Source organism: Felis catus, chromosome D1 (genome assembly GCF_018350175.1).
Source record: "Felis catus isolate Fca126 chromosome D1, F.catus_Fca126_mat1.0, whole genome shotgun sequence".
Lineage (NCBI taxonomy): Eukaryota > Metazoa > Chordata > Mammalia > Carnivora > Felidae > Felis > Felis catus.
Genome location: NC_058377.1, coordinates 87259199 through 87835914, shown reverse-complemented (window position 1 = coordinate 87835914; position 576716 = coordinate 87259199). Strand labels below are relative to the sequence as shown.

General features: G+C 41.8%; 5 protein-coding genes, 4 long non-coding RNA genes and 1 pseudogene across 28 annotated transcripts; 7 read left to right on the top strand and 3 right to left on the bottom strand.

The window, feature by feature from the left end:
* Window positions 1-5160: 5160 nt before the first annotated feature.
* LOC109492084 lies at window positions 5161-17717 on the bottom strand. 2 transcript variants are annotated; one of them, XR_002145807.3, is made up of 3 exons: window positions 16223-17717; window positions 10128-10285; window positions 5161-6559 (listed from the first exon to the last, which is right to left on the bottom strand). It is a non-coding gene; the product is annotated as an uncharacterized LOC109492084 (long non-coding RNA). The 2 variants fall into 2 exon arrangements; XR_006586496.1 differs by lacking the exon at window positions 16223-17717 and adding an exon at window positions 11567-13979.
* Window positions 17718-19399: 1682 nt separating this feature from the next.
* Window positions 19400-28802, top strand: LOC109492083. 3 transcript variants are annotated; one of them, XR_006586495.1, is made up of 4 exons: window positions 19400-19459; window positions 20502-21298; window positions 24607-24804; window positions 25469-28802. It is a non-coding gene; the product is annotated as an uncharacterized LOC109492083 (long non-coding RNA). The 3 variants fall into 3 exon arrangements; XR_002736306.2 differs by lacking the exons at window positions 19400-19459; window positions 20502-21298 and adding an exon at window positions 22069-23042 and having other exon boundaries at window positions 24604-24804; XR_002145805.3 differs by lacking the exons at window positions 19400-19459; window positions 20502-21298 and adding an exon at window positions 22077-23042.
* Window positions 28803-43062: 14260 nt separating this feature from the next.
* Window positions 43063-53779, top strand: LOC123380560. The gene is made up of 4 exons (XR_006586493.1): window positions 43063-45131; window positions 50399-50490; window positions 50622-51665; window positions 53654-53779. It is a non-coding gene; the product is annotated as an uncharacterized LOC123380560 (long non-coding RNA).
* Window positions 53780-57164: 3385 nt separating this feature from the next.
* On the top strand, window positions 57165-89456 carry FBXO3 (F-box protein 3). Its single transcript, XM_003993151.5, has 11 exons — window positions 57165-57305; window positions 61773-61862; window positions 63726-63889; window positions 73329-73443; window positions 75194-75398; window positions 76513-76558; window positions 79376-79460; window positions 80299-80421; window positions 81961-82076; window positions 82823-83013; window positions 88258-89456. The coding sequence occupies exons 1-11, from the start codon at window positions 57202-57204 to the stop codon at window positions 88429-88431; spliced, it is 1413 nt and encodes a 470-aa protein (XP_003993200.1). The 5' UTR covers window positions 57165-57201; the 3' UTR covers window positions 88432-89456.
* Window positions 89457-92579: 3123 nt separating this feature from the next.
* Window positions 92580-113729, top strand: CD59 (CD59 molecule (CD59 blood group)). 2 transcript variants are annotated; one of them, XM_003993150.6, is made up of 5 exons: window positions 92580-92776; window positions 95867-96034; window positions 103617-103698; window positions 105463-105567; window positions 112209-113729. In XM_003993150.6, exons 3-5 carry the CDS (start codon window positions 103626-103628, stop codon window positions 112409-112411), a joined length of 381 nt encoding a protein of 126 aa, XP_003993199.2. In that variant the 5' UTR covers window positions 92580-92776; window positions 95867-96034; window positions 103617-103625; the 3' UTR covers window positions 112412-113729. The 2 variants fall into 2 exon arrangements, with proteins under 2 accessions (XP_003993199.2, XP_006937248.1); XM_006937186.3 differs by lacking the exon at window positions 95867-96034 and having other exon boundaries at window positions 92597-92776.
* Window positions 113730-125269: 11540 nt separating this feature from the next.
* Window positions 125270-127311, top strand: CD1H11orf91 (chromosome D1 C11orf91 homolog). Its single transcript, XM_003993149.5, has 2 exons — window positions 125270-125814; window positions 127055-127311. Exons 1-2 carry the CDS (start codon window positions 125349-125351, stop codon window positions 127138-127140), a joined length of 552 nt encoding a protein of 183 aa, XP_003993198.1. The 5' UTR covers window positions 125270-125348; the 3' UTR covers window positions 127141-127311.
* A 14762-nt stretch (window positions 127312-142073) lies between these two features.
* KIAA1549L (KIAA1549 like) lies at window positions 142074-409059 on the bottom strand. 6 transcript variants are annotated; one of them, XM_023239688.2, is made up of 21 exons: window positions 408805-409059; window positions 258473-260995; window positions 256945-257547; window positions 254799-254914; window positions 251459-251678; window positions 250506-250639; window positions 242897-243059; window positions 241292-241351; window positions 234731-234882; window positions 229267-229438; window positions 219243-219406; window positions 212201-212391; window positions 204699-204826; window positions 199302-199480; window positions 193057-193274; window positions 186323-186452; window positions 165954-166304; window positions 154788-154885; window positions 152215-152363; window positions 150664-150815; window positions 142074-145293 (listed from the first exon to the last, which is right to left on the bottom strand). In XM_023239688.2, exons 1-21 carry the CDS (start codon window positions 409049-409051, stop codon window positions 145012-145014), a joined length of 6432 nt encoding a protein of 2143 aa, XP_023095456.2. In that variant the 5' UTR covers window positions 409052-409059; the 3' UTR covers window positions 142074-145011. The 6 variants fall into 6 exon arrangements, with proteins under 6 accessions (XP_023095456.2, XP_019667805.3, XP_019667804.3 ...); XM_019812246.3 differs by having other exon boundaries at window positions 204699-204823; XM_019812245.3 differs by having other exon boundaries at window positions 256945-257544.
* Window positions 204749-207684, top strand: LOC109492081. The gene is made up of 3 exons (XR_002736305.2): window positions 204749-204855; window positions 206936-207056; window positions 207535-207684. It is a non-coding gene; the product is annotated as an uncharacterized LOC109492081 (long non-coding RNA).
* LOC123380506 lies at window positions 353919-360464 on the top strand (annotated as a pseudogene).
* A 19832-nt stretch (window positions 409060-428891) lies between the features above and the next one.
* HIPK3 (homeodomain interacting protein kinase 3) lies at window positions 428892-522449 on the bottom strand. 11 transcript variants are annotated; one of them, XM_023239680.2, is made up of 17 exons: window positions 521929-522449; window positions 491466-492564; window positions 453825-453948; window positions 446562-446681; window positions 445847-445933; window positions 445155-445339; window positions 443328-443487; window positions 442815-442938; window positions 438454-438575; window positions 438073-438200; window positions 437820-437981; window positions 437601-437663; window positions 437019-437315; window positions 436591-436731; window positions 434403-434650; window positions 433728-433855; window positions 428892-432878 (listed from the first exon to the last, which is right to left on the bottom strand). In XM_023239680.2, the coding sequence occupies exons 2-17, from the start codon at window positions 492560-492562 to the stop codon at window positions 432402-432404; spliced, it is 3663 nt and encodes a 1220-aa protein (XP_023095448.1). In that variant the 5' UTR covers window positions 492563-492564; window positions 521929-522449; the 3' UTR covers window positions 428892-432401. The 11 variants fall into 11 exon arrangements, with proteins under 11 accessions (XP_023095448.1, XP_019667800.1, XP_044895056.1 ...); XM_019812241.3 differs by lacking the exon at window positions 521929-522449 and adding an exon at window positions 521147-521351; XM_045039121.1 differs by lacking the exon at window positions 521929-522449 and adding an exon at window positions 517152-517255.
* Between the last annotated feature and the right edge of the window lie 54267 nt (window positions 522450-576716).

Here is a 576716-nt window from a genome sequence, read left to right as displayed (position 1 = left end):
ATACACACTGAAATGTTTGAGAGTAGAGGGTCATGATACATGTAACTTAATCTCAAATGATTGAGAAAAATAGGTGTGTGTGTATGGGGGGGCGGGGTGTGAATAAATGATAAAGCAAAGGGGGTAAAATGTTAACAGGCAAATCTAGATAAAAGATATACAAGTATAGTATTTTTATTCTTGCAACTTTTATATAAGTTTGATACTATTTACAAATAGTGTTTTTAAAACTCAGGAATTTAACCTTTATTTGTTTTGGACTTTGGGTTCAACTAGGAGACAAATAGGAGAGAGAAAAAATATAGGTTAAAAGTCAGTGATACACTACTATCCATTTGTCACAATTTTAATGTACTTGTGATCTTAGAAGCAAAGGTCATGTGTCTCAAGCAAGCAATCCCCCCCCACACACACACACACACATCATGTGAACGATGTGCTTAGGAGGATTCACTTAGTGCCACTTTTTGAAGCAGGTTATTTCTTAACCTTATAAAATGAGCTGACTGCAAATTCTGCATTTCCTTTGTAATTAGGATCAAGATTTAATCATCTGGCTCTGAAATGTGTGTATTATAGGACTAGGAATCTGAGCTATAATGTTTTGTACATAGATCTAAGCAAGGAGTTAAAACAAGTTTCAAAGCAGTAAGGTCACTTCCGTTCTCTACCAGTGGCTACGCATTAATTCTCCCATAAAATCATCATTTCTCTGAGTTAATAGAATCTTTGAAGCTAAATCAAGTCAATTTCCATTGTCACATTGTGAAGCTTTTGAACTGCACTCACTGAATTATCCTATTTGATGGCTACCTTGAAGATGGCTTTGTGGTGATCCTAAGAAAACCCCCAGCAGCAGCTTCTGTGTGCCCAGCCTTTCCGCCCCACCCCATTTATTCTCATTACTTAATGGCAACTTAAGGCAAATGCCCACCTCCTTAGATATACGGTAGGTAAAATAGATACTGAGGCAACGTAATGTGATAGAAAGCACACTGGAATGGAAATTAAGAGTCTGATTTTGCCTCAAAGTAAGGGTACATCTTTAAGTAGACCTCAGTTTCCTCATCTGCACAAGGAGGAACTTATTGTAGACGATCTCCAGGAAGTTGCTCCTCTAAATGTGATTTACAGACTGTTAAGGATGGACATCGGGATTAAGGATTTGTAATAGCCAGTCTCCAAAATGCCCCCCAATGATTCTTGCGTTTGTAATCTCTTTCCATATCAAGTAGGGCTAAACTGCCTAGCCAATAGGATATTGCAGAAGTGACAGTGTGACTCCTGAGGTTAGGTCACAAAACACTTTGTGGCTTCCACCATGCAGTCTCTTGGATCACTTGCTGTGGAGAAAACCAGGTGCCATGACATGAAGATGTTCCCACAGCTGCACAGGAAGGTCCATGTGGCAAAAGACTGAATATTTTCGATTTACATTTGGGAACAAGTCAAGGATGTCCTACTACCAAACGTCTATTCAACACTGTACTGGAGCTTTTAACTAATGATATAAGGTAAGAGAAAAGAAATAGAAGGGATATGCATCAGAAAAGAAGCAAAACTGTCTTTCATACACAAAATGGTTATGTAGGAGTCTCCAGAAAAAAAGAAAAAGAAAAGGAAGAAGGAGAAGGAGAAGAGGAAGAAAAAACCAACTAGAACTAGTAAGTTTAGCAAGGTACATAATATAAAATTTAGTTGTATTTACATATACTAGCAAAGAGCAATGAGAAATTGAAAAAATTTTTAAATGCCATTTAAAATAGTGTAATAATATTAAATACTTAGGGATTGATTTAACAAAATGACGAAAACCTATACTCTGAAAACTGCAAAATACTGCTGAGAATAAGTAAGGGAGACATTAGAAAAATATAGAGCAGGGGCGCCTGGGTAGCTCAGTCAGTTAAGTGGCTGACTTTAGCTCAGGTCATGATCTCACAGTTTGTGAGTTCGAGCCCTGCGTCAGGCTCTGTGCTGACAACTCAGAACCTAGAGCCTGCTTCGGATTTGGTGTCTCCTTCCCTCTCTGTCCCTCCCTGCTCGCACTCTGTCTCTCTCTCTCTCTCTCTCTTAAAAATAAATAAACATTAAAAAAAAATGAAGAGCAAAACCATGTTCATGGATCTGAAGATTTAATACTGTTAAGATGTCAGTTCTCCCCAAATTGATCTATACATTCAACACAATCTACAGGAAGCTTTTTAGAGGATAGAAATTCCAAAGTAATTCTAAAATTTGCATAAAATGCAAAGAATCTAAATGGAAAAACAATTCTGAAAAAAAAAAAAAAACTTGGGGACTCACCTACTACCTAATCAAGACAGTGTGATATTGGTGTAAGGATAGACAATGGAATAAAGTAGATAGTCCAGAAATAAACACACATATATGGTCAATTGATTTTTGACAAAATGCTAAGGTGATTCAATAGGGTAATTTTAACGGTGTTGTAATAATTGGAAATCTATACAGAGAGAGAGAGAGAGATGTCTTGATCCTTCATGCTATACAAACTCAAAATCAATCATAGACCAAATGTAACCCATAAAAACATACAACTTCTAAAGACAATATAAGAGAAAATGTTGCCATCTTGGGGTAGGCAACAATTTCTTAGGTACAAAATAAACAGCATAAATTGTAAAATAAAAAATTGATAAGGGGCACCTGGATGGTTCAGTCGATTAAGCGTCTGACTCTTCATTTCAGTCCAGGTCATGATCTCACAGTTTGTGGGTTCAAGATCTGCAGTGTAGGGCTCTGTGCTGACAGCACAGAGCCTTCTTGGGATCCTCTGTCTCCCTCTCTCTCTGCTCCTCCCCCACGAGCTCTCTCTATCTCTCTGTCTCTCAAAAATAAATTTTTTTTTTAGATTTTTTTTTTGTTTGTTTATTTTTGACAGAGAGAGAGACAGAGACAGAGCATGAGAGGGGGGAGGGGCAGAGAGAGAGGGAGACACAGAATCCAAAGCAGGATCCAGGCTCTGAGCTGTCAGCACAGAGCCCCACGTGGGGCTCGAACTCACAGACCGCGAGATCATGACCTGAGCAGGAGTCCCACACTCAACTGACTGAGCCACCCAGGCGCCCCTCAAAAATATTTTTTTAATTGATAAAATGAACTTTGTAAACATTTTAGCATTTTGCTCTTCAAAAATACCATTAAGAGAATGAAAAGGTGGGGCGCCTGGGTAGCTCATTTGGTTAAGCATCCGACTTTGGCTGAGGTCATGATCTCCCAGATGGTTCAAGCCCCACATCAGGCTCTATGCTGACAGCTCAGAGCCTGGAACTAGCTTCATATTCTATGTCTCCCTCTCTCTCTCTCTGCCCCTTCCTGGTTCGTGCTCTCTCTCTCTCTCTCTCTCTCTCTCTCTCTCTCTCTCTCCCTCAAAAATAAATAAGCATTAAAAAATAAAATGAAGGGGCGCCTGAGTGCCTCAGTCGGTTGAGCATCCGACTTCGGCTCAGGTCATGATCTCACAGTTCGTGGGTTCGAGCCCCGTGTTGGGCTCCGTGCTGACAGCTCAGAGCCTGGAGCCTGTTTCAGATTCTGTGTCTCCCTCTCTCTCTGCCCCTCTCCCATTCGTGCTCTGTCTCTCTCGCTCTCTCTGTCAATAATAAATAAACACTAAAAAAATTTTTTTTTAATAAATAAATAAATAAAATGAAAAGGCAAGGTACAAACTGGGAGAAAATACTTATAAGACATGTATCTGATAAAGGACTTGTATCCTGAATATATAAAGAATTCTTACCACTCAAAAATACAGGACAACTCAACTAAAATGGGAAAAAGATTTGAATAGACACTAGCTAAAGAAGATATATAATGGGAGACAACTCAGCAATAAGTAGTTACTGATATATGCAGTGTAAATGGATCTCAAAAGCATTGCTTTATTTATTTTTTCAAAAACATTGCTTTAAGTGAGAGAAGCCAAACACAACATATTGATAAATTTTTATCCATTCATTATTCCTTTCTGACTGTCTGATGTACTTCTATAGCAGAAACAAGATATATTTAAAATTATTTCTTACAATTATAAAATTGGAATAATTCCCACATACCTACATCACAGGATTTGTTGTAAAAATAAAACAGAACAGTACCTGTCACATAGTAAATGCTATGTAAATGGTCACAATTATTATTTACATGTTCATATTCTAAGAACTAATTATTGGATTAACAAAAAGTCAAAATGTTCAATTTGCCAAATTTATCTTAAAAGAGTGTGATTTTTGTTTGTTTTTAAAAAAAAAATTTTTTTTAATGTTTATTTTTGAGAGAGAGAGAGAGAGAGCACAAGCAAAGGAGGGGCAGAGAGAGAGGGAGACACAGAATCCAAAGCAGGCTGTTAGCACAGAGTCCAATGCAGGGCTCTAACTCACAAGCCATGAGATCATGAGCCGAGTGGAAGTCAGAGGCTCAACCGACGGAGCCACCCAGGCACCCCTTAAAGGAGTGTGATTTTTGTAGCAAATGTGGAGTCAAGATATCTGGGAACTGTCAATCCTACTATTAGTAATAAGTAGTCAAATGAGATAGCAGAATCAGGGAACTGGGGACATGGAAGGAAAGACTTTTCTAGATGGATGAAAGGAAATCCAGAGAAAGAAAACCACAATGGCAAACCAGAAATCATGACCCATAGCTCACAGTCCCTGTCCGGGGTTCTTTTCCAGAATGCTATGCCATGGATAAAAAGGCTTTTTTTTTTTAAGTGCTTCAGAAAAGCCAAACACTTTACACACAAGAGGTAGTGTGAGCACTATATTTGGGCAAATAAAGTCCAAAACTGCTTATCATTTCCCCTGATGGAAATGACAACTGGCAAAAGCCAGATGCCTTGTGATCTGAAAGGTAATGGGACCCGGCTCACTAGATCTCCTGTTATTTCTGATGGAATCCTCCCAGCTATTACACCTTGGAAAAATATTAACGTGTTCAGCCAACAAAGACAAATTCAGAAGAAGCAGCAGCAAGTTCTGCTATACGTTGTACTGCCACCTGATATTCAAATGCGCTCTTCTGAGCTGTGTCTAATGTCAGCATCATTTTTTTAAAGAGACATATCAGTTTCAGTGAAGGTTTTTATTTCACGTTCCCCATTCTTCACTGCCTGGACTAGGGAAAGGAAAAAAAAAAGGATTACCAGCTACATTACTTTTTAATTTAATGCCCTTGAGTCAGGGCAATAGCAACAGCAACGAGGCATGATAGAGATTTCAGGGAGGACGGCAAATGGAGAACAGTTGTTAGTACAGCATCTTCCATGAATATTGGTCGCAGCGGCTGTCTCGGCCATCATTCTCTCAAGGTAATGCCTTGCTTCCCATTGTCATTGTATCTCAGAATCAAATTATTTGAATTCCAGACACATCGACAGCACACTGAAGGGCCCCTGCCAATTTTTGCAGCTCGCTTGGAAAAGAGCATCATGAAGCATTACTCATTTATACGACTCCCAGGCTCCTGTTGTAAATTCCGTGCGCAGGACTGCCTCCAGGTGCGGCCCTTCAGCTTAGCTCTCTAATCCTGTAACCCTTTACCACCAACTCCCTCCCGTAAACGTGTGCGAAAAAATCCCCAGGCCAGGTCTTCTCCCTCTTTGAGCTTCTGTTCCTGCAGATGGGAGTCCGGGCTGCCAGGGCTGGCCTGGACACAGAAGCCAGCTCTGTCACCTCAGTCAGGCCTGGGGGTGAGAGCCCCGAATCACAGCACACTGAACCGTCCCCCACAGCCGCCTTGCCTACATTTTCATACAGAGAAAGTCTGGCTAAAATGAACAACTGTCCTACAATGGTGAAGCAGCCGATGACGGCTCATCTCTTGTTGGAAGATGAGGAAGCCATTAGCAAGGGTGTTTTTGAAGATCTTCTTGTGTGTGTGACTTAGGAAAAATCTTACACCATAAATTTAAAGGAATATAATGTGTATCATTCTAAATCTTGTACATGTTTCATATATGCATGTAGGTATGCATATATACATGCATATTTAGCTCGAAGAAAATACACCAAAATTAAGTGATCATTTTAATTTTTTTCCTCTCCATATTTTCCTTAATTTTCTAAAACAAACAGGTATTGCTTTTATGTTCAGGAAAACAAATGGTGTTTATAGAGGAAATTTTGATCAAGGGTGTTTTTTTAAACAAAAGGACTATTTCCAAAAGGTTCACTACCCAGTCCGCCCATAAGCCTCCTACATAGGAGAGCGGCCACAAGGGGGCTCTCTAAGCACAAATCTGGGGTTCTAGTTAAGCTGTGCCGCAGGACCAACAGTGGCCATATTAGTCCAGTCAGATTCTCTCTCCGAATTGACCCATACAGGAAAAAATAGCAAAAGCAGAAGAGAAAGAGGAAGGAGAGAGGGAAAGGATGGCTTACTTGCCTAGCGGAAGTGTGGTCTGCTGAAAAGGCAATCAAGAACTTGGTAGGTGGAGCTGCCTTAGGCCCTGGACTAGTTTTGCATTCCAGCGTTCTGCCATGGAGACTCACAATTTCTGTCTTCCCATGAGATCTTGGTCGTCAGTCTTCCTGGGTATCTGGGAAACAGGCTCATGGTCAAGAATCCTGTTTTCCTAAGTACCTTGGGTTATCCTTATAACAATCTACGTGGGAGCCAGATTATATTTTGATTCTTTTAATCTCACAAAACAGGAATCTCAGGCTACCAAAACCGTGACACCAGGCAAATGTGTTTCACAGGTCATTTTACTCCTTATTCCTTATTCCTTATTAAGTACACTCTCCAAAGCAGGGCCACCACCAGCTCATACAGCATTTTACACAAATTTGAAAAAGCTACCCCTTCTTCAAGTTAAGAAAAGTTATATTAAGGGGCGCCTGATTGGCTTAGTCAGTAGAACATGCGACCCTCGCAACTCTTTTTTTTTTTTTTAAGTTTATTTACTTATTTTTGTGAGAGAGAGTGAGAGAGAGAATCCGAGCAGGCTCCACACTGTCATCGAGGAGCCTGATGCAAGGCTCTATCTCAAGAATAGTGAGATCATGACCTGAGCCAAAACGAAGAGTTGGCTGTTGAGGTGGCCAACTGAGCCACCTGGGCACCCCAAGCAAGTGACTCTTGATCTCAGGGTTGTGAGTTCGAGTCCCATGTTGGGGGTAGAGTTTACTTTTTCTTTTAAAAAAATTTTTTTTTAATGTTTATTTTATTTTTGACAGAGAGAGACAGAGCATGAGCAGGGGAGGGGCAGAGAGAGAGGGGGACACAGAATCTGAAACAGGCTCCAGGCTCTGAGCTGTCAGCACAGAGCCTGATGCAGGGCTCGAACTCACAGACCGCAAGATCATGACCTGAGCCAAAGTCGGACACAACCAACTGAGCCACCCAGGCACCCCTAGAGTTTACTTTTTCTAAAAAAGTTATATATTAATTGCTTCTCAACAATAACAATTACTAAAGAAAAAGTTACTCTATATAAATTATACAAGTAAATGATTCACCTTAAAATAATAAAAAACTCAAATGTTTATAATACTAGAAGCGTAAAGTCATTTGGGTCCAATAATTTGTCATAAAATAGACATCTTTCCTTGGTAGAAATAATTGTTCTAGACAGTTTCAATGATTTCTTTTTGTATAGCTCATATTTTATAGAAATGATCGTCAGATTGGTAGTTTTTCTTACTGCATTGTGAACTTTACATTGGTTCTAACATACTTAATTTTGAGATGCCACATTATTCACCGATATTGATATTTGGCAAAATTAATTGTACCTTGAAAATTTCACTTATTTGGAAATGGATCAAGTAAGTTATTGCCACAAAACATTGCAATAGTTTACTGGGAGGTAGTAGTTTTTTTTTTTCATGTGTATTTATTTATTTTGAGAGAGAGAGCACGAGCGGGCAGGGGCAGAGAGAGAAGAGAGAGAGAATCCTAGGCAGATTCCACGCTCAGTACAGAGCCTATAGCAGGGCTTGATCTCATGACCCTGAGATCATGACCTGAGCCAAAATAAAGAGTCGGACACTCAACTGACTGAGCCACCCAGAAGCCCCAAAGAGACTGTGTTAAAAGCACAATTTTATTTTATTTATTTTCTTTTTTCTTTTTTTTATTAAAAAATTTTAATTTGGGGCGCCTGGGTGGCACAGTCGGTTAAGCGTCCGACTTCAGCCAGGTCACGATCTCGCGGTCCGTGAGTTCGAGCCCCGCGTCAGGCTCTGGGCTGATGGCTCGGAGCCTGGAGCCTGTTTCCGATTCTGTGTCTCCCTCTCTCTGCCCCTCCCCCGTTCATGCTCTGTCTCTCTCTGTCCCAAAAATAAATAAACGTTGAAAAAAAAAATTTTTTTTTTAAATTTTAATTTAAATCCAAGTTTAGTTAACATACAGTGTAATAATGTTTTCAGGAATAGAATCTAGTGATTCATCTCTTACATATAACACCCAGTGCTCATCCCAACAAGTGTCCTCCTTAATGCCCATCACCCATTTAGCCCATCCCCCCACCAAACCCCCTGCCAGCAACCCTCAGTTTGTTTTCTGTATTTAAGAGTCTCTTATGGTTTGTCTCCCTCTCTGTTTTTATCTTATTTTTGCTTCCCTTCCCCTGTGTTGATGTGTTTTGTTTCTTATGAGTAAAATCATATGATATTTGTCTTTCTCTGACTTATTTCGTTTAGCATAATACACTCTAGTTCCATCCACATTGTTGCAAATGGCAAGATGTCATTCTTTTTGATCGCCGAGTAATACTCCATTGTGTATATATACCACATCTTCTTTATCCATTCATCAGTCAATGGACATTTGGGCTCTTTCCATACTTTGGCTATTGTCAGTAGTGCTTCTATAAATGTTGGAGTGCATGTGCCCCTTTGAATCAGCATTTTTGTATCCTTTGGATAAATACCTAGTAGTACAACTGCTGAGTCATAGGGCAGTTCTATTTTTAATTTTTTGAGGAACCTCCACACTGTTTTCTAGAGTGACTGCACCAGTTTGCATTCTAGAAGGACAGTTTTAGATTGCTAGTTCTTCATATGTTGATGAGGAATGTCTAAAATTCCTTAATATGTTCATCAGTCAATTTTAGTTGTACATGTTCACCCAGCTTTGGTACTTCATATTGATAGTAATTCTTCAAATCATATACGATATATAGAACCTTGCTGCTCTAAACACCCAAGATCAGGGCAATAGGAGCTTGTCGGAAATGCAGAATCTCAGGTCTTACCCCAAAATTACTGAATCAGAATTTGTATGTTCATAAGATCCCCGGGTGCTCTGTATGCACATAAAAATTTGAGAAGTACTAATCTAGCATCCTGAAAAAAAATGACATTCTTCAGCAGTACACGCCTTTCTTTTTAATGTTATTGTTACCAATATAGGAAAAAAAAGAGGGGCACCTGGGTGGCTCAGTCAGTTAAGCGTCCAACTTTGGGTCAGGTCATTATCTCACGGTTTGTGGGTTCAAGCCCCACGTCAGGCTCTGTGCTGACAGCTCAGAGCCTGGAGCCTGCTTCGGATTCGGTGTCTCCTTCTCTCTCTGCCCCTCCCCCGTTCACGTTCTGTCTCTCCCTCTCTCTCAAAAATAAGTAAACATAAAAAAATTAAAAAGAAAAAAAAAGATTTTGGACTATAGGTGGATTGATTATGGAAATAACATTTGAAATGAATCTTCCTCCCTTCTCTGATATTTTTACATTGGAGAAGTTGGGGTCATTGTGAAGAAACTGCCATCTATTTAATATCAATATCTTTCTGTAATTATCATAATTTAACTTTTCTTGAATTTCCTCTTAGCTTATTATCTGCTTTCAAGGGATTGATATTCATTGACTTTGGGTTCCTGGCTAATTTTGCTTATGTAATAAGTAGTTCCCGTTATCCCCAGGGGGATGTGTTCCAAGACCTTCCAGTGGATGCCTGAAGCCACGACAATACTGAACCCTGTATACACTATGTTTTTTCCTTACATACATACTTAAAATAAAGTTTAATTGATTAATTAGGCACAATTAAGAGATTAATAACAATAACTAACAATAAAATAGAATGATTGTAACGATATTCTATACTAAAAGTTATGTGACTGGTCTCTCTCTCTCTCAATATCTTACTGAATTAACTGTACTTACCCTTCCTTTTGTGATAATATGAGGTGATAAATGCCTAGTGATGAGATGAAGTGAGGTGAATGACGTAGGCGTTGTGATGCAGTGTGAAGCTACTGTTGACCTCATGATGAGTTGGAAGGAGGGTCATATGCTTCCAGATCACAGCTGACTGTAGGGAACTGAAACACAGAAAGTAAAACCAAGGATAAGGAGGGATTACTGTAACATTAATTTGATCTTCACTCTAAATTAGTCCTGAGTAAAGCATCTTAAAGAGGATATTTTCAAAAGTACATTTCTGATTTGTATTTTTAGAATCTACGCTTTTATGCATATCATCAATACACACTGCATATTCCCCCTAATTAAGTTTTAGTAGCAAGATGGTGTCTACTCAATTTCCCCATCTCCTTTTCAACAATGATTTTAAGTTTTATGTTCCATAAATGCATTTTCAATATACTCCAACATTTGGTTGAAGCAGAAAGAGTAATTATATGATATCGTGGATGATATAAAAAATCCAGTGCTGTCAAAATAAATTTTTGCTGCATCATTCAATACCAAATGTAACGAAGATGCAGAACAAACAATATACAATGCCCTAGAAAATACTGAGGATCTTCTGTAGGAGCCATTATGTTCTCTCTGCATACTTGCGGCATTGCTATATCCAATTTCTCTTTGGAATCAGGCTTTATAAATAGTCTTTGGAAAATACGTATATGCTTTCTTTTGTTTTGTCATCTACTGGATAACCCCTTTGTCCAAATATTCGTATATTTACTTTTTGGAAATCCACAAATCTAGCAATATTATCTGTTCTACACGGCTTTTACCAGTTGTACCTAAAATAATCAAGTAATATTTGCATTTCATACCTTTTTCAAAAGTAACATATTCATTGCATCTACAATAATTTTAATAGTTTGGTTTTATGTTTCCTGCCCTAAAAAACATGTAACATTATTTGCTTTTTAAAAAATGTTTATTTATTTTTGAGAGAGAGCGCAAGCAGGGGAAGGGCAGAGAGAGAGGGGGAGGCAGAGAATCCCAAGCAGGCTCCGCACGGACAAGGCAGAGCCTGACCTGGGGCTCACACTCATGAACCATGTGATCATGACCTGAGCTGAAATCAAGAATCAGACCCTTAACCAACTGAGCCACACAGGTGCCCCACGTTATTTGTTAATCAATGTGCCATTGTGTTACGAAATTTTGTATCATTTCTGCCAAAGAAAGACAATTCTCATCAAAGTACTTGTAGTTTCCTGGATGATCTCTCTAGATGTTGCCTTACCAAAAGTATGTGCTCCCAGTATGGCTTCTCATTTGAATAGTATCTTTGCCTGCATCTCTCTCAATATAATATCCCTCAAACCATATTTCAACTTTGAATTCTTAGCACTATTGTTGAAATGCATTTTATCTTCCGTTTATTAGTTATATGGGATATGTACCTACCAATCCTTGTGCACACTTTCATTACTCAGTTGATATTTTTTTCCATCTCTGAAGAATTGTAATACAAATAAAACACGGAAATCACTGAGGTAGAATAATATGGAGTTTTTGATCATTAGTTAGAATTTATAAGTACATAATTTCCGAAAACTTCCTACCAGTGCTAATTTGTTAAATTTGACAAAATCTAATGAAAACTTGATGAAATTTAATGTAAATAAATTTAATGAAAAATTAAATTCCGTATGTAAGATAGACAAATTGTAACTACATTATTGTTAATATTCAAAGTTTTAAAATACTCAAATTACATAGCCATGTACCTGGATAGGCAATATCCAGTTTAATGTTTTCTTTTTCTCTTCCATTTTTCTTCAAAACTAACCAGTTAAGCTTGGCATAAATACCGATAGTAAATTCACATCCTAATCCATCAGTCTTTGTCCCCCCTCCCCCCAGTCCATCTTTTCCCAAAATGTATTCAATGATCTAAACTATTCTTTGTGATTTTCTTCTGTTTTCTGATTCTGAAATTAATTTTTAAAACTCTTTCATAGTATCTGAGCAAAAAATCAATAATGAGTTTTATTTTAGAACTTACATGTATATAACATACAAAATACACGGCTATCAAGCTGCTAAATACTATCAAGTGAATATTCTTACTAACAGGATATCCATAACAATAAGCAATTGCTATTATGTAATTACCAGATCGTTAAATAGTAATCTCTATCTTACGTGTATATCATTTATTTTGTAGATTATTTGAGCATGTGTATCTTGATGGTGATTCATATAGTTGTGAAAGTCCTCGTAGATTTACGTTGGGAACTCAGCAATGCCTTTTGAGTACAGCAAATAAAACAGCAGATGATGTGATACAAGGTGAAACGTTAAATTAGCTGGTGCACTAATATCAATGGGATTTGTCTTTAAATACTCACCTATCAGCCTATCAATTAGAAAAGCAGTTTCTTGTTTAGAAGCAGAAATATTTTTAGATGACATTAGATCTGTTGTTGGTTTTGATTACTGACTCATTTTTCCTTTGTGCGTGGAAGCTGAACAAAATACATTAACCCTCTTCAAACAAGACACTTGACTGCCATCTGCCGGCAAATTGTAATAAACATACAAGTCACCCATCTTTGCGATAAGCAATATTAATAAACGCACTAAATTTTGCAGAATAATAAAGACATCTGATGTGAATGGAGCCCTCTGGACGAGGAGTGTGGTGCCCAACCGTAATAATCCTGGGTGGCTACTCCGAACCCAACTCTACCTAGATTTTGTTCTCTTTGCTTTCAAACTTCTGCCAAAGGAGGAAAATTCCAATTGTAAAAACATTCTTGGGGCCCAATCTGGTGTCGCTCATTCATATTGCTGGTGGAAAAACGCAGGAGGGGGATACAACCTACAATTCAACTTCTATAGAAAGGCCCCTCACTCCAGCAAGTCAGACAAGGAGTTCAGGATTTCCATCACTAGTCCCAGGACAGAGGGCAGAGTTGTACTTGGTCTCCTCACGACTAAGACCACTGGCGCTACAGGGGGGTGAAGGGTGGGGGGTGGGAGTGAGGGAGGGGCTGGGCCCAGGCAAAACATCAAAGGGGAAAGCGTCTCCCTAAAATTAGGGATGGGCCAGCAGATTCCGTGAACAAAAGAACTTTAAGTGGGGGTTGAGGATGGTGAGGGAGCTTTACGAGTCTTCAGTGCAGTTAAGAGCATCTTGCTAGAAAAGGGTAACTGGACCTCTGGTGTGCTTTGCTTAGAAACAATGGTCATAAATCCATTAATATTTTCTATTCACAGAAGACAAATTGTTAAATGACAAGGTGGAAAGAAACTCCCATTACACAATCCTATGTTCCTAAAGTAAAATACCGAGTGAGTCTATGTTCTTTGCTGCTCAAACAGAAAAACTAAATATTACCAATAACAAATATAGGGCAGAAAGTAGCCCCAGTACCTGGCTCATAATGAGCATTTATTTGTTGAATGAGAAAAGTTCTACTCCAAAGTTACTCCCAAACAAGTCAAGTAAGTGCAGAGCATGCAGAATTGGGGAAAGTGGGGAAGGATTTCAGGAGGAGGTGTTAACTGAGTTAGGTCTTAGCAAGGAGGCAGAACGTTAGCTTAGTGGGCAGAGAAGGAAAGCAAGGACATTCCAGGTAGAGATAAGAGTCACAGCAAGACCCAAAAGCAGAGGAGAAGCAGGAACATCCAGGAGGGAATGTCAGGAGAGCACGGTGACAGTGTCTAGTGAAGAAGCAGGGTCTGACAGGGACCACTGGACCTGGTGACCTTTGGGGGTGGGCATGAAAGCCAGATTGCAAGGGAGGATAATGAGTGAGTAGGAGAGGAGGGAGGGGAGGGAGTAGAGGAGGAAGTTAAGTAGGCTACCCTCTCTTTTGTTAACTTTTTATTGTACAAATATATATATATACACACACACACGTATATAATTTATAATTATATAAATTATATATATATATATATATATATATATATATATATATATATATATATATATATAAAATCCCCCCAGCATTTAGGGGGACCTCAGCCTCCAGGGCTTCCCTGCAGTTTTGCACTCACTAGTGGGTGCCACTGGAGGGCGAAGACTGCAGAACTCAGTTGGTCCAAAGATAGAACCTACCATCCACATTGAGATAACAAGAGCAGAACGTGGCCAGCCGACATATGTTGCCAAACCTCCTTTCCAAGACCCACACTGACTTCTTCTTCCAGGGGTCCATGTTTCCCCACAGAGATAGGATTCGGTAAGGATATATTTGACTTCATTAAAAAGTCCCTGAACTCTGGCCTCCTGTTGGCCCTCATCTGGCCTGAGAACCTCTCTCCTGGGTGTTCTATGGCTAGGACCGACTCATAGATAAGGCTGGGCACACCTGGGGCTCCAATCCACAAAGAGAGAGAAAACCCTGGATAGAAAGTGGATATAAGGAGCCATCTGCAACAAAATCAAAGCCAGGCTCTCGACAGTGGGAACTGCAGGACAAACCTGGAGAGGGAAGGCCAGATTGGGAGCGGACCCTGGTGGCCACAGATTCGCCTTTTCTTTGGGTCCCAACCACTCACTGGTTTTCCTGCCACTGACATTCTGACTGCACCAGGGCACTGCCCAGCCTTACTATTCTCTTAATTCCTTGGAAAGCATCTGAGACAAGACTGGAAAGTTCTAACAGGGGCTTCACAAATGCTAGAGTAAAATAAAAACTTGGGTTTTAACATGAGCAACATGGGTTAGAAATAAGACTGCGAAGTTACAGAGACCACAGAATCCAGAGGGGAAGTGAAACTCACTTCAAGATCACTAGAATCCACATGAAGTTTCTGATGCCTTAGATCCAAAAGTGAAAAAAGAAACCCAGCAGAGAAACAGCAGGATGCCGTGGTTAAGGGACCAGACCCAGGAGCCAGGTGGCCTGGGTTCATGCTCCAGCTCCAACAGTTGTGTGACCTTTGGCAAAGATCTAATCCCTGGCAGCCTCAGTTTCCCCGTCTTAAAAACAAAGGTGATACCAGTGCTTACAGCATAGAGTTTGTATGGGGATTAATTAATCTACGTAAAGCATTTATGACAGTCTTTGTCTCACAGCAGGTGTTAAGTAAGCTTGGAATTTTGTTAGGGTGATTTTGGACATGCTCAATGTGACTAAGGGAAGAAAAGAAATGGAGCCCACCAGGGAGATAGGCAAGGAGGCAGGCAAGAGATGGGGAGGCAGAAATGAGACACAGGAGACGGCAGCTACCAGGAAGGATGGAGGAATGAGAGAAAAAGGAAATATAGGGTGGGATGGGGGTGGGGTAGAGGAAACATTCAGGTAAGAAAGACTTGAGATGGGAAACCCAGCAAGAGACCCACACTTTCCAGAGCCTGGCTGTCCACTGGACTCCCCATCCCTCCCACTGGGTAAGAAATCCTGGGACTAAGGGATGTGCTCCCCCACCCTGTGTCTCCCCACCCCACCCCACTTTGGCCGCTTAAGACCCTGGAATTCCCTGTCCAAACTGCAGGAACCCCACTGCCAGGCTCTGGGCTCTTCTAGCCACATCGACCCCGGCCCTCCGTACAGACTGCCCCCAGGTAAGCACACCCCTAGGCTCACAGGTGGCCAAGGGGCAGCTATTTACAAGAGGGTGTGGACAGAGAGCTCTAACGCTGGGGCTGAGGTGACCGTAGATGTGGTTGGGGGGGCCCTCACGATGCCGTATGGGACTGGGGGCGGGGCGTCCCTGAGGAAGGGAGGGGTCTCCCATTACCGGGAGAATGCCCCTTCCCCTTCCTTTGAGGTCTGATAACCTTCGCGCTGACGAAGAGCTGATTCTCCTTCCCCGTCAGTGTTCAAGTCAGACCCGTCCTGAATCTCCCCAGTTAACCCAGTGGCGCCCCAAAACAGGGCCGGGGTCTGTGGTAGACTCGGGAAGCTAAGGGAAACGACAGCGGGGAAACCAGAATCCAGGTAACCTGCTTTCCAGGGCGCAGTTTCCCGCTGGGGCTCGGATTTGCGCGCAGGTGTCCGCGGGCCCGGGCGTCAAGGCCGCCCCCGGTGGAGGCGCCGGGCCCCCGCTGCGGCACCCACCCCACCCCCGGCGCACAAGGCCAGGCTGCCCCCTCCCACCTCATAAAACTCCCAGCTTCGGCCTTTCAGGCGGTGAGCCGAGCCTTTCTGCGAGGACGCCGCGGAGGTAACGCAGCCCGGCTGTTACACCGGTGGGCGACTTTAAGCGCCCGGCTCTTGGGGGGTCGGGGTGGGGGGAGCCCCTGGCCGCGGCCCTAGCGCTGCAGGCTCCCGCCAGCGTGGCGCTGCAGGGGTCCGGGAGGCGCCGGCGCCCGGCGTCCAGGACCGCGGTTCCCCGGGCGGCACTGGGCGGACCGCAGCGCCGGGACGAGCCGAGACGGCGCTGGGTCTCCGAGCGCCGCCGGCGCCACCTGCTGGCCGGCGCCAATCCCTTGGTCCGGGAGAAGTGGGGAAACAGACCGGGACCGGAGGGCGCAGGGCTTTCAGCGACGCGGAAGCCTAGCTTGACATCTGAAAGGGCCCCGGCAGAGGGGTGATGATATCAAACAGTGCCTGGGAGCGGGGACTCAAGCCCGGGGAGAAGCTCATCCAATTTCCCTCTCTTTGCCGCCCGGGGGTTGGTGGGCGGGCGGCTCTCGTACTGCTTTCTAGGCACCTCTCCGGGACCTGGCGGGATCCCAGGGGCGGGGTTGGCCTGGCGGCTGTTTGGGGATCCTCCAACCACAGGGGAGCGCGCCAGATCCAGCGAGCCCCGCTGCGCAGCAGGGTAATTGCCCTTCCAGATCGAACTACTCGGAGAGGGAGTAGTTCTCTGCAACAGGCAGCGTTGGGACCCGCCAAACCCCACCCCCTGCTCCAACCTGAGCCGGAGAACCTAGAAAGAGGCTTTCGGAGCTCTAGGTGCTGCAGGGTGCCCAGGAGCAGGTATCCACTGAGGGGGGGCGGGGGGCCTCACTCCCTCTTTCTGCCAGAGAGGGGCCTCAGTGTTGAGGTTGTAGCTGGTCTCTGAGCAATAGTTATTAATACTGTTATATAGCAGCTCCACTTTACTGAGCACTTACTGTTAGCAAAGCTCAGTGTTAAGCCCTTACCAAACACGGACACTAATTTTCTCACTGAACCCTTGAAATATCCCTGTAAGATTTATTCTGGGACGTTGAGGGTTTTTTATTATATATATAATATTTATATATAATATTACTTATTATAATATACATATATATAATATATATAATATATATATGTGTATATATACTATATATATACCATATATATGTATATTTCATTGGTATTTCATAATGTGTGTGGAAACCCCCTGCTTAGAGCTCAGCTTCCCGTTGTCCCACTCAGGGAGGCAGCAGGCAGCAGGGTAGAGCCGAGAGAACTTTGGAGCAAAGAGACCTAGTTAGTCCCTCTGAGACCAAGTTTCAACACCTATCAAATGTGGTTGGTGAGTGTGGCTCCAATCTGAATTGGGGAGCTATTTTTATTTTAATTTTATTTCTTTATTTTGAGGGAGAGAGAGAGAGAACGCACAAGCAGGGGAGGGGCAAAGAGAGAGGGGGAGAGAGAGAGAATCTCAACCAGGCTCCTCACTGTCAACGCAGAGCCTGATGCGGTGCTGGAACTCAATAACTGTGAGATCATGAACTGAAATCAAGAGTCCCTTGCTGAACTGACTGAGCCACCCAGGCTCCCCGGGGAGTTTTGTTTTTTGTTTTGTTTTTGTTTTTTGTTTTGTTTTGTTTTGTTTTTAATTTCCTTAAGAGTTTGGGTCCTGGTGCCAAGAACGCTCTGGTTAGTGTTTCCTGTCCTTCATCCTCTGGGCTGGACATGGGTACAGCCTCTGTCATCTTGCACGTCCTACTTACTAAACATAGGGCTAACCTACATCCCCTTCTTCCTTTGGCCTTTCCCCCAAACGAAATTATATCAGTTTGGGACCAATCAGGAGAAAGAAGCCACACGGTAATCTGAGCAGAGGATGTTTAATGTAAAGAATCACTGACGATTAGAGGGGATTAGAGTAACAGAAGATTGGCTAGTAAGAAGTAAAGGGAACTCTGAAATGAAAAAATGCAGAGCAGATAGAGGGAGGAGCCACCACCTCTGGGGTTGAGATAGAATGCCCAAGGGCGTCCCCTCTCCCCCACTCCGCCACTGCCCAGGCATGGCGGTGGCTCACTGGATGGCAGAGAAATTGCTGGGGCGCCAGGAGAAGCTGTTCATGGGGAGGTGTCTCGCTGGAGGCACTCTTCTATTGAACTGCGTTAAGCGGGTGCCAAGGGAAGCTGCAGGCCATTCCGCACTTCAGGAGCTTGGAATTAGAGATCCTCCGAGTGCCAGCGTAGGAAGCTCCTGCTGGAGAAACCATGCACACCCCAGGAGCCAGGCACCAGAAGAATATATATATATATTCTATGGCAGGCTAATAGAGCTGGAATATTTGGAGTCGGCTGGGGAAGCGAAGTCGTCTCAGGAGAAAAGTGACTGGGAAACAGGATGCTGCAGCAGACGCTGCCTCCCTTTTGGGAGCGGAAGCCCCGGAGCTGCCTACTGGCCTCTTAGTTACAGACTGGTCTCTTGGCTTAGTCCCGGATGAGACATACCCAGGGACCGGTGGTGTTTGAAGCGTTCAGGAAGATTGGAAGCTGGGAGGAAGAAGATGCTTATATTTATCTTTTTTTACCTGTGCCTGCAAACCTCTAAGTGTGTGAGCAGCAGCCTCAGGTGACCATCCCCAAATGAGGGGCTATTGCAAGCTATTTTCATGATTTTTTTTTTCTCCTGCAAGCATCAGAATAAACCTAGGAGGGACGCGGTGTTATACAGCGGGGGAACCAAAGCGTTAGTTGGAAGTACCTTGCCCAAGGTCGCCCAGCCTTCTGAGGTACAGCTGGCAAGTGATCCTGGCCTCGGGCTCCCACTCAGGCTGTGCACGGGGACCGGCTGGCTCTGAGTTCCAGCTGCACCCAGCCCAGCTGCACCCCTTCTCCTGCACAGGGCACACGCTGCCTCACTTCCCCTGCCCTGACAAGGACAGTGATGAGGGGAAACATTAGCTGACCATGGCAGAGACTGCAACAAATTATCATTTCTCTCCCCCCCCCCCTTTTTTTAATGCTTATTTATTTTTGAGAGAGAGAGAGAGGGCGCACACCAGCAGATGCACGTGAGCTGGGGAGGGGCAGAGAGAGAGGGAGACTGAGGATCTGAAGCCAGCTCCACGCTGACAGCAGAGAGCCCGTGTGGGTCTCGAACTCAGGAACCATGAGATCAAAGTCAGACCTGAGCTAAAGTCGGAGGCTTAACGGACTGAGCTACCCAGGCACCCTGGTAGGTAACTTCTCTATTGTAGTTGTTTAAAAATAGTTTTCTTTAAATGATGACTTATATCAAATAGAGAACAAACAAATAAAAAGTTGAATTTAACGAATGTTGACATTTTGAAATACTGGTGTCAGAATTCTTTCTCTCATAAATAAAGCATTACAGATACAGCTACAGCTAGGTCTATTCTTAAGAACTATATCTGCTCTTAAGAGGAAACCACTTTAATGGAGTTGGTGACTGACTCCCATGTACTTTTCTATAGACATGTGAAGCCAAGAGAAATATATCACATGGCTTTCTGTGTTTTAATTTTCACAAGGGACATCATACTGTTCATATCCCCTTCAGAGGTTGTTCTTTTAAGTTTATTTATTGAAAGAGAGAAAATGAGCAGGGGAGGGGCGCAGAGAGAGAGAGGGAGGGAGAGAGATTCCCAGGAAGGCTCCGCACTATTAGTGCAGAGCCCAAAGGAGGGTCTCGAACTCATGAACCAGAAAATCATGATCTGAGCCAAAATCAAGAGTTGGACACGTAACCAACTGAACCACCCAGATGCCCCTTCAGATTTCTTCTTAATGAGCCCTAGAGTCCTTTACTTGTCTGGATACCTATTCCCAAAGTTTTGCGAAGACGGGCATGAGGGAAGGGTACGCTAAATGACAGAGTTGGTGACTTAATGCAGCAAAAAAAAAAAAAATCTTTTTCCATGATTTTTGCCCCCAAGTGCATTTTTTTGGTGTGTATGAAATTGTTCTTTTTAAAATAAATTTTATTTAAATCCAAGTGAGTTAACATATAGTATAATAGTGGTTTCAGGAGTAGAATTTAGTGTTGCATCACTTGCGTGTAACACCCAGTGCTCATCCCAACAAGAGCCTCCTTAATGCCCATCACCCATTTAGCCCATCCCCCACTCAACACCTCTCCGGCAGCCCTCAGTTTGTGCTCTGTATTTAAGAGTCTCTTATGGTTTGCCTCCCCAACTGCATTTTGAATGGCAGACACCTAGGATCAAACTCTCATTGTCCGTGTCTTTTGTCCACAGTCCAGGTGGATTTTGTGGGCTATGCTGTGCACCTGAGAACAGCCTAGAAGGAACAATCTCATTCTTTTATCAAGAAGGAACACGCCCCAAGAAGAGAAGTTTCTTGCTCAAAGTCACAGATCAGTCAATGGAAAAAGAGGAACCCTCATCCAATCACTTATTAATTAATTTAACAAATATTTAGAGTGTCAACTGTGTGCCAGGAACACAGCTACCTGGAAAACCCCAGGGAATCAAAAGAAGGACATTCCTATCTTTTCGCACCGCTATTCTAGTGGACAGAAACACGTAATAGACTAAAAGGATAAATCACTTAATATTAGAAGGGGTAAGTGTGAAGGAAAAAAGAAAAAGCAGGCCTGGACGTGGAGGGGACAGGTTGCAGAATTCAATAATATGCTCAAGGTAGGCCTTGCTGAGATGATGAGATCTGAACAAAGACTAAAAGAAGTGAGGGAGAGAGTAGAATATTCCAGGCAGAAGGGGCTCCAGAGCAAAGGCCCTAAGACAGGAGTTTGCTGGCAAGTTGTAGGGACAGCAAAGAGACCATTGTGGCTGGAGTAGAATACCTGAGGGATTGAGGGACTAGGAGGAGAAGGGGCCAAAATGTCAACGAGGGGCCAGAGTGTGTAGACCCTTGTAGGCCATGATGAAGACTTCAGGTTTTTTTATTTTGTCTTGTCTTGTAGGCTCCATACCCAGCATTGTAGCCCAATGTGGGGCTTGAACCCATTACCCTGAGATCAAGACCTGAGCTAAGATCAAGAGTTGGATGCTTAATCAACAAAGCCACCCAGGTACCTTGTAGATTTCCGTTTTTATTCTGAATGAAATGAAGAATCCTTATAGAGTTTAAATAGAGCAGTGACTTGTTCTCACTTAGGCTTTATGGCAGGTTTGTTGAGGAGAGACCACAGTAGGGTAAAGCACAAGCTGGAGGTACTTGGGAGGCTGATGTAGCAATTTAGGCCAGACATGAGGTACTCATCCTGTGGATGAGTAAAGGAATGGTAAGAAGTGAGTGGGTACTGAGCCATCATATCTACTGTTCCCTTTGACTTGTGTGCTCTTCCTTGTATATCTGTTTTCTCATCTTCTTAAGGTCTCTGCTCAGAGAGCACTTGTTTAGAGAGGACTCCCTTGACCAACCTGTATAAAATATCAATATCCTGCCTATATATACCCTTCATTCCATCCTTACACTGGTTTTTCTCCATAGTGTTTATCACATTGGGCGTATCTCTCTTCCCCCTTGCTATCTCCCTCCCCTGACCAGAGTAAAAGCTCTGTGATAGTAAAGACTTTGTCTACTTTGTTCACTGTTGTATTCCCAGTACTCAGAATAGTACCTGACCTGTAGTAGCAGCTCAAAAGTAATATGTTAAATGATGAAGTGAATGAATGGATCTCATTTCCTGTATTAGTTATCTACTGCTGTGTAACAAATGGCCCCCAGACCCAGGAGCTTACAATAACATTGATTATCTCACACAGTTTCTGAGAGCCAAAAGCTGAGAGCAGCCTAGGGAGTCATTCTGGCTCAGAGCGCCTCATGAGGCTGCAGTCAAGCGGTGCTGCAGTCATCTGGAGGCTTGACTGGGGCTGGAGGATTTGCTTCCAAGATGGATCACTCACAGAATGGATCACTCACAGAATGTGGCTTTTGGCAGAAGGCCTCATTTCCTTGCCTCATGGGTTGTCTGAGTGTCCTTACTTTGTCCAGAGCAAGTTATGAGATGAGATGAGGGAGCGAGCAAGAAGAGAGAGAAGGGAGCCCCAACGGCTTTTGTAACCCAACTTCGAAAGTGACACGCCATCACTTCTGCCATATTCTCCAGTCACACAGACCAACCTTGAGACAGTGTGGAAGGAAACTACACAGAGGCATAGATACCAGAAGGCGGTGATTGTGGGGGCCATCTTGGAGGCTAACATAACACTCCTTTTTAATCAAGACCTTTCTCCTCCCACCTCCAGCCAATCACCTGTAGCCTGCTGGTAGTAAACTGGTGACCCACAGCTATATCCAGGGCACGTGTGTTTTTTTGTTTGTTTGTTTCTAAAACCATTACCATGTTTTAGGTTATTAGAGGTAACATTAAAAAAAAGGGAAGGGCAGGGGCGCCATGGTAAAGGTGGGGTGGTGAAGGCCTGTTGCTGGATGACAGTTGGGCGGTTGGAATGAGAAGGCCATGGAGAATCTGAGACAGTTGGAAGGCAGTCCTGCCCGGGGCAGAGGGATGTGGGAGACAGAGGCAAGGGAAAAATTTCAGAGGTGGGAAGAAAGAATAAAGAATAGTTCCCTGCAGAGAGAGAGGGAAATCAGGGTAGGATATGATCTGAGAGAGAGTTTCATCTGCCTTCACTGTACTTGAGGCAGAGAGAGGCACCATGAGGACAGGGTTCTGCCTTCTGGGAGCTCACGGCCCCATGAAGGAGGCAGGCACACTCGCAAGAAACTAGGCTGCAAGGCTGAGTGAAAGGAATTTGCCAATAAAGCTGCAAAATCAGGTCACTGGATGCCAGAGGAGGGGGTTGAAAGTAAGTCTGGGACTCTCTGATCCTGAGATGAAGGCGGGCCATCCGGAGGGGGTGTCCCGCAAGCTCAGAGGTGGGGGGGGTAGGATGGGACTGAGATGCAAAGCTTTGTGAGTAAATGAATCAGGGAAAGGGGGCATTGATCAAGGAGGAATGAGACATCCAGGACCCAGCCGAGACCACCTGGAGAACTGGACACAGAACGGCAGAGGGGTTTAAGCAAGGGGTCTGGAGCCAGACAGCTTGGATTTGAATACTGATTCTGCCCCTGGTTGGTTGGGTCTTCTTGGGTCTCTGTTGTCTTCTCTGTCGTCTATTAAATGGGTACCTACGGTGAAAGCTACGTGTACTGGTGAAGTTACATAGTAAGGGTTCAGTCGATGGTAGGCAGCCCTAAGGTGGTGTAAAATCACTGAAGTTCTGGGGGTAGAAGGCTTTAAGGAGAATTGGGTCAGGACCCCAACAAGGAACATCTATTGAGCACCTGCGTGTGTTATTGCATTAATTTTCATGCAGCAACATTTGAGGAACCGTTAATCAGCTCAAGTTGACAGATGAGGAAATAGGCTCATAGGTAGGAAGTGAGTGGCACAGGGTCACAGAGCAAGACAGATGTGGAGAGGAGATGTGAAAGCATGTCTATGCAGCCCTACAGCCCACGTGCCCACATTGCCCTTCAGGAGCCCCCAGGAGAGCAAGGAGATTGAAGATGTTGGAGGAGCTGCTGAGCATGAGGGGAGGGAGCAAGGTGTGTGGGGCTGCAGCCTGGTGGCATGAGAGGGTCATGTAGCACTGAGCAGGGACATAGGACTTGTCTTCAGGTTAGGAGGTACAGAAGAGGCTATGGGGTGTCACTGATGGAGAAAGGCCCCTCAGGGTGTGGGAAGGGCTGAAATCAGGGTCACAGCTGACGGAGCTTAGTTTTGGAAAAAGGAAGAGAGGGAGTTGATTGACCAGAAGAGTCAAAGGTGGTGCCGTGCTTGCTCTGTGGGGGGGACAGGCAGATCAGCCCTGAGACATTGGTGAGCTGGTAGGACACACCCAACTGGAACCCTCAGCGTTTAGGCAAGGGCTCAGCAGGGCGGGGAGGGGGGAGGCCTGTGGGGAGAGAAAGCCAGCTGGGTGTCAGAGCAGCCTGCAGTCTGTCCATCTACATCCCCATCTGCGTAGGCTTTTTACAGATTGTTAGAATTTACTGGAAGGTCAAGATTTAACAAAACAACACATTCTGTCTTCACCCAGGCAGCTCACCTGTCAGGGGGGCCAACGGGGGGATGATGCTGTAATTGGTGAAGTGCAGGGTACTGTGGGCACCTCGGCAGAGGCCGCAGTGCTGACATGAGTTCTCAGTTAAGAGCCTAAGGAAGGGCGTGGGGAGGGGTGACGTAGGTGAGAGGCTGTAGATTGGGGCATCAGCTTCAGCAAATGTTGGAGGAGAGACAACACATCGCAGAAACCGAAGTTCACCGCCGCTGGAGTATGTGGGTGTGGGGAGAAGCTTAAGGGCCCGGCAGCACCTTGCACTTTATTTTAATGAGGTTAATGGGGCCATTAATGTCTTGAGCAGGGACAGCCATGATGAAATTTATCTTGAAAGCTGCCTCTACTTCCTCTGTGGGATGTGAATTGAGCGCACGCATGAGTGAAGGCAGGAAACCAGGAGACTGTGGTGGTCTTGCAGGGGACAGATGACCCGGCCGTGTCAGGAAACAGAGCGGCACGCTGAAGCAGTCATCCAGGGAAGGACCCAGGAGTCTCAGCAATTGTGAGGACCATGTCTTACCCCTCAGCATGAGGGTCATGTTGCGGGGAGGGATGGGGTTTGTGCGAGGGGCAGGGGTAGCCGGGAGAGTTCAGTTTTGAAGCTGGGTTTTGATGCACATGTGGGACATCTGTGTGGTCATGTCCAGCAGGAGCCACAGTTGGGGAGCGGTGCTTTACAAGGGCTCTGGAAAGGAGGTGATGGCTGGGGAGCTGTCAGCACTAAAATGAAGCCCCAAGTCTGGGGTACAGTGTGTGGGAATAGGAAGATGGTTCAGCCTGGGAGAAATGAGGTCAAGGTTTGGCTTTGTTTTTGAAGATGGACGAGATGTGAGCTAATTTAGACCTGGGTGGGAAGGAGCCAGTTGAGCAGGGGTGGTGGATCCCCAAAGAAGGGAGGGAACAGGAATGGACAGGTGTTGCTGAGAAGTTCAGAGTAGAGTGTCGAGTGCCAGGATCCACCCTGGGCAGGAGAGGGCAAGGGGCAGGGGCCGAAGGTCTGAGGGAAAGGGAGACAGGTTGATACGGCTGTTCTAAAGGCCAGGAGCGAGAATTGAGCAGAGACACTTGGGAGGAAGCCCCAGTAGGCACCGAGGGCTGCACTGGGGTTGGAGACCAACACTCCACCTGGGCAGGAGAGGGTGATCTTTGACCGATTTTGTCCACAGGACCCTGCGGCTTAGGCGCAGAGGAGGAAATGGACAGGAAACTGAGGTTTGGCTGGCCCCACACAAAGGACAGGCCACAGCCTCCACCCCGAATTCCAAAGGCATGGACAGAGAAGTATATGCTGCAGAAATGATAGTGCAGCCAGCAGACGTCTACGCCTGGGGCTGAGAGGTTTGGGCAGCCCTTGCATGGGGGTGTAAGGAGTCTCCTGGGAGAGACTTCTTCCCCCTGAGGGGCAACAAAGCCAGGTTCTGACCACTGGTCCTTCAACTAAAAGAGCAGGAAGCTACCTAGAGGATCCCCACAGGGCAGCAGCCAAGCTCAGCAAGAGAGGTGTTGTTTGTAAGGACATCTGAGATGCTCATGTCCAGGAGGAGGAGATGCTCATGTCCAGGTGCTTGGCTCAGCTTTCGCCCCCCAGCCGGTGCTGCCTGGGGGCTGCTCAGTCAATACCTGTGACCACAAACCGCCCTTCACACACCAGTCATACCCCTGAGCAATACCCACCCCATCCAGGGCTCCTTCCAGACGGGGAACACTTGCCCACAGAGCACATCACTTCAGGCACACAACCTCGTGGAAGGGGGTGCTTTGATACCGGTTTTGTGAATGAGAAAAGAGCAGATCGGAGAAGTTGAGTGATTTTTTTTTCCCCTAAGATCGCCCAGCTTGTGTGTGATGGAATCCGATCACAGCACATCCTTTTGTCTTTTGACATCCAGCTGATGTTCCATGGTTGTTCCCTTCCCTGGGCCTATCTGGCAAGTGGCAACCCGCCCCCTGGTCAAGGTCACCTCCTAGCTGACTCCTGCCTACTGGAACATAGCTGGGGGCAGCTGAGGAAAGCCTCCCCACCCTGATGATGGAGCGTATGATCTTTAACCTCAAGTAGGCATGGCTGGGGGTGCTGTCTAGCCCACTCTTCTGAATGATTATTTCATACCTTCTTCTCTGACCTCACACCTTCTGGGAGCAGCCAAGGCCTTGGCGTGCTCCCTGGTTGACAGTGGGAGACTGAGGCAGGGGCTCTGCTCCAGAACCGTGGCTCCCTCCCACCCTGAGTAAGCGAAGGGCTGGGCCTTTACCTGCACTGCCCCCTCCTCTGCCCTGTCCAGAGATCCACAAAACAAGCAGATTCCCCACGGTTTGGCAATAGCTACTATTGACCCCAATTAACATTTAATATGCTCTCGGGAGAGAAGGTGTTTTTGAATAGAGGTTCCATTAATACTGCATTTTTCTCCGAATGTTCAGGGATGTGGGAACCATGACGGAACCAGTCTGTCTGTGTCCTCACAGGGGAGAAAATCTGGAACTGTATAGGCAGGCTCTCGCCTGACTGCGTCTCACCTGGGAGGGCTGAGCTGACACGTGGGGAGATTCACTAACCCTAACCCCAGCATCTCCCAGAACACACTGGGCCTCACGTACCACCTCTGCCTGAAGAGCACCAGGAACCAAGGAGAAATGTGTCTTTGGGGCAAGATAACCTCTCAGAGCCTCAGGGCTCTGGCCCAACTCTGTCACGGGTCACAGAGCAGAGAGAGTCTGACTAGGCTCTAGTCTGCCCCTGCCCCAGGGCCACGGTATCTTTGGTTCACAAGCCTCTTTGAGCCAGTAATTACTTAGGGAGCTTTAAGAAACATATTGCAAAAAAAATTATTTAAAAGCATTCCGTTTCTAATCATAATTCTAGCTTTGTAACTGTCTAAATGGCTGCTGGAAACAGGCATTTCCTTCTTGGGCTGGAAGTTGAGGTGACCTTCTTTAGTGGCCAATACTGTCTTTTAAAACCACAAATCTCAGAGTTGACTCTGGCAGGTTGCGTGTCTACAGACACCTGGCCATGCAGATGATATGACTCCCAAAGAGGAGTCCCTTATGGGTAAGACACAACAGCAATCACAACTGAAGAAGTGGCAGAAGTCCATAAAGTCCCCTCAGTGGAGGCGTCAGTTCAAATGGCTGGAGTTGGCATTCTTCTAACAGGGAGACTAGGCTGGGGGTTTTGCTGGAAGTGGACCTGTCAGATTTCCTGGCTCCCGTAGGCTCGGTGGCCCCAGGCCACACAGGCGGGTTGGCAGGAAGGTTCTAGTGCAGGAGCTGGTAGGCCTGGGTGGGGGTGGGTAGAGAGGCAGAGATGTGCAGAAGGACTATGCCCTGAATTGTGTTTCTGAGAGCTAGGAAATAGTACCCAGGTTAGAGTGGGCACCCTCTGCAGAGTCATTGTTGAAGGTGCCAGGAAGAAAGGCCTAGAAGGAGCAGGGGGAGAGCCACGCCTCGGCACCAAGACTTCCCTGTTAGGTCCCAGGCCCTGGCAGCTTGACCTCCTGCCCTGTTCCTGTGAGCCTGATTTCCTGCCTCTTAGTTTCAGTCTCTTAGTTCTAGTCTTGGGGGGATCCTTGCACTGGCCCGTGGCCACTCCTCATCACTCCGTTCCCGGAAGCCTCTCTCTCGGGCTTCCCCAGCACCACCCCCAGGCTGCTTCCCCAGAGCCCCAGAGCTCTCTGGATGCTGTGAGCACTGTGCAGGAGGAGGGGGGATAGGGAGCACCCCCTGCAGACTCCCGGCCCCCTCCCACAAAGCGTCATTCTGGCCGCCTGGCCTGGAGTTTCCATAATGATGGTAACGAATTTAAGATTCCAAGCCGAAGTTCCACTCTTTCAAGTGGTTCAAATATGGCAATGATGGGGAAGAGGAATGTGGGGACGGAGTCTCAAGGTGAATGGGGTGGGCGTGGGGGTGGCAGGCAGGCCTGAGGTCCATTTTCTCTCTGAAATTTCTTCTATACCCTTTCGTTGCTCCCCATACCTCCAATGCCCCACCTTCCCTCCCTCTCAGCTGCTACACTGCTTCCCATTTAAGCCAGAAAACAGAGAACTACCCCGATTTTATCAGTAGCCAGCAATTCCACTTAAACACTGGACCCTACCCTACTTCCTGGTCAAGGACATCCCTCCTGGAATTGACCTCCATCCACCTGCACCATTAGTTGTTCCCTCTGTGGGGGATCATTTTCAAGCAAATAAAATCATGCTGGGAGAGTCAACATTTCAAAATCGACTCTATTAAGGTATTATAATTTGGAGATAAAATGCACCCACTGTTAAGTGTGAAGTTACGTGAATTTTGACAAATATATATACCCGTGTAACCACCGCCACCACCGTCAAGATCTAGAAGATTGCTATCAGCACGCCCCAAAAAGTATCCCCTTGCTGAGCACTATCCCCTTGTAGGGACACAGTACAATTTGTTCATGTGTTTGCCTGTTGATGTGCAATTGGGCTGTTTCCACTTTTTAGCTATTATGAATAAAAAGTGCAGTGAACATTCACGTGTAAGTCTTTGCATGGAAACATGTTGTCACTTCTCTTGAGTAAATATCAAGTGAAATAGCCTGGCCATATGATAATGTATATTTAGTTTTATTAGAAACTTCTAAACTGTTTTCTGCAATGGTTGTACCATTTGACATTCCCAAAGCAGTCCATGAAAGTTCCAGATGCTACACTTAGTACTGCCGGGGAGGAGGGCGGGGGTTCCCCAAAATTTAGCCACTCGTGTGTTTGTGTGTGTGTGTGTGTATGTGTGTGTGTAGAGGTATGTCCATTTTGTTTGCAATGTGCTTTTCTCTGACAATTACTGATGTGGAGCACCTTTTCATGTAACTGCTGGCTATTCACACATCTTTTGTGAAGGGTATGCTCACTTGCCTACTGTATTAGCCTTCTACATATCACCACAAATATGTCAGATAAAACTAGAAAAATAAAGCACATTTATTGTCTCACAGTTTCCGTGGGTCAGGTACAGCTGAGCTGAGTCTTCTGTTCCGGTCTTACGGGCTGCAGGGAAGGTGTTGGGCAGTGCTGGGGTCCCACCCCCGGCCCAGGTCTCCTTCCAAGCACACGTGTTTGTTGGCAGAATTCATTTCCCTGCAGCTATAGAACTCATGGTGCTTTGCTTCAAGGCCAGCAGGAAAAATTTGCTGCTGCCTCTCGAACCTCACTTAAAGATTCACCTGATTAGCTCAGACCCACCCAGGATAATCTATCTCCCTTTTTAAATTTTAAATTTTTGTTTTTGAAAGACAGAGAAGAGAGAGAGGAATGAATGGGGGAGGGGCAGAGAGAATCTCTCCTTTGATTAGCTTTAATACATCTGTCAAAATGCCTTCATATAATATAACTTAATCATGGGAGTGACATCCATAATATTCACAGATCCCACTCATACTCAAGGAGAGATAATTATACAAGGGCATGGGTCGGTCATTGGGGTCATCATAGAATCCTTACCACCCCATTTTTAATTGGTTTGTCTCCTTTTTGAGTTATGGGAGTACTTTATAAATTTGGGGTATGAGTCTTATGTAGATATGTATATTGTAAATATTTTCTCCTAGCCCCTAAGTTTGCCTTCCCATTTTCTTTTTTCTTTTTTTTTTTTTTTTAATTTTTTTTTTTAACGTTTATTTATTTTTGGGACAGAGAGACACAGAGCATGAACGGGGGAGGGGCAGAGAGAGAGGGAGACACAGAATCGGAAACAGGCTCCAGGCTCGGAGCCATCAGCCCAGAGCCTGACGTGGGGCTCAAACTCACGGACCGCGAGATCGTGACCTGGCTGAAGTCGGAGGCTTAACCGACTGCGCCACTCAGGCGCCCCTGCCTTCTCATTTTCTTAGTGTTTTTGGTAGAACAGGAATTTTTAATTTTGATGAAGTCCAACTGTCAACTTTTACAGTTCATGCTTTTTATCCCTCCACAAGGAATCTTTGCTTTCCCAAAAGTTGCAGTATTTTAAAAGTTGCAGTTCCTATGTTTTAGAACCTTGATGGCTTTAACCCTTACATTTAGTTCTGTGACTCCTCATGAGTCAACTTTTGTGTATGATGTGAGTTGAGAGTTGAGATTCGCTTACTTTTCCAAGAAGATACACCATTTTGCCAGCAGTATCTGCTGAAAACACCATTTCCCCCATTAAATTACTTTAATTTTATTTTAATGGTATTTTAGCTGAAAATCAATTTTGTGTGTGTATTACATGTATGATATGTATGTATTATATATACAATATAATTCTAGATGATTCTATTGATTTCTCTTTCTATACTTAAATGTACAGTAATCTCTTTGATTACTATGTATTTACAGTAAGTCCTAAAATTGGGCAGATTATGTCCCTCAGCTTTGTTCTTTTCCACAATTTTTTTGGCTATTCTATGACCTTTGAATTTGTAAGTTTCGGCTTGTCAACTTCTAAAAAAAAAAACAAAACAAAATAAAAATAAGCCTGCTAGGATTTTGATAGGGATTGTATCAAATGTGTAACTCAACTTGGGGAGAAATGCCATCTAACAATATTGAGCCTCCCATCCATAAACCTGGTATTTATCTCCATTTATATTCTTTCCGCATTTTTAGAGTTTTCCATGTACATGTTTTCCATATAATCAATTAAAGATTTCCCTGAGTATATATCATATTGTAGGTGCTATTATAAATGGTATTTTTACATGTTCATTGCTGGTGTATAGAAGTTGAATTGATTTTTGTATATTGACCCTGTATGTTTTGACTTAGCTAAATTCACTTAATAATGTAGCTGATTTTTTATGTTTCCTTAGGATTCTCTATATACATGATCATCTGCAAAAAAAGTTTTGGTCCTTCCTCTCCAGTCTGTATGCCTCTTTGCACTAGCTGAGCTCTCTAGCACAATGTTAGATAAAGTTGGAGACGCCAGACGTCTTCACCTTGTTTCCATTACTATGGAGGAGAGCCAGCCTTTCCTGAGGATTATTCAACAGTTGCCAAGTCTCAGCCATAAGTTCTTAATCATTTCCCCTCAGTGAGGCATGCACATGCATATAAAATTTTGTATAAGTTTCATTGGGTTGACCCCCCACCCTTGGAGGCCATATGTGTATTTATTTGATTCCACAGACCCATTTAATAAATCTTATAATAAGAGGAAGATAAAAGATTTTTAGCTGTTTGCAAGAGAAATGGAAAAGGAAGGAGATCCCTCAACAGCTGAAACTCTTTTTTTTTTTTCATTTAAATCCAGGTTCGTTAACATATGGTGTAGTAATGATTTCAGGAATAGAATTTAGTGACTCATCACAACACCCAGTGCTCATCCCAACAAGTACCCTTCTTAATGCCATCGCCTATTTAACCCATCTCCCACCCCGATACCCCTCCAGCAACTCTCAGTTTGTTCTCTGTATTTAAGAGTCTCTTATGGTTTGTCTCCCTCTCTGTTTTTTTCTTTTTTAATGTTTATTTTTGAGAGAGAGAGAGCACGAGCAGGGGAGGGAGACACAGAAACTGAAGTAGGGTCCAGGCTCTGAGCTGTCAGCACAGAGCCCAATGACGGGCTCAAGCCCACAAACCATGAGATCATGACCCCAACTGAAGTCTCGTGCTTAACCGACTGAGCCACCCAGGTGCCCCAACTCCCTCTCTGATTTTATATTATTTTTGCTTCCCTTATCATCTGTTCATCTGTTTTGTTTCTTACATTCCACATATGAGTGAAATCATATATTTGTCTTTCTCTGACTGATTTCATTTAGCATGATACACTCTAGTTCCATCCACATCATTGCAAATGGCAAGATTTCGTTCTTTTTGATCACTGAGTAATGTTCCCTTGTATGTAAGTAATGGTGTGTGTGTGTGTGTGTGTGTGTGTGTGTGTATATGTGTGTGTATATATATACATATGTATATATACATATATATATCATACATATATACATACATATATCACCTCTTTTAAACATTTTTTTAATGTTTTATTTTTTGGGAGAGAGAGAGACAGTGCGAGCAGGGAAGGGGCAGAGAGAGAGGGAGACAAAGAATCTGAAAGAGGCTCCAGGCTCTGAACTGTTGGCACAGAGCCTGACACGGGGTTCGAACTCACGGATGGTGAGATCATGACCTGAACCGAAGTTGGATGCTTAACCGACTGAGCCACCCAGGCGCCCCTATACCACATCTTCTTTATCCATTCATCAGTCAATAGACCTTTGGGCTCTTTCCAAACTTTGGCTATTGTCGAAAATGTTATAAACATTGGGGTGCATGTGCCCCTTCGAAACAGCATACCTGTATCCTTTGGATAAATACCTATTAGTGCAATTTGGGGGTTGTAGGGTAGTTCTATCTTTAATTCTTTGGGGAACCTCCATACTGTTTACCAGAGTGGCTGCACCAGCTGGCATTCCCACCAACAATGCAAAAGAGATCCTCTTTCTCCACATCCTCGCCAACATCTGTTGTTGCCTGAGTTGTTAATTTTATCCATTCTGACAGGTGTGAGGTGGTATCTCACTGTGGTTTTGATTTGCATTTCCCTGATGATGAGTGATGTTGAGCATTTTTTCATGTGTCTGTTAGCCATCTGGATGTCTTCTTTGGCAAGGTCAACCACTGAGACTTCTCGCCAAACCCCTCGACTGCCGGCTAGCGCAGGCAGATGCCCGTACCCATTTCTATGAAGATGGCAGCAATGGGCCCCAAGCCAAGTGGAAGACACGTATAATTTGGAAGACCAGGGGACCAAATCTTCCTTAAGGAAGGAGTAAGCAATGATGCCATCTTGAGAAGGTGATTTTTTCAACAGCTGCCAAATCTCCCTAATTAATAGAACAGTAGACACCAAAGGGAAATAATCTGGAATCTATGAATGCACAACTGATTGTTTACAGCATTCCAGAGTTTCCAAAGATGTCGGCATCAGTAAAGCCTTAAACCTATATAATTATTAAAACCCTTATTGGAATAAGGAACTATTTAATAGTTTTGGTGTTCCTGTCTCATACTGCTGTCCAGTCACAACATGAGGAAACAGCTTACCCTCTGGGCACTTCTTTAGAAAAAGGGACACCCTGCACTGGATTGGCTGAACAGTGCAGATGGGGTCATCCTGGGTAGCAGTTTCCTTAGGAAATGCTTTACTTTGGAAGGCTCCAGTGAACAGTGAAAGGGATGATGTCCTGAAAGGTTTGTATTGCTTTGCAAATAGAAGATAGCATTATTTGATTTCTCTTCTCCCCCCTCCCCACCACCTCCAACCCCATATAAAAACATGGATGGCTGAGAAGCAAAATGGTACCTACCTATCCCTAAGGAGGCCAAATTGAACGAGGTCTCTTCCCAAAACACCCAGCATCAGGAAAGATGGAGTGTGTACCTATGTGGTGACGAGATGTCATGGAAGAAGGACAAGGGGGCATATCACCAGTGCCATACGGTATAAATACAAAATAGGGTTTACTGGCGAGAAATCTGACAAGCAGAGAAGTGCAATGTACATGATTCCTCAACAGCCCAGAATCCCCAAGAGAGGTAGGCCAGGCTGGGCAGAACTGGGCTGGATACATCATGGAAAACCATGGTAAAGAGGGGCCCTCCTATCATAAAGCTCTAAAGATGTACAAGGATGGGGTGGAAGGTTAATGCTGGACTTCTACAGATTTCTCAAGGTGGAGTTTTTGGGGATCCCCAAGAATATCCTGACTAAAAGAGAAAGAGTAGGGGAGACAGGGGTCCCCTCACCCTGAACACCACTGTCCTACTCCCCTGGGGTGATGGAAGTTCTGACACTGCCGTAACTGTCTGAAAAGCCCCTAGACATGAACCCCTGCTACTCTCCAAATGACTCTCTGTTTACTCTGTATCTTCTCTGCCATCCCTGTTCTTGGCCACAACCCACCACTGAGGGCATTCTTCTTCCAAAAGTCCCATCTTGTCTAAGTTCTGAGGGCCTGGAAAAGGATGATACTAAGGGAACCCCTGTGTCCATCTTAAAGCCTCTATCCATCCAGCCCCCTGTGGCATCTTTCTGAGGCTCAGCTCACCTGTGACCCTCTTGGGCTCAAACAGTTTCATCCATGTTTCTAGATTGAAATCTAGAACATTTCATGAAAAGCCTTGGTTCCTTGGTTCCTCTATCTGGACGTTGCTGTCTCCGTGAGCTGTGCCTCCGTCCTGTTTTATAGCGTCAACTCCCACTGGTCTGCAGGCCTCCCCTTTGCCTCACTCATACTGGGCTCATTTGGCCCCAGCAATGCCCATCATTTGTCCTGGACCTCTGGTTTGAAATGTGGCCCCTACCATCCATGGGTCACTGACATCCAGCCAGTCCTCTACTCGTGCCTCACCTGCAGAAAGTCCTCCTTGACGGTAGCTGCCCTCACTCCCTCTCTCTCAATCCCCTGGTTTCTGGGAGCACGTAAGCTTTGAACCTCAGCCCACACAGAGTTGGGGTTACTCTCCAGTTGATTTCTATAGCTCTGTCCTAAATGCTTCCATCAACAGGAGCTCCTTGAACCAGGGACCACACAGCCCTGAGATCACAAAGGAGGGAAAGAGCATTCCTTAGTGCCCCCCCGCCCCCCCCTGCCTTGCCCATGCCTCACCAAAACATGGAGGACTATGTGCTGCAGAGGAAACAGAACAGGCAGAATGTCAGAACACTGGGTTCTGTCCTCCAACGAGCCTTAAGGCTATTGTTTCTATCTTTGGGCTTCAGTTTCTACAGCTGTGAAACGGAACTGTGGGGCTGGGCTAAGTGATTCCTAAAAGCCTTTGCAGTTTTCAGGATTCAGTGTTCTCCATTCCTGGGTGTCAACTCTCTTTGCATATCAGAATCACTGGAGAAACTGAAAGATTATCAACACCTGTGCCCCTCTCCCAGGCATATAAGACGCAACTGGCTTGAGATGGAGCCCAGGCCCCCAGGATTTTATAAAAGTTCATCAGATGATTCTAATGTGCAGACACGATTGGGAACCCGAGATCCTGAGTTTGGCTGGGGAGCCAGCTGATTAGAAGGACATGGTTAATCCTCGGAGCTATGGTCTCGTGCTGCCCCCTGGTGTCCAGATTTCTCACTACAGACAGATTTCCACAGCATCTAAGTTTTTGAACCTGGGGGCAGGAAAAATGTGACTCAGGAGGAGAACAGTAAGAGGAGAGGAGAAAAAGACCTAGAGGTCTCCATGACCCAGAGGTACACAGATTCACAGGCATTTCCCTCCCCGCTTTTCCCTACGACAAAGTGCCCCCAGAGACTGAATCCTGGAGACAGTCATATCTGCATTATCGTGAAACCTGTCCCTCTAGGTCCAGGGGCTGGGTGTAAGGGGATTCAGAAGGAGAAAAGTTCAAGGAGTTCCTGAGACAGCAACGCCAAGCAGGAGACTTGAGATGATAAGAGATTATATGTAGGAGGCAGGCTTGATGTTAGCTCTATCGTTATTTACTGGTAACTGTAACTTCAGGCAAGCCTTGGTGATGACTGCCCACCTCACAGCACTATTCTGAACACCAACGTGCTCACGGACAAAGTATTCTGTCAAGATCCCTGGAATTTTAATAGACTCCACACTGTCCAAAGTCCAGGCCCGTTTGATGTGAGGTAGGGCTTCCCAAACCTGGTTTGGGAAAAAACTGGGTAAGTGTTCTTTCTTTCGTTCTTTCTTTCTTTCTACCTATCTATTTTGAGAGAGAGAGAGAGAGAAAACAAGCCAGGGAGGGGCAGAGAGATAGGAAGAGAAAGAGAATCCCAAGCAGGCTCCAAGCTGTCAGCACAGAGCCCAACGTGTAGTTTAAATTCACAAACTACGAGATCATGACCTGAGCTGAAACCAAGAGTTTGACCCTTAACCGACTGAGCCACCCAGGCACCCAAGTTTTCTTTTCCTTTCTTTTCGTTTTTCTTTTTTTTTTTTTTTACCATAAAATAAAAGCATTTGCAAGTATTACTTTATCATCACAATGCAATCTACATTTTATTTACAAGACCAAGAAGTTTTAAAATCTGGTAGTCTTGAAGCCTACAGGTTAATAAGGCTCAGGGGAAGTGGAAGCAAAGGGGTGGGCTGAACAACTCCCCATTTTGTGACAGCCCACAGGACCACACAGGGGTGGGTATGTTGCTACGGATGAGACCAGGCTGGGCATGTATATGAAAGCCCTGGGGGTCTTCTCATCAGCAGCAGGCCCCAGATGGGGGGGAGGCTACGCGTCAACATGTGGATGACCTCACATGTGGGCCAAGCTCCTTCTCCCCTCTGGTGCCTTCCAGCACCAACCCCTGCACCTAGTACATTCCAATCCATGCTTCAGCTCTCACCTCAAACCTCACCTTCTTAGGGCAGACTTCCTTCACACCCCCAAGTCAAACGCCCCAGTTTTCAGTGTTCTCAAAGCATGCTTTATTTTTCCTTCAAGGATCACGATTTTAGTTCATTTTAAGACGAGCTGTTTGGGGTCAGTATGTTCCCAATGAGTGTGAAATTTTCACAGAGGGACTGAGAACCCAGCACAGCACCTGGCCCATCACAAGGAGCTCAGTACGTTATTGAATGAACGAATGAATCCCATCCTGAAAACCAACACTCTTTTCTCATTGTCATCCCCAATTTTCCTCTCATTAATTCAGGTCAAGGGAATTCATTTCAACGTGGTCAGCATAGCCACTTTTTACTTACATTAAAAAGAAATCATTGGGGCACCTGGGTGGCTCAGTCGGTTAAGAAGCCGACTTCGGCTCAGGTCATGATCTCGCGGTCCGTGAGTTCAAGCCCCTCGTCGGGCTCTGTGCTGACAGCTCAGAGCCTGGAGCCTGTTTCAGATTCTGTGTCTCCCTCTCTCTGACCCACCCCCATTCGTGCTCTGTCTCTCTCTGTCTCAAAAATAAATAAACGTTAAAAAAATAAAAAAAGAAATCATTGATTTATTAGGCTAAATTAATAACAGATTATTCATACATTAGATATAGTAACAAAATTAATGCCTCAGCATGCCGTTGATCTCCACCTTTTTCTAGAAACACTTGAGTCTAACATCCTTCTTCTTGCTGCCCATGTGCCCATTTGCTGTTCAGCTTTGTTTCTAAGAGAAAATAGAGGCACTTGGGTGGCTCAGTCGGTCAAGGGTCAGACTCTTGATTTCAGCTCAAATCACGATCTCATGGTTCATGGGATCGAGCCCTGCAGTGGGCTCTGTGCTGACAGCTCAGGAGCCTGCTTCGGATTCTCTGTCTCCTTCTCTCTCTGCTCCTCCCTGACTCACACACGCATGCTCTCTCTCTTTCTCAAAATAAAAAATAAAATAAACAACAAAAAAGAGAAAATATATGCATATACCCCACCACTTCAATTACAGTGCCAAAGTAGCACTACAAAATGATCTCTAGTCAATGTAGAGGCCAAGGGCAGCAATTAACCTCATACCATCCAATGCCTGGCCATAGGCATTCCTGGTCAGGATCACAGGTAAGAATTGTGCTCATCTGCTTTCCACAGGTAGGATAACTATCGGGACCATGCTGCTCAAAATATGGTCCCAAGACCAGCAATACTGGCATCACCTCAGAGCTTGTCAGAAATGCAGAGTCTCAGGGGCGCCTGGGTGGCTCAGTTGGTTAAGCATCTGACTTCGGCTCAGGTCATGATCTCGCGGTTCACCAGTTCAAGCCCGCGTGGGGCTCTGTGCTGATAGCTCAGAGCCTGGAGCCTGCTTCGGATTCTGTGTCTCGCTTTCACTGCCCCTCCTCTGCTCATATACTCTGTCTCTCCCTCTCGCTCTCTCTCAAAAATAAACATTTAAAAAAAAATTTTTTTAAAGAAATGCAGAATCTGTTTTCTCCCCAAACCGAAGAATAGGATATGTGTTTTAATAAGCTACCCTGATAATACACTCACATAAAAGTTTGAGAACGGCTCTTGTTGGCTGCAGGATTACCAAACTTCAAAGTTCATGGATCCTCTGAATAACACTGAGTACTCGCAGATCTGGGTGTCGAAACCCTTTCTCCCACAATTCTTCAAGAAATTAAATCTTAACTAAATCTGAAGAGGTTAAAAAAAATTGTCAATAATTTTCCAAGCTATTTTGACCAACAAAAGCGTACTGCTTACAAATCTTGCATTGGCCTTATTCTTCTGATGACACTCACTTCGCTTTATCTGCTTCGTGTTTACATCGCCTCGGCAAAGAGACACTGGGTCGGTCAGTGTCCCTGAGCTGTGGCCATGTTTAGAGGCTCATTCCTAGAAAAATCAATTAACTATCTATTGCAATTTAACTTTCACAGCAAAAAATACCTCTAAGCCTTGATGTGTCTGGCTAACACATGACAGGAAGCTGTGGGAAACTAGATAGAGGATAAGGATGGGTAAGCACGAACATACTCTCCAGGTCCACGAAAATGAGTATTCATTCCTTACATGGCCAGTCAGCTCACAAGAGATTCTCATGTGATGAGAGCTGCTGGCTGGAATCAGCCCACTTTTGACGTTCTGATTCCTTCCTCCACAAGAAGCCATGTGAATTTTTTAAAAACATTTTTATTATTGTTTTAATGTTTATTTATTTTTGAGAGAGAGAGCAGGAGGGAGACAGAGGATCCAAAGTGGGCTCTGCTCAGACAACAGAGAGCCCGATGCAGGGCTCGAACTCATGAACCATGAGATCATAACCGGAGCAGAAGTTGGACACTTAACCGACTGAGACACCCAGGCACCACACCTGCCCCCCCTCTCCCCCCCCTCCCGCCCCCTGCCCCGGCCATGTGAATTTTTTATGGTTGTTGTTAATGGTTTCCTCTTCTAGAGAAAAAGATAAATAACTAAACTTTTCTTTTAATTAACAGTTTCAGGAGCACCTGGCTGGCTCAGCTGGTAGAGCATGCAACTCTTGATCTCAGGGTTGTAGGTTCGAGCCCCATGTTGGGTGTAGAGATTTCTTAAAAAAAAGAAAATATTTTAAAAACAAACAACCACCACCACAAAACATTTTCAGATGAGCTTAGGTGTCAAAAGCCAGGTTTCTGAAGATCTGACCACTACTAAAGAAGGTGAAAAAGAGGGGCGCCTGGGTGGCGCAGTCGGTTAAGCGTCCGACTTCAGCCAGGTCACGATCTTGCGGTCCGTGAGTTCGAGCCCCGCGTCAGGCTCTGGGCTGATGGCTCAGAGCCTGGAGCCTGTTTCCGATTCTGTGTCTCCCTCTCTCTCTGCCCCTCCCCCGTTCATGCTCTGTCTCTCTCTGTCCCAAAAATAAATAAAAACGTTGGAAAAAAAAAAAAGAAAGAAGGTGAAAAAGACTTTGTAGACGGATCCTGGAATGTAGACTTATAGGCAGAACATGAAGGCTACCCTTTCATACCCAGTCAAGCTAATTGTCCTCTGAACACCAAACAAGGCTCTACGGTTGGCAGAACTCTTTAAAGCATAAAAATCGAGTTTGACTATCATATTCGTTCAGATGATACTAAGACATTTGAATGACTTCTCTGAGATCACGGGAACATCTTGTTCCTATCAAAGCAACAATTAGCATCTGGGTCTTCCGATTTGGAATCGAGTGCTATTACCATCTATACCAGCCTGCTTGTGAAACATAATGTCTCTCTTTATGGCACAAGAAGAGCAATGACAACAAAACAGAAAACTAAAACCACCTAAGGGCAGGGACTGTCTGCTTATCGCTTTACCCAGGATCTCATAACATCACGTATTCACTAGTACTCAGTAAGTATTTGGTGAACAATTTGCAACAGATTATAATGTAATAAATATTTCCGAGTGACCTACAATTAACTAGGCAGCATAGAGGCAAATTTACATTTTCCCTTCATTTTGCACTACTCTTACCGCCACCATTAGTGTTATTATTAGCGTTGTATGCAGTTAATACATAAGGTAAAGACATAAAAATACGGAGGATCACCATTTTCTCTCACTTGGAAGAGAAGAAAAGAAGGGTGTCATGGACGCCTGGGTGGCTTAGTTGATTAAGCGACTGACTTCAGCTCGGGGGTCATGATCTCCGGGGTTGTGAGTTTGAGTCCTGAGCTCTATGTTGACAGCTCGGAGTCTGGAGCCTGCCTCAGATTCTTGGCTCCTTCTCTCTTTGCCCCTCCCCCGTTTGCGCTCTCTCTCTCTCTCTCTCTCTCTCTCTCTCTCTCTCTCAAAAATAAATAAACATTAAAAAACTTAAAAAAAAAAAAAAGAAAGAAAGGTGGCAGAAATGGGTGAATAGTATTTCTTGGAACCTGTAGAAAGAAGGGTTACCTTAGACATAACTTGAAAATTGGCAAGGTCCAGAATTTATACATAATTGTCTTTTTTCACCAAACATATTTTCAGAGGGAATGCTATCCTTGAATTTTGCCCCAGTTTATGCAATTCCCAGAGAAATGTCACTATCACAGGCAAAAAGCAAAGGGACACAGTCCATGAATACTTTGATGGCTAGCTTTTCAGTCTTCGCCAGGAGCTCATGCTTTGTAGTTCCTTTTCTCCCCCCTCCCTCTTTGCATTGGACAATGTAGAAATATGTAAACATAGGAATCAATGATTTAGAAGACATAAAAAAAGAATAGCAATTATGTCTAAGGATCTGTGCTAAAGCTACCTGATCAACATCCTTCAAAAATAGCCTCTTTGGGAGAGGATGGTCTTTCATTGTAGCTCAGGCCTGTCCTAGAGAAGAAATCTAGAAAAAAACTCCTACCATGTAAACTGCTTGATTTCTCGTGATATTTCATTTTTACCATTGAAGCCTTCTACCTGCTAAAACCCTAAGTGAAAGAGTGTGTAATACAGAGTGAGACAGAACTCCAGGGCAATTGTGGCCCCGCCCCCTACTGCTGGTTCAGTGGCCCCTGGCCGGTGGCCAACGGTACCTAAAGGCCAGCAATTATCATCACCACTGCTATTATCTCCATGTTACCATTGTGGTTGGTGTTCCAAGCCTCCTGCTCCATTTTTGAGGATTTTCCCAGTATCCACGTGGGTCCTCATGGATCACCCATACCGATTGCTTCTCCTGAGGTGTGGACAAAGTCACTTCTGAACTTCTGCCCTCCAGCACTGAACTTTATCTAGATGATAAAGTAGCTGCTTGGTCTTCTCGCTTCTAGTCAGATTACCAAGAATGATTTTCAAAATTTTCTCCTGAAAAAAAAAAAAATCAATACAAATACAACGCTAATAAATGCTGCAACTAACAATACAATAATACAATATTAATAAATCGACACGGATGTTGGAGGTAAGGTCAAGAGACAGACATGGAGGGAGACAATGAGTGTTCCCAAGTGTGGGATACCGAATAGGGCTGCACTGATATTGACTCCAGTAGGGACCTAAAAGCGAGCCAAACTGGCGCCTGCGTGGCTCAGTCAGTTGAGCGTCCAACTTTGGCTCAGGTCATGCTCTCACAGTTTGTGGGTTCGATCCCTGCACCGGCCTCTGTGCTGACAGCTGGGAGTCTGGAGCCTGTTTTGGATTCTGTGTCTCCCTCTCTCTCTCTGCTCCTCCCCTGCTCGCATTCTGTCCCTCCTTGTCGCTTAAAATAATAAAACGTTAAAAAAAATTTTTTTTAACCAGCAAAACCAACCTTTTCAGAGGAACATTCCTCACTGAGTCTTTTTTTTTTTAAAGTGTATTTACTTATTTTGAAAGAGAAAGGGAGAGCACGAGCAGGGGTGGGGCAGAGAGAGAAGGAGGGAGAGAGAATCCCAAGAAGGCTCTGAGCTATCTGCACAGAGCCCAACCGGACCAACCCAAGATCATGACCTGAGCAGAAGTGAAGAGTCAGACACTTAACCGATTGAGCCACCCAGGCACTCCCCTCCACCTTTTTTTAAAAAAGTTTATTTACTTATTTGGAGAGAGAGAGAGACTCAGTTACTGAGTCTAAGATTGTGGACCATTTTGAGATAATCTTTGAAAGTTATTGACCCTCTTTGGAGACTTTGGAGACACTTCTCCAAAGAAGACATCCAGATGGCCAACCGACACATGAAAAAATGCTCAACATCACTCATCATCAGGGAAATACAAACCAAAACCACAATGAGATACCACCTCACATCTGTCAGAATGGCTAACATTAACAACTCAGGCAACAACAGATATTGGCCAGGATGCAAAGAAAGAGGATCTCTTTTGCATTGTTGGTGGCAATGCAAGCTGGTGCAGCCACTCTGGAAAACAGTATGGAGGTTCCTCAAAAAATTTAAAATAGAACTACCCTACGACCCAGCAACTGCACTACTAGGCATTTATCCACGGGATACAGGTGTGCTGTTCCGAAGGGACACATGCACCCCCATGTTTATAGCAGCACCATCAACAATAGCCAAAGTATGGAAAGAGCCCAAATGTCCATCAATGGATGAATGGATAAAGAAAATGTGGTGTATATATACAATGGAGTATTACTCGGCAATCAAAAAGAATGAAATCTTGCCATTTGCAACTATGTGGATGGAACTAGAGGGTATTATGTTAAGCAAAATTAGTCAGAGAAAGACAAATATCATATGACTTCACTCATATGAGGACTTTAAGACACAGAACAGATGAACATAAGGGAAGGGAAGCAAAAATAATAATAATAAAAAAACAGGGAAGGGGACAAAACATAGGAGACTCTTAAATATAGAGACCAAACAGAGGGTTACTGGAGGGGTTATGGGGGGGGGGATGGGCTAAATGGGTAAGGGGCATTAAGGAATCTATTCCTGAAATCAGTGTTGCCCTATATGCTAACTAATTTGGATGTAAATTAAAAAAATAAAATAAAATAAAAAGATTTTAAGAACTTGGAAATATTAAAAAAAAAAAAGAAGTCACCTACAGGAGTCACTATCAGGGACATTCAAGGTCACAAGATCACACATAACAATTATACAAAGAACAGATCACTATTATTACCACTATTATTAGCTTCATAAGTTCTGGTCTCTACAAAATTCAGGAAATTTGCAGCCCTCTCTTGAGAGAAAGAGAGAGAGAGAGAGAGAGAGAAGTCAGGGAGTCAATCTCAGACCTAGCCCTGGTTCCTGCTGGTGCTGTCTCTGTAATTTTCTAGAGCCATTCCAGGTTTTCCCATTGACCCGGAAGTCTGGGAAGGAGGGGAGGTTTGCAGAGGAGGAGTGAAATCCACACCAGGTTTTTCTATCAGTCCATCTGCCTGGCCGCAGGTCTGACCGCCCCCTCAGTCTGTCCCCTCCAACCTCACTGTGTTTCTATCCTCTGCTTCACTAACCACCTCCTTTTTTTTCTAGCAATAAGCAGCCTCACTACTGGGGTTTTGCCTCTGTAGTCAATCTATCTCTCTTTTAAATGGCACGCTTGCTTTTGAGCTTCAGGGACTGGCAGAGTCCCTGCTACCCTCCACTTCCCTCCCAAACCTCAGAGCACACCCCATGCAGTCTAGATTTTTAAACTGAGGCCACCTCACCCACTCCTGGGTTTGCAGACACCTGAGGCCCCGGTGCCTAGTCTTCAGCTCTTCCTAAGACCCGGCACAACCCCTAAGAAGCAATATTTCCCACCCCGAAGGTGGCCCCGCTTGAAATGACCACTTCCAAAAATTAGAGACAAAGTGTGCCTTTGTGGTCAGAATAGTCATGCAAGAGGACAAGGATCCACACGTCACTGGGGCCAGTCACAAGTACAAATATGGTTCCCAGGACACCTAGGAGCAGTGGAGGCAGGACCTCCTCCCCGCCCCTCAGCTCATAACAGCGCACGTGTCTAAGCTGGGCACAGCTGGCCTGGCCACTGCAGTGGGAGATTGGCGGTGCTGCGCTCTCCCTAAGGGACGTGCAGGAGGCCAATGACAGCACAGTTTCTTGCCTGGAGAAATGGCCTTGTTAGAAAAGAGGCACCCCTAGACTCCAGCCTGTCCTTCCTCTGAGCTAACTCAGACCTGCTGAACCAGGGCCCCAATAAGCAATAAAGGCAGAGGACATGAACCTTCAGGTCAACCTGGTTGGTTCCTACTTAATTAAAGTGTTGCCTTTCTTACCTCTAAGGACTTAAGAGCACAAGCAGCATTGTGTCAATCCTTGTAACCCCCTCAGTGCTGAGGAAGTAAAACACCAGACTTGCCATTCATCGGACTGGGGTAACAGACACAGGCAAAGACAGCTACAAAGTTCACAGCAAACATTACTTCTCCCAGGGACACACTGCAGCTGAAAAGTACCACAGGACCCCCTTCTAAGAGTGACTACCGCTTTCTTGCTCTCAGAAGACTTGTCTTCTAAAATCAGACTGTCAGTAACGTCGCTATTTGAAATTATTTCCATAAGAATGAAATATCCCAGTCTTGCCTGAAGGAACTAAGACACTCCGAAGCAGAGAAGCAAACTTGACATAGAACCCAGGTGCAGAGGTTCAGATAAAGGTGTCTGGACACAAGAATCTACATTGACCTTAACTCAGTGGTTTCTGAGGAAATAGGACCTTGTGCCCATTTCACAGTCCAGACCTGGTGATGAGCCTTTTACACTCACCCTGCATTGCCTAAAGTGCATTGAAACACTACTTCATTTGAATTTCACCCAGATTCCATTCTTCCCCCAAACTCTACAATAACTCTACTTTTCCCTATTTGGAGAAGGTCCAGAGTAACTCTACTGTGTGGTTTTTCTCATTGCAATGAACCAATAAACCTGACTTTGTCAGACTACAGGTTTATCCCTGGTGGTCCTAGCCTGACCGGGCCGTGACGGTAGCAAGTACAGAAACTTACGGACAATGGGAGACACTTCTGAAGAACCACTGAGCAGTCGCTGTGGACTGTAAAACAGACGAAGATATTGTGTAATTATCCAGAGGTAGGCAGTTTTCATTATACTGAGTGGCAGCATATTATCTCTCAAGCATTATCCAACTGTTTTCTCAAGACAATTATGTGAGAAAATGATGACTTTGTTTTTAAAGTGCACAGTTCAGTGGTTTTTAGTATAGTTACAGAATTGTATAATTATAATTCTTTTGCAAGCGTAAGAAAGTATAAGTCCAAAATACTTTCATCACCCCCAAAGAAACCTACTTGTAAGCAATTGGTCTCCACTCCCTCCCTCCCCACATTGTCTGGCAATCACTAATCTGCTTTCTGCCTCCGTGGAAGCAATGGCCTATAGTGGACATTGTAGTATGTGGTCTTTTGTGATTGGCATCTTTCACTTAGCATATTGTTTTCAAGGTTCATCCACCTTACAGAACAGTCCTTCATTTCATTTTTTTTTTCTTTTTCTCTTTTCTTTCTCTCTCTCTTTTTTTTTCTTGCTAAGTAATATTCCATTGTATGGATGTGCCACATTTTATTATCCAACAGTTGATGGAAGTTTAGGTTGTTTCTACCTTTTGGCTATTATGTATAAAGCCACTATGAACATCCAGGTGTAAGTTTTCGTGTGAACATAGATTTTCAATTCTCTTGGGTATATACTTAGGAGTGGAATCGCTGGGTCACACCGAGATGATAACTCCATATTTAACTTTTGGAGGAATTGCCAAACTGTTTGAGAGGTCTTACAATGGAAGTTGGATCCACTTTTTTTGTTTTTTGTTTTTTCTCCTGCAGTGAACTCTTGCTACTATGTCATATAAACCAGTGATTATCTGCTTGGTCCTTAACACTATTTTAATTTGGACAGATTTATTCTAGTTAAGCCTTAAGTGTCAACACGTGTTTTGGTTAAATAATTTCTTTCATCACAAAAAAGTGACTAACAATTTTACATTCCCACTAGCAATATATGGGGTTTTCAATTTCTTCATATATTCATCAACACTTGTGATTATCTATCTTTTTGATCATAGGCATCCTAGTGGATGGAAAGTGATATTATGTTTTGGGTTTTTTTAAGTCATCTCTACATCCAATGTGGGATTTGAACTCACAATCCTGAAATCAAGAGTTGCATGATCTTCCAAATGAGCCAGATACCCCATGACATTGTTTTTGATTTGCATTTTCCTAATGCCTAATGATGTTAAACACCTTTTAATGTGCTAATTGGCCACTTATATATCTTCTTTGGAAAAATGTCTATTTACGTATTTTACTCAGTTTTTACTTGGGCTGTCTTTTTATTATTGACTAAGTGATAGATACATAGATGATAGATAGATAGATAGATAGATAATATATTTTGCAAATACTTTCTCCCATTATATGGGTTGTCTTTTCACTGTCTGGATAGAATCCATTAAAACACAAAAGCTTTTAATTTTGATGAACTCCAATTTATCTATGTTTTCTTTTGTTGCCCATGTGTTTGATTTCATCTCTGAGAATCCATTGCCAAAGTCATGATGATTTACCTGTACATTTTCTTCTAAAAGTTTTATGGTTTTAGCTCTAATATTTAAGTCATTGACCCATTCGGAATTAATTTTTATATAGGGTGTGAAGTAAGGATCCAACTTTTTTTTTTTTTTTGCATTTTTTTGCATCCGTCCCAGCACTGTTTGTTGAAAATATTATTATTTCTTCATTGAACTGTCTTAACATCCTTGTCAAAACTCAATTGAATTAAATGTATGAGTTTATTTCCAGACTCCCAGTTTTATTCCACTGATCTATATGATTCTCTTGCTAATACTGCACTTTCTTTTTTGCTGTAACTTTCTAGTAAATTTTGAAATCAGGGTATGGGAGTCCTCCAACTTTATTCTCCTTTTTCAAGATTGTGTTGGTATTCTGGATCCCTTTCATTTCATACAAATTTTAGGATCATCCTGCCAATTGCTCCAAAAAAACACTATCCAGGCTTTTGACAGAAATTGAATTGAATCTGTAGATCAGCTTGGGAAATGTTGTCATCTTAACAATAAATCTTCCAATTCATGAATATGGCATGCCTTTCCATTTATAACATCTTTAAAAATATCTATCAATGATGTTTTATAGTTTTCAGGGTACCTATCATGCCCTACTTCTGTTAAATTTATTCCTAAGTGTTTTTATTATTTTTTGATCCTCTTTAAATGGAACTATTTTGTTATTTTTCACTTTTTGGGTTGTCCATCGCCAATGCATAGGAATACAGTAGATTTTTGTATATTGCCGTATCCCACCACTTCACTGAACTTGTTTATTAGCTCTAATTTTGGGGTGTTTGGATTCCTTAGGATTTTCTCTATATAAGAGCACATCATGTGCAAATATAGTTTTGCTTCTTCTTCTCCAATCCAGATGTCTTTTACTCCTTTTCTTGTTTAATTTCCCTGACTGGAATCTCCACTGTAATATTGAATAGCAGTGATAAGAGTAGTTATCTTTGTCTTGTTCCTGATCCTAGAGATGAAAACTTCCAGTCATTCACTGTTAAGTGTGATTTTAGCTGTGGGATTTTCATTGATGCCCCAGTCTAGTGGTTCAAATGTTAATCTTATCCAGAAACACACTGAACAGACACATTCAGAATAATAACCAAATGTCCGGGCACTTCATGGTCTAGTCAAGTTGATACATACAATTAACCAGCACACCAGTTGTCGCTGTAACGAAACAATACAAATGTATAAATAAAAAGGAACAAACTAATCATCTCCTTTCATTCTTTCCCCTCACTCACCTTTTCCACAATATTCCCCTCTCCATCCCCAAAGAAACTTTATATGTATATGTATATGTATATGTATATGTATATCTATATCTATATCTATATCTATATCTATATCTATATCTATCTTTCCGCACCTTTCTCTATGCTTTAACAAACACTCATCACACACACACACACACACACACACACACACACACACACGTTAACATTCTTTCCCTCCCAAAAGGAATAATACTAAATTCAGAAGTTTGCATTTTGAAAATACTCATAATAACAAGGACAATAAAAAGTTTCTGGAAATACCTTTCTGGAAAAAGAAGTTCTGCATACCTCATTCTTCCTATTACATACTTAGTAAATAAGATGCTATAACTGAGTCACGGAACATCCAACAGATACATTTCTAAAAATTTTAAATTAATGAAAAGATTTTCATATGGTTTTACAGACTCTCCTTTCCTTGAACACACATAGATCCATGCCACATATCCTTTCAATAGGATAAAGTAGATTTGGAATTTATCTTTGCATACTAACATCATTAGCTAATTACAGAAAAGAAATAAGACATTTAATTTCTATGAAGTTCATTTTCTGCCATAATTATTAATAATATAAGGCGGGATCTAAAAATAGTCTACCCGAATCAAAAGAATCCTGCTCTAAAAGAAAACACACAATTAAAAATGATAAGACTGTATAGTTAATAGTCCCGTAGATGTCTAGAACTGATTAGGCATGGAAAAAAAATACTAGTGCCTTGAAAAACAATCCCCTATACCTAAATTTCACTTTCTCTCTACAAGCATTTTACTTGGCAAAATCCTACCCATTGCAAGATGCTCAATTCAGCTGTCACATTCTGTGGGATGCTTTTCCTTCACTGACCCGCCCACCACTAAATTAGTCATTTCCACATTTGTGCTTTCACGGCACTCTACTGACTCTGACATTATCCCAGTTAATCCTACTGTGAGTGTTGGTTGGGTTTGAGTTTGTCTTTTCTCCCAACCGTCAGCAAAATGTGGGAAGGTTCCATGTGGTCCCTGCTCCTTTGAGCACACATGAATACACACACATACACAAATGCAGACTTACACACACAGAAAGCAAGACAGGGAACTTATTTGTCAATTCTATTTTCTATTTTCTGTCCCCTATTCTTTCCATTGTCTTTCCCTTAATTTATATATATCTGGCATCCCCTAAGTGTATTTGTTCTTTTAGAACTTGAGCAGAATGTTTGATATGTCTTTTGGCTTCCTTGTTTAATACAGAAAATGTTTAAGGTTTTAAATTTGCTTCTTGGTAAAGTTTTTGCAGAAAAATAAAACACTTTTTTTTGTAAGCCATTCTGACTGGTATTACTGTCAAACAATTCCATAATATCATTGTTCATTTCTTCTTTGACCAAAGAGGTTTTTAGACAACACTTTTATTTATTTGCTTTTTGAGGTCAGGCTTTTGAGATGATTATTCATTTGTGATTTTACCGTATTTGGGTCAGAGAATGTGGTCTGTACTACTTCCATGCCTAGAACTCAATGTTTTATCTGTAGCCTATTTTGAGAGCCATTTAGAAATAGGGGACAAGCTAAAAAAAAGTTTGCAAATTTGACCCAGCAGTTCCACACCTAAAATTTGTTCTATGAATGTGACTGAAACAATTCACAAAAATGAATGTACATGGGTATTTATCACACTGTTGTTTATGGTGATAAAATTGGAAATTTTCTAAATATCACACAATAGGAGACTGATTACCTAAAATATGGATGTATTCCTATTAAGGAACACACATGCAGTCATCAATAATGATGATGTAGTTGAGTATTTGCTAAGAAGGAAAAGAGTTTACAAATTCTTTAAAAAGTACCAGTTATACAACAATATAAGCATAACCTTTTAAAAATATTTATACATTTCTTTTTAAGTTGTATTAGCATTTTGTTTATTTTTATTCTCTCTCTGATTTTAGTTTATTTAATTATTTTATTTTTAAAGTAAGCTTCACGCTCAGCGCACAGCCCAATGTGGGGCTTGAATTCACGATCCTGAGATCAAGACCTGGGCTAAGATCAAGAATTGGACTCTTAATCGATTGAGCCACCCATGTGCCCCAATTTTTTTTTCAGCTTTATTGAGCTATAATTGACAAATAGAATTGTAATATATTTAAAGTGCCCAACATGACAATTTGATGTACATATACATTGTGAAAAGATTCTCACAATCAAGTTCATTAACACATCTGTCACCTCACATATTTGTCTTTTTGTGGGGGCTGAGACCACTTAAGTGGGGGCCGTCTTAGTAAACTCCAAGTATATAATGCAGAATTATCAGTTATAGTTATCATGTTATACATTGGATCCTCAGACCCATTCATTTTATAATTGAAAGTTTGTACTCTTTTGCCAAGCTCTTCCCATCCCCCCCCCCCCCCCCCCCCCATCCCCAGGCAGCCACTATTCTACTCTGGTTCTATGAATTTAGCTTTTTTTTTTTTTTTTTTTTTTTTAAAGATTCCACATGCGAGCGATACCATGCAGTACTTGTTTTTCTCTGTCTGGATTATTTCATTTAGCACAATTCCCTCAAGGCTGATCCATGTCTGGTATGTATTTATACTAAAAAATTATTCATTCTTTACCTGAAATAAATTATAATTACATAAATTACCTACCTGTTTCTTTAATTATATTTCCTTGGTGATTTGGCCCTGCCTAATGTTTTCTTGTTTTGCAGAATTTGCTTACAAAAGTCCTTGCATGAAAGAGAGAAAGAAAGAAAGAAAGAAAGAAAGAAAGAAAGAAAGAAAGAGGCCTTGCATTTGCAATCTGTTTCATTTACATTGCAACAGTTTCTATAGTGGTCACACCCAACTTGTTTTGTTCTTTTGTCCAATGAACATTTATTAAAAAGAAAACATGCTCAACAATTACATTGTGAGCTAGTATCCTGATTGTACTGGCTGTCACTAACTGGCTCAATTTCAGAAGCTTGGGGCTATCAGACAGTTGAGGACTCAGTGCAAGATGGGACTGACAGGTGGCAGTCATTCAAAAAGAAAAGTCACTTCCTTTCAGTGACATTCTCTTTTCCCAGAACAGGCTAGGTTCAGGCTTGGCCACAGAAGGAAGTCCTTGTAGGCTTAGCTGACAAGAAAATCTCGTTTCCAAAGTCTCCAATCTGCTGTGAGACTGAACACTGATGATACCTGTAATTCCGTGGGTCTGAAGGGGATAGGAATTTCCAGGACGAGGTTCGCTTTCCTGTATGACCGGATTGCTGTCAAGGCTTCTTGCCTTAGAAGGTGGTCCCTTTTCAAATGTGGATGCTTAGCCTGTATATAAAGGCTGTAGTCAAATTCCTAGGTACGAAGAGCCTTATTTCCAAAATAGGCCAACCAGAGGTTAGACCTCCATTGCTATCAGTAGCTGGTAGCTGCACCGGAAGCCCCCAAGGGGTCCCGTGAATAACGGAAGCATTTCTTCTCTTATTTTTCTCTTTTACAGCTTTATTGAGGCACAACTGGTACACAAAAATTGCATGCATTTAATGTATATGTTTTGATGAGTTTGGATATATACACACACTCCTGTGATACCGTCCCCACAATCAAGGTAGCAAACATATCTATACAGCCTTCAAAAGTTTCCAAGCCCATCCGTTTGTGGTCAGCTTCTCCAAGATGGGACACAACAGAATGCACGCAGTATGTGCAGGGCTGTGCCATCAGTATATTGGCATGTTCGGCCCCAAGCAGCAGATCTCAGTACTCTTGCTGGGGTAAGTCAAATGAAAGAGTGATGGGAGGGACCTGAAAGAGTGATGGGAGGGACCAGGGTTACTGGGCAGTATGAAGAGTTGAGAGAGGGCACCACAAGGAGTGTTCTTCACAGAGAAACACAGCTGCTGCTAAAACCCCAGCTGGTGGACATTAAATAGCCCTACTTTCTCTTTTCTCCCCTCTTCCCCAGTCTCCTACCAATGCCTCCCAATGGCTGAACCCAACCAGAAGCCAGATGACAAGGGAGCCCAGGTGAAGAAGTTCATAGAGATCAGCCTCCAGGGACATAGAACAGAGCTTAGGTCAGAGGCTGATTTTTCCCTTCTTCCTGGGGAATATCCTCCCGCCACCAAAAAAAATTAAAAATTAAAAAAAATAAAATAATTAAAAAAAAAGCACTAGCCCATCTAAGCCTGCCCACCAAGTGCATACTGGTTCAGCCTCTCTTATAATGTCTGTCAGGCACTACAGGAACAACAGTGGATAAACTGACCTGGTTAAGCCTCAAAAGGTCACAGTAAGACTCAAATTCTAGTGGCTACTAGTGGCTTCCCCAGCCCCACAAGCTATTAAATTGGTGGATGGTATTATTTGGCACCCTGGCCCATACTGTGTGAGAATACTGCATTTTCTTCGCCCCTGATAGGAGACATTGTTTCAATGATGCACTCTGGGCAAGCTTTGCGATTACAAACCATTCTTGGTCGCACCTTCAGTGTTCACTAGTTTAGAGTCCAGTATTGGGGACACTTTAAATGTATCCAGTCTGCAGGGTTCAGTCACCATGCATCCAGAAGGTTCCTATCAAGTACACAGGCTGCAGGAAAACAAGAAGCATGTACCAGACAAAACAAAAGACATTTATTGAGCAAATTCAGGAACATTTAAAGTCTCACCTAAGGGAGGAGGAAGGGTGACCAGTCCCAGAACAAATTTATATGACTTCTGGAATTGTGCCTTTAAATCTCTTACAACCATTCCACACTTCGCATTAGCCATCGGTTTGTGTTTTCGCTCCAGAGGAGCAGAGAAATCCATTCCAGATTTTTGCATCAACGCATCAGGCAGGTTGCCTTTCTGAGCTGCAGTGGCGGCCTCTCATTTCCACACGTATCTGTAATTTTAACCTTCTCCCTGCTTTCAGCCGTAAAGCATAAGCATATTCCTGAATTTTTCTGGGCTCTGCAGAGGCAGGCCTCCTTTTGACCAATCACCAGCTGTCTTTTGGCCCAAGGTTTTTCTTTCGGGTGACGCACTTGTTTGGGGCAGTAGGGGTCTGGCAGTTCCAACCCGGTCCTCCCGCCTCGTCATCCCCTATACTCCCAGATGCCCAGGCTGCCTCACCACAACTAAGAGCGCTGACCCCACAGGTGGCGGGGTCCACTCCCGGGCCTTCCCTGCTACCTGACAAGACCCCCTGAGAATCACCTGAGAATGTTTTCTGCCCCAGGAGGCCATTCCCAAAAACACTTAGCAAGGGACAAAGTGGAGTGTGACCTTCATGCAGCCGTCTTTCAAGGGCCCAAGACACACACACCCCCAATGCCAGGCAGCATAAATGCAAAATGTTGGGGGGAGGGGTACAAGCAGAGAGGGAGGAGAGAGCACAGGATCCCTCTCCCTGTCTCAGCTCTCAGCTTTCATTATCCCACTGAGAGGTACATGAGGCTGGGCAAAGGAGGACTAGACACATCCCAGAAAGTGTTCGATAGAGAGCTAATAGAGACCCTAAACTATGGTGTTTTATATATGGGGGGCAGGGTACGGGTAAGGCCCCGTTTACCAGGAGCCTCTAGAACTCAGTATCTGGTGACTGCGGTCCTGCCTCTCAGCAAACTCACATCTGCTGAGGCAGCTAGTTGCTAAACCATGACAATAAGGGACTATATGGATTGTCCCCCAAACAGGAGGGGGTGTATCTCTCACCTTCTGAAGAGTACTGGCATCAAAGCTGGAACAGCACTGTGCTCATCTTAATTCCTTACAGGCCAGAGCCCAGACCCTGGCCCGTGATAAGATATGAATGAACATCTGAGGGACTTGCTGGAATAGCGGATGGGAACCTGGAAGCTGATGATACTACAACGTAATTATCTCCAGGTAAGGCGTTGTGCTCTAAAAACCATACACCATAGGCCAAAGTGACACTGGGGTTCTCAAGAGAACACGTAAGCATATTTATTTCTCAAGCATCATCACTCCCTGAGAAAGCAGAGAAACCTTTTTTAAAGCTTCCACATATGAACTCTTTTTTCAGAACCTTGTGCTTTCTGTGATTTACCACAGGAATATTAATGGCAAGCAAATACTATTTTAGTGAAATCCTTCTGTGCCCTTTAAAGAATAGCATCCAAAACAATTAGCAGACTTGGAAGAACTGTTTCTCCCACCCAGGCACACAGGCTCTGGAGTCCTCGCTCTCAATCTTAGTCCAGGGGACCCAAATAGTCAAGTCCTGCCTCCCTATTCCTACCCCTTCTCCAGCCATTATTGTAGGTATTTGGGAGGGAGGTGGTAACAGGAAGCCACAGCCCAGGAACAGGCTCTCCTGGCCTTGCGCACCTCCACTACTCCCCCAACCTCCTCTACTGACTTCATACCATGTCGGGGAGGAAATTGGGGCCCGGGTTGAAACCACCTCCCCAGAAGGCATAGGCTGTTGGACAAGAGGGCCGGCAACCTGATGGCGGTCTCCAAGATGCGACAGTGGCACAGCTCTGCAGCCTGAGATAGAGGGTCTAGGGGAGATAGCAGGAGTTCTGAACCCCACCACCTGGGAGAAGCTGGTCCTCCACCTGAGCGCCCCTTCTGACCTTCTGGGGGAAAAATAATCATTTAAAAAAGACATGAAAACATGTATTTAGCTGTACATTTTTTCCTTGCCTTTCGCTCCAACAGCACTGTGGGAATCCAGTTTTTACTTAAAATTTTGCTGTTTTGTTCACTATAGATTTTTGCATTCATTTTTTTTTAAATACTGCATTAAAATATGACTTATTTTGATTATTGAGGTTTTGGGGGTTTTTTGGCACTCCCTTAAATTTTGTCTCCCAGGTGAGTACCTGTCTCATCTCACCTTAATCCCGACCATGGTAGTAAGGTAACATCATACTTCTGGTCTTCTCATTTGGTCATAACTGGAGCAAGTCCAAAGGAAAGAAAAGGAAAATACAATAGGGTAGCAGAAGCAAATGCATTGCACTTAAAACTCCCCATCCCAGCTTTTGGACTTAAAACAAGTTAAATTGCTTATCCGAGGGAGAAATAGAGACAAGCATGAATTAGAATGAAATCAAAATAAGCATGTACCTGTATCTACACTTAGGTATGGTTCCATGGCAAATAGCAATGATTGCTCTGTCTTCATCTGCTCAACCTAAATTTAAACTTTCTACTTGTTGAATGTCATGCTAGGCCCTGGAGTCACAAGGATGAAAAAGACTGAGAGCTTACAGTCTGGTAAGAGAGACAAATAGGGAACAGCCGGCCTGAATCCGACTCTCGAAATGCCCTAAATATGTGCATAAATAGTTTGGAAGTGCAGAGAGGTGAGCAGAGTTTCCTTTGTGTTAGTTTTTGTGTTTTCTTCCTAGGTGAGGGTCTCATTTGTATCAGTGGGATTTTAATGTATGGAGGTGAGTGACAACATGGCAAGGCCAATGCCACTGAAAGATTTTTACTACATTTCACTGGAGAAGGGGGCATACCACATCATGTAGGGCCACAGTGGAAGCATCTGGTTTACTCGGGATGCAGAAGCAGGAGCAAGGGGAAAGGTTAGCCCAGGGACTTCATTGGGGTTTCCAGGAAAGGCAGGGCAGGGAAGAGTAAGCAGCTTAGGACCGGCTAGTCTGAACAATACATGGTGGGCCTGGGCTCTAGTTGCCTGGTACCTGGCCCTCGGATGATTTAGGGCAGGGGAAATATTGGCTTGGTGTGTGAGAGTTAGGTAAAGGAGGGGTTGGCTTGCATATGAGAGGAGGCATGCTCCCAACCAAGTTATTTGCTCCCTGTAAGAACTAGCTAGCTAGCCCTAGGAGGACAGTCTGTCCTCTGACAGCAAGATTTTTAGGATCAAAACATCATAACATACAGAAAATTCAAAAACATGATTAATACACTGTGGATGGGGGAGAGGAGTTATAAATATTAGAAAATTCATAAATATAAAACATTAATGGTGTGGTGAATTGAGGAAATGGAGTGGTTTGGGTTGGATGGTGGACTTATTTCTACTTTTCCATATAGCTAGGAGGAAACCTTCTCCAGGATATGGAAGAGTTTGGAAAACTTAGTAATGGATGTATGCATAGGCTTCGGAAATTAACATTTACTGACAATCTAGTCAGGCACTTAACACAAACAAAACTTCATTTCCATCCATAAACCACTTTAGGGGAGGGATAGATTTTAGAGATGAGTCCAGAAGCTCACAGAATTTAGGCATGGTTAGCTAGTCCACCAGCTCAATTCTAGTAAAGTAAATGACAGATTCGTGATCCCCAGGTCTCACTGGACTCCTCGAAGTCCCTTACACCATACTGCCTTTGGAAAAGCAAGGGAAAAGAAGGATTCAGGTAAGTGTATATTCACTTCTCCCACCAGCACTTTTGTACCACCATGGCGAAGCTAACAATGGGCAACCGCCATGCCTCAGTTACGCCCACTAGCGGTTTTGGCTCATCCCTTCACACCCAGGATACTTAACATTGCTGAGATTAAACCTTGGTGGGGGGGGGGGGGGGGGGGATCCATTTAGTACACACTTTGCATTGCCCTAATAGGCTGAATAACCCTGACGACCAAATTAAGTGAAAGCGTCTGACCTTTAGATCCAGTACCTGTGCACCTTTAACTTGGGGAGGTGGTTAAAATAATGCCCTCAACAATCATTTCCCCAATTCGGGAGGAGCCTGGCACCTCTGGCTAATTTCCCAACTCTGCACCTACTGAATGGACAAGGCTCAGAGCCGCCCTGTTGTGTGCTAGGGACACGCGGGGCGAGAAAGGCTGACCGGAAAAACGAAGTTTCTAGGTTGGAAGACTAAGAGGAGCGAAGGATTTGGGGGTCAAGGGCGGAGAGGACTTAGGGTGAGATTTGGGGCCTGTCTCCGAGGATACCGGGTGTAAAATTTCACACACGGGGGCGGGAGGGCTAGAGAGAGCCAGGCAGACAAAAGTCTTTGGGAACAAAGGCTGAAAGGGGTCCGGGGTGGGCAAGTTTAGGGACTGGAGTGGGAGGAGAGAGTGCGGGAGATGTCACGGGGAATAGAAGAACAGCCTGCAGAGCTCGCGCACCGTTGCGGAGCCGGGATCCGCGAAGCAGCGGGTCCTACTGCACTGGCCAGGGGCCCACGGGGCGGGGGTGGAGCCTTACCGGGAGCCGCCCCTTCGATCCGCCCTGTGGGCGGGGCTGTCCTGGCGGTTACATAACAAACCTGTACCAGCGGCTGGGGAGCGGCTCGGGCGGTGGCGGCGGGGGGCGGGGTCTGGGCGGGGCCGGGGCGGGGCCAGGCCTGCACCGGGCCAGGCAAGATGGCGGCGATGGAGACCCAGTCGGCACCGCTGACCCTAGAATCGCTGCCGACCGATCCCCTGCTCCTCATCTTATCCTTCTTGGACTACCGGGACCTAATCAAGTAATGGGACGACGCGCATGGCAGGGGTGGGGTCACGGGGCGGGGGAAGGCAGTGAGGCAGGAGGGACAGAGGCCCGGCTAGCCGACCGGACCTGGACTCCCGCGTCAGCCAGAAGGTGACGCCAGGGCAGCCCTGATCCTGCAGAGCCACCCCAGGGCCTGGGCGAGACGGGGGTGGAAAGGGCCCCGCCTTTAGATCTTCCTCCCGTCCAGGGCCCAGGCCTGAGGAGCGACGAGAGTCCTCTCTCCCAGGCCTCGGCGAGGCCCAGTTGTAAGATCGGGGAGGTATTGCTCCCCCTTGCTGCCCCACCAACCCCAGTGCCCAGTACCCGCCGCCCGCCCCGCTGGTTTCGGCCCGATCTGGCCCAGCCCTGGATGCTTTGGAAAAGCCCCTGTCCAGGCCAAGTGCTCTTTTCTGCTTGGACCAGGGCCTGCGGACTGGGACGCAGTAGTGGGCAGGTGGGGCGCCGGAGGGAAGGAGCCAGGCGACCCTCTGACCCGCCCCCAGGTGCGACTTCCGTGGTACCATAATATCTAGCAGGGCTCACTTTCGGACATCTATGCTTGATAATTGTTTTGCTGCCAGCTTTCCTCCTCACGGTTGCATGTTGGATTTTGTGTTTTGGTAGTGACTTCCGGTGGTGCGATACAGGTGACCGTCTTCTCCCCTGTACGCTTTGGGTTTCCCACATTACCAGCATCCGTTCCAAAAATAAACACCGGTTGCTGGTAAGGGTGGTTAAGTGCCCAGTTCCTTCTGCGCTCGGGACTGTCAGGGATGGTGGAAGAAATGGCGTTGTTTACACCCTTGACAGCTGGTGGCATGGCTCTGTCTTTCTTGTGCCACCATATATATTTGCAGAGGAGGCAAAATCGCCCTCTTAAGGATGGGTAGGCAAGATTCGTTTTGTTTTGTTTTGATTTGTTGTTTTGTATTACCAACTGGATTCTAACCATTTGATTATTGCGCCCTGTGTTATCAGAAATTCTTTTAGAAATACAGCATTCTTGGATTTATTAATAATAATTGTTGGCTTGCCTAGCTATGTGGCGAGAGAGGGATAACTCCAGTTTCTGGCTGCTATCTATATTAGTGCCTGTAACTTTGTTTTTCAAGAAAATAAATTTTTCTCTACCCAGGCTGGTACTTAAAGCAGAGAAATAACGTTTGTCTTTTCTTTGGAAAAGGCTGTTCCAGGAGCAAACTGTTGTCATCTGCAATATTTTGTTGCTATATAGCCTCTTAGAAATCTAAGACACACACACACACACACACACACACACACACACACACACACACACATTGCTGCCAGAGTGATTTTTCTAAGACAGATCTGGCTGTCATTCTCCTTAACCTATGATACTTCTTGTTTATTTACAGACTATAACCTAAACTTCTGGGAGCATTTATGGTCCTTATCAATTTGGCACAGACCACTCTAGCCAAATCAGACCTCTGCCAGCATACTGCACACTTGTTGTTTTTTTGTTCAGTGGCTTAAGCTCTTGACCCTGCCTGGAAGCCTTGCTTGCCTTTTCTCAACCTGGCAAGATGGAATTTCTTTAAGACCCTCTCTCCTGATTCCTCTACCTTCTTCTTTCTTTTGCAGAGTTTATTTGCCATACCAGATAGATTGTGTGCTTTTTTTTTTTAATTTAAATTTTATTTTCTTTAGAAAGAGGGAACGAGTTGGGGGAGGGCCAGAGGGGAAGAAAGAAAGAATCTCAAGCAGGCTCCATGCTCAGCATAGATCTAGCCTGTCGTGGGGCTCGATCCCACAACCCTGGGATCATGAGCATGACCTGAGCCGAAATCAAGAGTTGGACCCTCAACCCACTGAGCCCCCCAGGCACCCCTAGATTTGTGCACTTCTTAAAAGTAAAGACTGTCTTGGGGTGCCTGGGGAGCTCAGTCAGTTAAGCATCTGATTCTTGATTTCCACACAGGTCATGATCTCACAGCCGTGAGTTCCAGTGGAGTTTGAGCCCAGGGTCAGGCTCTATGCTGACAGCTCCAAGCCCGCTTGGGATCCTCTCTACCCCTCCCTCATGTTCTCTCTCTCTCTCTCTCTCTCTCTCTCTCTCACTCTCACTGTCTCTCCTTAAAATAAATAAACATTTTTAAAATTCTCAAAAGGTAAAGACTGTTTGTTTATCTTAGTATTCTTCATTTATTCAGTAGATTCTTTTTCAGTGTCTGCTGTGTGCCAGCCAGTTAAATGTTGGGGATATAACAGTGAACAAGACAGAGAGGCCTCTCTTACGAAGTTTTACAGTTGTGTGGGCAAGATGGGAAAACAAAGCGCATAATTACAAGAGATGCTGTTTGCTATGAAGGAAATAAACCAGTTCCTCTGTAAAGGAATGGGAGGGAGGGATGATCAGTTCACATTGCAAGGAGTTGTCGTATATGAAGGATGGCATAGAGCAGTCCTGGCAGAGGGAACAGTGTGTTCAGAAGCTGATTGGACAATAACATAGCCTGTTGGAGGTGCTAGAATGGTGTTGTGGGAGTTAGGGAGTGACTCACAGGCAGAATGGCTTGAGAAGAGACTGGTGAGATCATGCAGGACCCTGTGAGCCAAGATGAGGGGATCCGATTTTATTTTAAATGCTTTAGAGAAGAACCTTTTTGTTCTATTCAGGCCCTCAGTGGATTAGATGATGCCCACCCACATTGTCCACCATTTCAAATGCTAATCCTTTCCAGAACATCTACACACACACACACACACAGAAATGTTTAACCAGCTATCTGGGTATCTATCCCTTGGCGCAGGCAAGTTGACACATAAAGTTAACTGTCACAAACATCACATTTTATTTTCAAAAAAGTTTCCAGTGTACTACAACTTCTTTCCTGCACTGTACAGCCCCACTTTGCCAAGTGTCTTGCCTATTGCTGAGCTCCAAAGTTTTAGATACATATTTACTGAACTGGATGGTGTTGGATTGGGGTAGTCTGTTGGGATCATTGTGTAATATTAGCTGCACGATGTGGATCTCTTCCCGATGATTTATTGTGTACTATTCATTCTTAACCCTCACTGTGTGTCAGAATTATATGTGACACTTTTTTTTAAGTTTATTTATTTTGAGAGAGAGAGAGAGAGAGAGTACAAGCAGGGGAGGGGCAGAGAGATAGGGAGAGCGAGAATCCCAAGCAGGCTCCGATGCGGGCTTGATCTCACGTACTGTGAGATGATGAGCTGAGCCTAGATCAAGAGTCTGATGTTCAATGGACTAAGCCACCCAGGGGCCCCAACATGTGACACTTTTTAAACATACACATGCTTGAGATACAGATCTTACCCCAAGCCAACAGAGTCAGAATGTCTAGAACAGTATTTCTCATCCTTCACGTACATCAAAATCACCTTCGGTGCTTATTCCAGAGATTCTTTTATGTTGTTTACCTGTGGGGACAGTAGAGAGAGAAGGATCAAGAAAAGAAGGAATGAACTCCAAATTGGCAAAACTGGACGGATTCCTATGTTTGCAAATATTAGTTTGGGCACCTCCTGAGCTTGGAAGAAAAGGATCAGGATGATGTTTGTGTAAAATCTGAAAATTGAACAAAGGCTATTATATTATTTACCATCAGTTGTTTCTCACATGCCCCAGTCATGGCTTTGACAAGCCCCATGTAATTTAAGATTCCCTTAATTGATTACCTATTGCACAGCTGAGATCTTTGAATATCGGCTTTTCTACAACCTGTGATTCATCTTCTGAAAGGACCGAAATCCATTTTCCTAATCCTAGGTTCATTCTTTTTGCAAATTAATTAAGTAGGGTAGGCTTTGTAGGACTGGAGCACTATTGTATTAGAAGTCTCTATATAATAAGAAAATTATTTTATCTCTAATATTCCATGTTTTTGAGCAGCTGATACTAACTTGGATCACTATGGATACTGAATCAGAACTATAATGATTCTGACGTATTTTAGAGATGGGCTTTCCAATAGTTGCTAAAATTGGTTTTGGCTGCAATATTTCTTTCCTTTAAGAAAAAATTGGAACAAAAAAGACAAAAGGCTTATGTATTTAATATCAAATGTCTTGCAGATCTTAACATTTCTTTTTTGTTTACATCTGAATAACATTTCTTCCTGTATGTAGAAGTACTGTCCCAATAATAAGTGCATGAAAACTCTTTGATTTGAAATTAACAACTCCAAAAGTTTATGTTTTATAGACTTTCATACGAAAACTATAGTTGTAGAGGTTTGGGGGGTTTATTTGTGAACTCAAATAGTTAAGATTTCACCACTCACAAGGTAATTATAGTAGCTAACATGCTGAACAGGTTTTAGAAAATACTGTTTTGCAATTATAAGGGTGGAAAGTGGGAAATAAGAAACGTAAAAGGAATAAAATAAAACAACACTGAGTATTTTTATCTTTATTTCTAAACTGTTTTCTTATTTTCTTTCATACTAACCTTGAATCTGGTTACTGCCAGTTGTTGCTATGTCAGTCGAAGGCTTAGCCAGCTATCAAGTCATGATCCGCTGTGGAGAAGACATTGCAAAAAATACTGGCTGATATCTGAGTGAGTATTCAGGAAATATGTATTTCTGAAATCTGTCCCTTGGCTTCTGTAACACTAGTCTGTCCGGATCCTCCTCTCTAACCCTTCTCTCTTTATCTCCTTTGATTGTTCTCCTTGTGCCTCCCAGTAAATGCTGGTGTTCTCTAAGTTTCTGTCCTTGGGCCACTGCTCTTCTCCCTCTATGAATTCTGCATGCATGTTGCCGTTTATAGTGGCTGCCTGTGTGCTCCTGACTCCCAAACCTGAATGTCCATCCCTGACATCCCCACGGAGATCACAACCGCCTGCTGGACCTTTTCCACTGGACGACCCACAAGGGTTTTCTGAGTTCAGTAAATGTTAATAAACCTGACAGAATGAAAGTGTAGTTGACAGAAGGTGGCGTTGGGAAAGACAAAAGAAAAGGTAGGGTTGTCAATATCTATTTCTTAGATTGAGGGAATCAAGTCCTGGCAAGTTGGCAAAGCAAGAAGTAAAGGTCTAAGTATATTATTTAAAGCTGCAAGTTACTCAGTAGAACTAAAAATAATAGGCTATCAAACCCTGGGAGGAGGAAGAATGGGGAAGAGGAAATTTTAAGTATTGTCTGAACTGATCTTTTTCTTTGGGGTATCAGTAGATAGATACAAAATCGATAGATCAAGACTAGAGGCATAAATGTTTAGACTTATAACTTCCAGAAATAACGAAAGTTTCCTTTGAAGGGTTGGACTTAGAAGAGGAGACTAGTTTTTCATAAGTTCGTTGGTACTGTATGGTTTTGATAATATGTATGTACATTATTTTCCTTCCAACCCCTGTCTCCCCCCACCCCCCAAACAACACCTGAATCGTTGTTTTCACCATCCCTAAACCCGATTCTCCTGCATTCCTCATCTTCATGGTGGTACCATCCACCTGGGCCTTCCAAACCAGAAACAGGCATCATCCTAGATCTCCTCTCTTTCTGTTTCTACATTCATTCAATTACCAAGCGCTTTCTGATTTTAGCCTCTCTATATTTCTTGAATCTTTTTTCTCATTTCATCTAGCTACCCGTTTTAGGTCAGTTCATCATCTCTTACCAGAACTCCTCACAACCCTCCTGACTCATCTCTTGTACCTCAGGTTTACACACCCCCCAAACCACAACCACAATTCTCTCTTGCAGCTCCCCTGTTAAAACCCTTCAGTAGCTCTCCGTTCCCTACAGGATAAGGTCCAACCTCGTTAGCATGATACCAGAAGGCCCTTTGTGGCTGCCTTATCCTGTGCCACTTCTGACTCTTAAGTTTACGCTTCATTCTTTCCCCCTGATTAGAATATACATTATTTGAGGGCAGAAAATAAGCCTCATTTTTAATGTCCTCCATGGCTGAGTAGACACTCAATAAATGTATGTGGAATTGTACCAAATGAGAGATTGAATCATGTGATTACTTTGAATGCTACATGATTTTCTGGGTAACCCGGTGTAGGTAAATCGTATTAGTATCGTTATGTCATTAAATTCTAAATGTTTTCTAAAGTAAAACAACTACATAATATGCTTTAAAACTTTATAATTGTGATGTTTTAAGGAGTAAGTTGAAATTCATACCTTATATACTATTCACAATGTGTTTCATTAAGGACATAGGGGAAAACTTAGGGGAAAGAATAAGTAGAAATAAGACAATAAGTGACTCATAATCCCACCCTGCCAGCAATAACTCCTGTAGAATTTTTTGATGTATGTATCACTTTTGCTATCTAGTCTTCATTTGTAGCTAAAATAAGTGAAAAGGAAGGGAGAGGTAAGCACAAATTCCCAATAAAGTATGTTGGTAAGTGTTTGATTTCATTTCAAAAGATTTTTAATCTCATTTTTTAAAATCTGTTTAGGGAAGAGAAAACACAGAAGAATCAGTGTTGGAAATCTCTCTTCATAGATACTTACTCTGATGTAGGAAGATACATTGACCATTATGCTGCTATTAAAAAGGCCTGGGATGATCTCAAGAAATATTTGGAGCCCAGATGTCCTCGGATGGTTTTGTCTCTGAAAGGTACTGGGAATGCAGGGTCTCCCTTCTTCATCTAGTAACTGTAGTATAAATAGGTTAAATAACTTTGGTTTTCTTATCATCTATGCTACTCTGTAATTCACCAACATTATCTGCAATTCACCATTCATATTTGGCCAAGAAAATAGGAAGCCTATATTACTAAAAGGACTCTTGCTTTACTGCTTGTCCCATTTTTGAGTGCCTGGGGACCCATGTGATTATTTATTAGAAGGGAAAGCTGAACTCCTTGTATCCTTATGTTTTATAATAAACTCACTAATAGGAAGATTGCTTGAGGATAACTATTATGATTTCTTTCAAAGGATTTGTTTTTTAATTGAAAAACTGCCTGCTGTATCAACCCTCTTTCTTATTTTTAGTGCAAGTAAATTGTTGTTTGATAGTCTAATGATTTAGAAAGATCAAGTATTAAAGACCTGGGTGTTTAAGGGTGTGAGAGGAGCATACTAAAATAAGGAAACCTTTCATCCCTATTTTGACATTTACAGAACAGTTAAAACTAAGATTTGAACTGAGGTCTATTTGACCCCAGAATTTGTGCTCTTTCTATTATTGTCCAACTCTGGGAAGAGATATTAACAAGCTCTTTCCCATTCATTTGATTTGCTAATTTATGCCCAGGAAAGTATATAAATAGGTTGCAGATATATTGCTACTTACCTGCTTTAGTCTCCAAGTTTTTTCAGATTTCTCCACTAAAAGGAATATAAAACATGTTTTGGCTTTGCTGGGCTGAGCTGAGCTGTAATTGGAATCAGTTCTTCTCACATGTATTCCTTTTGAACTAAGGTCTCTTTAGAAATAGCCTTCCTTTGGGGCGCCTGGGTGGCACAGTCGGTTAAGCGTCCAACTTCAGCCAGGTCACGATCTCGCGGTCCGGGAGTTCGAGCCCCGCGTCAGGCTCTGGGCTGATGGCTCAGAGCCTGGAGCCTGTTTCAGATTCTGTGTCTCCCTCTCTCTCTGGCCCTCCCCCGTTCATGCTCTGTCTCTCTCTGTCCCAAAAATAAATAAACGTTGAAAAAAAGAAAAACAAAAAAAAGAAGTAGCCTTCCTTTTACATTCCGTATTTCCACTGTAACTTCCCATGCAAACATGAATCTCGTACAAACCATGATTGTATGACCAGGTACTTCAAACTGAGTTGCTAGGAGCTAGAGGAAAGATTGATTTGGCAGGGGGAGTAGAGCTTTGAAGGAAAGTATCCTTGATTAATATCTTCAGTGGCTTTTTGGTCTTGGAAGAAAAGAACAATATGACCAATATCTACTTGGTGTGTGGGGTTAAATAATTTCAAGAGGAAGGTCATTCCGAAAATAGGTATTTCAGAATATAAGTAAAATAGGTAAGGGTTTGTAATAGCTATTATTTTGTATTAAACACAAATCAAGGCACTAAGCTAATTGTTTTATATTATTCCATTTAATGTACCCAAATCTTATGAGATAGATAATTATTATATAGGTGAACTACCTAAGATATAAAAAGCCAAGTAAGTTGTTTGCTGTCACAAAACAAAAGGCCGCAGAGCCAGGATTTGAATATATAGAGCTGACCCCAGAGCTATGGTCTCAATAACTGATGGGAGAGAGGACCTATCCTATTTTGTCCAGAGTGTCTTAGGACTCTTAGAGAGCAAGTCCAATACTAGCATGTTCGGAACATGAGAATATAAGCATGGTTCTCCTTTTAGTCACAGAGCTACCAAGAAACGAAGAAACTAAAGATGTAGAGCAGCTTCTTTTTTTGTTTTTCTTTTTTTTTTCTTCCTTTTTTTGGGGGGTTGGGAGGACTCCCATTTGGCATTCCCAGGTTCGCTGCTCACTGTTCTATACCTAATGGTTAGAGGTGAGGTTGTCAGAGACTTCCTTGATAGCCCCTGTTTCACTCCCAGGTGCCCGTTGTCTGGGGGTTTTGCCCTGAGGAATGGGGTAAAAGCTGTTTGATATCTGGAATGCTGGGGATTCTAGGGGTGCCAGGCCTATGAGTTGTAGGACTGAATCAGGAACTAGCTACTCACCTCAGCGGCGACAGTCCCTGACTCAATCTCAAGGTTATGGAGATGGCAGATAGAAAGGAAACTTGGAAAGCAAATAGGCATCGGGCTTGGGGAAAGTTTTACAGAGTACCTTGAAATTATGGTATATTAATATATCTTGTACCAATCTATCTAATGGTATATAACATGTGTCTTCAGATTCCGTATTTACCTTACATGTGGGCTTAGAACTTCAGATTTAAAAGGGGCCTTTGAGACCATTTAGACCAGAGGTTGACAAACTTTTTCTTTAAATGACCAGATAGTAAATATTTTAGTCTTTGAGAGATAGATGGTCTCTGTGACAACTATTCAACTCTACTGTTATTGTGGGGAAGCAGCCATAGATAATACATAGACAAAGGGGCGAGGCAGTGTTCCAAGAAAACTTCATTTACAGAAACAGGCTGCAGGCTGGGATTTGGGCTGCAGGTTGTAATTTGTCAGTCCCCGATTTATACCAGTTCCCTTGTTTTACAGGTGCAGGGACAGGCTCAGAGAGTTTAGGTGATTTACACAAGGTCCCATAACTAGTAAGTGACAGAGGTAGAATTTCAGTGGAGGTTTCTTGGCTCCCGGTAACCTTTTCCCTGCTTTTTCACACAAGTGGTCTAAGGAGCAACGGAAGTACATGAACATTTATTGAGTGCCAGGAAAGCACCATATTAAACACAGGAAGCTTATTTAATCCTCACTATAATTCTCTCAGGCAGGTAGTATTATTCCCCATTTGGCAGATGAAATGGATTAAAGAGGTGAAATTACTTGCCAGAGATCACACAGCTCGTGGGTGGTAGAGCTGAGATTTGAACCTGGTCTGGTTGTGGCCCAAATTCTACTATAGGAAGATGTCCCTCTCAACCTTGATTTTACTATATTGTAAACATGTATTTCCTTATATTTCTCTCTTGTTGTCATTGTCTTACTTTTTTCCGTCCAGCTATCTCTTCTTCAAGAAATTCTTATTTTCTTAAGGTTATATGTTAAATGTCCAACATGTAGCACTAACTATACCAATATTAGTTTCCTTCCTCTCAATTTCTGGTTCAGGCAACTATTCATGTTTTCTTCTGTACTAAACTTTTTTTTTTTTAAATAAACTTTTTATTTTGGAATAATTGTAGATTGCAGTAAGTTGCAAAGCTAGTACAGAGAGTTCTTGTACACACTTCACCCAGTTTCAGTTTCCCCTAGTGTATCTGCCTACGGGACATTTGTCAAAACTAAAGTCTTCATTGGTATGTAACTATGAACTAAATTCCAGGTTTCATTCGGATTTCACCACAGTTTCCATTAATATGGAATTTGATTCTGGAATTCAATCCAGAATACCACATTGCCTCTAATTGTCATGTCTCCGTAGTGTCTTCTGGTCTGTGGCAATTTCTCTGTCTTTCCTTGTCTTTCATGATCTTGATAGTCTGAAGGAGTATTGGTCAGGTATTTTGTAGAATGTTTCTCAAAACAGCTTTGTCTGAAGAATTACTTATGATTAGATTGGGGTAATGGGTGTTTAGAAAGATTATCATCCACACGCCATCACTGGTAATGTTAACTAACATACAGAAATGCGTGTGGATCATAAGTGTACAACTTGATAAATTATCACAACATAGACATGACCATTGTAACACCCTCCAGGTCAAGAAGTAGAATGATTTTCTGTACCTAGAGCCCCGCCCCCACCCCATCTTTCTCAGAGGTAATTGCTATCATGATTGCTAGCGCCACTGAATAGTTTTCTCTTTTTGAACTTTATATAAATTGCATGATTAAGTCTATATTTTATGTGAATTATTTCTATTTTGTCTGTGAGATTCAACTGTGTTGTAACAGTAGCTTATTCATTTTTGTTGCACTATAGTCTGCCATTACATGGGTAGGCTCTAATTTATAGATTCATTCTACTGTCGATGGATATTGGGTTATTTCTAGTTCGGGGCTATTATAAATAATGTTACAGATAATTTTTGGTGTACATATGAGCATATTTCTATCAAGTAAATATCGAGGATTGAGTTTCCTGGCTTGTGGAGTATGCTTATGTTAAACTTTAGAAGATACTATTAATTTTCCAAAGTGGTTCTAAAACTTTACAGTCCTACCAACACTTTAACATTGTCATTCTTTTTTTTTTTTTTTTTTGCCTTTCTAGTGGGTATGTAGTGGTGATTTTAATTTACATTTCCCTAAGGATATTGAATAATGACACTTTTACTTCTAGCTTTCCAGTCTTCACGTCATTCATTTCTTTTTCCTGTTTTACTGCACTGGCTAAGGCCTTCGGTGTGATGTTGGATAGAAATGCTGAGAGTGAGCATCCTTATCTTTCTGATCACAGAGGGAAAGCTTTCAACATTTCTCCTTTAAAGATGATGTTTGCTGTAGGTTTTTTGTAGCTATTCTTTATCACATTGAAGAAAGTCTCTTCTGATCCTAGTTTGTGGAGAGATTTTTTTTTTTTTTACTTTTGTCTTTGTGTTTTATTTTTTATTTTAAAGTTTATTTGTTTTTGAGGGGTGCATGGGTGGCTCAGTTGGTTAAGTGTCTGACTTTAGCTCAGGTCATGATCTCACGGTTTGTGAGTTCAAGCCCCACAACGGGCTCTGTGCTGACAGCTCAGAGCCTGGAGCCTTCTTGGGATTCTGTGTCTCCCTCTCTCTCTGTCCCTCCCCCACTCTCACTCTGTCTCTCTCTCCCTCTCAAAAATAAATAAACTTAAAAAAATATTTTTTAAATGTTTATTTATTTTTGAGAGAAAGAGAGAGGGAGACAGAGAATCCCAAGCAGACTCCACACTGTCAGTGTAGATCCTGATGTGGGGCTTGAACTCACAAATCTTGAGATCATGACTTGAACCAAAATGAAGGGTCAGATGCTTAACCAAATGAGCCACCTAGGCGCCCCTATTTTTGTCTTCCTGCTTAAAAATTTTTTTTAATGTTTATTCATTTTTGAGAGAGAGGACAGACAGACAGACAGAGGATGAGCGGGGGAGAGGCAGAGAGAGAGACACGCACAGAATACCAAGCTGGCTCCAGGCTCTGAGCTCTCAGCACAGAGCCCCATGTGGGGCTTGAACCCATGAACTGTGAGATCATTATCTGAGCCAAAGGCAGCTGCTTAACCAACCCAGGCCCCCCTGTCTTTGTGTGGATACTTGAGTTTTTGTCAAATGACTTTCCAGCCTTCTGATTATCACATGATTTTCCTACTTCATTCTGTTAATATGCTGAATTGCATTCATTGATTTTCTGAATATTAAACCAACTTTGTATTTCTGGAATAAACATACTTTGGCTATAATATCCTTTTCATATGTTGGATTTGATTTGCTAGTATTTGATTGGGGTTTTACATCCATGTTCATGAGAGACTTTGGCCTGTAATTTTTCCTTCTTGCAATGTTCTTGTCAGGTTTTGGTATCAAGATGATGCTGGCCTTATAAAAGGCCAGCCAAGTTGGAAAGTGTTGCTTCTTTGTCTGTTCTCTGGAAAAGTTTATATAAGCTTGGTAGTCTGTCTTGCTTAAATTGTTAGTGGAATGCACCAGCGAAGCCACTCAGTCCTGGAGTTTTCACTGTGGGAAGGTTTTAAGTTACAGATGCAATTTCTTTATTAGATAGAGTACTATTCAGATTTTCTATTTATTCTTATGTCAGTTTTGAGTATATTTCTAGGAAATTGTCCACTTCATTTACATGTTCTAATTTACTGCTGTAAAGTTTTTTATAATATCCTTTTACCTGTATGATGCTTGCTGTTGTATCTGTAGTGATTTCACCTTTCTGTTTCTGATATTATTTGTGCTTTTTCTGTTATTCTTGATCAGAGTTAACCTTAATAGTTTTTTCGAAGAACTGACTTTAGCCTTTGTCAATCCTCTCTATATTCATTTTCTATTATTTCATTAATTTCTCTGATTTCTTTCTGAGTTTACTGTGGCTTTTTCCTTTACCTGAGGTGATTAGATCATAAATTTTTAGGCTTTCTTGTTTTCTTCAGATGCATTTGCTACAGATTTCCCTTTAAGCATGGCTTTAGCTTCATCTCATAAGTTTTAATATGTTGTATTTTAATTTACGTGAGATTCAAAATATTTTCTGATTTCTTTTGATTTCTTCTTTGAGCCACAGATTATATAGAAAAGTATTGCTTGATTTCCAAATATTTGAGTTTTTTTTTTTTTTAAGTAATCTTCTTAATATAATTTATATTTTAATTCCTCTGGATCAGAGAATATACTCTGAATTCAGTCATTTGAAATTTGTTGTGCTTTGTTCTCTGGTCCAGCATATACTCTGTCTTGGTAAATGTTCCATGGACTCTTGAAAAGAATGTATATTTTGCGATTGTTGGATTCAGTACTGTATATATAATTAGGCAAAAATTGTTAATTTTGTTTAAATCTTTTGCACTCTTACTGATTTTATTTCCTTTTTTCTTTTTGTCTACTTGTTCTATTAGTTACTGAGAGGGGTATGTTAAAATTTCTCAGTGTGGTAGGCAGAATTCTGAGAGAGCTCCAAAGATTCACCCCTGCTGTACATGCCTGGTATGATAATGGCCTCCCTTTGAGTGTGAGTGGTGCTGGAGATAATTGATTTCAGTCCTGTTTTTTAGGTAATATGTGACAAAGGTGAATGGGCTTTGCAGATTTAATTAAGGTCCCAAATTAGTCAAATTTGAGTTAATTGTTAATCAAAATTAAAATTATCCGGAGCAGGCCTTACCTAAACAGGTGAGCCCTTAAAAGGAACCGGGCCCTTCCAGAAGGCAGAGAGATTTGAAGCATGGGTATTTCGTATTGGCTTTGAATAAGTAAACCAGCATGTTGTGATGAGGGCCATGTGATAGGGAATGGCAGGTGGCTTCTGGGAGCTGAGGGCCACAGTGCTGCAACTGCAAGGAAATGAATTCTGACCATAACCAGTGAAGTTGGAAGAGGACTTCAAGCATAAGATGCATAACCTAAGATGCATAGCAGCCGGAGTTGACACAGTGATTTCAGCCAGTGGGACCTGTGCGGAGGATCCAATTCAGTCATGCCCAGACTTCTTACCTACAGAAATTGTGGGATAGTAAATGAATGCGGTTTCAGCTGCTAATAGCACAGCAATAGAAAACTAATAACTGTGGTTGTGGATATATCTTTTTTCAATTTTAGTTCTGTTATTTTAAAAAATACATTTTGAAGCTGTGTTATTAGTTACACAAAATTAGCATTATAATATTTGTGTAGTCAATTTAACCTTTTTGCCATTACAAAAAGCCTTCTGTTACTTCTGATAATGCTGTGTGCCTGAAAGTCTATTTTGTGTGATTTTGGTAGAGCTATTTTAACTTTCTTTTCTGTATCTACATCTCTAAGATGTTTCTCTTGTATATGATTGTGTTTTGTTTTGTTTCTGTCACTCTTTTATTTATTAGATTATTTAGTTTATTTATATTTAATGTAATTATTACTGTATTTGGATTTAAGTATATGCCATGTTCCTAATTGTTTTTTATTTGTGCTCCTGAACAGATGTTCCTTTTTTTCTATTCTTCTTAATTATGTTTTATGCTGTATCTCCTTTTCTTATATAACTTTTTTAGCAATTACCCTAGAGATTAAAGTATGCACCTCTGATTTAACTAAAATCTACTGTAAATTAGTATTTTTACCACTTCCTGGACAATACAAGAACCTTGGACTACTTTAACTCCAATTATCTCCCTCCTGCCTCTTGTGTTACAGTTTTTGTGATTTTAATTTTGAACATATTTTCTCTCCCTGGAAAGATTATTATTATTATTTTATATATTCAGTTCAATTTCATTTTAGACTTACCTCCATATCTACCTTTTCTCATTGCTCTTCATTTCTTCCTGCATCTTCATGCTTTCATTTGGGATCATTTTTCTTCTACCGGAAGAATTCCTTTTAGTGTTTTGTTTTAATTTTTAAAAATTTCTGTTTATTTTCATATTTTTTTTTTTTTTTTGAGAGAGAGAGCCCCGGAGCATGAATGGGGGAGGGGCAGAGAGAGAGGGAGGCACAGCTCTATGCTGAGCTATCAGCTGCAGGGCTCAAACTCATGAACTGACCAATTGTAAGATCGTGACCTGAGCCAAAGTCAGATGCCCAACTGACTGAGCCACCCAGGCACCCCATTTTTAGTAATTTTTTAAAGGAGAGACCCCTACTCCTGAATTTTTCAGATTGTTTTTCATCTAAAAATGTATTTCTTTCACCTACATTTTTGAAATATATATATTCAGTGGGTATAGAATTTTAGTCAACAGTTATTTTTTTCAGCACTTTGAAGATACCATTCTTCTGGCTTCTATTGTTTCTGTTGAGAATGTAGCTGTCAGTCTGGTTGTTATACCTTTGAAGGGGACTGTCTGACTTTCCCCCTTTGGCTGCCTTTTAAGATTTCTCTTTGTCTCTGATTTTCAGCAGTTTCCCAATAATGAGTCTAGATATGATTTTCTTTATAACTGTTCTCCACTGGCTGAAGTGCTTCTTGAATCTGTGGTTTGGTGTTTTCATCGATTTTGGAAAATTCTCTCAGTGTTGCTGCCAAAAGCCTTGCTCAGCTTCTCAGCCACATGTTTGCTTTTAGACTTGGCACTAGCCTCTAAGACAAGGTTGCTCCAAAGGCCCTGCTGAGCTCTCAGTTTCCCTGTTCTTCTGACCCTCCTCTCCCCCGTCCTCACTGTCTTTGAGGTTCTGCAAAAGCCCTGAAACCACTTTTCGGTTGCATTTTCCTGGTTCTCAGCAAGAAGTTTGCTCCAACAGCCTGGTGAGCCATTGCTGGAAGTGAATCCCTTCTCTTGGTATTGGTAATCACTTCCGGCTTTTTGAAGCTGGAATATATGGCAAGCTTACAAACATGCAAAATTGGGTTTAAGTTAATGGCTTCCCCACAGCATGAACTTATACCCACCTATGCCCTATATTTCTCATTGAGAGACTATGTTAAGACTCTTGAACAACATCAGTTTGGAGAACTGGAGAGGCTTTTTTTAGTAGAGAAGCGTGAGTGTGTTAGATTAAGAAAAATGAGATATATCCTAAAGTTTGCAGCATAATGCAAAAAACATTACTGCGGATTCCCCTGCTGCCTACCTTTCCATATTTTACGGAGTGCCAGTGTTTTCCCTGTTGAGGGGAAACTGAGGAGTTTCTTTCTCAGTGCTTCAAATGTCAGAGTCAATCCAAAGTGATATATTGTTGTTCTGAATTTTCCATCTAATTTCCCTGTATTTCAGCAGTACAATTTGGACAGAATTCGCTTGCTCTACGATTGTCCCACTGGCTAGCAGAAGGTTGTATTTGTCCTTAGATATAAGGATTATTGTTTCTTCATAATTTGCTTTTTTATGTATTTGCAGAGGGCGCTCGAGAGGAAGACCTAGATGCAGTGGAAGCTCAGATTGGTTGCAAGCTTCCTGATGATTATCGATGTTCATATCGTATCCACAATGGGCAGAAGTTAGTGGTTCCTGGGTAAGATGTTTGCCATTTGGATTATTTTTAATGACACAAATGATTTCCCAGAATGAAAATAAAAACAATTTGTACTTGCTCTTGACAGATTAAAGGTGTACAGGAATTCCCTCTTCTTCTTTGTAAGAATCCAAAAGACAAAATCTCGGGACCCCTGGGTGGCTCAGTCAGTTAAGCATCCGACTTTGGTTCAGGTCATGATCTCACAATTCGTGGGTTCAAGCCCCAAGTCCAGGTCTGTGCTGACAGCTCAGAGCCCAGAGCTTGCTTCAGATTCTGTGTCTCGCTCACAGACCCAAAAATAAATAAACCTTAAAAAAAAATCTTAAAAAAAAAAACCCTATATCTTGAATTTGATTTTACTAAAGTAAATATGTCTCATGCAAGCAATATTTCTATCAGTGCATCTTTATGCTTCTAAAACAAAGTCTGATTGGGGTTGGGGTGGGTACTGTAGTACATAGGGTGGATGTGTGTGTGTGGGTATATTTTAATTAAAACTGTTCAGAACCCTTAAAGTCTCTGTCCCAGGTAAATTGTTTTGAAGAGCTTGATATAAATTCTGAGTACCATATATATAAAACGCAATAATTTGTTCAGAGCTACATACACCGAAGAAAGTATAGTTTTGTCCTATTCAGGCATAGCCTATAATTAAACGGCCTATTTTTAAGAGGAAGTATTCATTATGGAACCTTTGGCAAAAGCAGGCCATGTAGTAGTAGCTGTCGAATTCATTCACAGTATTAAAAACTATATACTTTGGGTCTAATCTTTTTGTTCTTTTGTGAAAATTAAGCTATTTCAGAGACGTTGCATTTAATGAAATGCTCCTAAGAGTTTAGGGAGAACTTTACATTGTTCTTAGTGGAAGGTGATGTGTCTTTGTGTGTGAAGAATCATATGAGACTCTGTTACCATTTAGATCAGGGTTGAGTGAGTACAGGGTGATCATACTGAGATTACAAGGTAGTATTCAGAAATCAAATATTGGGCAATTAGGACTAAATAAGTGTGAAGTACTGACTGGTTTTTTCCTAGTCTTTTTTCCCTACTGAACCGAAACTTGACAAAAATTTAAAAATTGTCATAATTTAAGAGCAAATAGGAGAGAACTTTAATAAAAGAGTTTCCCAGAATTGACATGACAAACAGGTCATAATTTCTAGACAGGGATTTATATCTATCCTCAGTGCAAATAGTGAAACTTAGGATAGGAATCCTATCATCAAGGATTCCTTCCATCAAGGTTCTATCAAGGACCAATACCTATGTTCTCATGTATATGCAGTGAGATCAGTTTAGACCCCATGCATCCAAAGTTTATGAAAATTTGGACAAGGCTTAGGTTGGTTTCCACTGATATTGTCTGGTAGTTTAGGTTGTAGTAAGATAAAACTATCAGAATTTACACCTTCAAACATTAAAATAGTCATACACGCATATATAGCAAAACACTAGCAAATCAGTATATTATGGCAAGATGGTCTTGAAAGCAATAAAATGATTTTTCTTTTAAAAAGGTCTTTAAGACATTTTAGACGCTTAAGCTTTTAATTTAGATCAGAATCTTTCCACTCAAGTGTTTGAATGTAAAGAAATTGTGGTGTTTTTGGTGTTCCTGCTCTAGAATGGACATATTCATCAGTTCTAATAAAGCTGTTGATGTAAACATCGTTCATCAAAAGGATGAAGCACAGCTGTTTGTTTGGCACTGCAATTGATTACATTTTTGAGTCTCTGTTCTTAGGTTGTTGGGAAGTATGGCGCTGTCCAATCACTATCGTTCTGAGGATTTGTTAGACGTCGATACGGCTGCTGGAGGCTTCCAGCAGAGACAGGGACTGAAATACTGTCTCCCTTTAACTTTTTGCATACATACTGGTTTGAGTCAGTACATAGCAGTGGAAGCTGCCGAGGGCCGAAACAAAAATGAAGTTTTCTACCAATGTCCAGTAAGTAGAGAGTGTTTTTAAATATGGCTGTAAGATGTGTTCTGATAAGTGTATAAATGTGTGCCTTAGGACTGTAGAATGGCATAGAGCATTATACAACTTAATTATAGACCCATCTAATTAGAGGGCTAATATCTGGCCGTAATATTCTGACATAATGAAATGCCAGAAGACATTGGATAATCAATGCAAACCACTGTGCACAGAGGGAGGGCTGTGATATGTGTTAAGGTAATTCAAATTTAAGGAAAACGAATGAGATTTTGTTGAAGTAATTGTAATATACATTTCCAACTTAAAAAATTTAGCTTTTGAACATCAATCGATTCAAGTTCTGAGTGCAATAGAAACTTTTTAAACACTTCATTAGATAGCTTGAGTTCTTGAAAAATAATGACTTTTTTGGGGAGGCTTTTGTTATCATTTTAGTATAAACACAGACAGTGTGGTGTTTGGTTTCATTCTTACTTCTTCAGTTCTTTGTAATTTTGTAGTTGTAGATCTTCTGGCTTCATTTTTGCCAAGATGTGAACTTTTAACTTAAAAGAAGAATTTAAAGTAGAAAATCATAGGTATCTCAGAGACGTGACTCCATATAACATTTAAAATATTTAAAGAGCTTTCATAGCTTTTATTTCTTCCTAAGCATTTTCATGTCTTTTATCTCATTTTTGACTTGCTACCTCTGTAAGGTTGTAGGATGATGGCTTGGTCTCTCCATTTACTGAGAGAAGTGACCAGTCTAGAATTGTTCAGGTCTCTTGACTCTGAATCCAGAGCCCCGTCTTAATAGGCTGTATATCTTCTTACCTTAACTTCTTAACTTAAAGGATAATTTTTTTAGTTCACTGTAACAGTAATAGCAGTACATAAGTGGTTTAACTGTTATTGAGAAGTGCCTGGCACTCTTTTAAGGACTTTCTAGAAAGGGCCTAAATATAGAAATCCTAATAAGAGCAGGACTGAAAAGTGTAAGGAGTGTCCGAGTGTTGGTTAGAGCACTTGTTATTTTTATCAATTTTGTCTTGTCTCCAGGGAAAGATGCAGGTAACAAACAATGAGAAATTAAGTAAAATATATTTTTCTCGATTATAATATTCTTTTTCTTGCCTAGGACCAAATGGCTCGGAATCCAGCTGCTATTGACATGTTTATCATAGGTAGGACAAAAAACAGTCTTCCTTTTCCTTTCTTCTTCCTTGTCAAAAAAATGAAGTTGGTAAAAACTTTTCCAATTACTTGATCAGCTGACAGTTTACACTTGTCCTTCTTACTGCTTGCTGGTTTAGAAAGTACTGCATCTGGGCTCTCATTCGAGTAGCCCTTGTACTTTGAATTTCTTTTCTATTTGGGAAAAAGCCATGCCCTGTATAATCTTGTACTCCTGGGACTCTGCTGTAGAACAGTGAAATGAATAGAATTACTATGAGTATGTGTGTATGTATACACGCATGCACTTTCCATCAATCATATTAATACATAATTAGAGATATCGATAGATAAAACAACTTTATACCTATGAAGTCTGTGGGGCCAATTACAGTAAAATACTGGTGAGTCACACTAGAGATCTCCCAACAGCAGTCTTCAGAAACCAATGTAAACTCTGCTCGATGAACTCCTTGGCACAACTAGTTTTTCTTGGCCTTCAAAGGTATTTCTCACAGGATTTTGAGAACAATACAGTTTGTATGCAGTTGCGGCTCACCTCTTTGCTATTCATCCAATCTTGTTTTGCTTAGATTTTCCTCCCTTAAGAGATGCTTCCTGACTATCCACTCTGCTTTTTAAAGGCACATATTACACATCCCCATATATTAATAGTAAAGGGGCCTTGGAGGCTAAGGTGTCTGCATTTAATTATATCTCCTAATTGGAACCTCGAACAACAGAGTATTAGTCTCCATTTGTTCCACACTGTGACACATTACGGATTTGTGGTATATGCTTCACAGTATCAAGAAACTCTCACCCCTACGTGGTAAGTTACAAAAAAACTATTTAACTTAGCCTCTAGCTTTTAGCTCCCCCTGATTCCTGTAGTCTGTTGTTTCCAAGTTAAGTGCCCTCTGGGGAGTATGCCCCTTCTCACTGCCCTCTTTGGCATCTTTGCATAGCACATACCTTCAGAGGTGATCACCATGGCTCTAGAACAGTGGTGCTACTAATTTATAAACTAAAGACTTCCTGAACTCTAAGGTAAGCTACCAGCTGAGCTCTGTGAGTTTCTTATTCTTAGTTTGGTGCTGGTCTGACATGGTGTGGAAGGCCCCACCGCTACAGCAGAGTACTAAGGTCTGATGAATAGTATTCTAGTAGCTGGGATTTCTCCTGGAATAAGAGAGCAGCAAAGCAAAAGATTTGAGATGCAGTGAGGGAGGAGAGATGGGGTGAGAAGTTAGTGCTGGGAGGAGAGATAAGAAAGTGGCTTCCTTTAAGCTGCCTTGATAAAACCCCAGTGTTATCAAAGAGACGCCAAGATATAGGCTTACTTTAAAAAGTAAACTACCTTGGAATATATAAATTATATCTTGATTCAACTAAGTTTGACTTTCTTGGAATTTTTGGTAAAACACAAGATGGAATCTCTTGGTGTTTGGTAAATTATTAACTGATATTTAAGAAAACTAGAAGCTGTTCAGATAAGTTGAGTAATGAAGACTACCTAGGAAATTTTGTCCTTATTTTAAAGAACACACTTGGGTGTGTATTGTAATAAATTCAGATATATTAAAATACAACACCAATTTCTTTTTTAGGTAAACCATGAACAATTTGTGGTTTTCTCACCGTAACATTTTATTCCATGAATTATACAAAATGATGTTTTAAACTTTACAGGGAAATTACTAGTTCTAAAAACAAAATTGTAACTTCTTTGAATTTTAATGACATTATTCATGTGGCTCCTTAATATCTTGTTCAGAGTGGATAGGTGGTGGGTGATCATTTGAATACAATAACATTCAATAAATAAAGGGTCAGAATAGGTCATTCATTAGTAGACACTGAGAAAAGAGCCTACTATTGTGGTTTCCCTTCTCTCGGTTGATGCCCTTAAAATTTTAAAGCTAGACGCAAGACCCAAGCTTAAATTGTATCTTCTATTATTCTCTGAATAGTAGAATAGTAAGTAAATGCTATAAATTTAGCTCTAGTGTTCAGCATGGCAGAGTGTAAGAACTGGGTTACTAGAAACAAGATTACAGAGAAATACAGAAAAACATTGATTGAGGGACTAATATTGCCAGGCACTGAGTTGTATTAATAATAGATAATGGGGGTCTGAGAAAGTTATGTTATATTACCTAGAAGGGGCAAACATAATTCATGTAAATACTTGTCATTGATCCACTCAGTAGATCACGGATGTGTAGTCCGGTCTGGACAAGAAAATGGAGGTCGTTGAATATGGAGGACTGTAATGCATTTGAATCTGTAGAGGTGCAACTAGACTACTTTGGGATTGGTCTGATGCCCAGAACTCCACAGTGCCCTACCCTTGTTAGATGCCCGGACTGAGCCTGGCTTCTGCCAGAATTTCGTGCATGAGTCAGGACGTACCTGGGCCAAGGGTATACCCTGATCATCTGAGGATAGGTGCTGATATTTTTCCTGTAGTTTCTTCTAAACATAGCTGTATCTCTTTTGTTCCATATGTTCTAGAAATTGTAGACAGAAGAAGGCTTTTTATTCTTGTACCAGCACAAAATAAAGTTTAAAAATTTATTATTGAATTATAAGCATAAAAATAGTTTGCAGGTAGATGGAAGATTCCCTAGCAGGGTAGTTGAGAATGAGATGAGAATTGAGAATGGAAATTGATCTGTGAACGGTAAGTAGAAGTGTATCTGTGTTTCTAGTTTTGACCTCATATCTTAAGCATAGAGAAATTACCATTGTTTACTTGTTTCCTGTACAGATTTTGCAAAAATTATTTGTCCTTTTCTTCCTCCCCACCCCTTCCTGGTTTATAGGTGCTACTTTTACTGACTGGTTTACTTCTTATGTCAACAATGTTGTATCGGGTGGCTTCCCTATCATCAGAGACCAGATTTTCAGGTATTTCACTCAAGACTTTTTGAATAAAAATATTTGTAAATCAGGAAAAAACATTAGTTACAGATCTTGAGATGAAGTTTGGAAGAAGGTTAATAATAGAACCTCTCGTTTTCTTAAATGCCACTACTTTATTCTCACTTTAAAGCCACATTCAGACACTTGGAGAGGCAACATTTTTCTTCTCTTGAAGGATCAAGAGAAAAAACTGATTTTGATTTAGAAGTTAGGGCTTTGTAGTATAGTTTCTTTTTATACATAGTTTCCTTTGGGGTGGGGGAAGCTGTTTGCCAGTTAATGGATTTATTTTGAATAGGAAGTCAGTAACTACTAACTCCTGGCAAATACTATTTATTGTCTCTAAATGAACCCTCCAGGTGTGACAGATAGTAGTAGAGGTAATATTGGTTCACAGTAGCCTGGTTGGCAGAAATGACCAATTAGTTAGAAATTAGAGGTCTCTAGAATAACTTGCTAACACATTTTATTGTCAGAGCCACTGTTGATAGGACTTTCAGGTGTCCCAAAAGTTTCCTGGCTCTGAAAACTGAGATAAACTCTTTTCAGTTTCCAGTTTAATCAGTGAATCATTACTGGAACCACTGCTTATTGAGCCTTGGCTGCTGTCCTTACAGATCTAAAGTCTTCAAGGTTTTCTAGTTCATAATTTATAGTTTTCTTCTAAGCTTAAAGGGACTATACCTTTACGTTCCCAAATATGGTTTGAATTTTTGATCCTAAAATGAAGTAAAAGCCATTTCACACTGTATCTTGAGATCTTTCATCTTAGAGACTTGAAGTTAGTTGATTAAAAAATGTTTAATGTTTTAAAATTATCTAGATATGTTCATGATCCAGAGTGTGTAGCAACAACTGGGGACATTACAGTGTCAGTTTCCACGTCGTTTCTGCCAGAACTCAGCTCTGTACATCCACCCCACTACTTCTTCACATACCGAATCAGGTGAGAACTGTAAATGGGGTCGCCTTTCAGTTAATGGTGGTCTATATCCTGTGGTTGTGTTGTTCTCTCCCCTTTGACATGATACATGAAACGCATTTTGAAAGACAGCTTCTTGCTGAGGTGTGGAGGAACATGGATAACAAAATTTTTTATAAGCTAGTGTCCGTAAGGGACTTGAGTTTCCAGTAACCTCCAAGTTACTTAAGTTATTTCTTGCAGATATACTGTGTTTAAAGAATTGTGCCAGGTTCCTTGAGGTGGACACTAAGTTGTAATCATCATGAAAGCTCTCTGTGAGAGTTGTAATGCATTCCAGAAGCTATCAAATTGCCCAGGATGAAACCGTGCATTTTAAATTTCAGTTAGCTTGCCTATATTCAGTTAAAAATCAAATATTTATTAGGTGCTGCCTAGTATCAGACACGGTGTTAAGCACTGGATTTGGTTAAATAAAAAACAAATATTAAATTCGCTTTAATTAGAAGTACTCTGTGCTGTGACATAAAGATAGCTCATTGCTCTAAGGGATTAAGGATACTTTGTTTTTAGATTTATTTTTATATTTATTTTTTATGATGTGTTATATATATATTTTAAAAGTACATATACATGCATATATACACACTGGAAATATTTTTGCTACCATATACTAACCAGGGAGCATCATAGGATTTTGGTATTATATGCAGCCTTTGATATATCCAGTTACATATGTGCAGATGTTTGTGTTTTGGATTTTTTTTTTAAGTGTATTTATTTTTGAGAGAGAGCCTGCAAGTGTGAGCAAGAGAGGGGCAGAGAGAGAGGAGAGAGAATCCCAAGCAGGCTCCGCGCTGTCAGCACAGAGCCCAATGTGGGGCTCAATCTCAAGGACTATGCGATCGTGACCTGAGCTGAAATCAAAAGTTGGATGCTTAACTGACTGAGCCACCCAGGCGCCCTGATGTTTGTTATTTTAATTGTTTAATTCAAATCCTGCCTCGGCTTGAAACATGCTTAAAATTATAATACCGACACTTGCTTATAGGGTACTCAAAATAAGGGACAGCAGATTCCTAGAGAAAAGGGGGAAATAATAGTATTGGGAAACAGTCAAGGTGTAATCCTAGTAACTGACTAGTGACATTTTGCTTTGAGCTTTCTAGAAGCAAAAGGGAAACGTCCTGTGAAAAAGAAACAGAAATTTTTCATTGCACTGAATTCTAGTAAACATTTCTTACATTCATCTTTACTTGAACAGCAAAAGATTATTATCACCCAGTGTGTTTATAAATTTTTATGTTGCCCTTTCTATTGTTGATTCTTACGGAAAGTCAAGTGAGCAAATTGAGTGAAAGCATTTCTGTGGGAGAGTCAAGCTAATCAAGCCATTATCTTTGAGAATTTATAGAAATAGATGGTTAACACAGACGTTGGGTTGGGTTTCTTAATTTCCTGTGGGAACTTTTTCATAGTCTTAGTCCAAATATTATAGCTCTTAAACAAAAGAAACAAAATCAGGCCAGATTTGTGTCTCTACCACCCCATTCCCTTCTCTAGGATTGAAATGTCAAAGGATGCACTTCCTGAGAAGGCTTGTCAGTTGGACAGTCGCTATTGGAGAATAACGAATGCTAAAGGTGATGTAGAAGAAGTTCAAGGACCTGGAGTAGTTGGTATGTAACTCAAGATTTGGGTTTACATATCAGTTGCCTCTAAGACATTTTGGAGAGCATCTATGTTGCATACAGCTTGGAAAATGCATGATGCAGTCAGTGGATAAGACTGATCTTTTAATAGCTGTGTTTACAATGTGAAAGATATCATAGATTTTGGGCTTTCTTTGACTCCAATATTTGCTTCATAAATATAGTGTGTAAAGATCATTATTCTATTAGATTAGTACCTTAAACATGAACTTTTCTAAAATTATAGCAAGCAATTATTCAGGGATTGATTTTCCGTTCTGTAGATCACCCAAGTTCTTTATTTGCTTCTTAAGTTCTTTATTTTTTTTTTTTTTCAGTGGGATAATTATTTGTTATCATATTCTGTGGTTACTGGGCATAGAGCAGAAGGAGAAAATAAATTTCATATTGGTCATCTCTTTGAAATTTGGGGGAAATGTTAAAATCAGCTCAGGTTTTTATTTGTGGATTTCAACCATCTTTAGCTCTGATTGTCATTGACATTCAGCTTTTTAAAAGGTTATGATTATCTTAAGTTTCTGAACCCTAATACCATCACTGTTAACATTTTGCTGTGTTTCCTTTTAGTTGTTTTTTTTTTTTCTAATCGTGCATTTACTTTAACATAGTTTGCATAATCCCACAGAGGGCATTATCTTACTTGCTGTGATGAAGAACTGAATTATAAAATTCAAGGTATAAACCTTGGTTTCTTATTACTGTCTTCTCTGCAGGTGAATTTCCAATCATCAGCCCAGGTCGGGTATATGAATACACAAGTTGTACCACATTTTCTACAACATCAGGATATATGGAAGGATATTATACCTTCCATTTTCTTTACTTTAAAGACAAGATCTTTAATGTTGCTATTCCCCGATTCCATATGGCTTGTCCAACATTCAGGGTGTCTATAGCCCGATTGGTGAGTTAAATTTTCCTCTGGGACTGATTTATGTGACTTTGTAGAATTAACTCCACAGAGGGATTTTGTTGATTAGCCAGACAAATGGTTTACAAATGGTGTTCCCAGAGAACCCTAGAGATTCTGAGGAAATATCATGGGGGGGCCATGTGAATATGTAGGGGTGGTGGATAATAAGTAAGCTAGACTGCATACACTTCAATCAGAGTAACTCTACTGTTAGCTGTTTTTTTGTTTTGTTTTTTGTTTTTCATAGACGTCACTTTTTTTGAGCAGTTTTAGATTCATAGAAAATTGAGCAGAAGGTACAGAAATTTCCCAGATACCCCCTGCCCCCATGCATGCACAGACTTCCCCATTATCAGTAGCTCCCACCAGAGTGGTATTTTTGTTAACAGTTGATGAACCTACATTAGCATATCAAAATCACCCAAAATCCATAGTCTACATTCGGGTTCACTCTTGGTGTTAGATATTCTGTGGGTTTGGACAAATGTATAATGACACGTATCCACCATCATAGTATCATGTAAAATAGTTACTGGTTTTAAAGGTTCAGTCTCTTTTCCACTGTTTCCAAAAACAATTCTGTGGCCTAATGAGAAACACCACACTAGACCAGTTAGAACAGGCTTTATTTTATTTCATTAAGATTAGGAAAACAATCTCTTGCAGTGTTTTTGCTAAAAATCCCAATTTTGTAAAGTAATACAAATATCCTATAGAGAGACTACTAAAAGTACAAGTCTACCCATTAAACCCTCTTTGTAGTCGTCTCTCTTTGGGATCGTTTCCTAAATCAACTAGGTATAATTTTAAAATCTCATCTTTAGGATTACCTTATGATTGTGGCAGTACCCCAATCTTATGGATTATAAAAGTTTATGGATTAAAGAGAATTTTGAGGCTCCAGCTATATAATAGGAATAAAATAAAACATGACTTGTATACCCAGAATGTAACTGAGTCATAGGCGTTGAATGTTCAGAGAGGGCCCTCCGGCTCCTGGGATGACCCTGATGGGCGAGTCCAAGATAAGTGTGGGAAGATGGACGTGATATTAATCAGGCCTAGAGCTGACACATTCCCCGTTTGGAAAGAGAAGGATAATGTGGAGACTGTAGGCCATTACGCTTGCATGTCTGGTGAAAAGGATCTACAGTCTGGGTTTGGAAGTGAAGTTTAGCTTCCCTCCCAGTGGAAGAATGCTTTCTACTGTATATTTCCAGCACCAGGAATTTGTTACTTCCTATAACATTCTCCTGTTTTTGACCAGTCCAGTTTCTGTATGAGATTGGTATCACCTGTGAATGTTTGATACAGCTCATTAGTGAAGCCATCTGGCACTAGAGTTCTCTTGGTGGGAAAGTTTGAAATAGGAATTTAATTTCTATAATGTATTTTCTATTGCTTCTTGTTTCACTCTTGGTAATTTGTGTCTTTCAAGGAATTTGTCCATTTTGTCTAAATGTTGAACTTACTGGCATAAAATTATTTACAATATTCCCTTGATATCCTTTTAATGGCCGCAAGAACTGTAGTCATATGCCCTTTTTTGCTCTTAATATTGGTAATTTATATCTTTTGTTGATCAGTTCACCTAAGGGGTTATCCCTTTTACTAGTCATTTGAAAGAATAACTTTGGGTTTCACTGGTTTTCTCTATTGTTTGCGCATTTTCTATTTCATTGATTTCTGCAGTTATATTTATTTATCTCCTCCTACCACTTTGGGGTTCGTTTGTTTTTTTACCAGCTTCTTAAGGTAGAAGTTTAGATTATTGACTTTAGGCCTTTCTTTTCGCTAAAGCACTGTTTTGGCTGTGTTTCACAAATTTCAATATTTTGTTTTCAGTAACATTTAGTTCGAAATATTCTCAAATTTCCCTTGTAATTTAATTTTGGTCTGTAACTTTTCTAAAAATGTGTTGATTTTCAAACATTTGGAGGTTTTCCAGTTAACTCTTGTTTAATAATTTCTAATTTTGTTATGGTTAGAGAACTCACTGTGTGTAGTTTCAACCCTTTTAAATGTTTTATGTCCCAGCATTATGGTCTATTTTGGTAACTAATCCCTGTGTATTTGAAAAGAATGTATATTCTGCTGTTCGTGGGCATATTATACTATAAATGATAGTTTAGATTGGTTGACTGTTTTTCAAATCTTCTATATTTTAACTGATTTTTTTTTGTCCTTGTTCTCTGAAAGATGATTGTTGAAATCTCCAACCACAATTAGTTTCGTCCATTTCTCTTTCTAATTCTATCAGATATGCTTCATGTATTTTGAAGCTCTATAATTATATGCAAATATGCTTGGGATTCTTATGTTTTTTTAATGAAGTGCTTTCTTTTATTATTATGAAATCTCTCTCTCTGTCTCTCATAATATTTCTTGTCCTAAAGTTGCTAATATTCCAGACGTAAAGTGTAAAGAATGTTGAGGTTTGTTTGGGCAGGCAGTTAAGTTACTGTGGGGTCAGCTTGCTCCTGTTGAGACTTGTTTTTAATGTTTGTTAGGGTGGGGTATAAAGTAGTCTTTAATTTAGGAGAGTAGTTCTCAAACTTTTCGGTCTCGTGGCTCCCTTAAACTTTTAAAAATTATTGAGGACTTCAAAGAACTCTTGTTTATATGGGTTATATCAATATTTATCATGTTAGAAATGAAAACTGAGAAGTTTTATAATATTTACATACTCTTTTTTTAAAGTTTACAATTTTTAAATTTATAATTTTAAATTATAATAATAAACTCATTACATGTTCAACCCTCTTAACCATGTTCTTACTTATTTAGAGTTTTAATTTCCTCCCAACCACAAATAAGCATATAAAATTTTGACATGCCTTGTGGAAAATGGTTCTCTCTCTCAAGGATGAGAAATCAATAAAAGAAATGAGAATTCTGGACTTACTTCTAATCAACATGAAAGAGGCAGTGGGGATTGTATTTGTATTGTGTTGTACTTGTATTGTACCTTCCCTGTGGAAATACTCGTTTTCTTGATATGGAAATGGAATTGTTCTCCTTTTTTGTGCCCTGACCATATGATAATTATTGTACTTAATACTTGGCTTTTGCTTTATACTTTGAATGTCACTATAAAATATACTTTTGGTTGATCTTGAGCCTTTTCTTGCTCTAGGTGGGTTTGTTGTTTGCTTTTGGACACTTGAGAGGTTCCCGCCGCTTATTTATTTCCGTCTTACCCCTGTGCACCTCTTTCCATCCGCTGCTTCTGTGTGTACGCTTTTATCAGAGACCATCAGCAATCTCCCTCTTTAGCCGCGTCGATTTCCTTAACAGTTTTTTCTGTTCTCTTCTTCATTAAGATGACTAATGATCATGCTACCTGAATTTAATGTTTTAGAATTTCCTAAGCCTTCCCCGTCGCCCCTTTGGAACCTTCTACTGAATTTTAAAGTCTTCATTCCCTAGATTGAGAAAATAAAAAAATAAAAATAATGGAATATCATGTCATATTTATGTATATTTTCTCTGATTGTTGTTAATGTTGTTGTTATTAGTGTTATAATAAATCCTAAGTGACAATCCTTTGACAGCTCCTAAAGAACAATTTCTTTCTCCCACATTAATTAATTTGCTTGCTCAACAAATATTATTGAGTACCTACTAGGTGCTGGGGGAAATGCAGTGAACAACACAGCCAAAATCTGCCTTCGGGGATGTAATGTACAGCACGGTGACCATAGTTAATGCTGTATTGCCTATTTGAAAGTTGCTAAGAGAATAAATCTTAAAAGTTCTCATCACAAGAAGACATTCTGTAACTATGTATGGTGACGGATGTTAACTAGACTTACTGTGGTGATCATTTTGTAATATATACAAATAATCAACTCATTATGTTGTACACCTGCAACTCATGTAATGTTGTATGTCAATTATACCTCAATAAAAAAAAAAAAAGAAAGTTGAGGAAATTAAAAACAAAACAAAAAAACCTCTGCCTTGGAATTTACATTCTAGCTGGAAGAGACAAGGGTAGCAAATAAACACTATCTAGTTATACCAAGTAGTAAAAAGTGCTCTGGAGAAAAATCAGAGTAAAGGATATAAGGAGTGTCTGTTGGGTTGTTCTCATATAAAGATATGTTGGGGAATGCCTCGGTGACATTTGATTTGAGACTTGAAAGAAGTAGAGGGAGCCAGGTGGATTTATGTGGGAGAATGGTGTTCCAAACAAAAGAACAGCAAGTGCAAAGGCCCTGAAGCACTCATGTTACATAAACATAATACTAATGCTTGGTATGTTTGAAGAATTGCAAGAAGGCCGATGTAGCTGGAGTGCAGTGACTGGGGGAGAGTGGTCAGAGATGAGATCAGAGGGGTAGTGAGTGCTGGATATGAAATGCCATAAAGGCCTCGGGGGAAGGGCTTTTGCTGACATCACATCCCACGTTTCCCAGTACTTCCTACATCACCACCTAGGTGCTCCCTGCTGTTCAGAACTCTGTCCCATATAGCAACTCCTCACATTGAGTCTTCAAATGTATGAAAGAGAAAAACTGACAGCAGAGTAAATCAAGACCTGATTAGAGACACTATTTAAGCAGAATTGAAGTTTCCATGAGATGATCAGATATTGCGTGTTCAACCTCACTATTGCCCTATTCAGAGAGCCTTCAATGAGTTAATTTCAAAGTAGAGGCTACCCATGGTGGTTGAATTGAATCGATGTGTCTTTATAGTAGGAGCTCCATAGAAATCTAGTAAACCTCGTGACAGTACACAAAAGTTACCAGTAGAGGTCATACCTTATTAATATTTTTGCATCCTCTTTTCTACAAGCATATAGATTAATAAAGAATTGTTACTTAATCCACTGAAATAAATTCAGTAAAATTTTATCTTGGGTTGTTAGGAGTGGTCTGTTGGCTACCTTGTACAAATTATCAACTGCCAGGTAAAAAATAAATACTGTATTAATGAAATATATCTACCATTAAAACCACATTGAGCATTCTAAAACGTGTGTGTGTGTATATATATATATATATATATATGTATAGATACATATATATATTCTTGCATCAGCATACATATATGTATCTATACATATATAGATTCTTGCATCAGCATATGCATTATGAAAATACATTGTTCAAGTCTAGAAATTCATATATGGCATGTCCAGTTGTTTATAGATAAGTGAGAACTTACATAAAATAAGTATAAAACACTGATGGAAGTTCTTATCAAAAGATTGTCTTCTCTTTCAAGGAAATGGGTCCTGACGAATATGAAGAGATGGAAGAGGAAGAAGAAGAGGAGGAGGAGGAAGACGATGACGATTCGGCAGATATGGACGAATCTGATGAAGATGACGAGGAAGAGAGACGAAGGAGAGTCTTTGATGTTCCCATTCGCAGGCGCCGCTGCTCTCGCCTTTTCTAGCAAGGATCTGCAGGCGGGAAGCGCTGGCATGAATGCAGTTTGTTAAGTAGATTTCTCAATAATGTAAATAACTAAACTGTTCTCAGCACATAGCAGGAAAACTAGCATGAAATGTTGTTCCAGGCCCTGGGTTCTCTGCGACACTGCATTAGGAATTGGATTGTTTTGGTTTGTTTTGTGTTTCTGAGGTAGAGGAGGAAATGGGAATCATTTTTTTTTCCTTCTTTTTTTCCCCCTCTTTTAGAAGTCCATGGGTGAATAGTTCTCTAGCTAAAGAACAGACATTGCTTTGCTTTAAAAGATTTTATACTTCTACGGATAGGGAAATGGGAGGGAACTGTTTTGAATAAGGATTTTTAAATGTAGCAGAAATACCTACACAGGGATAGAGAGAAACTATGTGACTGAATGATTCTGTGAAAAGACTTATTGCAGTTGTGAATTATTTAGAAATGAACAGAATTTGTAATTAGGCTAATCCATTTAGTGATTCCTATATATTTTGTACTCCCGGGGAACTAATTGACCTAATAGTTTGAATGCTAGTTGTTTGTCCTTTCTTAGACAATCTGTCCTTGAATTTAAAGTTTTCATCACTACAACCTCGAACTTAAAGTCTTTATCACTATGACCTTGGCCTTGCATTCAGTCTTCAACTCTACCAACCTTGAGTTTAATTTAAAACCTTCAACATGACAACCTTGAATTTAATTTAAAGTCGTTAGTGCAATGACCTTTTTTCATATTGTTCACAGATGCATCGTTTTCGAAATGTGTGTAAAACTATGTGTTGTGTGGTTTATTAACAGAAGAATCTTCACGATGTCTCATGTAGTCTAAATCTGTAAATACTGCTTCTGTTTTGTTTCTCCTTTATACACTTGACTGTCTAACTTTGTGATAAGTGACATGAATTTTATGTTAAGTATAAACATGAATTTTTTTGTAATTATACAATTAAGAGTTTGGAATGACATCCTCCAAGTGGCAAAAACTCACATTTTAAAAACGAATTTTGGTTCTGATCCTGTATTTTGCGTAATTGCCTATTTTCCATAAACTAATATTAATCATCCTTTGCACCTTTCCATCTTAAGATGGGAAATGAAATTGAAATTCATTGTCCTGTTGCCAGAGGCCCATTCAAAGTCATTTCCTGGCTTTGACTATACCCTGTCATATGCTCTACTTTCTGTTTTCTGCAAGAATAGTTCTTTTGTAGGGAAAACTGTAGGAAGAGGGAAGTATATGCCGGGTTAAGCAGCTGCCCCCAGGGACTATGAAGACCCTTTCATATTGTCTCGTGTCAAAATGTTCTGAAATGGAGTAAGTAGTTTTTCCTGCTTATTTTTTAATTTTATCATCAGTCTACCAAATCCTTCTATTATGCCTATCTCTCCCTTTTTTTTTTTTAATTTTTTTTTCAACATTTATTTATTTTTGGGACAGAGAGAGACAGAGCATGAACGGGGGAGGGGCAGAGAGAGAGGGAGACACAGAATCTGAAACAGGCTCCAGGCTCTGAGCCATCAGCCCAGAGCCCGACGCGGGGCTCGAACTCACGGACCGCGAGATGGTGACCTGGCTGAAGTCGGACGCTTAACCGACTGCGCCACCCAGGCGCCCCCCTATCTCTCCCTTAAAAAAAAAAAAAAAAAGCCAACCTACTGAGCTTTAAAAAGAGAAAGTTTCCCAGTAAAGCAATAATTTAAAACTAGTTAATGTGGAAAGTTAAAGCTGGTCCCAGCATCCCTTGCCATTTTTGCTTCTTTGTCTTTTCTGGCTGACCTCTCCTCTCTATTCACAGAATACTCAGGATGCCCCACATCTCCCCTGCAACCCCATTCAATTCTTGCTTCTCAGAATACTTCAGGCTTATTTATCCTCTCATTTAAATTCACTTTCTCTTAGCATGTTGAATGAATGCCCTCTCATTCATACCAAGGTATGATTGATTGGTTGACAACATGCTCAAGTGTTGTATTTCATTGGCAAGAATGTGCATTCACACATAAAAGGGATCTAATGGTTGGCCAGCCTAAGCTTTTGTAGAGCGAAGCCCAGGTATAGTGAAGGCGGAGGTCCCTTGAGACCACTATCTACCTTTCACTCATTTGCCTAAAGCTTGATGTATCAGTTAGGATGAGACAGATACCTAAATGAACAGCAGTAAATAGTTTAGGGGTTATTTTTCTCTTGTGAAAAGTCAGGGGTGACGAGTTGAGGACTGACACAGCGGCCCAGTGGTGTCATCATTTGCAGATTCCTTCCAGGTTTCTGTTCTGCCATCCTTTGCACAAGGCTTTAATCATAAAGGTCACCTTGTGGTTGCAAGATGGCAGCTGCAGTCCTATTATAACCCAGGAAGGATGATGAGAAAAGGGACCAATTAAATGGAAAGTAAAGTCAAACATAAGGCTGGAGAGGTAAGCCAACCAGGTTTCCAACCGTCCTGTGAACAGGTAGAAAAGTGGGGGAGGGGGGTACACGTAAGGACAGTGATGCAGAAATTAACACGGGCAGCATGGAGACCTGGTGTGAAGGACTTGTAATACTCCAAGTAAGACATGCTACCAGCTTGAATTAGAGCATTAGCAGTGGGAGTGGACTGAAAAGACAAAAACGATATCTACATGATTATGTAGGAGTTGGTGATTAGATGTGAAAGAGTGGAAGAAATCAAAGTTGATTCCCAGGTTTCTGGCTTCATTTATGAAAAACAAAGTTTGCAGGAAATGCAGTTGGACACTGGAGATGAAATTTGGACACATTTTGAATTCAAGAAGCCTGTAGGACACACTAGTTCCAGCAGTCAGGTATGAATATGAAAACTGAGGGAGAGTGGTCAGGAATGGAGAATATAGATTTGCAAATTACCTGCAAATGCACATCCCCAAGGTAGAACCAAGCAGATGCAGTGTTCTCACCCAAGGAGCACAGAGCAGTGGTTCTCAGTCCAACCTGGCAACACCAGATTTATGAGAGGTAGTGGAAAAGGCTCAAGACTGAAAGGATGGGGCACCTGGATGGCTCAATGGGTAAAGTTTCTGACTCTTGATTTCTGCTCAGGTCATCATGTCACAGTTTGTGAGACTGAGCCCTGCATTGGGCCCTGTGTGACAGCGAAGAGCCTGCTTGGGATTCTCTCTCCCTGCCTCTCCCCCACTCATTCTCTCTCTCTCTCTCTCTCTCAAAATAAATAAATAAATGTTTTTTTAAAAAAAGCCTGAAAGATCAAGAAACTGGAAGCAAAACCAGGAGAGGGTGGCATCTCAGAATCCAAGAGTTACAAGGAGGCAATAGCTAATAGGATGCCTATGAGATAATGCATGTGAAAGAGTTTAGTAAACAAGGAAATACATGTATTTGCTGTCTTTTTTTAAGTTATTTATTTTGAAAGAGAGTGCAAGTGGGGGAGGGGCAGAGAAAGAGACACAGAGAGAGATTCAGAATCTGAAGCAGGCTCCAGGTTCAGAGCTGTCAGCACAGAGCTGGACCAGGGCCCAAACTCACGAACCGCGAAATCATAACCCTAGCTGATGTCAGACGCTTAACTGACTGAGCCACTCAGGCGCCCCTGTATTTGCTGTTTTCAGCAGACACATTTTAAATATCAAAGCAAGTCTTGGTTTGAGACTCCCATTTCTAGAGAGGAAAACCAAGATTTGGGCACCACCAACTGAAACTCATTCCCTGACATCCAAAAGCCATCAGGATCGTGGTAGAAAGCCCATGTCATAATCAGTTATATGATTTCCCTACTTAAATGGTATCTCATGCATTTACGAAAAAAAAGGAGACTCAGGCTGCAGCAGGGTTGGAGAACCTGACAGCCAGGCCAAGTGGGGGCTTGGCATGGGCACAATAAAGTTTTTTGAAACATTTTTTTTTTTTTTTTAACGAACGGAAAATCTGAAGTCATGGACTTTTCATATATTTGTTTCCTAAAACAAATCAGAGGAGGACATAAACTTTCCGTTTCTGGGGTTTTAAAGATCTTAATCTATTCGTGGCCACGGTCTTTTTTCTGAATCTGGGCGGGTAGCCTGAGTCACCCTGCGCGCAGTGGCTGCCCCGTTGCCTGGCCAGGGCTGGTTGCGCGGCCGTCGCTCAGGTGGTCTGGGTGCGCGCGGTGAGCTCCAAGGGTCTACAGATCGCTCTAGGACCTGGGTGACCTTGGGCTCCCAGACTGCGGCGCGCGAGTGCCAGACCTAGCGGCCGCGGGGGTAGGGCCAGCGGGAGGGGGCGGAGCTTCCGGGCTTTCAGCGACCCAGGCTGAAAAGACCTGCGGGGCCAGAGCACACGGGCCGCGCGGCGCTGGAACAGACACCCTGGTTGCTGGCAGGTAAGGCCGGAGGCTGGGCTGGGCTGGGTCCGAGCCGCACCCGGAACCTGAGGCCGCAGTGAGCTAGATTCGGTGCGTGCCCTCACCTGCGGCGGGATCGGGGCGGGCGGAGACCCCAGGAGGAGTGGCGACTCTCGGCATCCTCCCCCAGGCCCTTCTGCCCGCGGCCCGAGGCTTCCCGGCACTGGAGGCCCCTGGTGGCCTGCCTGGGGCTGCCCAGGAGAGCCCTGCACAACTCCTCCCTCCTAACAAAAAGAAGAGAAGGGGGGAGGAGTGGGCGCCGTTTCTGAAACACCCCAAATCCTGCGCGCTGTGCCCTCCGTTGCCTAGGGAATATCTTCCTGGAACCCCGACCACCTGCCCTCGCCTCGCTCTGAAGGGGAGCTCTTGCACCTTAGGGAAGAGAAATCATGCCTCGAAAGGAGGTTAAACCCGCTCCGTGCCAGGTGGTAACAGACCTTCTCTAGCTGTACAAATTTGGAATTGGAAAAAGGGCGGGACCGAAACGTAGACATTTTGTTTTGAGGGGGCTACCCCCTTCCTGGAGTCTGGCAGCGGACTTGCAAAGCAATGTTAAATCGAGGTTTGTGTTGTTATTTAACGAGAAGCAGGTTCTCCATGGATCCTGGAAATGCGCCGCGTCACATATGCCATCTCTCGTCTAGCTAACTAACACACGTGGGCGGCGGCCGGGCAATGGAAATGGCTTCTGGAAGCTAGCCTGGAACGCACCCACAATGAGAGGAGCTGGAGTTAGTGACTCACCTTGGCAGAGACTTCTGAGATCAGGTTTCCTGCTTCTGTCCTGGGCAGGCCCGGGTTGTGAAATAGTGCGTTCATCTTGCACCTTGTGAAGGCGCTAGCCCAGAGACTTTCTCACGCTTTCCTTTTGACGGTGCTTTTCCTACTCTCTGTAACCGGCTGTGGCCATGGTACCTCCTGTTGTGACCAGCTGATGCCTTTTTTTTTTTTTTTTAATTTTTTTTTTCAACTTTTTTTAATTTATTTTTGGGACAGAGAGAGACAGAGCATGAACGGGGGAGGGGCAGAGAGAGAGGGAGACACAGAATCAGAAACAGGCTCCAGGCTCTGAGCCATCAGCCCAGAGCCCGACGCGGGGCTCGAACTCACGGAGCGCGAGATGGTGACCTGGCTGAAGTCGGACGCTTAACCGACTGCGCCACCCAGGCGCCCCAGATGCCTTTTTTTTTTTAAATGTTATTTATTTTGAGAGCGAGAGAGCACGCGCATGAGCAGAGACGGGGCAGAGAGAAAGGGAGAGAGAGAACCCCTGGCAGGCTTAGCCAGGAGCCGATCTGGGACTCAGTCCACATGAGATCATGACCTGAGCCAAAATCAAATGCTTACCCACTGAGTCACCCAAGCACCCACCAGCTGGTGCTTTTAAAAATCATGTTCTTACTTGGTGGTGACTTTCTTCAAGAGGTTAAGGGGCCCCAGTGGAGACCTGGCTGCCCACCTCTCTCAACTGCAATACTTCTACTTAATTCTAAACAAATCAGCCCGTACATTTTACAGATTTAGAGACATAGCCTACATAGGGCCCCTGCCAAGATTAGCTTGTGATAATAAACAATTTGTGAAATGGAGGTAAAGACTTCAAACGTAGGAGACTTAACCCAGAGATGACTCTGTGTTCAGTTCTCAGGAAAACACATCTTTTCTACCACTTTTGCCCTACCTTACCTAGCTTAATCTGTCTCTTGGTGACCATGGCTCTGGAATCCACCTGGAATCAGGTAGAGTTTGAAGCTTGATGTGCATGAATAGAAATGGTGAATTCACAACCACCAAGTTCATGTGTCACGGTGTAGCGGTCAAGGGCCTGGGCAGCACACCCGGGTTCGAATCTTGGCTCTGCTGTTTACTGGCTGGGTAATCTTGAGCGAGCTGTTTAACCTCACATTATTATCAGTAAAATAATAGGCCTTACTTCATAGGGTGTTAAAAGGACTGAGGTAATTCGTGGAAATCAGTTTGGCACCTGTTTGTGAGGCACAACTGGTGGCTATTAGTATTTTGGGTGTCCCCACAGTAATTGTTCCTGTTCCCCATAAGGGTGTTTTACGCCCACTTCTCCAAGGAAGATACATACAGCTCAGAATGTTCATTGTTAGGGGTGTTCACATTTTTCAAAATGTGGTTATTTATGGGGCACCTGGGTGGCTCAGTCGGCTAAGGATCTGACATCAGCTCAGGTCATGATCTCACGGTTCCTGAGTTGGAGCCCCGAACAGGCTCTCTGCTGATAGCTTGGAGCCCGCTTTGGATTCTCTCTCTCCCATTCTCTCTGCCCCTCCCCTGCTCATATTCTCTCTCTTTCTCCCTCAAAAATAAACATTAAGAAAAAAAATTTTTTAATGTGGTTATTTACTCTGGCGGTAGATTTGTAACCCCAAGGAAGATAAAGACTTGCCTCACAGAGAACCAAAAATGCCTACAACTTGTCACTTCTGTATTTTTAAAGCAGAAACAGGAAACCTTTTGCTGAACCTTGATATAAGGAAAACAGCCCATTATTACTGAGCGATTTGGAAAATCAAAGCCCAAAGAAAGTGGGTTTTACAATGGGGAGAGCAGCTGTGTAATGGAATTCACCTTGACAGCTGCAGGTACAAGCTCCTGAAAAGAAGCAAATTAAAAATTCTGGGTCAGCTCTTAAACTTCGGCCAGAATGCCAAAAAACAAAACCAAGCCCAGAGGTGCTTGAGGTTTTCCTCAAGGGGAATATGTACTTTTTATCTAAGCGCTGTATCTTTGTGAAATATCTTCACTAAGCCATTGGCTATGCATGTATAACCTCAAAGGGCAGGGCCATGAGTTGGCTCTCTAACAAGAGGCCCTCTTCGGAGACCTCTAACTCTTGCAGGCCTGGAACAAATGGCAGAGAAGGCCCTTGTAGGGAAAGCTGCAGATTTATGTGGTTTAGAGAGTTTTGGGGGGGTTGTCCCTGGCAGTGGGACCTCCCAGGTGGCTGGGAGGGGCTGTTCATTATGATGGCGGCTTTCTGTTTGTCTCTACCTTCTGATGTAATTACTTCTGTGAACTGAGTAACTGATTTTTGTCTAGGTGTGTCTGTATACGTGGCTGCAACAGGCACTGTATGTGTCCCAAGGTGATAAGGAGGCAAAGCTCCAAGCCTCTGACACTAAGCCACTTGTGAGTTACCAGCCCCTGGTGAATGGAAGCAGGACCCACCCAGTGTGGCTCTGCAACTAACGTGTTGCCTCGGGACAGGTAACTTCATTCCCTGGGGTTCCAATAGTTTTCTAGAAAATGAGAACCCTAGATTTCATTTTTGAGGACACTTCTGGCCTTAAAGTTCATCAGCCTCTGAGGTGCCACACTCCCAGGAGCAGAAACTAAACCGATGGGTATCTGTGAATCTCTTGGAACCAGCATCGATATAAAAGTCTCTTCTCTGGTGGCCTCAGCTTAATAATTTACCTCAGAAGCTGAATTCACGAGAAGTCTCCTCTCCAGAGAGTTTAACTGTGGGTAAAAGCTCAGAGCTGAGTTTAAATGCTGCTTTAACTATTTACCAGTTCTGGGGTTGGTGCATCCGTTTTCTATTGCTGCTGAAACAGATCATCACAAGTTTAGGGGCTTAACACAACACAGATTAATTAAATCTGTGGTTCCGTATGTCAGAAGTCTTGCTGTGGGCATCACCAGGTTCATGTCAATGTGTTGGTAGTATTGTGTTCCTTTCTGGAGGCTCTGTGGGAAAAGCCATTCCTTGCTCATTCAGGTTATTGGCACAATAGAGTCCATTTGGTTAGAGGACTGAGGTCCCGTTTCCTGGTCAAGTGTCAGTTGAGGACTATTCTGGAGGCCACCTGTACGCCTCATCTGTGACCCCCCCACCCTGCTTCATCCGTTCACAAAATCAGCAGTAGTAAGAGAGCTCCATCCTCCTCCTTGAATCTCTTGCCTCTTCTTCTTCCTCTTTTTTTTTTTTTAAGATTTTATTTTTAAGTAGTCTGTAACGTGGGGCTCAAACTTACAACACTGATATCAAGAGTCACATGCTCTACCAGCTGTCAATGAGGCTCCCCCACTTGCTTCATTTTCTTTTCTTTTTTTTTAATATTTATTTTTGAGGTGGGGGGAGAGAGAGAAGGAATGAGTGGGGGAAGGGCAGAAAGAAAGAGAGACAGAAGATCCAAAGAGAGCCCGATGTGGGGCTCGAACTCCCAAACCCTGATATCAGGACCTGAGCTGAAGTTGGACACTTAACCAACTGAGCCACCCAGGCGTCCCGCTTCTGTTTTCACATCTCTGACAGATCCTACTGCCTTCCTGTCCTCTTCAATGTAATTGCCCACATGATTATGGATAATCCAGAACAGGCTGTAACCTTAATCTCATCTACAAAGTCACTTGCCATCTAAGGTTGCCAGTATTCACAGGTACCGGGAATTAGGACGCCGACACCTTTGGGGAAGAGAGGTGCTATTTATTCTGCCTACCACAGTTGCCTAAATTCATTCCCCTCCTTGATCCAGTTTCCTCTTTTGATAAATGGAGGCAGATTAAATTTACTTTACAACATTGTGTGAGGATTAAATACAGTTAATGCATTCAGTGACATTGGACCCAGTGTAATCACACAGGCCCTTAAAAGGAGAAGAAGCCTTTAATTATTTAATTAGAACTAACAGCTTCTCTCACAACACTGTTGGGAGAGACGCTTCCAGCCCTATCTAAACTAGCCTCACCCTTGTCCCTGGTCACCCTCTAACCCAGTGGTTTTCAGTGTGTTCCTGGTTAGAAATGCAAATTCTTGTCCCCCACACCCCAGACCCAAGACCCAGAACCTCTAGAGATGGGTCTCTGCATCTGTGCTTAATGGCCTTACAGGTGACTCTTATGCCACTTGTGTTTCAGAACCGGTGCTGTTTCCTTATTTTGTTTTCTTTCTAGTCTTTAGCACTAGGTGATGTCTACCTCCACTAGATTATAAAGTTCTAGGCGGGGCCTTGCCTGGTTCACTGGTCACTAACACAGCGCCTAACACAGTACCTGCTCACAGGGGGCTCATAAATAATTGTTGTGGGATGAATGGGGTGTAGGTGTTGAGAGTGAACCTACTTAACGGCAGTAAATATGCCCACTCACCAGTGAATTCCTTTCATTTGCTTAAGCTGTGTCATTAAATAGTGATGTGTTTAAATGCTTCATGTTCAAGTTCTATGGATTGTTTAGATAGTTATTTGGAAGGACTGGTTGGAGTTTCTGGATGGACAGAACATCCCTTTGTTTTCCTTTTACAATAATGGAATATGGGGGGGGGGGGTGGAATGTGGGCTCACACTATCCATAAATTTGCTACCTAAAGCATTTTCAGGAACTTGATCAGGGATGTCTGTATTTGTAAATCACCTTGCAACGTTTCAGCTTCCTCTTCCATCTCAGGTGGATGCAAATGAATAAATAATTATCAGGTTGGTTTTATTGTAAAATGAATCTTTTGTACTTCTGAGAACTTTGGCTTTAACCCCTTGCTGCCTTCTGCAGGAACCTTTTCTGCAATGTCTGTGATCCTTGATCTCTGCTCTCTGCTTGAACATTGTCAAGTGATGAGAAGTTTTTTTACATTTTACCAAGGGAATTGCTTTCCAGATGTGCTGATACTCTGCACATTGCCTCACACACAGCAGGAAGGTAGGAGGGATGGGGTGGAGGCAAATAGTTGTTCCTTAGGAAGTCCTGATGCTGCCTTTGGAAATTACACAGGATAACCTCTCCCTCCCTTTCTCAGTGACCCTCAGCATATCTGAAGACAGTAATTGTCTCTGACTATATTTTTTCAAATAGAAGAGTCCTGGTTTCTTCCTTCAACTATTTCTCCTGGGTTCTACACCTGTTTATTTTACTATCCTGATCAACGGGAAAGAATTCAGAAATTGGCCACTAGGAAGTAAAAATACTATTTCCAGGTCAGGTCTGCTGAGCCCAAGACAGAGTAACTCCAGGATTGCATGTACATTTGTCTGCTTGTTTGTTCCTTAAACTGCTACTTTTTAGTCCATATTAAGCTTTAAAACCCTCACATATTAATCTTATATTTTTTTCATTGTATAGAATAATCATTACCCCTTCACAAATGAGGAACACGTCAGTTCTCATTTGACCGCTTTAAGGTTCTATGAATCAGCAGCAAAGTGGGATTAGAATATAGCTCTCTCTTGCAGGACTGCAAGAGAATCACCCAAGCCTCGTATTTTACCAATACAGAGTGTGACTAAAATAATTGTCACCAGATAGACATAGGAGAGGATATGTACACAAAACATTTTTTTTTACCTCAAGCCAATTTTGAAAAGTGGTATATATTTTTATACCTAATCAGGTTGAGTAGTAGAAAAAAAACTTAAGCTGCAAGTAAAATGATTTGTAAGTACATTAACATATCCTGCTATCACGTTCAGAACTCTTTCTATAAAAATGTTTATTGTTAAGAAAATATATTTAAGCATGAACAAGCTGCTCATAATTCTACTGTTCTATCAACCACATGTTCCAAAACTGTTCAGGAAAGTTGATATAGTATTCCAAGCGTCACTTTCAACAAAAAGTAATAAGATTATAGCTATTTTTAAACTGGCTTTTTCCTTAATACATTGTGAACAGCCTTCCCTGTTTGTCCCTCTTCATGGCTATGCAGTTCCCCACCGTAGAACTGTATCCTAATTTACTCATAGCCGTGTATGTTGCCAAATGTTTACTGTTTTAGACAGTGCTTATCTGTCTTCTAGTGTTTACTTATTCCTGCAGATGAAAAGCCTATATGGAGCACCCCTGAAGGAATCAGCTTCAGAGTCACCCAGGAAAACCTGTCCATACTTCCTAAGACTGGCTTCAAGTGTGTATTACAACTCCAAAATGGTATTTTCCAGGAGGCTTACCCATCTTTAGTCTTTGGACTTTATTCAGAATGACTTTAGTCTGTTTCCAATAATTAAATCCACGGTTTAAATTTTTCTTTTAATTTTTTAATTTGTTTTTTTATTTTTGAGAGAGAGAAAGACACACACACACACACACACACACACACACACACACACACACAGAGCATGAGTAGGGGAGAGGCAGGGAGAGAGGAAGACACAGAATCTGAAGCAGGCTCCAGGCTCTGAGTTGTCAGCACAGAGCTTGACACGGGGCAGGGCTCAAATCCTGGAACCATGAGATTGTGACCTGAGCTGAAGTTGGACGCTTAACCGACTGAGCCACCCAGGTGCCCCTTAAATCCACTGTTTAAATGAGTTAATGTGCTTAGCAAAGAAGAGTGTTGGGGCCCTCTGGGTGCATTTTGTATGGAAGTGTTTGGCTTGGGTGGAGTGGGAAAGTCATGGCAGAGCATCTGATGTACACTTAACTTATGGGCATCATTTTAAAGTTTAAAGCAGGGGCGCCTGGGTGGCTCAGTAGGTTAAGTGTCTGACTTCAGCTCAGGTCACGATCTCGCGGTCCGTGAGTTCGAGCCCCGCGTCGGGCTCTGGGCTAATGGCTCAGAGCCTGGAGCCTGCTTCCGATTCTGTGTCTCCCTCTCTTTCTGCCCCTCCCCCGTTCATGCTCTGTCTCTCTCTGTCCCAAAAATACATAAACGTTAAAAAATAAATAAATAAATAAAGTTTAAAGCAGAGGGTGTTTTAGACTAGGGGGTAAGAGTTGGAAATTACGAGGTTCAGTTTGTTTTTGTTTTAATTCTGAAGAAAGATTTGCCAAAAGATGGGTGATATTATGTGACCACCAAAAGGGAAACATTTGTTATGGGTGGATTTTCCCAATATCTCTGATAATAAAAGTAATACCTGGTCCATTATAGAATAGCTGGGGAAAGTATGGCAAAAAGTAAAGGAAGAGAAATAAGAAATCATAAATAATCCGTCTTAGCATTAACTACTGTCAACATGTTGGGGGCATTTATAAAACAGCTTTAAAGCCATCAGGTATTTTCTTTCCTCCCTCTCCTGCCATGACAACGTTTTGCCCTTGGAAATTGACATTTTAGTAGTGGTTAATGAAGACTTGGTCTCATTTCGATTTGAACAGCTTAACCTTGGCATCAGCACACTGGCCACTTCTTCCTCTGCCGTCTTTGCCCTCCCCTCCCACAGCCATGTCACGGAAGCGGCCACAGTGACTACCAGCCAGCAAAGTGATGTGTTGAAACCAAGCCTTGACACTCTCCATCCAACCCCAAAATCTGGGGGCTGCCTTAACGTCTGGTGCCCTCGATGCCCCCGGCTCATCCATTCCAGGGCGTTTGTCTGGCTTCCTCACCTAATGCTACCTTCTGTCTACCCTCCACACCCCTCCCTCCCATCACCCCCTCCCTCCCCAGTTCCTTCCTCCTGGTAACCTCACAACTCTTCAGTAATACTATAGTGGCGACTGCTTTCGGAGTGCCTTCTTGAGTGCCGGGTGTTGTACCATGCAGTATGTGTACTTATCCCCATGCTAATGAGTGGAGAGTGGAGTTCAGAGGTTGAGTTCACAGCACGTAGGTGGCAGAGCCAGACCTGTTCAAGGCCTTGTTCAGACTCTCCAGACCAGACAGGAAAGCCTGTCCCTTAAGCAGCTCATTGTTTCTTCCCTGCTTTTGTTAAGAGATGAGCGTTTCTTAGGAGGCAGGTTCTTTCCGATGCACTTCATCAGGGGACACCTCTGTGTATGGCCCCGTTTGTCATGCTGCTGTCACCATTCCAGGGGAAGCCTGGAAGTTCCTGCCAGCCTGACACCTTCCCAGTTCCTGACCCTGGCCTGGAGCTCCCTCCCTCCTCCTCCTCCAGGGGGGTCACCTGACGTGGCAGCCGTTCTTATTTTGTAGCCCCTGCCCTGCTGTGGGGAACCTCAGATTAATACCTTCCTCTCCTTGTTCTTCACAGACCTGAGCCCTGTCTAACTTGAACGTGTCAGTTATCCTTTCTGCCCAGAAACTGGTGAACGTGAGAAGCCAGGCGGGGAGCTGGCAGTGTGCCCAGGCCCAGGTCACTCACTAGCAAGGGGAGAGTAGATGGGGTTCTCACTCCTCTGGCTCCAGGCAGAGGGCATTGCAGGGCAGTCAGGATGCCAGCAGGAGGGGCTGACGCCTCTTCCTCTTCGCTTAGAGTACGGAGGCCTCAGGGCCCCCACCTCTCAGGGGGAGGGGCCAGGAAGAAAGATCCGAGTACTCAGGTACTCAGAACAGGAGGTGTAGACATGCCTGTCTGAGTTAGGGCAAGAAGTCGGTGTGCATCCACACATCCACCACTTGTGTGTGCCTGGCTGTGTCAAGCACATACTCATTTACCTTGTTTTACCTCCATAAATCCTCGCGGTGTTGGATCGCACCTCTGTACCCGCCACTTGTTGTAGATGAAGTGAATAAGGCCTGGTTGCAGCCGCATAACCTGCCCTACATCCAGATCTCTGCCACTCCGACATCTGAGCTCTAACCTCTGCCCTTGGGCACCTCCAATCTTCACTGTATGGGGTTGCTGTGGGTAGCTAACCCCCAGGCGGCTCAGCATGGAGGGTGGTGGCCATTAGTAGGTTGTTGCAGATTTTGAAGAGGCCAGAAGGAAGTAGAGGTTATTCAACTTGTAAAGAAAGGCCAGGCCCTGTTTGGTTTTCTTCCTAGTTCCCCACACATCAGGAAAGCAACGTGTCTCTTTGATCCAGGCATGACTTACTCAGTGTTTCCTTTGAGCAATGCCAGAATCTGTTCTTTCTGGTTCTCAACCCTCCCCTGACCATCTTCAGCCCATTCCTGAGCAGAGGATGACCTTCAGAGGTGTGGAGATGATGTTCCTAACTTAAAGAGGGGTGGGGGCTCACCTACCAAGAGACCCTGGGCCTGTCAGGCAGAAGTCCTGACCTGTGGGGCTGAGGGGCCTAGATTGTGGGGCATCTTGGTTTAGAGGCACTGTTGCCTCCTTGTTTCAGGAGGGGGTCGGGAAGGTAGGGGTGGGATTGGGAGACTTCTTAGAGCTGACTTATACTTACTCAGTTAGAAATCTCTCTGTGCTTTGCCTTCCTTATCGGGTGAAAAGGGTTTGAGCTATCTCAACCCTTCCGTCTCCTCCCCTGATGCTCACTGTACCCACGTAGGCATTACTGTAGTGGGACTGGTTGTCAAAGTCACTCAGACCCCTCTTTACCTCCCCAGAGGGGAGGAGGTGAACAAGGTGGTGTCTCCATCACACTTGCTAAGGTGGGGAGCTTCTCTGCATGCTAACCTTTGCCTCCTGTTCTGCCGCAGGAGGCACCGGCATCTGGAGGGCACCAGTGTCACCTGTCTGGCCTGACACACTTAGCGGCATGGCCTGGAAAGGTGACCCTTGCTAGGCCCCGGCCCAGCCAGCAGCTTCGGGTGGGGCCAGCAGAGTGGGAATTGTAGTTGCTGAATTAAGTATTTTTCTCGTATTCCCGTTTGACTAAACACTTATGGGGAAGAGAGTGCTATCCCCACTGCATGATCGTGACGACTGTGGCTTGGAGTGGACGTTTATTCACGGCCACTGTAGGTGAGAGCTGGGGTTGGGGCCTGGGCACTGCTGACTCTCGGCCAGGTGCACTTTGACTCCCACAGCCACCCTTCTCCCAGGACTGGCAGCGTTTCTTTAGTAACCTGAGGTTTGGGGGCAAGAGGAGGGACCAGGAGAGCACCTTGGTTCACGGCACCCCAGACCATTTCTAGACCATTTCTCGATCTGCTAACTCCTTCCCCATGCTACCTGAAGGCTCCAGGCCCTCCAGCTGTTGGTCTCTGAGATAACCAGCACCCATTTGTTGGTTTGTGACCACCCGTTGTGTCCCTTCCATGCAGAGTCTGTGGATGATCACGATGGGAAGCCAAGGATTCATCCTGCTGGTGCTCCTGCTCATCCTGGCCGTCCTCTGCCATTCAGGTGAGCGGTCCCCGGGGACATGGATCTGAACCATGAGGTCATGCGCTCACTTTTTCTTCAACCTCAGCAAGACTAACCCAATGCTTAGCATGTGGGTACGTGGATATTTGCACACTGAATGAACATGGTAGCTATGAATATTTCTGCCCAACAGAATTTCCAAAGGTGAACTTTGGTTCCACTGTTTAAAGGTTTGTCAAGAAGCCACATGAAGGGGCGCGTGGGTGACGCGGTTGGGCATCTGACTCTGATTGCCGCTCAGGTCAGGACCTCATGGTTCGCGGGTTTGAGCCCTGTGTCGGGCTCCGCGCTGGGAGCGGGGAGTCTACTTGGGATTCTCTGTCTCCCCCCTCTCTCTGCCCCTCCCCTGCTCACTGCTTTCTCTCTTCCTCTCTCAAAAATAAATAAATAAACATTAAAAAAAAGAGAAGAAGAAGAAACCAAATGAACTCTGGCTCTAGCCAGGAGAAGAGTCAGTCCTAGGAACAACCTTTCAAACGGCCGTCTCCAGGATCCGAGCCAGAATTCACCCTCCCTCTTACATTCGCCCCTCTCATGCGTGTGTACACGCATCCGGAACAGGAGGGGACTGCAGAAACATTGCGTCTCTGTCCCTTCCGATTGTGGCTCCCCTCCCACACAGGAGCAACCAACGCCCTCAGGAAGGAAGAGGCAGAGTGGGCTAACCACCCCCCCACCACCACCTTCACCCTATGGGGGGGCGCCTGGTTCCAGGCATCTGTCTCGTCATCTGCAAAGTGGTAGGAGGGAGTTATTTGGACCGACCTTTCAAAGGTTAATCTGGAACCTTCACAGATGGAGAGTCGTCTGCTAGGTGGGATTTCACACCAGGGAAGGCGAACATGGCCATTTAAGATGCTCTAGAGAGCTTGGCTCCTATATGCTCAGATAGTGAGGAGCCACTTTCTTCTGGCCTTCTGGAAAATTCCCTCCCCCCTGGGGATGGATATATGCTTTGGCCTTAGAACTGCAAGTTAGCTCTTGGGTTCTAAAACCCACACTTGGTCTGGGTTTCACCATGACATTCTTCTATGAGATTTTACATATTTCATTTTCAAAAATGTCCTTTCACACAGACAGATACTGCCACATAACTGATTATCGATCTATGAGAATGTGATCAGAGAGTATTCGTTGCCTGGAAGGCATTTATAGAATTCTGTTAGTTTATTCTCTTGATAGTTACCTTTTAATACATCGCTGCAAATTAATCACTTTTTAAAAATCACTTCTAGGGGCGCCTGGGTGGCGCAGTCGGTTAAGCGTCCGACTTCAGCCAGGTCACCATCTCACGGTCCGTGAGTTCGAGCCCCGCGTCGGGCTCTGGGCTGATGGCTCAGAGCCTGGAGCCTGTTTCTGATTCTGTGTCTCCCTCTCTCTCTGCCCCTCCCCCGTTCATGCTCTGTCTCTCTCTGTCCCAAAAATAAATAAAAACGTTGAAAAAAAAATTAAAAAAAAAAATCACTTCTAGTTGAGGGTAAGAGGAAGCTTCTCATTTGCACAGTTCTAGGGACTTTGACACATGGAAATTCTTTTTGTACTTGTATCAGGGTCCAAAAATTGCTGCTGGGACTGCAGTTTGAGGTTGGAAAAATAGATCTGCTACGGATCTGTGTGGGAATGGAAGCGCACTGTGAGCTGCGAGCCCCCGTCCCATCGAGCGCAGATGGTGGGCCTCCTTCCGCCGGGACGGCAAGTTAGTGCTGCTCTAACAAGTCCTGACGGGTTTCTTTCTGATTCTAGGTCATAGCCTGACATGCTACAGCTGTGTGCCACCAGTGAGTGGTAACTGCACTAAGACCTCCGTTTGTTCATCGAATTTTGACTCGTGTCTCTACATTGAAGCCGGTAAGAGCCTGCCCCTTCCCTGCCTCCTAACTGTACGGGGATGAGGAGGGCCTGGGAAAAAATGAGCGCCACATTCATTCTCATCAGGCTTGTATTCAACAAGCAGTAACTGTCATCTAAGAGAGAAAAATAAAAACACCCTTCAAGGTTATTCTCTTCTTCTATACTCTACCACAAAGCCTTTCCAGAGTCAGCCACAAAGAATACTGAACATATCAGGTGAACTCCTAAAAGGCTCGGGAGACCCACAGGTTCAGAAAAACCCAATAGAAAGGAGAAGAAGATTAATTTGCCTAGAAAGAAGAAATCCTTCAATAAGTAAGGACAAATCAGAATTATCCTGTCTGACTGGAGTATCTGATAATTTTGATATAAATTCCTGGAATGTGGCTAAAATTCCAAGCCCTACAATGCAAGGTTCTTGATTGTGTAGGACAGGTCCTCTACCTCGATAGAGAGGCCCATAATAATTCATTGTTAATGTAGAAAGCACAATAAGGCCCCTGGAGAGAACATGGCCACTCACTCCACAAATATTTGAACACAGTTATGTATGAGCACATGCATCAAGTTAACCTTGATCATCTGTGTCTCTTCAACCACATCTCTCCCACCTCCCTCCACAAAAAGTGTCATTTCCAAATAAGAGAATAGAGGCAATATTTTTTTTGTATTTAATTTTATTTTTTATTTTTTTAAATTTGTATCCAAATTAGTTAGCATATAGTGAAACAATGATTTCAGGAGTAGATTCCTTAATTCCCCTTACCCATTTAGCCCATCCCCCCTCCCACAACCCCTCCAGTAACCCTCAGTTTGTTCTCCATATTTATGAGTCTCTTCTGTTTTGTCCCCCTCTCTGCTTTTATATTATTTTTGTTTCCCTTTCCTTATGTTAATCTGTTTTGTCTCTTAAAGTCTTCATATGAGTGAAGTCATGATTTTTGTCTTTGACTAATTTCACTTAGCATAATACCCTCCAGTTCCATCCACATAGTTGCAAATGGCAAGATTTCATTCTTTTTGATTGCCGAGTAATACTCCATTATGTACATATATATATATATATATATATATATATATACACACACACACCACATTTTCTTTATCCATTCATCCATTGATGGACAGTTGGGCTCTTCCCATACTTTGGCTATTGTTGATAGTGCTGCTATAAACTTGGGGGTGCATGTGTCCCTTCAAAACAGCACACCTGTATCCCGTGGATAAATGCCTAGTAGTGCAATTGCTGGGTCGTAGGGTAGTTCTATTTTTAGTTTTTTGAGGAACCTCCATACTGTTTTCCAGAGTGGCTGCACCAGCTTGCATTGCCACCAACAATGCAAAAGGGTTCCTCTTTCTCTGCATCCTTGCCAACATCTGTTGTTGCCTGAGTTGTTAATGTAAGCCATTCTGACAGGTGTAAGGTGATATCTCCTTATGGTTTTGATTTGTGTTTCCCTGATGATGAGTGATGTTGAGCATTTTTTCATGTGTCGGTTGGCCATCTGGATGTCTTCTTTGGAGAAGTGTCTATTCATGTCTTTTGCCCATTTCTTCAGTGGATTATTTGTTTTTTGGGTGTTGAGTTTGAGAAGTTCTTTAAAGATTTTGGATACTAACAGAATAAAGGCAATATTATGTGTAGAGTAAGAATTAGATTAGCAGTTAGGAACGCCCATCTCCCATCTCTGTCCTGCCTCCATCCAGTAAGTTCCTTCTGCCTGTGTTTTTTCATTTATGAAATGTAATATGTGTATTGGATGGTAGAGGTGAAGAGAAGAGGGAAGGAGGGAAGTAGAGCCAAATCTTTTTTCCAGCTCTCAAATCCCATTGTTTCTGATTGTTAAACTTTTATTGAAAAATTTTCCAACTTTACTGAACAATAATTGATAGAGAAAAATTGTGTATGCTTGAGGTACACAGTGTAATGATTTGATATTTGTATGCATTGTGAAATGATTACCACAGTGATCTAAGTAACACATCCAGCACCTCACACAGTTGCCTTTTTTGTGTGTGATGAGAACACTAAGATCTATCCTCTTAGCAAATTTCAAGCATACAATACAATATTAGTAACTATTCTCACCGTGCTATACGTGAGACATCCAAAACTTATCTATCTTATAATGAATTGTTCCACTTTTAAAAGTGGTTTGTGTAGGGGCATCTGGGTGGTTCAGTGAGTTAAACATCCGACTCTTGACTTCAGCTTAGGTCATGATCTCACTGTTTGTGAGTTCGAGCCCCACATCCGGCTCTGCTCTGACAGCATGGAGCCTGCTTGGGATTCTGTCTCCTCTCTCTGCCCCTCCCCCTCTTGCTCTCTCTCTCTGTCTGTCTCTCTCTCAAAATAAATAAAAATAAACTTTGGGGAAGAAAAAGTGGTTCATATAAATAACAAGACCCACCTATTAATAGTGGCCAAAATCCAAAATGCTGACAACACCAAATGCTGACAAGGGTTCAGAGCAAAAGGAACTGTCATTCGCTGCTCGTGGGAATGCAAAATTGCGGCTTGGCAGTTTCTTAAATAAGCTAAATATGCTCTCACTGTGTGATTCAGCACTCACTGAATATATACCCAAAGGGGTTAAAAACTTCTGTCCACACAAAAACCTGCACACAGATGTTTCTAGCAGCTTTATTCATGGTTGCCAAGATTTGGAAACAACCAGATGCCCTTCAGTAAGTGAATGGGTAAATGAACTGTGCATTGTAGTACATCCAGACAATGGACTAAAAAGAAATGAGCTATCAAGCCATGAAAAGACATGAAGGAAAATTAAATCCCTATTACTGAGGGAAACAAGCCAATACGAAAAGGCTACGTAATGTATCATTCCATGGTAGGACATTTTGGAAAAGGCAAAAGGAGACCATAAAGAGGTCATTGGTTGCCAGGGGTTAGCAGGAAGGAGGGAGGGGTGAAAAGGTGGAGCACAGGATTTTAGGGCAACAAAACTACTCTGTGTGATACTATATTGGTGGACATGTGCCACGTGTATGTCAAATTGCATGCAACACCCAGAGCAAACCAAAACGTAAATGATGGATTTTGGATGGTAATGATAAATCCATGTGGGTTCCTCAGTTGTAACAAGTGTACCACTGGGGGGGGGGGCGGTGGGGGAGATGCTGATAAAGGGGAGGTTCTTTAGGGTGGGCACAGAGGTGTCAGGGGGCTGAGAACTCTACATCTGCTCAATTTTGCTGTGAATCTAAAGGTCCTCTAAAGAATAAAATCTATTTTTTAAAAAGGGATAACATGAATCTTAAATATTTTTCTTCTTATGTACAGAAGTCCCCAAATTCGGCCAGACATGTAATAGCAGTTCTTGAACTAGAGCTGTTTTGACCTTGCGGTAAGACAGATACTAACAGAGCACCTAAATCCCCCTGCAGCTCGGATTGACGTCTCCTGGGAGAGGCAGGGCACACTGTCAAAAACATGAGTCGAAGGTCAGGTACTCATTGGAGAGATCATTCAACTACTCTAGCCACATTTTCCCCAACTAGAAAGTGGGCATACTTCTCTTCTGGGGTCAGGGGGGCAGTTTGAAGAGAAAACGCACATGATGGTGCTGTACAGAGTGAGTCTAGAAGAGAAGTGGGCGTTGAGTGTGAATTCAGCTGATACTTCCTGGCTTCCTGGCCATGTCCCGGCATTACGAACCACGTGCTTAGACTCTGGCAGAAGCCTCGTGACTGCGCCAAGCCATCATTGCCCTTATGACCTTCTGAACAAGGGGCACACTTAGAGGTGCCGAGGACAATTAGGGACTGTTGCTTGGTGATGTTAGATGCAAACTAAATCTTCAAAGAGAGCCGGGATGATGCGTCAAGCAGAGAGAGAACCTCAAACATTCCAGTGACTCTGATATAATCCGCTTTATTTGGGTGGTTCTGACGGAGGCTTTGGTGAGCTCACCACATCAGAGGTTGTTATGCAAATAAGATCATTCATTGAAGTAGAGGGGCGCCTGGGTGGTTCAGTTGGTTAAGCATCCGACCTCAGCTCAGGTCGTGATCTCACAGTTCATGAGTTTGAGCCTGGTGTCAGGCTCCGTGTTGAAAGGCTCCGAGCCTGGAGCCTGCTTCAGATTCTGTCTCCCTCTCTCTCCCTGCCCCTCCCCCGCTCGTGCTCTGTCTCTCTTTCCTTCAAAAATAAACATTAAAAAAAAAATTAAAAAGATCATTGAAGCAGATGCTTGGCTCACTGCAGGACACATAGTAAATGATTAATTGGTAGCAATTATTAATAAATTGCTATCTGCTCTCTCCAGGCTGTTAGGTTCCCCTAATTAAAATTCTGGTAGCTTTAGTGTTTTTCCAGTTCCACTGCCTGGTTAGTATTATGGAAAGCAGTAACTTGCCCTATTCTACAGCATCCTCTATTGGAGGCATCTTCTTAAATACCGATGACCAAGAAAAGTCACTAGAACACTCTGGCCTCTGCCACTTGACCAAACTTCATTAAAATTCAGTCCAAACACACATTCCCTCTGAGGGGGAGGTGGGACAGTTACATTTGCAATTATGAATGTAGTTTTGAGGGCGTCTGGGTGGCTGAGTCAGTTAAATGTCCGACTCTTGATTTCGGCTCAGGTCATGATCTCAAGGTCGTGAGATCAAGCCCCAAGTTGGGCTCTGTGCTGATGGTGCGGAGCCTGCATGGGATTCTCTCTCTCTCCCTCTCTCCCTGACCCTCCCCTGCTTCTGTGCACCTGTTCTCTCTTTCTCTCTCAAAATAAATAAAACTTTTTTAAAAATGTAGTTTTGTTCCCAGCCATGAATGAAATTTAGTTACAAGCCTTTAATAAGGAAATAGGTATCTGCATTTTTTTTTTTTCTTTTTTCCCAGCACAGAAGATAAGAAAGGGATTCCAGGGCAAGGCCCATACCTCCTATGTCTGTATATCCCCAGTTTGTAGCACACAGTCTTGGCACATAGACAGTTATTTCAGAGAGGAAAAGTCTACCATAATTCCTCTCAACTAACACATTGTTTTTCCCTTCATTTTTCTGAATATTAAAAAAAACCATGGGATAGTTGGCATATATGCTTTTGGCTTTTATTTTTCTATGTGTGCAAAGATTGGGACCATAGTGGCATGTTTTCTTGGAAACTCTTCCTATATTACTGAATAGTCTAATGATTTTTAAATGAAGTTTAAAATATTTTAAAAAGTTATCCAATGACTTAAAAAAAAAAAAATCTCGGTCCATAAGCGATATATAAATGAAGGATAGTCTTCTGGGAAGGTAACACTGTTAAATTCCTTGGGGATTTTTCCAGAAAAAAATTAATGCATTTACCTCCACACATATACTTTATTTACACAGATGGCTCTCATTCTACATACTGTCCTGCATCCATTCTATTGAGATATAATTCACATACAATTTAAAATAATACATTGGGGCGCCTGGGTGGCGCAGTCGGTTAAGCGTCCGACTTCAGCCAGGTCACGATCTCGCGGTCCGTGAGTTCGAGCCCCGCGTCAGGCTCCGGGCTGATGGCTCAGAGCCTGGAACCTGTTTCCGATTCTGTGTCTCCCTCTCTCTCTCTGCCCCTCCCCCGTTCGTGCTCTGTCTCTCTCTGTCCCAAAAATAAATAAACGTTGAAAAAAAAAATTTAAAACAATACAATGCAGTGACTTTTAGTGTATTCACAAGGTTGCACGTCTGTCATCACTAACTCCAGAATATTTTTATCCCGAAAAGAAAATCCTTACCCATTAAGTAGCCACTTCCCATTCCTCCCTGCCACATAACCCAGAAGTTACTAATCCACCTACTGTCCCCATGGATTTGCCTGTTCTGGACATTTCATATAAACGGAATTCTACAGTATTTGTGGCCTTTGTGACTGGCTTCTTTCACCAAACGTAATGTGTTTAAGGTTCACCCGTGTTATCACACGTCATCAATACTTCCATTCATTTTTATGGCTGAATAATATTCCAGTGTATGGATAGACCACATTTTGTTTATCTATTCACCAATTAATGGACATGTGGGTTTCCACTGCTTAGGGATTTTTTTTAAATGTTTATTTATTTTTGAGAGAGACAAAGTACGAGCAGGGAAGGGGCAGAGAGAGAGGGAGACACAGAATCTGAAGCAGGCTCCAGGCTCTGAGCTGTCAGCACAGAGCCCGACGTGGGGCTTGAACCCACAAACCGTGAGATCATGACCTGAGCTGGAGTCGGATGCTTAACCCACTGAGCCACCCAGGCGCCCCCTGCAGTAACCATTCTTGAGGATCTCTCCTAATCTTTTTCACAAGGAATTTCATAGAGCAAATTCTAGAAGTAAGGTTGTTGAATCAATGGGAGTATGTGTTTAAAAATCTTAGCCAACCCCTAAAACCTCAGCACGATCCCCTGTGGGCTCCCACCACACACAGCTGTGCGGGTTCTCACGAGACTTTGGTTTTAGGGAAAAGTTCCTTTTCGAGCCGCATCATCAGTCGCTCAATCGTTCCCCTTTATAGCCCGACTAGGATACGTATTCTTGCCCGGATGTCTCTACTTCCCTTCGGAGCTAGGTTCTAAGAAGTAGGATCAGGAGTTCGAAGGCAGGCACAGAACATTGCCCACTTGCTCACCCTTGTGTGTGTGTCTCCCCCACAGAGCCCAAATCCTATTACTACCAGTGCTGGAAGTTGGCGGACTGCAGTTTCGAGCGCATCTCAGCTTCCTTGGGGCTTCAGAAGCTCCAGTACCGCTGCTGCCAGCAGGACCTGTGTAACAGGAGCTTTGGCACCACTGTCTCCGGGAAGATGGCTCTGCTGGTGACCCCGCTGCTGGCAGCAGCCTGGAACCTTTGTCTCTAACTCAACACTGGGAGGCCCTTCTCCTAAACTTTCTGTTTCTGTATATTCCTTGTTTCCTCTGCTGCTGCATTCCCAAGGCTATTTTCACCTGGATCCTATTGGGAAGGATTAAAACTAGCTTGAGCCGCTTGGTAAAAAGAGAGACTCAGCGCCTTTGAAGACGGGTCGTGTTGGCAGCAAAGACCCGTCGGAGGGACGAAACTGAAGAGGGAGGCGCGGGCGATTTGAGCTAGGTCACGTGCTTGTTGCGAGACCAGCTTTGCGGTGGCCGCTGGAGTACATTAGACTCTGCATGTCTCCGTTCTTTCCCGTCTCATTCCTTGAATGTAGTTAAAGAGTATCATGAGTGCTTTTGGGGGCAGACCGGGGCAGGGGGTTCTTTTCAGCAGTCTCTCGGGGAATGCTTTCATCCTCTCCCTTTACGGGCCCTGTGCTGCCACGCAGGCACAAAGAACCTTCCACGTGTGGGCTGTCAGGGGCAGTGAAATTCCTAATGCAGAGCAATTGGAATGACCTTGGTCTTCGCAACTAGCAGGTGTCTGGCAAGGAAGAAGGTAAGCCCTCCACATGGCGGGGCACAGAAACCCCAGGTCTTCCGAGATCTGAGTTTTCCTCTGTCCCTAGATTGTGTATGGGCTACTCTGTCTTCCCTAGAAAAACTTAATAGGACATATTAATGATATGTTAAAACTACCCCTCCCACTTTTTTATTGGAATGGTGGGATATCTTGGCTGTGTCACACATAGTTAAAAGTCTGGACATTTGGACATCCTGTGTTAAAAATGACTTGCGGTATTAAGTGTGCTTGTTTTGCATAGTACTGGTAGCAAGTCTCTTCATACGTGTACTTATACTGTATGAACACAATGGGAAGAGCCTCTGAGTTGCAGGTGGGGACCTCCAAGTGTCCTCACGAACGGCAGCAACAGCAAGGGTGTGATTTGCCTGCCAACTTCCGGCCTGTTGACTCCTAGCTGACTTAGCACAGATGGCGTAAAATGCATGTGTAAGGGTTATTAACATAATCACAATTGTTGAGGCTTTGGGAAACTCTTCTGGTTTCCTGAAAAGTGATCCACCTTTTCAGGAGGGCAACGTTTTGCCTTTTTCTAGTGGGTGATGGTGAATAATTCTTAAGGTCCGGTAGACTTAAGGACATTTGTGTTCTTACAATCTTGATTGTACTTAGCAGCATAGCCTGATTTTTGCAGATGTTGCTAGGCTTCCATGATTAACATTTTTTTAAGACCCCTTGATTATGTAATCTCAACAAACCGGGAGGCATGCCCTTCCAAAAATAAAATTTAATCAAATGCACGAGCGTGGTTATTGGCCCGGAAGGAAAACAACATGCGGGACGCCCAGTGGTAGCAACTGAAAGAGAAGAGGGTGACCAGTGTCAGCTGTCTCGTGTTGATGCCCTTACTTGAACAGAGACGACTAGGACCTTCCTCAACAAAACCTAGCATTGCCTTGGTGGTCTGGGTTACTTACTGGCTCCGTGTTTTTCCTTACAGCGTCTTTAATTCCCTTGTCCAAGACAAAATACTACGTGTACCTCTTTCCTCACTAGGATCTTTCCCGCCCAAAGAAGTACTGAAGTGCGCACAGCTGCTGGCTGAGCAAAAAACAGTTCCTTTCACACAGGCCTTTAGGAAACAGAACCAATTTTGACTCACTTACGTAGAAAATTAATCTAGGGGAACTTCTGAGGGAGAATTCAGCCAGACTACAAAAAGCCAGGATTTGGGCAGTTCCAAAATGTTCTCTCTAAAGATTCAGATTCTAAGGTGTGACTGTCTGACTGCTGTCTTGGGTCACGTGCCCACTTTGGGGCCAGAGTGCGTCGAGAAAGGGATAATTGCCTAAAGCAGACTCTGAGTGCTGCTAAATAGGGAGATGGGGAGAGGGCTCCTGGGAGTTGAAATGACCAAGGGTCATAATAAACGGCCTTAGGCTTTGGGGTTTTTTTCTGCAAAAAGTTCCGACTCACACCATGGACTGGAGCATTGGGCGTCTTGACCCAAAGGCAATAGGCCAGATGAGTGGAGAGTCAATAGCCTTTGCATGGTTTTTATAGCAATTTCCATACTGGGTTTAATATTGGGGGGTGATAACCCCATTGGATCCTCTCCCTTGGGGAGTGAGCTATGGATGCAAGATACACCCATTGCGTAGATAGTGGAACTCCTAGTATATCCCAAAGGACACTAACCCATTGTCCAACGTCATCCTGAAAGGACTGAGCCTCAAGATATGAGTATATTCCCCTTGGGTCCTATGAGTATATTCCCCTTGGGCCCCATGACTTAACATGTAGGGTGTGTCCTGATAAGATAAGAGCCTGCCTCACCCACATTTTTGGACTTGGAACTCCCTGAGCATGAACCATGCTTTATATGTTTGAGTCCTCTGGGGCCAGATGATTCATCTTGCACATTGTAAGTTCCTCATCAGTGTTCAACATCTGCTAGTTTACATTGGGTTTGTTTTCCTTGCAAACAGTCTGAACTAATGCTAACATTTCTAAGAGATTCTTGTGCTGAGAAGGCACAGCACTGGCTGGAAGCAGTACTTACCTGATATCCCCTCTAATGAGGGGAACTTGATGGTGCGGGGTTCTGTGCTCTGTTTTACATGTATTTTTTTCTGTACTATCATCATCTCACTGATTAAGAAGAAAACTACGTTTGAAGAAATTTGAATTGCTGACTGTCACCAAGGTTAATATATCGTCAAGTCTAGGGTTCACACTCAGCTGCCCAGTCGGCCACTGTGCTGCCTTATGTCCTTTGCACCTGCCTTTAATGCATGCCAATTTGACTTTGGGCCAAACCTGGAGGAGATCTGGGTGCTTTTTTGCTTTGAAGAAATTGATTCCTGCCTCTTTTTAGAAATAAAAACATTAAGTACAGTTGTTTTTTCACTGAAAGTTTAGGTTATCCAACCGGGTGAGCTTTATAGAACCCACTTAGGACTTTTAGGAAACATGATATAATTTCAAAACACTGTGTTTGCCACAGTCTTTCCAAGACCCACTGCCTCTCATCATTATTTCATTTCAGGATAACAGCAGTTGAGTGCATGGATTTGGTAGTTGGGGGCCCGGGTTCAGATCCTGTCTCTTCCACTAATTGGCTATGTCTCTGGACAAGTTTTCTGGCCCTCTCTGAACTCCGGCTTCCTGCACCTACCTCCAAAAAAAAATTGTGTGAGGCTTGTGGTCTCACATTTGCAAAGTGGCAGATAGGAAGTGGGCTGTAATAAAGACGCAGGTTACACGGAGTCCAGGTTGTTAAAACTAAAGGGATTGGAGAATCGACAGTGAAACACATTGTATTCACTCCACTGACTTTGTAGAAATTGACCAGAGATCTCCTATTCATATTGCCTATTATGGGATTGTTCACCACAAGATTTTTACTTGGGCTAAAGCTTCCTGTTTATATATACATTATTTTGGAGATGGGTGCCTGCAAGGCTCTGTCGTAAGGATGTCTGTCTGTCCTCCTTTTCACCAGCAGTCATGTAGGGCCACAGCCTCTGGGAGGCAAAGTGGTGAGACACCACACACCCTGCAGGGGGCAAGGGCACTGAACTGGGAAACAAGTCCTACCTGTGGAGTGAGGACCTTCATTTCCGTGATGGGCTTCCCGAAGGGTGCTTCTCTCTCCAGCCTCACTATTGTTGGCTCCATGCAAACCAGCCGACCACACCGTGTCACTCCTATATACAATCCGTGCCCACGCTGGCTCAGTTAACACCACCCCGTCTGGCTGTCAGTTTTATAGAAATCAGGCAAAACCTTGATGCTGATAAGATGGAGGCCTTAAGGGAATGTAAACAGCGTTGTTTACCTTCTCATGTGTTTTCGTGACATGGTGTTATGGCCAGAACTGAACTTAGTGTTTCAGTTCATAAACTCTCCTGATGTAGACAAAATGGGGCCTGACCCTGAATGTTAAACCCTGGAGTATACTGGTCCCAACTTGAGGGCTTACCGTGTGCCAGGCACTATTCCAAACACTATAAATGTAGGGCTCCACTTAATTTTTCTCAGTAATCATGAATAGTATTTATCATCTATACCCAAATCCATCAGAGTGCTTACAAATTACAGTTTCCTGTCCATTTCTGCCCTTGGATTCAGTCAGGTCTAATCATACTGTAACTCCTCCTGCCCTTTCCTGGTGCTTGAATGAGTGAGAAAGGTTGTGTTCTTTGCAACCAAATATCTCTAACCAAGACATCTAGTGAAAAGGGTTAACTGACAGTTGCTAACTAAACCACCCTCCTTCCGGAGCTATGGGAAGCAGTTAAAAGAACACTCAAGATTGGGATGGAAATAACGTGTATATGATATGAATAATGTAGCTTTGAGAATATTTTTTTAAGATTTGGGTTTATAATGAAATCCCACGCCAGCAATCCTTTACTTAAATGCAATACACTTGCAGCAAGGTAAAGTGCCAGGCCCCGTACGTGTCCATGCCTCAGAGGCTTTGGGCATGCTACGTCACCACCCTGAGACTCTGCGTCAGCCTCACGGCTGTAACCGTGACACCCATCTTAACGGACATTTGACTTTCAGCCTCTTGGCCTCTGTTCCCCCCACCTCTGGCAACAAGAGCATACTCCCCTTTTGAGGAACTCCCCCCACCCTTTAAGTGCGGTATCGGCCGAACCGTTAACGAAGGTGGCCTACCCTCCTCCAGCCGAGAAAGTTGGGCATGTTCTTCCCCAGAATTTAAGTCTTCGGTGGAGTTCTGCACGGACTGGGGGAAAAAAAATGGTTTTGGTTGAAGGTGTGAGCCTCTCAGGAAGCCTGCAAGTAACAGACAACCCAACTCAGAGTAGCTTATCAGACAAAGTCTGATTTTCTCGCATAAATACTCCGCAGGTAAGCACAGCCTCTGGCATTGGTTCAACTGCTCCACAATGTCTGGGCTGGTGTGTCTGTTGGTGATAGTCTTGGTCTTTCCCTCCTGATCACAAAGGGACTGCAGAAGTTCCAGCATTGCAAGTTTTAAGGCAGAAATCGATGAAGGGAAAGCTTCAGTTTTCATCCCTCTTCTCAGGAAAGTACAATCTTTCCCAGAAATTCCCAGCTATCCTCTGGTCATATCTTCTGACCGCAACTGTGTCCCATGGCCACCCCTACCTTAAAGGGGGACTGGCAAAGCTAGTATTTAATTTTTCCAACCTCTGTAAGGGGAAGGTGGCAAGGGTAAAAGGATAAGGGAGTAGTCATTAAGAATAGCCAGCCAATGAGGCGCCTGGGTGGCTCAGTCGGTTGAGCGGCCGGCTTCGGCTCAGGTCATGATCTCACAGTTCGTGGGTTCCAGCCCCACGTCGGGCTCTGTGCTGACAGCTCGGAGCCTGGAGCCTGTTCCAGATTCTGTGTCTCCTTCTCTCTTTGCCCCTCCCCTGTTCATGCTCTGTCTCTGTCTCAAGAATAAATAAACATTAAAAAAAAAAAAAAGAAAGAAAGAAAAAATAGCCAGCCAACCAACAGCTGGCTACCACCCCCGGGACGAAACTGAACAGGTTATTGACTCCTTCCTGCTACCTGGATCCTGAAGCTACTCCGGTTTTTGTACCTCCTCCACCTAACTCTTAAGCTTTCACACCCATGAGCTGTCTCCTAGCCCTCTGTGTAAATTCTCAGTATCAATTTCTGTTGCTTGTGCCCAGAAAATTCTGACAGATGTATACACTGTGAGTGTTGCTGTCCAGGTAACAGGAGAACGCACAACCGTAAGCCGTCAGGAGGTGTTCGCTGCAATTATTTTTACCCAAAGGCCGTACAGCTGGCTGATGCCGGTGGATCTTCCGAGGCCTGTTCGCTCCATTGCGCTCGACTGCCTCTCAGCCTTACGTTTATTAAAGGATTTGCTGTCCCTGCCGGTACAGAGGAACACCCACTGAGGGAAATGAGAATAAGGACTGAACTGTACTTCTCAGAAACTTTTATAAATGGAGGGTGTTGTGAAGTGTGAACGTCCCCTGGATCTGGTCCCCTAGATCCAGACCAACACAATGGTTAATTCAGATGAGTGATCAAGAAAAAGGCTGTTCCCAGAATAGCTGGGCACAAACAACTTCCAAGTAGAGCCAGCCCCCTGCCGGGAAGAGGACAGGAGGCTAAGTGCCCAGCTGTGGGCCTGCCCTGAGGGCTGGGGGGCCTGTAGGGGGGCCGTGGAGCTCATCCACCTGTTAGGAATGCCAGCTCTGACGCTAACCAGTCATAGGACCTCGGGCAAGTTGCTTCACTTCACGTGCCTCAGTTTTCTCATCTGGAAAATTCGGATAATAACACCCCAGACCAGGGTTGTTAGGAAGATTAGTGGAGTTAAGACAAGTGCATGGCACAGGTAGGTAGCCTCTCTTCACGTGTTTACTATCACTGTCCTCAGCACTACAGCAGGGAAGCAGTTTCCAGGGTATAGGGCTTGCTAAATTATCTGGAGTGGGTTTGGTCTTCTAGAAGTGACACCCCCGCCCCCTTCCCCACTCCATTTTCCTAGTCAACTCACCAGGGCTTCATGGTGGACTAAGGAATCCACCTAAGACTGTATAATCATCACAGTCACACTTTATTGAGCACCCACTGTGTGTCCCAGGTACTGCTTGTACATATTTTCATCAACTACATCAACCCTGTGAAGTAGATATTGTCTTCATTTTATAGAAGATAGAAGTTCAGAGAGGCGATGTGATTTTCCCCCAGTCGCAGACTCCTGGGTTCAAACGTGCATTCAGGCTACTATAACAAAATGCCACAGACTTGGTGGCTTAAGCAACAAACATTTATTTCTCACAGACCTGGAGGCTGGGAAGTACAAGAGCAAGTCTCTGGCATATCTTGTGTCTGGTGAAAACCCCTTCCTGGCTCACAGGCATCCATCATCTGGCTGTTTCCTCACATGGTGGAAAGGGCAAAGGAGCTCTCTGACCTCTCTTTTCTTCTTCTTCTTCTATTAATGTTTATTTATGAGAGGGAGAGACAGAGCGTGAGTGGGGGAGGGGCAGAGAGGGAGACGTAGAATCCAAAGCAGGCTCCAGGCTCTGAGTTGTCAGCACAGAGCCCAATGCGGGGCTGGAACTCAGGAACCCTGAGATCATGACTGTTAGGATGTCCTTGGAACCACAGTAGAGGGGACAGCCATCTTGCCAGTGCAACCCAAGGAAAAGCCCCTAGTAGCTGCCAGAACGAATTGGAGGTCAACCAATCACCGAGCCACAGCACAACCTGATGCGAAAAAGGCCCACCCGGACCTAAACCTGGAACCGCTGCAGCTTAAAAACCCCACCCCACCACACCTGGGTGTGACTTCCCTGTCTCCTCTCTCTCTTTCTCTCTCCCTGAGTCATGGAACCTCACCCGAGACCTTAGTTCCCAAATAAAGCCTTTGCTAAAATTTTTTAGCCTCTGACTCCTATCTTTACCCTGCCTTACGCCTGACCCTAACAATGACCTGAGCAGAAGTCGGATGCTTAACTGAGCCACCCAGGCCCCCTGAGCTCTCTTTACTAAGGGCACTAATCCCATTTACGAGGGCTCCACCTCCTGACCTAATCACCTCCCAAAGGCCCCACCTCCTAATGGCCTCATATTGGGGGTTAGGATTTTAACATATAAATTTGGTGGTGGGGGGGCGACCACAAACATTCACTCCACAACGTCTCTGTTGTATTCCAAACCACAAGCACTACATGGCCCTAAAAGCCATCTGGAGCCAAGGCAGACATGGCAAATCACGATGTGCCCTTCACGAGCCTGGGAACCTGGGGAGGCTCTGATCACCAGCAGCGTGTCTAGATGCAGAGCTGAGGTGCTGAGCTGTCTTACTCCTCCGGCAGGCCAGGGCTGAGGAAATGAGGCAAACAGTAACCCGCGTAGTCTCGGCAGCTCCTGGCTGAAGAGGGCTTTGGCGATGGGAAACCATAACCCCCGACTAAGGGGCGGCAGCCTGGGTTAGAGAGTTTAAATCGGAGTGTTGGGAGGAACCCTCACCCCACTGTGCCATGTATGTGTTGTTTTTTTTTTTTAAGTTTAAGAGAGAGAGAGAGATGGAGGGAGCAGGGGAGGGACAGAGAGAGAGGGAGACACAGAATCCAAAGCAGGCTCCAGGTTCTGAGCGGTCAGCACAGAGCCCGATGTGGGACTCGAACTCACGAACCGTGAGGTCATGCCCTGAGCCGAAACCAAGAGCCTTAACGGACTGAGCCACCCAGGCGTCCTGTGTCACATGTCTCAAGGGTGACACTCGTGTGCCTCCTTCTCCTGCCCTTTTGGGAAGAAGAGAGTGGAAGAAGAACTGCCCTTTTGGGTGAGTTTGGAGAACGGACCAGGTCTGTCTTTGGCCTGCTCTTCGCTGTGCCAGTAAAGGCTCTTTCCCTGCGGACAAGGCCCTTTCCCACAGGGCCTTGCGCCGGGTAGGTGAGCTCAGCTGAGGGATGTAGTTCTAGTAATCCCACCTGGCTTCCAGACCTCACGCCATGTCCTCCAACAGACCTTTAGCAGCAAAGAGGAACCCGTGTGAGCATCTCTCTCACTGGTTCCAAGTGCAGGCAGGGAGCTTGGGTCTTAGCAATTGAATCCCTCAGGGGTACCTGGGCTGCTCAGTCAGTTAAGCATCTGATTCTTGATTTCCGCTCAGGTCATGATCTTACATTTCATGAATTCGAGCCCCACATCAGGCTCCACACTGCCAGCACAGAGCCTCCTTAGGACTCTTTCTCCCTCTTTCTATGCCCCTTCCCCTCTCACTCTCAATGTCTCTCTCTCTCTCTCTCTCAAAAAATAAACAAATCCAAAAAGAAAGAAAGAAAGAAAGAAAGAAAGAAAGAAAGAAAGAGATGGAATCCCTCAAGCCCCAACAGGATGGTACTTAATGGAGAATTTGAAAGGCAAGACAGGTGACACTAGAGCTTTAGAGCCCAGGGAGGGGAATGTTCTGTTTAAAATAGATGAGGTAACTAGGGGTATCTAGGGGCACCTGGGTGACTCAGTTAAGCATCTGACTTCAGCTCGGGTCAGGATCTCACAGTTCCTGGGTTTGAGCCCCATGCCGGGTTCTGTGCTGACAGCTCAAAGCCTGGAGCCTGCTTCAGATTGTGTCTCCCTCTCTCTCTGCCCCTCCCCTGCTCGCTCTCTCTCAAAAATAAACATAAAAAAAATTTTTTTAGGGGCGCCTGGGTGGCGCAGTCGGTTAAGCGTCCGACTTCATCCAGGTCACGATCTCACGGTCCGGGAGTTCGAGCCCCGCGTCGGGCTCTGGGCTGATGGCTCAGAGCCTGGGGCCTGTTTCCGATTCTGTGTCTCCCTCTCTCTCTGCCCCTCCCCCGTTCATGCTCTGTCTCTCTCTGTCCCCAAAATAAATAAAAAACGTTGGAAAAAAAATTTAAAAAAAAATTTTTTTTAAATAAACGTAAACCTGTTCTGTCTTTTCATCACCAACTTGACTTTCCCAGATGTTTGCAGGAATAATTTTTGGGGTTTTGCCGTAACTACTGAGGTTTGTTTTTACCCCATATAGACTTCGCAGGGATTTATCTCCGTGTTTGTTCACTGTGGCACCTGAGTTTTCTTGTTGTGTGGTTGTTAGAGGAAACCGCCTTTCTTTTAACCTACCATTTGTAATGTTATGATTGTCTTATAATTAAGCCACCCAGTATAAAATCTGTTTAGATTACCGTGGAGTTAAAATTTGTAAGCTTTTTCTCTTTGAATGGATACATAGGAGTAAAAATGTGATTGCATTGCATCATTTAAAGAACATAATGCAAAATCTAAGGATCTTCAACATAGAATAAAAGAGTTAACATTACTGAACATGTTCTATGGCAGAGTACTTAGATTGTGTCATTTAATCTTACCAATTCAAGGAGTAGGTATTGATGAGGTTTTAGGGGTGATAGAGGGGCTCATGGGGTCCAGAGCCAAGGACATCTTTGGTGCAAAAAACATGATTTTATTAAACCACAAGGACAGGAACCATGGGCAGAAAGAGTTGCCCAGGGACATGAGGAGAGACTGGTTATATACTATGGGGTTGGGGGAGGTAAAATCCAGGGGAAGTTTCCAGTGAGATTTTCATAGGTTAAAGAAGACTCCCAAGATAGTGGAGGCCTAGCTATTGTCAAACTAAGGTGGTTTTCCCTCTAGCAAAGCATTAGCATTAAGACCATAGGGAGTTCCTGGAGAAACATTTTACTCGGCCAGCCTCAAGTATTTGTCAATGGGCTGCAGGTTATAAGGTAATTTAGTTCTATCTGCCATTTCCTTCTGCCTTTGTCCCCGACATCAATAGGAGGGGTGATGGAGATTTAGGTTCTGCAGGATTATGACCTCTATCAGTTAACAATTTGTTTTCCCCCTTTCCTTTGTTTTTGGGCAGCCAGGAGTGCCCGAGAAATATCACACATATTCCACCTGGGGGTGGGGGTCAGGGGAGGGGGTGTGGCGGTGTTTGTGGCCGTCAGCTTGCCTTAATGCTCCTTCATCTGGTACCATTATTATTCCCATTACACAGATAAAAAACTGAGGTTCAGAAAAGTTCATCCACACAGCTGAGTACACAGTAGGTCCAGGGCTTGGTCCCAGGTCTGAGTCCAAAACTCTGGTTCTCACCACTACTATGGTTCTGTAGAGGTGGGGGGGGGGGGCGGAGGAAGTTTCCTCTATTCTCTTAGGTTCAGTAGTTGGATCGTGTGAATTAAACTGGGAAAAAACAGATTAACAGAAAAGATTTATTATGCATGCACATGGGGCCTCACAGAAAAGATGTGAAAACCCAGAGAAACATTTAGGCTTGAGAGCTTATAAGCCATTTTAACAAAGGGTGACAAATTGTGGACAAGAGACAAGACAAAGGAAAAGGGGATTGGGCTTCTAGAAGTCATAAATTGTAGGGAGGTAGATATATGGGGGAAGTTTATCAAAGATAAGGGTTGTGTAGTAGGATTTGTTTATGCAGGCTCTTGTCCGTGCCATCTCCAGTGATAAGAATCCTCTCTTCTTCCTGATATGGGAAAGGGGAGGAGGATACCTTCACAAAGGGAAATTTACATTACCTTCACAAAGGGAAATTTACACCCTGCTTTTAGGCAGAAAGGGAGAGTACAGAGCTTCCCCTGTGTCTGCTGTTCCTCAATTGCCTTCAGTTCACAGTAATCCTTATGCCAAAGTGGCATGTTTTAGGGTGCTATATTCTGGTCCCCTTCAGTTCCCCAAACACATAACACTGTTTCAAAAGTTCTCAAGTAGTTATTAAGTCTATTATATGGTCAATATTATAAGGCTGGATTCTTGCCCTTAAGGAGTTTACACTAAGTATAGGAAGGCAAAACTTCTCAGCTTCAGATGGGTCCCTCAGTGGGGACAGCTGCTCCTTACACTTGGACAGTTTCTAAGCTTACACGTGCTTCACACGTACCATTCTGTCTTCTGTCGGATTGCCACAAGCAAGTGAGGCAGCCTGGTTCTCTTATTTCTGTTTTACAGAAAACTGTCTTAGAAGTCAGGCAACTTACCCAAGATCTCCAGCCTGGACATCTGTCTCCACTGTTGTGCTACACACACACACACCACACACACACACACACACCTATATACAGCATCTGTATATAGCCATTTTTGCTAATGGAGCTGGTACTGACTAGCCAATTTAAACTGGCCCCTACATACCAATAATCATTAGGTACCAATAATCATTAGGTGGAGGCTTTGAAAGAAATTTATCCCCCCTCCCTGCCCCCAGTCTGTGGCTAATACAAGTTACTCATGTATGTAAATGAGCTGGACAAGTCCCTTGGACAGTACAGGTCACTTTTTTTTTAAATTATCTTTTTTAAATGTTTATTTATTTTTGAGAGAGGGAGACAGAGGGTGAATGGGGGAGGGGCAGAGAAAGAGGGAGACACAGAATCCGAAGCAGGCTCCTGGCTCTGAACTGTCAGCACAGAGCCTGACACGGACTCGAACTCAAGAACCGTGAGATAATGACCTGAGCTGAAGTCAGGCACTTAACCCACTTAGCCACACAGGCACCCCTACAGGTCACTCTTAAAGAGAGTGAGCTATTTGAGGTGGGATTTCCTGTGGGCAGTTTGCTTCCTGTTAGCGCCTGGTAATGTGTCTGGAAAAGAACTAAATTAAACTGCATTTCATTGAAGACCTTCTACTGCCGCTCTATTACAAGTCCATACCAGAGTCCCCTTTTCCAGAATCTTCCACAACCCTGGGAAGTTTGGCAGAAACATTGGTTGGTTTTAACAGCCATTCCCAGTCACCCATCTTCTCCTTTGCCTCCCGTAGGATAGATGTCAACTCATTTCCCCAGATACTTTGCAGAGAGGGTGGTAAGGGAAGTCTGCTGTCGCAGCGGGCAGGTTTCTAAGAAATATTATTTTTCCCTATGAAAGGAGAAGACTGAAAAATGTATTCTCTTGCAGTTCTGGCCAGCTCCCTGCTTCCTGTTTTTGTCTGAGTTTCTGATGACATGTGAGATGAGAGCTGGAGCCAGGGCCGCAATAGCGGCAAAGCCAGGTTTGCGGAACGTAGGGGCAGTGGGAAGAGTCGAGGGGCGGGACCGGAGCGGGCGAAAAAATTGGCTGGCGTCTGATGGCAGCGGGGCACAGCGGAAACCCGGGGGCGGTAGGGCGGCGGATTAAGGCGCGCCTGCTGGTCACCGCTGCTAGTCAACCCACTCGGGCTCCAGGGGTGAGGCCAGTCCTCAGTGGGCGGGGCACGTTCTGGGGCGTGGCCAGCCGGCCCGCAGAACCCCGCCTGTTCGGGGGCGGGGCTGGTCGAAGGGGTGGGGCCGCGCTCCGCCGGGGCGTGGCCTGTGGAATCTCAGAACCTGACGACTCGGGGTTGGGGCGCGTGTCTCCAGGCGCGGGGTTCCTCCCACGCAGCCTCCCATTCAAAAGATGCCGAAGGGGCGGCGAGGCGGCCAGAGCCCCACCATGAGCCAGCGGCCTGCTCCGCCCCTCTACTTCCCGTCCCTCTACGATCGCGGCGTCTCCTCGTCTCCGCTCAGCGACTTCAACATCTGGAAGAAGCTTTTTGTGCCGCTGAAGTCTGGCGGGGCGGCGCCGGGGGGACGGTCCCTCCCTCAGGCGCCCCTGCCGCCGCCACCCGGCCTGGGGCCCCCCGGCGAGCGCCCCTGGCCCCCGCCCTGGCCTTCCGGCCTGGCCTCCATACCCTACGAGCCTCTGCGCTTCTTCTACTCGCCACCGCCAGGGCCCGAGGTGGCTGCCTCGCCCCTTGCTCCCTGCCCCACGACTCCCCGGCTCGCCTCCGCCTCCCACCCCGAGGAGTTATGCGAGCTGGAGATCCGGATTAAGGAGCTGGAGCTACTCACCATCACTGGGGACGGCTTCGACTCCCAGCGCTGTGCGTGACCTCCTTGGCCGGCCTTGACTCGCTCCCCCCCTTGGCTCCATGCCCCCCAAATCCCCTCCCCGGCAATGTGGCCACCGGCTAAGACTTCAGTCCAGATCCCAGATCGGCAATCCCCGCCCCCAGCACCCAGATTCACTCCTCCTGGATTTCAACCGACGCCCTCCCTCATCACTGTCAGGATTTCGTGAACACTCTTGTCCCAAACTTCACCCTCCCTCCGTCCTGAGCCCTTTTGGTAATCTGGACTCTCAGCCTGCAAACCTCCATCCACCACCACCCCATCCTGCACTTGATACCTCCTGCACCATAATTGTCCCGTCCCCTGTGGTAGTAATACTACCATCACCCGCCACACACAAACCCCTTCCTTTAGAGACCTGAGCTTTAGTGTTTACCTCCAACTGCGGTCCTCCATGTGAGGAGGGGGAAGCGAATAGCAGTTGGAGTGTCTGTAAGTAGAGGTGGGAATTGTGCAAGACCCAGAAAGCCCAAGGACAGTTCACTGAGGGCCTCTGGGGCCCTCCACTTCTTAATGCTGGAAGGTAACCTCCCTGTGAACCCTAGCCCTGGCTCTGGTAGCCCTCTCGCCGGGGTTTTGGACTCTAGATGTTAGATCTAAAGTCTTAGGGCTCTGGACGAGGGCAGACCAGGTGTGCTCTGATGTGGGCAGGATTCCTCTAGCATGCAAGCTGACTGGTTGTTCTCCTTGAAGGGTAAAGTTAAATTTGATTCTACTTGACACGAGACATCTCACACTGTAGAATATTCACTAGCCATAGACTGTTCTGCAGACTTTCTATCACCTGTTCCGGCTAAGGCTTGCACTTCAACACTGGAGGAGGGAAGATTGTTCTAGAAGGACTATCCCCGCTATTATAAACAACCACACAGGTTAAGTTGGCTCCCCTGCCACACACGGAAGGGGAGTATGAAATAACCTAAATGTTTAGGTTAATGTGGCCATGAGAATGGTCCCCAACTCATCAGGCACCCTGTAAGGTCCTCTTCCCCAAAGGCACGGAAAAAATCCCTAGAAAACAGGCTGAGTCTTGGACCTCTTTACTACATTTTCTCCACTTAAACATGTTTTGGCTGTTAGGGGTTTTTTCCTACCCATGTTGGGTTCTGGGCTCATGCAGGGAGCACACAATTGCGTCCCAGAAGCTTACTTTGGAAGTGTTAGAAGAGCCCTTATCTTTACTACAGCCATGTTTGTTTTGCTCTCCTGCAGATAAATTCTTGAAGGCACTGAAAGATGAAAAGTTACAAGGACTGAAGACAAGGCAGCCTGGAAAGAAGTCAGCCTCTCTCTCCTGAGGATCTGCCCCCCAGAGCCAGGGCAGCTGCCTCCTTAGGTGTTAGCGCTTAGATAATGTGTCCCATTTGTTGTCGTGTCAAAGATCATTATTTTCTGTTCTGTATTTACTGCTGTTCTCCTTGCTCCCAGCATGTACTCCATATACAGTGCCCGCTTGTGTGGTAAATCTCTTGGTTTGTCTGCTCTCTGTGCTGCTGCTGGGGGAGCTCTCTCACAGGGTCTGGAAGCTGCTGCCCAGCTGGCATTCAGGGGATGCCCCCCAACACCTCCAAGTGGAGGGAATTGGGAAAAGCCAAGGGCAATATATATTTGGTTGTGGTGCCCCTACTTAGAAAGGCTCTTTGAGGACTGGAACAGATAGTTGGCTTTCAAACAGCTTTAGTCCTGGGAAGAGTTTTGTTGGATAGCTTTTGGACCACAAAACTCTTTGATGATCTGATCAAAGCCATGGTCCTTCCTAGAAATTCACGTGCTTATTATGTACCAGGTACCCTCCTAGACTCTTGGGATTGGGAGTTGGGGGGACACAGACAATAAATATCATAATATGGTATCACAGATAACCTGCTAAGGGGGAAACAAAAATAGTAGGGCAAGGTTGGTCAGGAGGGTCGGAAGAAAACAGGGTGGCATTTCAAATAAGGTTTCTAGAAGAGGTAACATTTAAATAAGGTGTGAAGGAAGTTGAGGGTGATAGCCATGTGGCACGTGGGGGAATGTTCCAGGCACAAGGGCCAGTGCAAAGGCTGAGGCTGGGGGCATACTGGGATGTTTTAGGGTCAGCAAAGAGCCCAGATGGCTGGAGCGGGAGGACTGAAGGGAGCATGTAGGGTTGAGTGCAGAGGGTCCTTCCACATGGGACTTTGCAGCCATGGCAATGACTCTGGGTTTTACTCCCAGTGGAGGATGTAGTAGTCAGAGGTTTTTCAGCCAAGTGATAGTGTCTGACTTGTGCTTGTAAGAGTAGACTAAGAAGCAGGGAAAGCAGGAAGAAGGCTGTCATAATAATCCAACTAAGAAGTGATGGTGCAGCACAGTGTGGCCCCGCCCCACCTGTCCTTTCCCCCCTGCTGGGGCAGAGGTGTCTATGGCTTGTGGCACCACCCGTGAGGCCAGGTGCTGTCTTTATGGCAAGGAGGAGCGAGAGCTCAGCGACACAAGCCCACAAATAAAGAATATTTTAGGAAACAAGTCTTCATCGAGTGTAACATTTTGATGCTTGGCATCTGGATTTCCTTGTGCCCTCACTATGCCTGCAGCCACTGTGGAACATGGCCAAATATTTGTGACGTTTGGGCTTTGCGCAAAGAAAGGCATCTTAGAATCAAGTGAAGGAAGTGTCGAGGAGGGGGCGTGGCCAGCTCTTGACCAATAGCCCTGAGCCTGAGATTCACTCTTGGACTTGGCAACAAGGATTTAGTGTTGGTGGTCTTGTCAAGAACAGTTTCCGTTGAGTGATAGGGGTTTAACGCCCGACTCGAGTTGGTTTAAGAGAGAAGCGGGGGAGATGAATTGGAGACCATGGGTAGAGGGCACTCTTCCGAGGTCGTTAGCTGCCATGGAGAGCAGAGAACTAGAGCAGAAACTGGCAGGGCAAGCGGAGTGGAGAAGGCTTGCTTTATAAAGACGGGAGAAGTGACTGCCTGTGGTCGGGAGGGGGAAAAGTGATGATGGAGGAGACGAGGAATTGCTGGAATTGTGCCTGGAGTGGACAGATAGGTGGGACCTATTTCTTTTTAAAAAAAATTTTTTTTTCAACGTTTTATTTTTTTTTATTTTTGGGACAGAGAGAAACAGAGCATGAACGGGGGAGGGGCAGAGAGAGGGAGACACAGAATCGGAAACAGGCTCCAGGCTCTGAGCCATCAGCCCAGAGCCCGACGCGGGGCTCGAACTCACGGACCGCGAGATGGTGACCTGGCTGAAGTCGGACGCTTAACCGACTGCGCCACCCAGGCGCCCCAGGTGGGACCTATTTCTGTACGTGGAGCAGAGATGGTTCATCGGGAATCACACCAGGTCCCGTCTGTGGTGTGAGGATGCAGATGCGGGGAGATGGGGAAATGGCTGGTAGGAGCCAGGAAGTTGCATACACAGGCCCAAATGTTCCAGCAGCCCGAGTGTCTGAGGACGCAAATGCGCATGCCTGCAAGGCCCAGCTGGGAGCCGTGGAAGAGCGTGCAGGGAGCCCCGTGGAGACAAGCCAGCCGCGGTGCGTGCCGGGCAGCCGATCCCGAGTTCCAGCGGCGTGTTGCCCAGGCAAGAGCGGAGCACCATGTCAGGTGAAAGTTCCTGGCTTCTAAATCTTAGCAGCGAATTCAAATGGATGGAAAACGCAGTTGCGGCCGAATAAAGGCTGGTGTGTCCCGCAGTTTGTAACCTCTGATCCGGTAGGAGTCCTCTTAACCCTGGGCAGGGATTCCAGGCCCTACTCCCCTCCCCGTGAAGAAGGCAGATTTCTATTGCCCCAAGCCGGTTGTTGCTGGAGAAGCTCCCTTGTTCACCCTGGAAAAATTCAGGCTGGCAAAGCCAGTGAGAAGGGCCGGAGAATTTTAATGAGAGGGTGGGGAAAACCAAGGGCAATGTATCTAGTGGGGGCCTGTTTCCCATCCCCTCCCCCATCCCAGTAGTTCTCGCCCCCTGAGGACCCCTAACCACTCACCTCCTTCCCCACCACGCTCATAAGATTGGCCACCTATTTGTTAATTGCATACCATGTGCCAAGCACAGAGAGACAATTGACATGAACAATTCAATCCTCACCATCGCCTTGTGGAGTAGGCACGACACTTGGCGTGCTTTATAAGTGAGGGAAGAGAGGCTCCTCCAGAATAAAATGGAATGGAAGAGACCGCTCGCCAAAGAAGAGGATATTGGCAGATGAAAAGGACAGGAGTCCTGATTGAGAGGACAGCATATGCAAGGAATAATAGACGAAGGCGGTGGCGTGCTGGAGCCACCTTGAAAAGCTTGTGAGAGCCGATTGTTAAAATTCAGGAATTTTGTAAGCTGGTTGTTAAAGACATCCGTTATTAAAAAGTAAACTGCATCAGGGCACCTGGGTGGCTCAGGCGGTTAAGCGTCCAGCTCTTGATTTCCAGTCAGGTCATGATCTCATGGTTCGTGAGATCGAGCCCCGTGTTGGGCTCTATGCTGACAGTGCGGAGCCTGCTTGGGATTCTGTCTCTCGCAAAATAAAGAAATGAACATTAAAAAAATTAAACTGTTTCAACTCACAAACTATATTTACAACTAAGTTTAATAGAGATTCAAAATCCATCACTTCCTAATTATTTTGCTACATTTTACAACTAGCTATGTTCTTCAGGTTATGTCTATTTGCACCACTATAGTTGGTGGAAATACTATATAACGGTGTAATAATGTGCATTACTTCCTGATAATGTCATGTTGGTATTTTGATATTGGCCATCATAAGAGTTTTTACACTGTGGAAACTGGTGAATGTACAAATCAGGTTTGTTCCTATCCATCTCCACTCCCCCAAAGTGTTGGTTGTTGAACATTTACTAGCACACCACCAGATAAGAAACAGAAGTACCACTTTGTTCATAACTGAGCTAAATAGAGAGAAAGCTGCTCTGAAGCATTTGAAGTTGGGCTGAAGGTATAAACGAGGCTTCCTTCTTCCTCTGGCCTGATTGGCCCACTCCGTTGTAAACATGACAGAGGCAGGAAAGAAGCTCCTGGTCAGGCCTGGCCACAAAGGCTGTACCCTGAAATAAATAGGCTTTCATGGAGCACAAATGTGCTGACATAAGATCTAGTAAGCCTACCCTCTGGTAACATGGGGCCCAAGGAATGTTCTGGACTCTGGTCAATCAGATTAGTGACTTCTACTTTCTGGTAATTAGGGTACAGGGAATCTAGAGGTAAAATACCCTGCAGGTGGGGGACTGAAGTCCCTCCTCTCCAGTGGTAACTGTTTTGAGCAAGATAGAACATGGAACTTTATTGAACATGAAACCAGCTATTTATGCCACACCCCCTTCATCACAGATCTGTTAGTCCTGAGGGAAATACAAAATTCAAGTGTAATGGGAAAACCTCCCACTTCTTTATGCAAGTGATTTGTTCCCCACTCTACGGCCAAAGGAGTCAGGCAGGATCTGGGCCCGCAGGAGCCAGACTTCTAGGAAGAGAAGGAAGAGAGAGCCTATCACCCCTTTAACGCTTTCTCGGGAAGCAAACATGGGTGCCTCCTGGCACACCCGCCTTTTCAACAGTGTCTTGATTTTGTCGCCAACCAGATGTGTGGCCTTGAGAAAGTCACCCAATCCCTCTGAACCTGTTTCCTCATCTGTAAAATGGACACGTTGCTCTCACAGGATGGTTGGTGGGGGTCAAGAAATAAGGTGACAGATGTGAAGCTGCCCCCAGTTGGGAGGAAGGTGAGTCTTTTTTCTTGAGAGGGCCGACCACATTTCTTCCAGGCAGCACCCCATCGCCCACAGCGGACAAGTCAAGGGCTCAGCCTCTCTGCAGGTGGGTCCTCTGAGGGAGGGCTGTGGCCACCCACCACCCGGCGCCTTCACCTTCCACACCAGGGAGTCAGCTCACACAGAAGGTGCGTGCGCAGCGCCTGGAGGAAACAGAACTAGAGGGGAACCCGAAAAATGAATCCCTAAGCTGAGAATCCACCTATCTCAGGGTTTCTTTTGGTTGTGGGGTAGGGGGTGTGGGGGGAACAGAGTGGCTCTAACTAGCTTAAGTAACAAGAGGGGCTGACGGAGGTTCTCTGGTTGCAAGCAATAGAAACTAACATGAGAGAAATGTTAAGAAAGGAGGCATCCAGGTCTCTAGAAGGGAAGGAACGCGGTGCTGCCAATGGAGGGCTGCACTGCAGCTTTCGATCCTCAGAGAGGAAATGTGGTTGGGGCTCCACCCCGGCTCCAAGTCCATCTCTGTCCATGTTGGGGAGGGAGGGGTGGCCAGGCTCCTGTGACGGCAGCCCCCTCACCTCAAGCACTCAGAGTGGGGGGGGGACAAGCTGCGTTCAAAGACACCAGTTGTCCCTCATGGGCCTCATGTTGATTGGTGCGGGGGGGGGGGGGGGTGGGTGGGGGGGTGGGGGGTGGGGAGGGCCTCTTATCTCTTTCTCCGCATTCCTGCCTCGCCCTCCTTGTAAAGTAACTCCTCGGTGACTCACACAGCCACACTGGGCTTCCTATTCGCAACCCACAGCAAACGGTTTCCTACTCCCAGTTCCTAGGAGTTATGTCACAAGCTGGGGGAGAGGGGAGCCAGAGCAGCGAAGGTCACACAGTCAGCAGGGTCCGGAAGGAGGATTCCTCTGGAGGGAGGAATCAGTCAGTATCAGCGATTCCATCCGTCCATTCACAGATTCACCGAGGATTATTAACCTCATCTCAGAGTTGATCTGAACGCAACTGGTTCTGTAACTCTGAACACTGCATGTAAATTAAGCCTGCATTCATTTTACTCCTTTGTTCATTTATTCATCCAAGCATTCTTTCAATGAAGCAGGTTCTTCACTTTCTCTGAGCCTCTTTTCTCATCTGGAAAACGTGCGTGATAATACCCCCTGCTTGGGGTTGTTTCAAATGAAGTGAGATAACATGTGTAAAGTGCTCAGCTCACGACTTGACACCACCATTTTGCTTGGTAGGGTTTGCTGGGCACATTTTGCACCCGGGTTTCTGGTCCTTAACACAAAACCCTCCTGTTTCTCTCATGGTGGGACCCACTAGGTGGCAGCCCGAACTTAGAAGTGGGAGGGAAAAGACCCCCGCCCCCACCCCCCTTTGCTTTCTAGTCCTCTCCCATCCAGAGCTGACATGTATCAGCTTGTTCATTAGTATACAGGAAAAAATCTAGTTTCGAAACCTGTGAGGAGGAGGAGACATGCGGCCATTCACTGCAAAAATAAACACAGGTGCAGGCGGGGGGGGGGGGGGCCTTTTGAGCCGCTGCAGGCGGCTGCCTGCTGAGAGGCACATTTTACTCACATGGGATGGGGGTGGGAGGTGGGGGGGGATCTCTTTTCAGAACCAGTTGCAAGGTGAAAAGTCCGGTTCACATGAATAAAAGAAGCTAGACTGAAAACTCATTAACACTTACTGTCTGTGTTGGTCTGCCGGGGCTGCTATACCCAAATTCCGCAGACGGTGGGGCTTAAGCAAGAGATGTTTACTTCTCACAGTTCTGTAGGCTGGGAAGCCCAAGCCCAAGGTGCAGGCCAGTTCTTGTTCCTGGTGAGAGCTCTCATCCTGGCTTGCAGTTGGCTGCCTTCTTGCTGTGTCCTTACATGGCAGAGAGAGTTCTGGTGTCTCCTCCCCTTCTTATAAGCACACTGATCCTATCTTGGGGACCCCACCCTCATGATCTCATCCAAATATAATTACCTCCCAAAGTCTCCCTCTCCATATACCAGCACATCGGGGATTAACATACAGGTTTGGGGCGACGGGGGTGGGGGTGGGGTGGCACAAGTCAGTCTGTAGCATCATCTACAGTGTATTCCTAGTTATTCCTCCCTCCTGTCATTTATCTACCTAGTTCCTATTAGTCATATATATATATATATATATACACCATCCAACCATTAATGGATGACAATAATAAATAAATAGGCAGATAGACAACAGTCCCTAAGTAAGTACATATCTCTCTCTCTACTTACATATAAATAAACAAATATAAATATATATAAATACAGATATTTATCTCTTGGCTGTTGTCTATCTATTATCTGTTATTATTGTTATCCATGAATGGATGGATGGTCTAGACCTATGCTGTCTAATAGAACTTTCTGCAATGATAGAAATGTTCTGAGTCTGTGCTGTTTAATATAGAAGACATTAGCCACGTGTGGCTGTTGAGACTTGACATGTGGCTAATGCAATCGAGGAACTGGCTTTTACATTTTATTTCATTCTAATTATTATATTTCTGTATATCTTATTTTTTATTATTTTATTTTAGAGAGAGAGAGAGAACGAGCCGGGGAGAGGGGTAGAAGGAGAGAGAGAATCTTAAGCAGGCTCCATGCTCAGTGCTGAGTCCAATGAGGGGCTCGATCCGATGACCCTGGGATCATGACCTGACCTGAAATCAAGAGTCGGACATTCAACCAACTGAGCCACCCAGGTGCCCCATTATATTTCAGTTTAAATAGCCACATGGGTTACTGGCTACTGTGTTGGACAGCTCAGATCTAGACAGAGGTATATAAATAAATAATAATCCATCATGCTTGTAGGGTGTCATGCAGGTATAAGCCAGGCACTTTCTCCTTTCAGCTCTGTAGTCACGTCATAAACTAGATCTTCTCTTCATTTCACAGATAAGGCTCAAAGAGGGGACATGACTTGTCCAAAGTAACTAGAATGAGGTAAAAGTGAGGTTCAAATCCAGGTCTGGATGATTGCAAGTCCTAAAATGGGGATCCCTATACCCATGTGGTAACAATGGTCATGGCATAGATTCAGAGCTACAGTAAAACCTTTAAAAAAGATTTTAGTGTCCTCTTACTCCATATGTAGCTTAAAATGAAGACAATTCCCTCACTTCCACCCCATGGCGACTACATTACTTTTTTTGCCCTAAATATCAAATGATATTTTAACAGTCTCCGTCTTCCCCCCAACCTCCCATTCATTTCCCTCCCCCTCATTTTGAGTACCTGCCTTGCTGAAGCCCTAATTCTGCTTACTCTTTGGCCAGGTAAGCCAACATCATGAATACAAGGTATGAGGTTTATCCTGTATTGATTGCAGGGTACAGAGCCAGATAATTTCCCCACTAAATTCTCTTCCAACTCAGTGAGTCTGGGATTGTATAATTAAAACAAACAAACAAACAAAATACATCCTTTCATCACACGGCGATTTCTAATATTCTGAGAATTTGTAAATGCTTGTTAAAATCTTTTTCTTATGGGGAATGGAGAAATTAATTTTAAGTGACAGAAAAGACAAGATGTGAGCAGAATCACCTCTAACACCTTGGAAAGAAAATGATCACTAAGACAACGTGCTTTATTTCAAATGCAAATTTTGCCAAGAAAAAAACAAACACAATTTCAACTAAGCTCGACAGACAAATGCAGCAAAGAAATGGTATCCTTGCAAAGCTCTACCTGATTCGCCTAGATTTGCTCCATCGAGCACTGTATTTCAGAGGCTGAATAAAAACCAAAACCCATTCATTAATAACCCAGTGCATTCTGAATGGCACTTTATTGATATGAACAATGTAAAATGAAAGTATTCGGCGTACTGTGGTTTCATTTGTAAAATATGCGGTTCCTGAAATTTTCATTTGGATTGCATAGTACAGTCCCCAAATTGGTTATTCCTTTTCTTACAATTTGGGTGCCTGATTTCATTTGACCCCTCTGAAATTTGGGTTTGTAACATTTGTTGATTCTTGGAAGATGGCAATTTGCTCTATGTCCCCAAGGAGATATTGTGGGCATCCTCCTCGCTGGTTAAACATCACTGGTAAGGAAAACTGTGTAACATCATTAGAAGATGCAACTGTAGACTCTGTCCTTTCTAAACCTAAATGTTTCCAGAAGGAAGGGGACTTTGGTTTTCATTTGGATGCATTTGTTTTTTATTTCATCTACCTCTTATGAGCTGGAAAATGCACTGAATGAAAGGTGGTCCTTCACATGTTGGGCTCTGTGTCTCAAGGATCAATCTTTCTTGATCATAAGCTCTGCGAGGGGCAGCGCTGTGTCCTGTTCACTGTTGAATCCTCATCACTTAGCGTGGAGTCTGCTGCAGAGTAGGTACTTAGGAAATGTTTGCTCAGCCAATGAAGAGCTGGCTGGATGGCTATGTGGAAGGTTCTATCAGTGCTTCCTGTATAGTTCCAATGAGATGAAAGATTAATGATCCATAGGATAAAACCGTGCCCATAATGCATGGTCCTGGCAGAAAGGCAGCCCTGGAGCCTTTCTTCAGCCCTCATTTCTGCTCAGTTGTGGCATCTGATTTCTGGTCCTAGTCTTTGGTTCTCTTACCTGGGCCCATTCTAAGGAATTGGTCCCCCAAACACTGAAGGCTAGTATGGGACCTACCAGTTTTGGTGACAAAATCTTAAGGAGAAGTAAACTCTTAGTTTCCAAAGCACCTGGATATTAATATATGAAGCAATTCATACAATTTGGCAGCTCTGTGTTTTCACAGTCTTAAGACTTTCCAGGCCCTTTCTTTTGACATTACCAAATTTAATCTAGAAAATGGGTCTTCTCCAGGAGGATGCAAATAGCTTTTGACTTTGCCATCACAAATCCTAGCAGCATAAGGTGAAGCATGAGTAATCTAATCCAACATCTGGCTTACTTGTAGACTCTGTGCCCCAAATCCAACTGTTTCCAAATATCCTGTGGGCAAGACATCTATCTGGGTGGTAGCCTGATTTTTCATTAGGTTGTGTTGGTGTCACTAGAGATATGGCCTCAAGAGGTGTGGCCTCCACAGGCCCTTTGGGTCTCCCAAAGGCTGTAGCTACCAACTGTGATGGAGTTGGCACCAGGGGCAAATGCAAACTCTTTTATATGTTCAGTGAAAGTCCATCAGAGTCCAGAGCAAGCTCATATAGCCCATTTAGAGACCAGGTAACCTGGAGGGCCTTTACCTTCAAGAGTTTGCTAGAATTCTTTGGTTTGGAGGAGGGGTTGGTGGTGAAACTGTTAGGCTAATAAAACTTTATTTCAGTTCTAAGGAGTCAGATGGACTCTCTTTAAATATGAGTTATATGTTTATGTGAAAACAGGAACACTGCAAGGTTAAAATGAAGCGCCCAACTGTGCAAACCAGTATTTTGCCACAACCACACCTCCAAGACATCATAGAGAGACTCCAAGCAATTATGTTTCCTGCTAACCGTCTGTGTACATTTTACAGGTAATTGACCGTTGACCACTCCCTCACTAATGTTTCCATTATGTGGTTCCACACCCTTCCTTAGGTGCATTCTTTCCAGCTTCCAGTGGCCAGCAGAGCTCATGAATTGGATGCATGACAGTGACTCACAGAAGTCTAGAGATCATCCTTTGGAATAAGTTTGCTCTCCTTTTTCTGATGGGACTGCAGTAGGGAAAGGCTGGGATTGCCATGTGTCTTTTCCAGCTCCCTGCGTCTGTGTCTGCCATTCCTGGGATGAATGGCACTTCCTTATATTTGATCATTTCATTTGTCCTGAAGGTTCAGAGCAGCCAGGGTCCAGGAGGGAAGAAAAAGAAAATGGAGGCATAGGGAACCCCTCCATTCCTGGGCTCACTGGCCCTATTCTCCGCAATGGTGAGTGAGCACCATAAAATTTTGTGGAGGCTCCAGGTTTAGTCCCTATCACCGCAGCAAGACAGTGGCTTTGGGAGTGTTTTTTGTGCATATGTGAGCCCTCTTTACAGAGGGGCAGAGAGAGGAGTAAAAGTTGCTTCTTCAGTCTCTAAGTACTTCTGAGTACTTGCAGAGAGCTTCAGACTAGGCTCCAGTGAGAAACAACATGCAGTTACTGTCCAAGCTGAGTCTGAATGGAGCCACAAAAGCCCCTGGGTTGTGGCTCTCCATGAGGACATAGGGACTCCTCCAAAACACTCAGAGCTGGTTTTCATTTGTCTATTTTTGTTACAGGAGATAGTTTTACTTACCTATAGTCTAAGTCTCCTTGGCCTCAAGGCTACTTCTTACTCAATATTCTGTTTTCTTAGACCTTTGCTCTGAATACAGCCCATCATGGTCTCTGAGGCTTGACCATTGCGTTTCAGCATCTGTTGCTAATAGACTCTGTGTTGGTATTTCCTACAGAGAGAATCCAGTTGGCTTGGCCCCATGTGCTGAGCTACATTTCTTGTGGCTGGTCAGCCTATGAATTTGTGGCTCCTGGGTCAGAAGGGTCTCCTGTTCAATCAGCTTACATCAGAGGGCATGGCATTGATACAACACACAAATAGGGCTGAACGTAAGGCAGACATCATGATTGCTGGGACTAGCAAAGGCAGGGAAAGGTAGGTGGTCTTGGAAGTTTGTGTCCCATACTAATGTCATCCTGGACTTCTTGGGAGCCACTGACCTGGATGGGACTTCTTTATGCTCCGAGAAGGGCATATGACAAGACATTGGCTTATTCTGCCCTGGGTGCCCTGGGAAGTCATTGGCTCCAAGGTCACAGTCATGGATGTGTTGACTGGATGGCCAGGGGTGAGTTCTTTTTGGCCAAGGAGCTCATGCCTCAGGCTGGGATGGCTTCTGAGACCACAATGGGTGCTCTTGTCCGATAACTCACTGTGCAGTTGGATTGTGAAGGGGACTCCATCTCACCATATAGAGGAAATAGAATGAGAAAGTAGGCAGGTTTGGGGGAATGAAAGCTTATGCCTTTTATTTTAAAATAAAAAATTCTACCAGCATATGAACACTCTGTTCCTGCACAGGCCAAAGATGTACGAAGTTAATCAGAAAGCAAAGCATGAAGTGACAACAGCTAGAGTCCAAGTTCCTGTTCAGTACTTATCTTTGCCTCATGTGTATCTAATGTGGTTGGTGGGAATCGCCAGCCTAGGTTTTCCACCCTGAGTGAAAGCACAAGTACAAGTGCTTGTATCGCCTCTGAAATGTAAACAGTGACAACAGCAACAGCAAAATACAGCTCCACATGAGGCTGGCTTTTGTGGGCAGTTTCAGAGTTGGGAACATTTTCATTTTTTTAATTTTATAGAATATATATTATTTTATTTTATAGAATATGTGACCAATTAGTTCAGTAGATAGAAGGAGCTAAAATATTTCACCACACAAGACAGAATTATGAAGCTAATACTTTAGTAAGAATGCCTTCAAATATACTTCTCAAATCATTTTCAGATACAATATGCCATATGCTCCTCACAAACATCATGGGAGGTAGGATGTGTTATACTTACTGTTTCAAAAAAAATTTTTTTATGTTTATTTATTTTTGAAAAAGAGGGAGACACAGTATGGGTCGGGCAGGGGCAGAGAAGGGGAGACACAGAATCAGAAGCAGGCCCCAGGCTCTGAGCTGTCAGCACAGAGCCCGATGCGGGGCTCGAACCCACGAACCGCAAGATCATGACCTGAGCCGAAGTCGGACACTTAACCGACTGAGCCACCCAGGCGCCCCATTATACTCAATTTATAGATAAGGAGTCAGCAAATGGTTTAAAGTGAGTTGTCTAAGGCCTTGACTATTCATGGCTTCTTCAAGATTTCCAGACCAATGAATGATATATTCTGATTCTGTTTGGTACAAACCTTCTCTCAGTTAGTATGTGGGTGGGGTGAATTTAAATATAAGCAAGAGATGGGGGAAATAAGGTGAGGTCACGGTTAATTTATGTAATATACATTGATAGCCTCCCTCCATAATTTATAAAAGTCTGGCCAAGGTCAGAGAATGAAAATAATCAATTTCTAGATTTCATTATGTAATGGCTTTCACTAAAGTATGGGTTTGACATATGGAGACAAATTCTGCCACCTTACAAATGTCCTTGTTTTTGAAACCTGCATAGTCAAAGCAACTTAACATTGTCTAAAAGGGTTTGTTTCTGGCACTATTCTATTTCCTAAATTTTCCTTCCAGAAGCCCCCTACATTTTAGTACTTACCACAGGCTAGGACTCTAATCTGTAACCATTCACCTTGCGAAATCAAGAGACCTTTCAATTCTCAGGACACCAACTTATTATCTTTGGAAGGGCAGAGCCACAATAATATCAATTTCACTTGACACTAATTTTGCTTCAAAAGACTCTATAAAGAGACTCATCAATTTCCTCATCCATGCAGGTGTGTGGTGGTGAGCTACATTTAATGGCACCTGAGCTAAGATCATGCAATTCAATTTACAAGTATTTATTATCTGCTGAGCAAGATGTGGTGCTACCTGGGGCTTGACCACAAATCATTCTTAGACCCAGAAGTCGTATCAGTAGCACTGCTGCTGGGATGGCATGTGGTTGGGGCAAGGCCGGCCAGTCCACCAGGGTTTCAAATGCATGCATTTCCACCTGATGCGCAAGTCAAGGGGGACAGTCCTCTCTGTGGCAGTTTCCACAGGGATCACTCACTTGCTGTCTGGAGTGCTGATCAATTCCAGTGCCGAGGAGGTTCCTTTTGAAGGTTCTGCCCACCCACGCTCCTCCTCTGGTCTGGGAACTAGCCCCCAACAAAGGCTCTTACTGAAAGAGTCAGTCCAGGAGGCCATACTTGTCTTACAGGATTCTACCTCCTTGGTTATAGCTGATTGGATAGGCACAGGACCCAAGGGTGGCTCCTCCACAGGCCGATGGACTGGACCTCTCAGAGTCTCAATATTTGGGAAGAGATGGTACCAGAAAGGGGTGGGTACAGGAAAGAAAAGGTGGTGCAAAGTGGGTCCTGGGATGGATTCTCGGCTGTGTACACAGTAAAGAGAAAACAGAGAATGCTAGAAGGCCAAGGGAAGCAAGAGAACTGAGCAAATACACAGAATATACAGAGAGAAACAGAGATGAAAGCACATATAGAGAGAAGACGTGAGAGAAAGCAAGAGTGAGGATGGCTGTCCCCAGCCTTTCCCATGTGGGAGCTGTGTTTTGTTTCTATGAAATGGCCCTGTGTTCTCTCGGTCAACCCCCACACTTTTGAGCAAGTGTGAATTGTCCCTGCAAAGGTCTTTGACTAGAATACCTTCAAGGTGGGACTATAGGGGAGAATTTACTTTCTAAAGCATGGATCTGAGTCAGTTACTGCTCTAAGCTGGATCACTATATTTCCCTAAGAGTGTTTAGCTGTATTTTGTAAGCAAAGTCCAAACTATTTTCTGGTGTGTGGTAGAAGGAACAGATCAAGTTTAAATTATTTTCTCAAACTTTAAAAATAATATCTGTTATTTTACTCATTAAACATTGAATGTGTAGAAAAAGGTGGCTTAGGTAGAAAAAAGAAGCTTATTTACCTATAATCGATATTTAAGTCTTTTGATCCATTTTCTCTAATTTCCGTCTCTTCTAATTTCTGTTAGAAGAATTTTCTTTTCTTTCTTTCTTCTTTTGGTCAGGTATTTAAATTCCTGTCTTTCTCCATCTGTACTCTGATATATATTTTTCCTATCCGTTCTTCCATCAAGATTATTCAGAAATTACATGTTCTACTGCTGAATTCTTAAATTAAGTGCACAACATAACTTCCAGGACCAGAGAACTGATGCTTATATAATCCACTCTGTCTCAGTCAGCCCAGGCTGCCATAACAAAGTACGACAGACTGAGTGGCTTTTAAACAACAGAAATTTATTTCTCACACTTTTGGAGGCTGGAAGTCCAAGATCAGGGTGCCAGCAGGATCAGGGTCTGGTGAGAACCCTCTTCAGAGTTGCAAGACCGTTGACTTCTTAGTGTATCCTCACATTGCAAAAAAGAAGGCAAGAGGGCTCTCTGAGATCCCTTTTACAAGGGCACTAATCCCATTCATGAGGACTCCACCTTTATGACCTATTCAACCCCAAGGCCCCCACCTCCTAATAGCATCACATCGGGATTAGGATTTCAACATATGAAGGCGGGGGTGGGGTGTGGGGTGGGGGTTGAGACACATTAAGTCCATAGCACAATAGCACACCCTGAAAGAGGAAACTTGCTGTGGCATAGGTAACCACTGCCATCCCAGATCATAGGTACCAGGGCACACAATAGGCTTTCATGTTCTTGCACCATGGGACTGCCTCTCCTAATGCATAGCATAGAATCTGCTACCTCATAATGACAAGCTGTCATGGCCTCACCGCCTGCTTGTTTGGATACATGGCACTGAGAGAGGACTGCTCCCCTGCAGTCTTGAACAGCAGTTGAGAACACTGTTTCCTCAATGGCACTCTCTGGAAAAAGCCCAAATGCATTTCCTTTCATGAAGGCAGAAAACTCACATCAAAACAAGTTCCAAAAAGTGTTTATTATGCCACAAATGCATCGTCCTCTATACACTTTATCTGAAGTCCTTTACATATCCAATCATCTTTTTTTTCTTCACAAGAACATAGGGCGTCCCTCACATGACCCTTGTCTACTTTTTAAACTTCCTAGCACAGTTCAAGAAACGCATCACAGACAAGCGTGCAGGCAGCATGGTGAAATGGAAAGCAAGTTGAATCATGAATCAGCAGGCTTGGGGTGGAATCCTCCAGGAGGTCACTCCACTTTTCTGGACTTCTGATTCCTTCTCCGAGATTGCCAAGGTCCTCTGTGGCTTCTCCAACTGTCTGGAGGGTCATGAGGAACATAGAGCCCCTGGGCTGTCACGGGACTCTATTTTTGCCTCCATGAGGCACTTCTGCCTTTCCTCAGAGGCAGCTGTCCAGGCGTCTGTCCCCTCCATGACACCAGGAGACTCTTCAGAGAAGGGACCACATATTAATCACAGAAAATCTAGCAATGGCAGCTGTCTCCCCATTGGTGGAAAAAAACATGAACAGATTGATTTCTTTTCAACTTAAGGTTTTCCTTCCATATACTTTTCTTAAACCTGTGGTGTCTAGTTGATCAGAGTGTCTGATTTAGCACGCTACATTTTTAGTCGTCTCAGTTGATGAACTCAATATTTCATGGGGTTCTGCAAAGACTGCAATGATTTGTTTCTCCATCCTCTTAGCAAGCTGGGGCCACGCCACTGCAGACTGTAGGCTCATTCTCTGTAAGTCACTGGAACATCCAAAGCTCAGACATTGTCTTTGAAGCATATATTTTAATTACACTAAGGTCTTGAAACTTCATTGTCACATACAGGATTTCCAGGCATTTACCAAGTAGACAAAGTACTGGGTTGATATCATTGCACTGATGAAATATTAATATTATTGATAAGGCGGGACAATGTGGCTGACTTTATCAGACTCATACCATTTGCATGAAAAGGCTGAGTTTCTTTGGCTCTTTGTTCATTCAAGTGCATTGAATACCGATTTGGATAGACTTAGGCATTGTGTTAATCTGTCAATAAAATCTTGCACCATCCACAGTGTTTTGCAAGCTGATTTAGGTTTTGGACTACAACAACTGGCCATTGGTAGAAATATACCATATATACACATGGAAATTACAAAAATACATTTTATTTATAGCTGATTTTTTTTTTTTAAGTAACAAAAAACTAACACTATGAAAGATCAACCAGCATACCAAAAGGACACTACCTAATATCATCTGAACAAGAGACTTGTCTGGGGATACCATGACACATCATCTCCGGAACTTTCCAGAAAGGGCAATTTGCCATTGGGAAATAAAAACAGCTTCTTTGAAAAGTCTGTGCTTTGACAGTTTGAATCTCCCATTCTAATCAGTTCCACTCCTACTCTTCTCTCAACTTTTAAATTTCTACCTTCTCTCAGTAAAGACCAAAGAAACTCATGAGGGAAATGGAAAGATGGGCTCAAGAAGGCATGGACACAGCTGAAGCTAGATGGGTCATGGGTGAAGGCAGGACAGGACCTTGTTCTCCAACAGACACCAGGTAAGCCCCAGCAGAGTTGGTGAGGGAACCAGAGTGTTCCCTCTCCTGGGCTACCTGAAGTTTTACTTTTGCACTGACAGTCAGCAGCTGGTGCCTCAGGGCTGTGAGGCAGTGTCCACCCAGAGCTCTAGAAGCTGACTCACCATGCCAGGGAATGTCATTTACCACATCACGGTCACAAGGTCAGCAGCCCTGTCCTTTCAGCAAATGTCCTCCTGCATCCATTAACTACAGGGGCGTGGAGGGAGGGAACTGGCAAACTCCATACACTTAAAAAAAAATGTTATTTACATTTAAATGTAAGTCAACAGATTTTCTACATTCAGAAGCTCCTATAAACAGAGGCTGCAGCCTGGGGAGACCGAGGAGTCCACTCTTTCTGCTTCAAACAGGCATCAATTGCTACTTCCTTCTGTATCGCTCAGCAGCACATGCTGGACATCGCTGTTGAAGAGACAGAGGTTTTCCTGTCAAAGTCCATGTATCCATCATCTCAAAAAAGAGAGAAGCTTGTTCTCAGGCCACCTTCATTGCAAGGCAAAGAAAAGCCTCCACAAATGACTGTTTTTCTTTTGTAGGATCTTAAAAGCTCTTAGCACCAGTTCTCTCTCAGTGAGATCCCAATGTGCGGGGTGCTCAAGTTCCAAAACAACAACACCTCTTCAGAAACTTGTCAGCACGAATCCGCCATTCCCTCTCATCTGCTCTCTTTCTCAGCCTTTGTTTAGTTAATGGAAGGACAGAAGAGTCAGGACTATTTATAGGTACAGTCATCGACAGTCCTGATTTTGATCCACTTCATCTGAATATGAACCTTTGAAAGAAAAGGACTGAAGTTTCTTGGCTGGAGTCAGTGCCTCCTTTACGGACCGGAGGTGATTTTAACAATTACAGTCATGGCTGAATGAGAGAGAGTACAGTCTGGTGCTTAATCAGATGCCTGCATTGCCTTTAACACAGAAACAGAGTTAACATGCAGAACTCACCGAAGACAGAGCAATGTTCTCCCCCTTCTGGTGATTTATTAAAATGTGGCATTGGATAGGGATCTGCAGATTAGTTAGTGTCTCTTGTGACTAAGGCTCCAAAGGGAAATACACCCACAGTTCAAACATTTAACTTCACAGATTATCAAACATATGGTCCCACACAGGGACTTCTTGACATACAATCAGTTGAATAAGCCAAGAATCAAGTTGTTCAAGAGTCTCCTCTGTTGCCCAGAAGCCCCACTGTTCACCTGTTCAGAGACTGAGGGTGAGAAAGACTCACACATGGTCTATGCCTCAAGTCCCAACACGTTAGGCTGAGAAAGCAGAAGACGGCTTCCTCAGAGTCTGGAAGTCCCACGGGGCTAAGGCGTTAGACCTGGAACTCAAACATGTCTGTCTGTTTCTTGGCCAGCTTGGCCACCTCTTCCCGGATGGCCTTCACGAGGGCCGCCGTGGAGATGTTGGTCAGGGGTGTGTCAGACGGGTCGTTCTCGGTGAGGCTCTGCTGCGAGGCCGCCGCGGATGGCACCGGGCCCTGCTCCAGGCTGGGGTGCATGCCTGCTGGCTGGCTGTACTGGCGAGGGAGCCTGGAGGGAGAGTTTTGCTGATAACGTGACCGGGGGTAAGCCTCGATGTACCCTGGGAGGGGGACCTGCAGAGGGTGTCGGGAGAGAAGAGAAGGGCCCGGGATTAGGAAGGGGTTCAAGTCACAGGACACGCTTGATACTGGACGCAGGAGGGGACTGAAGGCAACGAAAGAGATCCAGAAGAAAATGGGAGACCACCGTGCACATAAAAAACCTGGAGTCTGTTTGTTTAGAAAATAGGTAATTTGGACTCGCTGGATATGCTGGTTGGATGAATTAAGTAGGTGTTTTGAAGGTTGCTATAAACAGCTGGAACATGCCCGAGTCTCCACCTGAATCTATCTGCCTACCTTTTTAACATAAGCACAATCCAGCAAACAGAAGTACTGTTCTTTATGGACCTCAAAGGACTCAGGGATTTATTCCCAACGATAACTGCTAACACTGAAGGAGTCCTGTGCTTAGGGCTTTCCACACATTATCTCACTTAATTCTCAAAGCAACAACCTAGGAGGTAGATATTGTTATCCTTGTTTTTCAGAAGAGGACACTGAAGGAAAGAGTGTCACGGTCTCAGCTGACCTGGTTAACAAGCCACTCAGACATGCTTTGAGCAGGTCTGTCTGATGCCAAGGGCTGGGAGTTAATCACCGTACTGTCTCGGATCTGGGATATGATCTTGGTTTCTTGAAAAATTTCTTCTTTTCATTAAAAGTGGAAGACACAGGGGTGCCTGGGCGGCTCAGTCAGTTAAGCGTCCGACTTCGGCGCAGGTCATGATCTCGCGGTCTGTGAGTTCGAGCCCCGCGTCAGGCTCTGTGCTGACTGCTCAGAGCCTGGAGCCTGTTTCAGATTCTGTGTCTCCCTCTCTCTGTGACCCTCCCCTGTTCATGCTCCGTCTCTCTCTGTCTCAAAAATAAAATAAACGTTAAAAATAAAAATAAAAAAAAGTGGAAGACACATACTTCTGTGCTTCAATATACGGACATATCTAGTAATAAGGACAAGTCAATGATCTGCAATTCAGGATCAACTTTCCCACAGAAACAGTGCCACACATGGGGATGCTGTTCAAGGGCAACCCACAAAAGGCCTTTATATCCCATAATGCTAGTTGGAAGCCTGTGGGATGAATGCCTGTGGACAACGTAGGCAAAGGGTGCTGTGGGAAATGGACACGTGTGGGGAGTCAGGCGGCTTTCGGGGAGCAGCAGCTTAGCTGTGTCTGGAAGATGAATAGGCCCTTGCCAGGAAAACAAGTTGGGAGGGGCTTCCGAGCAGAGGAAAAGCAAAGGCAAAGGTTGGGTGTGCACGGGGATGCAGGGATGCTTTGGGAGTTCCGTCTGACCAGAGAGGATGTACAGCGTATGGAAGGAGCTCAGGAAAGACAGACGGGCAGGGCCAGATCAGAAAGCCACCAAGTGCCAGGTTACAGAGTCTAGTTTTCTATGGCACACTTCTGAGGAATACAGCATGTTTCCATTCTTTACAGAGATACTTGTCTGGGCTCTGGTGAGGATGGAGTAGGATGGGTTGAGTGAAGAGTCAGAAATTTTGGATGGGTGAATATTTAGCAGGAAAGTGGCCTCCTTCTACTCCCCGCCTGAGATGTTCTGACAAGCCCTCCTGGGAAGGCAGCTTTCTGAGATGGATGCCTGACACCTGGCCAGGGAGCCACCAGTGCGCATCAGGTAGAGGAGGGGCCTGTATTCTAGAAAGGACACTCTGGAGGTAGACCCACTGGAGGTCAAGAGGAGAGATGTGAGCCTACGTCAATGGCCTAGGTGAGGGCCTATGGGGACCGGAGTGAGGGAAGAAGTAATAGGATGGATGTCCCAAAGTTTGGGGCTTTAATTTCCCAAGACCTGATAAGAAAGACAAAGTGGCAAATGGGTACTAATGGTGGGTGAGGGCTGTGCATATTTCCCTTACACCTTAGAGGAAAACCAGAGTTGAGCTGTCCATGTCCTTGGGCCACAAGCACTAGGAATGTGCAGGAGGTGACTGGAGGGAAGCAGATCCAAAGCCAGGATAGAGGACTTGCCCATCACGTCTCAGCACAAACGTTCGTTCTTCCAGGACACCTTTCCCTGCCCTATGTTAGCCAAGGGCTCCCTGTAAGGTGCTTCCGTGCAGTTTCTCTAGAGTAACAGCCATCACCCAAGATGCCAACACCTGTCTCAGGCCACCAATTTCGTCAAGGCAAAACTGTATCTTGCTTGCTTATCACTGTGTACCAGTGCCCAGAATTATGCATGGTACACAGCAGGGAGTCTCATAGAACTTGGGGTTCTGGGGAACACAGTTGGAAAGTCACTGGAGGATGACCCGCTGGTGCCATATGTTTGTGAGAGAAGCTGTCATATCTCCTTTCTCTGCATTTCAAATTTAGCTGGAGCTTAGAGTGAGCATCCAACTCTTGAGATCCCTCAGTTCTATAGCATCAAGCATCTTGGTACCAATGGCTGGGACAGGCAAGGGATACCTGACTCCACTGGAGTGCCCTCAGGGTAATATCCAGAAGCAGAGAAGACGAAGAGATGAGAAGCTCTTCCTCTCTTACAGTAGATTCAGGCTGGAGACATCACATCTTGCTGGCCAAAATTCAGGACTGGCAAAAACCGCCCCTTTCCTAGGCAGTGCCCATGGCAGGCATCACCTGTTGATCACAGCACATCCCTCCCAATCCTTCTCCATCCAGCTCCAAGGATGAAACCTATTTGTCAAGCCAGGTTGAGGTGATTTTATCTGAGCTTGCTCCTGAAGTCTGGAGACCTGGGATCGGGAAGGTCAGACACCCAAATGATGGTGGGACCTTTCTCCTTCTCAGATGGATGTGGAAGCGGACACCATCCCTGTCCTAATTTCTCAAGCCGACAAGCTCAGTCTCTCTGAGCTTCCTGCACTTTCTTTCACATGTGAGAAATCACCTGTCCTCCTCCCCAGTGTGGTTCCTGCATGGACACAACCTCCCTGCTTAACTGCAGGTGGTAACTGGGCCCCAGCAAAGACCCATTTAGGTTGTGGTGATCACATTCCTCTTAAAAACAACTAATAAAAAACTAACTCTCCCTAGCACTGAGAGGATGGGCCCAGAATGATCAGATCATCCCATTAGGAAGGTTAGATTTTGATTTGCTGGGTTCCTGTTCCTTCATCTTTAAGGCAATATGAACCCAAAGGCATCTGGAAGTCACCATTAGCCCAGCTAAGCTATCATCTGTGTCTTGAGAGCAAGAGGTTTTGGAAAACACTTCTGTTGACTCCTCCAGAGTACCCACTGGAACTTTCCATGCAGAGGGTGAACCGACAAAGCTGTAGATTTACTGTTTAATTAGCACAAGTTAAGTATCATCTACTTTCTGAAAAGCACACATTATGTTTAGACTGTAAGTGGAATTATGGAGTCAAGTAAGCTCTGAATTGATCAACTCATACCCAGTGATTTTAGCTATTTAAAACAGCTGAGCACGACAAAGGGAGGAAAAAAAAGCCCACAAACAACCAAAACAGAGGCCATAAAGTCTCACATTAAGATTTGTAGACTTGGGGCACCTGGGTGGTTCAGGTGGTTAAGCATCCGACTTCAGCTCAGTTCATGATCTCACGGTTCGTGAGTTCAAGCCCTGTTTTGGGCTCTGTGCTGACAGCTCAGAGCCTGGAGCCTGCTTTGGATTCTGTGTCTCCTTCTCTCTCTGCCCCTCCCCAACTCTCTCACTCTCTCTCTCAAATAAACATTAAAAAAAAAAAAAAAGATTTGTAGACTTAACAATAGGGAATCCTTACAAGTTACTCTTAAAGCTTATTTACTCCAATTTGACAAATAATTCTAATGAGCTCAGACATGCCCCATTTGCAGAAAATAGCCCATTAGGAAAAGCATATTTAAGGTGAGTATATCTGTGGAAGTGGGGACACTGACAGCAATATAAGCTCTGGTTGGGAGCAAGGTCAAAGAAAGAAAAATCATATTGAATGTTGTAATAACTCCAAAAATTATAGTATTTTGGAGATGTCTGATGTAGGGGCGATAATCCTACCATCAGAGCTCATCTTACAAATGTCATTTTAGTATAGTAAGGCATCCTAATGATGCTGAATCATTTGTTAAAGACAAATTAAATTACATTCCTCTTTTAAAGGAGGGGAGGGGAGATATAATTCATTCCAGAATTTTTTAATGCAAGATAGCATGCATTTTTAAATATTTTGAAAATTAAAGGGATAAGCTTTGATCATCAGGAAAATTAATATATGTAGGATAGTTTTACCCCAATGATGTTGTTTAGACGTGGCATCACTACCCTAAGAATAGACACCAATGCTGAGGCCGAGTTGAACCTGTAGGGGTAGAAGGTATGAACCTCAGGGTTTTAGACAGAGAGAAAAGATGACCCAGGCCTTGGGCTAGATGTTTGATAGATCTAGGATATATTTCAAATGTTGAGACCAAACCCTAAAATGACACTCATCCCCAGGTGGCCCTCAAGTTAAGTCTGGGAGACAGCCTGCCTTTCTTATCCATGATGGATGACAACACAGAGGGATTAGGGCAACCCACACCAGAGGCCAGCATTGTGCTGTTTTCATTTGCTTGATTTTCTCACTTAGCAGCCCTTGACAGGTGACTCCGAGACAGGTCTGGGTGTGACTATCCAGGTTCATCTGGCTGTTGCCCTCTTTGGTCTAGGCCGGGCCAGGTCCACTGTGCCATATGCTCCTACTTATGATAGAGCATGGAACCAGGGGGGTCACAACAACACAACCCTTTGCTGGAAGTCAGGCAGAATGCCTTAGGATCTATGTGCAAAGTAATTCAATCTTGAGTTTCTAAAACTATATCTTCTGATACTCCATCTAAAATTTTTACAGAATTTTAAAACTAAAAGGAACAAATTTAATAAAGGCTTTGGAGCCAAACCAATGCAGGTTTGAATTTTGGCCTTAGCACCTTATGAAAGCTGTGTGGCTTTATTATTATTATTATTATTATTGTTTTAAAGCTGTGTGGCTTTAGACAGTCATGTCACCTGACTAGGCCTCAGTTTCTTCATTTGCAAAATGGGACACATCATGGAAATAATAATACCTACCAGATAGGATTGTTGTGAAGAATAAGATAATATAAATAAAACATCTAACATGATGTCTGGCACATAGAAAATACTCAAAAAATGATAGTTACAATAAAAATTTATTTGACTAAGAACGCCCTGCTAGAATGAGGTGGAATCCAGACCGGAAGGTGGGTCTCAAGTTTTCTCTCAAAAGACATCCCACTGGACTACACTGTCTCCACTAAAATGCTTGATGTCAGCCACCTGGTTGGTGTGAAGGGGGCTGAGATAACAAAACGCTGTCTCAACCTCTCATCTGTTTTCTCCCTAAAATGTGTCCAGCAGGTAAGGCTGTGAGGGAATCAGCGAGGCTCTCACCGAATCGGCCCACTGGCTTGGGAGCTCATTCTCTCCTGCATAGGACATCCAGGCCTGGTTTCTGTAGGACGAGGGAGGCGTTGGGATGAAATAGCCGGTGAAGCCAGGTCTGTTGGCAGCTGGGATGGCGAACACTGCCGGCACCGTATTACCTGGCATGGAGGAGATGGATGGGGAGGATTAGGCCAGCATCCCACCTACTGGGCTGACATTTGCACAAAGCTGGGGGAAGCTGGCAAACGGCGAACTCTGGCATGGGGGGAGGGGAAAATGAGGTGTGGAGCAGACCTCTACCTGCAGCCCTAGCCTTGCCCACCTGCCCAGTCATCTGCTATGACTCAGACCTGGTTTTCTAGAGAAATGATGGCCCAACTCCCCTCGCTGAACCCTCCCCAACTCCCCCATCCCCATCCCAACACCCCTGACCTACTGGCAAGAAGAAGGGACACCTTAGTGTCCAGATACGTTTCTCCAGGGAGAATGGGTGTTTTAAAAAAAATCCCAGAAAAGGAACCAAAAGGAATGGATTCCACTGATGGAATTTCCGGACACGGTGAGGTCTTTAGTTAAGTGTTGACGATTAAGTGTTCGCAGTTTTAGTCTAAAAGGTATGCTTTGAATAGACTAAAAAAGCAATCAGGGCATGAAAAAACCTTGGCGTTAATTTCAGCATTGTTTCTAATAGCAAAAGACTGGAAACAACCAATATGTCCCTCATTAGGGGAAAGGTTAAACTGGCATGTCATATCATTCAATACCATGTGGCAGTTTAAACAAATCAACTAGACCAACATGCACGTCCCCATCCTGAAAACAATGCTGAGTCAAGAAAACAAATGCAGAAGGAAATGTATGGTTTGATATCACTCGTATACACGTAAAATAACAAAAGCATTTAATATGCACTATTGGATATGCACACATATGTAGCAAAAAGCACCCTCAATTTAAGAACTGGGATTACGGGGCGCCTGGGTGGCGCAGTCGGTTAAGCGTCCGACTTCAGCCAGGTCACGATCTCGCGGTCCGTGAGTTCGAGCCCCGCGTCAGGCTCTGGGCTGATGGCTCGGAGCCTGGAGCCTGTTTCCGATTCTGTGTCTCCCTCTCTCTCTGCCCCTCCCCCGTTCATGCTCTGTCTCTCTCTGTCCCAAAAATAAAAAAAATAAACGTTGAAAAAAAAAAAGTATTTAAGAACTGGGATTACGTCTGGGAAGACAGGGAATGAGATAGAGCTGGAGGGTTCTGTCTGCAATGCTTTAAAGATACATAATAATTTAAAAAGAAACCCTGAAGTCTGGCAAATGTTAGCATATACCCTTACTGTAACATACCTTAATATTTTGTCATATTTCAGATTTTTTAAAGAAATAGAACAGTAGCTCTTCCAACCAGAGCTACTCAAGTCAGACACACAGTTGCCTGGATTGCTAAGGATGACAGGGAGCAGATGGCTTGTGTGGATTTGGGGGGTGCGGGCGTGCAAAGAGCACGGTACCGGGTGGGGCTGGGGTACAGCACTGGCCTTTTTCAGCCGTTTCTCCTCTTGCCCACCTGAGTAATTTAAAGCCGACTGGTCCAACTGCGCCACGGACACGGGGCCTCTGGACACCTGCGCGAAGGAGGGGCTGTCGTGCAGCTGGGCCGGTTCGGGCCCTGCGGACTCGGCCATCCTGGTCTTGCTGCCCACGTCCGAGGTGGACCTGGGGGGTGCAGAGGGGCTGCGTTAGCCGCTCCCGCCCAAGGCGAGGTTCCCACCACTTGCACCTCTGGGGGTCGCCTCAGGGGACCTTGGCGGTCTCCAAGCCCCACGAGGGTGGGGGTCCTCAGGCCTGGATTTGCCGCCCCCCCCCTCCCCTGAATAACAAAGAAGGCCAAGCGCGTCCGGAGTTGGAGCAGCGGTTGTGGTGGCCCGAACTTAAGTCATTTTTAGATATTCAAGGTCAGTGCTCCCCCGAGGGTGGCTCTTGTGTCTCTGGGGAGTAGCACACTTAATTTCCACATAAAAATAAGCCAGGCAATTAGCGCTGGGTATTAGCTGGGGATGGTCGACCTGGGAGGGGATGACATCATCAGCAGCCAATGAGAAGGCTCTGTCTGGAGTGCCTGGTCGCTCCCCCTCCAGACACCAGGGCTGGTGACCTGCAAGGGCCAGAGGACCACAGTTCCCTGCTGCTGGTGGTAGCAAGAAGCCCAAGGCTCTGAGAAGCTTGGACTGCTCCCGGAAGCAGGAGCCTAGCACTTCCTAGGCGTTACGAATGACAGAACACTTTTTGTCCCCCCATCCCACAGGCGAGCAGAGAATCCGGCCCATTAAACACATCATATTTCCACTTAGTGCTCAGAATGCCAGTGAGAAGAGGGCTGCCTGGGCTCCACGGGTGCCAGCTTCTCCCCTCTAATAAAGGGTGCGTTAGCCAGTCTCTAACCTCCCCTTCACAGAGGGATTTCAGGCTCCTAAAATTAAAATGGAAGGAGGCAAAGACAGCCACAGCAGGTGGCAGGCTGCCAGCTCTGAGCAGCCAAGTGTCTGTCACTGTAATAGCAGAACAGAGCCACAGCACCGCAGCCGGACCAGGAGGCGGGGGTCTGGGTTCTAGCTACCTCTCCTCACTGAGCCTCAGTTTCCTGGTCTGTGAAACAAAAGGGGTGGATGACCCCCTCTCCGAGGCTCCTCTGTGGTCTAATCGTCTGGGTCTATATAGAAAGCAGTGACCTGCTGATATTTGGCAAGATGGTAGACAGTGTGGAAGGGCAGGGGAAGAGACTGGTGGGTAAGAAATAAGAAACAGATACTGGCCTTCGGCAAATGGGCCACAAATGACTGATGTGAAGTTCCTGGCATTCAGAACCATCAGGAGGAATTGAGGCTTCCCAGTATTGCCCAGGGAGGGTTAAACACAGAGGCTGTGATGATTTGACTCTACATCAGGGTGGCTGCTGGAGGCTCAGTAATGTGGGGTCTCCCTTCCTTTCTTGATCCCTCCGTCTTTCTCTTAGTTGATCTCTCCCACAGCCCTGGCTTCCCAGATACTATTCCAGGCATCTGCTACTAGTTTAGAAAACCCTTCCGAGGAAAACTCCCGTGTTCTGCCCCATACACTTAGCCCCCTTGGAGGAATCCTAGCATCTCTGCGATCAGTTAGGCCGTCTCCCTCATTTTACAGTAAGGAAACAGGGGCCAGAGGGTTGAGGCAACTTGCCCAGGGTTTTATACAGGGTTAGGATAGAACCCTGGTGCGCTGCTTCCCAACCCACTCTGAGCTCGACTGGAGTCAAGGCCTGGTGTCTACACACAGCCTGGCATTCTAAACTGCGGGAAATGAGGGCAGGGACATTTTTGAGGAAAAACTCATTTTTCTTCACCATTTTCACAACGTTCAGACCTGTGGTCCACAGATAGGGTGTGGCTAGCATGTTGGGGGAGGCTAGGGTAGGAGGGCCAGGGCAGGGGATCATACCTATCCCAGGGCATAGTTGTTTCTTTAACCCTGGACCTGATGCCTATTCCAGCATCTCCCAGCACTCATAGATTTTGTGTTTCTTGCCTATCTTTATTTAAAACATGTGCTTTTTATAAGATCACAAAGACAGTATCTTTATCATAACTGAGTTATATCTTTATATCTGAGTTAATACGTTTATACATATCTGAGTTCATGTGCTCTCAGCCTCCCATCTTGGAAGTCATGAGTTAGGCTGGGTGCCCAGACATGCTGCTCCCTGGCCTCTTAGCCACCACCCCTAAACAACAAAGGGACCTCCGGGGACACACACACGTGCCAGGAGGGGCCCAGACTGGAGGCAACCATTGGAGTGGCCCGAGCTGGAATAATTTTTAGATGTTGAAGATAAGGGTATGGGGCTTCTATGGTATGGGTTGGTTGACCTTGAGTTTCTTCAGTTGTGGGTTCTAAAGCACTTCCCATGTCAAATGATAAGAAAGTTGGTGAACCCTCTCTGTGCTCCCACTTCCTTCATGGTACTTGGAGCACCCCAGGCACGAGGTTGTCTGTACAGGTGATTGCGCCCTCAGTGAGACGGCCATGAAGGAGATGTGTCAGGTCAGGGTACACGGGAACAAATCTCCAAACATTCCAAGCAAAGCAAAGAAAGGAATGTGTTACCGCCTGAGAGAAGCAACAGCCACAGGGCCAGTCCGGGGAGGTACAGGTGGAGGGGGAGAGCCCATGACCATTTCAGGAAGCTGGGAAAACCTGTATGCCTGTGAAATAGACGAGCAGTAGAGGAAGAGCTGTTAAAATGCAGTGTCCATCAACACACAGGTTCTTCTTACTGAAAAGGAAAGCAGACTCCCAGGTCAGGTTTTCCTGCCTTCCTCAAAATCTCCCCTAATCTTCCTGATGTTCCCCAGTCCCCTCTTCCATCTCATCTCCAGCCAGGCTCCCCTTTGCTTGGGCCATTGTAGTCACGGAGTCCTTCGATTGATCTTAGAATAAGCCAAGTTCTTTCCTGCCTCCAGCTTTTGTATGTGCTGCTTCTTCCCCCTGGGACGCTTTTCTCCTAATCCTTCCCGTGGTTCCTTCCTTCATCTCATTCAGCCAGCCCCATGTTCCCCTAGAGCCCCATTTACTCTCTCTCCATATTGTGCTTTATTTTTTGCCATAGCGATTGTCACCCTGTGGTATTATATCATTGCTTGTTTAGGTATTTCCTGCCACCAGCTGGACTGTAATGTGGGAAGGGCTTTGCTGTCAGCTATATCCTCATGCCTGCAACAGTGCCTGGTAGATCATGTATGATCGATAAATAAATGAATAAATGAATGAATGAAGGAATGAATGAATCACTGATTGCATTTTACTTTGTCACTCATGGAAAGCAGATTTAGTTGGGGGGGAAGGGGTGGCTTTAGAATCAGGAAGTATGGGTGGAGGTCCTAGTTTGCTGACAAATAGACTGTATGTCCCTAAGCAAGTTGGGTGACCTCTCTGGGCCTTGCTGTCCTCTTCCAAAGTGGGGGCAAGGATGCCTTGCTCAGAGGGCTGCTAAGAAGATCAGGCAAGTCGGTGTATGTTTAAGTATTTCACAATCTATAAAGCACTATTCAAAGATAAAGGATTGGAACTGTCACGAAAGCGAAGACTTTAATCAACACGTGAGGGGATAAAATGAAAACAGTCAGAGGATAGACAGGATCAGAGAGCCAGGCCACAGCCTCCTTTAGCGAGAGAAAATCTAGAAATGCTCTCTGGCAAGACAAAGCTTAACTTGTGCTTCTCATTCATCTTTTTCTTTAGGTATCATGCCTGCTAGATCTCTTGAGGAGCAAGCTGACAAGACTTTAAGCCCGAAGGCTTCAGGACAAAAAGCAGCAGCAGAGGGAATCCATAAATAGGGTTCTTTGAACTGAATGAGGTCTTCTTCCCAGCGTTATGGCAGACTACGTACTTGTAAGGGCCTAGATCCTAGATGAAACATGCTTCTTGATGCACTGTGGGAATTGCAAGATGTAAGGGAAAGCTCAAGGACCCTACCCACTACCTGTATCCCTGCCCCGGCACACACCTCAGCCAACTAAAACAAAACCATGTGCTGAAACCAGAGGTAGAAATAGTGTGTAGTAAGCAAATATGAAAGGTGGGGGGTGTTGCCTGGAAGACAAGTGCATGCTGGCAAATGATTAAGAGAGCAAGCTTCGGGACAGGGCAAGGGGATGGGACAGGTGGAACTGAGACACTCACAATCAACCTGGACGGAGCTGACATTGGTCCCTTCCTCAGAGGGAGGCTGGTAGCATTCAGGCAGGAGCAATTCTAAGTCCTGTTTGGAGGAGATTTCCCTAAACCAGGTTCTCAGGATCAGCATAGATTAAGATGAGCAAATAATAGCTCATCATCAAAGACCAGAAAACATAGGTGAGAGTCAGGAGAAAAACAAACAAACAACATATTTAGATCTTTAAGGACTTAAGAGTTAAACATTTCCAGATACAAAACAGAAAACAGAAAGGTAAAAAATGTAAAAAAAAAAAAAAAAAAAAAAAAAAAAAAGACCAGACAGAGAAACTATCAGGAATGATCTGGCAGATTTGAGAAAGAACAATTAGAACTTTTAGGAGTGAACTGTAATTACTGAAAGAAAACACTCAACATAGGGGAATTAAGTAATCGATGTGCCACAGATGAAGAGAAAATTAATAAACTAGAAAACGGAATTGAGGAAATTACTAAGAATGAAGCACAAAGACATAAGGAGATAGGATATATAAAACAGAAGTAAAAAAAAAAAAATACGGAGGACAGAGTAAGAAGGTCTAAAAGTCCCAAAGTCCCAGAGAGGAAGAGAGGCAATATTCAAAGAAGCAATGACTAAGAATTTTCCAGAATTGATAAAATCAGTAGATTAATAAGTTCAGGAAGTACGATGATCCCAAGCAGGATAAATAAAACACATGTAGATACATTGTAATGAAATTGTAGAGTACCAGAGACATAGAGAACATCTTTAAAGCAGCCAGAGAGAAAAGGCATATTATCTACAATATGGGGACTTCTCAATGTCACCCAAAAGACCATGGAATGAATGCAAAGTGCTCAAAGAAACTGTCAGCCTTGGAGTGTAATAGCAATACTAATTTTCTAGGACAAGAATGAAAGAAAACATTTGCCCAGGTTTAGAGGTCCTGGCTGAGTCAATATGGAAAGCTACATTACCGTGTTGCATTTCCTATTTTTTTTTTTTTAAGTATCAATAAACTATGTATGCTAAGGTAGGATTCCGGGAACCAAAATCTGAAGCTCTACTAGATCCTAAGCTAGGATGGGGTTCAGCAACCATGCTACCCCTACCTTACAAAGCAAAATGCTTTGCACAGAATAGTGCTAAATAAGTATTTGCTCAATGAATGTTGAGTGAACCAAACCCAGGAGACCAAATTCTCATCTTGATTCAGCCATCCACTTTCTGTAGACAGTCTCTCTGCACCTCATTTTTGTTGATGTTTTTCATTTTCCTTGTGAAATAAGGCATTGGAGTAACTCACAGGCTTCCAAACAAACTCTTCTATAGCCGTGAAATAGCTTTGACACAACTTGAATACATAACTAGATCAAAGCAGGGCTTCTCTGGTTGAAGTTGGGGAGAGGGGCGGTGCCCTGGTGAATTTGGCCTTTCACTTACCTGCATGATGATAACCTGGGACCTCCCTGAACTCTAAGGTTTTGCAGAGAGTTTGAAAATCATTGTGTTGGGACATCCTTCCAGCTTATACTCCATTATTATCAAGAAACCATCAAGTAAGAACATGCCTTTCCTAAAATAGAGAAAGGGGTTTTGAGCCCCTCTTCTCTCTTCTGGCCTCTCACAATACTCAGTAGAGAGACAGACAACTTATTTTTATCCCTGGTTCCTGGAAGGCTTATTCTTTGCTCAACATAGTTTTCCAGCCAAGAGAAAGCCCTTCTATGCCTGTGTCTGTCCTGTAGCCAAAGAATTGATTAAATTCTTTATTTAATCCATGGTAAATTGATTTACCAAAGAATTGATTAAAAATTCTGAACTTTTGATAAGTACCAAGGGAATTGTCTTCTTCAGAAGATTTTGCCAGTTACAAGCAAGACTGAGCAGGAGATCACACAGTCTCCTTTGGGCTGTATCTACAGGGCCCTGGGGTAGCCACAGGGGCCACATAAAAAGCAGAACTTGTGCCCTGTGCTTGGGGGCTGAGAGAATCCCCACCCACAGTGTCTTCCTACCTCCCCCCTCCCCCCTGTGCAGGTTACCCATAGTTCTAAGCCCTCCTGGCTTCACATTCTGATTTCTCTTGCTATGTATCTGGAACCTTGACTTCCTGATGACTGCTTTGTGATTAGGATTTTACTGGAAGCTATTCCTCAAAACTGTTGCCTGATTTCAAGTTTCCAGTTCCATGACAGTGGCCATAATGTGCCCAGACTGGCACCATCTTTTGGGATCCCTGCCTCTGGCTAGAAAGGAGATCCAAGACTCAGAATTGAAGGTAGTTTTTGTAAACAGGTCTGAGGTCTCTGAGGTGGAAGGAGCCTGGGAGTAACTAGAGTAGGCTGGCCAGTCTTTGGGCTCAGAAGTTTGGTTGCAAAAGTAGAAGGGGAAAAGGGGACTACATAGTCTACTCAAAGGTTCAGTTGTAATGTTCTTGGGTGGGAGGTGATGGGGTTGGGTCAAGGCCATCCTCTCTAGTAACCCCAGTAGAGAGTGAACCCAGGTGAAACCCACTGGGTGCTGGTCCCTTCTTGTGCAGGTGCACCCATCCAGAAGGAGGAAGGTGATCAGGATCAACCTCAAGGGTAGCACTATAGGCATGATAGGTCCAAGAGGGCAGCTTGTGCCTACAGGAACAGGTCAGGGGTCTCAGGCTTTGCATGGGTGGTGGAAGGAGGATTGACAGGTCAAAGTCAACCCACCCTCATTGGAGGCCAGCCCCAGGTCAGAATGGATGCATGAGTCTTTCCATACCTGCTAACCACGCTGGGTTGCACTGAATGGTGTCCCTTCGAATATATTCTGCTGATGCTGACAATACCACTTCCAGGCTAAACAGGTGTCTACCTAAGTCTACATGTGGCTGTAACTTCTTATCCTGGTGGAGGAGGTAAAATCTTCCAGAAGGATAGTTCCTATTTAGTTGAAAACAGAGGACTTGGTAATTGAAGACTAACCCTGTAGTAAAAACCCAGTGCCTATCTTGATCTGTTAGTTTACCAGGAACTACTGATAGAGCAATATCTAAGGCTTCCAAGGCCTCTGGAATCATAAAAGGTTTGAACTGGAAAGAGAGCAGGAGACATTGAGACCATATACTTTACCTTAACCAAGGAGGATACTAAAGGCCAGAGAGGTAAACTGACTTGTCCAAAAACACACAGCCAGTTAAGGGCACTGTCTTGCAATTCTGAGCTAAGGGTATCGTGGTACAGAGGGGATGGGTTTGAAACCAGACAAAACTGGGGTTGAATCCTGGCTTGATCCTTACCAGCTGCTTGATCTCAAGCAACTTACCTTGCCTGTGCCTGCTTTCTCACTAGTGATGGAGGTTAACAGTATTATACCCCCATTTCAAAGGCTGTTTGAAAAACTCATTTTATATGCTAATGTAACATCTGGCACACATTGGGTCCTCTATAGTAATACTCTCTTCCTTTGAGACAGGATAATATTTTGATACAATAACTGTAGTAATCAAGACTTTTTTCACCTCACAATTCCTGAAGTCCAGGGCCCTTCCCCTGACCCAAGCAACAAGGGCATCCTACCTTCCTGCCCCAGGGAAGGAAGGTGATGGCCATGAAGAAGGCGTGAGAGCCAGTCCTCATTGGAGTTTTGATGGTCAAAACTATTGAATTGCAAAAGTTTAGGATTTTATTTTATTTTTTTAATTTAAATTTTATTTTATTATTTTAAAAGTAATCTCTATACCCAACATGGGGGTCTAACTCATGACCCCAAGATCAAGAGTTATATGCTCAACCAATTGAACCAGTCAGGTGCCCCCCTAAGAGTTTAGGATTTTAAATATCAAAAACTTAAGCTCTAAAGCACTCAAGACCTAAAGTTGATGCCAAAAGAAGAGATTTGGAAGAAGTGAGGTATGTTTAGATTACTGCCCCTACGTGAGGTAAACACCCTTGGGTTAAGAAAGGGAAGGAGTGGGAGGCAAGCCAGAGAGCTTAGATGCTGATGGGTCTGGACAGGGGGCTCTATGTTCTGCCTCACTCTGGGGGGAGACAGGGGGGAAAAGGATAATATGAGGAAGATGCTAGAAAGGGTGAAAGGATAGATGTGTGTGTGTGTGTGTGTGTGTGTGTGTGTGTGTGTGTGTGTCAGAGGGGGAGAGAGACAGAGACACCAGGGGAGAGACAAAGAGGGGGAATGAGTATACTGAAGCATGGAAGGAAGGCGGGGGGGAGTCTGGAAGGAGCTTACAAGCAAGAGGACCAGGATACAGCTGTGCTCTACCTGGACCAATACCTGGAGACTAGATGGAATCAAGGACTTCTCAGGGATGCCAGCCAGAGGAGTTAGATGAGGACAAACTGGAACCAGATTCTTCCCACCCCCTCGCCATGCTTTGCATCATGTAGGCCCCCTCAATAGCTTAACCCAGGAGGGGAGAAGGAGACCCTGAACTGAAATTGAGCTTTTGGCACATGGAGAAGATAAGCGAAAAATCAAAGTACATGTCTCGCACCCCTGAGTTTTGTGGGCTAAGTATTCTCTAGACTTCATCTCTTACCTCCCTTTCTCCCTTCCCCTGGAGCCTTTGCTGGATGTTGGGTACTCAGATGGTTTTCAAGGAGGCTTTCTCAGGGTAGTCCAGAGGCAAAGATCCCCAATGCCAAGGCTAGCCTAGGTATAACAGTGTGACCTGCCTTCAAGGACTCCCAAGAGTTGGACAATGCCCCATCAACAGAGCCCGGATGGACCCTCTCCCTGTGGTCCAACTGCCTCAAACCGCCAGTGACTTTTGAGCAATGAGAGGTGGAAGGAGCCCAATAAAAACATTGAATTTCTGACCCACCTGGCCAGATGGGAGCTCAGAACAGATTCAAATCAGGTTTACAGAAATATAAGAAACATAATCATCTCTTGAACCCAAATGTTGTGGTGGATGTAAACTTATACCTGACATGTCTGCCTATCTCATCAACAAAGGTTTTTGTTTTGTTTTTGAGGGGAGAGGAGGAAAAAAAGCTGTAAGATTCTCATTTTCATTTTAATAGAGTTGTCTCCTTCATAAGCGGCAATGATAGTGTTGGACAAAACCCTCTCACACTGGGCCAGCTTCCCTATGAGAGGATCACACTCTGAAGTTCTGGAGATTTGAGTCTCCTCGGGGTCTGCAGGACATCCCTGGGCTCACTGGGCCAAAGGGAGGAAAACATGTGGTCTTTGAAGTCAGCTCTAGGTTCTCACTTTGTGTCTGCCCTTGATAGCTGTGTGACCTTGGGCTTGTTTCTTTACTTCTCCGAGCCTCAGTTTCCTCACCGGGTACACGTGGATAATAATAACACTGACTTCACAGGATGCTTGTTAGATGAGAAGAGGTGATATCTACACAGCACTTAGCTTTGTGTCCAGTATATGCAACGAGAGCTCAACAGATGGCAGCTGTTGACGTTGTTATAATTATTACCGTTCATTGCTCTGGAAAGCCTCTAGTGGGGAGGATGTTTTAACCCTGCTGCCTTTCTCCAGATCCCTTACTCTGACACCCACAGGAAGGCTTTAGGATGTTTTCATTCCACTTGGTGCAGACCCATTAGGGCTGCTGGCAAAACTGGATGGGACATTAGGTGTCAAGTCCAATCTCTTCACAGATTCAAGGGGTGAAATATGTTCAGGACTGCGGTGCAGGAGTCCCAAGCTGCCAGCAGTAACCTTTTCCATGATATAAATGACATCAGGCTGGCCCAGCACATTGAAAACCACCAGCTTCCAATTATCCTCCGGCCGAGCTCCCAGTGCTTCCTTTTGGGGAAGCTGAAAAGTAATCATAGTTATCATTCTAAATTGCCACCTTTTCTATTGATTTCCACATTATCATAGCACAAGGGGGCTCGGCAAGAACTTGGGTTGAGACTCATTATTTCTACTGTGTATTGTTAGTGATTTTCTCCTCTCATGAAAATAGGGACCATGTGTGTTGGCAAAAAAAAAAAAAAAAAAAAAAAAAAGAAAGAAAGAAAAAAAAAGGCGGAAGCCTTAATAACAAAAGAACTGCCTTTCATATTGTTTCGGTTTGATGGCCCGTCTGTCTGCTGTGTTCTCCGTTCTTTTCCAGTTTTCGGTGGCCTGATTTTTCAAGAGTATAATGCTGATGTTTTTGCCCTTCTTGGCACAACTGCCAACCCCAAATTATAACAAACAGAACGATCTAGGTCTTCATTTGATGGTTTTGTTAAATTGAGGCATCATGGATGTGGATTCCGTCAGCAGTTGGAAGACTCATCCTGGTTGTTTTTTCTCTCTGAAACCAGACCTCTTTATGGATCCCTGGAAGCTGGCCTCCAACCCAGAGCCAGATTCTCCAGCTGTTCTTGAGAATCATCTTTAACCAGAAGTGGGGCTTCTCTGGGACCCTCGGGTGGGGCATCGGAGCATGCTTTTAAAGGAATTTAACAGAGCAGGAGGAGGAATAGGAGTAGTGTCAGCACAGTCAGGAAAAGGGATATAACTAGTGGAATTCTGTGAAAAGGACAGGATATTTTTATTATAATGACTACCATCTCTCAGGCAATTTGAGGTGCTAGGCATCATCTGAAAGCCCTCTGACAAACATCAGCAAACAAGCAGTGGGTGCTCACCAGGTGCAGGACCGTGCCAAGCATTTTACATGAATGATTACTTCATCCTCACCGTGGCCCTCTCATCACCACTATTTCATGGCTGAGGCATCTGAGGCTCAGAGCTGTAGCCCCAGGCTAAGGTCATTTAGCTGGTGTGTGCCATTCTACTCTGGACTGAGGGAAAATCCAGGCACGGGGTCTGTGTACGGAGATCAAGAAGGATGAACCAACAAAACTGAGGTCAGTGTGAATCAATACAGAACAGAGACAGGTGATTTTCCCAGGGGACAGACACTGAAGCGCTGCTTATAAATGTGGTGAGATCAGGGTGTTTTCTCAATCTCAGTGAGAAAAATCTCTTCTTTCCCCCATAAGGGTGGGTACCAATTTAGTGGACAATCAGAAAGTTCTAATTGTGCAAACAGTAACATGATGGCCAAAGGGAAGTATTTTATTTATTTTTTTTTAATGTTTACTTATTTTTGAGAAAGAGAGAGAGACAGAATGTGGGTGTGGGAAGGCAGAGAGAGAAAGAGAGGGAGACATGGAATCCAAAGCAGGCTTCAGGCTCTAAGCTCTCAGCACAGAGCCCAACACCAGGCTCGTATCCACGGACTGCGAGATCATGACCTGAGCCAAAGTTGGACACTTGACCAACTGAGCCACCCAGGTACCCCCAAAGGGAAGTGTTTTAAAGTTGATGGATTTGTAAGGCTCAGTGAGAATTATTCTGACTCTTTCTGGAAAAAAAGGATGTTTGGACTTCAACTGAGGAGAGCATGTGGCTCCAGAGTTGTTGACACACTTCCGGAAGGCAGAACTATTCAAACATACCCAGCAAACCTCCCTGATGGCGGAGGCTAAGTCATATTCTTAAGATCTGGGCATTGCCCCAAAGTCTTCTATTTCAGCTTAAAAATTATTTGAAGAATTTTGCATCGTATTCTACCCATATCTCAGAAAATGGGATGTAAAAAAGATGGCTGGTGGGGCGCCTGGGTGGCGCAGTCGGTTGAGCGTCCGACTTCAGCCAGGTCACGATCTCGCGGTCCGGGAGTTCGAGCCCCGCGTCGGGCTCTGGGCTGATGGCTCAGAGCCTGGAGCCTGTTTCCGATTCTGTGTCTCCCTCTCTCTCTGCCCCTCCCCCGTTCATGCTCTGTCTCTCTCTGTCCCAAAAATAAATAAACGTTGAAAAAAAAAAAAAAGATGGCTGGTGTTTACTTATGTCCTTTATTGCCTGTACTCTCCAGATTTGTGTATCAGAGACTGAGAAGGCGGCTCCAATAATAACCAGCTCTCCTGACAATGTCTTACTTTCCTTAGACTGACTTTTACCTAACGAAAGACCACACTGACCAGCAAATGGAAGTATTCTGGCCTCTGTGGTCACCCAGCTTCTCACTGCAGGTTTGTAAGTTCGAATCCTTAATAACAAATCAGTTATTGTGAGTGTAATCGGCGTTTGAGTCAAATTCCCAGGGGCTGGTCACCGTGAAGTGAATAGAAACAGAAATTCTGCACTTCCCAACCTAAGGACAAAGCCTTGCAGTGATGATAGCCCCAAGCAAACACAGCCGCCCCACCCCAGATCTTCAGTCTGTCCTGTTCAACTCAGCCAACAGGAAAGGTAAGGCTAGACACAGACATTCAAGGACAGAAGGTATGAGGAGCAGTGTCAAGGGGAGACATCTCAGTGACTTGGAGGAGAGGAGAAATCTGGAGCAAAGGAGAACAATAAAGAAATTCACACTAGCGTGCAGGCTATGTAGTTATGTAGTGTAACAGCAATTTATTAAGTGCCTGTGTGGTGTGGACGGTGGAGGGTAGGGGTGTGAAATCATCACAAGGCTCCACAGGCCCACAGATTTCCCAAATAGTCTACTGCAAATGAAAGAGGCAATGCAACATAGCACAAGGGAGAACAGCATGCCGGTTAAGCACATGGGCTCTGGAGCCGGACACAGCTGGCTTTGGGTCCCAGCTGTGCCCCTTCCTGTCTGTGTGACTTGAGCAAGTGTGTAACCTCAGTTTCCTCATCTGTAAAATAGGGACAAAACAAGTACCCACCTCAGTGGCTTGTTGTAGTAAGGACTAAATAAATGAGCTAACATACATACGATTAATACCTAATGACTAAAACACTCAAAAAATGTTGGCTTTTGTTATGTAATTACATATCACAATGACAATTTATAAAGCTCTATTAATGAGTAACCCTTGGGGATGGGTCATGAACTATTACAAGGATGGAATCTGTACATGCACATTGCATTGTTTATTATGGTCTGTGGCTTATCCATCTTTTAAAAAAGATATCTGTAGATGCTTTGGTAATGAATGAGACACATCCTAATTAAAATTGTTGTTTAAATTATGGAAGCTTTTAGTCACTGGGTGCTTTCTCAGATATGGAAGTGCAGTTACCACTAAATGAAATAATCACGAGTGACACCGTTGCAGCATCTGTGCCTGGCATTCTTATAAGTGCCTCAGATATATCATCTCGCTTAATCTTTACAACAACCCTAGGAAGTTGGTTATCTTGTTCATTTCAGCGGTAGAGAATTTAAATGATGTCTCCAAGGCTAGTGAGTGGCAGGGCAGGGATTCGGAGTCAAACCACCTGCGCCCTGAGCCTCTGCTCTGAACCACCAGGCACATGGCCCCTAACATGCAGCTTTGCAATGTGTTCTGACATTTCCTCACACTTGGAAATGCAGGAAACCACCAGTGCATGAAGAATGAGGTCAACCCTTTACAGGAGGGACAGTAGAAAAGGAAATTCATTCTAAAATGTACTATGGTTTGATGTAAGGGCTGTCTGTGTGCTTGTGCCCACAGGCTTAGGCTTGGATCATGGGTGGAGGACGGGATGAGGGTCCAGAAAAGTATGTCTCAAAATCCCAAGGTGATTTACCACTAGAAGCTCCCACTCTGAGACCCCTGTCATAACACCCTGGGCAGAGCTGACCCGATGGCGGCAGGTGGATGGGACGTCGGACTTACCGGTCGAGGCAGACTGTACTGGTACATTTCTGGGCGATAGGTGGGTACCCACTGCACCCCTGCCCTGGGCCGCGTCATGGTCCCTGGAGCACTGGTCACAACCTCCGAGTAGGGCAGGTGCTGTGCTGAGCCGTAAGCCTCCTGGTGCCGGCTCTGGCCCGCGTGGCCTGCAGATGCCAGGCTGAAGGCCTCCTCCAGTAGCATGTGCATCTGCTGCCTGACCTCATCGATGGAGGGCTGGGAGCTCAGTGTGGAGGTCTCCGAGTGACCTTTCATCTGCCTTGATCGGGCATAGCCCCGGGGCTCATTCACTCTGTCGATGTTGGTTTCCTCTATGATCTCAGGCTCAGTCTGTGGGATCAAACACACGCCCGTGGATTTGTTAATGAACTGTCCTTCCCATTAATGTTGTCTGTACTTACTCTAAAATGTTCAGCTTGGACATGTGATATTAGGTGAAGTGTTCATTTATGTTATCTCCTAGCTGCCCATCTGGAACTCACGCACAGGGTGGGTCACCTAGCATTATGTTAGTAAGGTCACACTCCAGCTATCCATGCATACCTCACTTTCCCATAGCTCGAGCAATGCAGCAGGCTTTGCTAACTGGCATAAGGATGATGAGAAATGGCTTTTCATTGACAACATTAATGATAATCTCTAAAGTGACACATTGTCACTTTAGCAAAATTAGACAATACAGATAAGTAAGAGGGGGAAAAAATCTAAAAATCCATTAACCTTTGGTGTACTTGTTCTACTCCTAAATCTATCCGGGTATGCATGTAAACTTCTCCATACACACATACCCATTTAAAAAGATGTATGTATTGGGGCGCCTGGGTGGCTCGGTCGGTTAAGCGTCCGACTTCGGCTCAGGTCATGATCTCACGGTCTGTGAGTTCGAGCCCCGCGTCGGGCTCTGTGCTGACAGCTCAGAGCCTGGAGCCTGTTTCAGATTCTGTGTTTCCCTCTCTCTTTGCCCCTCCCCTGTTCACGCTCTGTCTCTCTCTGTCTCAAAAATAAATAAACGTTAAAAAAAATTGAAAAAAAAAGATGTATGTGTTTATACCCTAGTTCTGGGTATTTATTATTATTTTACGTGGAATGAACATTCTCCTACCGGCGTGCCCCAATTTAACAGCTGTGTGACCATTGGCAATGTCTTAGCTTAGGTTCCTCCAAAAGGCAGGACCTGAGACTTATTTTATATGCAGATTATTTATTTTGGAAAACAATTCCAGGAAATAGGACTTGGGGCCTGGGATGAGTAAATTGAGGGAAGGAAAAAAAGCCAGTTAAGGGTGGGCACTAAATTCATGATTGCTGTGGGCAATTGAAGCTTAATCCCACCAGGACGCTCCCAGGAACCAAGCAGAATATGCTTTAAGATTGTAGAACACAATTTTGTCTACCAGTCCTCAGCCCCCATCAGTCAAGAGTTCCTCTAGAAAGTGTCCTTGTACTCTGAGATCTGTGCAGGTGCCAGATCGGAGCAATGGGCTCCCATGGGTGTCCCACGGAACAGAGATGGAGAAGCCCCAGGGCAGAAGCAAAAGCCAAGGGATCGCTAAGGTGACATGGTCAAGTTATTGCTGGGTAGGGTGGAGGCTGCAGCCAGACCAGATCTAAAAGGTGTGCTGAGAAGATAAAAGACAGGGCATGAAAGATTTTCCAACCTGCAAAGTTGCTTAACTTCCTGTTGCTTCAATTTCCTCATCTGTAAAATGAGGATAATAGCGTCTACCTCCAGGGGTCTTACAAGGATTAAACACAATGATACACACAAAGTTTAGAACAGTAGCGTATGGTGAAACACAGGAATAGTAGCCACCGTCATCACCATAATTGTCATTATTATTACTTTTATATATTCACCTGCACCTGTTTCTCATGTAATTACTATGCATAAACTGGATACATGAGATAGAGCATAAGAAAAGGTCACCAGGGAACTTGTTCATAAAGGGAAGTCTTTCCCTCCTTAAAATCTACATATGGAAGGTCAGCAATTTGTTATTTTCCCTGTTTATATGTATTTTAATGTTTATTTGTTTTTGAGAGAGACACACACACACACACACACACACACACACAGCATGAGTGGGGGAGGGCAGAGAGAGAGGGAGACACAGAATCTGAAGCAGGCTCCGGGTTCCAAGCTGTCAGCACACAGCCCAACTCAGGGCTTGAACCCATGAACCATGAGATCATGACCTGAGCTGAAGTCGGATGCTTAACCGACTGAGCCACCCAGGTGTCCCTATTTTTCCTATTTTAAAAATGTTATTTACTTTCCTTTAGTCTTAAATTAATATAATTGCATTAGGGAAAAAATAGAAAACACAGAAAACACAAAAAAGGAGACATTTCCTCTAATTGTATCACCCAGAGTTAAGGCTTAGCCCCAGTTCAAGATCAAAAGATGAGGTTCTCTGTCAACCTTCAATTCTAGATTTGTCAACAACCATCTATAGTATGAATTGAGAATACTATTTTGATATGAACACAGGTAAAAATCGGTTCTGGAGTAGAAGGCAAAATTACTTTTGCCATAATAAACAAACTCCTAGACACTTCATACCTGGGTGCATGCCCCCGTGGGGCTCTTATAAATTGGGGATCTTTAGGAAGAGGTTTGAGATCGCTTTCCTGGAAATGTGCTCCCTGACGGCTTGGGGATTCCTTCCAGGGTAGTGAATGCAACTTCTGACAAAAATTTTCTTCACAATGCATAGAACATTCTGGATAGAATTTCAGACCCTGGAAGGACTTGAGGAGACCATTTAAATCAAACCCTATTTTACAGATGAGGTAATCAAGGCCAGAGTGTTTAAGTGACTTATCCAAAGTCACCCAGGTGGGCAATGGCAGAGCCTTGTTCTCTCAGCTCCTGGCCCTTGCACATCCTGCTGCACTGCATTGTCTCTCACATTTCCCTGTCAATACTGGTTGCTACCCACACATTGCCCTTCCTCCCTACATCCCCGTCTCCCTAATAAATAATGGATGCTTAATGCTAAACTACTCCCAGGTGGAAGATTAATGGCACTGGGGTGAGCTATGATTTTTCCCACCCCTGAGTTGTGCTATGCATTTTCAGTCATATTGGTAGATCTATTATGTGAATTTATAGTTGTGCCTTAAGTAGGACAAAAATACACTTCTTAGCAACAACTCTCCACTCTGAGGCTCTCCCAGGAGCCCTGGGTGGGGCTGTGCTGGCTTGGCGGGTTGGTTCTCTGAGTAATACTGTTGGGGAGAGATAACCTTGGCTGAGGAAGTGGAGACACTTTCTCCAGGCTCCCACTGCATCCACCCCACAGTACTGCAACAGAAGTCAGCCTCTGCTTCCCACCCCAGGGTTTGCATTTCATATGGGACAGGGCTTCCCTTTAACGGGAGGGCCCACAGTTATAACCCAAGTAACTTCGATATGTTTGTTCCAGCCTCCTATTTTCCCACTCTTCTCACTTGGTTTTTCAGTCTCTTAACATCTACCAATGGAAACAAGACAAACTCTCATTATACCCTGGGATGCCCCCTCATCACACTTGTATTTGCTTATTTAATGTCTGTCTTGTCCAAGTCTGGACACTCCCCGAGCCCACTCACCTCGGTCTCTTAGGAGCTTAGCATCAGATACTTGGAATACCCAAAACAGCTTTGTGAAATTAAACCAATATGAAATCCTAACTGCCCATGGGGTATAACTTGAGGTTACGTTAAAGAGCCCACATTCCTAACACATTCATTCGAGTGCTGATGAGCTGTATGACCACAGGCAAGCCACATGAAATCCCTAAGCCTCAGTCTCCTCATCTATAAAATGGGGGAGTTGATCTTTAATCTGTGAAGGACCTTGTGGTTCTCACAGGCCTTGTGGAGGGCCTGGGTTCCTCCTACTGTCATCATTCTGGGGGAATCCGATGTCTACTCACGAAGGGAATACCCTGCCAACCTCCTTCCCCACCTTGAAATATGTGAGCAGTGATAAATTTGCTCTTTTACTTAACAGACAATTATTATTTCACCTAGGTCCTGGGTTGCGAGTTGTGGATACAGCAATTAATAAGATAGTGACCTAGCCCTCAAGGAGTTCCCAGTATATAGGAGGAGACAAATAACAAGGACAACGACAACAAAAATAGCAGCTAACAGTTATTCACAGCTTATGTGCCAGACACTGTTTTAAGTGCTTTATATAGATTTCATTTTTTCTTTCAGTAATCTATGAGGTAGCAACTGTGATTCTTCTTATTTTACAGATGAAGAAATGGATCATTCAATATGTTGCCTATAACTGGCAGATTACCCTTTGTACGTATCTAAATAGATCCATTACCTTACCATAGAAATGGGCTCTGACAGAGGGACAAACAGACTTCGGTGACCAGGAAGACAGACTATACAATAATTACCGAGACTATACAATAATTATCTCATAGATTACTAGAAAGATGGAAAACACCAATATATAGATATAAAGCTCTTCTAAGAGTGTCTGGCACATCAGCATTTGATAATTATTAGCTTCCATCATTATTGTTATTTCTTCATCCCATAGATTGGGAGTGCCTACAGGGTTGAGCCCACCCACATCTCATCCTTATGTCCACAGCCTCCATCCCAGGGCCTACCCCAAAGCCGGAACCAGGAATTGCCTTCTGAGTGAAAGAACTTAACATAGCACGTGCTCAAATGTACTTGAGGACCAGTAATGGGCCAGTCTTGTACTGGGTTTTCTAAGCATGTTATCTCACCCATCCCTGAGGACCATATGGTTGTACCTATTTTCCAGATAAGGCATAATCATGTCTACTGGCTTAACTTGTCCCAAGCCATTCTCCCTGACTTGCACATTTCTGAAAATACCTTTTGCTTTTATTTGACAAAAAGGGGGAGACAGGAGCAAAGACAAGCCTCCCAGTGTTGACAGATGCTTGGCTTGGGTACAATGTTGGGAGCTGCATCTGGGACAGATAATATATTTTTAAACCTCTTTAACTTGAAGTTCACCGTACTTGCTTCTCCAACCTCATACTCTTGTGAAGCACTGGGGAACGATTTTTCTTAAAAAAAAAAACTATTTTTATAAATGAATCAAGATGTACTTCAATAAAAATTCTAAGAAATTAATCAGGGAATGTCTGTTCATGACAGGAAATTAGAAAACACAGATAAGCAAGAAGAAGAAAATTAAAATCCACTCTAATCCTACCACCAGAAATAAGTACTGTTAACATTTTGGCCTTTGTGCATGTCCTTCTAGATGCTTCCTATGCATATTAAATGGGAGAAAGATTACCAATGAGGGAGCATTGCCAACAACCCTCTCTCCCCAATTCTCACTACCCCATCCTGGGCAAGTAGGAAGAATGCTCAGTTTCTCCCCTCCCCCCTTCCAAGGAGGGCGCAGCATTGGACACACATATCCTCCAGCTTTCATGATGGAAAATATGAGGTGGAAAAGAAAGAACAGGCAGAAGGGATGTGGGCTGTAGGATTTTTAAGTGGGATTTTGGAGAGAGGTGCAGAAGCAGCTATGACATGTGACTGGGAGAGGAACTGAGGAAATTTAAAAAGTATTGCTGGGCATGATATAATAGCCTTCATGTATATGAAAAATATGAGTGAAGGAGTAGAAGTATTTAAAAATTACTTTTGTTAACACAGACACTCTCTCAGACCGAGCCATCTGGGTCATGGTTTTATAAACAGAACACACACACACACACGTATATATACATATATAAGGTTTTTTATAAAATGGGATTATACATAATATTTTAAAACCTTTTTTATACAACAATATTGTGAAATGTCTCTGACAGTAAATATATGTATTATAGGGAATACCTTTAAATGATGTCATAGCATTCTGCTATATGGAGTTTGCAGGCTATATGCAATCGTCCACTATTTTAGATGGTGTCCTAACACCTTACCATAGAAACAAAGCTGAAATACGGATACTTGTGATTAACACTGTGCATAAACCATGGATTCAGCCCTGGGTTAAACCCCTAGAAGTAGAATTATGGGGTCAGAGCATATATACATATTGAAGATCTTGGATTCTTATGGCATATCATCACTCGGCAGCAAAGGCCATAGGTATTTAGAAGAAATTAAGGCCATTTCTTCTCCACACCTGAATACATGAACCCCCCTAGGCTTGAATCCTGGTGCCTCCTGGAGAGAGTGAGAATCTGTGATCCTTTCAGTGTTCTCCTAGGACAGCCCACACAGGGGCTAAGTATCCATGTTACTTCAGCTTCTCTGTGAAATACCATAGAACAAACTTGAAGGCAATGGCAGCCCTGCTGGGACCCCCGAGTACCTTCTTTCTAGAAAGTATTTCAACATGGGACACAGCTTAGGACACAGCTCAGTCCTACTGCCTGGTCCCAGAGCATATTCTATAGCTCGAAGACTTCATCAAAATTAAAAACTGGTTTTCTATCAGACACCTAATGAAAGGACTAGCCATGGACCAGGAGAAAATATTAGGATTTGTATCCAGAATATACATGGAATTCCTACAAATGAAGAACAAAAGGACAACTCAACTCAGAGATTTGGCAAAAGGCTGGAATAGACATGTCAGTTAAAGAAGATACATAACATGTCCAATAAACACATGAGGACATGCTCGACATCATTAGCAATTAGGGAAATCCTATCATTTCACTTTCACTGGAATGGCTAAAATGAAGGCGATTAATAACGACAAATGTTGGTGAGGTTGAGGAGTAAAATTAGAACTGTCACATTGCTGGCAGATAAAATAGTACACGTGCTTTGTAAACATGTTTGTAGTTTCTTAAAAGTTGGACATATACCTTATGACTCAGAAATTCCACTCCTACATATATTTATCCAAGATAAAGGAAAAGGTTGTCTTGGTCCATTCAGGTTCCCAGAACAAAATACCACAGCCCAGGTAGCTTATAAACAATAGAAATGTATTTCTCACCGTTCTGGAGGCTGGAAGTCGGAGGATGCTAGCTTGGCTGGGTGAAGGTCCTCTTCCGGGTCTGTGACCCAGAAGGACTCACTATATCCTTACATGGAAGACTCCCCCTCACAAGGACTCACTCCTCACATGGAGCAAGGGGTGAGGGAGCTGTCTGGGGTCTCTTTTACAAGGGCACGAATCCCATTCATGAGGACTCCACACTCATGACCTCGTCACTTCCCAAAGACCCTGCCTCCTAATACCAACACATTGGAGATTAGGATTGGAACATACAAATTTTGGGGGGATGCAAACATTCAGACCATAGCACATATGTTCGCAAAATATGTACGTGAAAATATTTATGGCAGTGCTTTCTGGTAGCTCCAAACTGGAAACGACCCAAATGTCCAACAACAGAATGACAGACAAACAATTAGTGGTCTATTTATACAACACAATAGTACTCAGTAATAAAAAAAGTAAATAAATGACAGATGCATACCACAACATAGGTGAATTCTAAGCAAAAGAAGTCAGACACAAACAAGTACATGCTGAATGATGGATGTCATTTATATGAAGTCCAAGAACAGGTAAAACAATGAAGGTAGATATCAGGAATGTGGTTGCCAGAGGGGGGTACGGTGCAGACTGAGTGCCATGAGGAATGGGGTAACTTTCAGGAGGTGATAAAAATGTCCTATATTTTGAGCGGACGGGTGGTTATAAGGGTACACACATGTGTCAATGCTCATCCACTTGTACTAAAGACCTATACATTTTATCAGAAAATTTGCCTTAGTTACAACAAAACAAAAAGGCTTGGCCAACATCGCTAATTCTATGGGGATGATCAGGGAAGGCCTCTCTGAAGAGGTGGCATTTTTGAAGACCTGAAGAAGGGGTTAGCCATGGGAAGATCAGAGGGGAAGCTTATGAAAAAGTCCTGAGATGGGAAAGAGCTTGTAGTATTTGAGAAAAAGTAAGGTGGACTGTTATGGGCTAAATTGTGAATCCCCCAAATTCATATGTTGAAGTCCTAATCTCAGGGACCTGGGAATGAAACTGTATTTGGAGATAGGGTCTTTGCAGAGGTAATTAAGTTAAAATGAGGCCATTGTTCAAAATGCCTGGTGTTCTTATAAAAGAGGATATTTAGACGCAGGCATGTAAAGAGGGAAGACAGTATGAAGGCAGGGAAAAGACAACCATCTAGAATCCAAGAAGAGAAGCCTGAAGATCCTTCCCCACACAACCCCCAGAAGGAACCGACCTTGCCAACACCTGGATCTTAGATGTCTAGCCCCCAGAACTGTGAGAAAATACACTGCAGTTGTTTCAAGTCACCAGGTCCATGGTACTTAGGACTGCCTGAGCTGACCAATACATGGACCATGTGGCTGGAGCCCCAACCGTCAGAGGAGATGGGGCTAGAAAGGCAGGTAGGAGCCAGATCACGTAGAGTCTTGAAGGCCGTGGTAAGAAGGCTGGAGTGTTTTCAAAGGGCAGTGGGAAACTCTTGAGGAATTTTAAGCAAGGGAGAAGTGTGATTGGAATTTATGGAAGGCAAGTTAGAAGGCTCTTGCAGAATCCAGGTAAGGAGAAAAATGGCAAGGGCTTGAATTAGGGTGGTCATGTACAAAGAAGACGTGGATGAGCTCGAGAAATGTTTTGAAAGAGAGCTGACAGGACTTGCTGGGGATGAGATCTGAGGATGAAATGAAGGAAGGAGTCGAAATTGAAGAAGGAGTACCCTGTTATATGAGTGTCCTTGATGTTGTCTGAGCTCCCCAAGCATGCATCTTCCTCTGCAACCTCCCAGTTGCTGTTCCTTCTGCCCAAATGCTCTTCCCCAAGGGGCCAACCTGGCTAGCTCCCTCATTTCAGGTCTCTGCTCAGAAGTCACTTCCCCAGACAGCCTCACCCCAGCCAACCTATAAAGAGTGCCTCCTGTTTTCCTCCATTGTGTTGCCCGGCTTTATGTTCCTCCACAGCATTTCTGACGTTGTGCTGAACATCTGTGTGATCAGATGTTTATTACCTGTCCTTCCTACTGGAACAGAAGCTCTGTGAGGGCAGGGACTTTGTGGTGTGTCCTGTTACATCCCAGAATGGCAAACAATAGGACTTTAATACATACTTGTTGAATGAATAAGTGGAAATTCATCTTAAAAAGAGCCTGGAGGTTCTCTGCTCAAAAGCCTTTACCAGTAAAAGACATTTCCAAGTGTCCAAAATGAATTAGATATAGAGGCCACTTTTAGGCAAATGGGCTTGAGCAATGGAATGTAGAAAGGGCCCACAGCGACCACCTGGCTGACTACAGACAGGCCCATCAGGTGACCTCAAAATATCCATAGATGCTAACTAACCAACGGGCTACTTACAACGAGGCCTAGTTACCAAAAAAGGGAAAACTCCACAAGTTGCCATACTTGCTCATCTTCCCCCTTTAAAAACAGCTCCCATGGGCTGCCTCATGGCAGACAGGCTCTCCTTTGCTGCCCTGCCCACCACTCCCTTGCAGTGTATTCAGTAGACTTCCGTTTCTTTTGCTCTGCCTCAGGTGGATTCTTTCACCACCCACGCCATCAGCTTCTACCGGATCATTGATCATCCCCACACATTTGGGGGCCACCATCGGATCAAGAGACACGTCATTTAGACACCACATGAGACATCCTTATCCAGAATAGAGTTGAAGAGGAGGGACGAAGGGCTCTTGAGGCCATTTATTCCAGAACTTCTTGAGTTTTGAGCCCCAAAGCGGATAGACGTCTTAGAAGGCCATATTTCCTAGGACACACAAGTATGTGCAACATCGCTTTGCCTCACCCAGGCAAGAATTTGCCCCAAGGCTCTGATTTTCAGCTCAGCGCTAATCACAGCTCCACCCAGTAAGGAGAACAGACTGAACAAATTCTGCACCTTCACAGCAAGGTCCCAGAGACCAAGTGGAGGGTTCAGCAGGATCCATTTCTGGGCTAAGTGGCCATGATGACTTGATCTGGCTCCATGTCCGTTTTTCTCTCCACCAAACAGGGTCCCTTGGGCAACACAAAATAGTACTGCTTCTCTCCATCTATTGCCTGCCCTGGCCAGAACGGCCCCACTGCAAGTGCTGCCTGCCACTGAGGAAGCAGACACATATTCACAATATTGCTTCTAGAAACCAGAGTCCAGGGGTTTTCACATCACCTTGTGGGGACAAAAGCTAGCAGGGCACAGGTGGAGGCAGCAGCTGCCTCCTGAGCCTGCCTTCTGCTGAAGGTGCAGAATTTGTTCAGTCTGTTCTCCTTACTGGGTGGAGCTGTGATTAGCGTTGAGCTGAAAATCAAAAACTTCTCTGACAATAAAGGGACATTGGTACCTTTCAGAACAGGAAGGAGGGCTCAGATTAAGGGTTTGGTGACTTCTTTTGCACAATAGGCATGCAAATGGAATTTTTTTTTTGAAAGAGAGAGAGAGAGAGAGAGAGCGCGCATGTGCACAAGCGTGTATGAGTGGGGAAAGGGAAGAGGGGGAGAGAGAGAATCTTAAGCAGGCTCCATGCTCAGTGCTGAGCCTCACGTGGGGCTTGATCCCATGACTCTGGAATCATGACCCAAGCTGAAATCAAGAGGCAGATGGGTAGCTCAGTCGGTTTAGTGTTCGACTCTTGATTTTGGCTCAGGTCATGATCTCAATGTTTGCGGAATCAAGCCCCACACTGAGCTCTGTGCTGACAGAGTGAAGCCTGCCTGAGATTCTCTGTCCCTCTCTCTCTGCCCCTCCCCCTGCTTCTCACTCTCTCTCTAAATAAATAATAAAAAAAATAAACAGTAAAAAAAAAAAAGAGTTGGATGCTCAACCCACTGAGCCACGCAGGTGCCTTACAAATGGAATTTTTAAAAGTCTCAGCAAAACGGCAAATTTCACTGAAAGTTCCAACCCCCTTAATCACAAGGTTGGCTCTACAGACAACCAGCCCCCATCCTTAGGTGCTTTCCAAGTCACCTCATTAACATAAGAAAAGACACCTTAATCTTCTCATCACTTGGGAAATCCCAAGGGTTTTTGGAGCTCTGTGCCAGGAATAGTGGACGAAAACCAAACATATATTTCTTATCATAAATCACAATATCACAATGTGTGATAAAATTCATAGCAGTCCTGAGATGTCCAAAGTGCTAGAATGGAAAAGAACCAAAACATAGTCTCCGTCTCTCCCTCCTGGAATGTGTTAGCCATAGTTAGAACAGCCAATGTTCACTGCATGTTTTCTATGTGCTTTATCTGCATTAACTCATTTAATTCTTACAACAGCTCTGTAAGGCAGGTGTCATTCGTATCCCCATTTTATAGATGAGAACACTTAAGAATGGCTTCTCTCGTGGGAGCTACTTCACTGTGCACTTTTGAGGGGAGCCATCACCTGTTTTTCCTCATCTTCCTAGCGGAGCTGGTGCTGCAGGCAGCGAGGAGACAGTAGATCAGTTTTGAAAGTCCACACCATCCCATGACAAAACAGGTGCTCCCACCGCCCACACGGATCTGCTCTTTCTCCTTTCGGGTCTGTCTTGAAAAAGCCAGACAGGATCCAAAAAAATTCCCCTTTCTCCTTCTCTGCCCCTAAAACACAACTTCTTGCCATAGCTAAGACTTCCTGAGCCCATGAGGAACAGTGGCCATTGGCTTTTCACCGCTCTCATCTTTCTCTTTATGGAGGGCCTACCGAAGAAGAGAAGATTGAGACTAGAGGGACCGGTGATGTGGAGGGTGACACTGGTGTTGCTCCGTAAGAGGCTCAATTACCAATGTTCCTCAAGTAGCAGATACTGCGATGGCCTCAGCACCCATCCACTCCTCTCCCCATGTCTCAGCCAAGTGGTCTGGGGGAGGGGAGGACTAGCCTACTCCAGGTCTTATGGTAAGGTCTGACTGAGTTAAATCAATCAGCGTTAGGTCTCCCATCGATACGGGGGTGGGCACTTGACCTTCAGAGGCTCAGTTATAGTAAAACCCACTTTGTTTCATGGCTGGAAAAAAGAAATTCTCTCTTTCAATGGTCAACAGAGTATGTAGCTATGGGGCCAAGGCTGCTGTAGCCACTTTCTAGTAGAGCCAACCTATGGATGAATCCAACACATAAGGAGGACAGCGCAGCATAATGTGAAGAAATACAACTGGAGCCCCAATCAGACTAAGCCTGGATTTATTGTACTCAGTACATTCCTTTCATGATTTAAGACCATTTGATTCAAGTCGGGTTTTCTGTCATTTTAGCCAAAGCATCCTAACTGATAACCACTATTTACACTGAACTTCAAACAGTAACATACATTCATCTACACTTTTGATAAGCCAGTCAAATCAAATGTTTATATGACTCAGAGTTATAAATCTGCCCCATATTTTCAAGTCTCAGCTTGGGAGTCACCACTTGGGGTTGACACAATTGTTTGTTCATTTGCTCAACAAATAGAGGCACTGCATTTACTATGTGCTCGTTCCTATTCTGAGTGCTGAGGTTTCCAGGATGAATAAAACATGATTCCTGTCCTTGAGGAGTCAAATGGAGGAAACAACACAAGTAAATTGACAGACGGAAGACAAGGAATAAGGGCTTTAATGAAGGTGAGTCCCAGGTGCTTCTGGAACACAGAGGACAGACACCTAAGTCAGACCCATAGGTATGGGGTCAAGGAAAAGATTTTGGGGGAGAAAATGTTCTAAGTTCTGCAAGCATTGCCCGAATCACTGGTTCTCAATCCTTAGTGGGTTGCCCCGAGGGTACAATTTTTTGGAAACATTTTTGGTTGTCACAACTGGGAGGTGCTATGGTAACTAGTGGGTAGAGACCAGTGATGCCGTTAAACATCCCACAATGCACAGGACAGCCCTCCAGACAAAGAGTTACCCAGTCCCCAAATTCAGTAGGGCTGAGACTGTGAAACTTTGGCTGCATGAAGTAGGTGGGAAGAGATGTTTTGAGCAGAGAGATAATCACAGGCAAAGACACAGAGAAGTGAGTCCACATGACAAATGTGGGAAGGGTGTAGAGAGCCCGGAGCTAAGGGTGGATTAGGGAGTGGAGAGCATCAGATAGAAGGGCATGCTCAGAGCAGATGAGTCCCGAGCCAGAAGCTGAGGGTCTAACCTTACCCCTAGAGCTGTGGGAAACTACTAAAGAACTTGAAATAAGGGTGTGTGTTTGGGGCACCCAGGTGGCTCAGTCAGTTAAGCGTCCAACTTTGGCTCAGGCCACGATCTCGAGGTTTGTGGGTTCAAGCCCCACGTCGGGCTCTGTGCTGACAGCTCGGAGCCTGGACCCTGCTTCGGATTCTGTGTCTCCCTCTCTCTCTGCCCCTCCCATGCCTATCCTCTGTCTCTGTCTCTCTCTCAAAAAAATAAACACTAAGAAAAACTTAAAAACAAGTAAGAGCATGTGTTTTAGAAGGACTCTTCTGCCAGCTATTTGGTGGCTTCTGCAGTGGTTGGGTACTGCTGTCTGGGTCTGGATCTGCAGAAGCCGTGGCACAGACAGAAACGGACCTCTTCCCATCCAAAGTCACGGCCACAGCCCTATTGCACGTGCTTCTACCTGTCTGCTCTGCTAGTGTGTAAAAGCACCTGGGGCAAAGGCTCGAGTTAATCCATCTTTCTCTTCTCCAGAGACCCCCACACGGGGAGTATGGTGGAATCACCTGCGGGGCTTACATGCTAATGCCAGCAGAGAAAGTAGAAATCAGAGAACGTTAAAAAAAAAAATCAGGGGAGCCTGGGTGGCTCAGTCGGTTGAGCATCCGACTTCAGCTCAGGTCACGATCTCCCGGCCCGTGAGTTCAAGCCCCGCATCGGGCTCTGGGCTGATGGCTCAGAGCCTGGAGCCTGCTTCCGATTCTGTGTCTCCCTCTCTCTCTGCCCCTCCCCCGTTCATGCTCTGTCTCTCTCTGTCTCAAAAATAAATAAATGTTAAAAAAAAAAAAATTAAAAAAAAAATCAAAGAAAGTAAAACCTTTGAAAGGCCCTTTAATTGTCCACGTGGTACAGCACACATGGCCTGTGTATACAATAGTATAGAGTTATGTGTGAAAAGAAATACATAATCTCTAATGTACAAACAGAATATATGCAATTCGGGGCAATATTTAAATTTTCCCCTTTGTCTTTCAGGGTCTACATTGTTGAATTCACAACATGCTGCATTCACAACATGGAGTCTGCATTGGGCTCCATGCTGAGTGTGGAACGTGCTTAAGATTTTCTCTCTCTCTCTCTCTCAATCTCTCCCTCTGCCCCTCTTCCCTGCCCACGCTCTCTAGTGCTCTCTCTCTCTCAAATTAAAAAAAAAAGAAGAAGAAAATCAGTCTCCCTGATGTTCAATGCACATACGATGCCATGGTTGCCACAGCACTTGGTAAACGTTTGCTAGAAGAACTGAACAGGATTCTCATTAGTCTGCTGGTCTCCAGCTCCTGGAAGGATTTGGGAGCACAGGTGAGCTGAGGAGCACACAGCGCTGGGAGGACCTGGGGTGGAGTGGTTGGTGTCCTATGCTGCTAGGACAGTAGGACTTTTCCTCCAGCTGCTGGGCCAGCGCTCAGCTGTCAACTGGGAACTGCCTTTGCTCTCCCTGGGCATCGGCGGGAATCAGCAAGGCCAATTCTCTCATTAGGAATTATCTTTAGCTAAAGAGAGCTGCCTCACCCACGGACACCCAATGGCTGGTCAGTGCCAGAGTACAAGAGCCCAGATGCTTCATCCGCACTTGGAACAACTCTGCGGGGCCGTGTGAGGTTAGCTGAGGCCTCGTAGCATCTGTACCACAGCCCGACTTTTAACTCTGCCTAAGCCTGCTTCATTCCCTTTCCTTACGGGTGTCCATACCTAGAGCACACTGGGGACCCTGGCCTGCCACAAGAGACTATGAGGTCTCTGAGTCCAGGAGCAGCGGGATGGGTAGGTGGGCATCAGGAGCAGCAGCAGTAGTGTTCGGAGCTCAGGGAATCAGAGACAATGAGCAAGCAGATGGCACCTGCGTGCTTACAACAGAGAGGAAGTTGCCTGTCTCCTGCCCAGTGGGAAACTGCCTGCATGGTAGGGAAGTCCTGGGCCTGGAGGGGGGCCTGGCTCCAAGTGAGGTCACAGGGCCATCCTGAAACCTGGCCCAGTCCTTTCCAAAGCTGCCAACGAGAATCTACTTCTTGCTCCCCACTTGCAAAGTGGCCTCCATGTTTGTGGGGTTAGCAAGTATCTGGACAGCCACCAGCCCGGTGAGATCTGGACTACAGCAAAACGCCCCCTTCACCACCAAACACCTCCACTACTTTGCCTTGGGCTCAATCAGGGAGACCGATTTTCTTTTTCTATTTTTTTAATTTGAGAGAGAGTGAGCACGAGAGAGCATGGGCAGGGAAGAGGGGCAGAGGGAGAGATTGAGAGAGAGAGAGAGAGAAAATCTTAAGCACGTTCCACACTCAGCATGGAGCCCAATGCAGGCCTCTATCCCACAACCCTGGGATGGTGACCTGAGCCAAAATCAAGAGTCAGATGCGCAACCAATTGAGCTGCCTAAGCACCCTCTGGGGGACTGGTTTCTTATTATCCTTAGGATCAAAAGCCCCCCGATAAAATATAATATGGCATAAATTAACTTGAGACAATGTATCAAGCCAGGCTTATTAACAGCTTAAGCTAGCTGGCAGAGGTAGGAGAAAGAGATTAAAGGCTGATTTGGGAGGACACAGGTAAGACAGTCCCAGCTTGGATGCGGAGAGGGTGATGGCGGTGAGGGTGGGGTCGACACGAGAGCACCCAGTTCAGAGCATAACAAACAAAATGCTCAAATCCACCCATTTGCCTCCCGATGAAACCAAGAGTTGGCCACCCCTTAACTGGGAACACCAAGCAGCACTAGTCTCCTTGGTTTCTGACCATCATCCCAAACCCATAAGATGCTGGCGATCGATGTGCTGGGGAGTGAGGAGGAGAGGCTTCCATTAATAATATAGGATTGACAAATTTCCCTAGAAGGCCTCAGACTTGCTACGAGCTGTTACAGGCAGTCGGGGCTTTCCAGAGCATATTTCATTCCTCTGCAGATGGAACCCATCAAAACAACCGCTCTGATTCTTTGGCCTCCTTTCTTTCTAGTAACCACCGTTCACCTGACACAAAGGGAGCTGGTTGCCCTGTGAGCTGAGAGACGCCAGCAAATAAAAGCCCTATTACACACGACACAGCACACCCACGCCTTCAGCCAGAGGCTGGGGACTAAGCTCTGAGTGATGCTTTCATCTTCCCCTTGGCCAAACGTGCCTCCACTAGTCTCCCCACCGCTCCCCAAATATTGCTCTGGCTGGTAATTCTCATCGCATCTCTCACTTGTGGGGATGGCGGCCAGCATTCCACAACCTCCTTGCCGCGGGTGCTCCTCCAGTGCCAGGCTGACAGGCCCATGCTCGCTTGGGGCCCTCTCCGCGGCGGTGGCTATGCAGGACACGGGGTTCTGTCAGTGAGGTGCACTGATGTGCAGGCTGGGCCGAGGAAATGAGCCAGAGCCCGTCTTTCTGCTCCCTGGTTGTCCCAGGGCAGACCACCTCCCCACCGTCCTGCTGGGGGCAGAGGCAGCCGGCCCTGGTCAGGGCCAGCCCTGGGGTTCTGTTCTCAGTCTCTCCCAGAACACACTGCCAGCCCTCCAAAGGTTTTGTGAGCGCCTAACTCCGCACAGTCATTTTTGGCCTATTCCAATGGCTTGATGTTTTCTGTTTTCTGCAGCAGAATCTTGCCTGATATTGTACCTCTTATTATAGATTTACATGTACTTCTCAATTGCAAAGCCATCTGGCTGTCACTAACATTTCCACACATTTCCTTGGAGAACACCCCTGGAATGACTGGTGGCTGTGCCCTGACAGCAGAACCTTCAACACCACCTCTTCTGAGAGGCATCAGTGGACCAGTCATCCTCAACATTTTCAAACCCTTCAGCCACACTTTAGGGTTTACCATGAAGGCTCTCTGAGGACCACCAGGGTGTGGAGCTTGGGCAAGGTGCTGGAGAGAAACCTGAGGAGAAGGAGCCTGTAAAGGTCTCTGCTTCTGAGAGGTGGGCATTCATTGTCAAAGTTATAGTTCAAACGTTCTGTTCCAGAGTCTCCCTCATTGCCAAGGCACATGTATACCTGACCCCATTTCTGTCACATTTTTTAAAACTCCAAACACAAATCAAGGTTGAGGATGTGTATTTTTATGTCAGGGGGAACAATATGATTATTCCTTGTCCTTTGGAAGCAAAGGTTGATTCCTCAACCACATAAAGGGATTACTAATTTGGCTGACATAGGGAAGATCACTTGGGTCTTTATTCTACCTGATCATTCACATTTGGGGCATTTTCTTTTCCCTCCTCATCACCTCGTTATTTTCTCCATGACTTGCATTCAGAAAATAACATTTAGAAAAATACTTTGAAACAGACGCATTTTTGCTTTTAAATATTAAGGTGACATTTTTTTTCTCCCTGCTTTATGCACTGGGAGGAACTCATTTCAATGCCAAAGTTAGTTTAAAGATACGGTCTGGCCTTTTAGCAGTGATCAGTTTGGGACATCTTTCTAAAATTATGCATTTTGTCTAATGGGGTTTAGAAAATTACTCCTAGAAAATTACTACCCAAGTGAGCCACAGTGACTGCCAGGAGTGTGTTGCATCCCTTAGCTGTTAGGGGGGACAAAGAGGTTAAGAATTGTTGCTGCAAAACATAGAGATTCCCAAAGCCCTTGGAGCTGATTGTCTCTTGTGCAGGCCCCAACACATCCTGCTCTATGGAAACATTTTGAAACAATCCAGGCTGCCATCAGTCCCGGGGCTCAGATGTGCCTGTGTTGCGAGTGTGTGTGTTTGCTTATTTATTTACTTACTAATTTATTTTTACACCCAGGCTTTCTTGTTGGGATTCTAACGTAGTCAGCTTTGGAGAAATTAAATCAATCTCCCACTGCTTCTGTTTCTATCATGTCAAGGAGCCAGTCCCCCTGGTGTTCCCTAATCTGGCAGAAATGACTGGAAATCTTGGCCTGGCTTCAAGATCCCCAGACCCAGTAGGAAGAAGGACATGCTTCCAACCGAATGACCTGTTCACTGCCGGGCTAACGGGTTCTTTTGTCAGGAGTGCCCTGGCATTTTTGGAAAATCAAGTTGAGAAAAGCTATGACTGTCTTCTTTTCCTACTTTATCAGCCGGGCTATTGTTTGCTGGTATGAGTTATCCATGCAAGGATTCTTATGAAACCTGACATCCAGCCTCTTGGTGAGATCAGAGACACAGGATACGTATTACATCATGTGAAGGCAGATAGATAGTGTGGTGGGTTTATATGGAAGTCCTACTGCACAGCGGTTAAGAGGATGGGCTCTGGGAGTTGGGGAGACAAATGATGCAACTGTTCTGTGCCGGGGTTTCCTCATCTGTACAATGGGTGCAGGGAGGGTTCCGACCTCACTGGCGTCTGTACAAATTCAATTAGATAATTCACATAAAAAGACTAGAATAGAGGCTGGTCTATTGTGTGCAGTCAATAAATGAGAGGTGCTTTTCATGTGATCAGAGCAAAAGGCACAGGACGAGAAACAGGAAGCAGACTGCATTCTTACAGACAACAGTCTAAATTCTTAAAATTGGTCCCTTGGTGATCGTTTTGTCTTAAGGAAACTTATCTTTGCTTATGCTTTTGAGATGATATGCAATTCTCAAGACATGTATATTTAAGAAAAATCGATGAGAATGAAGAGGGCTTCCCTGAAAGCAATCTATAATTGGAATATTTATACAAGTGTGAGGGGTGAGCAACCTCTTTTTAAATATCATCTCCTTCCTTCTGTTGTTGTAAGTCATGTACTAACGTGGCGGTCTAAAAGTATGAAGTCAGCACGGCAAGTCATGGCATATAGCAGTTAAACAACAACAACAACTGCACTGTCCTCTTTTCAAGACTAGTAGGCAAATCTCTGCCCTATTTCCCCAAACTGTAAAAATGTCTGTGCCTAGACTCTCACAAGATGCCTATTTATTTCCAATCTTGAAATATGTTTAAGAATCCTATCATGCCTCAGGAATGCCCGAGCAAAAGGAGTCCCTGAAACTATAAGCATGTAGGAAAGATATTCACTGTTCGTAGGGAGAGATTAGCTGGAAAACTCAAATACCTGATTTTTAACCACTGGCTGATTATCAAATTGTTGGCCGAGTTTGAATAAAAAATATTTTTATGAGGAGAAAAATCAATGTTGGAAAATTTCACCTGGAGGAAAAGAAAAGATTTGCCCAAAGCATCTGGAATTTTATAAAATTAACTATGAATTTGTTTTATACAAAAAAGAAAAACAGAAATAAAAGATTATTACCACTAACACAAATGTCAAGTTTGAATGTAAGGTAACCAGAAATTCAAATTAGGCAGAATATTTGTTTTTAATGGAATCACTAAAATCCCACTTAAAGATTTTGTGGCAAACAATGGCCAATCCTGAGGGGGGAAAAATCTTTTGGTATTCAAATCAGCATGGTATATTTAAGAAATCGAGTGTCATTTGCAAATCACAATCTCACAGATGATAACAAAACTGTATCCAGACATTTTTGAATCATAACTCTTGATACAAAAAAAACCTTATTTGTAATTAGAGAAATATTTTAGGAGAATGGGAAAGAAACCTTTTTCATAAAACCTAAGAGTAGATTTAAGGCCATCTGAAATCCTGGGGTAGGGTGAAGCATTCCTGAATGCCTCCACCAGAGTCGCATTCATGTATGCTCAGGGGTACAACTACGTTAACAGGATGTGAGCGACTGGATGTGAGGCACCACACTGTAACCCTCATCTGGGAAGTTCGATGGGGTTAGAACAATTTTTTCAGTTTGGAGACATCACTGAACATAAGCATGGGCTTCATCATATGAAATCACCAAATCACTCCGTTGGACATCTCATGGTTTCCATGGCATATTGAGGAGTTATGAAATCAGGAACCAATCCAACTTCTCAACACTGCTATGGATTAAAAGAAGCCTGTGTTCAAATGAATTCTAACTCACAGCCGTGGTTCCTACTGAGTTTTAAGGACAGAGGGGAAAAAATTAAGAACATTTAGAAACACTACTGACTTAAGATCAATATTGTACTATTCATAAAATGGTTGGATTCAGAAATCAGAATCCTTTTAGCCGTAATTTGTTACTCTGACACATTCCAAGTAGTCTTACTTGCAAAAGAGGTAGTAACGAATAATGAAAGAGAAAACATTTTAGTGCACTTTTAAATTCCACAAATATATAGTGAAGTGAAACATTTTGAGGTGTTCTATCTCCGCTGCTCTTATGGGAAAGCAAAGCCTATAATCACCTTGGCCCAGCAGACACTTACATCGTATCCGCTGTTACGGATTCCACGCCGGGGTCGCTCCCGAGTCACCAGAAGGTCCATCTCCGTTTCCCCAGGACTCGGGCTATTCAGAGACTGCCGGCTTCGGTAGACAGAGTTCTTCATCTGTTGCCTGAAGAAAATCCAACAACTGTTATGATGCAGCAAATGCCCTGACAGATGGAATTCTCCACTGATCCAAACTACAGGCAACCAATGAAGGGTTTGGATTTGCCTTGCAGATCTCAGAATTCATGCTATTTGCTCTCCGACCATCAGAGGCCATAGGAATAGTGGAATAAAAGATTGTTTCTGTTTTTGTTTCTGTTTTCCCAGATGCTATAAGCATTTGGCTGAATTGTAAATACTCTTCTAATGGAAACTCGGTAACTATAATCAATTGCAACACTACAACCTCATCTAAAATGCTGCTGATGGCAAGGCCGGGGACTCTCCCTTGACCTGACCCTCCAGGACAGCAAATGCGGGAGAACAAACTTGCTTTTGTTGACTGTTGACTCAGCTAGCCTGCTGTTCTTTTTAATCTTTCTGATTTCACAGGCAGGATTTCATGATGTGTTAATAAATCCTGTGGCTAATGGGCCACTTAATACTGTAAATACTGATAGATTTTCTTTTCTACCTTTCCCCCAGTGGAGTCCTTTCTGGTCTGAGGAGCCGTAAACCAAGAGGCAGTTTGGAGCTTATCCATCCATCTATCCATCCATCCATCCATCCATCCAATATTTACCAAATGCCTACCATGTGCTAGGCACTGTGGAAAATGATAAGGATCCACGGTGAGCAAGACAGACATGGCCCTGCTCTCCTGGAGCTTACATTCTAATGAGGGAGACAGACAATTCACAATATTTCAGAGGGTGGTAAGTGCTATTAAGAAAAATAATATGCAGGCGCCTGGGTGGCTCAATCATTTAAGTGTCCAACTTTTGGTTTCAGCTCAAGTCATGATCTTGTGGTTTGTGAGTTCGAGCCCTGCATTGGGCTCTGCACTAATTACATAGCCTGCTTGGGATTCTCTCTCTCCCTCTCTCTCTCTGCCCCTCCCCCCATTCGTGCTCTCTCTCTTTCTTTCTCTCAAAATAAATAAACTTAAGAAAAGAAAAGAAAAAAAAGAAAAAGATGATGTGACAGAGGATGGCTAAAACGGGGGCAACTTTAGATAGGATAGAGAGGGGGACAGTTCACCTGAGACTTAAATAGAGCCAGCCACATGCCAATCCTACACAGAACATTCCAGGCCCAGGGCATAGCATGTTGAGAGGCTCCCCTCAGCTCCCTCAGGAAATGCATACATTTGTCACCATTGTCTGCTTACACTTGCCATTTGAAGCATCTTTTTGAAGAGGAAGGAACAGGAACACCGTGAGGGTTGTGGCTGCGCTTTTCTTCCTGAAGAGGCAACTCTTACAAGTGGGGAGTGAGGCCCGATGGGGGTAGGCGGTTTCACATGACACTGCTGAGTGACAAAGGTGGCTACTGCCCTGTCATCCAACAATCGGTTTCTCCCTGTGAATAACTGGCACTTCAGAGCATCTATTTTCAGGGACTTCCCCAAACACCACCTATTTTATGTCTCTGTTCCAAGATTCTATCCATTCATGGGTTAAAGGTGAAGAGGTCACATTCTTTATTCCCAGTGACTACGCGGGGAGCCAGAAACCTGGCAGGTATACATATATGTACCTCTTCATGATCACACACCCAGTTAGTGATGGCATGACAGTCACATGCTATTATTAGTCTAGAATAGCCCTTAGAATTCCCAAGGTGAAACACTACCCTTGCAATTGGCCTAGGGGATAAAATAGACATTATTAGGCCTGCTCCCTCACTATGAGGAGCTTACATGTGTTTAGAGAGTCTCTGTGATCTCTGCTTGCCTGATACCCATGTTAACCTTCTTTTGGTGACAGCACTATGATGTTCTCTGGAGGCTATCCTTCCTGTTGTGGTTAGCCTGTGATTCAGGCTGGACAATCAAGCATCACATCCCCATGGCCACAATGATCGGTTAGAGGGTGGTCATGTGAGTTGGTCTAATGAGACTGAGTCTCAGGGCTTTCACCAGAGCAACCAGGAAAGAGGCATTCTCTTGGCATTGAAGTTTCTAAGAGGACAGGATATAAGCCAAAAATTGCTGGCAGCCAGTTTTGCACTATGAGGCAAGAGCCTGAAGAGGAACCAGCTAAAAGTGATGAGAGGGCAAGCCAAAAAGGGGGGACGTTGTATGACCCCTTGGATCGGGTCATGCCTGAAGTCTTGACCTTTCACATTCACTGATGAATTCTCTTTGTATTTAACCAGTTGGTGCTGGGTTGCCATCATTTGCAACCAAAAGAATCCTGACTAATATAGGAGCTTAAACCTAATAGTATAAACTGCCCTGTCGTTATCTGCAATTAGAAGCTTCCTTTAGAAATGGAACACGACCTTGTGATACAGAGTGATTCACACTTTAAGGCAGATCCCAAAGAATTCTCATCCTTGACCTAATTACAAATCACTTTTTAAAAAAGCAGGCTTCACAACTGTACTGAGATTGGCAATTAGCCCATTTAGAAAAGATTTACTCATAAGGGTGTGTGGGGGGGGGGCAGTAAATACTAGGATTAGCAATTGACATTTAAGTAGGCTGTTTTGGAAGTATTAGAAATACAATAGCGAGACTGTGAGCCCTTTCAAGAACCATGAATGTGGGTGAGTACTTAGACACTGGGGTGCACTCCAGTCTCCTTTTCCATCAAAGACAGTGTTCCATTATGATACCCAGCCTAAAGGCTGCTATTTAACATGGATCTCAATTGAGCAGACCACTAATGTGTGCCTGGCGTGTAAGCAACTACTTAGAAATAAATTAGGCTCTTGGTAGAGGAATTACCTCTCTAATGGAGTTCCATTAGATACATTCATTTCTTGTTTGTATTTTGCTATATTCTTTAAAAGTTAATACATTTTGAAACTTGCAAAGTTTTTTACCTCTGAAAATACTGCTGCACAGATAGTGATAAATTTTATTTGCATTTTTAGAGGTTTTTTGATCCCACAATAAAGTTTAAGAAAGTAGTTCCCAAACTGTGTTCTGTGGAAACCCCGGGTTCCATAAGGATGGAACGTAAACCAGCGAGGAGGAGGAGGAGGAGGCCGAGGCCCTGCTTCCATCAGAGCAGCTCTGTCTTTGTAAGTTATTGCCTTAGGTTGGGTATTCCTGGAAGCAGGCTCTGTGAGGATTTGAATGCAAATGGTTTACTTGGGAAGAGATTCCAGGAAGCACAAGTTGGGAAGTGGGGAAATGAGACAGAGAATTCTCGGGAAGGAGGTTGATAAAGGGTATGATATACAGCAGATTAGTATTTTGGGCAGCCAGGGCTCAATCTAGAGAATTCTCAGGAAGGAGGTTGATAAAGGGTATGATATATAGCAGATTAGTATTTTGGGCAGCTAGGGCTCAATCTTCTTGGAGAAGCATGAGGCATAGTTGCATTAAAATGTAGGCTTTATTTTATTTAGATATGGCAAGACCAACAGATCAGGAGGTGACCGCCGTTGAAAAGATAGTTTGTTATACTTACAATTCCAAGGGGATGGGGCATGCCATGGGGCACCACATGGGGAGGCACCAGGATCAGTCACAAGGCAGTAGGAGGTAAAGGCAAGAGACTTTATTGTGGTTTCTTTGGGAAGGCAAGGCAGGGTAAATGGGCCGCAGATTGGATTTCTGGAATAATTTCAGCAGCCCCCTGGGACATAGGGGCTGTTCCTGGTTGTGAGGTACCCTGTCCTCAGGTGGTCAGGGCAGGGGGATTGGAGCCCAGAGTGTGACAGCCCTTGGTGAAGGAGGAGGTTGGGGCATGGACTCTGGCTTGTTTGGTTCACATATAAAAGGGGCACCTGCAGGCCAGCCCTTGCCAGTCTCTAGGAATTGGCTAGACAGCCCTGGGAGGGGCAGTTTCTCTAAGAGTTGGCAAGATCCCAGAAGTCAAACGGTCAAATACAAAAGCTAGAAAATGTGGTTATTACAACAGTGTGGCTTACGCCTCAGAGGTCTCCTGCTGGGGTGTTTACCCATCGGCTCCCATCTGTCATTGACTGAAACTGCTCCAGAGCGCATCAGCTACGTGGCACTTCTGGCGGGGGCTGCTGAGAAAAAGCCCTCAAATCAGAGTCATAGATGCTCACAGGAAGGAGGATGCTGCTGGATGTAGGATGTACCAGAGCAGTGGGGGCCATGGGAATCTGTAGCGGGGGGGACTCTGCCAGCATCTGCCTCAGTTACATTGCATTCTTTGTGCCTCCGGGTAAGAGTTTATAACATAAAAATGGGGGTGTTCTTCTGACTTTAAAGAAAAAGCTGTGAGGGCTCTTTTAAAAGAGGTGGGGATGAGTCAACGTTTGGAATCTAAACGCTGTCTCTGATTTGATGTAATTTAGGTCTCAGGGTAAAATCCTGGTCACCCCTGGACCGGACAATGATTCCCTCACGTGTGCCTTGCAGTGGTGACGTCACTGAGGGCAGAACCTCTGCGGAGCTGAACTGAGAGCACCAATGAACAGGTAACTCCAACCTGTGACAACAGACACCACACACGAGGAGCAGCCTCTCGAGTCAACGACAGAGTGTGACGAGAATACCACCTCAGGGGGGTGCCTGCGTGGCTCCGTTGGTTAAGTGTCCGACTCTTGATTTCAGCTCAGGTCGTGATCTCACGGTTCCCAAGATCAAGCCCCTGTGTGGGGCTCTGCGCTGACAGCGCGGAGCCTGTTTGGGATTCTCTCTCTCTCCCTCTCTCTCAAAATAAATAAACTTAAAAAAAAAGAAGAAGAAGAAAAGAGTAACACCTCAGAGCTTACCAAGTCACTGCCACTCTCTTTGTCTCTGTTAATCCTTCCCTTCCCATTCCCATCCCTTTTTTGTCTCCTCTCCATTCCTAACCCACCTCACCCAATTTGGGATCTTCCATATTTCCCCTTCATAATGTTAAAAAAAATTTTTAAACATTATTTTGAGAGTCGTTCAATCCCTTCTTCAACAGACATTTATGGAGAATGGAATAATACACGCAGACAGCATCGGCAGGCCATCGAAGGGCCTTGAGAATCTGGCCTGAGCTTCTGCTGAGCAGTGGGGATGCAGGTCTATGGCAATGAAGTTGTGTCCACTCTCCTTATAAAAAGCTTCAACTGAAATACTTTATGTATTTCCCAAATAACTTCCAAGCTAAGTTCCTTGTATTGGCACATGACTCTTGATTCTTTTCCCAAGTGGCAGCAGAAAACCTGGGAAAAGCAACTCTCTGCCCCGGTCTGTAGAAGACCCCTGACTAAAAAGTCCTCAAGTGCGGCTTACAAGCTGAAGAAGCCACCAGCCTTCCTATAAAATCCATACCCTTCTTCCCTCCTTTCTACGGTTATCAACACGGTGACATATACATGTTGTATCACAATACACGTGAGCCCTGTCAAAGTGTGATTTTTACATCAACAGCTGATCAGATGCACCAAGCCTAATTAGAAGCATGGTAAATGAATTCTTTCTTTCCTTTACTATAAATAAATGATATCAATTCTGCTAATAAAATTGGGCCCCTCCTCCCACCTTGATCTTGTGATCCCATCTGAGCCTGTCACATAGTCACGTGTGCTTTTAACAAATACCCACTCAGGGCGGGAGCTGTCGTGTCTCACCCGGTTTGTGGAGGGTGGATCTGCCAAGGCTGTGTATGGCGTGGATCGGAGAGCTGGCATGCCCAAAGCCAAGGGGCTGTTGCCAAGGAGAATGTATATTTGAAAGGGATGGTCTCAAACCATGAAAATGCTTCCGAGGAGGTGCTTTAGGATGGGGAGGAAAGAAGAAAGATGTTTAGCTTTGCTAAACCAGTAGGTGAAGTCGCTCACTCTCTGCTTAGTGAGCAACAAAGCTTGGGATGATGTCAATCCAAACCGCTGGGCCTCACCCTCCCTCTGAGGCCAGGTCCCCCTTTTAGGCTGTTATATCACCTCACGTTGCAAACACCCTCTGCACTTACGAGTAACAAACTTCTGGGGGTAGCTATCTTTTTGTCCCATCAGACCTTAAGTTCCACAAAAGCAATGACTGGGCTGTCTTGTCTACCATAAAATGCTAAATGAGTGGAATGAATGAACGAATGAATGAGAAAAAGCCTACATGGCCATGAGAGTATTCAGCAGCTTGCAAGGTGCCCAGTACAGAGTAGGTAATGATAAATGTCAAATAAATGAACAAATCTATGAATTAAAGAGATGAACTCAGCACAGAGCTCTGAGTAGGTATGTGGTAAGTATTTACTGATGCTGAATGAAAAGGTGGGGCATAAAATTTGCTTTTCTTACACAAGAGCCAATAATTAATTGAAAAATACAATGTCCTTTGATCTGGAAGTTGCATAACCAGGAGTGTGATAATTGTATCTTTACCCATCTCTGAAACAGCTACTGGTTTGGAAATATTATTAAGCTAAAGGACAATTACGGTTGTTTGCCCAAGTATTTTTTTTTTAATGGCTTCAATTTTATTCTTTTCTAAACTCATTATGGAGTACTGGCTTGCACAGACTAGCATGGTCCAGATCAGCAGCCAGCAATGATCACAGTCCTAAGGACAGATCAAGAGACCAGAGCTGTATTACCCAAGGCACCCTCTGCCCTCATCCCACTAATGGTCCTGGGACCATCAGAGAAGCCCTTAGACACTGCACCTGTTTTTAGACTCAGCGAATGGAGCACACAGTTCTGGGTCTGGATCCAAAACGTGCTCGATTTCCTTTGGGGTTTTCTCATACATCTTTTTTCTTTCTGTCTGAGCCTTGTTTGTCTCCACCGGTGGAAAGTCGTAATATCCCTTCCTCTTGGCTTTGAGGCGTAGCTTGTTCCGATAGTGCTCGATGTCTGACTTCTGCTTCAGGGCTTTGTTTACCTGGGGAGAGAGAGTATGTCTCAGGCCCACAGCTGACCAGGCATGGCCAACAGGTGGGAGGTTTTCACCAGATCACAACTCCTGCAAAAGCTGTCCTAGGCTTCACCTCAGGTCCTTGAGCCAGCTAGACCCACCTGTGTCCCATTCCAAGACCAGCCCCCAACAGTGGGCCACAAACAGTGTGGAGCCCAACAGTCACCTAAGTCACTTGGACCTTCCATCGGGGGCTTCTTCTCCCTAGCCTACCCAAACCTCCTCAGGTCTTTGTGGTGTAAGGCTGATCCCACCTAAACTCCTTTGGTTCTCCTGTGTGGGAGCTTCTGAGTTGGTGCTCTACTTCTAGCTCCAGCCCTGAGGAACCCAATGACCTCCCCTAGCCATTTAGCTGGTGCCCAGATGGATACAATAGCCAGTTCCTGAAGAGGCTGAGTTAGGATGAACTTAGGGAGAAGGGAGAGCAGACATGCTGTTCCCAAGGTCCTTCCACTCTACCAACCTGCATGTGAGAGCTTATTTTTGTCAATCTATATCTTTCTTGAGAGATAGGTAGTTCTGAAGCCTTGTATGGCCACTAATGCCAGCCAATTTCTGCTCTATGGGGCAAAGTCAGTCTGGTCACATCAAGAGGAACATGGCCAACACACCTTCTGACTCGTCAAAGATACCAACAGATGGCTATGTTAAATAAATAACAAATGATGAGGAAGTTACACCCATGAATGAAGCTGAATGATGAAGTCAGCCTGACACCTACTGGATTACATGGAGGACCATCAGTGCTGTTTGTAACCGGACTTGACTATATTAATATAACCATGTATAGTGTTGTTATTATGTTTGCTTTAAATAATCTTTAAAAGAGTTTTCTGTAATGCATAAAGAAATAATTCATCTAGTGGTAAGATACGTATCAACCTACAGGATGAGGCCGAAGGTTCATCAACACACAGCTCCATTTAGATGTTTTGTTTTTACAGCATACTTTTCCTAACTTTTGCAAAGATCTCCCCAACCTGAGCCCTAATGATATTTTTAGGCTGATAGCATTTCACAGGTCTTAATTGTTCCCTTATTCTGCCTGCCACCAAGAAAACTAAAAGGGACAAGAAGCTAGTATGACATCCTCTGAGGCAGGAATCCCATTTCTGGAATCTCTCCTTAAGCAACATTCCAAGAGAGCTTCAAAGTCAGGGATGAAAGTTAACATCACCAGTAATCAGTCATGTCAGTATCAAATATTTCCCGATATGATGCTGACAAAAGGGACTATCACGCCCGTGGTTATGCCAAAAATGCATAACTTCAATCCAATCATTAGAAAACACTGGACAAACCCAGACCGAGAGATATTGTACATGATAACTGGCCAGCACTCTTCAAAAGAGTAATGGTCATGAGACAAAGAATGGTCACAAGGAATGACTGAGGAACCGTTCAGACTGGAGGAGACTAAGGACACAACTAAATGCTATGTGGAATCTTGGACTGGATCCTGGGAACAGGAAAGAGACATTAGCTGGAAAACCAGTGAAATTCAAATTAGGTCTTAGATTAGTCAATCACAGAGTACAAATGTTAATTTTCTGGGTTTGATAATTATTCGGTGGTTATGTAAGATGTTCACACTCGGGGTAGGTAAAGAGCCGGTGGGGCTCTCTGTACTATCACTGCAACTCTTAGGTAAATCTGAAATTATGTCAGAATAAAGGGATTTTCAAAGTCAAGCATGAAATTGCTCACATATCATAACCGGAACTAAAACTAAAACCAAAAAAAAAAAAAATACCTGGAAGCTTTGAACAATGGGAGATCACTTTTCCAATCAATGGTATACCTACTTAACTAAGTCATTAACAGTAACCATCCCAAAGACCATAGCAACACCGCAAATGTTTAAGATACAAGATATAAAGTTGTCTCTATGAGATTCTAAAATATACATGAGTTTGATCAAAAGTTTGAGGAGGAGGTAGAGAAAATGAAAACAGGATATGGTAGGGTAGTGAGATTACAGTGATTTTTCTTTTTTCTTCTGAACATTCTATGTGGTTATGTTTTCTTTAAAATGATGTTTAAAAGAATTACCTATAATTCATAAAAGGAAAATTTATGGCTTTGGGGTTGTGGTTTCTTCACTGAAACAAGCCAACCATAAGAGAAAAAGGAAGGAATATATATAAGACCATCTGCCTTAAATGCCACAAGGCAGCAAATTACAGGGATCAGTTCAGGCCTCTTTTCCAGTCCAAATGCCAGCAAGGTCCATTCCTTTAGCTACCACAATGTAACAAGTATCCATTTCTGGGTAGGCAAAATGCTCATCTGTTCTCCTACTGGGATGGGGTGATGAGCCTGGCAGAAAAAGGGAGTGAAATGTTGAATTTAGCTGAGATCCAGAATGTGTCCCCATGACATTCACATCACCAAGCTGGGGTTTAAAGATCCAGGCATGGCGACCACTCTCTGGGTCCTTACTGGGCAGAACATGCTGATCAAGAGCAGTTAGCAGTGCATTAGTGACAACCTCAGAGGCCTTTATCACTGGGCTTGTGTGTCTGGTGGCAGAAGTGTGCCTAACAAAAGATTTGGAGGGCATGATTGGCTTTGAGAAGACACACAGGTCCCCAAGGTATAGAAGCGGGCAATATAAAATGATAAATGATCAACAAATCCTTGCTCATTGGCTGACTAATTAATAATACCAATGATAATGTACTTATTGTGTGCTAAGCACTGTTCTAAGGATTTTACTTATATTAACTCATTTGATTTTCCCAATAGCCCCATTTTACAAATGGAAATACCGAGGCACAAAGAAACGAACTAACCTGCCTAAGGTCACAAGAAGAGTAAGTAGAAGAGATGAATTCAAATCCTCGAAGCATAGCTTGAGAGTCTGTGCTCTTTTAAGCACAATGCTAGTTTTCACTAATGGGCCGCAGTGAGTTAAAGAGAGGGAAGGAGCACTGGACAGGGATTCACGGCTCCCGAACATCGTATCATGGCTATCACAATAACTACCGTGTGACTCTGAGTAAGCCACTTGACCCTCTGGCCTCAGTTTCTTTGTCTAAAAAATGAGGAAGTTAGCACAGAAGTGCTCTGTAAGTCTATAACCAGTGAAGTTCCTTCTAAAAATGGAGGAACCTTGGGCCTCAGGCCCCCAGCCCTGCCTCACCACACTGCCACGCTGCCTTGCACCCTCCACAGGGCCAGGCCCCTGCCCACACCGCTTGCCTCCCCTGTATGGGGACCTGCAGCGACCCAGGCCTGGGGCTTCCCAGGTTGGAGTTGTCTTCCCAGCCCCCATGGGGAGGAAACAGAGATACCTGTGGCATAACAAGCCCCCCTACACCTACTTGGCCATGGTTGCCTGGGTGGTCCAGGCTGCACCCTCCCACAGGTTGAAGCTGGCTCAGATCATCCATCAGGTCCGGGCCACATTCCCCTTCTTCAGGGACTACCGAAGGACTAGAAGGATTCCATCTGCCACAACCTCTCCTCAAACTGATGCTCCCGCAAGGTGCCTAAAGATCCTGGGAAGCTCCAGGTCAAGGGCAACTTCTGGGCGGTCGTCATGAGCCTGATCCTAGCTGAGGGGCTGGGGCTGCACAACATGGCCCTGTGTTGGGGCTGGCAGAGCAGGGGCTTGTGGGGAGCCTTGCCAAGGACCTGGGCCCCTACATGCTGCACAGCTGGTGATACCGGCTCCCCACTTCCCACCCACTGCCCAGTGAGGGCGTTAGAATAAAGTCTTTGCCAGGGGACACCAGGGAGGGGGCACCATGGAGCAGCCCAGGTCCAGCTGGCTCTGGGCACAGTGGGAAGGAGGTGGTGCCCACTCCAGTGCTGCCCTCTGAGAGGCCTCTGTGGCCCCTCCACCCCCTCCCTGGGCTCAGTAGAGCAGAGGGAGAGACTTCCCAGAGGGGAACCAGGAGGCCTGCACCCTCTCCCCTGAGCACAGAGTCTGCTCCCTCCACTTACTGCAGAGTACCCCAGACCCTGGGGGGCTGTCCAGTGGGAGTCACAGGCCTTCACTTTGGGGGCAGCTGCCCACCTCCTACTTGCCCATCTACACTCCCAATGTGATAATGCTCTTGGTTCCAGTACTACCCATATCCTGTCCCCATGCCCACCTTCAATTGGCCCAGCCTACTAGGGGGTGGCCCCTGAAACCCATGGCCCCTCAGGGTTGTTCTGGGATCTAGATGCCCTTTTCCAGGGGATGCCACTCAACAAGAGCATCTATGATATGTGGGTTAGCCATGTCTGGGATCCACCTGCCTCCAGTCCAGGGGGTTGCTCTCCTGATACAGCCTGTGAGGCTCCCGGAACAGGGATGCTTTTATCCCCTACACCTTCCTGCCACCATCGGTTTGTTGGGAAACCAAGGCCAAGAGGACCAAGAGGTGTCTGTGGCCACAGAAGCCTGGAAACACTAGGCACCAGTGGTGCTGAGAATCCACGATGTTTATTGGACTATTCCACAAAGGGTTGTGACCCAGCTGGGCACCACCCTGGCCTCAATGGTCAGTCATGCCTCTCCTAGCCCCAGAGGTAAGACTGGAAGGAATGGGGCTTTGCTTGGAGTAGCGCCTTCCTGATCCTACTTTCTCTGGTCCTCTCTATCCATCCATTCCTTTCTTCCATCCATCATCCCTATGTGTCACTTCCGTTCCCTGGCTCTGGGCTAGGGGAAGGAGAACCAAATGGTGGCTCCAGCATAAAATCTTGTCCTCCTTCATCTCCTTGGGAATGAGGAAGCACCTTTTTGGGGAAAAGATAACAGTAAAGGAGTAAACAAACAAACAAAAAACCCCAAAATTGATGAACCTCAACCTATCACACCTTTATGCCAGCTCAGTCTTCCTGTCCAGAAAGCAAGAGGCACTTCCTGAATCATGTGGCCCGGATCGGGGAATGAGGATGAGCCCCTGATATGGTTTCAACACCCAGGTATACAGGGGCCTGGCATGTTCCTTAAGGTGTGATGGGGAAAGGACTTTAAAACCTTGGAAATCTCCCACCTGTTGTAGGTAACAACAGCAGAGTATAAACAAATGGAATGAACAATCAACACAACAGCTGGACAAGAGAGAAAAAACGAAGTATGTGTGTATGCACCTGTAAGGTGCAGGTTCCACATTGCATGTTCTTAAAAATTCATAAACATTTTCAGCGCACTGACCATTCTGGGGCAGGAGATACTCTTTCCCCGACTTTCCCTTTTGCTCTTCTCTAACCTGCCCACACCTACTATCCATCCATCCATCTGTTTTTTTTGTTTGTTTGTTTTTTTTTTTTTTTGGTCAAATCATCATTCTCTGGAGTATGTTACAAAGTTTTTCCAGACTCTTAGGAAAATTGATTAACATCATGATATGCATTGATATCCTCCTGGGAGCAGGCAGGGGGTTGTTTCCAGCTTGCTAAAAGGAGTAAAAGTCATTTCAAAGCCCATGTAGTAGACCACATTCCTGTCTGTATGACGTTATCTCCGCTGGTTCTTTATCAACTCAAGCCCCTTTTGTTCTACTACAACTGGCACCCTGTAATGAACAGTTTAGGAATGTTACCAAAGAAGGCAGATGGTTGTGTGTGTGTGCTTACAGTGGGGAAGAACTTCTGATGTTTCTCTTCATAACTACTGTTTTTAAAAACCCAAATTTTTAAATAAACTCCACCCTCAATGTGGGGCTTGAACTCACAACCCCAAGATCAAGTGTCACATGCTCTATTGACTGAGTCACCCAGGTGCCCCCATAACTACAGTTTTTAAAAAGTCCCCTTGGGCTTCTTAAGAAAGGCAAAAACTCCTCAAAAACATCACCCAACAATTTTTTTGGGTGACTCGTGTCCTGATTCATCCCGTCGAGGCCGGTGCACACGGAGGTAAACATGACCGACAGAGTCCTGTACACCTGGACGCAACCTGCACCCAGCATTCCCAGGTGGTGTCTCTTAGTCTGAATTCCCAGAGGCCTGGCTGCACTGGCTGTCCCCCGCTCTGGGTCGCCAAGTGCTCACCTCACCATTGAGGACTGCTGACTCCTGGCTCCGGTCCGATGTGGGATGCACCACGGGGAGGGCTGTGGGTTTTATCGCGATGAGCTGCACAGATCCAGAAGATGTGTCAAAGGGATCAGCAGCCGCCTTGCCAGAGTTGTCAAAAAGCACCGCTCCTTCCTCTTCGTCACTCGCAGGCACTGAAGCACAACATAAACACCCTGATTTTTATGGTGTAGGGGAGCTGCATGATCCTGGGGGAATCTGTGTAAGGCTCAACGCCTAAGGACATTACTTTATTCAAAGTGACCTCAGCAACAATAGCACCGGGTTCTTTGCCAAGGGCTCACTATTGTTCAAGGGTTTCCCTTAAGATCTATACGAGTCATTCTTCCACTGCATGATCAATGGGTAGGAAAGAACTGTAAAGGTTTGAATATAAACAGTAACAATCATTCTTTCAAAATTGTGACAAAATGTTTTTGGGGAAAAAAAGTAAATTTTTTTTACTCTATGTTTGAGTTGGAGATGAAAAAAGTACAATTTGGCCAAACCTGGCAACTATTCTTAAATATGACAGTCAAAAGAGTAACAGCATTCAGTTCAGTCTGTGCCACCAAAACCATCCCGTTTTGCAAGATGTAAGGGTAGTAAGTCTTCCCTGGTCAACCAGCCATAGGAACTGCTGCTAACATTTGGTTTATTTTTTTCTTTCTCAAGGCTGCTTCTCCAATGATTTGGGTTAGGGTTTTTTCATTTGTCGAAACAAAAGAAAGCTAAGAAATAACTGCCAGAGAAACTAATTTAAAACTGTAGACAACTTCCCTAATTAAATAGAGTGAATTCTGCCTACACTCTGTTAAAGTAATTCTCCCTGCTGACAGATAATTCTGCCCTGATTGCTGAAAGACACCAGTCTGCCTCGTGCTTCCACAACTAAGCTGGCAGAAGAAGTTCCAGGGCCAGTAGTACCTTGCTGATTGACTTGTGCTTAAAGCACACTCCCATTAGGTAACTCTAAGAATGACAGTTTATGGAGCACGGCTGGGCAAGAGATAAATTAAGCCTGTTCAAACAACTAAACCAGTAGGCAATTTAGGAGCAAAATCGGTGTTCTATAAAATATGAACGTAATAGAGGTGTATTCATCTTTCCTACTGCTTGCTCAAGAGATCGGGACGTCATTTAAATTACCCAGAAACACAGAGTTTGTATCATATTGTCACTCTATCATAATCATAGATTTGTCAAATTAAGCTGAGTAAATTGTTATTTTACGATGGGGCCAAAACACCTCATGGTCTAACAATAGGCTATAATTGGAGTATTTCCTGCTTCTGTGGACTTATTTGCAAATAGGCCACCAAACAGCCAATGACAGAAGAAAATCGCTACTCATACATCTTTTAAAGTAGAGTTTTGCTGGTCAATTCTTGCCTGGCCGCCATTATGTCAGACCTGGACAACTACTATGAAAGCCACCTATGGCAGCCAGCCTCCAAGATGGCACCCAAGATGGCACTAGCCTCCTGATATTCACAGTCATGATGAATAGGACCGATCCATGTAACCAATAGGAAATAGCAGGAATGACAGTGTGTTACTTCCAAGGCTAGGTCATAAAAAAACAAAACAAAACAAAACAAAACAAAAAAACCCTTGTGGCTTCCACCTTGCTCTCTCGTGGATCACTTACTCTGGGGAAAGTCAACTACCATGTTATGAGGACACTCAAACAGCCCTATGAAGAAACCCACGCAGCACAAAACTGAGACTCCTTCCAATAACTATGTGAGCAAGCCATCTTGTAAGTGGACTGAAGTCCCAGTCAAGCCTTTAGATGACTACAACCCAGGTCAACATCTTGACTATGACCTCCTGAGGTACTCTGAGCCAGAACCACCCAACTAAGCCACTCCTTAATTCCTGATCTGCAGACATTACGTGAGATAATAAACATAGATTGTCATTTTGGTTGCCAGGTGTTGGGATGGTTTGTTATGCAGTGATACATACATAATCCACCTAAACAACCTCTCTCCTGTGAGCTTCCACCCTTGTTGTCCTACTTAAGATACATAGTCACAGCAGCCAGGATGATTATCTCTTCAAAAGGTAACCAGATCACAGGACTCCTATGATCATAACCCTCCAAAGCCTCATCTCTCTCAGAATAAAACCGTGAGTCTTTGTGAGTTGGCTCTGACCACCTGGCCGAGCACATGTCCTACCTCTCCCTTTATCCACTTTGCTCCAGCTACAATGGCCTGCTTGAACATCAGGCTTGTTCGCACCTCTGGGATTCTGTATTAGGTGTTCGTTCAGAATGCTCTTTCCCTAGGTCTTCACATGCCTAGTTCCTTCTTATTTTTCAACTGCAGCTTGAAAAAAAACTTCCTTATTCATGAATCTAAAATAACCTGCCCATCAGCTTGTTATGTTATACTTTCTGCATAGTACTTCTCTCTGCTGCCTTGTACTGATTTAACCTGTGCCCATCCCTGCCCCTAGAATATAAGCTCCATTCTTGCCTACCCTTTAAAAGGCAGATGTCTATTGCCTTTAATGGCATCTCAGGTATAGCTGGCTTTTCATAAGGATTTTCTGCATCAATGAAGGAAGGAAGGAATGAATGACTACAATTTCCTGACTTTGGAAAGGAGATTGTTGTTAGTTGTTAGTACTTGCAAAACAGGTGAACATGTAGAAGTTCAAGTTCTGTGATCACTAAACCATGCAGAGGGTGAAGAGACAGCACACAGCAGTTTTACTGATTCTGGGTTGTGACACCCTCACTTCCCATGTGGACAGGGTAAGGAGAGAGCATAACTATAATGGGATGGGAAAAGGATACCCTGGAAGTTGGACAAATTACAGTTCTTGCCCATCCTTATTCTCAAATAAGATTTGGATGTGTACAATAACCCCTCCAGGTTTATGAGAAAAATAATTAGTTATCCTGCTCCCTGCCAAAAGACTGATGTAAAAAGAGAATATGTTAAATATTCATTTATTAAAGTGTGGGAGTACAGCAGGTTCGTGGGAATATTTGATGCATAATTAGTCCCTAAAGGAAAAAATGTGGGAGAATGCTGAAGGAAAGGGCCACAGCTAAACTGTAGAAGTGCCCTAGACACCATCACATCAGCATCATCATAAATGTCACTGTCCCCAATCTAGTTGTATCTTATTTTCACTGTTGGTTTTAACTTCCATAAATCAGGAATTCCTTCCTTCCTTCCCACCTTCCTTCCTTCCTTCCTCCCTCCCTCCCTTCGGCTTGTCTTCCATTCCAAAAAAACACACTACTGATATTTGGGTGAGCTCTAACCTCACGGATATATGAGAATGTGGAGCCCTGTGATGAAGAAAAGGACAGGTTCTATGGAAGGTCCACCCCAGAATTCTGATGGGCTTCAGCATTTGCTGGATTTTACCTTAAACAAATCGGTCCCATCATTTCTGTGTGAAAATTTCAAGCTGAACCTCACTGAATGGGAACCTGAGGCACAAGAGAAGCGGCCAACCCTGAAAACTCACTTTCTGTTTCTTTCTGACAAAAATAAAATGCAATGAAGTACCATAAACCTGGAGAAAGGATGGCTTTTTGATAGAACAAATGTATTAAAACCTCAACATAGCACAGTAATTGGATTTCATTCATGCAGGCTGCTCTTGTTATTTCTGAGACTGATATTTAAATAATCAAAGTGACCTAAACAATAAGGAGGCAGGTAGAGTGGTGGAAAAACAAGAACGGAAGGTCAGCAGGAACATTTGGGGCAGGTCAGTATCTCCCCAGCCAGGGTGGGGAGTGATGGGGTCTGAAACAGGCTCTGCTCCCTCCTCCCCTGTGGGTTAAATGCAAGGGAGAGGGAAGGGAGTCATCTTATAAATGTGATTTACTGACAGAGGAGTCTGTACGTTGTACATTTTTAAGCAAGCAAAAGGGCACAGAACAGTATGTACATTGATTCACTTTATTAACAAAGCAATACAACAAAAAACATTGTGTGTGTTGTCATACGCATAGTAAGAAGGTCTGAGAAAGACACATGCTGAGTTACTCAAGGTCATCTGAGGACCCAGGTGGGTGATGGGACATGTGTGGGAGGACAGACTTTGACTTGACTTTGTATATTTCTGGGAAGCCTTCTGTGAGCTGGCTTGGCAGAGAGGTAATAGGTAGGATTTCTGGTGGTCTCACATAGGGTAGATATTCCAGGAAAACCCCACGTGCCAGACCCTGATTCTGGTGTAGAAAGCACAGCCTCTGTGTTACAGGCCATGGGGAATTCAGAAGAAGAAGAAATTCAAGAATCAAATCAGTATGAGTTTAAACCAGTGCTTTATATAATGGCTGGAAATGGGAATGGAGACCACATTTTCCCTGCAGAAGACAAATCTATTGTGCAACATTATTCCTTGTTTTTCTTTTTTAGGCCAGAAAAAAGAAACAAAGGAATATTCTGGAACTACCTCCAAGAGAGAGTCCCTGAACCACACTCCATCAAATTCCTTTAAAAGGGAAGCACACCTAACCCCAGTGCCAGATTGTTTGGCTCTTCATGTGGCATTTCTGTAGGATGCCACCTAACAACCCACTGAAACCTGAAAGGAATTTCTTCTAATATGAGTGGCAGCACCAGGTAGTTGAACCTGGGCTCCAGTCAGCCAGCATCAAACATGGAAGGGGTGCATGGAGATGATGGCCAGGACAAAGGTGGGGCCAGGAGGAGGGGACACATAAGGATGTCCAACAGACACAACGTATAGATAGTGCAGCAACACAGTAAGGCTGTGTTCTGGTGACTTTGAAATAAACTCCAATGCCCATCCTTTATAGGGAGGGAAAAGATCTGTGCGAGAGAGAAACCAAACAGATACGTTTCCCTGGAGAATAAAGGCAGAAGCACAGGCTGAGTTTTATGATGACGGATTTATTACTGTGCTGTTTTTCCTAGGAGAGGTGGATTGGTGGCATCTGGATTCACTGGCAGAGACTGAACCCCTAAGACTTATCAAGGGAGTCAGGGCAAGAAAATGAGAGGAATCTCCACGACCAGCAGTAAGCCAGAGATCTGCTGCCCAAGTGGACCTGTGGCTAGGAATCCTGTCAATTCAGCCAAGAATTAGAAACATTCCAGGCAAACACCAGCTCATGCTGCACAGGGCTTTTCTAAGGCACTGCTCAATTCCATAAGAACAGGGAGCAGAGGGCATGAGACACAATAATTCAGAAAAGGGGAGAGGCGATACCCCAGGAGGTAGTTAGCAGACTCCTGACCCTTCTGGGGCACACCAGAGAGAAGAAGGTAGGGTTATAGCGCATGGGTCTGTGTGAACGTGGGCGCACACGTGTGTGCAAGTGTGTGTGGGACGGGCCCAGGGGTGGTGATGGCAAGGAGGGCTTCTCACCATTTCTCTTCCGTGCCTCCTCCTTTGTCACTTTCTGCTGTGCCATTACATTCTGGGGCGAGCGCCTCCCTGAGCTGGGCTTCCCTGATTCCTTGCTGATGACAGAGCCATTCTCACTGGGCGACCTGCTGGAAGTAACCATAGCAACAGGGAGATGGTAAGTTTCGACTCCAGCAGCCTCCTCTCAAGGTTATTTTATTTGTACAGTTTATGTCTGTCGCCTTTCGTCCTGGTTTTATCCACAAAGAAGAAATGATACAGGAAAAGAAAACACAGCAAGCCCCACACTACCGCGTGGGTTAAGCAGCTGGTCGCTGTGAAGTGCATTGTTTACGTGGAGCGCTTAGCTCCAAAGAGAAGTTCAGTGAGCGCGGCCCTCAGGTCCCATCTCTGTTCCATTAACCCCCAGTGACTATGGAAACGGCGGTGATGGCGTTTGTAAGCATGCCCTCTTTTTAAAACACGGCACTTTGGATAGTGTTGCAGAGCATTTGATTCACGTGACATCTACAGGGACGTGCATTATAGACACGGTTCTCTTTGCCTATTCCCTTTACAGAATATACTTTGACCACTAAAGCTTAAGTCACTCCACCACTGAGTTATTCTGTCTTACACATATCCGCACGTGTGCACACACGCACATTCTTTCACTGTGCTAACTGGTAACCACTTACACTTGAAACTACCAATTTCAGCTATTCATTTCTTCAGGAAATATGTCATGTGCACCAGCTTTGTGCTGGGCATTATGCCAGGTACACTGGTATACAGAGATACTAGGACACCACCCATGCTGTCCAAGGGCTCCCCATCACAAGCACCAAGTAGGTGTCAAAGACTATGCGGAATGCTTTCAAAACTGTTAGTGGATCATTACGACAATCCACTGGTTTGGTGACTGTCACCCTTGTTTAGCAAGTGAGGAATGTGAAGGCGAGGGGCAAATCAGTCCTGGAAACCAGCGCTCCCCCTGCAGGTAGGGGCTCTCCTCCACACCAGAGCGCCTACAGAGTCCTACAATGTCCTCAGATGAGGCAGGCATTACATAGGGCAAGCCACAGGGCCTTCTCCCCTTCCCTTAGGTGGGGGGTGATTCTGATCTTCTGAAACTCTGTGGGAAACGGACTCTTAGAGCCCCTGCTGAGGTTCGTGCTCCCTCAGGTCTCAGATCATCATAAAGTCCAACTGCCTTCCCTTCTGTGGGGACAATCAGGAGGCAGATATCCAGAGGCCTCATCAAACTTCTTATTCTTCTCTGTCAATTGTCCAAATTCGGAACCTAAAGGCCCCTACAATGGAAAATTGGCTGGAATAACACATAGTACTTGACCAGTAAGTAAGCAGTTTTTTAAGTGGAAGCTATGTATCTTTGTAGATGTTCTTTTTCCTTCCCCTCCCTTTTCCCTTTTCATCCTATGGGAATGGAGAATTCTCGGTCCTATACTCTTTAGTACACTTCAGCACCCTAAAACTGTGACCAATGACAGTGCCCACTCACATCCATGGGATAATGCAAAATCTGCCCAGAAGGTTCCACAGAACAACAGAACCAAATGAGACATTCCTTGCCAAAGTTCCACAGACAACTGTAAGTTTAGGAAATGTTGTCTATTATATTCCTTCTTTGGGTGCTCCTAATGCACATTAACATATCAAAGGCCCCATCAGTCCTATCATAAACGGTCCTATCATCTCCTTTTGTTTAATCCACCATTTCCCAGTTTATTTGGCCCCAAATCTCCTTCACCATAAGATAGAAATACAAAGAATGCAGCTTGAGAAAATATAGATAAGGCATTAATTTTTTTTTAAAGATTTTACTTTTTAAAGTAATTTCTAACCCCCAACATGGGGTTCAGACCCACAACCCTGAGATCAAGAGTCACATGCTCCACTGACTGAGCCAGCCAGGTGCCCCAGATAATTTATTAAGTGTATATAATTTACCCAGCATCTATTTGAGCACTGAGTGCTGCCTATACAAATATACATACAAAGAGAAGACATAAGCCCTTGGATGGTTTTCAGAACCTCACAGTTAATGGCACCTACTTTTCCAACTGCTTTGTTAGGACAACAAGGCTTTCACTGAGGTCCAGAAAGGAAGAAAGGGGAAAGGCTTCTTGTAACCCATTTTCACGTTCATGATATACTTAACAGTGTTTGTATCATTTGCATAGTCTTTCCTTCATTTGATCCTGAAACAATTTTCTGGCTGTTCCTCTCAACTCCAGGGAAAGTTATGAATGAACACATTTCTGGGGAGAAACTCCAACTCTGCTTTACTCTTTCATCCACTTATGAACTTATGTTTACATGGAGCCATCAACCCAAACTTCTGGTCAAAAACATAAGGTGAGATTTGTGTATGTGTCCACTCACATGACAGTAACAAAACTGTTTCTGAGAGCAAGAAAGTGCCCCTTGTGAGGCCATAGTTTTAGGCTACTGAACTCAACAGTCCCCCTCCCCCCCTTCTGGGGATATGGGTGTACATGGAGTCCGGATGAAGAGTCATGGGGGTGGGGATTAATCAATTGCTGAACAATTATGGCCAATCACTGAATTAAAGTACCCATTGCCCATGGCTGTCCCTATGAGGTTGATTCTCTATCTTTGCCCATTAGTCCCAGTCACAGGCCAACGAAAGAGCATCCCCAGGAGCCTTAGTGAGAGGAAAAGGACCTGCAACACCTATCTGATTATCTGCGAGTGGCTGAATCCTCAGATGTCAGTTTGAAAACCGTTTTTAAAAACTGAGATACCTAAATGACCATCAAATCACTGGTTTCTCCTATTTTTCACTTGCAAAACTTTTCGGATCACCTAACAGACCTATTCTGAGAGGTTATGCAGGCCACAACCAGCAGGAATGAGGAGACTGATGTGGCAAGACGGAAAAGCCAGAAAAATAAATGCAACGTGGGTTTGGTTTTGGTTTCAGCATCTTAATATCTTCCCAAATGAATTGGACTCCCATGGTCAGCTGAACTGGAACAGAGGTGAGGTTTCTCGCATAGCTTTGGCAATGATACAGCCCTTAGTAAATTTCTGTTTTTATGGTAACATTATGAAGCCAATGTAGAAATCAGTCAGCTGCATAGACACTGTTTTCTTTATCTATATTTGTTTCATAAGCCCATATTTCCTAATAAAATTCTGGGGGTAAGTAATTGAGTTTGTTTACCAAAAGTAGATTCCTTGCTAATTCAAGAAGAAATGCTTGTTCTAAAAAAAAAAAAAATCATTTTTAAAGAAATCCTTACATAATTTAAATCATTCAACTAGAATGGGTAGAAAATAATTTTTATTCTTCCCAGCAGTGCTATGTTAATATTCTCATTTTAGTAATTCTATTTACCTCTTTTCAGTGTCCTCTAATAGGTGATAAATATGTTTTTAACATGCCTGTATTGTATTCGGCAAAGATCATAATGAGAATAATTACTGCAGGTAATCCTACTTGCCAGTCAACTCAGATAAATAATCTATTGCTTCATATGTTTCAACTCTTCATGCTGAGGCAGACTCTTGCAGTTCTGATCCCAATTTATTCTCACCTCCCTGTAACCAAGCTTTGGTAGCCTCCTCCCACACTGACTCTGGACTAGACCATGTGTCTTATTTTGGCCAACAGGACAGAAGTGATCTTGACACAAGCAAAGATTTGAGAAGTGTTGCCCCTGGGGGCTTGTTTTCTCGCGGTACGGGGAACACTCTGTGAGACAACCTGTGAGAAAGCCAGAGCTGGCCTACTGGAGGATGAGAGACCATGTAGCCCCAGTTACCTGGCCACCCCAGACAAGGTTATCACCAACAAGCCAGCCTGGCCAACCTACCACCTGACTACAGACACATGAGTGAGCCCAGCTGAGATTAGCCAAGCCCATCTTAGCCCAGAACCACCACCTTCCTGAGCTGAGCCCAAACTTCTGACCCACCAAAAATCAGGAGCTAAATAAAAGGCTGCTATTTTAAGCTGCTAAGCTGTGGAGTAGCTTATTGTGGAGCAATAGATAACTCATCCACATCCCCTCAACCTTCTTTCCTACCCAGGCTGAAATCCAACCCTCTGTTTCTCTGTACCTCTGAGGTACAAAGAGCTCCTGGAGGGAAAACAGAGACTTGTTGCATGACTCCAGCACAAACTTTGTGTATTTGACACAGACAATCCTTCTTTCCCTTTCAAACTACTCCCTTCTCTTGGCTTCCTGGATTCTATTCTTGCTTTGTCTTCCCCAGGGCTTTTTTCCTGATGCTTTTTGGTCTCCTGTGCTGATTCCCCTTCATCACCTGGACCACTAATCATTGTAGTGTTCCAGGGGTCAGGTCGTGGGTCTCTTTTCTATCTATACTCTCCCAGGTGACCCCATCCAGTGTCACAGCTTAACTAAATACTGACAACTCCTCATTTATATTTTTACTCTGGACCTCTCCTCTGAACCCCAGACTTCTACAGTTAGCTGAGTTCTGAACACTTCCACTTGAATGTCTAAGTGACATCTCAAACTTAACATGCCCACATCCAAACTCATGATCATCCCCTACAAATTTCTTCTCTTCTAGTCCTCTCCTATACAACCAATGGCAAATTCATCCCTCTCTATTTCTACTCCTCCCAACAATCTATCAGCAAATCAAGGCTAACTACAGCTTTTCCTTCAAAAGATGTCTAGAACCCTATCACTTCTTACACCACCATGCCTTGGCCCACACCACCATCTACATCACCTGGACTACTGTCATAACCTCCTAACTGTCTCTCTGCTTCCATTCCACTTCTACACCATCTGTTTTCCATACAGCATCCTTTAAAATGGCAAGTCACATCATGTCACTGTTCTTCTCAAAACCCTCCAATGACTTCCGATCTTTACTCATGATGAAATTCCAAGTCCCGACTTTGATCGATAAAAGCCTAATATGATCAAATTCAGGCAACTTCTCTGATTCATCCGCCACTACTTCCTCCCTAGTTCACATCGGTCTCTTTGGCCTTCTTGCTCTTCTTTAAGTATTTTAAGAGATTCCCTCCTCTGGGCTTTGCACACACTGTTCCATCTGCTTGGAACATTCTTCTCCAAGATAGCTTTGAGGCTTACACATCATTTCATTCAGGCCTTTCTCAAGTGTCACTTTATCAGAAAGGCCATCCCTGACTTCCTAGCTAAAATAGCAGCATGTCTCCCTTTCCATTGCTCTATCTTCTTACCATGCTTTGGTTTTCTTCTTCATAATGCATCACCACCCACTATGTATCTATTTCTCAGTTTATTGTCTATCTCTCCTCACCAGATTGTGAGCACCGTGAGAGTAGGAACTTTGTCTTGTTCCCTGCAGTATCCCCAGTGCCTGGTAAACAGCAATCAGTTAGTATCTATTAGGTGAAGGGAGGGAGAGAAAAAAGGAGGCAGAGATGATGTAGCTTTTCTAGCACCCATTGTGGTCTCAGGCAATGGAGAAGGGACTTGGCAATGGCAGTTGGTTTGGCCAGCCAACAAGCCTTGCCATAGAATTCATTACCTCTTTATAACACTATTGTAAAGTCCTTACAACAAGTCTCCTGGCCTCTAGCCTAACCTCTTCCATCTATCATCCACACTGCCACTGGAGCAGTCTTTCTAAAATTCAGACTGGACATCACTGTCTTCCCAAAGAACTTTTAGTGGCTTCCCACTACCCAGAGAATAAAGGTCAAACTCCATAGCCTGGCGGTTAAGACCCTCCACAATTTTCACTTATCTTCTGGTTTCATCCTTACTGCATCCCAACCACTGTGAACTCTAAACCCTAGGGACATCTGCCATTATGTGAATTATCTCTCCCCAACTATTGACACTCTACTCACGCTCCGAGGCCCAGCTAAAACATAAGCTCCTCCCCAATCCTTTCCCTCATCAGATTTAAGTTCTTCCTTTCTTTTCCACAGTACTTCGTTCAGACTCCTCTATGAGCACCTGCACATCATGCTTGGTTTCCAGGTATTTATCTCTTGGTGTCTCCATCATGAGATCCTTGGGGGTCAGGAACCAATCATAAACCTTTCTGTAGGCCTCCCAATGACTGTCAAAGTGCTCTGTTCACGGTAAAAGCTCCTAAAAACGGTTTTTGAACTAAAACCATACACTACTGAAAAACTGCCAGATAAAATACAACTCTACTGAATCAAAGGCACTGCTTTTAAAATAAGTTAAAAAATCTAAGTGTGATGCCAGTGCCAAATTTGTTGTAATAAATATGAAAGCAAAATTTCTACTGTTGTGGCTGATCAGTGATGTAAAACCTTACGAATTATGGCTCATGAGAAGCAAGTATTGTGATTCTTGTCACCTACTTTAGTCTCCTCAAAAACTCAAAACAAGCATGAAGGGGATTTTGTTTTTTTTTTTTTTTTTAATTTTTTTTTTCAACGTTTATTTATTTTTGGGACAGAGAGAGACAGAGCATGAACGGGGGAGGGGCAGAGAGAGAGGGAGACACAGAATCGGAAACAGGCTCCAGGCTCTGAGCCATCAGCCCAGAGCCTGACGTGGGGCTCGAACTCACGGACCGCGAGATCGTGACCTGGCTGAAGTCGGACGCTTAACCGACTGCGCCACCCAGGCGCCCCGAAGGGGATTTTGTTTTTAATGTTCATTTATTTTTGAGAGAGAGAGAGAGAGAGAGACAGAGACAGAGACAGAGGTGAGCAGGGGTGGGGCAGAGAGAGGGAGACACAGAATCCAAAGCAGGCTCCAGGCTCTGAGCTGTCAGTACAGAGCCTGATGTAGGGCTCAAACTCATGAACCGTGAGATCATGACCTGAGCTGAAGTCAGATGCTTGACTGACTGAGCCACCCAGGCACCCCAAGGGGAGTATTTTTTTTTAAGTTTACTTATTTATTTGGAGAGAGAGTGGGCATGAGCTGGGGAGGGGCAGAGAGAGAGAAAGAGAGAGAGAGAGAGAGAGAGAGAGAGAGAGAGAGAGAGAGAGAATGGGAATCCTAAGCAGGCTTCACACTGTCAGCAGAGAGCCTGAGGTGGGGCTCAGACCCACAAACTATGAGATCATGATCTGAGCCGAGATTGAGAGTTGGATCCTCGACCGACTGAGCCACCCAGGCACCCCTGAAGGGGAGAATTTTTATTTTTATTTTATTTTATTTTATTTTATTTTATTTTATTTTATTTTATTTATTTATTTATTTATTTATTTTTAAATGTTTATTTTATTTTTTCAGAGAGTGGAAGCAGGGGAGGGGCAGAGAAAGAGGAGGGCAGAGGATCCAAAGCAGGCTCTGCCCTCACAGTAGCAAGTCCTATGTGGGGCTCGAACTCACCAACTGTGAGATCATGACCTGAGCTGAAGTCAGATGCTCAATCAACTGAGCCACCCAAGGTGCCCCAGAAGGCGGGAATTTTTAAAGAGAAAAGTGGTATTAACTTGAGGCTTCCACTGCTCTCACCATCAATGATTTCCCTTTTTGATTTGGAGAGGCAGAAGTTGATCCCATGCCTACCTCTTTCTGGTTTCGGTGGACTTGGCCGTCTTGATGGTGCTTCCGTCCTGGGCGATGTCTCTTTCCTGAGAGGCAGGAGCATCTCTAACAGGGAGCGGTAGGACCACCGTTTCCTGAGTCACAGGGACAACCTCCTCATCCGCCCCTTGCTGGCCCAGGTGCTGCTTGGCATAGTCAAAGCCTTGCACAGGCTGCAAAGAGGAAACAGATTTGTGGTCATGTTTTTGGCAAAGTGTGACTCTAATGACGGCTTTAAGAGAAGATGGGCAGGAGAGTGCATGTGACAGGACCATACTTAGCTTTCTGATGAATGAGAGTTAACCCAAATCTCCCTCATAATTTCTATCTGTGAAATCAGAATCTGTGCTAATTCCACTTAGCTATAGAATCTCTACGGGGAAGACTTCCTTGGAAAAATGAATAGTGTAAACAAGATGCAAATATGTGTGTGAGAACAAACTTCTTCCAGGAATTAAAAAAAATTTTTTTATACATTTATTTATTTTTGAGAGACAGAGTCAGAGCACAAGTGGGGGAGGGGCAGAGAGAGGAGACACAGGATCCGAAGCAGGCTCCAGGCTCCGAGCTGTCAGCACAGAGCCCGACGCAGGGCTCGAACCCACAAACCATGAGATCATGACCTGAGCCAAAGTCGGATGCTTAACCGACTGAGCCACCCAGGCGCCCCAAAGAATTTTAAACGACCAGTTTTAAGTTACTGGATACTGCTAATTAGAGACTCTTAATTATTATATGAAATAGGTCCTGTATCATCTCCTGCCTAGGAACATCTCGTCATCCCTGAACCCTACTTTCACATGGCCTTATGCATAGTAAGGGGTGTGTGACTTTGCCAAGTCACTGGAATTCTGAACCTCAACTTTCTCATCTGAGAAATGAAGATAATCAGATCTGTGGTACCTAAGCCACACCTGAGTATTAAAGGGGACTCACAGCTCTGAAAACAGAGGGAAAGAAACGTGCTTCCACATGTGAAGCAGTACAATCATTAATAATAAAATGGAATTTATGGAATCACTCAAATCCAGACCTATGGCTCTCCTATGATTCATTACTGGGTAATTAGCAAGGCTTTTATTGCACAATGTCTGAAATCCCAAGTGAATAGGGCAGCTGTGAACAAAGCCCAGTAGACATCTATTAGTGGGGTAATAAAAAACCAAGAGGTGTATTTTAACAATTCCTGGGAGTGTCTCTATTCTGCTTTACACACCAGAGCAGCACAACACAGATTTAAGGCAAGACAGTGGGGGGGTGGAGAGCACCAGCTCCAAAAGCAGACTGCCTGGGTTCCAATCCCGGTTCTCCCACGTATTAGCTAGGTGACCTTGGGTAAGACACTGAAATTCTCGGCACATCAGTTTCCTCACCTGTAAAATGGAGATCATAGCAGGGTAAACAGGATCAAATGTGTAAGTATGTGGAAGTGATTTAACCACCGTCAAAGAGATGCTGCCTGGATTAAGTAGGTAAATGTTCAGCATTTAGTGAAGTGCTTCGTACGTTGTAAGTGCTCAATCGATAATAGTTAATATTGTTAGCCTCCCATTAAATCATAGACCAGGTGAAATAGAAATCAGTGATTCTTTTCAGGAAAATTTGGAGATGAGGGGTGCCTGGGTGGCTCGGTCCGTTAAACGTCCCACAGTCTCACCTCAGGTCTTAATCTCAGAGTCATGTGTTTAAGCCCTGCATTGGGCTCCATGTTGGGCATGGAGCCTACTTAAAAAAGAAGAGAAAAGGGGCGCCTGGGTGGCACAGTCAGTTAAGCGTCCGACTTCAGCCAGGTCACGATCTCGCGGTCCGTGAGTTCGAGCCCCGCGTCGGGCTCTGGGCTGATGGCTCAGAGCCTGGAGCCTGTTTCCGATTCTGTGTCTCCCTCTCTCTCTGCCCCTCCCCCGTTCATGCTCTGTCTCTCTCTGTCCCAAAAATAAATAAACGTTGAAAAAAAAAATTAAAAAAAAAAAAAAAGAGAAAAGAAAAGAAAATTTGGGGAAGAAACTCCACCTCCACCATGTGTGTTTCATTGGAACTTGACATGGAGAGAAGCCCCTCCTTCAGCAGTGAATTTAGCTAAGAAATGTAACAGAGAGGCTCCAGCCAAATGGAATGGTCTAGGACTGTGGCCCAGCCTATCAAATCTTACTACCACATCTCAGGACAAGACGGAGTTATATTGCTAAATCCAGCAAAGCTTCCTTATTTCAAGCTGTCTGTAGTTCTGCCATGGACAGTTCCCCCAATTCCCAGGGAAACTCACTCTGGAAAGTGTGCTCAGCCCTTCCTCTTCACTGAGACACACACTCTGACCCAAATGGTGACCATGGACATTCCGTGCCAGGATCCGGGAACGTGCTTCTGAAATAGTGTTTGTCTGTTCAATTCCTCCCTCCTATGGTGCCACATGAAACAGAATGGAGCCTGAGAACAACCTGGTCACGTTCCTAGACTACTGAATTGCCAGCTCCTCCAACCGATGGTCACCAATTGGATTCACCTGAAATGTTTCTAGAAGCTGAGCTTTTCTCTCCAGGTCCACTGTTTCATTGTCTCCTGGCTTGGTCTTGTGGCTTCCATTCAGATCCTTTGACCAGCTTCCAAAGTTATCTCCCTAAAAACCACATCAAGTCATGTACTCCGCCATTATAAGTCTCTCGTCGGGGGTGCCTGAGTGGTCCAGTTAGTTAAGCATCTGACTCTTGATCTCAGCCCAGGTCTTGATCTCAGGGTGTTGAGTTTAAGCCCTGCATTCGGCTCTGTGCTGGGTGCAAAGCCTACTTAAAAAAATGTTTTGGGGCACCTGGGTGGCTCAGTTGGTCAAGCATCTGACTTCGGCTCAGATCACGATCTCACAGTTCGTGGGTTCTAGTCCCACATCGGGATCTGTGCTGATGGCTCAGAGCCTGGAGATTGCTTCAGATTCTGTCTCTCTCTCTCTGCCCCTCCCCTGCTCACACTCTTTCAAAAATAAATAAACATTAAGAAAAAAATTTTAAAAAGTGTTTCACGGCACTCAAACTCTTCAGCAAGGCATTTAAGGCCTTTTGCAGTTTGGCTGGACCCACCTGCTCAGCCACGCCTCCTGTTGGTACCTTTTCCATAATCCTCCCATGCCCCCATTAGCCTATTCAGCATAGTGCCAACTATAGTTACTGAGAGCTGGCTTGTGCCTCGGACTGTGCCTGGTGCTGGATATATGAGGATGAATAATAGCCAGTCCATGCCCTCGAGGCATTCACAGTTTCAGCCTTATTTGGTATGACTGGTACAGTGCTGAATGCATGATGTCAATTATGACATTTCATCCGCACTGCAGTTCAAGGGGGTGGCATTATTATGATTCTCCACTTTAAAGATAAATAAACTGAGGGTTGGAGAGGTTAAGCAACTTCCTCAGGCTCACCCAGCTGGTCGGGGGTGGGGTCGGGATTTGCACCCAGGTCTGTGTGATGCAGAGCCAGGACATCTGAGCACTGCCTGATGATTCCTCCCATGGCCTTTCCCCTCATCCTGCAGCCTACCATCTTGGTTGGGCATCTGCTACCGTACTTGGCCTGGCTCCCATGTTGAGACTACTGGCCTGTCTGTGAGGAACTGAGAGTCTCCGATGGCAGCTAAGGCTTCCCAAGAACCTAGTTAGGACAGCAAGCTGGCTCTGGTCCTCTCCCTCTTGCCCCCACTCTCCCTGGATTTGGCACCTCACCCTTCACACTGTGTTGAAGTTACCTGCTAGATACTTCAGGGGACTGGGTTGATGATGAGTGAGCAGAAACAGAGATATTAAGGAAGGACAGGCTTCAAGGGTGGCCACTGTTATTAGGTTAATAATAACAGTTCTCACATATGCTCAGTCCTGACAGCCTTCAAAACACTGACACCTCATTTTGTGCTCACAAACACCCTCTGAGGAAGCAGGGCAAACATCACAGTCTTCGTTTAACAGGCAAGAACACAAAAGCTCAGAGAAGTCCAGTGACTTGCCCAAGATCACACAGCTAAGTGGTGAAAGACTCAAGACCAGTCCCTCACTCTTCTGACTCATGGGTAGTGGTCTTTCAGGCCTCAGTTTGAAAATCACCTGAAATTAATTAATTGCCATTGGACACACCCTCGTGACCCCTGATACTATTAAGACATAATGAAGTATCTATAGCTGCTTCAACGACTTTTGTAAAATTAGAAAATCAAAATAATCCTCAACAATTTCAAAGGTAGACATGCTATCCAGACCTTTGAAGAAAAAAAGGACCTTTATAATAATGAAGGCCAACTTGTATGTAATATTTATATGCCAGGCACAGCTCAAAGTAACTTACGAAAATCAATCCTCACAACAACCTATAAGTAAACACTGTTATCATCCCCATTTCACAGATGGGAAAACTGAGGCACAAAGAGGTTAAATACAGGCCACACAGTCTGTGAAAAAGAGGAAACAGCTGGGCACCTTCAGGGGGTGACTGACCTGTCCCGGGCAGATGGTCATGCCAACCACTGTGGGCCCTTCATGCTCCATCCTGCATCTGGATGTGGCCCTACCTACTGTCCTGTAAGGCTGCCTGCTCCAGGAAGCTGTGTTCTCATCAATTATATGAAGGGAAACACTGGGCAAAGGCTGTGAATCCAATGACAAAGAGTAAAGAGAAATGAACCAGGAAGCAAGAAGCTCATGAGAGCCCTGACACCTGGCCCTCCTGCGTTTATCATTTTCTCAACACTACCTACAGAAGCCTAGCTGACAACCATGGTAACAGGGTCACGTCTATGGTACCTTGTCTTCGAAGAAGGGTACGGCCGTGCACGCCCTGGCCTCGGCTCCCAGGACGGCTGCACTCAGCTCCTCTTAGCCTGTCAAGTCTATTACTGAGACTCAGCAGGGATCCCCGGGAATGTCCTGTGGCACTGCCGTCTGCATTCTAAAGACGCGATGATGTCCCTGGAGACTAGGAGACCATCCTCCCACGCTATGGAGTGGTCACGAAGGCTAACTTTTTCATTCCGCCTCTTTCCTTGGCATTAAATGAATTCTGGTCACACACACACGGTGTGAGATGCGACGCGGGCAGCTCTCTCCTCTCCAACACTGCAGTGTCCCTGGGTTGCGAGGGCAGAAGGACTGCGGTAACAAAGAGGCAGTTCCACCCCGCTGGCTTCCTGTGATAAAGGAGCTTTGCAAATCAAAGTGCGGAGCTCAGCCTCATTGAGGGAGAAAACAACCAGAGCTACCACACACAAGTGAATTCAGTCTTCTCCTGGAACATAAATTGGCTTGATTTTCCACATCGGCCACGTATCTCTTCAAGCACAATTCACCAGGTAGGAACATAAAAGGGGCTATGAAAACCCACAAACATGAATCTCTTCCAGCTCCAAACAGCTTTCAAGCCAGAAGGTACACTGAAATCGTGTGCTGCCCCACTCACCTTAGCAAATTAATACAATTTTGGCTTAATCTGTAACACAGGGTTGCCATTTACAATCTCAGTATGGCATGTTTTGCATTCCTGGACTCGGCTGCAGTTAGATTCTGGTAATTACTGTTATGTCTGGAAGGCTCAGGTTGTAACTAAGCTAAGATGGAAATGAAAGACCCCTTCTTGGAACAGTTTTATTTGTCACTGCTTGGGCGATGGCCAACACTGTGCTGCATCTGGAAAGCGGGTGCCCTTTGTGTCAACAGAAACAGAACAACATTCTTTGGAGTTTGGCTCTTTGGTAGACAGAGCGTCTAATCAAACTGCAGCTTTGCAACAGGTGAATTAGTTTAACAAACGATAAAATTCAATTGATTTCTTTTGCTGAAGCAAGGTGCGATCGTCCAGAAAGAACCAGGCATGCATGACTGCTGGCAAGGACTATCTCCATGACCTGCATTCCAATGGAATGAAAATTCCTTTTGCTGTTTCATTCCTGCACAGGTGGACAAAGCTCAGAAGTTCAGCGATGGAGGAAGAGTCTACCTGCCAAATCTCAGGGCTCAGGAACGGGTATAATGTGGAAAGAGCCCAAAGACACAGCTATGGGCCCGAGTCGCTCCTTTTGCTGCTAGTTATGTGACTTTGGACAAATCCCCACAGCCTCTCTTTCCTTAGCCTTCTCAACAGTAATGTGAAAATAATAAAACCTGCCCTATGATCTACCTTATAGGGCTGCTCTGATGAGCAGATGAGGTCACAGACCCAGAAGAACCCAGCAAATTGTAAGGCATTATTTAAAGATCAGGTATTACAGATTACTGTATTTCCCTCGAGGGGATATCATGAAGGGAGCTATGTGACGGGAAAATTAGCGCTGGGAGTTTCCTCAGTCCACTCCCCTCCCTGTCACCAGAGGTGTGGAGGCTGTGCAGGGTGCACGGGCTCCCGGCCAGCCTCCAGTTGAGCCACCGAACCAGCGTGTGATGACTGCCCGGCCAAGACTCTGCAGCTTGCCCATCATGGCAGCCTTCGAAGATAAGTCACTCCGGTCAACGGAAGAAGGAAAATTTTGAGAGTCTCATGTGCCCAGAAGAGCCCTGCATTAGGAGCCAAAAGCCCTGGTTCTACCATCAGTTCTGCTACTTACAAACTGTGTGATCTTAGAGCTACTTCTCTGGAAAAGGACGATGTCAGATTAGATGGCCTCCACAGCCCCTTTCAGGTCTATCCAGCTCCTAATTTTCTGTGTCTCAGTTTCCTCACCTGCAAAACAATGGCTCTTCCTTAAAGCATTGCTGTGAGGATGGGAGCTGCTGTATGTAAAGCTGTCAGAAGTACTTACGGCTCAGAGAGAGAGCGTTATTAGGTAAGCATTAGCTATCGTGGCCTGACGATAAACACAAATGGTGCACAATGATGGAGTATACTGAAAAACACTGAATTGTACACTTAAAAATGGTTAAGGTGGTAGATTTTATGTTATGTATTATTTACTATAATTTTTTTTAAAATCTGAATAAATCAAGGGTCTCCTTCAAGATAGGGCTTGTCAGAATGTTTCTGAAGGTACTTGCAATGACCTCAAAAGCTACCACTTCCCGCACCTTTGCTCTCTGAGGCAGGTTCATCATGGTGTCCGGCTTGAAGTCGTTCTTGTTCTTCCGGCAGAGCACAGCAGTGATGATGATGATGATGACCGTGACCACAGCAATGGGTGCCAGCACTGCCGCGATGATCCACAGGTTGTTGGGTGGATTCTTCACCACGGCTGTGGGAAAAGCAGAAGGAGGCACGTGACAAGGGGCACCAGAAGGGGGAAAGCAGCCCCCACCCCCTTGGTCCCCAAGTCATGAGATGGTGAAGAGGGTTTGGGATCAGAAAGGCCCTTGCCTTGGGCAAGTTATTCAAAGTCTCTGAGTCTCAATTTTCCTTGTATGTAAAACGGGATTATCACTTTGTAAGGCACCAGAGAGACGGGGGTGTATGTGGGGCTTTGGTGTGGTCCCTACTAGGTGCTCAATAAATGCTAGCCTTCACTATTCTTAAGAGAAAGAGGAAGATGGATTGGTATCAATTTTCCCCAAAAGTAATGTCTATGAATCCAAAGAGAAGAGAGAAAGTCTAAGGGTCAGAGTTGGATTAGAGGCAGGAGGCAAGGCTACAGAGAAATAACTCTAAATACTGTAGCGAAGCCACCCTCCAAGTGAGCAATGAATAAACATAGCTGAGTGGGTGGATCTAACCCCCCACGGGCTGGCCAGGGAAGCTTGGAAATGCCTTGGTCTAATCATAAGGATCAGGCTGCTCTCAAAGCCAGAATAAAAAGTAACCAAAGCTATTGTCAGCAGGAAGAATGTGTTATTAGAAGAGTAGGTGCCTCTGTGGGGGTGGGGTTGGAATTAATTAACCTGCAAAGGGCAACAGGGTAATGGTCATGCTCTATATCAGGATAGGGGTTAGGGTCACACAGGTGTATACATTTGTCAAAACTCACCCAACGGTATACTTAAGATATGTACATTTTATTCTGTGTAAATTTTACCTAAAACATCATAAACAAGTATTGAATTCTAGGCAACAATACGCATGTTGAAGTGTTTACAGTTGAAGTCTGCTGATGTTTGCAACTTACTTTGAAATGCATCAAGAAAAAACAAGTTGGATGAATGGCTGGATGGAAGGACAGGGAGATAAATATGTGATAATGAAAGCATAGTAAAATGCTAATTGTGGAATCTAGGTGGGGACACAGGTGTTCACCATACAGTTCTTTCACCTTTTTGTTATGTTGGGTTAGGAAGATGTAAGAAAAAAGAAAAAGCCCTTGACATGAAATGGATGAGTCTCCCCTATGCTCACTGGCAGGGAAGCCTGGAAGATACTTCTGTCCAGTCAAAAAGATTAATATGTTCTTAGAACTAGAGTAAAGAAAACAGTAACCAAAACAATTGTCTAGAAAAATAATTACTGGAAGGGAGTGGGCTTATAGGAAATCTGGAAAAGAGAGCCAAAGGGCAGGCAAGAACTTGTCCATGTCAGAGGAATGTGCCCCAACTGGCAGACGCAGGTGATCCAGCCGGGACAGGTCTATCGTGGTGAACAAGATGGCTGCAACTGGCTGTTCCGGTTTAGTGATACTGTCCATCAATCCTGCCCAAGTTCTCTGTTCTCCTATACCCTAGATGATCCCATAGACTCATGGCTTTAAATACCATCTGTGTTCATGTGTAGATCTCCAACCAGGACCACTACCCTGAACTCTAGATTCCTATATCCAACTACCATGGATGCCATTTGAGATTCACCAACCCAAATTTCCAACTGGGTACTTAAGAGATATCTCAAATTTATCATGTTCAGAACCCAACTCTCAATTTCCCCCAAACCTGCTCTTGTGATAGTCCAATAAATTGCAACTCCTTCCTTCCAGTTGCTCAAGGCAATAACTTTGCCACTGATGTTGACCCTTCTCTTTTATTCTTATCTAACTTCCTATTCATTGGCAAACCCTGTCATCTCCATCTTCCAAATAAATCCACAATTTGTTCACTTCTTTCTATTGCTACACCCACTGTGGTCCAACCTACCAACATCTCTCATTTGAATCACTGCAATGGCTTCCTACCTTGTCCCTTGTCCTCTATAGACCATTTGCAACACAACAGCTGGAGTGATCCTTTAGAAACTCAGATCACAACACTCCTCTGCTCAAAACCTTCCAGAGGCCCCCACTCCCCTCAGAGTAAGGGCCAGAGTCCTTATAATTTCTAGAAGACCGTAAGTAATCTGCTTTTCCAACCACCCTGGTTACTTCTCTGGCCTTATCACCCACTGCTCTTCCCTTAACTCACTCTCTTCCAGTCTACCAGCCTCCTACTGCTCCTCAAACGCGCTGGACATGCTCCTCTCTCAGGGCCTTTGCACCAGCTTATTCTTACAGTTAGAATGCTCTTCACCTAGATATACATGGCTCCCTCCCTTACTTCTTTCAGGGCTCTAAACAAGTGTCACTATATCTACTCTCTATCAGATAGCAATCCCTGACCCTGGCATTCTCCATCCCCCTTGTCCCCTACTTAATTTTTCTCTAAAGCAGTGCCTCTCAAACTTGAATGTGCATGCTAATTGCCTGGGAATCTTGTTCAAATGTACGATTTTGATTCTGTGAATTGGGGTGAGGCCTGAGATTTTGCCTTTCTAACAAGCTCTGGGTGGTGCTCATGCAAGCAGGCCCCCAGGCCACACATGGAATGGTAAGGCTCCAAAGCAGGCATTACCATCTGACATGATACATATGTATTTGTTTCATCATCTGTCTCAGCTACTCCACGAAAAGGTACACTCCAAGAGAGCAGGGAGGTTTTTTGTCTCTTGTTCACTGCTATGCTCCCAGGGCCTAGAACAGGGCTTTGTACACAGTAGGTGCTCAATTAAAAGTCAAATGAAGGTACAAATGAACTACCATTTTCCCTGTTGCAACTCAGCTCCCCATATAGGTTTTCATATGGCAAAAAGTAATGGCCAGTTAAAGAAGTCCCATCTCTTTGGTAGTTCTAGCCTATATTTTAAATTAATATACTACCAGTCTGGTTTACATATCAATCCCTTATAAGTCCGGTTAACATAAGTTGGTCTTCCTGATGCTGCTGAACTCTGAGGGCTACTAGACCCACAAAGCTGAGGACAAGGCTCTGGAATAATTTAGAGACCCCACTGGTAAGTGCCACACGGTGAGTCAGCTGGTCTTTTCTCTCTGACTTTAACCACCCTTTCTGACTTCAGTTGGTAACTTATTAGCCAAGATCTGCCTCTCATCAAGCGGCACTTGGATTTGGAGTTCTATTAGGACAAAAAAAGGCTTCTTTTCCGTAGTTTTTATCAATCGGTGATTAATCACATTATTAACTTCTGAAAACAGCTCATTAGATAATGTGCCTCTGGTGACATCAAACATTTAATTGCCACTGCTTTTAGCGATTTAGTATTTATATGTGAGTTTTATGCCACTAACATTCTTTAAAACTTAAGGGTTTTTATGAAAAAAAATAATATGCCTCTTTTGCCTATGCTATTCTATCCTGATGAAGAAAAATGTATAGTGTATCAGAACATGATACCCTAAATAAATATCTCATTAGCAAGACTTAATATTTACATGTCTTCTGCTTTTACTTTGTTTTACTGTTTTGGTGTATATGTATGTTCCTTCCTGGTGCAGTATATAAAATCCTTTCACCTCTATTTAAATGGGAAGAATATATTTATCTTAGATATATTAGTAAATTCCTTTAATGGTCAAAGAGATACTAAAGTTAGGTCAACTGAAATCACTCAAATCTAATGTATTCATTGGCATAGTGATCTAAAACTGCAAGTCATGTACAGAAGAGGCATGAATGGTTATTTAATTTGCAAGAACTTCAATACAGAAAGGATAAGAAAGGGGCGGGGGGACAACATGTTCTGACCTTCTGCTCTGCCTTAGGCACTGGGATAGGTTCTTTGCCCAGGTGCTATTCTTACCCTCAATTTGCAGGTGAGGAAACTGAGCCACGGGGAGGTTAGACATTTTTATGAAAAGTCACCACTCTGAAATACAGTTTGTCAGTTCTAAGTTAACACACATGCCTGGAGGTGTTGTGTGTGTGTGTGTGTGTGTGTGTGTGTGTGTGTGTGTGTATGCAGGGGAAGGGCTGGCTCAGGGCCCAGGCACTGGGGAGCACTCAGTCCATGTCAATCTCCTGCCCAACATTCCTGTAGCTCTCATTCCACTCAGGGTGCAGCCCTTGGGGCTCTAGTAACTGTGACCCCTCACCTGCACCCTGACCTCCTGGCTGCTACTCTCTTCCATCAGTGACACCCTTGCTGGGTCTCAAACCCTCCCCCTCTGCCTGGAACCTTGTCCCTAGGTAGCCTCAGGCAGTCACTCACTGATCTTCTTAACCCCTGGACATTTAAAATCATGGCCGTTAAGGGCACTGGGTGGCTCAGTTGGCTGAGTGTCCAACTCTTGGTTTCAGCTCAGGTCATGATCATAAAATTCATGAGACTGAGCCCTGCCTTGGGCTCTGTGCTGGCAGCACGGAGCCTGCTTGGGATTCTTGCTCTCCCTCTCTTCCTGCCCCTCCCCCACTTGTGCGCGCGCTGTCTCTCTCTCTCTCTCAAAATAGATAAATAAACTTTAATAAAATAAAATAAAATCATGACCATTATTTCCTTGATACTCCCTGGCCTTCCCTGCTTAATTTTTCTCCATGGCACTTATTAGCATCTAACATATTGCTTACTTATTTTGCTTATTTGATCTGCTACTCACGAATGTAAGCTCTGTGAGGGCAGGGGGTTTGTCTCCAGTGCCAGGAGAGCACCAGGCACATAACAGGTGCTCAAAAATATTTGTCGGAAGGATGAATGAACACAAATTTCCTTTGCCAAAGGATCAGTCTCTCACTTTCTTAAAGTGACATTTTTTGAAATAATGTCTGACGGCCATGTAAGGTATACCACTCTGGTTAACTTCAGTGTGGGGAGAATTTTCCCTACTCCAGCTGGGTCACTGCTCTGAAGGGCCCCTCACTCCAGATCCTGCAAACGGAGCAGAAGAAACCCTCTGTCGGACATGCGGCCACTTCTGTAGCAGTCATTACTGTCCCGTTACTCAGAGGGGATGTGAGTCAAGGGGGCAGTGCATGCAGGGCACTGCAAGGTGGCCCCAGTGATTTAGAAAATATTGGAACCCACAGAACATTAACACTCTCCCTTCAGAGGGACAAGCTGTTCGTTCAACACTGTGACTCTCCATTTAAGGTGCCGACCTCAGATTCACACTGCAGGCTGATTTCAAAACTATTAAGGGAAAGTGAGATTTAAGACATCTTTGCTTCTCTTCTTCTTCATTGGTCTTTGCTTCCTCCTCATTTGATCCTGAGCATGGAGGCATTTCCCAGGGTCTGTCCTCCAGCTCTGCACTCTCCTTGAATGTTCTCTGGGAATTTATTTCTAACCTGTATATACAACATTCTCAAAACCTATCATGTAACTTTAACCTCTCTCCTGAGATCTAGCCTTGGCCTCCCAAAACGTTCCTGAACTCCACCCCGAGTCCCAACAACACCCCCTCCATAACCCGTAACACCTCCTCAGTATCTGAATAGTGGCCCTTAATATCTCATCACTTTAACCTCAACATGGCCCAAAGTGAATCAATTACCTTCTCCCTTCCAGAAATGCTTTCCCCTCCAATCCCCTTCCTATTTTCATCACTAGCACACTTTTGTCTGAATTACAGGGGTTCCTAATCTTCAAGTCACCTTTCCTTCTTCAGTCTCTCTTCCCTTCAGTCCTTCTACCTTATAGATGACTTATAAGACATTCAGTGGATCATTTACGAAGCACTCAGTAGGTGCCCCAGGAGTGTACAAAGCCCCTTACATGCAATACTTATCTTGTTTCACCCTCCAAGTAGCTCTGTGAGGTCAGGGCTTTTTTATATTGTCATTTTACAGATGAGGAAAATGAAGGTTAGAGAGGGTCTTTTTTTTTTTTCCCTGGAGCTCCAAAGTCAGACAGTGGAAGAGCTGGGGCATGAATCCAGGCCTGCCATGTTGCAAAGACTCTGCTCTCAAGTGCTCACCTATGGTGTCTTCAACCACATGCCTCGCCCAGGGCCTGGCAGAGACATTTAGCAAAGGTCAGTCCTTCGCTCTCACAAGAACAGAGCCAGGCAGTAGCTGGAGCTGGATATTCAAAGATGAATGAGATGTGGTACCTGCTTTCAGGGAGTTTATGAGGGACAGAGAGCAAAAACAACTCGTTGGCCCCACGTGATAAAGGCAGTGGAAGCGTCTGGCACTAAGGGAGATGGGGTCAGGGATGGCTTCAGAGGACCAGGGAACGTGAAGAATGAATCCTCCTGTATGGTTGAAGCATGAAGTAGGAAGGAGAGCAAAATGGGCAGTATGATTGGAACAGTAGCCCAGAGAGCAGGTTGTGAAGAGACCTGAACATTTGTTAAGTACCTGTTGTGAAGGGCTCGGAAGATCCACTTTGGGAACAATGGAGAGCCACCATTTTATTCTGTGAACAATGGAGAGCCACCATTTTTTTTTTTTTTAATGGAGTAGATGTGAGATCAGAATCTGTGTATTAGGATAACCCTAATTACAGTACGGACAGGACATTAATAGCAGAGTGTCTGAGGTTGAGTCATTTGGAAAGAACCAGCAAAGCCCAAGAAGAGATAACAGTGAAATGGAGAAAAGGACACACATTTATTTGTGAGTTATTAGACAGGAATGGAGAGGACCAAGTGGCCGTGAAGGCAACAGAGAAGTGCCACTGAGGGACAGCCGCTTTGCAGGCAGGCATAGTCGCCTCCCAACTCTCATTTCCAGAAAGCTGTATGCACCTTCTAGTCTGATACAATCTGTCTCTCCTGCCCACGATCTCAAACTTTCCACTGTTTCCCATCAACCACCACTGGCATAGCCCCCAGAGCCTCAACCCTTCCTCCTGATGCTCCATTCACTTTTTTGCTGTAAATAAAGCCAGCTCCCTTTCCTGCCCCTTCCCAAGTACCACAAGGCCTGTATTAGAAGTGAGGAGGTCAAAGAACCAAATGGTTAGCACTGAGGATGGATTGGGGACAGGAGAGGCGATGGAGAGGAAGAGACAATGATCGGGTTTAAGTCTCCAGTGAATTATGGGGGACAGCAGGGCGTTTGGAGGAGACTGCAGTGAGGGGGAGGCAGCTTTGAAGGATCGGGATTTTGAGAGACTAGAAGAAATGGTTTGCACACAGCAGTGAAGCCTGAGGAGGGAAGACGTGACAATCTTAAGGTATTTCTCTAATCAGTTGGCAGATTCTCAGTGGATACTGTTGCACCCTTGCTCAAACACCCCCCACACAACCTCAGCCTCACCTGCCAACCTCACCTCATTCTGTCCCAAGAGAGCAGAAACAATCACAGAAAATGTCCTCAGGCTTCCATTACTGAATGGCTACCTGACCAGCACCCACACCCCTGGACTCTGCTTAACCTCCCAGTGCAAAAGGATGAGCTGTCCCTGCTCCTCCTTGTCCACTTAAGGACTTGTCCACTTAAGGACTTCACTGCAAGACAGTTTGTGTCTCTCTCTTCTGCATCGTCTATTTCTCCCTATTACAGTAACACATCAATATTCAGCTGTGCCCCAGTATCTCCCATGTGCCTCTCCAGTAACTGCACCATTAATTTCTCCCCTTTGCTGTCACTACTTCCCCAGCCCCATCCTCCCCTCAATCCACGGTAGCTAAGCATCGGCACCAACACTGCCTGGAAACCACTCCTACCAAAGTCACCAACAATCTCTACCTTACCAAATCCAGTTAATCTCTGCCCTTATAGCACAGCAGAAGTTGACATAGCAGCTCACTTCCTTCCAGTACATTCCTTTCTTTGCTTATTTCTGGACCCCACTCTCCTGGGCTTCCTCCCATCTTCCTGGCCACTCCTTCTCAGTGTGCTTTGCTGGCCCCAGCTCTTTCCTCATGTGGATTACCCAGCTATACTCATGGCGAATCTGGTTAAGTTCACCTGCTCCCTTAGTTCCGTCACCTGTGTTGATGAATCTGGGGTCCTAGCTCCTGAGCTCTGCATAGATGTCTTTTAGATATCTCAAACCTAACATGTCCCAACCAAACTCTCAATTCCACCTCCCCACTCTTGCTCCAGCCCCAGTAAACCTCTTTCTTTCCTGCATCTTCTGCATCTCAACAAATGACACTATAACCAGCACTCAAGCAAACACGTAGGAGTCACCCTTGATTCCTCTGACCCTCACCTCCTCCTGCCACACACAGAATCCATTATCTTGCCCTATCAACTCTGTCCCTCAAAATATGCCAAATCCATACGCTTGTCTGGTCTCTACCTCTACCCCTACCACCTTCACCTCTCGCCTGGGCACCTGCCATGCTTTTCACTCCTTCCTCTATAATTTATTCTCTACCTGGAGAGGGGGAAAGAGCTGAGAATGGAAACCTGGGGGACTCACATAAAGAGGATGCAGCAAAACCAATGGAGCAAGTAGCTGACCTGACCAGAGATGGGGACAGAGCCCACAGGGAGGGAAGCAGAGAGGAACAAAAGACGAGAATCTGGCTTTAAAATATCATTTCAAAGACAACATTGCACAGGATGACCATGGTTTCTAGGCAAAGGTGTGTCTGTGAGAATCTGTTGGCCAAGGAGGAGTGAATCTGCATCAACGTGGAAGCCACACTCACCACAGAGATGAGCAGAAGAGGAAAACCATGAACCAGGCATCGGGTTCTTAAGGAGCATGGACACCAACTAGGAAATCAATGGGAGATGACCTTCCATCCCTGATGCTCAGCGGGCTACCAAATCTAAAATGTCTACCACATGATCTCTTATCTTCATCACCCCCCCATCCTTGTTTCCTTTACAGACCTCGTTTGGGTCCCCAACGCCGGGGCCACTGCAGAGCTTCCTCACTAGTCCTGCTGCTCTTATCCCGGACACTGCTGACAGGTTATCCTCCCTAAATACTGGCTAGTTCTAATGACACTACTCCCCCATATAGAAGTCTTCAGTAGCTCCCCACAGCCTACTGTATTATGTATGATCTACTTCTCCCACCATCCAAGGCCCCAGTCTCCCAGGCAAAACCCTTTCTGAGCTCATCAACTCTTCCTTACGTGTCTGCTCTCCAGGCAACTCAAACCCCTTGTTTTTCAAGCATGTCTGGCACTTTTTGCCTCCCTTCCTTTTCTCGTGTTTCTCCCTCTTTCTGGAATATATACCTTTCCTCTCCTCCTGCTGAAATCTTAGCATGTGATACAGTTGAGAACACATACTTGAAGTCAGATAGATCCAGATTCAAATCCTGGTGATCCAAGTACCAGTTCTGTGATATTGAGCAAGTTAGTTAACTTTCCTGAGCCTAGGTTTCCTCATCTGGAATTTGGCGCTGAATAAAGATGCTCCAAAGAGAGGAGAAAGTGAGAAAATCCATGTAAGGCAACAAGCATAGTACCTGCCACAGAGGAGGCAACTATTGTTTTTAATACCTTTTCTCTGTTCTTTCTTTCTTGATGGCCCTTCAGAGCAAACTGTCCCTCTGCTGAGCACTGGATCATTCTGCCTCCTCACTGCATTTACCCGCTTTCTGCTCCTTTATATCCTCATTAATTCCCTCTCTGCTCCTTAAAGGCAGTGACCAGGTCTAACCACTTCTGTATGTCCGCCAGCACTGAGAACAGTTCATGCAGGACTCTATAAATGCTTATTGAATCAAATTATCTTTAATTCCCCAGAAGACAATATAATCTCAGCCGTGGTGATTTTTCTAGCTGTGCACAGGACTATGGTGAGGAGGAAGAGTGGGTAGGACTAGGGACAAAGCAATATCATTATCATCATCCTAGTATCCAAAACATATCCCTTACCCAAAACCTACTGCTTCAAACAACACAGGAAATAGCTGACTGATTTAAAAGAACCTTCTAGAACACAAAATATGTTTAGGTCTGGGTCCATTAACGTGAGTTTGGGGAATCACTTTAATTTGCAGGAAACATTTAATGGCATTAAAAAATAATGAATGGAAAGACTATCCCCTTACGGTCAGCTTGCAGAAGGACAACATGATGCAGGGTCAAGGCCATCCTTTGGGAGTCAATGGTGCTCAGGATCTTGGCAGCTGCGGTCCCCAGCAATGGCTTCCCGTTGTACAGGGTGTAGTAAGTCAGCTCCGCCGGGTCCTTGGGTCCCGGCACCCGTTGCATCTTTACCATCTTTCGGAAAAAGAGAGGCCATGTTTACAGGGCATCTTGTACCGACCCTGCAATCACCTGGGCGATCAGCAGGCTCTCTCCTGATTGCTGAAGCCTTCGGTGCCTAATTGGACCCACAACGTATTTTTTAGAGCTCAACCTTTGTGTACCTCCCCATCACCAGCATCCCAAGAAGCGCTGCTATTGCTGGAAAGGGAGACAGGGAGGAGAAAAAGGTTCTGAAAATATGAACATCTGGAAAGAACAGCTTGAGACTGGAGAAGAAACGCTGAAATGGTGATGTCTTCCAGCCTCCAGAGAACTCTGGCCTCATTTGAAAATAGGCCTGCACATTAATTCAGGGCATGTTAGGTTATTCTCAAACAAGATTTCTAATTTCAAACTCCTGCAATTGCCAGAGAGGGAAAAAAAAAATGAACTTATATGTCTGCAATTCAAAAGATCTCTGATAAAAGCAGTACTTGGAGACTCAAAGTTCTTTTTTCTAAAATAACCTTTGTTGCTTTTTCTCCCTGGACAAGTTATACATATTCACTACAGAAAGTGTGAGAACACAGAAAGCCATCAAGAAATGAAATAAAATAAAAACAATTTCCAATCCCTCTACCACAAGCTAATTACTATTATCGTGGAGCATTTGCTTCTGTTCATTGCTGGTTTTCCACACAAACCTTTTATTTAGTATTTTGCAAAGCTATTTATCACACTCTCTATCTAGAATCATACACTGCTATTTTTACTTACATCCTTAAATGACCTTAAATATAACAAAAGCATAAATGGTAATTTCTACACAGCATTCTGATGCACACCTCATAAACTTATTTAGCAAATCACTTATTGTTAAACAAATTGTTACTCATTTTTCAGTACTGTAGCTAATTGATTGTTATTATAAATACACAAAACATAAATTTTTATACATAATGTTCTGTCCTATGCATGCCTCATAAACTCAACAAACACTTCATTTTTGAATGGTTACTTTGTTATCAAGTTTTCACTACTGTAATTAACAACTGATAAACATTATAGTATAGTATTTTCCAAAGTGTATATTACAGATTATGAGCTTTATAGGATATTAAAAGGTATGGCAGAAATGTTTACAGCAATATTGGTCACAAGAGCAAAAACTCTGAAAATTCAAAAGTCACTAACAGTAGGATGGATTAATGAGTTAATGGTATAGTCACGCAATGAAATATTATAGACTAGTATAAATAAACTATGTCTATTTGTATCAATATGGGTGAATAAAAAAGCCTGATAAGAAACAAATCACTGAATATAAAAGTCAAAAACAGGCAAAGCCAAATGATGTACTCTTTAGGGATACATACACACATGGATGGTAAAATCTATACAGAAAATTTAGGCATGACTTAAAACAAAATTCAGAAGCACACTCAACTCTGATAGAAAGGAAGGGAGTAGGCATAATCAGAGAAGACACATAAAAGGCTTCTGGGGTAAGGTAAGGGTAATTTACTTTGGGTTGTGATTTCTTTTTATTGGTATTCTTTGAAGTCTACATGTCTTTATATTCCTTTGTACGTATGCTATACATAACAATTAAAAATAGGTATTACTACAGCCCAATAAAAAATGGGTTTAAAAAAATCTGACCAGATACTATCTGAATAGCCAATAAGCATATACAAAATGCTCAATGGAGAAAAAAGGCACTGCTATCACCCAGCAGAATGACTGAAATAAGGGCTGACAATACCAAGTGTTGATGAGGGTGTGGAGTAACTGGAACTCTACATCTGGATGGTGGGAGTGTAAAATGGTAAACTTTGGGAAAAGGTCTAGCAGTTTGTCACAGAGCTAACATACACCAACGCTATGAACCAGCAACTCCACTCCCACATACTCAAGAGAAATGAAAATATATGGCTACAGAAAGATTTGTAGAAGAATGGGCATAGCAGCTTTGTTTAAAGTAGCTGAAAACTGGAAAAAGTCTGGGTGTCCATCAACAGAAGGGTGGTTAAATAAACTGTAGTCTATTCATACAAGGGAATATTATTCAGCAATAAAAAGGAATAAGCTCCTGCATAACACAACGTGATGAACCCAAAAAACACTACATGGAGTCAAAAAAGCTTTATACAAAAGAGAATATACTTCCATTTATATGAAGCTCTAGAACAGACCAAACTGATCAGTGCTATGGAAATGAATATGTTACCAAATATAAAATAGTAACATAGCACACTGTTAATTTTAGAACCAAGATGGTGAATTTGTTGGTGTTCACTATAAAACTTCTTTCTGTGGGCTTAAAAATGTTCATAATAAAATGTCAGAGAAATATATTACTAAAAACAAGGGTCTTATCGGCATTTAAATTTCCAAACTAGTATGGCCCAAATTAAGGAATTTCTTTACTACAGGTCTTTTTAGAGGCTTTGGTAAGCCAACAGGCCTTGGGAATCTTCAAGAAGGGGCTACAGGATGAATCCTTGCCAAACTGATATGGCCACAGAGACTCTTTGCCCCAAGGCACCTCATAGGACCATTTTTCTGGGTGCTCTCTGAAAGACACTGCCCTCACTTTCTGGTCTTTGTGTTCACCTCTATTCTCCTCAAAACGTATTTCCAGGAGTAAGTTTGTGACCATCCAAGAGGTACTTGTCTAAATTGCTCACTGGTTCTCCACAAAGGTCATACCCACTTACGGTGTTTGAAAGTACCCATTTCACTTCATGTTCACCAACCCTGGATAGTACCATCATAAATCTTTGGTAGGTGAAAATGATATCTTGTGGTAGTTAAAACTTGCATTATTTTGATGACAAGTGGAGTTAAACATTAAAAATTGTTTATTGGTCATATGTATTTCTTCTTCAGACTCAATTTTTCAGATACATTCACTAGAGGAACATCTTTAAATTCCAGACATACAAGTTTCCATCTTCATGAAGGTGGCTCATCTTTTAAAATTATTTGAGCCCAGAAGAAAGGCCTCTGGGTGGAAGGATGATGTAAGCTATGTAAGAGCAAATTTTATTTGGGAAACTTGGCCACGGCATTCCTGTCCCTCAAAGGAGAGGAGGTAAGGACAGTGTTAGTACAACCAGGTAGAAGGTGAATGCGCATTCAAATATTTAATACCTTCACTCAATTTCAATTTCAATTCTTCTTACGAAGATTCCTCCAAGGGTTATGTTACCACCTCTATAAATTAGGATTTGCAGAAACAAATCCCTACTCACTTCACTCAGACTTCCCAGGCAGCTATGGAGCCAATCACATTGACTACACAGAAGAAACGAGGAAAGAATATCTTGGTGGGCTGTTTTATACATGTAGAATGGATTAGGTTTCTTAGGTTTACAAAAAACACCAGGATTATATGGTCGTTCTTTCTCTCCCTTCAGTTGAGGCAAATCCCATTTCACTGTCTGAGTCCCAACGACTTCCTCTCTCTTATTTGGAGAAGTGTGAATTATAGGGCTCACATGGACCCTAGAGAGGGTAAACCATAAACCTGGCACAAGAAATAAACCATCACTTTACCTGGTCACAGGCTGTCACAGACCACAAAGACTTAGAATGAAAGCAGCATCTAAGAGGACAAGGGGCCAAATTCACCAACTGTGAATGGAGGACCTAGAATCTCCCTCAAGGGATGATGCTTGTCTCAGGCAAGGAAGTGTGGTCCAGAAAATGAGTTGTTTGTACTTTCAAACTCCCGAGGACACAATCTGCAGACAGATTGGAGTAATGCCTATAATTTTCTATAAAACGCTTCCTCTCTTAGACATGGTAATATCAAGCATGTGTGTTTGCATTAAGTTACACCCTAGATGTGGCAATTGCCAATCACGAGTTCACACTCTAGGGGCAGTTTGCTCAATTCCAATTAGGAAGCCCACACTCCGGAGGCAGCCGCCAGGAGTGCTTCTATACTTTGACATCTTGCTCAACAGAGCTTTGTTAATTAGCATAACAAATGTTAGCAATGGGTTCCCAGTTTTGGTGAAATTAGTGGTATTCAAGATACACGGATTGGCTAGAATGCTAGATGGTTCCCACTCTTGCTCGAATTGAATAAAGAATCAAGAAAGAAGCTTGGAGCCTCTAACCTTGGGGATGGTCATTGTGTCTGTAGAGTTCCCTCTTTTTTTTTTTATAATTTTTTTTCAACATTTATTTATTTTTGGGACAGAGAGAGACAGAGCATGAACGGGGGAGGGGCAGAGAGAGGGAGACACAGAATCGGAGACAGGCTCCAGGCTCTGAGCCATCAGCCCAGAGCCTGACGTGGGGCTCGAACTCACGGACCGCGAGATTGTGACCTGCTGAAGTCGGACGCTTAACTGACTGCGCCACCCAGGCGCCCCTGTAGAGTTCCTTCTGAAGCAGACTGAGAAGAGCTGAATCCTTGTAGATGGATTATTTGGGAGGTGCATGGAACTGACGGGAGGGTGAAGAGGTGATTCGGGGGTGGAAGGGAACTAGCGAGAGGTACATTATTCATCTAGTCAGCACTGTGGGCAGCTAAAAAAGCTTAATTCTATGGGAAATATCTGGCAATTACTGAAAACATACATTTCAGAATTCTCATAGCCACAAAGCAAGAGAGTTGCTGTATTCACACCCCGACTGCTAGTTAATTCCCAGGCACTTCCAGACAGCCACGGCATCGACAAAGTGGGTTCTGGCATCTCAAGAATGGCCCTTCAACAAAGGTTCAGCAGTGGCTGTTGGAAGCCCAGTAGCATTCAGTAGAAATGGGAAGGGGATTTGGGCAACGCATCAATAGTGTCTGCTACAGCTCTCTCGCCTGAATCCCCGTGTGGTCACCTGACCATTATAAACACGGAGGGCTCTGTTTGTTGAGACTGACTAAAGAAGGGTAACAGACTCCTGCAGCTGGAATATTGATTGGTGCATCTGCCATCCATAGGAGTTGTGGCAAGAGATCTGAAGGTCCCGAGCTCTGGGACTCCATCTAGTCTCCAGAACAGGTTGGGGAGTAGAAAGTCTATGCTTGCTTACTAATCACTTTTGTCTGATAAATATGTGCACGTGTGCAGAATTTGTTCTGAAACCTTACAGTCTGGCAGTAATACAGGAGAGTAGCTAACTCTCACCCTCCTCCACGACTTTGATGCTTAGGACCATGAACCCCCCAAACCTAAGAGTAGTGTTGATTACGTGGCTTAGTCAGTGTGCAGGGCAGGCGCTCGTCTGCACACAGCATGGTTTACTGAGTCTCAGCACACTCCCGTACATTTATTACAAGATCCCAGTGGTTTAGTACACGTACACACCCACCTGCACGGTGTAGCTTCCCAAGGTAGTGGCCCGTTTAAACCGTCGGCCTTGCTGCTGGGACATCATGAATAGCTGGGCCAGGCGCTGCTCCATGACCCGGGCGAAGCTCTGGTTGTGCAGGCCCACCAGCGAATTGTCCACGCCCTGTAGCACTGTGGATGCAGAAGGCAGAGGGGCTGCTCAGGGGACAGGCTCCCCGTGGATCAAGAAACCACAACCACCACCGCCCCTGCACCAGCCACTAAGGGCCATGGGCCCTATCTCATGTTAGGACTTGGCCTTCCTTACCTCAGTCTACCTTTACAAGATCCCCAGGAGTTAGGGATCACTGTCCACATGTTATAGATGCTGAAAGGTTATATGACTTGCCTAAGGGCACACAGCTAATGACAAGCAAAGTCAGGGTTCAGACCCATGCTTATGTAACTCCAATGCCTGGGCTCTCTCCTCCACAAGCTGTGACATGTTTAATGCTGCTGCATTTAATCCAAACCTCATTTAAGATGTTATGTGTTGTTAGAGACCATATGGGAATACAGCATAGCTGCAGGTATGACTAATTGGCTTTTTTTTTTTTTTTTTTTTTTTTTTTACTGGTTCCCACTCAGAAGCCCTGGCTCAGGGCTATCTTTATTATATTTTCCCTTCTCAGCAGCTTTGATAGGAAGCTGAGCTCCATCCTGCAACCCAGCCCCTTATACATAGAAAAGCCACCCTGTTCAGTGTCCTTGTCTCTCTCTCCTCTATGGGGTCCTTTTGGGACCCACCTCTAAAGTGGCCCAGGGCCTCTCAGGTACCATCCCATTCGAGAGCGGAACTGTGTAATAAAAAGAGTGGATTCTGTTTCTGTGCTGGTGCTTGCCAGTTGGACTTCCGGCAAGCCTCTGGCCCTTTCTGAGTCCAAGTCCTTCTCTGCAAAAAGGGAGTAAGAAAGTCGATATCACAGCACATCTATCCTTATGGGCTGTAAGGTTGAAATGAGACAAGATGTATAAAACAGCTTATTACAGTGCCTGGTGCGTAGAAGGGAAATGAAGCCCTCTTTCCATCCTTCCCCCACTGCTCTTTCATCTATACCCAGGGCTATCTGGGTAGCTGAGGTGTTAATGATAGAATTCCAGGCTACTGCAAGGAGGAGGACCACAAGGAACACCAGGGCCATCCTGGGCCTGAAACAGTCACCTCCCACGGGAACAACTTCCTTTGACCCTCTCCCTCCGAAGAAAGCCCAGTCCTTCTTCCAAGTCCCTTGGGAAACACACTTAACCCCAAACACCCAAATACTGCCTCCAAACACAGTCACCCCTGAAATCAAAAATGTTTAAAAAACTTCTCATCTTTTCAAAGAGATGAAAACTTATCATGGGCTGGGAATGTAATACAAGACTTTTCATGTAACGGAGTTTGTACTACCATAGTCCAGCCAAGGGCCATTAAGACCACCCATCTACAGGGATATGGAAATAGTCTGAATATAAAGAATGAGCTGTTGTTATGAGTGCATTCTGTATGGGGCCAGAACAAGTGACTGATGACAACACGATACAGAGAATGATGTTGAAACCGATCAAGAGAAACATAAAACCCACAGCTGAGTCTCAGAAATTACTTCTTTGAAGCCACAAATGCTAAATAATCTCTATGGAGGGTATAAAGCAGCTCTCTTTCCAGGGCCCTTGTGAGGGACTCTCAGCTCATCTGTCAGCAGAATTCCTGCAAAGATAAAACACGCCTGCACTGCTCCTTCTGCGGCAGGTCCCCAAGAGGCCCCTTGGAATCCCTCCTGACGAGCTGTCAGGCTGAGGAAGGGCCGCCTACCTCCTGGCCCCAGATAGCAGAACCCTCGTTCTTACTGCTTCAAAGATGCTCCTCTAGTAAAATTACAAAACCACTGTTGAAAAACTACTTCTAAGTTGGCCTCTCCTGACTACCAGACAAGGGTAAGAGTGGGCACACAGGACAGTCAAAGGGCATCATCACGGATTACTTTAAGGGAAGCCCAGTGATGATGCAAGGACAGACATCAAAGAAAGGGATAGTCAAAGCCTCCAGGTGATGAAAAAGCTCCAGAAATAGATAGTGGTGATGGCTACATCAACATTGTGAACGTACTTAATACCACTGAATTGTGTACTTAAAAATGGTGAAAATAGTACATTGCATGTTATGTTTATTTTACCCCAATTTTTTTAATTGAGGGAGAATAAAAACAAACCACAATCTTCAGGGCACTGAAGGTGGCTGTGGGAACCTCCCAAAGAGTTACATGGAACCCACAACTGGATAGTTCCCATGTGCCTCACTGCTCTGTTTGCAAAGAGAATGTGTCCCTCCTTGGCAGCTGTTGAAGAACTGGGGGTTGAAAGGGGGTGGGGTCCGGGTTTGCATCCTGGCGCCCCCTTACTGAGTGCTCTTGGGCAAGTCCCTTAGTTCCTCTGGACCCTTGTCCCTCATCTGAATACACAGGGATCATAATCTATTCCTGATTGTGTCATTATGGGGAACAACACTTTCTAAGAGACATGCTTCGAGGGGCATGCTAAAAGGTATGAGAGAGGAGGCCCATAAATGCTGGCTGTTGTTGTTGCTCAAATGTGCCCCTTTCTTGCTAGACACATCCTTCCCAGAGGAAGACATAACTATGTTCCAGGACTGCGGCTCCTTTCCTTCCCCCTGAGAACTATGGCAGGCCCCAGGCTCTCAGTCTTCTTCACCTGCCCGAAGGGCCTGGAAAGGGGCATGAGACCACATCTCCCACAGTGACCCAGAAGCAGTAGGGGGTCTTGGACCCTGGCACACGTGCCCACAAGGACAGCAGCCCATCACACCAGCCAGGGCTCCGGCCACCCACCCTTAGCCACCACTGACTCAGCTCAGAGGAGGCGAGCAAGTCCCCAGCTGTGTTCAAAGGAGCTGGTCCAGAAGATTCGGGGGCTGTTACATCACTGGTCTCTTAATCCTCCTTTATTTACAACTGCACCGGGCTCTAAAGTTCCAGCAATCAGGTCGGCCTGATTCAGCTTCCTATATTGAATTGTTTTATGTGTAACTGAATCCCATACATTCAGAGCCAAAAGAACCAGACAGCTCAGCTCCTATCTTCCCCTCATTCCACAGGTGAGAGTGAGACGCCCACAGGGCCTGAGTGACGTGCTCAAGGACATGCTATGGTTAGCAGCAGCTGGGCTAAGACCAGAAGAAACCATAAGCCTTCTGGGTCTGGGATATTTTGACTAGTGGGTTCCACAGAGACAAGTGGATAAACCTAAGATGGGCTCTGACCCCTGTGAGGCAGCAATATGAAGTCTGTGCATCTCTGTCCTGCCTCATATACACAGTCCTGGCCACAAGATCCACGGACGACAGAGGGAGGCGCTGCAGGAATCACCCTAATGGAGCCACGAGGGACCTGTGCTCAGGGAAAGGAGAAGTGAACAGCGTGTAAAAACATATTTAATATAAATTTAGTGGGGAAGCAGATGGAAACATGTCAGGGTTTTATAATACCAACTATGGAAAGGAAAGTTGTTCCCCATCCTCTGAGCTGCTGCAAATGAGGAAAGAAGATGCAGTACCCTTGACGGACATCTGGGAGCAAAGGGCAGAGTGGTTATTCAAGGGGATGTGCCTCGGAGCACGATGAACAAAGCTATCTTCATCCTAGTCCCATAAATGATGGTCAAAGGCTGGTGGGAGCTGGTGGGAAAGAAGGAGGGCCATCCTGAAGCTGGTTCTCTCCCCTCCCATGGGCACTAACTGGGCCAACCAGCCCCAAACACAGTGACAGAGGCCACTGTGTATTCCAATTAGCAGTAGCAACAGCAACAACATAAATAAATGAGGGTTACACAGCTGAGCGGGCAAGAGGTGAAGTCCCAGGATGGTTTTGTGAAGGCTATGCCACTCAGACAGAGTCAGGGCAGGATCCAGGTACATAAGGAAAGGGCGAGACAGGAAGCTGTCCAGGCCAGCTGGTGTTTAAGGGCAGATATGTTACCATTTAGCATAAAGCTTACAGTTACTAGGAGAGATGTCTGCAAGGTAAAGAGCAGCATTCCTGCTGGAGTAAACATGCTTCTGGAAGTGTTCCATAACCTGCTGGTTCAAAATGGCACTGCTGGGTTAATATCATCTCCCTCTCATGTACAAACTCCATTTTTATTCTTTTAAAACAGATTTCTTGGGACACCTGGGTGGTTCAGTCGGTTAAGCACCTGACTTTTTTTTTAAAATTTTTTAAAATGTTTTTTTATTTATTATTGAGACACAGAGAGACAGAGTATGAGCAGGGGAGGGGCAGAGAGAGGAGGAGACACAGAATCCTAAGCAGGCTCCAGGCTCTGAGCTGTCAGCACAGAGCCCGACGCAGGGCTTGAACTCACAAACCACGAGATCATGACCTGAGCTGAAGTAGGATGCTCCACCGACTGAGCCACCCAGGTGCTCCAAGCACCTGACTCTTGGTTTCAGCTCAGGTCATGATCTCACAGCTTCGTGTGTTCGAGTCCCACGTCTGGTTCTGTGCTGGCAGCGTGGAGCCTGCTTGGGATTCTCTCTCTCCTTCTCTAACTACTGCCCCTCCATGCTATCTCTGTCTTTCTCAAAATAAATAAAAATTTTTAAATAACAGATTTCTTCAGTTTGTCTTCTTAGCAGGTAAAATAATGTCTGCATATCCATGGCTCTACCAGGGAGAAAGCAATGTGATTTTCTGCCATTTCGGAGAGGTCTGGAGCGGGCCTCATTGAGCAGGGCAGTGTGCTCCTTTGTCAGGATTCTAGGCAGCAACCTGTCTACTGCTGGTTTGGGACAGCAAGTGAGGGAGGGAATAGGGCAGGGGAGAAGGGAGGGAGGTTTCAGACCGGCTTGCCCAGGCACAACTTCCACAACTTGTAGGATCTTCCTCTCTCCGTGTTAGGGGCTGAAGTATGTCCTCCCAAAGTTCATATGTTGAAGTCTTAACCCCCAGTACCTCAGAATGGGATTGTATTTGGAGATGAGGCCCTTAAAGAGGTGAGTAAGGTAAAATAAGGTCATATGGGTGCGCCCTCATCCAGTGTGATGGGTGTCCTTATAAGAAGAAGAGTTTAGGGGGCGCCTGGGTGGCTCAGTCAGTTGAGCATCTGACTCTTGGTTTTGGCTCAGGTCACGATCTCATGGTTCACAGGTTGGAGCCCCACATCGGGCTCTGTACTGGTGGTAGGGAGTCTGCTTGGGATTCTCTCTCTCTCCCTCTCCCTGCCCTTCCCCAACCTGTCCTCTTGTGCTCTCTCTCTCTCAAAATAAATAAATAAATAAATAAATAAATAAATAAATAAATAAATAAATAAACTTTAAAAAAAAGAAGAAGAAGAGGAGGAGTTTAGGACACAGACACACACAGAGGGAAGATGCCAAGTAAAGATGGCCATCTACAAGCCAAGGAGAGAGGCCTCAGAAGAAACCCAGCCTGGTGACACTCTGATGTCAGGCTTCCAGCCTCTGGAATTATGAGAAAATAAATTCCTGCTGCTGAAGCCCCAAAAGTCTGTGGTACTTTGCTATGGTGTCCCTACCAAGCTAATACCTTCCCCTTCCCCTCCCCATTCCATGTACAGCTGGGCTGGTCACTTTCTCCCACAAATATCTGTCTTCTCTCTTTGCTCCCAATCCTTGCTTTCTGTGAGATTTTCAGAGTGACTGTCTGGCTTTGGAAAAACACAAACAAGTTTTTTGCTGTTTCATAAAGCTCAGCTGGGAAATGTCAAGGAAAAAAAGAAAATGTCACCAAACTCCCTTCTACTTCCATTCGCCCTCACTGTCAGGACACGACTGGGTTCCACCAGGATCAGTGTAGGTGTGGGGCGTGTGCCGAGGAAAGAGAAAAATGCACGCCTAGCATTCCTCAGCCTTTCACTGGGGTTTTGTAGGGCACTGAAGAAAGGCCTACCATCTTTAAATAAACAACCATTCCCAGGGACAGTCCCTAAACATCCACAGGTTACTGTCATACCTTCTGATTATCTACTTTTTGCAAAGAGGAGGCAGTGGATGGGACTTTACAATTTCCTGTTTTGAATGGTCACCTAATATTCACCTTCATATGATATCTTTTCTTAGCTTACTTTACCCATTTCTGGCCCTATGGAAGTAACTCCTTGACTTATAAGACAGGACCAAAGAGGGACCCCTGGGTGGCTCAGTCGGTTAAGCACCCAACTCTAGACTTCGGCTCATGTCATGATCTCATGGCTGGTGAGATCGAGCACCGTGTCAGGCTCTATGCTGGCAGTGCACAGCCTGCTTGGGATTCTCTCTCTCTCCCTGTCTCAGCCCGTCCCCCCTTGTTGTCTCTCAAAATAAATAAAAATAAACTTTAAAAACTATTAAAAAAAAAAAAAGACAGGACCAAAGAAAAGATGCTGATTCTATCACTGAATGGCATGCAGTTTTTATTATTATTATTATTATTATTATTATTATTATATTATTATTTCGTTTTGGGGACTTCTTTTGAGATGTAGTTTAAAAACACACACAGCAACCTGATAAGAGGAAAGGGGGAGTAAAATAAGAGATTACCTGTTATTACCCAATAGTCTCTGGTTGTTTCCGATATATCAAGGTTGGGATATTCCAGTGCTAAAACAAATAAGAAACACACCAAGTTACTTTCACAGTTTTTATATGTAAATATTACTTAGGAAAATGGACATACATACATAATAAAATATCAAACAACTAAATTCAGCTTTATCATTCTTAGGAACTCCAGGATATACAGGCCAAAACTATTTTGCTGTTCTGAAAAGTAAAATGCTTAGTAAAGGGCTAACTTTCAGATGAAGCGGTTTTTAGGGTTTGTAAATTTCTGCTCCTCTGATTTTTTTCATCAGAACCTTCCTAAGTGGAACATCTTCACTATCAAAACTCACAGCTAGAACCTGTCTTAACTATAACATTCTTTGTAAAGACTATCCAACCATCACTAATATTTTTAGGAATGATCCTCTCTTGAATGGATTTTTCCAGTGTCAAGGACTAAGTTTATTATTAGCCAAATGTTTGTGACATAGTCCTGGTTCTTTTGAAGGTATGGTGGCCATAAGCGCTAATTCATGTAAAGGGTTTAGCGCAGAGCCTGGCACATGGTAAGTGCTCAATAAATCTTAGTTGTTGCTATTATCAGAATATCAAGAGGAAAGAAAATAAATTCTTCACATGCTGCCATGTGACATAATGCCATCTTTCATGACATTGTCCTTTCCACAAAATTCAGAGTCATCTTTCCTTACTATGTGGAAATTCGCAAAAGCTTGCCATTTAAACACTCAAAACAATTCTGAGTGGCTACTGTGTGCTAAGTACATCCACACACACAATTTCATTTATTTACAGTATCAAATGCAACCACAGAAGGAAACAGAAAGTTAAAAAAAAAAAACAAAACTTGACCAATGACCTTGAGAAATGTATTAACAATTACATTTAAGAGCACAAATCTTGACTTCCTTTGGCTACCAAGTAAGTGTTTGGGTACAAAATGTAGGCTGCACTGTCTTTGGAGTCTATGCCTTCTGCATGGTAATGAGGATTATATAACTGAAACATTAGAGGAAGAGGAGGCTACAAGACTGACTATGGGGACTTCATCCAGTAAAGTCACGATGCTGATTGCAAATGAGTTGCATTATGTTATCTATAGCCAGGGCAAGGGCTGAAGGCCCGGGAACATTTGCTGATGGCACAAATGGGTGGAAACCATAGCAACCCAGAAGGCCACAAGGACAGACGCCCCACAGGGCAGTTACTGTAAGCTCAAAGGCAGACTGTTTGGGTTCAAGCCCTAGGTTCCATGTCTCATTAGCTGTGACAGTGAGCATCTTGTTACACCTCCTGGAACTTCAGTTTTCTCCTTTGCAAAGTGGGGCGCATTCTGTACTACTATAGGGTGCTTTGTGAGGATTCGATGACATAAGATATGTGAACTGTAAAGGCACCTAACCAATGCTTTTGTTCAGTGTGCAATACACTTGTTATCAATTCAATCCCCGTTTATCACCGATTTCAGTTGTTTCACGATAAAAGAGTTAGTATGTGCCTGGCACAATAGACATTTGTTAAATGGGGAAGGGACCTGAGGGGAAGGGAAAAGGCAGTGTCCCTGTGAGGGGTGAACATACTCACGTTCAGCAATGGTGAGCGGCGGGTAGGTGAGGTAGAACCCAACCAGCTCAGCTGAGAGCTGGCGGAGGAGGCTGCTGGCGACTGTGCCGTTGAGGAAGGAGCTCCGATTGCCCACCACGTACACCAAGGTGACTGTCTGGGAGGCATTGGATGTGCTCACAATCTGAATCGACACAGGAGGAAAGGGGAGGGAGACATGCCAAATAAGATGAAGGTCTGCTTCATGGAAGCCCTGGGAGGAGAAGTTTAAGCGGAAGTTGAGGGCAGTGACGAGAGGGACGTGAAGAAAAGCAAGGAAGAGACAAGAATAACAAATACCCGTCATTTATGGATTGCTGGCTGAGTGCCAGGCACTGTGCTGAGGACACGTGATCTCATTCGGTTCTCACCACAACCCCATGAAGTGTATCCAGCTGTGGCTCCATTTTACAGAGGAGCAAACTGAGGCCCGGAATGATCAAGAGACTTGCCCATGATCACGTAGATAATAGATAATAAGTTATGTAGCCAGGATTCTAACCCAGATAGTCTGACTTCGGGTTTTAACCAGGTATGTGTATCTCTTCCAGGGGCTAAATTGTCTCAGGTTACATTTATGGTTCTGAAAATACAAAATAGAGCATGTAAATGTTAAATCTAAGAGGCCTCAACTGCTCAGAGAAAGCCTGTGTTAATGTGGGGGGAACCTTGAAGTTTCTACACAACTGATCATCACCCTAGCGAACGGGCACAGTGATTAAACCTGATGACAAAAGGAATTCAGAAATATAAAACAGCCTCTTTTGAGAGTGATTACATTTCCTTGTGACCTATTAATTCAATATGGAATATGTAAATATTACTATGAGATCGTGTGGTTTTCTTCTTGAATTTTGTCTAAGTCCGTTTTCTCATTACTGGAAAATGCGGTTTTCTGGGTCAGTGTATGGACAAAAATATCCCACAGATGAGATTTGAAAAACAGATGCAGTAGGAAGTTATTTAATTTGGTGAGATAGTGTGGGGTTCTGTGCTGGGTTCTGTTCTGTGCCCTCTCCCCTTCCGGATTCACTTGCCACCCACCCACCCACGTTTTGCTCAGTGTCCCCAAAGGCAGACACTGTGGACCACCTCGGTGGGCTCCTTTCCCTCTGGCTTCAGCTAAAAGGAGCTCGGGAGGATGTGAGAGACTGGAAGGAGAGTGGGGTCAGAGAACTGGTATGTCGGGGACTCCTTTGCCACAGTGGGACTCTTATGGGGGCAGCTTTGGCCTCTGCCTCCTGTAACTGCTCTTTCCCCTTGCCCCATCAGGTCCCAATACTTACAGCCTTGGCTATAAGTGGTTTTCCTAGAGCCTGCCCATGCTTCTGCAAAGAGTCCCTTTTATTAGACTTTCTTCAAATTACCTTTATCTGAGTGTGACCTCTCTTCCTGCAGGGAGCCAACTGATAATCCTGTCTTTCCCAGACCTTTGTGTGTTCAGACATAAATATCCCTGCAACTTTCCTTTTAGACATTATTTTTAAAAAGATTGTCAAGAATACCTTCTTGTTATTTCTCACTTTTCCCATAAGTGGAAGTTGCTATATAATTTTTCTTTAAAAATTTTTTTTAATGTTCATTTATTTTTGAGAGAGAGAGAGAGAGAGAGAGAGAGAGAGAGAGAGAGAGAAAGAGAGACTGAGAATAGGGGAGGGGCAGAGAGAGAGGGAGACACAGAATCCAAAGCAGGCTCCAGGCTCCAAGCCGTCAGCACAGAATTCGACGTGGGGCTCAAACTCATGGACCACAAGATCATGACCCAAGCTGAAGTCGGATGCTCAACCTGACTAAGCCACCCAGGCACCCCTGGAAGTTGCTATATAATTTTCTAACACAGACCCTGTAGTCCCATGATTAATGATACACTCAATCAACGTTTCTGGTCAACTCTTTCTCTCTTTTCTGAAAGTATTTTTGGACTGTGGTTGAGCCACAGGTATTCATGCCACCTTCCCAGGGTACCAAAAATAAAGGTGCTTCTCTCTGAACAACTCAAAAGACTCAACTGTACTGGCACCTAAAAGAATAATAACGAAAATAACTTTTTGACCATTATCTCCAGTGTGAACATTCTATTTTTTGCTTTTCAACTAAACTAAATCTCACTGGATCCCAAAGATGCCTAGAGAACTTGTAGTTTCTTCTACAGAAACTACACTGGATCCGGTAAGTTATAACTTTAAAAAAAAAATGTGGCAAAATACACATAAAGTTATCATGTTAACCATTTTAAGGGTACAGTTCAGCGGCCTTAAGTACATTCACACTGTTGTGTGGCCATCACCACCATCCATCTCCACAACTTTTTCATCTTCCCAAACTGAAACTCTGTACCTATTAAACAACTCTCCATTTCTTCCTCTCCCCAGCCCCTGAAAACCAACATTCTACTCTATTCATTTGACAAAACTGAACACCTTTTATAAGAGGAATCACATAGTATTTGTCCTGGTGTGACTAGCTTATTTCACTTAGCATAATGTCCTCAAGCTTCGTCCATGTTGTAGCATATGTCAGCATTTCCTTCCTTTTAAAAGATGAATAAATGTCCATTGGATGTATATACTACATTTCTTGTCCATTCTTCTGTGGATTGACACTTGGGCTGCTACCACATTTTGCCTGTTGTGAATAATGTTATGAACATGGGTATACATATATCTCTTCAAGTCCCCACTTTCTTTTGGGTATATACCCAGAAGTAGAATTGCTGGATCATATGGTAATTCTATGTTTAATTTTTTAAGGAACCACCATACCATTTTCCACAGAGCTATGCCGTTTGAGAAGCTCACCAGCAATGCACGAGGATTCCAATTCCTCCATATTCTTACCAACACTTGCCATTTTTTATCTTTAAAAAAAATTTTTAATGTTTATTTATTTTTAAGAGAGAGAGAGAGAGAGGCAGAGAGAAGGAGACACAAAATCCAAAGCAGGTTCCAGGTTCCGAGCTATCAGCACAGAGCCCAACACGGAGCTCCAACTCACGAACCGCAAGATCATGACCTGAGCTGAAAGTGGACTCTCAACCTACTGAGACACCCAGGAACCCTTTTCTTTTTTCTAAATAGCCACCCTAATAGGTATGAAGCGTATAGGTGTGAAGTGGTATATTGTGGTTTCGATTTTCATTTCCCTAATGATTAGTCACGTAGAACATTTTTTCATGTGCTTATTGATCTATGTATCTTATTTGGAGAAATGTCTATTCAAGCTGTTTGCCCATTTCTTTATCAGATTGTTTTTATGTTTTTGAGTTGTAGAAGTTCTTTATATATTCTAGATATTTACTCCTTATCCAATATATGATTTGCAATTATTGTCTTCCATTCTGTGGGTTGCCTTTTGATCAACTGTGCCCTTTGATCTACAAAAGTGTTTTTTTTTTTTAATTTTAAACATTTGTTTATTTTTGAAAGACAGAGAGAGACAGAGCATGAGTGGGGGAGGGGCAAAGAGAGGAGACACAGAGTCTGAAGCAGGCTCCAGGCTCTGAGCTGTCAGCACAGAGCCCAACACGGGCCTCAAACCCACAAACTGTGAGATCATGACCTGAGCTGATGTCAGAAGCTTAACTGACTGAGCCACCGAGATGCCCCAAAAGTGTTTAATTCTGAAGTACAATTTAACTACTTTTTCTTTTGTTGCCCATACTTTTGGTGTCATATCCAAGAAATCATTGCCAAATTCAATACCATGAAGTTTTCTCCTCTGTTTTCTTCTAAGAGTCCTATAGTTTTGGCTCTCATGTTTAGGTCTTTGATCCACTTAAGTTAATTTTTGTATATGGTGTTAGATAAGGGTCCAACTTCATTCTTTTGTTTGTGGATGTCCAGTTCTCCCGATACCATTGTTTGAAAAGATTGTCTTTTCCCCATTGAATGGATTTGAGGCCCTTGTCAAAAATCATTTGACCATATATGCAAAGATTTTTTTTTTTTGCAATCTTGTTTGTGTTCCATTTGTCTATATGTCTGTCATTTTGCCAGTACCACACTGTTCTGATTATTGTAGCTCTGTAGTTAGTTTTGAAATCAGAAAGCATGAGAATTCCAACTATGTTTTTCTTTTTCAAGATTGTTTTGGCTATTCATGGTCCTTTGAGATACCAAATGAATCATATGAATTCTAGGATGGGTTTTTCTATTTCTGAAAAAAAAAAGTCACTGGGATTTTAATAGGGATTGCACAGAATCTGTAGATCGCTCTTAGCAGTACTGATATCTTAACAATATCAAGTCTTCCAATTCATAAGCACAAATTGTCCTTCTTTTTTTGTCTTCTTTAATAACCTCATTTTTATAGTTAAGAAAAGTGTAACCATTCTTGGTGGCTGCTTAAAACTAGCTTCATAAATAAGAAGAGGTTCATAGGCCTGAGCTAAGGTCATGTCAATGTTCCCTGAAAGTCATGCCTTGTCCCTAGTACAAGCAGCCCCTACAGGGAGCACTTTCCCATTACCCCTTTACTTTTAGACTCCTGTGACTTCTGGCCTTATCTCTTACTTCCCACTCACTCCTGCCACAATCCATTTAGCTAATCAGACCTAAAAAAAATGCTAGTGGAATGGAATGTTGTTGTTTTGCCCACCCAGCATCCATTCTCCCTTCTTCTATGGCAGCACCATAATTTCCTCAGGCAAACACCTCTTCTCTCCAGTTGGATTCGTGTGCTCAAGCTCTAGGAGTGGGCATAGCCAGGCCTACTTGATTGGGACATTTTATCTCCTTGGTCACAGTTACTGCTCCAGAAATGGGCACATAGTCCATCTGGGTCCAATGAGAGCTAATCCCAGGATTTTTCCTGGAATGCCACAAAAAAAGGCACCTTGGTTCCATAAGACAGTGAGCAGTAAGGATGAGGCAAACCTGGAGGTGCCAGGGACCACCCTACTGGTCCTGAAGATGATGTGAGCCCAGGGCAAGACCAAGATATAAAGAGAGAACTTCATGAAGAAATCATATAAGCACCTGAATCAAATTGGGCCTGAAGGAAATATGCTGTGAACCTTTCAGTTATATGAGCCAATCACCTCTTTTTGTTTAAGCCTTATATGCTTCGATTCACAACCAAAAAGGCCCTAATTGAGTATACTGTAATCTAGCCCCTAATACCAATGCTATACACGTAAAAAAAAAAAAAAAAAGTCACTTTTCAATGACTCTGTGAACAAATTAATTAAATATTTATGTGGTCTTATTCCAGAAAGAATCTAAGCTGCCCTCTAAATTACATTTAATACCATAAAACAGAAAGTTATTAATTACAAAAACCATGTCAGGGTACAAGCCCAGGGGGATTAAAGACAACCCCAGGGAGATGGTTAGCATGTAGCTAATGTATGCATGATATAGGGGCCTTTTGCATATAGGGTTCCAAAATCCAGGCAACAAATTGGTTCTGGAATTCCTGTCAGCCATGGCAAAAAGCGAAATAGGGTTAACAAAACAACTCACCCAATTATCCATTCATTTCAAGAGTTGCTGAAATGTTCAAGAGCATCTAAAATGTATGTAGATGCAGGGGCACCTGGGTGGCTCAGTTGGTTAAACATCTGACTCTTGATTTCGGCTCAGGTCATGATTGCAGGGTCATGAGACTGAGCCCCACATTGGGCATGGAGCCTACTTAAGAGTCTCTTTCTCTTTCCTTCTGCCCTTCCCCATGCCCCCACTCACATGTTCTCTCTTTCTCTAAAAAAATTAAATAAAAATACAATACAGTAAGTAAAATAAAATAAAATAAAATAAAATAAAATAAAATAAAATAAAATAAAATGTATGTAGGTGCAGTTTTCAAATTGTCTGTTATAGTCTTTTCTAAGGGAAGTTTGCTACTTGCTTTACAAAGTCCATGGCCCATTACTAACATACAACAACACAAGTGAGGCTTCTTAAGGACAAAGTCAGCTTATTTATCTTGATGTCTCTCCCAGTGCCTGATAAATACCAGGCACTCATTGGGTCTGTGCTTCCTGAATACAATCAGAGTATATGTTTTGCTGCTGAGCCCTAACTAGAATCATGCACCTGTGAGGATCACAATCCAATCAGAAAGAAAAAGATCTCCCACAAGGGAGCTGAGTCATACTTCTTACATAAATCTTGTGTTTGTGACACGTTTTTAGATCTTAATCTAATATGAACCAAATCATAATGAGATACTTCCATGTACACTTTGGATAAATCTAGAAAAGGAAAGCTGCTCGTTCAAATTAAATTGTATGCTTTCTACATCGTATTGGCTTTGCTGATAATTCACTTATGCTAAATGTCAATTTCAAAACCACTGGGTTTAATTGCAAAGGATTTAGTTCAGTAAAAATAGAGACATTGGGTTGTACAGTTAATCAGAGAAATTTGGGGGCTGCATGAATATCATTAAGAAGCATCTGACTTTAGAGGGATGTTAACTATATAATTGCAAAAAGTGGGTCTGAGAAAAGCTTTAGTGGCATGTCTACTATAAACCCAGTAAACTGAAATATAGTAGACTAGGAGTAGGATTTTCCTGGGAAAGAATTCATGTGTTTGCCAAAAGTTTCATAGTATAGCATAGTGAATAAGATTATGGGCTTTGACTCAAATCTTTGTTCCATTCTTTACCAACCATGTGACCTTCTGGAAGTTTCTTAGCCTCTCTCTCAGTTCCCTCTTTTGTGAAATGGTGATAATAGTACTTCAGCGGGATATCTTGAGTATTATTTAGCAAAATATTTTTAAAACACCTAGCACAGTCCTGGCATATGGTAAGCCCCAAATATAAAATGTGTGTGTGTGTGTGTGTGTGTGTGTGTGTGTGTGTGTGTGTGTAAACTAGGGTGACTGTGCATGTGGATGTCTAGAAAATAACTCAATGCAGGGGTGCCTTGGTGGCTCAACTGGTTAAGCATCCAACTCTTGACTTCGGCTCAGGTCATGATCTCAAGGTTTGTGAGTTCGAGCCCTGAGTGTGGAGACTGCTTGGGATTCTCTCTCTCCCCCTCTCTCTCTGCTCCTGCTTGCGTGCTCTCTCTCTCTCTCTCTCTCTCTGTCTCTCTCTGTCTCTCTCTCTCTGTCTCTCTCTCTCTCTCTCTCTCTCTCTCACACACACACACACACACACACACACACAATGAACAAATAAATAAACTCTAAAAGAAAATAATGCAATGCAAATCACAAGATAGGCAAATCTTGATGAGTTAGCTATTTAGAATGGATTCATTTTACAAGATATTTGATTCATTTTATGAGACTATATCTTATACAGCATAGCTAGTTTCATTTTTAAAATAGTAAATGTATTGGGAAGGCCCGAGGAAGCTTCACATGGGAAAACAAATACAAAATCCCAAACCATACCAGGTAGATAGCAAAACAGCATCCCTGCTGTCATGGCCATACTCCAGACATTCTCATCAATGCCAGGACCAACTCGACTCCGTGGCCCAGAGTGGCATCTCCTCCTGTCTACATCACATGCCCAAAGTACAAAGTTACATTTACACCAGACAGTTTTGAAATAGGGGAGCAAGTCCCCTTGCCAGCATTTGCATCATGGCTGGCCTCTGTCAACTACATGGTGGAAGTGCCCTCCTCCTTACCTGAATTGTCAGATTGCTCTTGGTATTCAGGACTTTCCTCTCTGCATCCTGAAAGGCCTTCTGCAGTCTCTGTTCCATCGTCTGAGCAAACTTGCAGGACTGGATGTTGTCGGACTGGCTCACAAACTGCAGCACTGGAATGGGAGTAATCAATCCGCTCTCACCAAAGTTGTGTGTCTTAGTTCCTTGGACTTAACAATCACCATATAAAACAGCATAATTTGACATCAGAGAAATCAGGCAAGTAAGGACTGACGGGTTAGTTGTAGTGCTGGAAGTGACTCTTAAAATGATTTATAATAGAGAAGAGTTAAAAGCATGATCAAACCTGAGGTTCCTTGTAATGCAAAGGGCTTAGTGATCATTTGGTTGGATTATGTAGACATCTGCTCCAAGAACGATAAAAAAAAAAAAAAAAAAATCAAAGAAAGATCATGTCTTCTCTTTCTTTGGAAGGGGAAAAAGAGTCAGTTGGCCTGCATCACTAAGTTGATGGAGTCTTTCAATTTTGATGGTTTCTCCACTCTTGTGGTTCACCAACCACATGATCAGAATCACGAGGGAGCTTGAGAGAAAGACTCTAAGGCCTAAACTCGGAGATTCAGATTCAGTGGCATCTAGAACGTGTTGCTCCAAAGCACAGATTTTGGATGCTTAGCTCTTATCAGTATCCACTGGAAATACAGGGGAAAAAATTAAAAATACAGTACTTGTTGCTCATAAAGTACTAATTATATAAATTGGGAAGGAAGGCTCCAGCGAAGGACCATTTCTAATAAATCCAGGGTTGGGAACTTTAGGCTCATGTGCAGGGAACTGGACAGTTGATTAGCAGGGCCCTTTGAGGAAAGTGCACAAGGGCTTTAAGAGATGATGGAGCAGCTGGCACTGACCTTTTTAAACAGGGTGTCATCTTGGTACTGCCCCCAATCCCAGAACGGATAGGTACTTGCCTGTTCTCAGCTGGAAGTAGCCTGCAGGCTGGGGATTCCACGGGGAGGCAAGTACTGCCACTGACTGTAAGTTTGGGGTATGTTGCTTCAGATCTGCAGTGACGTTGCTGACCCCATAAACACCCAGCATTTCAATCACTACGGCAGGCAAGTATACCAGTCTCCCTTTGGTAGCATAATAACCAACTGTGACGTTATGAGAATGTTCCAGAATGTCCACCTACAAAAAACGGACCCAGAACTCAGTGTTTATTTCCATGGTGCTTTAAGTTCTTGTTCGTATTTCTTAGAACCACAACTGTTATTTAGCAAGGCTGTGGAATACGATGTTCTCATTCAACAAATATTCTAACAGTTCTATACAGCACACATGGATTGGCAAGTCTCAAAATATCAGAATACAAAACAACACGAAAATACAATTTATATCACATCTACATGGAATAGAATTAAATCTGTGGGGGTTTTCTTTCTTTTTTTTTTTTTTTAAATGTTTGTTTATTTTTGAGACAGCGAGCAGGGAAGGGGCAGAAAGAGAGGGGGGCGGGACAGAAGATCTGAAGTGGGCTCTGAGCTGACAGCAGCGAGCCTAATGTGGGGCTCGAACTCACAGACCATGAGATCATGACCTGAGCCAAAGTCGGATGCTCAACTGACTGAGCCACTCAGGTGCCCCAGGTTTTCTTGATTCCTTAAATACCTGAGTATAATCTTGTGAGCACCAATGGTCAATCAAGAAGGCAGACAGGAGACAGTCAGTAAAAGAGATTTCCAGAGATGAAATGCTGGGAAGAATAGCTTTATTATAGTTCTTATCGTTTATGAAAATTAAAAGGCAGAAATGATAGATAAGGTGGAGGCTCCTTCAGGACAGGGAGTCAGATAATAAGTGAGGTGAATTCCTCTCTTTAAAAGCTGGCTTGTAGGTTGGTTCAAGGCCAAGGTTAGGATGGGGATGGGCTATACAGAGTCTCTCTTAAAATTGAGTTCTAAGGGATACTGATGTGCTGAACTCTTTATGACCCAACTGGAAGATTTTTGAGGCTTTACATTTTATTTTTGTTTTCTTTTGCCTTCTTAGTGTTTTATAACAGTTCAGGGTGGAGTGTTTTTGTTTTTTGTTTTTTGTTTTTGGTTTGTTTCGTTTTTTGAGAAAATTTGTGTCAGCACAGAGCTGGATGCCGGGATCAAACTCACCAACCATGAGATCATGACCTGAGCTGAAACCGAGAGTTGGGCACTCAACTGACTGAGCCCCCCAGGCACCCCCCCAGGGTGTTTTAAACACACGCTTCCCTCCCACACACACACTCCAACTCTTGCATTTCCATTAGTAATGTCACGTGTATTTGTCAGAGAAACCAAGAAAACTGATTTTGCAACAGACGGCTATGCTTTTGCCTCCTCCATACTGTGTGCTCTCTGCCACTTTGTGACCTAAAGGTGGTGTTCAAGATGACTGTAGGTGGAACAAGAGATACTTCTGCATGTAACACAGACACAGCATTAAACAAGACCAGATCGCCCAGTGAGAAAGTGAATCCCAATTACCCCACGGAGGAAGTCTCAGTTTGGGGATTATTTATTTTTAACACCTCTCTAATGCTTGCTAATCATATTTTTAAACAAAGGGACACAAGGGACATCATCAGCCTTAGAGCCTTCTGCAAGTAACAATGTCTAGCTTGAATGTAATAAGCTGTTACCATTATACTCATTTTTATGATTACCTTATATTTGTGGCAGATGATCTTCATTTCCACTTATGGCACTAATATCAAACATCCTTTCAGAAGAAAGGTATTTAAGTTTTTAAAAATGAGCTCATTTTTAAAAACCAAATTCACAGGGTGCCTGGGTGGCTCAGTTGGTTAAGTGTCCGACTTTGGCTCAGGTCATGATCTCACAGTTCGTGAGATCAAGCCCCGTGTCGGGCTCTGTGCTAACAGCATGGAGTCTGCTGTTAGCAGGAGGAGCCCCCCCCCCCGCCCCTCCCCTACTCGTGCTCATGCTTGCACGCCGTCTCTCTCTCAAAGTAAATAAACTTAAAAAAAACCAAACAAACCCTGAATTCATAACTAATTGCCACAGTGGTCTGGGATGGTATACAGAAAAGGCAAAAAACTGTGAATAGTTTACAAATGACTGAAGTTTAGTGAAAATTACATGTCAGGTGACCAAATAGAAATACTCACATTTTCAACTTTCAAATAAAGTTTCTGGTGCAGAAACCACAGATGCCTCTCATGAAATGCATTCTTTCTTTCTTTCTTTCTTTCTTTCTTTCTTTCTTTCTTTTTTTCTTTCTTTCTTTTTCCTTTTTTACCCCTCTCAGAATTATATAAAAGAGATTGACAATGACCGGTAAACTACATACCAAACCTCATTCCTAGTCCTTGGTGTGGTCATGGAGACCACGAAGCTGAATGCAGCTGTAGAACAAAACATCAAAGGAAAAAGCCAGAGCAATATTTTTTAGTGGTGAAAAGGGTTGTCTCCCGACTGCCAATCACATTTAGGGCTTTAAAACTTGGAATCAACCCAAAAGAGTGTAAAGCAAGGCTTCCATCACTTGGATATACCATCAAAATCAGCTTGCAGTTGTTAAATAGTACTTGGCATTAAAGTTCTTGGAGGAGAAAAAAAAAATGTTCATTTCCCTGTCTGCTGCTGGCTATTTAAGCAAAGTTGGACTCAATTTACAATAATTTTTAAATGTCCAGAAATAAATCACCAACTATTTACAATGCTGAGGGAGAGAGAGGGAAAAGCAATGGATGGTTTCTTGAAAATTACACTAACAATATTAGATTTCCCTAAACAACTGGATAATGGGACAATTCAAAACAGTATATCCAGGGGGCGCCTGGGTGGCGCAGTCGGTTAAGCCTCCGACTTCAGCCAGGTCACGATCTTGCGGTCCGTGAGTTCGAGCCCCGCGTCAGGCTCTGGGCTGACGGCTCAGAGCCTGGAGCCTGCTTCCAATTCTGTGTCTCCCTCTCTCTCTGCCCCTCGCCCGTTCATGCTCTGTCTCTCTCTGTCCCAAAAATAAATAAACGTTGAAAAAAAAATAAAAAAATAAAAAAAAAAAACCAGTATATCCAGGCTTGAAAAAAAAAAAAAAAGATTAGACATAAGGCAATAAACCTCAATTTTCCATCTCAAAATCTGACCTTTTTCTCTAGTCACCACACATTAGCTATTTGCCAAAATGAAGAAAGATTCTACTTCTGACAAGTATGGTTACGATACCCAGGGAGGAGGAAAACAGTCTAGCATCCTCTGGGCCCAAGAGGAAGATGTGGACGGCTTAGTCTAATCACAAAAGCAAGAGGCTTACGTGAGCCGAGACGTCATTCTGGTGGAAAGCCTTCCGCAATGCCTGCGTGAGCCCTTTGGCTACATTGAACCTCAAGGTTTCACTGATCTGCACTCTCCTCTGGGTCAGAAAGAGAACTGTGGGATCAAACAGAAGCACAGTAATCAGGGTAAGTAATGATCCTCCTCTCCTCTCCACCCTCTACCTCCTGCAAGTTCTGAGTAAAGCTGGTGAGCACAGGTCCAACCAATGAGAGCGGTGGGCCGGGGTAATAGCTGTGTTGGTCCCATTCAAGTCCAAAGAAGGAAGGACCTAGTACTTGTCTGACCCTAGTGGGGAGAGCTAACAGGCTGGCTGCACTTCATGTCTGACTAACGCTGACTCTGACTTTGAAAATTAGGTTCAGCAGTACCTGGTCCTTGATGTGTCTGCATGCAAGAAAACTCCTGTAACAGTGTTCCCTGATAGCCTGCTTAAGGGCAGGCCCTGAGCTGGGCCCTATGGCCTAAAACACCCCTGAATCAGGAAGATACAGTCCCCACCTCATAAGTGGGACAGAGACAGGGATGGAGAGCTGGGGTGGAAGGTAGGCACCTGTGACTGAATGTGACAGGTGCTATTTGAAGGGAAGCCTACAATGCCATTGGAAGGAAGCCCCAGGAGGAGGATCCAGCTCAGACTTGGGCAAGGGGGTGGGGATCAGGTAAGGTTTCCTGATGCTCCCACTGAGTCCTGAAGGATAAGGGAAGTATGCTAGGCCCGAGGGAGAGGGACCACCCTCCCCCCCCCCCCCCAAACACACACACACACTCCCAGCAGAGAAAAGACCAAGTGCAAAGACACAGGGATGAGAAGTGAAGCCTCAGGATACCTGTTTAGGCTTGGTCCTGAGGGTGATGGGAAGTGAAGGGTTTTCAGCCAAGGCATATATTTTAGAAAGTTCCATTGGCTGCAAACTAAAGAACAGATTGGAGGGGGGATAGTCTAAGGCAGAGAGATAAATTTGGTTGTTGTTGCAGAAATTGAGTGATGACGACAGTGTCAACTAGGGAAGAGGCAGTTGGGGAGGAGGAAGGGGGATTCAAGGAGGTAAGACTGAGGGCACCGGTGCTTGACCAGGTGTGGGGTGAAAGGGATGGTGATGAAGGAGGGGGGAGAACGTTCCAGACTTCTGCATCTAGGTAGTTGGGGTTGCCTGCCTCTCAGTGAAGGGGAAGTGGAAAACCAGATGGTATAATTTCTGGAGAAATAGAAAGAGATACTGTACTTTGTGCTATGCCTAGTTTCACAATTTCCCACTTTCAAATAGGGTATGTCTCCAGATATAATTTCATTTAATCCTTTGTAGGGTGAAGAGGAAGGCGGGATGCGAGCATTCAGCACTGGCATGCTCTTTCAAATACTGTGTCTAATGCTTTTTATAGCAAACACTACCACACTATTAAAAGCACCCTGTGCCTTCCTGGCCTGCTTTGCTGCAACTGGGTGGTGGGGGCTAAAGAGAAAGCATATACCACCCAACTTTTTCAAGGCCTCTTTTTCAACATCAAAAGAAATCCTGGGCACCCACATCGTGTGGCGGTACTTTTACTATCTGCCGACTGAGAGAATACATCACAAAAGCCTCTCTGAATTCTGTAGTGCTTCCAAGATTTGATATTTTACTAATCATTTCATTCATTCATGTGAGACATTACTGATTTGCTCTACAGGCAAAAATTGCTACAGGTTTGTTTTCTCAGACTCGCTGGCAGAACCAGTTTCCCTGGGGCCTCTGATATCAGGACTGATCCCAGGCCTAGAATCTGTATCACCTAAAGCTCCCCCTCTCCTCTGCCACTTGATAAGGATCAGGGTTCTCGGCCTCATCACTGTGACATTTGAGGCTGGATTATTCTTTGCTGTAGGACCATCCAGTGTGCTGTAGGGTTTTTAGCAGCATCCTGGTCTCTGCCTCATTACATGCCTGTAGCACCCTCCCTACCCTCCAGGTTGTAAACACCCAAAAATGTCTCCAGACATGGCCAAATGTCTTCTGGGGGGAGAAGGAGCCAACTGTCCCTGGTTGAGAACCACCGATCTCAAAGAAATCAAAGAATTCTGCTACATCTCTGAGACCAGCACGTGCTTGCCGCTTTCAAATAAAATCAGGACAGTGGACTCTTACCTGTCTTCACCAGGAGCTTACTGGACATTTGACACTCCAGGTTGGATGCCATTTTGCCGGTTGTGACCATGGCAGTCGACGCAGCATCTATATTTTCTGCCGGCAAAGGTGGCAACCGGGTGGCCCTTACTGGGGCAGTAACGGATGTCAAGGCTGCTGTGATTGTCAGTGGGCGTGTGGTGGATGCCTTCGGCATGTCTGGGTTGGTGGGGTTTGGGAGGCCTGTGTGCATGGCTTGTGGTTTCCTGGGGAGGTGTGTTGTGGACAACAGGCCAGAGGCGGCGCCCGTGGTCCCTTGCATGGCTGTGTGAGCACTCCCGGTGTGTGCCGTTCTTGAAAACATGTAGGTTGGTGTGAATGAGAAGGCCGGAGGCGCTGCCCCCGGTGTCGTCCTTGGGCCAGGTGCTGCGTTGTTTGTGACATTTTTAGCTAGGGCAGTGGTCCAACTGCTCTTGACTAATCCCGAGGCCATGGCCGAAGCCCTGCTGCCAGTGCCCTTGGCAACCAGGGCTGCAGACAGCGCCGGTGGACTTGACTTCCCCAGTAACAACGTAGCTGCTGATGCTGCTGTTGGTTCCGCCTTGGACGACACCGAGGGGTCTACTGCAAAGAGAAAAAACAAAGTCTGTCATTGGCCCACAGTACACATGTCACTTGGTGTGGTGATGAATGGATGCAACATGTGAGTTTGCTGAGGTGAAAAGTCTCTGCTCTGGGATTTAGGCAAAACAGCTCTAGGTTCATTAAGTCAATTACCCATAATGAGAATGCCACTGACAGAAACCTGTGATTGGTGGGGGGAAGGGTGGTGTGGAAAGAAATTTGTGGTTGGTAATAAGGACATTTAAGTTCTTAATACAGATTTTCCTCACCTTACAATGGGATTATGTCTCAATAAACCCATCATAAGTTGAAAATATCATAAATCAAAAATGCACATAATATACTTAACCTCCCAAACATCCTAGCTTAGCCCAGCCCACCTTAACCATGCTCACAACACTTACTTTAGCCTACAGTTGGGGCAAATCATCTAACACAAGCCTATTTTATAATAAAGTGTTGACTCACTTGGGTAATTTATTGAATACTGTGCTAAAAGACAGAATAGTTGTATGGGTGTAGGATGGTTGTAATCGTATCATTGTTGACCATGATCTCATGGCTCACTGGGAGGTCTGACTCACTGCCCTGCCCATCGACACCAGAGAGGATTGTACCACTTATTGTTAGCCTGGGAAAAGATCCAAATTCAAAATTCAAAGTATGATTTTTACCGAATGCTTTTGCACCATTATAAAGTTGAAAAATGGTAAGTCAAACCATTGTAAGTTGGAGACTGTACTTTCAAAAGAATCAAGTCAGCAGAGGATCAAGGGCACAACTATCTGGGGCTGCTAACTCATTCATCATCCCAACAGTGTGTGTCTGCTCCTTCTAAGCAAAACTGGGTATCTGTGTTGAACTTGAAGATGCTTGTCCACAGAAACAGTCATACCAATTTTGGGAGTACGGGGAAACAAACTACCTGCATGAGTGGCTGCACCTGTCCATTTCTCAGGGTGCTGAGAAGCCAGCAGCACTGTGGATGGGGCCCTGGTCGATAGAGGAGGAGATTCAGCAGTAGAATGGTATCTCAAGATACTCTGGAATGGTGTGGAAACACTTATCACAGGAGATGGGTAGATGTCACCGGAAATTGGGAGAACTGAATCCGTTTTATCTGAAAGTATTTCCTGCAAGCTAGCTGTGGAAGTCAGACTTGGAGAAGCTGGTGAAAGAGCATGTGTTGAATGTGCAGGCAGCTGTAGATGGGGATGAGACACATCATGTTGGCTTGTGGATGGGTAATCTTCAATCTCAGCTGTTTGAAAATCTCTGGAATAGTTGTTATTGGTTATTGACAAGAAGTCTGTATGGTTTCCAACCATGGTGACCTCTGACTGTTGAATAGGTTGGTTGGTGCTTATACCAAGGACTGGACGCTGAATGTTAGAGCCTTCTGCAGTCACTAAATGCCCAGCAGTTTCTCTGAAATCTGAAGATCTTATTGTACTGGCAGCTGAAGTTGAACCACTGGGAGGAGTAGCTGAAGCTGAATCAGTTTCCCAACTGGTGGAGTTAATTGTGTGCCCATTTAAATAATAATTTGTTTGCTGCAGCAAGCCAGATATCATCGGCTCTGTGGAGAGAGATCCAGTTTCTGCTGAAAGAGAACTCCAGAAAACATCTGTGGTTGCTGGCTTTTTCACATGTCTCGTTGTTGAGAAATCATAGACCTCAGTGGATGAGGGAAATGCTGTCACCTGTTGGGAAGTTGAAACTGGCAACTGAGAATGGTCCATCACAGCTGCATAAGTCTCTGGCTTGATGTCAGACAAGCTAGGGGATGGGGACATAGTCTGGGTGCTTTGTGGAGAGGGGATGGAAGGTAGAGGTAATTCTGAAGGAAGGAGGTTTGTTCTTAGAGTTGTGATGAAAAAAGATGAAATATGATCCAGGCTAGAATCAGAGGTGAACCCATTTACAGTATAATGACCTGGAATCTTTTTACTTGGAAGGATTTGGAGATCAACTGTCAAATTTGCCTTTTCGTTTTTCTTTAAAACAGCTGTCACACTATCTTCTTTCTGCAGGGGAAATGCCCAGGTGGTGGAAAGAAGATTGGGAAATTTGCTGGAGAAGGGGAAGTCTGTAGCCGCTGTTGGAGGGGATCCACCGCTGCCCTCTTTTTGAGGAGTTGGCATTTTGGGCATGGTGGAAGGAGAGGCATGGTTCAGTGCCAACTGGAGAAAGGTGGGTGCAGAAGGAAAGTCTGCTGCTGTGCTGTTGGATGTCCCAGAAAGGATGGCTTGCCCTCTGCGGGCTGTGGTGAGAGGCAGAGGAGAAGGCACCAAAGAGGATGATGTGTGTTCTGCTACAAGGAGGAGCCCTTCAGAATTCTCTGGAGCCCCTGACAAATGCAGTGGGTTAGCGGTGTCATTTGCGGTAGCAAGGGCTATCTTTCTGCTGGTTGTTTCCACTGCCACTGATTCTGCAGTCTGTAAAAGTGAAGACACAGCCTCCTGGGTCACTGCTGCGGCCACCACACTCTTAGAAATCGGCAAAGACACCCCACCATGCACTCCTTCAGCCACCTCAGCTTCAACCGGCTGTGTGGATGTACGACTTGAAGCCACTTCCAACACTGACCATGAGGGAGTTCCATCTGGAAGCTGAAGAAGACTTCCAGGCACTAGGGGTGGAGGAGACAGATGGGACAGTTCTGCCACAGAGCTCAAAAACTCAGGTGTGGGGGAGCCTGCTGTGTGAGGACCCTCTGTGGGGGGCAGCTCAGGATGCCGCATTGTTGAGTATCCAAAAAGACCTAGATGAGGGATGCCTATCAAATCCTGGGCATTTTTGGACAGAGTGTGGTTCATTTCCCCAGCAAATGGGTGTGGGGAATTAGCTATTCTCTCACTTGAAAAGGAGCCAGTTGGAGCTGTTTGGGGAAACAAAGGCACTTTGGTGGGTCGTTCAGCTGGCTTGGAAAAGATGATGGAATGAGGTGAGTCAGGAGCCAATGAAGAGGATGGATGTGGAGGGAGAAACGAAAGAATGTCTGGTCTTGGGGAATGTTGTGGTGAAATGGAAGGAGTCCCTACCCCGACTGGTTGAGATGGGATAGTGGACAATGAGGGGAGCATGCTGGTGTGAGGCAAACCTGACACGGAGGCTGCATCTTTTCCCCCTTGAGGTCTTGGTGGGACGAGAGACTCGGTGGAATCCTTGGAAGGCTCAAGGGAGGCGCTATGTCCACTTCCTTGGTAAAGGGAAGAAGAGAAGTCCCCGTGAGCCCTGGCTCTGCGGTGTGTCTTGGGCGGAGGCGTTCGGGCAAACTGCAGCACGCTAGTGTTGTCAGGGGAGGGTGCCAGCACATTCTTGATTCTAGCCACTGCCGAGGAAGACGGGACTTCTGAGAAAGGCCATGTTGGTGAAATCGGTAACAATTTCCCATGAGGAAATGACTCCGAGGTTGGGCTGACTGTTATCTGCAGATTGTCTGTTCCTGTCAAACAAAATACCACAGTCAGGTATCAGATGATCATCTAGTGCCTGCTGTGGTAGGTTCTGGAGAGAAGGGGTGGGCAAGACAGGCACCACTGGGATCTCACAGAGCTTCCACCCCAGCACAGAAGACTCATTAAACATATTTAGACAATAAGGTTAAGTAATGACACATATGCAAATACTACAGCTAACCTACAGGGCTGGGCTGAGAGCCACAGTCTCTGATGAAATGATACCTAAGCAAAGATGCCGAAGACACCTGTGTATCTTAAATCTTTTTTTCTGTACCACCAATGAGGGCTGGACTGGGAAACTCACAATCTAGAAAATCAAAGATGAATGTAACTACCTGCCAAGGCCAATGACACCAAAATAAACCTCATCAGAGAACCCAAAAGGCAAAATGAAAGGACTGTGAATCTTGATGCAAATGTGTGTTCAGGACCCTAAGTCATCTCCAGCAGAATAACGAGGTTGCTTGTGTTTGGGAAGGATGGCAGCAGTGGCATCTTTCTTTCTGAAAGTAAAACTACTCACATTCACCCTAGAACTAGAGACACCTCACAAGACCCAGTGTCACTACAAGCACCTACAGAGAAAGCAGACTATTAGCACCCACATTTCCTGTGTGAACCTGCAGGCAGAAAGGCAAGGAGAGAGGGCACAAGATGGTGAGCTTCACAGGAAAGGAGGCAAGGACACAACTGATCAGAAAGCTGGAAATATCATGCTAGGGAAGAGAAACAACATCCTGCTTGATGATGCTCTGATCCCCTTTTCCATGGTTCTGCAGTACTGATGGTGCTGATGACCCCAGAGATGGCTAAGCACCCTTAAGTCATATTTTAAGTTAAAAATAAAAAAAGAAAGAACAGGTACTTCTAGAGCTTTCTCCATCATTGGCTAAAAAACGTTAGCCAGAACATTTGACAGAAACAAACGAGCCCAGGGGAGCTGAAGTTTGAAAATCTGGTTTGTAGTAGAGCGGGGTGAGGTGGGGAGGTGAGGGTGGATGGTGTACAGGAGCAAATGTGTGTTTCAGAACAAGCATTCTGGCTACAGAATAAAGAATAGAACAGACTGGAAAGGAGTGGGAACAGATGACAACAGAAGAAAACTCCCCGAAGTAGTGTAGGCATGGGGTGACTGGACAGTTGTAAAAAGGAGTTGAGCCATAGTGGAAGACTGAAATAGATCACCCTCTATGATCCCTTTCAATTCTCATAGTTCAGGATAATGTAGTCCTTTAAATATGTTTGTGTTTGCATATGTGTTTTTTTAAAGCATTTACTCTTTTTATTTTTTAATATTTATTCTTGACAGAGAGATAGAGGATAAGTTGGGGAGGGGCAGAAAGGGAGGGAGACACAGAAACCAAAGCAGGTTCCAGGTTCTGAGCTGCCAGCACAGAGCCCGACACAGGGCTTGAACCCACGAACTGTGAGATCATGACCTGAGCCAAAGTCAGACGCTTAACAGACTGAGCCACCCAGGTGCCCCTGTATATGTGTTTTTTTAATGGCTGCAAATTCTCCTATATGCCTCCCATTGAGAGGTGAGGTCTATGTCCCCACTTGAAGCTGAGTGGGCTTGAGACTGTTCAACCAAGGCAGAAGCATTGCCATATGACTTCCAAGGCTACCATCACACAAGGCCAGGCAGCTTTCACTTGGCCTCTTGGAAGGCTTGCTCTCCATATGCTCCCTCACTCTCCCTCCTAGAACCAGTCACCACTCTGTGAACAGCCCAAAACCACATGGAAAGGCCATGTGTAAGTACTCCAGTCAATAGTCTTAGGTGAGCTAAGCTTCCCAGTCATCCCTGCCCAGGCACAAGACATGTGAATGAAGAAGCCTCCAGATAATTCTAGTCCCTAAACACTTGCGTCACCCTGTTTCAGTCTTCCCTACTGAGTCCCCAGGAATCATGAACAGAGACAAGACATCCTCAGTTTGCTCTGTCTGGATTCCTGAAACCATGAGCATTACAAAACGGTTGTTATTTTACAACATGAAGCTAGGGGTGGTTCGCTGTGCAGCAATAATAACTGAAACAATACAGGATTGTGTCCCTCATTCCTGGGAAGTGAATCTCTACAGCTTTAATTAGCTAAGGATTCAGAAGCCAAAACACAGTTAAGCACTCTTTATTTCAATGAAAGTTGCTTTTGCTTTATACACAAGATTTTAAAATTATGTCTATGCTAATAAATAAAATATGTCTGTATTAAGTAATGTTGTATCAGGAAGGAATGGAAAGGGAAAAGAAAATTTTGAGGGGCAAATGGAGGTAGATTTATTAAGAAGGGAAAAGTAAATTAGGAGAAGTAGGGCAAAACCAAATTTTAAAAAAGGCAGTGAAGTAGAAGTTTGATATAGGTTAGATATAAGAGTGTGTTGGACACACTCTACAGTATTCCCATGATCCCTGTCTCTTGGTGGTCATGCCTTTGTGTAACTCATCTTGAGTATGAGCAGAGCAGAGCCTGTGAGTTACTTCTAACCAATATAATATGGCAAAGGTGATGGGATACCCACTTGTGTTTACATAATCTAAGACTCAGTCTTGCTGGCAGACTTGCTGTCCTTGATGGCCTGATGAATTAAGAGGTCATACTGGGAAAACCCATGCGGCAAAGGATTGTGGGTAGCTTCTAGAACTGCAGGCAGTCTCCAGGAACTCTGAGCAGCCTTTTGGAGCTGAGGATGGCCTCCCACTGATGGCCAGCAAGAAGCCAGGGCCTTCCAGATGGAAGCCACAAGGAAATTAATTCTGCCAGCAACCTGAGTGAACTTGGAAGTAGATCGTTCTCCAGTCAAGCCTCCAGATGAGAACACAGCCCCGCTGATACCACAATGGAAGCCTTATAAGACCTTGTGTAGAGGATCCAAAGAAGCTGTGCCCATGGGAAACGGGAAATAACAAATTCATGTTGTTTTGAGCCAGGAAGTTTGTGGTAATCTGTTACACAGAAATACTACCGAGTAGTATTACACAGTTACACAGAAAACTAACCGAGGTAGAGAGTAGGGGGCTGTGGAATGGGCATATAAGAAGAGATGCAGCATGAGGTACCATGACTAAAGACTAGCAGAAAGGATGGTGAGAGGGTACCATCAAGACAGTAAAAAAGAAGCCCAAGTCAGTATGTTTGTTTGGAATTTCACAGAGAAGCTGTGAAATAAAAATTCAAACATAGTACCTGGGACTCAGAGGAAGTTATTTGAAGAGAATACTGGGCTTTGCAAGAGTAGAAACAAAGCCACACCAGCAAATAGCAGCAGACACAGTGGAATGTTGCTATGAAACAGGTTGGACTCTTCTGTTTAAATCCCATTTTTCAAGGAAAAAAAAAAAAAAAAGAAGGCACCTCCCAATCAAATTACTGAATTCTTTTTTTTCTCAATGAAATCCTACTGACTCTCCAATCCACCCCTCTCTGTATTCCAAAACTGTTAACTTTTTCTACTTAGAATGATATGAACTATTCTTTGCTGACAAATACAGTAATGATCTCCAAAAAAAATGCACAAAAAGCAATCATATATCCCACATACAAGAGAGGGAGATGAAAGATAGTGGTGTTTCCCTGCACAAGCTCCTGAATAGCTATCCTTTGTGAATATCCTAAGCATCACTCATTCTTCTTTTTTCATTTTTTAATGCTTATTTTTATTTTTGAGAGAGAGAAAGCATGGGTGGGGGAGGGGCAGAGAGAGAGGGAGACACAGAATCCAAAGCAGGCTCCAGGCTCTGAGCTGTTAGCAAAGAGCCCGACATAGGGCTTGAACCCATGAACCATGAGATCATGACCTGAGCCGAAGTCAGACACTCAACCGACTGAGCCATCCAGGTGCCCCCAAATATCACTCGTTCTAGGGACAAGCCAACAATTACCTTCTCTTTGGATAGTGTATCCCACCAAGGGACTAGTAACCTAAAGAAATTTAAAGGGAAGTAGCTTAAATGATAAGAGATTTAAGGAGGCTCTGGCTGAAGATAGATGGGGAACAGAGATGGATTTAAGTTGGAAATAAGTGAAAGCAAGCTAAAGACCCTCAAAATAATGAAAAGTTAAAATGAGTCATTTCTTCCCTTCCCAAGGAGACATGAACCCCATTCCATAGACAATTGACACACATATTTTAAACTAGGTTGGTTTGTGCCATGCTTAGATAAAAGCATGGTTTTCAAAGCTTCAGGAAAGCAAACAGTCATTCCTGTAAGAATATCAGACTGAATAATAATTGGCACAGGGGCACCTGGGTGGCTCAGCTGGTTAAGCGTCTGACTCTTAGTTTTGGCTCAGGTCATGATCTCACACTTCGTGGGATCAAGCCCCACTTCAGGCTCTGCACTGACTATGAAGAGCCTACTTGGGATTCTCTCTCTCCCTCTCTCTCACCTTCCTGCACGTTCTCTATATTTATATTTGTATAAAGAAATATTCTCCAGTCAAATTCAAAGGGCCTCCCAATGCGGCCCTGAATCACTTCCTAGTTTCCTCAAACTACTCCTGTAACACAGTCATAATCAGTCTTTTTCCACTCAGCGCTTCCTTCCTTTGACTGCTGGAGACACTGAGAAGGAAGCCTTCCCACAGGTGGCCTAGCTATAGGCATGACCCATTTCCAACCAGGGTCATGAAGCCATCCACTTTGTCCTGCTCACTGCCTGCCAGCCCATTTTCTTAACTGCAACACTCAACGAAAAGCAAACCTGATCAACAGCAGCTCTTGAATAGAAGAAACTAAGACAACCAGCTAATAAACATCAGTAAGTATCCCAAACCCTTCTTCTTTATATTTCAGAGAGAAATACCTGCAGCTTTCTATTAGGCCTCAGAGTCAGATGGCTTGGATTCAAATCCTACTGCTCCATTTGCTAGCTGTGTGACCCTGGACAAGCTACTTAACCCTATTGTGCCTCTCATTTGTAAAATGGGGACTATTACGGTACCTATGTCAAGGTACCTACATTACCATGAAATTGTTTTAGGTGTTAAAATGTGATACATGTAAAGTCTTTAGAACAGTGCCTGGCACACAGTACTATTATTGGTATTGCTGTCGTTGTCAATATTGGTATTGCTGTCATTGTCAATACTTGTTCAGCCCAGGGTGCATGGCTGCACTCAGAGGCTTCCTCAGAGGCCCCGAACGCTAGTCAAAACTCAGAAATGTCTTGCTGATCACATACTGCCACAATCCCACACATCTGTGGAACCCCTTACAGTTTACAGCCTCTTTTCATTCCCTCATCCCACCTTGTTCCTCACAGTACCTGTGAGGTAGAGGATAAAGGTCATCATTCCCATTTTACAGGTGAGCAAACCATTGCCCAGGGAGGTTAAATGCCGGCTTGGCCAAGGTCACACGGAGAGTTACCCCATGGCTGAGTATGACTCAACTCCTCTGATTTCAGATCCAAGGCTCTCTGCTCCTCCATCTCCAGGTCCAAGATGGGCTACATACTCCTAGAGGGACCCCAGCAGACGGGAGCCCACCTGGTCATTGCCCCTGTGAGTTTGACGATGAGTCTCTCTCTGGTGCTGCTTCAGCAGACAGTATTGAGCACAGCTCTAAATCACTGAGACCTCGATTCCCAGAAGGTCAAAAGAGATGAACCAAGCATCATTTTCATGTTGAAGCATCCACCTCAAATCCACACTTCTGAAGTTTGGTGCTTAGGACATTCTTCCTAATGTGATTTCTCCTGGGGCTTTTTCAATATGCCAGTTAAACAGAATCAAATTGCCACTCCTGGAAGTGATGCCAGCAAATAGAAGGTTCTGTTTACTGCCTCAACAGAAGCTTTTTAACTTTCAAAGCTGTTTCACAGCTATTTTCTTAAAAAAAAAAAAAAAAGTTTATTGCTTTCGAATCTTTTGTGAAACAGATTTAAAAATAAAACTGATTCCCCCCATCATAATACATTTGCTCTTTCATTTTCTAAAACCTCACTTTGTGTAATCAGTATAGAAAATTTGGAAAAGATGGAAAAGTTGAAGGAAAAGAATCCCATGTGTCCCTCAGCCACCTCCCCACGCATGTCCCGCCACATCAAGGAAACCACAACTCACACTGTGGTGAATAGTTCTTTCAGGTTTCATTCTTGGAAGAGCTTTGGTTTATGTGCTTTTCAGACCTGTGGTTGTACTTCACATCCAACTTTTTTTTTTTTTGCACCTCTGGTCTTTTAACATTGTTTTAAAGCATTTTTTCATACTGGATAAGGCTGAAAATTGTTCCCACTAAGACATGGTATTATAATTTGTTTAACTGCCCTCCAACTATTAAGATACAGGTTATTCATACGTTTTCAGTTTTATAAATAATAGCCTCATCCCCTTCCAATTCTGTCATCACCAACCCTGTGTGGCAGGTGGGACAGACACAATGACCTCCTCTTATGGATAAGATCACCACACACATCTAAAACCATCTGAATCAGAAATAAATCAATGGGACTTGGAGTGTCTCTCCTCTCCTGCTCCTTCGATCCTTCTGATGGGGTCACTTATAAGTTTAAAAGCCTCACCCCCTAGTCGGCCTAAGCTCAACTATAGAAAACGCAATTAACCACCAATAACTGATCCTCCAAAACAGGACAATCCTATCAGTCAACTTTGCCAAACCTTCCTATTTTTTTTACTATTTCATTCTAACAGCCCTGAGGAGAGTTGAGACCATTTTAATCCATCAGGCAAGAAAAACTAAAGATGTAGGAAAGTATGAACTAAATGAAAAGCAGTAATAGGGGCTTAGAAATTTGGGCAAAAGGCATATTACTGGGCTTCATGCCATGTTGAAAAGTGTAAACGTAAACCACTTCTAAGTGACAGTCCCATAGTTAAGATGTCATTGTTCCTACAACTCTCCATTTTTAGCTCTTTTAGAGTACTTTTCCCTTTCTGCTTAAAATTCTAGCCAATTATCTCCCTTATTTGCTCAATCACTTAGCCATTTATGCCTCCAAATCCTTTCTTGGATAGTCACTCCCTTATAAAGACTAACAAGCTGTAATCCTTACTGGGAAGGAGGTCAAGTGTTCCAGTGAAGGCTGTGAGATCTGGGTTCACAGCCCCCCTGCCTTGCTCCAGCTGTGTTAACTTAGGCAAGTTACAGACCTCTCTGTGCCAGTTTCTCCATTTCACAATGTGGACAGTATTAATCTCTGTCTCACAGGTTGTCTTGAGCCCTAATGGCATTAACCCATGGAAAATATTTGGAACACATCCTGGTACAATATATGTTACTTATCATGATTGTCAGCAAGGAACACAAAATCTGACTAAGAGATTTCAGAGTCATGTCTTTTTTCTAAACTATGATAACAGTATATTATACCCCCAATTTGTGGTAAACTTATTCTAACTTCTCAGTACTAGTTCACATTTCTTACAGTGAGTCCTTTGTCTCCAACTATAATTCCCCACTACCTGGTTAATCCACCTGGCTTTCTTAGCATTCGTAAGACTTACCGAGTTTCTGCATTAGATTTCTCCCCCGAAGTCTGCTTACTTCCACAAGCAATCATGTGGTTTTGGAAATGACTTACTTGGCATAGTGGCAAAGTGAACACTTTCCCATTAGGATTCCTTACAAATCAGACACACAAATCTAACTACGGCTATGGCTGAACTGCTGAGAGAAGGCAGAGACAGAGCTTCTCTTCTCATGTACACATATCTTCTCATAATAAATACACATACATAAATGAATAACCTTCGTAATCAAAATCAATCCAGAAATGAGAAACCTAAACAAGTTAACATAGGAAAAAGGAGGACTATTGAAAACGGCACCAGGACCAGATATATTCAGCTGAGTTCTACTTAACTTAAAAAAAAAAACAAGGCAATGCTAACTTCAGCAAACTAATTTGGGCCTTTTAAATATATGAAAATGTTTCCAATATATTTTATGAAACCAGTACTCTTTTAATATCAAAATCAAATAAAGATATAGTAAGTAAATAACTAATCATCAAAATATGTAAGTGAATGCAGGCAGCACACTAAAAATGTGTGCTAGGGGAGGGAAAGGCTGCGATAAAAAGGAGAAACCCATGTATATTCCAGGATCATATTTGTGCAATTCTATAAAAATTATGTACGTGTATATATAATAATAAATCATTTAATGCATAAACTATCAATTAATAAATTAAAAATCTATAAAGTCTGTGACAGGCAACAAAACACATAAGTGCCTGCACAAAACATACACGGACACAAAAAGAGAAGGTTAAGACTTTGCATCACATTTAAAGTCCAAATGGTATGGTCATAGGCCAAACTCTGTACTCTTAAATGTTTTTAAATTGCAGTCCCATTCTTGTATCATCTACAATGTTGTTCATGACAGGCAGAGACCTTCCCATTCATTTTGCATCTCACAGAGTATTTTGTTAGATTGAAAAGAAAATAATCCTGTATTAGAGACATCCACACAACCTGACAGTCTCTAAAACCAAGAATAAGCAAAGGCACCAAGTCCCAACAACTGTTCCCATCAATATTGGTTCCATGAGACAATCTGGGGGGAAAATGGTTTTATATTCGAAATAGCTTAGGAAACCTCTTACCAGGGAGTCACCATGCAAACAAGTACATAAAGTCTCCAAAAGTCTTAGGGTAAACAAAAGTTATGTTTAATCTAGAAAATCCCCAAACTAATTGACTGTGGAACTCTTTGTTCTGTTTCTTTTTTGCATGATACCAGCTAATATCCCAAGGAGCCACTGCTCTGAACACCTTGAGGGGATTTTAACGGAAGATCATTTCAGAGTTTAAAGTCATTGCCCTTGAGCAATTTCAGATACTGAAAAACCAAAGAACTGGTAAGTGGACTAAATCCATCATGGAATCTGAAAACATGTTCTTTGAAATTAAATAGCTGGCAGATTCTGCTCTGGTAGGCTCCTTTCAAGGTGTATTTTAGCAGACTTATTCATGACCTCCTCTACTGACATTCATCGCTTGGGATAGCATAAGGGTGAGCGCTAGGAAATCTGTAAAGTTCTGTATAACAAACGGAAAGGACCATCATTATACTGACTGGCTCTAGTGCCTTCTTGGGGCATTAAGTTAATTTAGGTTAAATGATAATATCAATAACTTGGTTGTTTCCCCCACTAAATGGAGACATAAGAAAAACAGGAAGGCTGTGTGATGCTTCATGGATACTGATGTCCTTCTTACAACTAAACACCAAAAATCTGCAAAATCTGTGTGGGGGCCAAGAAGCAGAATATGCTCCCCATATTAATAAAAAATATTATTATTAATCCTTAACTCATGTTCATTGATGCCTGGGTCAGGCATTAGTTTTACTATAGAAGTCTAACCTCATTAATAATGAATATCACTACTTCAGGATTTGTTAATTCAGATGCTTAGAAAAAGAAATTATCAGCCAACTCTTTTAGGACTGAATAACAAACTAATTGCCTTTAAGGTGAAAGAAAGAGAAAGAAAGAAAGAAAGAAAGAAAGAAAGAAAGAAAGGAAGGAAGGAAGGAAGGAAGGAAGGAAGGAAGGAAGGAAGGAGGAAAGAAGGAAAGAAAGAGAAATACTTATTCTGAGTAAATGATTTGCAAACTTTTTAGAAGCGCCAAAACTCAAAAAGATAGCCAGTATGTTCATAGCAAATAATTTTCATTAGCAGTTTATTTGCTTTAGTGTTTACATAGATGCTCATATCAAGATAGCATTTATTTTTAAAAATTCTATAATTTAGATAAGACCACGTTTTCTCTCATTTGGTATAAAGTAGTAAGATCTATTTATGTTAAGCTTAAATCTATTCCATTGACAAAATTTCCATTTCTATCTCCCAATGCCTTGGTTTATCTAATAATAATAAAAATCATTAGACACAATTTTCAGCACTGGCAATGGATTTTCCTTTATCCTTCTAGTCACGAGGACAATCTGTAACTAGCAACAGAGTCTTGAGATGTCTGGCCAGAAGTAGGAGTGCCCAAAAGAGGGGCCCAGAATGCTGGTGCTCTCCCCACCTGGGAGAGCCTACTCAGCACAGTCTCCACAGGAATCTGGACAGAGGAGCCTAGGACAGACTGTACACCATTTGGTGGGAGTCAGAGGGAGATGCCATGTGTGTCTGCCTAACTGCCTGTACTTGAAAGACAAGAGACCACAGTAAAAGCATCCTACCATAGACATGAAACTTATCCTTCCTACACTCATTCAATTAATTTGAGTACCTACCGTGTGCCAGACACGAACGCTTACTGAATGTTCCCCGTAGTCCACTACTTTCCTATCTGCTTACAAATATAAACCCATTTCTTCCTCACAATGCTACTATCAGGAAGATACAGGTGATAGTTAATTGTATGTGCCAATTTGTTGGGCCATGGGGTAGCCAGATTAAACATCATTTCTGTGTGGGTCTGCGAGGCTGTTTCTAGATGAAATTGGCATTTGCACTGATGCACTCAGTAAAGTCAGTGGCCCTTCCCAGTGTGGGTGGGCCCGAACAGAACAAAAATCAGAGTTCTGTTTTAAGGGAGGATTTGCTCCCCTCCTGCCAATTTGTGTAAGGATAATTCTTCTGCCCTTGGACTGGGATTTACTCCACCGATTTCCCTGGTTCTTAAATCTTCAGTTTTGGCTGGAATTACAGCATGGGCTTTGCTGGGTCTCCAGCTTGGCCCCTGCAGATGGTGGAACTTCTCAGCCCCCATAATCACATGAGCCAAATCCTCATAATAAATCTCTTACACGATATATAATATCATACACATTTAGGCATTCTGGATTCAGGGTTGATGTCCTTAATCGCAAATGTATCCTGCCTCAACATAGGGGAGGACATAAGGTGAGGCCCCTACCCAAGATGTTTAACATTGTTTAACAAACTTGAAAAGGTCCACCTTTTAAAGATGTCATGTTTTTTAAATCACTCAACACGAGGTTTCCAATGCTCGTCCACACTCCAATCTAATGCAGTTTTCACCTAACCAAGACAAAGCAAGAAATATAACTATAATTGTGTGCATGTATGTGTATTTTCATCAATTGCTTTTCTGGGTCTAATGGACAATCCTCCATTTTTGGTGTCAACATTTCCTTGCTTTTCTAAATGCTAATGGCAGCATGGTGTAGCGATGCCCTCAGTTGACAAGATTAAAAGTTTGCGAATCTAAATTGGGCTTCCAAAATTCTTCATTTTACTAGTCCATGAGCTCTCCAAATCTGAATATCAATGATCAACCTTTTTTGAAGGAGACCCGAAGTTTCCTTTCACAGGTGAGTACAAGGAAGGCATTCTCCACTCATCACTGATGGAGTTGGGGAGGGAGGAAGGAAATGAGAGGAGGGCCTGACTTGGAGCAGCAGTCTCCACAAAACACTGTGACACTAAGAGTTGGGAGGGGCTCGTCTGGATGACCAAGGGAAAACTGCGAATGTAATGATATTTTAAGCGATGGAAACCTCTCTCCTTCTCTGATGGTCCCTAAAGAAAGAACAGCTTTCTTGAAGTCGAGTTTATCTAGCTTGTAATTTTCCACACCTCTTGCTCCAGTATAATTATAAATGCACAGCTTCTTGAAGTTAAAAACATGCATTATTACCCTCAAGATAAATAACATTCAATTCTGTCTTCCACCCTGAATTGTTAATGCTATTATTTTCACAGTAAATAATTGTTAGAACCATTACCAGTGAACTAGTGGCATGTATTGTTAACTTCTTAACAAATATCGAGAGAAATTAAGTGTTTCTTGTGGCACATTGGTTGGATTGTTAATTACTTGTAATTGAGCCTCAAATCCTGGTTCTTTTCAAAAGTACAAATAATCTATGACAAACATGTCACTATAAAATATAGCATATTATATAGCCTTCATTAAAATCTATTTTCTCTCAAACTGGATTGAAATACTGAATAATTTAACCCAAAATGTATTTTAGTAAAGTGAATTTGTTGGCCAAATTGCTTGTATGGTAGTGATATACATGTCTTTATTCAGAAATTTGAGAATTTAACTGGTTATTTTTCATGCCAACCTACACCAAACAGTTCCCCTTTTCAAAACATCTAGTCTATTTAAGAATGAATTCGCCAAGAAAAAGTGCTACACATGTGAAAATAAGTAACTTAAATCAGTGCCAGAACTATTGGGGAAAAATGAAATTTAATAACAAAGGTAAAGATTATTTTATAGCTTTAATTGCAACTCTAGAGCATTTTAATAGTGCTGAACAATAAAACTAACTTCATAATGTCAAAGCAAGTAAAAAGCAAAAGACTAACTTTATTCTGTGAATCCATAAGTCAGAGAATGTAACAGCTCCTGGGCTTACAGCCATTATACACAGGACAAAGCCAGAGCCAATCTGCTTGAAAAGCAATTAACAGAGCAGATTAACACAAAGAATCTCCAATATGTAGTCAACTCTACTGTGATTTTATCTATGTCAGTGAACTCAAGATAAAATTAATGTATGATAAAGATCATACTCAGGGGAAGTAGTTGAAGCCTCACACATGAGCCAGGAGATCTGGATTCTGACCACGGTTCTCTCACCTGCTCCCTTTTAGACATGAAATAAATCGCTTTGCCTGCATGGGCTCCATGTTCCTTCTCTGTAACACATGAGATGTAACACATCAAGTCATCTATAACACATCTCTGTAACACATGAGATGTAACACATCAAGTCATCTATAAGATCCCATTAATTATGGTTTGGCTTAAGCCAAGAAATCATTTTTAAATAGTTTTATCCCCCTTGTCATAGATTAATCCTTTAGTCACCATGTCTTTTAAGTGTCTTTTAATCTCCAAATTGTCTCCTCCATTCCTTTTGTTTCCTTAAAACATATCTGATGAATAAGCTATGGAGTTTCCATAGTCGGGACTGGGCCAAGGCATGCTCATGATGCAATTCAACATGTTCCTCTGTCCTCTACATTTCCTGCAAATGGACAGTTAGCTCCAGAAATGAAAGTATATAAGTCCTCACTTTTATTATATTGTATTTTTTTTAATTTTTAAAGTTTATTTATTTAGAGAGAGACAGTGCAAATGGGGGAGGGGCAGAGAGAGAGAGAGGGAGAGAGAGAATGCCAAGCAGGCTCCACACTGTCAGTACAGAGCCCAATGCAGGGCTCAAACTCATGAACCATGAGACCATGACCTGAGCTGAAACCAAAAGTCAAATGTTTAACCGACTGAGTCACCCAGGCGTCCCTTTATTATCATATTTTAATATGGAAATAAATAACAACAAGAGGAAAGCATTTAAATGCAGTCTGTATGAACCATACCCCCACTCTTCCTCATTCATCTAGAGCACTACCCTTTTCCAAGGAGGAATAAAATGGGATGGCCATGTTCTCTACCAACACCAAGGATTATTTTGACTAGAAAGCCAGCACTGGGTGCCTATGCATTAGAGATACAGATTTTATCCCAGGTGTGATCTTTGCAAAGGTTTTACATTTGTCTCCTTTAGTTCTAGACCTGTAGCTTTTCTACCTACAGAGCTGTTATATAAGGTGGCCCTGCCACAGGGAGACTGCCTTCAGTAACTATCAGGAAGAAGCCTTTCAGCAGAAAAAAAAAAAAAAAATTCTGCATTAGAAGTTTAGGCCCATGTCTCCTGGAGAAATGAACTCCAGAAGGCAACTTAAAAAACAGCACCCAGCAGGAAAGGCAGAAAGGAAGAGATGTTTCCTAGCATTGTCGTCGAGGAAACAATTGTGCCACCAGCCATTACAGCTGCATCATCTGCAAAAATGAGTGTTCTGTAGGCAGAGCAGATGTTCCAAAGCTGTGTCATTTGTAAATATAGATGAGAAATGTAAACTGAAGATGTGACCTCACTCACTATCATATTTGAGGGTAATAGCAATTAGGAACATTGAATATCATTTGAGCTGAGGCTGCAAGGATCTTTTTTCCAGTCCAAATATAACTGCAGAAAACATATTTTCAAAAAGTAAAATAACTCTCACTGTTGCCTGCCACCACACAGTTGCAAAGTGAGCCAGTCTAATTCTGAGGCTCCCAGACAAACATGGCTGATTCATCTTTGCTGAAAGAACTGTCGATTCTTCAGCCACAGGAGAAATTAAAGGCTGGATTGGATAGAGGTTAGAAAGCAAACAGTTTTTGTAAAAGAATGAATAATTGGGAAGAAAAGGGCAGAAGAGGGCATTTATTTATTTTTCCCTTCAAAATTCCAGGGAATCAGGAACAATGGCTTCGCATATCCCATCTCTCTAAGGAAAGTTAGAGGAAGAAAAGACGGTAGCTACCTGGCCTCCAGTTCTTGCTTAGAGATGGCTAATTAGTTACATCTCACAGGTGGGTTGCCTCCAAGTGATTGCAGTGGCTGCCTGGACTGTTGTGGAGGATTCTAAACACAGTCCTCGATCAGCAGGGAAGCATGGTGGAATCAATTAATAATGTCTGCCATGGGTGCCATGCTTGTGGAACGACATTAGGAGTAGAAAGATCTTTAGCATCCAGGAAAAGGTGATCCCTAAGGTTTCTCTCAGCATCTAGCCTAGCTCCATTCATTTTCAGAAAATGAAACCAGGGCCAAAGGCGACTAAGTGACTTGCCCCAGGTCTAGCACTGGGCAAGTCTGAATGACAGACTGGTCTTGGATTCCGACAGTGCTTCTTCCACCATCAGATGTATCATGTTACTTTTTAAAGCATCAGCTGAGAGAGGAGAGAAAATGAAATGAGGAGAAGGAAAGGGAGGAGGTGAAAGAATGATTCAGAGACAAAGTGAAAAACAGAAAAAAAAAGTCAGCAGGATTAATAGAGATGGGCCAGGAAACAGATGTCATCTCCAGGCTGCAAGTGGTATGCAAATAAGCTGTTTTCACACCTGGCAAATCAAAGATACTGATGATTTTCTCCTTACCACCCACCTGACAGTCCCATTTTGTATCATCTACTCCCCTCTATCCCTGAGCATCAGCTCTCATAGCCCCAGCTGAGCAGACTGGTAATCACATGACCATGGTTTCCTGGCCACAGATGCTTGACAGGAATGGATAACTGGTCTGAGCTGTTCTCCTTGAACTTTTTCCCAAGAATTTAAAACTGGGACCTGGAGACCGTGTCACTCCATATTGGGCCTTTGACTAGGGAAGTGATAGAAAACAGGAAGCCATGTTTGGTGCACATATATGGCAAAACAAAGAATGCTGATTTGGAAAGAGAGAAGAATGGAAAAATGCAATGACCTGAAAGTGTGACCTTAAAAAGAGAAGTTAGATGAGTTGCTCCAGTTCCACATTTTATTTATTTATTAAATGTTTATTTATTTTGTGACAGAGAGAGAGGGAGAGAGAGAATCCCAAGCAGGCTCTGTGCTGCTAGTGCAGAGCCCAATGCAGGGCTTGATCTCACAAACCATGAGATCATGACCTGAGCCGAAATCAAGAGTCGATGCTCAACTGACCGAGCCACCCATGCACCCCCAGTTCCACATTTTAGGCGAACTCAGCCATATACTCCAAACCACTGGGTTCCATAAGATACCCTTACATGCGTTTCAAAATATAAGCCTTTTTGGCTTCAGCTCGTTCAGGTGCATTCTGCTCCTTGCAAGCAAATATAACCCCTGATTAAGTCAATTAAACCTTGTTTGGTTTCCATTTTCTGAACATAGTAACACTGCTGTGGGAGAGGGAAAGATAAGAAAGGGTTTCTTATTAGGGGTCAAATGTTCTCAGGAAATCCAAATTAATACACTAACCTTTGCAATAACATACTGCCTCCTATCTACTAACTTAGGCATTCAGGTAACAAATCAAATTAAACAAGGTATAAGCTATTAAAATCTATGTTGATCATCAGCTCCATAAACAAATGTGAAACAAATTTATGTTATTTATTTATTACTAGGCATTTCCTGCACGACCACCCTAGAGTTTGGGCTACAAAATCCTGAAAACACGGCATCCATTTGCTATTCACATGTTACTAAAAATCCCAGATGGTAAAGCCTTTAAAATCAACTGCAGGCAAAATCAGTGTCTGTCTCCTGAGCAAGATTCTGGGACTGTAAAATTGGCTGGTGGTGTACAAAGAGTTCATAAAACTGTGATTAAATAAAGCACCAGCAAGTGCTCAGGCAAAGCTTATTGAAAGATTACTCCATAGGCTCCTTGTATCGAAGCAAACTGATAGGAAATCAAGAGAAATCAATTTCTCTAGAAGACAGCTCACTTTTGTAGGGATTGGGTTTTCGCTGAAGTCCTCCATATTTGGCACAGAAAATGAGAACACTGAGGGAAAACCCTCTGGAGATGTCCCCAAGGCCAGCATTGTCAAGGGTGACCTGTAAAAATAGCATGGTTTGCAAAGGGTGATCATCAGTGGCTTCCACCACACATTCTGGGAAACGAATTCTCCAGACTCAATTTTTCATAGTTTCAGATTTTTTTCAGTGATTTCGCGTAAAATATCACTCTAGTTTTGCTGAGTTTGTTCTTTCTCCAGCTTCCTCCAAAACCATGTTTAATGTTTAACCTCTATGAAGATAAACCTCTGGTATTTTCCAGGTTGTCAACCTTCCAGTAAACCAGATGCCTCGAAAGAGATATCTGGAACAGTGAGGAACAGTTGGGTAGCTCACACTGCAACACAACTCCACTATCTAAGAAAGATGCCCTTGTCACTGGCGCAAAGAGAGCTGTAGCTTCCTTTGTTATTTACCTCCTTGGACACCTGTCTGTCCAGATGTCTCAGACTAGGATATGAATAAATTAAATGGAATAGTTGGGACAGTCTTTATTTCCATTTTCAGACAGTAGAGGGTCTTGTACAAGGTAAATGACCAACAAATGGCCATTTTGTGCAGCGGTGGAAGACACCGTTAGAACGTCTATCCAGCACACAGTCCCTTCTCTACAAAATACCCACTCCTGAAAACATTAAGTTGGTTCACTACCATCCCCTATTGCCAACTGGCCCAAGCATGAACACCTGCCCCGGGGAAAGTCAATCACTTCTGGCCTCACTGCGGTCAGCTGTCTCTGGACCACAGAAGATTTCAGTTAGTTGTGTGGGGGACACTGGGCTCCATGCTTCCCTTTCAAGTTGGCTATTTGTACCAGAGCAAATACCAGGAACCCAGAGAAACATAAAGGAGAGGACAGAAAGAAGCATAAATGAGAGAATGTGTGGGGCAAAGAAAGGGGGACAGAAGGGCAGAGACAGATTAGGAAATTGGGCAGCCCTTGATCTGATGATTCCTGTTTCATCAAGCCCAGCTGTACTCTCTCTTCTGGGATGTGCCCTCTGCAAATAAAATGTAACTTTCAATAAAATTCCCATCTCTGATTCAGCCTGTATCTAGCAACCAGAGACTTGACCATCCATCCAAACTTTAGACACAATTGCACACCACCCCCATCCCCACCTCTGTGAGAAAAACAGTATAAGATTCCACTTCTCCACCAAAGGATCTTCTATTGAGTTGGAAGATACTTGATTTATTTGCATTTTACTCATTTTTGTAGCCTATTTGTGAACAGTTCAGTATAGTCCCAAATACCTCATAACACCTGAAACTCACTTTTTCTTGAAGATGCTTGATAAGATTTTATTATAAATCTAGAAACTAAAAGGAAAGCTTCTTGGCTGACAATTCTGACCACTGTGTGGGGAGTGCCTGGGAGAAGGCACTGCTGATGTCCTCTGTCCCTCATGTCCTGAGGTCAACTGCACCACATCATCAATGGAACACTGCAGGAAGGGGGCCAGAGCCAATGTGTGACACAGACGAAGGACACATGCTCAGGTGTCTCTACTCTGTGCAATGTTCTTTTAGCTTTCCTTTCTGTCTTCAGTCTCAGTGGGTATGAACATGAGCCCCGGAATCTGACAGACCCAGATGAAAACCCCAGTTCTACTCTCTCTGTGCCTCAGTTTTCTTACCTATGAACTACCTTCCTTGCATAGTTGATGTAAGGAGACAAGGCATTAAAAGGGTTTAGAATAGAGCCTATTACAGAGTAGATAAAGAAGATATGAGATAGATACACACACACACACACACACACACACACACACACAGTGGAATATTACTCAGCCATAAAAAAAGAATGAAATCTTGCCATTTGCAACAGCATGGATGGATCTAGAGGATATGATGCTAAGTGAAATAAGTTAGTCAGAGAAAGACAAATGCCATATGATTTTATTCATATGTGGAATTTAAGAAACAAAGCAAACAAACAAAGGAAAAAAGACACAAACAAAAAAAACCCAGACTCTTACATATAGAGAACAAGCTGGTGGCTACCACAGGGGAGATGGTGGGGGAATGGGTGAAAAGGGTGAAGGGGATTAAGAGTGCATTCACCATGATGAGCATGGAGTAATGTATAGAATCTATGAATCACTATATTGAACACCTGAAACTAATATAACACTGTATATTAATTTTACTGGAATAAATACATTTTTTAAAAGATTAGCTATCTTTTGCAGATAGGTGTGACCATGTGACTAAGTTCTCACCAATGGAATGTGAACAAAAGGAATGCTCTTTCCCTACAAAGAAAATGCTGTCCCTGTACTCTTGCATACCGCTCCTCTGGGTTGGAACATAAGATATGTAACTGGTAAGCAAGTTTCTACTCTATAAACAAGGAACACATCTTAGGAAATTGCTAAACAGCGAGAGAAAAGAACCTGGGTCTCTGGATGGCTTCATAAAGCAAAACCACCTCCTCACCTTGCACCTCCTTTCTTTGGAATAGTTATGAGACAGAAATAAACTAGATTGTCTGAAAAAAATGGCTATAATATTTATTAATCATTACTACCACTGCAGCATGGCAAGGTAAATATTTTAACAAAATGCTGGCCAAATTCAAGTGTCTAATTGCATTTATTATAAAAAATAATGATTCCACTATAGCATGATTATTATCCCGCTCCATTAAATTGTTAAACATTCAATCACTCTGATAAAAATGCCATGATATCTACACTTCTTGTCTATTTTTAAACCTAAATCTGATCATCTTTTAATAAAGATTTCTCACAATAATATAATCAACTAAACAATCTAGCCACTTGAATTTTACCTAATCATTTACAGCATTAAAATCAGAATATTCTGAGATAGGCCTATACCTACAGCAGTAAATTATCAAGATTATCCAGGAGAAATGGCTAACTACCTTGTGAAAAAGACCTGAGGCAAATTTCATACTCAGAAGAAGCTCTCTAGATAAATGATCATTCTCAACCTACTAATAGCTAACATTTATTATATACATACTGGCACCGTGCCTGCCTAGGCTAAGTCTTTCAGATGCATTAATTCACTCAATCCTCACAGGTAAGATACTAAGGCAGATACTCTTAAAACCCCCATCTTACAGGTGGGAAATCTGAGTTCAGAGAGCCGAAAGCAGAGCAGCTAAGAGTTACTAATCTAAGCTAGAGGGGGGAAAGACATTTGAACTTGTTCAGTTGACTCCAGAGACTGTGTCCTTGACATGTGCTGTCTGTGCAAGGAGATTCCACCTACAGTCTCTACAGAACACCCCAACACCAGTGTATATTTGGGACTTAGATTTTACAGTCATCCATCTTGGGTGCCAAGGCTTTGGGTTCTGTGACACGAATGACCCTATAGCGTGGATTCACCATGAATTTCAATGTTGAGATGGAAGCGTATACAGATGCTCAGTAATACTGCGTGACTGATCCCCTGATTAGGATCGAATCCTCCAAAAGTCTCCTAAAATGTCTTTAAGTCGGGAGATTTTGTTCCCTCCTGAAGAGAATTTAATTTTACTGAGGGCCAGCTACTTACAGATATTTGACATATGTTATCTCATTACTTCTCCCAACAACACTTTGACTAAGTCAACACTTTGACTAACCCTATCAGTTAGACTTCCATTGCAGAGGAAACAATATAAGCAGGAAGGGGTTTACCAAGGATAATAAATGGCTTAAAGAATGGCTTATGCTCCCAGGAACATGTCCAAAGAATCAGGATACCACAGAAAAGAAGCCAACAGAGCAATGCCTTCGCTCTCCTGGAGAAAGCGCAGTAGCACAGGTGTGGCCTCTGATGCTGGTGGAGACCTCTGATTGGCTGGCCCTAATTCATATCTGGAACCCTACCTGCATGAGAGCCACGGAAAAGTAATTTTTAGCTTTCCAGTTTCTGAGGCCTAGGAAAGCACACTTGGAAAGAGGGTAAGAGAAATGGAGTTTCCTGTGGTAATTTGCCTAAGTGGGACTTGAACTTGGTCCATGTGAATCCGGAGCCCATGCTCTTTCCACAGCATCATACTACTCCTACTTACTTTCCTGTCTGTTTCCTGTCTTGGTGGTTCCCAGAATCTGGCTTAGCGTCTGGGGACAGCCATCTCACACTTACTGAGCCAGACTCTCTGGGGTCTAGGCTTATCCACACTCTACAGTTGACTCCGAAGAACAGCATTTACTTCAGCTTATTTCTTGCCCACCAGGAGCTCACAGCCATCACACCCCCACGCTTTAGATGATTTTCAGAAGCATCTGAGACTCGTTCTCCTCTCTGGCTGTGTCCACATCCTCTCCAGCATCAGCACACTTTTGCTTTCACGGCTGCCTGCCCCAGTTCTCAGAGCTCTTATCTTTCTGGTGAACATCTCAGAAGCCCGAGTCCAATATCAGTGTCCCTAAAATCTGGTTACTTTAGAGACACACAGTCCTCAGATTCTAGAAGTAAGCCACTCTATGCCATCCTAGCCAGTCCCTATGACACACACTCATGAAAGCTCCATCTGCAGTTTTGTGGTCCAACTGTGACTGCTATACACAGTCAATTTCCAAAGCTACTTCTTATTTGACGCTGCGCATAGATTTCTCCCCTGTATAAACATGGCACCAGCAGAGCAATTTCTGAAGCAGAGAAGTGAGTCCTCAGAGGTGCTAGGTGAAGAAACAGAACTTCCTGGCGGGGGGAGTCATTTCTACTCACTTCCAGTTTCTGTAAAGGGTCAGAGCCACATTACTGAGGGCAGCCAGGGATGGCAGAGATGGCTACGTTCATTCCAAACACAAATCACACTGTGTCCTGGCTATAAATTCCAGCAGCAGCAGCAGCAGCAGCAGCAGCAGCAGCAGCAGCAGCAGGTGTGTGCTGCAGAGGAATAGCTTCTGCAATTAAAAAAGTGACATTTTAATGGATTATGCAGATCAACGAAGGCTCTAAATCATATACCTCCTGCCTTAGACGGGATCAGGAACACAGGCCAACCAAGAGCAGACAGCATATAAACACTACGAACATTTTATCACTCCTTATGACCTTTTTACAGTTCACTGTGAAAATGAACATTAACCTTCACTTTCAGAGAGTCCCCTTTCTGCTGCCTAACAAAGGCAGTGGTTCTCTTTTGTGATGACATGTGAGCTTGCTTGACTTTGTATTTCTTTTCTTTTCTTTTCTTTTCTTTTCTTTTCTTTTCTTTTCTTTTCTTTTCTTTTTTTTTCTTTTCTTTTCTTTTCTTTTTTTAACGTTTATTCATTTTTGAGACAGAGAGAGACAGAGCATGAATGGGGGAAGGTCAGAGAGAGAGGGAGACACAGAATCTGAAACAGGCTCCAGGCTCTGAGCTGTCAGCACAGAGAACGACGCGGGGCTCGAACTCACGGACCGCGAGATCATGACCCGAGCTGAAGTCGGACGCCCAACCGACTGAGACACCCAGGCGCCCCTCTTTTCTTTTTTTAATCGAGTCTATTCCCTATGTTGTACTTTACATTCCTGCAACTTATTTTATAACTGGAAATGTGTACCTTTTAATCCCCCTCACCTATTTGTACTTCTCGAACATCACAAATGTTATCTGATGTGGTCCCATTACCACCTGAAAGAAAATAAAAACTGTTATTTTTGGCAATGGAGTGAGGGATGAGAATAAAGGGGGAGCAGGTGCAAGGCCCACGGGAGATAAAATGCACAAAAATTAAAGTGGAGCCTAGAATATGGCTTTGTTCTTTTCTTTGTTCTTTAATTTTTTAAATGTTTATTTATTTTTGAGAGAGATAAGGAGAAGGAGAGGGAGAAGCACAAGCAGGGGAGGGGCAGAGAGAGAGGGAGACACAGAATCCAAAGCAGGCTCCAGGATCTGAGCTGTCAGCCCATAGCCGGATGCAGGGCTCCAACTTGTGAACCACAAGATTGTGACCTGAGCCAAAGTCAGACGCTCAACCGACTGAGCCACACAGGTGACCATGGCTTTGGTATTTTCTATTTGCAAATCTTGCAGGGTAGGTTTGGCCTTTCTCCTCAAGCTAGGCAGGGTAAAGGAGTCCTTGTCTGTAAAGACTGCGGGGAAGACAGATGTGCCAGCAAATCATTACAAATACAATGCAGTGAGTATGGAAAATGCTAGAAGAGCAATGGAAACCGAGTAGTTAGGAACTCCTCAGTGGACCGTCAAGGTCACAGAGAGGGTGACATAGCCCACTGGTCGCACTTCAGAAAACAAGTCACCCTCTCAATTATCATTTAAGAGCCGAACTCTCCCAAAGAGATGACAGAAGCAAACGGTGGAAAGGCAGCCATATGCCACAATCCTGTCATTTTATACATAAGGGAATTAAAGCCAGAGGTTAAATGACTTGTCCAAGATCACACTGTATTATAGACCATGTTGTGCTCCCTCAAATTCATGGTGAAGCTCTAATCCCCAATGTGACTGTATTTGGAGACTGTATTATAGAGATAATAAATGAGATCGTAAGGTGTGGGGCCCTAATCCAATTGAACTGTTATCCTTATAAGAAGAGGAAGATAGGAGGGACACATACACAAGAAAACAGTCATCAGCAAGTCAGCAAGTCAAAGAGAGGGGCCTCAGGAGAAATCAAACCTGCTAACATGTTGATTTTGGATTTCCACCTTCCAGTACTGTGAGAAAATTAATTTCTGTTGGTAAAGCCACCCAGCCTGTGGTATTTTATTATGGCAGCCCTAACAGACTAACACACAGGCAGGGAAACCAGCAATCCTAAAGCAAAAATCCTGGCTTTCACTTTCTTCAAACACCAGTCTTACCCTTCCTCATTCAGAGGACGTATCTCAAAAGGATTTGCGAGATGGTGGTGGGAAACGTCTGGGTGCACAATAGAGATACCTATTTCTCATGCAACTGTGTGATGTGTCATAATTAATAAATGACTAAATACTTAGCAAGCTAAGTACAAGGTGTAGTAGGAGTGGAGGGATAGGTGGGAGGGAAAGGTTATGAGTTACATCTGGGTTATGGGGAAAAGCACCTTGCCCAAAACCTGGAGTAGGCAGAATGGAGACAGTGAACCTGGATAGACACTCGGGTATAATTCTTCAACTTTGGTACTCTGTACATTATACCGGTAGCCACTGGTTTTTAACTTTTCCTCTTTCATCTGCAAGAAGCAAAGTATAGCAATTTACTTCTCCTTGCCTCTGCTCCCTTTGGAGATTAAGACTCTAATGGCCAGTGGATGATAAGGATGGGGAAAAGGCAGAGGCCAGTGCCTGGGGCCACTCACTCAGGAAGCCACCATGACTTGACAGTGAAGTTTTAGTAGCATACTGTGTTGTATAACGTGAACTGCCATGCTCAACACCCAATCCAACCGGTTTCTAGCATATAGAGGCTGGAAAACCAAAAATTATACTTCCCAGATGCCCTTGCAGCTGGGGTTTTGAGTGTGAATTAGGTTCCATTAAGTAGATGCACTGCACAAGATTTTGATCTGGAGCTAAGTCATGTGCAGAGAAAGGGAGGGTGCAGCACACGTGTTTTGGGACCACGGGCCTTGGCTACAGCAGCATCATTCTCCAACTATCAGCTATGGCAGCAGCTTCATGACTACGCAGAAGCCTAGTTCTTTAAGACAATTTTGGGAGCTATTTCTGAAAGCCCAGAAACTCACTAATAGTTGAATACACTTACTCCGTTCAAGTTATTTCATACATATCATATGATTCAATCATCAAAATGTCTTATAAAGTAGGTATGAATATCTCCATTTCACAGGTGATGACAGGTCACACAGCTGGGAAACAACTGCCAGGAGTTGGAATGAGACCTGAAAACTGTCTACACCCACACATCTCATGGTCTACACCCATGTGACTAGTTAGTTGACTTCACTGGGTGGGACTTCACTACTCCACTGCCTTCATCAACATGACTTTGCTCTTCCAGGAAACTCATGGCCAGAAAGACAAAAGTTGCAAATTACTCCCCAAAACCTACTTAAAACTGTCTGATTTTTTCAGCGTATAGCATCAAGTGACCTGATATTCCAAGACTCTTTGAAACTCTTGCCTTGCTGTGTCCACTAATCCGAAACTATTATATCTTAATCCTCACCCAATCCTAATCCAGAACCCTCAAAACCTCATAAAGATCCCAACTGTACTTTCCTCACTCTGAGATGCTAAGACTCTGTCAAGGCAATGTTTGCCTGACTAAAGCAAGCAATAAACTCAACCTTGTCTTAGCTACAGGTAATTTGGTGGTATTTTGGGGAGCCAGCATTCAACAAGACCCAAATTTCCTTGTGTTCTTTCCCCTATGCCTTGCTGTTTCCGCTTAAGGTACTGCCATACCAGCAATTAGGTGTTTTCCCTGGGAATCTAGCTGCTCAGGAGTTCGCCACAGAAAACTGAGCAGGGCGTGGGCACCTGGATAGCTCAGTCAGTTAAGCGTCTGACTTTGGCTCAGGTCATGATCTCACAGCTCTTGAGTTCGGGCTCTGTGCTGACAGCTCAGAGTCTGGAGCCTGCTTCAGATTCTGTGTCTCCCCTCTCTCTGCCCCTCCCATGTTCATGCTCTGTCTCTCTCTCTCTAATAATAAATAAACATTAACAAAAATTTTAATAAAAAAAAAGAAAACTGAGCAGGGCTGGACCTCATTCCGTCCAGGAGCCCCCAACCTTTGGGAGCCTCGTCCCAGGCATCATGCCCTTGGTGCTCCATCTGCCCTACACTGGGGTCCTGGTTTAAGGGGGAGGTGGGGCTACTGCAACAAACTGAACTTTGGGATCAGTAGATCTAAGAAAGCAGAACTCCAATATTAAGTGAAGTCCATTTTCAGAAACCATCCAAATATTTTTCAGTGGGCCCAAATCAGGGGATTTTCATAGTTTGAAATGTTGATGAAACAATCCATCAGCTCAACAAAGTATCAGATGGTTTTCTAACACCAGTGCCTTGTAGCCCCATCATGTGTTTTGAATCAAACCTCAATGAACTGAGGCTGCATCGCAAGGAGAGTAATACCAGGAGATAACACTCATAATGTTGCATCTAGCATTTACTTTCTAGCTCACGAAGCATTTTTACATGCAGCACTTTCATTGGACATCACATCACCCCAAGCTGTTCTTCATTCTACAGAAAGGGAAACTGAGTGCCCCCCACCCCCCACTTTAAATGGCCTGCTAATAAATGGCAGAGACAGGACCCATCCCAGTTTCCTAACTTCAGAGATAGAGCTCTTTCCAGAACACATCCACCACTGGGCAGGGGAGCAGAATGAGTAAACACTATTAGAGTCAGACTGCCTGGGTTCAAATTCTGATGCTGCCACTTTTAAACTGACAGCCATGGGTAAATTTCTTAACCCTCTCTGCCTCAATTTCCTCATCTATAAAACGGGGACAATAACCGACCTCTCAGGGTTGTTGTGTTGACAAATTAATATGTCATATGCTATACAAAATTTACCCTGAATAATGCCTTACACATGGTAGGTGCTCAGTAGATATAAGCAATTATTATAATGGAGGTCAAAGATTAGAATCTCTCACTTTGCCTCTGAAATGTTTGGTAGTCTTGGAATCATATTCTCGGGCACCAAAATTCTGTCCATAAAAAACAACAACGGTGGCTACTTGTTGGAAGGATCCAAGAGAAGGCTCCTTTTCACTAATTGTTACAAACATTGCTACATTAACCTCCTAGAGAGCACAGATGGTGAAAGGAACTGTCCCCATTGCTTTGCTCAAACCTGAAATAACAGGAGGACCAGCAGACATTATAGATGAAGGCTCAATTTGACGACAGTGAGAACTACAGATAATTGGAGGAAATGGGGAGGGGGTTTAGCCGGGGTGGGAAGTAGCCTGGATTTATACTTCTCTAGAAGTTTACCATTGATTTGGAACCCAATGCAAATCAAGCGTGGGAGTATCAAATGGCACGGATAGAAGAGAAAGGTTGTATTGGCAGTAGAATATTGAACTGGGTGGCAAGGAGAGACAAGAGACAGAGTTCACAGTTGTAGTTTTCAACCTTCACTGACTAAAAGCACAGATAACAGGGGTTTGCTGCAGATTCCTGACATCTGACTAACGAACCTGAGTGAAGAGAACATTCATAAGATTCACTTCTAAGAGTTTTGTGCACGGGGTGTTTTGTACTTGTAATTGAAGTACTTATGAGGAAAGGACAGAGACCTGTGAGGATGTGTGACAGAGAGAAGGAGCTCTGACTTCAGAGTCCTGTGCCCTGAGGTTAGAACCTTGATTCCACCACTTGTGAGCTGTGCCGGAGCAACTTACTTAACATCTCTGTGCCTTGGCTTCGATAATATGTAATCATTCCTACTCGGTGGGCTCGCAATGAAAATTAAATGAAATAATACGTGTAAAGTGATTCACTCTATTCTCTGTCCACAGTAGGCAGGCAAAATGATGATGGTGAAGATGCAGGACAGCGTAGAACTCCTTAAATCAGGAAGGAAAAACTTACATGATTAAGGAGACTTCAAATTACATTTCTTTTTTTTTAATATAATTTATTGTCAAATTGGCTTCCATACAACACCCAGTGCTCATCCCAACAAGTGCCCTCCTCCATGCCCATCACCCACTTTCCCCTCCCCCCCCTCAGTTTGTTCTCTGTATTTAAGAGTCTCTTATGGTTTGGGGCGCCTGGGTGGCTCGGTCAGTTAAGCCACCAACTTTGGCTCAGGTCATGATCTTACGGTCTGTGAGTTTGAGCGCCACTTCGGGCGGGCCCTGTGCTGACAGCTCAGAGCCTAGAGCCTGCTTCAGATTCTGTGTCTCCCTCTCTCTCTCTGCCCCTCCCCCACTCATGCTCTGTCTCTCTCACTCTCGAAAATAAATAAACATTAAAAAAAAAGAAAAGAAACATTAAAAAAAAAAGGTTTGTCTCCCTCCCTCTTTGTTTGTAAATATTTTTCCCCCTTCCCTTCCCCCACGGGCTTCTGTTAAGTTTTTCAGGATCCACATATAAGTGAAAATATATGATATCTGTCCTCCTCTGACTGACTTATTTCACTCAGCATAATACCTTCCAGTTCCATCCACGTTGCTGCAAATGGCAGGATTTCATTCTTTCTCATTGCCAAGTAGTATTCCATTGTATATATAAACCACATCTTCTTTATCCATTCATCAGTTGATGGACATTTAGGCTTTTTCCATAATTTGGCCATTGTTGAAAGTGCTGCTATAAACATTGGTGTACAAGTGCCCCTGTGCATCAGCACTCCTGTATCCCTTGGGTAAATTCCTAGTAGTGCTATTGCTGGGTTGTAGGGTACTGCTTCTTTTACATTTTTTGAGGAACCTCCACACTGTTTTTCAGAGTGGCTGCACCAGTTTGCATTCCCACCAACAGTGCAAGAGGGTTCCCGTTTCTCCACATCCTCGCCAGCATCTATAGTTTCTTGATTTGTTCATTTTAGCCACTCTGACCGGTGTGATCAAATTACCTGTCTTTAGGCAGTTTTGAAGGTAGAACTTTTATGAATGTTGTTTGAGTGCAATAATGAAAGTACCCACTCTGTACTTTTGACCATCCCTGCTGCAAGCCAAGACTCACCGAGGATAAGTGAATACTTGGACAGTTATATTCATATAATTGAGAGGTGAGAAAAGCTTGGACTAAACACTGAAACCACTATTGAAAATCAACCAGTTTAAGCTCTGCTATATTTGAAACTGTCAAAACACTTTTTGATGACTGAGAGAAGTCATTCCAGGAAAAGGAGCTCTTAGGAATAAAGTTACAAACATATTGAGACATACTTCATTTTACATATGGGAATATTACTGAAGGTTTAGGTTACCAATATAATTTTGACAAATAGATTCATGTGATAAATGTACTAACTCACTTATTTAAAAGAACCATGGGGTGCCTGGGTGGCTCAGTCAGTTGAGTGTCTGACTTTGGCTTAGGTCATGATCTCACGGTTCATGAGTTCAAGCCCCACATCGGGCTCACTGTTGTCAGCATAGAGCCCGCTTTGGATCTTCTGTCCCCTTCTCTCTCTCCCCCTTCCCTGCTTGTGCTCTTTCTCTCAAAAATAAATAAATCTTTAAAAACAAAAAGAAAAAAGAAAAGAACCTTAAGGTATATTCCTTTGTAAAAAGGAATCGGGGGAAAAAAGTAGGAAAAAAAGGAAAGAAATGAAAGAAGTGAAACCACTTTGTGAAACTATTTGACAGTGTCTATAAAAGCTGAGCATACAGACATATCCAATGACCCAGAAATTCCACTCCTAGAAATATGCCCAATAAAAATACATACAGGGGCACCTGGGTGGCTCAGTCAGTTAAGTGACCAACTTCCGCTCAGGTCATGATCTTGTGGTCTGTGAGTTCAAGCCCCGCATGGGGCTCTGTGCTGACAGCTCAGAGCCTGGAACCTGTTTCAGATTCTGTGCTGCATATCTCTCTGCCCCTCCCCCACTCACATTCTGTTAAAACTTTAATGGATACGAGCTGCTTCTTATGAATGAGCAAAGAAAGTGGTATCTTGAGATGGAAATCTACTCCTGGGGAAGATGCTGTGAAGATTGTTGAAATGACAACAGAGGATTTAGACTATAACATAAACCTAATCGGTAAAATAGTGGCAGGGTTTGAGAGGACTGATCCCAATTCTGAAAGAAGTTTCACCATGGGTAAACTGCTATCAAACACCATTGCATACGACAGAGAAATCATTCATAAAAGGAAGAGTCAGTCGATGCAGCAAACTTGATTGCTGTCTTATTTTAAGAAATTGCCACAGCCATTCCAACTTTCGCAACCAGCACACTGATCAGTCAGCAGCCATAACATTGAAGCAAGACCCTTCACTAGCAAAAAGATTGCAACTCACTGAAAGTTCAGATGATGATTAGCGATTTTTAGCAATAGAGTATTTCTTAATTGAGGTATGTACATCGTGGTTTTTTAGACAATAATGATATTTCACACTTAATAGACTACAGTATAGTGTACACATAACTTTTAACTCTTTTATGCCCTCGGAAACCAAAAAATTCACTTAACTCACTTTACTGTGATACTGGCTTTAGTCTGGTGGTCTGGAATAGGACCTCCGGTATCTCTGAGGAAAGTCCATACATATACAATAGAAATGCCTACCTATGCTCACCAAAAGACAGGTACTAGAATGATAATATGCAGGAAAATTCATAATAGATAAAAAAGAAACCACCCAAATGGCCACTAACAGCAGGATGGATTAGTAACTGTGATCTATTCATACAGTGGAATATTATACAGAATGAAGACGAACAAATCACAATTACACATACCAACATGGATGAATCTCATAAACATAATGTTAAGCAATCAAAGCCAGACACAAAAGATGTACTCTATAATTCTATTTATATAAATTTCAAAAACATTTAAAACTTAACTATGGTAAGGTGAGATAGTGATAGGAAAGAGACATAAGGGGGTATTCAGGTGGGCTGGTTTCTTGACCTAGGTGCTGCTTACATATATGTGTTCACTTGCAAAAATTCTGCAAGCTGTGTACCTACAGTTTGTCATTTTTCTATTGTGTATGTTATACTTCATGCAAAGTTTGCATTGAAAGAGGAGAGATTGACTAGCATTTACCATTGCTAGGCACTGTGCCAGGAACTTCCTCTGCATAATCTCATTTGACCTTGACAGACAATTGTATGAGATTCAGTGTTATCCCCATTTTAAGACATAAGACGACCAAGGTTGTAAGATTACTATTTTCTCAAGGTCACGGAGCTCACAAGTGGTAGATCTGAGGCTTGAACCCAGGTCTCAGGAAGCTTATGTTCTTTCAATGAAACCACATTATACTCCAAGAAGCATGTTTTGGTAATAGATAATTATTTCTTTGATATTCCTGTATTTGGCATTTGTTTGTTAGGTTTCTTCAACATTTAAACTGGGAGATACCAATTTTCCCATTAGATATAATTTTTGTTTGGTATTGTAAATAAAATACTAAAACGGCATGACAAATGGCACCCAATGAAATAAACTCCATGGTCAACTTGAGAAACTGAAAAGGCCTACAAAGCAAGTGTGCCTGTGGACAGATTAGGAAGAATCAGGTCCATATATCACCAAATTTCCTTCAAACAAACAGAAAACGGATGATCTAGAGAGGTATTCAAAGCGTTCAATGCAAAACTTTCCATACAGCAAACTGACACTTAGTCTCTTCCCCTGTCTCTGAAGCTCCTCTCAGAGATGGAAGGTAGTTACATAAAACCCTTGATTAAAACTGACTTCTCATGAGTGATGGGATGTAGCTCTATCCAGAAGCTAGTGGAGCAGAATCTCATTAGGAATCAGGTCTCAGCAACAGAATTACTGGTGTAACAAGAGGGGAAAATGAAGATTGATTCATGAAGACCAAAGTAAGCTCTGCAAAAGCAGGCTACAAAGTTCTGCATGAGCTTCTCTGAAAGCGCTCCCTCTCCTGAGGGTCTGAACACCTTGTCTGCCTGTGCGCTTGAGGAGGTTGCTTCTCTTATCCTTCCTTCCCATATAATCTTCCTCTCTCCCTCACCACCAGCTTCTGAAGATCTCCAACACTGGGGTGGGTCCTGAAATCAGACTATCTGGATTCAAATCTCAGCTCTAACACACACTTATCACATGACCTTGGGCAAGTACTTAACTTCCCTGTGCCTCAGCCACGTCACACATAGAATGGGAATAATAATAGTAGCCACCTCACAGAATTGTTGGAATTACTAAATGAGTTAATACAGGTAAGATATTCAGAATGCCTCGCATATAGCACTAAGTAGCTGTTAGTATTATCACTTATATACAATGTTCTCCACATATATAATTCCCAAGGAAGAAAAGATAATTTTCTTCCTTGAAAATTATTATTTTCTTCATAGTATTTACTAGTATCTCAAATTATTTGTATTTATTTATCTTCAGTCTCCCACAAAAATGCTATCTCCAGGACAATGGTGACCTTATCCTTTTTGTTCACTACTCTATGTCTGGTTGCTAAATATGGTTCTTGGAACACAGAAGGCTCAACAAATATACCCAAAATAAATGAACTGCAATTATAACTGTCCTAGATTATTTAAATGACTTCAATTTCTGAGATTGTATAGAAAAGTTTGTACAGTGAGAGATACTGTGTTGTACAAATTTGTTTGATTTCTGATTTTCTGATAACATGGGTTGCAAGAGTTTGGAGAGCAGGGGATTTATCTGAAAATATATTTGCAGCTATTTGATTTCCTGAGTTTGAATGAAAAAGGATGCCTGTATTTGAAAAGAAAAGCAAATAAAAGCCTCTCTTTTTTCTCTCTGGAAATTTCTGTAAGCAAATAGGTCCTTCCAACAGTTCCATCTACTTTGTTGCTATGTTTCTACTCCCTCTGTTACTTCTCCTGATCCTGACTTATTTATTTATTTATTTATTTATTTATTTATTTATTTATTTATTTATGAGAGACAGGGAGAGGGAGAGCGAGAGGGAGAGGGAGAGGGAGAGGGAGAGGGAGAGGGAGAGGGAGAGGGAGAGGGAGAGGGAGAATGAGCCAGGGTGGGGCAGAGGGAGAGGGAGAAAGAGAATCCCAAGAAGGCTCCACACCCAGAAAGGAGCCCAACACAGGGCTTGATCTCACAATGATGAGATCATGACCTGAGCCAGTATCTAGAATCAGACCTGAGCCAAAATCTAGAGTCAGATGCTTAAATGACTGAGCCACCCAGGCACCTCTGATCCTGACATTTAGAGCAAAAATTCCTGGCAGAGATCAAACAGCAATGTGTCAGCAACATGACAGCAACATGTAGGGTGGAGCTATACATGAGCACCCCATTTTATAGTTCAGAATATGAATATTGCAGATATTCCAAGTTAAGAAAGACCCCATATAAATCCTTTATTTTGCTATAAGTTGCACTGAGTTTTAAAGCAGAATAATTCATGTGTGTTTCTGGTTTGCTTGCTTTATTAATGGGGAATGAATTTGACTTCTCTACAAAGAAACTAAGTTTTAAGTGACCTGATGAGCCAGTCACTGTGTTAGGGGGCTTTATATACGTTATCGCATTTAATTCTCACGTCAACACTATGATAGCACTGGATTTAGAACCATAAAACTCTAGATTTAAATCCTGACTCCACCTTGTTAAGTTATTTAACCCCTCTAAGTTTCTTTTCCAATCTACAAAATAGAGACAGTATCCCATCAGCCTGGCAACTCCAGTCTAAAACTCCTCTTTATGATAAATCTCAGTATTCCTACCTGTAAAACTGGGTCGATAACTGCATGCTGTAGGTTGAGTGGGAGATAGGAGGTAACACAGCACTAAGGTAAAAGTGAATGTGCCAAATCTGAAATAGTGAGAGAACAACCCTGATACCAGTGAAGGGAGAAGAGACAGGACACAAGTGGTTTAATATGTGGGTAGATAAGGACAAAAGCCAAATTTCAGAGGACTTGAAACCCAAACCAAAAAATTCAGACATGTTAATAGCCTTGAAGAACTTCTCTAATGACCAGGACTGTGTTTTCCATTTCTTTCTTGCCACCCGCCCCCTCTCCACACACAGCCTGGCACATAGTAAGTGCTTAATATATGCATATTCATCAAGTAAAGGGTTTTGAAGAAGCTTAGAAAGTAGCTAATAACCTAGGTGGCATTCAAAAAGATTACAACCACCTGCAGTTATGGGCTAGATCTAATAAGTGGAAATAAGATAACTCTGAGGCCTTAGGAGTTTGTCCAAAAACTGCACAAAACCAAAACGGAGAGATAGGGATGTTCACTCTAGTTTCAGGGAACAGTAAGCCTCTGCACATAACATTCTCTTCACTCATTCCATCAACAACTACTCACTGAGCACCTATTATGTGCCAGGCCTATGCTAAATAAACCACGGGGCTAGGACACAGACCTTGCCTTCAATAAAGCTCACATTCTAGAATGAAAATATAGACCCCCCCCAACCCCGCCAAAACACCCAAATATATACACTATAAGCATACCACATTACTTAAACCCATGAGAGTTTGGATACAAGTCTGGATAATAAGGGCTGCTACCCAATGCATTAGCTACTCTCCGAGCTTCATCCAAAAAGCAACCAAAGTTCTCTTGAGTAATCAAAGTTCAGATCGTATGGATTTATTTAATAAGCAAATGTATCTACTCAGTTCCTGAGTTTGGATAGAGATGTCTATTTGCTGAAGTAAGCTGGATAGAGAAGACAATCAAGAGCAGGATCTTTTCTAAGCAGCAGAATGCCAAGTTTGTCTTTTAATTGCTCAGTGCAGTGGTTCAGAGGGGGGAAATCAAGCAAAAAAGGCTGTAAGTGTTCATATTTAAGTTTAAAGAGCTACTAGCTTTCAGGTCAACCAACCACATATCTTCACAGGGTTCTTTGAGAGTCACCACAGCGAAGAATCAGCCCTCCTACCTCCCTACCCTCTCAGGTTAATGTAAGAAAAGATTTAGGGCCTCTGAGTGGTGGTCTTGTAGGGAGTGCACTGTGCATGAAGCGTCTATCCCCTCCCATCATTCCTTTGCAGGAACGAAATGGGCACTTTCCTTCCTGACATATCACCTCCAAAGACACTGCCAGCAATTCCTTTCTTCTCCTATGCACATTCTCCATCAAGTTGTGGGGTCTCTTTCCCCTACCTTTGAATCTGGGCTGGACTTAGAATCACTTTGACTAACAGAATAGGACTTCTGAGCCTAGACTCTAAAATCCTGGCAGTGTCTTCTTCTTCTCTAGAGGAAGCCAACTTCCATATAAAAAGTACAGCAACCCTGAGACCTCCATGCTATGAGGAAGCTTAAGCTAGCAACATGGAAAGACTATGTAGAGGAAAAACCCATGTATATTGTCCCAGTTGAGCTATTCAACCTTGCCCTTAGCTATTTAAGCCATCCCAGACATGATGAAGCATATACAAGCCATCTCCACTGAGCCCTGAGGAATAGGATACATCAGAAGGGTATAAAAGACCCAGCCAGCTGGATCCTGAGTAAAAAAAACTACACTTCATGTTCCAATTAGGGCACAAGGCGCTGCTGCAGATTCTCCTCTCAATGTAGCCATCAAGTGCAGACTGACAGAAAGATTATAAAGAGGAAGGTGAGCAGAGTGGGCTCTGTGGGATGGTGGTAGAGACAGAAGGTTTGGGAAAGATTCCTAGGGAGTCCTTAGATAATGTTAACATGCTCTGATATCATACCCAGTCCCATTAACAAGTCCCATAAATCAACAATTTATGGTGTTGAAATTAACTCTTATTGAGAATTTGCCAAAAAGTCCAGAACTGTGCTAAATGCTTTCCATGCTTTTCACATGATCTCATTTAATCCTCACAAAGGATGAAATAGCATCACCACTAGTAGTATCTTTGTTTCATAGGTGAGGAGACCAAGGCTCAGAGAATTTACATGACCTGTCCAAGATCACACTGACAGCAAATGCCCAAACTGGGATTTGGATCCAGGTCCATCTGGCACTGCAGTTCAAGTAAACATCAAATCTGGCAACTACAGTGCAACAGCTGTTACTTTAATTACATATTTAAGTTCTAATGGACTTTTATTTTGTGTGCACATATTTATTCAACACAAACTTCACTGGTAATTTTGAAGAAAGGTTAAGTAAATATAAAATGTGTCTGTACAGAAAGAATACCATCTTATTATGTTGTGGTCTTTTTTATATTTTCATTTTCAAAGTTTGTTGTTGTAATATAAATGGAAAGAAGGGAAAGTATTAATAAATAGGTTGCAGGGGCACCTGGGTGGCTCAGTCAGTTAAGTGTCTGACTTCACCTCAGGTCATGATCTCACAGTTTGTGAGTTCAAGCCCCATATCAGGCTCTGTACTGACAGTGCAGAGCCTGCATGGGATTCTCTCTCTCTCTCTCTCTCTCTCTCTCTCTCTCTCTCTCTTTCTCTCTCTCTCTCTCTGCCTCTTCCCCATTTGCACATTCTCTCTCTCTCTCTCTCTCTCTCTCAAAATAAGTGAATAAACTTTAAATAAATAAATAAATAAATAAATAAATAAATGAATAAAGTTGTAATCCTCCACTCCTTACAGACACTAAGAAAGAACAAAGTGAGGAAAAAGGATGTTTAAAAAGTTTTAGAATACTTTGAAGTTTTTACTTTAGACTGCAGTTAAGATTCTAATTCCTTTTGATGACTTTGGAGGAAGAAGTGATAGGTTTGTGAAAGTGACAACATACCTAAATGTGGCCCCACTGGGCTTTAGATAGGCTGTAGTAATGACTTTTTAGTTTTCTCAGAAAGAATGTCACTGGCTTATTAATAAAGGTACATATTTAGGTGTGGCAATTTACTTGTTTAATGTTGGGTCTGCAAATTAGGCTTTACTTCACGGTTTCCTGTTACCCACTTTTTGCTGGGCAATATTCCAAGTACTAAAGATACAATTATGAGTTTTTTCAAAAATTCCTGCTCTTATGGCATTTAGGCTCTAGTGGGGAAAAAAGCAGTTCATCAGGACACAAAGGTGGTAAAGTTCTATGAAGAAGAAAAAGTAGAATGATGTGCTGGAGAGCTCCAGGCTACCTTAGAATGGGTGGGTAGTCAAGGAAAGCTTCTCAGAAGAGGTAACACCAGAACTAAGATCTGAGTGATAAGAAGGAGTAGTCATGGAAAGATTTTAGGAAGAGATTCTAGGCAATGAGAAAAGTAACTACAGGGGTTCTGGGGTAGGAATTAGGTCTCTGTTTAAAGGACCAGGGGTCCTTTAAGGACCAGGAGGGGTGAGGGGGGGGAAGCCACTGTGTCCAGAACATGATATGCAAAGGGAAGAAATATACAAAGTAGGACTGAAAAGGAGGCAGGTTGTTAAATCACAGGCCCTTATGTTTACCACAAAGAGTTTAGGTTTTGTTTTACTGAGATGGGTTATTAGAGGCTTTTAAATGAGAGTGATATAATCTGAGTTGTGTATTTAAAAGATCACTTTGTCTGTCTTGTAAAGAAAGAATTGCAGTGTTGGGGGCAAGGAAAGGCAAGAGTGGAAGCAAGACAACCTTTTAGGAAGTTATTACAAAGGCTTGGTAAAGTTTATGGTAATTGAACATGAGGAGTGGCAGAGAAGGGGGTGGGTTTGCAAGCCACCCAAACTAAGATGCAAAGAACATGTCTGGGAGTAGAATTCAAAAGCTGTGCCTTGGGGTGCCTGGGTGGCTCAGTTGGTTAAGCAGCCAACTCTTGGTTTGGGCTCAGATCATGATCTCACAGTTTGTGGGTTTGAGCCCCCCATGGAGCTCTGCACTGACAGTGTGGAGCCTACTTGGGATTCTCTCTCTCCCTCTCCCTCTCTCCCTCTCTCTCTCTGCCCCTCTCCTGCTCATGCTCTCTCGGTCTCTCTCAAAATACATAAATAAACTTAAAAAAAAAAAAAGCTGGGCCTTGGGCATGTTAAACCAAGATATGTATTAGCCTAGAAAGCAATGTTGCAGAAGAGATGTTGGCACCACACATCAGCTGCCACCAATGACCCTTACAGTGCTGTCCAACCCAAAGTTCCCGGGATCCTAAGCCCCTCCTTCACAGATGTTATAAGGAAGTACAGTGACTTCAGGGTTATTCGTCGATGAATGAAAGAAGCCCTGACAATTTTAAAGTGACAATTGCCTTCTAACTTCTTATCTCTGAAAGTGGCCTAAGAAGATTATTAATACACTTGACAATAATCCCCAATGACTAAGCCGTGTGTGACTCTCTTTACAACAATGCAGAGTTCTTCTTTCTTTGTGCTTAATAAAGAATGCATTTATTTCCTATCAAGATCATTCTGCTTCAATATTTGGCTATGATTAAAAGCGATGTGACTATAAATGCAGATAAATTATTCACAGTACGGCCCACCAAATTACAAATTCTTTCTTCTCACAGGAGAGCTGCAGAAGATGCCTCTGTACCTTCCTTCAGAAACCTGAAACTCAGCAGTGCACCTGGGGAGAAGCATCAAACCAAAGTGGCTCTTGTCCGGATATGCAACACAATCAAAATGAAATCTGGCTTTTGGAAAAATTTCCATTTTCACTGGCCACTTGTCACCCTCATTCACTAAAATACAATTTCCTCTTCTGTAAATGCCAACTGGAAAATCTAAGGCACTTAGAAACTCTCTGAAGGTCCAGAAAGCCCTGCTGTTGCCAACTACCTTTGAAGAGTGTCTGCAAAGTCCCTGATTTACACATGTTTGCTGCCAGTAAGTAGCTATTTGACTACCTGTTAATTTATCTCCAGTGGGCCTAGAGAAGGAAAAGAGAGCATGTTGGTTCTTAAGAGTGTCCTTTTACTTAAGCCTTCTAAGGATTCTTAAAAAGTTTTTCCCTAATACCATGGAAATTCCCAGTCTTTATGTTGGTGGAAAAATGGGTTGATTTTCCATGAGCAGATTTGTCTTTTCCATTAACAAAGGGAGGGTATTTGTTGGCTCTAAGCTGTCGGATCCATTAGTTTGGGGTTTCTTGGTAAGGTGGTTTGTTTACTTGCATTGGGTTCAGAGTAAAACATATCCATACAATTATTTTTTTATTTTAATATCAGGGCTCATCTACTACAAGAAACAAAATCAACTCCTATTAATTTAAATATTCTGAGGATTTCAAGATAGGCTTTTAGGTCACAGACTGAATGAGAAGGGTATCAAGGAAGCAGGCAGGTCTGGAGGCTCCAGAAGCAGCCTCTTTGGCAGTGGCTCTTATCCCGCTGGACACTGGAATCATCTGGGGAGATTTCAAAGCTTTTAAAGAATATTGATGTCTTGACCCCGTCCTTTGAGATTCTGATTTAATTGGCCTGGGATGAGACTAGTCTTATTGAAGACGTGCTGTTAGAAATGACTGTTCTTCAGCCGTCTTTAGTCCCCTAATCACACTGTTTGAGACTGCAATCCCAGGGGAGGGAGGAACTACTGGCTCAGTTTGATTCACAAGCCTGTCCCTTGGCCAGGGGAAGACAGGGAACCTGGTTACCGGACCCGCCAGACTGGAGAAGAGGTGATTCCCCAAAAGGAGACCACGGTACTATTTGGAGAGCAAATGGAGGTTAGGGAGCCAAAACGTCAAAATGACAATTTTCCATCCTTTTCCCCAGACATAAAGGCACAATTTAATTGTTACACAAACCCATGGGAAACAGTACCCGTGATGCTGGAATTTTGTGTTTTACTAGTACCATCCTTTCCAACAGAGCAGGAACTCAGAGAAATAGATATAAGATGCCCCCTAGCATCGCATTAATATGCATAGTCAAGTTCACCATCCCAGATGCAGCTCAAATGAAAAACTCACCGTTGCTGCAATGAGCCAAGCCCCAGGGGAGGGACCAAGACCTTCTGTCATCACTTTCATGAACTGAAGGTACAGGTCAGACAATGAAGAATCCTGTTCTTTCTCTCTTTACATTAGAAATCGTGACAACTACACGGACTCCCACTAAAAGAAAACACTATGTTCTCGTGATGATGAACATAAGCTGCATCTCCTTTCCCCCACCCTTTGCATTATTACTGCAAATACTAATGTTAACTAACCTGAAAAATAGTTACTCCAAACAGCACTGAGAACTATCCACCAGAATGATTGGTATTCATCTGATGACAGTACTGCAGGCAAAGAGAAAAATGGATAGAGTATGTGGGACTGCTTTTGATAGGAAACACTGTACCCGTGCCTGGGACAATAAAACCTAATCTTGCTAAAGAAGCAGAACTAACACAGTGACCTATGCGGCACAGTTATCATGGCTGTTGACATCTCTGGTCACCTCTAAGATTGTTTCCGTGTTTGAAAAGAAGCCAAGCTTTCTCCAAGAAGCATAAATAACAAAAGGTAGAACCCTGCCCATGACAAGCACCTGTGTGCAATTCCACTTGAGAACAGATGAGAGAGAGAAAGAGAACCTCTTTAAATCCTTCCCACTTTACACATACCCTAATCTTCATGTTTCTTCACTCCAGGGCTTCTTAATCTGGGGTCCAAAGACAGCCTGAAATCACTGAAATCAAATGCAAAATTTTGCATGTATGTGTCCGCCTGGGCAGAGGCACCATAAATCTCTTCAGATTTTTGAGAGGTTTCATGATCCATAAAAAGGCTTAGCCTCACAGCTGTATGGAAACTTGACCTGCTTCTTTCTCATGCCTTTTCTAGACCTCACCCTCTACAAATAGGTCTTGTCTCCAAGCCACTGGAACTCCTGACAGAAACTAGATCTCTCCTGAAGCACTTGATGGCTGTGTTCTCTTTTCCTGGTTGGTGGTCTGTCACTTGTCAGAATCAGTGGACCTGTGGCCTCAGAGGACCTCAAGGGCACCCACCACCGGGGGGAGAAGTGTCTTTATAAAATAGCTTGACACTATCCCATTTCAGACAACTGTGGTCCTCAGAGATTCCAATTCCTTAACAATAAGGAAAATAAAAATAAGAAGAAGAAGAAAAACAAAATGTGAAAGGGTTTTGTTGGGGAAGGATGTATAGGTTAGGGTCATGTGTTGTTTTGTTTTGTTTTGTTTTGTTTTGTTTTGTTTTGTTTTGCTTCGTTAGTGTGGGCTGCAAAAGTATTCCCAGATTCAAAACCTAGTGCATATGAGAAAACAGCCAAAAAGGAACTGCAATTCCTCAGTGTTGGCTGGATGAAACCGTATGGATTGTGTATTCCAGATCTTTCTTCCCACACCCCCAAATTAACATAAGCCTGGCAATTTCCTATGTATCCCTTTAATCTTTGGTCTTGCATCACACTGCAATGCCATATGAACAGTGAAGGAACCAAAGGATCAAAAGCCCCACGGGACTTGCTGATGGCCAGCTAGCAGTTTTCACACAGCACCCTACAGGGTGAGAAGTAATACTCTGGACAGTTCCTCAAGAGCAGGACTCCCAAAGCCTTTCTTCATACTTGTAGTTGCAGTCATCAGTCATCCATTCAGAACACAGGGATTTAGCAATGATTATGAATCAGGCATTAAGCCAGACATAAAAGTTTCAAGTCTCAATGGTCTCAGGCCTCAAGAAATTCAGAATCTAGTTGAGAAGGCAGACATCTATCCCATTAGCTACAGTGCATGATAGTGAGTGAGATGACAGATAGGAACAAAGTGCTAAAACAAACTAAGAAGGGAGCAGACTGATTCCATCTGTTATACAAGCACCAGATTCTCACTCTTCTAAGTGTAGTTGAGAGATCAGCAGGGTGGGCATTACCTGAGGGCTTGTTAGAAATACAGCATCTCAGGCCTTGCCCTAGACTTGTGGAAGCAGAATCTTCATATTAATAGGATCCCAAGTGATTTATGGGCATGCTAGAGTTTAAAAGGCTCTGTGTTAAATGTCAACGAAAAGGCAGGCACCTGGATCCCTGCTAATGTACCTGACTGCAGCTGCAAGTAGATGTGCTGGGAATAATCAGGAGAAAACCTTTTACATCTGTTTGAACATATGTGGATGCAGGATTTAGAAAAGGCTAGCTAATTAGAAGTAAATTAAGTGGTTCTACCAACTCAGAGACCAGACTCAGACCCTTCATGCCTAGGTCTTGGGTAGGAGAGAGGGACAATAACTAGTGCTCCCCACATTCCTAGGTGCCTCATTACTCAAGTCCTGTATTGTACTATTCATGGCAAAAATGGGACTGGAACCCCACTCTCCTGACTTACCTGCTCCGAGAAGATGTAAAACATATGGAATGGTTATGACTCCAAGATCAGACAGACATAGGTTTGAATTCAAGTGTTGCTATCAATCATCTATCTGTATGACCTTGGGAAAGTCACTTGATTTCTCTTAATATCTCTCAAATTGGCATTTGTAAGAAGTAGTACTTATCTCAAAGACTGTCAGCAGAATTTACTGAGATAATGTTTATAAACTGTCTAGATCACTGAGTGCCTGGCATACAGCAAGAATCAGCAGTGTTTGATATTTTCATTATTTTTAGCTGTTGCAGCAGAATCTGGCTAGCTGTTCACCTAACCCACTTTCCTTCACTCCTGAGCACACATCTAGACTACATTTTCCAGACCTCCATTCTGTTTGGAGTGGCTGGTGGGGTGTGGTTGGAAGAGACAGGTGCTACTTCCAGGCCTGGCTCATCACAACCTCTTGTGTGACCCTCCACTCTCTTTCTTCCATGTGCTGCTGGATGGAGTGGCTTTGGAAACCATGGGCTGAAAACAGCAGTCCATCAGTCAGCCTGGGCCCCTGAATGGCTTATATGGAGCAAAGCTTGCACCAGCACCACTATAATCACCTTCACTGCCAACTGGACCAAGTTCAAAAAGCGCTGTTGCACACAGACTGGATGACCTTGCATAAATTATATACACTCTCTGAGCCAATCTAGAAAATGAAGGTAAAAAACAACACCTCACAGAAGCTCTTAGGCAGGTAAGATGGGCTCTTCTAAGTAAATGCATCATAGAAATAAAGGCTGTTATTCTAGAGGCAATTTGCCTTAATGGTTAGGAAGTAGTCTTCCTGAATTCAAACCTCTGATCTTCTACTTCCTGGTTAGTAACCTTAGGCAAGTTAACATTTATATGCTTCAATTTCCTTAACCATAACATTGGAAAAATAATAGAATCTACCTCATATGGCTGTTGGGAGTACTAAGTGAATATGCATAGAACCCCTAAAATAGCATCTAATACATGACACAATTAATAAACGTTGATGGTGTATTACTATTAAACAAGACATCAAATTAAATCAATACCCAAAACTTCCTGCTTTGCCCATTTGGCCTCCCTTCCTATTAAAATACACAATATTTGATAAATACAAATATTTTTGACAACTAAAATAAGTAAACTTAGTCCTTTTGTCATCTTTTGGTGTTTGTTCAAGAAAACTGAGGGAAACATTTGTAGATGAACAGTCTCACATTTAGGAATTACCCAGAGACTGGAGCAGAGGTCTGTAAATAATTATGACATTAGTGTAACTCATTTTCCTAATGCTCTCTCTGGGTTTCAACACTACAAACATCATAGACTCATGACTGCAGGAGTGGGACAGCACAGAAATGCACATTTTCCAAACCATATTTGAAACTGAAAAGATTCTAAAATTCCAAGTCTTTGTTCCACCAATGAGAAAACTGAGATTCTGAGATGTTAGGTACTTTGGCCAAGAACACAGCTAGTTAGAAGATGATGGATCAGAATCCAAGTCTCTCAATGCCCCTGTTCCTGGACTATTATACCATCCTGCTCCCCAAGGGGTAGTAAAGAAAAAACAAGAAGCAGTGGAAATGAAAAGGAAGAAAGGCTCTGAAAGATCATTCTAGATTTAATTTCTAAGATTTCAACTACTCTTAAGACATAGAGTTCTTACTCATCAGCAGGCTCCCACCCAGCCCTGATCAAGTGTGGATTCTAACACACCTAATCTTGGGTTTTCAACTTCAGACTACTACATAAGTCTTCCTATTAGTCCAGAGGTCCTCGACTTTGGCTGTACATTAGTGGTACACGAGAAAACTTTGGAAAAACACTTATGCCTGAGTCCCACCACAGATTAATTAAATCAGAACCTCAGGATAGGGCTCAAGTGTCACTTTTTTTTAAGTTCCCAAGTGATTTAAAAATGCATTCACACTTACAAACCAATGCTTCAACTCAAGGATTTTGAGGGCTAGCAGGGGGGGAGAAATGCTCCCAAAACTGAAATGCCAGGGTTTTTCTAGAACATCCTACCTCCCCAAAACTCCATGGCATTCACTCAATAAATATTCAAGAACCTCTTTGTGCTAGCTGCTAAGGATATAAAAGCAATAGACCACAGTTCCTTGTCTCTAGTGCTCACCATCTAGCAAACTGCCTCAATCAAGTGGACAGGACATCTTGGTCAATACATAGCTCCTCCCCACAGTGCAGCCCTGCCCCCTCCAAACTAGTCTCTGTGGTCCTAAATGATGATCTATAGTCACAGCTGAGAAAAAGAGATGGTTAATAACCTTCTCAAATGACTCTGTCCTTGCTGGAACCTGACCTCAAAACTTTGACATCTAAAAAAACAACCAGCCTTTTCATTATTGGATGTTATCTTTTCCCAATTAATGGGCCTCCTAGAGGTCAAGGCAGAGAGAAGACATACAATTTATTTATGACTGGGTGAATAATCAATTACTATGGAGATCCATGTAATACTTCTTGATATTCATCATGTGCAGACTCTGTTGAAAACGCTTAAAGCCACTTGCTTTCGTAGGTCCACAAAGTGTTCGATGGCAATGTAGTGGTTCCAATAAGTGAAACTGTTAGGAATTGATGGGTTACAGTAAGTCTTAGCTAGAACAAGGCTGAGAATACCTGCCCTATCATCAGTAATCAGGTTTCTGTGACATACTTAATCACCATCAGAAATTGAGTTTTACAGGCAGCTCTGTGGTTGAGTTATTCACAGATTCTTTTTTTTTTAATCTGGAAAGACCTTGACATTTGAAAGATGTTAAAAGAATTTCTACACATAGGCAACAATTCAAAGGATAATTTGTCCTTCGTGAGATGATAAAGTAGAAAGCTGTTATGGTGTCTCTCCTATCAACGATCATCAGCGTTTAATAAAACATTGTTCTGAGTACAATATCACTTATTACAGAGACTTAATTAAATCAATTATACAAACTATAATTTCATAAATTAAATGTTTAAGTACTTTTTTTTTAACAAGGTGAGTAGCAGCATCTCCAAAGGATTCCCTTTAGACGAAATTTGCCAAAATAAAAACACATCAAATGTCTTACACCAACAGAAACAATAATAAAACCAAGTAAGGATGACCCCAAACCCATCCTTAAAAACATAGATCCTCAAAAGCTTTGTTAACTGCAAAGGGCAAACTGGCAAGATGACCACATGCTCCTCCTTTTGTCCAAGTTTTCCAGTGGACAGGGTGCATCAGGACAAGAGACTTTTCCCTGAGGATGGGAAGCACCATGGCTTCAGTAAAAAATTAAGCCCCAACTTGGGTCATAAGGTTCAAGAATGCTGGGCTACGAATGGCCAAGAAAGAAGCCATATCTGTGCTGGGTCATTAGCATCAAAGTCACGGGGTAAGGGAAGCCTTCTGACTCAGGGAGATGAAAAAGAAAACCCAAGCATATTGGGATTAAGTAGAAAAGGGAAGTTGATCCTAAACAATGACTCTGATTTTCTGAAGGCCAGCAGGAGCATGGCACATGACTAGTACACATTTTAAAGATGCAGGAAGATGGGGCGCCTGGGTGGCTCAGTCGGTTGGGCGTCCATCTTCAGCTCAGGCCACGATCTCGTGGTCCGTGAGTTCGAGCCCCACGTCGGGCTCTGGGCTGATGGCTCAGAGCCTGGAGCCTGTTTCCGATTCTGTGTCTCCCTCTCTCTCTGTCCCTCCCCCATTCATATTCTGTCTCTCTCTGTTTCAAAAATAAATAAACGTTAAAAAAAAATTAAAAAAAAGATGCAGGAAGAAATAAATTATCAAAAGCATTATTGGGCAGTGAAGTTGGGATACTGCAGTAAACTTATAAACTGCAGAGTGGGGGGGCACCTGGTGGCTCAGTCGGTTAAGCGTCCGACTTCAGCCCAGGTCATGATCTCAAGGTTTGTGAGTTCAAGCCCCACATCAGGCTCTGTGCTGACAGCTTGGAGCCTGGAGCCTGTTTCGGATTCTGTGTCTCCCTCTCTCTCTGCCCCTCCCTAGCTCACGCTCGCTCTCTCTCTGTGTCAAAAATAAATAAACTTAAAAAAAAATTTTAAACCGTAGAGTGGGACTGAATAATAGGGTTGGGGTAAGTAACCCCAACAGTTACAGCAGTGTGATATTGTGATTTATAATACGAACTCTATGCTTGATCTTCATCCACTCTTCCTGGCACAGAGTTCCCGAAACTCTTGGAATTTCCTAAGTCATGAGAGCTATAAAGGTGCCTTGTTATGTTAACGAGGTGACTCTGAACATCTCCTAAGGATGGGGCCATTGCCAGGAAAACCAACCATGTGATTTAAGGATTAGGACTTTCAGTCCCACCTCCTGACCTCTGGGAGGGAGAGAGACTGGAGGTTGAAACAATTGCCAATGGCCAATGATTTAATCATTCATGCCTATCTAATAAAGCCTCCATAAAAGCCCAAAAGGATGGAGTTCAGAGAGCTTCCAGGTTGGTGAAACAGAACACTTTCAACATGTCACCATGCCAGCCCTAAGCTCCACAAGGACAGAAACTTCTTTGTTCAGGACTTTGCCCTATGTATCCCTTCATCTGGCTGTTGATTTCTATTTTTGATATCCTTTGTAATAAACTGGTAATCTAGTGAGTCAATGGTTTCCTGAGTTCTGTGAGCTGCTCTAGCAAATTAACTGAACCCAAGGAGGGGGTCATGGGAACCTTTGATTTATAGCCAGTTGGTTGGAAGCACAGGTGACAACCTGGACTTGTGACTGGTGTCTCAACTGGGAGCAGTCTGGTGAGACTGAGCCTTTAACTGGTGGAATCGGGTGCTCTCTGCAGGTACTGTATCAGAATTGAGTTGAACTATAGGACACCCAGCTGGTGTCAGAATTGCTTGGTGGTGTGGGGAAAAAACACACACATTATAATTGGAGCCAGAATGTTTAAATGGAGAACACACAGAATCACAGGAAACCTAATTTACAGCTTTATCATACCAAGAGACTATAACAATGTAGCTACAGCTAGTATTTATAGAGTACTCACCTCTCTCAGGCACTGTATAAAGCCTGATACAGGGATAGTCTCATTCTTACAACTGTGTGGACAGAGTGGTCATGATTCTCATCATAGAGTTGGAGAAGCCAAGTTATACAGGACTTAAATAACTGGCCAAGGTCATTCCGACTTTAAGTGGTGGAGCTGACGTTAGAAGCCCTGCTCATAATAACATACCATACTGCCTCCGCTACAGAAGAAATAGCCATAACTGGAAACAATGAAGATCCACACCATGTGACATTGGCACCAGGAGAAAAAAGGAAAACAAAGGCAGCAATACTGAGATCATAAGAGGCTGGTGGCTAAAGACCACTGGTCCTTGCTGAAAGACCGTCTCCACGTTATCAGTCAACATGCTACAGAGTTAGGTTCAGGAGTGAAGTCAAAGAGAAGTCTGGAGACTTGCACTTAACAGTGTTCTAAACTTGAAATTTAAAGAGAAGCTCCACAAGCTCCGCACACCCCCAAAATTAGAGTTAAGGTTGAAATAATAAGAATAACCTTAAGATTCCACCTTTTGCACTTAGGAAGAGTGTCTGGTAAGGACCTACCCAAAATGAAGCCATTTGCAACCCTCACGGTATGGACAGTACCTCATTAAGAAGAATATTTTCTAGACCCAAAAGACCAAGAGCAAATGGCCAAGCTAATTCCTTGGTTAGAAAGATACCTACGACAGACAAAGGATCCCCAAGAGCAAAAAAGAGCCTACCTATCCTGCTTCCTTGCTTGTCCTGCCCAGTTGAATGCCAGGTGGGACCCATGCCACCTCACTGGTCCCTTTCCTGCTCTCTGTCATCCCCACCATTCTAGATAAGTTGTTTAAATGTATCCAACTCCTGAATAGCTGGCCCACCCATATCACCCCCAAAGTCATCTACTCAAGGCGGACATATTCGTCTTCCCAAAGTGTAGGATTCTCCTGCGCAACAACTTCCAATCCCCTTGTCCACTCCTCAGATAAGATCATTGTTACTACTGAACTCACAGGAGAATTTCTCCAAAGCCACTTATTAGAGAATGAATCCTCTGTTCTAGAATGATGACATTATTAACTAGGTTAGTTTATAAAGTAATGGCCTTGACTCCCAAACCCGACGAAGATACCACCAGAAGCAAGGGATGGAGAGGGGAGAGAAGAGAGAGAAAAGAAGAGGAAGGAAGAGGAGGGGGAATAAAAGGGAAGGAGGGGAAGGAGAAAGAGGGGAGGGGAAGAGACAGAAAAAATAAAGGAGGATGAGGGAAGAAGGAACAAAGGCAGGAGATGAGGAAAAGGTGGCTGGATAGTGGTTTATTTCCCTAATGAAAATATCAGGAAAATACTGAACATTTAATATCATTAGTAATCAAGTACAGTTTGTCTCAGTAATGTACATCTAGTACAAATTTTAAAAATATATATATTTACAATGTAGCATATTCAAAGAAAAAAGTTCCTAGATAACATATTATTATTAACTATGTGCCAACAAGGAACTCAGCAAAATGGAGCATTAATTTTTAATTAATTCTTTTTATTTTTAAAAAAAATTTTTTAATGTTTTATTTATTTTTAAGACAGAGACAGACAGAGCATGAGTGGGGATGGGGCAGAGAGAGAGGGAGACACAGAATCCGAAGCAGGCTCCAGGCTGTGAGCTGTCAGCCCAGAGCCTGACGTGGGGCTCAAACTCACAGACTGTGAGGTCATGACCTGGGCCAAAGTTGGACGCTCAACTGACTGAGGCACCCGGGTGCCCCTATTATTTTCTTTTTAAATATGGTACAGAATTTGTCTTAGCCCAGTGGAAAGGATAAGCATACTCATCGTGAAGCACTAGTTTTAGACCTATTGGAAGCAAAACAGCAAAGGTCCATTGCCACCATCCCTATCTGACCTAAATCTAGAAATATTAACAGTAAACTATTGAAGAAAAAATGAAGCGCAAAGATGGTGAAGGGGAAAAAAATACAAGTATCACCATTTCCAGAAAACATGTGTGTAGTTCTAGAAAGATAACCAGAAGATGACTTGCTCAAAATTGAGTATATAAAATAAATCCACAAAAATCAATGACTTTTGCGTATACTAGTATCAGACAGCTCAAAAGTGAAAAGTCGGGTGAAATAAATGATATTTGCAACAGCAATACAAAACATTGAATATTCATTTAATTTGAGACACACAGGACTTGAAGAAAACTGTAAAACTCTATTAAGAGAAATAAAGAAAACCTGAATAAATGGAGTAATGCTCCCTGCTCCCGAAGGGAGGAAATTTCCAACTTCCTCTGAGAAGAGGAGGAGGAAACAGGGAAACCGGGCATTACAGAGGACATAGGATGAGCCCCTGGGCTTGAAAGGAACAGTTAAGGGCATAGAGCTGGTTCAGGCGATGAAACTATGTCCTACATTGACTTATACATTAATCCAATATCTATTAAGATCTACTGGAACACTTTCTAGAACCAGACAAGTACATAGTAAAACTCATCTGGAGGAATAAGGAATAACAAAGACTTTTTTCCTTAAAAAAAAAAAAGTGAAGTTGGATCATCCCACTGGATTATAAACTATAACGCTTCAGTTACTGAAACTATATGGAGCTGTATTAAAACAAATATTGCTTCAGAAACAGAATTCAAACTAGTAAAGGAATGTAATAAATGACATACACTTCAGAAACAGAATTCAAACTAGTAAAGGAATGTAATAAATGACATATTAGAAGCAACACAAAAGTAGAAAAAAAGACAAGAGACACATGAAAAGATGCTCAACATCTGATCATCAGGGAAATGCAAATCAAAATCACGAGATACCACCTCACACCTGTCAGAATGGCTGGTATCAAAGAGACAAGCAATAACAAGTATTGGCAACGATGTGGAGAAAAGGGAACTCTTGTGTACTGTCAGTGGGAATGTAAATTGGTGTGGCCACTGTGGAAAACAGTATGGAGTTCCTAAAGAATTAAAAACAGAAATACCTTATGATCCAGTAATCCCACTATTGGGTATTTACCCAAAGAAAACAAAAACACTAATTTGAAAAAATACATGCAGTCCTGTTTATTGCAGCAATGTTTACTATAGCTGAGATATGGAAGCAACCTAAGTGTCCATCAATAGATCAATGGATAAGGACGATGTGGTGTATGTATACCCAATGGAATATTACTCAACCATAACGAGAATGAGATTTTTCCATTTGTGACAAATGGATGGACCTAGAGGGTATTATACTAAGTGAAGTAAGTCAGAAAGAGTAAGACACATACCATGTGACAAACAAAATGAACAAATAAGCAAAAAAAGCAGACCCATAAATACAGAGAACAAACTGATGCTTTCCAGAGTAGAAGGAATGAGGGGGGGTGGGCAAAATGGGGAAAGGGGAGTGGGAGGTCCAGGGTCCCAGTTATGGAGTGAATCATGAGGATGAAAAGTACAGTACAGGGAATACAATGAATGGTTTTGTAATAGCATTGTATGGTGGTGACAGATGGAATCTTCACTTGTGAGCACAGCATAACACACAGACTTGTCAAATCACTAAGTTGCATACCTGAAATGAATATAACACTGTGTGTCAACTATCCTTCAATAAAAAAAAGTGGGAAAAGGAACTATTGTTAAATGCCAACTTAAAAATGATTTATTGTGCCTTGCATACTGGTGAGACAAAATAGCAAATCTCAAACAGGGCAGCAAATTGTGTATTCAAACTGATTTAAACTAAGGTTGACCCTTGAACAGCATGAATTTGAACTCCACGAGTCCATTTCCACATGGATCTTTTCCATTAATACCGTACAGGACTGTAAATGTATTTTCTCTTCCTTGTGATTTTCTTAATAACATTTTTTCTCTAGCTTACTGTATTATGAGAATATATAATACATAGGACATAACAAAATATGTGTAAATTGACTATTTACGTTATCAGTAAGGCTTCTAGCCAACAACAGACTATTAGTAGTTAAGCTTTTGGGAAGTCAAAAGTTATACGTGGAGTTTTAGCTGTGCTGGGGTTGGTGCCCCTAACCCCTGTCTGAGAAAGACGACAGAACAGTCTTACTACTAAAAAAATAAAATAGAAAAGATCAATGGGTTTGGGAAATTAATTAATTAGTTAAATAAAAGTAAGGTGGAAATATGACAGACATAAGTAATAAAACTTTCACTATTCAAAACAGTATATATAAAGAACTGATGTAAATATATACAAAAAAAATCCAGATTCTATTCATTAAGGGAGCCAGCGAAGATGGTCCACTTAACTCAAAGGAAATCTAAAGAGGAAAAAAAGAGGGAGAGAGAGAGAAATGTAACAGCTTTGGCCATTAAAGCAAAATCAACTACAACAACTTTAAGATATCCCTGAATAAATAGCTACAAATGGGAAAACTCAATGCTGGTACAGTTATATGGGGAAAAAAGTAAGTTGCTGATGGTAGATTTAGTGGAGGATGGTAATGGTGCCATGTCCTTCAGTAGCAGCTAAGACAGATTCCTCTTCCCATGTGATATACTAGGAGGTGGCTGGGCTTCTGATGGCGGTAGCACACGACTGCCCAGGAAGAAAACTGGAAGTATGTCAGCCTTGGCAAATAGTAGCCATCCCATTGCAGAGTTTGGCACAGAGGGACTAAGAGGTCCCAGAAAACAGCAGAACCCTTCATTTTCAAATGCACCACATGACTTGGACAATGAGCATCTTGTAGTGTTCATGTGGACTGAAGTACAGAGATCCTTCCCCAAAAGGTACACATAGCCCCTTGTAACTCTGTTACAACCTTAAGGCTAAAAACAACACCCCAAACATAGAGTTCCCATATGACCCAAGAATTACACTTCTAGGAATACCAAAGAGAAATGAAAACATAGATCCACACAATAACTTGTACACAAATGTTCCTAGCAGTATTATGAATAATAGCCAAAAGGTGGAAACAACCCAAATATCCATCAACTGGTGAATGGGTAAATACAGTGTGGCATAGCCACACAAGTGAATAGTGTTCAGCCATAAAAAGGAATGAAGTTCTGGTACATTCTACAACATGGATGAAGCCTGCAAACATTATGCTAAGTGAAAGAAGCTAGTCCCAAAGGACTACATATTATACGGTTCCATTTAGAGCCTAAATGTCCATCAACTGCTGAATGGATAAAGAAGATGTGGTTTATATATACAATGGAATACTAGTTGGCAGTGAGAAAGAATGAAATCTGGCCATTTGCAGCAATGTGGATGAACTGGAGGGTATTGTGCTGAGTGAAATAAGTCAGTCAGAGAAGACAGACACCATATGTTTTCACTCATATGTGGATCTTGAGAAACTTAACAGAAGACCATGGGGGAGGGGAAGGAGGAAAAAAAAGTTACAGAGAGGGAGGGAAGCAAACCATAAGAGACTCTTAAATTTACGGTGAACAAACTGAGGGTTGATGGGGTGTGGGAGAGAGAGGAAAGTGGGTGATGGGCATTGAGGAGGGCACTTGTTGGGATGAGCACTGGGTGTTGTATGGAAACCAAATTGACAATAAATTATATTAAAATACATACATACATACATACATACATACATAAAGATGTCCAGAATCAGCAAATCTACAGAGACAGAAAAAAACCTGGTGGTTGCCTAGCACTGGGAGGATTGGGGTATTGGTAATGAGTACAGGGTTTCTTTTTAGATTAATGAAGTGTTCATAAATTGGGATAGTTGTATAACTGTGTGTATGCTAAAGAGGCACTGAATTATACACTTTCAAGGGCGAATTGCATGGTATGTGAATTACATCTCAATAAAGCTGTTTTTAAAAAACCCATATAACACACCATTAATGGAGGTTTGCAGCCAAATTTAACTTGATTTAGGAAAATAAGCTAAAAGGATGCTTCTGGTAGCTCAGTCTTTCAGAACAAGTTCCTGCTTACTACACAGCACATTACAACTTTTCAATGGGAACCTCAATAGAATTCTCAGCTTCTCTTGGTCCTAACAGTCCTATCTTTCCTTCTTTTTTTTTTTTTTTTTTTTTTTGTCGTTTAAAATCAGTTTAAATTCTCTATCAAAATGGAACCAGTGTTAGCTCCTGTTTTCCCTCCCAACAAAAACACACACCTCAATTCAATTTCCACACCTAGCTCTTAACAACAGGAGATAAGGCTTGAGAATCACAAGATCTCTCTTCTATGCCAGTACAACTAAAAGTTTTCTCTTATCCCCCCAATGCTGCTTTCATTTCAGATTTTCTAATTCAACTTTTATATTTCCCACTGATTTCCCATTCTATTCCTGGCACTTCCTCCCCTTTCTCTTTGTCTCAGCCACTTCAAAGACCAGCTTGTCTTCTGTGCAGCCCAGACCTCCTGCCCACTGCTCCCTTACATTTTGGTCAAATATTTATTCTCATTCTTTGCCAACCTCTCTCAACCTGGATGTCCCCCAATCTCATCCCTCAACAAGCCATCTGTAAATTCCGCGTTCTGGCTTTTCTTCCTAACACTAGCCAATCACAGACCCTCAAGGAAAGACCAGGTGGTGGCTCCCAGGTGGTCTGTGTGTGGCTTGAATGCCCTCTGGCCTTGCCTCAGAGCCTTCTCATTCCTGCCCCAAGCCCTCCCAACACTTCCAAACTCCAGTTGACAAATCCACAGAAGTTCCATGCCCTTGGCTATGCTATTTCTCCACTCAAACAAAGGCAAAGAGGACAAAGACATCATAGTGATCTCTGTTGAAAAAGAAATATCTTAAGTTTTGCAAATTTGTATGTATCCCATTTACATCTTTAACTGCCTTGGGTTCAAATACTGACTCTGTATTTACTAAGTGAGTGACTGTTGGCAACATGCTTCACCTCTCCAAGTCTAAGCCTCCTCATTTGTGAAAATGGGGATAGTCAATTGTAAGGATTGAATGAGATAGTTAAAGTAAAGGGCTAGGGACTGTGGTCATTCTATCAGTTCATATAAAGCAAAATCATAGATTACTCTTTACATGAAGGACAATATAAAAATCAGATGAGAAAATGCCATTACTGTCTGTGACCAGCTCTTTACAAGGACAGAAATGGAGAACTCCCCATCCACCCTCCCTTGTTGCTATGCAGCCTTCTGCAGGCAGAGCCTGTGAGCTCGGAAAATCTGCTCCATGTGGTTGTAACAGCTCTGCAAAGCCCGAGAAACCTCTTTCTCTCTGTTCCTCCCCTCAACCAGTTCAGGCCAATCTGTGTTTTTCCCAAGACAAAACTGCAGTCTCTGCAAGACACAGCTTTGCAGAAATCCTTGCCCATTCTGGGGGCTGCAAAGCCATCCAAGCCTGTTGGGCTGGAGCAAAGCTCGCCTCTCTCAGAACCCTGTTAGCTTGGTTTCTGTTGGCAGCTGCTGCCATAGGACTGCAGGTGGTGGTACAATGATACCATGTCATCAGTGAGTTCAAGGTCAGGGGAACTTGCATGCCTTTGAAGACAATGACTTTAATGTTGTTGGAGTTATTTTACCCTCTGTTCCCTTTTAATTTAGGGAAGTAAATCCCAGAGAAAACTTCAAGCCTTGTCCTTCTGTGTGACAAGCCAACACCTCCTCTGGCTGAACCTTGGCCTGCTGTCCAGATGTGGCCCATTCATCTTACCTATAATTCGTTCACAGGTTTCCACACAACACGCTACTTCAGTAGAGCAGGTGCCCTGTGCCCCTGGGGCTGTTTCCTGGTTCCGTGAACTTAGACAAAGCCAAAATATGTTCCTGCACACAAATACGTGTGCGTTCATTTGTGCATTCAGCAAACATATATTATGTACTGACTGGGTCGGGCAGTGTGCGGGGGGAAAGGGATATAAAGACAATAACACAGTCCTTTGAGAAACTCATAATTCAGGGGCGGGGGTTGAAGGGGTAATTAACTGACAAGCTCATGCCCAGAGCAATCTAAATGAGAGACCCTCACCCTGGTGTCCAATGGTTCCCAAAGCAAGCGGCACCTCAATGCGGCTCAAAAAGGGAAGTGTTAGCCAAAGAGAATTGTGTGCTAACAGATGTGCGTGTGTGCGTGTGTCTTTCTGGGTACTCCACACAGGCACACTCCACCACAAACTGTTTATCATGGTGTCTTTCTAAAAATCCCACATTACACATCTTACATCTTGAAATTTATTATGTTCCATCCCATTGGGCAGAAGGTCAGAGGGAACATTTCTGAGTCATACTTCACTGGATTTCTACATTTGTTAAAGGCACATTCATGTTCTCAAAGATGTCAGAAACAGACTGCTCAGCTCCCCTTTCCTGTGCATCTAATGTGAGAGTGGCCATTCTACCCTGTGGACACACTCCTTCCTTTTGGGCTCAGGTCCCAGCCAGGAGGCTGTAGGGAGACTTCTCCAGAGGAGCTGACTTTGCTCTCTTCTTAGCTGATGGAGTTCTGATGCATTACAGCCCTTGACCTGGTTGCTGACCTTGAGCTGCCAGAGTTTTATTCTGGGTCCCCAGGCCCCTGGGCTCCAGTTTCCTGGCTTGAGATCTATAATCTGTATTCATTCATTCATTCATTCATTCATTCACTCAAGCACTTATTTATTGAGCTCCCACTCTGTGGCTAGTACCGTTCCAGATGCCAGGGATACATAATTGAGTGAGGCACACAGGTCTGCTCTCATGAAACTTGAATTCTAATGGAAGAGACAGCTAATAGGTAAGCAGATAAGTAAATAAACGAGAAATTTTTACATAGTGATAAGTTCTACAAGAAAACACAAATAAAACATGGTAATGTATTTCAAAGTAACACTGGAGGAAGTTATTTTTAATAGGGTATACAAGAAAGGCTTCACTAAGGTGACATCTGAGCTTAGACTTGAGCCATGAAAAGGGGTGGGGGGAGGTTCGGGGGGAGAGGACAGGTAGGTGCCAACAGCCGCTGTACAGAGTGTGGATTTCATTCCAAGTACAAAGGGAACCCACTGGAGAGTTTCAAGCAGAAGGGTGACATGATCTGATTCACTGCATCCAAAGGGCTCTGGATTCTGGCCCCATAGCATCTACCTGTTCCTCCTTTCCTTAGATAACCTCTCTTTGGTTTACTACACTTGAATTTCCCTCTAGTCCAATATCTGGTCCCAGCCTCTCTACTGTCCATAGTGAGAGAGGAAGGTGAGTCATCTCAATGAGCACATCGCCCCCTTTCATTCACCTAAACACCTTATTCCCTAGTCAGCATGGTCTGTGTGTTGATTAGCTCAGTCCCCTGATTGCAGAGTAAACTTCTCCTTCAACAAAACTGCAAATTCTCATTCCCTTTAAAGCCACCAGCTTGGCAGCTTGCCAAGTTCAGCACAGTAATAGATTTCCTGAATGGCATTCAAACTTGCCATCTCTCATTCTGTCACCAGTCAGGTGAGATACTTCACTTAGAATTCAAGAAACCTTCCGAAACACCTGGGGTTACCACGGACACCTGAACAAACCACTGAACCACAGTGAAGCAGTACTGTACTCATTCACTATCTCTTCTGTCAGCCACCACCATACCTCCTTCTTCCTGCAGCCAGCATCTTCAATGGAAATGGTGTTCTGGCATTAAAAACTCCACCAGGAACCCAGAATAGCCAAAACAGTCTTTGAAAAAATGTCAGAGCACTCACACTTCTTGATTTCAAAACTTACTACAAAGCTACTGTGGCACTACTTACTTACAAAACTTACTACAAAGCTAGACTGTGGCACTGGTATTAAGAACAGACATACAAATCAATGGAATAGAACTGAGAATCCAGAAATAAACTTTTATATTTATGATCAACTGATTTTTGGCAAGGGTGCCAAGACCACCAATTGGGAAATAATTGTCATTTCAATAAATGATGCTAGAATAACTGGATATGCACATTTAAAAGAATGAAGTTGGATCCCTACCTCATTCCATATACAAAAATCAACTCAAAATGTATTATCAATCTAAATGCAAGATCTAAAACCATGACACTCTTAGAAGAAAACATAGGAGTAAGTCTTTATGACCTTGGGTTAGGGAACGGCTTCTTAGATATGACGGCAGAAACACAAGTGACAGAAAAAAAAAAGATAAATCAGACTTGATCAAAATGTAAACCACTTGTGCTTCAAAGGATACCATCAAGAAAATGAAAAGACAGCACATAGAATAGGAGAAAACCATCTGATAAGGGACTTGTATCCAGAATGTATAAAGAACTTACAGTTCAATAATAAAAAGACAAACCAATTTTCAAACGAACAAAAGGAAACAAGATACCATGATACACCTATTAGAATGGCAAAAATCTAAACACCAACAACACCAAATGCTGGCAAGGATGTGGAGGATCCTTGGAGCTCTCATTCACTGCTGGCTGGACTGCAAAATGGTGCAGCCACTGAGGAAGACAGTTTGGAAGTTTCTGACAAAGGTAAACTTACTCTTACCCTATGATTCATCAATTGTACTATGTTATATTTACCCAAATGAGGCTTATGGCTGCCTACAAAAACTTACATACAGATGTTTATTGCAGTGTTGTTTGTATTTACCAAAACTTGGAAGCAACCAGTAACATCCTTCAGTAGGTGAATGGAAAAACTGGGGCACATCCAATGGAATATCATGTAGCACTAAAAAGAAATGAGCTCTCAAGCCACAAAAATACATGGGGACACTTGAATGTATATTAATTACTAAGTCAAATAAACCAATCTGAAAAGTCTACATACTATATTATTCCAACTATATGACATTCTCAAAAAGGCAAAACTAAGGAAACAATAAGATCAGTGGCTGCCAGGAGTTAGAGGGACAAAAAGGATGAACAGATGGAGCGTGAAGGCCTTTTAGGGCATATCATTCTATATGATAGATATTATAATGGTGGATACATGTCATTATACATTTGTCAACACCCATAGAATGTACAACACCAAGAGCAAACCCTAATGTAAACCATGGACTTTGGGTGATAATGATGTTCAATGTTCATCAATTGTAACAAATGCACCATTCTGGTGCGGGATATTGATGGAAGTGGGGCTATGCATGTGAGAGAGCAGGGGGGTTCAGTTCAATTTTGCTGTGAACCTAAAAATGCTCTAAAAAATAAAAATTGCTTTTCAAAACACAGTATTAGTGGCCAAAAGATTTGAACAGACAGTGCTCCAAAGATGACATACAAACAGCCAATAAGTACATGAAAAGATGTTCTACATCATTAGCTACCAGGGAAAGGCAAACCAAAACCACAATGAGATACCACTTCACATCCACCGGGATGGCTAAAATCAAAAAGACAAACAACAGCGAGTATCAATGAGGATGTGGAGACACTAGAACCCTCACATACTGCTGGTAGGATTGTAAAACGGTGCTTTTGGAAACTCCGGGAAAACACTGGCAGTTCCTTCAATGGGTAAACACAGAGTTACCATATTACCCGGCCATTCCGCTCCTAGAGAGAACCGAAGACATGTCCACACAAAAACTTGTATGTGAATGTTAATGGTAGCATTGTTCACAATACCCAAAAAGTGGAAACAACCCATGTATCCATAAACTGATGAATAAAATGTGTTATATACACAACACACAATATTATTCGGCAATCAAAAAGGAACAAAGTACTGATATTTGCTAAAACATGGGTGAACCCTGACAAAGCCATGCTAAGTAAAAAAAAAAGTTACACACAAAAGGCCATGTATTGTACCATTCCATTCACATGAAATGTTCAGAATAGACAAATTCACAGAAACAGAAGGTAGGTTAGTGTTGCCTGGACAAGAAGAAGAGGTGATGCAGAGACCACTAATGGGCACATTTTGGGGGTGATGAAAATATTTAAACATGAAATGGTGTCGATGGTTTGGACAATTCTGAACAGATAAAAACCATCGAGTTGTCCACTCTAAATGAATTTTACAACATACAATTTGTATCTCAACAAAGCTGTTTAAGAAACAGAAACAAACACAAAACCCCCATTAGAGGCCCACTGCTGCCCAGACCCAACATAGCCTGCTGCACTTTCTTGCTCCCTCTTCCAACACTTCTACCTTCTTGAGGACATTTTACAAACTATTTGTTGATATCCCCACAACATTTAAAAAGGAAAATAAGCTCGATCTCTTCATTCCACCCAGGACTAGGGAGCAATAAAGTATACTCACAAAATTACAATGGCACAGAAGCCAGAATTATGATCCCGTAATGCCATATTTTAGCTGAGAAGAGTTCATTACAATATATATTTTTAAAGCAGTGCTGAGAATGATAATCAACACTCACAAAATTTAATCTTCTCACTGCATACATGGTGTTTTCTCCCAAGTTTTATTAATAACACACATCACTCACCAGTACATAAAAGAGGAATGATGGACAGGAGGGAATAGAGGGGCAGAACAACAGATCATGTGACAGTGATAGACCTGAGGCCATGGGTGTGTCCCAGGTCTGAGATGATGACAATCTCCGACAAGTGTTACTTGGTGCTAGCTGGGTGACTCTGGAATGTTCTTTGCCAGGGTTTGGGATTCCCCATAACTGCAGTGAATTGGAACTGATTTCTTTTTGATAATTTTTTCAAAATTTATCACACCCTTAGAGATAATTGGAGCTGCCCTGGAGTGTCGACTGCTACACAAAAATTTTGGTGCCATGGAAACTACTGACAGGAGAAAAATATGAAAATGTGTACCCTTGTAAAACTTCCTAACATGCTAAAATCAGCAGTTCCCTTTGAAGAGCCAAGTGTAATACTTGCCAATCGATCTGTTTTAGGATCCAAATGGCTTTGCTCAAACCGCTATGGCCCCACTGGGCGAAAAAAGCTTTGGCACTTAAAAAAATGATTAAAAACTCCCTGCTATTTATAATGATGGAGAAATGTCACTGAGAATTAAACGTTTTGTCAGTGGAAAAATGTGGCTATCTGGAAAAAGGCTGTAGATACATGAAGAGAAATTAATGACAGGGTGGCTGTAGGCATCCACTGCTCTACTCCAAGGGAACTCAAGGGAGTTTGTTTGTTTTCTTTTTCTTTCTTTCTTTTTTTTTTTTTTAAGTACAGGGTTTCTCACCTTCTCATTCACCTGAACCCTGGGATAGTATGAGATAAACAAGTCAGACTCCAGAGTGTTACATGTTTCTCACTACAGAGTGTCACCATTTTTTTTCTCTTCACTCTCAAAATAAAGCCAGCATCTCTCACCCCATAGTAGATATTCATTAAAGCTGATCTAGAGACAAAAAATTGGATCTAGCTACACCACGCAGAGAAAGCAATGAAGAAAATAAACACACAGCAGTACTGCTCTCAGGATCTGATGTTCAGGATTCTGCTATGGAATCAGATAACCAGGCTATTTATGGCAAACTACTCAACCAGCATGCCAAGCAAGATCCTTTGCTAAGGTCTCTACCAGCCTCTCCTTCTCCCACAGGGAACTTCAACTCCAACCAGGCAAACTTACTAAGCTCCCATGTCCCATGTCTTATTAAGCCTATAAGTAGCTGTCCCATGTTCCCTGGAGCCCTCCCACTTTGTCCCTACCACTGATTTAATGTCACATGCAACACTGCTATGTTTATTCCTCCTTCAAAGTCTGGGATGAAACCTTCCTTTTGCTCCACAGTCACTCTCTCTGCTGCACATGCTTTTTATATAGAAATGTTTCTGTTTTTTCATTAGCATGGATATGCTTGTGTTGTTTCCCATTTGTTAATCACATGCTCTGTTAGAGAACAAAATATTCTAGTATTCTCATCTCAATAAATTGTAGACGGCCTTTCTTACTCCTCTCTTCCTCTGACTGCTGCTGCTTCTCAAAATTTTCAACTTGTACTCTTTCTTTTTTTTTTTCAATGTTTTTTATTTATTTTTGGGACAGAGAGAGACAGAGCATGAACGGGGGAGGGGCAGAGAGAGAGGGAGACACAGAATCGGAAACAGGCTCCAGGCTCTGAGCCATCAGCCCAGAGCCTGATGCGGGGCTCGAACTCACGGACCGCGAGATCGTGACCTGGCTGAAGTCGGACGCTTAACCGACTGCGCCACCCAGGCGCCCCTGTACTCTTTCTTATTTGTGCTTCCCAGATGTAGGTCAATCAACTTAGCCATGTGTACTAGGGTTCTCAAGAGAAACAGAACCAATAGGAAATATACATTTATATATGTATAACACTTATTATATATTATAATATATAATATTATAACATAATATATATTAGATATTAGATTTATTATAAGGAACTGGCTCAGGTGAATATGAAAGTTGAAAAGTCCCACAATCTGCTGCCTCCAAGTTGCAGATTCAGGAAAGCTGGTGGTGCAGTTTCAAGGCCCAAGAGCCAGAGAATTGATGGTGCAGATTCTAGCCCAAGTCTGAGGCTTGAGAACCAGGAGCACAAAGAGCTGGAAAAGATCAATGTCCCAGCCCAACAGTCAGGCATATGGCCAACCCTCCGTTCCTCCACCTTTTTGTTCAATCCAGGCCCTCAACAGGTGGGATGATGCCCACCCACACTGGGGAGGTTTCACCCAGTCTACCAAATCAAATGTTAATCTCTTCCAGAAGCACCCTCACATACACACCCAGAAATAATATTTAACCAGCTATCTGGGCATCCCATGATCCAGGCAAGTTAACACAATAAATTAACTGTCAGACTAAGAAAACATACAAGAAAAAAGCTAACCATTTTTTAAAAAAATTTTAAATGTTTATTTATTTTTGACAAACACACACACACACACACACACACACACACACACACACACAGAGTGTGAGTGAGGGAGGGGCAGAGAGGGAGGGAGACACAGAATCCGAAGCAGGCTCCAGGCTCTGAGCTGTCAGCACAGAGTCCGATGCAGGGCTTGAACTCACAAACTGTGAGATCATGACCTGAGCCAAAGTCAGATGCTTAACCAACTGAGCCACCCAGGCACCTCCCAAACTGCTAACCATTTTTAACACTTATTTGTAAAAAGTCATAAACAGTTTTTATTTTCTTCCTATCGGCATATAAATTTATGATCCACTCACTCAACAATGTGTATTAAGCTCCTACTATGTGCCAGTCAGGGTGCCAGCTGCTGAAGACTCAGCAGAGGACAAGATCAAGTCCTGGCACTTACAGGCCAATAAAGGAGACAGACAAGTCTACAGAAGGTTGTAAAACTATATGTAAATGCCCTACCTGGGCAGAGGTCAGGAGCCCCTGACCAAGATGCTGGGGTCAGGGAATGTCCCCACAGGAAGTGACAGTGAAAGAAGATAAGGTCTAGCAGAAGTTGGGGGATGAAGGATGGGGGATGTTCCAGGCAGGGAGAACACCCAGAGCAAATGGCCAGAGCTCAGAGACACATGGCATGTTTTTAGGTTTCTTAGATCTGCAAGAGGTTCAGTATAGCCGGATCAAAGACTTCGGGGGGGGGGGGAGGAAGATGTGGGGCTCAGGAGCCTGGATTGTAACATGAGAGCATCACAGAAATCCCAGATAGCTGAATCAAGCACACTGCAGTGGAGGGAGATGCAGGGCTGATCAACAAGGTGCTGGTAAGCCTTGCTAAGAAGCCTGGACTTTATCCTGGGGCCATTAAGAGCCATCAAGGAGTTTCAAGCAGGAAAGTGATATAAGGAGATATGCATCTGGAAACATCACTCTGACTGCAGCATAGAGAATGAATTTAAAGAGACATGGTAGGAATAGGGAATGGTAATGCTAACTTCTTTGAGCAGGTAAATGTTAATGTTATTCAGGGGGAAAAGTGCAGGGGCCCCAACTAGCTTGTACACACACACACACACACACACACACACACACACACACGCACACAGGGCCTTGCAGTCATGCACGGCTATAATGTGTCATTGTTGGTTTGTCTGTGTCCTCCACTGTGATATAACAGGGGAGATGGCGTCTTATTAATCTTTGTATCTTCAGGTCCCAGCTCAGTGCCTGACACAGAGCAGGCAATTAATAAATGTTGGTTAGTTGAATGAATGCCTACATGCCTGAATGAAAGTATGAATGAACCAACAAATGACAGAGGACAAGGACCTCAGGAAGTATTCATGGAAAGATTATGGGCTTTCAACCAGGCAAGACTTCGTTTAAATCACAGATCTACTATTTACTGGCTGTGTGAGCTTGAACAAATTTATCCACTCTGAGATTGTTTCTTCATTTGTAAGAAGCAATAATAATATCTGCTCACAATATTATCATGAGGATCAAATGAGATGGTGTGGGATACTCTGGTTTCTCTTCAGATCACAAAAATCTTTCGCCTTTTACAAATGAGATGGTGTGTCTAAACTGCCAAGCAAAGGTCTGGTGTGGTATAGGCACTGAACAAACTTATCTCTCTGCCCCTTCCAGTTTTATTTGCCCCCTCCCACCTGGCACCAGCACAGTGTTCTGGAAACATAGCATACGGAGAGAACTTCTAAGAAACAGAGATTCTGGACCCGCATCTGAAGCAACGTGGAAGACAACATTCAAAAACTTCCTTCTTAATAATAATGGGCAGAACTGAGCCACTAAATAGCAGGAGTTCAATTATTTAGAGAGCAAAGAAGTTAAACCATTAGGAAAGGTGTCTTAGAAAGTAATACAAAAGAACATTAAACAGTCTTTGCCAAACGTCCTGCTGAGGAGAAAGACGTTCAGACTACCTGTGACCAATAATTATCAGCCAGAAAAATAATCACTGATTTCATCTGAGCTACTTTTTCAGTGGTGTCCCTGAGATCAGCCTGACCACAAATAGTCATTGTTTCCTTTCCTCTGGTACAAGAACATGTGGGTATAGACTTGACTGTTCTCTTGCCCAAGAGGTTGCTCTTTGTTCTGAGTGGTTTCAACTGGTGGTACTTAAAATTAATGCATCTTATAACACTACTTTTTTTTGGCAATTCATTTATACAGGCTTTCAAAAGGGACTAACAAATGAAACAATTAAAACTGAAATGAAAGGAAGAGAACAGTTAAGAGGAGGCAAGCAGATAAGGCAACAAGAAGGTCAATTGTAGCTCCCGGGACTAAGTATGAAAAAAAGGTCATAACATTCATGATATTCATGTGCTAAGTGATATGCATGTGTTATTTTCTGTAGTTCTTATAATAACCCATTGAGAGAGCTACCATATTTCAATGAATACAAGGCATCATTAAGAAACAAAAGTCTGCTAATTAAATTCTGACAAAACACTTCGATTTCAAAGATGTTAAAATATAAAAAAAAAAATGTATGGCTGAGAATCAAGGAAATATGGCATTACCATTTCCATTTTGTTGGAAAGGAAACATAAAAAAAAAGAGGGAAGTTAAGAAACTTGTTCAAGGTCCCTGGTCCATAAATGGAAGGATTAGGTTTTGAACCCAGGACCTCAGGTCCCTATTAACTGAATACATGTCTCTCTACTTCCATGGCTGGCAGCCATACAGTGAATTATATAATTCTTATTATTTGGGAAGAAACACATCAGCTTCTCAGGGAAGCCAAAGCTTTTCTCAGTACAAAACTCAAAGAACACTCTCTTAGAGATATTACATAAGGAATATATCACAGATTATTTTATTGAAACCATCAAAAACAATTAGAAGGCTAATATAAAACACAGCTAAATGAAAACTGTTTTTCATGGATAAGGTCATGTCCAAGAATGTGACCTTCTCACAGTCTACTACCAGCCACAGTTCAGAATTACATGTTCCCAAAGAAATAGAGAATATGCTCCTTAAATTATCTTCTCAAATATCATTGTTCTCCATCCAGTTTTTACTGAAAACCTGTTCATTAGACAGTTCAAGATATTCTCCAGCAAAGGTCTGTGGGAAGAACTCTGCTGATTGATAAAGTCTGTCCAGGTAGCGATCCACTTATGAATTAGGAATTGGCTAGCCACTCAATGGCTCAGACACTCTTTGGGATTCAGCATCCACCATCATCTCTTCCAGAAAGCTCCCATAGCCATGGCCTCGGCACAGAAGAGGCTTAGCAATTGTAAACCAGCAAGAAGGAAGTCAAGAGTTTCTTCAGCATCTTGTCCTAATGAAGCAGGTGGCTCTGGAGTTGACTGCCTAGATCCTAAAACCAGCTCAAATACTCAGTAGCTGGGTGATCCTGCAGAAGTTGAGATATATCTTGATGCCTCAATTTCTACATTTGCAAAATGAAGATCAAATTCTACATCTACCTCCCAGGGCTGTTGTAAAAACATGAGACAAATCATATAAAAGACAGTATGTCTGGCACATGGTGAGCACTCTATAAATGTTGGCTTATGTTGGGTGATTTTATTATTTGGATAGGTTTTTTAAAAACAGATAATTAATTTAGCATAGTAACATGCCCTTTGGGAGAAAAGGGGCCACAGGTGTGAACTATTTTGTTATTCGGGCATGAGGTAGAACGAAATGCCTCGGGACGAATAGCAATCATGAGGTACAGCAAACTCCTATGGGGTAGACAGCAGGGCATATGGGAAGAACCAAAGTTTAGAGTCAGACATTTGCTCAAACCCCAGCTCAGCACTCACCTGCAGCCTCAGGCAGGCTGGTTAACCTCTTTGTACCCTACTAATAGAACACCGAGGACACCACTACCACGCAGTGTTGTTAGAACAACTGGAAGTAATATGTGTGAAGTGTCTGGCACACCGTAGATGCCCAGTACACAGTAGATAGGATGATTAGAGCAGCCTATCAAATTTTATTTTTAAGTAGAAATTTTTCTCTTTATTGAAAGAGTGGTCTATATAAGAATGCTCTGTTTTCTTTTCCACTAAGCAAAATAAATCCATTTCTTATGAAGACGTGAAATAAAACTGATTACTCTTTAGTGATAGGGAATTATGTATGTATATATAGGAAAAAAATCAATTCCCCAACTGAATTTTAATTACCTTCTTTTTTTAACCTGTTTTTAAATACCCCAGCAAAGCAATTTCACTGAGGAAAATGAGAAAATAGAGATGGAATAAGAAGAAAATCAGTTTCCTATAATCCCATTGGACAGAGATAAACTACACATGGCATTTTAGTGTCTATTCTTCCAGACTGTTTTTCTCTACATATAAACATATAAAAAGAAAGGGAGAAAGAAACATATACATGCAAATCCACTTTTAATAATCCCACACAGCTAAGACCAGGAATTCCAATTCTCTCAGGACCATCTCCGCCTGCACCATCTCTGCAAGGAACAAAATGCAAATCCTTAGGAGCAATTTTTGTTTATTAAGCAGAAGCACATAGGTAAGGGAATTGTTTTTAATTAAACATCCTATCCCAGGCCTACAACTCTCCCAATACATATAAACCTCACTGTGACCAACAATATGTAACTGAATATCAGGCACACAAAAACACATACATTCATGATAGATGCTGAATATTCAGTACTCCTGTACAAAAGCAAGCTAAAGACGTGATTGGCTGTGTCAGCACTCAAATGCCACTCCATGTTTTTAAGCCAATAGATGGCTCTGATACCCCAGGAACCCATTAACTCACCCCTCAGATACATACACACAACCGTGTGAGTCCAACAAATAGAATTTCTTTCCCATCACACATCTCCATCCTCACAGTGCCAGGCAGCTAACTTGGGCTGTTGTGTGCATAGTGATGGGTTCTGGAGCACTTCCAAGTCAGGTATGTGCGTGCCTACCCACCTCCCTTTGCCCCCCACCTCATCTCAATCTCTGCGCTCCCACCCCTCCCATCAAAAGGCACAACTAAAAAGCCAATTTTCTAATTCCACTCCAGTGGAGCTGAGCTGAGGTTCCTCCCTGAGGCCGGTGAGCACTTAGGATTAATTGTTCCTTGCTATGTTGGAGCAAATACAGGTAGCCTTGTCCAAGGTAGCTGTGGTCAGTGAGTGCTCATACATTTTAATCACCTTCTGTGAAAGGAAGTGCTCTCATGAAGAGCAGGGAGTGTAGTGATGGAGCATAAAAGATATGCTGTGGGTTGCTAAAGGAGAGAACAAATAAAGAGAAAAGGAGCAGGTGGGACAAAGGCTATTTCTACGAGCCAAACAAAGGAAGAGACGGATGGAAGGTTCTGATGGAGCCCGTGAATCAGAAGCGGTTTTCCATATCCTCCAGGACACTGGATTTTCACCTCCTCACCCCTTTTATAGTGACAAATAAAAAGCAGTATGTTATGCGGCTAATAGAACATTGCTGCACCAAGAATACCCTCGTGGGCTGAGCCTGATGAGATAGGACTTATGTGAGACACAGCACAGCCAAGTGGCCATAACCAATGTGACATTAGATGGCAGATCTGTCAGGCAATGGCTGCAAATGTCTAAGATCATTGCCAAAGGACTTGACAGAAACCACCCTTCAGAAAGACATGCCTGCCCTCCTCTCCCCAACACACACACACACACACACACACACACACACACACACACACACGTGCACATGTACGCACAGGGGAAACAGACCTCTGAAGCAGTGGAGTCAGAGTATATGTCCAAATGAATGCAGACGTGACTCTCCATGCTGCCCCCAACAAGATTAAACATAGCTGTGTTTGAGCTAAATGGGTGAAGCCCAGCATCCTTTAACACTATTATCAATTCAGGTTGCTGTAAAGTTGAAATAAACTCTCCACTAGCACCCAAATGCCCAGATTTATAAATGCAGTCCATTTAAAAAGCCCATCTCATAGCAGCTGGTAATTGCAATAAAAACTGGGGGGCTTAGGACTATAAAAAGCAATGTAAGTAATAAACATGTTGTTTAAAAGCTTGAAACTCCTCATTGTGCCACTCCTACCATCCCAGCTGTCACTTTCAGACGCCACCATTTCCCAAATCCTAAGTCTTGGGCTCTCAAGTTTAACACTGTTAATTCTACACTTTCCCTAACTCTGTGCTGAGCTTCCCATGGGGAACAAAGCACAAGCCCAGGGGCACCTAGAGCTCTCATCCCAACCACAGGAGGACAGGGACACTGTCACGTGATCAGCACAATCATTGGTAAAAAGCACACCTGGGTAGGGGCCACCTGCCCTTTCTCTCCTTTTTCAGAGGTCTGCATTCTGAATATGACAGATCCTACAAACAGAGCCAACCATCAACTTGCCAACCAGCAACATTCTCATGTCCTTCTCTGTGCCAGGCACCATCTGCAAGCCTCTGCAACAGGCCTACTCTGACACAGCTCCCTTTAGACAGCCACACCCCCCGACTTGCAGCTGGTCTGACCTCACCAAACTGAGACTTCCTATAATCGCAGGTTTCACCTAAAATTCATCTGATTCTTGGATCTCTTCCTAATTGGGATTCTTTTCTAATTAATCGAGGGCTAGCTTCTATCCCTGAGGACCTGCGGCTATTCAATCACCCAAATTAATGTGCTTACCTGTAGTCCCACTTCTAGCATTTGTAGAACCTGGGGAGGAGCACAAATGGAGGCCCAGAGGCCATAAATGTATATATTTCAAAGTTATAAATCAAGCTGACAAATTATTAAAATATGTTCTATCTTATCTTGATATTGATTCCTTCATAATGACCTAGAAGGCCAGCTTCAAATACAGAATTCTCACTCTAGACCTTGGTCTGTGGTCCTCTGCTGGCCCCACCAGCTTTTCTCACACCCAGCTCCAACTCACACCACTGAAGACCTTGTAGAAATGGAAATCCTAGGCTGTATATAAATCTTTCTGTCTCAGCCACCTGGAACAGTCACTTCTTTGTCATCCCTTGGGCCTAGAGGTGTACACACTGATGTCACAGTCTGCCCCTGGGAGGAGCAAATGAGGCCCATGAAGGCCATGGAGGCAGATGTGGACAGGGACTCCAAAGTCCTGAATACCCACACCAGGACACTGATTCTACACTCTAGAAGGGAGGACATAGGCTCTGGGTGGCCCTCAGCCCTGCATATCCCCAGTCCCACAAAGAAGTGCAGCCCAAGGAAGGCCAGAGTGGGCTGGGACTCATCTTCGTAGGCATATGCTGTTCCTCTCTCAAAACCCAGTTCAGAAGACATCACCACCTTCAGAAAGTCTTCCTTGACCACCCCACCACCCAAATCCAGCAGACTCAATGAATGCTTATTAAACGAATGCTGTGGAAACACCAAGATGAGCATGGATTACCTATAATGCAGACTGAACTTGTGTTTGTCTTTTTTCCTAGTAGAGACTTAAATCCTTGTGGGCAGAGGCCACATTAAACTAAAATGTCATGAAGCACTGGATTCACTACCAAGTATGTAGGAATCAGGGTTCCCAGCTGAGAAGCCTATTGAACTAGGCCTCCTCCTGGCTGAGAGATCGAGATACTTTTGTAACAGGATGTTAAAGGCTACTTCTTCCGTGGTCTCAGAGATGTTGTTCCACAAGGCAAAACCACTCAATGGATGCCAAGAACCATCTTGGCAGGACATACCAAGAAACTGAGTTGCCCAATCTCTTTGACCTCAGCCATAGCAACCTCTTACTCAACAGGTCTCCGAAAGCAAGGCAAATAAAAGCAAAAATGAATTATTGAGACCTCATCAAAATAAAAGGCTTATGCTCAGCAAAGGAAATAATCAACAAAACTAAAAGGCAACGAATGGTATGGGAGAAGATATTTGCAAATGACATATCAGATAAAGGGTTAGTATCCAAAATCTATAAAGAATTTACCAAACTCAACATGAGAAAAACAAATAATCCAGTGAAGAAATAGGCAGAAGGCACGAATAGACACTTTTCCAAAGAAGACACCCAGATGGCCAACAGACACATGAAAAGATGCTCAACATTGCTCATCATCAGGGAAATACAAATCAAAACCACAGTGAGATACCACCTCACACTGGTCGGAGTGGCTAAAATTAACAACTCAGGAAACAACAAATGTTGGTGAGGATGTGGAAAAAGGGGAACCCTCTTGCACTGTTGGTGGGAATGCAAATAGATGCAGCCACTCTGGAAAACAGTACGGAGGTTCCTCAAAAATTAAAAAGAGGATTACCCTATGACCCAGCAATAGCACTAGTAGGTATTTATCCAAAGGATAGAGGAGTGCTGATTGAAAGGGACACCCGTAGCCCAATGTTTATAGCAGTGCCACCAACAGTAGCCAAATTATGGAAAGAGCCCAAATGTCTATCAATGAATGAATGGATAAAAAAAGATGTGGAACACTGTATACACTCTATACACTGTACAAGAGTATATTGTATACACTTTAGGTTAGCTAAGTTGACAATAAATTATATTAAATAAATAAAATATATATAAATAAAATATAAAATATAAAATAAATAAATTACATATATTATATATAAATAATATAAATTTATATTATATATAATAATATAAATATAATATATAATAATGTTTATATTATATATAAATAATATAAAATAAATTATATACACACACACACACACACACACACACACAATGGAGTATTACTCCGCAATCAAGAATGAAATCTTGACATTTGCAACAACATGGATGGAACTAGAGGGTATTATGCTAAGCGAAAGTAGTCAATCAGAGAAAGACCAATATCATATAACTTCACTTATATGAGGAATCTAAGATACCAAATGGATGAACATAAGGGAAGGGAAACAAAAAGAATATAAAAACAGGGAGGGGGACAAAACATAAGAGACTCTTAAATATAGAGAACAAACAGGGTTCCTGGAGGGGTTGTGGGAGAGGGGATGGGCTAAGTGGGTAAGGGGCATTAAAGAATCTACTCCTGAAATCATTGTTGCACTATGCTAACTAACTTGGATGTAAATTTTAAAAAACAAAAACAATAAACATTACACATCTCTCCTCCTCAGACCAAGGGAGGCCTGCTCTGGGGATGGGGAGAAGTTTTAAATTAGGTGTTTTATACTGGATTTTTGAAAATATCTTTTAAATTGGGTCTTGGACCAACTTTTTTAATACATGGGAAAAGAGACTATTTGCTTATTATCTGAGAGAGGCTAAAAAAGTGAAGGAATTAAAAGGGAAGGACATAAGAAAGAACAAAGCTGTTTCCTACATGCAACCTAACAAGTTCAACACGCTCCATAAACCAGTGTGTTTTCATCACTCACGTATATGAAATACCTAAGTTGCTAGAGACACACATGGACCATTATGACATTCTCATGACCCCCACCTCCCACAGAGCACTGGCTGCCCTTGGGAGAAAAATTAATTAGGCCATCGATCCGAGTTTTATAAGATTGAAAAAGTCATTTTGTTCCCTGCTCAAATTATAAGTTAGCTATTAAACTGACTTTGGTTTCTCTTCTTTTCATCTTAAATCCACATATATCATGAAGACTATCAGCCAGCTAAAAGGGGAGTCCTCTTGGTCAGTAATTGAATACCTTTATCTTCCTTGTAATTCACTGGTCTTCCTCTTTTCCTAAGAGATGTCTTCTTAATATGACCATCATTCACAAATCGGACCACTAGTGAGATGGTGAACATTTTCTCCTGAGATAATTTAAAACATAATGGTGTTCCAGTTGAACATATCTGTGAAGAAGAAACATTTTTGCTCCCTAAAATCTGTTTGGAGGGGCACCTGAGTGGCTCAGTCGGTTAAGCAGCCTACTTCAGCTCAGGTCTTGATCTCATGGTTTATGAGTTGTAGCCCCACACTGGACTCACTGCTGTCAGCATGGAGCCCACTTTGGATTCTCTGTCCCCTACTCTGTCTGTCTGTCTCTCTCTTTACCAAAAATATTAAAAAAATATGTAAAATCTGTTTGAAGACCCGGTTGGTATTTTTTCCCCTACTGCTTCCAATGTATATCTTGCAGAATTAACTCTGAAAAAATAAAGTTAAGTATACCAATTAGTTCACATGGAATTAACCAAGAGCCTGGTGACCTCTGTGATTTTTCCAGAAACCTCTGTACATTTGGGGAAAAGGCTCTCGGAAGCATCACATTTTCAAATAAATCCTCTTGCCACTCCTAAGTTATGCAGAAACATTACACTCATGAAATCATTTTAGATACAGCATTTTTCAGACTATGACCCTAATAGAACTAAACCAACTGGAATGCCACTAGGAAGTTAATTCAAATACTCAAACACCATAAACCAACTAAGAAACTAATACTGACATGAAGCCTTGCTTCTTCCTGACTTTCTATGGTGGTGATGTTCAAAACAACTCTGTGATGATGGAAATACTTTATATGTGTGCTATCCAATACAGTAGCTATATAAGCCACAGGTAACTAACTAGTGGACACCAGTAAAGCTAAGGCACTTAATTCTTAAGTTTAAATAGTCCTATGTGACTGGTAGTCATATGGCTATCATTTTGGACAGCGCAGTTATAGCATATATTATTGTTGGCAATCTAGAGAACTTTTTGGAGAATGAGTCCTTGTGGCTAACCATGCTTTCTGGAAAACCAAGTAGCAATCACTAAACTTATGTTTTGCCAAATGGTTTTCAAACTCTTTTCAAATCAGCAATTCCTTTTCATCTTATTTCTCTATTCTTTTCAAAAGAAATTCTATGGTGACGTCACTGCTTTAGACATTTGGAAGGATGTCTTTCTAAAATAGTTTAAGAAAAAAATGCAATATACTCATATACCTTCTTAAACAGCAACCACTGAACATAATTTAATTTTTCCTGTGGGGCCTCAGGACCATCTTTATGAACACAGGCTATCAGACTCAGAAGAAACACATCAATTACTATAATGCACCTTAATGCAATGAAGCCCTCAGGGTCACTGGGCTCAGTGGGGCTATTTAAACTTACCCCAGGCACAGATTTTTATAGCTTGCTGTCACATCTGTTGCCTAGCTATTAATGTCAACCCCTATTACTGTCAGGGTGTCTGCCCGTATTTATTTATTGCCTACCATGTTTTAAAAAGGTAGTGGCCTGTGTCAGTGATATCCTCTTTTCCATCTCATTCATTGCCTCTGACTTGCTGACATTCCAAGGATGCTAGAACTGGAGTTAGTTAGAAACATTTGTAAAGTAAGGATAGTTAGGGCATAAACAAGGGTTTGAAGAGTTCTCAGTAAGCTTCAGTTCTGAGGCCAGGGCTTCTTGATATTTAATTCATCAGCTCAGAGTCTCTTCTGCTTACTTCTTGGTTCCAGGCAGAGAGTTTCTATAATAGCTGCTTGCTTAGTTTTCTGCTACCGGAAGGGATCTTACTCTTGCCCTTAATTTTATTTACTTTTTTATTCAGTATTACTGATTTCTCCAAAAAAGAATATAAACAGTTTTGTAACAGAGGAATCAAAACCTGGGGGAATTAAGGAAGGACACAAATGTGTTATTCTTATTTGTATTCCCTATAATATTTTCCCCAGCACTATTCACCTAGGAAGGATCAACTGGATGATGAATGATGAAATAATGTGTTCTGCTTTTGAGTTTATTTTCATATAGCTTAAGCATAATAAAAATGGTTTTCAAAAATAAACATTAATGCAGAAACTACAGATGTTCAACAATTACTAAGTATTAATTTTTCTTTGCTGTTTTTATCTGATTTGTTGGGAATTTAAGTTGAAACTTAATATCATCCACCTGGTCTTAGTCAATTATATTCATGATATGATTAGACATCAGACACCTCTGACCACTCCTGCTTTGTGAGCTCAGGAAAGTGACCCAGAAAGATTCTAGAATTCCTTAAACAAACATAACTGAACTAGTGAAACTCCAGAAATGAACCCACTGCTCTAGGAGTATCTCCCCAGCATCCCTGAGAATGGGGGAACAATTACACCTCCGATTCTAGATACCATATTTCTATTAACATGGCCCAGGAGGGAATCAGCCTTTAACCAGCCTTATCACACTGCTGACTCATACTAGAACGTAGCATCAACTAGAGGCTCCCCCTTAAACAGTCTTACTTTAATAGCTCTAGTCCTCCACTCCCTACCTTTGCCAGTCATCCTAAGATTTGGAGGAAGCTGAAACTAAAACTTCTCCAGAAAAAATTTAGAGAACATCCCGGCAGATGTTCTTTCCAGAAATAATATGACTCCTCCATGAAACCTCAAAATTTTCACAGCCTCTGCAACTCACTGACACGTTCAGCAATTAATTCGTTTGCTCATCTATCCCGTGACATTTGCAAGGATCCAGCTTCCACCTGAAAGAGCAATGCTATACTATGTGAGCCACTCTGAGGACGCATGTAGCTTCCCAGGAACTAATCAGATTCATCAAAAGAATCTTAAAGGTGCCAGTCCAGCTGGAAAGATTCCTTGTTTAAGCTTGAGCATGAGTATATCCTGGCCAGGTCTGAGTCACCAGAGTGGGCAGTAAGAAGCATGAAGGAAAAACTCTTGCTTCATAAAAAAGACCAGTCATGATTCCAAAACCAGACAAAGACTCCACTAAAAAGGAGAACTACAGACCAATTTCCCTGATGAACATGGATGCAAAAATTCTCAACAAGATACCAGACAACCAGACCCAACAATATATTAAAAGAATTATTCACCCTGAACAAGGGGGATTTATACCTGGGATGCAGGGTTGGCCCAATATCCACAAATCAATCAATGTAATACATCACATTAATAAAAGAAAGGACAAGAACCTCATGATCCTCTCAATAGATGCAGAGAAAGCATTTGACAAAATATAGCATCCTTTTTCAATAAAAACTCTCAAGAAAGCATGGATAGAAAGATGATACCTCCAGATCATAAAAGCCATATAGGAGAGACCCACCGCTAATATCATCCTCAGTGGGGAAAAACTGAGAGCTTTTCCTCTAAGGTCAGGAATATGACAGGGATGTCCACTCTCACCGCTGTTATTCAACATAGTATTAGAAGTCCTAGCCTCATCAATCAAACAGCACAAAGGAATAAAAGGCATCCAAATCAGCAAAGAGGAAGTCAAACTTTCACTCCTTGCAGACGACATGATACTCTATATGGAAAATGCAAAAGATTCCACCAAAAAACCACTAGAACTGATCCATAAATTCAGCAAAGGCACAGGATATAAAATCAATGCACAGAAATAAGTTGCATTTCTATACACCAATATTGAAGCAACAGAAAGAGAAATCAAAGAAGTCAATTCCATTTACAATTATACCCAAAACCATAAAATACCTAGGAATAAACCTAACCAAAGAGGTGAAAAATCGATACACTGGAAACTATAGGAAGCTTAAGAAATTGAAGAAGACACAAAAAAATGGAAAAAGATTCCATGCTCATGGATTGGAAGAACAAATGCTATTACAATGTCGATACTGCCCAAAGCAATCCATGCATTTAATGCAATCCCTATCAAATTATCACCAGCATTTTTCACAGAGCTAGAACAAACAATCCTAAAATTTGTATGGAACCAGAAAAGACCCTGAATAGCCAAAGCAATCCTGAAAAAGAAAACCAAAGCTGGAGGCATCAGAATTCCGTAATTCAAGCTGTATTACAAAGCTGTAATCATCAAGACAGTATGGTACTGGCACAAAACAAACACTTAGATCAATGGAACAGAATAGAGAACTCAGAAATGGACCCACAAACATTTGGCCAACTAATCTTGGACAAAGCAGGAAAGAATATCCAATGGAATAAAGACAGTCTCTTCAACAAATGGTGTTGGGAAAACTGGACAGCGGCATGCAGAAGAATGAACCTGGACCACTTTCTTACACCATACATAAAAATAAACTCAAAATGTATGAAAGACCTAAACATTAAGACAGGAAGCCATCCAAATCCGAAAGGTAAAAGCAGGCAAAAATCTCTTTGACCTCGGCCACAGCAACTTCTTACTCAACAGGTCTCCAGAAGCAAGGGAAACAAAGGCAAAAATGAACTACTGGGACCTCATTAAAATAAAAAGCTTCTGCGCAGTGAAGGAAACAATCAGCAAAACTAAAAGGCAACCAATGAAATCTGAGAAGATACTTGCAAATGACATATCAGATAAAGGGTTAGTATCCAAAATCTATTAAGTTATCAAACTCAACACCCAAAAAACAAATAACCAAGTGAAGAAATGTGCAAAAGACATGAATGGACACTTTTCCAAAGAAGACATCCAGAGGGCAAACAGACACATGAAAAAATGCTCAACATCACTCATCATCAGGGAAATACAAATCAAAACCACATTGAGATACCACCTCATACCAGTCAGAATGGCTAAAATTAACAACTCCGGCAACAACAGATGTTGGTGAGGATGCAGAGAAAAGGGATCTCTTTTGCACTGCTTGTGGGAATGCAAACTGGTGCAGCTACTCTGGAAAACAGTGTGGAGGTGCCTCAAAAAATTAAAAATAGAACTACCCTACAATCCAGTAATTGCACTACTAGGTATTTATCCAAAGGATACAGGTGTGTTGTTTCAAAGGGACACATGTACCCCAATGTTTATAGCAGTGCTATCGACAATAGCCAAATTATGGAAAGAGCCCAAATGTCCATCAACAGATGAATGGATAAAGAAGATGTGGTATATAGGGGCACCTGGGTGGCTCAGTTGGTTAAGCATCCAACTTCAGCTCAGGTCATGATCTCACAGTTTGTGGATTCGAGCCCCGCATCGGGCTCTGTGCTGACAGCTCAGAGCCTGGAGCCTACTTCAGATTCTGTGTCTCCCTCACTTTGCCCCTTCCACACTCATGTTCTGTCTCTCTCTGTCTATCTGTCTCTCTCTCTCTCAAAAATAAATAAACATGAAAAAAGTGAAAAAAAAAAGATGTGCTATATATATACAATGGAATACTACTCAGTGATGAAAAAGAATGAAATCTTGCCATTTGCAACAACATGGATGGAACTAGAGGGTATTATGTTAAGCGAAATTAACCAGAGAAAGACAAATGTTATATGATTTCACTCGTATGTGGAATTTAAGATACAAAACAGATGAACATAGGTGAAGGGAAGCAAAAAGAATATAAAAACAGGAAGGGGAGCAAAACATAAGAGACTCTTAAATATAGAGAACAAACTAAGGGTTGCTGGAGGGGTTGTGGGTGGAGAAATGGCTAAATGGGAAAGAGGCATTAAGGAAGACACTTGCTGGGATGAACACTGGGTGTTATATGTAGGGGATGAATCACTGGATTCTACTCTTGAAATCATTATTGCACTATATGCTAACTTGGATGTAAATTTATAAATAAATAAATAAATAAATAAATAAATAAATAAATAAATAAAATAAAATAAAATAAAATAAGTTAAAAAGACTAGACAGAGGCATTGACACCACAACCTACCACACTTATCCCAGCCCCCAGGTTCCCTGCAAAGCAGTAAGATCCACAGTCGGGAGAAGACACTCAGAGAGGGGTGAGTGGTCTTCAAAGAAGTGCCCAACAGGCTGAAGTATGGGTCGAGACAAAGCTGGCTCATCAACAGCCAATCACCACGGGTTTTGAGAGCAAGAAAAAAATGGAACAACCTTCCTTCCACAGTGGGGGTGGCTATGAGGGGCATCTCCCTTTTTGTACTGTTTCTCCCAGCTTTTGCCAACCTCCTAGATATGATAAGAAAGGCAGGACAATGAAGGGATTATCAGTGTGAGAAAACTGGTAAATGAAGACTATTTTAAAGTCTGATGGTTTGCAACTTACTATTTTTTCTTTCATTGGGATCTTGCTTTAGAAGTAGCATAGCACAATGCAAAAAAACACTAGTTTCTGGAGTCAGGCAGACCGGTATCCAAATTCTAGCTATGTGATTTTGGCCAAATTACTTGACTTCTTGGCCTCAGTTTCTTCATCTGATAATGTGAGAGAATTCGAGGTGAATATATGTAAAATGCCTAAGATGCAGAAGGCACTCAATAAATGATAGCTCATTGCTCTTGACCTCTTGTCCCAGAAAAGCCTAAAAGAGTGGAAAGGAAGCAGGGGTTGGCTCTTTGGAGACTTGTCCAAGGAAAAGGAAGATCCTTGCTTTTGAGGTTTTCTTCAGATTGTCCAACTCAGTCCTCTAAGCTGGGGTACGTTCTGGAGAGAAACTTAGTTTACTTTTGCTAAAACGTGGCTAGTGAGTAGAGGGAGGAGAATGAGGGGATCTCACTCATAGAAGGAAGGCACTTCTGTTCTCTTCCAGACAAGAGCAGAACAACAGTTCTTCAAACAACCTTTTGGCTACAAAGCAAACAAATTAACTCAGAATGGAGAGTAAGTGGAATTTAATGACGATTATGAAGGATGATAAACTTGCCACTGTGTGCAATAAATAGAAATAATGTAGGGAGAAATGGCCATATGTTAGAGAAACTTCAGGAAAATAAACACATTTCTTCAGGTGCCTGTGGATGCTTATAAACATATCCACGTTGATTGTTTATGTTGTCCTCTCATAAACAGTTAAAGAACTGAGCTCTTAACACTTTACACTTTCTCTGAGGCAATTTCCACTTTCAACTTTGTAAAATCTGTTTGCTTGTGGGTCCCATATGCCCATGTAAGGCTATCAATTCCATGCCTTCTTCCTTTTTGAATCTTCGCTGAATTGCACACTGTAGGCCCTCACAGACAACTGCTGGAAAGAAACTTAGAAGCTCATCTACCTACAAGCTGAGTGTATGTGTGTGTGTGTGTATGTGTGTGTGTGTGTGTGCGCACACGCGTATGCACACATGCATGTGTATGTGTGTGTTTAAAAGCTATATTGTTTTAGAAGCACCTGAGTAGCTCAGTCAGTGGAGCGTCTGGTGTTTGATTTTGACACAGGTCATAATCCCAGGGTCATAGGATCGAGCCCTGCATCAGGCTCTGTACTGAGCATGGAACCTGCTTAAGATTCTCTCTCTCTCCCTCTGCCACTCTTCCCAACTTGTGTACACTCTCTCTAATTAAAAAACAAACAAACAAACAAACAACTATATTGTTTTATTACTACCATCAGGAGTGGCCTGCATGGGGTGGTGGGTGCACCGGCCTAGGGTTTGTGTGGGCTGTAAAGAATAAATGGAAATTAGGAGGCTGAAAGAGAATGGGATGGGTTTAGTGGCCAGGCCCTAGGGCTCCTCAGATTTGCTTGTGGGTATGCAACTGTGGTCAGAGGGGATGGTCAGGAGATAACATCTCAAAAGCACCAGCCAAAAGGCATGTTGGAAGACACTGCCCATGCAAAATTGGTCTTAGTAGCTTCACATGCCCAATTATCCATAACAGAGAGTTACAGAAAAATGTTGTTTCTGGTCCTTCTTGATAGGAACTGAGAGTTGTGAGGTGGGAACAACTGTTTCCTCTTTGGCAGCCTGACCCTGCCTCGGACAACCCCAGTGGTCTCGCTTGGTTGGCTCTGCCTTGCCCCGCTAACCTTCGCCAGCAACTTTTAGTTAATAAATGAGAATCCTCTTCTGACATTTGAAGCCATCATTCAATCCCACATTGCTGACATTGAAAAATGAGCTCTGAAGAAGAAAAAGAGTGAGGAATCAAAATCTATTTTGCAAAAAAGAATGCCTAGAAATTACATATTATAGTTGAAAAGCAAATTTTCCAAAAAGTTTCTTGGTTTTAAACTCACTATAAAATAATAATACATGTCCATTACTGATAGGGAAATGAAAAGTAGAAGGAAGACAAAATACCCACAATCCCACTGTCCACAGACAATTACTGTTACCTTTTTATTCCAATTTAAGATCAAATTTAAATTCCACTTTTTTAGTAGAACCAAAATTAATTGCCTTTCCAACATACGAAGGTTTACTCTTTGGTACTGCACATTTACGTTGCTAAGTGTGAGTAGATGTGGACTTAAAAAAAAATCAAAATGAGTTACTAAGAAAAAAGCGGAGCCCAAGGGAAATTCTTGGAGCCAAGTTGTTTCTTTCAAACTGTTTTTCCAAGGTGTTAATAGTTCCAGATTATGTAAACATGGCCACCACTGAGGAGAATTTCCTAAATACGCTACCTGCAAATCTATGAAGGTTTTTCTTTTTTCCTGAAGTTCAGGGACAAGGGACACACAGAGGTGTGAAGAAAGCACCTTCAGGTGGGCCAACATTCCTGCACTGGAAAAGAGAACTGGGAAAATAATAATCTACAAAGACCTGAAGCTGGTCCTAGAGTACAGTATATACAGTATGGGATTCAACCTTCCCTTATCACAGACCTGCAACCTGCTTTACTATAAAATAACCTGAACTATGGCTCTGTCTCATACCCGTGTGACATAAAAACACCTTCAAGTCAACAGAGATGCCAACAAACACATCTCATGTCAAGTCTATTGGAAAAACTAAAATGTATTGCCACTGCAGCAAGGAATTGTATTTAAAAGATGAATGTATGCAATATTGAGGAAAAAGCTCAATAATGGGAAGGACACACAACTCTACTCTTCGTGTTTCATATACAGCCACAGCACAAGGACACTTATCAACTAGTGAAGTTTTAAGTTCAGAAATAACTGCAAAGGATGCTTCCTCTAATGCAGAGTTTTAACTGAATTATTACATAAAGGCAACTGCTGGAAGATGCTTTTCTTATCTTGCAATTATACTTTTCGTTTCACAAACTAGAACTGTGGCCATACTCTCATACGTCTCCATTCCTTTGCTTACAAGATCTCCTCTGTCTTGAATGCTCAGCTCATCTACCTGGCCAGCTCAGTTCAGACAGCAAGGACTCTACAAAGTCCTCTCTAACCACCTCCTTTCCCCACTTCAGAAAGACCTGGACATTTCCTCCCAAGTTCCCACAGCATCTTCTGCACACTTCTATCACCTCACTTCACTCTTATTCAACCACATCTTTACTAAGCCCCCACATGTGCCAAGCATTATTCTAGGCACTGGGGATTCAATGACGTCAACTCAGGCAAAATTTCTGGAGTCCATATTCTTGGGGTTTATATTCTGGAGATGAACACAAGCGATAAGCATAAAATACAATATAATGCCAAGTAGTAAGTAGTGCTATGAAGAAAAAGTAAAGCAAAAAATACTCAAATTGTGTGTCCACAAAATAGGAAGTGTGCATCTTCTTAAGAGACTATTTGTTATACAGTCCAAATGTGATTAATAAATACTGCTTAGTCAGAGGATGGTTGGGTAGACAGATGGATGGATGCAGGGATGCATATCTTAAATACCACAAAGGTATTTCAGAGAGCAAATCCTTAAAGAATGTGACGTCATTCTCTTTCATTTGTGTAAGTACAACTGTCACAATCTGTCATGACTACTATCACATCAGTCACATGTCCTGACATCATCACCCCATTCTTGTCCCTGCCCTACCAGAGACTCCGCTGCAAGCCAACAGATGTGTTCAAACTTCCAGGGTATGTTATGCTTATTCTGGCCTCTGTGCCTTTCTCCTTTAACTGCCTTCTGCCCGGGACACTCCCTTTCCTCAGTTCTATTCCTTCAAAACCGAACTCAAGCTTTGCCTCCTCCTTTCCTGACAAGAAGCTCCCTGTGGCATATCTACATCACAGCACTTTCCCCATGATTATATGTGTTCCTCCCCAGCTGTCTTTGCCAGCCTCCAAGACAGTCCCCAAGGATCCCACCTCCTCCTATACACAAGCTTGTGTATAGTCCCCTCCCATATTGAATCAGGGCTGTGAGACAGATAGAATAGAGCAGAGGTGATGGTGTTTGGTTTCTGAGGCTAGGTCATAAAAGGCATTGAAGTTTCTGGTTTGGGCTCTCAGATCACTTACTCTGAGGAAAGCCAGATACCATATTGTGAGGACACTCAAGCAGTGCCCATGTGAAGAAGAACCAACTTGCCAAACATATAAGTGAGACACCTTAGAAATACATCCTCCAGCCCCAGTCAAGCCTTCAGATGACTGCAATTCTGGCAAACATTTTGGCTGTAAGTTCATGAGACACCCTAAGCAGAAACAGTCAAGCTGATCCTGAATTCCTGATCCACAGAAACTGTGAGACGTAAGTCATGTCTGTCAGGGTTTTGGGTCACTGAACTGGGTAATTTGTTACAAAGGAAGGAAGAAAGAACTAATACACCAACAAACAGCTGAGTTCTTTGAAGATAGGAATTATGTCTCTGTTTAGTGCCTACAGCAGTACCTAACACAGAACAGGAGCTCCAAAAGTGTTCAGTGGATCAATGAATGTTTAAAAAAAAAAACCCATAAAACTGACATTTATTGAATCCTGATTATGCCTGGCACTGCCTAGGCACTTTACATGGGCACTTTTCTCATATTAGCAATGAGATGTTGAAGCACAAAGAAATTAAACAACTAGCTCAAGGTCACATAGGTGACAAGGAATAGAGCCAGGATTTGAATCCAAGAATCTGAATTCAACATATCATTCTTAACCACTGTGATAAATTAATTTCTGGTGATGAGCTACTTAGGAAGACGACCTATCTAATTCATCTGTGTATCCCTCACAGGACACACAAGACCTCAACAATAAATATGGAGTAAACGAATGAATGAATAAATGAATGACTGTGACCAGACATTCCATTCACGCTTGATTACAAATCCTTTCAATAACTGACACAAATTATTTCTTACAGAGTCTTGATATTAACCAGCTTGTGTGTTCCTTCTGGATTCAAATCAAATTCTAAATATAAATTGAATTTCATTCTTGAAAGGCACTGTGAAATTTCACTGAACAACTGCTGTTACCCAATTTCTCTCTGATTCTCTCCCACCCACGGCCCCCACTGTTCTGCCGGCTTTGTCTCCTCCACCAGCAACCACCCCCAACACAGAGGTTTGGGGACAAAACCAAGGACACCAAGGGATGGTGCCCTCATCAGACAATAGTCCTCCTTGGTTTCCTTTCATCACCTCCACCCTTCCCTTTGCCCCCAACCCAACTGGGAACCACCAAGACATGGGGTCTGTCTCCCCAGGCTGCTCTGCTGTGGGATTCAGCACCCACTACTTATCTCTGTATCTCCAGACTTCACTCCTGGCAGGATCAGGAGTGACTCATTCTTCCATCATTTATCGTGGGTCTGCTCTGTGCCAGGCACTGTGTGAGACACATTCCTCCAGGAGTTCACAGACCAAGGAGAGTAGGAGGAGGAGAACACAGACAGCTGCAAAGCAGTGTGTGTGCATGGAAGGAAGACACCAGGTCCCAGGAGGACATTCAGGAGACGTGGGGGAATATCCCTAACTGTAAGCCTTGCCATCTACACCCTGAACTCTTATTTGGAGCAGGCCTAAGTGTTGAGAATTTCTTCTTCATGCACTGAGTAGTGTATTAATTAGTGAAATATGTTATTTGACAGGCATAATTAGTACATATTCTTTACATGCTTCCATTTCATTTTAATATCAATAGCTGCTAGAAGCAAGGGCAATTCATTTTTTAATGAATTAGTTAGAACCACTAATACGTGCATATGGCAAAACATTCAAGCAGTACAAATAGATATACAATGAGAAGTCAGTCTCCTCATCAGCCTCCAGACCTCAAGTTCCCCTCCCAGAAATAATCATTGTTACCAATTACTGGTGCCTTTTTCCAGAAATATCATGTTTTATTAATAGACACATTTTTATAAGTGAGAATACATGGTACACTCTTCTACACCTTTCCTTTTCCATGTAATGACATATCTTAGAGTTCATTCTAGAAGAGCACATACATCTCTATCCTGTTAATGGCTGTACAGGATTTTGTTATAGGAATATAACATAATGAATCAATCCTCTAAGGATGTTCAGTTTAGACTGCCTCCAATGATTTGAAGCAGCTCAACGTTTTCTTTCATATTTAAAAGAACAATAAATAACCAGTATTCCATTCTATTGTGACAGTTAGTAAATAAATCACAGCATTCCAAAATAAGTTGATTCTGTTTATATTCCCTCCTTTTTGTTTATTTTCTGAGGTCATCTTTCGCATATAAGGTCAATACTCCAGGGAGCACTGATCTTGTCTAAGTTCATATGTTACTAGAAACCCCATAGGCACAAAACTGAGAATTTAGAAAGCTCCTTTCCAAAGTACCATGTTTTTACCACAGCAGAAGTGCATTATGCATACATATGTGATAAGACCACTGACTTGCGGTGCCTATCTATAGCTGACACCGATTCTATTTCCTCTTGAGAAATTCAGGAAATCAGTCATATCATAAACTACTTTTTCTGTTCAAGAATAGAGATGTAGGACACCTGGGTGGTTCAGTCAGTTAAGCGTCTGACTTCAGCTCACGTCATGATCTCGCAGTTTGTGAGTTCAAGCCCCGTATCAGGCTCTGTGCTGACAGCTCAGAGCCTGGAGCCTGCTTCGGATTCTGTGTCTCCCTCTCTCTCTGCCCCTCCCCCACTCACGCTCTGTCTCTCTCTCTCTCTCTCAAAAATAAACATTAAACAATTTTTTAAAAAAGAATAGAGATGTAATTGAAACAGGTCATAGAGGTTAATAATCTAGGGGGTCTTATACACTCTTCAGGGTCTGTGAATAAGGCTGCATTTCAACGTAATTGGCTTCCTTTTCAATTCTATGGATTTTGTTAAAACCGTCATTCTGAGAAGAATCCATAAATTTCACCAGGCTGCCAAAAGTTACCAAAAAAGAGTAAGACTCTCTGACTACTAGTGAATTCAAGTCCGTTGGGGGTGGCAAGCAAAATCAACTACTTAAGAAATGCAGCATCTTACCCATTCACTGTTCACACCTCTGAAAATTTCCTGACATATTTCATTAGCAGGAGCTGTTTCTAAATCAGGTGAAAGAGGCTCAGCAAACCATTCTCATTTACTGGGTTCTTGACTTGATATTTTCAGACATTTCTTATAAAAACAGCTTTCTCTCAAGTAGCATATGAGTCCTAAACAGACCACTAGATGATCAGAATCTCTTGCATCAATTTTATTATCAGATGTATTAATCATTTCTTTAAGAAAGAAAACATTTTTAGCTTTTATTTTCTCTCCATGCTTCCAATTTTTAAAGGTATGGATTTATTTGAACACTTGAAAATTACTAATTATTTGTTACTCCTTGACCTTTCTATATCACTGATAAAAATGAGGCAAAATACTCTGTTAATAAAATAACATGGCTTTAAAATGAGTTTAATTGCAGAGAAGAGTTGTATGCATGCCTTATATGACAAGCTCAGCTTGTCATATATGAGAGCTTGTCATATGAGAGCTCAGCTTGTCACTAAGTCATTTTCAATCTCACACATATCTTAAAAAATCACGTGAGGACAACTGCTTTAGGTGGATGTAGATGCTATCTAACTCTGAGCCCAAATTCAAGGGCTTTTCTACCATGTTGTCCTCACCACTAAATTAACCGATCACTTAATAATGAGGCGGTTTCATTCAGCTAATGGTAGATTCATCTTACAACACAGGGGTGGAATGATTAAAAGATACAGGATCTTTTGTAGGATCAAGTCCCTTGCATGGGTCACTATGAATATTTTAAAAGATGATAGTATTAGGGCACCTGAGTCAGACAGCTAAGTGACAACTCTTGATTTCAGCTCAGGTCATGATCTCACCTGAGATCTCAGCTCATGATCATGAGTTCAAGCCCCATATCGGGCTCTGTGCTGACAGCATGGAGCTTGCTTGGGATTCTCTCTCTCCCTTTCTCTCTGCCCCTCCTCTGCTTATACTGTCTCTCAAAAATAAATAAACCCCAAAAAATAAATTAAAAATATAAAAGATGATAGTATTCACCACCATTGAAATTATCTTAGGTATTTATTTACTTGTTTCCTTTCTCTACCCCCACTGAACTGTAAGCTCTGTGAGAGATGGGATCTTACTGTCTTGTTCATTCACAGTGCACTGTATTGCAAACATCTAAAATACTGCCTAGCACCTTTGTTTCTGCAACTATGTGGGTAAAGAAGCCTCTTTTAATACAAATCACTTAAAGAAAGGGATAAAATATGTTTTTTAAAAATCTGGTTTAAAACATGATTGAGGTTGCAATAAAGGGAAACAGTTGGAAGCCATAAACTAGAAAGTGTAATTTTACTGGGTAATGCAAAGCTAGCATTTGCCCCCAAGGACATCAGCTGACCCAGGAGCCTGGGTTCTTACACTGTGCTTTGGTATGTGTACCTGGGGACAAAGCCTGGGGCTTGATCATAGTGAGAGACCAGATTAAGTACTTTTTTCCAAAATGCCACAATGCTCAAATGGAAACAATCTCAGAGAATGAGGCTGTTGTTTAGAAGGAGATTTATCTATCCTGGCCTTGGTGAGGCAAAAAAAAAAGAAAAAATAAATATCTCCTAAGAGTCCCTAACCAAAAGCCCACATTCATACAGGTGTAGGGCTAGAATTCACACGACATCTTGGCTTGGAAGTACTGAAAATGTGATTAAAGTAGCCCTTGGTTGTCATTATCCCATGGCTGGGACAAATGCAAATCCTTTCCCTCTGGAGAAAGACTCTTCAAACACAGGGCTCTAACAATTCCCATAGAAAAAGTTTCAAAGAACATGAGTGAGCTCACAATAAAAAGACAAAAAATCACTAGGGGCACCTGGGTGGCTCAGTGGGTTAAGCATTCGACTTCAGCTCAGGTCATGATCTCACCACTTGTGAGTTTGAGCCCCGCATCAGGCTTTGTGCTGACAGCTCAGAGCCTGGAGCCTACTTCAGATTCCGTATCTCCCTCTTTCTGTGTCCCTCTCCCGCTCACACTCTCTCTCTCTCAAAAATAAATAAATGTTGAAACAAAAATTTTTTTAAAAAATTTAAAAATCACTAAAAATAAGAGTAAGCAAGTCACTATGAGTGAGAGCTATCAAACTGGAGACATTGCAATGATCAGACACAAAATAAAAAATAATTAAGTTTAACATGTATAAAGAAATAATAGAGGGGACTAAAGACACGATGAAGGCAGTTGAGTAAGCAATTTTTAAAAAGAGCCAAACAGAATTTCTGAAATAGAAAATATAATAATGAAAACCAAAAAAAACAGGTAAGTAGCATATTAGACACAGCCTAAGACAGGATGTATAAAACTTAAGATAGATTTGAGGAAATTACCCAGAATGCAGCACAGAAAGACTTGTTAAAATGCATTTTATTTTTTTAGAACACTTTATTCTTCACTTGTTTTCAACTTATTTTGAGAGAGAGAGAGAAGGGGAGGGGCAGAGAGGGAGAAAGAATCCCAAGCAGGCCCCACACTGCCAGCACAGAGCCCCACGCAGGGCTCAAACCCATGAACCATGAGATCATGACCTGTGCCCAAACCAAGAGCCAGTCACTCAACTGACTGAACCACCCATCCCATTAAGATGCATTTTAAAAGCTAAGTTATATGAGGGACAAAGTAAGAAGGTTTAACACATGTCTAATCAGATTTCTGGAAAGGAGGGGGGCATCTGGATGGCTCAGTCAGTTGAGCTTCCAACTCTTGATTTCATTTCAGGTCACAATCCTAGGTCTGTGGGATCAATCCCCCTGTCAGGCTCCATGCTGAGCATGAAGCCTGATTAGGATTCTCTCTCTCTGCCTCTGCCCCACCTCTGCTCTCTCTTTCTCTCTCTCTCTCTCTCTCTCTCTCTCTCTCTCTCTCTCTCTCAAATTAAAAAAAAAATGTACAGTTCCAGAAAGGAGAAAAATAAGGAGATTGAGGTAGAAGTAATATTCAAATAAATAAGGGCTGACAATTAAAAAAAATTTTTTTTAGTGTTTATTTTTGAGAGAGACAGAGACAGAGCATGAGGGGGGAAGGGGAAGACAGAGAGGGAGACACAGAATCCAAAGCAGGCTCCAGGCTCTGAGCTGTCAGCACAGAGCCCGATGCAGGGCTCAAACTCACGGACTCCGAGATTATGACCTGAGCCAAAGTCGGACCCTTAACCAACTGAGCCACCGAGGCGCCGCAAGGCTGACAATTTTTAAAATTAATTGAAGATATGAATTCTCAGATTGAACACATACAGTAAATCCCAAGCCAGAATAAATGAAAAGTAATCAATATCTAGACATCAAAAATTTCAACACTTAGTGAAACTGAAGAAACCAAAATCAAGGAGAAGAGAATGACGGCTGTCAGAGACAAGACAGATCACTGACAAAGACTGAGCTGACTTCTCAGCATCAAGCATGAAAGCAAAATGACATCTTCAAAGAGTTGAAAGAAAACAACTATCGATCCAGAGCAAGCAAAACTATCTTTCAAAACATTTTCAGGCCAACAAAAATGGATACAGGTAATTACTAACATATCCTCACTAAAGTAATTTTAAAAGAATGTCCAGTTTAACCCTTGAACAACATGAGAGTTTTAGGGATTCTGACCCTCCACATCATCAAAAATCTGCGTATAACTTTTGACTTCCCCAACACTTGACTACTGAGAGCCAGAAGCCTTACCAATAACAGAAACAGTCGGGTTAACCCATAGTTTGAATGTTATATGTATTACATACTGAATTCTTACAATGAAGTTAGCTAAAGAAAATGTTATTAGGAAGATCATAAGGAAGAGGAAATACACTTACAGTACTGTACTGTATTTATTGAAGAAAACCCATGTGTAAGCAGACCTGACCAGTTCAAATCCATATTGTTTAAGGGTCAACTGGACTCAGAAAAGAAGGAAAGCGATTCAGAAGGAAGATCTGAAATGTCCGAAGGAATATTCAAACAGGTAAGTGTAAAGACTTACAGTTAGACAAGTCCTCTTTGACTCCATCTATTGAGTTTAAGACTGATCCAAACACCCACGCTACCTAGAAAGGGGAGGCTAGCTGGGGCTTATTACTCACAGATGGGATACACTGGACAAGACTAACCATGAATTTGCTCAACTAAGAGATGTTGGACATAACTTGTTCTTTCGTTTTCACGCAAGCCATAATTGCTATAATTTCTACAACCCCACAATATAAGAGAATTCTCCATGCAAATGGAATCAAACTCTTCAGAGCACAGCAAAATTCAAATTTTCAAAGGAATAGTTATTTCACCAAACTGTGAGAGATTATTATTATTATTATTAGGCCCTTTTTTGTTCAATAATTTCCACCTTCTCTCCGGGACTTGTTCCTTCACAAATGAAGCACACGTGATGATTTGCAAACTAAATCACGAAGATTTCCCTTCTCAGGATTAGGATCCACTTCAGATAGTAGGGAGAGAAACTGGAAGAGGCAGAAATGTAGCCAGTTCAGAGAGAAAGACTGTGTGGAGATTCTTTTTTTTTTTTTTTTTTTTTTTTTTTTTTTAAGTTCTAAATCACTAACTGACCAGAACATGTTCAGAAATGACCAAAGTTACCAGCATATGACAGATCTGATGGGCCTACGCAAAATGAGAATCACCATTTCTAAGAGCCCCAAGGTTATGTCTTAAGGCATCTTCAAATCCCTGCACTTTGATCACACGGATGCCGAAAGGGGCGAAGGCAATAGAAGAACACTTCTCACCCCAGAAATGGTGCTTTCAGGAGCTACAGCAGAGTGATGAGTGCTGTCCTTCTAAAAGTGGCGGTTCACACACCTGGGTCTCTGAGCGGTGTTTCTGGAACTGAATCCAGGTAAGGTAAGGAGACAAGATAAGATGGGATAAGAACCAGGAATGGGACCTAAATCTGTGCCTAAACTGGCAGCCAGCTTGACTGCTGCCAGTTTAGTGAAGCCAATGGAATCAGTAAACCATCAGCTTCACTGACTTTCCCCCAGAAATGAACAGGAATTTGACTCAAATTATACTATCTCTGTTGAAAGAGTGTAGCTCCTGCTAAAATGACCCATTTTAGGGGCACCTGGGTGGCTCAGTCGGTTGAGCATCCAACTTCGGCTCAGGTCATGATCTTGCAGTTCGTGGGTTTGAGCCCTGCATCAGGGTCTGTGCTGACAGCTCAGACCCCGGACCCTGCTTCAGATTCTGTGTCTCCCTCTCTCTCTGCCCCTCCCCCACTCACGCTTTGTCTCACTCTGTTTCTCAAAAATAAATGTAAAATTTAAAAAAATTTAATAAAATGACCTATTTTTTTTTTTAGTTTCTTAATGTTTATTTATATTTGAGAGAGAGAGAGAGAGAGAGAGAGAGAGAGAGAGAGAGAGAGAGACAGTGCACGAGAAGGGGAGGGGCAGAGAGAGACAGAGACAGAATCCAAAGCGGGCTCCAGGCTCTGAACTATCAGCACAGCGCCTCCACGGGGCTTGAACTCACAAGCTGTGAGATCATGACCTGAGCCGAAGTCGAATGCTTAACTGAGTGAACCATCCAGGTGCCCGATAAAATGATCCATTTTAGATAAAGAAGATGTGGTATCTGTGTGTCTGTGTGTGTGTGTATTGTGTGTGTATACACACACACACACACAATGGAATATTACTCAGCCCAAAAAAGAATGAGAGCTTGTCATTTGCAATGACATGGATGGAACTAGAGTGTATTATACTAAGTGAAATAAGTCAGTCAGAGAAAGACAAATACCATATGATTTCACTCATATGTGGAATTTAAGAAACAAAACAGATGAGCATAGGGGAACTAAAAAAAAGAGAGGGAAGCAAACCATAAGAGACTCTTACCTGTAGAGAACAAACCACAGATTGATGGAAGGAGGTGGGCAGGGGATGAGTAAACGGGTAATGGGCATTAAGGAGGGCACTTGTGATGGGCACTGGGTATTGTACATAAGTGATAAATCACTGAATTCTACTCCTGAAACCAATATTATACTATATGTTAACTAACTAGAATTTAAAGAAAAAATTGGGGGGAAAATGATCCATGTGAACCAAATCTCTGCCCCTCCCCCCCAAAAAAACCATTAACAAAGGAAAAAAGATGTACACAGTTTGACATCAACAGTTAGCCAAAGATGGGAAATCAGGGACAGCACAGGGCTAAAAAGGGGTAAGCAGGTGGTAATGGGCCAGCCAGGCAGGCTGGGTTCAGACAAGGAATCCACAAGGTAAAGTGGGAACCAGGCCAGAGGCCGCTTTATCCAGTTTGGGCATATACAGCGAAGGTAGGGGACAGGCGTGCTGTAATCCAGTCAGATCTGGTCACTACACGTACAGGAGCAAGGTGGGAAAGAGCAGGCAGGGTGAAGGTCTTTACAACAAGCGGCTCAAGGCTGGCAAATGCAGGCCTGACTATCGGAGGTGGGGGAGGGGGGCTGTAAGTTATCTATCAAGGGCGTATTATGTGGCATGCACCGACAAGCACTTCTCATCCTTACAACCCTCCTGTGAGGTACACAGTCCTGTTTTACCAAGCAGGAAAGGTTCAGAGAGGTGACACGATGTGTCTCTTTGGGAAGCAGCAGGGTCACGATTCAAACCCAGCACGGTCTGGTTTCAATGACAGCAGTTGCTATGACCCCTTACGTCCTGGTCCAGGGCTCTTCAGTCTCCTTCAGAGCTGCATCCCAGTGATCATGCTGCTTGAATAAACACCCTTTTGTTTTCCATCGTCTTCTCTTAACTCATTTATTCCTTTTTAATCTTGGCTAAGAGGAGGTAAAAGCCTTTTTTCCATTCATACCCACGGAAGACCATCACCCAAGAGTAAATCCACTTTGTCAAGCTAATCCATTTTTTAAATAATGTGTATATATGAGAGTGCTCTAAAAAGTCTGAAGTGCTTTAGAAATGGAAGGTAGAGTTATTTTAAAAATTACCATACTCATCCATACAGCCCAACTCATCTGAGAATCTTCTAGGACTGAAATACTGTGGTCACAAATTATAATGCTGATAAGGTGAGACAGCTAGAATTACTGCCCAGAGTGCTTAAGTCAACAATTCAAGTGTAGAACTGAAAGTTAACTTTTTTCCTTTCATAAGCGAAATGTCCATTATGCAGAGGATACCTCATGCTGGAGCTGAAGGACTCCAGGGGGCTGGGCCAAGTGTCAGGAGACAGGGTTCAAATCCCAGCTCTGCCTCTAACTGGGTGGCTGAGGCATGACACTGGACCCCTCTGCTTCCCTTCTCTCCCACCCTTCCTCCCCCATCTCAGGTGCCTCCTCTGCAAGGTGGTTTGCTCTACCAATTAAGAGTGAGGATTTGGGGGGAGCCAGATTGCCTGCATTTTTGTTCTGTCTCCATGATTACCAGTTGTAACGCTAGACAACTTACCCAACCATTCTCTACATCCGTGTCCTCATCTCTACAGAGGATAACAACAGTACCTACCTGAGACATTTAATTTTATGTGTCAACTTGACTGGACCACAGAGTGCCCAGATATCTGACTAAACCTTATTCTGGATGTTCTTGTGAGTGTGGTCCTGGATGAGACTACCATTTGACTCACTAGACAGAATAAAGCAGATTGCCCTCCCCAAGGTGGGTGGGCCTCAGCCTCTCTGCTGAAGGCTTGAATAAAATAAAAGGCTGAGTAAGAAGGAATTCACTCTCTCTGCCTGACTGTGTCCGATCTGGGACACTAGTCTCTTGCCTTCAAACTCAGACTTGGATTGGACCTAAAACCATTAGCTCTCCTGTGTCTCCAGCTTGCCGACTGCAGATCTTGGACTTTTCAGTCTCCATAAGCATATGAGCCACTTCCTTATAATAAATCTCTAGATATGCAAGCGCCTGGGTGGCTAAGTCAGTTAAGCGTCTGACTCTTGATTTCAGTTCAGGTCATGATCCCAGGGTCGTGGGATCAAGTTCTGTGTCGGGCTCTGTGTTGAGCCTGGAGCCTGCTTAAGATTCTCTCTCCCTCTGCCCCTCTCCCCAGCTCATGCTCTCTTCCTCTAAAATAAAATAATAACAATAATAATAATAATCTCTAGATACCAATATAGGTATAGGTACATACATATACATATGCATCCTATTGGTCCTGCCTGCCTCTGGAGAGCCCAGACTACAAGACCTCAGAATTACTTAGAATTAAATTAGACAACACTCTTCGGACAAAACCCAGCACATCACACGACCTCAATAAATATTATAATTGACCACTAGACATTTAACATCCCAGTCCTACGAGTCTAATTAAAAGAATCATAAAATGTGTAGAAGCAAAACGATTTTTAAAAAACTACAGAACTATAAAAATTTAGGTCACTTCACCTGCAACCACGAGTCTCTTCATTTTCCTTTCTGGAATAGGTTTGTGATTTACAGAGACACTGTAACTATGGTGATATCTATAAAAAAAAAACTACCAAAAAAAAAAAAAAAACACCCCTGATGCCAGGATCTAAATTACATCCCCATTTGCTTCCTCACCTAAAGAGGTTTTACTACCTCTTTCCAAAGCAAATGTCTGTCCTATCCCTATTCAGGTGGCCTTTGAATCTGCTGAACTTAATTAGAGCAAGTCAAGACGCTACTCCTCAGACATTAGCACTCAGAGTTAATTAGCCAGATATAACACAATTCTTCTTGCCGGGCAAATCAGAGAGCACCCTGGAAAAGCCAAAAGGAAAGGGAACAACATTCTGTGCTGAAGAAAGCAGACTGAAATACACAAGTCTTAGGCTTTTCCCCAATTTCCAGAAATAACATTGCCCTTCTTTTGACCACTTCTAGGAAATAAAATATCAAACCACCATTTACATTGTAGGCTGACCATCATTCCTTCCATCTTTTCAAAATCAAAAGATGACACGGACAGTTCATCAGAACAACTTTCTTCTGAGAATGCCGATCACACAAGCTACTTTATCATACGTTATGGTGGCTTTCAAATGAAAAGCCCAAATGGGATCTCTTTTTTGAAATTTATTTAACCACAAACTATTCAGACTAACTGCAGACTCTTCCCAAGAATACCCATATTATTGTTGGTAAGCTAAGATCATGGAAATAGGAGGGAAAGTGCTTTGATTTCCATTCAGGACATATTCAAACATATTTTCAAAGAAAGTTCATTGAAGCTGAACCCTAATTACAAGTCACCATGAGGTGGTGAAGGAGCTTTCCCCGGTGCTACTTCAAAGGTTCATCCAACAAATACTAATTGGCCACCTCTTATGTGCGCAGCATGGTGCAAGTGTTTGAGTCTACAATGGCAAACAAAACAGAAAGAGCCACTGCCTTCTCAGAGCTGCTTCTGACAGGGTCAAGGTAAGCCTGGTCCTAGCACAGGACAGAGGCCGCCTAAGCAAACCTACAGGATGCTGACATCCCAAAGGGCCCAGTGGAGGTCATCTGGGGCACTGAGACAAAAGCAGAGAAAGGGCAGGCTTGAACTGTTTCAACAGCTCTAGGAGAAACCACTTCTAAGTTACATCACACTTGGCTTATAAACATGAAACTATGCAGAAATACTCAAATGTAACACCACTTTTTAAAGTCAAAGAAGAAATCATTGGCCAGATCTTACCTAAATGAGTTATCCAAGCATACCTTCAGGATAAGTTCAGGCCTTTTGGATGTACATTTTTCCTACATGCTGAAATGCTTTATTAGTCAAGGGAAAAAGACTCAGGTTACATAACATTCACCACCCCCATCACCCCAAATATGACTGACAAATAAAATACAAATGAAAGCCTATTCCAGCACTTCCCAAAAATATTTTGTGAAAAACAGGCCCTATGGGTTTAAAAAAAAAAAAGAGGTAAAGGAATATTGCAAAATATCTTTAGAGATTTATAATGGACATTTACATATTACAAAATAGGAAAAGCCCCAAGTATCCATGTTTTTATGTCAGGCATAGTTGTAAACAATGGGACTAAAGCAATAAACAAACAAACAAACAAACAAAATCCCTGTTTTTGTGGGGTTGATATTCCAACAGGGGAAACCAAGCAATATATAAGTACTAAGGGAAAAAATAAAGCAGAGGAAGGGAGATCAGAAGAGGGAAGATGATGTTGCTATTTTATATAAGATGATCAGCAGAGACTTCACTGGCGAAAGACATTTGGACAGAAATAGGAAGGGAGAAAGCCCTGTGGCTTTCAGGAGGAAGAGCATTCCAGGCAGATAAAGCAACATGTGCAAAGGCCCTGAGGCAGGAGTGTGTTTGGCAGGACTGTGGCACGGCAAACATGCCAGCAGTGGCTGAAGTGGTATGAGCAAGGTGGAGAGTGATAGGAAACAAGATGGAAGAGGAAGCCAAGGCTAAATCCTACAGAGATTTTGGCTCAAACTTGAAGTAAAACGAGATGCAACTGGAGGCTTCAGAGCAGAGCTGTAATGTGAGATCTGACTCACAATTTAACAGATCTCTCTGGCTGCTGTGTTTCACACAGTCTAGATCATGGCAGAGGGAGGGAGAGAAACTAGGAGGCCAATTTGTAGGGTACTTCGAAATTCCAGGTAACAAATGATGGTGGTTTAGAACAGAGTGACTGCAGTGGAGGTTGTGAGACATGATCAGAGTCTGGATATGTTGTGGAGGAGAACCAGGTGGAGGTAGAGCCAGGGGGAGGAGGTAAAAGAGAGGTCAAGGACAGCTCCGAGATTGATGGCCTGAACAACTGGAAGGATGGGGTCATCCAGGGAAGTGGAGATAAAAAGACAGGAGGTGTGAAAGCTGAGGCAAGAGGAAGTTTACGGCGGGAGGTAATGAAGATGAGAAGGAACCAGCAAAGAACACTGAGAAGAACTAAGAAAGAATGGTTGTTATCTGGGAAGCCAAGTGAAGAAAGCACATCAGGACAGAAGGAGTGATCGACCCCCCCTTAAATGTTGCTGTAAGGACAAGAAAATGAGACCTGAGAATGGACCGCTGGGTTTGACAAAGAGGGAAGCCTTTGGCAACCTTGATAAGAGTCACTCTGTGGGATGATAAGGACTAAAGCAAAGCTGATTACAGTGGATTCAAGATAGAATGGGAAACTCCACAACAATGACAAATAAACCAATGAAAAAAAGGGCAAAGGACTTGAACAGACATTTCTCCAAAGATACAGAAATGGCCAACAAGCACATGAAAAGATGTTCATTCGCCATTAGGGAAATGGGAATCAAAACCATAATGAGATACTGCTTCATATCTACTAGGGGCTATGTGGGGGCGGCAGGGGGGAGCAGGAAATATCAAATATGGATGAGGAGATAAGGCAACTGAAACACCTGTGCATTGTAATGTAAGATGGTCCAGCCACTTGGCCCAAACCACCAAATACTTCAGTGGCTACTCAAAAAGTGAGACGTAGAATTACCACGTGACCCAGCAATTCCACTCCTAGGGATATGCCCAAAAGCACAGAAAACAGATACTCAAACAAATACTTGTACATGGATGTGCATAGCAGCACTACTCACAATAGCCAAAAGGTAGAAACAACCCAAATGTCCATCAGTTAATGAGCAGATAAACAAAATGTGCCATATACATACAATGGGATACTACTACACAATAAAAGGTAATAGAATTCTGATGCATGCCACAACATAGATGAACGCTGAAAACATCATGTAAATGAAATGAGGTCAACATTTTGTATGACTCCATTTTACAAAGTATACAAAAGAAGTAAATCTGTAGAGACAGAAAACAGATTGGTGGTTGCCAGAGGCTAGCGGGAGGGGAGAATAGAGGATGACTGTGTAACAAGTAAGGGGGGTACTTTGGGGATGAGGAAAAGGCTTTGGAACCAGATGAAGGCAGTAGTTACACAGCAATGTGAATGTACTAAATGCTACTGACTTGTACATCTTAACATATTAAAATGGTTTTATGTTAAGTGAATTTCACCTCAATTTTTAAAAAGAGCAATAATGGGAAGAAAGGAATTGGAGACAGTCGGTAAGAAAACTCTTCCAAGGAGGTTTGCGGAAAAGGGGAACAGAGGCACAGAGCAGCAGCTGAAGGGGGATGTGTGGTCAAGGTGGGGGCTCTTCTAAAACGGAAGATAGAGGACATGCCCGTCTGCAACTGGAGAGAGGGGACCGGAGGCAGAATTGCTGGCAGGAGGTCCTCAGTCTCATGCACAAGAATCAAAGATGCCTCATCCTTAACAGGAGAGGAGTCAGGATAAGGGCAGCTTGGTCGAGGCAGCAGTGGAGGCTTGCAGAAATTCTCTTGGGCTAGTTTTTTCTTAGGAGATGTGGGGAGGTTAGGAGTGGGGAGAAGGTGTGAAGCAGTTATCCCAGAGAGTGGGTGGGCAACTAGACTAAGGCAATAGGGAAGCAGTGTTGGGCAGCTTGAACAGCCCACTCAAGGTTAATGGTAGCAAACTGATGAGACTAGTAAGCCCGGTTGTGTGGTTTTTTCCAACTGTATTCAGTTGCCTGGGTAAAGGTGGAGAGCTATTTATTTATCCCTAAGTTCCCCCAAAGATATCTGACCATAGAAACCTATTAACAGCCCCCAAAGAGTCTACATACAATTCTACTCTACGATTAGATAGATAACGGTGGATAGAAAAATACCAGTACCTCTTTCTAACCAGCAATAGATAGATAAATGATAAGGGAGGGGCCAGGTCTGGAGGCCCACAGGGGAACACAGGCATTAGACTGGCCAGGAGGGCACCCATTAAGAGGGAGTAAGAGGGAGAACAAAATGGCACAGCTGTCAGAGTCTGAGCTTTGGAGTCAGATTTCCACTCCAGCTGAGTGATATTGGGCAAATGAATCTCTGTGAGATGTATCATAAAATGGGGGAACTATCAACTGCCTTTCAAGGATGTTATGAGGATTAATGATGATAAGCACTTAGCACTCAAGTTTCTAGCATACAACAGGCATCCAATCTAAGGAGGGAACTGTCATTATTAACCAGTCAGATCTGCCAGATCAACCAGATATGAAAGATGACGCAACCAAAACACTGTCAACCCAGGTGCCCGACCACCTGTGCACTAGGATGGTCTCTGGGGAATCTCAAAGAGTTGACATGACTCCCTGTCAATCTACAGTGAGGAACTTCACCAGTCAAGATACAACCTGCCTGCTTTAGCTCAAGAGTAAGTTGGTGTTTCTAGCTCCCAAGTTAATGTGCAAAAATGAAGCACCCTCCACTTCCTATAAAACAGTACATTTTGCAAAAGCTGCCATGCATCCCAGTACCGTGTGTTTAATGTTTGAAGTAATTTTAGACTTACAGAAAATTACAAAAACAGTACAGAGTTCAGTACCCTTCAGCCAGCTTCTTCCAATGTTAACATCTTACATAACCATAATACAACTGCCAAAATCAGGAAAATAACTCTGATAAATTACTATTAACTACTTGACAGACCTTATTTGAATGCTGCCAGCTTTGCCTCTGATGTTCTTTTTCTCATGCAGGATCCAATCCTGGATCCCACATTGGATTTAGTTCTCAAGTCTTTGCTAGCATCTGCCCACCTGTGACAGTTCCTCTCTGTCTTTGTCTTTCACAGCCTTGACATCTGCCAAGAGAACTGGTCAAGTATTTTACAAAATGTCCCTCGATTTGGGTTTGTCTGATGTTTTCTCATGATAGAGTCAGATTGTGCATTTTGAGTAAGAATCCTCCTGATGGGATGTTTTGCCCTCCTTGGTGCATCAAAAGGGGGCACATCACAGGGGCGCCTGGGTGGTTCAGTCGATTAAGGGTCCAACTTTGGCTCAGGTCATGATCTCACAGTTTGTGGGTTCGAGCCCTGTATCAGGTTCTGTGCTGACAGCTTGGAGCCCGGAGCCGGCCTCCGATTCTTTGTCACCCTCTCCTCTCTCTGCCCTCCCCTACTCGTGCTCTCTCTCTCTCTCTCAAAAATAAATAAACATTTAAAAAGGGGAGGCACATCACAAAAGAGTCACTACATCTCAGTCCTGGTGCTGGCACTCTAAGGTGGTGTTTGCTGGGTTTCTGCACCCATATCATATTTGATGCAGTGTAAAATAGAATCCCAGCCTTTCTCCTGGTCATAATGGAAAAAACTAGGTATTTCCATTCACATCCCAACAGCTGCACACCAATAAATGTAATTGTGCTCAGCACTCAAAGGGTTTACTTTTATTTCTTTCTTTTGATTATACTGCGGGCTATTTTAACCCCAAATATGTTTAAAAGAGGAGAGAGAGAATTTTAGTGACACTCCCAGCCCATAGCACCGACTCAGCCATACCCAGAATCCCTTCTCAACCTAAGTGCCCCCAAGTCCCACATGAGAACTCGGGTATCAAAAGAAACAAGAACAAAAATCATCAACCCCATGATGAGTACCATGTTCAAGGCTCTTTACATACATCATCTCTGTTTCTCAGAACTTTGAGGATATATGTTATTAGCTACATTTGAGGAAATGAGGAAAGCTCAGAGAATTTAACTACTTTGACTCCTACCAAACCTAATATAGTAGAGCATGACCTCTAGACCACCTGATACTCAGCCTCCTGACATGGCACCTGCTGTAATATTAAGTCTGACCAGTGTGGGAGGAACGTATCTTTCCTAGGCTCAGCCCCACAAATGCTAACAAAATGCATAATCCAGTCATAATGACAACTACTCTTTATATGGTGTGATCCTTCCCTGGATATTCTCTTTTTTAATTTCATAACAGCTATAAGATATGTTTGCACCCCATTTCACAGAGTTCAGAAAGAGCAAATAACATGTCCAATGTCCAATATCCAAAACCAAAACCAAAACCCTAACCTAAGTCTGGCCATGCCTCTAATTTATAGGAAATATGCCACAAAGATACGATCAGCAAAATCCAAACTGATAAATTCCATAAGAAAACAACCTGGTTTTTTTCCCTTTGCACTTTTATATGATAGAGAGAAGTGAGAGAGAACCCATAAATTAAAAGATACTTAAAAGACACTTTTATAAATATCAGATGTGGAGCTTGTTTGGATCCTATTTCAAACAAAGTGTAAAAAGAAAAATAAAATTTATGACATTGGATTCTATTGATATTAAGAATTATTGATTTGTTCAGACATGATAGTGACATTTTAGTTCTGTTTTTAAAAGGTCCTTATCTGCTTTCCTTTTGGTGGCACACAGCGGCAAGATGGTGGTGCAAATCTCCAAAGAAGAGGCAGTGTGTCACTGATGGCATCTTCAAAGCTGAACTGAACGAGCTTCTCACTTGGGAACTGACTCAAGATGGCTACTCTGGAGTTGAGGTCTGAATTACACCAACCAGGACAGAAATCATTATCCCGGCCACCAGGACGGAGAATGTCCTTGGTGAGACGGGCCAGTGGACCCGGGAATTGACTGCTGTGGTTCAGAAGAGATTTGGCTCCCCTGAGGGCAGTGTAGGGCTTCATGCTGAAAAGGTGGCCACAGAAGGTCTGTGTGCTATTGCCCAGGCAGAGTCTGTGGGTTACACACTCCTAAAAGGCCTTCCTGTGTGGAGGGCCTGCTAGGGTGTGCTATGGATCATCATGGAGAGTGGGGCCAAAGGCTGCAAAGTCATGGAGTCTGGGAAACCCTGAGGACAGAGGGCTAAATCCATGAAGTCTGTGGGTGGCCTGATGATTCACAGTGGGGACCCGTGAACTGCTCAGACAGAGTGTGCTGGGCATCAAAGTGAAGATCATGCTTCCCTGGAACCCAAGTGGTAAGAATGGTGCGGGGCGCCTGGGTGGCGCAGTCGGTTGAGCGTCCGACTTCAGCCAGGTCACGATCTCGCGGTCCGTGAGTTCGAGCCCCGCGTCGGGCTCTGGGCTGACGGCTCAGAGCCTGGAGCCTGTTTCCGATTCTGTGTCTCCCTCTCTCTCTGCCCCTCCCCCGTTCATGCTCTGTCTCTCTCTGTCCCAAAAATAAAAATAAATGTTGAAAAAAAAAATTATTTATTTAAAAAAAGAATGGTGCTAAGAAGCCCCTGCCTGATCAGGTGAGCACTGTGGACCCCAAAGACGGGGTACTTCCCACCACCCCCATCGAAACAGAAGGGTGGGAAGTCAGAGCCACCTGCCACGCCACACCCAGTACCCACAGCATAACAGGGTCTCCTTGGCAGCTGGATCTGGAGTCTGGATATTGCTCTATAAGGACTTTTCATAAAATCTTTGAAAAAGAAAAAAAAAATCATAAAAATTAACAAAGGGTCCTTATCTTTTTAGAGATTCATATTGAAATATCTATGAATGAAAGAACATGACATCTTGCATTCTATTAAAAATTATATTGGGGGGAAGAGTAGACGCTGTTACCATTGAAACAAATTGGCCATCAGTTAACAGCCATTGAAGCTGAGTGATGGGTAAATGGGGGGGGGGGGAGGGGTTCACTATACTACTTTCCACATTTTTGTGTATATTTGAAATTCTCCCTAATAAAATCTTACAAAAGAAAAAAAAAATGCCCAAGATCACACATATTGCAAATGAAGGGCAGAGTCAGGACCTGAACTCAGGAGATCCAAGTCCAAACACTGACTTCCTCTCATCCCTACTGTACCTAGATATCTCTCCTATGCATTTATCCTATTTCAAAGCTTATGTCTCAAAAGGAAATGCCACAACAAATCATTCTTAGAAGCCCAGAGTTTCTTCAATGAAAGCTGCAATACAACATATAAAATACAGCTGTCAGAGAAACAAGTATTAGTGGGAAGATCCCGTGATACACCATGGTGATTCAGAAACTTTCAAAACCTACACTTCCTTTGTTATGCATACAGAGCAAATCAGAGAATGAGCCAACCAAGAGAACTAAGAGTCCCCTAATTGAGAAATGTATAAAACCAAGCTCTTCAGAACCAAGAAGAGCTGTTTGTAATAAACACAGAAAAAGTTCTCTTATGATCTAAGTAATAATGCATATTTAACACTTTAAAAAGTGCCCTCAGGGGAACCTGGGTGGCTCAGTCGATTGAGGGTCTGACTTCAGCTCAGGTCATGATCTTGCAGTTCGTGGGTTCAAGCCCCACTGCTGTCAGTACGAAGCCTGCTTCAGATTCTGTATCTCCCTCTCTCTCTGCCCCTTCCCTGCCCATGCTCTCTCTCTCAAAAATGAAAAAACAGGGCACCTGAGTGGCTCAGTTGGTAAGTGTCTGACTTCGACTCAGGTCAGTTTCAGCCCCTCAAATGTCACGTCGGGCTCTGTGCTGAGAGCTCAGAGCCTGGAACCTGCTTCAGAGTCTGTGTCTCCCTCTCTCTCTGCCCCTCCCCCACTCATGCTCTGTCTCTCTCAAAAATAAAGCATTAAAAAAAATTTAATGAAAAAATAAACTTTAATTTTGAAAAAAAGAAAATAAAAAGTGCTCTCAGATTAATTAATTCATCTTAGGCTCTCAAAAATTCCTTGAGATAATTTGGAGTACATAAGTAACATCCCTACCTTTAAAAATGAACCAAATGAGACATAAAGAGGTCAAGATTTGATACCTGGATGGGGACTCAAAGTCAGGATTTCATTCATTCATTCATTCAACAAGCACTGACACCCAGCCTGCTTTCTATTCTAAGTGCCTGGGATATAGAGATACTAGAGACCTAGGGTCTCTGGGCTAGAGGACTTTAGGATTTCCCCATGACCTTCTAACAGAGAGTCCAGGCAGGCAGCCCTTTCCCAAAGCCCATCTCCTGCCCACTCCCCATCCTGAATCCCACATACATCCAGGATTCTGCAGAAACAGGTGGGCTCTCGGTGGTTCCTGGGGAGCCTTGTACATTTAAAGCCTGAATGAAGATCATCATTTTTCCTGGTTGAATCTCTTCTATTTGCCTTCTCATCAGTATCCAGAGCAGGGTATGTATTTCCACACGCAATAAATGACTCCAGAAAAGGAGTGGTGTCAACTTCACCCGCAGAAAAATAAATCACATTTATATCATTCAACTAATATTTATTGAACACTTACTATCAGCCAGGTACATGAGGGACCAATACGATGAATATAAGACAGTCTCAGCCATCCAAGAGCCTACGATCAATAGGGGCTATGATCACATACTTAACAGCATTAGGAGCGATGTTATTTTGTGTAACATACGATTGACATTTAAAACTTTGAGAAGTCATAAGCTTTTCTTATTCTTTTTCTTGTTTCTCATGGCAATGTCCACTGACCTACACCTCACAATAAGCCACATGTTGCCGTATATTATAAATTCAACTCAGAAAAGAGGAGAGGGCTTGGGGAGGGATGAAAGGGCTTCTTAGAATTGATTGAAATATAAGGACTGACATCTCATTTTAAAGAACTTATTTTAAAAGAAAACCACAGTCTAGGGATCACATGCAGCTGGGGGGAATCAAGGAAGTCTCAAGGGGGATGTAGCTTCTGAGAAAGACCTGGAAGAACAGGAGAATCCTGTGAGTAGATGTGGGAGGGCACTCCCAGTACAGCAGTGGCCCAAGCAAAGTGACAAAGGGCCAAGAAAAGGGCAAAACACACCCTAGCTACTAAGAATGTAATCCTTTAGGAAGGAGCACACATGTGCGTCTAAGAGTTGCCCTGGGATGCTTATGAACCGTCCTGTGTCCCACTCCTAGGGATTCTGACTCAGACGGTCAAGAGAGTGGACTCTGGGAATCTGTAGGTATGGGTGGATTGTGGACAATACTATGAGAATCAGTAGTAAGGAGGTATGGGTGAGAGACAGAACACAGACTTCATGGGGCAGGGATCACACAGACAAGTGCCACGCGATTGCCACAATCAGAATTACACCTGTCAAAGTGAGGTCACCAGACCAGCAGTAGCATCACCCAGGAACTTGTTAGAAATACAAATTCTTGGGGCGCCTGGGTGGCTCAGTTGATTAAGCTCCTGAGTCTTGGTTTCAGCCCAGGTCATCTCATGGTTTGTGAGTTCTAACTGTGAGCAGGGCTCTGCCCTTGGGATTCTCTCTCTCCCTCTCTCTCTGCCCCTCCCTACCTCTCAAAAGAAAGAAAGAAAGAAAGAAAGAAAGAAAGAAAGAAAGAAAGAAAGAAAGAAAGAAAGAGAGAATTTTTTTAATTAAAAAAAAAAGAAATACAAATTCTCAGACCCTATCCCAAAAACTACTAAATCGGCAACTCTGGGGTGGGATCCAACAGTGTTTTAACAAGCCCTCTGGTGATTCTGATGCCTGCTCGAGCTGGAAAGCACCACTCTGAGTTCACCCTGGCAATGGTGTGTTATGGCCAAAATTGCATTAAAATTCCCACTAACTGCAGTCCTGGCTAACCTCAAATTATTGTTGTTATTCCGTCTTTTCTTCCCTAAAAGGGGAGGGGCTGCAAATCAGCATGGTTTGAACGACTTACTAATCTGCTTTATAAGTCACTAATAATTTAATGCTTGACCAAGGGACTGCAAAAGTATTAAAATGAGAGTGCTTAGTCAGCACTTCCTAAACTTTTAGGTGCATACGAATCACCTGGAGATCTTGTCCAGGTAAAGATTATGAATCCATAAGACTGACTTAGGGCCTAGGCTTCTACATTTCAAACAAGCTGTTGCTTGTGATGCTGTTGCTACCAGCCCACAGCCCATACTTGGAGTGGCAAGAAATTACCTAATTCCACAAGTCTAAAAGCCCCTGTAGCAGGACACCATCTCCCCACCAGCTGGGCTTTCCTCTCTGACCTGCCTCACCCCCACCCCATGATATGCTCCAGCAGCCCCTCTGCCCACTCTCCCCACACACTCCCTGTGCCTTCTTTCCCTTTTCTCCTCATCAGCCACTGCAAGGAAACTTCCACTGATACAGCCCCCTGCCTGAGAAGAGGGGCTTTCTGGGCCCACATGCCAGCGGAGGGAGTTAATGCGCTGCCCCAAGCACCTCCACCTTCCTCCAGAGAGACTCTGGCAAGAGGAAGGATCTGGCTCATTTGTTTGCAGAGCTAAGTATGCATTATTTAAAACACTAACTGTCAGCTTTAGCTTCATCTGAGGCTGTAAATCAACAGTCATTCCTCAGGGCCAGAGGGTCTCTTGTCACCCTCCCATGAGCTCCATCAGTGGAGAACAGTCAAAATCCCAGCTGGGACCACCGCATTAACTCAGTTAAAAAAAAAAATGTGATGCAGGCAGACACACATCCCTAACAAGTGTAAGTGCAGTTTCATCCTGCTGGATACACTGCGTCAGTCGCCTGTCCCACACGCTCATCAAGTATTCTGTGGTTATGAAACGTTTATGCTAACAAAACTGCAGAGTTGCAGCTCAGGACGTCACTGTAAATATTTATTAACCACGGCCATCAAGACAACAGCTTCTCTTACTTCAAGGTCCATTTTCTGGTTTGACCCACCAGGTGGTTTAATCCCTACTCTCTCTGTCCCTCTCTTAAAAAAAAAAAAAAAAAAAAAAAGGTACTTCTTATATAAAACTGTTTTGTGAAAATCCACACGACCTCTTTAGAACAGCTCCACCAAAATTAATAAAAGGTTTCTGATATACAAACCAGGACAATAACATTTGAGGTCGATGAGTGGGGAGTAGCTTTGTGGATGCTCTTTCTGTGCATAGATCATAAAATGATGATTTAATCACTGGGGAATATTTATCACAAATAGTGTCAGATGATGTACTGTAAAATTTATGCATCTAAAAGCTCGAGTGTACAATATAAAGAGATTGCTCAGATGTTTTGGACTTATTGGCCCAGCTCCACTGTTTATTACATGGAGGCTTAATACTATAATAGGCTCTCTTTGAAGACTTCCTGTTGAAAAAAAAAAAAAAGAAAGCCATTCAACAAATTATATTTACTGTGTACACTCAACAAAGGAGAAAAAAATAGCACCATCTCGATGACTCTCTAATGAAGGACAGGGAAAAAGTCTGAGGAATCATAAATCTGGCTATAAGGAAAGATGAGGGAAAATACACCAAGAATAGAAACACTCTGTGCCTTCAAAATGGATTCAAGAACCACCAACATATCCGTAGTATAAGCAGAAACCACCAAATACAAAGACTGGCTAATAAAAATTTCAAGGTATGATTATAATTAGATAGCTATCCACAACTCCATTACTCAGTTCTCATAAAGCTTGCCACTCAGCACTGAAGCAATAATAACTTCTTTTTTTTTTTTTTTTTTTTTGGCTGGCCATTTTTATTCTAGGCTGAAAGGAAAATGTAGGAGAAAACCATAAAGAGATGCATGGAGAGCTTCTGGAATGGAAGGTAAGACCTGACTTCTAGTCTGAGACTCTCAGAGAGTCTACAATATCAGCTAAGTGGGGGCACCTCACCAGAAACCCAGTGTTTCCATATCACATTCTGTTTGTGGTTACCTTCCTAGACCTCCCTGCACTGCTGGCCCCACCACCCGGCGGTTCTAGTAAGGGCTGCTTTACTTTAGAAAAATACAAAATCTCCACCTGACTCCTCTAATTGTCTGGTGCGTATTCACAATATTCCTGGACCTGTACACAGCAGAGTCCCAGGCACCAATTAAAATTTTCAAAAGGAGAAAGATGTGTCTACCTTCTTCTCTAGCATCTCTATTCCCAGTGACCAGAGCACAAGCCAGGCCACTGAGATGAATTCAGTACCTCCAAAGGAATGAATGAAAGTTCCCACAAACTTTTTCCACAAGCATACAAAGCCATAACAAAGGGACACCTGGGTGGCTCAGTTGGTTGAGCATCTGACTTCGGCTCAGGTCATGATCTCGAGGTTCATGAGTTTGAGCCCCACACTGGGCTCACTGCTGTCAGCCTGTCCGCACAGAGCCTGCTTCAGATCTTCTGTCCCCCTCTCTCTGCCCCTCCCCCGCTTGTGCTCTTCCCCCGACCCGGCCAAAAAAAAAAAAAAAAAAAAAAAAAATTAAAGCCATAACCACAATCTCAGTAAGATCATGGGGCCCTGTCTGTTCAATTATTCAACAAATATTTCTTGAAAGCCTGTTTTGGATGCTAGGACATACCAGCACACAAAACAGTCCCTGCCTTCATGGAACTGATATTCTAGTTGGGAAAGCAGATAACAAGCTAATGATACCTATGTCAGGTAATGAATGCTACCAAAAAGGTAAGCCAGGATAAGAGCTCCCCAGAGCATCCCAGTAGGGTGGTTACAGGAGAAGATCTTTGGTGAACAGTAAAGTAGAAATCTGAGGAGGTGAGAAATGTAGTCATGAGATGATACAGGGAAAAGCACACCAGGCAGAGGGAACAGCAAGTGCAAAGTCCCTGCAAGGGGGCCAGATGCAGAGACCAGAGATAAAAGGTAGAGGAAATGGCTGGAGGTGTGGGGAAGATAATGTACCGCAATGTTCTTAAACCTGGAACTTATAACCCACTCGTGAGTCACAACCACCATTTTAAGTCAAAACCACCATTTTAAAAAATGGTCAAAACCTCCATTTTAAAAAGTCAAAACCCTGTTTCATTTTAAACAATGAAACAGGGGCTCGTGGGGTGGCTCAGTCGGTCAAGCGTCTGACTTGGGCACAGGTCATGATCTCACGGTTTGTGGGTTCGAGCCCCACATCAGACTCTGTGCTGACAGCTCGGAGCCCGGAGCCTGCTTCCGATTCTGTCTCCCTCTCTCTCTGGCCTCCCCCGCTCGTGCTCTGTCTCTCTCTGTCTCAAACAAACATTAAAAAAAATTAATAAATTAATTAATTAATGAAATAGAACAGGGGCGCCTGGATGGCTCAGGCGGTTAAGCATTCGACTCATGATTTCAGCTCAGGTCATGATCTTACGATTCGCGGTATGAAGCCCCACAACTAGCTCTGCACTGACACTGTGGAGCCTGCCTGGGATTCTCTCTCCCTCTCTCCCTCTGTGTCCCTCCCCCAGTCTCTCTCAAAACTAAATAAACTTTTAAAAAAACACTTTGATATGAACATAGATTTTTTTTTTTACACAATTGTGCTTACATATTCACTAAATAGTTTCATGCTACAAAAATTCTCCTGAGGTGAGGTGCTGAAAAATCTCATATTTCAACTGCTAAATGAATAATAAGAACAACATTATTGCTGGTCTTCAAAGCTGTCAATCCCGAGCTTACAACTACACTCCTTTTAAAAAATAATAATAGGTGGGGCGCCTCGGTGGCTCAGTTAAGTGACCAACTCCTGATTTCGGCTCAGGTCGTGATCTCACGGTTGGTGAAATGGAGCCCCGCGTCAGACTCTGTGCTGACAGCATGCAGCCCCCTTGGGATTCTCTGTCTCTCCCTTTCTCTGCCTCTCTACCCCCCATAATACATACATACATACATACATACATACATACATACATATATACATACATAAAAATGTTAAAAAATGAAACAGAACAGAATGAAATAGAAATTACCATTGTGCACTGTCTGTAGTAAGTCTAAATACCGTTTGGTGAAATTCGGGTGATGAGGGAGGGGGGCTTCCTCGGTCACATACGGTGCATCTGTGCTGCAGTACAATATAAAATGTGCTTCTCACAGTGAATTACAATAAAAACAAAATGAACACAGGGCTTTATAAATCTGTGCCGTCCAACTAGCCACATGTGGCTATTTAAATTTAAATTAACCAAAATTAATGAAAATTTAAAATTCAGTTCCTCAGTCACACTAGCCACATTTCAAGTGTTCAATAGCCACATGTGGCTGGTGGCTACTGCATTAAACAGAGCAGATATAAAACATTTCCATTAGAATGCTGAAAGTTCTCTTGGAAAGCAGTTATACAGATTGTTCTGTCTCTGGAGTCTGTGACCCTCTAATGTCACCTGATAGAATTACAAGTGTGTCTAGGATGATCAGATGAATGAGTTTTCTGAATAAAAGGCTCTGAATTTATATTGTCTCGTAATACAGCTGGCATCCAGCTGGAGATAAAACCAAACTATGCTGAAAATCACCCTGACGCCGAGCAGCCATATGCATGGGCTGGTGAGAGTCAGTCTGCCTCGATTTCCTTCTCCATAAAGTAACTATTAATAAATAATCACCCATTATTTGTTTTGAATTATAAGGATTTCCTAGGGGAAAAAACTACAAAATTTATAGAGTCCCAAAGTAGAACACTTCAGACATGGGCAGCTGACCAACTGTGGTACAACAGTGTGATTTTTAAAAATCCATTTCCTGGCCCTGAGCAAGGGCTGAAACCAAATCCAGTGAGGCATAATACTGCCACATGTGACCCTAATGATTATCAACCAGGATTCTCATCAGAAGTCCCGCAGCCCGAGAAGCAGTGATACCTCACATGGAGAGTTTTCAAGGCACCTAACTCAGGGCTGGTCGCCCTACCACAGGATAGGTCCTCACCCCGTGGTGTCTGGGGCTGGCTGCTGCTTGAAGGGGGTCTTTTACATGGTTGGGAATCATCAGTGTTTACAGCTCCTTCACTTTGGCCCTCTCTCCTGGCAATAATGTAAAGAAAGATGCCTATGGATGTGAGGGTCCCATCTCAGGCTCTGACTTCTGTGTAGCTTAGAAAGGAAATGAATGAGCCAGCATGAGCAATGTGGGCCAGGGAGTGACAACAGGGACTTGGCTGTTCCACTGGGCACCCCAAACAGATGCTGCTCCCTCTTAGAACAAGAAGGAGCAATGTTTACCTTGCATTCACACCTTCCATTGCAGCAGGACCTTGGTCCCCGTCCAGCTGCAGCCTGGAGAGTGTACCTGCCTTCTGGGTCCAGATGTAGGCACGCGAAGAAGGATCCCAAATGGGCATGTTACCCAAGGATAGTACATCCATACATTCAGAAGCCAAATTCAGAACAGGTAATCTGACTCCTAAGACTGATAATAGGATGGAGTACATATTTGAAATTGCAACTGCCTGAAAATCCATAATGGACACCACTTTGTGCAACCCAGATGCATATTGTGCAATCCAGCATCTTCACACAGGTGCCTAGAACACCATGTGCACTTGATAAATGTTTTCGAATGAGTAAATGATTGAATATGAAATGTATAATGCCCTACATTAACCTAAAATGGCTACAATTTCATCTGTCTTTCTGAAGCAGGAAGCAGGGAAAAGTAGACTTGCTTTGCCTAATATTTCACCAGTCTTATCAATAATGCACTGAGGAAAGAAACCATAAAGGAAAAGATTCATTGATTTGGCTATATTAAATGTGAGGTGTCAAAAAACACCATAAAAATTAAAAGGAAAATGATAAACTGGGGGGAAAATACCTGCAACATATGATAAAAATATAATATGATGACTCTATAAAGGGGTCTTCAAATCAATTGGAAAAATATACAGTGGCTTAATAGAAAAATGGGTGAAGTGAGGTGCCTGGGTGGCTCAGTCGGTTAAGCGTCCGACTTCAGCTCAGGTCACGATCTCACAGTCCGTGAGTTCGAGCCCCGCGTCGGGCTCTGGGCTGATGGCTCAGAACCTGGAGCCTGTTTCCGATTCTGTGTCTCCCTCTCCCTCTGGCCCTCCCCCGTTCATGCTCTGTCTCTCTCTGCCTCAAAAAAAATAAATAAACGTTAAAAAAAATGGGTGAAGAATATTAATAGAATCTTTAACACACACATACAACACACACACAGCTGACAGACACATAAAAAACACAAAGTTCAACCTCTCTGTGCTAATCAAAAAAACGCCCATTAAAACAACAGTATGATCTATGATACCATTTTCAACTATCAAATTGGCAAAAAGTCAGTTTTCCTTCTTAGTGACAACACCCAATACTGGCAAGGTTGTGGAGAAATCAGCTCCCTCCCGCACTTCATACATTTATATAGAATACAATTTGATAGCATGTGCTAAAAGCCATAAAAATGTGCATCCCTTTTGATCCAGGAACTCCATTCCAGGAATTTATTCTAAGGAAATAATCAGAGATGTAATCAACGATTTATGTGAAAGACATTCATCAGATGTTTATGGTAGGGGAAACCATAAATGGCCTATAAATCCATCAGGAGAAGGTTGTTAAGTGAACTATATTACAAGCCTATGATAGAAACTATACATCATTTTTAAGAAGTTCTTTACAATATCACAACAGCCAAAAGTTGGAAGCAACCCAAATGTCCACTGACTGATGAATGGATCAAGAAAATGTGTTATATACATACAATGGAATATTACTCAGCCTTTAAAAGGAAGGAAATCCTTTCACATGCTACAACATGGATGAGCCCTGAGGATACTCTAAGTGAAATTAGCCCATCACAAAAATACAAGTACTACAGGCCACTTATGTGAAGTATCGAAAGTAGTCAAATTCATAGGAACAGAAAGTAGAATAATGCTTATCAGGGACTGGCAGGGGGGAGAAATCAGGAGGTGTTGCTTCATGAGCATTGAATTTCAAATTTGCAAAATGGGAAAGTTCTGGAGAACTGTTTCACAAAAGTGTGAATATATTTAACACTACTAAACTGTATGCCTAGAAAATGGTTAAGAAGGTAAATTTTGCGTTCTTTATCACAATTTTTTAAATGTTTATTTATTTTTGAGGGAGACAGAGAGAGAGAGAGAGAGAGCACAAGTGGGGGAGGGAGGAGAGAGAGAGGGAGACACAGAATCTGAAGCACACTCCAGGCTCTGAGCTGTCAGCACAGAACCTGACATGGGGCTTGAACTCACAAACCTTGAGATCATCACTTGAGCCAAAGTCGGACACTTAACTGACCGAGCCACTTAACTGACCGAGCCCCCTTTATCAAAGTGTTTTTTAAGTTCTTTTATGAGACTATCTAGTCATACATGGTTATTCATTTCATAAATTACCACACCATGGAATATACTTCAAGCTAAATCCATACTGCATTTAGCTTAATTTTTGTGTGATTTCGAAGGCACTTAAGAATGTTGCAGAAACTCATTTATAATGATATTTCCAAAACTACTGACGGCAATATTAACAGATTTCTAAACTTATGTACTCATTGAGAGTGGCAGTTAGTAAAAATGCTAGTTAGCAGATTTTCTGAATTAAGAAATTATAATGTCACCAATGTTTTGTCAATGGCTAGTTCAGGATTTTCAGGGAATTTCAAACATTCTGTAACCGTAAACATCCAGCTCCTGGAGACTGAAAGTCCTACATGTGTCACACACAAATCCTTTGTCAGACTCCTGCTCTGATTTACTTTTCGTAAATGTGAACACCTCAAGTACAGGTACTGGACGTACTTCCATATTCTCACCCTCTCCAACAAGACAGCTCTGCAAAGCTACATGCAGTGTCCGGATATCTGCGTGGCACACAAGTCCACACCAGTTCATGTAGACCTCTTAAGACATTACATTTCTCATTATAATTGTCATCTTCATTGTCTCCCCAGTGCCTGAAACAGTGTTAATAAAGATAAAATACACCTTATACAATAAATAAGTGAAGACAATGACACAGGTTGTACTATAATATAAAAAGAGCATGGGGCGCCTGGGCGGATCCGTCAGTTAAGCACCTGACTTCAGCTCAGGTCATGATCTCATAGTTCGTGGGTTTGAGCCCTGCGTCCAGCTCTGTGCTGACAGCTCAGAGCCTGGAACCTGCTTCGGATTCTGTGTCTCCCTCTCTCACTGCTCCTGTCCCATTCTCTCTCTGTCTCTCAAAAATAAATAAACATTGAAAAAACAATTTAATTTTTTTTTAATGTTTATTTTTGAGACAGAGAGAGATAGCATGAGCTGGGGAGAGGCAGAGAGAGAGAGGGAGACACAGAACCTGAAGCAGGCTCCAAGCTCTGAGCTGTCAACACAGAGCCCAACGCGGGGCTCGAACTCGTCAACTGAGAGATCATGGCCTGAGCTGAAGTCAGACGCTCAACCGATTGAGCCACCCAGGCACCCCCCAAAAAACAATTTAATAAAAAAAAAAGACCAAAGTCATCAGAACTTTTAGATACAGTTGACCCTTGAACAACAGGGGTTTGAACTGCACAGGTTCACTTATACATGGAATTTTTACAACACAGGACTATAAATGCATTTTCTCTTCCTTGTGACTTTCTTAACATTCTCTTTTCTCTAGCATATTCTATTTTAAGAATAGAATATATAATAACATACCAAATATGTGATAATCAACTATTTATGTCATTGGTAAGGCTTCCAGCCAACAGTAGGTTGCTAGTAATTAAGTTTTAGGGGAGTCAAAAGATATCTGCAGATTTTTGAATGCACAGGGATCAGCATCCCTAACCCTTGCCCCCTGGTTGTTCAAGGGTCAAGTGTATTTACATATTTTGCTAAGTGATAACATCGCAGTCCTAACTCAGCACTGTTAAGAGAAAACATCTTCTCCTAGAATTAATTATTCTAAATCCACGTCCAACAAAAGTCATGTTCCACGGAGCACTCACTCTGTAGAATGGTAATAGGTATTTTTTATAAACGAATTCCATGTTCAAATAAATTGGGGAAACTCTGGGGTAAATAAAATAAAACTGGTTTCTCTGCCTCCAAACTTTACTCATTACTATACAACACTATGTACTTTAGTACTAATATTAGAGCAATGCAGTTCCCAGAAACACCATTTCTTGCCCCAATGTAGAACCTAGCCACTTTCCCTGCATAGTGCAGCCCACACAGTCTTATTTATAGCAAGTCTGTAAGGGTGTTGGTAATTCAGGGAATGCCTATATTAGCAAGATTTAGCCAATATACTTAGTCTGCAAAGCAAGCCTCAAAAACAATACGTGTAATTCTTTTTAAATTTGGATATATAACAGGAGTTATTCATATAATAACCCAAGAAGACAAGTTTCCAATAGCCACTGGACATAATGTTGGGTAAACATATAGACTTTTCTTCCTGGGTAGTTCATGTAAAATATTCATGTAAGAAATAGAACACTAGCTGATTTAAACATCATCATTTTTATCGGCTATAACACAGGCTTAGAAACCTTTAACTCTAATGGAAATTAAACGCTTTGCATTTAAGATGTTTCCTACTCTGACCTTTAAACATTAAAATAACTAGAAGCACCACAAAGCAGAAATGATAATGTTTCACTTACATGGTGTTACATTTCAGACCTGTAGTTGTAAGTAAAAAGAGGTTTCACCTTCAAGGTCAGAAAGGACAAGACGTCCCGTGTGTAGCTAGAATAAAAGGCATGGCTGGGCCACGAGAACCCTCTTCTCCACAGAAGAGGCAAGAGATGGCCCAAATGGAGGATGCCCTGCATGCTTGATATCCAGCAACTCTAAGTCTCTGACTTGATTTCTCAATAGTCCTCCGTGACTCTCTGTGCTGGGGAACGCAAATGAGTTTTACCTCATACAAATGCACTGTTCCTGAAAATACCAATACACGGAATGTCATGGAGAGCACTAGAAGAGCTCACTCCTTAAAAAGAAAACTAAGAGAGCTCCCTCCATAATAAGAAAACTATAACAAACACTCCCTTGTCATTTATTTATTTATTTATTTTTTACATTTATTTATTTTTGGGACAGAGAGAGACAGAGCATGAACGGGGGAGGGGCAGAGAGAGAGGGAGACACAGAATCGGAAACAGGCCCCAGGCTCTGAGCCATCAGCCCAGAGCCCGACGCGGGGCTCGAACTCACGGACCGCGAGATCGTGACCTGGCTGAAGTCGGACGCTCAACCGACTGCGCCACCCAGGCGCCCCTCCCTTGTCATTTAAAATGTTACTAGCGCTTGTGTCCCTCCCATCAGAATTTTACAAATCAGAAAAACAAAAATTAAGTGTAAGTAAAAAATGAAAACAAAACAAAGCAAACAAGGCTAGGTATAATGAACCAGGAGTTTCCAGTTTTTAATTTTGCCAAATAAAGGTGTCTAAACATTGAAACAAAATGACAACCACCACCACAAAATTCCTACCATGCACTAGCAGAGAGATTCACCACCCTGGCTGCACAACAGAGTCACCTGGAGAGCACCAAACCCACACCAGTGCCTGGTCTGTCCCAGGATTCAGATTCAGTTATCCGAGGGGCAGCCAGGACCCTATAGTTTCTAAAAGCTCCCCAAGTGGCTCTAATGTGCAGCTACAGTTGAGAAGCGTCATCGTCTCATAACAGAAAAGGCATTTTGGAACCAAAAAAAGTAAGAGTATAATCTCAAATTACAGGATGACTATTAAAAATAAATAAAATTAAACGTATAAAATACATCGTATTTCTCATTTCGCCTCTAACAACCTAAGCTAAAGAACCTGTGGGCCAGCAGTTGAAGATATTTGGTCTACACTAACAGACCGCCCTTCCCCACCTGTCGCTCCACGTGTAACCCCTTAACAACATGGCTTGTGTCCTCTCCGCTCCACCAAAGTGACCCTTGCAAAGCTCAAGAAGGAATCTTGTGTAGCCAAATCCATTCACCTCTCTTCATTTCTCCTAATTCCATATCTTTGCAGCACTTTCCAGAAGTACTAGTCCCGCCTCCCTGAAACTGTCTTCCTCCTGGCCTGCAACACAATTCACTACACCCCAAACATATCTTGCAAATCCTTGCTTCTGGTTTTGCTGATACTGCTCCCTTTTCCTGGAACTCTCTTCTGCCTTCTCCACAGACCCAAATCCTGTATCTTCTCCAAGGAGAAGTCAAATGCTTCTACCCATCCCCTACGCCCATCTGTGTTCCGTGAGTGGGTCCACAGAGAACCTGGTAGAATTTAAAATGCAGTATTAATTTCAAAGGGGGAGATGAGGTCATAAACTGAAAAGCCAACCTCAAGGTCAAAAGCCATGAAGACTGAAAACCTTGGAAAGCAGAACACAAGATGGATCAAGGCAGGTATTTCAGATGCCAGGCAGTTAACATGGTCCATTATAGTAAGAAACCCATAACAGAAACTAGATACTATCTCCAACCAGCTTGTGATAACAGTTGCCATTTTCTGGAGTCACTTCCTAGGCACTGCCTAGCAACATGAAATTCATCATCTCACTTAACCCTCGTAACTCCACAAAGAATATTACTGTCCCCATCTACAAATGTGGTGTATACATCAGCCATACCGTTAAGAGACTTGCCCAAAAGCACCCTGCTAGTAAATGGCTGGGCTGGCGTGTGAGCCTACCCCTTTGCAGACCCAAACCTTGTGATAATCTCTCCTCTGCAAAGCACTGCCTCCTATCATGGTAACTTCTCTAAGCCTTAGCTGCCTTTTCCAAAAAGAAATGAGGGGGTTGGTTTTCACGATTCCCATGGCCCATGCTCCACATCTAATACACACAGTTCTGTGAAATGGGGAGGGCAGGAGCCCAGACACAGCAGAGGGCCATGAACAAAGAGAACTAAAAGACAGAAAGGCAGCGATAATAGAGGTGAATGAGAAAAAAACAAAATGGCCTTTGTGGCCCTCACCAGCTCAGACTCCCCTGGGTTTGTTCTTGGCTGTTTTAAGGGTTTATTTTTCCTACTCTGAAATGGGTGAAAGGTAACTCTATACGGTATTGAGCTTTCCTGCCAAATCGCATGCCAAAATGCCCTGAGGAGTTACAGAAAACCACTATGGAAATAAAAGTACCAGGAAGAAAAAAAAAGGGGGGGGGGTGAGAATACATTGGAAAAGCAAGCTTTGGGGTTTTCAGTTTAAACTAAGAAAGAGCATTATGATAATGATCAAGTGAAGCCATTCAAAAGGGGTGTTTTCCACAGAAAGAATAAGTAAGGAAGGAGAACAGAAAGGACAAAGCCAGCAGAATGACCTTGATTTAGCAACTGATCTTTATTGATTTTCTTTCACCTTCTTACTGGATTCTGGGAAAAGTCACAATCCAAAGTGTGTGACATTAGAGCCTACCCTTAATGAAGCCTACCCTTAATCCACTACCCTTAGTGGATTAACAAAAATGTCAGGGAAGCCCAAAGGAGGGAAATGTCTTAGAAGAAATGCTACCTCTTTTAATCACCAGGAAAACCAGCAAGGGGGAAAAAAAAAAAAAAAAGAGCACTCAGTGGAAACCCTCAGGGTGGTAAATGTCTTCTATTTTATTTTCCTACAAAAAGCCCTTTAGAGAACAATAAACTATGAACCACCATCTTTCTGACCCTGATGAAGAATTTTTGCAAAGCCATTAAACCAATACATCAGTACCAGGATCTTAAAGAGTCTGGAGTTTCCCAAGTGTCAGTATTGACATGATTTGGTTTCAGTGTTGGAGGCACAGTTGTGAGATTCTTCCAAACCCCTCCAAAAAAATAAAGGACAACCAAACACAGATGCTATGACATCTGCCCCCGCCAACCCCCCAACATCTAACCTCTGACCGCTGTATTATTTTACAGGAGAAATGGTTTTCCACACAAACGACCTTTGGCCTTTTTTAGAGTCCAGTTTAAGGGCAGGACACCTAATCTTAAGAACAGTGTCAGGAGATGAGGTCACCAACCCTTTAACAGGAAAATCTGTTTCACATTGGACATGGAGAGCTGGGATGGAGAGATGCCAAAAAAAATGGCACACACAAGGTATCTGTGTGTAGAAAGCCTTCCTAAAGGTTTAGGAAGCTCTAAAATCAGCTATATGACCTTGGCTTTGGACCAATCACTTTTGGGCTAGATTGGTCCAAAGCCAAGGTCAGCTAAGTGGCAAAGTCCCCTGCATTTCACTTCCAGCTTAGAGTTTAACTTTCTACTCCCCCCGTGCCCACCCCCAGAACAGTTATTAGTTACAAGAACTTCCCTCTTAGCTCCAGAACATATTAGCTACTGTGTGTTTTAGAAAAGAAGGTGCACTTTCCAATCTTTATATTTTGTATACAACAACTATCTCTTATTTCAGAAAAGTCAAATTCACTGCATTTTTTTTCTCTAGAAGGTAGATAACAAAGTAAAGAGGTGAAACTTCTATAATCTTAACAGCTCTTGAGAAGGGAATTATCTTGGGATGCCTGGGTGGCTGAGTCATTTAAGCGTCCAACTCTTGATCCCAGCTCAGATCTTAATCTCAGGGTCATGAGTTCAAATCCAGCATTGGGCTCCATGTTGGGTGTGAAGCCTACTTTTAAAAAGGAGAAGCAGGAGGAGGAGGAGGAGGGGGAGAAGGAGGAGAAGAAAGAGAAGAAAGAAGGAGAAGGAGGAGGAGGGGAAGGGGGGAAAGGGCGAAGGAGGGGAAGGAGGAGAAGGAGGAGGAGGAAGAAACCATCAACAAAATGGAAAAGCTACCCACCAAATGGGAGAAAATATTTGCAAATCATATACTGCTAAGGGGTTAGTATCCAAAATATATAAAGAACTTATACAACTCAGTTGCAAAAAAACAATTCGATTTAAAAATGGGCAGAGGAACTGAACATTTTTCTGAAGAGGACATACAAATAGCCAACAGGTACATGCAAAGGTAATCATCCATCATTAATCATCAGGGAAATATAAATGAAAACCACAATGAAACATCACCTCTTTCTAACACCTGTTAGAATGCCTAAAATCAAAAGACAAGAGGTAACATGCATTGGTGAGGATGTGGAGAAAAGGGAACCCTTCTTTGTGCACTGTTGATGGGAATGTAAACTGATGCAGCCACTATGTAAAACAATATAGAGGTGTCTCAAATAATTAAAAATAAAACAACGATATGATCCAGCAATTTCATTTCTGGGTATTTATCAAAAGAAAACAAAATCACTATGTCAAAGAGATATTTACACCCCCATGTTCATTGCAGTATTATTTACAATAGCCAAGACATGGAAACAATCTAACTGTCCATCAATGGATAAATGGATAAAGAAAATGTGAATGTATGTATCATATGCTATATATTTATATAGTAGTGTGTGTGTGTGTGTGAGAGAGAGAGAGAGAGAGAGAGAGAGAGAGACAGAGAGAGACAGAGAGAGACAGAGAGACAGACAGAGAGAGAGAGAGAATATTATGTAGCCATAAAAAAGAAGGAAATCTTGTCATCTGCGACAACATGGATAAACCTTGAGGTCATTATGCTCAGTAAAATAAGTCAGACAAAGATAAATACTATGTAATCTCACTGATATGTGGAATCTAAAAAACTGAACTCATAGAACAGAGAAGAGATTTGTGGTCACCAGAGTCAGAATGGAGGTTAGGGATAGATGAAGTGGGTGGAGGTGATCAAAAGATACAAACTTCCAGGAGGGCCTGAGTGGCTCAATTGGTTGAGCATCCGACTCTTGATTTTGGCTCGGGTCATGATCTCACAGTTCATGGGTTCCAGCCCCATGTCCGGTTCTGAGCTGACAGTGCGGAGCCTACTTGGGATTCTCTCTCTCTCCCTTCTCTCTGCCCCTCCCCTGCTCTTTCCCTCTCAAAATAAATACATAAACTTATTTTTAAAAAGGTACAAACTTCCAGTTATGATATAAATAAGTTCTGGAAATGTAATATAAAATATTTTTTCTTAATTAAAAAATAATGTCTTCTGTGTACCTATAAACGCTTAGTTCCCACGGGCTGTTTGAAGAAATTAAGAAAAAGGACTCAACTGCCTATTATCTAGGCGGCCATGTGAAGAACAAGGATAGAGAGCCCCTAAACTGAGCTCATTCAGTGCAAGTGGAAGCTCAAAGGCAGAAGTGAGTGCAAGGACATAAGACCCTGAAAATTGGCAGGAATCTCAGAACCTTATGCTTCTATCTGCGGGCAACAGAGGCGTTCAAGCCAGTCTAAAAAGTAGAGTTTAAGGAGCACGAAGACCTCATCTGGCATCTGGTATATGAAAGCGAAGGCTAACCAAAGAGTTCCAGGGGAAAAAAAGAACAAGAACCCAAAGAAGTGGCAGCAAACTAAATGCTCCCTGGAAGTTGCCCTGATCCTTTTCAATTCGATTTGCAAAGATGATGCAGCGGGAGGTAATCCCTTCAGTGCAGCGTGGGGTCAGGAGGCCTTAAGAAAGAAAAGTACAGAGCAGGGAGCAAATGTCAGGCCTCCCAGAATTTCAGGGCTCTGGGGAGCCCTGCTAAGGCGGTCGAGATTTCTGCAGGATTACGACATGATGTTAGCAAGGATAAGTGTGTGCTGCAGCCCCCCATCTACATCCACCTGTCTGTGAGACATACGAGGTCATACGACTTGGACCAAAGATCATTCGAAAACAGAGACACCAAATGGAAAGCCTAGGGGTCCCGGCAGCCAACCCTCCCCCGCACGTGCACATTCATGGGGCCATATGGCCTGCGCACGTGTGAAGCATAAGTGGGAGCCTGCAGGAGCCCCCTCCCCTCCCAGCCATCCTGAAAGAGAGCCAAGCAAATTAAAGCAACACTCAGTAACTAACAGAAATGCGAACAGCGGGGGTGTTGGGGTTGTGGGATTCTGGATTATAATTATTCCCTCTTCTCTGCATGCCAGTTTGGGGGGAGCAACATGGTTTTGTTATACTCACACACACAAAAATACAATAAAATTATATTTTGTTACTAAGCCCGCTCCCCCAAAAGACTCATCACAATGGCCATCTTTCATTCTTTGACTCTTGTAGTAATGAGTTCGTTTTGCTCCAACTGCCAGAATCCCTCAAGGGGGTGGTACACACAGGTAATAATAAATCGCCCTACTTGGAGGAATCACGAAACTTCCCTGTAGCAGACCACGTCCATAAGCCTACAGATATATAGCCTTCCTCTTCTGAAAACAGGGCTAAAGACTACCTACTACATGGATAAGATACAATTCTCAGTACAGATTTCGGTTCTTTTGGAAACAAAAAAGGTAGTGCCTGGGTGGCTCAGTCGGTAAAGCATCCAACTCTTGATTTCAGATCAGGTCATGAGCTCACAGTTCGTGGGATCAAGTCCCACGTAGGGCTCTGTGCTGACAGCGTGGAGCCTGCTTGAGATTTTCTCTGTCTCTCTCTCTGTCTCTCTCTCTGCGCCCCTCCTCTGCTTGTGCTCACCCTGTCTCTCAAAATAAATGAATAAACATTTAAAAAAAAAAAAAAGAAAACAGGGGCACCTGGGTGGCTCAGTCAGTTAAACTTCCAACTTCGGCTCAGGTCATGATCTCACAGTTCGTGAGTTCGAGCCCCGCATTGGGCTCTGTGCTGACAGCTCAGAGCCTGAAGCCTGCTTTGGATTCTGTGTCTCCCTCTCTCTCTCTGCCTGCCTCTGCTCACACTCTGTGTCTGTCTCTCTCTTATAAATATATAATAAACACTTTTTAAAAAATTTTTTTAAGAAAACAAAATGTGGGGCGCCTGGGTGGCGCAGTCGGTTAAGCGTCCGACTTCAGCCATGTCACGATCTCGCGGTCCGTGAGTTCGAGCCCCGCGTCAGGCTCTGGGCTGATGGCTCTGAGCCTGGAGCCTGTTTCCGATTCTGTGTCTCCCTCTCTCTCTGCCCGTCCCCCGTTCATGCTCTGTCCCAAAAATAAATAAAAAACGTTGAAAAGAAAAAATTAAAAAAAAAAAAAAGAAAACAAAATGTATAGGGAGATAATAGAAAAGATATTACCAGAGGATATTTAACCTGAAAATTTTTTGTTAATTTACTATGACAATTTTATTTGAATTGTCTGTTACTCAAAACCACTTTAAATCATTTTGCAGCTCAAAATAATATTGCTCATCTTATAATGTCTTTTCTGTTACTCCCTATACAGCCCCTTCCACAAGCTTAACCTAAGTTTTTCTATTACAGATTTCAGCATCAGTACATTTATGATATTTATTATATTTACATCAATGCTTTATTTACACTTTATTTCTATTTCTCATTCTTTTCTGGATTGAAAGATTCATGAGGGCAAGAATATTTATTCTGTTCACCACTATTTTCTTCATTCCTATTACCAACAACAGTTGTTGAATAAATGACCTGAAATAAGCCAAAAACTTTTTTTTTCTTGATTGTTATTTTGTTTGACTTCAAGTGAAGGTTTTATTAAACCTCCTTCACCAAGTAAATCCTTTTTATGGTGTCTCACCCAGCTTTTCCCTCCCGCATGTACAAGAGATTTAAAGGATCCATTTCACTCTCACTGAGAGTCTGCAAGTATTAACTTCATTTAACAACAAACAATACAGGACATGTCAGAGAGCTGACACGAAGGGCCCACATTCAAAATAATTATCACTAATTTCTATGCTTGGATGCACCAAACTGGCGATGTCAAATCCCATTGAAAATAAATTATCTAAATCAGTAGTTATGAAATCTGTTTTCATCAGATCCCTTGGAAAGCTGAAAGCTAACGAAATTCCTCTCTCACAGAAAAATCAGGTATGCTACATACTATATTTAAACACATAATCTTTTTTTTTCAATATATGAAGTTTATTGTCAAATTGGTTTCCATACTAAACACATAATCTTTTAAAAAATATTTTTAATGTTTATTTTTGAGAGAGAGAGAGAGAGTGTGAGTAGGGGACAGGCAGAGAGAGAGGGAGACACAGAATCTGAAGCAGGCTCCAGTCTCTGAGCTGTCAGCACAGAGCTCGACACAAGGCTTGAACTCACCAACTATGAGATCATGACCTGAGCTAAAGTCAGACATTTAACAGACTGAACCATCCAGGCACCCCTAAATACATAATCTTAAGGATTTATAGACACACACACACACACCCCAGGACAGTGTTTTTTAAATTATGGATTGTGGTCCATTACTAGATCATGAAATCAACTTAGTGACCAGCTGAAGCAAAAGGAAGAAAAGGAGGAATGGAGGAAGAGGAAAGAAAGTGGGGAAAAGAAGGGAAGGAGGAAGAGAGAAGTAATGCTAAGTATTATTTCCCAGTACTTTATTTTCAGTTGTGGGTACATGTGTGCTCGTGTTTGTGTGTGTGTGTGTGTGTGCATGTGCACACGTGTGTGTATATAAGTGCTGAGCCAAAATATAAAATGTAGTTCTTATTGTATATTGCCATCAAAATAAGTTAGGAAAGAATATTCTAGGGGTTCATGGACTCCTGATCCAAATGATGAAGGATGAAACTGTCATCTTACTTGGTTGCCAAGATCCTCAGGAAAGAATATTCCCTCTTGTGTGAGTTTTAACCAGAAGAGGGAGATTGCCAAGGCAGAGGTGTGACACAGAATGCCGGCTTTGAGGTGCTCCCAGAAATTAAGCTTGATGGGCCCAGGACACAAGGGCTGCTGGGGTCGGGGGGCTAGCAGCCTGAGGAGGTCCAGCTTCATTCCACAAGCCAAAAGCCAGGTGGGTGACAGTGAGTAAATCACACCTGGGAAGGTCGGGTCTGTGACTAACTGGAGAGGGTGCACCCGTCTAAGAGGCATGGCTGTCTTTCTATCCAGGCAGCTGCTGCCTTAGAGGAATGCAGAAGCCAGAGGGCCAGGGCTTCTGGTTTTCAAAGATAAGCAAGAAATCTGGAGTTGTCACGTGAAATGTTCTGATTTTCAACAGAGGCAAGTAAAGCCAAAAGAAAATCGTTTTTAAACATGGTGCAGGCTAATGTTATGAGTCAAATAAACATATCTGTGGGCTGGATACAGTTTTCAGCCCTAGGCTAAGGAAGGAAATATAATTTGTGTTCTGATCTAGGAAGACCTAGGGAGCATGGACTGACAGAGGAGGGAGGAAAGAGACCAGAGAGGAGGTGACAGAAATCACCAGATGGGAGATCACAGGAGCCTGAGTAAAGGCCTTAGGAGGAAGGAAGAACACGGGAAATATTAAGGAGACAGAACTGAAAGGCCAATTAGATGTGCCGGCTGAAAGACAGCAAAGGCCCTTAGGATGATTCTGGTTTCTCGCTTGCATTGCCTCACAGACAGAGGCTCCATTCACCAAGACCAGGAATATAGCAGGAAGAACAGGTCAGGAGATCAGGTCCACAAACAGCTGAGTGCAAGGTGGTTGGAGAGCATCTAACTGGAAGTGTCCATAGCACAGAAGAACAGGGCTGGAGTGTAGCAGAAACTATGGTGGAGATGTAGCACTTTGAGTTGTCTGCACCTGGATGTTGGTAAAGCCAGAAGTAAGAAGGCTAAAACACCTTAGGGCACACCCATATTTAAGGGATAAGCAGGTGAAGAAGGTGCCATAAAGGACATCTATTGAGAAGGAAGGTGCACTGGAAGGCTGGAAGCAGGTTAGAAGGTTCAGAGAGAGCCGCGGTCATTTGGAAGAGCCATTTGGGGAAATGGCACTAACGAGGAATCCACGAACAGATCACGAGTGGCGCCAAGGGCCCTGCGGAGATGAGCAGCGTTGGACCCGCTGGCTACAGGGATGCTGGAAACAAGAATCATAAGGGCACAAATTACCAGTTGTATTGTCATATATTCAGCAGCCTGTGGGCTGAGGCAGAGACAGTGAATGGCGGGAGTATCACAGAGCTGAGGGTATGCAGGATGAGAGAGACAGAAGGGCAAGTAAGCTGAGACATGCGTGAGGCTTGGCTGGATGGAGAAGAAAGCAGGAGCATGATGGGGGGAGATAGACCAAGATAAAAGTGAGAGGTGGAAGGGGCTGAAAGCTCAGAGAGGCCAAAAAGCAGGCCAAGTGGGAAAAGGGGGGCAAATGCCAGAATGGTAAGAGTGGAATACCAGAGTCCAAGACTTCAGAGGGGGTGCAAGCTCCTGCAGGTGGTCAAGGGTATGGGCGCTGGGGAAGGGCAGCAGAACTGAAGTGAAAATAAAGATGGCTCCAGTTAAAAAGCCAAGCAACTCTGAAGCTGGGGAAGGGGAAGGTAGGGTAGCCACATGGTTTCCGAGGTTGTTTGCACTGACAGCAGGACTTGGCATGGGGAGAAAGACTTTGAGAGTGTCAAATCCTCCATAAATGAAGCCACGCCCCTATAACGGCTGAAGGTGACAGCAACAAGGAAAGGGAGGCAGGAATCTCAACAGAAGAGAATACTTTGTATGAAGGTGAAGGAATAAAAGTAGCAGGGAGACTCAGAAAAATTCAAATCAGCTTCCCACCCACACATTGCAGGTAGTGCCAGAGAACAAGCAACCTCATGGCAGAACCCAAAATACCACATATCAAGCTCCAAAATATCATGCTTGTTCACCCTAGATCTTCCTTGCCTTCCACTTACAATCTGTTCTCCCCTTTTTCCTTCCCAATGATGCACAAGGGTACTGCTCTAGCCAGGCCATGGTGGACAAAGAGTCAGGACACTCTGGCCCTGGGTCTGATCCCATCATTAACCAGCAGAGTGACCACAAGCCGATCATTTAATCTCTGTGTGCCTGAAGTTACTCATCTAGAAAATGAATCTTGTGATATTCAATTCTCTTTGCCACTGGTTGGCTATCTAGAAAACTGTAAAAGTCAAAGCAGGAAAATGTTTTAAAGAGGAATTTTAGGGGCACCTGGGTGGCTCAGTCGGTTGAGCATCCGACTTCGGCTCAGGTCATGATCTCGCATTCTGTGAGTTCGAGCCCCGCGTCGGGCTCTGTGCTGACAGCTCAGAGCCTGGAGCATGCTTGGGACTCTGTGTCTCCCTCTCTCTCTCTGCCCCTCCCCCACTCATGCCCTGTCTCTCTCTCTCTCTCTCTCTCTCTCTCTCTCTCTCTGTCAAAAATAAACATTAAAAAGAATTTTTTTTTTAAAAAAGAGGAATTTTATTCCTTAATCCTACTGGTAGAGGGGCACCTGGGTGGCTCAGTCGGTTGAGCGTCTGACTTTGGCTCAGGTCATGATCTCGTATTCTGTGAGTTCGAGTCCCGTGTTGGGCTCTGTGCTGACAGCTCAGAATCTGGAACCTGTTTCAGATTCTGTGTCTCCCTCTCTCTCTGACCCTCCCCCGCTCATGCTCTGTCTCTCTCTCTCCCTCTGTCAAAAATAAATAAACATTAAAAAAAAAATTTTTTTTTAAATCCTACTGGTGGAACTTAAAACTCAAGAGGTTGCCAAATCCTAAAATGAAAGCTTCAATACTATTGGTTCCTTAATTTGACCAAATGATTCTTCTCGGAGCCTCAATGTCTTACCTGTAAAATGAGGGAGTTGTGTTAAATGATTGTTACCTGTCTACCCAGCATTTATTTATTTAGTTTGCCCCCCGTGCTCTGAAGCCTGGGAGTGTCTTTGACCAAAGTTCTCTGAGTCTGAGCCTAACGTATAGATATTTGTGACTATGCCCTAATACTGGGTAATCAATCAACATGGGCTTCCAGTAAATGTTTGGTAAATAGGTGAGCACCGATGAGGGTCACTCAGCGGTGGTTAGCGGCTGCCCTGAGAAATGGGCTGGACCAGAGTAATTGTGAGTCTTCAGGACAGCACAGCACCTGGCACACAGTAGGCACTCAATAATTACTGCTGAATAGATTAGTGACATAAGAAAGCTATTGGACATTTTTTAACTGAGCATACAGATGCAAGAAATTCTCAACACCCATCTCGGATCCAATTCTCTGGTATAAATTGATGTGAATTCCATAAAAGGTAGCTGTAAACCAAAACATTATTTTCAATATTACCAGCATGAGAAATGCAGCGGTCACTGAGGGCAGGGAAAGTGACAAGTCCCCAGACAAAAATCATAATTCACCAAGCTCAAAGGGCAAATTCAGAACCATATCCCACGGCATCCACATTTTATTTAGATGTGGCCACGGTGTGATTCAGGCCTATGAGTTTTTTAAGGGCTGACGCAAGACCAAAGGCACAAATGAGTCAATCTGTATGTGTGAGCCTTGAAAAATTCCATAAAATTCTTTAGAATTCTTGCCAGTGTACTTGAATTTCAAGCACTGTGGGGGTCAAAACCCCGTCTAGTCAGTTCTCATTATCCCAAATAATAAGAGCTTGGAAATACATACCATTTAGTGTGTATCTGAAATCTGAAATGCGGAGACAAGTGTGGACATTTTTGTGGCCACAGCCACCCTCATACCCGCTTTGTGGCCAGATCATACTATAGAGACGGTGGACGTAAAAACTCTATAGAGCATATAATATGCACCTATCAGGTAAAACTGCTTTACCTTATCCTCAGGCCTGGGACAGAGGAGGGGCAGATACAATCACAGAGAGCACTCAGCATAGCAGTGGGACAGAGCACAGGCCCTGGGTTCCAGGGACAGGTCCAACACTATTATGCTCTATGGTCCTGGCAAAGTTACACTGTCTCTCTCAGCCTCAGCTTCCCCATCTGTAAAATGAGAATCATTACAGCCACACCTCATTAAAACTGCCGTGAAGGTTAAAAGCTGGGGCACCTGAATGGCTCGGTTGGTTAAGCATCCGACTCTTGTTTCGGCTTAGGTCGTGATCTCATGGTTCTTGAGGTCGGGCTCATGTCAGGCTCTGCGCTGACAGCGCGGAGCCTGCTTGAGAATCTGTCTTCTTCTCTCTCTGCCTCTCCCCTGCTCGCTCTCTATCTCACTCTCAAAAATAAATAAATAAAAATTTTTTAAAAAAGGGTTAAAAGCTGTAATAAGCATGTCAGGCACTCAGCACAGAGGCAGGAACACAGTAGGTGTTCACAGAATAAGTGGAAACGATTACTTTCACTATAACGTACATGTCACAGAGTTATTTAGTAAAGATATACTATAGTTTCAGGTAATTCAAATAAGAACTGTTTAAAGATAACTTTATTCCACAATTTCTACTGTGTCTTGCGGCAAGAATATATTTCAGGAGTAAAATGCCAACTTCTCTTTTTAAAGATTCTGTTGCTGGTGCCTGCCTGATTCTCTAAGACATGCTCTGGTAAAAACAAACAATTTGAAAGTTCCCAGAGGACCTCTAGCCCCATCCCAGACTGTGGGGTCCCAGAACACAGACACTCAGCAATCCTTGCTCTTTAAGACACGTCCTCAGCGCTAGGGACCCACTAGTCCATTCCTATTGGAACCCAAAGCAAAGGAGATGTGAAACTTCACAGCCCAGGAATAAAAATGAGATTAAACTCTTTGACTTTCATTCTCTGTACCATGCACTGCACACCTGGAAACTTTACCTTCCATGTTCAATTAACTACTTTCTTGCACCATGTCCTTGTGTATATTTCTTTTTTTTTCATTTTTTTAATGTTTATTTATTTTTGAGAGAGAGAGACAGTGTGAACAGGGGAGGAACAGAGAGATAGGGAGACACAGAATCAGAAGCAGTCTCCAGGCTCCGAGCTGTCAGCACAGAGCCCGACGCAGGGCTCGAACTCAGAAACCGATTAACAGATATCTGATTAACAGATAAACAGATAATGACCTTAGCTGAAGTCGGACGCTGAACCAACTGAGCCACCCAGGTGCCCCTGTGTATATTTCTTAAAAGCACTATTGGTACCATTTTGGAAACTTCCCCCAGCACTAGTCTTACTTAGGACATCATGCACATCTGTAAATATTTGATTGGCTGATTCCACACATTTACAAATATCATTGACTTGTAAAGACGTGCTATACCGAAAAGGCCAGAAGCCAGCAAGACTGTCAAAATTATTGTCAAAATATCACATGGTGTCAGAATAATAGAAATTATCTATTAGTTATTACTAAATTCAGAACAGATTATTAAACATCCTTCTTAAAGATGGCTTGAGATAAGCAATGAACTAGTGAGGAATCAAAAATCGGTTTCCCATGAGCATGAATGGGGTTAGCTCTTTCCAGCAAGGGCAGGCTTAATGATGCTGTAAGCCAAAAAGCTGAGCCCACAGGCAGATGAGCCACAACAAAGAGGAGATGGGGTGCCAAAGCCTATGACAAAACATGGCGATATCCCCCTTCCTTCTTCATCTTTGTTATTCTGAGTTCATAAAACTGAGTGAGTACAATTTGGAACCATTTCCAAAGATGGAAAAGATTAAAAAAAAAAAAAAAAAAGACCAAGGTGGGCACAGGTGACTCAGAAGAGATCTGATCATACATCAGCATGCAAAGCCAAAATAAACCCTGGGGTGGGGGAGAACAGATGGCCTGTGGGCAGTGGACAGAGCCAGGGGGATTCAGAACGATGGCCCTCGGGATGGCATTCCACCATGGGAGATGCCTATTTGTGGGAGGTGATGTCCATTTCACCAGATGGCCAGCTCACCGCCTGGCGTCTCAACCACCAGGTAAGCTTGGTGACTTGTGAGAATTTAACCTCACCTGAACAGAGAAAATAGAGGACAAAAACTGCATCTTCTGTAACCCTTGGGATTAATGAGAGTAGAATACTGAAAAGGTGAACACAACATGCTTGAATTATTTCTTAGCAGTTCTTGCCTGCATGACAATAAACCAAAAACATTTAGAACCGAGAAGAAAAATACTCTCTTCTCCTCTCCCTCCCGCTCAAAAAACACAAAAATCTCGGGGTGTTATAAACACTAATTGGAGCTGAAAGATCTGAAAATTCCTTTAAAAAGAGACAATTAGGAGACTTAAGTGATTACTAAATCTTTAATTCAGACTATAGATGAATCACAAAAATTTCCCCATAATGTCAACTAAAAGTCTGCATTTAAAGATTCAGAAACCACGATAGATTATGGTTACAATTATATTTGTAAAAGGCATTCGAAGCAAAGGGATGCCAGGAAAGACAACAATCCTAAGAACAGTTCGATTGCTGGGATTATGGGTGATTTTTCTTCTTCTTCTAACTTGGCTATGAATAGAAGAGTAAGTGATAACAGATGAGCAAGCAGTGTAGAGTACTATCCATGGCAAAGGACTAGTGCACTGTGTCTTTGTTGGCTGGTTCACTGGTTGGTTGGTTTTCACTTTCTAGTCCATCACCTACAGCTCATCGCATCTGCAACTCACCATGTAGGTTCCATCCCACCCAAACTGGTCTAGTTCCCGATCTGTGGGGCAAATCCAGCAACCACACACACCTGATGTCCCACAGTGTCTAACTGCTATGTTTCTACACCTTTAGCCCCTATACTTATCTCACCGTAGACTGGTAAAAAGTCATCTGGTGTAGAGAGGATGCTGCCCTAACATTAGTATTTAATAGTCGACTATCAAATTGGAACTTTTAGTTTCCAACCAGATACGAATTGAGGCATTAATGCAGGGAATCTGTAAGTGATGTTTTCCTCCTTTCAAAACTTTCCTTTAATATTATTATTATTATCATTGAGAGAGAGAGAGCAAGTGAGCACAAGCGTGCGGAGGGGCAGAGACAGAGGGAGAGAGAGAATCCCAAGCAGGCTCCATGCTGTCAGTGCACAAACTGTGAGATCATAACCTGAACTGAAATCAAGGGTTGGACAATCAATGAACTAAGCCACCCAGGTGCCCCTCATTGTTAAAAGGTTGCCTTGTAAAAAATAAATATATTTTTTAAGGTTGCCTTGTGATCACGTTTTAAATAGGAAAAAAATGTTTCAACTTTTAAAGAAATTATGATGAAATTTAGAAAGGGGAGAGAAAGCCTAAAACTAAGCATTAATTCATTACTTAAAACTTTTAAAAGAGAGAAAAAGAGAGAAAGTGAGTGCTTATTGGTGAGGCAAAGGGAGCAAAAAGAATTAAGTGAGTTTAACTGAGTCCCCTTCACTCTCCCTCACTCAGGCTTTCCTGAGTTTCCCACTGTGGCTGGAAAACGCTCAAGTCAAACTCCTCCCTTTAAAGACTGATTCGGGGTGCCTGGGTGGTGCAGTCGGTTAAGCGTCAGACTTCAGCCAGGTCACAATCTCGCGGTCCGTGAGTTCGAGCCCCGCGTCAGGCTCTGGGCTGATGGCTCAGAGCCTGGAGCCTGTTTCCGATGCTGTGTCTCCCTCTCTCTCTGACCCTCCCCCGTTCATGCTCTGTCTCTCTCTGTCCCAAAAATAAATAAACGTTGAAAAAAAAATTAAAAAATAAAATAAAATAAAATAAAATAAAATAAAATAAAGACTGATTCAAGGTCCTCCCCCAGATCAACCCAACTTCTCAGAAATCCTGCCAGCACCACCCCATTAACCCTTTTCTTCTCACAATACTTCTGTAAATACCTGAATGATCTACGCTTTGGGGTATGTGTTTACACATTTCTATTTTCCCTATGTTCCTCCATCTTCTTAGGGGCGGTTTTCCAGGAAAGGGGCTCCAGCAGAGTCTGAGAGATACAGACACTGCAGGTGAGCTGCTGCCCCCTCAGCAGCCCCTTTAAGAAATGGATCACGATCCATTTAGGGACAACTGAGTACAATACAATTGGAATTTGTTGCATATAGAAAGGAAAATCTTACTTTAAGTAGCAACCATCTGTCTACCAAAACTACAGAGTTGAAAATAACTGATCTTGTCCCCTAACCATCAACCAATATATTAAATTTTTTCATCAGTATATTGATAGAGGGAATCCCAGAAAAACATTGAAAGTGGGAGACAAGAGAAAAAGAAATTCTCACATCCACCCTTCTTTCTAATCCTGTAGCTATCATTACTGACCAAATCTTAGCACTCTTTCCCTGAGGCAGCACCAGGCCTACTAACAGAATTAAGCATATAATAAGCACTAAGTAAATGGCAGCTATTATCATCTAGTTATATATCATTCTGCTCAGAGCAGAGGGGGATTCATTCATATAATCAACAAAGATTTGTTGAACACCTACTGTGTGTGAGGCACTGCATATACAGCAGTGACCAAAACAGATTAAGCCCCTGTCCTGCTGGAGCTGACATTATAGTGACTTGACCCCAGGTTTCTTTAATCTCTAGGGATTGCAAACTCAAATGCCTAAAGGCGCCAAGAAAGTTAAATAAATGAGTTGGATCAGATACTAGCTGGCTGTTCACCAAACCTGTTTTCTTTTCCTTCTGGGCCCATTCTTATATTACATTTCCCAGCCTCTTTCTGCAGGTAGGTGTGGCCCAGTGATGGAGCCCTCACCCTTGAAAAGTGAACAGGATGATGCATAGCCCTTTTGGACCTGTTTCCCTTTCTCGTCCCCTTCCATTGGCTGGATGCAGACAAGCCTAGCAGCCTTGGAAGCCACAGATTGAAGATGGCAAAATCACAAAGGAAGGATCCTGGGTCGCCAAATCACTGCTTGGTAGAGAGCTCCCGCCAATCAGGTACACTCATTTGGTCTTTATGTGAGTGAATAATAAAACTCTATGGTTTTGAGCCATTACAGATTTGAGTACTGGATTGTTACCAGAGTTAACCCATCTCGGTCTATATGTGATTTCAGTGGGACAAGATGGGGCTTGTGACAGATGCCTCATCTAAAGGAGATGCCACTATTCAACTTTAGCTAATTGTGGCCATGCAAGAATGTAATTTATTTTACCGGCATGATCAACCTTCTAATCATTTCAAGAGAACCTAGGAATCCTAATTTTTATGGAAAAGCTCCCAAGTTTTAAGTGATTCTTATTTTTGTTTGACAAGTGTTTAATTTTTGAAAACACATCTATAGACAGAAGTCAGCCCTCTGGGCTGTGATCCCTGCACTCCATTCCACCACCAGGATCACCCCATCAGGTATTTTTTGGCAGAACAGTCAAGGAAGGTTTTAAGACCAGAAATAATAGAACAGGATTTTATGAGTATGGTGAGAATGTACTAGGAAATTCTCTTCCTTCCTTTATACACACCACAGTTATCCTGTATGTATTATGTATGTGTAAGACCCTATGTTAAGACAAATAAGACGTGATCCCAGCCTTTGAAACTCAAGGGTTGTCTGCACACTTTCATCTTTAGAGCTGAAACTGATTCCACAAGCACATCACCTTTTAGCAATCAAGTGGCATTCCTTCCTACCCTGATAGCTCTTACTGTTTCCTAAGCTCAGGAGCCCATATCTGGGCTGTCCCTTAGAACTGCCTTGACTTTGTAGTATATTCTTCCCTCTTCCTCTAGCAAGTTGTCTCACTAGCCAGTGAACTCATTGTTTCTCCTTTCTTTTTTTTTTTTTTAAGGGGAGGGAGGGGCAGAAATAGAGGGAGGAAGGGAGCGAGGGAGTGGGGGAGAGAGTGACAGAGAGAGAGACAGAGAGAGAGAGAATGAATCTTAAGCAGACTCTACATCTAGCACAGACCCCAATGCGGCCATGAGATAGTGACCTGAGCCAAAGGCAAGAGCCAGACACTCAACCAACTGAGCCACCCAGGTGCCCTTCATTGTTTCTTCTAACAGACATGGCTATAACAGTATGTATCCTCAGTTATCATGAAAACAGTTTTTGCACATGGATCATAGTTGTTGTGAAAGAGTTTCTAGGACCCCAGTGAACCTGGGATTATCTTTAGAGAACTACTCTAAGGAGCTCACAGACTGATGAAGGAGGCAGACCAGTAGACCATTCAGACAGTACAGGGGGTAGGAGTGGGAAGTATGGCTTCTAACTCCTGTGGATGAGAGCAGACTGTGTGCCAGGAATGGATACTTGAAGGACACAGGACTTGGACTGAGCCCTGAAGGAAGTACAGCCACCAACCAAGCAGGCAGGGCTCAGAAGTGCTTCTCAGGCAGAAAGAATAAAACCTAAGGGGCATAAACGGGCTTTAGGAGAACTGCGAGTCTAGCTATGGTGGCAGGTATGGGTTGAGGTGGCTCATTCATAAAGTACCCAGATCACTAAGCAATGGAGCTGAACTCCATTGAAGGGTTTAGGTGGATTTATGTTTTATAAAAATCTCTGGCTGAAGGATGAGATTGGTTAGCAGGGGCCAAGATTAGAAGGAGGGTGGTCAGTTAGGAGGCATGGCTCTGACAAGAACACACAGACCACAAAGAGGGAGGGTCTGAAATGAGGCAGCAGAGAGAGAAAAAGGACAGAATTATAAGAGCATTCAAAAATACAACTACCAAGATTTAGTGGCCAAGTAAATGAAGGGAAAGAGCAAAAGAAAACAATCTAGAATGATTCTCAGATTTCTGGCTCCAATGAAAAGGTAGTTGGTCACACTCACTGAAACTGCAAATACTGGCGAGGAGCAGGACTCCAAAGAAGATGAATTTCCTTTGAGGGAGAAATGTTGAAGTGTCGGTGGCCACGGGTAGAGGTATCCAATGAGACATAGGAGTCTCAACCTCAGGACAGAACAGAGAACCTTTTACATCATCGGTACAAAGGTGGTTGTTCAATCCGTAAGTTTGGGAAGAGGCTACGTTGGGAGGCTCTACAGAATAACAGAGCAAAGGGGATTAGACAACTGTCCCAGGATTCAAGCGATCATGCAGTCACTGTGACTCTAACAGGATCCCTTTCCAGGGAGGGGTGGGCAGAGGAGGGTATTTAGTTAAGGAGTGAAAGAGACCATGAAATGGAGGCAGTGAGAATGGAAGGAGTGGGCAGGCAAGAGCTGGAGGCACCAAAGATCTTTATTGAGCAGCTGTTACTGCCTGGGCAGGCAAACAGGTGAGGGAAAAAAATCATGAGGAATCTGAAGACCTGTGTAGGATTCATAACGTAAATGAGGGTTCTCCTAAAACTTTGAGGCTTCACAGGCCAGCTGGGTGGTTCAATCAGTTAAGCATCTGACTCTCGATTTTGGCTCAGGTCAGGATCTCACAGTTCACAATTCAAGCCCCATGTCCAGGCTCTATGCTGACAGCTCAGAGCCTGCTTGGAACTCTCTCTCTCCCTCTCTCTCTGTCCCTCTCCCACTTTCACACACACACTCTCTCTCTCTATCAAAATAAATAAATAAGCTTAGAAAAATACTTGGAAGTTTCATGCCAAAACTATTAAATTTTAGCTATAATTCCAGAGCATACAGTCCATGTCTCCTCTTCATCCAACTGATTGGGCCATTGAATGTCAAGGTCACACAATGGCTTCTCATCCCTCTTAAGATAAAAAGCTAGAGTTCATGGCCTGTCTCCTGTGTGATGTGTCCCTGCCACCTCTCCTGCCTAGTCCAGCAGTCACTATCCTCATGATTCCTGCCCAATAGCCATACCCTCCTCTCTGGTTCCAGAATAAACCACACTTCTTCCCACCACAGAAGACAGTGCCCACCTTTCCCTTTGCTCTAAATCTCTGCCTGGCTATCTCCTACTCATTCTTCTGATGTTGGCTCAAGTTTCACTTCCCCAGGAAAGCCTTCCCTGATCATCCTCCTCCTTACTCACTAAGCCTCCCTGGCATCCAGGGTTTCCCTTTCACAGCATTCACCTCTGTAGGTAATTGTATACTTACTCCTATGAGGAGCTGACCCATGTCTCTCTCTCCCCCATGAGCCAATGTCTGCTTCCTTCCAGCTATGTCCCTCACACCCAGCACAGTACTTGCCACATACCAGCTGCTCAATAAATAATGGCTCAATTAATACATATCAGGAAGAGTCCATTTAGAAACAACAGGCATCATTATTTAAGACTGCCTGGTATTAAAACTAAGCCGTGGTGTATGGAAACTAATTTGACAATAAATTTCATATATTAAAAAAAAAAAACAACTAAGCCGTGGTGAAAAAAATCAAACTGTGATGCCTGGGGTGGGTAAAGGTGTTGAAGGAGGGGACTGCCTACAGGAGGGCAAGAGGGAACTTATTTCCCAGGGTGATGGTCATGTTCTAAGTCCTAACAAGAATTTGGGTTACACAGACGCATGCATTTGTCAAAATGTAGGAATGTACACTTAGGGTTTCTATATTTCCCTGTACATAAAATTACCTAAAAAAATAAAAAATAAATATTGAAGTTTAATCAAAGGCATGCATGCTGCACTGTTTAGGGACAATATGTACTGATGTCTGCAACTTCGATAACTTTGAATATATCAAAAAAAGAGGAATTAATGGATGGAAAGAAGTACAGACAATAGGGGCGCCTGGGTGGCTCAGTCAGTTAAGCGTCCTATTCTTGATGTCCAATTCATGACCTTGTGATTCATGAGATCGAGCCCAGTGCAGAGCTCCATGCTGTCAGCACGGAGCCTGCTTGGGATTCTCTCTCTCCCTCTCTCTCTACCCCTCCCCTGCTCATGCTTGCTTGCTCTCTCTCTCTCTCAAAAATGAAATAAATTTGGGGCGCCTGGGTGGCGCAGTCGGTTAAGCGTCCGACTTCAGCCAGGTCACAATCCCGCGGTCCATGAGTTCGAGCCCCGCGTCAGGCTCTGGGCTGATGGCTCGGAGCCTGGAGCCTGTTTCCGATTCTGTGTCTCCCTCTCTCTCTGCCCCTCCCCCGTTCATGCTCTGCTCTGTCTCTCTCTGTCCCAAAAATAAATAAAAACGTTGAAAAAAAAAATTTTTTTTTAAATAAAAAAAATGAAATAAATTTTTAAAAATCAATTAAAAAGAAAAAGAAGTACAGACGAGACATATGATAAAAACATAGAGCAAAATGTTAATTAGATCATCCGGGTGGTAGGTAACAGCCATTCACTATACAGTACCTTCAACTCCTCTGTGTGCTTGAAAATGTAATAAGCTGAGGGGGGAAAGCCAGCACCGCGTAGAAGAAAATGTATTTACATTGTAGTCAGATTTGGTTTCAAATCCCATCTTCACCACTTACAAACAATGTGCCCTCAGGCAAGTCAATTTCTTAAATGTTCTCTCAGTCTTTGCTTCCTCCAAACAAAGTAGACAAGAATTACCTCACGGTGTCATCATGGGGGTTAAGTAAGATGGAACTCTGATCCAGTGACTAACACAACAGTAGCCGTTTCATAAATGTTAGTCCTATTCAGAAGTCAACATAACCATAAACTAGGACAAATCTCCAGTGAAACATAAAAGAAGAATCTTGTCAAATTTTTCTCTCGCTACAGCCCCTGGGAAATTAAAAGAATAAATTAACTGTGCTATTTTTATAGGTAAAGACACTGACCTTCCATCAGTAGGACACTTGGGACTCCATGTCTGAAGGAGATCTACGTTGCCAACACTTCCTCATTCCATCTCCCAGTGGCCAGCACCACCCTTTGTTAGGGCTGGCCAGAGTTAGCGACATAGTCCCATCACGAGGAAAGATCAGGAACGTCGGCAGAACCATAAGTAGCATACAGAATCCAGGACTCCCAGTCCCCTCGCAGATGTGCAAGGGAAAAGAGCCAACCAGACGAGCCTTGAGATCTGTGACGGCATGTGACGTGCTGTCAAGGGTGGTTGTCACAAGACTGTCTTGACTTTCAGCATAATTACATGAACTGAGAAATGGCCTTAAGATCATAAAGAAAAGCCTCCAATCAAGACTAACAGTGTTTATTCAACTGGAAGGTGTCTCATAGGCCACCACATGGCCTTCACCTCTCTAGGTTTATAAGGTCGAAGAAAGGAGCCCGTTAATGACAACACCAAATGAGAAGGAACTGCTGACATCTGAAAGGAAAAATAACACTTTTGGTGCCAACAAAACCCATGCACCTCCAAGAAAACGAGGCCTGACATCTTAAAATCAATGAAAACGGTTAATTCTATGTCACAAGTGAGACATCACAGGCAAGGGAACTGTAACTTTTTAGAAAGCATCTCTGTGTGCCTACTAGATTGCACACTCAGGACTACATACTTCAAGCTATTTTAGGCTCTGCATGCCCAATCTAACTTCCACCCTCTCTTCCTTGAAATAGTATTTCCTTTTACATAACTACAGACCCACCTAGTTAGTTAGCCTGTTAAGCCCAGACTTTAAACTTCTTGGAGACACCGTGCACTTACTGTGCACACTGCATGGGTAGTGTATGCAGCTGGCAGATGGACAGGATCACTTTGGCGCTGAGCCAACTGTGTGCATCTCTTCCCAACTCCACTGTCACACTGATAGCTTGAAATCAGCCATGGTGGGAGTATTTATACCATGGAAATCGGCCAACACTATAGATCAGGCCACTTGTCCTCAATGTTTTTCACAGAGCCAGCTTACCAGCACATGAACCTGGTTTCTCACTGCTATGGAAGAGACTGATTTGGGGAAGCTTGCCCTATCCACACCACCTTATTTAAAACTGCCCTCTACCATAGGCATGGCTGAAAGAGGGGGTCAGCCTAGGAAGTCATTTTTGTACCACCTGACCCTTCTTCTCTGGCCTCTGCTGATCAGATGAGGGGTAGACTCCTGACTCCATTGGCCAGATGACAGCAGCCTGATTTGCCCTCCTGGGAAATACAGAAATGGGACAGTGACTGGATGGTGGGCACTTAAACCGAAAATTCTTGCCAATCCTGGCTGCAGTGAGCACCACAGCGAGCAAAAGCACCCAGAAGATTTAGTTACAGGGGGATCAAGAGGCTTTGGATAAGCAGAGAAAGCCAGTCTACAGGAAGAGGCAGAAGGACAGATCCAGCCTGCAGGAAAAGAGAGAGACAGAGGCCACTAGGTCCCTGAGACACAAATCCAGTAAACTCAGCTTCTTACTGTGGAGGAAGGCAATATAATGAAGCTGAGTGAGGGCTAAGGGATCAAACTGCCTGGGTTCCAATCCTGCCTCCGACACTTACCCATGTGATACTGGATGAGTAACTATAAAGTTACTCTATGCCTCAGGCTCCTCATCTGAAACACGGGGATTCTAACAACCTACTTCATAGGGTTGTTGTGAAAATCAAATGAGCTGATACAAACAGCAAATGCTCAAAAATGTTAGCTATTATTTCCATCAATTATATAGTCCACACGGCCCAATTATATTTTCATTACTATTCTGAATATGTCACATGAGATTCCCCTGTGGCCAAAGGCCCCATACTTGAGGTAGTTTTAGTTAAGTAGCTAGGTAATGATAGAATAGTGTAATCATACAATCAGAGAAGAACACACAATTCCTGAATCACAGAACAATGTAAAAATCCCTGGACCACTCACTGGGTGACCTTTAGCAAATCACTTCCTCAACCCTCTCTTAGGAGTGATATGAGATTCAAATAAAAAAATAAAAACTTCAACAACTATGAGGTGCTCTGCCAAACTCTGGGGACCATTATCCCTGCAGGGAAAAGTAAATATATCACATTAGCCATTGGAAAAACGCTTGTTTAAAATGCTGTTTTTATTGCTGGACTAAAGACAAGAAATTATTCTCCAACCCTCCCCCCCCCCCCCCCCCCCCGCCAACACACACACAGAAGGTTTCATTTCTGTAGGATTTACCAGGTTGATTCGTGTGTTCACTTCCAGTATTTGTAACGTAAGAACAGGAAACCGCCAGAGACGGCTCTATGGCACTGATGTTTTTCATACACTTCAATCTAGTTTAATTATGTTCAAAATAATGCTCATAATCCAGATCCTTCTATTCTTTTCAAAACAAAGACTCATTATTTGATAATGAAGTATGTAGGTTTAGAGATATTTTTGCTCAGCTCTTTTAGACAAGGACTTACAAGCCGCACGTTAATTTCAACACATTTTCTTCTCAGACTTCACATTTTTCTCCAGCCTTCCTTGGTTTGTTGTTGACATTTGGCAAATAAAAAGACAAGTGACAGAGAGGCAGCATTCATTACCAGAAACAGAGGTAGAGGGGTAGGTCCGGGAGCCTGGTATCATTCTGGCACTTAATTCCGTATTTCACGTCACAAGAGTAAAGTTAGAAATATTCTAGACCTTCCTATTTACTGATACTGCATAAATAACAAAGCCATTTTTGTGTTTCTGACGTCAGGAGATTTTATTTCAAGCTAAGAGTAGATTTAACATATATAAATCAAAATCAAAATCAAATTCCCCTCTCGTGGTTAGGATGCATTAGGGCAGAGGCTTGCCTGAGTGGACAGATGGCAGGTGCAGCGATGTCCTTGGGCTAAACACTTGAGGCAGCTACTTGGCCTTATTTACATCTACATTAGTTGGTGTAAACACAGTGTTTGTCCCTATTCTATTTGATGCTTAAGAGGGTTTGTGATTTTCCTTAACATCTGTGGAAGTTTTTTCCAAGGAAGGAAGCCAAAGAATAGACAAAATAGGAGAAATGGTGTAAGGAGAGGTTTTAACTCTGTAGGTTTGAATCCAATCTGTGATTTTTAAAAGTTTTCTTTTATAGTAAGGGCTTTTCTATGTTTCAAGGAGAAGTTCAAATTCTCTTGTGACAAATTTAAAATGGAAAAAGGGCCATGTGGGGTGCCTGGGTGGCTCCATTGGTTGAGCATCTGACTCTTGATTTCAGTTCAGGTCAGGATCTCACAGCTTATGGAATCAAGCTCCACGTGGGCTCCGCACTGACAGTACAGAGCCTGCTTGGGATTCTCTCTCTCTCTCTCTCTCTCTCTCTCTCTCTCTCTCTCTCTCTCTTTCTCTCTCTCGATTCTCTCTCTCTGCCCCTCCCCTGCTCATGCTCATGCACTCTCTCTCTCAAAATAAATAAACATTTTTTTTAAAAGACAATAAAAAGGGCCATGATACAGTGGTAAGTGAAAAATATTCTGAACATTATACCCTTAATCTCTTTAAAAAATTAAGTTAGGGGGCGCCTGGGTGACGCAGTCGGTTAAGCGTCCGACTTCAGCCAGGTCACGATCTCGCGGTCTGTGAGTTCGAGCCCCACGTCAGGCTCTGGGCTGATGGCTCAGAGCCTGGAGCCTGCTTCCGATTCTGTGTCTCCCTCTCTCTCTGCCCCTCCCCCGTTCATGCTCTCTCTCTCTCTGTCCCAAAAATAAATAAAAGTTGAAAAAAAAAATTTTTTTTTAAATTAAGTTAGGATATGTATACATATCCTTTGAAAAAAGATCTGGAAGGATCGATCATGTTTGCTTGACAGCACACAACTCTAGGAATAGCAACGGGGCCGACAGGGTCTTTTGCATTTTACTGCATAAACTTGCACATTATTTGAACTTAATAAAGTAAATATTACTTTTACAATTTTTAAAAAGTCGACGAAAATTAAAGATAAGCCAATATTTATCTAGGCTTCACGTTGGAACCATGACTACAAAATATGGGAAAACTCTTCCCTTTGAGAATGAGAGTCCTTGACTGGACTTGCCACCAATGAACAAAGAGGTAAGAAATACAAATAGTCTAACCCACCAAGACATTTGCTGAGGGCTCAGAAACACGCAGCCAGGGGAATGGAGGGAAAACGGTGGATCTTGAGGTCTTATTTACTGATGAGAAAACTAAAGCTCTGAGAAGTGAAGTGACTTGATAAATAGCCAACAGCCAGCTAGGAGTGAACGGTCTCCTGAGTGCATCCAACATGATTTCGCCTCACCCAGGCCATTCACCCTAGACCTTAAACCAAACCAATGTCCTAATGTCTAGAAAGTGTCCACTGTTAGCCTGAAGAATGAAGAAATGTACTAGAAGTATCTGATACTTTTTATTTTACTAAAGAAATCCTTAAGCAATCTTCAATCTCAACTATAAGACCATAGGCCTTAGGGGAGAAATAATACCAATTCTATCCAAACACTTTCATAAAACGGAAGAGAGATTGCTTTCAAACCATTTTAGAGACCAGCATTACCCTTATTCCAAAACCAGACAAAACATATCAGGAAAACAAAGCTACAGACCAATCAATATCCTTCATGAACATAAGACTTTATAAATTCCCAACAAAAAGATCAGAAAATCAGGTCCAGCTGGAATATACATCATGACTAAGCTGGAGTTTATCCCAGGAATACAAGGTTGGCCCAACATTCTAAAATCAACTAATGCCTTTTCACAGACTGAAAAGGAAAAACCCTGTGGTGATTTCAACAGAGAAAAGCATTTGACAAAATTCAATACCCATTTATGATTAAAAAAATTTTTTTTCACAGCAAACTGGGTATAGAAGGGAACTTCCTAAACCTGATAAAGGGCCTCTACAAAAAACAAAAACAAAAACAAAACTACAGCCAACATCATACTTAATAGTGAAAGGCTGAATGAGATCAAGGCAAGGATGTCCACTCTCCCCATTCCTATCCAACAGTGTACTTGAAGTTCTAACCAGTGCAATGAAGCAAGAGAAAAAAATGAAAAGCATAAATATCTAAAATAAAGAAAAATCCCCAAGATTCTACAGAAAGCTACTAAAACTAAAGTGAGTTTAGAAAGTTCACATGATACAAGGCTAATATTTTAAAAATCATATTATCTATATATCAACAAAGAATTTTTAAAGTACTGCTTCCCAAACCAATGAAAAACATGAAAATGTTTTTATATGCTGAATTTATATGCTGAAAACAATAAGACATTGATGAAAGAAGAGGAAGACTACCTAAATAAATGGAGAGAGACATGTTCATGAATCAAAAAATTCAATATTGTTAAGATACAGTCTTCTCCAATGAAATCCCAGTAGAAATTCCAGCAAGGCTTTTTTATACAGATTGGCAAAAAGATACTAAGATCTATATGGAAAAACAGAAGAACTAGAATATCCAAAAAGATTTTGAAAAAGAAAAAAAGATCTAGAGGATTCAGAGTATCTAATTTCAGGACTTCCTATACAGCACTGGAACTCTCATCTAGGGGCAATTTTACCCCAGGGGCCACTTAGCAATGTCCGAAGACATTTTTTGGTTGTTACAACTGGGAAAGGAGAGGGAGCTACTGGCATCTACTGAGGCCAGAGATGGCACTAAACATCCTACAAGGCACAGGACAGTCCCCACAACAAAGAATTATCCAGCCTAAAATGTCAGGAGTGCTGAGCTAGAAAGAAACCCTGAGCTAGATAAATCAAGACAGTGTTTTATTGGCATAAGGAAAAAAGTATACATGAACAGAACAAACCAGACTCCAGAAATAAACCCGCACATGTAAAGTACCAAGGTAATTCAATGGAGCAAAGATAATCTCTTTAATAAATGGTGCTGGAACAATTAAACACCCAATGCAAAAAAACATTAACCTCCACTCTTTCCCTGCATCATATACAAAAATTAACATGAAATGGACCACAGATCTAAAGGTCAAAATAAAACTATAAAACTTCTAGAAGAAATCATAGCTGTTTGTGACCTTAAGTTAGGCAAGTATTTTTTTTTTCCTTTGTTAAAAAATTTATTGATTTAAATTCAAGTTAGTTTACATACAGTGTAGTACCGGTTTCAGGAATAGAACCCAGGGATTGATCACTTACATATAACACCCAGTGCTCATCCCAGCGAGTGCCCTCCTTAATGCCCATCACCCATTTAGCCCATCTCCCCACCCACCACCCCTCCAGCAACCTTCAAGTCTGTTCTCTGTATTTATGAGTCTTTTATGGTTTGCGTTAGGCAAGTTATTTCTGTCCTCAGATACAAAAACCACAAATCTTTTCTTTTTTTAATGAAGGCTCTTTAATTTCGTCTATTTTATTTTAATTCCAGCATAGTTAACTCACAGTGTTGTGTTAGTTTCAGGTGTGTGATATAGCAATGCAGCACTTCTATACACTACTCAGTGCTCATCAGGGTACGTGAACTCTTAATCCCTTGCACCTACTTCACCCCAACAACCATAAATCTTAACTTTAAAAGTTGATAAACTAGAATTAATCAAAATTTAAAACTTCTCTTCTTGGAAAATACTGTCAATGAAACGAAAAGACAGGCCATAGACTGGGAGAAGATATTTGCAAAAAAACATACCCGATAAACGACTTGTATCCAGAATACATAAAAAAAAGTTCAAGACTCGATAATAATAAAATAAATAATCCAATTTTTTTTCATGGGCAAAAGACTCAACAGACACTTCAAAGTAGATACAGAGAGCAAGTAAGAAAATGAAAAGACACACAACATCATTAGTAACTAGAGAAATGCAAACTAACACTATAATAAGACACCACTAGAAACTACTGGAATAGCTGGAATTTAAATTAAAAAAAGAAAGGTGACAAAACCAAGTGCCAGTGAGGATACAGAGAAGCTACCAGAACACTCACGCATTGCTAATGGGAATACAAAACTGTACAGCCACTTTGGAAAAGAATTTGGCAGTTTCTTATAAGTTTAAACACGTATCTAATGTTAAGACCCAGAAATCCCACTCCTAGGTAATTACCCAAGAGAATGAAAGCTGCCCACACAGAAACTTGTGTGCCCCAAATTGGAAACACCCCAAATGTCTATCAACTGGTAAATGGATAAGCCAACTGTGGTACATCACAATAAAAAAGTACAGAAATGGAGATACATATATGCAGTAACATATGTGATTCTCGAGAGCATTACACTAAATCAGAGAAGCCAGACATAAAGTGTTACATACAGTATGATTCCATTTATGTGAGCCTCAGTTAAAAGCAAAATTATAGGGACAGAGAATAGATTGGTGCTTGTCAGGGACTGGATGTGAAGGGGGGAAAGGACTGACTACAAAGGAGCAGGAGGGAATTTCTGGAGGTGACAGAAATGTTCTATATCTAAATTGTGGCTGTGGATCCATGATTATATACTTCTGTCAAAACTAATCATGCAGTACACCTAAAAAGGATGAATTCTACTGTATGTAAATTATACCTTAATAAACCTGACTTAAAAAAGAAAAAAAAAGTGGTGGCTCATGGGTGTGTTTTCTTTGTACAGCATGACATTTCAAAAATCTGAATTAGTTGGTGACATTTGAAAACAAGATTTTGAATAACGATCCAGCTTTTCTTGAGAAGTCAGAACTTTGACACCCTGGGCCTCATTCCCTCACAGGGTGCAGCTGAGCAGAGACAGACGATTTGGACAAAGCTGATACTTTATGTCTTGCCACATCCCCCCACCTGAACCAATTCACGGAAGTATTTAATTGACCTGCCACCCCACCCACTGAGTAAGGCTTTCTTATCCTTAGCTATAGGCTGTTCCAGGGCAGGGGACAGGCCTGGCCAGCTCTGCACTACACTTCCACTATGTGCTGAAGAGTTTGGCCTCGTATATGTCAGGCAGTTGATAAATATTGTCACATCAATGTGACTCACTTGCTACCTTCCCTCCAGCTACAATAACTGATACTTACAATACCCAGAATGCTAACTGTTCCTTTGGTCCTGAAGTCCCCAAAGAGAGTCACCATCCAAGGCAGACATCTAGTGACCTAGAATAATGTGTCCCTCTGTGTGTTTACAAATCCTCTGTAATATGTTGTCAAGCAACAGAAATCACTTAGGATCATTCCAGCTATTCATTTTTGTCTGCAGAAGAGTAGAGTTGTTGTTTGTTTAAAAAAAAAAAAAAAAAGAAAAAAAAAGAAAGGAAAGGAAAGAAAGAAAGAAAACTACAATACAGGCTTGAAGGGTAATGAAAATGAAAAAGAAAGCGTGCACATTCGTGCTGAATATTCTCAGATCATATTCTAGTAATTTAAGACTGAAGTAGACTTCTGAGAGATACTCTGGCTGTCATCAGAATCCAGAATCCCAAAGTTTTCATAAGGATGTTCAGTTTTAGAGCAGGTGTGGAGGCAGGGCAGGGCAGGACTTCTGTTTGATGTCAGTATTAAAAGTAGAGCATTACTGTTCCCCAAATCTTCTTTACTTATGTGTGGGATGGGGAAAGAAAAGGGGGCGAGGTTTAGGACATCTTGCAAATATCTTTGAAGCACTAATAAATAATACTGAGAGTAAAAAGCTCAAATATATTTTATTGGATTGTCTATATCTGGGGGAAAAAACACCAAACTCTTGCCATACACCTTTTAATGTTAAAAAATAAAAAAGTACAGGGGCACCTGGGTGGCTCAGTCGGTTAAGCGTCCGACTCACGGTTTGTGAGTTCAAGCCCCACGTGGGGCTCTGTGCTGACAGCTCAGAGGCTGGCGCCTGCTTCAGATTCTGTGTCTCCCTCTCTCTCTGCTCCGCCCCTGTTCATGCTCTCTCTCTCTCTCTCTCTCTCTCTCTCTCTCTCTCTCAAAAATAAACATTAAAAAAAATTTTTTAATGAAAAGTACAAATATAATGCAATTATATCCCATCTTAACCCTCTCTTGACCCACTTCCTCTCTTACTCTGCTTTCCTTGATAGACAAAACTTCAAAAGAGCTGTCTTTTTGGGGAGGGGGCCAAGATGGCATAACAGCATGGAAGTTTTGTTTTTGGGTTTTGTTTTGTTTTGTTTTCTTTGCATCTCTCCTCCCTGAAATGCACCCAGATCAACACCAAACCATCCTGCACACCTAGAAAACTGATTTGAGGATTAACACAACAATCTGCACAACCTGAACCACAGATCTCAGCAGGTCTGTGGCATGGAGAGGTGAACTTGGGGAGAGAGAAGCCACAGAGGGCAGGGAGCTGTTAAGAGTTGTCTTTCTTACAATCTCTGATTTATCCTCTTCCTTTCTCTCTTGAACCCACTGCAGTAAGACCTTCACCCCCTCTACTCTGAGGGCACCAAACACGTCCACATCTCCAAATACCAACATTCATTGCTAGTCCTCACCTAACCTTTCTCAGTCTCTTTTGCTGGTCCCTCTTCTCCCGTACTCCCAAATGCTGCAGTTTTCCAGGCCTCATTGCTCAGGTCACTCCTCTTCTCTATACTTACTCTCTAGGTTTCTCATCCAATCCCATGCTAATGGCTTCCAAATTTATATCTGCCATTTTAGAAGAACACCTAGCGTTCACTGAGCATTTACTATGTATACCAAGTACTGTTTTAAATGCTTCAGATGTATTAACTCATTCGATCCTCATTAACTCACTGAGGTTAGAGCTATTATCCCCATTTTACAGATCAGAGAACTGAGGCCCAGAGAGGCAAGGTCCCATGAAGGAATGAGCACTGCACCTGCACCCAATTGGCACACAGGATCGGTAATTAAGAAGGTCGGGAAGTCAAGTCTGAACTTTACCATCCTGCCTGGAGCCCCTGAGGGCAGAAGAGGATAGAGGGTGCCAGCGCTCACTGCTCTAAAGAAACTTCTTTCCCACATCCATCTTCCATATCCAAGACAGAAGTTACGGCCTGGGAGCAAGGGCTCCATGGAGATGGAGGTTAGGAGAGAGAGTCTGAGGGAGGACACCGGGGGCAACAGCCTTTCCTTTTACAGGACAAAGAGAGGGAGCCCTGATTCCTCAGGAATTTTAAAGCAAAAGCACTTGGGTGGAATGGGTGGAGACAGGCTGGAAACACACTGCTGGGCCCCCAGAACACAAAGATTCTGAACAACTGCCACAGCATTTTCCTGAAACAAACTATTTACCCATTTTTCAACCTGGGTAAATGTCTGCCTTAGCCTTGCCTAGAAAACAAGGAACAGCAATGCCTTGACTGTAGCAAACTAGCACTTTTAATAGCCTCTTAATGTCATAGGTCTGGCTTCTCAAGCAACTCGGCATCAGACACATTTGGCAGTGAGCAGCAGCACCAAACTGCAGCAGGTACCACTCCTGTTGTTGGAAGGTACCCCAACCAAGTTGTTGGAAATCAAAGGTCCCAGAAAAGCGCCATCCATTCTCCTGCCTCCCTCCAAACACTGCTTCCTGACATAAACCCGTTGGGATGCCTGAAGTTAGTCCCAGCACTCACCCACCGTGCAGTGAAGCTGCCTCAACTGGAATCCAGAGAACAAATGAAGGCAGATAAGAGGCAGGACAGGGAGCCAGTGTTCAAGTCTTCCACTGAGAGAGAGACAAGTCATGGCACTGAATCAGTGGCAAACCCACAGGAACCCACGGAGCCCAGTGGTAGACTCTGGATCCACAGGTGATCTGGACCACGGGAAATTAGTCATCAAGGGTGACAGCAGAAAGGGCACCCAAAAAGCACAAAGGAAACAAGTCACTCCAATGAGAGAGGGAAAGACAGAGGGCTTTGGGGAACATCAATTTTAATGATTTTTACCATCATTTTAATCAAAGCACCTTTCCTAACTATCCCCATGATCAGCACACTAAAAGAGAAAAGAAAAAGGACATCAGGGCTGAAATGAAAAGATATGGATCAAAAGTTCCCTAAATCAGGCTCTGGCAGTCTGAAAGAAGAGCCAAGTAAAGCCACAGAGGTTCAGAAGGGTCAATGTACAAAGGTCGGAAGGGAGAAGAGAAATTCAAAACCTATCAGAGGAAATCATGTGACATCAGGCTGAACGAGAACAATACCTAAAATCCAAATTTCACATATTACAGATGGTTGAGCGGTTTTTGCTATATGCACTCAAATGAACAACATCCAGGAATTCACATCTCATAAACAGTTTACAAAACTACCAAAGATCTGATTTATTTTAAATAAAAACTCAAAGTGTGTTTCTGATCCAAGGAATACGAGGGTATTTGCATGTGTCTAACTCAGGACTTACCTTTTAACCATTATACCAAATACATATCACTGAAAACTGCTAGAGGCATAAAATCTGGGGGCTAAAATTCTTCAAAGGCTTTTCTTGGGTCTCAGGCACACATCCAAAGATTACCAAACTTTGTCACCACTATAATCATAACACAAAAATTCCTGGACAGTATCTTGCAAACATAGATGCTTCATGTCAGGGACCCTTTAAGTGAATCAAAAGGGGGGTGGGGGGCTTTGAATTAAGCAGCTGAAGACAAGCAATATTTTAAACCTGAAACTCTCTTATCTAAATCCTTCAAAATCCTTCATAATTAGGAAATTTAATCTAATTTGGAGGAAGGAGTATGCTGAGAAAAAAGCAGTCCTCATTAGTCCTTGCTAAAAAGGACATAACTACAGGACCACATTAGCTGAAGTGAGAGCTATATTCCTTGATAAATTAAATGTACCAAGAGCACAGAATTTCATCGCAAACAAAAGCCTGACCTTTCCAAGTGCCATAGTAATCATTCTTATTTCACAGACAATTCCTGACTGCACAGTAAGTTTGGAAGCACATTAGCAGAATAACTCCCCCCACCCCCGGAAAGAGTTACAAAAGATTTCTCAAAATCGTCCAAGGAATTACAGAGATCTATTTCTTGGGGGTTCTTGGGAGTCTAAGAGACAAGCGTGATTATTTTTAACTATCCTCCTGCAAACAGTGGGTTATATACTTGATCAGTGCCTGGATCCCTTTGCAAGATGCAAGCAATTATTTTAGGTACCTCTATCCCAAAAGAAAACGGGTCTCCTGTCAACATGTAGGGGGGGAAACGCTATTGGGAAGCCGACACGGGAATTGCCTAAAACTCTCTGGCCATTTCATGCAGTTAAAACAAAGTGGACACCCAACAGGGAGCCCAAAATACAGTGGATGTCTCCACCCTGAAACGTGTCCTACTAAAACACCATGTCTTTATCTAAATGAAGCGTGCCTGTGGGACCACTAGGAAGGATCTGCAACTTGTCCAGAAAGAAGATGCGAATGCACCTCTTTTTACTTCCCCGCCCAACGGTGCCTTCCCCGGAGACAGATTTCTGACAGTTCTCCCGCTGTTGCAGCAGCAAAGGGCGGAGAAAATCCTAGCGCCGGTGCTGCAAAGACCTCTCCATCCACCACCACCCCGTCAGGTGCCGGCCCCGACGGGCGGCCCGGCTCCTCCAGAAACCTCCATAGGGGCAAAGCAGTCGCCAAGTGCTTACCCGGGTCGGCCAGGCAGTGCTCGGGGAGGGCCGCCAGCAGCAGGAGTCCCAGCAGCAGCGGCGGCAGCGGCGGCGGCGACGGCGGCGGCGGCGCATCCTGGGACGCGGCGGCCCGGAGCCCGGGCGCCGGCCCGGAGCCCCTCACGCCCCGGCCGCCGGCGGCTCCCCCGGCCGCCCGGCCCCTGCGCCTCCGCGCCGCCTGCCCAGCTTCCCTGCGGCCCTGGGGCTTCGCCTCCTGCCGAGCCATGGGGACGCTTCACACATCCAGGCCGCTGCCTCGCTCCGCACCGCGCCGGGGAGCCCAGCCTTCGGCGCCCCGGTCCTCACCGGGCATCTCCGGCCATGGCCCGGGCGCCGGAGGGCGGGGGCGCCGGGAGGCGCGACTTGCTCGCTCGTCCTGCCGCGCCCGGGGCGGGCTCCGCGGAGCCGCGGCTTCACCCGCTCAGGGCCCGGGGCCTCATGGAGCCGCGGCGGGAGCCGGCCGGGGTTCCCACGGTGCCTGTCGCCCCGCGCCGGCGCGCCCGGGTTGCGAGGGTGGGACGGGCGCCGCCCGGGGCCCCCACCCCCGGGTCGGCTCCCGCGGGATGAGGGGGCGAGGCTGCGAGGAGCGGGCACTGGCGGCCGCGGGGCGCGCTCGGGACCCTCCCTCCCGCCGCCGGCTGCTGCCTCTCCGCCCCGCTCCCCGCGCTGGCTCCGGCTTGGGTTCCAGCTCCGGCCCCGGCTCCCGGGCCGAGAGTGTTACTGCAGCTCAGAGCGGCGCCTCATTGACAAAGAAAGCACGTAGCTACCGGAGCGGGCGAGGGAGGCGAGGCAGGCGCGCGCGCGCATCCCCGCGCGGAGCCACCGCGCGCCCCCCGCTCCCGCGCACCCCGCTGGCCCGGGCCCGAAGAGGGACCCCTCGCGGCCGTTCCCGCGCGCCGAGGTCCAGACGTGGGTGTGGAGGCGGCGGAGGACTTCCTTCTCTTCTCCCTCCTTTCCCTGCCAGTCTCCCGTCTAGAGGAGGGGAGATCGCCAGGAGGGGTCGTCTGGCCCCAAAAAGAGGGTAGATGGTCATGGTCAACGTACTGAAGAGGCCAGTAAGCTCCTCAGCCTGAATTTGGAAAGCCCTTTGCAGATAGGTGGGCGCGCTTTGTGCTGTTTGTTCACTAGTTCTCTGAGGGGGCGGCAGACACCTGCATGCCCCGTTTACCCCCGAGGACCTGAAGCGACTATGGCCTAGTTGCAATAACACGCTGGACTAAAACATAGTATAAATATTTATTGCAGCCATACTACGTGCAAAGCAGTGCACATAGCGGAACGTCTTCCCATAAAAGCCGTCCTGCAGTCACTATCCAGCGGAACAAAAGGCGTCCGAGTCAGCTGAATTGGCCTCCTTGCTTTTCCCCTTGCCGAGCTAGATGACCTTAAGCAAATTACCTCGTTCATCGGTGCTTCATACGTCCCTCAGCCAATAAATATTTATTCAGAGGCCACTGCCTGCCAGCTACTGTGTTAGGCGCTGGGGATGTAAGTGGTGAGCAAAAAACACACGTCCCTGACCTCATGAAGCTCAAACTCTATGCATTCGACAATACTTACTGACTGCCTGTTAAGTGTCAGGCACTGTTCTAGACACTGAGGGCAACAGCCACAAACAAAATCTCCGCCCTCCTATGACATTCTAGTGAAAAGTAACTGGCAATAAGCAAGTAAGTGATAGATGCTATGGAGAAAAATCAGTATAAAAGAATGAAAAACAGGGGCGCCTGGGTGGCTCAGTCTGATAATCCGACTTCAGCTCAGGTCATGATCTCACGATTCACGGTTGGTGGGTTCAAGCCCCAGGACCAGCTCTGCACTGACAGCTCAGAACCTGGAGTCTGCACCGGATTCTGTGTCCCCCTGTCTCTGTCTCTCTCTCTCTCTGTCTCTCTCTCTCTCTCTCTCTGCCCCTCCCCCTGCTTGTGCTCTCACCCTCTCTGTCTCTCAAAAATAAACTTAAAAAAAAAAGAATGAAAAACAGGAAGGGAGTATTGCAGTGTTAAATAGGGTGAAGGAAGGCCTCACTGAGAAAGTGATATTTAAGCAAAGAGCTGAAGGTGGTGAGGGAATAAGCCTCACAGGGAGAACATTCCAGATAAAAGGACAGCAAGAGCCAAAACACAGAAGCAGAGCGTGCCTGGTGTGCTCAAAGCACAGCAAGCCAGCTAGTGGGTGTGGAAAAGTGTTATATCTCACTTATTGTGCATCAGTAGGATAGAAATAACACCATATTTCATCTAAGACACATTTTCCCACATACTAACTTCTCAGAAGTCAGATGTGTTTCATACTGCATCTAAGGTTTGCTGAAACACAGTAATACCTTCTTCAGGTCATTATTATTTAAGATAGCTGTTCATTTAAGTGAGTTCTGCTGTTTTTAAGAAACTTGCAGTCTGGTTGACCCAAGAAAACAACTCAGAGAACGAGTTCGAGACACGAATGAGGAAGCCAGTCCATGGCCATGATTCAAGCAACATCACAAGGCAGGGGAAATAATGGTCCCAGCAGCAAGTGGTGACACCAGGGAGAGGTGGCAGGGCATTGCTGGCCTAAGGTAGAAAAGATCCAGAAGGGGAGAGGCTGTGAGGCAGGAGACAAGATCAAACCACAGCTGGGCTCTCTATGAGCATTCAGAGAGAGACAGGAGGATTTGGGGGGCAAATTCCATGGGGTCGAGAGATAGCAAATGTGTATCTCAAAAGCATATCCTCTACTGGGATTTTTCCCTTCAATTATTATTTGCCAGCCTTAGACAAGATATAAATCACTTTTCTGTGATATTGTTAGACGGGTTTGGTTGAATTTCTCTGCCAGATGAGGCTGGTGTCCAGAGCAGAAAGGATCCTTGCCCTGAGGAAGCCTGTAGTCTACTGAGAGGGGCAGAGGTCACTTTAGGGAGCCTTCACTCTAGGGAACCTTCACTTTAGGGAGATGTGGAGAGTATCCGGTGGCAGAGGCATGCGCAGCTTGCCCATCATCACGGGAATGTGGGTGAGGGATGGCTATTTATGCCTGGATCAGGAGGGAAGGTGAAAGAAGGCAACATTTACAGTTTTGCCAGGCCCGGCAAATGGCAAGGTGGAAAGGTGGGAACACGTGTACAACGTTTTCAGAGGAAGAGTGAAGTATCTGGTGAGGGCCGCCCAGAGGGCACTTGGGGAGACCCGGCGTTAAGGCAGGAGATCCACACTGGCACAGATGTGGAGAGGTTGAGTTCGTACCCTATCCTCATCCAGCAGGAACAACTGCGGGTAAGTTTTCTGCTGGTGCAGGAAGCTTGATGAGATCCCAGTCCTCGACTGATGATCAGTCCGTGCATAGACTCTGAAACTTGACTGCTTAGATATTTAAATTCAAGTTCTGCCATATACTAGCTGTATAACTTTGGACAAATCACACTTGTCTATAACACTGGAAATGATGAGAACCTACCTCATTGGGTTGTTTTAAGGATTGAATTGATACATATCAAGCATTTAAAAATATACTTGACACACAGCGTTCAGTCTTATATAATAATTGCATTCCTGCTGAACCATAATCCCTTTTGTTAACTTTAGTCTGTTAAAACTGAGGCTCTGGGATTTTCCCTATGTGTGATTATTGCTACATAGCATTAGAAGTCTGTTTCTTTGGGGGCACCTGGGTGACTTGGTCGGTTAATCCTCTGACCAGCTCAAGTCATGATCTCACAGTTTGTGAGTTCAAGCCCCACATTGGGCTCTGTGCTGACAGCTCAAAGCCTGGAGCCTGCTTCAGATTCTGTCTCCCTCTCTCTCTGCCACTCCTCCACTTGAACTCTCTCTCTCTCTCTCAAAAATAAACATTTAAAAAACTTTTTAAGAAAATAGACCATATTTCACTGCACCAATTGGTTTCAAGTTGCCCCACTATTCTGTGTACCAGTAAGAAGGAAAACAATGCTGCCAATTAAACAGTAACCATGTTTAAAAAAAAAAAAAAAAGTCTGTGTCTTTTTACAAAGGAAATTGTTAGGCCAGTGGCAAAGGTCAATCTCCAGGCAGTGGTTTCTAGCTCTCAACTGAAATTTCCAGACATTGCCTTACAGGGGAGATACCTGGGCCTCTATTTCGTTCTTTTTGCAATAAGCAGATCTCCCTGCTCTAGCCCTAATCTCTATTACTGACAGTCCTTGCTTGTACAAAGCCCAAGTCTACACTGAAGTCTTTCTTTTGTGTGCCCAGGACTATGCTAAGGTCCTGTGGTTCCTACAGGGTGCAGTGCCCCTGCCCCACTGTTACTGTGCTTAGAGTCAAGGGAGGGAGACACACACTTATGCCACACGTGGCAAGTGCTGCCAGACATGGTGAAGAGTTCTGAGTGGAGCATTGCTGGCAAGGGGAAGTATGGGTTACCTGCCATGTTCAGGAACTAAAACGTGTCTTTATAAACCATGAGGGCCTAAAGTGCCATGGTATATATTTCAGACATCTTAGATTACTTTAAGGGTGGGGGTGGGGGGTCAGAAATTTAAAATGCAATTCTAAACATGGTATCTGGTTTTCCCTGCTTTCGGCACCCTTGAGAAAACATAACAGGGTTATATGAAATGGAGCATTTACCAGCCCCCGCCTGCATCTCACTGTCTGGTCCTAGATGCTCATGGTGGGGGTCCCTGCAGACAAGAACTGCCCTGGAGGGCAAGGAGATGTGGTTGAATTAACAATGCTGAGGGCAGTAGGGAGCTGTGAGAATTTTCAAGCAGAGTGAGCAATCAGATGTGTGTTTGGGAAGATCACTCTCCACCTCACAGAATAGACTAGAAGAGGGATTCGAGAGGGGTGTGAGGAGGCCAACTAAAAGGCCATTGCAGAATGGTAGGTCATCTTGTTTCCCTTTCCCTCATCTCTCAACCTGCTTTTCCGAAAGAGGCTTTCACATCCCGCTCCAGGTGCCAGCAAGACAGGCCCAGCAGGGCAGTGCCCACACCCACGAGGGCCAGCTCTGAGCGGCCAGGTGGGCGAGGCTGATCTCAGACCTAGAGTAGCCTCGCAACTCAGTGCTTCATTTGCACCGGTCTCCTGTCGATGACAAGTCAATGTCCCAGGTTCTGGCTAATTATTCTCCATATCCTCCAGTGGGAGAATGCAGTTTTTAACCGTGAAGGGATCATTTGTCTTGTTAATATTTCTGGTGCTCCTGGGGCTCATCTAATTGCAGAGCGGGGATATGGTCCAGGCTCTGGCACTATGGGACTAGCTCATTTTTACCGCATCTCTTTGCCTTCAAGCTCCAGCTTCACTGTGTGAAGCCCTTTTCTCAGGCCCTGTAGGGTGGCAACTAGGACTGACCATTGAAAATCTCAGTGATTTACAACCTGGGTTCCAGTCCTCATCTACCACCTAATAACCGGTGACCCTTAGGGGAAAAAAAGTAAATGTCAGTCTCCCTCCTTCAGAAAACTGGAACTGTCTACCCAAGATATCAAGGCTATCTACCCAAGATAAATAAAAACATATGCCCACGCAAATACTTGAACATAAATATTTGTATCAGCATTATTCGCAAGAGCCAAAATGTGGAAACAACCCAAATTTCCAACAGCTGGTCGGTGGATAAACAAAATGTGCGATACTGGCATAGTATTCAGCAATAAACAGGAACGAAGTTCGGCCACATGCTGAGACACAGATGAACCTGGAGAGTATTATGCTAAGTGAAAGAAGCCAGTCACAAAAGGCCACATATCATATGATTCCATTCATACAAAATGTCCAGAGAAGGCAAACTCAAAAAGACAGAAAGTGGAATCGTGGTTGCCCGGGGCTGGGGGAGTAAAAATGAGGACTGACAGGGGGCACAAGGTTTCTTTTTAGGCTGATAAAAATGTTCTAAGTTAGACTGTGGTTATGGATATATAACTCTGTAAATACACTAAGCATCACTTAAGTGAGTACTTAAAACTAGTGAGTTTTATGTTATGTACATCATCTCTCAATAAAGGTGTTAAAAAAAAACTGAATCTGCCACCAAGTGCTCAATAAATCTTTGATGTTATTGTTATGTAAAGTGTTTTTCTTAAGCACGTAAGGGATATTTATATTTAAAATTTCAGTTTAGGGGCGCCTGCGTGGGTCAGTCGGTTAAGCATCTGACTTCAGGTCAGGTCATTATCTTGCAGTTCCCGAGTTCGAGCCCCGCGTCAGGCTCTATGCTGACAGTTCAGAGCCTGGAGTCTGCTTCGGATTCTGTGTCTTCTCTCTCTCTCTCTCTCTCTCTCTCTCTCTCTCTCTCTCAAAAATAAAAACATTAAAATTTCATTTTAGATATCTATCACTTTTTGTAAAAAAGAAAACCCACAAAGACTCAACAAAATTAGACCACAAAATTTGCATTGTTCGTTGTAGTACTATTGGTAATAAAAGAACAAATGTTTGCGCCTCTTAATTGGAAGATCCTTCTCGTATTTGATTTGGAAAGATGAGCAAAGTGTGCTTCCTTCGCTTTACTTCTTCCCCTTCTTGTTTTGAAAGGCAGTTTCGCCAAGCTTAATGCAAAAATATCTGACTGTTTAGCAGAGAGCTATTGTCACAATCTCTGGACGGTTTCCAGGGATGTGTTATTACTGAGTTTCATCTTTCCAGAATGGGCAAAACACGGTCCAGTCTTTGTTATGATTTTATAATAAATGTGTTCTTTTTAAAAAAAAATTTTGGACATGATATGAATAAAGGTATGTAGGTATATATCATATAGATGACCTCTATTTTGGAAAATGTTGCCCTGCTCTACCCCACTTTTAGGAGGTGTGCATGGATGCAATACATGGAAATGGGACTTTCTGGCACTGCTGGTCACAGGACTTTGCTGCCCTTGCACTAAAGGGCCAGATTTTCAGGAGCCAAGGATATCCACACCAAGTAAATAGGACAGGACGTAGAGGAGTGAGCGGAGACAATTCACTCTGGCTCTTGGAGCAGCAGCGTTTCATAGGAAGAGAAAAAAAGGATCAATCCTGTATTTTCTGACCATATAAAAGCTTCTTTTTGTAATAAAGTAAAAAAGCTGTCCTCAAAAAAAAAATAATTAAAAAATAAAGATCTATCATTTTTGAAAGGTCTGTAAGAAATGTAATATAAACAATGCACTCTATCATAGATTTAGCCCACTAGCAATAAATGCCAACCCTCCCAACCAATCAATGCCCCTTTTTGTTTGATAAAAACAACTTTATTCTATTATGAAGTCTGATCAAATGCATCTTTAGACCAGATGAAACCACCATTCCTTTAGAGGCAACATGCACCATGATAAAAGCGTCTTCCATTCTTAAGTACCTGTTATATGCCTGAGAGTAGACTTTTTTTTTTTGCATATTAACCCAGTCTGATCTATCATTTCTTCACAATGTCTGATTGAGGCCATTTTAATCTTTACTGTTTTAATTATCATAAACCTTTATTAAGCATCTACTATGTGCTCAACACTGCTCACTGGGGCTATGGAGATGAGTAAGACAAAACCCATGTCCTCAAGGGCCTCAGGATGCAGCCATCCAGAGCTAAAACTATAAAACAATTACCTATGCCATGGGTGAAAATTACATAAGGAAGGAGAGATTAAATCTCTTTCTGAGTCTGGGGACGCTGACCGTGGAGGTAACACTTGAGGTTTGACAGAACAAGCAGATTAGATGGGGCAAGAGAGGGCATTTGAGCCATGCAAAAGTATGGAATTACAAATCAAAGGTACCTTCCAATATGGTAGCCAATATGGCTGTTTAGTATGAGGAGAAAAGCGATGAGAGATTCTATTGGTGAGTCAGACCACAGACATACAGAGAATTTAACATCCTCCTGGGAGATTTGGACCGTATCCTGAAAGTGATAGTCAAGATTTTAAAGCAGGCAAGCGTCCATGGGCAATTCCAGGATTTCCACGTGGGGAGATTTCGGAAAACTGATCAAAGACTTGTCTTGAAACCGAATTTGCTAGGCAGAACTCTGCTTTCATTTAGATTATGTGTTTACTTGTCCCAAGCATCCCCTCGTCACCTCCACTGCTACGATCTTAATTGGAATTGAATTCGGGTAAGACCATATGGCAAGTAATAAGAAGGTTGGTTGGAGTTGGGAGTGGGGGTGGATGGGAGGCAAGGAAGTCAGGCCAGAGCATTAGTTTAGACAAGTTCCTAAGCTGAACCAAGATAGCACAGTGGGGCTGGTGAGGAGGAGACAGGAATGACGTTGAAGTGGGTCTGACAGAGGTGACGTGGTAGGAGGAGGAAGAATTGAGGACAACTTTCAGTTTGGGGCTTGGGGTGAATGAGGATGCCATTCTTCAAGATCTGGGAATAGAGAAAAGTTTGAGGGATAAGGCAAACAAAAGCTAGAAAGGGCATCTGGGTAGAGATGCCTACGAGGCCCAAGCTTCACAAATTGTAACGGGTACGTGGATTTGTAGTCCTCGTCAAAATGAAGATTCTGATGAAATCTGAGGTCACCAGAGTCTGCTTTTCTAAAAAGCTCCTAAATGGGGCGCCTGGGTGGCTCAGTCGGTTGGGCTTCCAACTTTGGCTCGGGTCATGATCTCACGGTCCGTGAGTTCGAGCCCCACGTCGGGCTCTGTGCTGACAGCTCGGAGCCTGGAGCCTGCTTCGGATTCTGTGTCTTCCTCTCTCTGACCCTCCCCTGTTCATGCTCTGTCTCTCTTTGTCTCAAAAATAAATAAACATTAAAAACATTTTTTTTTAATAAACAAGTAAATAAAAAGCTCCTAAGTGATGCTGATCCTGATTGACAGGCCACACTTGAAGCAACAAGACATTAGGCCATTAAATATAAGGCTCTATCGTGGCTTTTTCCTCATCTCAATAAGTGAATTTTTTAAAAAATCAAATATCTGAGCTTTGGTAGCTTTTTGAGAAGCTATTCCTGTTTCGTCACAAGGAGAGACAGAATCCAGGTTTGTGTCTCTTCTTCACTCCCCTGTCAGATTCTACTTCCCCACCCACTGCTACGTGCCTTCCAGTATCTTTCTGTTTGGGTTCTTTTTCCCTCCCCATTGATATTGGACACGGCCATGTGACCTTTCTGGCTGATGGAATGTGACCGTAGTGACAGTGTGCCAGTTCCATTCGTGAACTTTGAGAACTACTGCAAGGTCTAACTCTGCATCTTTCCCCTCCTCCATTAGGACAGCATGTCCAACATTTACAATCCCTTCAGTCCAGATACAAAAATGAAGAAAACCCATGGACTACACGTGGCCCGTAGCCAGGAGCAAAGCTGCCACCAACCTGGGACCAATATACAGTGAGAGCAAGAGATAAGGCGGTGCTGTTTGTAGCTACTGAGATTTGGGGTCATTTGTTACTGCAGTATAACCTACCAAAAACTCACTAATAGATTATAACCTACCAAAAACTCACTAATAGATTATCTCAGCTGTTAACAAAAGAAATAAGGCTAGGAAGGAATTAGAAGAGCTAACATAAATGTTGCATTCTTTTAACATTATTAACATATATATATATCCTCTTTCTGGATATGAAGAAGGTGTAGAAGAAGGCTGTAGGTTTATAGTAACCCTTGAGATTATTAGAAATAAAGTTATCGGGAGAGTTTAAAGATTATCAGCCTTGCAATGATAGCTCTGGCTATGCCATTCTTCCTGTGAGCTCGAACAAGTCATAGCCCTCTGGTGTTCGCATACATGAGGGAAGTGAAAGTACTGAATGCCTTATGGAGTTTAATAGCGATGCACAGGATCTGGCTTGCACCAGCTTATTAGAATCAACCGTTAGGGGGTCGCCTGGGTGGCTCAGTCAGTTGGGCGTCCGGCTTCGACTCGGGTCACGATCTTGCAGTCCGTGAGTTCCAGCCCCACGTCGGGCTCTGGGCTGATGGCTCGGAGCCTGGAGCCTGCTTCTGATTCTGTGTTTTCCTCTCTCTCTGCCCCTCCCCCGTTCATGCTCTGTCTCTCTCTGTCTCAAAAATAAACATTAAAAAAAAAAAAGAATCAACCGTTAGGGGCCCCTGGGTAGCTCAGTTGGTTAAGTGTCCAACTTCGGTTCAGATCATGATCTCATGGTTTATGAGCTCAAGGCCCACGTGAGCTGGAGCCCCACGTCGGGCTCTGTGCTGACAGCTCAGAGCCTCGAGCCTGTTTCGGATTCTGTGTCTCCCTCTCTCTCTGCCCCTTCCCTGCTCACTCTTTCCCTCTCTCTAAAATAAATAAACATTAAAAAAAATTTTTTTTTAAAGAATCAATTGTTAAATTTGCAGGAATTTTGTGAACGAGTTGTTTAAACACACTCATTATTAGGGGTGCCTGGGTGGCTCAGTTGGTTAAGTGTCCGACTTCGGCTCAGGTCATGATCTTGCGGTTCGTGGGTTCAAGCTCAGCATCAGGCTCTGTGTTGACAGCTCAGAGCCTGGAGCCTGTTTCAGATTCTGTGTCTCCTTCTCTCTCTGCCTCTCCCCTGCTTGCATCTCTCCTCTCTCTCTCTCTCTCTCAAAAATAAGTAAATATACTAATTATTAAAAATTGAATTGCATATAGCTACAATTAAACTGTATTAAAAACAAAGGTAATAAATACAAGTAGCCCTTACTTTACGTGATTCCAATATGCATGAATTTCAGTTACTACAGTTTAAATAACACCAGTGTGCCACCAACATGATTCAGATTTTAGTAACCACGGTATATTTGCTATGAGTGACTGCATAGCGTTTGCACTTGGCTGTTGGCTCTCCAGTGCATAAATCAACATGTAAATAATGGATGTGTTTCATGATCAGTGACCGGTCACATCATGTCTTTCAAAGACTGTTGGTGATTGATCACTGCTCATCTGTTAATCAGTTCACGCAGCCAACAAAGCATGTAGTTGTGTTATCTACTTGTCTTCTCGTGACTAACCCATGTGGCATTTTACAAACATGGATAATGAAGAAAGGGAACTTCCCAACAAAGATGTTAGTGCAGCAAAGAAATGAAAATTGATAATGCTGGAAGTCAAATTTGAATCAAAGGTGAAGGGACTCGGAAGAAATGGCTGGTTGTGGGAATACAGACAGGCTGTTGTTTGAAAGACTGTACAGATAAAGCCAGAGGCACTTAGTGAAGGCAAACTCATTGACATAAATGAGCAAAGTGTTCATGACAAAAAGGACGAAGAGATCAGAGAAGAGATATTGGGGGAAAAAATTCACATTAGAAGAATTTTCAGGGATATGTCTTCACGACACTCAGAGCACAAAGGATGACATGTGAAAAGCTGACCCACAGTTAGAAAGGAGCAGGACAATTCACCACAGTGTAGAAAAGATGCATCATAAGTTATACAATGAGAAGAATACAAGCACCATTAAGCCTTAATTCTCAATGTTTCTAATGTCTTAAATTAGTGTGCCATATAAATATTAACCTTACTATTTTTTCATTTCCCCATATACATTTACAACCAATAGTACAAAAGTTTACTTTTATACTATTGAAGCAATTATTGAAGAAAATATTGAAGGTCACGGAACAATTCTAGATTTTCCCATTGATTATTAAGACCATTTAACATGGTTTCAGCTTTCATAGTCATTTTTATGGTCCCACACTACTGTCCAAAGTGAGGACTGCTTGTTTGCAAAGCTTACCACTTCCTAATTATTTTAATACATTTTATTATTAAAATAATGCTCTTGAAGTTATTTCTGTCTGTCACATCTATATGGTGGAAATACTACATAATGGCACACAAACCTACCCAACTTTATGTTCAGTGACATCATGTAAGTAGCCTGAAATTGTCTATGATGGGACCATTTACACCATGGAAACTGGAAATACTACAAACCAGACTTTGGTTTATTGCTTTGATTTTCTAGACTTAAATGATGGAGAAAATGTTAATGCAAGTTAAAAGCGTATCATGTCTGCAGCTGCCCGCTGTAAACGGCACAAAAAAACTGAGAGGAGGCGTTTTCCAATATTTGAAAACTATCATCAAATTAAGCAAAGAATTCACTCATGTCATTGGCAGCAAGTTCCAAGGGCTGTCTTTGGTGTTTCACTTAGCCTTAAATGTAACAGAAAATAACAATGAACATTTAGCTCAGAACTACCTTTGTTCATCAATATATAAGCAACTTCTTTGCCAAATGACACAGTAATCAAGTATTTATTCCTAGCCTGATCTTCTCAAGTTGCGATTTAATTAGAACCATAGGTTGGCTATAGATACAAAAATCTGGCAAAAGTCAACGAATGCATCCTGTGAGAATTGATTAGCTATGTGGAATATTCGTTCATAAAAGTATATTTTATTATCATTTGTGTGCTACATTCTTTGTATTAATGAGGTTTATAACCAACTTACAAACTTAGGTGGGTACGTATGCACGCAACACTCATTTCCTGCCTCCTGCCTCAGCTAGTTGTCAAACATTCACCAGCACTGGGTTTAGAGAATGTGGTCAGGTAGAATTTCCACAATCTTTGGAGTCAAATGGGACCTTACATTTCAGCACTGTTTCTTTCTGTGTTATCTGAAGTAAATTATTAAGGCTCACTAAGCCTTTTCTTTCTTCCACAAAATAAAAAGGTCTAAAAATAATTTTGGCGCAGAAAGGGCTTATTGTGAGGAGGATGCCATTCCCCTCCCCTTCCAGCGGTCAAATTCTCTTAAATTTGATTTCCTTCGCTGGAGATGAAAAGATCCACACATTTTTGGGCTACATGGCAGGTTGAAATGGCAGCAGAGGAACGTATGGATGAACGCATGTCTTCCTTTGATTCCATGATAAACCAACTAGTTTGAGTAATTTAAGGATTCACTAGGACTTGGAATCCTCTCTTTTTCAAAATCTATCTATAAAAGTTAGAAATTTCTCACATTGTATTATCAATGTTCATAGGACAGAGCCAACCCTGCCCCTATTTCTGCTTTGTTATTTTCATTATAGTTATAGGACCAAACTTGAGAGAAACATTAGGGAATGCTTTCTCCCCCTGCTGGCCATACCACAATATAGCAACATTGTAATGAGAATTATTCAACGTCAAAACAGAAAGGAAACTCAAAGAATATTCCAGCAGACTGGTTACACACAAACTCTGGCCTACAGACCATTGGTATTTAAAATGAAAAAAATTTTTAACTTTTAATTAGTTGCCAGTATTTCATCAACATTCATCTGTTTTCTCAAAACAATAAAGTTGGTACTCATTGGGTCTGCCATCGTGCATGCATTTCCCACTCCCTGTGGACAGGGCTTGACTCTCCACTGTGCCACAGTCTCCTCTCTGTCTAATTCATATACTTAGGTCATCTGCCCAACCCTCGCTGTTTTAGTTTGCACCCCTCAACTCTCGCAATTTGCCAGTGAATAAACTGAAGCCCAAACTTGTTCAAATTCTTACCACCTAATTAGCACCAAGGCAGATGATAAAATTTGAGCCTCCTAAATTCTATTCAACAAATATTTGTTGATTTCATTCATTTATTTTGCAAATGTTTTAGTGCTTACTATGGCCAAGCACACACATCATAAGTACCAAAGATACAGAGTATACAAGATAAAAATGTGTTGAGTTTAGTTAGTGGGAAAAGCAGACAAGAAATCATAAGAAATATGATGACAAAAGCAAGCATAAGAGACTTTGGTGATGAGGCAGCACAATTCCTGCTCTCACTTTATCTCCTGGTTCAAGTCAAGTCAGCATGGTGAACACAGTGCAAATATTACTAAGATTTACTAAATAATGCCCTCAAACCCTACGGTCCACATTTATTCCACATTCATTGTCACAGGTGCTAACTATTGGGGAAACAGCCATAAACACAGCATTTATTAGATGAATTTTCTTTCATGCATGCCCTCTAAAATTGTCACTCATTCTTCTCCTCATTTATGCTGGCTTTGAATTACCGTCTGCAATCAATGCACAAGGCCAGGAGGGAGTCACAATCAGGAATAGTCACAAGATAGCTAAAGGAGGTGGGCATCTCTCCTCAGAAAGAAGACTCAGATTTGAGCTTGAGTGATGGAGATACAGGATGAAAGCTAAACTACGAGTAGGAACTGATCTTGGTCAGCAACACCCATGGCACCATATATGAACAGCACTCCAAAAAAGAAAGGAATTACTTATGTGTAGGACATAAACATTATTCAGACTGGGTTGTTTGAAACCTGGGCTCTTTGGAGAAATGGCCAATTCCAGATCCAAGGCAGGAAAAATACAAGGTGAGCCCAAGACACCTTATTGGGCCAGAGAACAAGGAAACATGGAGACTGGTGCAGTGATGTCAAAGGGATTCAGCAAATTAATTTACTGAATAAAGCAAAATCCATGAATCCATAATGATGGGAGGGGGGCAGGGGGATGCAAACAAGCTAATGGAGAAAGCCAGAAAGCCTTTCTTTACAGAATGATGAATGATGCCAGGTAATGAATGTAGGAGGAATGACAGAATTGAAACCCCCAATGTAATAACTGATTCAGACAACAAACATCAATGGACGCTAAAGCCACTGAATCACATGTTACTGATACTGCCATAGTACCAACCCACAGATAACAATGGAGAGGTGTGCTACCAACCTCTTTATCCCAGTGCCATTATTGATAATGGACAACCTGAAATTACGTGCTTCCTGACAAGATGCAATAAGGACACATCTCCTATAGTTCTTGCAAATGAACAAACATTAAAACTAATCAAGCCATTAGACTCAACTTGTACTTTATGAAAAATATATAGAGAGGAGCCAGTTATGAAGAAACAGACAAATTCAGAATATAGGACATTCTAGGCTAAATTCTTCAAAGATGTCATTAAAAAAAGGTAACGGACTGTTCTGAATTAAAAGTAGTCAAAGACACATGTCATAACCAAATGCAATGGGTGAATCTCGATTGGTTTCTGGAGTTGGGGGGAGAGGGGAATAGCTATAAAAGACATTCTTGAAACAATTGTGCAAATCTGAATATGGAATAAAAATTAGATGCTATAAAATTGTTAATTTTGCTGGATGTCATAAAGCTTTGTGGTTAGTTGAAAATCTGTTTTTCTGCATTTCCTCTTTTTTTTTATTTTTTATTTTTGGGACAGAGAGAGACAGAGCATGAACGGGGGACGGGCAGAGAGAGAGGGAGACACAGAATCGGAAACAGGCTCCAGGCTCCGAGCCATCAGCCCAGAGCCTGACGCGGGGCTCGAACTCACGGACCGCGAGATCGTGACCTGGCTGAAGTCGGACGCTTAACCAACTGCGCCACCCAGGCGCCCCATGCATTTCCCAAGTATACTATAATAATGTATTAATTATTCTTATGATGGAAAAATATGAAACAGTAACATTACAGATGCACGCTTAAGTATTTAGGGGCCATGATTGTCCACAAAAGGTTCAATTTTAAAATTACATGTAAACAAGAGACTATAGATGCTGGAGAGGATGTGGAGAAACAGGAACCCTCTTACATTCTTGGTGGGAATGCAAACTGGTACAGCCACTCTGGAAAACAGTGTGGGGGTTCCTCAAAAAATTAAAAATAGACCTACCCTATGACCCAGCAGTAGCACTGCTAGGAATTTACCCAAGGGATACAGGAGTACTGATGCATAGGGGCACTTGTACCCCAACGTTTATAGCAGCACTCTCAACAATAGCCAAATTATGGAAAGAGCCTAAATGTCCATCAACTGATGAATGGATAAAGAAATTGTGGTTTATATGAGTACTACGTGGCAATGAGAAGGAATGAAATATGGCCCTTTGTAGCAACATAGATGGAACTGGAGAGTGTGATGCTAAGTGAAATAAGCCATACGGAGAAAGACAGATACCGTATGTGTTCACTCTTATGTGGATCCTGAGAAACTTAACAGGAACCCATGGGGGAGGGGAAGGAAAAAAAAAAAAAGAGGTTAGAGTGGGAGAGAGCCAAGGCATAAGAGACTCTTAAAAACTGAGAACAAACTGAGGGCTGATGGGGGGTGGGAGGGAGGGGAGGGTAGGTGATGGGTATTGAGGAGGGCACCTGTTGGGATGAGTACTGGGTGTTGTATGGAAACCAATTTGACAATAAATTTCATATATTAAAAAAAATAATAAAGAAAAAAATAAAATTACATGTAAGTAGAGATGAAGCTAACACGGTAAATGTTAACAACCGATGAATCCAGGTTAAGGTTATATGTGTGTTCCTTGCACTACTATTTTTTTTTTCCTGTTTATATTTTCTTAAATTAAAAACTTGCCGAAAATAGTATGAAACTTTGATGTGCTAAGAAAAAAAAAGTGAATTCTTTGGATTCTCCTTAGTCACTGAGGAAACAAGCAATGATTAGAACACAGTTGATCACCTCTAAATTTCATGTTTTGGCATTCGAAATATTTCTGAAACTGTAAAACATGCAAGGTGCTCATATTACAAGTTGAAATAGAAAAATCTAAAATTGCTTACATTATTCTAACTATCTGAACACTTACATTTCAATGAATTTTTATTTTTTTTTTAATTTTTTCTTCAATGTTTATTTATTTTTGGGACAGAGAGAGACAGAGCATGAACGGGGGACGGGCAGAGAGAGAGGGAGACACAGAATCGGAAACAGGCTCCAGGCTCCGAGCCATCAGCCCAGAGCCTGACATGGGGCTCGAACTTGCGGACCGTGAGATCGTGACCTGGCTGAAGTCGGACGCTTAACCGACTGCGCCACCCAGGCGCCCCAATCAATGAATTTTTAAAAATCTGCTTTTTCTGCATTTCCCAAGTATAATAATGTATTAGTTATTCTTGTGATGGAAAATATGAAACATTAACATCTTATTTTTTCTATTTCAAATGACCATACTTCTGGGGCGCCTGGGTGGCTCAGTCGGCTGAGTGTCCAACTTCAGCTCAGGTCATGATCTCGCAGTTCGTGGGTTCGAGCCCCACGTCAGGCTCTGTGCTCACAGCTCAGAGCCTGGAGCCTGCTGCAGATTGTGTGTCTCCCTTTCTCTCTGCTCCTCCTCTGCTCACGCTCTGTCTCTCTCTCAAAAATAAAGATAAAAAAAATCAAATGACCATCCTTCTAATTAGAGAAATACATAGTCTCAAGAGGATAAAATAATGCCATTAAAATAAAAAGTTGACACAAAAATTAACATGAAATGAATCACAGACCTGACAAACCATAAACCTTCTGGCAGAAACAAAGAAGAAAAGTCTTTGCAACTTTAGGACAGGTAAAAACTTAAGACACAAAAGCACAAACCATAAAAGAATATACTGATAAATGGGACTTTATCAAAATTCAAAACCTTTGCTCTTGCAAACATCCTGTGAAGAAAATGAAAGGACAAGTCACAACCTGGGAGAAAACATTTGTGATACAAATGTCTTGACAAAGGACTGGTATCTATTATCTCTCATCTGAACTATTTCAACAACCTCCTCTCTGGTCTTCCAGCTTCCGCTCTGTCCCTGCACGGCTGCCTGCTTAAAATCCCCCCCAAGGCATCTCATAATGCAGGACATTAAATCTAGATTCCTTCGTTTGGCAAAGGCCTCCATGCCCACCCTCTAGTTCGATCTTCTAGCTTCTGTTCACAACTGCACACTTACTCTCTAGCCTCACGGGCATGTTTTGGTTTGCCCATATTAAAAGCTCATTTCTGACTGAGGACCTTTGCACTTGCTGCTGCCTCCACCAGATACCCCTTCCCTGCATAGCTGACTAGCATCCTCCTTGTCACAACCCAAATGTCATTTTCTCACTGTGGCATTCTGACATCCCCCCCTCCAGTCACAGTATACTCTGTTTTCTTTATCCCACTTACCCGATTGGAACTTTTAGATCTTTCCCTCCCACAAAAGGGATGAGAGAGAGAGAGAAGCTTCTGTCTTGTCCACTGATACATGCCTAGTACATAGTGCTTGAAACATGGTAGATGCTTCATAAATATTGTTGAATGACTCTTATCTACTACATGTGAGGCACTGTGCTAAGCACTGACAATGTTTTACTCATGTTGCTCAAAGACCTTTCTTCATCTCTTCAGAAAACATTTTTTTAAAAATATCTTTTGATCCATTTTAAATGGCTCAGTACTTTTAGTACAGGTATCCCCCATTTTTTAAATGTTTGCATTACACCACTGCACCTTTCAGGCTAACCAAAAGAAATGTGAAGAGGATTTCAATTTTCACAAAGAGGCAAAAAGCCAAAACAGCATTCAGCACGGTTTGTGTTGCGGTGAACGGTTCGTTATAGAGGGCAGGCAGCGCGTCGCCAGCAGTGAGAGTGGCCCCACCAAGCTCCTTCCCGCGGAACTACACTCAGCACATCTCAGCATCAAGTAGCCATAGATTTGGACTCGGTCTGGAAACATTCATGCTTTAGCTCTACTTACTTACGTATATGCGTATATGCGTGTCCTAGGGTATCAGAAAAAAACCTAAAGAGTTTGGTTTTTGGATCTGGGAAAGCTCAGATCTTTTTCCATAAAAATTAATGGCAATTGCTTCTTTACACCATTTTGGCTTATGAAATGCTCTACTTTCGGTGGGGAAACTTGTGTTCTCAAGAAGCCCATAACTCTACTCTCACATAAATTGCAAACTCTGGATCTCATCTCTTTGTAGGATGAGTGCCTTGGGCTAAATGGAAATCTTTACATTACTTTGAACAACTCACACCCCCAAGAATGACTAAAATGAAAGAAAAAATATATATATAATGTGTGAGGACACGAAGTAACTGGAACTCTCATATTACTGCTATTGAATGTAAATTGAACTTAACCACTTTGGAATATTGTTTGCAGTATCTGATAATGTGGAACATATGTACACCCTATGACTCAGCGCCAAACCCACATATATACCCAAAGGAAATGCATACATGTGTTTTCCAAAAGATATGAACAAAAACATCATCAAATTGCTATATAAGCACACAAAAGAATACTATACAGCAATGGGAATGAAGGAGCCACTGCTATCCACGATATGGATGTATCTGACTCTTGGTTTCGGGTCAGGTCTTGGTTTCGGGTCATGATCTCCCAGTCCGTGAGTTTGAGCCCTGCGTCAGGCTCCACAAGGTCAGCTTGGGATTCTCTCTCTCTCCCTCTCTCTTTGCCCCTCCCCTGCTTGCTTTCTCTCTCAAAATAAACACACTTCAAAAAAAGAAAAAAAATTTTTTTAAATGTCAAGACAAAAAAAACACCAGACACCAAAATGCATATATGTTATATGTCAATTAAAGATTTGTTGAAAGATTGAGAATATGAGTTCTCAGTGTGCTCTGGTAGAATGCTCCCCACAAACCTCTCCTACTGATGCTCCCCCGAAATTTAATCCTTACAGTATAAGACAGTATTTGAGGACATAATGTAAAGTGGCCTACGACAACTACATTCTTTTGAAGTCTCATGTTGTACATCTTAGAAATCCATGTGAATTCCCTATTCTTCACCCACACATATTTTTAATTTTTTTTTAACGTTTATTTATTTTTCAGGCAGAGAGAGACAGAGCATGAACGGGGGAGGGTCAGAGAGAGAGGGAGGCACAGAACCTGAAACAGGCTCCAGGCTCTGAGCTGTCAGCACAGAGCCCGACGCGGGGCTCAAACCCACGGACCGCGAGATCGTGACCTGAGCCGAAGTCGTTCGCTCAACCGACTGAGCCACCCAGGCGCCCCTCACCCACACATATTAAACAGAAATATTTCCCTCAGAAAATATTCAAAGAAATAAGATTAAAGGGAAATGGGCCGTGGTTATACTGTCGGTGCGGTACTTCTGGCACACTGTCTCAGACGTGAGTTTAAAAAGAACTGGCAGAAAGTAGATTGGTTACAGTTAGACAGCCTGGCTCATGTCTCAGTTTCACCACTCAGCAGTGGGGCCCTGGACAACTCCCCTAGATATTCTGAACCTATTTCTTCATTTATGTAATGGTGAAGACAATAGTACCTATCGCACGGTGGTTCTGAGAATTCAATGCGATGATGTAGGTTAAATCCTGAGCGCCACTAACCTTTTCCTTCCCTCCCCCGTAAAGCAGGACTGGGGTGGACAAAAAGTCAACATGCTGTTTGCTGCAATATATATATTTTAATTCAAAGTGAATCGACAGTAATACACCATAAATTCTTATTTTGACACTCACCAAAATAGTCACCTGGAAAACCCGCTTTTTGTGACAAAGTACAGAAGGCTTGGTCACATTTAAATCACTGAGAACTAGAGAGAAATACTAGCGCAAACCGTAATAGACATTACATCCATAAAAATTTTCCCAGTCCTTATTGTAATATTGCACAGTGCAATTGCTACATGGCAAACTAGTGTAGCATAGAAGTAAAAGCAAAAACAAAACCAAAGAAAGAAAGCCACAAGTCTAAAATTGTTAAACAGTTAACAGTTCAAACTTAGTAATCAAATCTGTATCATTGGGTTCATTAAAACAAATCTTCCTACACCTTGCAGTGTATGATTTAACTTTTACTTAACACAAACCAAGATTAAAATTAGTAGTAGAGATTTTAAAAAGTGAAAAGGCTTTGCTACTACAGTAACATATTTAAACACCCTGAAGGAAAAGAAAACTAAATTATCAGGGTATTGGGTAAAAAAAAAAACAAATAATAATAAATTTGCAAGTTAAAATAGTATGCAAATATGCAACTTGGAAGTCATGCAGTGTTTTATTTAAGAAAGCAGTAAAACCAAAGAAAACTCGTCAAATGGTTTTAAAGAGGGTATACATCCAAATTCTTGTCAGTTTGTTGAATTTAGACGTTGGCAGGATTTTGAAATGTTTAATTCTTAAACACATTAAAAAACCCATGATTAGAATCAGTTAAGAGCAGAGTACTTAACTGGGGGTACGCCATTACCACACCTTACTATTACATTACGAAAACATTTACTGTTTATTTAACAAGACTGTCAGAGTCTTGGAACTGAAATATAGAAAATCCGACATTTCAGGGTAGTAAACGTGGCCCTGACTGAAACTAAAACTGCGCCAGTTTTGTACCTACTGTACAAACATAAATCGATCCTTTGCACTCGGGGTTTCTGAACCATGCGCTGCCAGTGTGGATTCTGTTCCAAGAAGTGAGCAGATACCAGTGACCTGCTGGACCGTATAAATAAAATTAATAAGCTGTGGAGGGCAGCAAGTTTACTTAAATAGTGACTCCATAATTTGCCATCTGTAAATAATCTTTTAAATTAATCTTAGGCTACTCCTCTTTTTTATGTGTAATATATATATGTATATATATTTCTATTTATATAAAATGCATAGAATTGATTACTAAAAACACTGAAACTTGTGGGGAAAATTAAGTCCTTCATTTTCAGTGTGACTAAAAATGTACTGCTGGTTTTTATTTTATGATCTAATACTGTGATTTTTAAAATCAATTTCAGGCACATTTATTTCATTGATGATTATTAAATAAAACACTGCTTGTGTTAATGGAGTAAAGAAAAGTTTATCCATTATTAGCTTATTGTCAACGCTGTATTAGAGCTGTACTAGTGGTATGCAATTCATTCATCAAAGAAATGCTGTAAATCCAAAACATTTGGAGAGTTTTTACACTCAAATGCTTTGTACTGTTTATTCCAGTAAATGCTGTAAGATTATATTCCAGATTTTTAAGGAAAAAAAGTTAAGTCAAGCCTGCAAGATACAGCTTTCTCAAGTGTCTACAATGCCAGTATGAAAATAAAAAATTAAGTTACATTGATACATCCAAGTTTTTTATATGCAGTGATGAGCACAAACATTAATAGAGATAAAATACTGATGCAAATAACACACCCCAAAATAACATATGCAATTATTTTCCATCATTTACAATACAGTAGTTACAATGACACTCCAAACAGAAAAGCAAAGTAAAAAATCAAAACCCCAACTTCTATTTCATGTAATTAGACTTATACAGAAATTAGAAGGCTAAGTAACAACTAGTTAATCACCTAATTTCACAGCTATCTGAAGTGGCAATCGTTATATAGCAGCTTATCTATGATACATTCAAGATAAATGATACAATTTATTACTTGCCCATAAGCTAAAACACAGCCTGTTTAATACCTTTCCTTAAAGTCCACCTCTATACTACAATATACTTGAGGTCTATGCAAAAAAGTAGCTACCTTTTATATAGGAAATGGATGATTAAGTCTTTGGTGCTGTAAAAGCAACTTCATTTAAACATAACCACCACCACCACCAAAAAAAGAAGAAAAAAGAAAAGAAAAGAAAAGAATAAGGGAAAAACCCAAGACACACTTCCTAGGGGAAAAAAAAAAGCATGTAATTTCTGTCCCTGACGGAATGTATTAAATAAGCAAACACCACCAACAAGCAAAACAAGTACTACAATGTAAAAATATTAAAAAAAAAACAAAAACAAAAAACCCTCTCACATGCATAAATGAAAGATTGCACACAAAGAACTCACATCTTTTCAAGCTTCAATAGTAAATATTCTGCTACTATTTATTAAATACTGCATGGTTTGCCCAAGCTAAGATGAAACCACATCATGAATCAATAAGCATTTTGCATTTTCTTTCATTATCTACTCAAAGTCATGCCTACTGCACCTCTAAACATTTCATTAAATCCAATTATACAGCAAACACTCCCAAAATAAACTTAGATTGTATTGCAGTTTCACTTAACAGTATATAAAATGCTGTGTTGTGACAGATATCAACTATCCATTAGATACTGAATCAATTTTTCTTAAGCACTACTAACTGCTTGCTTTTCTTGAAGCTAGATCATTCTGAAAAATCAGACAGCAGAATTCAGCTATAGCAAACATGCTGCCCTCTTAGTAAGGAAAAAACAGCTACGACCTGAAATCATACCACACAAAACCAAAAATGAACATTACTCTATCAAAAGGAAACTAAAGAGTAGATCTGAATTTAAGTGCTGCAGTCCTCAACATTTATATATAGGTAATAACATCAACAACCTCAAATATTTAAGGCACTATGTGTGGGAACGGTTTACAATGCAGCTGAGATTATTAGAACAACATTTAAGAGCAAAGTCTAGGCAACATTTTGCCCATGCAAAGACACATGCAAATGTAAAGAACAATAGCTCAATTTCTTAGGTAAGTGACCCAACATTTATACACTAAGACACAGATAATACAATTCACTTGTATGCTGTAATTCTGACATATGTGCATCTGTTGCTCTAAGTCTGTACACAGAATGGCTTCCCAAATGTGGATGTGTCTTGCACTAGTTAGAAGGCAATTTTATAAAAAATAGCAGGAGCAAAACTGGACTTCTGCTCCCATAAGTCACCTGTCTAGAGTTACTACATAAGAAGATAACATGACCAAAGACAAGTTATACCAAATGTGCAAAACACATTAAAAGTGAGTTTTGTTTTTTTTTTTTTTTTAAAGCTCAAAGTTGTTTAAATTGCACCCAAGTCTACATGATTCAAAAATAATTTTCTTGTGCCATGGCTAATATTTATTAAATACCATGTTTTTATTTTTAATCAAATGTTTATATCATTGAGCTTCCTCAATATACTCTTTTGGAGTTTTCACATATATGGATACTGGCTGAGTTTTGTTGGACTCAATGGAAATCCAGTATATGCAGGTGATGCTGCAATGTAAGAATGTGGTGGGAAGATTGGTTTGTACTGAGTCTGATGAATGGTTGGGGATGGTAACAGGCGGGGATTTATGCCCACTGGGACTTGGTGAACTATGCCACTGGGATGAGAGATACTGTAAGTTGGATGCTGTAACATAGGTCTTGAGGTACATGGAGAGGCTAAGAGGTGGGCCACCGGTGCAGCACTACTGAGGGTAGCTGATGATGGGTATGGAAGTAGAGTAGGCTGTCCTCCAAGATGTGCATTTCCAGCCAGATGGGCATGCACGGCTGTGTGATTGGGACTTCCATGAGAAAGAGTGAATGGATTACTGGTAACGCTAGTGGGGATATAAGCTTGCTGTCTTCGATGTCCGAAGTTTCCATTCCACTCCTGATGCCCAGATCCAAAGTGCTGAACCTATTCAAAAACACAGACAAAAAATACTGAGTACGTATTCTATAAGTTAAAAAGAAAGGAATAAAGGGAAATTACAATATAGTCTGTAACTGATAATCCATAGAAGATCCCTCAGATCTCCACTTCTACTAAGCATAGAGAAAAGTAAAATATCAATGTTATACACATTAATATTAAACACTTTAATATTTATTACTACGTATTATGATAACATTATATTGCTACTAGTATCACTATCCCCCCTGCATCGCTACTAATAGCTACCGTCTGTGGAGCACTTATTTTATGTAAGGCTAACACCTTACATGAGACATCATTTCATTTCAAAACAACCCTACAAATATAGCTATTATGCCCATTAACTGTGGGCCAGATTTGTTGAAGAGACCTGGCCAAGGTAACATACGCAGTATTTGGCAAAGTCAGGATTTGAATGCAGGTCTGACTCCAATACCTGTTATCTGTTCTTTTCCAAAATGAAACACTACTGCTGAGCACAGTACCGAACAGATGTAAAGTACTCAGTAAGGCATCACTATTCCCAACGACTAACACAACAAATGCGGCCATCAATCCATCAGTGCACATTTTCAGTTGAAAGGTCTAAGACAACAAACACACTAAAAAATTATTTAAGAGAATCTAAAAGCCTAATCTTTCTGAAAAATTCAGGCTTATGGATAATCTGGTTCAATACCCTATTAGTAGGCCAATTACTCCTTAGTCACTTGGGCTAATGAAAAGGGAAACATTTTTCAAGACTGCATGCGGTTTCAGAATCTTTTTTCCTTCCAAATGAAAAACTGCTGAATTTGAATCCCAAAGACTCTTACAAATTCACAAACATACCTGACTGAAATTCAAATGCTGTTGCTGGAATGCGGATGTCAATTTCTGCTGGCGATTACCTGCTGTGGAAGGCTGGTTTAATCTTCCAGGAGCTGATCGTCCTTTTACTAATGGCTGGCAGGTAGAATCTGGCAATGAACAAAATATTAGACAGTTGATGCTTTTTTCTTGCTCACATAAAAATGAGGAAGGTCTTGGGGCACCTGGGTGGCGCAGTCGGTTAAGCGTCCGACTTCAGCCAGGTCACGATCTCGCGGTCCGTGAGTTCGAGCCCCGCGTCGGGCTCTGGGCTGATGGCTCAGAGCCTGGAGCCTGTTTCCGATTCTGTGTCTCCCTCTCTCTCTCTGCCCCTCCCCCGTTCATGCTCTGTCTCTCTCTGTCCCAAAAATAAATAAAAACGCTGAAAAAAATTAAAAAAAAAAAAAAAAGTGAGGAAGGTCTTTAGGTATTTTACGCAGTAGTGATTTTAAGGTCCGACAACCTTAAAAGTAAAGAGAGACGTGGTCTCAGGATTTCCAGTACTGAATGATATGAGGAAAGATTTCCTTTGTACAACAGGTTTGGCAGGATCAAGTTGGAAATTCAGAGATGATTTTTTGGCAATGTTGTTCTCTGACGTTCCCAAATTAAGACTTTTTAAAGGGATAATCGGAGAGAAGGGGAGATTCAGTTTACCTGTGTTTGCCATATGCTCATCAGCATTTAATCCATTCTCTAGTCCCATCGGTGGCACCACAACAGTACAAACAGCTGGTTTGGTTTCCGTGTTGGCAGAGGTTACCAGTTCCGGGTTCTGACGAGCGTCCTCCACAAAGTTCCTCTCTGCAAATGGACTGTCATGTCCCGAAGAGTCTGATGTTGGAGAGCCATCCACAGTATCACAACCACTTTCCTGTTCTTCATCTGACATACTACAAGAAAGTCTTTTTATGAATAATATGTTTTTCAACATTAAATCTTTTTTTTTTTTTTTTTTTTAAATTTTTTTCCAACGTTTTTATTTATTTTTGGGACAGAGAGAGACAGAGCATGAACGGGGGAGGGGCAGAGAGAGAGGGAGACACAGAATCGGAAACAGGCTCCAGGCTCTGAGCCGTCAGCCCAGAGCCCGACGCGGGGCTCGAACTCCCGGACGGTGAGATCGTGACCTGGCTGAAGTCGGACGCTTAACCGACTGCGCCACCCAGGCGCCCCTCAACATTAAATCTTAAGTTAAATACTATCCAGGCTCCAGGAAGTTGAGAATCTTATTCAGTTATTTCATATCTAATTACAACTTCTTCCTTGTCCAATACTATTTTTTTCATAGATTTTCTAGACTCTCACATTAATTCTCTACTCAGACTGTTAACCCTAATTCTATCCTGTTTAGGTACATCATTTTGGCACTTTATTTTCTCTCCTTTCCCTTCCCACTTGATTCTTAGTAGTAGTTCAAAAAATTCCACTTTATAAACTCCAGGAAATCTCATCAAAACACTACGAAAGAAGCAATGTTCTGGATAATTTAAATCAAATGTAAAAACATATATTCATGTGACCTGGATAGTTCAGATTAAATGCTAATGTTAGGATTCATGCCTTTAGTGGTAATTTGGGTCCTTTTAACCACATATCTGAGAGGTCTTCCCCACCTTTCCAAAGGCCTAGCCAGAGTCCCATATTTCTCTTCCTGGCCCCATCGGGCCGTGACAATCTCTCTCCCTTTGGAATTCCTACAGCATTTATTTCATACTTAGCAATTTGAAGCATCTTTTTATATATATTTATGTATATTTATAGTTATTTGTACACTTATATAATTTTTATATGGATGTATATATTTACAGATATGTATGTATATATCAACAGCCAAACCATATTATAAGCAATCCATAAGAAGATGTGTTAAAACGTCTTTACGTCTTCTAAAGTATACACTATCATATTTCCTGACAAAGGAAAAAAGAGAAAACAAATGTATAAAATTAAGACTTAAAGATTTTTCATATTTTGTTTCCACTAAAAAAAAGAATTTCTAAAAGTTGAAATCAAATGTATTTCACAGAGATGTTTATGGCTTCTCTCTTAACGTGTTAGTACATCACGCTGGCTAGGAGAAGCTCACTACTTTAGTGGCAGTACATGTCCCTGGCCAAAAAAAGAGTAGGAAAGGAAATGTGGATAAAGCCACACAGATTGATCACCAATGAGGAAAAAAAAAAAAAAAAATCCTCCTGGATACTCTACTGACAGTGGGTTATTACTTTATTACACAAAAAATTCCTTGTTTACTTTGCTAAAATGCTACTCTTTGCTAAAATGCTAAAATGTTTATTTTGCTATGTTATTATTCCAAATTGAAGTAGTAACTGTCACCTATGGAGCTGAAGTTGAGGACATGGCTTTCTGCCCTTTCAGAAACAAATGATTCTTTAAAAATCACTTGTTAGTGGGGCGCCTGGGTGGCTCAGTTGGTTGAGTGTTCGACTTCAGCCCAGGTCATGATCTCACAGTCTGTGAGTTCGAGCCCCGCGTCAGGCTCTGTGCTGACAGCTCAGAGCCTGGAGCCTGCTTCAGATTCTGTGTCTCCCTCTCTCTCTGCCCCTCCCCTGGTCACGCTTTGTCTCTGTCTCAAAAATAAATTAAAAAAAACATTTAAAAAAATCACTTATTAGAACCTCAGTTTTTCATTTAGATGTGTTCTACAACAATAAAAGAAAATTATCACTTAAAACCCAAGTGATCTGGTTAAAAAATTACGTCCAAGAAAGAAGCCACTGTGGTAAATCAATAGGTATGTATTAACATAAACAACAAAAGAAATCACAGGCTTTTTGGCAGTCCCAGTATCTATGGTATACGCCCCCTGGAATTCCTTTACCTGTTCGGTCTCTTGCATGGGGATGGGCTGGACTGCCCCGAGGAGCTGGTGCTCAGAGTACTATCAGGACTGCTTAGTGAACACATCCGATCGATATTCAAAGTGCTCTGGCAAGCTTCACAATCTAGACTATCTTTACATCTAGCAAAGAGGGACGGGAAAGACATGGGTCAAAAATGAGAAGTAGCCAAAATTTACATGAATTAAGGATATAAAGCAGTTAAATGTGACCTACAATGACAAAAATCTAAAGCTATGAATATGGGAGAAATGCTATAATAATCATGTTAGTTACTATTCAGGATGTACACTCCCAAGGACATTGACAGACAAGGGTTAAGTCCCAGAAAGTTTCTTTTTCACCACACCAGAGGGCGCCACCGATACTTAAGGATGCAGTATAAACACAAACCGCTTTTGGCACTTACTCTCTGAGTGAGTGTCTCTGCGATGTCTCCTCCTCATCAGTGTCACTGCTAATAGTAATCACACTCACTGCAGGACTTGGGGAGTCAGCAATGATGATGGTTTGCCGCTGCTTGTCAGAAACCGATGAATCAGACTCCTGCCTGACAGAGGTGTCACAACAATCTCTTGCTTCTCCTTCTGAGTTATGATTGTCCTGTGTTTCTATACAACGTACTTCTTCAATGTCTTTCCCATTTACTATCTTTGGAGAAATAAATGTTGAATGTGGGACATTCGTATTCTGCAACGAATTACTCCTGCAATCAAAGGAATCATGTGTCATTTCTATAATCAAAATATGTACATGACATTTTTCTAGGATATCTTGTTAAAATGAACAATGTTCAAGATCACGTATATAACATACTAACATATATAGACTGTTTTGTAAATACAAAGTATTATCTCTAGAAATACCAGTGTAGATCGCATTTACATACATTAAAATGGTCATTTTTTGGTAAATGTGATATCTGAGTGTCTAAAATTGTCTAAAATTATATGTAGATAATAAATCAAAAGGGCAATAAAGACAATCTTACCAACTGAAAGCATTTATTTCCTCTCTTCCTGGCTCCCATTCCATTAGTTTTACCAAAATACCTCTGAGAAATTGAGAAGGGAGCTGGCTTAGTGTTTGTAACAAAGCTATCAAAGAGGTCATTTTGAATAAAACAGAGTGACCCTTTAGTGAACATGCAAAATTTACTTTAAAGATTAATTTTCAAAATGCAGAGGAAAGTTAAAATATCAATACCAACCTGTTCTGGCACAGTTTATTTTTCTTTACAGTGGCAGGCTGAGGCCAGACAACATGTGCAATGCCCACACTAATTGGCTGCGGGGCCGATAAAGTTATCTGATTGGTTAGAAGAGGTTGTGGCATCACTGAGTTATAATGATTACTGTGTGAAATCATTTTCCTAGGGAGAAAGTTTAGAAAAATTGAATCCCTCCTATAGCCAGATCTATTTTACAAACTTCACACAAAAACTATTTTTGTCTTTAACTTACCCCCAGTCTCCAAGCCTCTGTGAGCCAGCCACACCCTCAGAAGTTAACGCGGTAGTAGCCGGAGCCATGGGTGTTACCTGCTGCCAGGCAGGTACCAGCATCTGCTGTGTTCTACCAGACCACGTCTGCTGCGCCACGAACAAAAGAAAAGCTAGTAAGTTACAAGTGATTCGTCATTACTACATCTTAGAATCAAAAATATATTAAGGCAACAGTTATTAATAATTATGTAAAAGCCAGTAACTAAAAAAGATCAAATTCCCATCCGGATCATCTTTTCTGTTTCTCAACAGCACAGGCTGATATGTTACAAGCGGATCACTGCCCTTCTTGAGTGTAAGGAGGACAGCACACATGCAAAAATAATAAATTATTACCGACCTGAGAAAGAACTCCTGGTCGGATCTGTAGTGGCTGTACAGCTGGGGCCTGAGTTACAAGTGGAACTGTATTATCTACTCTTATTGAATAACTCGTGGGTTTACCATGCGTTGCAGGAATACCTGTGAAATAGGAAGAAAAAAAAAAAAAAACAGTTCTCAAATCAAAAACGATTTCTCTTAACTTACAAAACTCTTTGAAATTCAAAGACTTACTAAAATTCTGATTAGGTTTATAAAATCATCCCCTACATAAAATATTCATAACACTAACAAAACCATCTTTTAGGAAAGTGAGGTACTTTCTATCTACGTTGTGGTACATCATTCCAGAAACTGATATAAAGCTACTCCTTCTACTGCTTTAAAATGCATACCACCAAGTTGCATCATTTACTTTTCTTGAAACTTCCCATTCCTTTTAAAGTTTGCTTATTATAGCTTTATTTCCTTTTCAAATAGTTCTGCCACTGATAAAGGACATGGAAAGGTGAATCGAACTCAACATCCTGATCCTCTAGCAGGTAAACATTCATCTTTTCATACAAACTTAGCTCTGCCGAGTATTCTCTTCTTTAAAACCTGTAACAGGATCTCACACTTTTAGCACCAAAGGAGGAATGTATCAAAACTTCACACTTCAAAGGCCATGATGGTTTACACGATTCAAGAAAATTCAAGGAAGACACACTCATTCCAAGGTCCAAAGGAAAAGCAAAAATAACCTTTCACACCTAATACGATGATACTGCTAAGCTTTGACCCATATGGCTTCATCTACTAGTAGCTGCTGGAACTCCAGGACAAACATCTTCCACTTTGCTTACCCACTAGGACAAGTAGAAAGCGAGATCACCAACCACGTTAATCCTGTTAATGTTAATGTTTCTGTGTCATATATTGCAAAAGGACCATGCAGATAGATACTGTCTTATATTAAACTTTGAGACAGTGAAGTAGTATCACCCCAACTGAGAACTTTGACTAACAAGATTTTAGGGACATCCCCCAAGCTCAGAAAGCTCAGTTATGAGAATAAATTCAGTGCTTGATTAATTGCAGCCTCCTGCAGCAGTTACTTTCAGTATAGGCTGGCGGAAAAACCAGCCATCTTAGGTAAGAGAAAAATACTACAATTGTTTTCTTTTACTATTGAAAAATAACCCCATAATTTTATCGTGCAAATACACTGTAAGTGTTAATCCTGTTAATTTTGTTGTGCTTATTTTTCTTCACAGAGGCTTTTACCCTCCTCCCAGGGTGTTCTATCTCCTGAAATCCACTGAAAAGGCTAGGTAGGGATGAAGTTTAACAAAGATCTACAGATTTTTTTTTTTTTTTAACTGACCTTAGCCCTTCCAAAAAGCATGTCTTGATCGGCAAATTCTCCAAGAAATGGAATCTAAGCACACCCAGGCAGTGTAGATGTATGGCAGCAAGACAGTCTCATCGGAGAAAAAAGCAGAATTCACTTTGACAAGGGGTAAAGGACAGAGCGAATTCTCAAATCCCAACAAAAGTCATGTTGCCCTTAAATTCTCCTCATAATTAATGCCTTCTGATGAGAAGAATTCTATTATCTTCTCTTCTCATGGGGTCTAACTTATTTTTATCAAATTCAACAGTGATTAAGATCCCAATTTTCTACACAGTTCTTAGGCTAGCTAAAATTTTATCTTTGCTTGATTAGATTTGCTTTCATATCTGCACAGCAAGGCACGGAAGTTTACAAGATTGTTCTAGTACAACAGGAGAATTTTGTTGGAATGCATTTCATTCTAAAATAGCAGTTTTCATCCAAAGGGGATGAAAAACTAGTTTTTCAGATTGCCAAATAATGTTAAATGCTTGTCGAATACATACTCAAATTTGTTAAACAGAAGCTTGGCTAAGTCTTTGTTAACTTGAAAAAGGTAATAATATTATGGATATAGTACTTCTATATCTATACCTACATATTATATCTATAACATGGAGAATATATGAAATGCATGATGAACCTAGACACCACAGCCTCAAAGCAAAAAATGTAAAGTGAAGTAGAAAAGACATAAAATCTATTTAAAAATACAAACTATAATGGTGCCAGAACTACTACCCAACAGCTCCCCAATAACCATTTAAAATGTTTCTTCAAAATGGATTGGTGGCACATTATGAGGGAAAGTGGTAAAAAGACCAATACTGGGATTTTCTACAGAGATACTAAAGTGGATTAGACAAGGAAGCTTTCATTGCTAAGCAGACACTACACTAAGACAAAAAAACAATGAAACAACATATTTATAGAGGCTGCCTGTCCTGCTACAACTGCACCTGTTACATAAGCTAACAAGTTATTTTGCTCCGTCTTACTGGTAATTCTAATTCAAAAATATTGTGCTTGACATTTAAAGGGTTTATGAGTCTGAGAGTGTCTCCTTTTCTTTGTTATCCTTCTTATGAACCACTCATACAGCTGTTAGCATATGTGTAGAAAGGTCACTAGTCTTTCATCAATCATAAGGCACAAAGAGAAAAGATTTATCGGACCTCACTGAATGTTTTAAAAATGACCCTTAACTGTGTTTAGAAATATGCCTCACAAGCCTCCTAAATTTTTGCTACAGAAGGTAGGCTCTGAAAAAAAAAAAAAGCTGCTATTCTAAATCTTGATGAAATATGATTTTGGTACATGGGGGAAGATTATTAGAACTTAAAAATCTATTTGTTAGTATAGACTAAAACTCATCTACGTGAAAATGCATTTGTGGAGACACAATGTGACACAAATGTCACTTACATGACAACTAATTAAAAAACAAAAAAGCGTCAATCTTCCATGCTCAAGTATTTAGAAGTATTTAGAAGGAAGATGTCTACCTACCACTTACTATCAAATGGTAGTATACGTATGTTGAGATAGACTGATGGCAAATATGGCAAAACGTCAACACTTGTTGAATCTAGGGTAGAAGGCACTGTATTATTCTTTGACTTTTTCTTTAGGTTAGAAATTTTTAATAATTAACAATCGAGGAAAAACAAAGAAATAAACACAACAGTGTCTTTAAGAGCACTGACATGATGATATGGGTATTTTACTATCCCCAGCCATGGGTCACTGTCACAGATACTTATAGGCCATGTTGGTCCACAATTTCACCTTAAAAATCAACCATTCTAAGTAGTTGTTTTTTATCTGTAGTGCTACAAATCTTTCTCTCGATGAAACGTTATACGAAAACCCAATATACATAAAAGATGAAAATAAAGTTCCCCTGGTAGAACAAAAATGGCTAAAGAGTTGAGGTGTTTTCACATCTCTTATTACCAGTCAGTCCAGTCAACAAACATATCTTGGTGCTTTATTAGGCACTGTAGGAGATATTAAAACTTCAGAAACATTGTTTAAGTCCTTGAATCAAATAAAAAATTTAAGTAACCTTCAGAATCCAGAAATATTAGAGCTAGAAGTGACCAGGACAGTATCTACTCAGTCTTTTCCTTTGACTAAGGCTGAAAACAGGTTAAACAGACTCATCTAGAATGACAGCAAACAAAACAGGACTCTAGCCCAGGTGTCCTGACTGAGTACCAACTGCTTTCACAGATGCTATACAGTCCTACCATCACGCTTCAAAGAATCATTTAGGGCCTCATTTGTAATTAACCTCTTGCTTTAAGACAGAACTAGATGCCTAGCAAGGACAAAGTGCTATGAAAGGACCTAGAAAGTCACATTTTATTCGGGTTATTCCAGCTGTAACTTTTGCTGCTGTTGTCCTCTAAGAACCACTAACAAATTCCCCCGGGTGAGAATTTATGGCCTCTTCAAAGGTATTCTGCCACTCATCTCACCTGAGGTTTTATTCTGCTTTTTATCTAAGGAGCATAATCTAACTGAGCAAAAAACAATCTCTCTCTTTTTTAAAAAACCTAAGGTATGGATAAAGAACAAGACTGTAACATTCTTGGATAGAATTCTTTTGACCAAAATTCAATGAACTGAGCTCTCAGTTACTTTAATGTCTAGTAATAACAGACAGATAAAAGGTACTTACCTAAATATCTGGAGCTGTGATAACCAGTAAAGGACAAAGCTTTCCAAGCCCATTAATTTCTACTAAGGTATTTTGTCATGCAACTCTACAGGAAATATAATTATCAGATGACCCATTCTGTCAGTGATGATTACAGTGGAGCTCCAGTCATGAAAGAAGTCTCACTGGTCTAAAGGCTACTGACCCGCCTAAATTAAATTCAAATGTAGCAATGTGGCAAATGTGGCAAAAACTATGCAATATATTTTATTAAAATATAATTAAATTTGTTTAAAAATAACATACGCCTAAATTCAAAGTGTAATTTAAATCGGAGTACCTTGAATAGCTGGGGGACAGATAATCAGTGTCTGCTGGAAAGCGTCACCACAACCGAAATGAGCAGTTCCGGCCTGCAGAGGAACTCCATGGTGCCCAACGGAGTGAGCGGACGTGGTTAACGCCTGAAAGGATCAGCACAGGCGGCATTGTACTGAGTAGTCTACATGCACGCTTTACCCACACAATTTGAATGCACTTCTTAAAGTCGTAACTCTGATAAAAATGGGCCCAGAAACTGGTTTTACTCAACTCTACTTTTCATGGAGCTGCTGCACAGAAAGGTAGGTAGGGGATATTAAGAGAGTGAAAGGTGAAAGGGAATAAAAGAGTTTAGGTAGACATGTTCTAATCATTGCCCTGAAATGGTAGAGATTTTACAGAATAACCATAGAGAGAACCTCCCCGGCACTGTGACTTCTAATTGCTGACATGAGACTTCTATATACTTCAAAAGCAAAATGAGCAATCATTAAAAAAGGAGTACAAATTGTTAAATATTATAAGTTCTTACCTGATTTCTTAATGTGCCAATTTTAGTAAAATTTGCTGTCAGGTTAGCAGTACTGCCTGAAGCAACTGGTCTTAAAAGTGAAGTTTTATTGTGATTATTTGTGTCACATGAATTTGGGTGGGACTTACAAATATCCATAATATGAAAACAGGACTTTACACTGCAAAAAAAAATGGGGGGGGGGGGAGGTAACTGTAATAATTTAAATGTTAAGGGTAGTTTAAAATTTATAAATTATTTCTAAAAGAAAAAATTATCTGACTTGCACTTAATCTGCTTATTTTCAATACTATTTCTACCAGAAAAACCCACAAAAGATTGAATTTTAAAGCTAGTGGAAATGTATCTTATATCTGCAATATTTTCTAAAACATCAAAGCAACAGTAAGCATTTTTTGATAGCACAACTATAATTTCATGACCCTTGCTCTAAATAATTTTTCCAAAATTTCTAGACCTCCACATCCCTAAACTATCGATACAAAATATATAGTTGTTATTTTCAAAGTGCATATATATGGAAATCATTAGATATCTTCAACTGTTGGGGAGAAAAATAACAATTTTAAGGGGAATCCACAATAACGGATACTGGTTCAACCCTATAAACTTCTTCATTCAGTCATTTTTTTAATGTTTATTTATTTTTGAGAGAGAGTGCAAGCGCCTCACTAACAGCAGAGTACCCGATGAGGGGTTCAAACTCACAAGCTGTGAGATCATGACCTCAGCCTAACTTGGGCACTAACCAAGCCACCCAGACACTCTCAGTCATTTTAAAATATAAAAAGTTGTTTTAAGCAGTCATTTACGTTACCCCCTGCAGCCTTACAAAGAAGAGGTGTGGGGGTTCAAAGAACGCATAAGCTTTACCTAAGGTAACTCTGATAAGACCTTCTCAATGTGAGCATAGTATATTCTTTTCCATTAACCCATAAAAACCCTTCTTTCCTGGGGCACCCAGGTGGTTCAGTCGGTTAAGCATCTGACTTTGGCTCAGGTCATGATCTCACGGTTTGTGAGTTCGAGCCCCCCCATTGGGCTCTGTGCTGACAGCTCGGAGCCTGCTTTGGATTCTGTGTCTCTCTCTCTCTCTCTCTCTCTCTCTCTCTCTCTCTCTCTCTCTCTCTGCTCCTCTCCCACTCAGGCTCTCTCTCTCTCTCAGAAATAAATGTAAAAAAAAAAAAAAATTTTTTTTAAACCCTCCTTTCCTTCCACAACACAGAGGAGAAGGTGTGGGCAAGGAAAGCAAACGATGTGAAAGGAAATTAAAGATGGAGTCTGTAAGACTCAAAAGAGGGAGGAAAACTGTTAATACTTCCTTTTATTATATATGCCTGGCTATTAAGTTAAGAACGTCATGTAAAAAAATCACTCAGTCATTTTCAGTATGGTACTTTGGAAAAAGAACATTGGAATGCAACTCAGATTCATATTCCAGTACTGTGCTGCCACTTACTAGTCTATGTGAATTTGGTTGAGTTAGCTTAATTTACATTTAATAGATATATTGAATCATTTCTCTAAAACACTAATTTTCTAAGACTTAGTATTATTTCTCCATGCCATTTTAACAGACTTTAAATGGGGCACCTGGGTGGCTCAGTCGGTTAAGCGTCTCTTGATTTTGGCTCAGGTCATGATCTCACGGTGGGATCAAGCCCCACTGTGGGCTCCATGCTAACAGCACGGAGTCTGCTTGAGATTCTCTCTCTCCCCCTCTCTCTCTGTGCCTCCCCTACTCATGCTCAATAAATAAATAAATAAACAAACAAATAAATAAATGTACTCTTTCAAAAAAATAATGAAGATTTTAAAATAACATACTGGTTGCTATGAGGGAAATCTAGAAGATGTTTCATATTAACAAAAGAATGGTTCAAAGTCTCAGCTGGAGTAATTCTTAAATCTGCATCAATTAGCAACATTTTCTTCAACAGACTAACAAATTCTCTTCTATCAGCTTTCTCAGCCAAAAGATCACTTCCTTCCAAATCCATCACTGTGTTCACCTACAATATCAAAATTTCAAGTCATCAAATACAAATAAGCCATAAAAGGTAATAGATGTTAAAGTTTCAGTTTTAAAAAAACACAACACAGGAAGGAACAGAGAACTACAACTGTTTTGAAACAAGAACAAATAATTGAGTTTCATAAATTCAGAAAATGTTTCAAAGTACCAAATAGTATTCAAAGTAAAAAAAAAAAAATTAATGAATATTTTAACAAATATCCATTTCTAACAAATGCAAAGAAAAGAAATTTGTAGAGCTAGGATTTCCCCTTTTGAAGAAAATACTTTCTACTAAAGAACAGGATGGAATTAATAATATTTGATAAAGACAAATGCAGTTTAGTTCCTAAAGGGCTGAAACCTTAGAATCAGTTTTGTTTGAAAAGCTTAAAACCAACAGCACTCCATAGTCATTTAGGAGATGATGAACATGTGGTATCCTTGGCATTCAGGTCTATCATCGTAAGCACAGAAGACTAACAAACATGACTGTGGTACTCACATGCACTATATCATCCAGACTGTTGAATATGTACTTTCTGGCTTCTTTAGACTTCATTCCTGTCTCTGCCTCATGCTCTTCTAGTGTCTTATTGGATATATCAAAGAGGGGAAATAATATATTATTATCCACCATTTGGAAATTCTTTATTTCTTTAGTTCTGGCACATTTAGTCTAAAACACTGAATATTCTAAGGCAAGGAATTTTAAAAGAGTAATTATCAAAAATGTGCTTTTTAAAAGTACCAAAAGAAAAATGAGAAGAGCTTGGTTCAGTTAAAAAAATATATATACATATGAAAAAGTAACTGGTTATAAAGTTAATCACTGGGGATTTACTACGCCCCCCAAAAGCCTAAGAATAAATTAGGTACTTGGGTTATGGAGTAAATGTTGAAATTCAGTCCCTGTCCTATAAAGCTTAATAATGGGAAACTGAGTAGAGAAGATGAAACACACAACACAAAAGTAATTACATACACAAAATTTAAAAAACCATTTAAGATGAGTTAATAATTATGTTGTCAGGTTAGAGAATGAGCTAAGTTACTCAGGGAGGGCTTTTTCCCCCCCCATTAAAAAGGGAGAGGGTCAAAAATGAAAATTCAGAAGGAGGCAGAAATGCAGTAAAATAAAAATAGGCATGGAGGGTATTATCTACATGAAGCACCTTAGAAAAATTTTTTTCCAAATTTTTTCTTTTTTAATGAATTACCTTTAATCTCCAACCAGAATGAGAAATATCTGTTTCTCTGCAAAAAAATCTTGTGGATTTTGTGCCCACATTTAACAGCTGTTCTCCTGGTAAACCTTGAGTCTGAGAAATATATCGAATCTGAAAAATAATATACAAAACAGAAGAGTTTATTCTTTCATGTAATAGATATTAATTGAACATGTATTCTGTATCAGACACTAAACTAGATGTTAGGTCAAGAATTCAATGATGTAGTCTATGCCCTCAAGAAATGCAGTCTAGTGGGGAGCATACAAGTAAACAATTATAATACAGAGTTGTAAGTACCATAGTAAATACATGCTTATGGAAAGACAGAGAAGGGACACCTAAAATAACCGAAGTCACATAAAGTTCCAAAAGAGGTGATGCTCAAGTTGAGTCTTAAAGGACAAGTAAGAGTTCTTTAGGAAACCTTATTATGATTTATGCTAAGGGTATAATATGAATAAATACGGACAATCAGGAGTAAATACCACATACTCAGATACTGAAGTGCAGAGATTCACTAAGTAGAAAATGACAAGGGGTGAAAGTGAACTAGCAGGCTGAGGGCTTTACCAGTAGGGTAGAAGTTTTATCTGTCCTCTTTCCCTCTATAAGCCCCAAGTGCCCACAATTTTATCTCTAAATCTGTATCTAAATATTTATCTCTAGCTCTGGAGCTGTAGATCCAACTCCTTATGGAAACTCTCCATCTGGTTGGACTTTAAGCACCTCAAAATGAACATATCCTCAACTCATTTTCCTGTTAATCCTCGTGTATTTCCCAGCAACACCAAACACCCAAATCAGAAATCTGAAATTTATACCAGACACATACCTCTCCATCATCACGGTCCCACATAACTGTCCCTTCTCTCCATCTCCATTTCAAGTCTTCTTCAATTCTGAGTTACACAATTTCACAAGCCTCCTAAGTAGTTTATCTGCCTCCCTAATGATGCCATCCATTCACCCCCAATTCAATATTCACACTGCTAACAGCCATTTTTGGTAAAACACAAATCTGACTGTTACCCTCTTGTATAAAATTACTTTACTGCCTACAGGATCAATTCCAAACCTCCAATCATAGCATTCAGGCTTTGAGCTTTATCTCTTCCCTGCTCTTTACATGGTCCTTTAAAGCAGCAGCCCATCTAGCACCACACTAAATTTTGCATGGGCTGTTTCTCCTTCCTAAACTGCTAACTCCTACTTAACAATGTCCCTGTGCCCCTCCCCACCCAACTTCACCAAGTCCCACAACAACAAACTTTAGTACCGTTCCTTCTTCAAGACCCAGTTCAAGAACTTCTCCTCTATACAGCTTTACCTAACCTCAAAGATAATTCCTTTCCTCTGTGTTCCCATCAACCTAAACAGAACCATTTTAATACATTTATAATACTGTATATTTTTTTACACGTCTGTTTTCCCTATTAGACTGTCAAGTCTCTAGACAACAGAGATAGTTATCCATATTTGTATCCTCAATTTTACCTGAAATGACAACTAAAATATCCACCTTACAAATCCGTTTCATTTCATTTAAAGTGTGGTGCCTTCTCTCACCTCACATCCCCCGAGTGGCTGAGTTCCTTGTTTTATGAAAACCGAAAGTGAAAAGTACTAAGGGTCCAGTACCTAGATGTTACATCAGAGTCTTTCAGATGGTGGGAAAGGTGTTCCACAATTCAACAAACATACACAGAGCATTTACTATGTGTCAAATGCTAAAGATATGCAGATGAGTAAAACATGGTGCCAACCTTCAAAAGCATATAGTTCAGTAAAATAGATAAATGTTTAAGCAGGTAATCTGCAATTAAGCTAGGAAGTGCCATTATGAAGAAGAAAATAAAGTGTTAAAAGAACACAGAATAAGGCAATTGAAATGGCACTGAAAAAAAAAATGGCAAGCGATCTTGTGAGTTTATTTTTGGTCATAATGCCTGCTCTGTCTTCTGGGGGGAGAAAAAAAACCCTGTTCCATCTATAACTCCCAATACATGAAAAGACTCAGCCTTTGCCTCCTCTGTTCCCAGTGAATGAAGGGTGAAAACCTGACTCAGAAGTGATTCATTCATAAATTCATGTTGTGAACTCAACTAGAAATAAGCTAATAAGCAAATTAGACTTACAATGTCAGGAATGTGAACTAAGAAATGTCAATCACTGTTGAGGAATGAGCTGAATGCACCTGGAGTCTAATGGCCATGTTAACATAACCAAAGTTAACTGTAAGCAGAAACTCAGAGTAGCAAATTAAAATCAGAATCGATAAAAATACTTAAAGAGCATCTAATTCACACTTATCCAGCCCCAGAGCGAAGTTCTACTGAAGCCTATTAATTCCATTAAATGTCTCTTTGAATCCAAAAGCACCTTCAACTCTAGACTTCACAAAGTCCAGTCATATTATAGCTCCATTCTTGGATTTTTGTGATAGTCTACACATAAAGAGCCAGCTACTTGAGAAGGTCTCTATGCAACCCAAATAGCCGGATAAAATAGAATTCTTCAAAGATTCCTACTGCCCCTAAACACTCAGGAGTTGAAATAGAGAACTTCATTTTTCTTACACAGGATATGACTTGAAATTACCAAGTAAGATAATTCGAATATAAATTCAGACTTTTAGCTGTTCTGGATGAGATTCTATCTAAACTCCAACAAACATTTTGCAAGAACAATCAACATTTACCAAGTTAATACTGTCTAGCCATCCATAAAATTTATTTAATTCCTTGGAATGTTTTTGATATTTTCCTCGTAAATATAGGTTAAAACCAATACACAGAACAGTAATAAGACAGTATACTGTCGTATTATAATTAAGACAGGAAGGGATTCAAGCACTAATTCACAGGACAGCCTTCTCTAAACACATACACCAAAACGCTGGTGTACAAATGGGAATGAAATGCAGAGATGAGAAAATATGACGTGAGGAATTCTCGACATGGTCAATGCCTAGCTGTAGAGTCCAAAATTCAAAGAGGAAATTGCCTTGGAAAAGCTTTAAGAAATAGATGATAAAGATGATTAAAGAGCTAGAACACAAACCCCATAATGCAGAATTAAAATAATCTATGAATTTTTTCCTGGTGACCCAAATGTGGCTTTTAAGTATATAATAATTATAGGTCTACTGTTAATTCTTTTTCACTTCCTTTGGGAAAAAAACAAAACTGTTATTGCATTAGAAGATTAAATAAAGGTTAGACATTAAGACAAGACCTAAGAGATAAGTTACATTTCATAGAAAGTCTTTATTTTTGTAAATGTTCCATGTGTACTTGAAAAGTATGTATTCTACAATTTGTGTGTAGTTTTGGATGTAGTACTACATGCCTGTGTCATTAAATCAACTTATTCATGGGCTCAAATCCTCTGTATACTATTTTTTTTCTACTTTTGCTCTACCAGTTACTAAAAGAAATGTGCTAAAAATTTCTAATTATGACTGTGGGTTTATCTATTTTCTTTTTTGGTTCTGTCAATTTTAGATTAAAGTTATTACTAGATGTATAAAATATAGAACTGCTCTATGTTCGTGCTGAATTGAATTTTCCAAATTCATTGGCTAATATCCCTTCTTTATAAGTAATACTGATAGATCTGTAATAGAAGAACACTTCTGGTATTAAAAGCAATGCTATTAATAAAAGCAAACACTAAAAAGAGTATCTTGTACTCTCATACATTCTGAGAGATAAACATTTATACAAAATGTCGTCGTAGAACAAAATGATAAACTAAGCTCCTGGCTCCATCACTAAAACTCAGTCTGGAGACAGAATGCCAGTGGAAGTTGATGAATTTGAGAACTAACATAAAGACCATGAAAATCCTCTTTAAGTGACAGCAGAGAGACAGTTGGGAAGGTGAAAGTGGACGTCTGGAAGTGGAAAGTCTGGAAGAGGGCTGGTGCCAGGGATTGAGCACAGACTGGTGCAGGGTTTGGTTGGGTTCTTTTAACTCTCTCCCCTACTGTAATGATACTTATGGAAAGTATCATTATCCACAAGGTAGTATAGACGTGGTCCACTGCTAACAGGAAAGATTCTGGATTCTGATTGCCTGTGTTGGATTCTTGGGCAAGTTATTTAACTTCCCCACACCTTGGTTTCTTCATCTGTAAAACAGAGGCAATAGTAGAATGTACCTCACAGGGTTATTGTGAGCATTAAGTGAGTTAATGAAAGTTTAAGAACAGTTTCTGGCATATAAAAGAGCTCAGTAAGTATTAATTAGTAATATTACTATTACCCACTGCACTGCCACTGTAGGCAAAAAAATGAGTTAAAAAATAAAATAACAGTAACACCCCAATTATGTGCCCAAGTACATGAGGGCAGCAGATGACTGGAACAAGGAACAGGTAACGGACAAAGGCATACCCTACTGATGGCCTCTTCACATCCTAATTGATGATCTTAATCTAGGAAGCTGGGGAAAATCTATGAAATCAAACCGCATTAATAAGTAGACTAAAGTAAAATACAACCCCTAGAAATACTTAGGTGAACATTTTAATAGATGCATAAAAGCATTTGAGGGGCACCTGGGTGGCTCAGTCAGTTGAGCGTCCAAATCTGAATTTCGGATCAAGTCATGATCCCAGGGTCATGGGATTAAGCCCCATGTCGGGCTCCATGCTGAGCGCTGAGCTTGCTTAAGATTCTCTTTCTCCTTCTGCCCCTGTCCCCCGCTTGCACTCTGAATGAATGAGTAAAAATAGCATAGCATAGCATAGCATAGCATAGCATAGCATAGCATAGCATAGCATAGCACAGCACAGAATAGAATAGGCATTGAAAGTCCAAACCAATTTAGGATAAAAGAAAAAACTTAGAAAATTGGGAACAGAGGGAGCTCTATTTGATATCTGACCTTTATCAAAACCTATACAGCATACATCATATTTGGAAATATGTGTAAAGTCTAAGACTGAAACCAAACAAGAATGCTCACATCATCAATCCTATTCCCTTGCGTTATTGGAAAATAACCTGCGTTATTGGAAAAGTTATTGGAAAATAACTTTTAAAACATCAAATTGATAATATGTAACTACTGATGCTATATGCTAATTATTTTTTAAATTATTATACCCTTTTGGAATTAAAGTAATATACATCCTGAAAGTACTGCTAATCTGAATCAGATTAACACCTGTTCTCTGTTTTAAAAGATATCTATTATGAAATTTAGAAAAACTGAGGTTTGATCAAGGCTTTGTCTTAAAGTACCACTGTGGCTTTTAACAAGTCATTTCATTTTGCTGGACCTCAATTATCCTCTTTAAAAAACAGGAAAGTGGGGCGCCTGGGTGGCTCAGTTGGTTAAGCGTCCGACTTCAGCTCAGATCACGATCTCACGGTCCGTGAGTTCGAGCCCCGCGTCGGGCTCTGGGCTGATGATGGCCCAGAGCCTGGAGCCTGCTTCCGATTCTGTGTCTCCCTCTCTCTCTGACCCTCCCCTGTTCATGCTCTGCCTCTGTCTCAAAAATAAAAATAAAAAAAACGTTAAAAAATAAAAAATAAAAAAAATAAAAATAAAAAACAGGAAAGAGTATAACTAGAAAATCTGTAGGGTCCTTCTCAGTACTAACAACAGGTGTCCAAGACTAGAACTGTAAAAATCCCAATCCAAAGTACAGCAGCAAATCTATCTGAAGTTGCCACAAGATGGTGTTCTGCTCCATAATACCATACATGTCATAACCTGTAACCCACAAAACCAGAAGTATACTTCTAGCATGTGACTGGTACCCTTGGTCCTTCAACAGCTAAGAGATTATTGGATTCTGCAACTAGATCACCAACTCGTTCAAAACTAGCCACAGTCTAGCTATCTGCATCAAAATTAGTGGCTGGGTAAAAAGCTGAAGGAAGCCAAGATGTATGTATGGAAAAGGTTACAGAAACTACCTTCTAAGAGGAATGCTGAACACAGAGGGAGAAAAGCAGAGAATATAGGAAGCCCAGCCTAAAAGAGGAGACTTATGGGTAGAAAGTCTATGGAAGAAGAGATTAAAGTTAATGATAACATCTGATCTCATAATTACTATTAAATGACTTGTAGAATCACTTCAGCAACACTGAAGTCACCAAATTCACAACCTCTCAGACCCTTTTTGATATAGAAAGCTAAGCCCTGAAAGTCAGAAATAAGGCACATTTCATTGTTACAATTAGATTATGTGTGCATTGAAATGTTCTATTTTTTCATTAAAAGTTAAACACTACATTGTTTAAATAAAAATTATATTTATCCACTACAAACCAATTGAAGACAAAACTGATATAATCACTTTGTTAGTTTTGACTAATGTTTTCCACTAAAATATGATTTGAGTATATATATCTATCTAGCAAGGGAGATGCTATGAAACTTTTTCAAAAAATACTGATTAAGATTATAATTACTCCAAAAATAACCTTGGTATTAAAAACAAAAACAAAAAAATAAAACAGCAAATAATATGATCTAATAGCTTAGAGAGGCTAATGAACATAACTGAAACTATCATGAAAAGTGTTTCATGAAATAATTTGCTGGATTCTACTGAGAATCATTTATTTATTTATTTTTAATTTATTTTTTAATGTTTATTATTTGAGAAAGAGACAGAGAGCAAGCAGGGGAGGGGCAGAAAGACAGGGAGACACAGAATCAGAAGCAGGCTCCAGGCTCTGAGCTGCCAGCACAGAGCCTGATGGAGAATCATTTAAATAATGTTAAACAGATTTTCAGCACCGTTCAAAAACAACTTAAAATACTAAAGAGGGTTCAAGTGACTGAAGTACTTAAGTCCAATAATGGTTGTTGATTTAAGACCAATAGTTATGAGGCCTTTTATTCCTTGGAAGTGGCTGACATTTCATCCACCATCAAAGTTGTCACCCAAGCATAGCTCTATTATTTAAATGGATACAGTCCAGCCCTTAATAGGTCTGTAGCATAAAAATGATACAAAAAATTCTCCCCAGTATTTTTTGCAGAACTGTTTTGGGACCTGTGGATTGTAACTTTGTTTATGAAAGCTTACTTCAATTGTTATAAAAGTTTTTAAACAACCAAATACAGCTTTGAGATCTTGAATTTAAATTCCCTAAGGTCTCAGATTTTGTTATTTTATTTTAAAAAGATTTTGACAGGTATTATATACTTGGGAAATGCATTCATATAAGTCTACTATTTTTCTTTACATTCTATAATTCTACCTCGATGATCATGAAGTTTTGTTACCTGATCATACTCCAAGGCTCCTGGGTAGAGTGGCCATCCAAGGAATAATTCTGCAATCACGCATCCCAATGACCACATGTCTATGGCTTCACAAAATGGCAACCCCAATATAATCTCTGGAGCTCTGAAATCGAAAGAAAAAAAAAGTGATTTCCCTCTAAAATTATCTTAATTCATCTGACATTCTAAGAAAAGTTAATAAATGACAGAGAAGTCACCTTCTATTTATAGTAACTTCACTTTTCAGAACTCTTTGAAGCCTAGCCATTAAGCTTAAAAGGGTACAATGAATACAACCATTGCTAGGATAAAAATCTCTATACTTAATCTCATAGAGAATTTTATTAACATATTAAAAAGGGGAAAAAAGCACAGATCTTGACTTTGCAACTGTAACAAATTAGAAATAATACACTAGAAAGAGAACTGGAAAATTATGAAATACATACACTGTGACATCAACAGAATTGAAAACCAGACACTGAAAGATAAGAGCAAAACAAAACAACCCCAAAGGCTAAAAGTGGATCTAGTCCTAGATATTACTTCAGAACACAATAATAAATATTCACAAAACCAGGACCATTAGTCATCCAAATGGGACAAGACCAAGTACAATTTTAAGAGGCAGAAAATAAAGGACATCGAAACAGGTAGAAAGTATTTTATCAGTTGACAAGCTCTGATAACTTGGAAAATGTATTCCATGAAAAATATCATGCCCAGATAAATATGTGCTACTTCACATGCCCTGCCATGATAAAATTAACATTCTGAGAGGCTTCACATACAGCTATGTAATTCCCAAGTAAGCCATACAATCATGGTTACCCTGAACAGTCTCAAACTTACAGAGAAGTTATAAGAACAATGCAATGAGTGGGTTTTTTTCCTGAACCACTTGAGAGTAATTTGCTAAATAACTCTATACTTTGTATTTCCTACAAACAAGGATATTCTCCCAGATAACCACAATACAATCATCAAAATCAGGAAATGCACACTAGTACATCTCTACTATCTAAGCCCCATACCCCAAGTTTGGTCAATTATACTAATAATGAATGTCCTTTATGGCAAAAAGGATCCAATTCCGAACCATGCACTGCATTTAGTTGTAGTATCTCTTTTTTAGAATAATTTGGGTCTTTCCTTCATTTGTATGACCTTGGCATAAGATATTACAGGTCAGTTATTTGTAGAATGTCTCTCAGTGCAGGTTTGCCTGGTGTTTCCTCAAAATTAGATCCAGGTTATACATCTTTGGGAAGAGTATTAGAGAAGTGATGTTTTTTTCTCATTATGTACCATCAGGTGACATACAATTTTGATTTGTTCTAGTACTAATAATGTTCACTTTGTTCCTCCTTTTCCCTTTGTAATTAAATATTTTGCAGGATTTCAGTTTGCAACTGTATATATAATCCTTTTCTTATCAAATTTTCAATTTACTCATTTATTTGCCTATGTGAGCCTAAATTAATGGAATCCTATTTTATCCAGTGCGTTATAATCCATTACTGTAGTTATCTATTTTGATACTCTAAATTTCCCAGACTTAACCAGTCAGAACTCTGTCAATGAGCTATGGGTCCTCATTAGTGCCAGGATGGCACTGTTCCCAGGTCCTCTCAGTATACATATTATATACAGTTAGACAAGATAAGTTAGACAAAATATACAGTTAAGCAAAATAAGGCTTCTGCTAATTTCTTTAACTGATACTGCTGTCATTATCTCCTAAGCCAGTGGTTCTCCATCTTGGCTGTACATTATAATCTTAGTCCTGGCCACACTCCATACCAATTAAATCAGAAACTTGAGGAGGGGAGGGGTGGGGAGTGGGAGAGACTTAGGAATCAGTATTTTTTTAAAGCTCCCAGGTGATTCCAATACATGGCCAAAGTTGAGAACCAAAGCCCCAGGCTCAAGTAGTTAGACCAATGGGAAGACCGTTCTATCTTCTCCCTACAGCTCTTCTGATCACAGTAAGTTCTAGGCATAAGCAAGCTGTTTTCTCCATTGATTTAGAATCTGTCCAGTGACTCTTCTGCTCCTGGACATCTCTGCTGTAATTAATACTTAAGGTTCAACAGACTCTTAATCCACAAGCATTTATTAAAAACCACGCCATAAAAGATCTTTAGAACATAGTTATAAAATACTTTCATTCTTTTGACAAAATGCTTAGTCAGTCAGGGTTTGTGTAGATGCATACATGTGAATTATATTCAGATATAACCAAATGCTAAATTGTGTAGAACGAGGGGAAAAAACAAGTTACACTAAGTTATCAATCTTACATATTCACAATATTGTACAAAAGACAGAGAAGATCTTACCCTTTTTTTGTTCATTATGATGTATACAGAACCTAGCAGAGAATATGCACTCAGTAAACATTCCTCAAATAAGTCATTCCTATAAAGGTTGGGTCACACACAAAAAAAGGATCAGACTGAAATGAGTTTGAACTGACCTTGAGGAATAGAAGCCTAGGCAAAAAGAAAGAGAAATGGCCACAAGAGTTAATAAAGAGTAGGGACGCCTGGGGAGCTCAGTCGGTTAAGCATCCACTTCGGCTAGGCCATGATCTCACAGTTCGTGGGTTCGAGCCCTGCTTCAGGCTCTGTGCGGACAGCTCAGAGCCTGGAGCCTGCTTTGGATTCTGCGTTTCCCTCCCTCTCTGCCCCTCCCCCGCTCATGCTCGGTCAGTCTCTCTCTCTCTCTCTGTCAAAAATAAATAAACATTAAAAAAAATTTTTTAAGGAGTTTTATGATTATTTTGAAATATTTACTATGAAAACGTAATGGGATTTGAAATTGGCTACTGGAAACTCCAACATCACATTTGGCAATGAAAGAAAAGTTAACAGAATGATAGTGCCTTGGATATACAACTTAAAGAGACTGAAATTATTTGATACCCGGTTAACAATGAGAAAGCAGTTTCTGTCAATCAAAGAGCAATGAATTCCTTCTGCTGTTTGCTACCACTTAACAAATGAGCCAAATTTGTAATTGATGGTGACAAGAATGTGGAGCTATCTTTTCAAACTCTTGACCAGGAACTGCATAAAGCCACTTTAAGAATAAAACTTGAGATACAAAAGTTACACTCATAGAAGCAAACTTAAATTTCTCATTTTAAAATAAGAAAGAGAGGTGCATGGGTGGCTCAATAGGTTGAGCCCCTGACTCTTGGTTTCGGCTCAGGTCGTAATCCCAGGGTCGTGGGATAGAGCCCCCATGCTGGGCTCTATGTTGACCACGGAGTCTGCTTGGGATTTTCTCTCTCTCTCTCTCTCTCTCTCTCTCTCTCTCTCTCTCTCTCTCTCTCTCTCTCTCTCTCTCTCCCCCCCCCCCTTCTCCCTCTCCCTCTCTAAAGAATAAAAATAAAAAATTAGAAAGAATTTTAACTGCAAGTTTTACACAAATTGTGTATTTGCGGTCTTCTGAAAGCAGGTTAGATGTACAAGAAATTTCTTGGGGGGAAGGCAGGGAGAGGAGGCAGGAGTAGGAGAAGACAGCCCTCAGACCTTGAGCAGTTCTGACACCTGTGAAAGGAGAGAGGCAAAGGGACAGTCGGACAGAGAGAACCCACCACTGCAGTGCTATTAAGAGAAAGTCTTGGCTGGGCCGATGCAGAGTCTCTAAGCAAAAAATTACCTGTGAGAAGAGCTCCCCACCAAGCAAGCATAGTCCAACTCTAATGCCCCTACTATGTTTGGTCCCTGGCTAGTAGGAACAACCCAGATGCAAACCTGAAGTGCAACAGCTGGAGACTCTCAGTCAACTGTGCTCCCCCCTAAGAGGTTCTCTGAAAGCAGAATCTGAGAGACACAATTCCATGGTTGCCACAAGATTCCCCAAAACTTTTGCTATTTTATTTTCAAATACATATATATCATAAAGAAAATGCAACAAATTTCCTCACCAAGTCCCATTCAAATGTGCCCAAATTCTCTCCAGTCTACCCTAGCATGACATAAAATATTACCATTTTCTATGTGGATCAACGTAAAAGGCTGGGAGGCAATACCTTAAAAGCATTTACAATCTAGATGAAACGGCCAGAGATGTCAGAGTTCCACCACTCAGTCTTATAATACATTAAACTTTAAAAAGTAAAATTATGCAGGGTGCCTGGAGGGGGGGAGGGGGAGGGCTCAGTCAATCAGCTCAGGTCATGATCTCTCAGTGAGTTTGAGCCCCGTGTCAGGCTCTGCGCTGACAGCTTGGAGCCTGGTGGAGGAGCCTGCATCAGATTCTGTGTCTCCCTCTTGCTCTGCCCCTCCCCCGCCTCTCAAAAATAAATAAATATATATATATATTTTATTTTTATTATGAATGAAAGAACAATATATCCATCTGTCAGTAATGAATAAAGCTTAGTTTTCTGGTTATTTCTTAACTGGCTCTCAAATCCTTCCTCTGGGCTAACTATACTTTTGTATAAAAATGATCACAACAAGGATTCTAATATGTGGACCAGTCTTAAATTTTCTGTTCCCTTCCTAAAGGAAATTCTCCCACTCCTTTTTTCATCTACCCTAACTCCCTTCTGAGCAGCTATAATCTGGCAGTGCTAAGGATATAACAGGGAATACACATCATTTGTACTTCTGGAGACCAAGCAAAGCACATATTAAACATGTCTAACTGAATGGAAAGTATAACTAAACCTCTTGTCTACCACTCTATAAATAATAACTCACAATTAGAAATGTCGAACCCACAAACTAAAAAATTTAGGTCATATGGTAACAAAGGCAATATATACCTAAAATGCCATGTTTCTTCATTATTATTTTTTTTCTTGTCATGTGTTTTTAATCCAATTTATCAACATTAAGAATAAATTCTTTCGGGGCACCTGGGTGGCTCAGTCCGTTGAGCGTCTGACTTCGGCTCAGGTCATGATCTCGAGGTTCGTGGGTTCAAGCCCCACGTTGGGCTCTGTGCTGCTGGAGCCTGCTTTGGATTCTATGTGTGCCTCTCTCTCTGCCCCTCCCCCACTCATGCTCTGTCTCTCTCACTCGCTTGCTCTCAAAAATAAATAAAAACATTAAAAAAAATTTTTTAAAGAATAAATTTTTTCTACTTTTCTAAAACCTTGAAACACTAATATAAAATATAGGGTAAAGTGGAGAAGCTGAAAACAAAATTTTTAACTATGTAAACTGAACTCTGGGGACTATTGCCAGAGTAGAGGAGAATGTTGGCAGCAGATGCTTCAAATAAGAACACAGTGAAGTCCTGTCATTCAGAAAAGAAGATGACTATTAATGGAACATTTTATTTGCTTTACTTCATCTTTATTTACTTTTGTAAGTTGAAAATTCACTTACTGGCCCAAAAAACCAGCCCTGTTAGGAAAAAGGGTATCTCAGTTCAGGAGCTCAGGATACCCAGCTCAAAGAACAATTACATTCTTGTAACAGAGACAGGTATCTTGGGTCATCACTGCAAACACCACTAAACTATGAACTCACATGATGATTTCATGGCCATCCTGCAAATGTTTATCATATTCCTAACTCACAGAGAGTAAGTTTTCTTTTCTACATATAGAGAATATAATGGTTAGGCAAGTGTAAATATCTAGTCTGCTTCACTTCTCATTAAAATTAATAAATTAGCATAATGCTGATATACTTCAGATTCTGGTGAGTCTAGTGACAGAACCACCCTGTTCTGGTCAAGTCCAGAACACTAATCAAATAATTTCTGAAATGACAAGCTAAGGGCCAGAAGCTTAGTAACATCCCTCAGTGAGATAAGTAACTGAGATAAGTAACTGAGATAAGTAACATCCCTCAGTGAGACTGAAAGGTACAGTCATCCAGGCTCCTCATAATGATACTTCTACACAAGTATTTATCTACATGCTAAAAAGATACTAGAGAAATGCAACACCAACTTGGAAAAGGTAAATAAATGGTAAACTCAGTAAGGATGAAAATACTAAAATGAGAACAGTTTTCCTAAGGTAGAAGATGCAGTAGGCATTTTTTAAGATAACACTTTCATTAAGGTATGGTATGATTCAATGGTTTTTATATATTCACAGAATTGTGTAACCATCACCACAATCAACTTTAGAACATTTTCATCATCCCAAAAAGAAATCGTACATCCATTAGCATTTACTCCCTATTCCTCCCAAACTCCTCCATCCCAAGGCCACCACGAAAGTAAATCTTTCAGTCTCTTTAGATCTGCCTATTCTGGAATCATCTAACATAATCTTTTGTGGCTTCTTTCACTGGCATGTTTTCAAGGTCCTAGCATGTGTCAGTACTTCACTAACTTTTATTGCTGAATAGTATTCCATTGTGTGGATATACCAGACTTACTTATCCACTCATCAAGTGATGGACATTTGAATTTTTTCTACCTTTTTTGGCTAGTATGAAAAATAAGTTAACCAAGAGAGGCCATATATCAGCTCCCAATGCTGCGGAGCAAGAATACTCCAGGGCTGAAGAAGGTCAGAGCATAAAGGCTATGCACCAAAGACAAGTGATGCCTCAGACAGAACTAGCCAGGACAGGAAGAAAATGCCTTTGATGGAATAGAAATCCAAAAGGGAAAAGAGTGTTGAAGGAACTACCAATTTTTCTGTTTTAATTTGATGCAGCAGTCTTTATGATCGAGTTAATCTTGTGCTACCCCTTTGTCAAACCTCTAGGGCACTAAAAGAACCTCTTGCCCATATACTGGCAATCCATTTTAAAAGAATGTGGATCATGGTGCAATTCCCTTCAGTAAGTTTCATAAGAACTTTATGCTATGGTGGTACTAAAAAATTGAGAATCAATGCGCAAAAGCTCTAGAAAGACAAATTTTGGAGTCTAGTAAGGAGCCACTAACTTCAAACAATGAAAACCATCTAAAGAGAGCTGTATTTCAAATGCTCAAGAGTAAGCACTTAGCTCTCCCTCCACTGGCAAGTAATTTACCAGAGCCGTCATATTTTCATTTTTAAAGACGTAGTTCTACGGACCCTACATTCTCTGAAGATTATCTAAAGGACTAATCTTATGCTTTTACCTATAAAAGAATGTGTGTAAAATGTTAAACAGTATATACATTCCCATAATTTATTCATACTCCCACTGTCCAAATTCACACCTCCTCTCTTCTCAAGCCACCACCTCCTCCCCATCCTCATTCCGGACTGTTGTCCTTGCATCCTACTTTACTGAAAAAAAAAAAAAAAAATAGAATTTGAAAGAAAGTTCCACCTTCTCATCATCACATCTACTAGCCCACTTGCATCTGTCAGTGCTTCTATCTAAGGCATCCAGGCTCACTTACTGAAGCATATCACTCCACCAATTTCTTCACCCATCCCTCTCCTCGTCTCTCTCCCCCCCCCCAAACCATCTTCTTTATACACTCTCCATCAGCCATCACTCCTTTCTTTTTTTCCCCCCTTTTTTTTTTTAAATTTTTTTTTCAATGTTTTTATTTATTTTTGGGACAGAGAGAGACAGAGCATGAACGGGGGAGGGGCAGAGAGAGAGGGAGACACAGAATCGGAAACAGGCTCCAGGCTCCGAGCCATCAGCCCAGAGCCTGACGCGGGGCTCGAACTCACGGACCGCGAGATCGTGACCTGGCTGAAGTCGGACGCTTAACCGACTGCGCCACCCAGGCGCCCCTCTTTTTTTCCCCTTTATATAAGTCCTTTTTAAAAGCGCTATTGAGAAAAGCTGCCTCCAATTCTGCCCCCGTATTGAACTTACTCTCATCAGGCTTTCATTTCCCCACCATTCCACCAAAATAGCTCTCTTGTCAAGGTCACTATCAGCCACTGCACTGCCATATCCTTGACTTACTGGACTTGATGATTATATTATGCTCTCCTGCTTTAAACACTGTCTGCGTTTGGTCTTCTAGAACACCACTCTTTGTTCTCCCCCTTATCTCACTAGCATTCCCTTCTCAGATTCCTTTCTGGTTCCATCTCATGTCCACAAGCTTTAAATTCTGGAGTATCGAAGGCTCAGTCCTTGGATGTCCAACTTCTCTATCAACATTCACTCCCCTTAAGTGATCTCATCCAATCACAGAGTTTTAAACACCACCTCTATTCTTAACACTCTCAAATGTCTCTCTCCAACCCAGACCTCTCTCTTTACCTCCAGACCTATGTATCCAACTGTCCACTCAACATCTCTTCTTGAGTATCTATTAGAGATCTCAAACTAAACACATTCAAAAAGAACTCCCAAGTTCCCCCAAACCTCTCCTTCCCCAACCTTCTCCATCTCAGGAAATGACAACGCTATCCTAGTTTCTCAGATTCATAATCTGGGAGAATCAAATTTGACCCTTCTCCTTCTCTCACTTTCCACATCTATCATCAGACCCCATTGACTCCAACTTCAAAAAAGATCCAGAATTTGACCATTTTTCTCCACCTTTACTACCATCACCCTAATCCAAGCCACCATCATCTCTCATCTGGATTACTGCAAAAGCTTCCTAACTGTTCTTCTTGCTTCTGCCCCTGTCCTCTACCACCTATTCTCAAGTTAGCAGCTCCATTTAAAACACAAGTCAGACCACACCATTCTTCTCTTCAAAACCCCCAACAGCTTCCCATCTCAGAGTAAAGTCAATCCCTTACAATGGCCTACAAGGCCACACATGATTCAGCCCTTAACTATATCTAATATTTCCCATCACTATACCACTTACTTGCTCTGATCCACCCACCCTGGCCTCCTTACTGTTTCTAATCAGAGTTCCTGTTTCAAAATCTGTTCCAGACAGAGGGAATAGCAGGACATAATCTCTTTACCCTTACTTTGTGTTTCTGCTCAAATATCACTTATTAGAAAGCCCCTCCCTGACCACTTTAAATATAGAAGGGTAAGCCCCTGCCAACACATAAACTTACCTTTCCTCCTTTATCCTGCTTTATAGTTCTCTATAGCACTTCCAACCAACTAAATATGTTTATTACCTATTTTTCCCTCCCCCACTAGTATATAAGTTCCATGAGGACAGGAAAAAACATTTTTTTCTTTTAAAGTAATCCCTATACCCAACATGGGGCCCAAACTCACGACCCTGAGATCAAGAGTCACATCCCCTACCATCTCTCAGCTAGGCAAGTGTCCCAAGGGCAGGAACTTTAATTCTCTCAATGCTATATTCCCAGCAGTGAGAAAACTGTGTGGCACATAGTAGGTACTCAGTCATCATTTGATCATGAACTGATCTATCAAAGGGAGCTCTATAAGCATACATTCACTAAATCGAAAATGCTAAGAATATTTCTGTTAAATCAAATACTTAAGCCAAACGGGTAACAACCAAGAGACTTTTACATGCCAGCCACTTTGCATTTGGGAAAGCTAAATGTTTTGACTATATAAAAAACAAAAACAACAACTAGAACAAAATACCATTTACTGAGCTTTAACAATGGGTCAAGCATCATGGAAATAACTTTTAATGCATTACCTCATTTAAAGAAGTGTTCTAAAAAGACAGATTTCTGCACTGTTCTTCTGCTCCAAGATAAAAAATGCTGGTAAACAAAATGTTCCACGTAAAACAGAAGAAGTCCTCAGTTGAGTACAGCCAGCCCACAGAATCATGAGAAATAATATATCATTGTTTTTGAAGCAACTAAGTTCGCAGTTGCTACACAACAACAGATAACTGATACAATACCCCAAGGTACCCAGAAAGTGATGGAACTAAAGATTTCAAATGCCTGATTCAGAAAGACTTTCTCTAAACCATACACAATCTCAAATTATTAAATCTTATGACTGAAAGAAACACAAGAAAGTCAAAAAGAAGACCTGGAAATTAACACCAAGGTAATTTTAGCAATGCAATTAAAATTATGCTCCCGTTTTATTTTCCACAGAATAGAAAAATACTAACTTATCTACGTTCTCTAACAGTTCCATAACATGAGAAAACATCTGTTATGTGCCTTTTCTGATTAACTGGTCCTTAGTTTTCTAGGATAATTTTTTTTATTTTTTTAATCTTTTTTAAGTAAGCTCTATACCCAATGCGGAGTTCAAACTCACAACCCCAAGATTAAGAGTCACATGCTCTACTGGCTGAGTCAGCCGGGCGCCCCTAGGACAATTTTTTTGTTTAATTTTTTTTTTCAATGTTTATTTATTTTTGGGACAGAGAGAGACAGAGCATGAACGGGGGAGGGGCAGAGAGAGAGGGAGACACAGAATCGGAAACAGGCTCCAGGCTCCGAGCCATCAGCCCAGAGCCTGACGCGGGGCTCGAACTCACGGACCGCGAGATCGTGACCTGGCTGAAGTCGGGCGCTTAACCGACTGCGCCACCCAGGCGCCCCGGACAATTTTTTTTTTTAAGTTTATTTGAGAGAGAGAGGGAGAATGCATGAGCATCAGCGGGGGAAGAGGCAGACAGAGAGGGAGAGAGAGAATCTCAAGCAGGCTCTGCACTGACGGTGGGCCCTGAACCCACAAACCATGAGATCATGACCTGAGCTGAAGTCAGGACGCTTAACCGACTGAGCCATCAGGTGTTCCTAGGATACTTTTTGTTTGTTTTAAAGATTTGCCTGTCATTTTTTAAACCAACTTTTCATTCTGTATAAGTCCTTTAGGAAATACATAATAACAGCAATAACATCAGTTACATAATGGCTTATGAAACAGGCAATGCTCTAAGTGCTTTTTAAGTATTAACCAATTTGATAGCTATGCTAATCCTTTTAATAGGTGAAGAAACAGATACAAGGATAAGTATCTTGCCTACGGGTCACACAGTTAGTACAAGGTACAGCTGGATTGAAAGCCAGGTTTTATGACTTCAAAATCCATACCTTTAACTCTTACATTTTAAAATAAATAATTCCTAGGATTACTGAAACTATCACACTTTTGTCTTACTGGAAGTTCTCCCACTTGGATGCTATACTTATCATTAAAAGTGTTCTTTTCTCTTTAAACATATCATCTTTGATTTTAGGACTAACAAGGAAATGTGAAATATAAATACACTTATGTAAAAGAACTTAGTTGACATTTTACTCCTTTCTCTGATCTTTAAGCATTTACTCATCTTAACCATAAATAACCTTTCACATTAAATACACAGTCATCTGCTAGATACATCTTAGTTAAAATAAGGCTCTTACTTTGGCAGATACCGTGTTCCCAAAGATGACTGTAATATCCTTTTACAGAAACAATTAGGAACTGAGCTCAGCAGTGGATTGGACCATCTATACTCATAAGTACCAATTTAACATCACACACTCAATAAATTCTTACATGTCAAAGCCCTGTACCTAGCAAAAGACAGCAAAGACCTAAAGTGGTTATAAAAGGCAGGCACCAGGAAACGTACATTTGTACAAGGACAGCCAATCTAAGAAAGGATACACACTCAAGTTTTATAGGTAATTAACTCTGCGGAATCAACCTGGCAAGGAGGGGAAAGTATACATTTCCACAATATTTGTTTCTAAAACAAGTATCTAATAAGATACAAAAAAAAATAATGTAAAAAAAAATTGTCAGTCACCTGGACTTTATAGAAATTTCATGTTTTCTTCTAATATTACTACCATCAAATTAGACCACATAATCAGTGTTAGGTGAATTTTGTTTCCTTTGCTATAAGGAATAATCTTCCAGCGAGAGTTTTTGAGGTAAGAATACACTGCCTCTGGAGAGAAAGGACATTGAATGTGCGTCGTAGAGCCTCTCTCACTGCAGGAAGACTGTGAAGGAGACTCTTCTAAGCACAACAGGGAACTAACACTGGAAGACCTCTAACAATCCTTCCAAATCAAAATGCTACTAAAACCTATGAAAATATCAAAGAACATTTCTACAATGGGAACTTTTACAGAAGGATGACTGTTAAAATATACTAGTGAGTTAATTTCCAGTTTGATCACACCCTTGTCAATATTCTACAGTTTGGAGCTTTAAAAAAAAAAAAGTGTACTTATTTTGAGAGAGATAGTGCACATGTGCACATGTATAAGTGAGTGGGGCAAAGACAGAAAGAGGGAAAAAGAGAGAACCCCAAGCAGGCTCCATGCCCTCAGTACAGAGCCTGACACAGGGCTCGATCTCACAACTATGAGATCATGACCTGAGCTGAAATTGAGAGCCAGACGCTTAACCAACTGAGCCACCCAGGCACCCCAGTATGGAGCTTTTTAAAAATAACCAACACAACCTCAACATTCTGAGAAAAGCAAATAAATTTCAAAAGAGACAATCAACCACTTCTAGAAATATTTTTCTAAATTATAAACATTTTTAATATGGTAACAAATGCGTTACCAGAGGCAACAACATCCCTACAAAATACTGGATATTCACATACTGTTTTTATGACTGTAATCGCAGCTATTCAATAACATGTTGAAATGCAATCAAAGTGCACACACTCTTAGAATAGACACTCATTCAAATGCAGCTTAAGTCGCAAGCTAAAAATATCACAATTAAAAATATCCTTATTCCAAGGCCACTTAATCTTTTAAGTATGCAGGACAATGATACAGATCAAAGCACCAAGTACAAAGAACAGCAGTAATGATAAATAATTCCAAAACCTATTAAATGTTAAACCTGTGAGGTAGAAAAATAGGAGTTGGCAAAGATTTGATATTCATCACCAACATGCCAAATGTATGGCTTAGAGCCCAGTGTCCAAAAGGATGGATACATCAATTATTTGAACATCCAGGATCAACAGCTAGTATTTTGTAGAGAGAGGGGTCAGAAACATATCCCATTTATAGACAGCATTACTTCTTTCATGTTTTATCTACCAAGAACAGTTGGAAGATCACCAAGAATTCTCATGACATGAGAGAGAAGACTGAGAAAACTGTTAGTAATACATCAAGAGAGAGAGGCAAATGGGGTGAATTGGTAGGGGAATATGAAAGTATCCATATATAATAAAGGAAAAACATATCTGAGTTGAATGTGTCTGCTTTTTATTTTGTTTGGTCATATACTACTGGATGTTAAAAAAAAATCAATGTAACTAACATATATACAAACTATATTACTAGTATCTTACATTTGCATTGCATTTGTATTTTACAATCTGTTCAAATATTTTATTCTATGAGGTAATAAGATAAATGTTGTTATCCCTATTCTACAGGTGATTAGGAGGAAAGAACAAAACAATCCAGGATTTCCTAAATTTAACTATGAGATATATTTACAATTATAATGCATCATCAGTAGCTGCCAACAGAAGCTCATAATCTATAAATTGCATTTAAACTAAATCAGACAACAAAAAATATTTAATTGCAATAAATGATTCAATTTTATAACTTCATAATAATTACTGAAAATAACAAAAAATGTTTATGAACTCTTAAGAGTCAAATTCTGTGCCAAATGTTTTACACACATTATCTCATTAAATCTTATCAAAATCCTCTGGGGAAGGTACTATATTATCCCATTCTAGACATGAAGAAACTGAAGCACAGAAGCAACTTTTCAAGGTCTCTGTGGATGGCAGAGCTTGTAAACAACCTATGCAGCCTGAGTTGACTGTCCAAGCTCAACACCATGCAGATAAATCATCTTTATGTTATGAACTATTACAAATGCATTATTTAATCATAGGACCATATACCTTTGCATTAATAAGCTAGTAGAAGATTAGGCATTGATTGATCAAGTAATCTTACATAATCTGGTGGCACTCTGGAGTATACCATTTCTTATAGGTCAATGATCTTAACAGGGAAATAGAGTAGTTCCTCCCTTACCCAGGGGGGTTATGTTCTAAGACCCTCAGTGGATGCCTGAAACTACGTACCAAACACACACACACACACACACACACACACACACACACACACACACGCGCGCGCGCGCGCACACACACACGCGCGCACACACACACACACAGTTTTTCCTGTACATACATACCTATGATAAAGGTTAATTTATAAACTGGACACAATAAGAGATTAACAATAATAACAAATAATAAAAGAGGATAATCATAACAATATACTGTAATAAAAACATGTCAGTGTACTCTCTTTCTCTAAATATCTTACGACAGTATACCCACCCTTCTTGTGATGATATGAGATGATAAAATTCCTATGTGATAAGATAAAATGAGGGGAATGAGGCAGCAGGCATTGCGATGTATTGATCCTCTGACAGAAGTCAGGAGAATCATTCCCTTCTGGACCACAGAAACTGTGAAAAGCAAAATCCTGGATAAGGGGTGGACTACTGAATATTACTATTTTCTCATACTTTTTTTCCTTGTATGTTGACATACTGTTAGACCCATAGAAAAGCTGCAAAATAATACAAAGAATTCTTCAACCAGATTCCCCAAATGTTAACATTTTGCCACATTTGTATTATCCTCTTTTATGTACATACACAAATACAATTTTTCTGAATCATCTGAAAGTTGCAGACACTGTAACCCTTTACCCCTAAATACTTGATTTAGTGTGTACTGCATAAAAACAAGGACAATCTCTTACACAGCCAGTGTATTTGTCAAAATCAGAAAATTAATATTAATACAATACTATTACTCAGATTTTGCCAATATTCCCAAGAAATGCCTTCCTTTATATCAAACAAAATTTTTAAAACTAAGTAAACCCCAAACCCATGTCTCTTTAGTTTCATTTATCTGAAATAGCTCCTCAACATCTTTGTGGTTTTCCTGATACTGTCATCTTTGAAGAATACGGACCAGTTATGTTCTAGAATGGACCTCAATTTGTGTTCATTTCATGTTTCCTCACAAGGTTTAGGTTATCTACTTTCAGCAGGAATACCACAGGAGTGATGCTATCTTACACTTAAAAGCATATTTGGGGGGGGGGGGGGAGGGGGGGAGCATATATTAAAAAACATATTACTACCATCAGTTTTTTCAAGGAATATTTATTGATACTTCTCAGATAGATTGTTATGTGCTGGTATAATCAAGTGACTATAAACTTTGGAGTAACAGAAGAGAATTCAAATCCCAGCTCTAGTAGTTACTTACAAAACTCTAGGCCTTAGGCATGTTATAAATGTCATTGCCACCTCAACTCATGCATTTGCAAATGAGGGATACACTTGCCTTTCCAGATTACTGTAACAATAAAATCAAGTACTTGGCACATAATTAATAACCCTTCCCCCAAAAAACATCTGAAGTTGACTGCTTGAGTGATTTTCCCAAGGTCACAGGGTCAATGAATGGTGATGCCAAAACAGAACTTGGGTTTAACCAATAAATCTCATAAGAAATAAAATGTGCCTTCTACAAGCAGTAGTGTTAATATTTATGCATGTGTCTTATCTTCTCTATTAAGAAGAATATAAGGTTCTTAATTATCAGGAGCTGCCTCTCACTGGGTTTGATACTTTATATAGCCCCTGGCAGACAGAGTATTTTATAAACAGAAGTCACTTCTTAAAGATGTATGCAATGAACACAAAATACTCCATTAGACACCATGCCCCCAAATACATGCCATTTTAATATACATTTTAAATTAAATTCTCCGGTATTTGATAACCTACAAAATGTCCAACTACGTTCAGCAACTTCTGTACCTAGAACAACAGAATTTAAGTGAATGTGAAAATATGAAACACCCACATACACATATTTTCCTCCACATACTTTCCTACCAGAACCATATATCCCAACAAATAACCATCCCAAAGAATTGCCAGAACTCAGTAAGAAGCCTTCAAATATACTGAATTATATTCCACCTAATAAAAGAAAATGGAAGGGTACTAATTAGCTGCTATCAGATTAATACCCTCAGCAAGACCAAGTACAAAAACTGGATCAAACACACACACACAACAACTGTGTCAGTGGCTTTTGGGTGACAGTGATATGTCACTTTAGGTTCATCAACTGTAACAAATTTGGGGTGCCGAGGTGGCTCAGTCGGTTAAGCCTCTGACTCCTGATTTCAGCTCAGGTCATGATCTTATGGTTCGTGGGATCAAGCACTGTGGAGGCTGCCTGCTTGGGGATTCTCACTCTTTCTCTCTCTGCCCCTCCCAGCTTGCGCTTGCACATGTGCTCTCTTACTCAATAAATAAACAAACAAACAAACAAACAAACAAACAAACTTTAAAAAGAAATTACAGGGGCGCCTGGGTGGCTCAGTCGGTTGAGCGGCCGACTTCGGCTCAGGTCATAATCTCACGGTCCGTGAGTTCAAGCTCCGTGTCGGGCTCTGTGCTGACAGCTCAGAGCCTGGAGCCTGTTTCGGATTCTGTGTCTCCCTCTCTCTGACCCTCCCCCGTTCATGCTCTGTCTCTCTCTGTCTCAAAAATAAATAAACGTTAAAAAACAAATTTTTTTTTAAAATAAATAAAAAGAAATTACACCAAAATTGTAACAAATGTACTGATGTGGCTGAGGGGGCAGGGGAGTCAGAGTGGGAGAGGTTGTACTAAGGGGTATGGAAACTCTGTATCTTCTGCTCAATTTTGCTGTGAACGTAAAACAGTTCTAAGAAATAAAGTCTACTGTTAAAAAAAAAAATTGTGTGAAGTCATCAGAGAGCAAACAAAACAGCTAGGACTTGAGGGAACAAAAATCCCAGAGCAAAGAGAAACTGATTATTAAAGTTGGCCTTACATTTCCTTAAGGTAGTCACCAACTGACAGTCAAACACAGAGGCTGAACAGAAAAGAGTGGCCTAAATCTGGCCTACAGCTATTCCACTGAGCTGGGAAAACAAAATCTGGAATTCAGAACCAGCCAAGGAAGAGGGGCCACGGTGGATACTCCAGGCTTTTCAAATGAAACCATAAAGGGCTATATCCTAGGAACAAGGACAAACTGAAATAGACAAGCCTCATTTGGAATAACATGAGCTACCTACTCTACCTGGTTTCCAGAATAAAAAAGAACTATCTCTGGAGGAAGATCTTATCATCCAGAGTTACTAACATAACACTGTCCAACAGAACTTTCCACAATGACAGGACCGTTCTCTGTAGTAGTCACACAGTTACTGCGCGCTTGAGGTGTGGCTAACGTGACTGAGGAAAAGAATTTTTAAGTTTATTTAATATTAATTAATTTAAATTTAAGCCTAAACAGCCATGAGTGATTAGAGCTACCATAATGAACAGCACAGCTCAAGAATTTTTCATACCCAAGACCGAGTACTAAAGAAACAAACAAAAAACGTTACCAGCCAAATAGGAAATAAAATCAGATGTAAAGAAAGAAAAGGAGAAAAAATTCAATAGAAACCTTACAGTTATATAGCCAATGAAATTATATTTTTAATTTTTTTTTTAATTTTTTTCATTTTTGAGAGACAGAGACAATGCAAGCGGGGCTGGGGCAGAGACAGAAGGAGACACAGAATCTGAAGCAGGCTCCCTGGCTCTGAGCTGACAGTATAGAGCCTGACATGGGACTTGAACTCAAGAGCCATGAAATTATGACCTGAGCCAAAGTCGGTCACTTAACCAACTGAGCCACCCAGGCACCCCTTATAGCCAGTGAAATTATTACAGGGACTTTAAAATAACAATAGAAATGTTCAAGAAAATTTCACCATAAAACTGGAATTTACTTTTTAAAATAGCAAATTCTTGATTTCTAAATACAATTCCCCCACTAAAAAGAACTAAGTCTCCCAAGAGAAATGACTGATTAAAGGTGGGGAAAGTATAAGGTGGGCATGGAAATCTTCTGGTGCCAGAAAATCACTCAGCAACAAAAGAAATTATCTACTAATATAAAATATCAACAAATCACAAAATCATTATATTGAAATATAACCTTAGATAAAAAGGAGTACATGCTGTATTGTTTCATTTTTATTAAGTTCTAGAACGGAAAAAAGTAATCTGTAGTGAAAAAACTCAGATCAGTAGTTACATATGGAAGGGGCAAGAGTGAGAGACAAGACCAAATGGGAAGGGACATGAGGGAAATTTTTGGGGTGATGGTAGTATTCTATTATTTTGATAGGAATTTGGGTTACACAGGTGTATGTATGCATTTGTCAAAACTCACTAAATGGTATACTTAAGATTTGTGCAGTTTCCTATATATAAAACTTACTTCAAAAAAAAGAATCATAGGGGTGCCTGGGTGGATCAGTTGGTTAAGCATCTGACTCTTGATTTCAGCTCAGGTCATGACCTCACAGTTCATGGGATTGAGCCCCATGTCAGGCTCGGCACTGACCACATGGAGCCTGCTTGGGACACACTCTCTCTCTGCCCCTCCCCCACTCATGCTCGCTCTCTCTCTCTCTCTCTCTCTCTCTCAATATAAATAAACAAAAAAAAAGAACCATAAATATTGAGCTATTTTAATTTTTTTTAACTTTTTAATGTTTATTTTGACAGAGAGAGACAGAGCATGAGCAGGGGAGGGGCAGAGAGAGAGGGAGACACAGAATCTGAAGCAGGCTCCAGGCTCTGAGCTGTCAGCACAAAGCCCAACACAGGGCTCAAACTCACAAACTGTGAGATCATGACCTGAGCCGAGTCGGATGCTCAACTGATTGAACCACCCAGGCGTGCCTCAAGCTATTTTATGATTGACATGCTTCAGTGTTCAGTGGTACAATGTGCTAATGTCTACAACTTACTTTGAATTACCTTATTAAATAAACATGAAATAATGAGTAGAAAAATACCTATGATAAAGACAATATAGCAAAATGTTAATTGTAGAATCTAGGTGGTCAGGTATATGCATGTTCACTATATAATCCTTTTAACCTATTTGTAAGTTTGAAAAGTTTCACATTAAAATATTAAGGGCAGGATTTCAACATAGGCCAAGCAGAATTCAACACACACACCTCAGAGTCAACTGCTTAAACCAAAAACAAAAAAACAAAAAACAAAAACAAAAGCAAACAAACCTTAAATGTAGCCACAGAGGGAAAAAAGGGCTTGTCATCCACAAAAGAGCCAATTTGCTATGGAAATAATGGAAAGCCAAAATATAACAGGATAACATCTTTAAAGTGCTTTAAGAAAATAATACCCAAACATACCTGGGGAAAATATACTTCAGAAATTAAAATATTTTTTGCATAACTCACATATTCTAAAATTCATCTAGAAATGCGAAGGAGCAGAAACAAGGCTTTGAAGAACAAGCAGGAGGACTATCAGTTATGGTAATGACACTGTGGTACTGGTGCAAAAAGAGACAAAATAAGGACAGGTCATCATGGAGAGTCCAAAAACACCCACACATATAAACCCACAGCGGTTTATGACGAAGTTGTCACTGCTACGCAGTAGAATAATAAATGGTGCTCCGTTTAAGGGATATCCACGTGGGGGAAAATGTACCTTAATCGTTACCTCATACGATAACACAAAAATCAATTCCAGATGGATGGCAGATCTAACTAAATGTGGTGGTAAACCAATAAAGCTTTTGAGGCACCTGGGTGGCTCAATGGGTTGGGCACCCGACTTCGGCTTAGGTCATGATCTCGCAGTCCGTGAGTTCAAGCCCCATGTCGTGCTCTGTGCTGATAGCTCAGAGCCTGGAACCTGCTTCAGATCCTGTCTCCCTCTCTTTCTGCCTGTCCCCTGCTCGCACTTGGTCTCTTTCTCTCTCTCAAAAATAAAAAATTAAAATTAAAATTAAAAAAAAATAGTAAATCTTTTAAAAGAAAATGTAGGAGGGGTGCCTGAGTGGCTCAGGTCATGATCTCTCGGTTCACAAGTTCAAGTTCGAGCTCTGCATGGGCTCTGTGCTGACAGATCTGGAGCCTGGAACCTGCTTCAGACTCTGTGTCTCCCTCTCTCTCTGCCTCTCCCCCACTCATGCTGAGAATTTCTTAAATAGGACAAAAATTCTACTAATCTGAAGGAGAATTTTGAAAAATAAAGCAATACAGAGGAGTTTGGGGTACCAACACCCATGCAGTCAAAATAACTTTTGACTTCCCAAGAACTTAACAACTAATAATAACAACTAATAAAGCTTTTACGATAATATAGTTCATAAATAGATATTTTGTGTTACACACACACACACACACACACACACACACACACACACACACACACTATATTCTCCTAATAAAGTAAACTACAGAAAAATAAAATGTTATTAAGAAAATCATAAGGAAGATGGGGTGCCTGGCTGGCTCAATTGGTATAGCATGCAACTCTTGATCTCAGGGTTGTAAGTTTGAGCCCTACATTGGGTGTAGAGATGACTTAAAAATATCATATTAGGGGCACCTGGATGGCGCAGTCGGTTAAGCGTCCGACTTCAGCCAGGTCATGATCTCGCGGTCCGTGAGTTCGAGCCCCGCGTCAGGCTCTGGGCTGATGGCTCAGAGCCTGGAGCCTGTTTCTGATTCTGTGTCTCCCTCTCTCTCTGCCCCTCCCCTGTTCATGCTCTGTCTCTCTCCGTCCCAAAAATAAATAAACGTTGAAAAAAAAAATTTAAAAAATATCATATTAAAAAAAATCATAAGGAAGAGAAAATACATTTACAGCACTGTACCATGTTCATCAAAAAAAATCCGCAAAAGTGGACTCATGCAGTTCAAACCCATGTTGTTCAAGGGCCAACTATATATTAAAATAAGATCATGTATTAAATTGGTCCATGTATTCACCTACATCAGTTCTAACAAAGTGAAAAAGAATGGAAGAAGACATTTCTCCAAAAGATTTCATATTGAGAATAAACACTTTAAAAACCACAAATGAGGGGTGCTTGGGTGGCTCAGCTAGTTAAGCCAACAACTCTTGACTTCAGCTCAGGTCATGATCTCACAGTTCTTAGGATCAAGCACCACGTTGGGCTCTACACAGAACCTTCTTGGGATTCTCTCTCTTCCTCGCTCTCTGCTCCTCCCCCACTCTCTGTCCCAAAATAAATAAACATTAAAAAAAAAAGCAGAAGAATGAGACAGTCAAGCAAATAGAAAATCAGACAAAAGAAACTTCACAAAATAGAGCATCCAAATAGTCAATAACCTTGACTTGGGTAGTGGTTATAAGGGTTAGTTCACATTGCAATTATGAAACTGTAAATTTTAAATTTATACACTTTATACTATCTTCTACTTTAATAAAAGTTTACCAAAAAATGACAGATTAGCCATTATTAACACAAAGTCAATTACTTCACATAAGCTTTCAAAGGTTCTGCTCTGCGGGGTAACAGCAGGACAAACACACAATGTAAGCCATCATGGAACAACTGGGAGACTTCCTACCATCTTGTTACCATTGCATAATTTTCCTTTAAACCATACACTCTTTTATTTTTAATAGCTTCTACTTATAGGGTGTATACAATCTCCCAAGACTATATTGAGTGCTTCACATGCATTGTGGAGTTTAACCTTCACAAGAACCTTTGAGGTAGCTATTAGCATCATTATTTTACAGATGAGTAAACTGAGGCTCAGAAAGGTTAAACAATTTGCTCTAGTTGACATATTAAGTGGCAGAACAGGAATTATGAACCTGTGAATAAATACGGTCGCATAATTTGTTACTTGGCATTATTTAGCACCAAACATTAAGTATACTGTTTATTTTTTTAAATTCTACCCTTCTTTGAAAATACTTTAGGGGTGCCAGGGTGGCTCAGCCGGTTGAGTGTCCGTCTTCAGCTCAGGTCATGATCCCGTGGTCTGTGAGTTCGAGCCCCACGTCAGGCTCTGTGTTAACAGCTCGGAGCCTGGAGCCTGCTTCGGATTCTGTGTCTAACTGTTCCCCTACCCCACTCGCTCTCTGTCTCTCTGTCTCTCTGTCTCTCTCTCTCTCAAAAATAAACATTAAAAAAAATTTTTTTTAAAAGAAAATACTTGATATTCAATGCCTCATATGAACTACTGAAAAGTCTCAGGTTTTCCTGCAATCCCTAAAAAGGAACACCATCATATCAAAAATACTATATAGTGCGTAAAGGCCTGTTACTAATTCAACGACATTCTCCTAGGAGTTACATGTTAACGAGAAGCAATTCAGAGCAAACAAAACCTTCAAAAGATTCACACACATACTTCTTTCATGTTACACAGTTCCCCACCAAACTACGCAAATATAAATTCTCTCAATGAGTTTATTCCTTCTAAACACTTCTAAAAGTATTTTGTTTTTAAAAGGTTTCCCTGTTTTCAGATGACTTTCACCAATTGACTGACTGATTTCACCGACCAAATGCCAGATTCTACAATTACATTTTATCATTTATAAAGAAGCTATATCCTTAGATTTAAAGAAGCGAGCAGGGGAGAGGGGGAAGGAATCTCAAACAGGCTCCACACTCAGTGTGGAGCCCAATATGTGGCTTGATCCCATAACCCTGGGATCATGACCTGAGCCCAAACTAAGAGTTGGTCACTCAACTAACTAAACCATCCAAGCACTCCAAAGAATAATTTTATTATTACTTTGCTATTACTAAAAATCAAATATACCCATATTAATACATGTAAAAATTAAGAGTTACTTATAAACGCTGATATACCAATTCTCATTTAGGTATACTGGATTTCAGTTGCCTCTTCTATAATAAGTTAGACTAAATGTCTATGTAAATGTTTCCAGCTCTAAAATTATTTGCTTCTGGGGCACCTGGGTGGCTCAGTTGGTTAAGCGTCCGACTTGGGCTCAGGTCATGATCTCGAAGTCTGTGAGTGCAAGACCCATGTTGGGCTCTGTGCTAACAGCTCAAAGCCTGGAGCCTGCTTTGGATTCTGTGTCTCCTCCTCTCTCTGCCCCTCCCATGCTCATGCTCCATCTCTGTCTCTTAATAATAAACATTAAAAAAAAATTTTCTTAATAAAATTATTTGCTTCCACATCACAGTAACTTTAATACAACTATTTTATTTTTAGAACTGTTGATCATTAGTTTAGTCTTTAGGAAGGAAAGAGGGAAAAAATACACATTTACAATGCCGGGGGAGCATTCTGCTACAATACGAAATGGCTCCACACCACAGAAGAGAGTGGACAGAGACTCCTGCTACAGGAAAAGAGATACAGGGCTTGTGTTACCAAGGTGCGTACTAGAAAATCTACTGAAAAGTTACCAAATGCTTCCTAAGCATACATTTTTAAAGTATTTGAGTCACTTTTTTGATTACTCTGTCAGCTTTTTCCAGTTGTACAGGGCTATTTCAAGGCCAAAGGCACACCATAATCTCGATACCACTGCCACTAGGTTTCCAAGAGGTCGTTAGTTTGTGACATTTGCTGGTAAGTACACCCTCATATTAGGAACTAGGGGGTAAGAAAGAGCAAAGTAGTAAAAAAAAAAAACAAACAAACAAACAAAAAAACTTCCAATTACACATCTGTGTGCACTTCTGTCATCTCTTAAACCAACCCGTAACACATGTCCAACAATGCAGGATAAACCGCAAAAGGCAGAGACTATAGGTCAAAAAATTACTTTCTAATCTAGCACAGAAGTCCAGACCAGAACAAGGCACATGAAGTGTGGCAAATTGACATGTGAGGACATTTCAAAAGTAAAAATCAATAGGATTTGGTCACACAGTGACTAGACATTGAGCAGGAAACCAAAACAAACCAAAAAACCCAAAGTGTCCAACAATGAGGAGCAGGGAAAATGATTCTTTAATAATCTTGTTATGGTAATATGAGAAGATGAGAAGACTCTGGGAGAAAGATGAATCTTTGAACATGAGTTAGAAACATCCAGAGACTGTCCAAGGAAATAACTAAAAACAGAAATTAGGTGTTCAAAGGGGGGCCAGGTACCTAACTGACCTGAAAGGTAGGTATCTACCTCCTACCTTCAGGAAGGTATCTGAACGCTTACCATATTAAACAAACTGAAGTCATAGAGGAGAGTTAAGATCTCTAAGAGGGGAATACATTGAATGAGAAGTGAGTACAGGACTGAACCCAATAGAATGTATTCATTTAAGAGGTTAAAAAAAAAAAAAAAGAACAAGAAAGTTTGTCAGACAAGTGAAAGAAGAATCTGAGGGTACAGTGTTTAGGAACCAACAAAGAAAGTTCCAGTAAAAAAAAGGACTAACGGCACTGAATGACAGAGGTCCAGCCAGATGTGGACTTAAAAAAAAAAAATCAAATTTGGTGATTAACAAATAAGTCACCAGTGTCCTTCAAGAGAGGAGTTTCAGGAATATGAGGGAAAATCCCTGGAGAAAGAGCATGGAAAAGTGGAGAGGCAGGACTGAGTTCAAATCACAGCTCTGCCACTTACTAGCTGTGTTAAGCAAGTTGCTTACCATATCTGAATCTCAAATTCCCTCTTTGTAAAATGTAAGTATTACCATTTGTCATGGTTGTTGTATGGGTAAGGGGTAGTTAAGAAAAGTTTCTAGCACAGTGGCTGGTACTAAGCAGCCAATAAATGTGATTATTATACGAAACCTGTTTATCTTTACATTTTCATTGCCCATATAAAAGAGTGTCTACCAGTGTAATATTAAGACAGAAAACTTTTTTTTTCATGTAGTGCAGGTGATAAAAAAGTTAAAACTTGATTTTGGTTTTGCCTATTTAAGCCAACAATTTGAAAGACCAGAAATATCCTTATAATGACAAGAATTTGAAAAAAGCGGGGTGGGGCATTTTTCACACACTACTGGGTGAAATTATAAACTCAAGTAGTATGTTTCTGGAAGAAACTACGGCAGCGCCCACCAGCAAAATGTAACATAACCTTTTTGACCCAACAAATCTTCTAGAAATGTTGTGGAAATGTACCTAACAAGTGTCCCAGGACATACAAGAAAGATCCCTGTGGCATTATCAGAAAACAAAATGACATCAGAGAGAACTGCTTGAAGGATACAATACATTATAAAAATTATAATACAGAAACATAACACTAAGGGGGGGAATGCTCCTGCTTTGCTTCACAGCCTTCTCGATTATGGAATTTTTTTCCGATAGTAAAAAATTACTAATTACATTACTTTGTAATTAAAAATTAAATCAAATAATTTTTAATTTAGTACACTGGCTTTTAGATCAGTATATTCAAAATTTTTTATAATTCAGTGTTTTCTCACAAAAGAAACATTTGTTCTTTTTAATGTCAAAGTTTAACTCATTAGATCTCTCTCCTAAGTAATATAATCTCACCACACCAGCTGATACCTAAATTATTCACTGGCCACCAAACTTGTACTCTTCTGTGGCAGCAGGTACTCTGTTAATAATATCCACGGTGATGAATTCCATTCACAGGAAAATGCTGAAGCACATACATTCTGAGGTGTGTGTGAGGTTGGGACTGATACCATTACATTACACTCTATTACAGTACATTCATCAGACAGACAATGTGTACCTTTAACACAAAGCTATACAGCACAAGGTGGGGGGGGAGCCGATAACCTCTGAAATTAAAGGCTTTTCAACATAAAAAAAAAAAATCACAAAAATATAACTACCACATGATGCAGCCACCCCCCCTCCCCCGGGTCCATAGAGAAAAGAACTGAAAGTTGGGTCTTGAAGAGCTATTTGTACACTCGTGTTGATAGCAGCTCTTTTCAAGGTAGCCAAGAGGTGGAAGCAACCCAAATGTCCAGTGATCAAAGAATGGATGAACAAAATGTGGAATATACATACAATAGAATTTTTCAGCCTTAGAAAGAAAGGAAATCCTGACACATGCTACCACATGGATGAACACTGAGGACACTGTGCTAAGTGAGATATACTACTCACAAAAAAGCAAGGACTATATGATTCTCCTTCTAGGAGATAATTAAAGTAAGTAGTCAAATTCATAAAAACAAAAAGTAGAATGGTGGTGACCAGGGGCTGAGGAGAGGGGGAAAAAGGGAGGTATTTAGTGGGTACAGATCTTCAAAATGTACAAGATGAAGTTCTAGAGCTCTGTTTTACAACAATATGAACATACTTAATACTAATGAACTACCTGCTTAAAAATGTTCAAGATGAAAAAAATGCTCAAGATGACAAATATTACTTTATGTGTTTTTCACAATAAAAAAATGAAAAAATTTTCCATTTTAAAAATAATTTTGGCCACCAAACTGTTAGGTCAAGATGACAGTACAGTTTACAAATTAGTTCAATTTGTTTTTTTTTTTAATATAGGGAGCTATATGGACAAATGTTTCAGAGTGAAATATGTAAAGGACGGGATTACCTAAATATAAAAATATTCTAATATTATACAGCAATTTTTAGAAAGGCAATATTCCTTTCTAAATATTAACAAAATAGTAACATATCTAAAATTATAATTTGATGAAATGCTTTCGAAACAAAATATTTTTCTTGATTCTCATTATCAGGATTTCCATTTTTCACCTATCAGAAATAAAAGATTGCCTAAAACTAAGTAAAAAACAAAAGAGGAGTTAATTAAAATTTGGAAAGCCTTTAAGCTAGACACCTTGATCTGAAAGTATTTGAGTGACTTACACCACTCAATCTATGAAACTAAAGGAAGTTAGTCACGGCTCCAAGTAGATATATTAATATCAAAAGGCTTCATGAAAGCTTAGTACATACAAGATAAAATTTCAATTCTACTTACTTAAATATTTTGAATTTTACACTTTGAGAGTTACACACCAAAAACCTCCTGCTTTTGATAAAAACACTCTAGAAAACTACCAGCAGGGGCGCCTGGGTGGCGCAGTTGGTTAAGCGTCCGGCTTCAGCCAGGTCACGGTCTCGCGGTCCGTGAGTTCGAGGTCCGTGAGTTCGAGCCCCGCGTCAGGCTCTGGGCTGATGGCCTGGAGCCTGTTTCCGATTCTGTGTCTCCCTCTCTCTCTGCCCCTCCCCCGTTCATGCTCTGTCTCTCTCTGTCCCAAAAATAAATTAAAAAAAAAATAAAAAAAAGTTAAAAAAAAATTAAAAAAAAAAAGAAAACTACCAGCATATTCCTTGGATTTTCTGATTCGTAAAATATTAAGAACTATAACTATTTTGGGCATTTAGTGTTTTTTTGTTTGTTTGTTTTTGTCAGCACTCATCACAGTAAGTACTCTTAATCTTTTTCACATATTCCACCCATCCCCCTCCCACCCACCCTTTGGCATCTAGTTTTAAAGTATTTAAGACTTAACTGTATTTATTTACTTTTACTACAGAAAACATCAAATACAGCTGATGTGTGAACCACCATCTACCAATAACCTAACTTCAAAAATTACCAATGCATCAACAAAGACTGTTTAAAATTATAATTAATGGTTATCCACTAGGTGGTAGTAAGCAAACCCCAGATATATAATTTCACTTATAAATACTTCAGCATATAACTCTAAGGGATACTTAAAAATAATAACCACAATGCTATTATCACACATAAAAAAACCAGTAATTCCCTATATCATCTGACATCCAAATTTTCTCTATTGCCTTATAACTGTCTCTTTCACAGTTAATCTGTTCAATTAATATCTAAATAAGTTCACACATGAAGATTCTATTTAACAGTTTCATAGAATAATCTAGGGAAACATACACTGGGGGGGGGGGGGGGGGGGGAACCAAAGTATTAAGTTAAACAAAAGCAAACTGCAAAACAATGTAATCTGTGAGTCTATTTTTATAAAAATGTTTATCTTAATACATGATAACAAAATGTAGTCATTTTAGTAGTCATACTAGCCATGATTTGGGGTTATTATAAAACAAATCAGCCTGAAATAAACCACTTTTTTTTTTTTTTTTTAAAGAGAGAGCACACATGCACAAGCAGGGGAGAAAGAATCACAATCTCCACACTTAGCACAGAGCCTGACGTGGGGCTCAATCCCACAACCCTGGGATCATGGCCTAAGTCAAAATGAAGAGTTGGACACTTAACTGACTGAGCCACCGAGGCATCCCTCAAATCATTCAACTTTATTTTTCAACGTTTTATTTATTTTTGGGACAGAGAGAGACAGAGCATGAACGGGGGAGGGGCAGAGAGAGAGGGAGACACAGAATCGGAAACAGGCTCCAGGCTCTGAGCCATCAGCCCAGAGCCCGACGCGGGGCTCGAACTCACGGACCGCGAGATCGTGACCTGGCTGAAGTCGGACGCTTAACCGACTGCGCCACCCAGGCGCCCCTCAAATCATTCAACTTTAAAAACACAATGTGATTTAGCTTAAGAAAATTTCAAACGTTGTATTTCACTTCCTGAGATTCAGGTAGTCATGTCTCAAATACTGCTAATGGAGAGTTTTCCAGGTTACTTTGTTTTCCTTATTTGTTTTTACTCGTTTTTAATGAGGAGGTTTAACACATGGTGTTAAATATACACTTATATATAGAAATCCACAGGAGTCAGGTGCATGTCTAAATTCACACACAATTTCAGTCAACAAATATCATCAACCATACCAAAGCATTTTTCCCCCGGTACGTATGGGGAGTATCCTACTAAAGCCAAAATAACCACACTAATACCAAAAGGTATCTTAAATCTATCCATTTCTTTGCACTGCCACCACATCCTCTCTATGGATTACTTTAATGCCTCTTTCCTAATGGTTTTCCTACTCCTACTCTCATTCTGGTCCTCATCCTCCTCCTCCAAATAGCAATTAAAGTGATTAAAACATAAACCTTAGTGGCTACCCTACATCCTCAAATCACCCCTACTTTATCCACTCTACTACACTTAAGTCTCACTGGCAAGCTTTCAGATTCTTTACTTTATCAAACTCTTACCAATCTCAAGGGCTTCACACAGCTCTTTCTTTGCCCAAGGCTCTCAATTCCACTCACTCTGGTTGGTGGTCTCCCTTCAGGCCTCAGTTGAATATATCATGTCCTTAGAAATTTACCCTGTCCACCCAATCTAAAGTCCTTACAACTAACTAGCCGTCTGAAACAAAAAACAAAAAACATTAGCTCTATACCTCAACAAATTATAAGAATAAACTTATAATAGATTAGAGATCTAAATACTTAAAATGTAATTCAGTAAGTACTAGAATAGGGCAAATGTCTGGTTTTTTTTTTTTAATGTTTATTTAATTTTGAGAGAGAGAGACAGACAGACAGACAGAGCATGAGTGGGGGAAGGGTAGACAGACAGACAGACACACACACACACACACACACACACACACACACACACACACACACACGGAACCTGAAGCAGGCTCCAGGTTCTGAGCTGTCAGCACAGAGCCTGACTAAGGGCTCAAACCCACAAACCATGACATCATGACCTGAGCTGAAGTCAGACGCTTAACTAACTGAGCCACCCAGGCACCCCGGTAAATGCCTCCCTGAATTAGCATGGGAAAAGGTTTTCTAACCACGACTTAAAATCCACAAGCAATAAAAGGGAAGATAAAATTGACCACACACAAAAAAAATTTTACAAGGCAAACAAATAAACAAAAAGACATCAAAAAGTCAAAATTTAAAAAAAATGCAACATATATGACAAATAAAGGACTAATATTCCATATATGTAAGAGATCTTTAAAACTGGTAGACAAAGGGCCATGGTCAACTCTTAATACAAAAATGGGCAAAAGACATGAACAGAAAATCCACACTCACACAATTTTAAAATGACCCTTAAACACTCATTATGTCTCACTCATAATGAGAAATGAAAATTAAAACTACATAGATCTACCATTAGATTCGCAAAATTGTTAAATAGCATATTCTGCTGGCAATGCTGTAGAGAAACAGGCACTATCATACATTGCTGATGGGAATGCAAACTGGTACAGTTCTTACTGACAGAAATTTGGCAATATTTAACAAAACTATATATGCATTTACCTTCTGATTAAATAATCCTACTTCTGAAAATTTACCTTGAAGATACAACTTGAACAATACAAAATTATATATGCACAAAGCTATTCTTTGTAATTGTAATTGGGAAACACTATGTCAATAACTAGGAAAGTGTCTGAATAAACTATGGTAATCCACAATAAAATAGAAAGATCTCTATGAACTGACATGAAGTGATTTCCAGGAAATACTGTTAAGGGAAAACAGCCAAGTGCAAACAGGTAGCTATAGTATGTTACCTTTCCTGTAAGAAAGGAAACAAAAAAATAGACATTTATCTGCTCACATAACCCCCTGCCAAACACAAACACACAAACCCACATGCAAAGAATAAATTGAAAACTAATGATAATGGTTACCAAAAGGGGTTAGGTAGGAACGAGGTGGGAAGGACAGAAAAGACGGAGTGACACTTCTGATGGTTTTAGCATGGTTCTGAGTTTTAGAACATTAATTAATGTTTCACATAGTCAAATAAACAAAAAAGGACATGGGTGGATCCAAAATGAAATACAAAGAAATGAACTTAAATATATTTCAAGTAAACAATAATCACACACTGAAAGCAGAGGTTTGAAGAAGAACCTAAGTAACTTAAAACACACTATTTTGACTACATGCTCCAAGTCTGTGGCTAAAGAATAAAAGAACTGTAAATAAATGTTGTACTCTGGTTAGTAAATTAGCAATGGTACGGGTAGCAATACCAAAACTATGTTAAGTGTACTCTAGAACTGAACTAATAAGTAACATATTGTGGATAATGAGATCCAAATTTCCTGGAATTATAAAAGGGATTATAAATAAAGGAAGAAGGATAGAATGAACTCTGGAGGTATTAGAACTGGACATATCAGTATGAATTCATGGTTTTAATATATAGACAGACACACAATTACACTAACACACACACACACACACACACACACACACACACACACACACATTTTCTAGCTTCGCCACTCAAAGGGTCTAAAAGCAAGAACACCTTAGCACTAATGAACACATCTGACACTAGCATCCAGATTTTGGTTTTTAAACACCATTCTCCAATAACCAAAGCTCCTTAGAGAAATGACCAATACCAGGACTGGGGAAGGAAAGATACAAAGTCAGTATGGATCATCTTGTGGTACCGGAAAGTAAACACTCAAATGGGGCCATGGCAAAGAGACACAGAAGCAAACTTAAAGTGGCCCCTGCTGGACAGTTTAGGACAATTATTCACTAAAAAAATTACAATAAGTTAACAGATTATAACCCTTTGAATATGAATCCATGAATCCATGCAGAAACAAATTTAAAAACAAGTAAAGCTCTTCCTTATAAAAGAATTCCTTACAAAGGAAGGACAGAATTAGAAAATCATCATCTCACAGCCCCATACTTAAAAATATTTAAGGCCAAATTCACCAATGGATGGATGCTAAAACTGGTTCGTGAAAATTAGATGAGAAAACAGTATAGTTTTAAAGTATCTCTCCCCAAGATACTTATGAATTACAAAGAAAAAACACCTTATAGTGGAAAAATCTGGCAGTCACCACCTCAACAAAGTAATCATAACCAGTTGAGACAAAATGACATCATATGCCTCCCAATATGTGAGATCACAACATCACTTCTGTGTAGTCTAAAAACGCATAAATTGAAAACATCAGACAAACCAAAATTAAGGAGCATTCTACAAAATAACTATCCAGTGCTCAGGGTTATGGGGCGACTGGGTGGCTCAGCTGGTTAAATGTCTGACTTCGGCTCAGGTCATGATCTCGCGGTTTCTGAGTTCGAGCCCTGCATCAGGCTTTGTGCTAACAGCTGGTAGCCTGAAGCCTGCTTCAGATTCTGTCTCCCTCTCCTTCTGCCCCTCCCCAACTCACACTCTGTCTCTCTCAAAAATAAAATAAAAGGCAGGAAAGAGGGCACTTGTTGGGATGAGCACTGGACGTTATATGGACACCAATTTGACAATAAATTATATTAAGGGGGAAAAACTAAATTAAATTTAAAAAGAATTTTTTTAAATAAACATTAAAAAAAATTTTTTTTAAGTGTCAGGGTTATGAAAGGCAAAGAAAAAACGAAGGAACTACTCCAGATGAGAGGACATTAAAGGGGCATACATGGCAAATGATGCATTGTGTGATCTTGTATTGAATTCTGGGCAGGAAAAAGGTCGTAAGTGAGAAAATTGGTAAAACCTGAATAAAGTCTATAACTAAGCTATACTAGTATTAAATAGATTTTAATTTCCTCAAATCAAATAGTATTTTGAGTGGTTCAAATAGTTCATCAAATCAAGAATACTGAATTGATGTTAACTGATGATGATTTTAATCATCATACTGGGGTTATGTAAGAGAATATCCTTATGTTTAGGAAACACACATGGAAGTATTTAGAGGTAAAGGGGCCCATTGTCTGAAACTTACTCTCAAAAACAATGCAAGAAAAAAACATGTGTGTGTACATAGAACCAAGAATGAGTGATAAAACTACAGTGGTAAAATTTTTAAATTTGAAACACTTAGAGAATCCAAGTGAAAGGTATACAGGAATACTTTGTATTACTTTTGCAACTTTTTTATATGTCTAAAATTATTTCCAAGCAAAAAGTTAAAAAACAAAAACAAAAAAAGTAACTCCATCCTGGTATTCTCTGTCCCTGTTCCTTTCCATAAGAGAGTACTACTTTACCTTTTTGGTTCTCTACCCATTAGATTATATGCACCATAATGGTTAGGTCTACATTTCTGCTCCTAAATGAATAACCAGCACCGAGCACAATAATTTACACTTTATATGCCCTAATTATCTTGGATTAAAGACTTAACTGTGTGCCATTTTACAGTTTTCTACTCATGAATCTTTCTGCTGATAACATTTTAAGAGGTCTCAATCAAATGATGGACATAAAACGTAGGGTATCTTGGGGCGCCTGGGTGGCTCAGTCAGTTGGGCATCCGACTTCAGCTCAGGTCATGATTTCGCAGTCTGTGAGTTCGAGCCCCGTGTTGCAGCTCGGAGCCTGGAGCCTGCTTCCCATTCTGTGTCTCCCTCTCTCTCTGCCCCTCCCCCGCTCATTCTCTCTCTCTCTCTCTCTCTCTCTCTCTCTCTCTCTCTCTCTCAAAAATAAACATTAAAAAAAAATGTAGTGTATCTATACAATGGAATAGTATGTAACAAAAAGAAATGAATTACTAATAACATGCTACAGCATGGATGAACCTTGAAAATGTTATGCTAAGTGAAAAAAAAAAAGTCAAAAAGGACCACATGAATACATTCATATAAAATGCTAAGAATGTGCAAATCTACAGAGACAGAAAGTAGATTTGGGGCACCTGGATGGCTCAGTCAGTTAAGCATTCAACTCTTGATTTCAACTCAGATCATGATCTCTCAGTTCGTTGAGATCCAGCCCTGCATAGGGATCTGTGCTGACAGCGTGGAGCCTACTTGGGATTCTCTCTCTCCTTCTCTCTGCCCCTACCCTGCACATGCACACTCTGTCTCTCAAAATAAATTTTTTTTAAAAGTAGATTTTTTTGTTACCTAGGGCTTAGAGAATAGGGAGATTGGGGAAAGATGGCTAGGGGGTATGGGAAAGGGAGTTCTGCTGGGGGTAAAGACAATATTCTAAAATTGATCATGATGATGCACAACCACAAATATACTAAAAACCACTGAATTGTACACTTCAAATGGGTAAAGTTCATGGTACATGAAATATATCTCAATAAAGTTGTTTAAAGAAAAACAACTTTAAGAGTCCTACCAAAATTTCTGGGGCGCCTGGATGGCTCAGTCGGTTAAGTGCCTGACTCTTGATTTCAGTTCAGGTCATGATCCCATGACTCACGGGATCAACCTCCATGTTGGGCTCTGCGCTAACAGTGTGGAGCTTGCTTCAGATTCTCTCTCTCCTTCTCTCTCTGCCCCTCCCCTTATGTTTTCTCTCTCAGAATAAATAAACATTAAAAAAAAAAAAAGAGCCCTACCAAAATTTTTATTTGGAGAGAGAGAGAGAGAGAGAGAGAGAGAAAGAGAGAGAAAGAGAGAGAAATCTATGTCTATGGCCACCATGTATGGCACTGAAAACTACTTCATTATAGACTTTTGGAAATTTCAATTAAAACTTCTGTTAAAATGAAACCCCACTGACAACCTTTTATTCAGATTTCTAAATAAAAATAACTGTTTCATGATACAGAGAAGAAATTGCCAGGAATTTTAGCCAATACTGAGTTTTTTTAGGTAAGGGTGGTTTAGTGAAAGAGAACACTTTAATGCTAGTCAACCTAACTCCTTCTCTACTCTCAAAGCTCACACAGGGGTCATTTCTCCCTGGAAGCCTCTTTGAATGCTCAAATTAGGTTAAGTGCTCTCCTCTGTACTCCCACAGCTCCCTGTACACCCCTGTACCTTAGGACTTCTTGAAACAAACTATTTTTCTCCTCTTATCAAATTATGAAATCATGTTTAATCACATCTGTATTCCTAGCACAGTACCAGCACATAAAAAGGACTCAACAAAAATTGAGTTAAACTTGGAGTGTGAATTTGGACCTGTTTGACTTCTATGAGCCTCAGTTTTTACCTATTCAAATAGCAATTTTACCAGTTGTCTTACCTAACTCATAGGGATGAGACATAAGAAACAAACTAGGAAATACAAATAAAAGCACCTGAAAAAAATGTAGTATACATACACAGTCTTCTATTATCATAGGAGCAACCTACATCAAGTATTAGTCATTCTCTGTACTTAATTTTGTTATAGGAACTTTGTCTTTGATATTTCTGGGTCTAAAAAGGCATAAGGGGATGGGGATACCCTAAACAAAAACTGATAAGCCTAAATTAATTGTTTCTCATTCATTACATACCATTCTGTCAACTATTACAGGCAAAATAGAAAGCATTCTGTACAACAACAATGAATGAATGCTAAATTACTCAGTAAACTACAACTGAGTTGTATACAACTCAGTATACAACTGCTTTTCAGGTTACTTTACAGCACACTTTCCGGTCTGTATGTTCTGAAGTGACTCAAACCACAGGCTAGAATTCTATATTTAAGAGAAAAAGATTCATGACCCGAATGCTGCCACCGCACCTCAGAAACACAGCACCTTCTGCTGCTAAAACCTTTTATGCGTTCAAGAGCCCTGTGGGTTCTTGACAGAAACCATACTCATGCAGCTGAATTTAGAACATGCTGACCTTGAGCAAATCAATGCCCTTAGCATGTACTTCTGGCTTATATCACTGCAAGAGGTAGACAGCCTCACCATCTATAGTAGTCAACAATTTCTGGCCACTGTCCCCTGGCTATTTTAAGATATCCCAACACATTTCTGTGTTGCCCAGTTCAAAGAAACAGAGTAACATATGAACCTATGTTTAAACACAAATCGTTTACCTTGGAACTCGGGGTATGTGTGTTCATAGTGTGATTAGCTCAAAAATATTTAATTTGGTAAGTTTCCACTTCCTGCTTTCATTTTTTAAATACAACATATTTTTAACAAAAAGTTAAAAATCAAGTATAAGACACTTTTGCTTACTGTCTACTCAAATTTATAACTAAACTTGGTAAAAAACTAAGCCAAAATTGGTGAACAAATATTGAAAAAGATTAATGGTTTACCTGCTATTTTCATGCAAAATTACACTAGATATTAAAACAGCACATGATTAAGGACTATGTGACACTTTCACCAGTCTACCTTAGTATTAACTCTTCTAACTCTTGGATCTAATTAGCATAAAGTCCTTTTAAAAGGTTTTTGTCCAAGCAACATAAATCAAAATGCTACTAGCAGAGTCCTTGTTTACAAATTAGAACCTCATTTTTTTTTTTAACTCTAAACAAAGAATCTGCAATTTAGCAACTGTATGTATACCTTCTAAAATTCAGGTAAATTATCTACTTGAAATTTATATATAAAAACAAATTCAAAACTTAGTAATTGTACTTAGCAATTATTCATAGCTTTTTTTTTTCTCATTCTCAACAGAAGCTAATATTTGTGCAAAGGCCCAATGCTAGAAATCAACATCATAAAATATTTAGCATTTCAGATTGCTTTTTAAAGGATTTCCTTACTCCCTTGAAACATTTAATAAATGTTTAATAAATGTTCTCAAGTGTAAAAAATAAAGCTTTTTTTTTTTTTTTTTTTTTACTCTCATCCAAAAGATTTCAATAAAGAAAAGGAGTATAGGTATCACACGGAGCTAAATCTGATATGCAGTATAATGCAGGACCCAAATAAAATGAAGTCATTTACTAACAAGTGAACTAAATATAGAGCCCAAGCAGCTGGAGCCTAGAGTTTATATAATATGCTAGCTGACAACTAAAAGCTCTTAAGACAGAACCCATAGAGTACAAAGGGAAGGGAAAAAAAACACTACTCTTCTCATGCTGTTAAATAAGAATTTAAAATAATTATTCCAGCAAAAAAAATGAACTAAAAACTAATCCTGTATTCCATTACATTAAAAAAAATCTGTCAGAAATACAGAGGATCAAATAAATGTAATTATATATTAAATAAGACTTAATACTGTAATACAACTACAAAGCTTTTAAATCATGTAAAAGGTTTTAAGAATAGTATCTAGCACTCTAATACCAAAAATCTTACAACCAGGAAAATACTGAAGAATAATTAGACTATATTCCTAATTTCTAATATATATTTTAATAAATTGTCACTAAGTGATATATATGGGACTCCTTCTAATAACCTACTAATGGTAGGATATATATGGGACTCCTTCTAATAACCTACTAATGGTAGGGCATATATCTGGAGTTCATTTTTTGTAGTAGCTAATTAATTTCTCCTATATAGTGTCCTGGGTACTAAAGTATGTATTTGTAAGACACTAATCAGAATGAGAGGTATAGTAAAAAGGTAGATACAAAACCAGAAAAATAAACAACCCTTGCTGGGCCTAAATTTATAATCCTCATGTTCTAACAATCTTCAACAACAAACTGCATGTATCTGTCTATTCACTAACTTATAAAACGGCCAATATTGGCAAGCTCCTGTATTTGCCCACTGTTTTGGGGCTCTAGAGTATATTTCATTCTAGCTGAAATGAAAACAGTATCTCAAAATTATAGAACCATGAATCCAAAACCATTTTACATACTCAAGAAGATATTTTGAATCCTGGTAATCATTAGCCCGTAAGACTACATATTGACACTCCAAGCTAGCATTGTATTAATCATGACACTATAGCACTTTATCAATATTTACATGGAAATTATTTTCTTTTTTAAATTCCACCCATAGCACCAACACCAAAATAACATTACCCATAACATATAGATGGAAGCATAATCAAACCTGTTATGGAAAAGTCACCTAAACATCCAAGGCAGCCATGAAGTGTGTCTGAAATTCAGTGTCACTAATCAAAATAACTTTCTGAATTCTTATCTAAGTATTCAGTCACATCTAATTACCTTTAATAAACTAGTTCTCTTAAGTGCCAAAATACTCAAAGATATATACAAAAATTACTATGAACCCTTTCCCAACATTTGAAGACTTCTGTTTGATCATCATTAATAACCTATCATTCCTTCAGGTCATGGAACTTTGGCATGGAGCTGCTGGGGAGATTTCTACTCTGTTTAGGCAGATTTTACGCCTAAATTTTAAAAATCTTCTTAACACCTCAAACCTAAACCAATCTTGTCTGGATTTATTTATTTACCCAAGCCATCTTTTTTACCATGTACACACACAAAATTATTTCATTCAGCCAAAATTCAACATTTATTAAAGAGCCAAAAGGTAGTTGTCACCTACCTGTAGTACCGAGATTGTAGATATGTTGAACAAACAGTCTTTGATACATGACTGGCCGACCCAAAGTCTATCACCTTAACCCTGTATGGCTGCCGAACAGGATCCACCAGCATAATATTTTCTGGTTTGAGGTCAGCATGAATTAAACCAAGACTTTTCAATTTTTTCAGTGCAGTGGCCACTTGTTGAAGAATGGGTCGAATTACTTTTAGTGGCAGGGGGCTGAACTTATTTTGTTTCAAAAAGTCATACAAGTTTTGTTCCAGCATCTCAAAAACTAAACAAGTATGGTTACGGTGCTGAAAGCATTCATAAGCTCGTACAAAGTTATATTCATCAGCATTTTCAGTACTGAGTCTTGCTAATATGCTCACTTCTATTTGACCTTGACGTGCATAAGAAGGGTGATTCTTCAAAATTTTGATTGCTACAATTTCATTTGTCCCTCTTTTCCAGCATTTGACTACCTGGCCAAAAGTGCCTCGACCAAGAAAATCAAGGACTTCATAAGTATTTTTCATGGAGCATAAGACTTCATGCTGTACTAACTGATAGTCACCTTCTCCAGTGGTACAATTCTGTTTTGTTCCTGTGGTAGTTGTCACAACTGTCACTGGATTTCCCATGTTGGTTTGCAACATTGCAGGAAGTATGGACAATTCATCAACAATCTGCATTGCGCTGCTATGATTATCCAACTCCTCACTCTTGCGCTTCAATCCACATCGCTGGGGGCCTTCTAGGAAATTGAACCTGTGTCGCCACGCCCCAATCTGAGGTGCCTCCACTTGAGCTTGCTGTGCCTGAGCTGCTATGACCTTTGTAGCACCCGCAGTGTTTTTTAAAACAACAGCACTTGTCTGCAACGAAAAGTTGTGTCCTCGAGGTCTGTTAAATGGTATCTTTGTCTGAAAAACACTACCCTTCGTGGGAGGATGAGAATTTCCAATATTTTTACCATTCACATAGGTCCGTGGATAGTTTCTTTCCTGGAATACACAACTGCTTGGCTCTACTTTGAGTTTCTTCACACTACAAAAGGCACTTGACTGAGTTTGATAAACATACGGTGGGTAGACCAAGACTTGTGAGGCCATACCTGGGGGGGGGGGGGGGGGGAGAGGGAGGAAAGAAAAAGACATTATTAACTACAAAAAAAAATTGTTTTTAATTTTAAATCTCAAAGAAAACTTTCAAGGGTCAAGTCCATAATTTATAAAAATAACTAAACTCCATTAAGATTTTTTTCCCTTAGAGAAGATAAGCATTTTAGTATCTCCATCTTAGCTAATTAAACCTTCAGCTATTTTGAGTATTGCATATAAGCCTGGGAATAAAAAACTGAGTGCATTTAGTTAACCAAAAAATATCTACCAAGCAGTTGTAATGGCCAAGATATACCCTAGCAACTATGCCAACCATTTTTCTCCCAAAAGGGAAAAATACAGATCCCTTAACTATACACATTTGGCAAAGGTAAAGCATTCTATCACCAAATTATCATTTATGAACCAATGACAAGGAAAGAAAACATACACTGCATAAATAGAGTCACAATCCTTATAGCTAAAGTTCAAGAAATGCCCCAGAAAAAATAATCAATTATAAAAATTGTAAATAAGACATAGGTCCTTTGCATGATGTTCTCCTTACTTAACATCTTTTTCCACATCCACCCTTGTACACTTAAGTGGACTTCTTTACATTCAGATCAAAGTGATGCAATACCTTCTTGCTGAAGATTTACTTGGAACACACACTCGCCACTCACTCTCTAGGCCACAGTTGGGCATTCAGTGCTCAATAAAAGCTTCTATGTTCTTCTAATTAGCATTCATGACACGATATTACATTACACTCCAATTGTGAGTGTATCCATCAGTCTTTCACACTAGATCTGAAACAAGGTGCCCAGGATATAGAGTTGGTGCTCAATAAATATGAGTTGGTCAAATTAATTTTAAAATATTTCCACTCCCCACAATTTAAAAATCTATATTGTATTAACTGGGCAGTCTCATACTGTTTTAACAAATCAAACATCAATTCCTTAATTCAAAAACAACAGATTGCCATCACAGTATGTAATATATGTAAAATATTTAAAATATTAAGAGTTACCACCTATGGAAGGAATTACTATGCAGAGGTTTAATGAATGCTTTATTTGCAATATTTTATTTAACCATATTAATATCTTCCCAATTTGCTGTTAAGAAAACTAAAACTCAAGAGGAATTAGGTAACTGGCCAAGGTCACATAGCTAGGGTGTAGTAAAAGAACAGGAAAATACATTGCCCTCTTGGGGCATAAATTTATGCCTCCTTCAACTTCCTAAATTTTTTTTTTTTTTTTTAAGATTTTATTTCTGGGGCACCTGGGTGGCTCAGTTGGTTAAGCATCCAACTCTTGGTTTCAACTCAGGTCATGATCTCCTGGTTCCACTGTTTGAGCCCCGCACTGGGGTCTGCACTGACAGTGCAGAGCCTGCTTGGGATTTTCTCTTCCTCTCTCTCTCTGCCCCTCCCCTGCTCCTGCTCTCTCTCAAAATAAATAAATAAACACATCTTAATAACTACCTACCACATTCCTAAACTGACCTGGATCTAGTAAGAAATGAGCAATAAAACCTTATTAGACAAATGAAGATTTGATGTGTAAGAAAAAATTGTAAATTGAAATTCTGGGTTCCAAACCATTTCATCCAGCATCAGAAGAAGTTTCAAAATTCCACCAATTTTTCTCCTTTTAATGAGGCGAAGCCACAGGGAAAACTCCTTCTAAACATATTGAACCCATCATCTAATTCACTTAATGTCTGTGAGGGCCGCCAACCTTATCTTCAACAATTTAGCATTACCGTGATTCCCATTTCAAACCACTTCTGTGATCGACACCCACAGAAATAGACTGAGAGAAACAGATGATGAAACTGACACAAAAAAATTTCTAAAACATCTATTATAAATATACTTGTGGATTTAAAGAAACGCATGAACATAAATAGGAGAGATATGAAAAGCATCTTTAAAAGGGAACCGGTGAGCCTAGAAAACCATGTATTATCATACAGACAAAGGAAAAGTAATTTGACAATATCTAACAAAACTGACATAGAATCAGGCACCTCAGATATAGTAAAAGAATATTCATGCAGTATAACCTAAACACTCATTCAAAAAACACTGGGTAAATACAAGACCAACTACAATCTTGCCATTTGCAACTACGTGGATGGAACTGGAGGGTATTATGCTAAATGAAATTAGTCAGTCAGAGAAAGACAAAAATCATGACTTCACTCATAAGGGAAGAGAAACAAAAATAATATAAAAACAGGGAATGGGACAAAACAGAAGAGACTCATTAATATGGAGAACAAACTGAGGGTTGCTGGAGGGGTTGTGGGAGGGGGATGGGCTAAATGGGTAAGTGGCATTAAGGAATCTACTCCTGAAATCATTGCTTCACTATAGGCTAATTTGGATGCAAATTTTAAAAAATAAAAAATAAAGTTAAAAAAAAAAAGAATGAAAATAATCTACCCTGTTATGGACTGATTCCCATATTGTTGTATGAAAAAAGCAAGATTCAGAAAAATGTGTACTTTACAATAGAATTATTAGGGTGCCTGAGTGGCTCAGTTGGTTGAATGTCCAACTTCAGCTTAGGTCATGATCTCACAGCTCAGGAGTTCAAGCCCGGCATCGGGCTCTCTGCTGTCAGCATGGAAGCCACTTTGGATCCTCTGCCCCCCTCTTTCTCTGCTCCTCCCCTACTCACTCTCTCTGTCTCTCAAAATAAATACACTTTAAAAAAAAAAAGAATTACATATGTATATATTTGCATATACACTGAATATCTGTATACATATAAAGTGTAGGTTTCTTTGCCTCAGAGGAGAGTAACAAGAATTCTGGAGGCAAATGGGGCGCCTGGGTGGCGCAGTCGGTTAAGCGTCCGACTTCAGCCAGGTCACGATCTCGCGGTCCGTGAGTTCAGGCCCCGCGTTGGGCTCTGGGCTGATGGCTCAGAGCCTGGAGCCTGTTTCCGATTCTGTGTCTCCCTCTCTCTCTGCTCCTCCCCTGTTCATGCTCTGTCTCTCTCTGTCCCAAAAATAAATAAACGTTAAAAAAAAAAAAAAGAATTCTGGAGGCAAATGACAAAGATTTACTTTTCATTGTATATCCTTTTAACCACTTTAATTTTCACTATGTATGTATATTGCTCAGTCATTTGGGCATCTGACTTCAGCTTAGGTTATGATCTCATGACTTGTGAGTTCGAGCCCCATGTCAGGCTCTGTGCTGACAGCTCGGAGCCTGGAGCCTGCTTCGGATTCTGTGTCTCCCTCTCTCTCTCTATGCCCCTTCCTGCTCACGCTCTCTCGCCTTCAAAAATAAACATTAAAAAAAATTATAAAATATATAGATTTCATATTTAGAGATGAAATAATATGCTGGGATTTGCTTCAAAATAATAGAGAAAATAGATGAGAATATGAATAAAATGAAATTAGCCATATACTGTACTTCATAGGATCTTGATGATCAAGTAAAAAGCGTTTCTACTTTTGAATGTTTACACTTTTCCTTAATAAAGAGTTAAGTGAAAATATTTAAAACTCCACCCAGAAAGATTCTGATTCAGTAGGTCTGTAGTGAGGTCCAGGCATCTGCGTGTGTACAAGCTCCCAAGGCCATTTAGATTCACACTAACATCTGAGAAAAAATGATCTAGTTTATATAAAAACCATAGCAAATTTAAGCCCTACCAATTCAAGGTCCTCAAGTCTCAAAAGACGAGGATGAAATCCTAGGGAATAGAATGCATACCACTCTTGGCCAATCCATGCCATTAAAAAAATTTTTTTAACATTTATTCATTTTTGAGAGACAGAGCATGAGTGGGGGAGGGGCACAGAGAGAGGGAGCTGTCAGCACAGGGCCCAAGGCAGGGCCCAAACTCACGAAGAGTGATATCATGACCTGAGCTGAAGTCAGACGTTTAACCAACTGAGCCACTCAGGCACCCTATGCCAATCCCATGCCATTTGAAAGCGAGGTGTTATATGAACAACAGCTGAGATCCAAGTAACTGACATACTGATATTTAAGAAACTACTACAATTTCTGAACTCTGGGGGCGCCTAGGTGGCTCAGTCGGTTGAACTTCTGACTTCGGCTCAGGTCTTGATCTTGCAGTCCGTGGGTTCAAGCCCCTCGTCAGGCAGGCTCTGTGCTGACCACTCAGAGCCTGGAACCTGCTTGGGATTTCTGTCTCCCTCTCTCTCTGCCCCTCCCCCATCCACTCTCTGTTTCTCAAAAATAAATAAATGTTAAACAAAACATATTAAAAGAAATTTTTTTTCTGAACTCTGCTGTTCCTACCTTTTCTTCCCCAACATGCCGAGCTAGAAGGCAAACAAGCCAAGAGCCCCAACCAAGGTTAACTAAAGGAAACTCAGAAAATTACCCCTCACCAAGCATTGTGCTGGGTAGAGCCAATCTCAAAGGAGACTTTAGAAAATAAACACAGATAGGAATGTCCCATCATATACATAACACATAAGAAAGGGTAAGGGTGGTGCTGGAGACAGCTATCATAAAGGACCACAAGCAAAGAGCTCTAAATTACTAATTAACTTGGCCACTGTGACTCCCTGCCATATCCAGGTATTAAGTCTTTTCTTCTCCCAATCCTCTATCAGATAAAACTCATGGTCTGATAAGAGTATCTTATACTTGAAGTTTATGGATTTTATACAGTACAGTAAGTAAGGAGAGTACAGGAGCTGCTTAAGTCCATGGAGTCCAAAAAAAAGACTCAGTACAATACTATTATTACCTATTATTTTCACTGCAATTCAAATTACATTATACCTCTGTAGCTTTATTATTTATGACTTTGTCATTTGTTCTTATCAACTGACTAAGAAATGAAGTTTTGAAACACTACCCCTTTGTGAGCTGGGGCTGCCTATAATATATCACTCAGAGGATGGTGAAGACTCCTGTGAGAGCAACCATTAAGCTTCCATTCCTCAAGCTTAATAATCTCAGGTACTTTAATAGGGCCTTATTTTTCCAACCCTCTAAAAGACTTTAAGACCCATCTGAATTGTATCCAAATTTTTCACATCCTTTTACAATTACCAAAACAGCAATGTAACCAACATTGACACCCACAAACCTGAGTCTGTCTGACCACCACTAACCAGGTTTTCTACTTTTTTCCCTTTTCAGGCTTTCTGAAAAGGGAGGAAGCAAAAACAGAAATACTTTACTATCTTACATTCAATTTATTAGCCAATATTAAAATTCTGAACAATTCTGCCAAACTTATACAAAGCCCATAGGTAACTGGGTTCTTCTTCAAAATGTATGTGACAGCACAAATAGATTTGAGTAAACGCAATGATGCCTTTGCATTCTCTTCACTCAACTTTCTCTTACTTGTGCCAATCTCAATTTTTAAATGTACTTCTTTTTAAAAAAATTATGATAAAATATGCAAAACACAAAATTTATCATTTTTAAGTGTGCAGTTCGATGACATTAAATATATTCACACTGTTGTGCAACAATCATTAGCATCCATCTCCAGAACTTTTCTCCTCTTCCAAAACTGAAACTCTACCCATTAAACAACTGTCCAATGTCCCCTGCCCCAGCCCCTGGCAACCACCATTCTATGCTCTGTATGAATTTAACTACTCTGGGTACCATATATATGAAATTGTACAGTATTTGCTCTTACGACTGACTTACTTCACTTAGCATAATGTATTCAAGGTTCATCCACGTAGCAGTGTCAGAATTCCCCTCCTTTTTAAGACTAAGTAATATTCCATTGTATGTATATGTCATATTTTGTTTATTCATTCAGCCATCGAAAGATATTGGGGGGTGGGTGCCTGCCTGGCTCAGCCAGTGGAGTATGCAACACTTGATCTTGGGGTTGTGAGTTCAAGTCCCACATTGGGTGTAGAGATTACTTAAAAATAAAATCTTAAAAAAAAAAAAGATACTTGGGTTGCTTCCGCCTTTTGACTATCGTGAATAATGCTACTATGAACACGGATGTACAAATTTCAAGACTCTACTTTCAAATCTTTTGTGTATATACCCACAAGTGGAATTCCTGATTATATAATAATTCTATTTTTAATTTGAGGAATCACTATATTTTCCAGAGCAGCTGTACCATTCAAATTCCAACCAGTAGTGCACAAAGGTTCCAACCTTTGTGCTTCTCTATATCCTCAACAACACCTATTTTTTTTCTTCTTTTTTATAATAGCCATCTTAATGGGTGTGAGGTGGTATTTCATTGTGGTTTTCAAATCTCTATTTTTAAATCTAATTCATCAGGCCTAGCTGTACTAACACCTAGAGCTTGATGTCATCCATAGCTATAACAAATGAGCTTTCTATTTTTTCATTTGAGTTCTTGACAAATATTAAACATTACACTTAAAACTCTATAGAAACCCACATTATTAGCTGGGCATTCCCAAATGACTACTGAATAATCCCCAGGTCTTTCAGACCATCAGTGGAAAGTACAGAAATTATTACATTACTAAAAGCATCAAGTTTCAATTTAAAACATAAATATAAAAAAGAACAGTATTTCTAAAGATGAACAACAATAAATGAAAATAACAAAATGAAAGTCTTTTAAGAAGTTTTTTTTTTTTTTTTTACTTAAAGAGAAGCTCGGGGCACTAAAAAAATTATCTCATAATAAACAGGGATAAGAGACCAAAGCATTAAATTTGTAGCTACTATTCCACAATCAAAAAAAAAAAAAAAAAATACAACAACCAACAAAAAAGAAGTCACCTCAATGCAAGTTACCTTAGGGAATATTTTCACTGAACTGGAAATAAGCAAATAGCTACACTAGATCAAAGTAAACCTTTGATTCTGTTTACATAAAAACCCTGCTTTCAGAGTTCTTTTCTGAACATACCTATCAACTGTTTCCAGGATATGTATTAAAATAAGGTAGATACAAGTGAAGTTCACTTTCAAAAATGAACTTATTACCAAACTCTTTAAAAGGAGACAAATGGAACAGGAAATGAAAAATACAGTTAAGACTGTTCTGTCAGTAAAATGTACCAAAGCACCTTTAACCTAATGGCATCAAAGCTAACAGAGTCGGGAGGATTATCCTACGTGAAAACAGTAATGGTATGTTCTACACTGTTAGAGTAGTACCTAGTTCACTAAGAGAATGATGTCTTCAGTCAAATTACCAAACATACATTACAGATTATAACTGCCTTCCAGCAGCTATGATCAGCACCAGAGGCAAAAAGACTGAAAAGTGCTATGTAAAAATCATTGCGCATGCTAAAAACCAAAGAAAACACCACCACTACCACCATCCCCCCACCCCACACAAGCAGTCCCTACTACCCCAGATCGCCAGCCTATTCTGGTCTTTACTGGGATCCAAACGTTTCTTCTAGCCCTCTTTCTCTCATCTCAATTAAACCTCAAGATCTGACTTGGGTACGTCAAAACAGCATTTCACATTCTGTCCTCAAAATATTATCGATCTCTTCCTCTGACCTACCATCTCTTTCTGATTATCTATCTCCCACCACGCAAAGTCCCAATATCCTCTGCTAAATTCTAGTTCCTCTCCTTCTAGTGCAATACATTCAAAATTAACACTTCTCTTATGTAACACAAAAGGCATTTTTAAAGATGCTTAGCAGTAAAAGAATCCAAAATTCTAAATCTGAATAGTGGCTCTCAATCCTTTTCCTGACACACTTCAGGTATGATGAAGTTAGAAGAAGTGAAACACTTTAGAGGAGGTAGTATTCAAAAGCAAAACTTTTTCAGAGAAGTAAAAGCACTTTAGGGAAGGTGGTCTTTACCGAAACATTTTTATGTGCAAATCAGAAAGTAAGCCATTCCAAGAAAGGAGCTTTGCGCATCAATATAATGACTTTCAACCCTGCAGAATGTCTTTTTGAAAATAACAGGGTCAACCTAATTCACTCAGCTAGTGGGCCAAAGAGGAATTACGCTGTTCGTAAACGACTTTTGCATTCCTCACAAAGTCTAGAAAAGAGTTAAATGAATAAAACCTACAGCTGTGTTAGCGCCACACATCTTTTCAAACTTACTTTTTTCTAAGATGCAGCAAACATAAGTTGTATTATAACTCAAAGTTTGGTACAAATGTCTGTGCCTTGATTTCACAAAGTCTGACAAAGAGATCAAAGGAGATAGAATGAAGTCTTCAAGTAGCAATATTGTCTATAATCTAGTTTCATGTAAATAATAGATTATTCCAACTTGGTTTACCCATAAAAATTTTGCTTTCATGAATATACCTAGAAAATAGGTATACCTAGAAAATATGCTTCAACTGAAAATCTGTCAACATTTCATAGAGGGGATTAAGGGACATTTTTCTTAAGAGCTTTAAAACTGAAAGATAAGGTATTAAATACAGAAAAGAATACTAAAAACAAGTATTACACTATTTTAATGACACAGTGATTGATTAAAGCCATGAATTAAACAATTTGTTACTGCAATGGTATTTTGACCAATTTTGAAACCTCTCATAACCACAATATTTTATTATATTAACATGAATTTGTTGTATGTCCTCTCAAAAAATCATGTAACAGCCCATGAAATACTTACGGTGATACCACGAATGAAAACCTTTAGATAAAAGCTGTACAATTTGAGCTGAAGTTTAAATTTCTACTAATTGGCCTAATTTCAACTTATTTTTCAAATGATAAATGAGTTAGTAATCTATGAAAGTTGTATCAAATTCACTTTTTAAACATCTTACAACTAAATCCACTGTGAATACTATCAAATAATGTTTTAATGTTATTTTAATTCTACCTTTACCATACTTATATCTTACTACAATTAGCCTATTCTCAGTTACAAGTTTGAAGTTTAAAGGTTCAATTACTTGAAGCAAAAGAAAAAAAGTTTAGCTTCCTTCATTAGTACCTAAACTTTAGTTTGTGACAATAAAATATAGATGAATCTATCAGTGTTTTTTAGGACAACTTCAAAGAAATACATCATATTTTGTGGAAGAGAAAGAAAAAAACTAATTTAATCCAACGGAAAACTCTTTTATAAATTATTTGCACTTGTAAGTTCAAATTTTGGGTGCTATTTTTTAAAAAATTAAGTTAATTTACCTGAATTTAATCACTCTTGCCTTTTTTAAAGATTTTTTTAAGTAATGTCTCTACACCCAAAGTAGGGCTTGAACTCACAAACCCAAGATCAAGAGCCACATACTCCACTGACTGAGCAAGCCAGGCACCCCACACTCCGGCCTTTTTTTTCTTTAATATGTACAAACTTCAAAGGTAAAAGAGTTTATAAACTCTTATATTTTGTATGGACTGAATAGGTAACCCATATGCTTCATTTTGGAATGGCTACCTACCTCACCCTACCCCATCCAAAAACAAAGAGGATCTTCACTGCTTTATTATTTAAAAAAAAAAAAACCTCCAGTTAGTTATTTTCCAAGTTTTTCACATATAATGACCCCTGTGAACTTACTATGAGAATTTTACATTGCTGTGTTTGTCCCTCATTACATTTAAACAGTTTCACACCCACATGCTCTAACTATTCTCCAACTGAAGTGCTAGAATTTTCAAGAGGATAAATGTAAAGAGGGGGAAAACCTTCACCAACTATAGATATTTCTACCTTTCAATTCTAAAGAACATTAAAGGGGGAAGAAAAAAAAAACAAACCTCTGCATCTATAAATGTCTTACAACACAAAATACACCAGGGTCAGCCTAGAGGTTTGTATTTTTATACCTTTCAGTTTAAAATTAATGTTATGTTTTTAACAAATCACAAACCTCTGAAAAGATTTTTTTTTAAAACAAAGAAAAGGCACAACGAGGAAAAGATGGGAAAAGCTGACTTTACTAAAATTTAAAATTTGTATGTATTTATTCAATGATAACACAAAGATAAGCCATAGAAATGAAGATACTGGCAACACATGCAACTAACAAAAGATCTGAAGAAATCATATTGTGTTTGGCAAAATTCAGTAGAAAAGTGGATAAAAAAATATATACAAGCAATTCACAGGTAAGGAAATGCATGACAAATGACTTATTAAAAAAAATTGTCAGCCCCATTAGTAATAAGGAAAACACTCATTAAAACTACAGTAAGAGGGGCGCCTGGGTGGCTCAGTCGGTTAAGTGGCCGACTTCGGCTCAGGTCACGATCTCGCGGTCCGTGAGTTCGAGCCCTGCGTCGGGCTCTGTGCTGACAGCTCAGAGCCTGGAGCCTGTTTCGGATTCTGTGTCTCCCTCTCTCTGACCCTCCCCCATTCATGCTCTGTCTCTCTCTGTCTCAAAAATAAATAAACGTTAAAAAAAAAAAATTAAAAAAAATATAAAATAAAATAAAACTACAGTAAGATGCCATTTTATACCCATCAGACTGACAAAAAGTAGGACAATACCCAATGTTAAAAAGTTGTAGGTCCACAGAAGGTAAAGAAGTACAATCACTTTAGGGAGCAAAGCTGAAAATGGACACAGTCCATAATCTAGCAATTCTTCCAGGTATACGTAAATCCTGCCTACAGAAATTCACATAGGTACAAAAAAATTAAAAATTTAAAATTTAAAAAAATTTTTAAAACCCACAGGTAAATCAATGTTCACTGCTGTTCTGTATATTTATAGCAAAATTTTGAAAAAACCCGATTGTCAGAAAAGAATAAAGTGTGGCTTTTTCATAAAATGCACACAATACAATGGTGGCCTATACCACAATAATCATATATTTATATACCACAAATAAAGAGAAAACAACAATTTATAAGGATGTGACATCACTGATTTTAAGATGTATCACAATTTCGAAGATGTTAAAATATGGGAGAAATCGTGTATGTTAGAATTAATGATGTGCAGCAAAATGAATTCACTGAAAATACATATATGAACATGGATAAATCTCAACAAAAAACAAGTTGCAGAAGTACACTATCATATGTGAAAAAACTAATAACAGACAAATCTATACTGTATTTAGATATATTAATTTCGTGGGACACTTGGGTGGCTTAGTCGGTTGAGTGTCTGATTTCGGCTCAGGTCATGATCTCACGGCTCATGAGTTCAAGCCCTGCATCAAGCTCGCTGCTATCACCACAGAGCCTGCTTCAGATCTTTTGTCTCCCTCTCTCTCTCTGCCCCCTCCCCGCTGGCACTCTCTCTCAAAAATAAATAAATCTGTAGATATATTAATTATGTGGTCAAAGTATAAAAACACCCACGGAAATGATAAACGTGCCAGGAAGAAAGGAAAAACGACAGACTTCAACTATGTGACTTTTATTTTGCACCCAGGATGGCAACTGTATAGAGTTGACTATATCACTCCCTATACTTTCACAGCCTAAATTTACATTAACGTTTAAATGAAGAGGGAAAAAAATCTACCAGAGAATAGAACAATCTCTTCAACTGAATGTATTTTTTAAAGAAAAAATATAAATAACCATTTTAGATATATTGTATTAGCATATTCAATAGCCATATCCTATTTCAGTCTTTTTTTTTTTTTTTTCAATTTTTCTTTCAATTCAAATCAAGTAAAGCCATTTAGGAGCAGAAAGACATAGCAATGAAATATGTTTTCTCATTGATGAGCTTCTTCTAGCAAAAGGGAAACACATGTATCCACATAACTACGTCACTAACAAGGGCAGTGACCTAAGATGTACAAGATATGCAGGTAGCAAAGAAGATAGAAATGATTGAAGAATGCCCTGAAAGAGCACAAAAGGATTCACTAAATTAACCTATGAACTAATTTTTTTAAGTTTATTTATTTATTTTGAGAGAAAGAGAAAACACATTGTGAGAGCAAGAACAGGGGAGGAACAGAGGTGGGGGGCTGGGGGGAAAGAATCCCAAGCAGGCTCCTGGCTGTGAGCACTGAGCCAGACACAGGGCTCAATCTCAGATCTCACAAACCGTGATCTCATGACCTGAGCAGAAATCAAGAGTTGGATGCTTAATCAACTGAGCCACCCAGGCGCCCCCCACTCCCGCATTAGCTAAAATTTGAAGTATCATGGGAAGAAGTCTCCTATGTAGAAAAGAATATTCCATGAGATAGAAATCAATAGCATATACCAAGTCAGAGACTAATGAAAATATGACATATTAGCTTTGCTTGGCTAGAGAAAAGGACCACAAATTATGGTTGACCAAATCCAACCCAGCCTGTTTTGGATGGTCCACGTAGTAAGAATGGTTTTTACTTTTTAAAGGTTGTTTGAAAAAAAAAAAAAAATTTGTAACAGAGACTGTACACGGCTTGCAAAACTAAACTATTTGCCATCTAGCCCTATAAAAAAAAGTTCACTAACCTCCACACCAGAACATAACTTGCCAGGGGAGTAGGCTGCTGGAGAAAACAATGACCCTTGAGAAGAAAGACAACTGTAAAAAAAAAAAAAGAGCACCGATCATGAAGAACCTTGTGTTCCTTGTTAAGGAGCTATAGGGAATGGGATGCCTCTCAAGGGTTTTAAATAGAAAACTGACATAATCATATTTGTATTTTAGAAAGATCACTCAGGCAAAGTTCTAAAGGATGAAGTGGACAGAAACAAACAACGGAAACAACAGTTGAAAGACTACTTAATAGTCCAGATAACAGCTGATCAGAGTCCCAGCAAAGACAGTACCAAGGAATGAAACAGAGTATGGATTACCAGTAGGTAGCCAGGAGGAAGAACCACAAAGCTCAGTGAGGAGTGGGGAGAAACACAACCATGTTTCTGGCTTGAAAAACTGATAGCCGGGGTGCCTGGTTGGCTCAGTCGGTTAAGCATCCCACTCTTGATTTGGGCTCAGGTCATGATCTCATGGTTTCATGAGTTCGAGACCCACATCAGCCTCCACCAGCAACACAGAGCCTGCTTGGGATTTTCTCTCTCCCTCTCTCTGCCCCTCCCCCACTCACACTGTCTCTGTCTCCCTCAAATAAATAAAACAACCTTATTTTAAAAAAAGATAGCCAAGTGATAACAGAAAATATTAAAAAAAAAAAAAAGAAAGAAAATTGAGAGAAAAAGTTGGATTTTAGACATGATGATTTTGGGGTGCCTTGTGATGTAGCCCAATTCCCCTAAATGTATATTCTTAAAGAAAGGCCTGCAAGTAGGTAGTTTACTTAGGAAGTTCCCACCCCAGGAGGCAGGAGTGAAGAACCCGGGAATAAGTCAGGAAAGAAAGGAAAGTAATTCATAAAATTCACCATTTGGCAACAATCATAATTACTGATTGAAACAACAGATGCAACAGACGCAAAAACTAGTGGGAGAAGGCTTTAAAGATAACAGAATATTACTGTTGGGAGACAATTCACTGTGGTCTCTCATGTTTCTCCTGGTCTTGCAAGCAACATCACTGCCTATGTTCCAGAGTATCTTTTCAAAGGATATTTCTATATCCCTGAACATCCCTGGAAGGTAGAGATAGTATAGTGTCTTCCTCCAGGGCAAAGGGCAGGTTGCTTAATGTTCAGTATAATAAAGATAATGACACCCTCTTGGTCAAATGTCAGGCAGGCTTCCTGCCCCTTATGAAAGATTCAAGTTTCCTAAGCCTAGAGTTCCTCTCCTGTAATGCAACTGCTTTTGTGCAGTTGCACAAAACCCTGTTCACATCACCCTGTTCACATCACCCTGTAGGGAATTCAGTTGAGGAAGCAGGGCAAATACTGACACAGTGACTATTGCTACTGCTATGAGTAAGAAGGTCCTTTATCTCTGACCAAACAGTCTATCTTCTGCCAGCTTCCATGGCATACTAATAATCAAAGGAAAGAAATCAGTAGGTGCCACCTTAATTAAGTGATCAATGTTAAAATCTGTAGTAATGGCACCTATCATGTGCCTCCTGATATGAATGTTCTAAGAGGAATACATTTTACTATGATATTTCTAAGCACAAGAAAACAAATCCAAACAGGGCCATTCTTCAAAATAACTGGCAGCATTCTACAAAAATGTCGATGTCGGAAAATAACATGAAGACTAAGAAACTTTTCAGAGACATAAAAACTGAATAGTCGGGGCACCTGGGTGGCTCAGTTGGTTGAGTATCTGACTTTGGCTTAGGTCATGATCTCACAGCTTGTGAGTTTGAGCCCCGCTTCCGGTTCTGTGCTGACAGCTCAGAACCTGGAGCCAGCTTTGGATTCTATGTCCCCCTCTCTCTTTGTCCCTCCCCTACTCTCTGAAAAAATAAATAAACATTAAAAAAAAAAAAAATGAATAGTCTTTGCTTTTAGGAAAAACATTAGGGGCGAAAAATATACATATATTAGGGGTAACGAGATATCATGACTACAACTCACAAAGTTCAGGAAAAAATACAGATACATATAGAGAGAAAAAAGGTAAATACAAATGGAATAAAATATTAATATCTGAAGAATCTAGGTGAAAGATACATAAGAATTCTTTGTACTATTGTAATTTTTTTGTAGGTCTGAATTTTTGTTAAGTGGTAAGTTAAACAGAAAAAAAAGAATATGAATGACAGGCATAAAATAAATGTTTTTCTTGCACAAGGCTGCTCTTCAAGGGTTACTCATTTGGGAATGTACTTTTGAGTATTTTAGACATGACCCAGATCACCTAAAATCTAGAATCATCAGATACACAATGAGTCCCTGGGATCATCTGCCAACATTTAAAAAAAAAAAAAAAAAAGTATTCATAAGCAATGAGAAGAAATCTTTTCATTTAAAAGTATTACTTAATTCACAGTAGTTTCTGGAGCTCTTGGTCATTATGTAATTTCTTCAATGGAGACTAAAAGTAGAATTTCACTATGTGCTCCAATTAATTTGACAAAAAGGGCTTCTTATTCTTGAAAAGACAGAGAATCCTAGTCCTAGTCTATACAAGGCTCTACAATAGGAATTAGAAAATAGAACCACATTAACTAGCAATATTCAGACAATAAAAAGTAGTTTCTAGTCACACGGTTTCATTTCTCAATTACTATTTAAAGAGTGTATTTATAAAAGACAAAATAACATGTCCAATTAGAAAACAATAGATAAATACACCAGAAATTAAGTGTTCAATGTGAATAGTAAATGAGTTTAACTCTCTTCATTGGTCATTTAAATATCAGTATTTTAAATACCTGTATCATTAACAGGTTATTTTACCAGTATTCTGCCCAGGAAATTACGCTAAACATTTCACATAAGAAACATGTTCACATAAATGAACTTCCCCTAATGTAAAGCTTCATAAAATAAACTTGCCATCTGAGGTGCCTACAAAACATTTATCTGAAAACACTAAAGTCTTGGGTATTTTCCAGCAGTATTGTGAACAAAGCATCTAGAGAATGTGTTGACTATAACACAAATCAGCATGTTAAATAACAAGCTTCATCTGACTTAGCAAAACATTCCAACTTTTGGAACAGAAAATGACCTGTTGGACATTTCAAAGCTGCTAGAAATCACCCTGCAATACACGTCCCCCCCCCCAACCTTTACTTTAGAAAAGCTGAAAAAGAGTTAATTAAAAGAATACTTAAGGACTATGCTTACTAAAGCATATAATTCTCTAGATTTTTTTAAGCTATCTAAAATCAACCCTGGGGGTGCTGGCTGGTTCAGTCAGCAGAGCACGGGACTCTTGATCTCGCGGTCTTGAGTTCAAGCCCCACGTTAGGTATAAAACTTACTTTAAAAAAAAACTTTTTAAGTTAAATAAAACATAAAAACACAGAAATGAAATACTGATAGAAAAATGGACCAAACTGGGGTGCCTGTGTGGCTCAGTCGGTTAAGCATCGGACTTTGGCTCAGGTCATGATCTCACGGTTTGTGAGTTCAAGCCCCGTGTTGGGCTCTGTGCTGACAGCTCAGAGCCTGGATCCTGCTTCGGATTCTGTGTCTCCTCCTCTCTCTCTGTGCCTCCCATGCTCATGCTCTGTCTCTATCTCTCAATAATAAACATTTAAAAATTTTTTCAAAAAAAAAAAAAATTGACCAAAGATAAAAAGTTCACCTGAAGCACTCCCTTCCTTGAAGAAAACTTTAAAACAATGCAAATCTAGTTTATAAAACTTTAGTACAAAGAAAATTTTTATTTTAATATTTCTTTCTTTTTTTTTTTTTCTTTAACTGAGAGGGTGTGAACAGAGGAGGGGCAGAAAGAGAGGGAGAGAATCCAAAGCAGGCTCTGCACTGTCAGCACACACCCTGATGTAGGGCTCAAACCCACAAACTGGGAGACCCTGACCTGAGCCAAAGGCTGACACTCAATCAACTGAGCCACCCAGGCACCCTGAAAACTTTTATTCAAATTGGTCACTCAATATGTATCAATACCTGCATGATGGATTGCTAGAAAAAGTAAACAGCTCTATAACTTTGGGTTATGAACAACTCCCTCAATAGAAAGCCAAATGAATTATTTTTTTTTAATGTTTATTCATTTTGAGAAAGAGAGAGATAGAACACGAGCGGGGGAGGGACAGACAAAGAGGGAGACACAGAATCTGAAGCAGGCTCAAGGCTCCCGGCTGTCAGCACAGCACCCGACACAGGGCTTGAACCCATGAACCATGAGACCATGAGACCTGAGCTGAAGTCAGATGCTTAACTGACTGAACCACCCAAGTGCCCCCTTTATAGGAAATTTCCTATTTTATAGGAAATCTGTCCAAAATACCTACCACAAAATTTTATGTTTTGTATAAAAAAGAAAAAAATCTATGTAACTAACTTTTAGGCAAAGAGGAGTATGAAATATTAAAGACCAAAAAAACCAAAAGTCCAATGATCCTTACCAGAATACCTCCTAACCTAATGTATCTCTAAAACAACTCAAATCAACAGAGGAAGCTGAATCCTAGATTAATAATTTGATCAAATGTCCATTGCTGACAAAGCATTATAAAGGAAAAATTCAGGTGATAAAATTTTTGTAAGAAATGATGATTCAAAGTTCTAAATGAACATTTATAGAATCAGAGGACCTGTTCTACAAAACTTCTCAAAATTACAGGCTATCCTAAATAAACAACTTTGACATTTTCATTTTGTACTCATAACTGAAAGAGAACTATCACTCCAGAGTAACATATATCACAAGAATTAAAATCTAAACACCCGTGAAGTGAGAATTGTAGCTGCTCCCCCCGCCACCCACACAAATAACAGTTTTGTATTTGTAAAAGCTGAAAAGACAAATATTTACAGCAGCATAAGCTTGATTATAGTACTTTCAGTTTTGAAAAATATTTATGAACGTTTTAGGGCTTGAAACAATAAACTGGAACAAAAAAGTCAACTACTTGTTCTTTCCATATTCCTTTAAGATCCTACATGGCCCTAAGGTGACCTACACTCCTAAATTCAAAGTTGTTAGGTTTTTTCCCTACAATTATGTTCTCTCCATACTCATATTTTAGTGGCCCGATATGCCACTTTATATGTCCTTTTTTAGAAATTTTGTGAAGTACCTTCAAAACCTTTCTAATATGGAAACACTATTTTTTAAGTTTCAAATTTTAACTGTCATATATATCTCGTGAACTGGGGTGTCTCACAATGGCTTCAGGAAATCCTGTGCTTCAGGAAACTATGGTATCGCATCAGAAACAATAGAAGGAACAGAAATGAAAATATGTTAAGAAAAATAAATACCTCTTCATTCTCATGACAAATGTGAGGAAGGGGACAAGGCAGAGATTTATAACAAGTCTCCCCAAGAACCTCAGAAAGAAACTAAAGAACAATGTAAATTCATAAAGACCTAAGGAGGAAAGAAAACAACCTGCTGCTCAAAAGAGTACTCTCAAAGAAAGGACACTGAATTCTTAGAAATCTTTTAGAACCGCTTATGTTTGGTTCTAACTCTAATCATTAACTTTTTTAAATGACACACACACTGCTGGGGCACGTGGCTGGCTCAGTTGGTAAAGCATGTGACTCCTGATCTCAGGGTCGTGAGTTCGAGCCCTATATTGAGCACAGAGACTCCTAAAAATAAAATTGGCAGGGGGTGGGGGGTACGGGCTAGGGAGCTCAGTTGGGTAAGTATCCAACTCCAGCTAAGGTCATGATCTCATAGTTCACAATTTCAAGCCCCACATCAGACTCTGCTGATACTACAGAGCCTGCTTGGGATCCTCTCTCCCCTCTCTCTCTTCCTCCCCACTCTCTGCTCGAACACGTGTGCAATCAAAAAAAAAATAAAAAATAGGGGCACCTGGGTGGCTCGGTTAAGCATCCGACTTCAGCTCAGGTCATGATCTCACAGTTCATGGGTTCGAGCCCTACGTCGGGCTCTGTGCTGACAGCTCAGAGCCTGGAGCCTGCTTCAGATTCTGTGTCTCCCTCTCGCTCTGCCCCTCCCCCACACTTACTCTGTCTCTTTCTCTCTCTCAAAAATAAATAAAAACATTTAAAAAGTTAAAAATAAACTAAAAATAAATAAAATGACACATTATCAGGTTGCTTGTAATAAGCCTTGCACTAAAACTGTAGATTTATATGGAATTAACAAGGGTGACAAAAATATTTGTCTACTACAAGCCCCACATAAACACTGAAAAAAAAATTTTTCACATTAGTGTAAAAAGCCACACTACCATACATGATACTATAAAGTTTATGTATCAGAATTACAAATGTAAGAAAAATATATTCAGATCTAGCTTAAGAAACTTTTTAAATGCCATCAACATATTAGAAAGATAAAAAAGGTGATTACAAAACTTTAATTCCATTTGAAGATGCCTAAGTAAGTGACAGCTAACACATTTTAAGTTCAAAATTAAGGCCAACTATTGATATCATGGGATAAAATAAAGAAAAAGTATGTTAAATCATGACTGAAAATGGCCACAAAACAGTTAACAGTTTACGATGAGAAATTTATTTTTAGATAATAACTATAAATCTCTTACTGACCAAAAGTGACTTTGTATCATTTTTTAGGCTTTTGCATAAGAAGTTAGATAGAATCTCAAACATAAAAGTAATGATCACATATCAACTATACATGATGAATCTGCCAAAACAGTTATTTTATAACAATGTTAAAACTTAAGGGGTGCCAAGAGTGGCTCAGTCGGTTAAGCGACCGACTCTTGATTTGGCTCAGGTCATGATCTCACAGCCATGAAATGGAGCCCCATGTCAGGCTCTGCCTTTCTGTGCTGATAGCGCTGAGCTTGCTTGGGGTTCTCTCTCTCCCTATCTCTCTGCCCCTCCCCAGCCCATGTATGCACACACCTGTGCAAGCGCTCTCTCTCTCAAAGTAAACAAAAAAACATCTAAAAAATGTTATTTGTTCATAGAGACCCTGCAAATTGAAAGGGTAAAAATGATCACTACACCATTACCATTACCTGGAATAAGACTGCTAGAATATGGGTAGACAAGACTAATACATGAAATTTAACATATTTTGCCTTAAACTCATGAAAGCATACACACTGTTCACTCCAGGAAGAGGTGAAATTTCTGTATAAAAATCATTTTTAAATTATTCAGTTACTACAAATGACAAAATATTCAGTAAAACGAACCTATTTCCTTCTAGTCATTCCAGGGTATGTTTTATCATATGTTTCCAATCATGGTACATGTATAACTTGGTATGCCAATTTGTTCTATCTAGGATATTTTGAATAGCAGCATAATATTCAAATAATATAGTATGCACCATGTGTGCATACTGTAATTTGTTGAACTGCTTTTCCTCCCAATTTGTTCACTATATTATATAAAGTTGTGATGAATATTTTCATATAGTTTTTTTGCATTCCCAATTTTCTTAGCATGGATTTCCAAAAAGGAAACTTGATAACTACTACTAAATTTTGTTTTACAATGTGCAGATTTTGTTGGGTTTTTTTAATGTATCCACCAGAAATAAATATTTTAAGATTTAAAGTTTCAACATAAACTGCAATAGAAATGAGTGAAGATAACAAAGAGGAAATACAGAAAAAGAAACAAATTTTGAAATAAGATAATTCAATCTGAGCTAGCTGTGGGGGGAAATATGGACCTCACTAGTTCTAAAGATGAGCTGAAAGCTCAGAATTAAGTAGGGCATACTATGGATGCAATCACCTGGAGGAATACATAGATTGTGAATAAAAGAAACGAGTGGAGAGCTTAGCAGAAGTAATTTCACTAGAGTGGCATGGACAGAACTATACTGCCCAGGGCTAAGAAGTGAATACAAAAGCAAACAGAGGGTAAAGTACACATTTAAGAAGTTTTGAAGAAATAAAAAGGAAGCCAGGTCCACATCTGAGGAGGCACAATTGAAAGATGGCTGCTTTATGGGGCACCTGGGTGGCTCAGTGGGTTAAGTGTCTGACTTGGGGTCAAGTCATGATCTTGCAGTTCATGAGTTTGAGCCCCTCATCGGGCTATCTGCTGTCAGTGCAGAAACCGCTTCTGATCCTCTGTCCTCCCTCTCTCTATGCCACTCCCCCACCCATTCTTTCTTTCAAAATAAATAAAAGTAAACTTAAAAAAAAAAAAAGTGCAAAATAAAAGATGGCTGCTTTAGATCTCAGGTATCTGAGAGATGCCTGGGTGTGCCAGTCGGCTGAGCATCCAACTCTTAATGTCAGCTCAGGTCTTGATCTCCCAGTTCACGAAATCAAGCCCTCACGTCGGGCTCTGCATTGACAGCTCAGAGGCTGCTTGGGATTCTCTCTCTCCCTCTTTCTCTGCCCCCCTCCCCAAAATAAATAAATAAACATTAAAAAAAAAAAAAAGATCTCAGATATCTGAACATTTTTAAAGGCTGAAGAAAAAAGGCCCAAGAAAGGGGGGAAGGGGAGGCTTGAAGTTATTGGACAGGCTCAAGATGCTGAAAAAAAACATTTCCAGATGAAATCCACAATAGACAACAGGCAGGAATCTTGGAGGAATCTTGTTTCAGTCCTTCAGAGAGTGGTGAAAATATACAGGGTGTACTAGTAGAAGTTACATCCAGAGGTAGAGGGTTGGAAATCTGGAGGAAGTTCATACCTATTGACCTCTATGCAGGAAACAGACTCATCTGCTAGAATTAAAGAAGTGAGGGGTTGGGGCACTTGGGTGGCTCAGTTAGTTAAGCATCCAACTTCAGCTCAGGTCATGATTTGGAGGTTTGTGGGTTGGAGCCCCATGTCAGGCTCTGTGCCGACAGCTCGGAGCCTGGAGCCTGCTTCAGATTCTGTGTCTCCCTCTCTCTCTGCCCCTCCCCTGCTCACTGTGTGTGTGTGTGTCTCAAAAATAAATATTTTTTAAAATTAAAAAAAAAAAAAAAAAAGAAGTGAGGGGTAGAGTAGGGTTTTGAGAAGCAAAGTGTGTGGGCAGGTACCTGTAAAGCTGTTCAGTAAAGATGCTACCTTGATTAAAGGACATAGGTAAAGCAGCACATGCCTGTATTTGATGACTTTTATAATAATTATATGTTTGATTCCCCAATGTCTATTATGCAGTTTAAGGGATATAAAAACTTTTAAGACATGGTCTCTGACCTGAAGAAACAGTTCAGATACTATTTCATATTTCGAAATGTAAAAATTTCCCAAAATGCAATGTATTAGGTTACCTCCTAAGTTATAAATTGAGGCATTTTCTTCCAGTCAGATTATGAGAAACAATTTCAAGCTAGATATACCCTCAGATGTGAGATACTTAAGAGAGATTTCACAAGTAACAGAGTAGCAACTGGATATACTTTCAGAAATGCCACACTGGGCTTAGGGCAACTCAGAAGGCAAACATTCCAAGTGTTTTCTACTCAAAAGTATTGGCAAACCAATTATGTTATAGTCCCTAACAACCTAAGTGAGTTTCCACACAGAGTTCAATTTTAAATTCACAGGTATAAAATATCAAGATCGCACAAAATTGTCAAATTTCATTAAGACTATATCATACACAATTATAATGGGGCAATGTAATAAAATACTTGTCCTTTTTGCATGACTTGGCTTCAAGGACCCCAAGTTATATATACTTTTGATTTACATAAATTAAGAACAAGCAATAGCCCTTCTGCATAGAGACTTCAAATAAGTTACAACTAGCAATTTCAATATTCTTAAAAGTACCTTAAAATGGAATTCTATCTATACCCTGGTTTTCACCTTCTATTTTCTTTCCAATTGGCATAGGAATGAGGTTTGGAGAGCTCTGCATTCCAAATTTAGAAGGTAATAATACAGTTAGCAAAGCAAACCTATTAGAATTTTCTCAAGCAATGCAAGAACTGTGCATGTCCAAAAGGAAAAACCATGAGAATAAGAGAACTGGATTAACCATATCTAAGAAATATGAATTTCCACTTGATTTAAATTAACATACAACCTATTTCTATAAAACCGTGAGACTACTAAACTTGTTAGACTTGACAGAAAAGCTTGTAACAAAAATTAAATTCATAGAATCTTTTTCATATGTTCAAGTGACTTTTTCCGCTTTCAACACCACAAGGATGGCAAGTATTAATATACAACTTTCAGAAGCTAAACCATTCCTAATAATTTTAAATATCATTTATTTATTAAACAGTCTTTTTTTTTTTTTTCAACGTTTATTTATTTTTGGGACAGAGAGAGACAGAGCATGAACGGGGGAGGGGCAGAGAGAGAGGGAGACACAGAATCGGAAACAGGCTCCAGGCTCTGAGCCATCAGCCCAGAGCCCGACGCGGGGCTCGAACTCACCGACCGTGAAATCGTGACCTGAAGTCGGACGCTTAACCGACTGCGCCACCCAGGCGCCCCTTAAATAAACAGTCTTAAAAAAAAAAAAAAAAAACTTGAACATGCTATACGTGTATCACTTTTCTCAGGCAGTGTTCTCCAGCTCACATACATACGCACAAATATAAAAGAACATGTACAGTAGTAGGGTAATTTCACCTACTATTTGCTCAAAGCAGGAACCATGTCTTCCTCTCTTCATTCATAGCACAGTATCCTGCACTTAGTGGACACCCAAATATATACCAGATAAAACAGTTTTCACTCACATATTTTATCATTGTTTTACCTGACACAATAAAATTTCATTTATTTGTGGTATCTGTGGTCCAGCTACAAAAAAATATTTTAAGCATAGTAACCAGATTAAAAACCTAATATTTTTGAACCCAATACTATTCTTATCTAACTAAAAACACAAAACTACAATTAATATACTGCAGAGATACTTGTATTGCCTCCACTGAAACTGATTACGAATTGGTCCAAAACATGGATTTGAGAAGGTAGTGAAATGTAACATCATAGCTATAAACTATATAGCACATAACCAGCAGTTTTCATTATGATTTTGACACTTTATGCTATTTAATCTTAATATAAGTTATCACATTACATATTTAAAGCCCTCCAAAGTATTAATTTAAATCATACCTTAGAAGAAATGTCTCTAGAAAGTCAGGTTCAATTTTCAATATGTTATCACTCTATCTAACTTATTAACTATTTAAAACTGTACATTATATATCTAAAGTCGTATAGTTTACCAAACCTACAAGGCTCTTGTTGTATTATTAAACAGATAGCACTCAGTCAAAATATCCGCAAATGATATCTTTAAGCCCTTTAAATAACCACTTCACAGGGTATGAAACATTTTCTAACCAAGTTTTTTCTGCAAATGTTTCAAAGCTTACTATTTCATATTTTTAAAAAATGCTAAGATACTGTATTTAATTCATGAATAATACACAACAAAGTAGAGGGAAGCTAAAGAACTGACATTAACATAAACATTTTTAGTAAGTCATATGCTTTTATTTTTCAATTTCTAAAATGGAATACATATCTCCAACTTAAAACAGGATCACATCCCGATAAACCCATCATAAACTGAAAATACCAAGTAGAAAATGCATTTAATACACCTAACCTACCAAACATCATAGCTTAGCCTCATCCACCTTAAACATGCTCAAACACATTAGCCTACACTTGGGCAAAATCATCTAACACAAAGCCTATTTTATAATAAAGTGGTGAGTATCTCAAGTAATGTACTGAATAGTGAAAGTGAAAAACAGAATAGTTGTCGTGGTACAGAATGGTTTTAAGTATATCACTGTTGACCCTCATGATCGTCAGCTGTCTGGGAGCTGCGACTGCCTCTGCCCAGCATTACAGGAAGAGTATCAGACCCCATGTTGCTAGCTTGGAAAAAGATCAAAATTCAAAATTCCAAGTACACAAATGTGTATACACATGTGTTTACACCATAGTAAAGTCAAGAAATCATAAGTCAAACCATGGTAAACAGTAACTGGCTAGTCATTTGCAGCCAAGTTTTATAGTTTCTATCAAATTTTAAAGGCAACATTCTTGGTAAGCCATATGCAATCAAATGTAATTTATAAAAACTACACAATTCTAAAGGTGGAGGTAATGACTCATTCTGTTCATCTAAGTACTTCAAAAATCTATCAAATCTAAACAATTTTTCAAATTAGAAAAGATGCTCCAGCATGAACGATTACATAAAATAAAAAAAAATAAAAAAATTATGACTACTTCTGACAATCCTTTATTTACAATGTGACCAAGAATTAGCCTTTCACAATTTCAATCCTTACCTAAAGTACAGCTCAAAGGTACAAACTACTGTATTTCTCTTCATTATTCTTCTCTAAATCTCCGTTTCTTTTAGGTATGATCTTTTTAAGGGAAAAAAAAGACACTGCAACAAAAAAAAAATGAAAAGTACATCTGGAAATCTAATCTTTAAAAGAAGAGATGTTAATCTCAGAAAGTAAACACGGACTGAGTGACAGCAGAGAAGTCGGGTTTTAATTCAACTTGAGAAACCTCCATTCATTTATTATATGCACCTTAGTTTTATTTTCAAGTATCTCTAAAAACTAAAAAAAGAAAAAAAAAAGTTGTTCTATAAATCAAACTCATTTTAATAGCAATTAATATGTTCTATGCTCTTCACACTTCTGGTTTCAAATTAGGCATATAATGTAAAATTTTTGTAACTGTACAGAATGTTTATCTTTCCTAAATTCTACATTAAGCAAAGTCCTTTGGATTGAAAAGACAAAAGACAAAAAGAAAGGAAGATAAGGGCAGGGAGTGGGTTTTAAAAACCGGTCAAGGATGATAAACAGGTATTATTTCATAAATCTGATCTTTTAACAGGTGCCACCGTATATTCCTAATCTTTCCCCCAAGCTACCCCATATTTCACTGATTTCATAACTAAGTGAACTCTGATCTCTAGCAACTTGAACATTTAAGTCAAAACAGATTTCTAAGTTTCCGAAATTTCATTAAATGAGCCTCTTCCTCCAACTAGGGCCCAGCTTCCCCTACCTTACCTGCCCACTACCTTCCCTCCCATTCACTTCCCCAGCAAGGAAAGATTCTGTCTTAGAAAACTGAAGATATTGTTTGGGTCAAAGTAACAAAATACACTGAAGGTAAAACATAGTGTCCTTGGCTTGTTTCAGTTCAAAGATTTTCTGTTGGAAAAAGCTTTCTAAAGTACAAACTTGGCATTCAATACAAAATACAAAAGATAAAATAAATCAGTTTACTGACTTAACTGTCATCAAACCACAAATACCACCCTAAAAATACAGTATTTCCAATACTCGACCAGTTTTTGTTTTTTTTTTAATTTCCACACAAACCCAAGTCCTAAGAGCCTCCAGGTCCCCAGCATAACAATGTGTGCTCAGAATCCAGACAATATGTTGCCTTTTGTGTAATGACATATGGCCCAAGTATCAACAGAGGAGAGCAGCCTGATCTGCCAAATAGGTCAAGGTCTAATACAACAAACATTTAGGTAAAATTTGTAACATATACCTTCCAAATATCTATTCTAGCTTGGTCCTAACAGTGATTAAGATAAGATCCAAAAAAACAGTTATGACAAAGCTACAGAAGCAGCATACTAATATTCTCTCTAAATCACTTTTTTTTTCCTTCCCCAAATCACTCTTAATTCAACCAAAAAAAGTAGGCTGTATTTCCTTAGGTCAGCCACATAAGTCCTCTGGCTACCCTGAAAATCGACACAGATTCAAAACTTCCACTCCAAACATGTATCACTATTCAACTTCTGTTAAGTGCTTGAAGATACTAATCAAGTTGTTTAAGCAGCTGGACCCAGAACTAGTAACGACATTTAAAATAATTCCTTTAGACTTACATTTGTATAATATAGAAAGGACTACCTAAACAAAGTTTTCAGCAAGTTGTCTGAGCCGGGTGTGGGTCAGGGACACCTTTAAAAAGTAATAAAACATACTGACAGACTCCTCCACGTTAACAAAATTCTAGTAGTTTGTCTCACAAATAACTTCCAAGTTAAACATACCACACTTTAAGTCTCAACTTCAGACATTAGAAAATTAGGACAGCAGCAAACCCAGAAATTTTTACATGAACATTTCTTTTGGCAGCAACAATATAATCATATAGCAAGTTACTCTGTGTCCTCTAATAGTTGAGAGACAAGAATAACTCTGGAGGGATATTTTAAATACCTAAAACTTTAAAGTTCCTTAGAACACACTTAAATCCAAATATTGCCAAGACAGCTTTATCTCTAAACTCAAACATAAATGGAATGCAATGGAAACTACATTATTCATGCCTTTTAACTACCAATGACACAATTCTAACGTACCATACGACCACCTTCGGCGAACTGCCGCAGAGAACATAGAAATCTAACTTCAAGTTACCAAAATAAGTCATTCTAACACTCAAATGGAAAATAACACGCAACCCAGTATTCCATTCAATGCATGTGAAACAGGTTTAGGAAACAGTTTTTCAGCATTCTGAAATTTGTATTTTTCCCCTACCTATACATACCTTCAGTGTTCATTTATCAAATATTTAAAACAAAAGCTCAATCAAAAAGCTCATTTGACAGCTGTTGCTATTTTAAGTTGCAAGGGGGGAAAAAAAGGCTTTCAAAATTTTGCAATAAACAAATACTTAAGTGCCCTGCCATACTGGCTACAGCAGCCCAACTTCTGTAATTTGCACCTTATTTTATGGTGCTCCATGACAGGACATCCAAAAAATTAAAACAGTATGATCTGAAGCTTCTTTTCAAGCATGTTTACAAGAAGAATTATCTCATAAAAACTGTCCACTTTTATGTGACTCTAAAACTCCATGCCCAGAAGCCAATGACTGGTTTATAAGCAAGATAATGACTAGTTCAATGGAAAAGGTATTATGACAATAAACTAAGACTGGCTCACCATGTTATGATCTGCTTGCCTAATATGTGTTTAGCTACTGTAGTCAGCAATGTCCAAATATAAATTTGAAACATTTAATGACTGGTTCTGTTCTAGATTTCAAGCTCATCCTACCTTTTTAAAACATAGTTTTAATCTAAGGCTCTCCACAAAAAAAAAAAAAAAAAAAAAAAAAAAAAAAGTCTTTTTTAGAAAATATATTCCCTAAAGTAGAAAAAAAAAAATTCAGGTCCAAATTAAATTATTTAATTTTATGATACGTGCAAAAAAAAAAACAAAACAAAAAAGACCCGCAATGAAATGTCCAAATTCTAAAATATTTCAGCACCCCTCCACCTTAACACAAATTAAAAGCAAGTCGTTTCAAAAATAAAAAAAAAAAATAAACCTCAAACAGGTTGAGCATTATATTTTGTAAATAAGAGTTGTCTACACTTTATGAATGGGCCCATAAATATACCAAGAAAACCTTATTTTAAAAAGTACTTTATTTGGTTGGTTACACTTCAATTACTGTTCAGTGGCATGTAACCAATAAAACTATAAAAACTACTTTTTAAAGGTCAGCCTTATTTTGTTTACTTAAATACTAAGTTTAATCATGACCTATCAAAACCTTATCATGGCTCACTGTATAAAATTAGCACTGCACTTGCAAACATAAGCAGAATCTAGACTTATCAAACATATGGTGAGGCCTGCCCAGCTTCTGAAAAATTAAATGAGAATGTAGGATTAAAATGTTTTAGCTGGGTAACAAAGCCCACCGATCCAGCTCAAAAGTTTTCATCAAAAATTTTATCAAAAGGGGTACCTCTTCAAAATTAAGGCACCAAGAAATTAAAACTTTGAAATAAAGTGAAATGATGTGAACATTAAGTAATTCCACGCCACAGAAGTACTTCCAAGCAAATACCTAAAACGGGAGGGACGGGGGAGGCGGGGGAGAATCAACCGATCTCCAGACTACTAGAAGGTACACAGAAGCACAAGCAACCCCAGGCTGGTGCACCAGCTAACTTTCCCGGCCCCAGTACCAGGGAGACAATCTAACAAAGTCGACAACAGAACCAACCATGAGCTTTCCCTGTAAACTGGACCGATAACCTGAAAAACTTCACTGTTGCTAACAGAAGCTCCTTATAATTCGAAGCAGCGACCTGACAGGTGGAAAAATCAATTCTAACAGGGCAGCAAGAGGTTGTGAAAACACAGTTCAAGGACTGAACGTGTCATGACTACTCTGTAACAGGTCCAAGGTAATTTACGCACACACCCTTTCGCGCAATTCCTCAAGCCGAGATAAGATTGGGCAACAGGCTTAGCTGAGAGCCACATACCATTTTAAAACAGCCGTCTCTCTTCCGACAGGAAAACAGACATTCCCATCCGAAGTCTTTCCGCGAGTTCGCGAAGGGAAGCGGGCGGCCGCCACCGTAACGAGAGAAGCCGGCAACAGCCCCGTCGCGCGGCCGCCACGCCTTCCTCCTGCCGCGGCAGGGGACGCGGAGCGGCGGGTCACATTTCTCCTCCCCAACAATCACACGCACTCACGTCTCCTGAGTTGACACCCTCTAAACCGGCCGCTCGGCGACGCTGGTGACTGGGCCACAAAGCCAGGGACGCAGCCATCGGCTGGGGCGCTCAAGTTGCGTGCGTGCGTGCGCGTGTTTGTGTTTGTTCCCCTTAATGAAAGACAAGAGGTCTCCGTAGTTACGGCCTAGGGTTGCGGTGGGGAAAGAGGCCCCCTGTGGGACTAAACAAAACTTCGGTTGCTGGGAAGAGCGGTTGCGCAACCCTGGCAGAGGAAAGGCCGGGGCCGCCCAGCCCGGCCCCAGCGCGGCTTCCCGGAGGCTGCGCCACCGCGCGCACCAGGCACGCGCGGCCCCCGCGTCCGGCGGCCTCGAGCCCCAGGCGGACTCGCCGCTCGGCGGGGGCCGGGGCGGGAACGCAGAGCGCCGGAGCGCAGGGGAGGCGGTCGGGGATGCAGGACGCGCGACGGCTGCGGGCCTCTCCAGCGGTGTAGGGCCCGGCCGGAGTCCGGCCGGGGGCCCGGAGGCCCCGCGAGAGGAGCTACTCCCCCCACCCTGGGGTGGGGGCGCCCCTCGCCCTATTCCCTTACCTTCCTAGAGGCCTGCGCTCTCCCCTCTTCGGGCGGCCGCAGCCCTGAGCATGTCCGGGGTGGGGTGCGGGGCCGTGCCGGGGACAGGGAGCCAGGCGCTTCAGCAGGCGGCACCACCCAGCCCGGGCTCAGCCCCTCTCCGCGGCCGCTGCCATCTTGTCCTGGCGGCTGAGAGGAAACGGCGAAACACCCTCCCCCGACCGCTGCTGCTGCTACTGCTGCTCTGACTGCTGAGCGCCGGGCGCGTCTCCCTCATCTTCCTTCCCGGGGATTTGGGGTGGGGACGGCAGGGCTGGGGCGAGGGGTGGCGAGAGGCCGGCCGGCCGGCCTCCGACTGCTGGGGCCTACGGGCGGCGCGGGGTGCGGGGCCCGCGGCGGCTGGGGCCCATTCCTGACGCCCCTGCCGCGAGAGGAGGAGAAGGAGACAGCCAGGAGACGCGGCGACGCCGGGGCCCGCGGCGCGGTCTCCTCAGGCCGCCGCGCTGCCGACAGTCGTCACGGAGGCAGCTGCCGCTGGCCGCCCCAGTCTCGGGCCCCTCCTCCGCGCCCGCCGGCCTCGGCCGCCGCCTCCGCAGCGCCACCGCCCGCCGGGCCGCGCTGCGCGCCGAGCCCGGGCGGCCCCGCTAGCCTCCGGCCGCGGCGCCTCCGCGAAGCCCCTCCCCGGGGCCCGCCCGCAGCCGCGCCCTTGTAGCTCCGAGCCCGCCTGGCGGCCGGCGTGGACCGGACCCGGAGCTCCCTCCCGCCGGCCCGCCCGCCGCCGCCGCAGCATCCGTCAGCGCCCCCTCTGCCGTTCTGAGCCTCGCACCAGGCCCGCTTCGACAAAAATACACAGTTAAAAAAAGATCCTAACCCCCACCCACCCACCCGAAGAAAGGATTAAAATGAGGAAGCAGGATTTTACAGGCCTTTCGGGATGCCGTAATCACAGTTTCCCCTTCCACCGCTTTAGGATCTGTCTCTTGGTGGCTTGTTTTTTGTTTATTTGTTTGTTTGTTCTTAAGGGTTCCAAAAATAAGGAAAGGGGAAATGCTTGATCGAGTGAACAGTCCCAATCTAAAACAGGTCCCTCCGTCTCCCCCATCCCAAAGAGTCAAGAGAATTGTAAAGTCGGAGTGCAGTAAAGGCCTTCCTGCAAATGTTCCAAGAGCATCTCTAAGGCCCCAACCGCTGTCGTTGTGAAGTATGCCCACCTCTGTGTTGATAACTCCATCAAGTTAGTTCCTCTCCCGGAGACTAGTTACCTCCCTCCTGGAGACTAGGAAATCAACAGAATGGCCCATCTCAAGCAACGTAATCATAGAATTAAAGAATTTTAGAGATGAAAGAAACTTAGAGATCCTTGGTCCAAACTCTTAAGCTAGGACAGGGCTTCAAAGAAGCTGAAGAGACCTGCCCAAGGTTATACAGCAGAGCCTCGGTCTGCGCGCCGTGTCTCCCCTTCTTTTCGCGAAGGAACAACTGACTTTCTAGTACCTATCATTCAGAGTTAATTCTGCTTAATACCTCTTTCCTTTTGTTCTTAATTTTTGATTTTTTTTGGAAACTGAACACCTTGCTCCAAGAAAGTGTCCTTTGTTCCTTTTCGTAAGTCCCTCACTAGGAGGTTTGACTCTACCGTGCGTGTATTTTTACCCAGACATTTTCTATTGCAGTAACTGGGACAGGGCAAAGGGAGTGGCAAATTGCTGCATATTTAATACTACACATTTATCCCCTGCTGCTTTTCAAACTGGGAGAGGAGTATTTTTGAGGATTCCTTTTAAAAAGAGAAAAGGATAGTATGCCTGAGGCAGTTGGAAGTTATTTTCAAATGAGGGTTGTTTTCTTCAAGTTAGGGAGGATAACCAGTGAGGCTTCCAAAACAGAAAAACAAAACAATGACTGTCTCTCAGAGAGATAGCAACATATTAGCCATTCCTTTTTACTTAGTATTTAGTTACTTTTGACTTTAAAAAAAAAAAAAGCAATAGTTAAAAGAACCAAAAAAGGATAAAAACACTGCTCGCAGGAGAAAGTTACAATAATAAAAATCTCAGTGAAAGAAGGGAACTATTCCACTAGAACTTCAAATTTCCAGAATTTTTGCAAAACATTTTTCTGGATCACTTCTAATAGGAGGTTTCACTTCTCCCTACTTGTGGCATTACTACATTTATGGACAAGCGGAGAAAAAAGGAGGATTTTGTTTGGGCTTTTTTCCCCCTTTCTCTCCCTGACATTGGTATTCACCACACTGCAAGTTCCAGGAGAGAATTCTATTTTTTCTTTTTTAACAATTGCATTGCCAGTACTTACAGTGCCTGATCTATAGTTGTCTTTAGTAAATGCTGCTAAATAAGTCAATGAACACTGTTCATTCAAGTACTCCTCCGCTTTATACCTATTGTCTCCTAACTTAATCTCTTTACTTGCAATCTCTTCCCTCTCCGATCCATTCTGAACACCATCTAGATAATTTTTCAAAGCCCCTGACTTAGCCACTTTATGAAGTTTGTAAGAAAAAAATGGAAAATTTCCAGTGTTCTTTTCAAAAATGAAGACTACTGGGGCACCTGGGTAGTTCAGTGGTAAGTGGTCTGACTTTGTTCAGGTCATGATCTCATAGTTCGTGGGTTTGAGCCCCACCCCACGTTGGGCTCTGCACTGACAATGCAGAGCCTTCTTGGATTGTCTCTCTCACTCTCTCTCTCTCTCTCTCTTCCCCTGCCTAGCTTGTGCTCTCTCTCTCTCTCTCAAAATAAATATACTTTAAAAAAAAAAAAACGCAGACTACTAAATTATATGTGAAAAACTTAATTGTGTGTTAAAAGATGGTACCAAACAATTCAATAATATTTGCATTCAGAAATACTACTTGAATACTATGTACTGGGCACTGTGCTATCATCTGAGGATACAATGAAAAGGTAGACACCCTGTGAGTTTATACTCTCTCTAGAAAGTTGGCTATTATACAAATAACTAATTTAATATTAATAAGCATTATTTAAAAAAAGTATACATCCTGCAATGAGAGGATAGACCCTAATCATTTTTTTTTTAATGTTTATTTTTGAGAGAGAGAGAGACAGAGCATGGGCAGGGGAGGGGCAGAGAGAGAGGGAGACACAGAATCCGAAACAGGCTCCAGGCTCTGAGCGTCAGCACAGAGCTCGACTTGGGGCTTGAACTCACAAACTGTGAGATCATAACCTGAGCCAAAGTCAGACGCTTAACCCACTGAGCCACCCAGGTACCTCTAGACACCTGAGAGGGTAGGGAAGCCATAAAAAAAAAACCTCATTCGTTTCTCTCTCTCCTACTAAACACTTACTTCCTGAGGAAGAATCTCCTGACCTCTCTAAGCCAAATCCTGATACATCCTTCAAGTGTAGCATTTTTCTCAGTTGCCATTTTATGTTTATTTTCTGTTTGTTTGATTGATGTCTACCTCTTCCGCCAATCTGACAGCTCTGCAAAAGTAGAAAGCCCATCTTTTTGTACACCATTTTTTCCCAGCTCCAACACAGTGGTGCATAGCAGATGGTCCACAGGACCAGCTAGATTCAGGGCTGCAAAAGGAAAAGGTGGGGCACCTTGTTCAAAATCATGAAGGATTTCAAGATGGTAAGAGCAGAGCATTGAACCCATCGTGGAGACCCCTGAAACACTGGGCTGTGTGCAACTACTCGAGATGAATGAGTGAATGAAAGTAGAGATCTGACAGATGTGGTGAAAGTAGCCCAGAACACACTTAAGACCAGAGAAAAGACATATGCAAAAGTCACATAGAAAAAGGCAATAGAGGGGCGCCTGGGTGGCTCAGTCGGTTAAGTGTCCGACTTCAGCTCAGGTCATGATCTCGCACTCCGTGAGTTCAAGCCCCGCATCGGGCTCTGTGCTGACAGCTCAGAGCCTGGAGCCTGTTTCAGATTCTGTGTCTCCCTCTCTCTCTGACCCTCCCCTTGTTCATGCTCTGACTCTCTCTGTCTCAAAAATAAATAAATGTTAAAAAAAAATTTAAAAAAAATTAAAAAAAAATTAAAAAAAAAAAAAAGAAAGAAAAAGGCAATAGAGAGTGGAAATTTTGAGAAACCGTTTTTAGTGAGAGTGAGAGGATAAATCCAAGCAGATGAGGGTAGAGGAAGAAAGGAACCTATTCTACCTGCAAAGAATAAGAATAAAAGGAATAAATAAGACTACAAATAAAAAATAAGAATAAAAAGAATAAGAGGACCTTATTCTAAGGAGGGCCACAACATGATACAAAAAACAAACAAACAAACCAAAAAAACAGCTATTGGCTTCAGGTGTGGGAACCATCTATTTTTCTTCTTTGCACTTTTCTGTATTTTTAAATTTTTCCTCCTAGTAACTTCCAGTTTCATTCAGAGTAAAAGCTAAAAACCTGACAACAGACCTAAAATGGTCTCTAAGACCCTAGGTAGACCTGGTCCACAAAAGGCCTTCTACTTTTTGTGTCCTTACTGTACATTCTTCTTCAAAGACTCCAGTCATTTTTCCTCCTCAGGACCTTACTCAAATGTTACCTTGTCAGTGAAGACTTCCTTGGTGATAACCACCTATACATATACAAACTCCCTGGGTTGCTTTGTTTCTTTAAGTTTTTTAATTTGTTTTTTTAGTAATCTCTACACCCAATGTGAGGCTCAAACTCACAACCCTGAGATCAAGAGTCACATGCTCTTCTGACTGAACCAGCCAGGTGCCCCAAACTCCTTGTTTTTATTTTTATCCTTAGGACTTACCACCATCCATGGTGTAGGGTTTTCTGTCCCCTTCTCACCATTTCTTCCTCAAAGGTAAGCTCCCTGGCAGCAGAATTTTTGGTCTATTTTGTTGGCTGCTCCATACCCAGAGGGTGGATCACTCATTGCCTGGTGTACAAAGGAACTCAATAAATACCTTGAACAACTCAGAGGTTAGGGGTGCTGACCCCCCAATCCGTGCAATCAAAAATCTGCATATAATTTTTGACTCACCCAAAACTTAATTACTAACAGCCTACTGTTGACCAGAAGCCTTACTGATAACACCCTCAATTAACACATATTTTGTATGTTATACGTATTGCATAGTATGTTCCTACAATAAAGTAAGCTAGAGACAAGAAAATGCTATTAAGATGGGGCGCCTGGGTGGTTCAGTAGGTTGAGCGCCCAACTTCAGCTCAGGTCATGATCTCACACTCCATGAGTTGGAGCCCCGTGTCGGGCTCTGTGCTGACAGCTCGGAGCCTGGAGCCTGGAGCCTGGAGCCTTCAGATTCTGTGTCTCCCTCTCTCTCTGCCCCTCCCCCGCTAGTGCTCTGTCTCAAAAATAAATAAAAACATTAAAAAAAAATGCTGTTAAGAAAATCACAGGGGTGCTTGGGGTGCCTGGGTAGCTCAGTCGGTTAAGTGTCTGACTTCAGTTCAGGTCATGACCTCCCAGTCAATGGGTTGGAGCCCCACGTTGGGCTCTGTGCTGACAGCTCAGAGCCTGGAGCCTGTTTCAGATTCTGTGTCTCCCTCTCTCTCTCTGCCCCTCCCCTGCTCACATTCTGTCTCTTTCTCTCTCTCAAAAATAAATATTAAAAAAAATTTTTTTTAATTAAAAAAAAAAAAAGAACAAAAGAAAATCACAGGGGTGTTTGACCGGCTCAATCAGTAAAGCATGTGACTCTTGATCTCAGGGTCATGAGTTCAAACCCCACATTGGGTGTAGAGATTACTTTAAATAAATAGAATTTTTTAAAAATTTTAAAATAAATAAATAGAAAATCCAAACAAGAGAAACACATTTACAGTACTGCACTGTATTTACTGGGGAAAAAATCTACATATAAATAGACTTGTGCAGTTGAAACCCATGTTCTTCAAGGATCAACTTGTATTTGTAAAATAAAAGAACAAATTTTCTGTGTAAGCAGTATGAAACTCTGCAAACTCATAGTGCAGTCACAATCGCTTGAGATCATCCAGACATGAAAGCTAAGACCTCTTTCTCTCTCTTTTAGGTCTTTCCCCAACCCCCAAACCCAACAATTACTCCCTCCAAAGAAGACCAGTCCTCCTTCCACTTACCTTGTGTTCATCACTGCCCTTGTTCCTCACTGTACCACATGTAGATGTCACTATAGAGAAATGGCCCTTCCACAGCCTAAGCAGAGGAAGGGGATACTTCTGCAAAGAAAAATCTTGGGATTTGTCACAGAGCCTGGGTCATCCACATGCACTCTCCTTCCTCAGGAAGTTAGGGGTTTATTGGTTTGTTTGTTTTTCTCCAGACCCTAGGTATCCTTTCCTGCCACTGGGGGTTTGGGAGGCTGTGAGGAGGACCTAGTCAACCAAAAAGAGCTCCCTAACTACAGGTCTGAGGCAGGAGAGTTTCAGCAGGGGGCTTCTAGGGTTTCCTCTCTCCCAAAGGTCCTGGCCTCCTTATGCAAATAATTTACCTCCTGCTAGAGATCAGTTTTGTATATACCTGGGCCTCAGGGAGGGGCAGCTGGAATGGAAAAAACGTTCAGGAGTGTCTCACTCCTACCTACATTTGCATAGTTGACTGGCTCACACAAGTAACTCTTTGCAGCCCAAAGACCTGTTTCTCTTCCAAGAAGAAGAAGAAGAAGAAGAAGAAGAAGAAGAAGAAGAAGAAGAAGAAGAAGAGAAAAGAAAAGAAAAGAAAAGAAAAGAAAAGAAAAGAAAAGAAAAGAAAAGAAAAGAAAAGAAAAGAAAGAAAGAATAATCTCATCTTAATCTGGAAGCTCACAAATCTTATCTGAATCTGAGGGTTCCGTGTTACAGTCAGCAGAAAGTAAAAATCTCATATAGTAAAATTCATCCTTGTAAAGTATCCAAATTGCCCATAAAGTGCAGTATACATTGTTTTGTGTACATAACCTTGTACAAATATTATGTACCTCTAAATGGTCTGCTACTTGTAATTAGTTACAAAGTCTATTTTCCACATGTTCCACTTCTTAGAGCACTTCAAAAATTTTATGAAGATTGTAACTTGTTGGCTTTTCCAGTTTCACCCTCGTCTTAAGATAGAATCTATAGGGGTGCCTGGGTGGCTCAGTCAGTTAAGCGTCTGACTTTGGCTCAGGTCATAATCTCACAGTTCGTGGTTTCAAGCCCTGAGTCAGGTTCTCTGCTGACAGCACAGACCCTGCTTTGGATTCTCTTTCTCACTCTCTCTCTCTCTGCCCCTTCCCCACTTGTATTCTTTCTCTCCCTCAAAAATAAAAATATAAACATTAAAAAAAATAGAATCTACCAATCACTCCCTTTAGTAAAGTTTTTCTAAAGCCTTCAGTTGAATCTTTAATTTCTTTCTCCAAGAGTGAAAACACTAACACACCCACTCGTCTGCAACCTAATGATGTCTCCATAGTTGGAGAATCCTTATAATTCTTGGCACATTATTTCTATAGGGTTTACCCAAATGTAAGACTTTTTTTTTCAGGACTGATTGAATCCATTGTCTAACAGACACCAGCTCATGGAGTGAAAAGGTCTGCCCACACCACACTGTTTACCTTGTTCTCTCTCTCCAGAGCTTCTGGACTTTCATTCTTGGAAGTTAAACGTACTTATAATGCAATATAATAGACTAGTATAGGTTCTATATTAGAAAAAAAAATGTTACAACCAAGGAAATTGAAAATGGGCAAATAAAATAAATCATATGCCTTGTTTTTCTCTTCTCTTTTCCTTAACTTTTTTAAAATTGAAGTGTAGTTGATATACAGTATTATATTAGTGTCAGGTGTAACGTAATGATTCAACATTTATAGACATTGCTAAGTGATAAATCTAGCTACCATCTGTCACCATACAAAGTTGTTACTCCATTATTAACTATATTCCCTGTGCTACACATTGTATCCTGGTGTCTTAGTCCATCCATGTTGTTTTGATCTTTACATTTCCCTGCTCACAAACATTCAGACTGTTTCAGCTACTAAAAATGTTCATATTTCTTAGTTTGGGTATTGAGGCACATTACAGTTGGACTCTATAAAACCTTTATAGCCATTTTCCTATAGGCTCTATGACTGCACAGAAGTTTGCTTTTCTCTCACTTTTTATTTCTCCATGCACATGACACTTCTGTCATCAATATTGCCCTCTGTCATTGAAATCCCACCTGTCCTTCAAAGTCAAGTCAAATGTTCACTCCTCTAAAAAGCTTTTTTTTTTAATTTTTTTAACATTTATTTATTTTTGAGACAGAGAGAGACAGAGCATGAATGGGGGAGGGTCAGAGAGAGAGGGAGACACAGAATCTGAAACAGGCTCCAGGCTCTGCACTTCAGCACAGAGCCTGACGCAGGGCTCGAACTCACGGACCGTGAGATCATGACCTGAGCCGAAGTCGGACGCTTAACCGACCAACCCACCCAGGCGCCCCTCCTCTAAAAAGCTTTGAGTGAGCAGACCACTCCTAAGTGATATTCTTGCACCACACAAATACTTTGTAGGTCCTACCATATGCCAGGCACCGTTATGAAAGTTTTTGTTTAGTAACTCAAGGGTATCTATTACTATTTTCATTTTATAGATGAGGGAATTGAAGCACAGAGATTAAGAAACTTGTCCAAGGTTACGCAGTAAATGATGGAGCTGGATTTGTGCCCAAGTTGTGTGGCCTTAAGCATCTACCCCAAATCAAAGATATTCACTAAAAGCATCCTTTAAAATGTTTTTGTAAAACATGTAGTCATAAAAGAGATTATAATTCCCCTTGGGAAGAGTTTAAATTAAAAAATGTATTCCTGGGGCACCCGGGTAGCTCAGTTGGTTAAGCGTCAGACTTGGTTTCCACTCAGGTCATGATCTCATGATTTGTGAGATCGAGCCCTGAGTCAGGCTCCATGCTGAAAGCTCATAGCCTGCTTGGGATTCTCTCCTTCCCTCTCTCTACCCCTCACCTACTCACATGCATCCGTGGTCTCTCTTTTCTCTCTCAAAATAAATAAACATTAAAAAAAAAAAGAATGTGTTCCTATAGCTCCTGGCTGGCTCAGTCAGTAGACCATGTGACTCTTGATCTTGGGGTCTTGAGTTCAAGCCTCATGTTGTACAGGGAGCCTACTTAAAAAAAAAAAAAAAAAATATATATATATATATATATATATATATATATATATATATATATATATATATCGTGTTCCTGACAGTTCTTACCATAAAATCATGGATATAACAAACATTAGGCTCTAAAAGGAAAGTAGATGTTTACAGTCGTCTAAAATGGTACATGGGGTGGGGCGCCTGGGTGGCGCAGTCAGTTAAGCGTCCGATTTCAGCCAGGTCAAGATCTCGCAGTCTGTGAGTTCGAGCCCTGCGTCAGGCTCTGGGCTGATGGCTCAGAGCCTGGAGCCTGTTTCCGATTCTGTGTCTCCCTCTCTCTCTGCCCCTCCCCCATTCATGCTCTGTCTCTCTCTGTCCCCCCAAAAAATAAATAAACGTTGAAAAAAAAATTAAAAAAAAATAAAATGGTACATGGAGAAAAGTCAACCAAGCTTGTCTGGTCCCACCTTCTCCTTTTACAGATGAGGAAACAGAAATTCCAGTAAGTGAGAACAGAGACTCAGGCAGGTCTCATTCTTTACCCAAGACCATACACACCCAGTCCTCCTGCCTCAGTCATCCCACCTGATTCATCAGAATGTCCCAAAATTGGAACTCCCTGATTTGTCCCCAAATTCCTTCCTCCTCACTTTATACCTGAACTAGGGAAACAGCCAGTCCCTTCCATGTTCAACATTGACTGCTTAACTCCAGGCAGTATATTGCCCTTCCCTATTTTCTGAGGTCATGTACCGATAGTGGAATATATGAGGAAGTATGCAAGGATCATCCAGAAAAAACTGTGCCCGCCTAACAAAAGTGGGGTGTTCAGCCATGCATTGCAAGAACTATGACAAGTTATAACTACAACAAAAATTCTGCCTACTAATACAGTCCCCCTGGGTTAGTGAAACGTCAGGCATTTAAGGAGAAATTCTCTGTGATATGAGGGCCTGTCCTCATATCACCACAACCTACTCTGCATCTGTGTCACACCTGTTCTTCTGGGGGACAGGACATAGGGAGCTGCTCCCAGATTTGCTAGTGTGGGTGAGGCGGGGGAACAACCCGAGGCTAAGTATGTCTTTAAGACTTTCAGAACACACAATGAGTGGGCCTAGGTAAAGTTGTGAGATTTAGGTTGGTAATCCCCTTTCTCTTTCCTGGTGCTTTTGTCCTATTTGCTTCTGATGCTCCTTGTATTACATTCCCCCTACATACATGGTTCTCTCCCTCCTCTGATCAAAGACACTCTCTTCCAACTGCTTCAGATTATGTTCTGGAAGCCCAAAGTGCCCCCCGCCCCCCCCGCGACACTCCTATCCCCACCTTGCATCCAGATATCCTTAACACCAAAATTACTTCTTTCTTTGATCAAAATACGATTCCTCAAGTAAATTCAACTTTAATATTAGGAAAGGTGGAGTAATCCCCCCTCATCCACCATCTTGCTTTCCATGGTTTCTGTTACCCAGTCAACTGTGATCTGGAAGGAGATGGTCTTCCTTCTGAGGTATTCTCAGAAGGTCAGGGGTAGCCCAGTGCCACATCACACTTACATCATGCTTACATCACTCATCTCACTTCATCCCTTCAGGTAAGTATTTTTACCATCTCACATCATCACAGGAAGAAGAAGGGTGAGTACAGTGCACTAAAATATTTTGAGAGACCATATTCATATAACTTTTATTATAGTGTGTTGTTATAATTTTTTTACTTTATTAATAGTTATTGTCATTAATCTTTTTACTGTGCTTAACTTATAAATTAAACTTTATCAAGGGGTGTGTGTATATAGGAGAAAAACATAATGGGGGCACCCGGGTGGCTCAGTTGGTTAAGCGGCCGACTTCGGCTCAAGTCATGATCTCTCAGTTCGTGGGTTCAAGCCCCACATCAGGGTCTGTGCTGACAGCTCAGAGCCTGGAGCCTGCTTCAAATTCTGTGTCTCTCTCGGCCCCTCCTTTGCTTGTGCTCTGTCTCTCAAAAATAAATAAACGTTAAAAACAAATTTAAAAAAAAAAAAGAAAAAACATAATGTATATAGGGTTCAGTACTATCTGCCATTTCAGGCATCCACCGGGAGTCTTGGAATGTAGCCTTGCAGATAAGGGAGGACTATTGTGTGCTATTTAAAACATACTTTAAAAATTTTATGTTTAAAAATAGCCAAAGCAGCCAATAGCCCAAACACTTCGTTGGGGTTGGAAAAGGCGCTTTACATGATGTTTTGCTTCCATCTGTCATAAAATTGTCCTAATGTATCAATTTTGTGAAGGCAACACACTTTCCTGCCATATGTCCGAAAAGTATCATAATAAAAACACAAGTCTGTGATGTCTGCAGTGTGAATCTCACCCTCCCATACCCCGCACATCACAACAGCCCTGCTGATACAAACTTCCTTTTTTGTCCTTTGACCCTGCCAGGAAGTGGTGGAAGGAGACTGGACAAAGAGGAATCAGGAGACTCTTCAGTCAATGTGTGACTTCGAGCACATTTCATACCTTCCTTAGTCGTTTTTCTTATCTTTGAATTCCTTGAATGCCTATCTTGCAAAGAAGCTGAGGATTAAGTGAGACCACTTATGCCAACCTGATATATGTAGGCTCACTGTAAAGGTTAACTGAATCGAAATGTTTAATAAGTCTAGTAAAATTTCAGGCTAATTGGAGAAGATATTCAGGGTCACCCCTTTGAGGGGTCCATGTCCCTTTTGAGATCAGCCCCAGAAGTCGGAGAGAGAAGAAAGTTTAAGCTACAAAAGGAAACATTTGACTTTCCTCATGATTTCCCTTCTCTGTTCTTCCTTCTCTTCTCTTCCCCTTAAAGGAAGAATCAGTCACTCAAGCTTAAACCTCTCTTCTTACCTTTACTACATTCAGCTTTGTGTCTGGACCACCCTTTTAGCTTTTGTTGCACTTTGAAAGGGGCAACTTCCCTCGAGAGAAGAGAATTAATCGTCTTGCCATAAATTCCAATGTGTATCCTGTGGCTATGCCCCAACCAGAAAATTTAGAGTCCCAACTGTCTGGAGTCCTCTCAGTTAATAACCAATTATCTACCGAAACTTCTTCTCAGACTATTTCCCCTATCCCCAACTGACCCCCCAAAATGCCTGATTTGCCTTCAATAAATAGAAGTATAGCTATCTTGAGTCACCTGCTTGTTACCCATACATCTAAATTACTATGGAGCACGATAATTATGTATGTTATTAGCTATGCGTGAGATTAATGCTGTGGTGCATCTTGTTTGTTTCCTAAAACACTGAACCCTGTTCAAGCATTGTCAGTCTTCACAGTTTATTTCTTGGAGAGCATGGAAACCTGCTCACACCTTTGAAATAACAGGGGAAACATTATTCATCAAATTGCTATTGGGATTAATGCAGCAATACATTTTCTTTTCTAGTAGGGAAAAAGCATATTTTCAGGAAAAAATGCAAAGGAAAAAAAGGATGAAGGGGTATTAAAGAGCCTATGAGATTATGGGAGAAGTAATCAAATATGAAAGCAAAAATAAAAGTGACATTTTTCTATATACAGTATAATTAGTTCACATTGCAGTAAAATAAAATGAAATGTGCAAGGTCTGCTGGGTGGCTTAGATAAGCATCGCACTTCAACTCAGGTCCTATCTCACAATTCGTGGGTTCGAGCCCCGCATCGGGTTCTGTGCTCGGAGCCTGCTTTGGACTGTGTGTCTCCCTCTCTCTCTGTCCCTCCCCCACTCATGCTCTCTCTCTTTCTCTCAAAAATAACTAAAAAGATTTTTTAAAAAATTTTAAATGAAATGTGCAACAAAATCTTTTTTCTTTAAGTTGATTTATTTATTTTGAGAGAGAGAAAGCACACCTGGGGAAGGGGCAGAGAGAGGGAGAGAAAGAGAATCCCAAGCAGGCTCCACACCACCAGCACAGAGCCCATGTGATACTTGAACTCACGAACCATACATCATGGCCTGAGCAGAAGTCGCTCAACCGACTACGATACATGATGCCCCGAAATGTGTGACAAAATCTAAACATTTTCTTTAATCAACACACTGAGGATTGCAATGTAAAGGTCATGTCTGATCTGCAGACTACAGAATTTCATTTAAAATGAGGAAGACCATTCATTCTCTGCATGACAAGCAATAGAATATTTAAAAACGGTGTAAGGTAAATCTAATTTGTTTGTATATAGCTTTTTTAATTTTATTTTTATGTTTATTTATTTATTTTTGAGAGAGAGGGAGCAGAAGTAGGGGAGGGACAGAGAGAGAGAGAGGGAGACACTGAATCTGAAGCAGGCTCCAGGCGCTGAGCTGTCAGCACAGAGCCCAACACAGGGCTTGAACCCACAAACTGTGAGATCATGACCTGAGCCGAAGTTGGACACTTATCCGACTGAGCGACCCAGGCGCCCCACTTACTTTATTTAAAATATAAATTATACAATGAACTAAAATAATGGTATATTAATGTGGGTATTATATAATTGATATAGTAGTATTTCTTATGTACACCATCTAGATTCAGAAAAAACAATTCTGTTGTGTGACAATTACAGATTAAGTTCTGAGGCTGAAGATATACTTATTCATATATTTGAAAACACAAAATAAATTTGTTTTATAAAATCTGCAAAAGGATAAATAAACTCATGACCGTCATTGTGTTTGTAAATTTGTTATTTATTGCCCCAGAAACATATAAAATAAAAATTTTAAACCCCACAGTTTTACTCTTATCTTTAACTATGTACTTCTATTACTGAAAAAAAGAGACCATGGACTACCCTGGAATCACTGGCAGAAATTTAAAATCTATGGTACATATTTATGAGTATATTATCTTGCATAGTTTTAGTATTATCTTCAATTAATTTAGAGATTCCTGTAATACTTTGTGCTAAGGGGTTTGATGAATTGGGATTATAAATTAAAGAACATAAAGGCATTTGAAATATTCCCGGTTGGAGTTGTATCAGATCACCTTTCACCTATACTGCTGGTTTCTTAATGTCTCTGTGCCTCAATTTCCTTGTCTACAAAATGCAGACAGTAAAATGATGCATACTTCGTAAGGTTGTTCTGAGGATTAAGTGAGTTAATAGCCGTCAAGTGCGTTGACCAGTTCCTGGCACAGAAAATGAATTAATAAATGTGTTGGCTGCCATCATCCTCTTCCTCGTCAGTCTCATTGTTTCCGTTTTGCACCCCCCTCCACCCGTAAGCCTTTCTCCACATAGCAGCCAACGTGATTGTTTAAAGATATAACCCAACTTACACATCCCTGTGATAGTTTTTAAAATATGTCCACAAATTCCGTAATAGTCATTTCATTAAGAAATGGGCTTTAGTTCCCCTCCCTTTGAGTGTGGGCTGCTTAGGGACTTGGTTTTAGCAAATAGAATGATGAGGATATAGCAAATAGAATGAAAGGATAGTGTACAACTTCAGACACTAGGTCATAATAATGGACTGTGGCTTTCACCTTGATCAGTTGCACGCTCTTTCTCTCTCTCTCTGTCGTCACTTTCTAAGTAGCTATGTTGAGAGCAGCCCCATGGAAAAACCAAGGAACTGAGGCCTCTGGCCAACAACCATATGAAGGACCTTAGAAGCAGACCCTCCAGCCTCAGTCAGGTTTTAGATGACTACAGCCTGGGCCAACACTGACACAACCCCTTAAGACCCTGAGTCACAACCGCCCAGCTTAGCCCAGCTCCTGATCCATAGAAACTGTGAGATAACTGCTTATTGTTTTAAACCACTAAGTTTTGTGTAATATGTTCCACAGAGTAGATAACTAATAATATCACCCACTATGTGCCAGACAATGTTCCAGACACTGGGGACACAATGATATGCAGAGCAGACAGGATCCATGCCCGTATGTGGCTTTTACATTTTAGTAGAGCTGACAGAATTTAAACAAGTAAAGAATTAAGGTCAGGTAGCAGTAAATGCACCAAAGAAAAATTAAGCAAGAGAAAGATATAGAGAGTGCCCAGGGATTTGAATGGAGACATCATGGTGGGAGTGGGGGTGGGGGTGAAGCAATCTTAGATAGGACGCACAAGGAGATAGCTTTAAGCAGAGACCTAAGTGGTATGAATTCCTTCATTATGTGAAGAAATAGCGGTTTGCTTTGTTGTTGTTGTTGTTGTTGTTGTTGTTGTTGTTTTTCTGGACTGATCAAATAAGAAATGTAAAGACCCAAAAGCAGAAAAGAGCCTGGCATATTCCAGAAAGAGTCAGAAGTCCAGTGTGACTGGGGAGGAGGGACCAGGGAAAGAGTGGGATGAGAAGGCAGATGAGAAACCACGGATACCCTGAAGCTTTCCCAGCCTGAACCCTCCCAAAGCCAACCATTGAACTGTAAATGACGCTCTTGACTCTTCGCCCGGACCACCAGGCATACCTGACTTCCATCAATTACACCGGCCTTTGGCTAGCATTTATCATCCCCTAAAAAAATCTTGTTCATTTGTTTACATGCTTGTTTATTTTGTCTCTTCCTATTAGAGTATAAACTCCACTGAAGCAGTGCTCTCATAAAACTTTGTTGAATGGATGAAAGGAGTGTTTTCCTTAAACACATTGGCAACAAAATTACAGCTTGACATACTCTATCACAACTCTCACAGGGAGTTTGGATAAGTCACCATGGGTACAGCCATACATTGGAGTACACTGCAGGATTAAAAAGTATACAATCTAAAAAAAAAAAAAAAAGCCTGAAACCTATTTTTTTTATTTTTTTCAACGTTGTTTTTTTTTTTGTTTTTTTTTTTTTTTTTTTTTTTGGGACAGAGAGAGACAGAGCATGAACGGGGGAGGGGCAGAGAGAGAGGGAGACACAGAATCGGAAACAGGCTCCAGGCTCCGAGCCATCAGCCCAGAGCCCGACGCGGGGCTCGAACTCACGGACCGCGAGATCGTGACCTGGCTGAAGTCGGACGCTTAACCGACTGTGCCACCCAGGCGCCCCTGAAACCTATTTTTTTTAAATTCGAGTGTAGTTAACATACAGTGTTACTTTAGTTTCAGGAGCACAATGCAGTGATTCAACAATTCTCAGTGTGCATCATGATAAGTATATTACTCAGTGTGCATCATAATAAGTATATTTTTAATCCCCTTTACCTATTTCACCCCAAATCTATTTTTATTTACAAAGATATCTAAGATACATTGTTTAAAAATTTAAGTTACATGATGTATTTCTGTGGAATAAAAATATATTAATGTTTATATATGCTCAAATATACATATATACTTAATTATAATATATATACACCCACGCACACCTGTTAATAGTGACTATTTCTGAGAGGTAAGATTATAGTTCACTTTAACTTTGTTTTGTTTGGATACATAAAAAGGAACATGTTTTATTCACATAATCAGTAAAATATATAAATGACCAGGAGAAAAAGAACCTTATGGTAAATCTTTGAATGAAGTTAATGATTACCAACTGGCAAAATTTCTCCATTTAAAAAATGTTTGTGGGGCACCTGGGTGGCTCAGTCGGTTGAACGTCTGACTTTGGCTCAGGTCACGATCTCGCGGTCTGTGAGTTCAGGCCCCGTGTGGGACTCTGTGCTGACAGCTCAGAGCCTGGAGCCTGCTTCTGATTCTTTGTCTCCCTCTCTCTCTGTTCCTCCCCCACTCATGCTCTGTCTCTCTCTCTGTCAAAAATAAATAAAACATTAGAAAAATAAAATTAAAAATAAAAATTAAAAAATTAATAAAAAATGTTTGTAAGCACAAAAGTGAATTGTACCAGGAACAATTCTAGATGCTTCCCATACATTCTTTTAACCAAAAACAACAACAAAAAAAAGCTGATTAACCATTTATCACAGATATTATAAGGGAAATTTCCACACAGAATAGAATTTTGAACTAGATCTATACAATTATTATTACTACAGTTATATAAATGTTGATAGGCAACTATTAGTATCTAAAAGACTGTACTAATGTCTAACTCATCTTAAAACACCACTTTAGGAGGGGCACCTGGGTGTCTCAGTTGGTTAAGTATCTGACTTCAGCTCAGGTCATGATCTCATGGTCCATGAGTTCAAGCCCCACGTCAGGCTCTGTGCTGACAGCTCAGAGCCAGGAGCCTGCTTCAGATTCTGTCTCCCTCTCTCTTTGCCCCTCCCCTGCTCACACTCTGTCTCTCTCTCTCAAACATAAATAAACAGCAAAAAAAATTTTTTTTAACCCACCATTTTAGGAAATACTATGCTCCTATAAAAATATATACTTACTAATGAATCCTAACTCAAGGATTTAAAGGTTAGAAAAATACTTATGCAGGGAAATAATTAATGAAAGAGAGGAAATGTCTTAGTAGAACCAGGGGTGTTCACTTTAGTTCAGTCTTCCTGTTGGTCACAAATGTTTAAAAAATGAATTGACATTCAGGGGCACCTGGCTGGCTTAGTCAGTAAAGCATATTGTATATTTGAGCCCCATGTTGGATGTAGAGATTACTTTTAAAAATAATAAAAAAATCTTTTAAAAAATTTATTGATTTTCCTACTGAATTCCTAAAATCTTCTATCACATTCCTTATATACATTCACACCACAGACACACATAGACATCCACGTGTATACACACACATTCAACCTGTTGATTCCTCTTATTACAATAGTAGTTATCTGGAGCTGATATAATTTCAAATTATGTGGGCGCCAATCTAAGGAAATTAGGAAGTGTTGCTTTTCCTGTATTGGCAAAACAAACCCAACATTTTAAAAATGAAGCCTAACACTGTTTTAACTTTTGAAGTAAGGAAACAGATGACAAGCTCAAGGAAATCCTTGACTAGATATTTATAAGTTCCAAAGATATCACAGTTGTGATTCTCTTTAAAATGAAACTCTTCTAAAGAAGAATTATGTCTAATTAAGTGTGAGTGCATGAGCATAAGCAGGCACTTTGACAAACATCCCAAAAATTAGGGAAGAGTCCAGAAAATCTCTTGGGGGTTATGTTCCTTGCAAGTAGATACACGTCTTTCTAAAGGTTCTTTAAAGAATTCTCCCAAACTGGCATCATAGGAAGATAGGACCACTTAATATGCCATTCCTTTCTTGTCAAAATGAAAAATATTCTGAAAAGTAAAAGAAATTCATTTGTGAACACTGAGTGTAGAAGGGTTTAATTTTTTTTTCAATCCTGAGTCACAAGATCAAAAATAAATGAACTCAAAAACTAAAAATAAAAATAAATGCACTCCTTAGATGTTATTTAGTTTGATACAACAAAACTAGTTGGGCACAACAAAAGTTGGCTGTAAGATTTTGCAGATCACAACCGCTGAATGCCAACAAAAGTATCTACAGCACAGTAAGCCTTAACTTCTTATCAAATGTTACAGAATAGTTCTATTTACTCCTGAAATACTAGGCTGTATTACAGCTCTGCATCTGTCTCTAGGAATTATGTTGCAAAAAGCCCAACTTTGCTTAGGTTTCACTTTCTTGATAGGTCTTCAAGTTCATACCGTAACAGGCTGTTAAGACTGGCATTCAGAAAAAATGACAAAGTAAAAAAAATGACAAAAGTGACAAAGTAGAAAAGAAGTTTGCTGGTGTGATGGACTAATTATTTCATAGGATAATTACCATAAAAAATTTAACATGTCCTTACAGATAATAATTTACATTAGTGTAAAGTAAAATATCCGATTAAATAAGGAAACTTCGATGGACAATCCTCACCTGAGATCTCCACGATCCCTCTGTCCCTTGTGTTATGTACATTCCTAAGAAATTGAAAACTTAATATAGAAAGATTCTAACCCACGTTTAACATGAAATTTTAAAAATTAGGGACTTATATATCAAAGGTTAACTTCCCTTTATATGAATATACAGCTCTAAAAATCATTAAGAAAAAGACCAATTTGGTACAAAAAAGACAAAGGTATTTATCCTATAGATACGGTCATACATTTGTGAAATGCTGTATATATAAATATATTATTTGCACCATTGTTTATAGTAGCAAAAGATTAGGAACAATCCAAATGCTCATCAGTAGGAACCCAGTTATGCGGCGCCTGGGTGGCTCAGTCGGTTGAGCGACCGACTTTGGCTCAGGTCATGATCTCACGGTTTGTGAGTTCGAGCCCCGTGTCAGGCTCTGTGCTGACAGCTCAGAGCTTGGAGCCTGCTTCTGATTCTGTGTCTCCCTCTCTCTCTGCCCTTCTCCCACTCATGCTCTGTCTCTCTCTGTCTCAGAAATAAATAAACATAAAAAAAATTTAAAAAAAAATAGGAACCCAGTTAGGTAAATTATGGCATATCCATACAATGGAATACTGTGCAGCTATTAAAATTAAAATGAAGCAGGGACGCTCAGCCAGTTAAGCTTGACTCTTGGTTTCAGCTCAGGTCATGATCTCAGGATTCCTGAGATAGAGCCCTGTGTCTGGCTCTGAGAGGACAGCAAGGAGCCTGCTGGGGATTCTCTTCCTCTCCTTCCCTGCCCCTCCCCTGCTTGTGCTCTCTCTCTCCCTCAAAAATAAATAAATAAACTTAAAAATAAATAAAAATTAAAATGAAGCAGATTTCTATGTGCTGATATGGAACCACCACTAAGCTATATTGTGATAAAAGCAAGGCCTAGAACACTGTGGAAAACATGCCCCCATTAGTGTGGCACATAAAGCTTTATGGATAAATGCATATATGCAAATACATAGAATATCTCTGAAAGAATAAACAAGCAACTAATAACTGTGCTGTCTCCAGGAAACGACCTGGGTAAGTAGGGACTAGGGGAAGAAGGGAAACCTACTTTTTGCTGTATATTCTTTTCCATCTTCTGAAGCAATTGCTAAGAAGGATATGTCTTTGATTTCCCAAAGGTTTGGTGGCATTGATTTGAGGATTGTGGGACTGCCAACCACAGTTCTCACTCACATGAACATTCCAATTCCACGGAGTTACAAACATGGAGTGTGGCAGCAGCTGACGGCTTGAACATAACCAGGTAAGTCTTCAAGAAACCGGTCAGTTTACATTTCACATTTGTGGAATTTTATTTTTCAGTATTTTTTATTTCCTAAAGAAGCTCCTACCTTCTATCACATCCCAAGAAATGAATTCCTTTAATCTATAGTGTAAAAAAGGGGATCTCCAAATTTAAAAATTGTAAAATCCATTTTAAGTCAACATTGTATGCAGAATACATTTAATTTTGACATACATCTATTTTATAAGTTCTTCTCATTTATATTTACTTTTATCAAGTCAATCAAAAGAACAACGAAGTCATTTTGATGAATGTGAAAAATAGAAATCAGAAATTAGGTAAAATCATTTGTCTTGTATCTACCTCTGCCTCCAATTCACTTTTATATTTTGTTTTGGTTGTATAGTAGCATTAACACTCTTCATCACACAAATGTATAGTTATAAGGAGTAATAGTTGTTTTTTATTTTTTTAAACATTCTGCCTTGGAACTTCGAGTTGCTGTCTAATTAAACTCATTCAGAAATGCAAAGACTTGTAGTAAGATATTTGTTTCAGAATTCATCACTAGGGGCATCTGGGTGGCTCAGTCAGTTAAGTGTCTAACTCTTGATCTCAGCTCAGGTCATGATCTCACGGTTTGTGAGTTCAAGCCCCCTGTCAGGCTTTGTGATGACAGCACAGAGCCTGCTTGGGATTCTGTCTCTGACTCTCCCCTGCTACTCTGTGTGTGTGTGTGTGTGTGTGTGTGTGTGTGTGTGTGTGTGTGTCAAAATAAATAAACTTAGGGGCGCCTGGGTGGCGCAGTCGGTTAAGCGTCCGACTTCAGCCAGGTCACGATCTCGCGGTCCGTGAGTTCGAGCCCCGCGTCAGGCTCTTGGCTGATGGCTCAGAGCCTGGAGCCTGTTTCCAATTCTGTGTCTCCCTCTCTCTCTGCCCCTTCCCCGTTCATGCTCTGTCTCTCTCTGTCCCAAAAAATAAATAAACGTTGAAAAAAAATTTAAAAAAAAAAATAAACTTAAAAAATTGCATCACTAGGAACACCTAACAATTGCCCAACAATAATCATGGAATCTATCTATAGTAAGATATTATTATGAAATGACAAATCATACTCTGCATTACCAATTAATTTTTACCCAAAGCAAATGAAAACCCAAAATTGACTTCAGAAAGCATGAAGCAAGACATCTGAATCCAAGGGTAGTGTATTGGATTATAAGCCATACATCTCTTGGCAAAGGAAAATTGCAAATTTATCAAAATAATATTGGTGTCGGGGCGCCTGGGTGGTGCAGTCAGTTAAGCGTCCGACTTCAGCCAGGTCACGATCTCGCGGTCTGTGAGTTCGAGCCCCGCGTCGGGCTCTGGGCTGATGGCTCAGAGCCTGGAGCCTGTTTCTGATTCTGTGTCTCCCTCTCTCTCTGCCCCTCCCCCGTTCATGCTCTGTCTCTCTCTGTCCCAAAAATAAATAAACGTTGGGAAAAAAAATTAAAAAAAAATAATAATATTGGTGTCTTACAAATCAAGGCAGAAAAAATTTGACTCAGATGGAATTCTATTTTCTTCATCATAATGATGAAGATATGCAAGATATAATGCATACTGTCATCACTGATGGAGTTGCTCTGCTCAGACACCCTTTGAAGAGAGAAATTGCTGAAGAGTGGGATCAGTCAGTAGTCTTCAGCTGCAGTTCACTTAGGATTTGTCTCAGCATCCAAACCCAGGGCAGTCTCCCTAGGCAGCTCTAAGCCAATGAGTGAGTGCTGTTTGGGGCCTATGGTCTGGACATTCCTGCCAACAGAGAACTCTTCTATTGGCAATCTGTGCTGCAGCTCTCTGTAGGAAGGGCCAAGACTTTCTCAACGTCACAACATAACCCAGAGCTCTTCAATTCTCAGTTCTTCCCTTGCTCCTCCCACAGGTGCCAGACTTTCCTCACAGACTGACTTCTGCTCTCCCCCCCCCCCCCCTTTATCTTTCACAGGCTTTCCTTATCCCTAATACATCTCTTACACTTCTAATTCCATCTTGATGTCTGTTTCCCAGAGGACATGAGGTGACATGTGTATATTAAAAATATATTCACCATCTTTACAATACACTTTAATTCACCAATAGCAGACACGCGATCACCGTTCATCTCTCTTTCATTTTCTTGTTTGGCCCTTGTAAAAATGCAACTTATACAGCCATGGTGACACATTTGTTTTCCTTTGGCAGCTTAATTTGTTTAACAGATGCTACCTGTAAGCACTTGCAGTTTGAAGAATCATTTCCCAAATCGCCCATTCCAATCTTAGCATTACTCTGTAGTTGCTTTCTTGGCAAAGGATACCTAAAACGCTATACCATTTTTCATCGTTTTAGGGGCTTGAAAATCGTTTCACCATTTTTCAAAGCCAAGACATCCAATTAGCAAAAAGCTGCTTCCTATTTGAGACAACAGCCCAATTTGTTGAAACAAGTGCTTTCTGTAAGTTCAAAATATTCCTTACTGTTTTTTTAAATGGTGAGGAAATTTGCAAAGATACCTTTTTTTATTTGTTGCTTGTGAAAAACCCATGTGCTAAAACTGTCAAATATTGAAGATTCAACTCAAAAGCAAAATGTGAAAATCAGCAGTAATTAAACCAATTGAATAAACATGTATCAGGACTGCTTACCAAGCCTCCCTTTAGAATAGAAATTTCCAGCTCTTATCGGAAACTGCAGATTTTCAGACATTGAAGCATCTCTGTGAGATCTATCTGCCCGTCACGTTCATTATAACCAAAGGACGTAACTCCCAAAAAATGTCCTCCTAGAGCTTTAAAAACCCAAGAAAGGGAAAGTGACACCATCCCTTCCGTTTTACCCTACCAAAAATTCAGAGATAAGTTTTATTTGAGTTTGTTTTCCTGACTGTTGAAAATAGGCTGATTGCAACAGGGGTGTCAGATTGCTTCTCTTTATGTCAACTTCAAGTTCAAATTTAGGAAGTCATTCTGCCATCAGAACATGTTGTGCAAATTAACAATAGATTTCTAAGCCACAAATACATTTGAACAGATCTAAATTTTGCCAAGGCTGTTCTTTTTTCCATCTCATTATACGTGGTTTGTAAGAGACTGTTACTCCCATGATTCACTGGAGGTGAAGTACTTTATCAGAGTCGACATTTGGAAGAGAATTTCGCAAGAATAACACAGTGTTCTTGGTGTTCAATGTTCTGAATACTCCAAGCCATAGACAGTCTTTTCAGTAAAATACTGAAGGGAGGCGGGGAGGCAAGTTTCCCTAGTAGAATAATTTTATTGAAGTAAGTAACTGTTGTATAGCAAGCCCCTAAAAGAAGGGCACCAGGGTTTTTGATCAGCTAAAAGTGTGAAGCATGGAGCACTGTTTGGAGAGGCCTGGAGTCAGAAGAGTGAGTACCACCCACAGTGGTAGAAAGCCTTAGTAATGGGATGGTCCTGGAACCTGTATGAACTCACTGAGGACCTTAAATAGGGCAAAATGTGTTCTTTAAAAGTTAGAGCTTTTTGACAGAGGTTGTGGCAATATGCTTTCCCTGTTTCTCAACTTTCATAAGCCTAATCCTAGGAATCACATTTGGGGACATATGTTATTTTCCCACTCTGTATGCAATTTGGTGATTAAGAAGGCAACAGCATAGAGTGGTATCCCAGAGGTGCCTGGAAAAATTAATGCACCTCCTTGTTTACTTACATCCTTGGGAGAATCTGACTTAGTTTCCTAATGTAAATACAGAGAAGGGATGCCTGGTTGGCTCAGTCAGTGGAGCACATGACTCTTGATCTCACAGTTGTGAGTTCGAGCCCCATGATTACTTAAAAAAAATTTTTTTTAACCTTAAAACACACACACACACACACACACACACACACGCACACAGAAGGGTGAAGTCAGCCTAAGTGGTTGTACAGGGTCTTTTTCAGATTTGGGTTCCTACGTCTCTTTTTAAAATTACAGTGTATGATGAAGGTTCATAGTATGTTCATAGTATGTTACTACCTACTGAACACTAAACAGAACTCTCTAACAATATCTTCATGGGCTGTGAACACCTCTAATTCCAATGTGAAGCCTGGTACCAGCAGATCAATTACACTTTCTTAGGGTGTATAACAGATACAAGTTTTCCATAAGGAGGAATGAAGAAAGGCATATCCATGCTGGGAACTTAGTAGTAGTTAGTAAATTAGTTTGTTCTTTAGATCTGAATGAACCGTAATTAAGTACTTACTATTTAATTGGATTTTCTCTAATTAGATTATGAGTGTTATCATTTATATAGAGATTAAGCCTTTTAAACAAATATAAATATTTCATAAAAACAAAATAATCAAAATGGTTATATATGAATGATTCCCAATAAATCTTCAAATAAAAAAATGTTTGGCCAAAGTTGCTTCTATTTTACAAAAGTTTCTAAGTTCTTATTATTTCTCATTCTTCAAAGCTCAGTGCAGATTCTACTCCCCCATAAAATCCCCTCCAAGGACTTCAGTCACAAAAATCTCCTCCTACTGTGAATTCATTCTGGACATAGAGATGTTAGCTCTTAGCTTAGCATTTATCCTAGTGCAAGTTGGTTTAAGATTTCAAACGCTTAGAAATCTGGATCCATTTTTCCTTGCATCATTAGTAAAAGCTTACTACAATGTTGAGCATATTTTCATAGGATTAATTTGTGTCCGAGATGCTGTGCTAAGCATTGCATAAATAGGATCTGCACAATCCCTTCATAAGGATAGATTTAACTATCGTTTTTCTAGAAATAAGGAATCTGAGGCACAGCTGAGGAGGCTGAATTCACAAGTGAATGAGTAGTGAGGCGAGGCCCTCAAGGCAGTCAGAAGGCAAAGCCCAGTCTCAACCAACTTGCTATGGAAATAAAAACACTGGTGGCTTACAAACAAAAAATAATAATAATAAATGGTGCTTTGCTCCATTCTGAAGAAAATGATGTTCAGCTCAAACCTTTAAAGAATCAGAGTTTTGAGTAATAAATACAGTCTCTAAATCAGTGCATGACTATTACATAGGATTTTATTGGAGAGAATGTAGCAAACTATGCTTTAAAGTTTTTTTGAAAACTTGTATTTATTACTATTAGTAGACGTTAAAATCAAATCATGGACCCTGTAGAGTATTTTTTTTTTTTTTGCATGAGAAAGCACTACTAACTGAAAGAGAAGTAACTCTTACATTCAAATGCTGTAAAACCAAGTGCATACACTGATCTTTGTTTCCAGGATGTTAGTAAAACTTAAATGAGGTAAAATTGCAATTCCATGTACATAGTTGTACTGTTGTTACTGGTAGAAAGGGTAAAAAAGCATGACCCAGTATTGCATATTTCCAGAAGTTTGTTTCTGCAATGCATTTTGGTCATGTTCTATTTTTACACCGGCCTCAGGGAATCAAGACAGGGAAATAAGTCTCTAAGGACACATGTCAGAGTAAGTTTTTCTAAAGTCAACAAGTACTTTTGTGAGCCAAACGCAGTACTAGGTACTCTGGGCATTGCAAAAGAAGCCTAAAACCTAATTTTGTGTTTAAAAACAAAACAAAACAAAACTCTGAAACTTAATGGTTCCCCAAACCCAAATTCCCTTTGTCCTCAGGTACCTCCCATGTTGTGGAGTTTCCCTAAACATATATATTTGTTGCTGTGTCTATTAATGTTAAATGTTATATGGCAGTCCCTGCAGGCTAGTGAAAAAACAGGGCTAGGAATGAGGTCCTGAGATGGTTTCGAGTGCTATATTCTAACTAGTATGGTGAGTCATCAGAAATTCACATATATGCAGCATATAACTTTAAAACACTTCTGAGGGGCACCTGGGTGACTCAGTGGGTTAAGTGGCTGACTTCAGCTCAGGTCATGATCTCATGGCTTGTGAGTTCAAGCCCCACATGGGGCTCTGTGTTGATAGCTCAGAGCCTGGAGTCTGCTTCGGATTCTGTGTCTCCCTGTCTCTCTGCCCCTCCCCTACTCACACTCTGTCTCTCTCTCAAAAATAAATAAACATTAAAATTTTTTTTTAAATTAAAAATAAGACAAATAAATAAAACGCTTCTGAGAACAAATTTCTCTACATATGTTATCCAAGAACTTTAACTGACCCTGCCTGCACACTTATCTTTGAGTTCTCAACACTTCTTAAAAAAAAGCAAAAACAAAACCAGAACAAATGGTAATTGCACAACTTTGTGGTTTGATAGAAAACACTACACTGTGGCTTTAAAATTCTCTCTTCCTCTTCTCTTCCTTTTTTTCTTCCTTTACATTTATAGTAAAACACAGGGCAACTTAAATTCTAGTCTAGCGTTAATGTAAAGTTCAGTGTAGAACCCTTACCTCAAACAGTTATTAAATTCTTGTGAACTCATCAGGAGTTAAGAAACGAGTTCAGGCTTTTATTTAAACTTAGTGTATATGCCCCTCACAACACTGTACTCATTCATTTTTGTTTCTTTGTTAAATGTGTACTGATTGCTTTACACCTCTGGTTATATGAACACAATACAAGCAAGTTCTGTTGAATCAAGTACTTAAAATTTCCCAAACATCTATGAAGGACCGGTTAGAGAAAGTAAACAAAAAGCAAATTGGTGGCTACACTTAGCTACGATAAGGCTGGCTGACTCTTTCAAAACAGACTCTATAGATAGAAGCAATATTGCAATATAGTTGACCTTTGAACAATGCAGGGGTTACACCTGCCATGCAGTCAAAAATCTACATACAATACCATCCCCCCAAACTTGACTACTTATAGCCCACTGTTGACCAATATCCTTACCAATAACATAAACAGTAGATTAACACATACTTTTGTCTGTTACATGTATTACATACTGTATTCTCACAATAAAGTAAACTAGAGAAAAGAAAATGTCATTAAGAAAATCATAAGAAGGAGAAAATAGAGGAGCACCTGGGTAGCTCAAGTTGAATAAGCATCCAACTCGGCTCAGGTCATGATCTCACAGTCTGTGAGTTCAAGCCCGGTGTCAGGCTCTGCGCTGACTGCCCAGAGCCTGGAGCCTGCTTCCGATTCTGTGTTTCCTCTCCCTCTGCCCCTCCCCCACTCATGCTCTGTCTTTCTCTCTCTCTCAACAATGAATAAACATTAAAACAATTTTTTTTAATTTTTTTAAAAAGGAGAAAATAGATTTACAGTACCATACTGTAATTATTGAAAAAAATCCGTGTTTAAGTGGACCCATGCAGGGACGCCTGGGTGGCTCAGTTGGTTAAGCATCTGACTTTGGCTCAGGTTATGATCTTGTGGTTTGTGAGTTCCAGCCCCCCCCCCCCCCCCATCCTACCCCTGTCGGGCTCTGTGCTGACAGCTCACAGCCTGGATGGAGCCTGCTTCCGATTCTGTGTCTCCCTCTCTCTCTGCCCCTCCCTTGCTCACGCTCTCTTAATAATAAATAAACATTGGGGCGCCTGGGTGGCTCAGTCGGTTAAGCCTCCGACTTCAGCTCAGGTCAGGATCTCACGGTCCGTGAGTTCGAGCCCCGCGTCGGGCTCTGGGCTAATGGCTCAGAGCCTGGAGCCTGCTTCTGATTCTGTGTCTCCCTCTCTCTCTGCCCCTCCCCCGTTCATACTCTGTCTCTCTCTGTCTCAAAAATAAATAAAACGTTAAAAAAAATTAAAAAAAAATAATAAATAAACATTAAAAACAAATTGTTTTTAAGTGGACCCATGTAGTTCAAACCCGTGGTGTTTGAGGGTCAAATGTATCTAGTTCTACAGTGGGAGCTAGTATAAAATCTTTTAAAACCATCAGTCTGGATACCTCAGAGTACCAGAAGTATTGTTTATGACTAGTAACTCTTCAAAGTTTAGTCATTTCAGGTGAGATCCTTTTTCTTTAGAAGTACAGCTTGACTTTTTGTTGTTGTTGACAGTTTCAAATACAGAAAATTAGAGAGTAACATCTTACTGTCCCTTTTCACTCCTATTCCAGCTCATAATTCCCTCCCCAAATTAACAACAGTTAATAGCTTAATTGTGTATCTTTTAGTTCTTTCTCTACATATACATATGGATAAATATAAAAGTTTACTTTTTTTCTTCCCATAGATTATTTTATTTTTAAATAATTTGAAACTTGAACTTGCAAGTACAGTACAAAGAATTACCCCCTGAATCATTAGAGTAAGATGCTAACGTAATGCCCCATCATTGGCCCCTTAATACTTAAGTGTGTATTTCTTACAGAGAAGAATATTCTACATAATCACAATACAGCTATCAAAATGAGGAAATTACATTGATACGTTACTACCATCTAATCCTTAGACACCATTCAAGTTCATCAGTTGTCCTAATAATGGTTTTTATTGTCAAAGGATCCATTCCACAGTGTTTTCATTTAGTTGTTATGTCACTTTAGTCTCCTTTCGCCCCAAACAGTTCCTTAGTCTTTCTTGGATTTTCATAATTGTGACACTTTTGAAAATTACAGGAGAGTTATTTTTTTAAGTCTATTTATTTATTTTGAGAGAAAGAGAGAGAGCGAGAGAGCATGCGCACAGAGGAGGGGCAGAGAGAGGGAGTCTCTGTTATCACAGAGCCTGACATGGGGCTGGATCCCACGAACTGTGAGATCATTACCTGAGCCCAAATCAAGAGTTGGACAGGTAACTGACTGTGCCACCCAGGCCCTCCCAAGACAGTCATTTTGTAGAATGTCCCTCATACTATGTTTTTCTGATGTTTCCTCATGAGTAGGTTCAGATTATACATCTTTGGCAGGAATACGTCTGACGTAATGCTGTATTCTTATTGCAACCTATTAGGTGGCACACAATTTTCTCATTATTGATGATATTTTTTTTGGTCACTTGACAAAAAGTGGGGTCCACTAGATTTTTCCACTGTGAAGTTTCTCTTTCCCTCCTTTGTAATAATCACTTTGTAGGAGTTTTTAAAAACTATCTACATTTCCCATTCCTTGTCAAATTCTCAATTTATTCATTTATTTATAATACAAACTCATGGTTCCCATTTTATTCAAGGGTTTCTAACCTGCTGCTATTATTATTTTGCATGAATGTTTAACTTTTCCCATTTGGCCTATGGGAGTCCATTCATGCTGGCTTCTGTATCTTTTTTGACATGACTCCATTCTTTGAACACTTCCTTGCATTCTAATATAGTACAGTCCAGGCTCATCTTTTATTTCCTTTGCACCAACCATGCAATCAGCCATTTCTTTAAGGAACTCTCTGGTTCTTTTAGTGGAGAATAGTATTTAGAACCCAATATCTGTCAATTCTAGAAATTTCATCTTAGTTTTCTCCCTTTCCATATTTGTAATTTCCTGACACTGAGAAACCTGGCTCATATTATCCTTAATTATATTTATATAATTATATCCTTAATATATTTACTTAATAAAAACTTAATGAAGTTTCTCTTTACACAGTTAACCTTCCATCACTGCCGCTGATCCTCTCCCTGTGTGGATACCTTCCACACCCTGCTTTACCTCTAAAACCCTGTTCTGAGTCACCCTCATGCATGGATGCCCTCTTCACTTGGCTTAATCTCTGACACCTCGTCAGATGTCCTGTTCCTCTTATGTTATCATTCTCTATTTGTTGTATTTGTTTTTTCTTTTTCTGCTTTCTGTGGTTCTAATGGAACATTTTATATGATTTCATTTTATCTTCTGTTACGGTATATCAATTTACTCTTCAGAAAAAAAAAAAAAAAGTTAGTGGTTTCCCTAAAGTTTACAACGTACATTTTTAAACTAATATAAGTACACTTCCAAATCACACTACTTGTTTTCACATATAGTACAGATGTCTTACAACAGAATATTCCCAAATCTTCCTTTCTTGTCCCTTGTGAAATTTCTGTCATTCATTTCACTTGTCCATGTGTTCTAACCACTCTGTACATGGTTACTATCATTGTATTAAATGAGTAGTTATCTTTTAAAATCAATTAAGACTAAGAAAAATAAAACATCTTATTTTACTGTCATTTATTCCTTCTCCAATGCTCTTCTCTTCTTTATAGAAATCTAAATTTTTGATCTATATAATTTTCCTTTTGCCTGAAATTTTTCTTTTAACATTTCTTGTAGGGTAGTTGTGCTTGCAGTAAATTCCCTGAGTTTTTGTTTGTTTATGGCAATCTTTATCTCCATCACTTTTCAAGGATAATCTCACTGGAAACTATCACTATATTATTCACTCTATTCGCTAGGTTGGTGGGTTTTTTTTTCTTAACATATAAATATTTCACTCCACTCTAATCTTGCTTACATGGTTTCTGATGAATTTTATTTCTGTAATATGATAGGTAAGGTGATTTTTTTTGCCCTCTGGCTTCTTCCAGATTTTCTCTTTGTCTTTGGTTTTCTGCAGTTTGAATATAAAATGCTTAGGCATAATTGTTGCTCCTCCTGTTTAGTTCTGATTCCCCACACGGGGCTTCCTGTCCATGTAGACACTTTGCTTGGGCTCTGACACCTTGGTCAAGGCCACTCCTAAACAGAGAAGTCCTCCTCACCCATCCGGATCCCGTTTCCCTGCATGAACAATCACTTCAGCCCACTTGGGCTCTTCTCTGTACCTTTCTTGGGCTCTGATGCCCCAAACCAGACCACCCCCATAAGTGGATGCTCTCCTTGCCTGGTTAGGGCATCAGGCCTTCCTCTGTGGAGATGCAGTCTTCACCACACTTGGGTTTTCATACTCCCTACTAGGCTCGCTTCCTTATGGATGCCTTCCTCCCCTTCTGGAAGGAATCACAGAAGTGATGCTGTTTTTTTTCCTACCTCATCTTGTCCAGTGGCACCTGATTTCAATTACCAATGATGTTCACTTAATACTTGATTAAAATGGTGTCTGCGAGTCTTCTCCACTATAAACATTTCCATTTCCCCAAATAATCAGTAAATATTTTGTGGATGCTATGTAAATGACCTATTCCTCATCAAACTTTTAGTTTAACCAATGATTTATAGCAGTGTAGACTTACAGTTTTGTATTTTATTCAAAAGATTGTAATCTGTTACTTTCATCATTTATACTGATGCTCAGATTCCTTCAGAGTTGGCCATTGGGGGCCCCTTCAAGCTGGTGTCTGCATCTTCTGACATGTCCCCAGCATTCTTTGACTACTTCCTTACTTCTGACACAATAAGATATCCCAAGATCATCTTGTCCTTTTCCTGTGTCAGACCTAGAAACTACCATTCTTTTAAATAGTCCTGATTCTTATTTTTTTAAGATTTATTCTTTTAAAAATTATGTATTTATTTTGAGAGAGAGAGTGTGTGTGTGCCCACATATGAGTGAAGGAGGGGCAGAGAGACAGGGAGAGAGAATCTTAAGCAGGCTCCACACCATCAGCACAGGAGCCCAATGCGGGGCTCCATTTCTTGAACCATGAGATCATGACCCGAGCTGAAATCAAGAGTCAGATAGTTAACCAACTGAGCCCCCCAGGCACCCCTAAACAGTCCTGATTCTTTTTAATAGAGAATGATATTTAAAAATCAAAATCTTGTCACTGGGCATGCTCATTGGTATTGGGGTGTCACGGCTTAGGTTCCTTCAGTGGACAGAGCTGGGAAATGGGCGTACAACTATATTTCTCTCCCTCATTTATCTAATAATCTATACACATACATTTTTTATTGAGATATAATACATATAACATGAAATTCACCATTTTGAAGTATACAATTCAGTGACTTTTAGTATATTCATATGTCATGCAACCATTACTACTATCTAATCTAATTCTAGAATATATGTGTATATAATAGCATTATTCAATATAATACATATAACATATGTAACTGAATATGATTCATTTCAACATATAATATATACAATATACTGGAAGCCATGAGTTCCACTTGGTACTTCTACTACAACCCAGTAGCACAGGAATAATTCTAGTTTTTTTTTTCCTTTTTATATTTTGTGTCCTTTGTTTCCAATAGCAACAAACCATTCTCCCATTCTCCTCCATATAATTATTTTATGAACCCCTCTACATGTAGCCAGTCCCCATCTCTGCCACCCCACCTCCCCCATCCAGATGTTCTCTTACCCTACGCAGGCTTTGGCTCCTCAATAAGGCCATACCCCAAGCAGACACCTTTAGCCTATTCAGGCTCCAGCACTCACTGTGTTCAGAGCCTGCTTTGGCCGCCATAGTTTCCCCCCTACTCAACCAGGCGTAGATGATAGCTTGTTAGGCCATACCTAACAGCTTCAGGACCAAATTGTTCAGGGAAGGAAGAAAGGGAAAATAAGAGAAAGGAAGAGGAATAACAATGATTGGAGATTTAACCACTGAGTTTGGGGGTAGTTTGTTGAGCAACATTATTGTGGCCTGAAAAAAGTGATATACTAGCTTTTACTGCTCCTGCCCTTAAAGTGTTACCTTGAAGGCATAACCAACCCAGTCTGAACCAGCTTGCCTGGTTTTTACTTCACTATCCCCCACCTGCTTCTCTTTACCCTTTAAGAGGAAGGGCATTAGCTATTCAGCTAATCACCAAGGCCAGTTAATTCTGCCTCTTAAATGTCTTTGAATAGCTAACCTAAGCCAGGGCAGTGGGGGTGGGGCCAGATTAAATCATTGATTATCCTCTGGTGCATTAAAAGAGCTGGAGTCAGACATAAAACTAGAACATCTGAATAAGACAGTAAGGATATAAAAGGGAATATATGAGTCTTTAATTATAAAATGATTTTTAAAGTCAATTCTCAGTATAAGTAACAAAAAGACTATATCAGATCATTCCCCATACCTAGCAACAAGCAAGTCCGAACTCAGGCTACAATCTAAGTGTAACATAGAGATCAAGTAGACTAGAAAAATGAGCCGAGGCTGTGTGGCTTACCTGAAAACATGTATGGGTAGATTTTCATTAAAATGGAATTAGGAAATCTGTTTTATAAATGTCTCTGGTTTCATGTGTTTGATTTTAGGGTTTTTTTTTTCTTATGAAAAAACTCCAACCTTTGCCATTGTAAATTGGTACAACCCTTTCACAATTTGGCATTGTATATTGAGAGTTATAAAAATGTCCATACCCTTTGACCCAGTAATTCTGCTCTTGGCAATATATCCTAGGAGGAAAAAAATTGTAAATGCATGAGATTTCAGTCCTAGTTATAAGACTGCTAGATTGACAAATAGTCTAATGAACAACAATAGCAAAAGCACAAGTAAATATGGATTATTTTGCAACCACTAAAGATTGTAAATATTGAAACTATATAGCAACTTGAAAAATAACTTATGGGATAATATTACTGGAACTAACCAGGATACATATGTACATATACACTATGATTCAACTATTTCAAATTGTTTTCAAAATGAGACAGAAACATGTAGAAAAATAAAAACAGTATAGTTAGTAAGATTATGAGATATTCTTTTTAAATTTTGCTCTAATGTTGGACTATATTGTTTGTGCTATAAATAGAAATCAAGATGGAGCAGTGGAAAACCCAACTTTATTTCAGCTGAATTAAAGGAATAGGATGGCTAAATTGGGAGTCAGAGCGCCCTCAGAGGTGAGTGATGAAAATTATCATCATCATTGTAGTTAACATTATTGAACATTTATCACTTTATAGGCATTGAATTAAAGGCTTTGACATGCAATGATCAGGGTGTCTGGGTGGCTTAGTCGGTTGAACATCCGACTCTTGATCAACTCACGATCCAAGCTCAGGTCATGGTCTCACGGTTCATGGGATCAAGCCCTGAGCTGGGCTTTTTGCTGACAGTGCAGAGCCTGCTTGGGAGACTCTCTTTCTTTGCCCCCTCAAAATAAATACATAAACACTTTAAAAAATTAAAACATAAAACTATAAGAGCATATAGCAAAGATCTAGTTGACATCTCTTTTTTTTTTTTAATTTTTTTTTTCAACGTTTATTTATTTTTGGGACAGAGAGAGACAGAGCATGAACGGGGGAGGGGCAGAGAGAGAGGGAGACACAGAATCGGAAACAGGCTCCAGGCTCTGAGCCATCAGCCCAGAGCCTGACGCGGGGCTCGAACTCACGGACCGCGAGATCGTGACCTGGCTGAAGTCGGACGCTTAACCGACTGCGCCACCCAGGCGCCCCGACATCTCTTCTTAAATGTCTTATAAGCATTTCAAACTTGACATATCCAAAATAAAACTTCTGACATTCTTTCCCAAACCTGCTTTACCCACAGTCTCACTCAGTTGATGGCAACTCCAAACCAGTCATATATCCAGTCTATCATTACACTCTGCCAATTCTACCTTCAAAATATGTCCAGAGTTTTGCCACTTCTTACTCCCTCCACTGCTAGCACACGAGTCCAAACTCGTGATGCCCAGGTGTCTACAGTAGCTACCTAACTGACCTGCCTACTTCCACCCTTCCCCCTCCTCCATTCTCAGCACATGAAAAACAATCAAGGGGGTCTTTTAAAAATCTGTCAGAGAATGTCCCACTTCTACTCAAAACCCTCCATGTCTCCCCATTATACTCAGAATAAGGTCCTAACAACAACCAACAAGGCTCTATGTCGTCTGTGCTCTCCTCGCTTCCATGACCCTATCTCCTACTATTCCCTCTTTCAATCACTTCACCCAGCCACCATTAACATCCCTGATGTCATATAACACTGGTCATTCTCTTATCCTAGTACTTTCACCTTAGGACCTAGCTCTTCCTCTGTTCACCCATACTCTTCACCCATACAACCACATGGCTCATTCTTTCACTTTCTTCAAGTCTTTTCTCACAGATCATCTTCTCAATAAGACTACCCCTGACCATCCTGCAGTACTGCAGCCTGCCCTTATCATCCCAATATACCAGGTGTCTCTTACTCGATTTTTTTCTATAGCAATCATTGCCTAACATCCTACATACTTTAAATCTGTTATATAGTGTTATTTGTGTCCCTGTGTTAAAATGTAAACTCTATGAGGGCCGAGATTTTTTTTTCAGTGCCTATAGATGAAGAAACTTAATCATATTGCTGCCATTTGGCAGAGCTAGGAATATTCCAGAAGGCATAATCCAGAACTACTGTGCTATCCTACAACACCTACTCCAGTTCAGCCCCCTGAGAGGGAAAAGTAAAGCTAGGGTAGATACTATAAGCATGAATTGCAGACATTAAAACTTCTTGCCTCTTAGAGCCCAAGTGATTTAGTTCCCATGCTGTCTCCTTCTTAAGTTCTTTTTGAATCTAGTTGATTATAAAAACCACAAAAAATGAAAGTGGAGCATGATGAAGTAAGAGTATAAAAAGCACTAAGTCGTTGCAACTTTTGTCTTTTCCAGAACAAAAAGTGGTACTATGTATTCATTGGAACATTAAGTCTTTTCTTGACTAGAAGACAATCTCTCACTTCAGTCAAATCTGAAGACATTAGAATATCAACAGCCATTCACTAAGACCACCAAGCCTGCCCCCCCCCCCCCTTATAAAAGCTGCAGGTACCAGATATTACTCTCTTCATCTCCTCTCTAGGTAGGAAGAGCAAAGCTAAGTACCCAATCCTTGTTAGGAGACTGACTGGGAAGTCTATTGAGGGATCTCTAAAAAAGATTTATTCTCCTTTTAAAATGGTACCCTAGGGGGTGCCTGAGTGGCTCAGTCGGTTAAGCATCCAACTCTTGATTTCAGCTCAGATCATGATCTCAAGGTGAGTGAGATCAAGCCCCAAGTGGGAGTCTGCTTGGGATTCTCTCTCTCTCTCTCTCTCTCTCTCTGCCTCTCCCCTGCTCACAGGTGCATGTCTCTCTCTCTCAAAATAAATAAACATTTAAAAAGTAAAAGTTAAATTAAAATTAAATTAAATTAAATTAAATGGGACCCATGAAGAAAAATTGCCCTTTTCTTGCCTGTGGACACAGTTGTTTGAGAGCATTAGTCCTGGAGCTGAGGCAACCATCTTGTTACCATCAGCAGCTAGGCTGAGGGTGAGAAAACAACATATTACAGATAGTAGAGTTCAAACATATGGAAAGATCCTGGGTTCTTCATAACATTTGTAAGCTGCTGCATCAACCTTGGAACTACCAGGTCTCAAGCTTCTTGTTTAACAACAATAATAAATGTCCTCACTACTGAAGCTCGTAGTCCTAAATCAGAAACCGTACTGCACAACTATTTGGAAATGTGGGGTTGAGGAAGGTGGGCAATTTTGATTTATTCAATGACTGGGTGGAGGTAGTAGCATTTGGTGCCTGGAAATAAAGGATGCTAAACATCCTCCCATGGATGCTACCATTAAAACTTTAGCATATTTTTATAAAACAACATGTATTTTGAGTACTAAATATTAGGTGGCTGGTATCTAGTGTCATCAACTCCATGATCACTAAAAAGTTTCCTATGTTTAGATGACCAAGAAAACAGTATGGACTGATGAAAATTATAATAAGTGGGGCACCTGGGTGGCTCTGTCGGTTGAGCGTCCGACTTCGGCTCAGGTCATGATCTCATGGTTCGTGAGTTTGAGCCCCGTGTCGGGCTCTGTGCAGACAGCTCGGAGCCTGGAGCCTGCTTCGGATTCTGTGTCTCCCTCTCTCTCTCTGCCCCTCCCCAGCTTACACTCTGTCTCTCCCTCTCTCAAAAATAAATAAACATTAAAAAAAATTTTTTTAAGAAAATTATAATAAGTGGGGCGCCTGGGTGGCGCAGTCGGTTAAGCGTCCGACTTCAGCCAGGTCACGATCTCGCGGTCCGTGAGTTCGAGCCCCGCGTCAGGCTCTGGGCTGATGGCTCAGAGCCTGGAGCCTGTTTCTGATTCTGTGTCTCCCTCTCTCTCTGCCCCTCCCCCGTTCATGCTCTGTCTCTCTCTGTCCCAAAAAAAAAAATAATAATAATAAATAAAATTAAAAAAAATAAATAAATAAAAAAGAAAATTATAATAAGTAAATTATCATATTATCAGACGTTATCATCCTCACAACTCTGACTTTAAAAAGATTATTGCTCTAGGGGCACCTGGCTGGCTCATTGGAAAAGCATGCAGCTCTTGATCTTGGGGTTGTGAGTTCCAGCCCCACATTGAGTGTGTAGATTACTTAAATAAATAAATAAACATTAAAAAAAAAAAGATTATTGCTTTAAAAAATCCAATCTTCCCTCCTAAAGCCAATCAATTGATTTCTTTGGTTTTAAAAATATCTTTTATTCCTGAAACCAATATTGCACTCTATGTTAACTAAAATTTAAATTTAAAAAATCTTTATTACCTAAGATATTTTTGTGTTTATCTATTGATAAAAATATCTTTTCATAAGTATTACATGAATGCATTCTCATTATAAATGCAAACAATAGAGAAATATACAGAACAAAATATAAAAATCACTCTTCATCTACCTTCAAATTTTCTGTCCAGAGAAAACCTCTTTCAACAGTTTGGTTTGAATGCTATATATGTACTTGTACACACATACACATTCAAACGTTTTTTTCTTTCATAATAATTTTCCTTGTCTTCTTTTCTATGTCTTCAAAATTCTTTACAAGTTAATACATAGAGACCTCATAGATTCTTTTGAACTACAAGATACTATTACATAGTACAAATTATCATAATTTATTTACCCATTGATAGACATTTAGATTATTTCTAGTTTTTTTGTTATTTCAAAATGATAAAGTAATAAGTACACACACTTCTTTGTGAATGTAAGAGTATTTCTTTAGAATGAATTCTTAGAAATAAAACTGTTTGGTCAAAGTACATGTGAATTTTAAAATTTAATACATAAATGCCTCTTTGATTTCCAAAATGCTTGGCCATTGTGAAGACCCACCAATAGAGTAGAACAGTGTCCTTATCTCTGAATATTCATTAAGAGTTGATGTTATCCATTATTTTAATTTCTGTCGATTAGATTGCTTAAGATATTTTATTACTACAGTTTATATCTCCTCGGTTGCTAATGACAATAAACCTCTATTTATTGGCTATCTTTATTTATTTTCCTCTGTGAAGTGATTATTTGTAGGTAAGAGGCCTGTATTTGTCCAGGGAAGTTGATTTTTTTTATTGATTTGTAGTAACTTTTTATGTTTTGTGGATATTAATCCTATTATGAATGTTTCTAATATTTTTTCCTGATCTTTACTAGTCTCATCTGTTTAAAAAATTTATCGTGAGTTTTACCAAACAAGTGTTTAATTTTTAAGAGTACTACTTCTATTTTAAAAAAAATTTTCTGATTTAAAAGATATATTGGATATATTCATTGGTAGACATTGAAAAATACAGAGCAAGTATAATGAGGGAAATAGAAATCAGTCTTAATTCAACTGACCCACAGAGAATCATTGCTAACATTTGGTGTATTTCTTTCCAGTTTTTTTCCTCTGTATCTCTCTATACAGTAACATATAAGTTCTCTCTCTCTATTCATATATTTGTTCACCTATATTTTACCTATTTTTAAATTGAAATTATTCCATACAGGGGCGCCTGGGTGGCTTAGTCAGTTAAGTGTCCGACTTCGGTTCAGGTCATGATCTCGCAGTCCCTGAGTTCAAGCCCCATGTTGGGCTCTGTGCTGACAGCTCAGAGCCTGGAGACTGCTTCAGATTCTGTGTCTCCCTCTCTCTCTGCCCCTCTCCTGCTGGTGCTTTATCTCTCTCTCAAAAATAAATAAACATTAAAAAAATTTTAATAAAAAATGAAATAATTCCATATATATACAATTTATCTTTTTATTTTTATGTTTAAATTTTCATAAAAATGTATCTTAATTGTGTCAAAATACATATTCATAGAATTTACCATCTTAATTATTTTTAGATGTATAGTTCAGTAATGATAAACATACTCACATTGCTGTGCAACCAACCTTTAGAACTCTTTTCAAATTGCAAATCTGATTAATTGAACAATAATTCCCCATACTCTTCTCTCCTCGGGCCCTGGAAACCACCATTCTACTCTATGAATTTGAGTACTCTGGGTGCATTTGTATGTGGAATCATACAGTATTTGTCCTTTTTGTGACTGGCATATCTCACTTATTATAATGTCTTCAAGATTCATCCGTGTTGCAGCATGTGTCAGAATTGTCTTCCTTTTAAGACTGAACAATATTTCATTGTATGTATATACCACATTTACTTTATCCATCATCCATTGATAGACATTTGGATTGCTTCCATCTTTTGGCTATTGTGAATAATGCTTCCATGGACAGGAGCATAATATCTCTTGAAGATCCTGCTTTCAGTTCTCTTGTGTATATATCCAGAAGTGGAATTGCTGGATCAGATAGTAATTCCATTTTTAATTTTTCGAGGATTCATCATTTTGTTTTTTATAGCAGCTGCACCGTATTACATTCCCACCAACAATGCATAAGGGTTCCAATTTTTCCACATCCTACGAGCACTTGTGATTTTTCTTTCCCTTTATTTCTTCCTTTTTTCTTCTTTCTTTCTTTCTTTCTCTCTTTCTCCCATCCCAGTAGGTGTGAGGTACTATCTCATTGGGGCATTGATCTGCATTTCCTTAAAGATCAGTGACATTCACATGTGCTTTTCATGTACTTGTTGGCTGTCTGTATATCTTCTTTGGAGAAATGTCTATTGAAGTCTTTTGTCCATTTTTAAATTGGGTTATCTGTCTAGTTGTTGCATTTTAGGAGATATAGATGATACAGATATAGATATAGATAGATGTAGATATACGGATACAGATATAGATATATATAGACAGATAATAGATAAATGATATAGAGATATAGATAGATATAGATATAGATATAGATATAGATATAGATATAGATATAGGTATAGGTATACATACCGGATACTCTGTTGATCGTGCCCTATGACACATGGATGTTTTAAATTTTGATTTAGGCCAACTTATCCATTTTTACTTTTGTTGCCTTTGCTTTTGGTTCCATTATCTGCCAGTTCCAATATCATGAAGCTTTCCCTCTACATTTTCTCATAAAAGTTTATTCGTTTTGGCTCTTCATTCAGGTCTTTGGTCTATTTCGAGTTGATTTTTTTAATATGTTGCAGGGTATGGATCCAACTTCATTCCTTTGCATGTCAATATTCAGTTTTCCCATCACCATTTGTTAAAAAGATTGTCTTTTCCTCATTTAATAGTGTTGGCACCCTTGTTGAAAATCATATGACCATATATCATAAGGTTTATTTATAGGTTCTCTATACTATTCCATTGGTCTACATGTCTGCCTTTATGCAAGTACCACCCTGTTTTGATTAATGTAGATCTGTAATAAGTTTTGAAATCAGGAAGTGTGAAACGTCCAGCTTTGTTCTTTGTTCAAATTGTGTTAGCTATTTGGTGTCCCTTAAGATTTTGTTTGAATTTTATGGCGATTTTTCTATTTCTGCAAAAAAATGCCCCTGACATTTTCATAAGGATTGTATTATATCTCTATCAATTTTGATAGTATTGACATTTCAACAATATTACATCTTCCAATCCTGAACACAAGATGTTTTTCTGTTTATTTGTGTCTTTTGAAATTTCTTTCAGCAGGGCCACCTGGGTGACTCAGTCGGTTGAGTGTCGGATTTCGGCTCAGGTCATGATCTCATGGTTCATGAGTTTGAGCCCCACGTTGGACTCCAGCTAACTGCTGTCAGTCTCTCAGTGCAGAACCCACTTTGGATCCTTTGTCCCCCCCGTCTCTTTCTCTCTGCCCCTCACCTGCTTCCACTCTCTCCAAAATAAATATTTTTTTAAAAATTGCTTTCAGCCATGTTTTATAGCTACTATATTTTTCTCACACATTATGGAATCTTTTCCTATGTCGTTAAATATTCTTTGTGTGGATGTGCTATAGTTAATTTAATCAGTACCATATTTTGTATGCTCGTTTCCAAGTTTTCTGATTATAAATAATGTTTCCATCAACAATTTTTTGGAAATATATGTCTCATCATTTCCCTAGGACACTGCACTTGATCTTAGCCAAAAGGCCGAGAAGCGATCATCGTTTCCCTAGTATAAATTGAGTCAAGAACATGAAAACATTATTGGCACATGTTGCCAAATCACTCCTCAGCAGTGCAGTACCAATGCATGGTCTTACTGTGAATGTCGGCCAGCCGTTCCTTCTCCCCCATCCAGGGCTGCTGAGTGCTGTAGAGTGCCTACAGAGTACTTCTCCTGGCAGAGCTGCCTCCACTATACTAACACTGTATTTTACCCTCTCCAAATTATTTGCCAATCAAAATGGTGGTAATAGGCATCCCTTATTTTAATTTGTGTTTAATTAATGGTGAGGTAGAGCTTTTCATTTCAGACCTCAAAAGAGTGAGAATTTTATTTATTCATTTATTCATGCATTTGTTTAACTAGTGCTTATTGAACACTTAGTAAATGCCAGTACTGTATTTGGTTCCAGCATGATACAAACATGAAATAAGGTCAGACCCTGCCCTGGGGTTCATAGCAAGTCACCCTAGAATGAATGGCAAAGCAAGGCCTCATCTGAGAATACATGTCTGGGGTGGGAATGAAGGTGTTGGGGGAGATCAGGGACTCATTACCGTAAACACCTGATTAACAAATAGAAGATATGCTGCTCTAGCTTTTATCCCTATAACAGGGAAGTGAATATATAGTTCTGATAGTCTGAGGGTGGGATGGAGAAGGGAAAGGGAAGGGGAAAGGGTAGAGAACATGAAGAATATCTAGGAGCTAAGAATCTTCCTAAGTCACAAGCTTTATCCCAAACATTCATGAGTATTTTGTACTCTATTCCACATGAGGCTAATATGAGGTCCTCTCAAGGAGCTGCTGAATAACGGCCCCCTTTTTAAGTTCCCATACAAACAATTGGAACAAAGGCTCACCTGGAGGGGAAAGAGAAACAGAGTATACTAGCATGACTGGAACATGGAAGGGAAGGACACTATTAAGTGAGGGTTGACAGAGAGACTTCCAGGCCAGTCTCAACCACCCACATCAGACTCCCAGGGAGAGTGACCTGGAATAAAGACCCAATCAAACAAAACAGTTGCTGCCCCCTTGAAACTCTCCAGGAAACTGGAACTAGAGTCCATCCTGCTTTATGACCTAGTAACAGAGGGTGGGGAAGGGGTACACACTTGTGCCACCTCAGCCAGGCTACCCTGGGAAAGCCAGAGGCCATGGAAATGAGGCATGGAAGGTGGCAGGGAAGATACTTTCAGAGAGAGGTTGAGGAAAGGCAAATACCACCAGCAAGGCAGCTCAGTAGAGTTCCTGGAACCAGAATTTAGGGGATTTCCAGGGGATGGAGGTAAGGGTAGGGGCTGAAGTTGTAGCATATCATTGTTGAGCCCCGAGCCAGGAGCCATAGTTTTCCAATGCATTCCCAGTGGGGGGGGGGGGGGGGTGTAGTGAACAGGGAGGGGTAAGACCAAGAGTTGGAACTGTTTACATCTGCCACTTGGTGGCTGCATGACCAGAGACAAGTGGCTTAATCTCTATGAGCTTGTTTCCTTATTTGTAAAATAGTGATAGATTTTGTAAAATAAGTATTATATTGAAGAAAAAATTTATGGGAAGTTTTGAGTGCCACTGCCTTGATATAATAAAACCATACATAAGGGGCACCTGGGTGGCTCAATCAATTGATCTTCTGACTCTTGATTTCAGCTCAGGGCATGATCTCACAGTGAGATTGAGACCCGCATTGGGCTCTCCACTGAGTGTGGAGCCTTCTTGGGATTCTCTCTCTCTCTGCCCCTCCCCACTTGTGCTCATTCTCTCTCTCTCAAAATAAATAAATATTTTTAAAATAAATACATAAAGGGGCGCCTGGGTGGCGCAGTCGGTTAAGCGTCTGACGTCAGCCAGGTCACGATCTCGCGGTCCGGGAGTTCGAGCCCCGCATCAGGCTCTGGGCTGATGATGGCTCAGAGCCTGGAGCCTGTTTCCGATTCTGTGTCTCCCTCTCTCTCTGCCCCTCCCCCGTTCATGCTCTGTCTCTCTCTGTCCCAAAAATAAATAAACATTGAAAAAAATTAAAAATAAAATAAAATAAAATAAAATAAAATAAAATAAAATAAATACATAAATAAATAAATAAAAACATACATCATAATGACATTTTCTTTAAAGGTCTGGTTCTCAAAGCAGGTGAAACTTCCCCAGGGGCATTTTGGCTTCTGAGGGAGAATCTTCAGATATCATAATGATTAGAAGCACTGCTGGGATTTAATGGACAGTTGTCAGGGATGCTATCCACTCCAAAGAATTATTCTGGGTCCCTCACAACTGTGATGTCTCTCCAGATATATCAGTGAAAAACCTGTTCATAATTACCTGAGCCTACAACCTACCTTCATTTTTTTCATATAAATACCATTTCCCCCAAATTCCAACATACTGAATTTTCTAGAAATACACCTTGTATTTCTAGAATGAAGGAAAGCTGTGTTTTGGTTTGTTTGGAATTTTGCAGAGTATTTTTCATCATTTCAGAAAAGAACCACTGATAGCCACAGTTCTCTCAATATTCAAGTCACCAGTTCAACGCAACTCTAGAAGTCTGCACTTATAGCTCTTAATTACTTGCAAGATTCTAGGCACGGGTGCAAACATCCAACTGCCTCCGCATCCCATAATGTAGTCAAGCCTGAGCACTGATATATTGAAATACATATTTTATTATAAAATGCATTCCCTTCATTTCTCTTTTATATTAAAGTTAGCACCTTCATTGTTTATTATATGTGTAAATGGTTTACTATATTAATGAATTTTATTTCAGGATAATAAAGGAGGTGTTATAAATGATTTGTTTTTGTAAAAGAAGTATAACCGTATTAGAACTACTGCCTTCAAAGAAAAACTGTTTTCTTCCTGATTGCGTGGTGAAAATGATACTTGAGGCACAAATGAATGGTCCTCCATTTTATGTAATCATGTATACAACTGCTGTCTATACATATTGAATAACTATGAGACTCAAGGAAATCCCTATGTGGTATCAATACCAAGGCAAATCACAGTGCTCTTTCAATTTGCTAGTCAATGTTTTGAGCTTGAGTAATCAGGTTAAAATGAACTTCTCAGGAATCAAATTTCCCCACTCTGAATGGGAAACCAAAACAGAGCATAAAGTGAGGCAAAGAAAGAGGGAAACTCCTTAGATCTCCAGAAGCCAGGCAGAAATAATGATGCCAGTTAACATTATTAAAGCTTATGTCCTAGAGTTTTGTCTTCCATAATACATATTTTATTATTTAATCTTTACATCAACTGACATGGATACTACTGTTATTATTCCTATTACATGTGTAGAAACCAAAACTCAAAGAATGTAATATGCTCAATGACACACTGCTGAGAAGTGGCAGAGACTCAGGTCTGTCTGACACCATAGCCCAAGCTCTTAACCACTACATCAGATGGAGAACACAACCTTAATTGGAGAATAGGAAAAACTTACCCATCACTAGAGAAATGGAGAGAGGATAAATGAAAAGAGCACTAACTTGGCATTCAGGAAACCCGAGACTCAGGCTGTTTTTGCCACTGACTTGACCTTGGATTTGGAGAGGCAGTATCACATAATGATTTAAGAGTGTGAGTTCTGGGGTACCTGAGTGGCTCAGTTGGTTGAGCGTCTGACTTCAGCTCAGGTCATGATCTCATAGTCGTGCATTGAGCTCTGTGCTGACAGCTCAGAGCCTGGAGCCTGCTTTGGGTTCTGTGTCTCCCTCTCTCTGCCCCTTCCTCTCTCTCTCTCTCTCTCAAAACTAAACAACTAAAAAAAAATTAAAAAAAAAAAAAAAGAGTGTGAGTTCTGGGAAGCAGAATGTGAGGGTTTAAAACCCAACTCTGTCACTTGCTGGAGAACCTCAGAAAAGTTATCAACGGTTTTGTACCTTAGTGTCCTCCTTTGCAGTATTATAGGAAAAGAATTATAAAAAAGTAAGCATTCAATGGACATTACTATGATATTAGTTAAGGTTGACTGACCTGCTACAACAGGAGGGAGTTTCCATATCATTTGTCAGGTAACTTGGAATCAGATTCTCAAATGGGGTCCTGTCTTTTATGCTAGAGGGATTGTTTGAGCATAACCAAGTAGCTAGGCTACTTGGACCCGAATACTTTATATGGCCAGACCTTGAATCTTTGTAGGGTTAATTTCCCACACTCTGGAAGGCATGTGTCTTGCCAAAACCCCCAATGTCCTTGCCACTTCTTCCTCTTCCAGTTGAATTAACATGATGTCATCAGTAAAATGGACTAATGTGATACTTTAATGACCCCTTCAGAATACACTGTGATAGAGGATGGGAAAGAGTTAACATAACCCTGGGGCAAGGCTAAAAATATATGCAAGCTTATCTTGATAGGCTTGGAAACCAAATTATTCTTCAGAGCAATGGCTGTATCATGTATCTGAAAGCATTTAATTTGCTCTAGCAAAGATACCATATCTTGCACAATTGCAGTTGAGACCACTATTTGTTTGCATTTGTGGTAGTCTAGTGTTCTCCAGAATATATCTGGCTTTTGAAGAGACCAAACTGAAAAATTAAATGGAGATATAGTTAACATTGTATTGGAAACACTAGCTAGTACATTAAGACAAGGAAACAAAATAAAAGGGATACAGATTGGGAAAAGAGAAATAAAAGAGTCTTTGTTCACAGATGACAATATCATCTATATAGACTATCCCAAAGAATCAACCCAAAAAGTGCTGGAAGCAAGTACCACCTCAAGTTCAAAGGATGGGAAGTTAACATAAAAAGTCAATTGTTTTCCTGTATACAAACAATGCACATGGGTATTTGCAATTCAAAACAACAGTATCATTAAAAATAACATGAAAATTGAAATACTTAAGTATAAATCTAACAAAATATATGCAGTATCTATATCAAAAAGTACAAATATTTTGATATATCTATATCAAAAAACTATAAAACTCTAAGGAAAGAAATAAAAATGACCTAAAACATGTGGAGAGATGTTCTGTGTTTGGGATTGGAAGATGTAATATTGTTAAGGTTCAATTCTTCCTAACCTGATCCATAGATTCAAAATTATCCCAATCAAAATCCCAATAAGCTATTTCGTAGATATTGACAAAGTGATCCTAAAGTTTATATGGAAAGGCAAAAGAGGGGCACCTGGTTGGCTCAGTTGGTAGAGTATATGACTCTTGATCTTGAGGTTGTGAGTTCGAGACCCACGTTGGATGTAGAAATTACTAAAAAATAAAAAATAAATAAAAATTAGAAAAGAAAGGCAAAGGACCTAAAATAGCAAACACACTGCTGAAGAAGAAAAAAAAAATTGGACGACTCACATCATCTAATAATGATTATTATTAAGATCTACTATAAAAAATTATCAAGATCTACTATAAAGCTACAGTAGTCAAGACAGTATGGTATTGGTGCAAGAATAGACACATAGATCAATAGAACAGAATACAGAGCAAAGAAATAGGTTTACAAAAATATAGACAATTGATCATTGGCAAAGGAGTAAAAGCAATTTGATAGAGAAAGAAAAGTCTTTTCAACAAATTGTGTTACAACAATTACGTGTTCATATACTTAAAAAATGAATGTGGGATTGCCTGGGTGGGTAAGTCATTTAAGTGTCTAACTCTTGATTTCAGCTCAGGTCATGATCTCACAGTCATGAGATTGAGCCCTGCGTTGGGCTCCATGCTGAGTGTGGAGCCTGCTTGGGATTTTCTCTCTCTTTGCCTCTTCCCCACTTGCTCTCTCTCTCTCTCTCTCTCTCTCTCTCAAAATAAATAAATACACCTAAAATAAAATTAAAAAATGAATATAGACACAGATCTTACATTTTTCATAAAAATTATTTCAAAATGAATCATAGAACCAGATGTAAAATGCAAAAATATAAAACTCCTAGAAGAAAACACTCCTGTTTTCTAGGTGACCTTGGGTTTGGCAATGTATCTTTAGATAAAACACCAAAACCATGATCCAGGAAAGAAAAAATTGTTAAATTGGATTTTATTCAGATTGAAAAATTCTGCTCTACAAAACACACTGTTTAAGAATGAAAAGACAGGCCATAAATTTGGAGAAAATATTTGCAAAACACATATCTGATAAAGGACTTGTACCCTAAATACACAGAGGTCTCTTAAAACTTAACAATTAGAAAAACAAATAATCCAATTTAAACATAGGCAGAAAAGTTGAACAGACACTTTACTGAAGAAGATATACAGATGAAAAATAAACATCTAGGGCCAGACGGCTTCACGGGCAAACTCTACCAAACATTTAAAGAAGAGTTAATATCTATTCTTCTCAAACTATTCCAAAAAATAGAAAAGGAAGGAAAACTTCCAAATTCATTCTAAAATTCAGGCCAGCATTACCCTGATACCTAAATCAGATAAAAACTCCACTAAAAAAGAGAATGACAGGCCAAATCCCTGATGAACATGGATGCAAAAATTGTCAATAAAATAATAGTGAACTGAATCCAACAATACGTTAAAAGAATCATTGACCATAATCAAATGGGATTTATTCCATGGGGCACCTGGGTGGCTCAGTCGGTTAAAGCATCCGACTTTGGCTCAGGTCATGATCTCACGGTTTGTGAGTTCGAGCCCCACATCAGGCTGTGCGCTGATAGCTTAGAGCCTGGAGCCTGCTTCAGATTCTGTGTCTCCCTCTCTTTCTGCCCCTACCCTGCTCATGCTCTGTCTCTCTCTGTCTCTTAAAAATAAATAAATGTTAAAATTTTTTTTAAAAAAATGGGATTTATTCCTGAGTTGCAAGGGTGATGCAATATTTGCAAATCAATCAAAGTGATACACCACATTAATAAAAGAAAGGATGAGAACCATATGATCATGTCAATAGATGCAGAAAAAGCATTTGACAAGTACAACATCCATTCATGATAAAAAAAAAAAAAACTCAACAAAGTAGGTTTAGAGAGAACATACCTCAAAATAATAAAGGCCATATACAAAACCCATAGCTAATATCATCCTCAATGGGGAAAAACTGAGCGCTTTTTCCTCTATGGTCAGGAACAAGACAGGAATGTCCACCCTCAACAATCAGACAACAAAAAGAAATAAGAGGCATCCAAATTGTCAAGGAAGTAGTGAAACTTTCACTATTTGCAGATGACATGATACTCTATATAGAAAACTCAAAGACTCAAAAAAGTTGCTAGAACTGATACAGGAATTCAACAAAGTCACAGGATATGAAATTAACATACAGAAATTTGTTGCATTTCTATACACCAGTAATGAAGCAACAGAAAGAGAAATCAAGGAATCAACCTCATTTACAATTGCACCAAAAAGCACAAGATACCTAGGAATACACCTAACCAAAGAGGTAAAAGATCTGTACTCTGAAAACTATAAAACACCGATGAAAGAAATTCAAGAGGACACAGAGACATGGAAAGGCATTCCATGCTCATGGATCAGAAGAACAAGTATTGTTAAAATGTCTATACTACCCAAAGCACTCTACATATTTAATGCAATCCCTATCAAAATACCGACAGCATTTATCACAGAGCTAAAAGAAACAATCCTAAAATTTATATGGAACCACAAATTTGTATGGCCGTAAATAGCCAAAGCAACCTTGAAAAACAAAGCAAAGCTGGAGGCCTCATGATTCCAGACTTCAAGTTATGTTACAAAGCTGTAGTGATCAGGGTGCCTGGGTGGCTCAATTTGTTAAGTGTCTATCTGACTTCTGCTCAGGTCATGATCTCATGGTTCATGAGTTTGAGCCTCCCATCAGGTGCTATGCTGACAGCTCAGAGCCTGGAGCTTGCTTTGGATTCTATGTCTCCCTCTCTCTCTTCCCCACTCCCTCTCTCTCTCTCTTTCTCTGTCTCTCTCAAAAACAAATGTTAAATTTTTTTTTTAAAGCTGTAGTGATCAAAACTGTATGGTACTGGCACAAAAATAGACACATAAATCAGTGAAACAAAATAAACCCACAACTATATGGTCAATTAATCTTTGACAAAGCAGGAGAGAATATGCAATGGGAAAAAATTTCTTCAACAAATGGTGTTGGGAAAACCAAATGGCAACATGCAAAAGAATGAAACTGTACAACTTTCTTACACCATACACAAAAATAAATTCAAAATGGATGAAAGACCTGAGGCACCTGGGTGGCTCAGTCAGTTAAGCGTCCAACTTCAGTTCAGGTCATGATCTCGTGGTTCGAGTTTGAGCACCCCCCCCAACCTCCCCTCCCCTCATTGGATTCTGTGCTGACAGTTCAGAGCCTGAAGCCTGCTTCTGAATCTGTGTGTCCCTCTCTTTCTGCCCCTCCCCCACTCATGCTCTGTCTCTTTCTCGCTCTCTGTCTCTCAAAAATAAACATTAAAAATTTTTCTTTTAATGAATGAAAAGACCTAAATGTGAGACAAGAAACCATCAAAATCCTACAGGAGAACACAGGCAGCAACCTCTTTGACCCTCAGCTGTACCAACTTCTTACTAGACACATCTCCAGAGGTAAGGGAAGCAGAAGCAAAAATCAAGTATTGGGACTTCATCAAGATAAAAACTTCTGTATAGTGAAGGAAACAATCACCAAAACGAAAAGCAGCCTACAGAATGGGAGAAGATATTTACAAATGACATATCTGATAAAGTATTAGTATCCAAAATATATAAGGAACTTATAAAACTCAACATCCACAAAACAAATAATCCAGTTAAGGAATGGGCTGAAGACATGAATAGACATTTTCCAAAGAATATATCCAGATGGCCAACAGACACATGAAAAGATGCTCAACATCACTCATTATCAGAGAAATACAAATCAAAACCATAATGAGATAACTACCTCACACTTTGTCAGGATGGCTAAAATTACCAACACAGGAAACACCAAGTGTTGGCAAGGATGTGGGGAAAGGGAACCCTCCCGCAGTGTTGGTGGGAATGCAAACTGGTGCAATCACTCTAGAAAACAGTATGATAGTTCCTCAAAAAGTTAAAAATAGAAGTACCCTACCATCCAGCAGTTGCATTCATAAGTATTTACCCAAATTGTACAAAAACACTAGTTCAAAGGGGTACACGCACCCCTATCTAGATATCTAGATAGATATAGATACAGATACAGATATATAGATATAGATAATGGCATATTACTCAGCCATAAGAACAAATGAAATCTTGCCATTTGCAATGACATGGATGGAGCTAGAGGATATTACGCTAAGCAAAATAAGTCAGTCAGAGAAAGACAAATACCATATGACTTCACTCATACGTGGAATTTAAGAAACAAAACAGATGAACATAAGGGAAGGGGAAAAAAGAAAGAGAGGGAAGCAAACCATAAGAGACTCTTACCCGTAGAGAACAAACTGAAGGTTGGTGGAGGGAGAGGGGTGGGGGATGAGTTAAATGGGTGATGGGCATTAAGGAGGGCACTTGTTGTGTTGAGCACTGTGTGTTATACATAAGTGATGAACCACTAAATTCTACTCCTGAGACCAACATTACACTATATGTTAACTAACTAAAATTTAAATAAAAATTTGGGGAGAAAAAAGGAAAAATGTCTATTCAGGTCCTCTGCCCATTTTTTAATTGGGTGGTTTTGTGGGGTTTTTTTGGTTTAGTTTTGGTGTTGAGCTGTATAAATTCTTTTTTTTTTTTTTTAAGTTTATTTATTTATTTTGAGAGAGAGAGGGAGAGAGCATGAGCAAGCGTAAGCAGGGAGGGGAAGAGAGAGAAAATCCCAAGCAGGCTCCCCACTGTCAACTCAGAGCCCAACACAGGGCCCAAACTCACAAACCATGAGGTAACGACCTGAGCCGAAATCAAGAGTCCTATGCTCAACTGACTGAGCCATCCAGGCACCTTGATGTATATAAGTTCTTTATATATTTTGGATATTAACCCCTTGTTGCATAATCATTTACAAATATCTTTCTCCATTCAGTAGGTTGTCCTTTTGTTTTGTTGATGGTTTTCTTTCCCATAGTTTATTTTTGATTTTGTTTCCTTTGCCTTAGGAGACATATCTAGAAAAATGTTGCTAAGGCTGATGTCAGATAAATTATTGCCTGTGTTTTTTTTCTGGATTTTTATAGTTTCAGGTTTCACATTTAGATCTTTAATCCATTTTTAGTTTATTTTTGTGTGTGGTGTTATAAAGTGGTCTAGTTTCTTTTTTTTTTTTTTTTTTTTAATTTTTTTTTTTTTTTAACGTTTATTTATTTTGGAGACAGAGACAGAGAATGAACGGGGGAGGGGCAGAGAGAGAGGGAGACACAGAATCGGAAGCAGGCTCCAGGTTCTGAGCCATCAGCCCAGAGCCCGACGCGGGGCTCGAACTCACGGACCGCGAGATCGTGACCTGGCTGAAGTCGGACGCTTAACCGACTGCGCCACCCAGGCGCCCCTAGTTTCTTTTTTTTTTAATTTTATTTTTTATTTTTTTAAATTTACATCAAAATTAGTTAGCATATAGTGCAACAATGATTTCAGGAGTAGATTCCTTAGTGCCCCTTACCCATTTAGCCCATCCCCCCTCCCACAACCCCTCCAGTAACCCTCAGTTCTCCATATTTATGAGTCTCTTCTGTTTTGTCTCCCTCCCTGGTTTTATATTATTTTTGTTTCCCTTCCTTTATGTTCATCTGTTTTGTCTCTTAAAGTCCTCATATGAGTGAAGTCATATGATTTTTGTCTTTCTCTGACTGACTAATTTCACTTAGCATAATACCCTCTAGTTCCATCTACATAGTCGCAAATGGCAAGATTTCATTTTTTTTTTGATTGCCGAGTAATACTCCATTGTATATATATACCACATCTTCTTTATCCATTCATCCATCAATGGACATTTGGGCTCTTTCCATACTTTGGCTATTGTTGATAGTGTTGCTATAAACATTGGGGTGCATGTGTCCCTTCGAAACAGCACACCTGTGTCCCGTGGATAAATGCCTAGTAGTGCAATTGGAGGGTCATAGGGTAGTCAGGAATGAGGAACCTCCATACTGTTTTCCAGAGTGGCTGCACCAGCTTGCATTCCCATAGTTTCATTTTTTATATGTAGCTGTCCAGTTTTCCCAGCACCATATGTTAAATAGACTGTCTTTTCCCCATTGTATATATTTTTTTAATTAAAAAAAAATTTTAAATATTTATTTATTTTTGAGAGAGAGAGAGAGAGAGAGAGAGAGAGAGAGAGAGAGTCAGAGTGTGAACCAGGGAGGGGCAGAGAGAGAGAGAGGGAGACATAGAATCTGAAGCAGGTTTCAGGCTCTGAGCTATCAGCACAGAGCCCGACATGGGGCTTGAGCTCATGAGCTGGGATATCATGACCTGAGCCTAAGTAGGATGCTTAACTGACTGAGCCACCCAGGCACCCCATTCCCATTGTATATTTTTGTCCCCTTCATCACAGATTACACATAAAATTATGGATTTATTTCTGGGGTCTCTATTCTGTTCTATTGATCTATGTGTCTATTTTTGTGCCAATATCATACCATTTTGATTACTCAGCTTTGTGGTATATCTTGAAATCTGGGATAGTGTTTCCTCCAGCCTGGTTCTTTCTCAAGATTGTGTTGGCTATTGTGGATCTTTTGTGGCTCCATACAAATTTTAATATTGTTTGCTTTAGTTCTAGTCAAATGTTGGCATTTTGATAGAAATTGCATTAAATCTTTGATTGCTTTGGGTAGTATGGACATGTTAACAATATTCTTCCAATTTTAAGTATGGAATATCTTTCCACTTGTTTGTGTCATCTCCAGTTTCTTTCATCAATGTTTTATAGTCTTCAGAGTACAGATCTTTCACTTCCTTGGTTAAGTTTATTCCTACGTATTTTATTTTGTATGTGGGCAATCGTAAATGGAATTGTTTCCTTAATTTCTCTTTCTGCTACTTTATTGTTTGTTAATAGAAATGCAACAGATTTCTGTATATTAATTTTTTTATCCTGCAACTTTACTGAATTCACTTATCAGTTCTAGTAGTTTTTTGGGGGTGAGTCTTTTGGGTTTTCTATACATAGTATCATATCATCTACAAATAGTGAAAGTTGTACTTCTTCCTTACCAATTTGGATGCCTTTTATTTCTTTTTCTTGTCTGATTTCTGTGGCAATCAGACCTGAGCTGAAATCAAGAGTTGGATGCTCAACAGACAGCCTACCAGGTGCCCTGCTGTTTATTTTATAGCTTCTTTAGGTGTAAGGTTTGGTTGCATATTTTGAGATTTGTCCTGCTTCTTGAGGAATTACTGTATTACTATATATTTCCCTCTTATGACTGCCTTTGCTGCATTCCAAAAGTTCTGGACTATTGTGTTTTCATTTTTATTTTCCTCCATGTATTTTTTTATTTCTTCTTTGATTTCCTGATTAACCCACTCATTCTTTTGTAGGACGTACTTTAACCTCCATTTATTTGTGGTCTTTCCAAATTTTTTCTTGTGGCTGAATTCAAGTTTCATAGCATTGTGGTCTGAAAATATGCATGGTAGGATCTCAATCTTTTTTATACTTCAGGCCTGATTTGTGCCCCAGTATGTGATCAATTCTGGAGAATGTTCCACGTACACTTGAAAAGAATGTTTATTCTGCTGCTTTAGGATGAAATGCTCTAAATATATCTATTAAGTCCAATTGGTCTGGTGTGTCATTCAAAGTCATTGTTCCCTTGTTGATTTTCTGTTTAGATGATCTGTCCATTGTTGTGAGTGCGGTGTTAAAGTCTCCTACTACTCTGTATTATCAATGAGTTTATGTTTGTTATAAATTGATTTACATTTTTGGGTGCTTTCAAGTTGGGGGAATAAATATTTACAATTGTTAGATCTTGTTTGGTAGACACCTTTATTATGATATAATGCCCTTCTTCATCTCTTATTATAGTGTTTGGTTTAAAATCTAGTTTATCTGATATAAATATGGCTTCTCCAGTTTTCTTTTGATGTCCATTAGCATGATAGATGGTTCTCCTTCACTTTTAGTCTGGAGGTGTTTTGGGGTCTAAAATGAGTCTTTGGTAGGCAGCAAATGGATGAGTCTTACGTGTGTGTGCGTGTTTTAATCCATTCTGATTCCCTATGTCTTTTGATTGGAACACTTAGTCCATTCAAATTCAGATTGATTATTAATAGATATGAATTTAGTGCCTTCGTATTATTTGTAAAGTCATTTCTAGAGATTTTTCTTTCTTCCTTTCTAGTCTATGTTGCTTTTTTTTTCCCCCACTCAAAGAGTCCCCTTTAATATTTCTTGCAGGGGCCAATTTAGTGGTCATGAACTCCTTTAGTTTTTGTTGTCTGGGAAAGTCCTCATCTCTCCTATTCTGAATGACAGCCTTGCTGGATAAAGTATTCTTGGCTGCATATTTTTTTCTGCTGAATAGACATTTTTCCAAAGAAGACATGCAGATAGGCAATAGACACATGAAATGATGATCAACATCACTAATCACCAGGGAAATGCAAATCAAAACCATAATGAGATATTACCTTATATGTTAGAACAGCTAAAAATCAAAAACACAAGAAATAACAAGTGTTGGTGAGGATGTGAAGAAAAAGGAACCCTCTTATACTGTTAGTGACAATACAAGTTGGTAAAGTCACTGTGGAAAACAGTATAGAGGCTCCTCAAAAAATTAAAAATCAGGGTGCCTGGCTGACTCAGTCAGAG

Excerpts from the sequence above, each read along its gene's own strand:
- KIAA1549L (XM_023239688.2), bottom strand. The coding sequence starts at position 409,051 with ATGGCTCGGCAGGAGGCGAAGCCCCAGGGCCGCAGGGAAGCTGGGCAG. Across the intron at positions 250,640-251,458 it reads CTACTTCCAGCTGAGAACAG|TGCTGCAGTTTGTGAGCCAG; the intron begins GCAAGTACCTAT and ends CTCCCATTCCAG. Across the intron at positions 229,439-234,730 it reads TGGGAAGCTACACCGTGCAG|ATGGTAAAGATGCAACGGGT; the intron begins GTGGGTGTGTAC and ends TTTTTCCGAAAG.
- HIPK3 (XM_023239680.2), bottom strand. The coding sequence starts at position 492,562 with ATGGCCTCACAAGTCTTGGTCTACCCACCGTATGTTTATCAAACTCAG. Across the intron at positions 445,934-446,561 it reads ATTCTGGTTGGAGATTAAAG|ACACTAGAAGAGCATGAGGC; the intron begins GTAATTCATTAA and ends ATATCCAATAAG. Across the intron at positions 437,316-437,600 it reads GAAATAAATGCTTTCAGTTG|GAGTAATTCGTTGCAGAATA; the intron begins GTAAGATTGTCT and ends CTTTGATTGCAG.
- FBXO3 (XM_003993151.5), top strand. The coding sequence starts at position 57,202 with ATGGCGGCGATGGAGACCCAGTCGGCACCGCTGACCCTAGAATCGCTG. Across the intron at positions 75,399-76,512 it reads AAGTTTTCTACCAATGTCCA|GACCAAATGGCTCGGAATCC; the intron begins GTAAGTAGAGAG and ends TTTCTTGCCTAG. Across the intron at positions 83,014-88,257 it reads GGGTGTCTATAGCCCGATTG|GAAATGGGTCCTGACGAATA; the intron begins GTGAGTTAAATT and ends TTCTCTTTCAAG.
- CD1H11orf91 (XM_003993149.5), top strand. The coding sequence starts at position 125,349 with ATGCCGAAGGGGCGGCGAGGCGGCCAGAGCCCCACCATGAGCCAGCGG. Across the intron at positions 125,815-127,054 it reads CGGCTTCGACTCCCAGCGCT|ATAAATTCTTGAAGGCACTG; the intron begins GTGCGTGACCTC and ends GCTCTCCTGCAG.
- CD59 (XM_003993150.6), top strand. The coding sequence starts at position 103,626 with ATGATCACGATGGGAAGCCAAGGATTCATCCTGCTGGTGCTCCTGCTC. Across the intron at positions 103,699-105,462 it reads GGCCGTCCTCTGCCATTCAG|GTCATAGCCTGACATGCTAC; the intron begins GTGAGCGGTCCC and ends TTCTGATTCTAG. Across the intron at positions 105,568-112,208 it reads GTGTCTCTACATTGAAGCCG|AGCCCAAATCCTATTACTAC; the intron begins GTAAGAGCCTGC and ends TCTCCCCCACAG.